The sequence below is a fragment of the Papilio machaon genome, chromosome 7 (assembly GCF_912999745.1).
Source record: "Papilio machaon chromosome 7, ilPapMach1.1, whole genome shotgun sequence".
NCBI classification, from domain to species: domain Eukaryota; kingdom Metazoa; phylum Arthropoda; class Insecta; order Lepidoptera; family Papilionidae; genus Papilio; species Papilio machaon.
In genome coordinates this window covers 7,309,892-7,813,340 of record NC_059992.1, presented here as the reverse complement: position 1 = coordinate 7,813,340, position 503,449 = coordinate 7,309,892, and the positions used below count along the sequence as shown (strand labels likewise).

General features: G+C 34.0%; 12 protein-coding genes across 22 annotated transcripts; 5 read left to right on the top strand and 7 right to left on the bottom strand.

The window, feature by feature from the left end:
• Positions 1-2,634: 2,634 nt before the first annotated feature.
• Positions 2,635-7,906, bottom strand: LOC123720940 (UDP-glycosyltransferase UGT5-like). The gene is made up of 5 exons (XM_045678663.1): positions 6,944-7,906; positions 4,825-5,050; positions 4,479-4,695; positions 4,110-4,325; positions 2,635-2,662 (listed from the first exon to the last, which is right to left on the bottom strand). Exons 1-5 carry the CDS (start codon positions 7,841-7,843, stop codon positions 2,635-2,637), a joined length of 1,587 nt encoding a protein of 528 aa, XP_045534619.1. The 5' UTR covers positions 7,844-7,906.
• Positions 7,907-10,680: 2,774 nt separating this feature from the next.
• On the bottom strand, positions 10,681-13,277 carry LOC106719503 (UDP-glycosyltransferase UGT5). The gene is made up of 4 exons (XM_045678795.1): positions 12,292-13,277; positions 11,645-11,870; positions 11,123-11,339; positions 10,681-10,979 (listed from the first exon to the last, which is right to left on the bottom strand). The coding sequence occupies exons 1-4, from the start codon at positions 13,153-13,155 to the stop codon at positions 10,700-10,702; spliced, it is 1,587 nt and encodes a 528-aa protein (XP_045534751.1). The 5' UTR covers positions 13,156-13,277; the 3' UTR covers positions 10,681-10,699.
• Positions 13,278-14,230: 953 nt separating this feature from the next.
• LOC106719504 (UDP-glucosyltransferase 2-like) lies at positions 14,231-33,866 on the bottom strand. Of its 3 annotated transcripts, none has more exons than XM_014513857.2 (4): positions 32,925-33,866; positions 17,947-18,172; positions 15,540-15,756; positions 14,231-14,911 (listed from the first exon to the last, which is right to left on the bottom strand). In XM_014513857.2, exons 1-4 carry the CDS (start codon positions 33,780-33,782, stop codon positions 14,632-14,634), a joined length of 1,581 nt encoding a protein of 526 aa, XP_014369343.2. In that variant the 5' UTR covers positions 33,783-33,866; the 3' UTR covers positions 14,231-14,631. The 3 variants fall into 3 exon arrangements, with proteins under 3 accessions (XP_014369343.2, XP_014369341.2, XP_014369342.2); XM_014513855.2 differs by lacking the exon at positions 32,925-33,866 and adding an exon at positions 22,554-23,489; XM_014513856.2 differs by lacking the exon at positions 32,925-33,866 and adding an exon at positions 20,628-21,519.
• Positions 33,867-39,848: 5,982 nt separating this feature from the next.
• Positions 39,849-41,070, bottom strand: LOC106719489 (protein cornichon). Its single transcript, XM_014513835.2, has 4 exons — positions 40,895-41,070; positions 40,699-40,811; positions 40,153-40,296; positions 39,849-39,953 (listed from the first exon to the last, which is right to left on the bottom strand). The coding sequence occupies exons 1-4, from the start codon at positions 41,042-41,044 to the stop codon at positions 39,926-39,928; spliced, it is 435 nt and encodes a 144-aa protein (XP_014369321.1). The 5' UTR covers positions 41,045-41,070; the 3' UTR covers positions 39,849-39,925.
• A 550-nt stretch (positions 41,071-41,620) lies between these two features.
• On the top strand, positions 41,621-46,956 carry LOC106719426 (endoplasmic reticulum lectin 1). 2 transcript variants are annotated; one of them, XM_045678564.1, is made up of 8 exons: positions 41,621-41,908; positions 41,994-42,225; positions 42,758-42,922; positions 43,338-43,630; positions 44,572-44,625; positions 45,241-45,414; positions 45,904-46,066; positions 46,604-46,956. In XM_045678564.1, exons 1-8 carry the CDS (start codon positions 41,750-41,752, stop codon positions 46,933-46,935), a joined length of 1,572 nt encoding a protein of 523 aa, XP_045534520.1. In that variant the 5' UTR covers positions 41,621-41,749; the 3' UTR covers positions 46,936-46,956. The 2 variants fall into 2 exon arrangements, with proteins under 2 accessions (XP_045534520.1, XP_045534521.1); XM_045678565.1 differs by lacking the exon at positions 44,572-44,625.
• A 2,734-nt stretch (positions 46,957-49,690) lies between these two features.
• On the bottom strand, positions 49,691-340,491 carry LOC106719498 (CUGBP Elav-like family member 1). 8 transcript variants are annotated; one of them, XM_014513849.2, is made up of 13 exons: positions 340,321-340,491; positions 327,537-327,569; positions 314,064-314,130; positions 149,805-149,904; positions 147,609-147,729; positions 144,728-144,810; positions 120,288-120,336; positions 57,057-57,235; positions 55,076-55,340; positions 54,075-54,287; positions 53,399-53,425; positions 51,310-51,432; positions 49,691-50,980 (listed from the first exon to the last, which is right to left on the bottom strand). In XM_014513849.2, exons 1-13 carry the CDS (start codon positions 340,331-340,333, stop codon positions 50,709-50,711), a joined length of 1,545 nt encoding a protein of 514 aa, XP_014369335.1. In that variant the 5' UTR covers positions 340,334-340,491; the 3' UTR covers positions 49,691-50,708. The 8 variants fall into 8 exon arrangements, with proteins under 8 accessions (XP_014369335.1, XP_014369334.1, XP_045534465.1 ...); XM_014513848.2 differs by having other exon boundaries at positions 340,325-340,491; XM_045678509.1 differs by lacking the exon at positions 340,321-340,491 and adding an exon at positions 330,826-330,841 and having other exon boundaries at positions 49,692-50,980.
• A 17,332-nt stretch (positions 340,492-357,823) lies between these two features.
• LOC106719431 (sodium-dependent nutrient amino acid transporter 1) lies at positions 357,824-370,383 on the top strand. The gene is made up of 10 exons (XM_014513769.2): positions 357,824-357,973; positions 363,259-363,502; positions 363,937-364,079; positions 364,402-364,442; positions 366,321-366,413; positions 366,600-366,863; positions 367,962-368,169; positions 368,685-368,901; positions 369,161-369,417; positions 369,606-370,383. Exons 1-10 carry the CDS (start codon positions 357,890-357,892, stop codon positions 370,035-370,037), a joined length of 1,983 nt encoding a protein of 660 aa, XP_014369255.2. The 5' UTR covers positions 357,824-357,889; the 3' UTR covers positions 370,038-370,383.
• Positions 370,384-383,431: 13,048 nt separating this feature from the next.
• On the top strand, positions 383,432-386,469 carry LOC106719392 (poly [ADP-ribose] polymerase-like). The gene has a single exon (XM_045678599.1). The coding sequence runs from the start codon at positions 383,474-383,476 to the stop codon at positions 386,435-386,437; it is 2,964 nt and encodes a 987-aa protein (XP_045534555.1). The 5' UTR covers positions 383,432-383,473; the 3' UTR covers positions 386,438-386,469.
• Positions 386,470-387,178: 709 nt separating this feature from the next.
• On the top strand, positions 387,179-391,117 carry LOC106719393 (poly [ADP-ribose] polymerase-like). Its single transcript, XM_045678662.1, has 3 exons — positions 387,179-387,202; positions 387,306-389,860; positions 391,082-391,117. The coding sequence occupies exons 2-3, from the start codon at positions 387,329-387,331 to the stop codon at positions 391,115-391,117; spliced, it is 2,568 nt and encodes an 855-aa protein (XP_045534618.1). The 5' UTR covers positions 387,179-387,202; positions 387,306-387,328.
• A 1,344-nt stretch (positions 391,118-392,461) lies between these two features.
• Positions 392,462-393,501, top strand: LOC106719394 (histidine-rich glycoprotein). The gene has a single exon (XM_014513731.2). The coding sequence runs from the start codon at positions 392,501-392,503 to the stop codon at positions 393,227-393,229; it is 729 nt and encodes a 242-aa protein (XP_014369217.1). The 5' UTR covers positions 392,462-392,500; the 3' UTR covers positions 393,230-393,501.
• Positions 393,502-400,001: 6,500 nt separating this feature from the next.
• LOC106719470 (cytochrome P450 6B2) lies at positions 400,002-402,229 on the bottom strand. Its single transcript, XM_014513817.2, has 2 exons — positions 400,966-402,229; positions 400,002-400,452 (listed from the first exon to the last, which is right to left on the bottom strand). The coding sequence occupies exons 1-2, from the start codon at positions 402,206-402,208 to the stop codon at positions 400,289-400,291; spliced, it is 1,407 nt and encodes a 468-aa protein (XP_014369303.2). The 5' UTR covers positions 402,209-402,229; the 3' UTR covers positions 400,002-400,288.
• Positions 402,230-447,010: 44,781 nt separating this feature from the next.
• Positions 447,011-498,930, bottom strand: LOC106719478 (zinc finger protein 177). Its single transcript, XM_014513826.2, has 7 exons — positions 498,501-498,930; positions 465,245-465,355; positions 464,921-465,092; positions 461,434-461,700; positions 461,077-461,246; positions 447,374-447,539; positions 447,011-447,131 (listed from the first exon to the last, which is right to left on the bottom strand). The coding sequence occupies exons 1-7, from the start codon at positions 498,687-498,689 to the stop codon at positions 447,094-447,096; spliced, it is 1,113 nt and encodes a 370-aa protein (XP_014369312.1). The 5' UTR covers positions 498,690-498,930; the 3' UTR covers positions 447,011-447,093.
• Positions 498,931-503,449: the final 4,519 nt, after the last annotated feature.

Sequence of the window (503,449 nt, the reverse complement as noted above, 5' to 3'; positions counted from 1 at the left end):
GTTTACGCTACTTATATTTCGCAGCGAAGGTGTTCATTATAATTACGTATTTTTTGATTTCAATCTCCATGGTGAAGAAAATAAAGAAAAATATCTATGGAAAATAATATTTATTTAAAAACTTTACTTTTAACAATTTGTTTGCCGCTACCGGGCGTAAAGTACACCAACCAAACTTCATACAAATTGTGACATTCGACAGTGTGTGTTGTAAATATTCGTGCTAGGCCCTCTGTACGACGTTTTTCTGACAGAACCACCATCTTTCTATAATATAATAAATTAAAGTGTTTATATTCCGAGCATAATATTGTTTGTGTCTCATTTTATATACCTCTAAAAAATACAATTAAAATATGTGTTTGCTGTGTATATGATATTGATATGGATGAATTAGCGCTTTTATAATATAATACACCAATAACAAATTTAATAAACGTTGCACGTCTTACATATAAGGTAGTAACAATAACTTTTGAGGTCACGTATTTTTCTAGTGTCTCAATTCAATCAATCTCAATTCTACTAGTGATAGCAATAATCGATGATTACATTGTCTAGACGCACTTATCGGACAACCTATAACATACACGAAATTTGCAGAAGTTACGTATTTACGAAACGAATTTAATAATCATAACAGTTGAAATTTTGTAGTTTTCAAAGACAATGTGTTGTAAGTACTAAATAAAAACTTGTAATAAAATACTATAAAAGTATTTTAACAGATAAGTATAAATTGTATTCAGATTTCATGACTGGTTTATATCGATATGAATATCTTGTGTGTCTGAAAAATTGTTCAGCGGCCCTATTTAGCGTAAACCGAAACACCAAAATTTCATATTAATTTTGACATAATCGACGATGTCGATACGAAGGCAATTGAGTTTTTGAAAAATATTTTTTTCTTTGAAAAATGGAAAGATCATATATAAGTTTTCTCGCAAAACAATTTTAATTTTTTTATTTTTCGCAATAATTAAAAAGTTATATCAAAATAAAAATTAATTTTTGAATCCAGTACCGAGGACGCTCAACTCCCAAGTACGGACAATTCCCGAAAAAATCCGAGCGCGTGTGACGTCATAATGTTAGTTTTTACTCATAGTAGTATACAGAGATAATAAGTACAGTGCTTTGAGCTTTGATTTATTTCATTCTGTCATTGTTAAATACTCAAAAATATATAAAAAATGTCAAATCTCAAAAGTTATCGCTCTTGTTTTGTACCATTATGTACAAATACTACAAAGACAACTCCTGAAAATGTTTTTAAATGTTCCTCAAGACGAGAAACTTCGAAAAAATGGTTTCAAGCATTGCTTCGAGATAATCCTAAAACAAAATGGAACTTTTTTTGTTGTGAAGATCACTGATATAAGTATTTCATAATCATATTGTTATTAGTTATTTTTTACGTAAATGTTTAAAGTAAATAACTAAAGTTCAGTCAATTAAGTTTTTTGAATTGGCTTCAAATCATAACATTAAAAATCACAGCTTAAAAAAAAATTCAACTGATTATCAAAACTGCTTAAATAATAAATTCATAACTCGTTATCTGATAACTAGATTTCAGTTCTATATTTTTATAATTTTTATAATAACGTTTTAGGTTATCTATTGAACTATATTAATATTATTTGTAAAGTAAATTTTAAAGTTTTGTTTCCTTATTATAAAAACATTTAAAAATTGGTGATCATAAATATATCAACATCAGGAATATTATCAGAATTAGCTTTTATAAGTCCTGTATCACACACAGCTGAACGCAATTAACTCCAACAAATCGTTTTTTATACAAGGTTTTTGTCAAGTTACGTATAAAAGCTGTAAACGCTGTACTGTTATGAAATTGCTATAACATTATGACGTCACAAGTTCGGTGGCCAATCGTGGTGCGTTCTCAGTCACGTGATTTTCCTTTAAGTTTATTAATTTTTAATCGCTTGTAATTAATTGAAAAAAAAATTCGTTTTTCACGTAACATATCTATAATATTAATATTTAGTTTTAAAATATATAAAAAAAATAAATGTTTTTTTTTTCGAAATCCCAATTGTAAAAAAAGTCATGAGTAACGTTATGTTATGAAGATGAATATCAATCTAGGGTTCTTTGTGGATTGTTTATACTTATTTGTTACTTAATAAACTATTTGATACATTTTACTAATGTAAATTGTAACAGCTAACAGACACAGAATAGAAACCAACAGAGCTGGGCATTAACTCGTTAATCCGTTAATCGTTAATTAACGAAGTTAAATTTTGCTTAACGGGTTAACTTTTAAGTTAACTTCAAAAAGTGTTAACGCTTTTGTTAACTTCCGTTTAAATCAACTTCCGTTAATAAAGGTCCGTTAATCGTTACATTAGAAACTTGGAGACGTGCTGTCATTTTGTTTAAATTACGCGCCACGCCACGCTCCTAAGTTCAGCTATGTTGGGCGACTGTCGGCGACTCGAATGGTGAACGAACGAGTTGAAAATTGATATATGTGAAGTTCGCGTGCAAGTGTGATACATCAGAGCGTCCGGGAAAGACGTGACGAACAGGACAAAATCAAAAGAAGGTTCGAAATAGTATATTTCATTACGAGTATATAAGCACGAGTATGTATGTGGGCTACCACAACTCCGAACGCTCTTCGTCCCTGCAATACGCCACTTTTTGAGCAACTGTTTTAAATCACTTTTTTACTCGTGCTTTTTCTTTAGCTTTTCCAAACTCGTGCGTTCTCGTTCCCAACTGTCAAAATAATGTCTATTAAAAAGAAAAAACCAACCACGAAGTATTTACAAAAAAAAAAAAACATTGAAGTTTTTATGATTCATGAAAATATTTCTAAAAAGAAACTCTTAATTGGTTACAATATCAGATTTAATGATTTGATTCAATAAATTAGGTTAGGTTTCATTTTATTTCATCTCATTAAATTTCATTTTTATTTCATATCAATAAAAATAATCTACTGAAGACTTGGCTGTTTGGGCATAGTTCCCTTTTGTATTCTTTTACGGTAGGCGCCATTTTCTAAACATTTAAGTTATTTGAGTTTATTGTTTTTCTATTAAAGTGCTTCATTTTTTCGCAACTGTATTAAAAATAGTTGTTTAGTACACGTGCGGAACTGTCATTACAACTCGTTCCAACTGTCAACCTTCGTCACCTTCATCACCTTCGGCTGCGCCTCGTCTCGGGTAGACATTTGTCGGAACTCTTTGCAATGACAGGCTTTCCGCACTCGTAATGAAATATACTATAATGCATTCATACTTGTCTCTTATACTAATGTGTTATAGAATGCATAGTCAAATTACTATTTTAAACAAGTGTCGCCACAATAAGTGTGAAATTAGTATGTATAATTTTGGTATGGTTAACTGTTAACGATTAACTTTAACTTGCGTTAAATTTTCGAGAATTTAACGCTTTAACGATTAACGAAGTTAATTTTTTAACTAACGATTAACGAAGTTAACTTTTCGATTAACTGTGCCCACCTGTGGAAACCAAGAACAAATTTCTAAGACATATATTTATTGATTTAATTGATAATTTTAAATGATTGATCACCCATCAATATTTTTAATATCATTTTTATTCTCAATATTAACACAATAATAAACTAATTGGACAAGTCGATTGTAACTGGATATGCTCGTTCGAAAAAAGACAAAAAAAATTAGCCAGATCTATTTCTAGTTTTAGTGAACTTACATCTGCAAATGGGAAGGTTTTAGATGTCTTTGTGGTTTACCTATGCTCGGCTCGAATTACGATCCAGAATAATGTTAAAAATGTAACACTATGTAATTACAAACATTGATGAGTTATGCTTAATCAATAAATCAGACCACATTTTATCGCTTAAATTTACAATAATGGTGTAATTGTAGTTCGAGCGATACGATGATTATGACAATGTTGAATTGCTTCGTCACGATTATTCACAAAACTGAACATGGTACATTATTGTTTAAATTATAGAATAACACTGAAATTAATGTAACTTTACCATTATTTTATTACAAAGCTAGTGCATTTTTAATTTACTTCCGCTGCCAAAAAAAAGTCGAAAGATTTTAGATATAATATACCACGATAAAGCCAATAAAATCAAAATGGCGACAGCTAATGCGGCGATGACGTCTAGTAAGGCTATTTGATACAAAGGCATGTCTCTCGCCGGCGAGTGCAGCTGCGCATGGTGACCCCAGCGCATAACTCTCTCAGTCCAGTATACCGCTGTTTCTAGAGGGTCTGCTTGTCTGTCGCGCCAAATGCTCGATACGCGACGCGCTTTCAATTGAGTTCTGAAAATAAAAAGTAAGTAATTTATATTAAGAGTCTTAAAATAATTAAGTATGTAGTGTGATGAGCGTAGTAGCGCGAGGACCAATCGTGCAAAGGACAGCTAATCTTGCGGTCTTTCCATATATTGAAATAACAAAATAAATCTTGCTTACTCAGGGCTCAATACAAATTCCAACGCTTTGGTCAGTCTTTCTTCAGTTAATTCAATGTAAGGCACGATAGTAGCGAAGCCGGCGTCAGCGGCCGCTGCAGCGTTGGCAGGCTGGTCTCCGAAGAAAGGCACCACCACCATTGGCTTGCCGGCAGAGATCGCCTCCGTCATACCCAGCAGACCGCCGTGTGCTATGAACGCTACTATATTCTTGTGCCCTGTTTCACAAACATCAGAAAAACTATATAACGACTAACTTAGGCGCTGCTTTGTTGGCATGGTTACATTTAATCATTTATTATTTGAAATAATTCTAGTTTTGAATGTGATATTCCGAATAAACTTACGTAACAGATCATACTGAGGCAGCCACTTGACTCTTAGGATGTTGCCGGTGAGCGTGCCCTCCTCGCCGCTACCCTCGAACTTCCAGATGACACGCTGCTTCAGCTTAGCCAGCGCGTTCACTATCATATCCTCCTTGTACTTAGGAATAGTGGAAGTCTTGATCAGAGAACCGAAGCTCAACAGGATCACTCCGTGTTCAGACTCGTTCAGGAACTTCTCAATATACTGATAAGAAAAGAAAATATAATGTAAGTAGTTATGCATATTGCACTATCAAAATAATACTAACTATCTTATTATTAAGTATTTATAGTAGAAAAAAGACGATTAAAAGTAGAAAAGAAGTGATGGATAGATTGCTTGAAGGGTAACACATCTAATAATTACGTTGGGTGTTTGAGGATAGCGAAGTACTCTATCTACGTCAGCAAGTTGATAAAGCAGACTGTCGTAGCCATTGGCTCCACCAAAAGTGCAGTTGACCCCATAGACAATCGAAAAAGGTAAAATAGATTAATAGTATATGTGTACGGACCATCATAGATATATTCCTTTTCACATATTGATAGGCATTCTCTTGTTCTTCGACTGGCGACAGCAACGCCCTTGATTGTAACAGGAGTGTGTTTTTTCCCGTTGGCTTTTATGTGTATATAACCGATACAAGCGTAAATTAATTAATAAACACTGACTGTTAAAATATTAAATTTATTATTGATCGTTGTTTTCGGAGACCAAAACCTCTGTCATTCTTTTTGACAAAAGAGCAAAGCTGGGCATTAACTCGTTAATCCGTTAATCGTTAATTAACGAAGTTAACATTTTGCTTAACGGATTACCTTTTAAGTTAACTTCAAAAAGTGTTAACGCTTTTGTTAACTTCCGTTAATTAAGTCCGTTAATCGTTACATTAGAAACTTAGAGATATGCTGTCATTTTGTTTAAATTACGCGCCACGCCACGTTCGTAAGTTCAGTTATGTTGGGCGACTGTCGGCGACTCGAATGGTGAACGAACGAGTTGATAATTGATACATGTGAAGTTCGCGTGCAAGTGTGATGCATTAGAGCATTCGGGAAAGACACGACGAACTGGACAAAATCAAAAGAAGATTCGAAATTGTATATTTCATTAGAAATGCGGAAAGCCTGTCATTTTAAAAAGTTCCGACAAATGTCTACCCGAGCAGAGGCGTAGCCGAAGGTGAGGGTTGACAGTCGAAACAAGTTGCAATGACGGTTCCGCACGTGTACTGAACAACTATTTTTAATTCATTTGTGAAAAAATAAGCAATTTAATAGAATTACGAAAACACAATACACTCAACTAACAAACATTTTTTGAAAATGGCGCCAACCGTAAAAGAAAATAAGCAGAGATTTTTTTGTTTTTTTCACCTATTCTGGGTAGGCAAAGGGAACTATGGGCATACAGCCAAGTTTCCGGTAGTATTTTTTATATGAAATGAAAATGAAATCTAATGAGATGAAATTAAATGAAATGAAATGAAACCTAGCTTGTCTAATTGAATCAAATCATTTAATCTGTTATTGAAACAAATTAGCTTCTTTTTAGAAATATTTGCATGAATCATAATATTTCTAAAAAGAAGCTAATTTGTTTCAATAACAGATTTAATGATTTGATTCAATGAATTTATTAAATCAAAATAATCAAGTGTGAAAAGATCGAATTAATGTGTTATAGAATGTATAGTGAAATTAATATTTTAAACAAGTGTGAAATAAGTATGTATAGTTTTGGTATGGTTAACTGTTAACTTTAACTTGGGTTAAATTTTCGAGAACTTAACGCTTTAACGATTAACGAAATTAATTTTTTAATTAGCGATTAACCTAGTTAACTTTTGATTAACTGTGCCCACCTGTGCAAAAGAGATATGGGTATATGTTTTAAACAGGGATTTTGGTCTCGCAAACATACGGTAAAGTAAATAAATTATTCTAGTATTTCTTTAGCTATACATATAATTGCCCGTTTACCAACAAGCAACCGACATCATGACAAGTCGTTTCTAGTGTGTGCTTCAGCCATGTACAATAAATTTATAAGGCGAAATGTAAAAAATCCATGATAATTGTTAAAATTTGAACTTACCGATGGCAATAGTTTTCTTGAATAGTCTAGATGCATTCCGCCAACTTCTATAAAAGCTGGCAAAGTTGGTTTAACTCCGTTGAGCGTGTGAAAAGTATTCACCAACAACACTGACGTTTGTTTTTTGCCTATTTCTTCCAAGTCCGGGATCTTTACACCGAAGTGCTTCTCAATTACATCACGCTCTCTCACTTGTACCATAGTATGGTATAAATGATTTATGTATAATTTGGAAATAAACGTGTCCAGTCGTTGCATAAACGTCATTTTACTTGTGTATGGTGTAGTTAATAATGGAGTATAAGCAGGATTATCAGGTAAACCGAATCTGGCATACGTCCATGGTAATAAAGCAGACGAAGAAATGCCTACAATGGGTGTTTCGATACCAAAAACATGGGTTAGTCCTAACATGCAATCACTGTTGAAGTTCTCCACAATGAGCACGTCGTATTTTTGCTTTAAGGCTTCTATCACAGATGACTGACGTATAATACTTTCGCACGTTTCTAACGCTAATGGAGCCATCATTCCCATTGCGAATGAACTCGATACTATTGTATTTAAGAGAGGAACTTTCATGAGCGGATTAGATTCTTCGAAAATGGATAAGTCCAACGCGCTCAGGCCGTCTTGTACGGCACCTTCGATCACCACGTCGGTGTAGTTCGCTGGTGGACTCTTGAGCGGAAAGTAGGAGACGGTAGTGACATGGTGGCCGCGTTCAGCGAGTGCGCGTAGCAGAGGCTCGAAGACCATGAAGTGACTCTTGCCGATGTGCGGGAAGAGACCGAGGATTCGAGCGCAGTCGATCGCGCAATTGCTGGCTAGAGTCGCCAGGACTAGCAGAATTATATAAACTCGCATCACGCACACGTTGCCTATCGCACCTCTGTACATTAACTGCCTGAACTTCTCTCATGTGGCGATGAGTACGTCTTTAAATTAAAGTGATTATCAACCGATTATGACTTGCAAATAGTTAAAATAGATAAATAAATACACATTTATATATCTATTAGTGAATTTTTGATAAACGGACGAGATGAGTCATTGATATTAAGTTACAATTTTATTTTATTTTTGGAACTGATGTCATTTGTTATTGGTTTACTTCAAATAAGTTGTTTCACAAGAAATCCAGTAGAGCAACACTTCTTCATCAGCAAGTTCATAGCACTGTTTAAAAAATGTTTACCAGGGGCTTTTTCCATTTCCGGAGATACGTGCTAGCGTGTCTATTGATTAATTAGTTACACAACTGATGGCTATGAAGTATCGAATTAATTATACATATATGAGGATTTATGTTGTATTTAATGGACGGTTGTCATAGTGTCGGATCGTACGTGAAATCAAACAACTATGGACTATCGAATACGTTTCTTTATCGTTTGTCACCACCTCAATCTTTTGATTTAATGTTTTATTTCTTAATGTAGTTTTCAAGAAAAAAGTAGGAGGAGAAAGAAACAATTTTATTTATATTGTAATTCATAAACAATAATCACGAAATATTCGCTAGAACGCTTATTGTATTAAGCGATCGCAGAGTTACCATCCGATACTTAAATCAAGTAATGGGCATTTCCAGAGCTGGGCATTAACTCGTTAATCCGTTAATCGTTAATTATCGAAGTTAACATTTTGCTTAACGGATTAACTTTTAAGTTAACTTCAAAAAGTGTTAACGCTTTTGTTAACTTCCGTTAAACTCAACTTCCGTTAATAAAAGTCCGTTAATCGTTAAAGAAGAAACTTGGAGACGTGCTGTCATTTTGTTTAAATTACGCGCCACGCCACGCACGTAAGTTCAGCTATGTTGGGCGACTGTCGGCGACTCTAATGGTGAACAAAAGAGTTGATAATTGATATATGTGAAGTTCGCGTGCAAGTGTGAAGCATCAGAGCGTCCGGGAAAGACGTGACCAACAGGACAAAATCAATAGGTTAAAAATAGTATATTTCATTACGAGTATAAAAAAACCCCAAGTATGTAATAGCCCACATTCTCGTCGCCCACGCTCTTCGTCCCTGCAACACGCAACTTTTTGAGCAACTGTATTTAAACTCTTTTTTACTCGTGCCTTTTCTTTAGCTTTTCCAAACGTTCTCTTTCCCAACTGTCAAAATAATGTCTGTTAAAAAAGAAAAACCAACCACGAATTTTTTAGAAAAAAAATCATTGAAGTTTTTATGATTCATGCAAATATTTCAAAAAAGAAGCTCCTAATTTGTTACAATATCAGATTTAATGATTTGATTCAATGAATTAGGTAAGGTTTCATTTTATTTCATCTCATTAAATTGCATTTTCATTACATATCAATAAAAATAATCTACTGAAGACTTGGTTTGGGCATAGTTCCCTTTGCCTACCCAGAATGGGTGAACAAAAAAATCTCTGTTGGTATTCTTTTACGGTTGGCGCCATTTTCCAAACATTTTAGTTAGTTGAGTTTATTGTGTTTTTATTATTCTATTAAATTGCTTCATTTTTTCGCAACTTTATCAAAAATAGTTGTTTAGTACATGAGCGGAACTGTCATTACAACTTGTTCCAACTGTCAACTGTCTGAACTCTTTGCAATGACAGGCTTTCCGCACTCGTAATGAAACATACTATAATGCATTCATACTTGTCTCTAATACTAATGTGTTCATTCTATAAATGTAGAGTCAAATTACTTTTTTAAACGCCACAATAAGTGTGAAATTAGTATGTATAATTTTGGTATGGTTAACTGTTAACGATTAACTTTAACTTGCGTTAAATTTTCGAGAATTTAACGCTTTAAGGATAAACGAAGTTAATTTTTTAATTAACGAATTAACGATTAACGAAGTTAACTTTTCGATTAACTGTGCCCACCTGTGGGCATTTCATATGAAAATATTCAATCCATATTGTTATAATCTTTGAATATGAGAAAAGTCTCCGCAAGATGGTTGCCGATGATGTTAACCGACAGTCAGAAACAAAATCAACTTAACATTTCCAAGATATTGTTGGACAAGTTTCAAGAAGATTCTGAGAACTTTTTAACTCGTTTCGTAACATTGGAAGAAATATGGGTCCATGCTTTTGATCCCGAGACAAAACAGCAATCTTCGCAATGGAAACAAATATTTCGAGACTCAGAAGGGATATTGTTGATTGATTACCTGGAGCGTGGGACCACTATTACAGGCTAATATTATGCAGCTTTAATTCCCAAGTTAAGGAATACCATCAAAGAGAAAAGGAGTGGAAAATTCGAAGGGGCGTGCTGTTTAGTCACGATAACGCACCCGCGCACAGGTCGGCAGTTGCGATGGCAGCCATTCAGCAAATGGTTGACCACTCCCCTTATTCACCAGATCTGGCGCCTAGCGATTTTTACCTATTCCTCAAATTGAAAGAATGCTTAAAGGGAAACAGGTATGAAGACGATAACGAGGCGATGCCTTGGAGAGCTTTTTGCAGGACCAAGACAAAACTTTTTTTTTTTGCACTGGACTTGGTGTGTAGAGAGACTCGGGGAGTATATAGAAAAATAAATTATTAAGTTATTAATAGTCTTTTTATTCTATTTCATTCTCACTACTTTTTGATCCCTCCACATAATGGTGTAATTAGAACGACACGATGATTATGAAAATTTTGAATAACTTGATTATGCTTATTCACAAAACTTTAAACACAGGTACATTATTGTTTAAATTATATAATAACACAAAAATTTAAGCAACTCTTTCCATTATTTTATTACAAAGCTAGTTCATTTTCAATTTACTTCCGCTGCCAAAAAAAAGTCGAAAGACTTTAGACAAAATATACCACGATAAAGCCAATAAAATCGAAATGGCGACAGCTAATGTGGCGATGACGTCTAATAAGGCGATTTGGTACAAAGGCATGTCTCTTGCCGGCGAATGCAGCGGCGCATGGAGACCCCAGCGTATAACTCTCTCAGTCCAGTACACCGCTGTTTCTAGAGGCTCTGCTTGTCTGTCGTGCCAAATGCTCGATACGCGACGCGCATTCAATTGAGTTCTGAAAAGAAAATATATTTTATATTTACATTCTTAAATGAATTATGTACTGTAATTAATGTGGTAGTGTGAGGTACAATCGTACAACAGCTGCATCTATGATCTTCACTACTGTTATATAATAAAAATAAAAATCTTACTTACTCAGGGCTCAATGCAAATTCCAACGCTTTGGTCAGTCTTTCTTCAGTGAGTTCATTGTAGGGTACGGTGGTAGCGAAGCCGGCTTCAGCGGCTGCCGCGGCGTTGGCGGGCTGGTCCCCAAAGAAAGGCACCACCACCATCGGTTTACCGGCAGAGATTGCCTCCGTCATGCCCAGCAGACCGCCATGTGTTATGAACGCTACTATCTTCTTGTGCTCTATTTCGCAAACATGTAAATATTTACGACTTAGACTCTTTTATCTAGGCACTGTACATGTGACATTTAACCGTTACTAATCATACTTCATACTAATATTATAAATACAATTGGTTAGATGGATGGATGGATGGATGGATGTTTGTTTGAAGGAATCCCCGAACGACTCAAAGGATCTTGACGAAATTTGGCACAGATGTAGAACATAGTCTGATAGAACACATAGATTATTTATTAAGGTTTTTTTTAATTCATGTAGTCTGTAATAATTCCAATGTTAGACGAGGAAATCCGAATAAACTTACTTAGTAATTCGTACTGAGGCAGCCACTTGACTCTGAGGATGTTGCCAGTGAGAGTGCCTTCCTCCCCGCTCGCCTCGAACTTCCAGATGACCTGCTGCTTCAGCTTACCCAACGCGTTCACTATCATGTCCTCCTTGTACTTGGGAATGGTGGACGTCTTTAGGAGGGAACCGAAGCTCAACAGGACCACACCGTGTTCTGACTCGTTCAGGAACTTCTCGATATACTGATTACCGATAAGAAGAGAAATATAAACGATGGAAAGTAATGAAGAAGAAGCAATGGATTATATAGATTATGTTATGTATTATGTTGGGTGTTTAAAGACATCGAAGTACCTACGTCAAGTTGATTTAGTTTGTCCTAAGCGTTTTTTGGCGTTGGTATTGTTATATATTATCTCGATACAGGATTAGTTAATTTAAAATGAATAGAGCGACTAATTGCAAAAATATTAAATTAAAATTTTATTTTAATTTGCCGATAGCCTACATATAATCGTATTCGCTTACCTACAGATAACCGTCATCATGACAAATCATTTTTAATATCTGCTTCATTATTGACTAGGTTCATATATTCAAAGCAAAATTTAGAAGCGTTGCGTCATTTTTATAATTTATATTTAGCCAATACCTAGAACTTACCGATGGCAATACTTTTCTTGAATGATCTAGATGCATTCCCCCAACTTCTATAATAGCTGGCAAAGTGGGTCGAACTCCGTTGAGCGTGTGAAAAGTGTTCACCAACAACACTGACGTTTGTTTTTTGCCTATTTCTTCCAAGTCTGGGATCTTTACACTGAAGTGCTTCTCAATTATATCACGCTCTCTTTTCTGTATCATATGATATAAAGCATTCACGTATAATTTGGAAATAAACGTGTCCAGTCGTTGCATAAACGTCATGTTACTTGTGTATGGTGAAGTTAATAAGGGAATATAAGAGGGATTATCAGGTAAACCGAATCTGCCGTACGTCCATGGAAAAATAGCAGATGAAGAAATGCCTACAATGGGAGCTTCGATACCAAAAACATGGGTTAGTCCTAACATGCAATCACTGTTGAAGTTCTCCACAATGAGCACGTCGTATTTTTGCTTTAAGGCTTCTATCACAGATGACTGACGGATAATACTTTCACATGTAGCCAACGCTAATGGAACGGTCATTTCTATTTCGAATATGTTCTTTATAATTGTATTCAAAAGAGGAACTTTCATGAGCGGATTAGATTTCTCGAACATGGATAAGTCCAAAGAACTCAGTCCTTCTTGTACAGCAGCCTCTAGCACCACGTCCGTGTAGTTTGCTGGTGGACTCTTGAGTGGGAAGTAGGAGACGGTAGTGACATGGTGACCGCGTCCGGCGAGCGCGCGTAGCAGAGGTTCGAAGACCATGAAGTGGCTCTTACCGGTGTGAGGGAAAAGACCGAGGATCCGCGCGCAATCACCCGCATTGTGGGTAGCTAGCGCCACCAGGACTATCATAAATGTATACACTCGCATCGCGCACACTTTGATTACAGCAACTCTGTCAATTAACTGCCTGACATAGTCGCATGTGACGACTGACGTACGGCGTACGTCTTCTGCCTAAAGTGATTATCAACAGTACGTCACGTGCGAATTCTTAAATATCTCAATTATTATATATTTAATGATAAACTGCCGATTGATAACAAGTTAGAATTGTGCAATAATTTTTTTTAATAATGATTATCATAAAACGCCACGATTCAGCAAGCGACCACCTGAATGCACCGCTAAGCTACCTACAGACATCCGCTATTGCATGCGTTGCCTACCTTAGTGGAAAAGTGTACTCCTTGTGTTTTTAATTCTACTAATAATTAGTTGGTAGATGTCGGTAATAAATATACGAGTTGGTTGTTAAATAATAACGATAAAATAATTATAATAATTTAATTAGTCAACAGTTTATTTAATAACATGAATATGTAAAACGTCACAAATTAACTTTGTCATATCAAAATAGAATTTTGCGCGTTTTTTTTTAAATTCGAACATGAAATAGTTTAACACTAGAATATTATACTATGGAAACCAAGCTAATTATAATAAAAATATAGATAATTAAAAATTAACAAAAAAATACATATTTAAAAAATTTATTATTAAAAACATGACAAACTTAACAACTATAAGCGAACATGAACAGCAGCACCTTAGGAAAATTCGATTTAACTACGACTTTTAGTTAGCGGTATCTTAAAAAAGAACATTACATAACTTATTTACCTAAAATCACATTATTTGTTCTAACTACTGGAATATTATAACAAAGTAATTTTAGCAACAAATTTTGTACAATGGTCAATTAATTATTTGTATATTATAGTCTGTCCGTTTTGTGATGAATAGTTTGATAACTGACGCCTATGAAGTTTAGAATTTTGTTCGATGAATAAATATCATACTACATTGCTATTATCTATTTACAATGTTTTATAACTATTTTTTGGTGTATCTGTAGAAATAAATTTTGAATTATTGAGCAATTATATTATATTTTATTATAAAATATTCTTCCCAAGTAGGGTTAGAGACAGGCAGGCGGCCGGTTTAAAAAAAATTAAGCCAAAACTTTAAGGTTTAAAAAACATAGTGTGCCGACCCCACGTGAGTGGAATAAAACCACGGGGATGAATGCTATATCTCGTGAAAGTTAGAAATTAATTTAGCTATTTATCATTTGGTTAGAATATAAACTTGAGACAGTTTAATCTGGGTAAAGTAATTGACTTACATCTGTAATTATTAAGCACGTAAGTATCTTTGGAGTTAATCTACGTTGATCAATGGATTCTCGAAATATAATGGAACAAACATAAAAGTACAATGTACATAATAAATATTGTTTAGTCAAACTTACTTATAACTTTAACAAGGCCGCATATTATTGCTTAAATTATAAAACAACGAAATAATTAAAGCCACTCTCACTGTCATTTTATTACAAAACTAGTGCATTTTTAATTTACTTTCTCTACCAAACAAAAGTCGAAAGACTTTAGACAAAATATACCACGATATCGCCAATATAATCAAAATGGCGATAACTAATGTGGCGATGACGTCTAGTAAAGCGATTTGGTACAAAGGCATGTCTCTCGCTGGCGAGTGCAGCTGCGCGTGGTGACCCCACCGTATGACTCTCTCAGTCCAGTACACCGCAGTCTCTAGCGGGTCTGCCTGTCTGTCGCGCCAAATGCTCGATACACGTCGGGCATTTAATCGAGTTCTGTAAATAGAAAATAAATATATTTATAACATACGTATAATGGTTAATTAACCCGGATGACAATCTGTTGGCTGACAATCAGAACGGTGTCAGTCCGTTCACGGTATTATAAGGTTCAAAATTTATGGTGATTTTAATTAGCTGCAAGCACGTGTCTCTGATACCTAGATTAATAATGCGCAGTGTCTCGTGCGAAATTGCGAACTGTCATAAAGTTTGGGTGCACGTATACAGGCGGTCATTGTAGAACTGACATAATAGCGCGAGCATCATAGGAAAGACAAAAAGAATATAATTTTTATGCCATATCTTCAAGATGTATTTTGTTCACCGCTGTAAAGTTAGTCTTGAAAATCAGCATCCGTGTTTTTCCTTGTTACATAAAAAAAGCATAAGAAGGTACAAAGTATGTTAAAATGCAAGTACTTAGAAACAGGAAATACAAGCAAAAAATTGTTACTACTGTTTCGAATTGAATTTTAAGACAATTATGAAAATAAAGCATAACATTAAAGCAGAATATGAGAGATCACAAAAACGTTCAGCAACTACCGAGGTTCATGCATTTAATTACTAAACAAAAAACCATCATTTAATATAAGGAAATAATGTAGAAAATTTGACGTACTCAGCGCTTAACACAAACTCCAATGCTTTGGTAAGTTTTTCTTCAGTGAGTTCAATGTAAGGCACGACGGTAGCGAAGCCAGCTGCAGCGGCCGCCGCGGCATTAGCAGGCTGATCCCCGAAGAAAGGCACGACCACCATCGGCTTGCCGGCAGAGATCGCCTCCGTCATGCCTAGTAGACCGCCGTGAGCAATAAACGCTACTACCTTCTTGTTTTCTGTGTAAAAATAGAGAAAAATCATCACGCGCTGTAATTTAAAAAAAAAACTTGAGAGGTGTCAAGGGACACCCGGATGGAACGAAGTTCCTTTCGATTAATTAGTGAAGGAACCAATGTTTATTCTATGAATAAAAAACTTAAGTCTTCATAAGAAGTACATTTTATTTCTATGAATTTTCGTTATATATTGTCACGTCGTTGCCATGGTGAAGTAGCGCTCATTCGTCGTCAACATACTTACTATAGCAAAAAGTGTCGTGACAACTTTTCGTAAGAATTTTTTCCGTCTAGCCCCCTTTCACAACGCGCGATAAGGAACTTCGTTCCAATATAATTGACATGATTGAATGACTCAAAGTCACTGTGGTCACTAGAACCATCCAGAGAACATTTGATCTTTCTTGTTGACGGTTACTTCAACCCCGCGGAGTATGGTGTGGCCAGTGCGCACCACGCAACTGTTTTTGTATTCTTCTTTTTTTTTGTGTGTTCTTTTTTTTAATGTGAATATATAAATATAGCTACCGAAGACTTCAGCTCATAAACATCCCCTCACCCCTTCTTTAGTGATCTTGAGTACGGCAGTTAATTTTTCATTACATTATATGTCGTTCGACCTATCAATTAAATACCTGTGTTTTCGACCAGTCGGAATCTTATCATATCTTTGAATGATCGATGTATTTGTAAAAAAAAGCTGTCGCAATTCGAACCTTGATCTGTCAAACATGATCCAAAGTACCAATTTTCTTTTTAATAAAAATATTTTCGTTTTTTTTTTAAACTCGGAGATTCTATTCGTAATTAAAAGTAAATATGAAATGACCATTTTTCTAACTCAATCTGTTTAAGATTTAAGTCTAATACCGCGGATTAATGATTATTTTTATTTAAAACGCTATTTTTTGATTAACGCGTGCCAATGTAAATTACTCTTAATTTATGTGAATTAACTTTGTTTTGTTTTAAAGGTCAGTGTTTTTATAATTATACGTGTTTTTCACATTTACTACGACTACATAATTATAAAGATAAATTTACTGACATAAATCACATTTATATGCAACGATTTTATGTTCGTTAAAAAAAATTAAAGATGATACAGATATCGAGAACATAATAATGTGGTTTACTAAAAAAAAAATTGTAAATTACCCGGTTAACATTTGTTAGTGTAATTGATATATCCGTGATAATTTATCTAAATAGTCTTTAAATACTTTAATATGGAAATTCTTTTAATTATTCAATATACCTTTATATTTATCTTGACAAATTTAGTTTGATGTGCCGAAAGTGCTCATTTAGTTTACCTGCCGTCATGATTTCATAATATGTAATATTTATGTATGTAAATTATTTTTATGTGTGTTTTTACGACCATTTTACTTTTATGTGATTCAAATTATTTCTCTTGTCTTTTAATTATCGGTATTTAATGATCACCCGATCCACGCATCATGGTGTCTGGAAATTTATTTCATATGACTACGTTACAGAGGTTATCACTATTTTAAAACGCATGTGAAGCTTTTGCAATTTATTTCCAGGATTTTATCGTATCCTGATTTAACTTTCTTAAAATCGTTCTTCATAAGACCTTTTTAGTGTCGTTTTATTACTCAAATTTTGCAATGGTATTACGAGTACATACAACAGAATATATTCGTGTATGTGACTTTGTACTTATACATTCCTTTGTGACCTTCTGAAGCCTAAAAAAGCCTCCTTCTGTTAGTCACAATTTTTTTAATAAGTAACTAGTTATTCATCTTTAAATATCGTTAAAGATTTTCTAACATTTACACTGTCGAATCATTCGCGACATCATTACTTCTGACCTAACCTATGGTGATAAGCAAGCCATAACTACTAGTATAAGTATAATATTTTGGGGTTGCTGGGATTCTTTGGAGAGTTGGGTTGGCTGGTGTGAATCCAGATCCTGCTCACACGCAAAATACGTGTCAGTCGTGGAGTTGCGGAAATCGAGCCCTTACAACTAAGTATAATATAGAAAAGAGCATATGATCGGGGGTTCCTCGTGGGGCCCTATCCAATTCATAGTAATAAATCCTGATACGGCCCAATCAGAATGTTTTTGAATCTATGGACACAACCAGCTCAACGAAAAACACCCATAAATGCACAGTACTTCGTCCTCGCTTGTTCCAACGTTATACTTACGTAGCAATTCATACTGAGGCAGCCACTTGACTCTGAGGATGTTGCCGGTGAGCGTGCCCTCCTCGCCGCTACCCTCGAACTTCCAGATGACACGCTGCTTCAGCTTGGCTAGCGCGTTCACTATCATATCCTCCTTGTACTTAGGAATAGTGGAAGTCTTGATCAGGGAACCGAAGCTCAACAGGATCACGCCGTGTTCTGACTCGTTAAGGAACTTCTCGATATACTGGAAGGAAAGAAAAAACTAGATGTAAAATAAATAAATATTCAGAGCCTTTTAAAGGCAATGTTTTCTCTGTAATGGACATTTTGTTTTTTAATTATTATTAGGGCTATAACTGCTTCGGGGTTGAACCGAATTCTTCAGGATTGAACTCTCACAGTCACTGTATGACGTCATTATTTTTTTAACGTTTGCCAAGTGCCAAGTTACTGGTTGTCGGTATAACTGGCAGTGTTCGGGTTTACGTGTTTGATTGTTGGGAGATCTATTATACGATTTAACGGATGTTATTGAAACTAGCGGATTATGTAAAAAATACATGTTGATTAAATATGTATTAGAATAATTAATGAAGTAAAATTTATTTTATTAGATATTAACATCATAAGTATTTGAATGTATATTTATCAGATAAGAATTAATTAATTAAACGTGGTATCTAAATAGTAGACAGACAAATATATATTTTGCAATTTTTTAAAATACTTGAATAGATAACGTTGACGGTTGCTATATTGTACAGAAGAATCGTGCGTAATTAAACGAATCTCTTACAATACAATAATCAGTAATTATTTTATTATTGCTTTATATATGTACTAGTTGTTGCCCACGACTCCCTCCGCGCGGAATTAAAAAATAAAACGTAATAAGCAGCCTTTGTGTTCTTCCAGATTATGTTCTACACCTGTGCCAGATTTCATCAAGATACGTTGAGATGTTCCGGCGATACTTTCAAACAAACATCCATCCATCCATCTAAACATTCGCATTATAATATTAGTAAAATTTATTACAACTTGATACTTATTTTGCACAGTTAATCCACTTACCGTGGACATCTGCGACCAAAATCTCTGTATAAAACATATCGTCATCCCTGTCATTATCTTGGACAAAATAGAGATAACAATATGTTTTAAATGGAGATTTTTTGTTCGCTTAAACTCACGGTAAAAAAAAATGCTGCAATGCCAATGTTAATTTTTATTGTTTTTTCCGTTGTTTTAATAAAAAACGCAATTTTTTTTTTAATAATTACACATTTGTGTATAATTAATAATTGAAACACTTGTTATTCGAATAACATTATCATTACAAACACGTAAAAAAAAAGTTGTTGACTCGTGCGTGACAGTGCAAGTTGCGAACATCGTCAGAAATTTAAAATTAAATAATATTAAAAAATATACAAAATTACAAACGAACTTAATTTTGAGATTCTGCATTTAATTTTCGATTAAATAACACACATAAAAAAAAAATTCAGTCGAATTGATAACCTCCTTCTTTTTGAAGTCGGCTAAAAAGGAAAATCATCATTCATTGTCATTATCAGCCAGAGCTCATCCACTGCCACGTTGGCCTCCCCCATCGATTGTCACAATACCCCTTACTGCGCCGCTCATCCAATGCACTCCCGCATCCTTGACCAGGTCGTCGGTCCTTCCTACGCTACATCAACCTATCCGTGACCGCCATTCTAGAATTTTAATAGAAAGGGAAAAAAGTACAGAGTTTTAGTCCTAATTAAATTAACAATATGTAAATTGTTCTAGACATGCCGCCTTTATTGTTATTTAAATCGCATCGTCATCTTATTAGCGATAGTGAGTCGAGAGGTTCGAGAGGTTATCTGGACATTCAATAGCCTTAAATGACAACGGTTGAATTTTAAACAAATAATAACGTCTCTTACATTCACTGTAAAAAACAGCGATAGCAATTTGTGTCAATACAAGTGTTACAGCAGTCAAAACCCACAGTTGTAAATTGACACAATGAAAATAACATTGAACAATGTCTATTTGTCACGAAACCTGTGATCATCAATAGCATGTCATTTGTTGTACGGGTTTTTACTTCATACAATTTTCTAGTGATTCATTCGGTCTACGTTGAATTCATAGTCTGTTTTCCCTAAGCATACAAAATTGTCATTTTTACGTTTTTTGCGTACATCGTAAATAAGAGAGAAGAATACTTTTTGTGTTGTTTACTGGCACAATTATATAACACAAAAGAGTAGTGGGAATAGTTGAATTATGTTCTTTACACAATTCATTGGTCAGTTAAAATTTATTAACATTATTTATTGTCCTTATTAACTGAATTGTTTTTGTATTTATCAATTATGTGATTCATGAAGAGACAGAACCACACAAAATTACGTAACTTAATCTGTGTCACGTTTGTACGGTATCGTATTTCAATTTTATGGAACGGTTGGCAAAGGCAACGATGACAGAGTAACAATTTTTGAACATTTTTATGTAATGGAAGTATAGACTTTAGCTTGCATATTTTTTTACGCACTATAAAGGGAAGTCACTGGCTCCTTAAATACAGATTAGCCAAGGAAAGAAGGAAGGCTAAGGAAGAAAAGGAGGCTAAGTAGCCAAGGCGATATTAATACTGTAATCATTTTAGTATGCAATAAAGATTTTATTTAACTCACTGGTGTTAAAGGTTTCCGAGTGTGATCCAAATGCATACCGCCAACTTCTACCAACGCGGGTAGAAGCGGTCGTACTCCGTTCAACGCATGAAAGGTATTCACCAAAGTTAGAGTATAGTTTCTCGACAGATCCCTTAAATCCGGTACAGCTTTACGGAAACGTTTCTCGATTAGAGATTGTTCTTTCACTTGCACGCTCTTATAAAACCACAATTTATAAAACACACTTAAAAAGGAATTCTCAAGACGTTCAGTGTAAGTCATTCTAGAAGTAAAGCCAGTGGAAACCATAGGGACGTAAGAGGGATTGTCTATTAGTCCTATTCTTTCCGCAGACCATGGCATAAGGTTGGACGAGGACAAAGCTATTTTCGGAGCTGTATTTCCGTAAACATGTAACAGTCCAAGCATGCAATCAGAGTTAAAATTTTCCAACAAAATAACATCGTATTCCTTTTTTAACACATTAGCCAGCGGTTCCCATTGGATCATATTTTCGCATACATGTAAAGCGAAATGTGCCAAAGGTTGAAATTCGAACATTAAACCCAAAACACGTCTCAGTACTGGAATTTTCGAAATCACACCGTTACTTTCGAATAATGATAAATCCAATGATTCTAATAGCACTTGTGAAATATTCTCCAGACTTATATCGGTGTAGTTCTCAGGTGGGTTTTTGAGTGGGAAGAACGATACAGTGGTCACATGATGGCCTCGTTCTGCTAACGTTTTTAAAAGTGGTTCAAAGACCATCTGATGGCTCTTCCCAGGATGTGGGAAAAGGCCGAGTATTCGCGCACAGTTTACATGCGAAAATACAACTAGTGAAAGAACCGAGAGAAATATTAGTCCTCTCATCGCGCGCGCGTTTCCCTGACCGTGTCTCCGGGAATACTACCGCACCGTCTGACATCGTACGCTGCTTATTACGTTACTTATAATGTGCTATTTTAAGAATTACGCGTGTTCTCGTCAGTAGAGTTCATTATACTTGTTAAATTTTTCTACCCTGTCCAGTCTTCTGAAGGCGCCAGAACAGATATCTACATAATATTATTTTAAAACGCGCTAGTGGAAAGGTGGACTATGAACTCAAATCATGTCATTATACGTAGGTACGTTCGTCTCTTGTACGATATAGAATTATAATCTAATAATTATAGTATTAGTTTTCCGCCATTTTCTACACTGCGTATCGGACTGGCCCATCGCAATTATTGATCGATAGTGTTGTGTCGTTATCAGTTTTTAAGCCTTTCATTCTTTACGCGGAATTTCTAAATCCTTAAAATGTAAAACATTTTTTTGAACATGTGCCATAACTATTCTGTAATAAATTAACAAACAAACTATAATTATAAACTATTTTTTTTACGCTTTTTTCAAAACAAATAATAAATTTTGCGCATACTTATATGCAGAAATTAATTTGATGTTAAAATATGACCAGTATAGTGTTATCTGTGATGATATTTGCCTTGTCACTAGTTTTATCTAAATAAAAATATTGTATTACATTATACATGCAAATCGTTTGGAAGATATCACGATCACAAACAATAAGTGTAACCGAAAAATCAACTCGAGGACCGGGTGCGGCAGTTTTTACAATGTTTTTTCTAATAGACTGAATATCACCGGGAAGGGTACTACTGTGTTGTGACAGAAAAGAGATCAGGCGTATCTTTTGTCACCAGGGCGAAACCGGGGCAGGTCGTGGTTACATAAAAAAATCCGCCTATCTATCTGTCTGAAAATTTGTTCTTGGTGATTTCTGAAACGGTAGGAGCGATTTTGTTGGGAATTTTAACGGAAGGTAGATTTTTCTGTTTGTCTTTTTTAATTCCACTCTGATACTGCAGGCAACAGCTAGTATTTCATAAATATCGTGCATGTTCTACGTATTGATTTCAATATGCTTACCGGTGGCAACTCTTTCCTTGTGTGGTTTAAATGCATCCCCCCGACTTCTATAACGGATGGCACCAACGGCTTGGCTCCGTTCAAGATAGGAAACGAATTCACTAACATAAGAACCGATTGATTTCTGGCTATCTCTTCCAAGTCCGGAATTTTAGTATTAAAATGCTTCTCAATTATAGCTCGCTCTTCCTTTTGCAAATATTCATGAAACCAGTATTTTGAATAAACATTCACGATGAAGTTTCCCAATCGTTGCAAGAAATTCATTCTGGTAGAATATGGGCTCGTGATAATAGGAACGTAGGCTGGATTATCATTCAAACCGTACCTGTCGGGAACCCACGCCATAAATATACTCGATGACAAGCCGATTACGGGAGCTTTGTTCCCGTAAACGTGCAAAATTCCCATCATACAATCGCTTACAAAATTTTCCGTAAGTATCACATCATATTCTTCCTTCATAGCATCAGCTAAAGTTGGTAACCGTACTAATTGTTCGCAAACACCCAAACCTATCTCACCCAAGATATTTATCTCGACTTTAGCCTTCAGAAACAAGCTGAGAACTGGTATTTTCGTGAGTACAGAAGGAAATTCAAACATAGATAAATCTAGTGCTTCCACTCCTAAGTCCGCAACACCTTCGAGGCTGACATCTTTATAGTTTGGTGGCGGGTTTTTAATCGGGAAGAAGGAGACAGTTGTGACGTCATGGCCGCGGTCTGCTAGCGCTTGCAAAAGAGACTGGAAGACAATGTAGTGGCTCTTGCCGATGTGAGGGAACAAACCGAGGATCCGCGCACATTCAGCACTTCTACTAGCGAGCACTATGCAAACTATAAAAATTATGCCGCACCGCATCGTACACGTGTACTATTTAAGACGACTACAAGATAACTAGCTAATTCGAGCTTTACTTATTAATTAACTTCTAAAAGGAGGATGTTATCAATTTGTCTGTAGGTTGTTTTTAATTTGTATTGTTTTTTTAATCAACGATCGTAACTATATTATCTAGCTGTTGCCCGCGACTTAGTTCGCGAGGAATGAACGATTAAAATGTTTCTTCAGTTCGCAAAATCTATTAAAATACGAGCGCGTCAAGGCAAAATTATTTGTATTGTACCGACGCTGAAGTAAAAGCGTAGCGAAGTGTGTATTTTGCGAAATCTTGATTGCCCCCGCATAAAATAGCTATTTTCTATTAAAAGTCCCGACAAAATCAGTCTCGCCATTTCGAAGATTATCCGGGAAAAACGTGTTTTTTTAGGGAAAAAAACATGTGGATTGATAATTTAACATCTGATTATATAAAATTTTGATTAAAATGATATGGAAGGTGTCCTTCAAGCGCACTAGTTATTATCGGTCGTGTTGAATACAATCTTTCAGTCACGTCTACGTTTATGATTACTAAGACATTAAGATAATAGAATAATTAGTTGGAAATTATAAATATCAACATTTCCGAATGAAGACCTGATGACACTTCTGGGATTAATAATACGAAATGACGTAGGGTAGGGAACAAAATTCTTAATTAGTGAAAAAACGAGTTCGAATCTCACTCGCCATAACTTTTTTTACATAACTAAATATTTTTTTATTTTATCCGCTATATTTTAAAATAAGAATGTATTTAATTTAAAATCAGACTTTATTCGTATTTTTTTTTTATTTAACCCTATATTTTTAAATGCACCTAACAGATGGCGTTGGTTTGTATTCATTAGTGTCATTCAGTCTCGGTTTATTAATCATTCAGTTATTTTTCCAGATTTTTTGTATTGTATACATAACATGCGTAATATATTTTTTGCTTTAAAGAAAGTAAAAAAACGGGTATTATGGCCACCTGCTACTTATTACCTCTGAGTATGATAGTCATCCTTGTAATTTCGGTTTTTTGGTAAATAATTATCTATTCCAAAACATTTACGATGTTACGTCGTGGAAGTTTTGATGTGTTTCAACATCATTTATCAAGAGTATTTAATTTTATTATCTTATCACACTTTTACATTATCCTTGAGGTGAACGTCCTTTGTGCATCGTTCATTCATTTTGAGCAATATCAGTAATTCGATACGGTTAATATTGATTAATATGTGTGTCTGTATGCGAGTACAAATATATGTTGCTCGTCAACGTTTTCAGAGATAATTATTTACGGCTACGTATATTGTGCGCCTAAACATTCTTAAGGCGACGCAAATAACGCCTGCAAGAACAATGTAGGCAATATTTTAGTGTCTTAATATTGCTACGTTATAAAACAGTTCCAGTTTTCGTCCAGTTCCTAGGAACTTCCTTATTTTTGAAGACCTTTTAAACGAAATTAAATATTTTAAATAAATTTGAAGGTTACTTATTAAAATAATACGGTTCGATATCGAATGTATTCTACATTATACCATCGTAATTTATTAGTAAATAAGACAGGCACGCAGCGCGAACTAAATGGGCATTTGTGGTTATTGTCGAGTCCCTTTAGAACAAAGAGCGCTTACAAATCAATATTGGCTTCATTACCTTTGCTTGATAATTGGATGACATAAGATTATGAATTTATGAAATAAATAAATATACTATTATAGTCTTGTTCAACTTGCTTCTTACACAGATAGAGAGCTGATACCTTGATGACACTTAGATAATCTTTTATAAATACTTTGTTTATCTAATCCAAAACACAAGGACCGTAGTTTATGCTATATAAAACAATATAGCAATTATCTTTTACCTCAATTTAGCTATTTAAAGTTAAAACGAAAAGTTTATTTCTAGTATAGACTTTTTTTATTATCCGTTTATATTTATTCTTTTTTTTATGGCAACAATAATATTGTTTTATATGAGACGCTCCTGTATTAAATGCTGTTGGGTGTTGAGAAACTACTACAGAAATATGATAATTTGTGGTATTTTGTATCGAGGTAACAATAAAGAAAAAAGGGAATTAATAACACAACAACGTTAAATGAGGCGTAGCGCATATTTTTTAGTTTATAGTTTGTTTATCCCGTTAGATCACTAGATCTGTACTTCTTTTAACCACTATTGGAGTGTCTTATAAGAGAGATGTGTTTAATAATACGCTATAATAGACCTTAAGTAACGGATATGCGAGATTACACTTAACCACGCGTTGTTTCAGAACTATAGGCTTTTGTGACTTATAAGGGAACTTACAAGGCAAATGAAAAAGACCCAGCAATTTGTAAAGAAAAACTGCGCTTTCTTGTGATCCATGTTTTAATAGGGCTTGCTAATGTTTAGTCGGTGATTAGATGAATTTATTTTTAGACGTTATATAATTATTTGGCACGATTCCCTTCGCTGCTAATGTTACTATTCATAGCTGCCCAAAAAATTTAGTAACGTTTTAAAGCAGCCCTACCAAAAGAACCGTAAGTTTTAACTAAAATTTCTTCACTTTATCAACTAGAATTAGAAGATCTTCATAAATAAATGAAAGTAGATATATTTCATTCTTTTCTAAACATATGTTTGTACATAAATAAATCATTTTGTAACATCAATAAAGAATAAATAGTTTAAAATCTTTGCACAAACAAAAAGAACTTGTTGTATATTATGTGACATAACAACGGTCAAGTGAATCACTAAAAAAATATGGAGTCTGAAATACGATTGTGAAAAAATATCTTTCCAAACATCTATATTGGGTCCGGGTATGGAGGTTTATGTTATATTCGTATCCAAACTCGAAATAATTTCACCATAACAAAATAAACATTGGTCGTTTAACTACTCTTAAATAGGAATATATTTTCCGTAAAATATTTTTTACATATCTTCATATATTATCCGTTCTTTTTATACAATAGCATTTTATCTAACAATTTTCACAAAACAAGTTAAAATGTGAATAGCTCTTTACTTAATTTAGATCTTGAATTGAAGTGCAACATACAGCAAAATTAATGATTCTCTTTTTAACCAACTTTAACAAGATATCTTATACCTTTATTTAAATTAACTATGTGACCTTTCCGTAGCTCTTGTTAAAGTATAAGTTTTATTTACCTTCCGGAAGACGATTTGTAAATAATAAATACACGAAATGCATAATTATTGCCTCCTTTAAAGCACTAATGTCAGTCACATTCTACAGATATAATTCATGTGTAAACTCTATTGTTGATTGGTCAATTACTATGCGTGTGCGCATCTTACGTTAACCTTGTTTATGTGAACTTGGAATAATCTAACGTGAAATTTTCCTTTTGCTTTTATTATTATAAATTTACAATTCCATATGTTTACTTCCGCTGTGTATAAATTTAAAGTAACCAAGATAAAAATCTAGCCTGGGATGGTTTTTTTGAACTGGTATATATGTAATTAAAAAAACCCCAACTTTGCCGCAGTATGGCGAGGTTTTGTATATTCCTGATAAGGCTGTAAGTTTTTTTTTAATTCACGTTTTAAAAAATATATATATTCTAGTACGTAGGTAAAGACATAAATTCTTTGTGTGATTGAATAGTTCGCCATATTACAACGATACAAAGACGATAAACAATATGATTGAAATTGTAAGGTAACATTGTATGTAAAATGTTATAGTAGTATTGTAACTAACCATGACATCTATTGACCACATACGAGTAGGAAGTAAAATACAAAATCCCATTTATTATTTATTACTTTGTTACATTGTTTGTTAAAAGTTAATAGAAATGTAAGAAAATAATTATGATTTTTTAATATATACTTAAATTTTTATATTATATTTTTTAAAGTTTATAGTTTTAGGTTCTTTATTCCTACTTAAAATACACATTTTATAAGATTCCCTTTTTATTATCTGTGAAATATTGAATATTAGTTAGAGAAATTATTTTTAAATTTTAAATTGATTCAATAGTGTTGCCAAAAATATTTTAATATTATGGACTAATTAAAAAAGGTTATAAATATTAATAAACGGTTTCATTTTAAGAGAGATATCCTCTTCTACAAACCTATGTCTTGATATTGTTCCGTTTCTGACTAAACTATAAATAAAATTATTTGCAAATAACTAAAACTTAAGATCAAAAATACCTATTTTTAAAGTTAATATTGTAAACAATAATCGAAAGGAAGTAATTTTTATTTTATTCTGTCATAAAATAAGTCATCGACCGTTCAAATTAAAATTGACATCGATTTCCTTGGAACTATAACAGGTCTGTGGTCCGAATGACTCGCTGCTCGCGTATCGCAATCCATAAAAAATGGTAAACTAAAATAACGTAACGAATGAACCCATTTGATTACAAAATCTTTATCAACTTTGTGTGGAATTTGTCGATTGTTCCACTATATTTTGAAAGAAGTGAATTAAACTTCAAATAATTATAGTCAACGCATAAAAATGAGAAAAAAAAGTAATGAATAAAAACAAGAAATAAAATGAAAAATTTAAATAAAAGCATGTTTCTTCATAAAGGAAGTTTTTTAATATCAATTTTAACATTTAATTGTTGTATATTTCCCATGAATAATAAAAGCTATAATAATTTCTCATAATTTTTCGAATGAACAAAAAAAAATATCTCTTGATATTGTGTAAAATGATAAAAAAACATCGTATTCATAAAATTAATAACATACAATTAATAATTTTGTTTTTTGACACCAAAGTTTTGCCAGTGTTAAAAATACAATTATTTTTATTTTGTCTTAATTGTTATCTTCGTGGCAATAAATTAAGTTTACTTAATTAAATATTTTGGTGACTTAATTTACACATAAAAACTATCCTTACCTATCATGTGTGTATTTGAACCAAAAAAGGAAACACGAATTCCTTCGTAATCATTCCTTTAATAATTTTGGTAAATTTTTTTTTAGGCATTTAATAATTCTATGTCGTAGAAGATTTACTGTTTAACTCCTCAAAATTCAGTATTTTAATCATGCCATAATTTTAATAAAAATAGTTGAGTACCTTTAAGTAATTATTAGTTGCAGCAGAATTATGACAACTTGCAAGATACAAAAAAAATCATGATATCAAAATTATCAAAAATGTATTTTATTATTTATTTCAAAATGGCGGACCTAACAGTTATATTGATTTGAAGTATAAATGAAAAGTGAAAGTTTTCTATTTGTTACGCTGTTTAACAATTACAGTGTATCCAATAGAACTGTAATGTAGACCACATCGAACAGATTGTTTTTTTTTATAGTTTTCCGTATCAATTTAATCAATCAGTTTTTTTGACTAAAGCATATTAAACAGTTAATACTTTGATTAACTTTATCAAAGAGTTTTTAAGTGATGAAGAAATGATAATGAAGAAAAAAGTTATCTTAAATAAATACTACATACATAATGGTTTTAATTTCAATGGGATGAAAACTGTCTTTTGATGATTAAGGGTGACTTTAGCACTACATATATGTACCACAGATGAAAAAAACAGTTTATTTTATATACAAAGTATTGTGGAGTGTAGTCATAGCAACGACTCCCGTCAAATGTCCCTTAAAATAATCAAAATTATAAACTTTTTCAAGATAGTTCGTAAATTATTTATGAAATAGAATAGAAAAATCACATTTTTAAAATCATTACAACAACGTATACCTACGTTAGCGCCACCTACTTAGAGCTTTTAGTTTTTCTCTCCATTAATGATGAGTAATTGTTTTAATATGTTTAACAGCGATTAGATGAAACATATTTTTGCCCATATGACAATTTTTTTTTTGTAAAAATCTTGCAATATACCTGATTACAAAGAGCTATCAATGCTAAGTTAAGGCGTGGTTCTAGTAACTTATAAAGCGTTTAATTACGTACACATCCAAGGTAGTTTTCTAACGGTGTAGTCAATGACTCTAGTTGGAAATTGCTTCAACACTATAAACAGTTGGCTGTAACGTTTTCTCTTATTATAATTTTGTACTTAATAGGAACTGGATTGGTTTGTGTACTTTTTTATTTAACAGTCCTAGTCGGATGTAGTTAGGTCTTTGTCCTTCTAGGCTATTGTAATCTTAAAGGTTTAAGTGATTTTGGAGGGAAGTATTGTTTAATATTTTCCCACTATGTGTGACATGTAATAAATATTTTTTATTGTTATTATATTTTTTCCAGTGTGTCATAGAAGTACATTGTGTCAAGTTAATTAGCAGTAAATTTTTAACCGACTTCAAAAAGAAGAAGGTTATAATATTACTTTGTATAAACACGGTAACTTAAATCGGGATGTCTAGGTACAAAACCAGAAAAGCCATTATACCATATTATTCAATGATTTTCGTTAATAAATTATTGATTTTATCTATGTATCGAAAAATAATTCAATATCTGTAAAAACTATTTTTAGTCTTGTGCATATTCACCTCGTTTTACGATATTGATTTATAAACAGTAAATGCGAGTATACTTGTCGGAAATATTGTATATACTTGCGTAAATAGTTCTTATCTTCATCGTCATCATCATCATCATCATCAGTTCACTACACGCCCACACCGAGGGGCACGGAGCCTACCATATGTTACGGGGTGACCAGGCCACAATTAACCAGGCTGGCCCAGTGCGGCTTGGTTGATCTCACACATTTCTTTGAATTTCTTCTCAGATATGTGCAGGTTGCATCACGATGTTTTCCTTAACCGTAAGAACGTCGAATATAAACATATGTAAATCGAAACTCGAAAAACACATTGGTACATGGAGGGATTCGAACCCAGGGCCTGCTGATTGCTAGTTAAGTTCTTAATCCCTAAGCCACAGATGCTCTAATCTCTAATCTTACCAATAAAAATATTTACATTTTATTGCCTATGCCTTAACCATAACCTTAACCCATTGTATTATCAGATACCGTTCTGTATATCTTTGAATGATATTAGAGCTTGAGTAATAATCTTGTGAGTTATATAAATCACATAAAGGTTTAGAACAAAGTCCTTCAATACAATAAGTATAACTAATAAAATATTATCTTTATTTGTACACTTAATGAGTGTTTAATCTAAGTACTGATTTATTTAATATTCATCAAAATTATATCGATAAGTGACTAAAATCGAGAAATTTCAAAGTACTGTTAATATATAAATTGATAAATGTACATGTCAAGAAAATAAAAGCGTGTTAATGGAAAATATTGATTACATCGTCCTATTTTATGAAGTCAGCTTAGACTCGTCACACACAGCTGCAATACCATAATAGTATTTACACATGAGAATCGAAAATGGAACGCAAAGTTTGCTCGACGTTAGATTTAATTCATCATCAGCTCACTATACGTCCCCACCGAGGGGCTCGGAACCTACCCTAATTTAGGGATGACTAGGCCGTAGTCAACCAAGCTGGTCCAGTGCGGGTTGGTTGACTTCATACATATCTCTGAATTTTTTCTCAGATATGTCACGCATCACGATGTTTTCCTTCACCGTAGATTTGATTACATGGTGTAAAATAGGCTATTGGATTCTCAAATCAAATCAATGCCAAGTTTATATCAGTGTGTTCGTTCGATTCCGGTTTGCTTTGACAGCAGTGTGCAGAGGCCTTAATGTGTTTGTGAGTACATTATCGAGTGCAGTTTAAGGTCAGTCGTTAAGATATTTCTCTGCCATACGAGTACATCTGGCTTTGATAACAATCCTCATTTGAACTATATTTAGTACCTTGTCCCTTTAAACAGGATTGTTTGTTTAATTCTTACGCGCTCTTTATTTGTGGGAAACATTATTTGTTTTATATTTGTTTAACATAGGTAGGTTGGTCTGTTATACGTAAAAATATCTTATGTTGTTGGTTTTTGACCATTAGAAAAATTTTAAAATTTAGTTACCTTCATAAGGTTACCGAAACTTTTTTGGCAGCTTTAATATTATACGGCGATCCAAAGGCACGCGACACAATAAATTTGGCACGTCGCTGATCACGAAATTCATTATGCAAACGAAAAATAAATGTTAACCATATATATTACGTAAGATGTGAACGTAAGTGATCTCTACTACGGAATATTCTCAAAATTAAAATTATTTGGTGGCATGTCTATTTCTTTAAATTTTTTTAAAGGTACGTTGATACGTAAAGGTTCGCCACCCTTGACTGTTTATGGCCAGCATCGTATTTATTTGATTTTGATTTTTTTTTTGATTTTGTAAAAATGTAGCAGCACTGAACGTGTTAATAAATAAATATTAAATAGTACTGTGACGTAACGAGATATGTAGAAGAGAACTATTATCACACAAAGGCCTCTAATAAGCTCGTTCAATTTAAAATAAACACTAGATAACCGTGGTAGGACAGATGACATGCAATCATGAGTAATAGCTTGCGCATTATAAATCGTCCTTTTATGGTATCGATTGGATTTTATATTATTTATAGCCAGCAGTACGATGACCTTACGGGATACTCTTGTGATTTGTACTAGTTGTAACCAGCCTGAGTAATCGGTTCCAGCGTTTATCCTATGTGACTATCCAGAGATAGGCCAAGATGGCATACTATCAATATGACAAAGTGATAAATAAAGATGGCCACGACATATAAACACGAGGAACACGACTACAGGAAAGTAAGAAGTCAGGCTAGTTGTTGATATCCTTGTACTTAGGGTTGCCAGGTCGCCAAACCTACTAGCCGGACAGACCAGCCAGTTTGGCCGGACATTTGGGTAGAAAGGCCGGACACAATATATTATTTAGGATTTTGTCGTAGTATTAATAGTTACAATCTCGTTTGGGAAATGTAAAAAGCCTAACAAAAGCCGTAAAACCGATTATTTTGGCCGGACACGCAATCAAAAGCCTACCTATGTCCTCCGGCTTTATCCGGACGCCCGGCAACGCTACTTGTACTTGCAGTTTTTTTGCCGTGAAAGCGATAGATCATCCCAAGCCGCTTTTGATAAGTCATGAGTCTTTGATTACGTTGGGGAAATAAATATGTATATTAATTAAAATTATTTAATGGACTGAAAATAAATTTATAATGTGAATTTAAACAATGGTTATTGTAACGATAATTCTAACATTCAATAGATAATTTTTACAACCACATAAATAACTGTAATAATAATACATAAACTAACGTCCATTAATTTTCAGTGAAAATACAAAAAGTAAATATTACATGTATATTTCATAATATTATTCCCAACCAGCAAAGAACCGCATAAACCAGAAATTTTTATTTATTTGTGCGTGAATAATTTTTATCAAATTTAATTTATCGAAATACCTACATTTCAGATACTGTACTAAAATATTTACAGTAAAGCAAAGAAACATTCTTAATTTTTTGTCATTTAGAAACAATTTCAAAGGGCACTGAATAGCGTTAATTAGACAAATAAAATAACTTACCGGTGGTATTACTTTCCTCTTGTGATCCAAATGCATCCCGCCTACTTCTATGACGCCGGGCACTGTTGGTCTCACACCGTTCAGAGCGTGGAAAGTGTTCACCATCATCAAAGAATAATTCTTTCCTAGGTCATACAAGTCCGGTATCTTCCTACCAAATCGTTTCTCAATCAATTCCCTTTCCTTCACTTGTATCGCATAGTAGAACCAGAAATTATGATACAGCTGGAGGAATGTGTTCTCCAATTTCTCCGCAAATGTCATACGAGACGTAAAGGATGTGCTGATCACGGGAACAAACGCAGGGTTGTCCAGTACACCGATCCTGTTTCCAGACCAGGGTAGTATATTACACGATAACAACGCAACAACGGGTGACTTTATACCATAAACATGGAGCAAACCAAGCATGCAATCACTGTTGAAATTCTCAACCAATACAACATCATAATCACCTTTCAACGCTTCAATTAGCGGAGGCCAATCAAGTGCTTTGCCGCACACATTTAGAGCCATTCCTGCCAGTGGATGAAACTCCATCAACTGCTTCGCGATCCTGTTCACTATCGGTATTCTGAGTAATAAATTAGGTGACTCGTATATCGATAGATCGAAAGTTTCAAGACCTAGACCGGCGATGCCTTCTAAGCTGACATCCGTGTAATTTGCGGGTGGATTTTTGAGAGGAAAAAACGACACGGTGGTTACATGGTGACCTCTCTCCGCTAACGTACGAAGTAAAGGTTCGAAAACCATTTGATGACTTTTGCCCGTGTGAGGGAACAATCCGAGGATTCTGGCGGCATGAGTGTCCGTTATTACGATAGCAGCGACCGCGAGTAAAAGGCGGGTACACATCGCGCAAGTTTCTCGCACCGCGTCGCAGGGAGGACTGTCGTCCACTCGTCCACCGTTGTAACTGCAGCGCCGCGTTAACAAATGCTATTTTCATTTTCAGTCTTTCACATGACGCTCCCTCGTGATAGCATAATGAGAACGTGGAACAATACGAGTGTCCATTAAGTTTAATACTTCCTCATAAGTATCGGCTATCGACAGATAATTGCTTTGCGTTAGTTACATGAGACTCGAGCGTCCACCATCTAAACAACGATACAAAAACATATTGCCATCCTTTTCACTCTCTTTGGAAAAACAGAGTTAAAAAATCATTTGTATAATGGCTACATGATGACATTTTTTGCACATTATTAAATTTTTACGTGCTTGAAGTTTTTTTTCAAGACTTATTTGAGTTCTGCTTCTAATAAATTACTACCTATTACTAATTGAAGTAGTAATAATATTTTTTTTTATTATTTATTAAAAAATCACTCGGAATACAAATGAAGCTGCTACCATCCGGATGAAAAATAAAGAATAATAAAATAAGCGAGAAGTTTCACCACCGAATCATTCGTACGAAACATAATTTTCTTTCAAAAATAGATATAATAATACATTTTAGTACATATCAAACCAATAGTAGTAACTCACAGATACTGAGTACATATAGTTCACATACAAAAGGGATACTTCGATCGTTGCTCCAATTTACTAGTCGTCAATTGATCTCGGGTCGAGAGATCACGGTCAACCAATTGGAAAATTGTGGCCATCATAGTATATATTGTTTTCAATTCAACATTTGCTGTGTATTCCCGCGACTTAATCCGCGTGGAATTAAAAAAGACACGTTTTTATTTTGATGCGGAATTACTGAGTTATATTTTGACAACAAAAACTCTTTCGCACGGGAATCCTACATTTTTTCAGAACGTAAAGTTTGCTTTACGTTATTCCAAATTATAATCTGTGTTCCAAAATTCAGTATATACTTAGTATAGAGTATTCTATGGAGTATGGTGAGTATCTTATACATCTGTGGGCTCGATTGGAGATTAACAGAATGAAGTGACCTGGTAATAAACATTAGTAGGAATAAAAACATTAAATACATAACCATGTTACCCGTTTTTAAAGATGATTGTATTACTTAAATACCGATTAGTGAATTGTTTATATGTTTTTTTTGTATGTCGAATTTACAAGAAGCTAATTTTTTTCTATTATTTGTTCTATGGGACTGCCCGTTCCATTTCACCTGTCTTACACGAGCGGAGTAACCGTATTAAAAAAGCGAATGTGTCAAACGATTTCTTTTTTGTGTGATTTTGTTTGGGGAAATTCAAGCTTTAATAAATTCAAAATCTACTAGTCTTCGTTATTTAAAAAAAATGGGACCAATCTGCAAGCACTTCCTTCCGATTAAAATATTTTTTATCAAAATCGGATCACCAGGGGCGGAGTTTCGCGGTAACACACATTAAAAAAAATACAGTCGAATTGATAACCTCCTTCTTTTTGAAGTCGGCTAAAAAAGGCACCCGAATAGGTCCCTCTAAGATCCGCTTGTAATCACTTTTCGAAATCAAGAGACGTTTTTAGTATTCATTAATTTAAAGACTTGTTCGTATGCCAACTATAAAAATTGTAAACAAAGCAAGTCAATGTGTAAGCAATAAACGGTTTATCAACTATTTTTATTATCAATGTTGGTTGCATTTCGAAATTGGAACATTAACGCCTGCCAGTTATTGCATCCAAGTACTTATTGTTACAGAACCTTGGTTGCGATATTAAGAAAACTTTCCTGTGATTATTAACGTCAAAAGTATATCCTCGTTAATAAAATTGTCTTTACTATTTCAAAGAAGGTATGGATAATATTACTCCTTAAAACTATAAAACTCTGATACTGCTTTCTTCAGCAGCCATTACAAAAAAAATGTACGGTTTTATCATGCGTGCAATTGCAGAATTTAAACGTCCATCAACTTACCTTAGTTCATTCGCAATTTGAATATGCTGTGCCTATCTGGAACACCATATTATAATAAATATATTTAATCAATAGAAACGGTACTAAGAAAAATATCTCCATTGCCTATACTACAGATGTTTTCATACATACTTACCTTATCAAGGCCTAACCAAATTCAAATGACTACGTCTCAAATCTAGACATGTTCAACCTGAAGCGGTGCTGCTCCACGATCTGTTTGTCAGTATCATAATAGATACGACTGCACTTATCTAATTTAAAAGATTACGTTACAAAGTTCCCACAAGGGTTCCTAGAAATTAATATAAATTATTTGCACTAACTCGATGTCGAACTAATACCGATAAATGGTCACAAATAACCAGAATTATGAACACTAATAACAGGTTTAACTTAATCATTAGGTTTATAAGCTACAAGTTTTCTACTCATAAACTTTAAAAAATTCTGTGATTAGGATTCAGCACTTTAATGTTGAATCCTCTCAATCTAAAGATATTAACATAAAAAGAAAAAAAAACTAGGGTCGTTGACAATTTTGACGTCAACGAAACGAAACGTTAATATGCTTTTTCATTTTTCAACCAATCGACTTTGAGTACAAGTTATAAGTTATTTACGTTGAATTTTAATTTATATCTATCTATATATATAAAAGAAAGTCGTGTTAGTTACACCATTTATAACTCAAGAACGGCTGAATCGATTTGACTGAAAATTGATGGGGAGGTAGCTTAGAACCAGGAAACGGACATAGGATAATTTTTACCCCGTTTTCTATTTTTTATTCCGCGCGGACAGAGTCGCGGGTAAAAGCTAGTATATATATAAAAGAAAGTTGTGTTAGTTACACTATTTATAACTCAAGAACGGCTGAATCGATTTGACTGAAAATTGGTGGGCAGGTAGCTTAGAACCAGGAAACGGACATAGGATAATTTTTACCCCGTTTTCTATTTTTTTTTATTCCGCGCGGACGAAGTCGCGGGTAAAAGCTAGTATTGTATATTTTTTCCATTCTAACATTTTGTTTGCTCTATGCACTGTTAGATGGCGGTGTACGGAAAATCATCGGAGTGTTAAATTGCAGCTCGCGGTGATATAAAGACTTTTGTTAAGCTATTCTACATTGTTTACGCTTTAAAAATACTTACAATCTCCCGTGAATCTGTGCACGCGGAATTTAAAAATTATATATACTAGCCTTAGTGTTCTACCAGACTATGTTCTACATCTATGCCAAATTTTATATGAAATCCTTTCTGCAGATATATTCCAAAAAAACATCCATCCAAACATTCTCATTAACATTAGTAAGACTAGAGATCGCACGCGCGGAATAACTATGTTTTATACTAGACTATGTTACAGGTGTGAAGAGGAAAGATTCGAGTTTCGTCTGATGTACCATTAATATTTTTTGTTATCATGTTTATCTGTTGTTTATGGCATAATTGGATTTTTGTAAACCAGTTTTCTTTTTATATGTTTAACCTTTCGTGAGACAATAACAATAAACTAATTAAGAACAGCTCAACTCATGTATGATTGTCTGGTGACGCCAGGGACTAGTTTCGGACCCGTCTTGGGTCCATCATCAGGGCGAGTGTTTATTTATTTATTCGGAGAATTAACAGACACAAGTTTATGTTATAGTTACATGCGTACAATATATAAGGACATAAAAATTATTATCTGGAACATTCTCACTGAGACATACATAATTGCAAAAGAAACTATTTTGAGAAGTTCTCTGTTTTCTCTTATTTAACATTGCAGTTTAGTTATTTTTGCACAGATTATATCCTCTGTATAGCATATTAATTGTATGAAGATTAAGAAAATGACTGAATGAAGGCTTCATAATAGGAAGGAATTTTACTAATATTATAAATGCAAACATTTTGATGAATGGATGTTTGTTTGAAGAATCTCCGGAACGGCTCAACGGATCTTGATGACATTTGGTATAGACACAGGTGGGCACAGTTAATCGAAAAGTTAACTTCGTTAATCGTTAATTCGTTAATTAAAAAATTAACTTCGTTAATCGTTAAAGCGTTAAATTCTCGAAAATTTAACGCAAGTTAAAGTTAATCGTTAACAGTTAACCGTACCAAAATTATACATACTAATTTTACACTTATGTGGCGACACTTGTTTAAAATAGTAATTTGACTACATATTCTATACCACATTAGTATTAGAGACAAGTATGAATGCATTATAGTATATTTCATTATGAGTGCGGTAAGCCTGTCATTGCAAAAAGTTCCGACAAATGTCTACCCGAGCTGAGGCGCAGCCGAAGGTGTGGGTTGACAGTTGGAAAAAGTTGTAATGACAGTTTCTCACGTGTACTAAACAACTATTTTTGATACAGTTGCGAGAAAATGAAGCAATTTAATAGAATAATAAAAACACAATAAACTCAACTAACTAAAATGTTTAGAAAATGGCGCCAACCGTAAAAGATTACAAACTGAGATTTTTTTTCTTTTCTTCACCCATTCTGGGTAGGCAAAGGGAACTATGCCCAAACAACCAAGTCTTCAATAGATTATTTTAATTGATATGAAATGAAAATTAAATTTAATGAGATGAAATAAAATAAAACCTAACCTAATTCATTGAATCAAATCATTAAATCTGATATTGTAACAAATAAGGAGCTTCTTTTTAGAAATATTTGCATGAATCATAAAAACTTCAATGATTTTTTTTTTTGTAAAAACTTAGTGGTTGGTTTTTCTTTATAGCAAACATTATTTTGACAGTTGTGAAAGAGAACGCAGAGTTTGAAAAAGCTAAAGAACGAGTAAAAAAAGTTTTTTAATACAGTTTCTCAAAAAGTGGCGTATTGCAGGGACGAAAAGCGTTCGGAATGTGGGCTATTACATACTCGTGCTTTTATATACTCGTAATGAAATATACTATTTCGAACCTTCTTTTCATTTTGTCCTGTTGGTCCCGTCTTTCCCGGGACGCTCTGATACATCACACTTGCACGCGAACTTCATATGTATCAATTATCAACTCGTTCGTTCACCATTCGAGTAGCTGACAGTCGCCCAACATAGCTGAACTTACGAGCGTGGCGTGGTGCGTAATTTAAACAAAATGACAGCACGTCTCCAAGTTTCAAATTTAACGATTAACGGACTTTTATTAACGGAAGTTGAGTTTAACGGAAGTTAACAAAAGCGTTAACACTTTTTGAAGTTAACTTAAAAGTTAATCCGTTAAGCAAAATGTTAACTTCGTTAATTAACGATTAACGGATTAACGAGTTAACGCCCAGCTCTGGGTATAGATGTAGAATATAGCCTGGAAGAACACATAGGCTACTTAAGTTTTTTTTTTTTTAAATTACGCGCAGACGGAGACGCGAGCGACAGCTAGTAAAATATAAGGCGCATTGTTACCATTGTCGAAGATAATGTTTATTCTAACTGATTTATGAAAGACTAAATTTACATAATGATAACATTTTAAGTAAGGGAATTATAATGGTGGGTATCCACTGCAGTAACACTTTTATTGACAAACATTGACATACTTTTAATTATTTTTTTCACAAAACAGAGACAATGTGTAAATAAGTGACACAGCAATTAAATACTATGGTAAAGCCCTTCCTTTATCAGGCAAAGTAAATCTTCTAAATCCTGTGATTTTAGTTGCTAAGCACAATACTATGTCATAAAGCTTTCTACATGGTCAAAAAAAACATTCAAAACCAACCAAAAAAAAAAATTAACAGGTTCTCCATATATCTGAATACTTACTCTTACTAATATTATAAATGCGAATGTTTAGACGGATGGATGGATATTTGTTTTAAGGTATCTCCAGAACGGCTCAAAGGATCTAGATGACATTTGGCATAGATGTAGAACATAGTCTGGAATAACACATGGGCTACTTATAAAGTTTTTTTTTAAATTCCGCGTGGGAGGAGTCGCGGGCAACAGCTTGTATGTTGAAGAGAAAACATAAATGTTAAGAGTATTTTATTATTAAAATAATTTACAATGACAAAATTTCCAACAGAGTTAGAAAAATTTTAAAAATTGTTCTCGACTTTCGGGTACTTACAGAAAAACTACTAATAAATTAGGACTTAAAAAAAATGCATTTTTAATACTCCGACAAATCAAGCTGCTATCAGCACCACAATCATACTGAAATTAAAAGAAAAATATTAGTTGTATCACGTTAATTTAACCTTAAAAAGTTGAATAGATTAAAAAATAATCATCTCTAGAAATTACATTATTCCCTAACAGAATAACTTGTACTATCTGTACCAGATATCTTTTCACCTCTCATTTGTAACATCATATAGGCAAAACCGGAATAATTATCAATAGTATTACTCACCCATACAAATAGAAAAAGAATGATAGAAGATAGAACGCAAGTTTTATCCAGCCTTCTCTTTGACATATGGTCAGAACATCTGCATTCATTATACTTGTCGGATCATATAAGCCAGGCCCAGACATTACTGGCCTTGTTCTATATCTGAAAATAAAAATTTATAGAAGTCAACAACAAAAAACAAAGTCAAAATTGGCTATAATTACATTAAAGGGACTGATCGAGTATTGTTTATAAGGAAGTTATTATTGCTTTAGATGTCACACATTTTAGTGGTTAACTAATAAAGGATTGAAATTATAAAGTACATCATTTATTTCTCATCTCCAGTTAATAATTAAAAATAGCCTGATGTGTTGTGATAAGATGGTGACAAGCATAAAACATTTTTTATTGTCTTAAAGATTGTTATTACACTAAAGAAATATATTACAACTGTAATTTTATACTTGTAATGTAAGGCGCATGGACATTGTTTCTATTGTCGATGACTTAATTAAATAGAAATTACTCATTCTTCCATCAAATTAACATAACCTAACTCACCTGTGAATGTGATAAAGAATTAATGGTACGTTAAGAAATAATGAAAACCATTCTCCAGAAAGCAAGAATAACAAGTTAATTAACAGATGTAACAAATATTCAGGTAGCACCAACTGGAAAAGAACAAATAAACACATTATTACAGTTCATACTATACCGCCATAAAGATGTCGAGATTTCCATTAAATATACTAACGGGATTAAGACTATTGCACTGGTCTATTGGATTCTTATAGTCAGTTTTTAATTCATCAAACGCTATTACGTGAAATATAGAGAAAAATATAAGAAAAGCGTCGACAATTAACGCTATAATATAAGAAAACGCTGGAAAACTAAACGCCATTTTGACAAAAACAAAAGTGACAGTCAAATGAATGAAATAAGAAATAATCAAAAAATATGCAAAAATGACATGACTGTCAACTGTCAACTACTAGAACTAGGGTCAGTGACAGATTCACGTGCTTTCGGTCCACCGAGAAAAAAAACAAATGAAACCACTTTTCATTGATAAGGGAGATGTTATCTAGGCAATGTTTAATTTTATAAACATTATACATATGTTGAATCGTTTTTTCAACAATCATGAGTTTTCAAATTATTGGTGAAATTGTAAAAAGTAAATTAAATAATTATTTCGAAATTATGATTAAATTAATTATAATTTCGACGTGAATGGATTATAAGTATTAATTAAAAACTTTATTATGTTTTTAATATTCTTACATTTGGCTGAAAGCGTACTTATTGATCACTGTCACAACAACTTGAAGAAATGACAAATAAAATTCCTCCAAGTCATATGAAATGTTGACGTATAACTCTACTAAATTTAAAAGTTTTAATAAAGTAACGTGTTCAAATTAATTTGAAACACCTGTAAAATGTTTATGTTATAATAATTTTTATAGGATTAGAATTTTGGTGTAATTTAAAGCTATAATGTTATTTTGGCTGATTTATGGGTTAATTAATGGATAACTATTAACTGTAATGTAAAGAATAACATCAACATAATCAAAAGAAGTGGTTTCTACCTTAGATAACAATGAAAAGTGTGTGGTTTGTAGTTTTAAGTGCATTAGCAGTAGGAAACTGTATTGAACATGATTTTAAAGGTTTTGACGATAGCATACTATTTGGAATAAATTGGCCTGGAGCAAATGATGGGCTAGATGAAACAATTGAAAAGGCTAATAAGCCTAAGGTGAATCATTTTGTTTTGACTTTGTTATTTTAAGACTTGGAATACATCTACTTGGGAAATTTATTCGAGTTTTGTATATTTCCAGCCAAAGGAAATAATTCAAGTGACAACATCGCAAAAAGAGAAATATGAATGTCATTTGCCAGAAGTTCAGTCAAATGAGGCCATGGATATTGCTGAGTATGATGGGCCTTCACCAATAAGTCTATTAAACCCACTATTTACACAAAAAGTCTGTTCATACAGATTGGATAGTTACTGGAGTTATGAAATATGCCATGGCAGGTACATCAAGCAGTATCATGAAGAAAGAGATGGTAAATAATTAATTAAATTAAACACATCATTAATTCAGTACTTCTATAAGGCTGGTTTATAGAGAAGACTTGACCAGGAATATACAAATGCTAGACATATTGTGGAAAATTTTTGAACTACTTTTTTTGAGCACATCAATTAAAATGTAATTTAATAAATAAGTTAATGAATACTGACCCTTAGCCCAAGATTTCACATCCTTAGTTAGGTTGTACATAATTTTTACATATACCAGTTGCTTTTGACTTTGTCTTGGAATTATAAAAAATCTAGTAAAAAATATAGCCTATGTCACCTGGGGAAAGTGTAGCTTCGCAAAAGTGAAAAAAAACAAACAAATCTTTTCTCTGTAAAATATATATACAGATTTAAATTAGTAGAACATCAAAACATAGAGACCCATTTTTGGAGGCAAAGACCTCGTACAGGTTTTTGCTTCACTTTACCTAAGTTTTTTGTAGTAAAAATATCACCCACACTTGATTAAAGTCTTAATTGCTATTTTAATATATTATTCGTACATATTTTCAGGAAAACAGGTGAAAACTCAAGAATTTTATCTAGGCATGTGGAGTTTAGAGAACCAAATGAAATTAATGTCAGATTTGAAATCAGCTAAAGAAACTAAAGTACCACTAAAGACTACAAAAGTTGAACGAATGGATTTACCATGTGTTGAACTGGTAATGGATGGAGGTAATCTTGATCATAAAACCATAAAAAACATGTTTTTTTTCTTCGGTTTTCATATAATGTTTAATGTTTACTAACATTTTTGCGTTATTAAGGTTTACATATGAATGTCATCCGATTTAAATTTCTGAGTTTATTTCTTCCGTAATGCATAAATAATTTTAACTAACAGTCCAGTGTTTGGCATAGCTTTTTACCATCTTAAAAATTATTAAAGTATTTAATGTCTAGATAACAAAATATGGACAACATTCAGAGTGTTTTAACAATGTAAAAACATATCCTTAATTTAGAGCTTGAATTAAGTAAACAGTAAAATTGTATTTAAAATTTTAGCATAAACTGTGGATTGCCTATGGTTAAGGGTTTTTATTTAAATTATAGGTTCACCACATTTATTGAAACTCTATGATTTCAGGTACGATATGCGATCTAAATGACAAACCTCGGGTTACTAGAGTTTTATATGTCTGCTACAGCCATGGAAAACACGAAGTATACTCCTTCAAGGAGACAGCTACTTGCGAATATGAAATCATAATCTTATCCCCACTACTCTGTGAACATCCACAGTTTAAACCGAAAGATGTCAGCGAGAACGAAATCAACTGCTATCCACTTTTAGGAGCACCGAAAAAACCTGCAGATTTGATGAAAATGGAATTTGATGATATGAAGTTCCGTTATGACACTCTGAAGATATCTAATAAAGTAAGTGTTTTATGTAATTTAAGTGTCACTTAAGGTTTTATGTGTAGATTTGTTTTTCCAAAGTATGTTTAGTATTGTTTGAGTGCATGACATCTTTGATTAATCTTAAGTAGAACTCAATGCATTTGAAATTGTTTTATTTTACAATAGTAGTGTTTTCATACTGAATAATCAGTTACTATTTTTTTTAATTAACATAAACAATGTAGTTTTTGTTTATATCAAAATGTGGCAAACAAGCAAACGGCGACCTGGTTACGCCGAAATAGCGAGGTGACCGTTGCCCATAGACATCTGCAAATGCAGATGCATTGCCTACCATCATCAACGGAGAAGGGGACGCACAGAAAGAGGATATTTCTCCTTCCCATGCGTCCCCTCTTCTGCCATATTTACTACCCCTTACCGTCCTTTCCTAATAAGAAAAGGGTGGGAAAGGAAAGAGGACTAAAATTAGGCCTCCGGTTGAGGTTGATTTTTTTTTATAACTAAAGGATGTTGACTAATTAAATAATTAGTTTATTTTTACACAGTTTTGGCAAAAGTTTTAGAATCTAAAAGTGTAATTTGATTTATATAAATTAATTTTTAAACTTTAAGTTACATGTTTCTTTAATAATTGTAGTATGCAATTTTTTATTTTTTTTTATTTTTTCAATAATAGCATGAAAACATTAGTTTTAATGGGTTGATCATATTTGCGGTGTACGTTTTAAATAAGAATGTAGGGGTCAAAGACCTCAATCTGTCAAAAGAACAGACTAACAAAAATATTTTAAAAAGTTTTTTTTTAATTTTTTGTACCTTTTTTATGCCATTAAATAGAGTATTACTTGTGTTAGTATGTTTTGTTGTCTATGATTTTATTTGTGTTTTGTATTCTTGTGTATTCTAGTAGTATGTAGTTGCTTAAATAATATTCCTGTTGGCATATTGTTCAGGATGAGGATTCTAAGGATATCGTTGCTGTATTGAAAGTTGAGAAAATTGATAAGGTAATATTTAGTGCATGGTTTTTTATATTACTATATTATGTGTTAATGATTGGATCTGAGTTTGACGTTGTTTAACAAATAAGGCTACTATTTAGCTCTATTGAGCGGATCTATTTGCCCAGTTTTAATGTCCAAAGAGTTCTTATAACATTCTGATTTATTTATAACTAGCTGTCTCCTGCAACTTCGTCCAAGCGGAAAAAAAAAACGTAATAAGTTGCCTATGTGTTTTTTTCAGACTATGTCCTACATCTGTGCCAAATTTTATCAAGATTTGTTGATTCCGGAGATACCTTCAAACATCCATCCATCTAAATATTCGCATTTATTATAAATTAATAAGATTACGACCTGCTTAGTTAACCAACAGTTCCACGTAATTATTTTTGACATAAAAAGTTAAAAATTAATTTTCAATATTAAAGAAATAAATGTAATAAATACTTATTTAATACTGTAATTTGTATGTTAATCTCCAATTTTCAATGTCAGTGTAATGGTCTATAATATTAAAACGGGCGCGTGTAGTCATCTGTCCTATTCTGAATTAATAAATTTTCTAAAGCGTTCTGTGTGTACTTGTGGTAACAGTTTTAATTTGCCATTATTTCTCAGGATGGTGAGACTCATCTCAAGTTTGAGTTGCATCCTCTCAATGAGGATGAGCTCACCAGCGAAGGGAAGGCGAGTCACGTGACGCACGCGCCAGCACCGGAGAGACTCCTGCCTACTGTAATGGACGACTCGCCAGTTAGAGCCTTTCTTAACGGCGAGAATTGCTTGATAGGAGTAAGTTGTTTTCTATTTGTTATTTAAAATTGATATTAACCGACATTACGATTTTGATGAAATATAGATTTTATTGGTAAATTTCTTTCTAGATCATTCTATCTATAATCTTCTAGGTCATTGACTAATATCAAAAACAAGAGATGGAGTCTCTAAACTTTTCCTTTTTTTGTTGTGAAATATTTTCAAAGCGTCATGTTAAATAGACTGTAATACTTAGTAATTTTGCTATATGATATACTAGCTGTCGCCCGCGACTTCGTCTGCGCGGAATTAGAAAAAAACTTTACTTGTAGCCTATGTGTTCTTCCTGACTATGCTCTACATCTGTGCCAAATTTCATCAAAATAGGTTGAGCCGTTCCGGAGATACCTTCAAACAAATTTCCATCCATCCAAACATTCGTATTTATTATTAAGATGTACATTTTTTTAAATGTTATCAAGAGTCGAATATTATTAGGCTCTAGTATTTTATTTAATATAACAGGGTACCGGTTGGTGGAAATACGAATTTTGTTACGGAGAACACGTGATACAGTATCATGTGGACAGAACTGGAGAGAAGACAACATTACTACTCGGGAAATTCAATGAGGAGGCACATCTTGAATGGATCAAGGAGAATAGAGGCAAAGCGCCTAAACCAGTTGGTATGTCTTTGGGTAATATTTTATTATTTAAACCAGCAAAGATTTTTATTAGCATCTTTTATTTATGATCCAAAGTTTTGATCATTTGTCTAAAGGCGAATAGCGAAGCGACCGCTGCCCATAGACACGCACAATTGCAGATGTAGATCCTTTGCTATGCATCAAAACGCACTCCCTTTCCCATCCTTTCCCTATAAGAAAAAGGTGGGAAGGAAAAGGGGTCTAAAATTAGGCCTCCAGAACGCACACTTATCAGACAAAACGCGGAATTACTTCCATGGATCTATTTATGAGATTGTTGTATAGTTTTTAGTAAAGCGTTTGATCAGGTCCACCATGATGTTTATCAATTATACGACGACATTATATATACTAGCATTTGTTATCTACAATGTGATTATAGTTAGAAACATAGAAAATACACATTTAATAGCTTATGTAATTACAAGTATCATGTAAGGTATAATTTTGGTCTGGAGTCCCCCAAGGATCATAAATAGGTCCCATACTTTATTAAATCAAATTTGTAATTTTTAGATGTACGTACTTCTGTCACACATTTCTATTCCGGGGGTGATGTTTGCGATAAAACTGATAAGCCTAGGCAGACTGAAGTGAAATTAAAATGTCTAGAGAATTCTTCGAGTCCGGCACAAGTGTCTCTTTACCTTCTAGAGCCGAGGACATGTCACTATATACTTGGTGTTGAATCACCTATTATATGTGACATTCTGCCTTTTGCGGATGAAAACGGTCTCATAAAATCCACGAAGATCAAATCAGAAGAGTCCAAAATCAAAGAAACAAACAAGATAACTGAAGATAGTGATGTGAAGGATAAAGTTGTCGATAAGTTTGGTTATGATTAGATAATAAATTATTTTATTTGAAAACGATTTTTTGTATAATTTCATCTTGCAGTATATACCCTTATAATTTTAAAACAACAACATAAGTCAAGCCCGTAACATAGATGGGTAGGCAGAGACCACTCACCTTCATTTACCTCTCTCTACATTCATACATCTATGTATACATGCAGGTTAGTCTCTGGTGCTCTTAATCTCTTAATTTTGAAAGGTTTGTAAGAAGGGTCTTTCGTCCAATGTCAATATGTTCCTTATTATTGAATTTTAAATACATTCCATCCATTCAATTTTACCGTGGACTTTTTTTTGCTAAAATATCATCACAAAAATATTGAGGTTCCTCTTATTTTCTTTGCCAAAAAAAAAAAAACAGGTAACAAAATGTTTTGTATATCAATAAAAAGTTAATCTAAAAGGTTAAGGTTCAAATAAAAATCACATTTTAACTTGACATTTATTTACATTTATATCAACAAAACGGGTGTTGTATAAAACAGTTCTTTCGTATTAATTTTAATTCCAATTGTATACCTACTAAATAAAGGTGCTTCGAAACAGTGTAAAAATAATTTTGCGTCTGTATTTAGGATATGCTGGTACCGTGACTCTAGTTTCCTTTGTATTCACTGGCTCACTAGCGCACTGATAAAGAAATAAAATATTAAAAACAAACAAATTATAAGTCAAAGCTTAGCTATATTAGCTGATTTCGCAATTAAAAGGGATGATCGGTGTTTGTTAAATAAAATATCGACGGAATTGTTATATTTACTAAGACATCAACTTTGTAAAAATATAGTAACGATATATCTAAAAAATATTGCAATTGTATTAATGTTCATTTACATTTGAAAAATAAAAAAAGGTTATACCTGTGTATTTTGATGTTTAAAATTTCATGCAACGCTAAAATAATTTACTTTTTTAAAAATTCAAAAATATACAGAGTAAAAAATAATAACACGATATAATTTTTGCAACATCGATCATTCTTTTATTTGTTCGAAAAGGAAAGTTTGAAAATCTAAACGTTTTTTTTTTCAAAGCGTTCCTTTTACGAATCTGTTTCACTAAAGCGTACCATAGATAAAACACGGTAAATTTTGTATGGTCACTTTTAGCTGTTTTGTTTTTTAGACGCATTTCAATAGCCTTTAATTTAGCCTACCTAAACTAGTCTCTTACGGACAAAATATAAAAAGAAAGGATCATCTTTTTTTTTTTTTTAGAAAAATTTTGAGCTTCACAAAATTTATCACATAGCATTATGTTGCCAATTAATACTTCTTCAAATGAAGAATGTGTCAAAATAGGACATGTCCACATTAATAAAAAATGCTATGGTATTCATTAATGCGGGAAGATTTCTTTTTGGATTCTTCAAATTACATGAATAGAACAAATTAATGTGGACATAACCGTGCTGTATTTCAAATCTGTACGATGTAACCGTGCGTTTCCATTGTCATAACCACACAAAAACATATAGTTCTCACTTTTTTTCAAAGACAACGAGAGAGTTGACTGTTGTTGTTGAGTTTTTGTACACGTGCTTCGACACTGGAAATTCACCGTAAGGGAGTCTAATCCACAACAACAATGACATTTCTAATTCGAGTTACCTACTAATCTTAGGTAAAAAATCTTTACTATACATTTTTTTTTACACACACCTTAACAAATTTTTAGTATGGTTGTGTCTAGGATCATTATCTGTCAATTTATTTATTTTATATTGAATTACCATTTTTATTAATATTAAAAACGTTAAAATAAAAATGGATCGGTTTTTTTTAATCTATGTTAAATTTGCACATGAAAATATTAAAAGTATCTACCGAACCTATTTTGGTTTTAATGGAGTCAGATCGAGTCTAAACAAAAATGGTAATTCAATTATAGGTTATAAAATCTTAAGGAATCCCCTTTGTATTTGTTACAGTAAAATGAAGACACCCACTGGACTCTTGTCAGGCAGGCAACAAAAGGAATTTACAAGAAAATGTTTATACAACTGTTAAACATCTAAGAAACGGAACTTATTCAGTCTAAATATTGTCTTTCATTAGACAGAAGTGACTAAAAAATTAAATTAATAATAAGCCCATTTCATTTTAATACTCAACTAAATTTAATTAAGTTAAAATAAACTTTCACTATTTTACTAATAGAAAAAATAACTAGGCGTCTCTGTAAGCGACAAAAATAATGTTTTTTTAAAATATTTTTTTTTTGAATGGCAACATTTTGCCGACGCGCGTAAGATTTTATCTGTGTAAAAGTAATGGTATTGTTCATTTAAATAAATAGAATAACACTTAACGTTAAAGAAAACATGCGATACAAAATGTTCAACTTTTCTGTCTGCAATAGTTCTTCGAAATGTTCCTATAAAGATTTTCTCAAGTCGATTGAATAAATAACGAACAGGGAAAAATTATACCAAAAAAATAATAATTACAAATGTTTAAATTTTTACACTGATCAAGCCAGTATTAATACAGTTTACAAACAGAAATGTAAGATTTGTGAACATAAAGTCGAACCAACCATAAAAAAACTCACACAGTATTGGTGTTTAGAAGCTATGCATACTTATGAATTACAAAGGAAATTAATATATTTTTAATAATGAATAACTTACATGCAAAATAGTCTATTAACAAATACTTAATCTAAAAAAATTTTGACTAAACCAACAGTGGTAGAAGATATGTATTTTATTTTTCAACTGAAACACATATTGTTCGTCAAATAGTTTTTAAGCGCCATCTATGAACATGATGTGAAAAATTTAATTGTCTATGATCATGGAAAAAGCGCAAAGTTTGTTTTTAAGTCAATTTACATTTATTAAAATTTAAGTCATATAGAGGATTGTGCTTATTTTCGACATGTGTCGTAAAATTATACATTATTTTGTAGGTAACTGACACATTTTGTATGGGAATCGTTTACGAAACATAGGAAAAATATTCCTTAGCATATTAAAAACTTAATACATGTTGTTTAACTATTACAAACTGAACGGATACATATTAATCCTAACAGACATAGTTAAGTACGCTATCGACAACAATCTGGTAAACAATAAATACATTGATCGCTTTGAGATCACCTTCAAATACCATCTAATCTTTAATCTCTAATTAATCCAAACAAAAATGACAGAGTGCAACTGATAATGGCCTCAAATTGACCTATTTCTCATTTACACATATGGTAACATAAGCTACTATGAAAAATTAAGATATACCTATCCCGTCTGTATAATTAAATAAATAGAAAACAAAAAAACCTAACCCAGTTAGTTCTTTGCATAAGCTTTGGGTGATAAAATACGTCTCTTATTTTACAATATGACACTTTACTCTTTGATAGTTATATATTTCAAAATCGCCTTTAAAAACAACATTTATACCAGCTCTTTGGAGTTCGCAAATCGCTATTGTTTTTAAACGCATTCAACTTACGCTTAAAGTGACTAAAAACTTATAAACTTTTAAAAATTAATTATTATATTAATAAATGAATTTGGGGAATACTTTGGAAACGATAAATCCTTTGACACAAACCTTAACCTTTATACTTATTACATAACAACTGTGCACGTGGACTCGCGTTTTCGAACGAAACGGACTTATGAGCTAGCGTCAGTTCGCGTGCACCGGATACATCACAACAAACGTTCAAAAACTTACAACCTCTTTGCATAGTTTATATTTTTTGTTATCTCTTTTTATAAATTCACTAGGAACAAGTTCTGGAATATTCTAGTACGGTCTCGATAGTTCTTTAGAACGTTTCAATTGAACTTTAAGTCTCTTTGTACCTATTTGGAAGCCGTTCATGGCTTGTATGGCGGCCTGCGCGGAGGCGGCGTTGTCATACGAGACGAACCCGAAGCACTTTGAAAGGTTGGTCTGCTTGTCTATGAACACTTTGGCCGATATCACGTGGCCGAAGGGCAGGAACGTGGACGCCAGGTCCGTGTCGGTGAACTCTTGCGGCAGGTGATAGATGAACAGGTTACCACCTTCTGGACCTAAGACATATAAAGTATAGATTTATTAATACACACCAAGTAACTCCTAACCTACAATTCCAAAACTCATTATAACAGCTGTTCATTCTGATGACTATCCTACCCATAAAAATCCACAGCAACCGAATTAGTTACACAAGATTTTCTGGTCTAATGTTGTACATAGGTTAGATTGAAAAGGGAAACTGCAGGTGTAAGGGATTGGAAGTTGATTCTTTGCTACATCACGGCTGTCATGATCCGATAATATTATGGACGGTTCGTTTTATGCTTGCGTGTGTGGGATACTGGGCGTTGGTGAGGATGGGGAAGGGTTATGGGCGTCTTACCTTCGACTTGCTTACCGGCAGCGGCGGCGGCGGCCGAGCCGAGCACGGAGCCGAGCGGCGCGGCCGCGAACGCTGACCCGAACTGCGCCGCGTACGCTGAGCTCAGCGGCTCCGCCGTCGACCCTGGGTAAAATTACACATATATAAATAGTACTCTCACATATGAAAACACGCCTAACATGCCCTACTAGGATTTCCATGGGTTTTAGTGACATTAGTTTAAATGATATTTGATGTTATAGTATTAATCGAAAAAGTGTCTGTCCATCTTGACTTATTAAGGCGTACGTTATTAAAGTTCTCGTCATTCCAAAATACAACGAGTCTGTTACTAAAATGCTTCTAATTGTTTTATTAATTCCATCGGTTCTAATTAAAGAGAAGTCAATTGTTGTATTTTGTACTTTGAACGAAATAATAATGAATCTGAACTTCAAGTAGGTAAATTCCGACATCGTGAATTATTGCCACTGTGAATGTCGACAAGTTTAGTGTTTTTTTCCGTTAATTGTGTTAATTTTTTTAACTATAGGAAAAACATTGTTTTGTCTAGTCGGAAAACATAACTAAAATGATGAATGAACGCATTTTTGGCATCAGGATGGTTAACAATGCAACTATCAAATCTTACACAATTCGCTTTTTTGTGAGTTAAATAATTCCTATAAGCGCAAAACTTGAAACATAACTGCTTATATTTTTTCATAACCCTGATATTTTATAAATAAATGCGGATGCGTATACGTATATCTAACTTATTACAGGGCGCTAACTATGTCTATTTTAAAAATTGTGTCTTCAATTCATTACAAAAGAACAATTTTTTACATTTAAAATACCCTCTGGAATTGATTATTTTCAATATTATCTTCACTTTTTTTGGGGGAGGGGGATACAGTGTCTCCATTGAGTCCGTTTAATAATTTTAAAAATACATATAGATTTGCTTTCCAAGACTTAATAAAACAAACGAAAGTTGAAAAAGAATGTGAGCAGAGAGAGTCTTTTTAAATATTCTCAACATCTCGCTTGCTGTGAAATTAATCGCAAATTGTGTGTAGAAAAACCTAACAACAATATAGTCAACGCCACGCAAATCCGGGGAACATTGCTTTATTAATTCTGTGCGAGAATCCCGTGCGTGATTTTAATACGTAAACAAGTAAAAGCCGTCGTTTGCGAAAGACGAAAATATTTCAAAACCAAAATGTAAAAAACAATGTATCTTGTTTGTTTTTTTCTTTTACTTTTTAATATTTAAATAAACAAATCACTAACAAATTTAAGAAACTAGATATCTCAAATTGTATTATTATTTTAAATTGTTATTGATCATCAAAGGCATGTAAAAGTAGCTGGAAATAATTTACACATGTAAAATATTGATGGTTCATTTGTTAAACAAAAAATATCGTAAACACAAAATTCAACGTAACCACAGAGTTAACAAGGAAAACAGATAATAAAAGTTTCAAACACACAATTTTTTTCTCATTAATTATATTACATTAGCAACATCATGCACATATAAATAAACGTAGGCATTTGTTAATAATTTTAATAATTATTAGATAATAATTTCAAATCTCGATGTATTATATTTATTATACAAAAACATGCCAAACGTATTGCAATTAAGACTATTACGTACAAAACGTTATGTACAAAACAACAAAAACAAAACAATAAATCGAAAAATTGACTGCATAAAAATATATCTATCCATTAATTCTACTGCATTTAGCAAACAGAAAGTAAACACACAAGTTAGTTAAATCAGAACGAAGTATCTTTGACATACATTGACCTCGATGAAAGCCTAATGTCGAAGACCTAATCAAGCGATCGCCAATTCTACGTCATTGCAAACAGAAATCAAACCAAGCCTTACCAAGCCTTCTAGTGCAATAAATGACGAACATAACACTTCTTTTTAACATTAGCGACATTTGAAAAAGGGTCTGTAGTTTTATCATAAAAATTTTAAGGTACTTTTGTGATCGTCATTTATTACAAAAGTATATAACCACAGACAAAATCATTCCTGGTATATAAATAGCAACACACGTTCGATTTCATTTTTGTTTACCTGTGATGTTAGTCTTCCCGAGAAGACCTGAAGTGTGAAAAAGTTTCATCGTTAATTATCAGGATTTTTTTTATTTCTCAATAACGTATTAAAGTCCAACCTGAAATAGGAAAGTTTGCGGACAAAAAGGATCAACATGGTTTTTCCCCTCTCATGGCTTAAGTTACATTTTGGGGTTGCTACATTCCAATTAGAGATTTGGACGGGTCTGGCAATTAGAGTGGAATTTATGGAGCTTAATTGTCTTCGTGGAGGGCGAATTTTAGAGAAGGGATAATTGCGGAAAAAACGTCAATCTATTCGCCAGATTCATAGTCATGTATGGAAATATCCGAGCTTTGGTAATTTTATTTGTTTTGAATTTGCTCGCAGAAATATTTTCATCGTTTTCATTAATATATTTTATTTTAAAGTATGTTTTACTTATGTTCAAAAGGAAACATTTATTTGTTTATATAAAAATAATGACATGTGCAAAAGCCTAATTACCTCGAGGGACTTAAAACATAAACAAAATCCATTATTGTGCCCTAGTAATCTTATATTTATTTAAATATTTGCTTTGTTAGTGTAAAAATAATTCGGAATTCTTCACTTGTAACATTTTATTACTAACTAATCTAAATTTAAAATTTAAATTTGTGACTGGCAACATTAAATAAAAAGGCACACTCACACAACTGCGGCGGTGCGGGTTGTGGCGCGGCGGCGGGCGCGATGGGCGCCGCTTGCGTCACCACAGGCTGCGTCATCGCAGCCAGCGCGGCCAGATTCTGCACCGACACTGGCGCCAGAAGTCCACCCAGCTGCTCGCCCACGCCGCCTACACCGCCCACTGTGCCCCCGCTCAGCCCTGCGCCATTGAAACCGATATCCTGATAGTTAACACCTACGAGGAACAGGATGGTAGCGTCAGCAAACAAAACAAAACAAGCATTAACAAAAAGGTTTCAAATAATAAAATAACAGGTTGCATTAAATACACAGGTGAAAAAAATAAAAAGCAAATGCTAAGCAGAAATCTAAGTCTACACCAATCTAATACTGGCCGAAATACTATATTTACATTACAAAACATTACTTCAATAATGAACTTTAACCGGCACTACTAAAAAGTAGGACCAGGATGTGCAAGCCCAAGTCAGTCTGTATAAAAGCGTTTAAACTATAAAATCTCATCAGTCCTGAAAAATTCTATTCACGCAGAAAATCAAACAATGTACATAACATTAGAATTAGAATGGGTTCAGTTGAACAATTGCTTCAATTTACCTATTGTACTGCGGCCCAAGTTGTCATTAAGGTTAATTATCCAGTAAGGGCAAATCGTTTAATTATTCCCGCAGTAGCATGACCTTGCTAATACCAGAACTCTTTTTATCATTAAAGTACAGTGTTATTCGTATATATAAATATACTCGTATAAACGAGTAGAACAACACAAGTTGCTTACATGATGTTAATTGGTAAATATTGGCAACAAACATTTAATACTATAAGATGGTCTTTAAACACAACATTAACACTCCAAAGAAATCAAGAACTTTATCTTTTTAGTACAAATTGAAAAATAGGATCTACAGTAAACTTCTAGCGAGATTTGACTGCGTTTACTTATCTGCAATTTTCTCATTGGATTCTTCCCCAATGAGAAAAACTAGCAGTTATACTCCTTACCTTGTAGCAGCGTGGAGCCCTGACCCTGCAACAACTGTTGCTGCAATCCAACCGCCTGCAGTTGCTGCAGCAGCTGCAGTTGCGTGGCGGGTGACAGCGCCGCCTCAGACGCGAGATACGCCGCGGGGCTGACCGGTGTCGTCAGACTCCACAGGCTCGCCTGCATTGCGTGTAATTTCTTCTGTTCTTTCTCCTTCTGAGTGTCCGCAAACTTGACGACAAGCGGTGCTGAACATCCCTCCATCGTTTGACTGTGGTGTAGAGCCTGGAAACATTTTTGTTAATATATTTAGATGTTAACAAGTGTGGATCCTAATTAAGACTGTCAAAAATATAGAAAAAGGGCATTAAATGAGCAGCTGGTGGGTCGCCTGAGCTTCGATGTTCATTGACATCTATTCCACCAGTGCAATGCAACAGAAAGCCAAATGCGTTGTCGGATTTTCTTGAAGGTCTTTCTCGTATTAAGTAGTAATTGCTCGGAAATATAATGTCAAACAAAGTAGTCAAAATATATAGGATCTAGCATTTGTAAAATATATTTTGTGTTTAAATATAACATTTCTAGTAAACAGATAATACCTACGATCCAATAGTTAATACTCGTAGGTCACAGTGAAAAATTATTTCAAACTATTTCATGTTATTAATTTTGAAACACAATATTAATTTTGTACAGCTATTCGAATGAATAAGTGGCCGATATTGCAATATTTTGCTGCATAAAAAATTTATACAATTAATTATACACCGCGGAATTTAATAAATCTTAATTCGCATTCACTACGTGCCGGGGAATTAATTATCGAATGAAAATATATGATATTCCATTAATTAGCACGACGAAGTTATCGGGGTTTTATTGATGAGTTCATTTAATTTATACATAGGAATAAAATGTAGTAAAACAAATTAAAAAAACCTTATCTTTACGCTCAAGACCTTTATTTTATTTTCCAAACAAACCCAAATCAATCAAAATCTACTTCACGTAAGTTGCTACTCTTGTAAATTAAAATTCGCTTAATAAGAATGATTCTGTACACATTAATCTATTAGAGGATTAATAAACAAATTCTTAAGTGTTGGTTAGTTATGTAAATTAATTTAGACAAGTTTAAATCTGGGATTGTAATCTGTACGTCAGACATTTCAACGTCTTTTGCGAAACAATTATCTCTCAGTCGAGGAGCGACAGCAGGCACAAGAATAGATCGAGAGTTTCGATTCGAGACACGTTGATTGTGGAAACAAAACAAATGCAGTATTTAATGAATTTAGGAAACTGTTAATAGATTCTTTGTGTAAACTAATTGCTTATCAATTAGTTTATTTATAATTTTAATTATATTCCACGATTTTGCTGTTTTTTATATCAAAATGTAATTTAATCCACCGTTACCTATTATTGTATAATCCTTGATTGTAAGCATTTGTACGTCCATGAATATATTCTTGATTTCTCAAATATGCAAATTTTGGATCACGATCAAATGTGATTATTATTCCAATAAAACTGTCCCCAAAGAAATTGCTATGTCATTAATATTCCATTTGTCTACCTTGCGAAATTAAGTTCGAACAAACTCATATCTCGAATGTGTACTAAGGGCAAAATGTGTAAGGCTGTGCAGTATCGAATCGTATTTTAATTTCATATTTTTCTCTTGACTTTTGACTCACAGTCATTCCTTAAATTGTTATCCTCTCAAGCTGTATGAACTAAGAACTAGCATTTTGGTGTTAGCTTAAAGAACAAGGATGTCAAAAATGCCCGGAGTAGCTTCAAAAAGAGAATGGTTCAACTGTGTTCGCCACAACCACTCCCAGATTACGTAACGTTTATGTTTTCAGAAGTCACCTACTGCATGAGATATATTGTTTGTATAAAGCAAATTAATGGTTTATTTCTCAAAATACTCGAAACACTGAGATTGAAGTTTGAAGTACTCGTCGGTCAATGATGGCGATGACGTCATACCTTGATAGCGGCGATTGCGGCCTGCTTGGAGACGAAGGTGACGAACGCGCAGCCCTTGCTCTGGCCCTGAGCGTCGCGCAACACGGTGCACTCCTCGATCGCGCCGTGCCCCGCGAACAGCGCCCGCACGTCATTCTCGGACAACTTCTTGTTTAACATGCCTACGAAGAGTTTGCGTTCTGTGGACAAAAAGAAGGCGTTGTTACAAAGTTTGTCAATAATTTTGACAATTTCGGTGACTACTGACTCTGTCCGCATGGAATTAAAAAAACTTAATTAGTAGCCTATGTGTTCTTCCACACATTGTTTTACATCTGTACCACATTTCATCCAGATCCATTGAGCTATTCTCGAGATACTACTTTCTCATTTATAATATTAGTTCGATCGAGGAAATATGGCGACCTACATACGTCAGTACGTAACAACTTCCCGTTTTCCTTAATTTCCACGTTCTTGGTAACTGTGGTCCCTAAATATAATTTACTTACTTGTTTTATTCAAAAGTGAAATTCGCTAGACATCCTAATTTATTTTCATTCGCAAAACACAAATCGAAGGCAGACGGGTGTAGTGGGGACCTTCTCCCCCCCTTAAGGCTGACGCGTTCGTTGTACTTAACACGTCTTAGCGCGTGATCCTGAGAAATGGAGACATTGCGACAGGGATCAGACGCGCTAAGTGTGAATTTACGACCTCTCTCATTGTACTACGGCTCATGTGTACCATGAAATATTGACGATTTGTAACGCATATGTTATAGAAATAAATTGTATCAATTTAAGTAATACTTTAAGTTTAAGTCACTTTTAAATATGCCGTTAGTATGAAATAACCAGTTAAATTTTATAGTTAAAAAAAAACACCTGTATATCTTCGAGACAAATTTAAGAAAGACAGTAGACAATGAGATTTAATGGTTTTAATCAAACTTAACAAGGTAGTGAGCCTTCAGAATTCTCAACAACATCACGTCGTAAGAAATTTGTAAGTATTCGACATAAAACAGTTTATTTCAAATTAACGTAATGACTAAACATTTATACCGAGTAAAGGAATGGAGCAAAGTAATACAAAACGTCCATTGAGACGGCCGCTCGAGCAATAAAGACCACGGCAACTACTAATTACAATATTTAAAGTGTGTCCTCACTTAAACACGGAGCGTAATCAGTTTAAATGCACAAGTAATTGTGTGCTTAGCGCAAACAGCGCTTTAAAATGTTAATACTTCGACTGCGCCATTGGGCCGGTAAAGCTATCCTTCGTTAAACAATTTACATAACCTTCCGACTGAGCAATAGTGGGAGGAAAGGGAGGGGTCGATCTCTTTGTAACGGTAGAGAAGGGTGAAGTGTTTCTGGGTAGAAGAAGCGACAATTTATTTATAATTATATCATGTCAGCGTGATGTTTTGCTCGCATTCGAAAACGTCACCAGCTCGTTGACAGATGATGAATGACATTTGGTTATGTCGAGTGGATGAAATGTCAAGTAGACGGCGCGGTGATGTTGAAGAGAGAATTATTACTTTTGGTTATAGCGTACATATTACAATGGTTTAATATTTTATTTTGTGATATTAAAATTAAAATTTTTATCAAAGTGTTTCGTCGTATTTTTACACACAGTTTAAGTTCGGTTATACAGCTGTTGGCTGACATCTAATAAGACGCAATTTGGCAATACTAGAGACCTTTATAAATTTTAAGAATATTTAATTCCACCGGAACACTATTTAAGTAAGTATGAGAAAAAGTATGAGTTAAAATCAATGTTACGTAAATGTTTTTTTGGATTTGTATTAGAGTTTAGAATCAGTTTTCTAATGTCTCATTTTCAAAGAGTTATAACATCACTTAAAATTGAGGGCGTTTCGCTAATTAGCCACCGTAATGAATGCCGAGGGAGTCTGGAGCCGTTCTTCATAAATTATTGTAAAATAATAAACTAATACTAAACTTAAGACTAGCTCAACAAATAGATTAATTTAGTTTCAGTCTGAATTATAATTCGACGAACCTTTCAATATTGAGATGTATACTAGAATTCAATGGAAATGAGAAATTACATATATTACACATTTCATAGGTTAATAATAATTTATCTTATATATAAAATTCTCGTGTCACAATGTTCGTTCCCGTACTCCTCCGAAACGGCTTGACCGATTCTCATGACATTTTGTGAGCATATTCAGTAGGTCTGAGAATCGGCCAACATCTACTTTTCATACCCCTATTAAGTTTTTTTAACCGCGCGCGGACGGAGTCGTGGGTGACAGCTAGTTATCTATAGATTTATTTTGAAATGTTTTAGTGTTTCAATTTATTATACAAATATGTATCGTTTTAATAAGTCTGATATTACGATCTTACAAAGATAAAATTATTAAGATAGGTGTTATAATTTCTCATTTCCATGAAATATGCCTTTGACAGTTTTAATGGTATTCTGGAAACATAATATACGATTTGACATTACGAAAGCTAGACTGTTATTGAATAGGTCTAGTGTACGGCGTCGTTCAGGCGCGTTTAAAGTGCGTTTTCTTGTACGTAAGAGGCGACAGGTCGTTACAGCCAAGTTATGTGACGAGTGTCGTATAGTCTGTGGTATGGTGACCAGTATTCATGATAAAGATGGCTTTTAGCATTTTTAGCCAACGTTTTGTGTATACAAATATCTTGGACATAAACTTTAACTAGAATTAAGGTAAATAATATGTAGTACAAATAATTTTGTTAATAGTCGTTAATTTTTGTTAGGATTAGAATGACAAGACAGATTATATATTTAGTGTGTAGGTACTTTATAAACTCGTCTTCTAGTCCAAACGTGGATTCACTGCTGGATTTAATTATGAAAAACAGCACTATTGAAAATTAATAAAGATAAACAACCAAGCGGCTTAACAAACAAAAGCAAAGGAATAATAGATTTTGATAATGTGATTAAAACTAGTAAACTAAATTAGAACGTCTACGAGACAATAGTAATAAATTAAAGAGTTGAGACAAACAAAGTCACATTGTCCTGAGAATTGGGGACTGGGGACAACGATCTTCGGAGGGCGATGAGGCTGACCCCGGCTTGCCTGACTGTCCCAGAGGCGCGTAGGCGGTTTGAATTGTGACCTTAGATATTCGCACTTCGAGCGAACCAAAGTTGGGCAATTTTCATTTCGAAAGCAAATCAAACTACGATAGTTTTTATGGTTGCAAATGTTTTTGTTCTACAGAATTAGGGTATTGAATTTTGGACTATATACATTATGTCTATTCCCCTGTCACACGTAGCTTCTACGGTTGGTTAATTTTTGTTGAGGTAGGTGATATTCGACCTATTATTTCTCACAGTTTCGTAGGTATTCAGTCAGTTCCACTATTTTTCAACTTGTCCTTTAAAAACCATTAGTTTTTATTTTTAGTTCTTAGCAATAATCAGACATACTTATGATAGACACGTATTTTTTTTCTCGGAAAGTTAAATAGTACAATTTAAATATTTAAACGATTGTGGTTCTTTACAGATGCGGTAAGCAATATTTAATGTAACATCTCAAACGACTTTACAACTACTTAACAAGTTTGCGATCAGTTTCAGTTCCGACGTACAGTCGTGCCCTTGCAATCTAATGTGGCCAACTCAAACAACGACATTACGACGCGAGTAAATATTGAAGTTGAGTACAGTTCAGTAATCAAGTGTTTTGTTATAGAGTTTGTGTGTTTGATTTTCTTTACGATCCTATTATTATCGTGTTTGAAAGTCATTTTTTGAAGATATTATTTGAAGTTTATTTAGGAAAGAATTTGGGACTTTTGTAAGGAGTCACGGTCTTCATCCATTTCGTTAACTTTCAACCTACAATTTCTTTAAGGATTAAAATCAAATGAACAAAGTGAAAATAACGAGACGTATAAAATGTAAAAAAATTAAAACATAAATCGTGTGACTGCTAACTTTTGCAAAGGTTCTGGACTTAATTTTTTTAAACTTTTTAATTTAGAGTTAATTAAGGACACTTGTTACTAGCGCCATCTATCCTCTCCATGCAAAGTAATGGACCAGGAAATGTGAACAAAGTTCTGGAACATAACTCGTCGTCGTTTATTACAAGAACTTGAGCGGCGGAAACAAAAGAAGTTAGCCAAAGTTGTCACTCCTGGCTGCGGGATTGCACAACGCAGCTTCATTTTGTGGTCGAGTTCTAGAAATTTCTCATTCATGTTTTATGATAGTAAATATGGAATGTCAATTGAAGTTATCATTTGTTTTCCTGACTTTTTAACGAGTTATTACTTTTGTGAGTTTTCGACACAACTATACCTAATTAATTTGTTCGTTATAATAAAAAAGTCTTTTCAATAATTAAATTTTCAAATTATATGATTACCGACAGCACTGTACGTTGTAGGCATGTGCTACGATAATTCGTAGCCACTAGGAAACTACTGCACACCGTACTACGGTATACAGTAGCAATTTTTTGTAATATTTTTAACAGTATTCATTGCAAATTGTGCAATGCACTCAAACTGCCAACTACATAACGAGACAGCAATGGATGTTAAATTTGAAATATTCACGGCACGCGTAATGGAGTACCAAATTTATATAGTAAGTGCGATTTCAGCGCATCGTATTTTAAACAGAGCTTGCATTTGTGTTTACATCGTCTTCTTGTTGTTTGGATGTACATTATACTGGCTTTAGCGCATTCAACGGTCGCGTAGAACGGCGTCGACTCCTTCAAAACTATGCTGTCTCGAAATTTCGTCACATCTCACGCTGTAATTAATTTTGTTTGGGCTTTCGCTGCGAGCTTTCTGTTTGTACCATTTGATTTGTTTACTGAGTGGTGAGGTTCTTGTGTTTAATTAAATATTTGTGTGATTATGTCGTTGTTTTTAAATTAAATATGCTAAAAAAACACTTGAAAATGCCCTTCAACTGGCACTTAATTGTGAAACTCGAAATGACTTCTCTCTCTTCCTTAAGAACGTTACTATGTTCGTCATAATGTTATATCTACCTACCTATCCATCGTAGAACTAATTGATTGAGTGCCTTTCTTTATTAATTCAATAATATATAACTTTTAAATTTTATATAATTATTATCAATTAAATGATAGCGACGAGTGCAAGCTCTTTTCGGGCATGTTGGCGTCAGAATGTAATAACAGATTCAGGTATGCACATATGCCTGTATAAATAAATATTTGATCACCTTTATTCCGAGCTGTTTGGAGTACGTTCGGGGAAAAGGGGTGGACATGGCAGGGAGAGGGGATGGGAGAGGGGGCTTCACATCATTTTAATTAAATGGAATACGTGCCGACAAGAATACTGTAACGCGGATATGATATTGCAAACGATTATTGCTCTCGAATATTTATTGTTTTTTTTTTGTACATCCAGTGATTTAATCATGTTAAATATGAACGAAGACTTGTAAAGTATATATAGCTGTAGGAAAACGTTATAGAAAAACATATAAGAATAGTGATATGGCAAAGAAAGGCGGTATTTAGGTCCTATAGCATTATAGACGCAGAATAAAAGAAAGACGTGAACTTAGTATAAGGCTCAGTATAAGCTTCTGTTACAACAATAGTTATCTCGTCCATTAGTTTTATTAAATGTGCGTAGATATAATTAAATTTAATATAATAAATAATATAAAATGTATTGATAAACATCGTAAACATGCGAAGATGTCTGTCGCGAACGCTTGCTCGACGTTGCAAGTGACGTAATGGGAATTTAAATTGGAAATGTTTTTTCCTTAAGTTTCGTTCCGTCAAACGGGCGACGGACGGCAACGGAAATTATTTTTGTTCATCGCCCGTCGGTGTTCAACCGTGAGCAGACATCGGGTTTTCATTTTTGTTAACTAGTGATGTGACACAACCGATGTTCATACGACATTAACTGTAAATAAAAAAAAAATCAGTCATGCGTATCAATTTTATTTGCTTGAGTTGTCTGCTTTCAGATATTATAGAAGACTTTTTTTTTAATTTTGAGCGATTTTTAGGAACAATTTTATTAAACTTTACAAACCACAATAGTTGCCGTACGTAACCATGAGATTCCATTGCAAAAACTCCCGTTGTCTCTTTACCGATTTTTCAAACAATCCGTGAGCTATGGAAAAAACTAACAGTACAATAGATAAAAAGATATCTTAAAAAATCGTTTTATTGCCAACGTTCAATAGACATCACTAGTGTAAGTGATCTGTAGGATATTGAATCTGTAGGATGAAGATCTGCGCTATCAAGTATGACAATGGCGAGTCGGGAACTAATGCTAATGCAGTAGGAAGTATGCTCCAAGAAGTTTCATTTCCACTCGCCTCACTTCGGAAAATTGAATAAATTTGAATGATCAACTGACGAGGTAAGATGTCCGCGAATACATTGACTTCTAGTTCGAAATAATTGCTATTATTGACACCCTAAGTGAAACAATACTTCAAAATCAATAACCGCTATCGAAGGTAAAAGGAAATCCCGGGCATTACAGTGCAGCTGTTTATAATTTCATTTTATGACTTTTATAAACAAAGAGTGAAATAATATAGTTTTGAAAAATAATAATATCTATTCCAAAGAAAAATAAATATAAAATAATTCTCTTGACTCTTAAATCATTTTACATTTAACAGTCTAGTCTAAATATTGTGAAATACATTGTGACTAACAAGCCACTTGCATAGTGGAGGAAATTACAGGTATACGAGGCTTAAGGATGCAGATGGCGCTTAGCTTCAAGAGGTAACGTTTTAAAAGTTACTAGACTGGCTTACTTAGCCAGGACTGATTCTGTTGTCACTGGAATAGACTGGAAAACTGCACTCACATAGACACATAGATACCATAAAATGTACTAAATGGTTTTTAATAGTCTTTTTTGTCAAAGACATTGTTACTCCGGGTTTCGACTACCGTGAAACTAGCGTTGTTAAAGATAATGTGAGGGATTCTAGCCATACTAGAATATTCTATCAGTAAAGAAGAAAGGAAGGATTGAAGAGCAGTAGAGGTCATAAAAGCTGATGATGTCCGAACATGAGTGTCATAACACAGCCCACGATGCCTTCATCGCACTACACACAGCCGTTAACTTTGAACATTATCTGTATCACATATGGTTGTCACACACTAATATAATAAATAAGGTACGAGTAAGTCAATATAACAAGTGGTAAATGGAACAACACAGGATATTTTAATTTTTGACCCGTTGTTGGTATCAACCATTTTTAGTTTACTGTCTGGTGGTAGGCGGTGGCATTGGCACATTGGTAATTATGACAGAAAGAATTTTTTATCTTTTATTATTGTATTCTATTTTTAAATCTTAACATTTTTATTTTGGTTAACTAATAAAAATTACATATATAATAATCAAGAAAAAAAATCTAAAAAGGACTTTGGACAATTGTCAACCCTAAATTTTCAGCGCATAGGGAATAGTAAAGATGCTAATTCAGTCTCAATTTGGAACGTGTTGCGGCGAATTGAAGCCACTGAATAAGTGCAAATGTGGAAAGTGTGCTGACAAGAAAGTTTCAATTGCTAGTTACATTTTATTTAACTGTATTGCCTCAAAACTAAATTAGACTATTAATTAAAACGTTTGTAGAAGTTTGAAAAATACATGCAATTGAATTTTTATAGAATTCAAATCTTTTTAATTTATTTAATTCCTCATATTAAGACTGGTGATAATATTTATTTTGCATTCTGTCTTTAATACTCTGTGCACATTTTTAGTAACGACAACTACGGCTGAATACAGATTGTTGCCATGTCCAAATAGTTTTCATTTATTGGGAAAATGTTTAAAGCACACATTTTAAATGGAATTGCGTTCATTTAGTACGCCAATGTTTAGATTAATTTTATTGATGTTTCGTTTGTATAGCTCGAATAATGTGACGTTTCATAAATTGCAATAGTTTTATTTATTTTGATAATATGACCACCGTTGGTTTTTGGAACCAAAATCTCTGTATAAAACATATTATCGACATCCCTCTCATTATCTTTGACAAAACAGAGATAACAATATGTTTTAAATGGGGATTTTGGTCTCAGAAACCCGTGATAATAAAGTTAATCAAATGGTTTTCTTTTTCTGTTATTATTTTTACTTTAATGAATTGAATAAACAATAGTACGATATGTACGTTTATAATATTGATTTTTTTAACACATCGTGAAATATTTTCAATTACAAATTAAGTCTTCCTTAATAAAATTTAATTAATCCTGTCACAAAAGAAAACAGATTAAATATAAATTTTCACATTGTTTATCTAGATGATTCGTTCCGGAACGTTGATAAACGTTTGATCAACGTTTAATTTATTTTTAATCTTTGTTAATTCCTCTTGTTGATGATATAATTTGATTTTTAATCTGTGTCAGATTCACTCAAAAAGATGTCTAAAAATGTAATGAATTATAAAAAAATGTTAAAAGATAAAATTACTAAGCGTATTTAAAAGCAACAGTTAATTGGAATTAAATCAGTCATCAGTTATTTTTAGTACATTATTCCCGAACGAAATTAAAAATGTTGCCATAAATATCTCTTAATTTTTTAACATTTCTTACAGTTATACGAATGTCATTGACATTCCTACAACAAATTGGTTCAAACGTCACACCCACATAAAGGCGGTACAAATAACTTCTTTGTGACGCATTTAGCTAAATGGAAATAAATTTCCAAAAAGAAGTACAATTTTACTCTCCATTATTAAATACATCATGATTTGTAAGAACGTCGGCTTTCAAAAGGTTTTTACTTTTAGGCTGAACGGTTCTTCTAGCTAAGCTTCAGGGGTAATCAATTTAGTAGCAAACTTCGATTCATCGAAACCAAATAAAAATATCGTAAATAGAACATTTAATAGTGAATAGAACAATGGGTAGGACGGATACGTCAACAAATTACATTTATAAATAAAAATCTAAAAAATTACCAAATTGATAAGGTTGTGTCGTTTCATTACGAAGTTCTATGTCCATCTTCCAGCTCCATCATCAGATCAGCACGATGTCGATTTACACGTGTACGCAAAATTTCAACTCAATCATGAACCGGGAAGTGGATAAAATTTCAGTTCCAAGATTTGATTAGAAACATCGAGACGGCTGAAATTAAATAAAAGCTTTTAAAAAGTTGACAATACCTGAAAATATATTTTCCAGTGGTAAACAAACACATTGTGCAGTAGATAATATTTTCATCGTATCGGAAGCAACGTAATAGCCAAGGATCAGATGGCACAGATAATATTTAGGAGTATAGAAACGGGCAAACGTCAACAAAGGGGCGGGCGCCGTAAACTTAAATGGAATACCTTTGTTGGTACAAAACAATAGCGATGTGCCGGATGTATAAACAAGGAGTCACACCGTAGCATAGCCCGGTGACTCGGCATTCTAGGCTAAATGTATCTATTTCTAGCTTTATATATTTTTTATAATGAGTTTACAAAATGTTTATCGTTTAAAATAAAAAAAAATAAGTTACTCTCAGAAGACAATATATAAAAATGTTTGTAACCACTCAAAAGGATTTAGTTTTTAAAACAATTGAATTATAAAAATTAAGTATGTTTATTTTTGTAAAGAAGTGCAAAAACGTAGTTTTTTTCTACGTGCTAATATGATACTAGTGCTTTTTTCTCTCACTATTACAATTAACTTAAAATTCTTGATAGAACAGATGTAGTTTGAGTTTTATTAAAAAAGAAAATGGCCACTTCATTGAGATTTTCTCGCCAAAGCATTGTTGGAAAACAATCCTAACACATGTGAATGCAGGCTACATAGCAGGTAGAGACATTCACCTGGCAACCGTTTCGAGCAAAACAATTGTCGCGCCAAACACAATCGTTCGCATGTATTCTATTCGATTATAAATTTGTCTAGGTCAAAGTTTATTGCGGTAGTGCTCTGTAAAATTCTATTCAAAAACCTAAAACATTGCTTACCATTATTATCTAGACGTCCATACATGTTATTTAAACTGGAGTGTCTGTATGTAATATCGAAAAAAAAAATCCACACATACACACGATGTATTTACGTTGCTATTGTCTGTCTGTCTGTCCGCAAGGCCGCGTTTTTTCTAATAATCTCCGAAACTGCTGTGCCAATTTTGAAAGAGTTTTGACGGGAAGGTAGTTGGTACTTGAAAAAGTCCCGGGAGACCGCTAGTTCAAAATAATAACAATATTGTAAGCACGTATTCAACGATCACTTACTTTCTAATTCTTATCTAACTCAATTATAAAAGGTTTATCTTGTGCCAGTATATTTCTAACAATATAACATTATTACCACTGATCGTAGCAACGTCGAGAAAACCCAAAAACTAAATACCTCTATAAGTACTGGTTGTCTTAAAAACTTTACAACTGACTCGCCAAAAATACAAAGTTTCAACTTTGCTATCACCGCGCGACACTTGGCGCAGCCTGGCCATGAATAATAAAAAAACAAAAGTGCGACTTTTGTCTTGTTAGCGATACCCAAACAAAAATAAACTGGCTACAGACTAAAGTAATACTTTCTCTTGGGACTTACACACACAAAGAACTTTGTAGAATCAAGTTTTTAACATCGTATTCTTAATATAGTCTTGTTTATTATTGTAATTTGAAAACTATTTATTTTATATTTCATAAAATCTAAGGACATCATGATAACATCCTAGTCTTTTCTGTGACGTCACGGCCGCAAATATTTTCTCTCTGTCTCTCTGTGCAATTTACTTTCTTTAACATGCCTTAGAATCTTTCCCTTACTGGTTTAGATTACTTAAAATGTATGACTATTCTGTTGTAATTTCAAAGAAAACTAAAGAAACCTACGAAGCTTCTATTATTTCATTCTTATATTTCACTTCGAAAGGCGTATAGCTGGAAATTTATTTCAGTTTTCATAAGGCGTCAGTTCACCGAACGTATTTATATGATAAGTGGCCTCTGTGCTACCCTTTTAGCTGAGTAATATATTTTTACTATGCGGTCATACATACCAGGGCGAACCTTTGAGTTGAATTTATAAAAAATGAAAAAATATCTAACCAAGGTATATTTGAAAATCTTCAAAATTTAATAATGATAAAAATTCCTATCTGAAATATTTTCCAAGATTGCATCTGGTCAAAAACGAATTATCAATTTTGAGGTTGTTTATATTATTCGTAAATAAATTCCACTATTACCAAACTAAAACCGAAATGATTTATTTGCAAACTTACATCTCTCCCACACTCTTCTTACTCGTATTATAGCTTATTAATTTTATTTTAAGCATTTGATTTTTTTCACAATGCTTTCAGCAGTTTTTCAGCAATAATAATGAATGCGATACATTTTTGACGAAGGCAATTTTGTTTATTGTAGCATAGCAATCTCGTTGGTATCCGCCATTCCGGGCGGAGGCGAGTCGCTTGTTAAATCAAATGTGCACAGTACAATGAGTCGAAAAGATACGGGACTCGTTCCGAATAAATACACAATGGCAGTTCATTGTAGCATCGCCGCTCCCGAGCCGAGATAGCGACTCCGTTGCTCCCTTCCGAAGATTTCCCAACTCCCGTTCTCACCCTTCGACTTACTTTTTTATCGTATACCGCGATTTTGACTCAGGTCTGCGTAAAGTCTATGAAGGACTTTGTTGATAAGCTGTGTTTGTTTTTATGTACGATACAAGCAATGTCAGGTAGCGTTAACCTAATAACTTGTTTGTCAACAGACAAAGCTATTATCAACGTCATTTTCGAATTACGTTTCTATAAATTTGGTCTTAATATTTTTCTACACTCAATCATTTTTGATAATACTATTTGGAAATTCCTAAATTATCTAGATAATATAAAAAGATTTACCTACCTAATAAAAACTTTAATTACAGCATAACACAGATACAAAAGCCAGACGCTAGTAATGCTTTGTTAGTAAAAATTAATGAAATTTCTCCTCGCTGTTATTACGACTTCTAAACTCAAAGGTTTCTCGTGAACCTTAGCAAAAATGTAGTTAATTAAGCGTAGCTTCTTACGTTACGCCCACATTTGTAGTCTGGGTACCTAATAAGTGGCGAACCACGCTACGATGGAAATTAATTAAATTGGCTCGGTGCCTCACCTCCCCCACACCTCAACACTCTCACCACCGTGTGTCGTTCAAGTGATGTGACGTGTTGTTATATTACAAGTATCGAATCTAGCAGGTGTCTCGTGTTTCAAACACTAGTAAAATAAGTTTCATCACGAACAATTAGAGGTGGGGTTATAATTCAGTTTATTCATACTAGTTTTGGCAGTGGAAGCCTAAGATTAGGGTAAACTGTAAACAAAACATTTACAAGTTCTTAGTTCTAACTTAATATGTACAAGTATGAATATTTTAATTTTCATAAACTGTGCGTGAAAGTATTTTTTTATAAATTATCGCAAAAAGTAAAAGTAAAATAAAAATCGATAACTGTTTATCTGTCTGCACATCACTAGTAGAAGTAAAATGTGTGAGAAAATTAAACAACGACATCAATGGCTTTCCATTTCACTAGGCGTTGCGTTGCCTTCCCTTCCCCCCCCACATCTCCTGCAAACGCAGCGCTCGTTCATTGTTCACGTTTATTTTGTACCATATTTAAGAGAAGCGCAACGGTTATGCCGCGCTTATTTAAAAATGAAAAAAAAAACTGTAAAAAAGATGGATTCTGTACTTTATGTTATTGTGAATATATTTATGATATCTCGTTTTTTTATAAACAAATGGAAAACAAACTACTTTTTTCGACTAGCCTTCTGAACTACTTTTATTATTGTAAAACTGAAAAGGCTAACATTTTTGCTAAAATATGAATTTTTTTTTTATTAATGTGAAAATAGCTTTTGTCCGCGACTTTGTCCGCGTGGAGTTAAAAAAAACTTAGGAAATAGCCTATGTATTCTTCCAGACTATGTTCTATATTAGTTGCCAAATTTCATAGAGATCCGTTAAGCCGCTTTGGAGATACGCTGTAACAAACATCCATTCATCCATCCAAACGTTCGCATTTAAAATGAAGTATGACATGAATTTTTTTAGAGAATATTTTCATTTTCCTTTCGAAAATTCACGAAAAACATAACCCACTAATTAAAAACGAATAGTGAAACAACAATAAAAAATGGTAATTTAAAAAAATGATTACTTTAATTACGCATTTTGTAAAAGCAAATAGACCGAAAAAAGGTATACAAAGAGGCATTTCAATCAACAAAGTTCAGGAACGCGCTCGTCAGTTAATTAAATTTACAACTACAAAGGTTTATTATGCGAATCACATTCGGATAAAGCTAGGGCTATTTGATTCTGTAATAAAAAAAAAACAAGCGACTGCTTGTGTGTGTGTGAACAGTCGGACCGCTGCGTGTATGAGCTCGTGTCAATATTTGGCATCGCAGACGAATCGAGTGAGACTATCGAATCGCATCGTGTCCGAGATAATGCCAGGTATCGAGAGCGGCTTAATTGGGGATCGAGTAGTCTCCTGTGTTAGGTTGCGCACATAGAAACGAGCGAAGCGGATATTTTGCATGTATACTGAATTGAAACAACATACTGTAAAGTTTAAAATTGCATAGAATGGTGCGAAAACTAGTGGTTAGTAAAAATAAGCTAAATATTGACGGCATTTCACTTTAATATCCACTATATTTAAATCTTGAAAAAAATACTATACACAGTTGAATAAACATGTATATATTTAAAAAACTTTAGAAATTTGTATAGATCTTCGGTTCGAAAAATACGTATGCTTGTATTTGTGAATAGCGTGTATTTTTGATCGGAAGCCTACGTACTGATAAGTGCATACATAATTTTGAAACTAATATAGTATACAAGTTTATGTAGCTTTCTATATGTATACATATTTAGCCAGTTGACTGTACATAAAGTTTTTTCAATTATTTTCTATTTTAAAGGTGAAATTTTGTAAAATGTGTTCAGAGATAGGAATGCCATGTGGGTAATTTATAACGTAAACATTCCATTCATATATGTTTGAGAGAAAGCGAGGCGTTATTGTGAAATATTGCGCAGGTGTGAGCATACGTACACAAGCATTTATTTCAATATAGAATACAGCTATTTCAGTTATTAAATAAATGTTTTTTCGATTTAGTGTAGTGTATAGTAAAGATCTTTCCCATTGTTTTGTGTTTTATATCTATTAATAACTAGCTGTGCTCCGCCATTTTCGTCTTAAATTTAAAAGAAGCCATGCACAAATTCTCGTAAAGTAACAGGGTTATTAAATTTATAAATTGCAAAAAAAAAGAATCTTAAGTTAAATGTAGTGCTCAAGGCTCGCTCCGCTTATGAACAAAGGCGTTGGTCTTAGTATAATCCGTATCTATCGGCCCGTGCGGACCGAGGGCGAGCGAGCGAACGTTTTTGACGCAATTAGTGATGTTCCGCAGTGAGTGATGTTCCCATCTTAACCATTGTCTGCCACTCACGTGCCCGTGCCTACACAAACAATCCACGTGTGTTCATTAAGCCTACTCGGACAGTGACGAGGATTACAGTTTCGAATAACTATTGATACCTTCATCAATATATTCGCAAGATTAAGTATAATCTCTACGTGTTTGGTGTCCTTTATTTATTACAACTTTTATTCATTAAAACTTAGGCTTGATAATTCTAGGAAATTAAGGTTTTAAGTCAACATGTGAGGCTCCTTAGTCAGTGTTATTTGTTGTATGTTTGGTGAAGAAACTATATTTGGGACGGCCGTATAGTCAATGTCAACGTCGTCTATCTGAGGTATAGCAGGAAAGACGATCTGCACGAGCTCTAAGTCTACTCGAGATGGTCTGGATACACGAAAGTTGTATGTTTATGTTATAGGAGGCCAAGGAACTTTTTAAATGTGTAGATAACAATACGCATTTGGCAAATCATTGTATTCCATCTCTTGGAACGGGGTAATTGCGTTTTAATCCGCATCGGAAATACCTCTGGCATGTGTCGGCTACGACAATGTCTGATAACGAACGCTACAAACTCGGCCGACTTTAAAATGTAATGCGGGTAATTGACGAGACAACGGAAAGAAGCAGGTTGAAATTACAGAATACTTTTAAATACAAGGATACTTGCAAACTGATATCTTCACCGTAAAATGGAATAGAAAATTATGATTTCAGTACATTTAGAGAGATATTATTTTTATGTTAGTTTTTAGTGCGGTGCAGCGAAGGATTTTGCGGTTTTAACACTCCATATTAAAACAAATGCAAACCAATAAACATCGAATAAACTTTGACTTTGGAAGGTTAAAACCAAGGCTCAAGACGTTTGAAGAAGCGATTAGTACAAGTATGACAATAAACAAATGCATTGTCATGTTAACACATCAATACATCGCGTTATGTCACATACAGTCAGTGCTGAGCAGTGACGTAATATGTCACGCCAACTACTCCAGTTTGTAAGACTGTTGTTTCGATCTGTGATCGATTCGTTCGAATTACGCATTCATAGTAGTGGTCGCTAGTACTTGGCACGTGTTCTTCTTTATTTGTTAAATGTGACGATAATGCAAATGTACGTATCTATGTAAATAATCTTTGATCGATTTCATCTTGTCATTAATTAGTGTAAAAGAAAAAAAAAATTTTTTTTCGTATTGTGCAAGTATGTTCTATGATGAGCGTTTACCAAAAACTACGTCTAAATTTTTCCATCTCACCGTATTAATAATTGCAGAATGAAAGACTGTAGTGGGCTTACCTGTATCAAAAATAACACTACAGAAGAGAATTAAAACATTGATGAAATTGAACGAACTGAAAACTAATAGAATGAAATGTAAAAACCAACATTTATATATTCACATACTCTTTAAAAATTGAATTTTACATTTTTTAAAAATTATATACTAAAAGATGTATACTAAAAAGAGCGTACATTTCTATTACCAAAGTTATACTTCACCGCAACCTATTTCATAACGGGAGCCATCTTTTGACCGAAAATTGAATACCTTCGCAGCTCAGGTGGGCTACTTATTACGAGTAGGTACGAATTGCGCAATATCCGGCCACTCGTCCGCCGACGTATCCCGCCCTGGGGACTTATCCGTCGCATTATCGGATATTTTCACAGAGCTCCTTTGAAAGAGCCATGCTCTTGTTAGACGTGTGAGTGTTGCCACAAATGAAAAACGGATACGGGATAATCTGTTACAACTATTAAGTATTTTAGATTGGCAATTAAATATGTTAAATTATTCTAGAACTAATTACCTCAAGTAATTAAATAATATGTCACTGTACACTTTGGATTTACAGCCAAACATTTGAAAAAAAAAATGTTTTTTTCTTTTTTATAAAAATGATATAAAACAAAATGTATGTTCACCAGTATCTTTTTGTACAGATGTTCCAACTGTGGTAAAACACTGTTACATAATTATGGTAGATTTGCAAATCTTAATTATTATTACCTACGTAACTTCTAATTAAGATAGTACCCAATAATTTTGTCATCTCGCATTCTATTTTGTAAAGCGGAGAAAACATTAGAACGTAGTATAGACATCCTATTTCTATCCTAAATATTTGGTCACTATATCATGTGTACCGTATATAATCTTTCCGTGTCCGAGGCTTGTAATAGAGCGTTGTGAACATCTCAGTTGGCTCAGTTGGCTTACTATAGGACCTCACGTAGAGAAGAAGGCGCCTCTATCTAACGCGTCTACTGCTTATCTCTATCTATCTCTATAGTCTGAAACCAAAGAGATTGAAATAGGCAAGTCATAGAGACGGCACATGATACATTTAAAAACAATTTTTGAAATGGTTCATTTAGTTATTGCCCTAATGAGATTGGTTGTTTATTGTTTCAAAACAAAAGCGAGACCGTCTTTTGAACCTTTGTTGGGTGTAATTATTAATTAGTTGATGAAATGTGCTACGCTAAGGCCACGAACCTGCGCCCCTCTGAATGTTTTATTAAAGCCCCTTCATGAGGGTAATAGCAGACTTATGGAAAGGTGGATTGCGAATTTTTAAATACAGGCGTGATATTAAGATTTCCTTATAATCCGCATAATTAATAAGTTAACATAATGTAGTCCTTAGGATTCGATATTTGTTTAGAATTATCTATACCTTAATGTTATTAAAAGACAAGGTGCTCTGGTTATTTTATAACTTACTAGCTGTCGCCCGCGACACCGTCCGCGCGCAGTTAAAAAACTAAATGGGGGGGGGGGGGGTATGAAAAATAGATGTTGTCCGATTCTCAGACCTACTGAATATGCTCACAAAATTTCATGAGAATCGGTCAAGCCGTTTCGGAGGAGTATGGCAACGAAAACTGTGATACGAGAATTTTATATATTAGATTTATAATTATTTCTCAGCTTGTTTATAAAAGTGACTTCGACAATAATAATGTTCTTCACGTAGATGAACAATTCCCCGGCGGTGTACGATCGTGATCTGTTGCTGCAAAACAATGGAAACGCACACAAGCGTACAGCAATACACAAATTATACGGTACGGGGTTACACAGATAGCTGCCTGCTGTCTTTGGGGAGTATCGCTTTAAGCGGAGGTGTGAACGCGGCATAACAGCTGCATTGTTATCGCCGCTACGTATGGTACGTACTGAGTACTGACGCGCACACAAATGTCACACCCGCACCGCACCCCCCATTCCGCACGCGCCCCTTACGTACGATACATTCCGTTTCTATGCTCAGGGCTGTCACCTTCAAGTTAAGGCATAGGAAACCGAACTTTGAATACGATAACTTCTACTTATTAGTGTATTTGCAATCATTAAATAAATGGCGTAAAATTAAGCACTGAATAAGTAACTAATTTAAAGTGAAATTCTGGAATGTCAAATTGTGCTTGACCCCTTCTATTCGGTATCGGGATAAGGTCTTAAAAACAAGCATTCTATGGGTCTAACTGGCAATTGACTTATCAATCCGGAAAATAATATAAATAATGCAATAAGAGAACATTTCCTGACAGCCCTACATTCAAATTACCTGAACACTCTGCGGCTGTATTCAAGTGTGCGTTGTCATATTAGCTTACACAATAACACAGAAACACACATACAAACAAAGCAAAGCGATGACACGTATTCTGTTCTCACTAAGACATTGGAGTCTGTAAGTGTATACATATAGGGAACACGTACGATAAACATATTCTATTAGTAACGATCGCTTGGCATCGCTGGGGACAATTTTCAAAAGCACAACTGTGGGAAAATTAATTCGTTTACATGCATAATTCTAGACGATGATGTATACTAGACTAAAACTATTTAATACGATCCTGTTATAACAGTGAGTTTTGACTGCTGTGAAACATGTTTTTATACATGTTGTAGGCTTTGTTTTCTATATAGGAATAAAAGGTATATTAATATATATTAATACAGATCTCACGCCAGAAGAAACCTACTGTAAATATAACAAATGTATGCTCCTTTGAATAATTATACACTAGTAATTTACAAGTACTTGCATACATATCATAACCAAGGTAAAGTAAAACATTCTCAATTTAAGTTACGCTCACAACAAGTCCATTTATTTTTCTTAAGACGTTTGAATCTAATCTTATCTCTAAGTAAGTTCTAGGTTAGACTAGCAAATTAAGCCACCACATGATAACGCAATTTTAAAATACGTTAGTTTTCTTTTACATAAATCTATAAACATATATTCAGTGAAGTAATTTATAAAATTCTAGTAACGTAGTAAACATTGAAAAAAAAAGGTTACTTCGTATTTGAGTGCAAAAAATAAACACGGTGTACCAACAGAATTTTTAATATCCCTAATTTTGAACGGTGGCTGTAAAAATCTGTATCCGTAAAAACTTTTTTATTAACGAACTTACCGCCAAAGGTTAATGGAACGCGAAAAATCGGTTTTTGTTTTAACGCAACTTTCATTGAAGTTTTTACTTTAGTTTTAGCGATAAATTAATTTTTAGGATTAATATTTAAACTTTGTTATATCTTATGTGACTTATAAATGAAAGAAGAACAAAATGTACATTTTAAGTCAATATGCAATTTTTAAATACGATTATTAATTTAAAAAAAAGCTCAAGTTTTGGGATATATATAGATGGAAACCGCGTTATCTTTAGTAGTCTTAAATGCGACAAGGGTTTATCTAACTTAATATTATAAATGCGAATGTTTATATGGATGAATTGATGTTTGTTTGAAGGTATCTAAAGAACGGCTTAACGGATCATGATGATATTTGGGACGATTTTAGAACATAGTCTGGAAGAACACATAGGCTTCTTATAAAGTTTTTTTTAATGCCGCGCGGACAGAGTCGCGGGCGATAGCTAGTTTCTTAATATGGATAATGGAAACGTCTAATGTTTGTTATGAATTACACTCGACTCGAATCCCTAGTTGAGATCTTTTGAGTCACAATCATACAATACAAACATAAAATTGTTTTAAAAAACATCAGTGTTTCCTTATCATGCGGTTTACCGGCCTTGTAGCATTCCATTTATTGTTTGTCCAACAATAGCGTTCAATAGTCCCATTTAGTCACGTCAATGTAAATCAACCTAGAGTTAAGATACGATTGTAGTTTGTTTATCGCATCTGAGTAAAGATTTATTAGTAAACGGTATTATCACGCGCATTATCCTATAAAATAATTCAATATCAATAAAAAAAAATACTGGAATCACCTATTGATAAAATTATTTATGGACGTCAATTGTCGAGTAAACTTAGGTATACATTTTCTTTTTAGATTTCTCACCAGGTTAGCTTAGCAATTTATATGTTAATACAGTCAAAACCGTTTATACCGACATCGTTTAGAACAACATACCGGTTAAATTGACCAAAATCAAAGGTCCTGGCTGAATGTTATTACATATCTTTCCTATTAATACCTGTCACCAGTTGTTACAACTATCGGTTTTTACGACTCAATATGAGTAGTCCCTTCGATGTCGTTATAACAGATTTTGACTGTACTTACATGTTATTTTTGATTGTTGTAAAAAAGTATATTGACAACTAAAACGGCGACGATATTGTATTATGTATAGTGTGCGATATTATTCTCATGTAAGTGGCTTTTTCTTTGTCTTTTTTGAAAATAAATTCTTTGAACCTAAACCTTTCTGTGGAGGTCAAACATCCCATTAGTAAAAATAAAACGATCTGTTTGTATGCACATAGTATATTATCCGTACAGATCCGATTTCAATCATTCTTTGACAATGATAAATCTATATTAATAAAGTACCGGATCGATTTGACTTCACTAATGTCGCATAATAACACGTGGTACCGTATTGAAGTATTGAAATGCAAAATTATTCATTAACAGTGAACAAACAAGTGAGTAAACGAGAAGCGTGAAAAAGTATTGTAACTTAAAATTAAAAGGTGACGAGTAAAAATACCTACAGAATAAAGTTAAGTGTCAAGGTTAAGCTCATATTGCTACTCAAAAAAGTCCATAAAACATGTTATCTCTGCTTTTCCACAGAGAATGAGAGAGATGGCAACATATGTTTTCGGTAGTAGGTAACCAACGGGCACACAATGTACTTATTTTTTTTTTCCATTTATTTCCAAGAGACACTTATTGATACTAATATCTGTACAGGAAATTATTTAGCACGTAAAGTACTACTCAATATTGACAATACACTGCTCAATTATATTGACAGGTAATTTACCTTATAACTGTAATCAAAAACACAGTTGAATATTAAAAAAAAAATTACTTCCCTTTCGAACGCATCGAGTCATCATATTGCTTGATAACGGAATACTAATAAATGTTATATAACTTCAAACTTACGAACGAACATTATACTAATAAATGTTACTGAGCTAAGTTGTTAGAGACGAACAAGTTGACTTTAATTTCACACTGCAACAAATTATGAGTAGGCTGTAGTGCGCGAATCAATTCAGCGAGATGCATGCAACCGTTCTGGAGTTACCTTCAAAAAACATCCATCCATTCACGAATCCAAACATTCCCATTTATAAAGTAACTAAGAAGTAAAAACGTAAGACTATTTATTCGTCCATTCATGATTTTATTGGTGAACTATCCCAAAATATATGAATTCCATATCATAATAGATAGACATTTATAAGTTATATACTTATGTATGTAAAACGTTTGAGTGTGGTTTGAATATGAGTGTTGTCGGACTCTCGATGTTCGAACGGACGCGACTCACGCGCAACGAATACAAATCGCATTCCCAGGATCGATAACCTCTGCTTTGGGCCCTCGCAGTGTCTGTGGTACCATCTCAATACTATTCGAAATAAACTAACCCTGGTAACTGATATGTGAGGATATTACTAGCAAATTGGTGGTTTTCTAATATTTAAGTCTTTTTGTCGACTGACGGAACAATAATTTTTTTTTGGTACTATCCGTTTGATTACGAATATTATCTGGACCAAAACTCTACTTAATTCGTGATGTACCCAAAAAATTGTACTACTGATATTTATATATTTGACTCGGTTACGTTCTTACTATAAGGATCGGTTGCATATTTTCTAATCGGTTATCAAACACTCGAGTATTCACACCGAATTATTGAACAAGAACATCTTTCACATGGGAGGAATGACAACAAAACAAGGCTTACGACAGTGGAACCTGACGGCAGCATTCACCTGTTTGAAAATAAAGTGCACTAGAGTTCGTCGAATGTCGTAGTGAACATATTGAATTGTAAGAAGAAGGTTTCAAACAATGCGGGCTTTTACGACGTTATCCCATAGAATTTTTACACATCTATTAAACCTTTGCACGTGCCCCGAATGTGAGATAAATTGTGCTTCCAAGGAATAGGGAATCGGTAGAAATGGTTTATAATGGTTAGGATTCTGTTCGTATGTGAGTCTTTTGTTTTTGTACAAGACTAATTTGAATTTAAACAGGATATGGAAACGACAGTGACTTTTACAGATAAAATAGTATTTTAATTCGATTTAGGTATAAGTTTTAGGAGAATTGGTTATTATTTATAAAATACTGACTTTTGCCCGCGACTTCCAATAATTCAGAACAAAAAAACGTATTTAATAGCTTATGTGTTCTGCCAGTTTACGTTCTACTTCTTGGCAAATTTCACGTGGATCCGTTAAGCCCTTCTGTACCTTGTAAAAAACATCCATAAATCGAAATTTTCGGATTCATAATATATCTTCTATCTATATATATAAAAGAAAGTTGTGTTAGTTACACTATTTATAACTCAAGAACGGCTGAATCAGGTAGCTTAGAACCAGGAAACGGACATAGGATAATTTTTACCCCGTTTTCTATTTTTTTATCCGCGCGGACGGAGTCGCGGGTAAAAGCTAGTATTTAATATAAGTATTTTCAAGTGAAAAAGTGACACCCTTATTTACCTATATAGTTACGTTTAAATAGACATTTTGAAATTAGTTAAGTAAACAAAGGCTTGATAACTTAATGCCTTATCCTTATGCATTTATATCATAAATACAACTAAACGCCAAATAACCAAAACTCCAAACAAAATGATTTCATATCGTTACATAATGTATTCTAACAACACTCAATAAAGTTGAAATTCGATTGCATTTATTAGTCGAGACTATTGTTTCGTCGCTAATTGTTGGTTTAGTCGTAAATTCGGGTGCGGGCCAAAGCGAGCGATATTAAATTTGTGGTTTAAGTTCAACGGAACGGAATCGAACTTATTGACGGGTGGTGCAGCGGTGTTATAGGCTGCGTGGGGGCGGGCGGCCGCGGCATCCGGACTGGGTGCCGTTGCAATTTCATATTTATGGTGCGTGACATTAATCTGCTGTGATGTTAGTGGTAAATGCTTTGAATGTTAAATTACAACTTAATCATAAATTAAAAGATTTAGTAAAATACTAGGTGTCGCCGGCGACTCCGTCCGCGCGAAATTAACAAAAAAAACTTAATAAGTAGGCTATGTGTTCTTCCAGACTTCCATCCATCTAAACATTCGTATTTATAATATTAGTAAAATAATAACTTGGAAACGAATCATTAATCGTTTAATTATTAAGATTATCATTTAAATCCTTACGAACGTTGTGACCTCTGAAAATTCAATATATTATTAAAAATTAAGAACTGTTTATTGTACCAGTAATGCAACTTAAAATAATACTTTTACGTTTTCAGGTTCAAAGTCTCTGTTGTCTATAACTTACTATGGCTTAAAAATACTAATTACCGAACCGTAGAAAATTCTTTGACATATGCAGAGTTCATGAGTACAAGTCGCAAAGTATTCATAATTTCGTTAATTCAATGGATATTATAGTACCTACAATTTAAAAGCGCAGACCACAAATCGGGCCGTGATAGAATGGAAACAAAACCACAGCAACGCAGGGATTTTTGTGATTTATTATTAGGCGGTCATTTTGCGGTGGACAGATTAGTGTAACAAAATGGAGCGTTACACAGTAACTAAATATTTTACAGTTAACAAATAATTATTGGTTAATTTCAGCTCCATGTTCATGTGTCTTTTTATTTGTATTGCTAGATAAGTGACAGGTGGCTAAAGGTTTGTAAATGTTGCCTATGTTAAACTTGAGAAATACAATGGAACCTGGATAAGCAAGAACGATGGATACGGGAGAAATCTTTATCTTATAAGAGGTAATCATTTTTTGGTCCCGACGGACTACCTCCAACAGCAAGAAACTCACGTAAGAGAGAAACCTAGTGCGTTCCCTTGGACTCTTTTATCCAAGCTCGACTGTGTTTTGGCTATAAAACAAAAAAAAAAAATTGAAGATAGCGTTATAGTCAGGAATAAAAAACCGCAACTTATATAAATTGTACGTTAATGTTTACGTAAAACGTTTTAACGGTTAACGTTTACGGTTAGGAATGCAATATGACCTCGGCTCAATCCGTCAGCAGTCAGCCATTGTCAGAATAACGATCTTATTGTGCGGTATCCCGTATCGACATTCTGTAGGCCACCAATTGACGACTACGCATAATACAAATATGGTTTGAAGAAGTATGGATGAAATAGTGAGTAGTGATGATTGTAATGGTCTCACTTAAGTGGCGATTTATTATTAATACGTGGCCATTATTATTGAATACGAATGGCTATAAAGGTATAGGAAGACCAAAGAAAGTATGGATGGATTGAGATGTGAAAGAGGGTATGCGTAAGAAGGCGGTGAATACAGATGTTACGGCTGATAGAGATGTATGGAGGAGTAGTACATACTGTGCCGACCCTCGATAGGATTGACGTAAATCAATTATAGCTACTATAAAAACAATTATACGAGAATTACAGAAATAAATTCGAACAGGACAGGCTAAGACAGTTTACCAATGATTAGTAGAGCGGTCATCGATATATAATTTTTAATAAAATTATCAAATTCATCAATCATAATTCAGATTTTCAATATTTAAAACTTCTTCGATAGACAGAATGTATATTTAAATCCAGTCATAAAGTTTATGAAGGATTATTACATTTAGATTAAATTGTACAACATAATACATTCTGTATTCAATAATTCATAGCGCTAATCAAACAATCGGTTAACGCAGCGCCCCATTTGTCTGCTAAATCGGCTCAAATACAAATCACTGCATCGGATTATTAAATTAATCAAACATCACCGTATTGTACTGTAATTACATAAAGTATGCATTATATTACTGAATACGTAGCAATTAAAGCCACTTTTTGTGTTAGTATCATAATATTGACAACTTATTTCTAACTTCTACGTAAAAATATGTGTTTAAATTAATAATAATAATAAATAAATATTGCTTTATTGTAACACTCATATACACAATTATGTGGAAGCCTTGGTTCCTGAACTAGGGCAAAGCCCTGTGTTTCAGGAGCCAATCCCTTCCCCCATTATCATCATCATTAAATTAATTTTACATTTAGTGGTAAAAGAAAAGAAAACAATCATTTATGAAATTTTCAAAAAAGAAACAAACATTAAAAAAAAAAAAAGATAACTAACTTATTTTCGATTTTTTTTTTGCATACGTGTGTTTTAGATTGGTGCGTGTGTATCTGTGTGTGTGTGTGTGTGTGTTGTGTATGTTTGAGTGTGCGTGTGTGTGGGAATGTTGGTGTGTGAATGTATCCCTATGAATATGTCAGATGTGCGTATAACTATAGATAGATAACAATAGATAAATTAGCAACTAGTTTTTTTTTTTTTTTTTTTTTTTATGAGACATTTGTAATATGTTTTTTTTTTCTATTTCATTTTAAGTTCTCACTCTTCAATACTTATAAGATTTTTACAATCTCTGTAGTCTAGGTTGTTTAGCCAATTTTTTGCATGTTGTTTCATTTTATAGTAGTTTAAATTATACACATTGTGTTTTTGGTTAAGTAGGTTGTATAATCTAGGTGCTTGAAAATTGTATTGTTTTCTTGCCATTGAAGTTCTAACTACGGGCAACGGAGATATGTGTCTTCTTTTATTTCCTGTTAACGTTCTGTTTCCATTACGATGATAGTTCTTAATACACTCAAATATGTAACATTTTCTAACACTCATAATTTTAGACTTTTTATAAAGCTCAGAGGTGGGATATCGGAATGAAAGTTTAAGTATTACTTTGAGTAAGGCCCGTTGCGCTCTTTCAGCTTCAAGTAAATAAGTTTTAGAGGCTCCACCCCAAGAGCAAATGCAATAGTTAATAATACAATGGCAAAGAGCTTTATATGTTGTAATCAAGAGCTCAGGGCTGGCTACCTCTCTCAATTTTTTAAAAACATATATTAGCCTCCTGATTCGTCCCGCTAATTTGTTTATGTGGAGACCCCAGTTTAATTTATCATCTAGAATGACTCCCAGGTATTTAATACTATTTGTTCTTTCTATGGCTGGGCAGGTGCAATATATTGTTTTGTTTGAATTTCTATTACATGGAGCTTGATGCATAGTAATGGTAAAATCTTGGGGAGGTTTTGTGTGAACTATTTTATGGAAAGCTAGATATTTTGTCTTTGTCGTGTTTATCGTAAGTAAGCTATTTTCTAACCATTGCGAGATGCGTGTAAGGCCACTATTAGCAAAATTTTCGACTGTATCCCAGGATTTTCCATGGAATAGTATCACAGTGTCGTCGGCAAACATGAGAATTTCAGCGTTAGGGAGCTCCATATTACATAGCTCGTTGATATAAGCTAGAAATAGCGTCGGTCCGATCGTACTTCCCTGTGGAATTCCGTAGGAGCAGGAAGCTGCCTCACTTATGAAAGATCCAACACGAACTCGTTGTATTCTGTTGCTCATGAAGTCTTTAAACCAAGAGAGAGGTGTGCCTCTTATTCCAATATTCTGAAGCCGCGTTACGAGGACTGGCACTGACACAGTATCAAATGCTTTTTGAAGGTCTAAGAATACACCTATACATTTTTCTCCTTTATCTAAATAATCAGCTATTTTGCTTGTTACCCTTAGTACTGCATTTGCTGTGGAACGATTTGCTCTAAAGCCATATTGATTTGGAGAAAGTATTTTTTTTTCTCAAGATAGTTAATGAGCCGGTTATTTACAACTTTCTCAGTTATTTTGGAAAGGGTACTTAGTAGGGAGATAGGTCGACGATAGTTGGATGGAGAGTGGGTATCCCCAGACTTATAGATGGGTACGATAATTGATTCCTTGAATGGGGAAGGAAACTGTCCCATTTCCATGCTGAGGTTGATGAGGTGAGAAATAGGTGCACTCATTATATTAGAAAATCTTTTTAGAAACGAAGAAGTTATTTTATCCCATCCCGGTGAGCTATTCGTTTTGAGGTTTCGGATAATAATTCGTACTTCGTCTGGGTCGGTTAAAAAGAAAGACATTGAATTTAGAGGGATTTCATTCTCTGATTCTTTGGCTAATTGTAAGTCTGTTTTATTTAGTTTATTAAGTGTTATATCTGCCAATGACTTCCCGACATTTGTAAAGAAATTATTAACACGAAATTATATACCTAATATTAAGTGTCCAATTTAGCTCGGGTTTTATAATTATAGAGAGTCGGTGGCTCAGGGGTTAAGCACTTGATTTGCAATCTGCAGGTCCTGGATTCGAATCCTGCCATGTAAAAATATGTTTTTCGAGTTTCGATTTACATATGTACATTTATCCGACGTTCTTACGGTGAAGGAAAACATCATGATGCAACCTGCATATATGAGAAGGAATTCAAAGATATGTGTGAAGTCAACCAACCAGCACTGGGCCAGCGTGGTTGACTAGGGCCTAGTCACCCCTAACTTAGGGTAGGCTCCGAGCCCCTCAATAGGGACGTATAATGAGCTGATGATGATATCAATAATTCACAAGAACGAAATAACGGTACTTTTACTAGATCAAATACATTACAATGAAAAAAAAAAAATAAGAACAATTGTTTTTTTAGCTAAAAATGTAAAAAGAAAATTATAAAAATAAATATCAATAGTCTTAGAGTAGGTGAACAAATTGTTATGCGGGAAATGGTTGTTAGGTCTCTAACGCTCACTGTTACATAACGTTGGCTGCAATACTACTCCTCTAAACATTACTTTAATCAATATAAATCAACGTGAATTAGGATTGAAGAAGCCATTATTAAATCAGTTAATCAATTCAATTGGATCAGATGACATACACACAGACACTAAAATCACACACGCCTATAAATAGGTAAGATTTTTGACAGTATTAGAAACGATAAAACTAATTGAGAACTTAATAAATTCTTAATTTCCCTTCTTATAAAGTTTAATTTATAATTTCATAGAAATTTACTGCATTGATTGTCACACATAATCCAGCAAACGATCTTAACCTAGTAAATAAATTATTACTTGGAGGATATTTAAATCAATTTGGAAATATGAATCAGTGGCAATATTTCATGTTGGCACTTTGCTGTCGTCGTTTGATGCCAAACGCATTAGGTTGCGTTATTTTAAAGTTTTCATTGCAATTGAACGCTTGATTCTGTGATTTTACGATACATTTATAAAGGGACCAAAATAATAACCGAAAAATCTAAACATTGTTAAAGATAGCAACAATCTTATATAAGGCAATGTAAGACGCAAAGTAGACTTCTATTTACAGTTCAATTATGTTACATTTGTCAGATCTATTGATTTTAAAACTCCTCTCGATCCAAGACAAAATTATGTAAAAACAGTCAATTTCTCACAGCGGCAATTACTGTATTTCGCTTTATTTTGTTAAAATTGTGTGATAAAATGAAAAAGTTCTGTAAAACAAGCATAGCTTATGTCATAGTCATTCATTCATTCATCATCAGCTCACTATACGTCCCCACCGAGGGGCTCGGAGCCTACCCGACTAGGGGTGACTAGGCCATAGTCAACCACGCTGGCCCAGTGCGTGTTGGTTGACTTCACACATATCATTGAATTTCTTCTCAGATATGTGCAGGTTGCATCACGATGTTTTCCTTCACCGTAAGAACGTCGGATAAATGTACATATGTAAATCGAAAATCGAAAAACACATTGGTACATGGCGGGATTCGAACCCAGGACCTACAGATTGCAAGTCAAGTGCTTAACCCCTGAGCCACCGACGCTCTCGTATATGTCATATGTCATAGTATAATGTGGGAAATAGTTTTTTACCAGAAATATTTTGGAATTCTCGAAAATTAGAAAAAAATCTGCAGTTGATGACAATACTTCGAGTATTATTGAAAAGTGTGTGACTTCATGGTTACGGATTAGACACATCTATAATAGACTATTTTGCTTCAGAAGCATAACATAGTTCATGTAGTATTAATTCAATTTATGTTTGTCGCACTGATCCCTCTGAGGCCGAGCATTCGAGGTAAATGAAGCCAGACGTCAACGACACTCGAACATACATCTCTACATAACTACCTAAATTACTAGGATTACAGTCAAACTGTAATATGATACTTGATATTGAGTACATAATGAGATATAGATTTTAAGTTTATTTAAAACAATGTCGTAATGAAGGAAGTTCCCAATTCGTTCGTATTTTTAAGTGTGTACAGATCTTTGCTCCAGGTGAAACGATTTCGTTGATTCTTTTTGTAGTTATACTTCTTGAAAGCGACATGCACGAAAAGACGAAAGATTAGATGGAACAGAACATTGAAATTTTCTGAACCTTTCATACTATTTGATATGAAGTTTAGCTGTGAATCTTGTCATGAAATGACAACAGCAAGCAATAATTACTTGAAACTAGCTGTCCCCCGCGACTCCGTCCGCGCGCAGTTAAAAAACACTTAATAGCGATATTAATTTTTTCTCGCCTTTTAAACCTTCCCTAGACCTCCACGAACATTTCGAGACTAAGATAAGATAAATCCGTTCAGCCGTTCTCGAGTTTTAGTGAGATTAACGAACAGCAATTCATTTTTATATATATAGATAACCTAGAAGTAAGTTTCACAATTAAACCCTTAACTTAACAGACGCTTGTACCATAACATAAAAATTATAAATGTCATAGGTGTTATTAATTTTACTACAACTAAATTAAATAATAATTTTGGCGCTTTAAATCAAGAATCGTTGCGGCTTTATCTATGCTATCTAAATGATCGACAGTATACAGTATTCGCGCCGGGTCGTTGGCACAGTGCAGCATTCTATAGCTGCATCACAAGTAACAATTCCCGGTAATTTTGGGTTCTCCATACGGAGTTGCATTCATTTCCCACGCGTTTAACTGTCGCCATTAGAGATTTTTTTTAATTATCATTAAGGAAACCAAGGGATAGCTTAATTAATCATTAACCTGAGTGCAGCAGTTAAATGTCAAAAGCGTTTGACATATATCAAAGTTACAAGTCACGTTTATATTGCAATTTTAAGTAAACTATAAGAAAATTTGAGTTTTTTATGAGGAGAACCATGCAAGTATTTCCAAGCTGTTTTGTTCATACAAAGAGTATTTATTTATTTATAATAAACATTTTTTTTATTTTTCAAATCTCTTAGCAGCTAGGAACATATCCCGAGCCGTTGCGCAGAACAAAATTGAAGGTATAGCGTGGGAGGGCGTCAAGAGAAGCAGGGGAGAGCACTGCGCAGCAAGTGGCTCAAGGTCAGCCGCCAAGAGAATTGAAAATATTATACTCTTAGAGACAGAGTACAGGACGATGACTGAAAAAGTGCAGGGATAGTGATATATTCCTTCTTAGGATATAATTTTTTATTTTATCTCTTATCACATCTAAGACAGTAATCTCAGTAAAAGTGTGTTATTTTTAACCGTAGTGTTAAAATACGCATGTTTTAAAAACTTTTCAGCGTGACCTTTATTCGTAGATAAATAAATGTACCAAGCGAATGAAACAATTTGTTTAAGTTTGATTTGCCGTCAAACATTCAACTTGGAACGCGATTAACCGTCAAAAGTTATCGCATAATCTTCGAGAGTTGAACTTCAAAAGAAGATCGGATAGACGAGATGAACTTTGTGCTCTATATAAAACTGAATCTAGATAGATTTTAATTTGAGTTTGAATTTATGAGACGCGCTTTGATCTTACGTGGATTATAAAGTAACGTTTAGGTCTTTAATTCTTCTACACTTCGCTTAATATTTATGTAGGTACAAATGGACCTATTTTGTATACAATTTTTACATACCATATGTTTAGATGTATCACAGTATTTTCTTTTCTTGTCTTTAATATGTCATATCATACCTTAATTTTTGACTGACATAATCCGTTTTGTACTGTATTGCTTATGTTTTTTTTTGACTTTAATAGGTTTTTATTTTCCACGTGTCATATTTTAATTTAGTAGGTTTAATAGTTGTTTAAAAAATCTTTTTATGAATAAAGTCTGAAATACATATAATAATTTTCAATATGTTCAAATGTGGCTCGTTTGAATTTAATATGGGTTTGACACCGACATTGTTGCCATCGTCGAAATATATTCAAATGAGTGAGTCAACGAATATAAAGCAGTGGCCGCAGAGGAATAGCAGCGTGGGGACGTGACTAAAGCTTTGTCTACGTCCGATACCAAACGTTACATTCAAATAAAATGGCACTGCTTCGAGTAATGGTTCTAGAGGTACAATGAAAAGTAATATTATTACGAAAGACCAAAGAGAGACACCAAAAGATTCAAAAATTCAAAAAGTATCGTTAGTTAGACGCTGTACATCGTGATACAAAAATGTTGGCACTGTAAATTGGAGATCTATGGCCAAGAACAGTCTTGAGGTAGAAATAATTGCACCGAGCCAAGGTCCATGAACTGCTTTAGAGCTAAAGAACACACTAGCAAGGGGAAAAATTTACATATTTATTTTAGGTAATTTCGAAACAGTTGAAGTATCTATAAAAGCATTTTTCTTGATGACGAAAAAAAAAAACTAATCGCTTTAATCGACTAAAACATGTTGAACAGTTTATCACTCGTTGATAAATCTTTGTCATTTAGATTGATTGACATTGATACATTGATTGATAGTTGAGAAATAAAGCTAATTTGGCATTCGATACGCCTGAGCTAAAATAGTTGAGTTCATACGCATACTAAAAATTGTCACCAAATAAAATCAAAAATCCTATCACACTTTTGACCGGATTGAAATCAAAGTCAACAACTTCATTTTTTTATATTAACAAGATTTAACATTAACAAGATTTTATACAATAAAATTTTATTCTAGTCCAATATTGTTATAGTTAATTTGAATAAAATACACTATTAACAGTCTGTAAAACAGTCAGAGTAAATTTATAGCGTTTAACACCGCGCAAAATAACAAATTTATTTTTGTACTAATTAGTATTCCGCCAGTGTGTTTGCGTGTGAGTAGTAATATTTGTTTTCTATCTCATCGCTTTCTACGTATGCTTGAAATCTGAAATATTGTATGCTTGAATAATGTTCTTCTAAAAACTTCTAATTTACATTCCCAAAGCGAGTGGATACGATGTGGAGTTTATGTGAACTGTATACTAAAAAGGACTAGGAAAAAGTAAAGTTTGTGTATAATATGAGATTTTACTGAACACATCATAGATTTCATATCATGCAATACTAAATTCCTATCATTGGCTTACTACTACGTAACCAATAAAAATTACTAATATAAATCGATTATACGATTATCGATTACGACAATTAATCGATTATATAGATTCAGACATAACAATACGGAATCCGATGCATAAAATGTCATATAAATTCAATGAGCAATAGGTATAGGTACAGAGTCTACGTGGTTGGGCGCAGGCGAAGACTGACACGCCGCCGGCCCACATTATCCTGCATCGGTATTCGGGAACCGAATACTCGCCGCTAACTGACAACCCTATTTATACACACGTCCAAACTAAACTGACCCAATCACCTGCACTAAATACCAACGCCACGGAAACAAAGACCGTCTCGTCAAAGGTCCGCTTACGTCGGCCGGACTTTATTTCGAGTGTCGCCTGTATTGCTAATGACCGATGTGTCACTGGCCGTTGTCTTTTTTGTTTAATTCTATTTCGGAGCGACGGACGTGTAGAGGACGTACAAGTGCGATACGAAATGTACTTTAACATGTGCATTTAGAACTAGTTTATTTGAAAATTAATGCGTGTCATGTGCTCTAAATAAAAACAATCGCATTTTAATAATTATTATGGTCACAAAACACATCAACTTATTTTATTTTCAAAGAAGTCAACAGTTGTTTATAGCGCTAGAACACACGAATACATTTATTCTAGCACTTAAAATATAGATCTCACCCAAAATATTTTTTCTTACACATAACCTTTGAATAGTCACCAGCATCACTTACCTGAAACAAAAAATATATATATAATAATAAAAAAAATGTACATTTACACTAATTAACTGCAACTGACATTTTATCATCGAAATGATTTAAAATAATAAAATGTTAATAAATTCCATCGGTCGGAGATCGGTAATCGGTCAAAGAACCGGTGCGGCGGCGGCTATCGTCCTTGACCTCTATACAATCGGTTCTATTCAACAGTCATAACATTTCAACTCTCGGCCCGTTAGCGTCGATCAACGTCAGTTGCTCTGCGCGGTATTAAAGTGCTATTGAAGCGCCCAATCTTGACCTTGCGCGAATTACATACATTTCAACAGATGTTTTGTTTATACAATTAAATCTTTAAAAGATTCCTATAGATATGCAAAAAAAAAAATGGTAGAGTTGAGCTTTCATTTAATGTGAGCTTGCATAACCGAAGTAATAATATTATATCATCATCATCATAATCAGCCTGGGTTCGTCTACTGCTAATCGTAGGCCTCCCCCATCGATTGCCACAATGCCCGGTCCTGTGCCGCCCGCATTCAGTGCACTCCCGCAACCTTGACCAGGTCACCGGTCCATCTGGCAGGAGGCTGCGTCGACCTGTCCGTGGGCGCCACTCTAGGACTTTTCTGCCCCATTGGTCCGTTGTCCGTTCTGCGGGCAATGTGGCCGGCTCATCGCCACTTAAGGTTTGCAATTCTTCAATAATATTACGCTCACGCATTGATATTACGAAGGCGAAATTCATTTTATTCTAAGTGATATTTAAAATTCCGTAAGCTTTAAAACTTTTTTGGGACATCATCGATTACCCCTATGAAAATGACCTTAACCGAGGTACAGTCGAACCTGGATAAGCGAAAAACCTCTATTCAAGCGAGAGTTTTTCCAGTGATTTGACCAGTCCTGATGTAAGCGAGAAATTCGGGTTAGAGAGAAGCTCGGATTAGAGAGCACCTCTAAAAGCGAGAAAATACCGCAGTTCCTTAGACTCTCGCTTGTCCAGGTTCTTGCTGTATTTATGATATTAATTTGTGTCCACCTCAAAACGAGATAAGTCTTTTGCTCGTTATGTGCGAATGAATGAAATGTTCAACAGATAAGATGCAAGGTAATATTTTTGACCATATTTTGTAAGGTATATTAAAACATTTAATAAAAGAACTTCATATTACTCGGGAATGAAACATGAAGACACATTTTTATGGAAAAAGCTAGACAAACATGTCCTTTTTTTCAGATGTAGCTTAATTCTAATTTAGCTTTAGAAAAAGCTTAAGCGTAAAATGTATAACATCTTAGAAAAAGGCATGTCTATTTGCCATGAAAAATAAAACATACAAATTTTATATTTCAAAAGAAAATGCATAATATCAAATGAAACTGGCAGTTGTTGTTAATACATTTGCCGCAAGAAATAAAAAAAATAACAATAAAAAAACAAAAACCGCCGCCAAATGCAATCGGACAGCTTAATGAAAATGGATGTTTAAAAATACAAAATAACATTACCAGCGACAAATGTTAAATGCTACCGGGGTGAAGAAATAAAATCTTTATTGCTCAGAAGTTAAGAGCTATATACGTTGTAAATATAAACTTGTATAATATGATCCGTCGACGTCGCGAGGTGAAAAGTGTTGGTTGACGGATAACAACTGTCAAATGGGATGTTACGTACCTACATGTGTAATATTCCTTAATTTTACGTTTCACGATAGGATTATTCACAAAGAATTGCTTCATTTGAATACCCAATTTAATAGATGTCCAAATACAAACGCCAATTGATTTTACCGACAATCATAGGAAAATAGGAAAGAAGTCCCAAGTTCTAGGAAACTTTTAGGGAAATAACTCGAACAAACACTGTTTATGAAAATCCACCGCTAGCGCGAACGGAATCGCGGCGCCAACTAGTTCGATAACTTAACAATTTTGATATTTGAATTTGGAATTAAGTACCTACACATTGTTCGTTTCGTACCAAGCGGAGAAAATCTTCTAAAACTTTAAACGTGGACTTTTTACGACGCACAAAAGATGGGGCTTCGAGTTTACTTTTCCACCGGCTTAAAGATTTCGTATTAAGGTAACGTAGGTGATAAATAGAATTTTAATGAGAGTTTGTAGAGGCGTCCCTTAAACGTCCTTTATATTGGACCGGCCTACGCAAACTAATAATGTGCGTGACGAAATTTTCATTATCAAAATATTTGGCCTATTTACACTTTACACTGATAATATTATGTTTTTTTTTTAAAAATACTATTTACTTTATAACTCAGGAATTGTAAAGATATTCTAAGTGAAATATTTTGACAATGCTTATTTCTTGTTATTTTGCAACAATGTATTTTTGTTATAAACACAATGGAGAGGTTAACTGCATAACCTCTGCAATTCAACTTATTAATTCTGAAATAGTAGAAAACAAAAAGTCAATCAACATAGTATGTTCTGGAAAAGGTTTAAATAAGCATACATTTTTGTAGAAGTACAAAAAAAATTAATCGAATAACATGCATTCATTCATTAGCAGTTCATTACCAGGCAAACATGAATTTCAAATAATCACTCCCTTAACAATAATATTTGTTTGCTTTCTATATATGTACTAAGATACGTGATGACTAACTGTATCTTATGTACCTAAAGGATAATTGGCCTTATATTATTATTTGATAGTATTTCAATTAAAATATTTATAGCCACAATTACCCATTTCAACCGTTGCATGTTTTATAAGCAATTGAAAACACGAAATTTTCATTGATTAAATTTTGCCGCTTTGCGGCATATTACCGACACCTTTCCAATGATTTAATGGTGGGAAATTATGGGGGAAAAAGTGGTTATTATTTTGTTTTATTCGTCGGGCACGCGTCTGCATCGTCGGGTGGCTAATTGACTAATGCATGGTTAGACGAGGCGATTCTAATCTGCGACGTTAAACCCCGTTTTACACGCTCCACGGCGCCCGACACCGACTTTTTTTTTTGCTAAGTATGTGCCATTTTAGGTATTAAATAGCTTTTATAAAAATATTAGATTTTACATCTGGTTTTGTTCACTGCATTAAGTGGAAATTTTAGACGAAAAGCATATATAAGCAAACATTCGAATATTCGAAAGAAGCGATATGGTGTGACTATGACATAGTTATAATTCAGGATACTGAAGGGGAAGTCGTGATATTGTCGATATTAAGAAGGCCCTACCCCTCTTAATATCGGGCAAAAGAGGGGGCATTGTGAATTATAGCCCCCTTTCTGCATTACCGAGTCCCTCTGTTTCTGGGGTGACAATACAAGGAAAATATACAGGGCTGAGGAAACTTGGCCAAATGCTAATGAAATTATTGTTCCTTACCAGTGAAATTTATTTTTTTCTACGCGTTCCGTATGACAATAAAACCAGGATAAATTAACCGCATCTGAATTTTACATGTATTGAATTTTAGCACGTTACGCTTGAGATTTTTTTTTTAAATAATACTTTATTATATCTCATTCCAGAGTCCAACGTGTGCAATTAAATCCAACACATTTCTTTGCTCATAAGATCAACGAACATCTGAATTCAGATATAATTTCTTCAGATATTTTTCTTAAACTGCTTGTGGAATAGACATTTTATAAAAAAATCATAAGACGAAGATAAACTTATCAAAACTAAAAAAAAAACCAATAATTACATTATGTAATCTGTATTATCATAAACGATTAAGTATTAAAATTTATTTACTTTGACAACATATTTACTTTGCAAAGAAAATAACATTAATAATGTAATGTTTTTGCTTCGTAGAAACACACATTTGCGTAATTTTATTACACTCGGCCGTTGTCTTTGATAATACTAATGCTTTGTTTTTTTTTCTATTACACAACACACAAGGGAGAGTATTTGATGGATGAATACACTTCGATGCCATTACGTGGCACGTATTTGGTAACCATGAAGTTCCACAGCCGACATCTGTATTTAAACATATTGCTGTCTCCGTTTTATCAAAGGAATTGAAAGGGACGACAAGATGATTTTATACAAGGGCTTCGACAATGGAAACATGCAATAATGTCGTCACCTCAAATTTTCGACATATATTTTTTTATTGCGATGCTCTCGTGTTATCGTTACGAAAACTGTCAGCTCTAAAAGCACAAACATGTACAGAATAGTCTCGTGAGTTTTCATATATGAGATCAACGATGCCACGAGGAGCTGTAAGTGAATACACGTACAAGATAGAACACTATTTGAAAACAGTATAGATGTAAAAAGAAAACATAATATAAAGGTACTAGCTGTCGCCCGCGACTCCGTCCGCGCGCAGTTTAAATAAACTAAATGGGGGGAGGGGGGTTATGAAAAATAGATGTTGGCCGATTCTCAGACCTACTGAATATGCTCACAAAATTTCATGAGAATCGGTCGAGCCGTTTCCGAGGAGTTCAAGTTCGAACCCCGTGACACGAGAATTTTATATATAAGATTAGAAGACTGAAGTCGATGTTATTTATATATTTTGTAATATAAATAAAATTTATTACTTTTTAATTATACAATTGTAAATAAGTCAGAGAAAAAGAAACCAATTTCCTAAACTAGCTCAGTATTATGTAATCTTCTAAATAAAAACGCATTATAATTTAGCTCAGTCATGATACAAAATCCATGTACCCTATAAACTGTTTGATTGTGAATATAATGCACGTAGTCATATCAATATTAGTAAATCGTATGCTAATATGAATAATAATTTTATTTATATTAAAATTGCTTATTACTAAGACCTTTGTATACATTCACACCCACACATAAGCGTCTATTAGTCTTAAGTACTCACACCATAACAATGCAATGCGTAACATCGGCAATAAATTATAAATACCTATCTATTATATTTCATCCTACTTCGATGAATCGAAGGAAATCATTTACAAGGTCTCTCGCTAACATCAATTACAGCGACAATATCGTTAAACGACATCCATTGATCGTTTCTTTCTTGTAATGCGAGACATCTGTAAACTCTGGCGGGCGATAGAGATCAGAAAGGCGGTTAGGAACGGCGTCTAATTTAATTTTCTAGCGATTTCACCGACGCCCGTGCGCCGTGACCTCTATAAGGCGTTTTATTGCCTCACTGCTGCGGGTTAAGTACACTTTATTTATTCACTACAATACAGAGACTGAGTTTTGTTATTTTAAAAGCAAATACATTTAAAAGTTTTTTTATTATACAGTTTTATTTAAGAGTTATAATCCAAAAACACATTTTAGTAATCTTTGATTTTTTTTTAAGCCAATTACAACAAGATTTATATTTGTCGTGTATCAACGGAAAGCAACGTTAATGTAGAAGTTTTTATCCTGAATATCGCTCAAGTATTTTCTAAATAGTTGCCCAAATACGTAACTACTTGAAACATAATTAAGGCTAATCGAACATCAAATAAAAGGTGACGTAACCGTTATATTATTAATGTTAATATTAACAGATATCGTGTTAAATGGTTTATGTACACGGCTCGATAAGCGATATTGGTATAATCCAATAACACGGGTAGACGATATGTAATTAAGATTCAATTTCGTAAATGTTTTACCCTTAATCGTACCGCTTATTTCATAATAATGATTCAATTATCTTTGGACCGAATAACAGTTAATAGCTACAGGGGCGTCATAGAATATATTAAAAGATAGCATTACAAGTACTTTTTAAGGCCTGAAGAAGCAATTTTTGAACGAATTTAAAAAACCTAATAAGTAGCCTATGTGTTCTTCCAGGCCATGTTCTAACATCTATGCCAAATTTCAGCGGGATTCATGCCGCCGTTCTGGAGATACCTCCTAACAAACATCCATCCATCCATCCATCTATCCACCATTCAAACTTTCGTAGTTTACAGTGTTAGTGAGATTTTTATTTATTAATTTTTTTATTTATTTAAAAACAACTGCATAGCATCCTTACAGTATACAACCAATTTGAGAGTATACTCACTTTATATAATATATAGTTTACACGATATTTTATAATAACACTAGCTGTCGCCCGCGACTCCGTCCGCGCACAGTTAAAAAAAAAAAAATGAAAAATAGATGTTGGCCGATTCTCAGACCTACTGAACATGCTCACAAAATTTCATGAGAATCGGTCAAGCCGTTTCGGAGGAGTACGGGAACGAAAACTGTGACACGAGAATTTTATATATTAGATAGATGTTTAACCCTTTTCATTATAAACATTATTTTTAATATGATTCAATGTCATTTGTAACGAATTAATCACGCATCGGATAAAAACATCATTGCAACAGCAATTGTTTATTGACAATCAATAATTTAACGATCAATCATTAAAATTTGTACCGAGTTATTCATGTATCAATTGTATGGATATCATCAATATAAACATATAGATCCCTATTAAGGCACAAGGTTCTGTCACTGAGTAAAACCTTCAGTCGTCATTAGTGAAGCCTTGTCAAGTGTTGCTGCACGTTTGCTTGTTAAACCATATTTATTAAGTACAATCACCTACATAAGCACACAAGTTACAAAAGATTATAAAACATGTAATATTTTAAAACGAAAAACTCGCATAAATCCACCAGTAAATTTTCTACTTAAGTCTTCTTAAGTACAAGGCTGGTACTGAAAGGGGCTTAGTGGAAGTAGACTGACTACATTCTAGTTGGTCTTATAAATCTAGTTCAAACGAAGGTCAACTTAGTAATTTGTCTACCGTCCTAATCTTACCAGCAGTGAAAGAAAGACGGAAAGAAAAAAATCTCGGAAATTTGCGGCATACACGGCTGTATCTTTTGATTACGTTGGCTTAGAAGATTTTTTTCATTTTGATTTTTCCCCAGCTCCAAGACAATAATCCAAGACAGACAAGATAGTAGACCTGACTATTTTATATAAATTCCAGCTTGATACCTCAACGTGTTCTTAAGAAAAAGGGTCTTCACAGACAGACAGACAGACGGAAAACAAAGTGATCCGTAAATGTTTCTTTTTTCCTTTCGAGGTACGGAACCCTAAAAATTAAGCAAGAAACTATTTATTGCTATAACAAGAAGACGACAGATATTCTGCTGATTACACCTGAACAAATTGAAATTTATAAAAGAAAAGTTTAAAATCGTCAGTTTTCAATTATCATGTCTTCGATTGACATTGTAGTACAAGTGTAGTAAACCGGACGACATTTACGAAGGATCGTAAAAAGCTAGTACGACCGTTCGAAGGCATCACGATTGCAATAAAATTCTATTGGAGTCACGATCTCTACAATTTCACTATCTTCTCCGTAACTGCTGCTAGGTTTCTGAGAAGACATCAAGCGACACACATGTACTTTGATCAAGATTTGATGTAGTTTTACAATGTGATAAGTAAGTTAGGTTAATAGTATAGATGACGAAAGTATATGAAATCTAATTCAAAAAAAAAGTCTCTAAAATATTGGTGATGCTTTCCGGCCAACAAAAAATCGAATGGTAATTTGCAAAATTGTTTTGGCTTGATCCGAATCCAGTTTTTATGAGGCATTGTGTGCGCGATTGTACTCAATAAGTAGGCAACTAGCGGTGTACCGCACCTATGTTAACTAAAATTGTACACACGGGCACACACTTAGCGCTGTCTTGTATTGTCTGCGTACTCGGTCGACGATACCTGCTGAATATTTTTAAATAACGGTGCCAATTTACATACTATAGAGCTGATAATACCGCTCCCATGTCGCAGTGTCGCAGTGAAGTCGAATCACGGAACTGAGATACCACTATGTTTCTACAAGGACTGTTAAGATTTTCGACAATACTTAATAGTGTATTGCTAAAATTTACTCTCTGCTCTTAGTGAATTCTAAAATCAATAAGCTTGACCTGGAGTAGGTACTCCAACAGGTACACAATTTTTATAGAGATACAGGTGTATCTCTATAAAAATTGTGGAATAATACGTAATGAATAAATATTTAGATGGGTGGATGTTCGTTTGAAGGTATTTCAGGAATGGATCTTTATGAGATTTGGCACTGATAGTCTGACTGACATAGTCTGGAAGAACACATAGGCTACTTATCAAGTTATTTTTTAATTCCACGCGGACTTGTCGCGGGCAAATTTAGTATAAGTATAAACTAATTATCTAACGTATAGGACATATAGTGACAATTGTCAGTGCCCCTATGCGCAGTTACCAGCGAAATTTAATTACGCAACAAAGACTCTGCCGTGCTATTTATTTTAACAAAAGGACTGCAATAAATTTCAAGTAGACTGTACCTCGGTGTCGCCAAAATTCAGTCTGCGAGCGGCGATAATGAATACCTCGTTTTTTTCTGGGCCAACGTTTTTAAATTGCAAGAGTACGAGTACATCTTATCTTTTTTTTCTACACTTTTGTTGTCTTGTTATCTAATGTAATACATTTTTCTTCCAATTGCATCATTACGAATACGAAGAAATTAGTTACGTTACGCAACTTTATCAATATTTACATTACTAAAAATATATACTAGTCTGATGTGCAATGTTTTTTTTTTTTTTTACAAGAATTGTATATGACAATAATGTTATAAGGAAAATGTTTCAAAAGCTGTTTGAACTCCAGAATTATCTGGATGGATGGATGGAAGGATGGATGTTTGTTTCAAGGTATCTCCAAAACGGCTTAACATATCTTGATGAAATTTGGCACAGATGTAAAACATAGTCTGGAGAACATATAGGCTACTTATTAAGTTTTTTTTTAATTCCGCGCGGACGGAGACGCGGGCGACAGCTAGTATTATACATGTTAAAGTCGGAGCGCGGATGGCTCTGGGGTTAAGCTCGTTAAGCACTTGACTTGTAATCTGTAGGACCTGGGTTCGAATCCCTTTATGTACCAGTGTGTTTTTCGACTTTCGATTTTCATACGTAGGTACATCTATGCGACGTTCTTATGGTGAAGGAAAACATCGTGATCCAACCTACACATATCTGCGAAGAAATTTAAACATATGTGTGAAGTCAATCAACAAGCTCTGGGCTAGTGTGGTTGACTATGGCCTAGTCACCCCTAATTTAGGATAGGCTCCGAGCCCCTCAGTCGGCATGTATGTATAGTGAGCTGATGATAATATTAAAGTCATTGGAAATTCTTTCAAATTTCACATAGTTAAATCATTACAAATATATAACAACTCGTCAAGCTATACGACAATAAATGAATATTAGTAAATTCATTAATTAAAATCCTAGCTAGTATTACGATCCTATTAGAGTCGAAATTGGGGCGTATAAATAGTTATTATTGTATAAAGTAGTCTAACACTGATCAAGGTAATAATGTCGCATAATAAAATCGATGATGGAATAATCGCGTGCACCGATGCAACTGCGCGTAATCGATTGTCTGCCGTAGAAGTGGGTCAACACAAATTGAAAGGAACCACGGAATGCAAGCATATACGATTAGGGTAACAACATTTTATACGGATATTCAAAATACATAAGCTTTTTTATACTCTATGTCAAAGATAGTTAAATAATGCAGACGCACAGTTGTAATTTTACAAATTCAAATTAAAAAATTGAATTAAATCATTAATTTAAAGTTCATTTGTACTCTACATTGTTTTTAGCATTTTAAACAATACTATTTCCGGATCTTTAAATTGTAATTATTTTAGACTAGCTGCCCGCAACTCCGTTGGCGCGGAATTAAAACATAAAAAATTCATCAAGATCCGTTGACCCGTTCCAGAGATACCTTCAGACTAACATCCATCCATCTAAACATTCGAATTTATAATATTAGTAAGATTGTATTAAATTGTACATTTAAAAAGAACTGAATAGCAATAACGTATTAATGATACAGCATTATGGAAAAATCTAATGATCCTTTAAATCTTGGTTACCCTACACACAGGGACGTATTTAGCTGTACCAACTTACGGAATCGCATGCCTCGCCTTCATACGGCGTTCTTCTAATATAAATCTTGCAAACTACCGATTTGTTCAAACAACGACTTCAAGTCGTGCTACCGTACAACTTTTTACAGTTGTAATATTTTCAATACTTTGAAAGATACACAATCGTAATCCTAGAAATTTCTCAAGAAAAAATTCGATTGCTTATTTTGTCATCTAGATCGAAAATTAGAGTTACCTTAAGGTTTATTTCTTAAAGATAAATCATTTGAGTAAAAGTTTTATAGTATGTATTATGCATAACATCCCACTCTATTAAAAATAGAGCCTTCGAAAATAAACAATGTAGAGCCATAGGACAATGTAATATTATGCGTCGCAAAAAGAAACAGAATTACTGCAGCCTCCTTGCGTAACAAAATCACAGATACAAAATTGATACCACAAAGAAACCATCGTAGTACAAAGTCAAACGGATAAGGAATCCACCGCATCGGAAAATGTCTTTACAGGTCTTGTGAACTTTCAATCCCTTGGAAGTTGAGTGCATTTTACAAAGATAACATCGTTTAGCCTTCTTTCAGATGGCTGAGACAAATTCAAGAGGTATAACAAATGAAACGGATGGCTTACCAACTATATATATGTTTCATGGTTGTCTTCATGTACATACGAGCACAGAAGGGCTGTAATTGTTTTCATATTATATTTAATGGTACATCTCAGGTAACAAATGTTTTCAAGTCATATGTTTTTTAAATATGTATGTCTTTTATTACTTTCTGGTTCTTAGGTTCTAAAAGTCATCCAAAGTTTATAATTGTGATTAATATTTAGAAATATAGTTTAACTACCAAATTTGTACGTATTTGTTTTTAGTTCAACTTCTTTTTTATTTTTAAAGATGAATTTTGCTTGCATAGTCCTCAAATATTTACGAGTGAAGCGATACCGTAGCGAGGGTGCGCCGCGAGGTGAGCGTGAAAAGTTGATGCCATTTCCGCCTCTATAGCCATCGCTCAGAGCGATCGTGAGCCGGCAAATTGGTTTTAATAAAACAGAGGTTCTTCATCAACCGGCCCCGTTTGTGTCCTATCATTGACACATTCGTTGCATTTTTTAATCTTTTTTTATATTATACGCAGCCCATGAACATGTGCAATTGCAGAAGTGTTGTCTACCTTTAATCAATGAACGAGAGGACGTACAGAAATAGGACATTTCCCCTTCCTATTCGTCCCGTCCTCCGCCAAATCCACTTCCATAATCCATATGCCATAATATCCGTATAAGAAAAGGGTAGTAAGGAAATGTCGACTAAAATTAGGCCTTCGGCCTTTTTTAAAATTAGTGTCGGAAAAATATTTGGGGTTTTGGCTTTAGAATAATAAACAGTAAATAAAAGTAAGTCTTACTGCGAAATTGATAATTAAAAGAAAACGGTAGTAAATATATAATTATAAATGAGAATATGAAGTTGTAGTTTGATTAATTTAAAGCTTACACATTTAAAATTTTAGCAGTGAATTTCGAATCGTAATATTTCAATATCGAGCTATAACTCTTGTAATGTAAAATGAGAAAACGGAAAAATCTCACTTGAAATATTGCTCCAAAAACAACTGGAACAAGAAAAAAGTTATGCGAAACGAAAGTTCAATCCACTTTGTAGCGAGAGTTACGGCGGTCGGGCTCTATCAATTGCGCGGCGTCCGTGTCCGCAAATCCTACGCCAGCAGAAATGCAACAGCGTTGCTTATTGAAATTATAAATTAACATTTCGTTTACTATAAGAAACCAAATAAGTACAAACTTCTTTAAACTATAGAGCATCATGTTTAAGTATACGAGAGATTTTCTACTTCAAAATTTTTCCGCAATTTCATTGAGATTTATGGTATATGTATACTGTTCGAATTATTAAAAAAGTGTAATTAAAAAAAATCCCGACTAACTGATGTACTAATGTTTAAGATAGCTCTGCCATCTATTGAATGTTTTAAAGGTAATTTTTATTATTTTAAAATTTAACGTAAATAAACTTTAATGTTAAACTGTAACACTTATTAAACGAAACACATTAGTCAGTCGGGTAATAGATAAATGGCTTCAAACAATCCTAACAGGAGATCAAATCAATCACACTATCAACCACTACCATAGTATGATAACATTATTTCATGACTTACGTCTCTTGCACTTATTTTGTAGCAAAACTTACCTGAAACAAAAATATAAAATTGTCAAAACTTTATTATCAGAACCTCGCTTTAAATTACGCTTTTTTAGCGTAGTTCGTAGCCATTGAAACAATAAGCAGAAAGCACTCACATAATCTTAATTCGTGTGTTACCCGCGCAAAATATTTGCTCTGTAAACATTTGACGTAAAGGAACTAGCAGTGTTACCACACTCGCCCGCTGCGCGCATTACCGCTCATTGAGGCGTATTAAACTGTCCCGCGCTAGCGATTTGCGGTTATCCGGCATTCAGTGTTGCTATATCATTTAATTGTTTTAAAACCGATCATATTCTGTAATTGAGCGGGAAGCGATTAATTTTTATCCACAAATTTTAACGCGTAATTGAATATTGATAATAGTAGACCCAAATTTTATAGGCCAATATTTACGTGCAAACTAGTTAAAAATAGTTTATATGTGAGTAAAAAAGTTTATTATTTGATGTATCTCAAAACACATTTTTTAAATGCTTTATCTGAGTCTTTGATCGCTTAGAATTTTTTCGCTCAACATTTGTGTAGCGGTTGAGCTAATAGTGCGCTGTACAGCGTCGGCTGATAAGGCGTATCGGGCAACCCTGGCAGCGCGGTAGTCATTCGAGCAACTGTGAAGTAAAGTAAACCTACGACGCGTTACTTAGGGTTGTCAGTAAACATTTTAGTACTTATAGTTACTTGATTTAACCTGACCAATTAGGCTAGGCTACCTTAGCTATTTTTTTAGTATAAAAAATTATGAAGTACAACGATTACATATTAAATAAAAAATTTCAAATAAAAAAAAAATTATTAATCCTACACTAAAGATAAATTTAAGCTCAAGTAATTTTAAGCGCTAGATTCAAAATATAATTTCCAGTCAGGGTCAGGCGCACTACTACTTGTTCATATTTTTCAGCTGTACTTTTTAATTCAACAGTAGAGATTAGTACATCTTTGTACAGGTATTTCAGCATTGGGAAATCACAGTTGCAATAGATTCGTTACAAATGTAAAAACAAAATTTACGAGTTACGTAAATTACCTATAAATCACCTTTGAAGCCGTTATCTCTTCATTCACCGATCTAATTACACTGTTCTAATCCAATCCAACCTCACTCACTCCTTTGCAAACGTAACGTTTTAAGTTACGTAATTACACAGCTAAATCAGCTCACCCGAAATACGTAAATGTGTTAGTAAAACAAGTTAACAAGATGTTTGTTAAACTAATTTTAAAGCGTGAACAACACTAAAAATATCTATTTCCAAAATATCTAGATTTACTTAACGATATTTTATAGTAATAAATCATATGGTAGTAAGGTCAGATAGCACAGAAAACTAAGTCATAATAATTTTCAAATTAATCAACAGCTTAATATAAAGATTCAAAGACCGGTAGAAAGTCAGTTAAATAGAAAAATACCTTGCTTTTGACGATTAAACATTTTTAAATCAAAAAAAAATTACTCAAACAACAATACTAATTCCAGCGACTGGCATATTTTACTGTTTACCAGAACGCAACAGTAGCAAAGCAAAACCCCTTAAATCAGACCTGTCCTATTCCACTAGTTGCCAGCGAGATTACGAGAGAATAGATGCATCACAGAGCGCCTATGAGTCTCAGAGTTCGTTAGCAATAGGGTTGTCAACGATTAATTTTTATGAATAAATATTTTAAATGAAATTCCTTAAAAATACTAATAATTTCATAGAAAACATAATAAAAACTAAGTTACTATTGTGAAATTATTTATTAAATAAATTTATATAGTACAACATTATGCCGAACTTTTGTTAAAACATAATTGAGTGTAATGTCTTTGTCGCTTTGTATTTAACAAAAACTAATTAGTTTAATATTTTTTTAACTACTTGATAAAGAACATAATACCCTTAAATTTAATATATTCTTGGAAAATTAACTTTTCCTAATTATGTACAAATCTATACGAGTATATATAAAAGAAAGTCGTGTTAGTTACACTATTTATAACTCAAGAACGGCTGAATCGATTTGACTGAAAATTGGTGGGCAGGTAGCTTAGAACCAGGAAACGGACATAGGATAATTTTTACCCCGTTTTCTATTTTTTATTCCGCGCGGACGGAGTCGCGGGTAAAAGCTAGTTAATAATATTAGTCAAAGTGAATAGTCACTTACTATAACTATAAACATTATTTGATTTCTTTAAGGGATGAAGATCATAACTTTATGTAGCAACAAAACATATTAATGATTACGCATAAAAATGTCGTTAGCATAACCCTGTCACGGTAACCACCGGACCAAGTAATGTGTCGCCCTACTATTAAAACGAGGTGTGGTTTACTGTTTTATCTACATGGCTTGCTTTGCTGGAACATCGCAAAAGATCTGTCATACGGAAACAGCATTGGAAACAGCAGAGACCTCTTGCATCGTCATCAGTTTTATTTCCTTAGATATTAATAGTATTAAATAATATTTCACATAGGTAATGAATAAATTGAACGTGTTTTTTTAAAATCGTAGACTTAAAAAAGACAACTTCAAAAGTATCCGTAACAAAGCATTAGATTAGTGTCATATTCGAAGCTAAAATCAAATTAGGTTCTAAGCTAACAATCAAATGTTAATAGTTAGGTATAAAATAAGATATTCAATAAAAATAGGCAACTGGCATAAAGTAAGATATTTGAGACAATGGAAACAAATCACCTGTTTCAACACAGTATCGCGATAAAAGAAGTTCGTTTCCAACAATGGATACGTACTTATCGGTGCGACACAAAACGTATGGTGCATTCCAACGTAGCAAAGCGTGGGATCGTACTAAGCTATTGCGATACAAGACACTACTTCAGAGGTGAATTTTGTACTGTTAACATGCAAGTAAATAATCACTTGATATACCATGCAAGGTTAGCTAAACTGAAGATACCTCTTATATATGTATGCAATATAATTATTACATTAATCAATATCAAACTAATAACGTTAAGAACCTTGAAAGCAAAACATTTTTAAGCATACTATTTGAAAGGATAAATTAAGCTAGCATCCACTTATGTTCGCTCTTTTCTTAATACGTTCAATGCCAATCGAGTTTATACTCTTACTTAAAGCGTCATTGTGTCATTGAATGTGTTAAACAAATAGTTAGGCAATAGATTATAGGTTCTGTAAACTATTATCGGAACTGTCAAATTTACTTATCAATATAATATTTCTCTAGATTAAGAAGTTTTTGGCTTAAATCACAAGACATTTTTTTTTTACAATAAAAACACATTTCACGTTCCTGTAACTGATAGTGTAATGAGATATAGACACGTGACCGAAGATTAGAGTCGGATAATTAACCAAAAGTTTATGGGTTTTAGATTAAACATGCTCTGTTTGCGCCAATTAAAATAACACTTCATTATAACGTACCGTATCATTACAGCCTATAAGCAATAATGACACATATTGCAATATGTATACAGTTTAAAATAGGTTGTGCACTTTGAATTCGGAACGCTCACTTCGATAACGAGGACTTTAATTATTGTAGACTTGCGTGAAGCATTTAATTTTAAATCTAAGTGAAAAATATGTGTAATGTAAACAAATGAAGTCACTAAAATCTTACTAATCTCATAAATATCAAAGTTTAGATGGATGGATGGATATTTGTTAAAAGGTATCTCCAGAACGGTTTAACGGATCTTGATGAAATTTGGCACAGATGTAGAACATAGTCTGAAGGAACGCATAGGCTACTTACTAAGTTTTTTTTAATTTCGCTCGGACGGAGTCGCAGGCGACATCTAGTAAGGAATAATTTAAAGGTGTATATGATCAAGTAGTTTTATGAGAAAGAAAATTAAAAAAAAAAAGTTGCAAAGGTAAAAAAATTAATAACAAAAATTTGTTTATATTAAGTTAAATACTTGTTGAGTCCGATATGAACAATCAAAATTCGTTTTTTAACAAAACAAAATTCATTTTTTAACAAAACATAATTCTTTCATTGCAATTGTCCTGGTTTAATAACAAGAATGGACTAAATTACTAATTCACAAAAGTTTTTTACGAACAATAGTTTCAAGTATTCACAACGTATTTACCAAAATAGGAATAAGGTATAACAGGAAAATTTCAAATAGTTTGGCCAAAAGCCACACATACTTTTACAAATCGTTTTACCGGAACGTTAACCGGTCGGTAAAAAATACACTAGCAATCATATTACTAAGGATTCATAAAAATCGCAACGACTCTACAATGACCCAATACGCGAAGTTGTTTCTATGAAATGGTATGACGTCAGGTAATGACGTCACCTAATTCCCACTAAGGCAAAACAAACGACTGGCAAGTAGTGATTATTCGCTAATAAAACGCTATTTAAATACGTATTGTGTACGAAGGCGTTTTAAGTTAGCTGTAAGATAACTTTGTGTAATGCAAACTTTACTTACACTTCGTAAATTCTGCTAGAATTAATAATAATAACAAAAAATATTATCATACTAAGGCAATAATAATAATTAGATGACTCAGTATTTTATTACACATTATAAGGTGGCAAGAGGGCAAGCGGACACATGAATTCGCCGAAATAGCGAAGCGACCGCTGCCCATAGACATACGCAATTGCGGCTACCTTAACGGAGGAGGGGACGCATAGAAAGAGAATATTTCCCCTGTTTAAGTACTTCTATTAAAGATGACTTACAAAAACCCAATAGAAATATTGTTAAATCTCTAGAAAGTAAAAAATATATTGTTAGGAAATATTATCTTACTAATATTATAAATGCGAATGTTTGGATGGATGGATGGATGTTTGTTTGAAGGTATCTCCGGGACGGCTCAACGGATTTTAATTAAATTTGGAAAATATGTAGAACATAGTCTGGAAGCACACATAGGCTACTTATAAAGTTTGTCTTTAATTACGCGCGGACGGAGTCGCGGGCGTCATCTAGTAATCTTATGTAGGTCAAACTACAATTTACAAGAGGAAACGCTATCGTATAAGTGTTGTTAACTCGCAGTTTATAATACTAACAGTATGTAATCAGCAAATTAACTCTGAGCATGTAATTCGATATCGAAGTAACTCAAGTTAGCAGCCACAAGGTGTTTTAGTTCTAACCAACGCAACGTATTCACGTGATTTGTTCGTCTGTACATCCGTGAAACCAGGGGAACTTTACACTACGATCAGAATGTTTTTAATTAACAATTAGTAAGTCAGTTTGTTGATTTTTACGATGAGTTTACATTGTTTTTTTTTTTTTTTGTAAGAAAAGTAATATTAGGTAAATAAGGTCATAGTAATATTACATTCACCTAAATGTCATCTCAGTTTATCATTTCCGTAAAGAAAACTTGTCAACTTCTTTATTGATTATATTTATTATTAAATACGAGTATAAATCTTCATAGGTTTTAACGTAGAAAAGGATTTTAATTATTTATAGAAGTATTTTGAAACATTTAAGTATTTGATACATTTTTAAAAATTAAACTAAATCATAACTGAAAACAACACAAGAGTCTAAAAAAAATTCGTCGATAACTTGAGCAGTTACATATTCGAGTTAACATTGTCTGTTTAATTATTTAAGTAAAATTTTACTTGTAAACTAACTACTTGTAAAACAATTAAAGAATCTTCATGATAACAAAACAATGCGCACAGTATAGAGGGTATTGTTTCCTATCGTCTACAACAAGAGTGCGAGTGCCTTTATCAATGCGATCGAAGCCAATCATAACTTAACCTTGAAATAGTTTCATATACATTATTTTTGAAACAGTAAAAAAAAGATGCCAATCTAATAATTAACTATCTCTGCCCAAAAGATGTTTCTGATTGTATACTTTCGAATAAAGTAACGCTTGAGCACCATCTAATTTAAATACCTGAATTGATCCGGAATTAGTTGATAAAAATTATTGAAGTGGTTGCAAACATTTCAAAACTTCGTCACTCGTATATGACATTATTTTTTAAATCAAATTTAAAAACGACTTATCCGTGTTCCGCATGCTGCCAATACCTGTTGCTAAGTAATAAGATACGGTTTACATATAAATAATGATTGTTATCACAATACACTTGTATAATGAATAAAATACCTTATTACATAAGCCTTGGCCTCGGCATTCGTGACTCAATGGCTCGGTAAGTGCGCTAACCTGAGCTTCGCGGTCTCTATCAATTATGCATTACAAGTATACGCAAACATAAGTTTCCACTGCACAGTTTCCATTGCACAGAAACATCTGTATAAATACATATTGTCATCTCTCTCACTCTTTGCTAAAAATAGAGAAAAAACATGTTAGCTATATTGTATGCGTTCTAACATAACCGGTAGAGTTATCTATTCACGTACTAATAGTATTTACAGTGTTTTAGAGCCTGATGATTTATCGTGTCTCAAAGAACGTAGAACGTCTAACGTGGCAATGGGTAAAGAAGATTTTTAGCCTATGCAATGCAGTGTCTGAGTATACATCCATGAAGTTACTATTATCGAATATCTGTTTTTTATTAGATTAAATGACATCTACAAACTCTTTAAGTCCGTATCCTTTATTGATATTCCATAAGCTAAATTCAGTTGCGAGATCGTTATTTTCTGCTTCACTGACAACTAAAACAAAATCTCCTATAGTCGTCAAATTCACTTCTCCTTTCCTACTTCTTTACTAGAAGTATGAGAAGGGAAAGAAGACTAGCACTGGCCACCAGAAATCTTAATTTTGTTACACTAGTCACTCCAGAATATATAAAACATAAAGACACCTACATGCATATAATTAATTCGGTACCATTGTTCGACGTCAGTCACATCGCAACTCTGAGTCACGCAGAGCATTATGTAGCAAGCATTGCGCTCCAACAATTGTCTTGAGGTTAGGACTTAATTGTATTGTTACAAAATAATACGTGCCTAAGCAAATTATTAGAACAACTTCAGAATTTCGGGAATTAACACTAAAGTTTAACGACACTTAATCGTTACATTTTTAGCCCTTAATTTGTATTCCAAATTAAGTCATAATACTTTATGTGTTTTCCGATTTTAGCTATATTTAAATTCGAAAACCATAAATTATTAATTATATTACATATAACCTCAATTTCTATCTCTACGTATGACCTATTGGAACAAGCATTGTCTTGTTTTAGCTTAACTATATCTTTCGAAATACCTGGCAGGTAAAATATAGCATAGAGGTTAAATTTATAAAAGAAGTTACAATGTCGCAAAGAGGATGTGCTTATTGTAAAACGATCCCACTGGCTTACGCAACGCTGGCACTTGTTCAAACAAAGCTTCGAGTCGCCGATAACGAGTATTAGATGGAGATAATTTAGTGGAATTCGATTAACACTTTCCACTATCGAGACATGTACATAGGCTCTTAAAAAAATAGAAACAGCAATTTCTTTTTTGCCTACGAATTTCATGTGTAGAAAGCCATGTTTATTTGGTGGTATAAACTGTGAGAGTGAAACCTTTTGTTAGATAGAAAGTCATGTCAATTAGAAATTAATGTTGGTCAATAAAGTATGTAAGATGTAATTAATTGCTTTAAAAAAACTTGATTAGACGTTTGATTGCGCATAAATTGTAAGGATATTTATCCTAAAACATTTTTAAAGCGCCACCTGTACCTAGTTATAACCAGGAGGAGATATAGGTTAAAATTACAATAAGTCAACTATTCATTAAAATGACTGATTAGTTACTAATTTATAAATATTCCCTGGACATTTATTGGAATTTATTCTTCGAAGAATAAAAAAAAAGTATTGGTTTAACTTCTCGGAAATAATTTGTTGATGTCATATTTACGTGAAGCAATAAACAATATTGAATGAAATTTATAAATAAGTTATTTCTACTCATTTAAAACTTTGGGAGTTTGGTCTACCAGATCATCTTGCCTTGCATTGGATTCTAGAAGATGTAAAAGAGGTGATTGTATCAAAACATAAATTTGAAATTAGTAGAGTGTACTTCATAAAAATACACGACTATAAAATATAATGTTTGCAACTAATCGAGATACAATGAAATGAAAATAAACATTTTGATATTCTGTCTCACAAAATTTAATAGAACGTTATTAGGAGTTATAAACAAGCCTGTATGAATGCAGGTATTTCACAGTCAATGTAAGTGTAAACAGAATTTAATATAAACCGCGGGAGGTGAGCTTGTTTGTTTGTTTGTTTATATTCGGGACAATGAAGCGTTAATGTCAAAGCAATTCCTCGCTAGCGACCGACGCGACGGGATGTAAACAACGGAATCAAATCAATAATACGCTCTCTGGAATGCACATTTTTAATTAACATGAAGCCATTAATGTTTATATTAAATTCTAATTGCACATTGAAATAAAGACCTGAATTATTGTATGGATAAAAATATTGAGCGCATGTCTTATTCTTTTCTAATTAGTTCTGTCTCCTATATCGTTTTCTAAAAATAAAAAATTGTTGCTTAGCAAAATTTATGCGTTATTTTTTATATTTTAAACACAACGAAAGCCGTTTTACAATACAAATCCAAATCCACGTGACACGAATGAACACTTCACATTTCATTTAAAAAAAACAGTCGAATTGATAACCTCCTTCTTTAAGTCGGCTAAAAATTCAAAAACATTTTAATTATTACGTATCATGTAGAAAAATAGAAAAGGGCATAAAAATCTTGAAACACACGAATATGTTCTACAAAAAAGTTATAAATAAAATCATCTTTACGACACTAACATTATTCATATCTATGTTTGCTGCGATCAAACAGCTCAAGCCTTAGTTATTGTCGGCACAGGAAGATATCCCGCACGGAATACGCGATGTAGGATCGAGCATCTTATCACAATCTCCGCGCACCTGTGTCATCAAACGTTCCCTCCCGCCTTATCCAGTGACATTGCTTCTCAAACTATCACATCACTATTGCTTTAAGTTGTTGTTTGAAAAAAAAAAAAAAACAGTTGTAGAGTTCGCAGCCGTATTAGAAAGTCTAAAATGCCCTCTTGAAAATAGGTACAGGAAAACCGCATATAAAATAAGTGTGAAGTGGAAGTATTTCCTCGTTACAAATAATATCTCGTAGTATAAATTCTTCAAAAATATTTGCGCGTCGTAAGCCTTTTTAGCACATTTTTTCAGGTCATTCATCATAGCTACTTTTTATATCGGACTTAAATATGTATTAAGTTTTTATGTTTGCCTCTACCGTCAACTTTCTTTTAACAATTTGAATAAAGGTTACGTATTAAATAAAGGTAATAAAGAAATAAAAAAAGAACGTAAACTATTTTGGATAAGTTTGAGCATCGTTGTATGTTAGAGTATATACGTTCAAACTTAGATACCAGCATTACTGTCTACGGTGATACGTCTTTTAAATTTGACAACAACGAGTTCTTTGTTGCCCATTTTGCCTTCACATCCTCTCTCGTGTTTGATCAACATTATAGTTGACAGGTCTTCCGTCTACTATCTTTGATGGAGTGCTAGTAGTTTATACATAAATTTATTTCGGATGAAGGTGAGTCGGGTAAAAATTACAAAGTATAGGCAATGATTTGGGAGAAATCAGTTATTTTGATGGCTTGATATTAACTTCGATTCTGTTTTTCGAACAGGTAGGAAAAGGTAGTAAAATTGGGACTCCGGTAGGCTCCTGCATCATAACAATCTTTCAATTGCTTCCACTTGAAGCAAGACTTCTCTATGATCGTTTTATTGCATAGGTAAAGCTGACCCATTCGTGCAACAGATGTTGTTGCTGCTGGTGTCTACAACTGTTATATAATGCCACCATGTGACCAGATGCGAAACTGAACATGATTTATATCCTAGGATTTACTAATATGATTAAATGCTAGTGCATGTCATAGATCAATTGTGAACTGCGACAGTTTATATACGAAATTTTATAGGTATACTTTTTCTAATGCATATTATAAACTACCAGGTACATTTCAATTTGACTGCTGTTTTCCTATTTCAACAACTCTACAAATATAAGTGTTTGAATTAAATCTTATTTTTACTTGAACTTCATAGTATTTTAACTTCTCCATGCACAAGGTTAAATACGTCTCGATGTTATCTGTTACGCGGAGCGTGAAACGAATGCACATGTCACAAGGGCATACGTATGGACAAAACTGCTAATTTTAGTTAGACGTGGTTAGTTAACATCCTTAAATGTGGTCAATTAACGTCTACACAAGAATACGTAAAATAATATATAATTGAAACAGTTTAGATGTTTTTTTTAGAACCTAGAGGACAGTTATCAATATTGATTCAAGATTTTGAAGGCTGAAAGGAACGGGTTAAAATATTTAAAGTTAATTTAGGCAACGACAAATGTCAAACATATATTTTACAGGTCTATTTTATAGGTATATGGTCTTGTTTACTTCTACAAATATAAATGTTTAAAATAATAAAATAAAAGTAAGTCTTATTTACTTTCGAATCTCCACCATCAGGTCGCGCTTTACCACTTCGTCAAACAATCATCTCAATTTTTACGCAGTCCATCCATCTGTCTCCAGGCCCACCTCTACTGATGTACCCCTCCGTATACAAATTTAAAGTTCTTTTAATCACATACGTTTCTATTGTAGTAATATTTGTAAATAAAAAAGAATTTAATATACAATGTCACGTGTCACGTGCAGCGTGCTAGACGACGTGTTACGTAAATCGTCACGTTTCCATTAAACTGGAAGTCACGGCGTAATACTATTTGTAGAGCAACTTAACAATGTTACATGTATATTGTTGCCCGACTTATCCTTCACTGCATACTCACTACGTGGCAACATAATATCTTGCACAGCTAATGATTTTGTTAAATATTAATTTGTGTGACGAAAACGTCACGTATGCTAAAATGAATGTTATGATTTATTTTTTCTAGATTTCTAACTTTTCATATACATTGCAACGTTTCTTAGAAAAATATTTTTTGCAAACTTGTTCAGCCCGCCTTCTATTCTGCGTCAATGTTTAAAGTCACTAAATCCGTCGCTTGTATCTGGTCAATCCGTGCCTCAGACGTATGACATAAGGATAATGCAAAACGAGGAAACAAATAGACATTTATTTTCGTTACTATGACGCGCACAGGCTAGCCTTCCGATAGAGGTAACACTATATTAATCCCAAGATACACATTTTCTGTCTAATAGCCATAAAATCCTTTATTCAGTATACTGAATAAGAAAAATTAAAATCAATTTTAAAGAATTTCCTTCCTCTGCCATTTCTATTTGAATTTAACTAGAATGCATTCAAATAGAAGAAATTTTATTTTATTTAAATTTTTCAAATAGAACAAATTTCATTCGGTTTCGGATGAAAGAAGATTGCATGTAGCTGAGATGCGTATGCTAAGATGGATGTGTGGTGTGACAAGAAAAGATAAAGTTAAGAATGTGCATATCAGAGGAAGTTTGAAAGTAGCGCCAGTTATCGAGAAATTGAGGAGCAGAAGGTTAGCGTGGTTTGGACATGTTATGCGGAGGGATGATAATCATATAAACAAAAAAGTAATGAGATTGAATGTGGATGGATATAAAGGTAGAGGAAGACCAAAGAAAGTATGGATGGATTGTGTGAAAGAGGATATGCGTAAGAAGGGGGTAAATTCAGATATGACGGCTGATAGAGATGTATGGAGGAGTAGTACATACTGTGCCGACCCTCCATAGGGATAAGGGCAGGTTGATGATGATGATGATGCATTCAAATAGAAGACATTTCTTTTACACTTAGACTTACTTAGAAAATACATGATATATTTATGAAGAAAGTTAATAAGTGATCACAGTTCAACATTATTTGGGACATTGTACTTTGTATGATGTATAAATTAAAGTGTCTGATTGTTCATTAATCTATGCAGATCAGCTCACATACGTAGAGACTGTAACTAGATAAATTGGTATTGTAGCGCGTTATGTTTAGCGTTGTACAACAGATGGACGGGTGATACATCAGTGTGTTATACTAATTCTTACATATTTGTAATATAGCAGTGAAAAAAATTAATAAAGACAAAATTAATAAAATAAATACAGATAATTAATTAGAAACATAAAGTCCAAAACACTAACGGTAAGAGTACCTACTACTAAATACGTTGATAAATTTCGGATTCATCGGATTCATTCATAAGTTATTTAATTTAAAATTAATTTAATCAATAAAACAAAAGCTTTGTTGCATGAACGATTCTTAGATATATTTAGAATTTTTTCATAGCATGTACTTCATTGTAACAAACAATTTAGGCTTAAAAAAAATAGTTTTCAAAAAAATCACAAAATGGAGTGACAACATGACAACTACGCTCTATGCGGTGTTCAAAACACTTTTCCAGTCGTGTCAAACCTCGCTGTCGCAAACGCAAACATTTGCTATCGACGCATCTCTTGTCTCTGCCGCTGTGTACTCGTAGTTCACTTCACTCGGCACGAGAATGTACACAAACCGTAAACACACTCTTAAAGTTTCCTGACCCCAGTCGAAAAGTATTCGGCGTTGACACAAATACAACTAAAGTCATTAAGCAACCACAAAATCATTATATTGCTTACGTCATGAATATCGTACATTGTAAAAAAGGCATCCATGTACCTTTAAATATTAGGTGGAGAGATAACAGCAATGGGAAAAGGAATCTATAGAATAGTACATACATATAAAAATTTATCTCTCTTATTTCTCCTAACAAATTCTATCAAAGAAGCTAACCCAAAATACATTAGATGTTCCAAAGTACGTGGTATACGCTTTGTGGTCTAGTTATAGATAATGTCGCCTTAAGTCAAACAACGGTCGAGCGGCCGTATCGTAAACACGACGAACCATAAAGATCATGCGTCCGACAGCTGTTGTGAGCTATGCCCCAAATGGGTTGAGCTAACAAGGCTCGGGAAAGCCTCATTTGGGATGCAATTTTCCCGACAGTCACAACATGTGCGGCTACTGTAATTTAGTTTGATGAAATACTTTCTGGTATTCAGCCCAGTCTGTGTAAAAGATTTATGACATATTTTCTTCCGATATCCATACAAATATTAAAAAGCTTAACATTTTATTTGAACGTGCTTAGCTCAAGTATTATCATCAATTGAACTTGAGTAATCCATTTTGCAAACAGATTTTTATTTTATTTATTGACACAGGCCATTTAGAATTACTACTACAATTAAGAGCCGATGACGGCGTGGTAGTGAAACCGAAAGCCCACTTTATCTAAGCGTTATTTTGCGGTTTTGTTTGCTTTTGTTAGCATCAATACGTTCCTATTACTTTGTCATGTCTCGTAGATGTAATTTGGAATCCGATTTATACTGTAATTCGAAGGTTAAGTCCATTAAAAATTGTCGTGGCTGAATACTACATTTTAATTACGATCGAATTACCAATTACAACTAACAAACGATTCCTAAAGCATTGTTTAAAATTATACCGAGTCAATGCTAAATGTAAAGAATTCTAATTACGCGCGCCGATTATTGCAGTTTAGTGCGAAATGACGACGGAAACGCGGCATTGTCTTTCAGTAAACAAATCGGTCAATGTCGAACGAGCGCTTTCGATTTCGATAACCGCGCCGCTAAATCTGCAAATGTCGCGGCGAAAACGTAACCAGCGGTTCAGCACATACCGTCGATCTGACGACTATATCTATACTAAGTAAATCTGACTTACATACCTTATGTCTAAATCCACTGTAATTAAATTTATTTCTAAAAGATAGTTAGCATTTTTTCTTCAGAGTGTAGACGTGTGTTTTTAAGACATTCAATTTACTTATAACTACAGAAATAGTAATGGAAATCATCATCGCTACGAAAAAACATTCATAATTTTCTTCTATACTACAAAAGGCACTCGTTGTCAAACTCTACTTTCACAGAAACAACATCCGGTCAAAGCTCGAAAGTTTCAGTTGCATGGTCTTTGGTCATAATAGAGCAATTCTCAAACCTGGCACGTGATAGGGGGTAGGGTTCGACGGCGGTAGCCAATAGGCGGCGCTGATTGGTGGGTAGCTACCACTATTCGACCTGGCTCCGCCCGCCTTGCCGCGAGCGCCGCCCGCCTCGCCACGCATCCTTCACTTCACTTCACACCACTTCACGGGCACTTCACAACATGACGCGTCTGCATTCAACCGCGGCCGGGTCACAACTAAACACGTATAACGATAGCGAGGTGCGCGCGCGCTGACGGACGATCAGTCATTCTTCGCGGGCCTGTGTCACTTGTGCCCCTCGCCCCTTCGCCCCGCGCCTACCGCACACCTCTAATGAGCTCCGTCCTGTCTGCGCGTCACGTCGACGTTTTCCACTAGCACGGCAGCAGTCGGCATTCGGCAGCGAGGCTACGTGTCATCGTTTCCCGTTCGGCTCTCTCGATGTCAAACTGACTGACCCACTTCGCTCTTTCATCGATGTTCTTGCGTAATTGCTAATTCGTATTTCACTTACATTTGTTACATTTTTTCTTTGAATTTCGAAACAATGAATTGTATTTTCTAACTGCTTCCATGTTTTTTATTGATTGATTGTCAGTTACATATCATCGTGTTGGGGCTATAAATATCAATGGTTTTACTCTTATAATAGTTCTGTCTCGATAAATCACTGCTGTGGTAGGTGGGAATTGTAAACATTGACAACCTCTACCTATATCTACTCATATGTCTAGCATTAAAAGAAAACATAACGCAATTGCCTGCTTTTTTTACGGTTAAGAGACACTTCTCTAAACTATACAGCCTAATTCCACCTAGTTCGGTTACCTGTATATTTATTATATTATAGTATATATTTTAGTGTAATATCAACCTATGGGACCAGTACTGGTGTTATGTTCCCACTCACTTCCTCGTATTAAATGACTGAAGGTCCTCGAAACAAATTTGCCTATTTGACGCCACGAGTGGGTGTTGCCTACAGAATAGAATAACTAATTCAAAGATGATAAAACGCAGATTAAAGAATATTTAAAAAATTAAAGGGTTTGTGCAGAATTTTATGAACTTTGTCAAAAGATTGACTTACATAATGTTTTATATCGTTACTTATAATTTGGGTTTTATACGTCTCATATTAGTTTTTGCATCAAATGTAATAATGATCTTATTAATATTAAAGTCACGTCCAGGCTACAAAAACATGATTAACAGACATGATTGTAGTTTTCTATTAAAGTTTAAACAACAACTTCTAATTATAGTGTGGTTAAACTTTCGAATGTAAATTTGTTACATATTAACTTGTCCATTTGCTGTACCTACGCATCGCAGTTTGACACTGCTAGCTGGGGATGTATTCAGTTTACAAATACGGCTGGAGACAAACAGATGGTGTTTAGCATTCGGCAGACGACCTACCTCATGTCACCACAATATATTGCAGTTGCAAATCAGTTAAGTGGAATCACAGTTTCTGCGACCTGGCCAGCATACGCTTGCTTGATAATGTTTGACATTAAATCCATATAAACTGTTACCGTACAATTACATTGCAGGGGCACTTGTAATGAATAATATTTCTATCTCTGTTTTGCTTAAGGGGATGTAAATGACGATAATATGCCTTAAAATTAGACATGTGACGGTGGAATACTACACTTAGACTGTAACCCACGGCCGAGTAAAATGCAATGTGCATAAACATTCCCATTTTACAGGCTCTTTTTGAACGTTCTAAAAATTGATAAACCTAAGTTTTTATACTGCTTCTATTCTTATCCCTTTTGTTCTTATAATACAAAGGTACCATTTGTGATTCGTTATTGACGCATACTTTCACACAATACGCATGCTTCGTTCAATTGCCCTCAGATCGTATTAATGTTCTATTAATTTGCTTAACGACACTGTAAAAAGTTTTTACTGTTTGAACGCCGTTAAAATGCTCGTTAACCGGCGAACTATTTCAAATAAACAACATGCTGTCATGTGAGTAACGATTCAGTTCAAATACATATAAAATTTTTAAAAAAAAGTAGTGGAAGTTGTCTGCTATGTATTGTACTGCAAAATATTTCAGTTGAAAAACGATTGAAAAAATTTGAATAAAATATGTCGAAATTTGAAAAGTTGAAAGATCGCATCAATTGTAAATCCGTAATATGTGTCTATCCTTTTATTTACAGACAAGAGTGTCATGTTATGGAGTTTTGTTTGTTTTATTTCATACTATAAGGTGGCAAACAAGCAAATGACAACCCGAATTCACACCGAACAGACCTAATCTAACCTTAATTGTTCATAGTTCAAATTGAATTCATTATTAAGATGACGTAAACATTACGGGAAAAAAATGAAAAGACAAACGACGTTATCATTCAATGCGAAAGCAATTGATATTTTATTTAATAAAGCGAGCTTCAGTCGAGAAAGAGGTCGCAAGTCAATATTGGAATTTCAGGTTAACACGCAATCGGAAAACAAACTGGAGGAATTTCCTTTCGATAAACGTTCCGCGTTACAAACTTTTTCCAAGTGACAAATCTCATTTATGTTTCTCACCGGTTCATGTTATTTAGTTGTGTTATATTTTTATTTTACTCTAGTTTACGCCGCAAACAGTAATCTCTTTTCAAACCGGGACTTAGAGAATTTCATTTGAGAAAAATGTTTTCTTAACTAAACAACAGCGATAATATTTTTATTAATATTTATTTTAATAAAATGCGATGATGTTAAGTTTTCTCGAGTATTCTAACTGAAAAGAGATGGAAAGTAGAAATGATTTGTTTGAATTGTTTTGACTGGGTTTCTATTCAATTTTCAAAAACATTTTTAAGGTAAATTGTATTAGCAATGTGAATTTATCAACACTCTAATTACTATTATACAGCATGATACAAAATATAATCGTAATACGGGTAGTTAACAGCATGGGTACATTGATTTCAATCAATAGTATGTTATTTGCGTTGTGTTCAGCGCACGAGCTCTGTCGCCCGAGTGATCCGAGACGGGACAGCAGCTAATCCGATGCACTGACGTATAAATAGAATACAAACGCTCACAGATTGAATATGCATGCTTCCCCACGTATGCGTAATATGTGTGCTAGTGACACAGGGTTGTCGATAACATAAAAAGTAAGAGTAAAGAAGTAATTCCAGACGGACTTGCCTTTTTTCGTCCAGTTTGATGAACTACTCAAGAAGGGTGGTATTAATAGCATCAGAAACCGACGTGCAATGGTTTATAGATTGTATGAATGTAGAAGAAGCGAGAGAAGATGTGTCAGGATTGAGACAAGCGGAGGACGATGTCTCTGCCTACCTTCTTGCGTTACTGGCGTGACTAATCTTGTTGTTATTTGCAAAACAACATCACAACTTTTTCCTACTCTAATGAATTATGAGTTTCTAAATATATGTGTAGGAAATTTATTAAAAATAGATAAACTGGCATTACTAGTTCCTAAACATACATATAGAAATAAGAAGTTTATTGTATTTATTTATCTTATTAACCTAAAATATTGTCGGAATAATAATGAATTACAAAACTCAACAAACATCTATAAGTAAATAATATTTTAATTCGTTAGAAAAATTTAGAGCAAAAGCATAAATGGTACTATATAAAGTGGCAACCCTGTAAGCGCGGGATTATGTAAGAGCACGTGTACCGCGGCGTGCAGTGCTAAAAAATCCGCTCGTGTCTGATGCGAGCTTGTTTTGTGCAAGCTACACTCGTAAATAGCTCGTTTAGCGCGAAATTAACGCTTTAAAGCGCTTATCTGATGTTCACTTAAAATCATTTTACGTCTGCAATCAGATTTAACAGAAAGAAACTTTTATTATTTTTTTATACCTATTGATTTAAAACCAGATGAGAACTGGTTGAAAAGAAATAATAATGACGTCATTAATGTCTATAGATGAAGCACACGTGCCAGACAAATGAAGAACAATTAAAAATAATAAAGATGCGTCTCCACTAGTGTGGACATACTCGAGCTTTTATTGTCTGGTTCCAATATTAAGGGTGGTGAGAAATTCTATACCTACATAAATAAATTTAAAAAATAACTCACCATTTCTGTTTTCGCTGTCAGCCGGTTTCATCTGGATTGGATGATGCATCTAAAACAAAAACAAAACGATTGATGTATCTCAAATAAATATTTTTTATATAAACTACTAGTTGTAGCCTGCGACTCTGTCTGCGAGGAATTTAAAACTTAATAAGTAGCATATGTGTTCTTCCAGACTATGTTCTACATCTGTGCCAAATTTCATCAAGATCCGTTGAGCCGTTTCGGAGATACCTTCAAACAAACATCTATCCAGCCATCTAAACATTCCCATTTATAATATTAGTAAGATAAATCATTAACCGTGGGTTTCTGAGTCGAAAATCTCCGTTTCAAACACATTGTTATCTCTGTGTTGTCAAAGATAATGACAAGGATGACGATATGTTTTAAACGGAGATTTTGGTCTCAGAAACCTACGGTTATTCAATTTAACATATAACTAAATGTAACTATTTGATATGGCGCATATTATGATTGCTGTTAAATTAGTAGTTTAGAATTCTCAACATTAAGTCGGTATTCTGATTAAGACATGCGGTTGTATACAATATAAATAAAGCAAAAAAAGTTTCCTTTTCCATGTTTCTAAACATATTTGTATATTTGCAATAAAATTTTTCTTAAAGTCAAGGAATTAAATTCGATTCCCACTGAGTGTCGAATATCGTGCAAAAAACTGTTACCATAAGAGCATTGCATTTATTGTTTAGATCATTAGCTTGTGTCACTCCACTGCTGGCCTTACTCAATGACTTCATCAGTATGTGGTTCCACGTCATTAAATTCATTACAATGGTAGACCCCAGCAAAAATAACATCCGTCAACAACCACGACCACACAAATAGGGGTGAAGTGGAAGCGATTCCGCGTTTCGTCTAATGAGTGTGCGTATCGGTGGCTTAATCTTGGTCTTATTTCCCTTCACACCCTTTTCTTGTAAAGATAGGATTGGAGGGGGTAGTGGGTTTGACGGAGGAGGGACGCATAGGAAAGGGAAGTCTTTCTGTGCGTCCGCACCTCCGTCGATTAATGTTGGGCAACGCATCTATAATTGCTGATGACTATGGACAGCGGTTGTTCGTTTGCCAACTTATAATTTAAAAAAAAATTGAGCGTCAAATTTCATTCCACGTAAATGGGTCTTATATTAACAACTTTGTATGTATAACAGTTGTTAAACTATGTAATAATGTAATAAAGCGCTTGATTTAAGTTACCTAATATTCATAGGCGGAATTAATTAAGTCATGTCACCCCTTTGATACCGTAGTATACCAAAACGTTTATTCGACGACACGTTAATTCGACCCAATCTCGGTGCGTTACTTATTTACAAAGGTCGTACGCCGTTCAAACAATCGGAAACTATTTAAATTATTCGTAAACAACAACTGATACGGTTGCTTTGTAAACAAAGAGTTTCGGTGGACGTTGTTTATCAAACGACTTGTTTGACAATTGAACCGTGACGATATGCAGACGTGCTCACGGCGATTATTAATTTACATAGTTCAAAGTTTACTGTATATATGTACACATATGTATATATGTACTATATACTATGGTCATCAGGTAAAGGTCTTGCTTTTATATACCATGTATTTACTTAACAGCGAGTATCCAACTGAATACTCGTACCAAATATATAGATATCTCGTTTTTTATGTTCAAAGTGAATGAGACGGGCTTACAGTATATACTGTGATTCAGTGATAATGTTAAGAACCAATTTCTTTAAAAGATGAGTTAATGTCTATATTGTTACTTCAAGCAATAAATACAAACAATGAAAACATCAGACATTAATAAAATCTTTCAAATTAGATACCGTTTGATAAGCCTGTATAGCTTAACCATGAAAATAGAAAATCTGTCATGGGAGCGCCGCAATCGCGTCCACTCATTATATCACCTATATTTTTCCGCAATACGGTGAAGTGTTTTATATTTCAGGTCAAGCTATAATTATGATAATGCAAAGTAGAAATTCAGTTTTTAAATCTCCAAGTCTCCCAAAATAACGGACATGACATTTATTTTCATTTACAACCAGCTTTAATTGCTCACATGAGTAATTTTAACAAAAAAGATGATAATACAGAAATAGCAAAGTTGCATTCTTTCCAAACCTGCGCGTTTACAGCAAACGAAATGCATACTTTTTAACTTACAACGCACAACACTTGGAACGGTTCCAAAAAGAAAGATGCTTGTTAAAATTTTTTTGCTTTTCATTTTCATTAATAATTTTTCCAATTATCTCGAGTATATCGTTTAGACTAATTAAAGTATGCAAACATATTTCATTTGTTTCATTATAAAACTCGTTAAAGATTTTATAGAAATCAAGTGTAATTTCTGTTCTAAGAAACACTTCTGTTAAATATATTCCTATCTCTGGTTTTTCATACAGAATGGATGAAAATATGTTTTTAAAAATAAAATAAAAGTGAAAACCCAAAGTTCAAAGAACAATACGCTTGGATATTATTATGTATTTGAAGTGGCGAAAGTTGTTGTTTGGTTCGATTTCCATACCACAGCAATAAAATATAGTTGATAATCTTAATTGCTGTATTTTCTGATGTGGTAAGTAATTCGTCCCATCCAACGAAAAGAGTTACATCTCTTATGAAATAGCATAAGAGTAACCCTTTTCATCGAATGGATTTGGTTTGTCAGTGCGAGCGAAGAAAGCCCTATCCTATGCCACAATGTTTACAGTTTTGTGGTGCACTTTACTAGGAACCAATTATTCCTTCTGATTTGGTGTTTGGCATGTTCAATTTATTTTTAAATAGTAAAAAAAATAATTTATACTAAAATGGAATATTAGAATTTTATTGTACTTCAAACGCCATCTGTTAGAAAATTATAAAACCAATAGGATATGCGTCAAATCCCATGTTTATAAAATACATGTAAAGTTTCGAAAGCTCCAAAAGCACCGCGTTTAACTAATAAATATTATGTCTGATGGCAATTCTTCAGTTGACGTCACGATGTTTCAAACTCTGTTTCTCAGACTGCCGTGTTCCAAAGCAGCCATGTCAATCGTCATACGAGCTATTTTAGTTGCGGTGTGAACAGACATGCACGTCTTAATGACTTGCCAATGGTGTTAGGTAATTTTTATTTATTAATATCGGTAAACACAATGTTGAAAGTGACACAAAGTGACTAGAAACATTTCAATAGAGAAAAAAACTTTTGTACAATATAAATATACTTTAATAAACCGTTTAAGTATATTTATTAATGGGTAAAAGTAAAAAAAGTAAACGATGAAATATTTAGATACTTATGTACATCATATGTATTAATTTATTTATAGATAAATAAAAACTTATAAATATATAATGATTGAAAAGAAGTTATCGTAATAAAATATTTCGTATATGTCGAAGGAGTTTCTAAGCTAATATACATTTAAGGTAAACAATCTACAAGGAACCTTAAGAACTGGACTCGGGGGATTCGATCCGGGATCATCGCAACCTTAAAGGATTTGCAAGATTTTCCTGAAGATTTTGTCGCTTCACGAAGCCCAAACAAAAACATGCTATATTTTAAAATATAAGTTTTATGGTGAACTTTTACCCTAAGCTGTTAAAGCATACAACATAAATACTTTCTTTTCTTTTATTCATTACATTCTCAGTATTTACCTTCCACAGATTAAAAGTTATTAATTATTCAATGGATTACTTTATCCCTAACACGCAGAAATTACAAATCAAATCTGAACCTACCACTAACGACTCCAGTCTTTACCAGATTGCTAAGTAAGTACTAGGTGTAATGTTATCTGACATTTAACGCGAGTAACTGCAATATTGTCATAATTGGTTAATGTGTAGGCGTACGCCATTATAGTGATAATAGTGACAAATGCCTTACACTCTGCCTAGGTAATACATGCACATATGTCACTAAGGTTGACCTAATGTTGCCTTTCACTGACCGAACACTGTGTTTTCCATCAGAATTATCAACCTATTTATATCTTTTAATCGACAACGATTTAATCTAAATGACAATATTAAAACCAAGGAGAATACCTTTTAACCCACAATTGCACATATGTCTGAATCATTCCAGACTAATTTGCATGATTATGCAGAATGAAGATTGACTTCTTTCAAACTGCATTTGCTCTTGGAACATATCGTCACAGTAATTTATACCTAGCTACATTGCATTAAAACCTAATTTTGCTAATGCAGTTACCGGAAAAGTGACCTTATCCTCAACAACAAGCATTGTACGCACGGTGGAATCGCGTCGTATCTTGGCAATGAATCACGCTCGAATTACGAAGATTACACCGGCGGTCGTCGGCGGTGTCGGACAACATCCCTTATCTAATTAGGCCCAGATGGGCATCAATCACGGCGTGACGGCGACGACAAACATTGTCACGTACAAGCTGCACAATTTGTCATGTGCCTTCTGCTCGTATCGCGGAATCAACAACGATTTACTGTCCAGTGGTCTTGCATCATTCATGACTTTTAAACGAAATAAAGCAGATGGAAATAGCCAACCAAGTAAAAAATATCCAATATCAGTGTAGAATTCCACTTACCCACTTAACTTTTTAAATTATTACTCTTAAACGTGTTAAACTAGGCAGCGCCACCTTCCTTTGGAGAAAGGACTTTCCACAAAATATCACTAGCTATCTAATCTAAATAGCGAAGCAATCTCGTCCTTAATATAGACCGAGACTTAACCGACATAATTTATGATAACACCCGCAATGTAACTCATGCCCCTTTATTGCCGTCTAGATTTTACACAATGAATTACGAGCATGTGGAAGACACCTCGCTTAGTTAGACGCATATTTCCGAGACTTGAACGTTAAATAGATTACAAAATATATCAACGACTTCTCACTAGCAATACTAAGTCAAAAGTAATTTTTAATAACAGCAGCAGATTTAAGCGTACATTTTTTTTCGGACATCTCAAAATTACTTACTCTACCTCGATAAGTTCACGCACGTCCTATTAAATTCGATAATAAAACGCCAGCGGCTCACATAAGGGAACTATCGGAAAGGAGTGTCTAATAAAATAATGACCCCTCAACCTCAGGAAGAGTATACGATAGTTCTATTGGCAGTATATTTAATCGCAGCGTAGGAACTCCGGTCACAATTATTCCGTTTCATTAAAAATTCCGTATTCGGTACCGACCTAAATCCGTTCTACAAATAGGATTGTAAACGAAAGTAGCGCGTAACCAGCGAGTGATTTCCCCAGGTGAACCGCTCAGTGAGTAGCTCGGCCGATCCAAAGCTCGTTACCGTTCAATGATAAAGAACGCTTTGTGCGGTCGAATGAGGAATTTAAAGAGTGGGCTTTTGTGACTGACTATGACTCAATCAAAGTTGAATCAATTTGCTAATTACTCGATTTTTAACATATTCCTATTCAATGATACATGTGATACTTAACCAAATTTTATGTTAACATTTTTAAAGGTTTTTTTATCGCAACCTGTCGTTTTATCGCCCTGTAGTCTTTATATATTACAGTATGTACATACGTACCCATGTACGGAGCGTTAGGCTGGAAATAATAGTGAATTATACTCGGAAGCCGTGCGCATTATGAACGGCATGCTAACGTCGAAGGGACAACCCGGCCGGGGTTAGGCGCACGGAAAAAATCGCCCCGAACTAATGGGGCGGACGACAAGAATGAACTTAAAAAGTTGCGTGCCCAGCAATTTTTACGTTCCAGATAACGTGGAATTACTTGGTGGAATTTCGTGTTGAACTTTGTAACGACCCTTCTAAAATATTAGGTACATAATCTATAAAATAAATATAATATCAATAATAATGTTAAAAAAATAATCATTTTGACTGACTGACATGATTTTTTGAAACAAACTAGATTTATTTCAGCTTAAGCTATTCAATAAAGATTTCCATGTGTCATCAGATTTCTTGATAGTCGAAGGTAGTCACGAATTATTGTTTTGGTAGATTAATAATTTTTTTTCCTTCATATTTACTTTCCTTAAAAGTTTGCATCTAACAGTTTACAAAAAGGACCAATACGTCTAGATACTTTGTTATTTTCCAAATATATTGTTTCAGTATTTCATATTACTGTATTTATTCAGCTCTCTGCGTCGTGGCTGATATTGGCTACAGCGAGACGACAGTCCGTTTGTTGGTTCACGGTGAGCTAGCGAGCTATTGAAATATTCCTGCTTTGCCCGCTCAATGTCAGCACTGAGCGTATAAAAGAACGGCCAAAGCTTGTCGCATGTTTGCATAAATCCCGAAATGTATTGTGAATGCATTCAAAGACATGGATTCAGGACATGAAGCGAGCTATTTGTTAATTTTGTTTCCGTATGTTCAAAATTTTAAGAATGAAATAAAATGTAAGAGAATATAACGGCCATGTCAACCGTAACGTGTTCTTATAGTATAACAAAATTTAATTCGTATTTCGACTGATAAATATAAGCAATTCGCGAAAAACAGTCATCTTCTCATTCCTTTCTAACCGCGAGACATTTCCTCTACCTCGGCGCATCTGTGTTATCTTCTGCGTAAAATTTACAAACATTTCCTATAACATTGTTACAAAGTTCAAACATTGTATATTAAGATCGCTCAGCCTTATTAAAGTCTGAAGATATTCTTGGTCTCGAAATTGATAAAGTATAACAGAGATCGGTCAGAGTGGTATCGATTCGGTATTAAGTCCCATTGAAGTGGAATGAAAAGTCGCATTTAAAAGGAGGCATCATCAAAGAGGCCAGTGGAGATCCGAGCTTTTATTATGCGCTCGAGAAGGTTGCAAAGGCTTAAGTATTATACACAATTATAGACTTAAAAAGAAATTCATTAGGTAAACATTTTTATAACAACGATATAAAGCTATTATAAAAATTGTAATACTCAAAAAAGATGGATAAAGATTTTTGTTGAACTTAATTTACGTCTGTTGAGTATAATACGAAAATAACACTTGGTCTACGATTCCCAATTGGACCGATTAAAGAGTAAACAAATCCTAACGCGTTGCGCAAATCGTCAAAGGGAATGAAAATACTAAAAACTTGCAATTATCCAATGCCGTTGTATTTTTTTTTCTTATTATTTTTGGAAAGTATTCTACGAGAATGTTATTTAAGTGATTTTATTTAAGCAGAAAGTGATGTAGATTTAACGTTATTAAAAATAAATATAATGCCAAAAACAGTTTAAGCATTTAACCGTCTTCAACTACTAATTATACGAATAATCAATAACAGAGAATCGTAAAGTTTGCAAGCAACCCTGAAAGTAAAAGGGTCAAAGAAATCGTATTAAACTAATGGAGCGGGAGAAAGGGTAAATTTAAATTCTTTTAGTTTTTAAATTGATGTTTTCCATTCAAACTTTAAGGTAAAAAGTGATATAGGTACCTAATAAAAGCTGTCTGCTTTGGTCATTCATCATTGTGCTAAAGGCCGTATAAATTTTTAAATAGTTGTTATTATTACTGTATTTTTTTATTGTTATTTTCTTGTATTTTTAGTTATTATTTTGTAAATAGTTTGATATTGTACTGACATGTCCATTAGATCCAAAGTCCGTATAAAAAAAAGAAAAAAAAATTATAAATTATTAAAACTTATTTTCTTTTTACTATTTATAAAAAAGTATTCGTAAAGCAAGGAAGTATTCGTTAGCGACTTTCTTTTGTCTATAGGTATCTGTGGTCCCAAAATTAATAACTCTAGTAACCACGTTATCCCACTACTATAAAAAAAGATAAACTGTTTAAAGTTACGCCAGAAATAAGCGCTTGAATTGAATTTCACAATAGTAATCCAAGCTTTATTCGAGAGATAATACCATCGTATATGACAATATAAGTTCGTTAAATTTGTTCGTATCTCGAAAATATCTGGAATCCGTTGTGACACGACACGACACGGTTTCAATAACGAGGGAACGTGCGGCGCCTGCACTCAGAAGCTACGAGCACGTGACACTTGTCTGGAGTGAGCCATCCAACAGAATTATACTGACTTTCATTGGATTCAATAATTTTAAAGTTTAAAGCATACATTTTATATGTATTTAATAACTTGTGTGGACCTCAGGAAGTCGCTGGATGAGAAAAGTGGACCGCATACTGTGGAAGACATTGGAGGACGGTTATTTCGAGCAGTGGAATAATGGGATGATAATTCAAATTTATTAATCTGTGTTCTCTAGCCGTTTCAATAAACGAATAAGTTATTGACATATAGTGTTATCAAAGACCATTCAATACGACATAAATTTGTTGTTAAGTAAATAAATTAAATACTTGTCACATTTAAAAAAACATAGTGAATTCAACTTTTTCTAAACACGTTATCGGGATTCTTAGAGAAAATGTTTTGACACATGCTCTTAGCAAAAGAAGCACGTGCACTTGTATTGTTGAGTTAAATTTCTCTCATAAAAATCTGTCTCCTTTAACCTGATTCAATTGAAGGAATGTAGTAAACAGACGTGTGATTTCTCCGCGGCGAAGTTTATCGCAAGATGCACGTCGCGGAGCGTAAAGCAAGGTTAAATTAATGTCGCTTTGTTCGACTCAGGCATAAAAAAAAATGTGTAACGTGCACTTACAAAAATAATATGCATAACTTTTGCTATCTTGTTGTACCTTAAAGGTAAAGAAACTTTTGCTTTATAGCTTTTAATACTAGAAATGCATAAAAATAACATATTATTGAAGATTTTCTTAATTATTTGTTTAACATAGAAAGGTTGGCTCTTAGACTATATTGTTAAATCTGGAGAAGAAAACTAGTGATATTTCTCGCAGGTCCTTTCAAAATAGTCTTTTGTTGGTTTACTATGAGGAAAGCTTTTAAAATATCCGGTGCATTTTCATCTTGAAACATCGATGTTACGCTCAATAGACCTGCCGGAGAAATGTTCCATTCTAAATCCGAACAACGTCATTGTTAAAGAATGTGCATGTTTTACAAGTGAATTTTTCTATAGGATTATTGGGTAATATTTTGATTTGGCAATTTGATGGCAGGAATTGTGTAGACAAATAAACTTATAATTAATCTATTTTTTGAATATAAAGCTAATGTGCTCTTTTTTATTTTAAAGTAACCATTTTTTTTTTGTTAATCATCTATATTAGGCTGCTACTAGCCGTATTTTTTTTGTTCGTTTGTTTGTATAATTAATTTCTTAATGTAGTAAACCAGCAGATGGGCACCTCTGAACGGGCGCATGGCCCACTGGGACAGGCTGAAAACCAGCTCCACAAGGCTATGCCTTGCGGTCTACGCTGAGCCTGCAGCCCATTGTTGTCATATTTTTTGTTTTGTTATGAATGCCTGAAATATTGTATTCCTTATGATGACAATAAAGAAGTTTATTATTATTCTTATTAAATTCTTTTAATTTTGTTGATACGATATAATGAAAATCAATTTTGTCTTCCAAGAAAATATATTCCTATTCTTGAGTAAAGCTCGATTACTGTTCATTTTGTACTTTGTACAAGTATTTGCAAAGAACTTTCATAATTTGCATACTTTTCTGTTTTGAACTTAACATGTTTTCGCGTTCATTTATTTTTCTTAATTATTTTAGATAAAATGTACAAAGGAAAACAATTGGAACTTGTTACAAAACGGTACGACACAATTTCAGTAACGCGAGGACGTGTCGCGCATGCATTCGGAACTGATATCTGGTGTAGGAACGTGATTTCCCTGCTCAACTGCATCCCTTATTCCGAACCAAATTCTCACGACAATATAATGCTTGGTGTTAGCTACTATTATAAAATTTAATAGCTGTCGCCCGCGACTTCGTCCGCGCGCATTTAAAAAAAAATGAAAAATAGATGTTGGCCGATTCTCAGACCTACTGAATATGCTCACAAAATTTCATGAGTATCGGTCAAGCCGTTTCGGAGGAGTACGGGAACGAGAACTGTGACACGAGAATTTTATATATGAGATAATAATAGTTCAATTCATTTTCAGCTGATATCCGGATTAAATTTTGTATTAGTAAGTCTACAATGTATTTGTTGCCTAATTCATTGATGCAAAACTAACCTTCACTTTCCACAAGCAATGAATTAGTAAAGACTGTGTAATTTTTTTTCTGATATTATCTTTCACTCTATAAATTACAGAGTTTTAGTATTATTAGGTTTATTTTTATTCGTAATTAATAAAAAAGTAAAATCAACAACTTTTATAAATAGACCAAGAAAAACTTTATTCCAAAGCAAAGTTGAGAAGATTAAGTAGGGAGGCAGACCCCGGAAAATAACTAAAAGAGGCCATTATTTTAGCACAAAGCTGTCCCGGAAAAAGGAGTCTAAGTCGATAAAAAAACACACACAAAATGACTGAAGGAAATCAAGTGTAATTTCGCTGCGGCGGAGCGGTCAGAGTGGGCGCATCGATTTGGCATTAAGTCCCATCAAAGGTGAATGAAGGAGCGTACATTTAGAGGACCAGTATAAAAAAGGTTTCAAACGTATTACGCGGTCGGAGTGACAGGGGAGAAATCTTTTGTTCTATCACAAAGGTTGGACAGTTACGAGTAGGCATAATGGAATTATAGATCGGTTTTATTAGAAGTAAAACCATTTTATCTTGCTAATACTTTAAATGCGAATGTTTGGATGGATGAATAGATGTTTGTTTGAAGGTATCTCCGGAACGGCTCAACGGATCTTAATGAAATTTAGCTGAGATGTAGAACATAGACTAGAATAACAGGCTACTCATTCCTTTTTTTAATTCCGCGCAGACGTAGTCGCGGGCGACAGCTAGTAATTTTATAAATGACTGAAAATAAGTTACGTTGTAGTCTAATTTATACGTATTGAAAATTTATGCTTAAAAATTTCATTATAATTTTATAATAACTTGTAGCTGTGACCTAAATCTTTTATAAAGCACGTCAAACATTGTTGTAAGTGATTTCCCAAGGTAATATTCTGGCATTCGGCTGCCGTGAATTCATATTCCGTTACTGGTAAAAGTTAAAACCGCATCAATAAACACAAAAAAGCTTGTAAAACCCAGAGTAACATTGTACCATTCATATTTTTTGGATTTGAGGACTATCAACAGATACTGAAAGTACAAAATTAAAGTTTACGTAAAAAGTACTGATGCTAGTAACAAACAAAATAAAAACAGTTTGCCATTTAAATATTTTGATAAATGCCAACATAAATCTATTTACTCCAGGTCTATAGAGAAGGCTTCTCAATTCAAATATCAAATTAGGTGTCCACAACATGAAAATTACCTTCGATATCGATCCTCTCCTGTCTGCTGCAATTGCATGATAGATGGCGGTAGTAGCTGCCTGATAGACAATACACCGGAAGAAACGACAAACCGGGACTGATACACGCATCGCCAACGCCCTCTATACCTCGAAACTGGTACTAAACGAATAATAACAATGGTAGTGCACGTGCACTGTGTTCGTTGAGAGCGATACTAGTCACTCTTAGCATGGGTTCCTTTCTGACGAAATGTAAGGAAATAAATATATTTTCGAATATTAATTTTAAATTACCGGCTTTATGATTATAAATGTAAAACGCCGCCATTTCCCGATTTCGGTCAAAAATATAAAACCCATTAAAGAGTGACGTTGTAAAATGTGTACAGTCAGATAAAATATTTACTTTGGTAATATTGAATCTGCTAATATTTTGAAATACTCGCAGCATTGGATTATTATTTTTACAACTCTGTGATAAAATTTACTGAAAAATTTTGTGACAGCATTTATAAACTTTTTGTAACACTTGTTAAAAATTTATTAACAAGTTCTTTCTAACTTATTCTTATTATTCAAGTTTCTTCGTAGAATACTAAAGAGATCATTTTAACAGATTGTCAACACAACGGTTTTGTTTTTACTTGCGCGCTATAAAAAGTGAATTATATATTTGGTACCATTTTTATCTTAGCAATAATATTCTAAATTCAATGATTGTGTATCGGAAGCCTACTTTAAGTCTTCTTTCCCTTCTCTATTCTTATAAGGAAAGTATGGGTAAGGGATTTGACTCCTGGGGAGATGTATAGGAAGTGGAAATATCATTTTCCTGTGCGTCGATCCTCTGTCGCTTAATGATAGACAGTGCATCTGTAGTTGCGGATGTCTATGGGTAGTGGTCGCTTCGCTACTTCGGCAGATTCATGTGGCCGATTACTGGTTTGCCACCTTATAATATAAAAAAAACAATAGCAAATTCAAAGCCGATCATAAGTATCAATAAATATAACAGAAAAAATACTAGTTGGTTGCTTTTTTTAAAAACACTATTATTAAAATTGTAGTAAGGTTGTAGAGAGAAAATTATTCCAATATCTCAATATCAGTATAATGAAAGACTCAAGCAAGCTATTCTGTTAGAACCTGGCTAACTTGAGCTCTTTACAGTGTCAAAAGCTTTCTACGGAAATACCGGAGAGGAAAATTGCTTATGTAACGACGACTAGTTACTTTGCAGCTGATTTCTCTCCAATAGTTTTACTTATTCAAATTCCATGGATATCCATAGAGGAGTTGATGTCCTAAATTCGAAGAGATGAGCAAATATCAACTATATCAGTGGTAGAGTCCGCAACAACAATATCTGTTGGTTGTACGAATGGGCTGGCTCAATAGGTGAAAACCTATTGAGCCAACCCATTCTACAACCTACTACGATCTACTACGAGCTACTACGATCACACAGAAGATAGGCGTGAAGTGGAAGCAATTGCGAGATTCTTTTGATGAGTGTGCGTGCCGGACACCTAATGTTAATCCATATTTTCTCCTCACCATTGTCTTATCAAGAAATAATGTTAGGGGGAAGTGAATTTGGCGTAGGTCGGAACGCATAGGAAGGAGAAATATTCTCTTTCTGTGCGTTCCTTTCTTCGTCGACTAAGGTAGACAATGCATCTGCAATTGTAGATGGTTTACCTGTAAATAATCCTAGAATCTAGAATTGACACTATTGATACAGTTGATTTCTGCCACAATGTTTTTCGAATAAACGTTTATTTGAAATCATTTTTTTATTTGCGTCACCCTATTCAGTGTTTCAAGATAATACAATGATCTCGCGGGAGAACATTTGATACAAAAAACTCCAACCTGAGTGATAAGGGTACGTTTTGTTTGTGTTATTTTATTACTATCGATGGTGAAATATAAAAGAATATAAAGTCGCTTTTTGTGTTTATATCATTACGGGCGAAATAAATATTAGTGTGTTTGATACAAATTCCTATACGTTGTATAGAAATTCAAGCGTTTCTTAAGTATAGAGCATGGACAGAGAACGTGATCTTTAAGTTAATTAATATAACTTAATTAGATTTTAATGAGTAGTATAAATATAACGGCAAGTAATACTAATCAGAATTTTAGTTAGTAAATAATTCTGTTAAAATTATAAAATTTGGCAACAAGTAAAGTAGAAAAATAAATGTCCGTTGTAATTTGGGTCGGATTGAATAACGTCGTATCTGCGGTACCCACGACACTTTCCCATAAAAATCATCCTTGTAATAGAGGAAGAAATAAAGACGGGGAATATCGATTCCGACCCGGGCAATCAAGGAAATTGAAAGGTCGCGCGCCCCCGCCCGGGTATGCACCTTTCCGTTACGTTGTCTCGACTGGGCATCCGGGTATCCGGGCATACGTCATGTCCGCCCGCGGCTCCGCTTCGATCGGGGAACGATAACGCGATTTACACCCAGCTCTTTTGGGATTGTTTTAATAAATCGACCGTTTGGGGGTCGCTGGCTCGAGAGATTTATTCTTTGTAGTCGAATCGAATCTACATATTTAAGGTGATTTAGGCGTCCATTGTACATTAAGAAATGGCATAAAGGCCGACCGAATAGTAAGCAATTCGAAAATCCAACATTTTATTTAATCGCATTAAATATTTATATGTACTTTTAAATGTAATTACGAAAAGATACATTTTATTTATAACTAGCTGTCGCCCGCGACTCCGTCCGCGCGATATTAAAAAAAAAACTTAACACGTAGCCTATGTGTTCTTTCAGACAATATTCTACACCGGTACCAAATTTCATCAAGATCTGTTCAGCTATTCCGGAGATACCTTCAAACAATTATCCATCGATCTAAAAACATTCGCATTTATAATATTAGTAAGATATGTATACAAGTAGCATCCCATCCATAAAGACTGCGTACAAGGTATAATTTTATTATCTGTCACAAATATTTAGATTAACACATAATTTCAATTTTAATAGCGAATACTGTTCTAAACCTTACTCATATTATAAATGCGAATGTTTAGATGGATGGATGGATGGATGTTTGCTTGAAGGTATCTCCGGAACGGCTCAACAGATCTTGATGAAATTTGACACAGGATGTAGAACATAGTCTGGAGGAACACATAGGCACACATATACACATACCAATTAAGTTATTTTTAAAATTCCGCGCGGACAAAGTCAGTATTGAATAAATTCAAGCCAGTAGTTTTAACAGTATTTACATATTCGGGTTTGCAAATTTACATACGAAATATAATGGAACTATTTCACCTTAATAATTAACCAAACAAGCTCTTGTTAACAAAACATTTCGATATGAGCAAACAACAATAAAGATCTCCTTATCCCGTACCCTATTAGGATCACGGTCACAATTTACGACTCGAATCGGCGAAAGGGTCTCTTGGCTTTTAGCAGTCCAGACTCCGTACTAAATATGATTTATGCGCTTAATCGGATAACTCGGATTACGGTTTATATCCGGTTGAATGTTTGAACACTACGACTGAGATCAAAGTGGTCCGAACCGGGTATATTTGAAAAATACACAGAGACGAGAATGTTAGCACAAACGGTATTAGTATCGCTTCTATAGTGCAAATTGACTTAGTGGAAGTCTACCGTGATTTGAATAGAGTTGAAATAAAACAGTAGGAACAAGTTTTATATTCCATCGTCTCACATATTTTCTTTCTTAGTATGTAATTAATATTTGGCTAGGGCATGTTCTAAGCTAACGCGTGCTATCATTCGGCCATTTTACTACTTAACATCATGTGGTCAATCGCTGGTTTATTCATTGTAAAAAAAAAGTTTATTAACATAAGAAGATGATTTTGACAGTGGAGTCTGACTAAGTGTCTCTCATTAGGAATTCGATCTACAGCCTTGCGTCTAATTTTAGCACAAATGACTAAATCTTGAAGTAAATTTATATCAGCATAGTTTTGAACTTGTACTGCTGTTACTAAAATTTAAACTTTCCTTCTCGAGTTATGCCCTCCATAAAGCAAGCGTTATTATTTCATAGACCCTGCCAAGATTTGTGGCTCAATATGAACTTAGAAACTGTCTTAATAATAGTAATCAAACCGATCCTCAATAAACACATCAGGGCTTCGGAGATCCCCATGCGGGGTCTGTCTGCAAGATTTTAGGGATTGTAACATTGAGCAAATATTACTTTATACGCGCTTCATTACAAGATAATGGCTTATCTGACCTTTGGTTAAATCATGTGGATAACAACGAGATTGTACCCAACTTCAGGTTATAAGTAAACTACTCGAGGGTGAAAATTACATAGGTATTGTTTTGTTAAAGTTTTTGATCTTCATTTCGATTAGGATGCACCTTATTTATATTTTGACATTGCCTTTTCATTCAAAAGATTGTCAAAACTAGCTTTTGGGCGCTTCACTTCTTCCGTGTGGAATTAAAAAAGATAAAATTTCTAATTATGAATTTCGTCCAAGTCACTCATTGATACTGTAGCTTTCTTATCCAGTAGTTTTGAGTAATACATTACGTACAAAAATGCAAATATTGTCTATTTGTAATATTAGTATTAAAGCTTTAGATCAGAGATTAGTTTATCTTTTAACAAACATTAATATAAGTAAAGTTTTGTACCAACAAATATTACTGCACCGTACACATTGTATATGTTGAAAATCGATAATCGATTACAAGGACACGAGAGAAATGAAATGAGCCGGTAAGTGAAAACGGACTATAAAAGCCAACTGGGGGCGAATTATGAAATATAAAGCTGTCTCAGACGGGGGTCCCGGGGTAGTTGGTACGAGGATTAAGAGGGCCTTGCGTTAATCCCCAGACTGAGTTCAAATTGCACATTCCCTTACAATAACGTTACAAATTCAAACGCACCTGTTGCCAAATTAGAAAACTTTAATACGCAGTCACGTTTTGACTATTAAACATTTTTTTGCTGACAAATTCAGAAAAATTACAACGGTTTTGAGGGTGAAAAAGAAACGCAGTCGTGTGTGAAGTGAGATTAAGTAAAAATGCTCATTCGAATATAATGCTGTGATAATACCCAGTTTTGCGTAGACAAGTCATATTTTTTTAGTAAAATAAATACAGTCATTATAAAAATTGAAATTAAAGTATAAGAGTTTTTATCTTTCATAGCCTAACAAAATAAAAATCCTAATTTGGGGGCGTTTCAATCGGCTTCCTTATTACATTAATTTCTAATGTTCGCAAAAAATAAGTTACATATTTTTCCGTAATATGGTGTGGGTTTTTATATTTCTGGTCAGGCTATACAAATGACTTTTTACATTTGATACTTACATACACAAATAATATAAGAACACAAGTTGAACTAATTGTGTAAACTAAAATAAAAATAATAGAACAATTCTGAAGCAAAACAGTTTAGTCGAAAACTTATACATCTAAAAACGTAACTTTCACCTCATAAATGAAGATGGACGTTCGGATATCGCTAGGAAATCGATTTAAGCAGAGCATATCATCTGTCAGTTGCGTCAGTTGTCAGGCATGCGGCTGTCAACGTGTTTGAACTGCACCGGATCGTTAGTGTGTGGTCATCAGTGCGCCTAGTAAGAATATTTGTGGCAATCGCCATCGCACGCCATCGACAAAATTTGTATTAAAATTAGTGCACACTTGGTATCCATAAAGTACACCAAAAATCTCATACTAATCTTACTAATATCATAAATGCGAATGTTTGGGTATACGGATGGATGAATGTTTATTATAAGGTACAGATGTAGAACATAGTCTGGACAAACACATAGGCTACTAATGAAGTTTTATTTTTAATTCCCGCGGACGGAGTCGAGGGTAATAGCTAGTTTTGACATAATTGACGATGATGAAACGAAGGGTATTGTCGAAAATATTCGTGCTAGACCCACTAAGCATTTGCCTATGTTATGTTTGTCAAATAAATGTTTGAAATTGATCAAAATGTTTATTTACATGAGTAGATTAGAATTTAAACTGCTCTTTAGCTAATAATAAAAATGTTTTTAATTTGTAATAATTTTAATTTAAATGTTTAAATAATTATTTACGTTGAAACGATTGCTTTTAACTCTTTGACGATGTTTAGTTACGAGATTTAATTTGGAATTTAATAATTATATTCAAAGTATCGAAAGACAGAAAACTAACAAACATAAGCCATCTCGAAATGCATTGATTTGTAAAAGATTACCAACAAACATCTCCAGAAGAATTGCTCATCCCGACCACTCAGCGAGGGTGGAATCAAAAGAAAACGTAGCGCTCTTGGCGCGGGATTGAAACGTCTGCAAAGGTTTACTAAATCGCAGGAATCCCCGAGCAAATAATAATGACGGCCGATCGACGAACCTCCCTTCGACATAATTCAAATTCTTTGAAGCAACCTTGCCTCTAATAATGTATCTTTAGCTCCTTACAAATACATCCTTATTACGTAAGACTTAAGTGTTAAATTGCAACGATAGATACAGAGTTTACCTAAATAAGTATTATGGATATTTGTTAGAGTGGAATTATAGACTGGCGTTGTTCGAGTAAAAGTTTGTAATTTAAATTTTATTTCTAGTAAACAAATTTTACTAAGGTTACCAAAAAACACTCATGGACAAAGTATTAACTCCTGTATTACTTAACCGGGATTGAAGATTTTTTTTACAGTAATCAAATTTTGACAAAGAAATTAATTTGTTTGCTTGAAGCCGGAACTATAAATATAACGTTTGAAGAACAAAACATGCATGCATTATAGCAATCATATATATGTCAGTCTATATAAGGGAGACAATGGTCGAGGTCAGTCAACCGGCCACCGTTGCTCACGTGAGAAGACTAATAACACACTAATTGTGTTACATCGCGACGCGTATAATTAATCATATAATTACAAGGCGCTATAAGCGGTCGAAAACGCCCCATGAGAGGCAAGGGGACTGTTAGTTTGGTCACAAATTATGCTGCGACTTACCCTTTAAATTATAGCGTACGTTTAAATGCCAGCAAAAAGGTCAAAATATATAAGTTCTCGTCACACAAAATGTTTGTACATATTTGGCTGAATCAGCTGATGAATATTTTTGTAACTCCTATTAACATGTGTGTTACGATGCTTTGTTGTTTTCCTAAAGTTTTCGGTTTGTTATATGCACTTTGATTTTTATATCGCCATATAAGGGGGTAGCACTCTATCCTACTACATTAATTGTTGGTTTCTGAGTCCAAAATCCTATATATAGTCATATCATTATCTTTGACAAAACAGAGACAACCTTTATGTTTTATATAGGGATATACCAACGATAAGTCCAGTAAGTAAAACATATACTTTTTCAAATTAAATGGTTGATGAGACGTATGGAAGACTAGTAGGTACTAACTATGACACACTCTACGGAAAAGAGCAGGTTAATAACGATAAAGTAGGGTATAATTTTAAATAAGTTAATCTGAATATCGTTTCTAGATCATTGGACAACATTATTTCTGTACACTCCAACACTTCAATCGAAACAAAGTACCAGATAGTCTATTTTCCAGTGATAAGCACTCCATTTGTATCGCACGTCCGTTTGTATATGCGGTCGGGTAAATGAGACCACTATTTTCGCTAATGAGGCATCGCGATGCGGCGGGCAGAGTGCTACTAGCGGCTACAACCGTGTCTATTAGACAAATTGCACACAATTTAAACAAATTGAATTCAACTGGACATGTTTTGTTTAATTTAAAACACGATCGAAAAGTTCGTATGACGTCAACGAACACTCTCCTTTCTCTCAGAGGAAGTTTGACACAACTTACGCCTGTAACCCAGAGGGATAGGCAGAGATCACAGACCTCGGTTGTGGTCAAATGAGCCTCCGCAATCCATTTTTTGCCATCTCGGGAGACGGAACATGACGGGTGGCGAGCCGCGTCGCCGTCTTTTTCACACATATGTGCGGGTTGCATTATGATGTTTTCCTTCACCGTACGAACGACGGATAAATGTACATATGTAAATAGAAAAAAGAAAAAAACATTGTTGCATGGTGGAATTAGAACCCAGGACCTCCAGATTGCAAGTCAAGTGCTTAATCGCTGAACCACCGACGTCTCTAGTTTGACTTCTATTATCTGATCAGTCACAAATAATTTCATTTATTAATAAACAAATAAATAAAAGCACATCAAAAGTTATGTTGGTCATAAGAAGGAATAGCACACATATTATTTTAATAAACTACGCCACATTAGTCTTACGAATCCATACGTATCAACAAATCCAAAGACAAATAAATGATGGGAGACTTCATGATGTATAATAAATTATCTATGAAATATGGTACGCAATAAATATGAATCTATGAAGACATCGAGTTTCGTTTTCATTATATAGGCCGCCAAATTAATTGACCGCATATCGAATTCCTAAACAAATTTCCACAAAACGTTTTTGTAATATAAGTTTATAATCATCCGTTTTACTCGAGGGTTCCGTATTTGTTTTTATTCTTCGACTACTTTTTAATGTAGCAACCAAGTAAATTTTGTATCGTCTCACCGGCCAGTACTGTCAAAAATTACTTCTGTTAAATTGTCGATACAGCTTTTGCAATAATTTATATACTGAAGATGGATAATAATTAGCAGGAGTTATGTTAATTAAATAATATCTTATTTCAATCTAAGGAAAAGACCCAATTCAGAATGAATCAATAAATGCAAACACAAAGGTCTAGAATAAAAGTATGAAGATATTAACCACAAAATTTACGATCAAACTGCAAACAAAGTCCTGCACATACGGTACCCCGATAGCGTTTCCTTCCCTAATGGAGCCGGTCAATTACTTAAGACCCGAGTAGACTCGATCATAAATCCGGACTATCGATCAAAGCTTGCCCGGTCACTGGCGGCCACACAACACCCGGTTGAAATATAGCTTTTCTATTTTGTGAGCTGCAGTGAACCGGCACCGGATTGATTTATTATCCGACTATAAACTTGCTTACGGACGATTAGTTTTTTTTCACGAAAGCAAGCTTCCTACCAAAATGTTCGCAAGTTGACGTGGTGAATGACATGTACGTCAAAAGTTAAACGATCGGAAAATTAAGACAAATTTGTTAGGAATGCTGACGTTGAATATTGGTAACTTTTTAATTTTATATCTTAAAGAGGAAAACGAGCAAGCGTCCACCTGAATACGGCCAAATAGCGAGGCGATTGCTGCCCATTGACAGCCGCAACTGCAGCTGCGTTGCCCACTTTTAATCGACAGAGCAGGGGACGTACTCAAATCCACTTCCCCTTCCCACATCCTCTCCTTATAAGAAAGGAGTGGGAAGAGAAATGGGACTAAAATTAGGCCACCGGCACGCACAATCATCAAACGAAAAGCTGAAATGCTCTCTTCACGCTTGTCTGTGTGGTCGAGATACTGCACCGGTCGACAAGGCCCATTTGCGCACCCAACAAATATTGTTGTTGCGGGTTCTACCACTGTTAAAAAGTATGAGTGTTATTTGTCTGTCACAAATTAAAAAAAAATTACAAGTTATATATCTATGGTAAAGAAGTGATGTTCATGAAAGATCACACTTATTAATTAGGCTGTGAGAGTAACATGGCCCGTGGTATAATTTATGAAAAAATATTCAGCGTTGACCTTTCCCTAAGAGAAAGAAATGAGATAAAAAGGGGCGACAAGATTATTAAGATCGTCACAAAACGATTTTAATTAAAACTTGGAAAAGTTTAATTTTTGACAATAAAATGTTGGAAGAGATGTTGTAAAATGCCGACGAAGCGATTTTAATTATGGATGAATCTGCAAATTTTATAACGAACATTTTTGCCTTTTACGGACTGAATTATTAAAGGACTTTCGCCACAATTAGGATAAGGTCACGAGGGTTCGGGTTTCGAAACTATGCAGAAAATCTCAACTGAAACATTGTCCACACAAACTTCGGAGATCCACTTTAAGCGTCTGGAATTTAAAGACTAACCCGAAAAATATGTCGTAACTATTCAGCTTTGGAACGTAAAGTTTTAGCCTTTGCTTGTAAACAACTTTTATTACGAAATATTTTAAAATACAAAAAAAAAACTATGTTATAACAAAGGATTTTATGAATGTGATGTTCAATGATCCATTTATTATATTTAACTAGAAACTTTTTGCTATTAAATAAATATGAAATAATGAAAGTGATACCGTCCGTCCGTCCCGTCTTAAAAAGGACTCAGAGGGACTAAAACGAGTTGTAATTGTTGTACAGAAATTCAATACTTCTGAAGTTATAGAGGGCAAAATTTACATTTGTCTACTTACTGAAATTAGTGAACCAAATTTAATTCCCAATTCCAATTAAAACTTTTCAAGGCGACTTAAATTCGACTAAGCAAGAAAAAGACCTGATCCATGTTAATCGTTATTCGATAAAAGTCTTCAAATGACAGAAAAAGAAAAAAAAGTCGACAAAATGGGTCACTACCAGCCAGTGTTCACTAATTTAGGTCGGAAAAGTTTAATCGAGTCGAAATGGCGGAGACACGCCGCGCGCTCGTTCCCGCGTCATGATAATTGGACGCTTCCGATTTGCTGCGGTGCGCCGTTTAACTGCGAGCGGCAATTAAATGGCGGCAAAATTTGACGTACTAGTGACGTACCTGACAGCTCTTTGTCTTTTATACGTTGCAAAAAAGTACTAAAGATGTTGCACTATGATGATTTAAGAATTCATTTTCGTACCAACTTATCTACGAGTTTTATAGCAATACAGTGTTATTAGTGTTTTGTTGTTGTTCTACTCTATTAATTTTTAATAGATATTAACTTATTATTATATTTACTTATTACTTATTATTAACTTGGTTAATTCATAAAACAACCACCCCTGTGAACCTTAACAATTCTTTGAAACCAAAAAGTACTTGTAAGGAAAAGCGTGTCTTATTCCATTATAATCAAAGCCTTATAAGCTGTTGGGACTAAATAAAAATACCTATTAAAGGTCATTCTTTCTGTTTGGATAAATAAATGAGAAAACAATGCGAACAATCGACAAATAATTTCTTCCAATTTGAAGGAACATCGGCCGCTCACTTCTCCGCTACTTGCCCCTCTCCTGTGTGAGGACCAAATCAATTGGGAGAGAAACCCCCGTATAATATAATAGGAATTGAATTATCGCCAAAGATGAAGTTGAAGGACGCTAGGGATGCTGCATTGACTTTTCCGATCTCAAATCAAAAAAAAAATTGTATACTTCGGGTGCTACAAAAGTATAACAACCGTTGTTGATATTTTCAACAAAGCTGTCTTTGTCAAAAAGGCATTACTGTTTATGGAAAAAATGTTTAAGGATCAAATGAAAGATGACTTTAACTTAAATTAAAAGAGACATTGACATCTGCTATCATCATTTTATCATCTTTTGCTAAAGTAAAACATCAGTTAGTCTAAAAGGACTATAAAGTATGAAGTGTATTTTATAAAATCGTATACCGACAGTAACAGCCCTAGAACGTGGGGGAAAATAAGACGTGCGCCGTCGAATGAAAGAATCAGTAATTCGATTGTATTCGCTAACAATCGATGCGATACCGAATGGGATGTTTGTTCGCGGGACCCGCTAACGTAATAAACGAAAATTGTTCTAGAAATCGACAATGCAACAGGTCCATCGTTACATTGACGGTTATGTTACATCGTTCCGATGCGCATCTGTAGAAAGAATGGAATGGAAATCAATTTGAAACAATTTGAATCATCTATCGTTACGACTCTCAACGATGTTTACTGAATAGGGGGAAGCTGTCATTGGTAATAAACGTTATGTTTATTTGATAAATCTATACAACTATACTCTATACATATTAATAAAATTGAAGTGTCTGTGTTAAATATCGAAAAAAAAAATATTTCGTACACATGGTGCATTTGCGTAACTGATAACGAAAAACTTTTGTCTGTATGTCTGTACGCAAGACCGCGTTTGTTCCGCGTAATCTCCGGATCGGCTGGACCGTTTTGGACGGGACTTGGACGATAAGGTATTTGATGCAAGCGGGCATATTATAGGCTACCTTTTTTTTAATTGCGCTGACGAAGTCGCGGGCAACCGCTTCGAAAATATTCAAACATAGTATCTGTCACATACACCTGAGGTTTCAAATTTAAATAATATTTCTGTAGACATAAAAAGGCCATAGGTAGACTAAAGAATATATATTTACGCTTCGGACAACGGACTACCTTGTAATATGTTAGCTGAGAAGTAAATAATATAACTATGTATATTTATTAGGCTAGAAATAAATAATATAAAATAGATAAAACTTTTATATAAAACATAAAGCGAAGTTTAGTAACAACGACAAACAAAAGTTAATTAAAATCGTTTCTTATTTAATAAATCAAACAAAACAAATTTGTAGAAAGGTTTCCAACAATGAAATTAATAACTAATTACATTGTCTGCGATGGCGAGCTCGGATTGCGTAAAAACCCCAAGAATTGAATAAAATTGTAACTTAATTTAACTTCGATTTCAAACAATTCCAAATTGAAAATTAGGAAACTTTTGAAGCGAAGTAATTTGTGGCAATTGGAATACGATTTGACGATATTTGACACGTAAGAAAATTAGTTAATCGAAGTGTTGAATCTTCATATTGTTACAATTTGAAGCATATCAGTGTGGAGATGATAATAAACAAAGGAGTTGTTTCAATGAATGCTACCACTACATAGGTTATTTTGCGTATAAAAAACTTGAACTCAGCTTAATAATTCCAATACATAAGTAGTTCAAGTACATATATATTTGGATTACGCAATTGTTTCATCATACGTAATTCCCAGTTTTTTTCATACAATATTCATAAATGTATTACCAAGATACATTTTAACTAAAGTGAAATGAAGCAATTGCGATAACCAAAAACATAAAATTTAAGTCTAGTGTCCGGCAAATATCTTGCGAATAACTCAATGCATTTTAGTCTTCTACTACAATAACTACGTCAATATCAAGTTATTTACCAGTCACAGAAAACATTACCAAGGATACTTACCCCGCTTAGAGTTTTGATATTGTGCAAAGCATCCTGTGCTTTCAATGCCGCTTTCCGCGTGAAAAACGTCACAAAACAGCACCCTGTAACAGAAGCGCACACTTACGTAACATGTACACACAGACAATCACTAACTATATCTACATACATAAATCACAATTCGCCACATATCAACATAGCTATTTTTACATAAAAACATAATTTTAGCTTACATAAAATGAAAAAAACAGGTTCTGTTGTTAAAAAAATAATAATAATAAACTTTTATTGCCATTGAAATAAACTTTAAAACACAATGATTCACAATATTCAGTGATGGCAAAAGGGGGTGGCTCAGCTTCGCCAACACCGGTTAGGTTACAGTGTCGAGCTGGTTTTCAGCCATCCCCTCTTCCCAAGATGATAAAGGGAGAATAGATAGTCGATGGTCGCTGTACACTAGTTTAAAAAAAAATACTTACGAAAAAAAAAAACTTAAGAAAAATAACAAATTACTACTCAATTAAGTGTATCAAATCACAATTCAACCAATAACTGAAAGTATGTTTCATATCCTATTACTATTTCCGACCCCAAAGACCCAATTATATTTACTATTTAACAAAGAATAGATTACATTAAAGATAATGATGAAATCAGTACGAATATTTTTTTCGACGCATCTATTGTTTTTAAACTTGTTTTTCATGTTGGTATTTTGTAAAGCCAGTGTTCGTTACAACTTCAATAACATAACCTATACTAGAGTTATTAAAGGTTTAATCTTCGCTATAGCCATTTCGTAAAAAGTCAGCCAAAGTATTCGTCACGCAAACCTCATTGCGTGCGTGTTCGACGGGAAAATAGCATGTTCGAGCTAATCAGTTTGCACGCCACCGTCACTCTGGCAAACTAGCTGAACTGAGACTTTACCTTTGTCTCTTATAAAGTTCACTAGCTCACTACGTAGGTTTGTGAAACTAAAATCTCAGTCTAAAACGTCATCCCCGTAATTATCGTTGACGAAACAGAGATAACAACATGTTTTAAACGGAGTTTTTGGTCTCAGAAACCCACGGATACACTCGATTTAGTAGTTGTTATTCAAATGTCAAAATAGTCGATCATAAATAATGTTTTTAAATATTTAATCATATTTTGTATAGGATTAAAAGGCACTAAAAAATTCATTGGCTAGTAACTATGGACATGCGTGAAATTTTAAAGTTTACAAAAAGTTTATTTGAATTATTAATGAAAAAAATTAATGAAAATACAAATATGAAAATGAAAATATGCCAATCATTTTGATTATTGGTCTGATCACGGCCGATGAGAACCGTCCATTCTGAGTTCAACTTAAAATGAAGTGTTTTTGTTTGAAAGATTGCTTTTCCTGTTATCGAACCGTCTGATATGATATTAAAAATTCATTGTTAAATTTTGAATAACATAATATTTATTAGTGGTTACCATCTCGACACCATTTCATTGGCATTGAAACATTGTTATTAAAATTTTTAGTTAACTATCTACCGTTGACATTATGTCAATAAAATTGTCGACAACAATGTCTTGCTTCAATAGGTCTTTCTATTTATAAATAACTATTATTCATTCTGTTTAAAAAAAAAGCACTTACCGTGGGTTACTGAGAACAAAATACCCGTTAAAACATAGTTATCTTCGTTTTGTCAAAGAAGTATTTAATACAGACATTTTGATTTCAAAAACCCACGGTAAATAAAACTTGTGTCTTATGTCTTAAACATTCATAATAATCAGTAATTTGTAATTTAAAATCGTAGCACAAATTATCTTTTCTAAGTTAGAGGAGCCGTATTCTGAAGATCAATAATACTGAATAGCGGTATAATATTCGTTCGAGACAATTTATCGTGACCTAACAAAACACTAAAGCAACTGAAAGTCCCGGGCGACCAATTGCGAAGCGATCTATTATAGGGGGAGTTCCGTTAATTTAATTCAGTACCGAGAACAGGAGACGAATGGCGGGGATAAAGCGAACAGCGACAATGTGAACTTTGCATTGACTTAAAAATTATTTTACTTCAAATTTGATAGATGATTTTGGCGACAGTAATTTTTATTAATGAAAATCTACATTGTATGTAAAATTGATCTTGTAAAAATTTTAATCTTTTGTATTCCTTGAAACCGTACACGTATGATTCTTTTAACATTAGTATCAAGATTATAACTAGCAAGACGAGATGTATATAGTTTTAAGTAAGAGCAAATGAAAACAGGAGCGAAAAATCAACACTTTTAATAAAAAGACAATTTTCTAGGATTCTAGATCTAAAAAGGATATAATAGGAGTTGTCTAACACTTATCCCAACAAAAAAAAAAACATAAAGTCAAGATCTTAGCGCAACCAAAACAAGCTGAGACAACAATTAAATAACTCGGTGACGACAACAAAATAAAACATAATAATGTGGACGAGACAATGGTCCATTGCTGAATGAGCCACGCTTGGGGCAACTGGCATCGCCCATGGCACTGAAAATAAGATACGTTTTCGCATGGCAGCGTACTAAAGGAGCTTTCTCAAACAAAAGACGCGTAACAAAGCATACAAAAATGTCAACATGTACGCTCGCCTCTTTGTTGGAATGCGAAACAATGATGCGACGGCCGACGTGTGTGTAAAGGCCCCTTATTAAACTAAGCGAAAACTATAATTATAAATGATAGTGTTAATTCGGAGGTGATAATTCGGAGGACATTCTAAATCCATCTACGTTTTTTTTATAGATTATTATAATTTCAAATCTTCCATCACCAACCAGGGTAACTAGGCTGAAGGTGAAGTTTAAGATTATTTACATTTTCACATTAGTTTTAGAAAGTGTCATGTTGATATTAGTTACGTACCTTTACTCGCGCCTGTCATCTTGTCCCGCAGCACGTTGATCTGGTGCACTCGGCCAAACTCCTCGAACATTTGCCGCAGGTCGTTCTCGTCCATACTCCGCGGCACTTGCCCCACGAACATCTGCAATTAATACAACAAATATGTCAAATATACTGCATTAGAAGATTACGAAAAGTTATTTATTGGTATTCCCCTTAACAATTTCAAAAAAGCTCCGAGCTTGCGCTAGGTCATTGCTAACGATAATAATTAAATTACGAAATTCAAACCTACGGCCACATGATCAGTAGTCTTTAGGCCGTTGGTATCTACATCAGAATGTGACGTCAAAAAAGGTGGGATAGGTAAGAAAAAGAAAGTGAGTTAGGAATCAAACAAAATAACTAACATCTGAAAATATAGGTAATCTATTTATTTATAAAAAGAAAAAAACTCGATGAAACAAATTTTCACTACATTAGCCTCATAATGAGTCAGCGTCAGCAAATGTGGCGGGTGGAAGAGAAGGGGTTAAAGCAATCAGCGGTTACACCGGCGCGCCGGCAAACGGCGGCGGCGCAGCGGCGAGCGGTCGCCTGGAACCTTTTTAATTACGCCAATATATCACTTCATTTGCGAATTTTCAAAGTTCGCACTCATTTAGCTTGCACAGGTAACTTTCAGGGAGTCGCATTTGCGGTGATTTCGCTACTGAATAGCGACCGAATTGGCTTCACGGGGCGATGGTTTGAATAAGTGATGCGGAAATTTTATTATTATCTTACTTCATAACTTTAGTGGAGGGAAATGTGGCTTTAATGTAGCATATTAATTAAGTTTAAATTTTCATAGCCCTATGATTACAGTAAAAGAAAATCTCCCTTGAACGAGGATACTTTGATCAGATATGTGTGTTCTTTGGTACCTACTTTTGAGATTGTATAGAGATAAAAATATTGGCGTAAAACCAAGTGACCATCATTTTCCGTGAAAGTCCTTCGTTTATTTAATACTAGCTTTGACCCGCGACTCCGTCCGCGCGGAATAAAAAAAAAAGAAAACGGGGTAAAAATTATCCTATGTCCGTTTCCTGGTTCTAAGCTACCTGCCCACAAATTTCAAATCGATTCAGCCGTTCTTGAGTTATAAATGGTGTAACTAACACAACTTTCTTTTATATATATATAGATATATAGATTAGTTATTAATAATACCCTTTGCTCTAAGTATAACATCACGTGAATCATTTGATGTCACAATATATTACGTATCATAAACATACACTTTGGATTATTTCTTTCACGGTTAGTGACCTGAAACGTATGGGCAATTTGTTTGACGTCAGCGGAGAAACATTGATAATATATGATAAATGTTGCTCATATTCCGACGGCCAGAATATTTTCGACCTTAATGCGAGAATCGCGTTCCCATAACAGATAGGCTTATCTTCGAAACACCTTACAATCTAGGCCACATGAGGATAGGTACTTGTTTAATAGTGTAATGCCAAGTCCTACAGTGCTTTTGATACTGTAATGATAACTGGTTATAAAACGTAGCTGGCATAGTTAATGTTCTAAAGCGCTTTAAGTTCACGCTAGTATATACAACTTTTAGTTTATTCAGCGTCTCGTCAATTCCATTTGGATCCATATGCTACATACTGAGACTTTTCAAAAGATTACATTAAACTTTTTCTATTACAAGGTGGCAAGCGACGACCTGAATTCGTCAAAATATCGAAGCGACCGCTGGCCATAGACATCGGCAGTAGCAGATGCGTTGCCTACCTTTAATCGACCAAGGAGGGAGTACAGATATAGAATATTTCCCCTTCCTATACATCTCCTTCTCTGTCAAATCCACTTCCCCTTCCCAACCCTACTTCTAAAAATCTGTTGCTTATAAGAAAAGTGGGGGGAAGGGGAAGTGGGTTTGATTTGATTTCTTATAAGAAAAGTGTGGGAAGGCAAAGGGGACTATATCTCCGCTACAGATTTTTTATTTTTATTATAAAGGTATAGGAAGACCAAAGAAAGTATGGATGGATTGTGTGAAAGCGGATATGCGTAAGAAGGGGGTGAGTTCAGATATGACGGCTGATAGCTGATATATGGAGGAGTAGTACATACTGTGCCGACCCTCCATAGGGATAGGGGCAGGTTGATGAGAAGTTTTCAATGGATCATTAAATATATAGTAGTTTCCTTTACCTTAATGTAATCGGGATCTGGCATTTCGGATTTCTCGTCATTGTTGTTGTTGTTTATACTCGTGTTGTTGTTATTGTTGCTAATGCTCATTGTAATCCCACTGCAACAAACATGTAACATTTTAGACACATTATGATTACACATTACTTTTTAAAACAATTGTAAATTACAGTACCTATTTAAATGAAATGCTACAAAGCTTGCTATCAACTATTTTAAATATAGACAAAAATTACGTTGGTTGTACAATTTTTTTTATATCAATAGGAAACCTGGGATTTTCTCTTGTTTTACAGTGCGTCTTAACTAAGAATCTTTCGGATAACTACAGCCCTACGAATGTGGGTTATGTAAAGTGTTTTTACAAAAACCGTTGCAAAAACCAATTTTGTAACTTCCATTGATGTTGATAATTGTCGTCATATAAGCTTTTTTAACGCCATAAAAATAAATTATTATTTCTTATCTCCCTGAGGTTAAAAAGAAAAACAAAGATACGATGACTGGCTATCGAGCCACGAAACCCACCCTTTATAACTGTTACAAAAGATTTGTTGCTTACAGTAAAAAATTATAAAATAACAAGATAACAATAACTAGATAACACAAAAAAATTCATCCGCAATATTCTTATTTTGAATAATTGCTTATCACTAAATATCTATTCGTTGCTAATCATAAATATTTCAATAATAACATAACATTTTACATATATGGTAATAAAAATGTTGAAAACCTGAAGGAGATAAGATCACCTGTTCTCAATATTTATTGCTAATAAAAATAGTAATATTAAATCTTATTTAAACATTACAATATAGGCAGTAAAAAAATTAGTTACCTGACCTAAAATGAACGTTAAATTTTTAGGTTATGTACCTTATTCGAGTGTATTTTGTTCTCCAGTTTGCGTACACGCCGCACTTGTTTGCCATCGCGTTATCACTGATAAGAGCATACATCGCTCGATTAAGGCACTCCTTATCAGGCCACGTATCAACGCGATCAACGCATATACCGCGCGACGACCAACTACTAATATATTACAATCTATATCGTCATTTTGTTTCCTACCTACGATTTCAGAGTTCATAATGCATACTGAAAGGTGCATGAAAAATATTGACTGCACAAGTTATGTACAACTAAGTTCACGCGCCGTGATGGTTGGATTAATTTAAATTTGGAATAAGATAATACATATAAGTATCTGTTAAATTTTCCGGTTAGTTACTACAGTTTTGTCACGTAGCTCAATGGTTAGTAGAACACAAAATTTAACTAATTGTGATCTAAATGAAATATTTTTGTCTTAAATCAAAATTAAACAAAATATTTTGTATTCATGTTATTCAAATTAATCCGATATAAGAATTAAATTTTTATTGGAAGTACATTTTTATTTGCGTAAAATGATAAACAAATAGCTCATCCTTTATTTTATATATTCTGTAATCCCATAATCGAAAACATTATTTTGTCTATTCTATAAATCAATAACAATTTTGTTTATTTTAAAATAAATGCAACATCAATCATTGATAACACGATCAACCATATTATTTAAATGTTTGATTCACAAATGAACTAGAAATATTCGACTTCTTATGTTATTAATCGGATAGTACTTCGATATCGTAAATTTAATTATTGTAATTACTCGTCGGAATGATGGTCATGTTGGGTCATTCAGGGAATCGTTCGACAGATGTAAGATCGGTGTTTTAAAAAGTTGTTGTTTACAATTTAAAAAGAAAATATACGAGTTAAAGAAGACTGTGTTTAATTAAAAGTATTCTCCGGCTGTGATTCCCACACAAGTTATTTTTTACAAACTGCACATGAAATTTATTTATTATTAACATTTTACATATGAATCATGGACAGTACCAGTTACTTGACAATCTATAACTTAATACATATAAATCTCGTGTCACAATGTTTGTCCTCAATGGACTCCTTAAACCACTTAACCGATTATAATAAAATTCGCACACCATGTGCAGTTCGATCCAACTTGAGAGATAGGATAGTTTAAATCTCAAATTATAGTCGCAATTTTAATTTATTGCTAATTATTTGTCTGTTATTTGACAGTCACAATTATCTGTTAACTCCAAATGATTCTAACAGATGTCGATACCTTTCGACTGGGTTGAGTAAGTAATCAATAGATGGCGCTGCTATGGTAAATCTACGAACCGCGCGGACGGAGTCGCGGGCGACAGCTAGTATCTATATATATAAAAGAAACTCGTGTTAGTTACACTATTTATAACTCAAGAACGGCTGAATCGATTTGACTGAAAATTGGTGGGCAGGTAGCTTAGGACCAGGAAAAGGACATAGGATAATTTTTTCCCCGTTTTTATTATTATTTTTTATTCCGCGCGGACGGAGTCGCGGGTAAAAGCTAGTTTTGTATATAACATTATTGATAAGCCATGTACATGGTCTATAATCGAATATTCTATGCAAGTATAATACATGCAAAATAACGTGATAAATATTTCTTCGGACCGTACCCTCCTGCTTGCGAATTACAGTGAGCAATAAAGTTAGTGTATTAGGTACTAGCTGTCGCCCGAAACACCGTCCGCGCGATGTTATAATAAAATCAATTAGCCTATGTTTTCTTCCAAACCATGTCTACATCTACACCACATTTCAGCGAGATCTGTTCACCAGTTCTGGAGATACCTTCTAACAAACATGTATCCGTCAATTCATCTAAACATTTGCATTTATAATATTAGTAAGAAGTAAGATTACTCTAGTTAGAATATTAAATTTAGTAATTATTTTGTACATTTTACATTAATGTTGCTGGAAATTCATCATCATGATGTCATGAGCAGATTGTGAATTTTGTCATCTTTTACATATCCCAGATATATTATAAACTAGCTTTTACCCGCGACTCCGTCCGCGCGGAATAAAAAATAGAAAACGGGGTAAAAATTATCCTATGTCCGTTTCCTGGTTCTAAGCTACCTGCCCACCAATATTCAGTCAAATCGATTCAGCAGTTCTTGAGTTATAAATAGTGTAACTAACACGACATTCTTTTATATATATAGATATATATAGATGTTTGTACAACATTATTTAAATCATATTATTCACAGTTCATCAGTCTATGTCTATATCTATAAATCGATATGTGGCCAACATTTACAATGTAGGCAGGTGTGATTAGAACTATTAGAGCGTGAGAGGGGATGGGTGGTATGATAACGTAATCACAATTTTTCTATTATGCTATGGGGTGATAGTATTTTCGGTCCTGCCAAATATAACTATGGAATTATTTTTGTGGGGAAGTTCCCTTCGTTTATATTAAGACTAGTTGTTGCCCGCGACTCCGCCCGCGTAGAATAAAAAACAACTAAATAAGTAGCCTATGTATTCTTCCAGACTATGTTCTACATGTATGTCAAATTTAATCAAAATTCGTTGAGCAGTTCAGGAGATACCTTTAAACAAACATCCATCCATCCAAACATTCGCATTTTTAATATTACTAATCGTAGTAAGAAGTAACAAGTAAGATTACAATAATGTAACGAAAAATTGGTCGGTAATATTTTTAGTTAAACAACTGCAGCATCTTTATACCACTGTAATATTATGAGATGCTTTGGCTGCTCAAACAAGTTCTGCATCGCTAATAAAAATATCGATCGACAAAATTAAAATTAGCTAAAATCAAAGTACGAGTATGTGTAAAATATTCGACGTATAACAAATTAAAAGCTCACAAGAGCGAAGCATATCGCTCGGTTTGTTTGTGCTTGCGAAGTGCTCTGGTTATTTAAAAGTGATCTAGTAGGAATAGCAATTTGAGCTTTCAGCGTTTCATACCACGAAGCGGAATATGTAAAATTATATTCACACAAGGGTAGACCAGTGAAATAGTCCAGTAAGATAGTATGCCACTGTTATTGTTTGAAAGCAAAAAGTATAGGAGATTTGATGGTGTAGTGGTTACGCAGCTGGCTTATAATCCGGGCTAACAACACGGGTTATATCTCTACTATATATACCAATTTGTTTTCCAAATCTCATACGTACATGTCCGGCGTTCTTGCAGTGAAGGAGAACATCGTGATGCAACCTGCACATATCTACGTATAAATGCATGTCAACTAATCTGTACTGGGCCGGCGTAACTAAAAACTAGTCATGTCGACACAGAATAATAATAGTTCTGCAATGTCCGACTGTTCTGTCTCACTGATCTGCCCTTGTGTGAAACCAGTATAAAGCTCGAACGGGCGCGAACGCTTGTCAAAACGCTGGCGAGCGTGTATGAATCAAACTTTTTTCCCTTTGAAACCCTACTAAGTTTTTTTGTAACATCATTTCGATCTGTTAACATTCTGTATTGCTAAACAAATAGGATAAGAAATAAATTACGTGAATAACCATCAATCTATGAATTGACTTACCACTGCGAAACGCGTGTACAAACTATAGTCATCTCTTTCGTTCATTGCAAAAAACAAAAGAGATAACAATATGTTATACACGTGATACAATAGAAACTAACGAATAGATAGACAGTACGTTTCTACAAAAATCTTTACAAAGAAAATTTTGGCTCTTCCCCCCCGGATTCCGTGCTAATCGGTCGTGTTGTCAGTGTCTGTGTTGAATTTTTAAAATTATTTATTCAAATTTAAATCGATCATATAAAATCAATATACCAGGAGAACATAAGAATCAACAAGCTGCTACTTAAGTGATGTCACCCACTTTGGCAGAATGAGACCTAACTACGTGAGGAATAAAGACAATTAACGTCGCTTGCGCTTGTCGTCATTACTGCTGCACGCACTGTACTTAGCCCCGCCCACTAGGCTGAGTGAGACTGTGCTATACGCACACAAGAGATAACTAGCTGCGCCTGAGTCTGTCGTCGCGTCTGCCCCGCTTACCTTAGGAGTGAGTAAATAAACATATATACACAACTAACTACGATTTCGTCCAGTCAGTGATTCAATAAGCCTACACTAAGATGTCACAACAAAGAACAACTGCTTACCAATCGCAGAGGGCAGACAAAAATCTAGCTCAATTATCACAATTTGATTCTGATTCAACATTGAATCGCCCGGTAAATAGTGGTGAAGGAACCCTTACACCCAGTATGAATATCACACAACGTAACAAGCGTACCAGGGAAGTTTCCTCTCCCAATCAGTTAAATATCTTTAAGGATGAGATCATGGACTTAATCACATCGCTAATTGGCGGACAAAATCGGGAATTAGAGGCAATAAATAATAAATTGCAGGCAATAACCGAATCCAACGCCAGAATCGACGATGCTATCTCAATTTTAACCGCTCAAAATGAAGAATACCGAGGTAAAATAGCCGATCTTGAAAAGCGCGCTCAGAAGGATCGAGAATACATTACCATTTTAGAGGACAAAGTTGAGGATTTACAAAGAACTTCACGTAAAACTTGCTTAGAAATTAGAAATGTTCCCAAAAAATCCCAAGAGTCCAGAGAAGAGTTGATACAAATGGCTGTAAGTCTTTCAAAGTCCATTCATTTCCCTTTAAACGATCGTGACATTAATGATATATACCGTGCGAAATCAAAGGGTGACGTCGAGAAAAAACCCACTATCATCGTCGAACTTAGGTCCTGTAATCTGAAAATAGACTTCCTGAAAAAGGTGAAAGACTTTAATCTCAAAAACAAAACACGTCTGCAAGCTAAGCACCTTGGATTCACGAGCAACGAAGACACACCCATCTTTGTAACCGAGCATCTTACCTCTAAGGGGGCACGACTGTTTTTCCTGGCCCGAGACCTAAAAAGAGCTCAAAAAGTTAAGTACTGTTGGACCTCTATGGGGAAAGTTCTGGTAAGGAAAGATGACACCTCTAAAATTGTCCTTATCCAACACGAAGCACAAGTTCATCAGCTAATGCAAGAACTATGACTAACCTTAAGCTTAAGTTCTCTGTTAATAATACTATTTTTCTTACATATTTATTTTGTACAAATTTCTTGTGAGATAATATCAAATACTTGCAACAGACATACACTAAAGCCGTTATATAACCATTCGCATACAAATACACATATACCCCATACACACAACCAATCACTTCATTACATACACACAACTCAAGCTCACCTTCAAGTCAAACCAGAACGTAAGTGGGATAATAACCTACGAACTTACCCTGATACCGTATGTGCTCTTATACACTCAAGGGTATACTTACACTTCACAATACACAAACAGTTTATATCTAAACAAAGCGCACTTGTACAACTATACCCATTCTACACACTATCTTGCTTGCCATTATATAATTTACATAAATATACATATATATCCCGTACATATAGATACCTATCTTTTTCCACAGACACACTTCACGTCACCCTACAAGATTATTTAAAACATATTAGTAAGCAAATAAACATCCCACTATTATTCATTAACGCTGTCATTACACTCATATATTATTTTATAATTCAATACCACACAAAGCACAAACATACAACACTTTACACACAATTTACTACCGGACAAACTGGATTAATACATGAATACCGATACAATCCACGATCTAACTTTGTTACTATAGTAGTACATTCCACCTACCTTCCCTGTAACCCTAAGAGTTCTAAATTAATTCTTAATGGATAGTTTTAATACATTAAATGAAATTGATCATATTAATATCTCTGAGTCACTAAAGTGTAATATACAAGACTTAAAAATAAAGGTGGATAATTCTACACATAATTTTATTGTATTAACACAAAATATTAGAAGTATATACAAAAATTTTGACGACCTCCTTCTCACTCTGGCGCAAATAACATATCATATAGACATTTTAATCCTGACAGAATGTTGGTTAAACTTAAACAAACCCATTCCACAACTAATGAACTATACTTCTTTCCAAACCAAAAACCATATTAACCAAAGTGATGGAGTAGTCGCATACATCAGTAATAAATACTCAGTGAATTTCAGAGAATTAAACCTTCAAAACGCCACCGGAATTGAGTTATATACATCTAACTTTATAATTTTAGGTATTTACCGTTCCCCATCATTTCCTAACTCAAGTAATTTTATTTCATCTCTCAACAGTTACCTTGAAAATACTACCCCCTGTCAAAATATAATGATCGTAGGCGACATTAATATCGATCTGATTATTTCTCCTGCAGAGACAGCCCAAGAAAGAACGAATAGAATAAATTATCTGAACATGTTATCATTACATGGGCTACTCGCGACTCATAATTTACCGACAAGGGGAGACGGTTGCCTCGACCACGTTTTCTTGAGACACAACAACAAAGACACGGTTTTTACCGCAGTATTAAACACAACAATAACAGACCACTGTCTTGTTCTGTTATCTATATTAAATAAGGGTGTACAAACTGTTCCTAGCAGGTGCAAAACTGTGGTTAATTACGAAAATGCTTATAAAAGCTTAATAAATAATGATGTGTCCTTCTTTAATACCTTTAAGGACCCTGATACTTATGCTTTTGCACTAATAGAGATGGTCAGAACGGCCTTACTATCTAACACTAAGAATATTACTGTCACTAATAGTAAAAGAATTATAAAGCCTTGGATAACCCCAGGTGCCTTACGGTGTATTAGATTGAGAAATAATATTTATTTAAAACTTAAATCAAATCCCCACAATCAAATCCTAATTATAACTTATAAGCGATATCGAACCTTCTGTGTCAATCTTCTAAAAAAACTTAAAAATAAATATAACAAAGATAAAATTAATGCCAGCGCTAGAAACCCTCGCGCTTTGTGGTCTACTATAAACGAAATCACCCACTATAAGCCACCCAAAAGTTCTAATGCCCACTTACTTAATATTAAACCTAGTCCTCAAGTTTCTGTAAATTATGTAAACAAATATTTCATTAACATCGGGAAAACTTTGGCTGAGAACATCTCTAATAAGCATGTTCCCTCTCAATCAAGTCTCACATATGAGTGTCATCCGTCTTCTTTTGTTTTATTGGAAACTGATTGCAAGGAAGTAGAATCAGTTTTAACATCCTTAGACTCTAATAGTGCTCAAGGCTGGGATGGAATTCCTACATCCTTTTTAAAAAAATGCAAGGATTTCATAGTTCCACTAATCACTGAACTTGCCAATCTGTGTTTTAGAACAGGAACCTTCCCATACCTTCTCAAGCGCTCCATTGTGACTCCTGTGTATAAGTGTGGAGATAACTGCGACCTAAGCAACTACAGACCTATCTCTGTCTTGATTTCTATTTCTAAAATTATTGAAAGACTTTTGAACTCTAGAATAGTAAGTTACCTGAACCAGTATGACATTCTATCTGACTCCCAATATGGCTTTAGAAAGGGTCGATCAACGCAGCACGCTATTTCTGATCTAACATCTGTCATAACAAGGGAAGTTGATAAAGGTATGAAGTGTCTTGTGGTCTTTCTTGACCTCAAGAAAGCCTTTGATACCGTCTCTATCCCTATTCTCGTACGCAGGCTTGAAAGTATCGGATTCCGTGGAACTGCTCTCTCGCTTCTTAGAAGTTACCTTAATAACAGAATGCAAGCGGTAAAAATTAACAATTTCATTAGTGTAGAGGAAAACGTAACTACTGGAGTCCCGCAGGGTAGTGTCCTCGGACCAACACTATTTTTAATATATATTAACAGTCTCTGCAACTTAGGTAGCCTTGAGGGAAGAATTGTGTCCTACGCTGATGATACAGCCATCATTTTTACTGCTAACACATGGAATAAGGTTAAGTTGGAAGCTGAGAAGGGACTGGCTATTGTTAGTAGATGGCTTAAAGATAATCTTCTTACCCTAAACACCCAAAAAACTAATTATGTATGTTTTGCTCCTTACATAACATCGCAACCCCCACCTGATTTTGACATTAAAATTCACTCCTGTAGCACTTCTTTATACACTTGTATTTGCCCATCCATCCAGAAAGTTAGCAGTATTAAGTACCTCGGAGTGATTGTGGATTGTAGATTGTGCTGGTATCAACACCTGGAACGCACTATAGGCAGGGTAAGGAAGCTCATGTGGATCTTCAAATTATTAAGACGCGCTGTGAATACTAAGGTGTTAAATAATATATATATAGCTCTCGCTCAATCAGTAATAACATACTGCATTTCAATATGGGGCGGTGCAGGAAAAACTAACTTTCTAGATTTAGAACGGGCACAAAGATCCTTGATCAAAGTAATGTACAATAAACCTTTTAAATACCCCACCAAAACCTTATACGAAATTTCAAATTTGCTCTCTGTAAGAAAACTATACATTTTACATTTGATTTTAGGATACCACAAGACTTTACCCCTTGATAGTAATAAACTCAAAAAAAGACGGTGTCATGCTGTTGCCCCCCAATATCCTGCCCGCACTGTCTTTGCCACTCGGCAATATATATCACGTGCCCCTTATGTCTATAACAAAATACATCGAGTACTATCTATATACCCTATGCAGCTGTTTGAGTGCAGGCGCGCACTAAAGGATTGGCTCTCTGCCCTTACGTACGACGAGGTTGAGCAAATTCTTACTAGAACAATTTAGTTTTGGCTCTCATTGGACCCACCACAAACACACGCACACATACACACACACACACAAACACACACACAAACACACACACACACAAACACACACACACAGACACACTCAAACACACGCATAAATCTCACAAAGAAATGTTAAAATTTAGAATTATTTTCTCTTTATGTTAAAATGTAAATCTAAACTGCTATGTACACTGGAAGAGCGAGGCATTCCCTACACAAGTGTCTCCTGACTACTTTTTGGGAAGCCCCGGCAACTTAATTGTAAAGATTTACTTGAAATAAATACATTTTTTTTTTTTTTTTTTTTTTTTTTTTTTTTTTTTTTTTTTTTAATTCGTTTACTCAATCTTATTATAAAACGAACTACTGTAAATTTATTGATGTCGGTCTATATTCTAACGACACATTAGGAAGCCTACCTATTTTAAATAGATAAAGGTGATTATTAATCATGTTCTAGTTATACTTAGATTGTCGAGAATATTCTATGATAGCAGATGGATTAGTCAACATCTAGACTAAAGTTCATTGAATCGCAAAACACGGCGCCTCGGGCAGGTCTGTTTGTTGGAGGTAAACATGACGGGGCAACGGCGTCCGCTTCAGGAAGACGGCGATGACGTCATCTGCGTGAAGTCATTTTGCATCTAACTGCGATTATCTTAGCTGTTATGCTTTTTTCAAATTTAATTAACTAATTATCTTAATCTTACTAATGTTATATATGCGAAAGTTTAGATGGATGGATGGATAGATACGGTATGATACGGCCGAACGGATCTTGATGAAATTCGGCACAGATGTAGAACATAGTCTGGAAGAACACATAAGCTATTTATTAAGTTTTATGTAATTCCGCGCGGAGGGAGTCGCGGGCGACAGCTAGTATTTAGGAAATTTTGATATGTAGTTACTTCGGCTTTACAAATTTAATGTTAGTTTGGTAAGAACCTTTATATAAAGTAGTTAAATTTATGAAATGATTTTGTTCCATTATTTAATGTCCCATCATTACTTTGATAATCTGTCAATTTTAACCGTTTATACATTTGCATGTTGTAGGTATAGCTACCATAATAATATGTTGTTAGTATCCAATCTATATTCAGTTTATTTCATAGCAGGTACATCAAAGATAAGGTTGTAATCAAAGATAAAGTTGACACATTAACTCATGGACTATACAGGCTTGATGCAACAGATTATATTGAGTTGATATCTGTATAACAATGGAGGTTTAACAACCTTTATTTTTACAGATTACATGATATGGATGCACAAGTCAAGTACTATTCCGCAAGTAATAGTGTAGCTACTTATAGACTGAAGTTTTCTATATTTCAGTTCTTCAGTTTCAATGAGGCAGTATTAATTTTCGTAGGTTTACAAATTAATAATTCTAATTTGTCTTCACAACTTTTTAATCCTGATAAATTATTTGTAGCCACATCATTGTGAAGCTACAAAACTGTGTAGTTAATATTTGCAATCCTAATAATATGATTCGCTTAGAACTATCTTCCGAACACTAAAGGCATTTAATAGTCACTAAATCAGACCATCAGCGTAGATGTAAATAGATATAAACAATGTAGAAAGACTCTTCTCTTGTTGAGCACCAGAGAGAGAGACTTAAGTTTCTAAACTTAAGATCTTGACAAGACAATTCTTCTTGCATAAGTATTTAGTCACCTTCACGATAACTAGTCTAAACAAACAGCGCGCATGCAGAGATGATATTGTCGATGTGACGTCACTTACTTGGGCTTGGAGTAGGGCGACGAGGGCGAGGCTGTCTTGTGATTGCGGTTGGGCAGCGAGTGTCTGTTCGCGTTCGAGTCCAGGCCGCCGCCCGGCGATATCTTGCCGGCGAGTGCGTTCAGAGAGTGCAGCATGGCGGGCGGCGGCCGCATACGGCCAACTGTCCTGGTCACGGTGGAGACGCGGCCCCGTGTGCCGACGCGCGCCCAGCCGATTCCTTATCTGCTGATAAGAGGCGCGGGGGCACACCCGCCCCGCGCCTCATCGCCACCTCGCACCGTACACCGCACACATACAAACACACCTACAAACTCGCGCACACCAGTCACTTTTTTCACCAATGTTTACTCCTCTAGGTCTCGATTCGGGTCAGCGTCCTGTCCGATTTAAACATGGTACCATATTTTATTTGCTACCACTTCTAGTCTATTTTCATCGTTTCGATCACTGTATTTAGTCCTGTTCACAATAGTAAATATAAATGGCCGTTGCGATATTTCACTGTCAGACGTGTATCGCAATATTAACTTTCGCAGACAACAATGTGATTGATGCTCTGGTCTGCTCGCAGAGAGCATGAAGCTGAAGCGCCCGGCCTATATGAATAGCTCGTTTGCTTCACCTGTCTAAAGGTAAGCGGAAATGAAGAATAAAATATGATAGTATAGAAGATAAATAATGAAAAAGCCGTATCTACTAGTTACCGTCTTGTGAATTGTTATGAGATGACGAAAGAATTTGTGGCAAATATATCTTTGAAGTTTTAGTTATACCAGGAGAAATATAGCAAACCGGAAGGTATTTTAATTTTAGCTAAGTCAATGAAAATGAACACTTCAATTCACAACTTAAACGTCAAAAAATTTTCGGCGGTGTTTTTCACCTGTACTTGCAACATGAGACCATGAATACATATATTATATAACTATTAGTTTATAGAAAAGTTCTAATGTTTGTATTAAAAATTTCGTTTTCACTGAAACAAGAATTGAAAATAAATGAATCTATATCTTTCCAGAGAACACCAATCTGGAAGATGACTCACTCCACAACAAGACTCGATGTGCCAAATAGGTCAGCGCCTGAACAAAAAATATAGCAACGATGTTACGTTTGTCGCCTAATAATAATTTTAGTGCAGGCGCATTGATAAATAGTTGGCAGTTGTTCATTGGATTAACTGTACTACGTTATTATAATTAATGACATTGCGCCCCATTTGAGATGATCAATTTGTAAAGCAACACATTATCAAATCACTTGATATCTAATTCAATTACTTACATACCTAGTTACTCTTCATTTTGTTTTACGAGTTGTAATTTATTTTACATCACAGCACCCAAGTTTAAAACAAGGTTATAATGAACATGTAATAAACTATTATATCGTGCAGTACTTTATTAATTTCCATAGTTATGCACTTATTATTTTCTTTAATATCAAATGAAGGACCTATTACAGTCTTGTTTTGAAATGGCACGGACATATCGTGCATGAAGGAGTGCAGACCACCACCATTGTCGCAAATAATACGCGTTGTTTTATAGTGTTTTAGTCGGTTGTCCCCAATTAAAGTTATTTAAACGGTACATGTTATGAAATAGTTCTATGATCAACAGAATTCAAAACTTAAGACGGCTGATGCTGTAAACCATCAAGAAAGTTGAAGTGGATAAGATTTTGTTTTAAATTACTGAAAATATGAAATTGATATTAAAAGTATAAACAGCACATATTATAGCATAATTGTTATATAAGTAAATGCTCTGCCAAAAGGTAATGGGTTCATCATCAATCACAGGTGTTTTAGTTTAGACTTAGGCTATTTAAGCTTTATCTGCGCCAGAAAGGATTTATAAAAATTCTATTAAATGAAATATGCATAAATGGGATTTATCCTTACAAAATGTTGGTGGCCCTAATTTACCATAAATTAAAGGGATTTTTACAAAGCACGCGAAATCGACGACGTCACGAAGAGGGCGAGCACCCCCACGCTCCAGAGGCGAAACATTTTAGATGCTCGAGGCATGCGGACGACCGAGGGGAAAATTATTCATGAATATGTGTTTGATTGGCATATTTTTCATTGGAATTTTACAAAATTATAAGCCTGTCTTTTATTAAATTTTCAAGGAAGTTCAATGTAAATACAAAGTATTATATAAAACGGGAAGTCATACGCCTCGGAAAAAGCTTGAAGTATATAAGAGCACTCGTAATTAGACTTAGAGTTAGGGTTACAAGTTATTGATACCCATAATTTCAGCCACAGACAAATGAATACCGACAAACAGAACTGAGCCTCGTCGCACTAACGTTGTTGTCAAACGAAAAACAAAGACAAAGATCCTTTGTAAAAAAAAGACAAAAAAAATTGAAACAGTCACAAATAACGTGACTGCGAATGCTGCATCCAGATAAGTATTACAAGATTCAAACTTTATGGCAGCTTGTGGTTAGCGAATGTACGTGTTCGCTGGTAGGTCGACTACGGGTGGAGGGAAGCGCGTGCATATATTAGGTCCTTACATATGAAATTGGCGTTTTGTATGGGAGGAACAAAAAGTCGAATATTTTTTCATATAATATATTTAATTAATCAAAGTATAAACCATTATTTTCTATGCACTTTTGCCATCTCATAGGTAGTTCATTGATCCCTTTACTAAAAAAAAACAGTCGGACGGGAATCAATAAAATCTTTGAAGGCGATTTTGATTGCCCCATCGGAGTTGAATTTTTTCCCTTGCAAGAAGTTATCCAAATTTCGAAAAAAATGGTAATCTGTTGGAGCAAGGTCCGGGGAGTACGGAGGATGTCTTAGACTTTCCAATTGAAGCTCTTCTAATTTAGTAGCCGTCTGTTGCGCAGTGTGTGGTCTAGCGTTGTCGTGAAGCAGCAGTGGCGTGGAGCGATTGACCAGCCTAGATTGTTTAGCCGCTAGCTTTTCCATCATGGTTTGCAATTGCTGACAATAGACATCAGCCGTAATAGTCTGGCCAGATTTGAGAAAACTGTAATGAACAATACCGGCACTAGTCCACCAAACGCTTACAAGTAACTTTTTTGGGGTTAATTTTCGCTTGGGGCAGGATTTGGCTGGCTGGCCAGGATCCAACCATTGCGCTGAGCGCTTCCGATTATCGTAAAGAACCCATTTTTCATCACAGGTAATGATTCGGTTTAAAATACCTTCATTATTGTGCCGGTTTAGTAATGTAACGCAACAGTCGACGCGCGTTTGCCGGTTTGCTTCAGTCAATTCGTGAGGTACCCACCTTTCAAGCTTTTTAATCTTCCCAATTTGCTTCAAGTGAATTAAAACAGTTTTATCACTAACATCGCAGCCTGCAGCTAACTCGGACGTGGTTTGCGATGGATCCGCTTCCACAATAGCCTTCAACTCTTCATTATCAACTTGAGTCTCAGGCCGTCCACGGGGCTTGTTCTGCAGATCGAAATTTCCAGAACGAAAACGTTGGAACCAAAAACGAACTGTGTTTTCTTTTGCAACACGACCGCCATACACATCATTCACCCTTCGAGTCGTTTCCGCAGCACTAGTGCCACGGCGGAACTCGTACTCGTAAATAATGCGATATTTTAAGTTTTCCATTTTGTAAAATGAGTGACGCAAACAGAAAAAAACAGAAGAAAAAAAACAAATGAATGACGGTCATCGAACCACAAATACATGAGTCTATAGCTGTACAAATTTGAATTTGGAATTCCTTACCAAAGAGGAGAAATTCGTGATTAAAGTGACCAGTACGAAAAACGCCAATTTCATATGTAAGGACCTAATATCTTCCACTCCCGCATTAGTGAAATCTTGTGGATACCTTTTGTTGTGTTTGCGTAATTGTATATCAACAAAAAGTTTGGATAGCATTATACGTTATCTGCAACTTTGCTCCATTGCCGGGGAACCATCGCTTTGTGAGACGAAATCGCGACGCGGGGACTTTCATTAAATTTCATTCGCTAACTTTTGCTGCGGAACGCCTGATGAGCTATTTTGTTTCCCCAAATTTCGCATTCAAAAATTGCCAGTCACGTCATCAACAGTTGGTTTAATACTACACAAACTTTAAGGTAAAGGGTACAATATTTTGTCAATTTTACGAGTACTTTTAAGAAATTTTAGTGATAAGACAAAAAATGTATTATTATGTGTTCCGTTCGATGTCCGAAGTCCTTTATGAGAGAGTACATCGCTTCATTCCTTCCGGTGCGCCCCAACTCACGTCACGTGACAGCTCCGCCAGCGCCACTGCCGACACCAGCGCCTCTAGCGGACCTAACCTGCAACTCCAAAACCCGGGAGCACGCCACCAAGCCACCACCTTGTCATTGTTGCGTCGTTTTTCAAACCGAACGGTCGTCCCTAGGTTTTCAAACAAATAGTTCTTTAAATAGTTCTTTAAAAAGTTCTTTATTACAAAGTTATAAGTTATAAAATTTTTGAAGAAGTGCGTCACGTGATATTAGAAGAGTCTACAAGAAAACTTCGACGGTCGTGAGTATAACAGCGTTGACAGCCGGCTGTTGAACCCTCTAGCTGGCCCAGCCACTTAGGGTATTCAACTTGGCGACTTTCATCACCCTACGGGGAAAGTCGTCGTTGCCGAATGCTGCAGAACAAATGGACGAAACGAGTAAGTTCTGATGGAGCCTCGAGACGTTTGTGCGGTTCGAAGACCCAAATGCAGCTCGAGCATTAACGATAGCGATGCTCGATCCTTGCGTGAGCTGCGGCTTCAGCTTCGCTATCTCCATACTAAAGATCACGGAGGAAATTTGAAATTTTATATCGTTATCGATGTCGTTTTACATACTTATGTTGACGTTACACATTACGGAACGCTGGTGTATTGACCTATTTGAAATACTTCGATAATACTTCCATTATTTTTATGTTGCGTACATACGTGTCAATTTGTACATTATGAGATTACTGAAGCGTATTGTAACAATCAGGAAATCGTTGGGACGTGTCAAACTCCGTACGAATTGCCGAATTCGAAGCCAACTACCTCGCAAATAGTTCGATATTGTAGAATAGTTAGTTAAATAAAAAGAAAATTACAAGGTACATGTGTAATAATCGTTTATAACGAAATTTGCAATGAACCAAGATCGTTAACATGTCATTTGTTTTTTAAATATATTCTACGTGCCATATGTTTCCAAGATGTTAATTTATTGAAATACATTTATTTCAAATGGATAATCCTTACCGTACTGGACGAATTGTAGTACGTCGATTACACTCAACCTTAAGTGCTACGTTATACGAAGCAATAGAATAGTGTGTCAAGATACCTTTTTGGCAGTGCTCACCACGACACGCCCTCTTAGGTTCGCTACACATTCTTGTCATTGTAACTGTTTAAACTCGTACCGCGTACGTGCTGTTCGTATTGTTAAATAGATTTATGTCTAATGATTCATACGCCTGATACAGAGGAATAGTAATAACTTTAGCAAAGTGCGGTCAAATTATTAACCTTCGTAAATAAGTTATTTGTACGTCTATGCCATGCAATGAGTCGCCACCCGATTTAGTGTTGCTAAGAATAGCTACATGAAAATTCCTTTAATGGCTGTCATTGGACCCCCCTTTCAGTAGTTATTGTTCTAAATCGTACCAAGTGTGAAACTCAAAACAGTCGCGAATATTGACATTATCGTGTAATAATTTTATAAAAGGTAGTTTTAGTTTTCTTAGATGGCAGCACTGCTCGACCCCGCCACTCTTTTGTGACAACTTCCGGCGAATGGATTGAGAGTGGTGGGGTTGAAAGAGCGTTTTGATTATTGAGTCAGGAGCTCGGCAGTCGTTGGATATCCGTCGATGTGATAAGTCGTCTAGTGGAAAGACAGTCGTCTAGTAGAATTGACCGTTAGAAATGTTGAAAATGGAATAAAAGTATTCACTGTGCAATGAATTGGAGTTTTTCTTGACATTTCAGAAGCGGGATATAAAAATCCAGGTATGAACGCCCTCAGAATTTTAAATACTAATTTACATTAAAAAAAAAAATACTTTAAAGTACAAAGTAGCTATAACGCTTGTTAATTTTTTTTTTATTTTTTTTTAATTTTACTTACGATACTGCACAAATATGACACTGTCATACTGCATTTGATCACGGCTATTTTCCAAAAATACAAATTATGCATATCTTCTATATATCTATATATATAAAAGAAAGTTGTGTTAGTTACACCGTTTATAACTCAAGAACGGCTGAATCGATTTGACTGATAATTGGTGGGCAGGTAGCTTAGAACCAGGAAACGGACATAGGATAATTTTTACCCCGTTTTCTTTTTTTTTATTATTCCGCGCGGACGGAGTCGCGGGAAAAAACTAGTGTTACAAAGATTTTTTATTGAGATCATTATTTACGTCATTATTAAAAATAATTATTTAATGACTTATTGATTTATAAGTATCGAATGTGATTTTAACTCGTATTTTCACTTTTCTTTATTTATATTTATGCTACCTATTTTGAATTCTTTAGAATTTTAAACGTTTTACGGGATATTTGGAAATTGAATATGGGTAATGATTTCATAGTTATACAAGCGAGACCCCCCAACAGGGAAATAAATAATAGAGGTTTCTATTTTATTATGTATGAAACTTTATTTGTGTGTGAATCATTTACTTACTTTTTTTTTTTTTGTATTTATGTCTATTGAAATTACTCGCTTCGAACGATTAAACAGTGGAGAAATATCATGTTTTTGGGATACCGATTGAGCGAACAATGAATGTTCGCTGGATAATGATTGAGCGAACAATGATGTACGCTGGATAATGATTGAGCGAACAATGAATGTTCGCTGGATAATGATTGAGCGAACAATGATGTACGCTGGATATTGATTGAGCGGGCAATGATGCTCGCTGGACTGTAAGAATCGACTGAACTTAATGACTGAGTGAACAATGATGCTCGCTGGACTATAAGAAACGACTGAACTTAATGATTGAGTGAGCAATTATGCTCGCTGGACTGTAAGAAACGACTGAACTTAATGATTGAGTGAGCAATGATGCTCGCTGGACCGTAGGAAACGAATGACTTTAAATTTGACTGAGACTGAACTTTGATGTAAATAAGAGAGATTGAGACATGATTCCAGGGATTAAATACATTTAGATATGACGTCAGACGATGACTAAGTTGGAGGTACGCTACCTACAACTCCACCAAGGAAGCACAAGTACGCAAAACGGAGGAAAGTAAAGAGGAAAAGAGCTCCTTCGACGTCATCTACTTCGACGTCGTCAAGTGAGAATAAAAGTAAATGTGTGAATGTAAGGACGCTTGTTGGGATGAATGTGTATTGATGTATGATTGCGTGTGTGTGTATGTTTATGTACGTTTATAAAAGTAAAGTTCTATGTTTGTATCAAGGATGAAAAGTTTCTATACAATTAAATCAATGAGTATAATATGAAATAATATATTTTGCATTTGAAAGAGGTAAGATTGAGTATTTTGTTTTCTTTGTGTATTTTGTTATGTAGACATGGGCTTAAGAAGTATGAAAATTTTCCGGAAAACGTAGTATGAACTCTTGGCACTTCACATATATTATGTGCGGAGCGTAGAATGAAGATTAGCTCGTGATTGTATGTAATTGATGAGTGATGATGAAGGATAAGAGCCGGTATATATAGTTGCCTTACTGTAAGAACTTCACATTCCCTGTACAGGTTAGCTGTTGGATATCTGTACGGGCGGTTTGTGCTGCATTTTAGTATACCGCGTTGGGCTCTCTCGAGTGGAAAAAGATTTATTTTATTTGAACCTCCCCAAGACGAAATACAATAACTTAGCACAGACTGACATAGGGAGTAATATAACATTTTAATGATGTCTTTTATATGCACAAACCCTGATGTTTTGAAAACTGCAGTTAATTTTCTGATTCGCTGAGTTAATTGATTACGCTAAGATATCTAATTGAGGTAACTTTTTGTATGGTCTGGCATTTACACATGATATTCGGGAACCTGTTTTGGCAGGTAGATGAGGTGTGTGCAAGTAGAAAGAGGGACTCGAAATTCTGCGGGTTCTTAATGGAAAATGTTACATGCTTTATTTTTTCTATATTTAATGTTAATCTATTATTTCTGAGCCACATTGAGATGTTGTTAAACGCTCCCTGGGCTGATGCAAAAGTCTCAGGCCAGGTGTCTCCTTGGACAACTAAAACTGTATCATCAGCATAAGTGATATTGATACCGCGATCGACTGGGAGGTTGCAAAGCTCGTTTATATAAACTAGAAAGAGGGTAGGCCCTAGTATACTGTCCTGCGGAACACCACAGCTAACAGTTAAGGAGTCACTTATATGAGGTCCTATCTTTATGCTCTGTGTCCTATCCGAGAGGTAGTCTTTGAAAAGGTTAAGTTGAACATTTTTGATTCCTTGTTTTTAAGCCTTTCTAACTTGTTTAAAAGTAGCGGTATTGGCACAGTGTCAAAGGCCTTTGCAAGATTTAGAAATAGAGCAATACTCTTCTTTCTGATAGTTTTTGGCGACATATTCTGTTAATGTTAGTACAGCATTTGAAGTCGACCTATTTCTTCGGAAGCCAAATGGATTTTTAGAGAACATGTTGTTGTGTTCTAGATAACTGACCAATCTATTGTTAATTATCTTTTCATAAACCTTCGATAAATATGTTAATATGGAATTGGGCCTGTAGTTACCAACAATCATTTTATCATCACTTTTGTGCATAGGTATTTTTTGCCATGTTTAAGAGATTTAGGAAAGACTCTTGACTGTAGGGAAAGATTAACAATGTGTGTTATGACTGGTGCAAGTAAGTAACTATTTTGGCGTAGTACAGCGGAGGGAATATTGTCCCAGCCCATGGAGCTATCGATTTTTAACGCGTTAATGGTGTTCAGAATTTCAGGTATATCGGCATCTGTTAGGATCACGGAATTTAGTGTTGTATTAGTTGGCTGTAGACTATTACTTATATCAGTGTCGGGAGCAATATTTTCTGCGAGAGCTTTACCTATATTAACAAAATAACTATTCACATCGTTGACTGCTTTTTTTATAGTTGGTTATTTTCTAGAAGATCTTGTGATACCTTGGGAATTGTTTTAAAATGTGTAATTTCGTTTATGATTCGCCACGTTATTTTCATATTTTTCGCTTTACTAGCTTCCCTAAGACGTTCTATTTCATAATTGGCTTTTGCTTTTCTAAGAAGGGTTTTACAGTGATTTCTATAACGTTTATATGTCTTAATAAAAATAACATTAACAGGTTGATTTCGTAATTTCATATGCATTCGATCTCTATTTTTCATGCACCTTAATAGTCCTGTCAAGATCCAGAGTTTTTTTAGTGTCTGGTAATTGGTTTAGATATATTATCTAAAAGATAGTTTGTGGCCAAGTTACAATCAGCAGTAATAAATATTTTTGAGAGGTCCGATGCTTTGATTGTTTCAGAAACTTCTTTGTAATTAGTCTTGGTAACAGTGATAGTGAAAAAGGGTTTTGTTTGGTTAGTATCCATGACTAGGAAGGAATATGGTATCGTGGTCGGTGAGAGCATTTTGAACATTATGTTCATATCACCTGTTATTACGATGTTTTTTTTTTTTATAATTCTTACATGAGATTAATAGTTCTTCTAATGATTTAAGGAATGGTATTACATTATGAAATGATTGCGATCTGTAAATGGACTTTAGGATAATACCATTTTTTATTTGTTATAATACAGGTAGCATCTGAAAGTTTATGTTCAAAGGAATCACAGTGTAAATAGTTTTTAGTGTATATCATTATGCCATCGTTTTGGTTTTTTTAAAAATTATAGACTACTAGTATTGTACCCCATTATTTAAGGGATACATAAAGAATTGTTAAGCCAGCATTCTAATAAAATAATGGTGCCAGGACTTATTGCTATTCTGGAAAGAAGTAATAGGAAACCGTTAAAATTGCACAATATACTCTTTATATTCTGTGTTAGAATCTTTAGTTTATGTGTTGGTGATTTTATTAACGAGTTGAATTCTTCAGATGTGCAGGTTTGTGCCTTAGATGTTACAATGTTGTCGATGTTATCATTAATTATTGAGATTGTGTGGTACATTATTTGTATGTCGGATATAATTAAGGGTACATTAGCACTCCTACCAAAAAAATTAATGGATATAAGTACTACGTTTAGGGCTGTTTGTTTTGTAAAACATCAGAGTGCCTTAGTATGTGTATACATAATACGACATATTAATAGAGGTTTAAATTGATAAAACGTATGCTTTGATTTTGTAAACAAAATTCGTGCTTCGTTATTAAGTAACAATAACAGTTTTCATGAAGTTGACACTATTGGAGGAATGATGTTGTATTTTTATTGTCATGAGTCTTAATAATGTTAGTTGATAGTGTGAAATTGATATTTATATCATTGTATATAAGATATTGTAGATTAGTAATATGACACGTATATTGCAACTTTTATTGTAACTTTTCATAAATTTAGTGTACATGAGTAATATATAATGTTCTCGAATGGTAGTAGTAATAGGCCGTACAGTGTGTTGATGTTTACACAGTACCAGTATTTACAAATTAAGCAACCGTAATATGGAACATTAATTTCAAGGTTAGCATACTTGTATGATAAACAAATTGGGGAACTAAGGTGAATTTTATAAGTATGCCTGGCATTGTACACTTCTATGATGCGGTGGTAGTATGTGTGATAAGAGTAAGTTGATTGTTGGCAGTTAATTGTATTATTTTGGGAGTGTTGATTTTTATGTTTTAGTAAAGTGTGTCTACATATTACATTTATAAAATGAACAAGCAAGATAACATTATGGACGGTATATGTTATACAAATGTGTTTAAATATTGTACTACGTAGAATATTTTATTTTGTGTCCGTAATGAATGTAGTTGATCTTCGTTTTTAATGACAATGCCCCTTCTGTTTTTCGTAAAAGTATTTTACCATTTTTAACCCAGCTGTGAGCGTATTTTTCTGCCTTTGCTAATTCTCTGGCGAGAAAATGTACTCTTCTAATTTTTGTTAATCTCTTTTAATCTTTATAACATGTAAACTGGAATGACTTCTCCGACGAAAGGAAGTTGCTTGGAGTTTAGTTCGTCAGTTCTGTTTTTCTGTGCTTTTGACAGACGCTAGCACATCCATTTCAGTCCAAGTATTGGTAAATTCGACAACGACTGTAGACGTTGTGGAGTCGGCTCATTCTTCTCAATTTGAACATCCAAAGTATTAGTTAGGCGCTCAAAAGTTTGTAGGAGATTGGATTTGGATTCTTGTTTACCAGGGACGTTTCTTATTTAACGGCTGTTTTTAGAGGAAAACGTTCCAAAGTATCTAATCGCTCTTCAAGTAGCGATGTCCGTTTTTCCAGATCGCCTCCTCAGCTAACGTAGATAACTTACCTTCGATGTTTTTTAATTGGTCCGTTAGGAAGTCTAAACTTTTATCAAGCTCTTGGTTAGATTGATTGACTTGCGATTTTAAATCTTTCATAAGAGCTTCTACTTGAGTCTCTAATAATTATTCCGTAGGTTGAATACTTTTATGAGGAAAATAGATACTTTTATACCGTTTTATAATATTGTATTATAGTTATGTATATTGTTAAATTAAATTAAGATTTTATTATATTAGCTTCAAAATTATAATAAGTAACTTAAGTTAGTAAGTAATTAATTGGCAGAGTTCCTGATGTTTTAGTGTGCCAGGAGGCTACACATTTCGTAGGATGGCCGAATGTAATAATTTTATAAAAGGTAGTTTTAGTTTTCTTAGATGGCAGCACTGCTCGACCCCGCCACTCTTTTGTGACAACTTCCGGCGAATGGATTGAGAGTGGTGGGGTTGAAAGAGCGTTTTGATTATTGAGTCAGGAGCTCGGCAGTCGTTGGATATCCGTCGATGTGATAAGTCGTCTAGTGGAAAGACAGTCGTCTAGTAGAATTGACCGTTAGAAATGTTGAAAATGGAATAAAAGTATTCACTGTGCAATGAATTGGAGTTTTTCTTGACAATCGAAAAAGAAAGAGGGGGAGGGGCAATAAATAGGATTAGGATAAAACAAGGTGATTATAGGTTATTTGTGGTGTCTGTCTGTCGCAATCTCACCATGTAAAATCCAGAGTTTTAATAACAACCATAGTTAATTACCTTTTATTTATTAATCACCTTTAATAAATTTTTTACTAGCATTTACCCGCGACTCCGTCCGCGCGGAATAAAAAATAGAAAACTGGGTAAAAGTTATCCTATGTCCGTTTCCTGGTTCTAAGTCCACCAATTTTCAGTCAAATCGATTCAACCTTTCTTGAGTTATAGATAGTGTAACTAACACGACTTTCCTTTATATATATATAGATTTTTCTTTGTACAGTCAGCTTCATAAATATAGTGGCAGTCAAGATATCCAAATATATAGGAACACCTAAAGTGATCAATTATATAAGTACAACCAAAGTCATCAAATTAATTGAAGCATCCACTCTGCTCAAAAACACCGGAGCGTTCACATCGTCATATATATGAGTACATTCAAAGTGCCCATAATTATAGTAACAGACATAGCGTCAATAGTAACGAAGCATCGAAAGTATGCAAATATATCGGAACATTTGACAAAATTGAACTCTATCTCTATTTACTTAAGATACACTTTGAAATATAATACATCTGTTAAATTAATTTGACATTTTATATCAAAACATTTTTTTGCTATTTACTACAAGTTTACGTCCCGCATGACAGATACTAAATAGATAAGCAATATCAAATTTTAATTTGTCACCATATATGTCAGTTTGGCCTTACGGCTTAACTGTTCGCTGTAATACGCAGTTATGGCGATTCGAATCCCAAACTTTGTTAATTTTTTCCTTTTTTTAAGGTTTTTAATTTTATTATCAAAGCGTTATATTAAATTGAACTTTATCGCAACAATTATTGATTACTATTCGATATCTTTAAAAATTAAGGAACCACAATATTCCTTGTCCATTTTTTTAACCGAGACGTCATTAGCATGTTTTTTTTATTGTTCACGTTTGTTATTGTAAGTTTCGTCATTAAATTCCGTGCGGACTAAGTCACAGGCGACATCTAATACGTGTAATAAATCTATGCTTGGAAAATTCTACTGCAACCGGACTGAAGATACCTAACAGTAAGAGAAAAATATTTTGATACAAATTATCAATTAATTTAACAGAAGTTGTATACTTTCAAAGTGTATTTCAAGGATATGGATATACGAGTAGAATTCAATTTCAATGACCGCAATGACAAGTGAAAACACTACGCCTACTCGCTTTATCCCGAGATGGCCGAACCTAACCGTTATTAATTTTATTTAAATATTTAATACCCCAATAATAAAAATTTAAAATTGTTTTTGTTAAGAAAAAAACATATTCTAAGTACATTACCAGATTTTTCCTTTTCATTAAAAAAAATCAAGCTCTATATGTGATCGATAATATTGAAAAATAAAAACCTTGTAAGCCTGGGATTCGAACCATTAAACTTACGTACTGCGGCGAAAATAGTAAAACACTGAAACTAGCACATACTGTGACAGAGTAAAATTTGATATTACTTACTAGCTTTTACCCGCGACTTCGTCCGCGCGGAATAAAAAAAATGCTCACAAGATAAAAAGTTCCTATGTCCGTCTCCTAGTTCTAAGCTACCACTCCCCCCATCAATTTTCAGCTAAATCAGTTTGACCGAACTTGAGTTATAAACAGTGTAACTAACACGACTTTCTTTTATATATATATATATATAGATTATGTATCTGTCATGTATCGTAAATTTATAAATTTTAAGCGTTACGTTATTATAATAATAAGAAGAAAAATGTTGGGTTGTCCGATAAGTTCGTGCCCATTTTTAAGGGAAATTTTAAAGAACCTTAAGTTTTGGCATACGTCTTTTAAATTATATTTGTTCGATTTTATAGCAAAATGTCTTATTTATTTCGACAAAAATTAAGTCAATCAGTTTTTATAAAACTAATAGAAAATACGAATCGTGTCCTACCATTTGTCCAAATATAGCTGAAGTTATCCTCTTTTATTATGTATGTGTTATGTAAACATGTCATATGTTTTCAATAATTGTAATATATTCCAGTCTATTCTAAAATACCTATTGAAAATCGGAACGAACTTACTGGACAACCTATTATGTTAATACAAAGCGTCAAATAAATTTAACAGATGTAGTATATTTCAAAGTGTATCTTAAGTAAATAGAGATAGAGTTCAATTTTGTCAAATGTTCCGATATATTTGCATACTTTCGATGCTTCGTTACTATTGACGCTATGTCTGTTACTATAATTATGGGCACTTTGAATGTACTCATATATATGACGATGTGAACGCTTCGATCTTTTTGAGCAGAGTGGATGCTTCAATTAATTTGATGACTTTGGTTGTACTTATATAATTGATCACTTTAGGTGTTCCTATATATTTGGATATCTTGACTGCCACTATATTTATGAAGCTGACTGTACTAGAAGTGATGCAATCATATCAACTAGTTTTAGAACACATTTGTGTAAGAATTTAATAAAAAAGAAAAAAAATGGAACGATAGTCATGCCGTTGTAGCTCCAATTTTATAAGTACCCGCTATTACCCGTACACTCAGTAGCAGAGAACAACAGACAAAGCAAACATTATCTTAATACTATGTTGTCAATTAATCGAGTTTCAACCTTTAGTTTTATTTTGATACGAAATAGTTTGTGGTACTAAGTATTCGGGTTCCTTACAGATATGCTCGATATCTACAAATTTATTATCGCCTATCGATGGCTCAATATTTTCATGGCGCTAAGGTCGCGCAGACTGCACACTTCGGCTTTTAAGGTGAATATTTTAAGATCACGTTGTAATGAGCTTGTACTGTGCATTGCGGTTGTATATGGGTGACATACGTTTGTCATTGAAGCTTGACCTTCGTTTCTGCTAATCCATTACGTCACATATGTTAGCGGATGACGTGTCTGCAGTTGCACCGATGCTGTGTACATCTGTTAATTTTGCCGGTCGTCCGTTTCGCAACCACGGTTTACGTCAACTAAAATACCTGAACGACTTCTTGATTGTGAATAAACGCAGAGTTTTACGTAACGTACGCGTATCGCTGCTTAAGCGCAAGCTCAAGCGCTTTTACACGATAGTAGCTTTAATATCTCTGTAGCCTAAGCTCGTCGCCTTTGACAGTTATAGAAGAACATTAGCCAATCTCATTTAAAACGATTACGGTGTTTCGGTAGACACGTAAAACAAGTCAAGACTTCCAAAATGTTTGCCCGGGACAAGATGAGATGGGATCGCTTAGCATTTGGCAATTGACCTCTTGAGCTGGCCCTGCCTCTTAGGATGTTCAATTCTGCGACTTTCATCACCCCACGGGGAAAGTTGCATTGCCAATAACTGTAGCGCGACAGACGCTTGTTTTTCCTTAAAGAAAGCATGGAAACTCATACTGCTTCCTCAAACTGGGACAGTACCCAATCCCAGACAGTAGTATTCGCGACGTTTCGGCGATTGAAAAGCTTACTTCAGGCACTAGTCAAGCACCTCGAAGCTCCTACTGCTCCCTTAAGCTAGGACAGTATGACTGTAAGGTGTCTTAGATTGACAAGCGTACTTCTGGCACGAGTGAACGGCTTTAGATATTGTTCTGCTCCCCTAAACTGGGACAGTATTACGTTATGTATACCTTCAGAGATTGACAAGTGTAATTGCACTGGTGAACGACCTGATAGCACGTATTGCTCCCTCAAACAGGACAGTACAATTGTAGAGCCTTCAGGTTTGACAAAGTATTTTCCGGTTCTAGCAAAAAGTTTTAGACATCGTACTTGTCCCTCAAAGTTGGACAGTACTTCACGGCTCCTCACCGCTCACCAGACCAATAAGGCTCCGCAGGGCATGTTAAGCTTAACAACAGCAAAGCTGATGTGGTAATAACTGTTCGCTACTTAACAAATTTTAATACAGCCGACTTATTACACTCGAATAGATGTTGTCGCGACTCTTTCAATAGATTTTGGAATACGACTTCGTCAGGAAAAGTTTTGCTTTCCTTGCTGCCATTTATACCATACGTTAACACACACTTGACAGTGACGGAAAAATTTATATGTTGTGGCACTCCTCTGGATGGAAACCTTTCAAGCATCCGAAGAAGAAAAGATTTTCGATGGTTTGCCCTCTGGGTCAGTTTCACCGACACACTGTCATGAGCCAACCTAGGCCCTAGAAGGGCTGTAACGTTTGATAGATTCATAGATTGAACATCGCTTTATTTTGTGATATGATCTCAGTACATATAAGAAAACATACATTTATAGGTGTTCTTATATTGATAAGATGTTTTCATTGCTTTTTAGCAGTTTCATTACCTAAAATAAGCTAACTGAAAGTGGAATGTCCTAAATCGCTTAACTTGAAATTAATTTTTTGTTCATAATACAAATTATGCTAAGTACCGACAATCTTGTTATTCCCCGTCAAACAGTTTGAATATAGTTACTTTATTCTACTCTTTGAACAGATAATCAAAACAGGTATATAAGTCAAATCATTTGACTTTTAAACATTGCAAAATCTTATTTTGTTCTCTCTTTTCTTTTTGTCATGTTAAGTCGTACGTAACTAAAATTTCACGAATTAGCTTTACGCATGGCTACGTGTTGCTTAGAAAATAACGATTTTACTTCTATCACTGTTTGAGTAAGTTATTGTTTTCTCAGATAATATATTATTATAAAGACTGATTCAGGACCACTTATCTTGCTAAATATGTCGAAAGAGCTTCACAGCTTCACATGTTTATCTCGGTGTAAGTTAAATTTCATCTGATAGTACTTTGACGTTTTCTGTTTATTTATGTAATGAAAATAGTGCTGGCAACTGCATAACGGAAATTCGATGCCACGAAAATCTGCATAGAATTTCAAAGATAGCGTGAGGTCAACCAAGCCGAACTGGGCCGGGCGGTTGACTGTGGCCTAGTCGTCCCTAGTTTACGGTGGGCTCCGAGCCCGAGAATGGCGATGATGCCACGAAAAGGCTAAGCATATGTGTACTACATAGCCGAGCAGAACTGGAGCAATCGCTTTTTCAATTACTTGTATCAAGATATTCTTTTTTTCGGGTTAGTAATACAAATCATCCGAATCGATTAAATTGCGATTAGTGATCAAAATACCTCTAACGATCTTTTTAACGAAAAATTAAGTGTTTTTATCACATTGTTGCGTTCTTATTTCACAAGCCACCAGAAGATATCAAACAGATCTCTCATAAAGGACTTCGGACATCGAACGGAACACATAATAATGAAATTTTACCTGTTAATAAAATTTGTATTATGTTTCCTGAGATGTCCGAAGTCCAGACAAGGGCTTTCTGGTGGTTATTCCACCAAAATAATTCGGTTATGAGTCGAACAATGACAAGGTGGTGGCTTGGTGGCGTGCTCCCGGGTTTTGGAGTTGCAGGTTAGGTCCGCTAGAGGCGCTGGTGTCGGCAGTGGCGCTGGCGGAGCTGTCACGTGACGTGAGTTGGGGCGCACCGGAAGGAATGAAGCGATGTACTCTCTCATAAAGGACTTCGGACATCTCAGGAAACATAATACAAATTTTATTAACAGGTAAAATTTCATTATTATGATAAAGATCAGAAAATTTGCAATGAGTATTCACAATTACTATTTCGATATACAAACAGCTGTAATGAACCAAGATAGTATTTTTCATTGTGGAGATATTGTTAGGTATATATTAACAAAGCTACATAATTTTGTTACTTCACTATACGAACCATAATTTTATTGTGTGTTGTGTGTTGTAGTGAAAACAGAATCTAAATTGTTGAATGAAAATTTATAATTGCCTTAACACACATCTCAAAACTTCAAGCTACCTAAATGGTTTATAAATACACCCTCATTTGCTATTTACGTAAATAATGTAGAAACGTCTCTCCATAGTAATTGGATCTTATTTAGCACCTCGTATAATTAATATAAAACAGGAGACAACGCGTACGAGACACCTTTGAAATGGTAAACATGAAGGGCACGAGTATCGAATCAAGAAAGTTATGTCAAACAGGAATTCGACTTCTCAGTTACGATTTAAGGGTGTGGCTTCAGTGCTGTTAAGGTTGTCGCCCCAATCTAAAAACAACCAAAATCGTTGCGGACAAATATACGCCACAGAGCAAGTAATTTCCGCAACCATAGTTTACTAATATTTACTCGATGGAAAGTGTGAACAGTACGACAACTATTTGTGTTCGCGAATATAACTCCTAAGTAACGTAAATATATTTATGTAGGTTAAATAAATAAACAAATACACGTTTATGATTTCTATTTATAACTTATATAAGTTTTCATCAAAGATGGTTTTCAATTTTTTTTTTCGCTTTGAAAAGTTAGATCTTTTGTTTGACGGCATATTTTCATAAACGTACACCTATTAATAGATCCGACGACTTGGGGTCTCACCCTTCGAGTCGTATTATTTCACGCTTTGACTCAGCAGCCAATTAGGGGAGGAGGAGCAGGAATTCGGATGTTTGCTTTGAACATCAAAATGAATTCACGAGGAAGATATTAATTGGCTGAGTTGTACTTCTTATACTCGCTGTAGCGTGTTGAGGATCAAGAATTCTAAGAAATTCCTAACATAAAAATAATAATAATCCTAAAATCGATAATGACATTTCTTTTCAATACTTATAATTAATGGAACATAAGTCATTCCGTTTCAAGTCAAATAAAAATGAAGAACTGAAAAAAAAGCGTAACATAATTTATTTTGAAATGCACCCAATTGTTTCTAATTAACTACTTGAATAGGTACTACTAACTTTCAGTCCATATTCAAGTAGTTTACTTACTCGAGTCAATCTATATTTGCTTGACTGTGGGTTGAGTGCCGTGAATTTGTATTGACGTATATTGTTGTTTCTTCCACCAAAGAAGAATGTAAAGGATGACAGTATGCTTCATACAAGGAAAGGTTTTAAAGTAAAAAGCAACATCATAAGCAAAATTCCTAAGAATTTAAATTACGCTTCGTCATTGGGCACCGTGGAAAATTCCGGCTTCGAAAGCGTCGAATGAATATTATCAAAATATTTCAAGAGATAGCTCCGTCAAAAATATTTCATGTTTCGCACATTGTTTTCAATGTGCCGGGACGTAAATCGAATATTTATTATCCGTTTTATTGCCTCGCGAATGGAAGCACATAAAATGACGACCAAGTAAAGGTTAATGTACGTCAGCAAAAATTATATTTTTAATAAATTACATCGAGGCAAAGAATATTAAAGCTCACGGTTCTTTCACGTATTTTACATATTTATTATTTTACTTATTTATGAGAATGACTATAGTCGATTGTGGGCATATAGTAAATTGGCTTACCATTTTTAAGGGAGAATATAATAAGGACATATATAAATGTGGATTTCTGAGATCAAAATATCTTTATAAAACATATTGTCATCCTTGTCATAATCTTTAACAAAACACAGATAATAACATGTTTTAAACGGAACTTTATGTTTTATAAAATGTACCTTTTCTAACTTTAAAGGAATTTTTTTTATTAAAATTAACTAACTATACCTATAGGAGCAAATATGAAAAGAAATCGATATGACCAGTTTAAATCTCGAAACGCAATTTTTAGTATGCAATAAATTCAACTAAATTCCAATTAAACCTAAATTCCTTAGCAAACTGGAAACATTTCATTAGTAGCGGGACTGACTGCCGGCCGGCATGTAAGAGAAGGGGAGGAAGATTCCCTCTTTTTAAACTGGATCTCAAGTCAAACAGTTTCCCGGGGCCGAAGCTAACTGTTGGTCTCGGTTTGCACTTAATTAATTAATATTTACATTGGAGCGTTGAAACAATTTCAACTGGCGCACCTGCCCACCTTGTGGTTTGGAACGTTGCCTCGCTTGAAAACATACGGCCCGAAATTCTAACGAGTTGTTCAATTAAAGATTTAGAAATATATTTAGGTATTTAGTTATTTTGTTTTAGAATTTTTTCCTCTATAAAGTTTTATTGGAAAAAAAGATCACAGACATACTAATACATTTCATGCTTGAATAACTAATAGACACAATTTTTGACCACAAATAATTGTTTAATTTCGTTGCCATTCTAGTTTTATTCTTGTGTCTATTTTTCCACCAATCTTAATCTTTCTACAAGATGTTTTAACCTAATTACCACGAATGATTCGTTGTAATTTGAATCAGAAAACAAAAGAAATTCGAACCTTTTGTAAGAATACTCAAGTCCGCACCACACAACTCAATAAAACGCGGGTCACGGAAATACCGAGACCTCTTGGCCGGCGACGGCTGCCGGTGGGTCGGGAAATGTCACCTCGTCAGACGACGTGCGCGTCGCGACCCCACTGATATAAGTTTCGGGTAGCTAGGGTTGTATTAAAGAGTTCAAGTTAAAATAGTTATATTTTTATGTATATTTATATATATTTTTATATTCGTAGTGCGTGTTTTCTAAAGATAGTCACACTCCATTAGTGACATTTGCTGATAACATTAAGGAATGAACATTCGTCTTAAATTAAGCTACTTTTTTCTAACACCACTAATGCTCATGTAATGTGATAAAGATATCGTGCATTTGGGTTACTTCGTCAAATTTAAAACTTCAAATTTATTATATTTGAAAATTGACAACCCTAGCAATACGGGCTTCTTTCGAGTCATGGATTAAGTGAGTTCGTGCAGGATTTGTTGATGCGTCCATTTTAATAAAGAATTCAGCTTCCAGACACAATGATACTCACAGAATAACACATAGGTGAGACAAGGTAAGTCCACCGACAACAACGCGAGAACTAAACGGTACCATTACATTACTCTTAATGTTGTACAGTTTATCTCCGCAGCTAAAACAACTGTAATAAGGAAAAACAAATGTAGATCTTCTCAATCTAAAATAGTAGCAAGCTTGTTGAAGCAATTCGAAAACACATTTTGATAAAATTTCAGTGTATATGTGTATATCAAATAAAAAATAATTATAGTGAAAAACGCATTATTATAATGTAAATTCGCTATCTCTCTGTCCTTCTAGAACACTGGTTTACTATTTTTTTTTTAAAGAATGTTATCACAATTTTAAGTATACATATAAGTTTTATCAGTTATAATATCGAAATGAAAAAAATTAAAAAATGATTTATATGAAGATCTCGCGAACAATAAATCAAAGTAGAGCTTAAACAAACACGCGCAAAAAATGAAAAAATAGGTCTTTAAAAACAATTTCCCTGTGAACAATAAACTTGGTAATAAAGCTTATGATGAATATTACTCTTGGGGATTATCCCTTGCTCACTCGAATTTATCCTGACGTAGAAATTTCCATTCGGAATGTCGCATTTAGTGTTGTGGCTAACTCGAAGCAGATCGTCAAGTTCACAAGTGCACCGCAGCGGTAGTAGGGGACAGTAAAATTGTCTCGGCCGCGACTCCGCAGAATCTTATTAAAAGTTGCCTTGGTGTTCCACTACCATTTGTTTAACTTTATTCCCCTACTTGGTTGGATTCGTATCCGGAATTGTCCAGGGGACCTGAACAGAACACCGCTCGAGAACTTAAAAGTGGAATGTAACTCGCAGAGTTGGTCTTTATACTTAAATTTATATTGTTCAAGTTTCGATAAGTTTTCGCCGGTTACGAGCGACCGACTATTGTGCATGGAGCGTGTATTTTTCTAAAGTAAAGATTTCGGAACTATTTCGCTGCCGTTCGTAATTTATGGCTGCTATTTTGGTCACCGGCCAGTTGCTATCACATTGCAGGACAATGTAGTCTCTGCGGCAACAAACTTTACAATTGTGCTTTCGTAACGCTTTCACAAAACTTTCGCATTTAGAAAAAAAAAAGTTTAGTATCTGTTCTACTGGGAATTGTCCTCGTTTAGTTACAATTATATTTTTGTTAATCGTGTAGACTACGGATTTATAAAAATAATGCTATTCTTCTATATTTATCAATACTTTTTTTATAATAAGTGAGTGAGAATCATTAGATTGATATCATTATATCGTACTAGCTGTCGCCCGCAACTCCGTCCGCGCAGAATAAAAATAAATTTATTAGCCTATGCGTTCTACCAGACTATGTTCTACATCTATGCCAAATTTTATCAAGATCCGTTAAGCCGTTCCGAAGATACCTTCAAACAAACATCCATCCATTTACCAATCCATCCATCCATATGAAGATCCATATAGAAGTATGAATAAAAACACGTCATAGTTCAACCACTGGGAATTTTACCAATCTGCTATTCTACAATCAAAAGTCATTCAGACGTTATAATGAATACACACTTCACATATTGGGAGCTTGAGAGTAGCTAATATTGTAATTAAATGAAGCCAACGGCCCCGAGCGTGCTCTGTCGAAAATTGATAAAGTTTCAACGAAAATTCACTAGCCATAACCAACTGCGGGGGAAGTCCCGAACTGGGAGATCAATTTTAATGTTAGACGTAGGTAGCCAGTTACATTCAATGTATCTAAAGTTTGTGAATAATTTGAACTAGTGCATCGATAAAGTATAGAGTTCTCGAGGAGCCAAGGTGAGGAACTGATGACTTTAATAACGTCGCACCGGATAGAACCACTGAAGATGTATTTTATCTAAGTTAACGGAAAAAAATGTTCCCTCTTTTATAAGGCAATAATTTACTGTGTTAAATCGTGTCATTTTGACAACGGATTCCACTTGTATGTTAATAATCAATTCATACCAAAGATTTGCCTAAAAACAACTGTCAACTTTCTTTACTAGAAAGCTTTTTTTCCTCCTTGTTTATTTATCTATTTAGAATTTTACAGGTTAGAAAATAATCGTTTTAATCACAACTTCAACTTGAAAATATTTACGTAACATTAAATTTTATGGACAACAATAGCCACACAAGAAATTAATAATAAGCTTTTTCCATGATCATAAAGTTATCGAGCTCTTTAAAGCTATCGAGTTCGATTACGCAACGAAATTAAGCTCATAATATGCAAAGCACACTCCAACTTTAAACGAACTTGCGCGGAAATTGTATTTCCACTTTTTATTTAACTAATTAATCGGGCACATTTAAATGAACTGACGACGGCCGCTGTAAAAGACGGCAAAGAAGATCCGCAGCGATAAGTCGTTTTTTTCCGGTCAAATGAATGGATCTTTAATTAAAGAGTCGTTAATTAAGGTGGCTAAAGGATGCCTCGCAGTTTTCAACTTTTTTCAATATGTTTCCTTTTTTCTTATTAATAGTGCTACGTTGAATCTCAAGAACGCTTGAGTGTAATTTGTTATTTTAATGAAAATGAAAAAAAAAATATTGACATCCAAAAAAATACAGTGAATTATCCAGGATCCTCGCACTAGGCGCAGCGCTAATAATAATTGTCTACACGAGCACGTGTAATTACTCATATTGATTATAATAGCCATTCGTAGTTTTCACCAAAATTGATTAATAGACTACTGGAATCGAGAGCGTTGCCGATAATTACAAAGGATGTAAATTTGAGGCGTGGCGTTCATTTTCAGCCACAACATATTCAAGTTACGAGCTTTATACTTATTCGTGCTTAATTAAAATATTTAAATTAGTACATAATGTATATATACTAAGGAACAAAGGATTTAAAAAACAAATCGTCGAGTAATAAAAGGTACATTTACATAGGCTATAAATTACTAAGTAACTTAAGTAGTACATCGAAGACACAGATTAGCGCTTGTGAGTATAAAACAAATGTAATTATTAATTAATTGTACAGTTCTGAACAGCAATGTCTTGAATTACAACATAGCAGAAGACGTAAGACGCTTCCCTGTAAAAACTAATCCCCGAACGCTCGTCGTAACGAGCTCGCCCGATCTCCACGACTAGTGCACCTCGTTAGTGTAATAGCGGTATTAATTGCCGCCTGTATTGTTTGCTGCGAGTCCGGCCCTGGATTAATGGCCGACGCCTCGTCCGATGCGAAGATCCACTTGACTCACGGCCAGGAAAGATAAACCTTATCCTGTCTACTACGCGAATTTACAAATTACAATTCATTGTCTCTTAGTATTGCTATTTTATTGTCTCGTACCTACTAGCTGTGCCCGCGACTTCGGCTAATTATTTTACTTTAAATTATAAAACATTAAACAAAACATATTAAAGTTACAAAACATTTACATAAGCCTTACATATTCCCATACAAACTTTCATTCCTTAATCCCTCTTGTTTTTTACACCCTCGAGGGTAAAAAATTTACAAGCTTTGTTTTTTAAACCTATGAAATAATTGCAATATTAAGCACTTTTCGTCTCTGTGAAATTCTTTGTCATATCTTATGCTATCCGTATTTACAACATAAGTAATATTTTGCCTTTGGTTTAATTGTTTCAGCAAAGAACGGTACGGATTAGCGTATAATACACTCTCGAACTAACCTTTGAATAATTCAGTTGTATTTAAATCGCTAAAATTAAATCGGGACATTTTAGGACAACACATAATTCCCTAAAAAAGGATTTATTTAAAATAAAAAGCAAACAAATCGAATTGTAGTTTTCGTATAAAACTCTACCACTTAACATAATCCGGTCGCAAAGTATTAAGTACTTATATCAAAGGTGACACTTATCCACTTTCCCCGACTGTTTACATAACCCGGGGCGGACCGGCCCGAAATACTCGAAAAAGCAAAAGAAAATAACTTGTTTTTTCTTCTCTCTCCTTACATTATGTAGATGTGTCCTTCCGAATTACTTTTTTAAGCAATAAACGGACTCGGATCCCGTGTAAAAATCTTCTCGTAAGGAATTGAGAAACGGAACGAAGCTGGTTCAATTTATAAAATTCAGAGAAGTATTTTTAACCCAAATTAGATCGTTGAAATCATATTAAACGTATAGTACATGTTGTCTCTCCCGTGAAAATTATTATTTTATAATAATGACTTTTTCCACCAAATTATAAAAGTATGTGAAAAAGATATAGAACATTGTAAAAGATTTTCGTCTGCAGAAATATACACGTGAAATCGACTTCATGCGTCCTAAAACATAAATATTAGAGTGGTGAAATGTCACGAACCACGTCAGTATGCCCGCTGGAAATTTTAACTTACGCCAAATGTCATTCGTAAGGCGGGAAATGTGATAATGGTTATGGCAAAAGTTGGCCGTTTCAACGGTGTTCGGCGGCAGCGCGGCAAGACGGCGACAATTTGTTTCGAACGACTGTTAGTCGAGTCGAGGGGATTGGATGTTATTGCCTGCGTCGATTGTAAGAGTTTTCACTACTTTGTAGAGTTGTTGTTGCGTTACGCTTGTACTTTTCGATGGTACATTAACAAATGCTTGTTTTACAAGATAATAGCATTTCGCAGATCGGGCTGGGCATTTTGCGCACACGCTTCTTTTATTCCTGACTCTGTTTCTATTGTAATTATTATTATAACGAGTCCTTCTATTGTAAAATACGACTGTTGTATATAGAGACTGTTATTACTACGTCGTGTGTCAATACTGTGTAACAAAATGAGTTAGTGTAAAAATAAATATTAAGTTTCCGCTTCCGAAAAATCTTGTTTCCTTAAAGAGCTCACATGTTTTGAAACAGGTATATGCAGTGTAAAGCCGCAGAATGGAATAAAAAAAATCAAAACAAGTGAACGCTGAGCTTAGTATTTTAGAATAACATTATCGAACTCCGTCGAACGTTCGAGAACGCTCGAGACGGTTTTGCATTGTTTGCGTTTTGCTTCTTAATTTTCACTCTTCACAATTCTCAGCGCCCGCTCGCCGGCGCGCTAACGAGTGATTGAAGTGTTCCTTAGTCGCGATTGTTGTTTGCAGTCTCGAGCTAAACTTGATTTTTATAAAGAAATCGGTTTATAAAAGAAAATCAATTACAAAGTCAACGCGCGTATAATAAAAGCACGGTAGAACTGTAAATTAATTTTCTCATGTAAGAGAAGAAATATTGCTCGCAGGTTTAAAGCTTTTAAATAATTAAATAGTGGTACATAATAGAAACATTAAAATCATAGCAGTAACACAATTTATCCATTACAAACAGACAAACTTTTCATCTTTATTATATTAGTGAAGAACTTATAATGAATTAAGTATACGGGGACGTCGCGCAGACAAACTTTGATATTCAAAAAGTCTAATAATACCGCGATCGATGAGACTAACTTCGAAAATAGAACAGGTCGGCGGCATGTGATCTTAACAAAATTTAATCTTAGGTTTTTATTTCCGAAATACCTGTACTAACATTTCTGTGTTTTTCGAATCTTACTAATATTATAAATGCGAATGTTTAGATGAAAGGATGGATAGATGTTTGGTACAAAGTATATTCAGAACGGCTGCATGAATCTCGATTAAATTTGGTATAGATGTAGAACATAGTCTGGAAAAACACATAGGCTACTAATTAAGTTTCTCTTTAATTAATGAGAGAGAAAAGAATTTGTTTAACAGGCGTTTTACGGCTTCAAAGAGTAAATAACTAAAATATAGAGGAGATTTTCTTATATAGGTATAAAACATACTGCAACTAACACAGAGACTAGGCAATATATCACAGGAGTGTAAAACATTACTTCGCAACTTTATTTCTAAGATAACGTGGTACTTCTACAACTTACAACTCTTTGCTTGTTCAATTTTGACTGAATGTTTAATGTTTATGATATTAATACATAAGAGTCACGCACATCGATATTCTTAATTACACGATTGACCCCTTATGTTGAACATATGAAAGTAAGGTAGTATGTAATAACAATAATGCGAGATATAAAGGCATATCGTAGCCCCTAGAGGGCGCTCAGTGCCTGGAACTCCGCTTATTATTACGGCAATGCTTAAATTCCTTTCCCCAGTTCCCCTTGGAATTGTTCGAGCGATAGAATAAGGATTATGGAGGCGATAACAGAATCATATTGATAATATTGGATGATAAAAGAAAAGTGTTCTTGCGTTCTATTATACCATAAAAATGTGATTGCTACTGTTCTCATAGACATTGATTTAAAACAACAACATTTACATACATAAAAGTTGTCACAATCATTTCGTTTTAGACTCAAAAAAAAATATTATAAGATTAAAAACTAATTGAAAGGAAAAAGATCAAAGGTATACTACATACACTGATTTATAGTGTCTAAGCTACTTACACAATACAACGTCACAAAGGTTGGTACAAAAGCAGGCATCGTCGATATTTCTATCTATCAGCGGCAAAGTAAGTGGCTCGCAACCTGTTTGTGAAGATCGTCATGAGAGAAGTCGCAACAATATTAAAGATGGTGGAGCAAATCTCTACAGTTGATATTAATAAATACGCTTATATTGATCGAATAAAGAACTAGCGGCAACGATTCATCATTGTGTGTAGGAATCGCACACTACGTCATACTCGCGTTGCCGTGAACCCAAGAACGTCAAACTTAAGATTTAAAGTGCGTATTATTCGAAGTAGCAATTAATTAAGTAAACGTCAGTAACAATAAATGGATAGATACCTTTATCAAACATCATAGTATTTGGTCGTTCGTAATTCGTCGTCCATCGCAACGGTTCGTAATAAATCTTCCGATAGCCGTAGAGCGAGTAGACAAAACACCGATTAATACTACTGTTAAACTAACTGCAAGCCATTAGTTACGACGATATTAAAGCGCCCGTCGTAGCGCCAGTCGTAGCTCACTTCGTAGCACCTCAATAAAATATTCATTAAACTAACGAAGTTGTACATTTTCTTATAGAATAATGTAGGTAAAGTAACGACAAACTACAATCAAAATAGTTCTTGTAATCCAAATTGGGTTAAATATAGCATAACTAGAGATTAATTGTAACTTAATTTAATTGACCTTTATTTTTTTTCAATAACATATACCAAATTATTGATTAAGTCAAGGAAGTTCGTATCAGAAAGTTTTCATGATTCAGTAAGACAGCTTTAGTGCAAAGTTTGTAATTTTTATTGCAGTACGTGTTTAGTCCTTTATCAATTCTATCTATACAAGTTTTTTACGACTTACTTAGCATTGTATTTCATCGAGATATACACAGTTGCTTTAAACGAGATACTAAATGTTGATAAACATCAAAACATGCAAGAAACGTTGTTTATAAAGTTATGTAATTTTTATCTATGTTGTGAAAATGACTACTAAAAGTTTGGTATTACATGTTATGTTGTAGTAGAGCGCGATAAAAGAGTGGTTGATATAATATGGATTCACGTTACGTAAGATTGATAGAAAACGGATCTTTGATGTTTTACTGAATTAAGTGTTAAATAATTTAAGATAATAATTTAAAGATAAATGCTCTTGATTTATTTCATAATTTAAGCTCCATGAGCTAATAATAAAATAAAAGCCAAAACAAAATAAAATTATAAAATGATAATTGAATTGAACGCTTATTTTTAGAAAAAGTTTTTATATCCGAATCGGATCAATTTAATCTGTACTACATTAATAATTCCACGTTCCCGTAAAATAAGTAACAGAGCCTGAAGCACTTCGACACGTCGTCGTAGCGAAGTCGATAACCGCATAAAAATACAAGTTTATACAACGTCGAATCAAAGTCTATCGTAAACTGTGTTGGAGGTTAACGAAACTTTATTGGTGCAGGTAATATAGAGTAAGGAGAGTATCTTCAGAACATAATCCCTATATTCAAGGTAAAATTTCTTTATATAACTTTAGATAAGAGATCGTTTATTGACATCGACTTTAAATAGAAATGAAAAAATCTATTATAAAATTTGCATTTCTCGAAAAATCATGTTACATTAATATGTGTGGTAGAAACGATTCAGCTTAAAACTGGAACGAAAGCATGAATTGGTTGAAGTCCGAGCGAGCTTTTAGAAAGTTCAGCTTTAAGCTTACAGAAGCTTTCAATTCTCTCTGTTAGCACAATTTTACAATATTCGAGTACTTAACCGTATTTTTAATGAGATGATTGCAATAAATTACTATGGTGAAGTAAAATTTGTGACAAGTGTATTAAATTTAGAGAACAAACAATAATAAAATCGTTATTGATCCCAGTTTTCAAGAAAAGCTTTCGCTCTTATTCTACTGGTATATCAAACTACACTAGACTATTCATCAAAACACTATCCGTTCATAGAAATTGCTATTACTACAAACATTTTACCAAAGCTTGTAAAATTCTTTAAACACTTTTGCAAACAATCATTTTACCAGATAAAATAAAAGTACAGTCGCTGACTAAAGCTACTAAATCAAATTAATTATTAAACCACGTATAGAAATAAAATAAACGAGTGTACTCGAGTTCTTTGTAGTTAGTTGAACGTTTAGTGTGAATGGCATACAAGGCGACGCGTGCGGCGGCTGGCGGGGGCAACAAAAAGCCTCTCCGTGGCGTTAATGACTTGTTCAGATAAGTGTACTTGATTTGTGGCCACGCGATGTTATACTTAATGAGGGGCTTTTACCACCCCACTGTACCCAGTAATAGAACTAAATTGCATACAATGTTATGTTGTGAAATTTTGATGTAGTTTAAACTTGATGGTCATTAGTTTAATTAGGTGTCAACACGCATTTAGGTCGGTTTTTGCTTGAAAATTGCACATTAGACCTTTTGATTCGCAAACATTTTTGTACCGATCATCAAACTTCATTAAACTTTGCTTTACAATATTAACTATTCAAATACTAGTTTTCATAAGGCTTTTATTTGCTTTCAAAACTATTAATAACGAAATAAAACTATAAGCAAACTTCAAAGCTCGATTGATCTTGGCTTTGACGTTGTTATTTTGTTATTTAAATCTTAATTATTATTTAATTTGCAATTTTTTTTATCCTGCGAATTGTTATTATTTTTTTAATAAATCTTGACTGTTTTGGATTCTAATAAATAAATAAATAGACACATAAACGTATTTACTAGTTACAGATATGAAGAAGTAATTTTCCGAAGATATCAGTAATTTTTATAATATTCAATATCAATAAATTTTCATAATGTGTAATAAATAATTATTGCCGCTTTGTCCACCGCAGGGAGAAGTTTCTCTACATTACGCGGTCTATAAATCAATAAAGCTCACTATAGTTCGAACCTATTAAACAGTTAATTCCTGTTATGCTCACTATAAAATACAATAAACTGTAATTACGTGCACGCGATAATGAAACGTAATGACCTACGTAACGAGACTACTTAATATTTTTACTTCAACAGAATCATGAAATGATTATGTTGTAGACCCATCTTTCGATTGAAAATTTAAACTTTATGAGTTTGTAAAAACTTAAATGCATCGGTGAAATCACATTTGAATTATAAACTATACAAAAATAAAACTATTTATTTTACCTAAACCGTTAACTTTCTTATAATTTTATTTCCGTCAAATTGTAGTAATTTATGAGATGAAGTCACCATTAAAATAAACAACACATTATATTCGGGTATTATTCAAAAAAAAATCCTACAATTATAAAAGACAAAGATCCTAACGCAACTTTAGTGAAATTGTTTACTCGCGCTGCCAGCATTAAGAAAATGAAAAATAGCAGTCAGTTCACTCGAGCTAAAGTATCCTCTTTAATCGTTTTATAGCTTCTTAAGAAGTATCCAATCAAATAAACTCATATACATATATATATACATATATATATACACATAGCGCCCACAATGCAATGGTTATGATTACGGGATACCGTATTATCAATCTAGTCATTGTGGGTTTAAATCCCAACACTTGACTATTATAGGAAACCATACCCTACATAGAGTAGGAGCTTCGAGTTTGTTGATTCGTTTCAAAAAATGTAACTATGTTAAATCTACTATTTTAAATGAACAAAATTACAATACAATTTTTGTTATCTATAATCACAAAACGGAGTATTTGCAGAAATATTAGCTTTTAGAAACAAAGAGGTTAACACGGGTATTGATACCCCTGAGTAATTCTATAGTGTTGTCAAATTTATCCAAAATGTAATAATATACTATTAAAAGCAGTGATGTAGGTTAACGATTTCACCGTCGAAGCCTATCCATGCTGGTATTACGTTTCAACCAAATACCAGGTCAAAGTGAAACAATGTGTAAACGACACCTTTGATGTTGCCCGATTTTCATACAATAAGCTGAGATATTTTGAATACAACATAAATAAACTTCAATTACCTATTTATTATTAATAGGTATCACCAGCGACTCCGTCCGAAAAAAAAAAACGTAGTAAGTGGCCTATGTGAACCGTTCCGGAGATATCTTCGAACAAACATGCATCCATCCATCTAAACTTTTGTATTTATAATATTAGTAAGAGTAAGAAGTAAGACTACCAATAAATTCCTTTGTTTAAAAACCTTTCACCATAGGCCACCTCTATTGCAAGTTCTTCATGAAAATGCGACAGTAGAAAGAATTGAAGACTTTAAATACAACGTTAGAAATGACATTTAGTCTTAATAAGTCTATAGGAGAATAGGCTAACTATAGCTTTATATAGGCATGAGTCACGCAGTGCCGAGGTTGCGAGACCTATTCAAACTGGTAATTACCATTAGCGTCGGCGACAAATGAACTTACGCAGTGAAACGTAATAATTGTTGCCGTATCATGACGCTACGTCGTCAATGTGTGTTAGATGACGTCAAAGTGTGCGTCACCATCAGTTAAAATTATTGTAGCAATATTAGTCAACAGCTAAATACAATTTGGCTTTTAACAAATAAATACATTTAAAAAGTTTTGCAAGCATAATCTCAGAATTCCATTAGCTTGTTTTTGTGTTTGTTTATTTGTTTATAATTTAAATTTGTGTGTCGACGTATCTTTTCATTTAATTATTTATTTTTCCTTAACTGCCTATTTTCTTCTTTATAAAGAAAAATAAGTCACCATTACGATAAAAAACATGAATATAAAAAAAAGTATACATAATAACCTAATTCATTCAACATAATAAAAATTGTCAGAAACATCCTTTCACAGTCTAATAACCTTCAACCTCAATAAAAGTCACGTGTAATTTAATGACACGTGTAAAGTAAAAAGGCGGTGAATTAAGTAATAAAAAGTACTTTTTCCTAGAGCTATCCATCAAAAGATCGCCGTAAAATCGGCCGGGCTCCGGAAACAGAGTACAACCGTAAACCGGTTAGCGTACGTTAATTATTAATTTATCGCGGGACGGCGTTATTTACGATGGTCCGTTTAACGGCTGACCGCCTCTACGAGCTTCGCCTCTACGCCGCTACGAAGATACAATACTACGCCGTAGCAGACGAACACTATTAAGTTACAAATAATATTTATCTGTTTTGGGATTTGATCACCGTGTTTATGTCAAACTTGAAGGTTAAGTTCAATTAAATTGGTGCTACTAAAACTTTTACTACGTTTAAAATATTTATCTCATTTAGAAATAACTTTTCACTTATTTGCGAAATAAATTAAATTAAAATTCAGTTGATATAACATAGTAATATAACATTTTACTAGTCCCTAAGCAAGAAGCGGTATGAAGATTTTTTTCAACTTAACTAAACAATTTAGTATATCTCTTACATTTATATAAAAGTTACCATTTGAAATATGATTTAAAAAAGTTATATTTACAATCAAATACAAACATCCATCGAAAAGTAATAAAACTGTCTATATATTTTATATACAAAATATTCAAGTTTAGGCAATTTTCGTCGTTATCAAAGCCGATACAGTTGAGTGAATTTCGTGAGCGTTGAGCATCGAGCGTCCAATAATGACCTTTATACACTGATCACTCAGATCGCGGCGTCGAATAATGAGTTTGACCTTTTGTTCAGCGAAATGCACTTGATAAGATATTTTGTACAGTATTTTCTAATGACTGAACATCAATCATGATACACTAATTTGACTTGTTAATAATTATTAGGTTAAAATATATAATTAGGTTAAAATGACATCTATAATTTTTTCATGCATCTTTGATTGAATAGATTGCCTTTTATGTAGCATTTCCATGGGATATTCTTTAAAATATGTTTGACTGAATAAATTATTTGTATTGTAAAATACATTCCATTAATAACTATCCAGCTATTAAAGTATTTAAAGTTTTAGGAAAAGAAAAATTTCCTCACCATGATATAATATTTGCATCTTAGTCCATAAATGTTTGGATAGATATGTTAACCATTCCGGAACGAATTACAATATTATAGTACATATATATTATACAACCCCCTAACTAAGGGTAGGCTCCGAGCCCCTCGGTGGGGACGTATAGTGAGCTGATGATGATGAAGATGATATTATACAATACTAGCTTTTACCCGCGACTTTGTCTGCGCGGAATAAAAAATAGAAAACGGGGTAAAAATTATCCTATGTCCGTTTCCTGGTTCTAAGCTACCTGCCCACCAATTTTCAGTCAAATCGATTCAGCCGTTCTTGAGTTATAAATGGTGTAACTAACACGACTTTCTTTTATATATATAGATAGATTAGTAGTATATAAGAAAGCATAGCTAAAATTGTTAGATTAATATAAGCCACTTCCTTAACTCCCTGTGCTATCAATTATCACGCTATTTCCTAGCGATGGGGTGAGCAGCTCCTATTAGTGCAATCAACAATTCGTTAAGCGGAAGCACAGGGACTGATTTGTTGCCTTTTTGTAGCATAATAATGACTTTTGTAAATACAGTATGTTTAAACAAATGAAGGCTTGCAAATTGAAATAAAAGCATTAGTTTAAATTACATACATTTCATGTTTACTTTTCATTTAGTTTATTAGTTCTACTGTTTAGTTATTCGTCATCAGCTCATTTTCAAGTCCCTACAGGGGGGCACTAGGCACTAGGTAAGCCTCGCCTACAGTAGATCCTAAGTTAGTGATGACTAGGTAATTTTTTACCAAGTAACTCATAGTGTGTTAATAGTAAAATTTTTGCATTTAATTTCGATATATGCGCGTTGCTAAAGCGGTTGAAATAGTTGAGATCGAACATTGTAAATAAGCGACGCCGGTATGCGGCTGTCACTGTATCGAACAAGTGACAAATGCGAAGACTGTAGCATCCATTGAGACGTCGCCTTTATGTCCTCCGGAATGGTGACATCGGCGCGCCGGTCTCGCACGATTGGATCCGGCTTGATTTATCCCACCTTAACTGTTACAAACTATATAAAGTAGGTGGAACATTGTAGAGCGCTTTAAACTAGTTCGTGACTCGCAGTCGAAATTGAAATTTCCGGCGCAACTGTCACTTGATGTCAAAGGACTCTCGGGTTCACGGTTTGATTACAGAAATATCTACGAATCCAACAAAACTGTGGTTTTCAATTGGACGCTATCGAAATACTTTGAATAGAATTTGAGGCAAAGATATTTAATGGATAAAATTCCAATACGTACTAATTTAAATAGTGTGGTTACATTACAAGTCACAAAAAGTCACATTTAAAACCTTAAATAATTAATGTCTAAGGTTTTTCTTTAAAACAATTGAGCATCGATCGGTATATTACAAAAAAACTCAAACATATTAAAAAGTATTATAATAAAGATTGAACGGCATTCACTTAAAATTTCCAGCGTACAGCGTTGCAAAGTCATTAGATCTAGACGCTGGAGTTCTAAGCTACATTTGTATAGTGAAATAAATGCTGAAATTGTGTAAAAGCATTGCATGTTGTAGCCGAGTGTTCGGACGTTAATTGACAGATTGAGCGAAAAGCTACTCCAGCGGTTCGACACACCACCCATTATTTACTAATAATTCTGCTTTTGTAGTTTTGTGCAAGCGCGGTCAGCTTTCGAGAGTGTTTATTGTATTACTGCGTAGCCTAACATATTAGGCAAGTACAAAACTAGCATCATTTTTCTACAACGCGATGCTTTGAAGAAAACTGCCAACTGTCAACTTTACAGCGTTAACTTGTATTCGAACTCAAGTTCCGTTATTTTTTCATATTCGGACAAAGTTTTTAACCAAGAAATTCAAGTGCCGGCAAAGATAGTTTTTGATTCAATACTCTGATAATGAAGTGGTAACACTAACACCGTAATAAACTGAATGTCTTACCGTGGCTTTCTGAGACCCCGTTTAAAACATATTGTTATCTCTGTTTTGTTAAAGATAATGATAGAGAAGACGTGTTTTATGTGGAGATTTTGGTCTCAGAAAACAACGGTAAGAATATTAATGTTTTATTCTTCTTATTTATTGACTAATTTACATATATAACAAAACCGAACCACTAAAGCATTCTTAAAATTGCATTCAAATAGTATTTATTTAATAGTATAAGGATTTAAAAATATTTCAGAAAAATATTTCTCTCTATAAAATGGGAGGCTGTAAAATTTACAGCTTCCTATATTCTGTAGGTAGTTGAACCGGTTGCGAAACACAATCGGTCTTTGTAATATAAGGGGCAACGCGATATGTCTCGCAGTGGGGGCGCGAGTTTATTTTCAATTCCGACAACAATACGCTGTTTTTCTCGCAAACTACCCACTTAAATATAATGCGGGTGATACCGCGCCAGCGATACAGTTTTTTTTATTTTCACTCTGCGGTCCAATGGATAAGCGCTGGATATTATTGTGTTTTATACATTTTTATTCTTATGTTTGAATTTACATTATTGTAGTCATGGATATCGTAATTGGAAAGATCAATGTTACTAATTACGGGTACGATACAATTTTATTCAGCTTTTGAAGTGGTTACAAAAATAACTTAAAACTTGTAACTTTAATAATTTAAAATAAATAGTTGTATGTAGTAATCTCAAATAATTAAAGAATAATTTCCAATCAAAAATCTAATAATTTGCAATAACCGATATCCTTTAGAAAATATTCAACTAAGTATACTTGTATTGAATATTTCTTGTTCATGGATGTGATTCAATCTACAGTAAATTTAAATCTTGCACCATCCTCTGCGCTACCTTTACGTGGGTGTTTTATTTGGAAATATTGTTTTGGGACACACGCGAAGCATCCACATTTACTCGTACTATTACACGGATAGTAAAGGTATTGACTTAAAACAGGGGGAAAACTCATTAATTTTTTTATATTTATGAAATATTGCAACCATAAATACGAAAAAATAGATATTTACAATTATATTTTCTTTAACATAAATGTATTTGAAGTATCTTTCGTAAAAATGAAATATTTTTAGTAATCGAGTGTAATATAATATGTCGGGGTTCGAACGCGTACTTGTAGATAAAATATACAGTTGTTAACAACTGAGCCACTGACATATGAGAACGGTACGAAAACTATACTTAGGCTTAGATATTACGTGGGCCGATAGACCGCTCTAGGAGTTCTAAACCTGAATACCAAGCACATTACGTTAATCACGTTTTCCTCAACTTCGCCGCAAACTCGAGGGTGAAAAGTGAAAAGGTTTCGTGATTTTCGGAACTTATTTGCACGGTTAGGTTAAACGTTATTAGATTTATCAACTTCATTTTAGTACGTTTATGTGGATTTGATGAGCTTAAGAAAACTACTGCTACTACTGACTAGAAATCTTCGATCTTTGATCTTAGTAACATCAAGATTATTGGATTTAAAAATTTCTTATAATTATAAATAGGACTACATTTTATAATAATTTAAGCCGACGATATATGGTACAAATGAAAAAATAAAACCAAGGAAAATTAAAGCAAGCAAAGTCGCGAGGGAAAAAGTGCGAATTTCAAACTGATTTCAAACAATTTAAGTTGACTCTTCATTCCAATTACTTGTCGATAGAGCTCTGGAATCGTCTCGTATTGCTTACGTTATCTTTCCAGTTACACAGTGCCTGCATTCAGTTAGAACTTGATACATGTACGTAGCAAGATTGCCGTGTTAATTGACGCTAGCGATTATGTTGGTCTCAGAGTTGTGTGAGCGCAGGCCCTCGAGAAATGTGACACTCACGATTATCACCTGCAGTGAAGTAGAAAATTGGAAATGCGATCGTTTGTGGTGTCAATTGGACAACAACCAGACTTGCGACATATGAAATTTGTATCTCTAAAAATGCTATATATGTACTGAAATAGTCAAGATATAACTTATAATAGAAAGGAGAAAAATGATACTTAGAAAAAAAACTTCGAATAGTGTTGATCATTATTTGAATTACTCTTTGACGTGAAGGAAAATAATTGATTAGCTATTCAGAGTTTGGAAAAAGTTAATTTGATAAAAACCTTAACCATCTTCAGTTGTCCTAACCAATTTGGGATCGGAGAGAATTTTAATTAATTTGCTAAGAAGAAAATTGTTTTTTAAAGTCCAATTCAAAAGTTCAAAAGCTTCAGAAGTGTAATTAAACGTAAAAATTAATAAATTCTTTTATCGTCTTACCTAGAGAGAGCAATCCGATGACAAACACTAAAAGAAAAACGCTATTAATATAATTTAACTTTAAAAGATTTACTCGTCTAATTGTTCTTTTTTTTCGTGTATTTGTAACTTTTTTGTTCTTTTACACAATTATATCTTACTAATATTATAAATGCGAATGTTTGGATGGATGGATGTTTGTTTGAAGGTATCTCCGGAACGGCTCAACGGATCTTGATAAAATAGGCATAGATGTAGAACATAGTCTGGAAGAACTCATAGGCTACTAATAAAGTTTTTTTTTTAATTCAGCGTGGACAGAGTCGCAGGCGACTGCTAGTGCTACATATTTACACGTAGAAAAAGCGAACTAGTGAATGTGTTCAAAGTACTAAAGTCGTATATTATGTCAACGTAATGAATCATGAAATATGAGAGTATTCAGGTTTCCAACAATATGCCCAGATATTTCAAATAGTGATGTCCCATGAAGAAAATACCGAATAAAATTTGAGATTATTAAACGATATATACATACAAAACAGTGGCTAAAATAAAATCATTGCTGGCTGAATGTTCGGAAAACATAAAAAAATATAAAGTGAACGTAACCAAATATTGGCTAAAGTTCATTTTTAATAAAAATAAATATTTTTTTACTTTACATGGAGTTGCCGCGCAGTATTCAATAATTTAGAATTTAAAAAGGTTAAAAAATACGAAGTAAATAACAACAAAGACCAAAGCAAAATCATCGATAGTCGCGCTGACAAACCTATCGGTAAGAATACGCCATCGTTATAGTTATTCGAAGCAGTCCTTAATGGTACAATTGAAGCAAAGAGATGAAATTTCACGGTTTTGACAGATCGAGCTAGCCTCCCTCAGGCACAACATTACTTTAATCAGTTTTTCTCTGCCTTTTCCACATACTCAAGAGCGTTAAATTTGTGCCCGGGGCCCGTTAAAGTGAAAAGGGGGCGAGATTGGAGACTTGTTTACACAGTTAGGGTCAGCGATGTTATCAAGGGTAACATTCGAGATGTATTTCGCGGTTGTTTAACAGCTTATGTTCAGACTTCTTTAGAATTTCTTCGCTCGGAGGCGGTTGTTTTAATTATCAACAAGAATATTAAGAATTCCAACAAAAGTTTGAATGAATAAGGTAGCATTTAAAAATAAAAAGTGTGAAATTCTTTACAACAGGTAATTCAAATTAGTAAGAAAAATATAAGTAAATAATAATTTTATAAAGTTATCATACTAATATTATAAATGCGAATGTTGAGATGGATGTTTATTAGAAGGTTTCTCCGGAACGGACCAACGGATATTTATGAAATTTGGCACAGTGGTAGAACATAGACTGGAAGAACACATAGACTATTTTTTAAGTTTTTTTTCTAATTTCGCGCAGACGGAGTCGCGGGCGACAGCTAGTAATGATATAAGAAGCGATGTGTTCGTATCGTCGCCTTTACTGATTTACGTTAACGTGAAACGCATGTGGACACAGCTAATAGTGTTAATGGATCACAGTGATTAAGTCGGTGGCCCCGTCGGGATTAATTTGTGTGGGCTTCGACCCTCGCTTCGCGAAATCTAACACCGGAGGCTTACCATGCGGGTGGGGATTGAAAATCGATATGTATGTAGATAAAGCCTAAAGTCTGATTATGCACCCTTATTGAACATTAATGTATTTATATTGTAGGGTTTCATTTTTGTTTTGAGGTACATTGTTTATTTAGTACTTCGAAGAACATATTGTCACCAATGTAAACTGATAAGTTCGATAACTTTTTCACAAGTTTAGTTTAGACTAAAGTCGCGGTAATAATCCTGTGCTATTGAATGAATTGTTGTCTCGTTACATTAACCTAACCTTATTGTGTTCTTTATATGTATATAAAAAAAACAGCATATTCTATCTAATACTCTCAAACAAATGACAACAACATCAACTAGAGTATGATCATTGCTTCAGTTGGTATTAAGTCGAGATAGCATTTTTCATTTTCCATTTTCCCCAAGGCGTCAGCATATTACGTTCCTGAACTCGCCTTAAATTCTTTATTTACCTTAAAATGTCTAACGACACTTAAGACTAATAGCGCTCTTACTTCGTGTCACGTTCCGTCGCTGAAATATATTTAACGAGGCACTGAGAAGTTAAAGGGAAGACATTTCATGTAAAATATAACAATACATAAACCGGTGTCTTTTAACGATATCAGGTTTTATTATCAAACAACATTTTCTATGTGTTTAGTTTTATATTTCTTCCGAATGAATCTTACTTTATAAAGCTTGCGTGACTATTAAGTCATTGTTAAGGTCGGATTCTAAAGCGGTAACATTTTACGCAACTATAAGTCATAAATGTCAAAACTGCTTAATATAATCTATGACGATTCCGCTTCTGTCTTTTCCTTTTCCGCCTTTAACTTAAATGTCTTAGTGTTGGTTTCTGAGACCAACACATTTGTACAAAACATATCATCTCTGTCATTAGCTTTGACAAAGCAGCAATATGTTTTAAAAGGGGGATTTTGGTCTCTTTCTATGGTTACCATGTTTATGATTTTTCAGTAAAATAAAAGTGATTTGTTTAGTTAACCCAGTTTTTCTTACATTCCAATCGTAAGATCAAAATAAAAGATGCATTGGTATATTCCTAAATAATTTAAAAATACGAGAGAAAAATTATTTTCAACTTTATAACATTTAAATGAATAAATAAACGAGTTAAATGTTCTTTAACCAACCAATCGAACTTTTAAACATCAATACGAAATTTTAATTAACTTTCAAAGTAATTGTGCGAGTTTAAATCAGAAATGTTCGAATTCAAACAAAATAAACGAAAGAGCTGATATTCGGTCTTTATTCAGGAGAAAAAAATTAAATTAATTAGTTATTGTTACTTGATTGCGAGCTAACTTTTTTACCAAAGTTTAATTCTTATTGTTAAATCAACATAACACTAAGAAACTAGCAGAGAAGACGAATTTACTTAATTTTCGCCTTTCTGATCTACTAATACTAGCTGTCACCCGCGATTCAGTTCGCGCGAAATTAAAAAAAATCCGAATCAGTAACTTACGTGGTCTTTTAAACTATGTTCTACATCTTTGCCTTTCATCGAGATCTGTTAAACCGTTCTGGAGATACATTCCAACAAACTCCCATCTATCTATACATCTAAATATCCGCATTTATAATATTAGCAAGATAAAAATTATTAGGTTTTCAGGCTTTCGAAATACATGAATACATTATACTCGTAGATACGAGTATACAAAATATAAATGTCTTCTTATTTTTATGTCCCTTTCGTGACCTCGTTGTAATGTATAAAGCGATTATTGTTTTGTAATGATTAACAAACTTTTATAAGCTACATCGTTAATCGATAAGACTACTTCGTATGAAAAGTTGTCATCAAACAAACCTCGGGCTTCCAACATTGATTAGAAAACTTATGTCAGAGTTGCTCGGCGCTCGTTAAACTTGTTATGATTAACGCACACATCCATCCTTACTTTTAATGCATAAATATATTTTAAGTATGATTAATTTTCAAAGTTTTAAATCAATCATTCTTATAGTCTCAAATTTATGTTGGTCTATAAAATACGAAATAATCCAAGTAAAATAAAATACGACAAAATAAAATTTAAGAGTTAAAAGTTCAAATTTAAAACTTTTGTTAACTTTTGTACCTGTCTAAGTGTTAAGAAGTCCATAGTGATACTGCCTACACTGTATTACTGAATTTATAACCTGAAACAAAGAAAACATTCCATTAAAAACACATATGTATATATTTTTTAACAGATATCGATAATTTCTTTTACCAATATGATATCATCTACCAAAAGACATCTAATGTTATCATCCTAAGTCCGTTTTTTAATGGATTATCGTAAACATGACCTAGGTCCATTTCGCGAGACACCGAGGTCACGCTTGGTCTAGTGGTCACCGTTGTAGAACCATTCAGTTTTATAGAGATTACAAAGAAAAAATCTCAAGACAACAACAACTTAGCCATTTGTAGTTATTACTATATTGCCTATACTATTGTTATAAAGAAAAAAGGCTCCGAAACTACAGTCCCGATTTGAAAACCGTTCACTGTTGGGAAGCTACACTTTCCCTGGGTGATATATATATATATATATATATATATATATATATATATATATATATATATATATATATATATATATATTTATTAATTCCGCGCGGAACTAAGTCGAGGGCAACTGCTTGTAAGAGAAGAATTTAAACGATAGTCTAAATTGCTGATTAATGACCTTTAAATGTTAAGTAGTTTTGAAGTTCATTAGAAGCAAATAAAAAGTCAAATTTTATATACACAAACACTCAAATACTAAACATATAGAAGTTTTATTAAAAGCTTTTATATTCACCTACTTCACCCTTAGGCGTTAAACTATCTATCCTGAGGGAGCTATGCGTCTTTCAGATAAAATGTAAAATACGTTGTTAGGTCGGGTTTTGCATTCACGAGTCGTGGCATATTTGTAATATATGAAGTCAATTTATACCACAAGGGGTATAAATGAAAGTTACTTATACATATTTATCAGGAAAAAATTCAAACAGGCTCAGGTTAAACAGACTATATATACGTGTGTAATGTTACATTATTCGTGTTAATTGTTATTTATTGTTTGATGTATTTCTAGAAGTAATTTTGAAATATGTAGTTTATCTGATTTTGTTGAAACTTAATTACAATTTATTCCTCCCAAGTAGGGTTGGTGACAGGTAAGCAAACGGCTGTAAAATTAAGCCAAAACATTATATACAGTACTAGCTTTTACCCGCGATTCCGTCCGCGTGGAATAAAAAATAGAAAACGGAGTAAAAATTATCCTATGTCCGTTTCCTGGTTCTAAGCTACCTGCCCACCAGATTCAGCCGTTCTTGAGTTATAAATAGTGTAACTAACACGACTTTCTTTTATATATATAGATAGTACATAAAACATTGTACACCAATCCTACATGGGTTTGGTTAAAACCAGGGAGATGATAAATATGATAGAGAGTAATTGTAGTTCTTTATCACGCTCATTTTCTTCTTTACGTTTTAGTTTTATAACGTTTATTTCTAAATTCGTTTTTTTTTCCTTTGTAGTGTGTGTAAGGCATGTGAGATTCACTACTATTCAAAGTAGTAGAAAGTAATATTCTCGAACCATCTTATTCCGGCAAAATATTTGCGCGTAATGCGTTCAAATATTTTATATTATGACTCGTAAAAATATGCGAATGCGGAGAAATAAGAGTAGAAAGTGTGAGCTACGGAGAAACGTAGTGAATGTGTTGGGTCGTTTCCTGCAAAGAATGTATAGCTCCGTCGTAAATATATTCGATGAAATAAAATTCTTAAAGGATTTTGGTACATGGAGTTGATATTCGCTAGAGTATCTACGATTTTATCAAATTTCTTATCTTTTGTTCTCAACCACATAAAACACATAAAAATTTAATAAAGCTTTAGAATAACTGAAGTTTGAATTATATTATTTATATAAAATATTGAATTAGAAAACCATTAAATGATAAAAACCAAATAAAACGTACGAGGAGAATCAAGTCAATAGATCATAATAAATTTCTCGAAGGGCTCTCTGCGCGCCGTCCGACGCGGTTCTTGTTTATCCACGTGAAAAAGTATTATAAGTAATGAGCCAAGTTAACGGCGAGAGGTTTTAATAAGAGGCTCTGTTTTTGCTCTTAATTCCCCGCAAATAAGCCGATGCAGCAAGTTTATTTAACGACTTTTTGCGCCTGTTTTAAGAAGTTAAGAAAATTAAAGCACTTTCATTTAGCACTCTGAATGATGTGAAGTGTTGAATTTTGTGCTTAATTCGATTGTTTAAGATCGAAATATTTTCCTAACTTTTAATATTTATGTTTAACTAGCTTTTACCCGCGACTCCGTCCGCGTGGAATAAAAATAGAAAACGGAGTAAAAATTATCCTATGTCCGTTTCCTAGTTCTAAGCTACCTGCCCACCAATTTTCAGTCAAGTCGATTCAGCCGTTCTTGAGTTATAAATAGTGTAACTAACACGACTTTCTTTTATATATATAGATGAAAAAGGTTGATATAATAAAGAATGTATTAAGTATATTATTAAAGTGCTGCGGTGAATTATGCTGGCTGGAAAACAAGCAACGAACATTGCCGCATCCTAGTTTATATATTGATCCAGGCTTATAAATGACAACATTTTTTTATGTTATAGGGTATCTTAATGAGAGAAGATTTAGTTTAGTTTTCTTTTTTAATTATAAACAACCATCTACTTAATAAAAAAGAAGAACAAGACATCTTTAGTTCATATATTTTTATTCTCCACAATCTCTTTGAAAGGTCTATTTAGTTAAAAGCTAGTATAAAATTAATAGGTCGTTTAGAAACTCATATAATACACAAGCTTTTGACTTTTGCCAAGTCATACTAAATACTGCAAAATCTCGCTGCTTTCTTTAAATATTTTTTCTTGAATTTGCCTACAGATGATTATGAAAAACGGCCACTTCACTATTTTGGTGAATACAAGACGCTGCTTGCTCGTTTATCTCCATTTTTCAATAAAAAGTAAGTGCTAAAGTATGGAAAAATATAAAACTAAATGAGTTGTAATATCAATACTTTAACACAATACTTGGCAATATTGCCGAAAAAAAAAAAACAATATAGTAGAAAGTAATATAAAAAACGCTGGAAATCACCGAAACAAAAGGAAGCGTAGATAGGCCATAACTCGTAGCACGTTTACCTATTGTCACGGTGACCGCTGGATGCCACAAAAGCGGTGTGCGATGTGTATGTACACTTTAGAGTACCACTTTCATTGTTAACACGATTTATATATTAAGATATTTTCAGGTAATAAATATCAATGTTAGAACCGTTTTTATTTCACTCTGTCAACCAATGTTTTTGGAAACAAGGCGTGAAATAACTGAACATTCACAGAAAAATGATTTATTTGATTAATTTTATAATAAACAATGTGATAAAACGAAGTTGAACTGATAATAATATTGTAACAAATTTCAAAATGTTCTATTATAAATATTTTTCGTGTCATCATTTCAAATCATTTTCTTTTCCCGTCAACATTTCGTTACTTACAATCTTTAATTCTATTCCCAAATATAGCGAAAGAGTTGCAAAAGTTCGTCGTAAATTTAGGGAGGCGTGTGTCACGTCGAACATAAATCTAGGCATTCACTAAAGCGTCGCATTTATATACGACGGTTTGTGAAATCCCGAGTGTTCGGAAATCCTCAGTCACGCTGACGTTTTTCACCTCAAATATTTGTAGCAAGTCTACTACTTACTACTTCATTCATCAATTACAGTTGGAAGAAACAAGGGAACAGTTAGAGATACATTTTTTGTCTTACATTTCAAGGACAAGAGATTGGTTTTCAAAGTTTTTTAGTACATTAGACTAACTTATTCTCCAAATAATTACGATAGTACCACAATATTTTACGGTTATTGATAAAAAAAAACATCAATAATGACTCCGTCCGCGCGGAATAAAAAAATAGAAAACGGGGTAAAAATTATCCTATGTCCTTTTCCTGGTTCTAAGCTACCTGCCCATAAATTTTCAGTCAAATCGATTCAGCCGTTCTTGAGTTATAAATAGTGTAACTAACACAACTTTCTTTTATATATATAGATTCGTCAAGTGAGGTTCATAAAAACCTCATTCGCATCTTTGGTGAGTATTAGTCGTAAAAGATATGATTCTGTGAAGTAAAGTTTACGAAAGTAGCGACGCTTGAGTTATAATTCTATCGTAAAAAAATATAGTGTAACTGTACAAAATAAACATAACATAAAGAAGAAAAAAAAAAAGATAATTGAGCATGTCCTAATTTACTCCCTCATATCTAAGTTAGGTGGTGTGCGATAGTAACTTAGGCTAGTTTTTTGTTTATTATTCTGCGCTGACGAAATCGTGGGCAACCGTATACTATAGTTATAAATAAGAAATATTTGATCATTTATGTTCATTGAAACTACTGAATCGATTTGAAAAAAATCATTGTTGGGAAGCTACACTATTTTTGGATGACATAGCTATTTTCATTACTTCATTTTAGTAATTTCGCGCGGATGAAATCATCTGATAGTAGGAATATAAATTGTGAAAATGAAATTGACCTGAAAATATTTTAAAAAGCTTAATATTCTTCATATAAACTCCAATTGTGTAGCCGGTAGATCATAAAAATAATGTGAAGGGCCATCCATTTAGTTACTCAGGCACGTATTTATCAACTTGGCACAATTTTATAAAATAAAGGCCTAAATTCCAGTGTCGAGATTTTCATAAGTGCTGTTGCATTTTTGTACCAAAATTGTTTAACTTTAAAATTCAGTATAAATGCTTGTGAAGATGGGAAAATAGTTTATGAATATCATCTATTAAATCTTGTTATTATTTCGCTGACATTAATTTGTGAGCATTTCAAAAACTGTTAAATAATTTTGCAGGTACAGAAATTATCAAGTTAAAAGTATTGCATTCGAATTTCATATTTTATTTTTGATACAGTTCACTTTTTTCGTTTTACAGCATTTACATTGGCGATGCATTTTTAAAAAATTTCTGCCAACGTTAAAATATGTGCAGCTTATATAAACAAAGAGTTTTTGCTAACACCAGCACCTTCAGTAATCTCCGGGGAAAAGCATACAACATGTTGAAAAAGTAATAAAAAATGACGATCGTAAACAAACGAAGCCCGAGGGTAATAACTCGCGTCGCATCTTTCTTACGTCACGATGACGTCACCGAAATCATTGACGAGGGTCGTGTAAAGAAATATTTAGAAAACTTATCATATCATTGTCAATGTGATAGAAAAACGCAATTAATTTAGTAAGGGAAATATTTTTATCATTAATTTGATTGCGACTACGTCTATAACTTGCATTTAGCTAAAAAAAGTAAAAACAACCTTATTGAGGTTTAAAATTCAGTCGGAGTATTAGAAAAAAAAAAATCTTTTCACTATTTCTGTGGAAAATTAAAGGCAAAAGTCGTAATTGAGCAAACGGCGTATTATGCTCAGATGCTGGCAATAAATTCCCGTTGGGTACGTAGGAGCGCTCATAAATCTTGGCATTGACTAACGCACCGCATTCAAATGGAGCGGGCGACAGCGCGGGAAGCGCCGCATGCGTCAAGAGATTTGCCCGCCGCTTTTCACCGCCAAAACGATCTGTAACGTATGACGACATTTATCTTCTAAGCGCCAAAGAATTTCAATATTTGTTATTCTTTTTTGTTTGAAAAGTTTGCGAAGTTTGCAAGTTTTGGATTCAACGAAGCTCGGTTACATTATTATTAATAAAAATTAAGTAGATAGAATTATGTATAGTTTTTTTTATTTCGTACAGCAAACCATAAGGTGATTTCTTGATAGTTTCATTAATCAAACGATAACATTAATATTGGTACTAGACTAGAATAATAGGCAGAAAAAAACCTACCATCTTGGAAAGGCTTCTATTAAAGCAAAAATAAAAAACCAAGAGCTTTGTGCGCTCTAAAGCATTATTCATAAACAAGACGTTTCAAAACAAAAAAAAGAAGCAAAGTTTTCCCGTTACCGCCATCTACATTAGCATCGTTAAACAAATTACAAATATTGCAGCTTCCTCATTAATTTATCGTTATCAAGCTTTATAAACAACGCCCCCTCCGCTTATTAGGCTCCATAATGTTTCCTGCGTCCTCAAAATTTTCACAAGTAAAATGTAATATTAAAACAGATTAAAAATTAAAAAAAAACAATAAATCATGTTTATAAGTGGCCATGACGTTTTATTAGTAGATATAACGTAAATTTGAAGTAGAAATTCAAATGCATTCCTCATTTCTGTATAATAAGGGATAACATCAGTTAACCATAATAGCCGCTTGCTCGTTTAAAAATCGGACTAACTATATGGTCTTTTCTAGCACCATTTTGTTACTCCTTGACTTTTCTGACAAGACACGACTTACTTAAAGTTGATACAGTTAAAGTGTACCTAGGTTTTTTTTAATAAAAGATATCTCTTGTTATTCTGTTGTCCTAAATCAGCAGTATGAACCAATGCCCTGCGGAATATGCAGTTCCCTCATGAATAAAACCTTTCCTTTCCCTCCCTGACTGTGTGTCCCCCCGGAGGGGAAAATGTAAAACAATATTTGAAAAGTAATAAAAAACGGGCGCATTACGTAAACAAAGGAAAGCCTGGAGGGCACGGCTCACGGCGCGCTCACCTTTTGTCACGACTACGTCACTAAATCCGTTACGATGCTATATTGTTTAGAGCCGTCGTCGTACAGATTAATGTGTTTGTTGGCACAGAATATAAACTTGATGAATAAATATAGCTATCAAAAACAATTATTTAAATACATTTTTATTACTTACTAATCAAAAGCCGACCATTTAATAATAAATCTTATTAAATGCGTATTTGCTACACAAAAGAAATCCTTAGTGATGGTTTAATATGAGGTACCTTAGTGTATTTTGTACGCATTACTTAAATTTTACTTTACTAATAATGATATTAAATCATGACATTTAAAAGAAATAAATGACATCAAACAGACAATTACGAAAGCTTTCGTTAAAACTAAATTATGTTTAAATTTTGTTTTAAAATAACCCGTCTAAATGTCTCCACTCAGACAAGTGTACTTGAAAGCACCTCGAAGGTTGAGACTTATTTAAGTTTAATAAAAAGGCATTCATTTCGTTTAAATGAAGATTGACGGACTAAATTAACATTTTCTTTGGCTGGTTTGTTAATTTGATAACGACATCAATTTCGGTAAACTGACAAGAATTTATTAAATTTTATACAAGTAGTTTATTTTACATTTTATAACAACTTTAAGATGGTTAACTACTAATATTAAATATATCTAAATATGTTTAATTAAATTGGTACAGATAGATTTTCTTGGTAAAGTTTGATTTTGAAATTTATAATATTAATTCAATGTCGCGCTGACTTGTTCAATCTTACTAATATTATAAATGCGAATGTTTAGATGGATGAATGGATGGAGGTATATCCAAAACGGCTCACCGGATCTTGATGAAATTTGGCAAGGTAGAACGTAGTCTGGAAGAACACATAGGCTCCTTATAAAGTTTTTATAAATGCCGCGCGAACAGTCTCGGGCGACAGCTAGTGGATACTAAAGGTTAAATAATAAGTATTCTACGAATAATTGCGTATTTCACAAATAAATCCTACAAAAGCTTCTATTATCATTTAATGATCAATAAAACATGGATCGCGTGTTCTTTCATCATACTTAAATAAAAAAATGAAATTTGAAATTTAAATAAGCGTACAAACTTTTTTAGCATTGTGGTAGCAATTTGTACGCTTCGACAATTGTATTTTGTTCACGAATTTTTATTGGATTTAATGTGGAGCGTGATGAGAGGTAATCAACTTCTGAAGGCAGTTTGCATGTTTCAATAAATTCTCATGCCCGAAGGTTTGATTTTATTATCAAAAAATAATTCGTGCAGTAATAATGTCAAATCGTATGCGGAGAGCATTTAAGGCATTATTAATTTAAGTTAAAATTGCATATAAATAAATTTTACACATTTTGTTGACTTAATCCGAAATTGTTATATTTTTTAACTAGACAATGAAAATGTTAATGCATAAAGAAAGGAAGATTGCACAGTTCTTTTAATATCTATTCGAACAAAATTCCTGTTGAACATCATGACGTCAGCTATTAATTTCTTCAATATGAATCTTATTTGTTATTTCTATCCAATTAAGCACGTACGCTTTTCCTTTTGTTATTTAGAAGATATAATTAGAACGCGCTTTGAAAATTTGTATGTTACAAGCCTTATATCATCTCACAATTTACACTTCTTGCAATATAAATAAATAACTACAAAAAACACAATCATATTTTATTTTTAAAAATTAAAAATTACAAATGGCCATAGTAAATTGCTAGATAAAACAAACAAAAAACTCTCTGAAAAGAAACAGCAAAACGAGCCTATTATCCAAACAAAAGAAAGCCCAGAGGGTCATAACTCGCGGCTCGCTTCCCTTTTGTCACGCTGACGTTGTTAAATACGTTAACGTCGGCCGAGGCTGTACTGTAGCGGTTTTCCAAGCTAAAAGATTCTGCGGACGGACGCGGACGAAAACAATGCCCTCTATGTCTATCCGTGTCCAACAGTTGCACCTTCGGAGTTCGGAAACATTAGTACGCGTTGTAAAAATAGCTTCCGTGATCGTTGGCCGTCTGCATTGATCTGCATATTCACGGGCAGTGGAAACGCACCTTTAATTCTACAGCTTCACTTGTTCGATTGCACACTAATGCAATGTGAGCATTTTTAATAAAGGGTTATGTGGAAACGTCAACTGCCAAGAAGATATTAAAAATGTAATTTTTTTATGAGGTGGCAAACGAGCAAGCGGCCACCTAAATTCGCCGAAATAATGAAGCCACCGCTGCTCATAGAAATCCGCAATTGCAGATGCATTACCTACCCTTCGACGAAGGAGGTGACGCACAAAAAGAAGTTACCTTCTCTTCCTGCGCATCTCCTTCTCCGTCAAAACCACTTTCCTTTCCTATCCATTCCTTATAAAAATGTTAATTTAGACCGTATTTAGGCAATACCTTTGTATCATAGCGTAATGAAAATAAAAAATTTACTTTACACGCCCCAAGAATCATGTAAGCGAGTGTTTATTTGAAAATACGACTGTTATTTATAGCCTATTCAGCCGCGAATAACTCTCTTTATGCAGATGAGGCATTAAGGGGCAAAGGCGACAATATTGCCGGCTTAAAGAGATTTTTGCGAACATTTATTTCCATTCGAAGTCGAAGGTTAAGAGTCAAAATCAATACTTGAATACAATTTCCATATTCAAATTGCTTAAACAATACCCAATATTGTCTTTAGAAAATTACCTTATATTTACAACGGCCGAACCAGTTTTATTATATAAAAAAACTTAATGAAAATTTTGCGGGGGAAAAAAACTAATTCTTAACTGGTATTAAACATCTAACTAATATATTTTTTGTGCCCAAGGAGTGAATTTGTAAAGGTAACAATAACTAGTTTATTGTTATCGTCTCATTTGAGTGACGTATTTCCTCGTCCAATTCATTGAATAAATTTGCAATAATTTATCGCTCTCTTTGTGATTATAATTTTATTCCATTATAGACCGTCCTGCAACATACGCCTCCACCGTTAATAGCTCTTATTAATCGTACTTAGCAAACATTGGAAAACGAATAATAGGAAGAAAAGATCATTTTTTTCTTTTTGCAAAATTTGTTAAAGATCCATCGTCCCCACTGAGGGGCTCAGAGCCTACCCCAAGTTAGGGGTGACTAGGCCATAGTCAAACACGTTGGCTTCACACATCACACATATCGTTAAATTTCTTCTCAGATATATACAGGTTGCATCACAATGTTTTCCTTCACCGTAAGAACGTCAGATAAATGTACATATGTAAATCGAGAATCGAAAAATACATTGGAACATGGCGGGTTCGAACCTAGGACATGCAGATTGCAAGTCAAGTGCTTAACCCCTGAGCCACCGACGCTCCTAAAGATTTGCCTTCCTTTATTTACATACAGTTAACGTAACGACGAAGGAAAATATCGTAATGAAAATGAAGTTATTTACCTGCGGGTAAATTCATACACGAGTATGACGATTAAGTAAATTTTTGTTCTTTGACACTAAAATTGATGAATACACACTAAAGGTCAATAAAACGCTTACAATAGCTCAGTATATTGGCCACATGTTTGTATCGTGCATGCTATCGCAAAGAATTTGATTTGACCACGCCCCGCGCCGTCGCACCCGTGCTTTTATTGTGTATGGGACCTTACACGTCCCTACGTGCAATTCCATTACACGCATCGCTTTGACTCCATAAATGGACTCGTATATTAAGTTAAATGTCACGTAAATACAGTTTTTTGAACTTTGTAAAAGCTTTTGTTTTACAAAATCAAAAAGTTTTTAATTGAATTGATTCAACAAACATATTTTCAAACGATTTAAAAGTATTTTCAAAGTTATTCTCGAAAGAATTAAAAAATACATTCTTTAATTAATTTAGTAATATTAACAAACAAGATAAAATTACCGAAGTAATTATTAAATTCTTTCATTTTATAAGCTACTTTTTCACGTTCTTTTAATAGAAAAAAAAGTCTAATCAATTTTTTTGGTAGCGAAAATTATTTGAACATGTTAATTCTCTGTCTAGCCATTAACAAATTGTATAAGATCAAAGGCGTACAAAGCAAGCTGTACATTGACAATCGCCGGCGGGGGCGGCTGCTATGTGAGTACACAATGGGACGTGTAATCTGCTCGTTACGTACAGCCGGTGCCAAAAGTGGCTGCCGTCTACTTAGTGACATTCTCTTGTACAATGCACTTCAACGTGTACACTGCTTTTCATTTTTATTAGTTTTCACCATCTCCAAAGTAATAAAAACTATAAATGTGGTATTCATTACCGTAAAATTGCTTCTTCCGCAAATACTATTTTTAATAGAATCGGATAGAAAACTATAACATCATAGAGTACCGCTAAAATAACACGAACAATGTATTTCGTGGATTAAAATCTTTTGCTTTAAAGCAATTGTAATATAATAATTAATTCTGGCTGAAACTACGATGTTCATAAATCGATTGAGATACATTAATCAACATTATTTTAGTTTACAAATAAAAAAAAATACTGTATCATTGCGTTTTGAATGAACACTCTATAGCGAGCGAACAATTTAAAAAGCTTAAAAGTAAAAACGTTTTTATTTCGCGAAAGATGACTGTACGCAATGTTTTACACTCGAGACATTAATGTTACTTGAAATGGAACCGTACTGTGAGATTTATTTCAACATTTAAGTGTCTTTACGTATTTCGATTTTTTGTTACAATTACGTCGTAACATGTAATTGGATTACGAGATTAATCTTTTTAAAAGGTTGAAGGATGAATTTATTTCAGTATGTCAAAAGCCACTAAAGGCTAATTCAGGCATACTTTGAAAATAATATTATTCGTTTATATAAAACGCTAATCATATGCACAAATTCAAGTTTTATTCTTTAATAAAAACTTGCATATTTTTACGATTGTACATTTTCTTTTAAATGCACATAGGAAACAAAACTTTTTATTTAACGAAACTTGAACTTTAACTGCTTGCCTAAAACTTAACTCAGCCTGACAGGTCTTGTTTAACCAACGCCGCTGAGAATGAAGTAAAATGAAAAGTTAGCGTAAAGTTTTTTTTTTACCTTTATACCTTTTTTAACGCTTGTTCTTTTATTACATAAATAAATATTGAGGTAGTTGCGAATTGTTTGTTATTACAATACTAGCTTATCATTTATAATTCTTATACTTATAAAATAACACTTATATATATAAGCTTATATATATAATTAGTTATATTTTAAAATAAAACATTGGTAGACGTCAATCATGACATCTGTTGCACAAACGGGCCGGCTCCATCGGTGAAAGACCACGACCACACAGAAGACAGTTGTGAAGTGGAATAATTCCGCGTTTCGTCTGATGAGAGTGAATTCTAGAGGCCTAATTTTAGCTTTCTTTCCCTTCCCACACTTTTCTTAAGGATAATGATTTAATGAAAGAAAATGATATATTTCTGTGCGTCCCCTCCTTCGTCAATTAAAGATAGTCAACGCATCTGCACTTGTTGTTTTCTATGGGTAGTGATCGATTCGCTATTTCGGCGGATTCTGGCGGCCGCTAGCTCAAAAATATATAAAAAATAACATCGATTGTAGATGAATCTTTAAAAACTTATTTAATATATATGTCAAAGAAAGTTTAAATGGTTAAAGTATCGATATTCATGTAATTAAAGTTTGTAAGATATCCGCTTTGATCTCAATTAAAAACTTTATACGGCGAGAGCGATTAAAAACTTTCGTTCGATCGATATACCATGAAAATGGCTTTAGAACGTACTACCATGAATATATTGAGCTTTTTTTTTAATTAGTAATTTACACAAAAATATGACAATGAAACTAAAAAAGATCACTAATTTGAAATTTAAATTTTTTTAGCTAGCAGGTAAACAATTTTAAGGAGTTCGGAAATATGCTGTTTAATCATGTTTACTAAACTTTCGTCATTATATATGCAATGTTACTCAGTTATAATGTAGCTTTCTATGCAGCTTTTGAGTTTATTAGTTACATACAAAAATAAAAACGTTTCTTCTTTACAATACTACCAAAGATATCAATTTTACGTACATACGTTTGGTGCTAATAAAAATTCTTTACAGCGGAATAACGTCCGTCATCAGTAGAAAAAGTTCTTCTAAAAAATAATTTAGCAATGCTACTTCTATGGAATTTAATTACTTCCAACAAGTTGCCGACAAAGCCTACGGATTGAGCGACATAAATGTCACAAAGTACGTTCACGATAAACATTGTAATTTATCGACAGTGGACGTCCAATAATGTTGATAAATAATTATTCAAAGAGATTAGACATTAGCCTTTTCGGTGGTTTAGAAAATTTTGCCGTTATGTTCTTAAAAAAAATAACACTTTTTCCACTGTATTCTTGTAATTATTATCCATATTATCAAAATTAATTCAATTAATTTTTTCAATTAATTTTGATTAATTCAAAATACATATAATTTTTTTTACCGAGGATGTAATACTAGAATAGGGTTTATTACTCGTACGCTTTCAAAACGTAATTGTATTTTAATAAATCATTAAACAGTATTACAGCTTTATAATTACGTTTTCACTTGCTACTAACTCACCAGTGCACGCGAATGCGATTTTGAATTACTACGACTTGTAATGCGAAATAAAAAACAAGTGCATAATAATCTTTGAGTTGGAAAAAATCTTAACAACTTTAATCGAATATTCAAAAGCTGATTCATTTCAACGTGCATTATTAACTTGAAACGAAAAATGAAACTAAAATGTATTCAACCTCCCGAGTTAATTATTACAAACTTTATTTTTATCTTCATTGTTTTAAAAAGTGTGATATTTCGTATACTGATATTTTTTGAGGAGTTCTTTTTATGGTGAAACGTTTATTGTTGTTTGATTTTTTTTGATACGATTGTTTATGCTGTGTAGGCGTAGAGGTACTAAATATCTACGTAGGTACCGTAGCATTGTAGCGTCGCGTCGTAGCAATCAGTATTGATTTTCCGTAGCTGATCGTAAGCAAACACAAACTTATTTGAAACGAATAGATTTAGAAATTAGGACTACATTTTATTGTCTAAATTAAATAATTAGTATTTTCTTGATAATTACTAGAATGTTATATTTGACTTTTGTGACATTTTCGCTATAAGTAATTGAAATAAATTTTACATTGCAAAACTAAATAAATTTAAGAGAAATTTACTAATCCTTTTTAACAAGAACTAAGATATTTAATGATACATCTCTATAAAAATAATAACAAGAAAATTGTAGAGAGTTGAAAAGGTATTCTGTGATTTTGTTTTGTTTCAACAACTTAAATATGAAATTACATTTTATTAAGAAAAACAAATGACTGGCTTGCAAAACAAATGAATATAACAACCAATATTCAAAATATAAATTCCGACCGTCCAATCAAGTCGGTAGATCAGTTCCATTTGATAGCGTCCATATTTGCCGATTGGAAACATATTGTGTACATTCGGGGTTACGGAGATGGATTAAAGATCAACATTCGATATGTGGAACGATGTTATGTATATTTCTGATTAAATTATTACATTCACTAAATCAACAACACACTCTACAGAGTTATTCTACTTTTTCTTCAACATAAATCAAAATACCAAGTAATATAATTCAATAATAACTCTATCCAATTTGTTTAGTGCCCGAAATATATAGAGTTTATTTTCCGTATACTATATGTTGTAATATTTGTTATAAAAATCTAAATTACAGATGGAATTTCAGTTAAAATATTGCATAAATATATCACACTAGCTTTTACCCGCGACTCCGTCCGCGCGGAATAAAAAAAAAATAGACAACGGGGTAAAAATTATCCTATGTCCTATTCCTGGTTCTAAGCTACCTGCCCACCAATTTTCAGTCAAATCGATTCAGCCGTTCTTCAGTTATAAATGGTGTAACTAACACAACTTTCTTTTATATATATAGATTAAGAGTTCGAGCACTGCAAATTGTAAACAAGCGCGTTTACATTAGTTCACGTAATGTTGACCATTAGACGGTATCGCGCGAAACGAGATAAAATAGAGGATAAGCCAGAAGAACGTACTAAAATAGCTTTTACCTCATGTAAATACAAATTATTGTGATTTTATTTTTTGTAATATTATTCTCTAATATAAATATTTAAAAGTATAGTAAACATAATCAATATAACGAAACATGGTTATTTTAAAGTTAAACAAAGATTACACCTTTTCAGTAAGCTATTCGTATAAAATCCTATGCAGTACTACTTTACTCTCATTGCCAACTAGCTAACATAGTAATGTTCTTAATTAAACCAACTTCTCGGCCGAAACGTCAACGCGCTAATCGGGTAAAGCCAGTTTAAACCGCCTTAAACCAGTTTAATATCGAGAGAGCGCTGCTGTGTATGAATGGAGTTAACTTTTACGCTGCGGTCGGGTGCAGTACCTTAGTATCGCGGTTAGATTAGATACTGTACGGAGTAATACACTTCGTACTAAAACTTTATATCATAAACTTTACTTAACTTGTATTTAGTTTTAAACAAATCTAGTAATATAAAATGTATATTTTGATTACGATTACTTTTTCTAAACGTATATGTGATACAAACTCATAAAGAGAAGTATTAATTCAATACCGTATATGTTAAAATTAAATTAATGAAACTATTTTTTACGGAAATATAACACGTCCGAAGCTAGTGATGAATAAAATATTTTTATAGTACAAAAAAAATAATCGAAACAATAATAATACGAGCTATTTCAAATAAGATTGACAGTTAAAGTTGTAACAATAAATTGAATTCCAAGACGGCTATTTGATAATAATAGTACCGGCATCTTAGACTGGAACTTCGTAGCAATGTCCGCTTAAATCCCAACACGTGCTTCACTTCATTGCAGACAAGTGAAACAGATGTTCCAGTTTGTGACTAGTTTAGTCCAAAATTAATCGACGTTATATTGTTATCGCTGAGCTATAGATGTTGAAACATCTATTTTGAGGTTATATATTGAATGTAAAAATAAATAAACTCTCGAAAATTTTTGTTTTTATTTTGTTTAAAAAAAAAACGAAACGTGACGAAATGAGAAAGAGAGAAAAATAAACCACGTGTTCAAGGAATGCCGTATACTTACTTTCGTACATCCGTGTATGGTTTCATTATATTTTTGGGAATGTGAACAAACGGTAACATCATGATAACATGTTACTGAAGCCAAATTTTGTATACTCAAGTTAGGATAATAACATAATTTGTGTCCCCACCAACAAAACTTGTAATAAAGGTCTTAAAACTTCGCAGCTACCAAATGCGGTGGAAACTGCACCGAACAGGTTTCCCAGCGTTCGTATGACAAGTAATTTATTTACCGACGTGTTAGCAGCATTAGTTTGCGACATTGTTTTATTGACGCGCCACGCTCGGAATTGATTCAACTAAACGAACAGACGTGGAGAAGTTACAGAGTAACTTAGGCACAATCGTACTCTAAAATCATATACTATTTATGAATTGATAAGTTTACTACTACTTTACAAAATATGCGGATATAACATTTCATATGTGTACAACTATGTAATTAGAGATAGAGAGAGATAAAGAGAGAGAGAGAGATTTAGAGTAATCGAGTAAATTAAATGAGAAAAAAAACTTCCAATTGAGCTTTGAACAAATGCCTAAAGTCATAAAAATATTTTGAGATAAAATTTAAATAAAATAGATTTTTTTTCTATGCATATATAGAAATATATTTAGCTAACTCTCATAATTTTACAGTCGTGATAATGAACGTCATAGAGCCTTATCCCATTCGTTTGTCCTTCATAACTAAGTAAAACTTTGTAGTAATTTCAGCAAACCGTAAACATTTTAGGTAACGGCAGTTGTATATTTGTGTACCTGAAAACAAGAAAACAAAGTCGTTAGAGGTTTAGTACACAATAAAATTTAACGCCCAAAGCGCACCGGATGCCAAAATCGTTCCGAGCTATCACCATGATATATGACCGTGGATAGGAAAACAAAACTTTTTCCATAGCATTTGTGCAATAGTTGTAAATTTCTGAACAAAACAAAGTTAAAAACACGTCCCCCATACATACACTGTAATTTTTGTATCGTTAAATAATATCACATTTTCTCAGAAAATTTATAGCTGATTTCTGAGACTAAAAGATTTTTTTTAATTAGGCACGGACAGAGCCGCGGGCGATAGCTAGTATTCATATAGTTTTATTGAAACACGGTAGAACACATTAAGCTGCAAAGGATTATCCTGGGCGAGTAATACGTAACAAGGTTAATAAATTATTGAATATTAACGTACCGTAGTTTAAAATTTTCATGAGATCTGTGATTTATTTAAGCTTTTCCAACATCTCCTACATTGAAGTAAACAAAGAAACAAAAGATAGCCTTATTTTTTGCTAAGCAATAGATAATAATAATAATCTACCTTGGCAAATAGACCCCATCAAAAGACGACAGAGTAACGTCAATATGGCACCTACATGTTCAATTTAAACCACACACACAAAAGTGGTAGACAGACGCCAGCAACAACAACATCAGTTGCACGAATTGGCCGGCTCGGCCGGTGAAATACGAGTACCACGACCACACAGAAGACAGGCATGAAGTGGAAGTAATTTCGCGTTTCGTCTGATGAGTGTGGTGCCGGAAGCCTAATTTTAGTCCTCTTTCTCTTCCCCACCCTTTTCTTAAAAGGAAAGCATGGGAAGGGGAGGTGGATTTGATGGAGGAGGAGATACATAGGAAGGTTAAATATTCTCTTTCCGTGCGTCTCCTCCTGTGTCGATTGGGGGTAGGCAACGCATCTGCAATTGCGAATGTATGGGCAGCGGTCGCTTCGCCATTTCGGCGAATTCATGTTGCCGCTTGCTCGTTTGCCACCTTGTAATATAAAAAAAGCACACGTTAGGTTTTCCTGTCCGATATTTATATAGCCGAATTTAACTCAATAGAAGATACAGTTTTGGCGTTACACATATGTAGGCATTTGCCAGTAGGTAATGTATGTAATATTACAACAGTCAAACAAAAATGTATGTATGAAACTTAAATTCAATATGAATATGACATATATAAGATCAGATTTATTTACCACAATGAAATCCAATCTGCTTAATCAAGCGTCTGATTTGCATACCCGAACGTGTCTCATATAGTCCCGCAAATGGAAAGCAATAAACGAAGCGGCGTACATTATGAGGCGTTAAATTACCTCCACGAGTCTCACTGCACACGTTGCTAACTTGTAACTTAATTAGTAAGCGAGAACTCTGTTCTTACATCTTAATAGTTGTAAGATATGGTAGACATTTACTGTTTTCATTACTTGTTTTTCATGTTAAAGTGGTGATAATTTTTAAGTAAGATATAAACGATCTACTACAAAGAGAGATGACTTTTAAATCGCGTACTTGCATTAACCGTTAGCATATGTGGTGCGAGAGATTTACTGTTCACGCATGCCATAGCGTTCGCATGCGGGAACCGTTGTCGATAGTCTTTAGCGCCCGCATGTGTTGCGAGAGAGTGCAGGTTCGTTATAATTAGACAATCCTTACTTTTCCTAACCGCGCATTATACTCTTCAACTGAGTCTTCGCACGACACTAGCTTTATATCGAACGATCCTTTTCATTAGTTATTAGCCCGAATACGTTCTAACGACCAAGTTATTGTCCATTGAAATTAAAACCTAAGGGTTGAATTCCGCCACTACATTATTTTTCTGAACCATAGGATAAGTGAGCTATAACAAGCCTAGCTTAGTTAGTAAATTTCTAACAATGTGCTAATAATTATTCTAAAATAAAAAGTTTTATTCAAGTTAAACATTTGTATCCGAAAATAATACTAAAATAAATAATTCGAGAAAATATTTTTCCGACCTCATAACAATTACTTCTCGTTTTCATTATTTTCAGCATTCCCGAAGTCGTGGCTTGTAACGTTTAATCCGGATCCAATCAAGCCAGACGACCGTTCCGATTAGATATCGGCCTCGGATACATTTTCCTGATCAAAACAAATTTTCTACTGCGCCAGATAAATGGATGAAATGTTAACAATTGTTATGTTATTTGACAATTTCGTATGTAAACAAAAATTTTTGAGGAAAAAAAATCCATTCAATCATGGGTATGAAAAATTTAGACTACATTACTAATGTTTTAATGGATGGATTGTTTTTTTGTTTGAAGGTATCTAGATAACGGCTCAACGGAACTTGACGTGTTTTGGAACAGATGTAGAACATAGCCTGGAAGAACAGATAGGCTACCTGTTAAGTTTTTTTTTTTAATTCCGCGCGAACGGAGTCGCGGGCGACAGCAATTTTAGTTAATAGTGATCTTCGTACGAAGAAAAAAAATCGCATTCTAATACAGAACTTCACATTTCATCAACAACAGAAATTTAAAGTGAACTTGTAAATAAAAAAAAACATACAAATTGAGAAGCTAGTCATTTTAGAAATCGGTTATAAAATATCGTAACATTACCAGACAAATCTAAATTCTAAATAAAACGATCCCTAGTAATGTAACTACTAAAAGCCGTCCGTATAAAGGAGCGAACAAAACAAATGGTTAACAAACAAGTTTGCATTAGTCCGCGTAATGGCCGGCATTAGACGCTTTCGTCTGACACGAGATGAAATAGAAAGATAAACGAGTGAAATGGCTAAAGGCTACTCAGCGTTGCTACGTATCATTTATTGGTATTTTCAACTGGTTTTCTTATATAAGATTGCATGACCCTTTAAACTAATCGTAAGTAGAATACGAAATGGTAATAACAAATTTTATTTTGAGTGATACTAAATGTATATGGTCGATGAAAAAAACAAGCAAACCAAATTAATCTACATTCATTCTAATTAATGCATATTTCGTTTGTTTTCATAGTCTTTTGTTTTTTACTCTTTACAATAATAAATCTGTGGATGGCAATTTTAAAAATAAAATAAAACCGTGACCGTGGGTTTTTGAGACCAAAATCTAATAGTAATAGTTAAGTTATTCCTAGTAATAAGTAATTTGTTATTTTAATGTATGTTTAAAAATTATATGTAACGACGCCTGGAAAAGGCAAAATGTTCAAATAAATAAAATAAATAAATCTCTGCATAAATAATAATATCGTCATCGCTGTCATTATCTTTGACAAAACAGAGATAATAAATATATTTTAATGTTAACAATTATGTTACACGTTAAGGATTTTAATTTCAAACTAGTTGGCGTTAACATTAATTTTCAAACGACGACCTAAATTTAACGTTTCACAAATTTATTAAATTAATAGCGGTCATCTACTTGGTCTAACCGTGGATTTCTGTGACCAAAAACCCTCGTTTAAAACATATTGTTATCTTTGTTTTGTGAAAGATAATGACAGGGATGACAAAATATTTTAAACAGACATTTTGGGCTCAGAAACCAACGGGAAGAGTTTTTGCCCTCGCGTGATACATGCATAAAAAAGTAAAATAAATGAAAAAAACTTTAAAAGTAGGAGGAAATAGGAAAACATTCTCGTACCAAAAAGGTCGCACCTGCTTACTGGAACCGTAACATTCTTAATTAAACTCTCGACGCTCGGCAAAACATTGACGCGCTAATCGCGTAAGCCAGAATTAACCACTTTAAACCAGTTTAATATGCAGAGCTCACTCCAGCTGTTTAATGTTAAACTTTCAGCAGATGTCGAGGTCACAAACGTATACGTAAACTTAGCAGAATAGGAGACAGGTTGATATCGAGACACATCTTTAATTTTTGCAATTCTTGGGTTCATGTTTAAATCGAATTCAAAGTTTTGTGACGTTCTTCTTTAAAAATTGCAAACGAAGAGTATATATGTATCTTTTCTGTGGCAAAAGCCTCATTTCCTAAAAAATTTGAATTCATCTGCAACTAGCGGTCGCCGGCGACTTCGTCAAGTAAAATTTAAATAATATGCTCGCGCGCATCAGTTACTTTTCCGTCAAAGCCCCGTCAAAATCGTTTCAGTCATTCGGGAAATTACTCAGTGCAAACAAGGCTTTGCAGACAGACAGAAAAAAATGATTTTTTATTAAAATGTATATTTTAAAACCACCTTAACCATAAAAATCGAATAAGCATAGCGTGGTTCAATTAAGGACCTTACATCTTCACTTTTCTTAGCAATATTATAACATTTCAATTAGTCTGCAATGCATCTAACATCTTAAAAATGTATATGGCAACAGTAGAGAGCTATTTATGCCCGTGCACATTAGCCGAGTAGCGGTCAGTGTTCAAGACAGAATGATAGGCACGTACAGTCTATTCCGGTCCACGCATGATTCATTCAGCTCGAGCCGCTGAATCCTATTGAAATGTGAATCGGGAGTGCTCGAGTTCTATGAACTGTGACCAAAATAATTATCTATGTCGAATGTGCAACTTGGATATGTGCGTGGTATGTGCGTTTGTATTCGTATGTACCTTGTCAGTTTTTGCAAAATAAGTCGATTTTTACACAAAAATTCTATAGTGAATTGCTGTAACTGAATCTTATTTTAAAGTTTCTAAACTAATCATTAGATGACTGAAATTAACACAATATGAATAACAAACAGAACTATTTTAAATCTTACTTTTTACTAGTACTATAAATTCGAAATTTTTATTTTTGTTTGAGGGTATCTCCAAAACAGATCGCACTTAAATCAGACATAGTAAAAAATAGTCCGAAAGAACACACAGACTACTAACAAAGTTTTTTTTTAATTCCGCGTGGACGGAGTCGCAGGCGTAAGTTAGTGTTATCATAATTAAAAAGCAACAGAAAAACAGTCAAGATGATATATTTGACGTCCCTTAAGTTTAAAAATGTTGCTTATTGATTCACTTACTAGAAACATTAATATAAGTACAAACATTTCGAGTGCTTTAAAAGCCAACACATTAAGCTTCGAAGTTCATTGCTAAAGTAGCGAAGATTTTAAGAGCACATACATACCATTAAAGCAATGAAAACTTTAGACGTAATCAATGTTTTAACACCGGTCGTAACTTGTGTTAATTTTGGTCAAATATCACAAGCGCTACAAGCTTTGACATTTAAATAACAGGATCAGACAAGCAAGCGCATTCTAAACGTAATTCAAATAAAAACGAACAATAATTCTGATCTGCTTGCCTGGGTGCTCGTTTTGTGTGTGGAAATCATACATTCATTATGACATGGTGACTATAATATTTGTGATTCTCATCTTTAAATCACTGCGTGTTAAAAGTTACAAAATAGTACAACTGCGATTCTTTGCTTAGTCCGTTTCTCTACAGCCAAAGGCTATGAGTTACATTAGCGTAGAGTCCGCAGTTCGCTTCTCATAGCATCAAATTGAAACTCAGTTTAATGTTAGTTGTATGAAACTTTTGTTGCATTTAAATTTTTAGTCACCCTTCATGCAAAGTTACTACGAAAACTTTGCTTTGCAAAGTCGCTTTAATGATTATACAAAAATAAATATACATAAGCGTTCGAAATACAAACGAGTAGACAAATAGAACTAATTAGTATTTTGATACCGATGTGGAGGTATACATAGGTAGAGGTATGTCTAGAAATAGATATATGATTTGCGTGAAATTTAATATGATTAAGAAGGGTGTGACGTCAGGAATTACGAATGATAGATCTATCATTACGACGGAAGACAGGTGAACTGCCCCCACAAAAAATCTGATAAGAACAGAGAAATGATGACTGCTAGAAAGTACAAAAACTTTTATCGTATCTATATATATAAAAGAAAGTCGTGTTAGTTACACTATTTATAACTCAAGAACGGCTGAATCGATTTGACTGAAAATTGGTGGGCAGGTAGCTTAGAACCAGGAAACGGACATAGGATAATTTTTACCCCGTTTTCTATTTTTCATTCCGCGCGGACGGAGTCGCGGGTAAAAGCTAGTTATCTCATAAAAAAGTCAAAAATAATTACGATATTAATTTATTCTTGTTAAATTTACTACCGAAAGTCCTACTAAATATGAATATTTAATTTTATTTAATTAGCTAACTGCAAGTATATTGTTGCTTGAAATGTTAACCTGAAACTGAGATGATACTCAAAGGAACAATTAAAATTGATATAGAGTGAAAGTTGTTTAAAAGCTACAAGAAATTACTGTACGAAATACATATAGTAATAATAAATATTGTTCAACTAAACACACACATTTGCTTAAAAATTGAATATTCGATAAATTATTGGAGACGTGTAATTTGTTAACATTAAACATAACTGTGATACATAGAAAATCTTTTACACTAAGGCGTTGAATTGAGTGTTATCGTAATGGGACTCGTCGGTCCCCGCCCGAGGCTATCATTATGAACTCGGTGTTATTGTGAGGTGAAGAATACAACACATTATATGTGTATGTACACAATATTATAAAACGTAATTCAATTAGTAATTCACTGCGCAAGCATGTAATCTATAACAAATATATTATATATATGTATAATTAGCGTGAATAATACATGTTAGTTTGTGTACATTTAGAGCACAATTTAGTTATCGTTTATAAACAATAGAAGGTAAAATGAATTCTTTAAAAAAAACATCAAGAATTTAGTCAATTGACAATTATGAATCTCACTGGAAGATTTTAAACTCTACTTAAAGTGAAAATTATTTGATACATTACGTTTAAAAACGACTACCTATAAAACTGCAGAATTATTAAAAATTGCGCTGTATTTCAATAGTTCTAATAATAACAGAGTAACAAAAGAGCAATGCAAGAGTTTCCTGTTCCCACTTCCTTTTGTAATTTCACTTGAATTTCGCAACTCAAGTTACCTTATCGCTACACAAGCAGAATGTCGACACGCTTATGTAATAAAGCCAATTTAAACCGCTCTAAACCGGTTTAATATCAAGAGGCTGTTAGGCGGTAAACCAACTCTTAGCTTGTGACGTAAGCTCTACAATTTGAAGGTGGAAAGTGCGCGAACTCGGCTTATGTTAGTTTCTTTGTCGCGTGTACGAGTTACTTGCTGTTGTTAATGTTGCCGGTATTTTCTACTACGCTAATAAGTTTGATATGATGATATGCGAATAATTCTAAATAATAAATACAAAATTTCTTAGATCAAACAATAGTTAAAAGAGTATACAAAATACAAATAAATGTTATCATTAATTGTGTTTAATGAGTGCAGATTAGCCATGGTTTTGGAAACTTCATTACTAAAATCAACGTTAACGGCAAAAAATGTTCTTATCGTTATCTCTCTCTCAAAAACCCACAGTTAGAAGAGTTTCTTACTAACTAAAGGATATAGTTACAATTTCCAAGAAAATAGCAACAAGTTAACAAAAAGAATACATTTTGCGATTCTTTGTACAAGGTATTGATGCTTAAAAACTTAAACAATACTTGTTATCCCAAACTTTAGACTCGCGTTTAAATTTTTAGTTTCTTCGCGTTAAGTAACTTAGCGAAGTTTGCTTGTTTACTTTGTACTGTTTAAGATGAAGAGTTGTTGTTTAAATTGAATGTTCTAGAATTTTAGTTGTAAATTAAATATATCCACTCAAAGGCGCCATCTAGCGCCCAAATTCTGAACATTAATTAAAAGCGTTTAAGTAACTTATATTTGAAAATGTTACTTGGCTTTACGAAAGAGCATACATATGTGAATATTTCGTATCCCATGTGCAACTAGTAACCATTTTTGCAAAACTAAATCCGCAATAAATATTACCTAGTCATAAAAGTTGCAAATGACTCCATTAGACCACAGTAAGCTTCAGTGTTAATCTGTAAGTACTTTGGAGTACTTCCAGAATGAGGATAAAATGAATTTTATTGCGTCCAACAATTTAGGACTTGGCCTTATGAAATTTTTATTCTTGTATCGTTTGCGAAAAATGTTTAAATAATTTTGTAAATTTACAATTCGCTCTTAGCAATTAAAATTTATTAAGATTTTTACAATTAGCTCAGACCTCTTTAAAAAAACTGTTTTCAACATTATTGCTGAATTTTGATTTATTCTGCATCGTACTGAACAAGTAAATGAATTGTAAACTTTTAAAAATAATTTAACAATAAACTTTTAAAGGCCAAATGAACACCAAGACTTTGAAAAGTCAACTTGTTATTTGCCTTGTTATGTACCGTGGAGCCGTGAATAAAATGAAATGCAATAACAAAATCCAACATCCTTAGTCACATAATATGAAATTTTAAATACAAAATGTCAAACCGTATTAACGGTTGCAAATGTTTCTATCAGGACTACCAACAAGGTATTTATAAAGTTACTTTGTACTAACTTGCTTCATTATCCGCATTGTTTTCTCAAGACTTGCAGTTGTTTCAGCTGACAAGCGCTCCTTCCTTGCGTCGAAGCCTTATTTTCATTGCATCTTAACTACACAGTATATTTTAACTAAGGAGTAAGGTAAAGGAATTAACGAAAAAGGTTTTTTTTTTAATTAAAATTTAACTGCATTTCCAAACGAATATGAATGAAATAATAACGATGATATAGCTTTTTAGATACTTTTTGGATATATGTTCATAGATATTTTTCCTCTTTTCCATTTCACAGGATAGAGTCGAGTACCCTTGTTTGGAAAAGTGCATCCTAATGTATATCTTAGGATTTTTTTATTTTTATACTTTAAGAGTTATCTAGGTGTCCTTATAACATTATTGAAAACTCTTGTTATTGCACTGCATCAAGCATTAAATGAGTCGTATAACTCATGAATTATGTAAAGTAGAAAAAGTTTTGTTTCCGTCTGATATTCGATTTTAAGCACATAAACCGCTGCACTTGCTGTTTGTTGAAAAATGAAACATTCGTCCGTGTGGTGACTTAACGTCCAACAAATTGAAAAGGTACACAATTGGCAATGAAAAGTGTTATCGTCTTATATTCTAGTTATTCTGACGAAGGAAGAATAATTCTCCAAAAATGTTCAACCTCTATTTCACACTTTTAGGAATATTTTAAATCAATATAAACGTGATACAAACGTGTGAAAAGTAACTGGCCCGTAACGTGTTTTATAAAACTGTAGTTGTCTTAAACTTTGTACAATCTCACAGTTTGGAAGTAGACAAGTTTGTTTATTTTATCATACAACAAGGACGCAGTTATTTTTCCGCATTGTATAAACTTTTGAATTTCAATGAATAATTTTTCCATTATATTCGTTTTCAACTCGAACAAAGGATAATCCGTTATCATGTTAACAGACAGGTGTTTCTTTAAAGTCGCTTTAATATGATTGTCTATAAATGTTAAAAAGTTTTTCGAACATACATAAATAATTACGCAGTATTAAAAGATAAACATTTTAAATAAACGAAAGGGTTGATAAATATTTTTTTTGCATTCGTAATTTGAATCACATTTAATATAAAGTCCTCAATATATATATTAATTTATTCAAAGATCCTGGCACCTCAAAAATAGATTGCCAGAGTACCTACCAATCAGATATAAAATTTGCTCTTCTGTGAACTAAATGTAATAAAAAATGTTCCGAAAGGAACACCTCGCTCGAATTCCCTGGTAATTGCTACGTAGTAAGTCCACGCTGGGGGCGATACTCCGCTGTTATTAACGGAACCCCGTCGCACGTGACGGATTCTAGGTGATTATGAAACTTGGCTCGCTCGCACCCATTGGGACTTGGATTTGTGAGAATTAGCCAAGTTTGAAACCAACTTTCTTGGCGTTTACAACTGTTTGTTTGATAACAAATTGGCGTCCGATGCAAATCTGTTTAGTATATTGTTTCGTTTTAATGCTTATGTCGTTCTTAAGTGTTCCCTTTGTTATTAAGTGATAGAAAAGACATTGGCAGGATAATAATTTCCTGTTAAGAGATATTAGATACCAGTTAAAAATATAGTATTAATGTTTTTTTTTTAATAATTGTGAAGACGTATTCAAATCTGACATAAAATAAATTATTTTTTATGAAAAATACGTCAGTGCAGATATTGTAGGTATGACTTATTCTGAGTGGCTGAGGGTCTCGTAATAGGCTTCGTATGCTACGACCCGATTGTGTACTTAACCTATTTCTGTACCCTCCACAATGTTCTGTTTCAACATATTTTTCTACGACGTATTCACACAGCAGTGCAACAGTTGTAAACAACTGAATTATGTTTATACCTTTTATACCCATTGCTAAGAACCTCTCTTTCAATACATACAATTTTACTACTTATAAATTTATAACGAATGAATTTTAGTATAATAAAAGAACAATAACTAGCTTAATGATTGTTTTCGCGGATATCCAAATTTGTAGCTCCGTAATTGTACTTTATACGTGAAGTGGAAGAGGCTCCAAGTTTCGTCTGAGGAGTGTGCGTGTCGGAGGCCTGGTTTTGCTCCACGTTTCTTTTCACCCTTATCTTATAAGGAAGTGATCGGAGGGGGAGATGGATTTGACAGAGGAGGGGACGCATAGGAAGAGGATATATCCTCTTTCTGCGCGTCCCCTCCTTTGTCGATCAAAGGTAAGCAACGCATATGCATCTGTATTGCGGATGTCTATGGGCAGCGGTCGCTTCGCAGTAAGGTGACCGCTGGCTCGTTTGCCACCTTTTGATAAAAAAAGGAGGGCACGCATAGGAATGGGATAGATCCTCCGTTTATTGAGGGGGCCCCCACCTGCACTTTGCAGATGTCCATGGGTAGCAGTCGCTTGCTGTTCGACGAATTTAGGTAGCCGCATGGTATACCATGGTCCATGAAATTTATACGTTACTAAAATTGATTATCAGACTAATGTGTATCGTGCGAATATTATGTCTATTATACGATGAAAATTATATGTGGATGGCTACGAATGTAAAGGAAGACCGAAGTAAACATGATTGGATTGTTTGAAAAAAGAAATGCGTAAGAAAGGAAGTTAATAAAGATATGACGGTTGATAGAGATATATGGAAGAGTACTGTACTGCCTCCTCTCTGTAGAGACAAGGGCAGGTTGATGACTATTTAAAATAGCTATATTAAATACCTCTTTTTAAAATATTTAAACTAGGAATATCATAAAACGTAATATAAAGCTGGCGCTTTGCGGTGGCCTGATCACTTAACTTTTCGTCGCGGTCCAACGCTTTACAAATTATAAATGAGGCGCATTAGGAAACCTTAACCCGGCTAACGGAGCCGACTTTTTGCTTTCAAATAAATGGCTGATATTAAACAACGACATTAGGACTTCGAATAGAAGTTATGTTTTATATCGTGGTTACATTTAACGGCTACAAACTTTTCTACACGTATTGTACAAGGACAGTGTATATAATATCGGATATGACAAATGTTTTCGTGTTTGTCAAACATTGGCAATTAATACATAAACTATCATTCTACATTAAGCTATCGATTGAAATGTTTGTGATCCTAAAAATTGAAAAAATCTATTGCAAATATTTGTAATGTTGATGCAACAAAATACTTCTAGAAAGAATAATAATCTATTGCAAATATGAAAATTTAAATACGTTGCGGTATTCTTGGTAAACATTCTCGAATATCGAGATTGTCCCAAAACGAATTTAATCAGTTCCGTCGGAGGCTAGAGCGCGTCGGTCAAGGCCCGGACCCTACAAATTGAAATTACTCCGTGATCTTACTCTTATCATTCAGTGTCACGGGAAGGGTCACGATGTGTTTATCGCGATGTAGGAGTAATGTTAGTGACGACTTTTATTAGGTACCAGCTGAATAAATATTGCTGTTACGTACACTAAAAAAAATCAAAATGTCAAAATATTGTCATAGCATAGCATAGCAAAAAAAATATAAATACTGAAAGATATTTTTTGTCGTCTCAAATGTCCTCTACCACTATGTCATTTAACAATCTGTCTCCTATGGTTTAGGAATGCATAGAAACGTAAAATACTATTTGAAAACAAAGTTGAACCTCAAATTTTACTTCGCAATTCGATAAATAGTTTTGGGCAAGAAAGTTCAACGTAACAATAATGAGATAATAAAAATTAAAGTTTGAATTTACTGCGCTCGGCGCACAATTGATTCGAAATCCGAATATTGCATCGGGTATTATATAAAATGGAAACCAACAATGCAAGTTGTATTCGTGTTCATGAATATAAACTAGCTTAGCTTTCTGCAGTTGATCAATGGTGGAAAAACTTTAAGGAACAAGACGTATAGCTACAATAATTCAAACACTGACAAAGTTGATTCGATTTCGAACAAAAATAACCTACCTATGTGTTTACAACCTTCAGAAAAATAGTACAATAGCTTACATTTGAATCTGTATATATTAATAACTAGCTTATACCCGCGACTCCGTCCGCGCGGAATAAAAAATAGAAAACGGGGTAAAAAATATCCTATGTCCGTTTCCTGGTCCTAAGCTACCTGCCCACCAATTTTCAGTCAAATCGATTCAGCCGTTCTTGAGTTATAAATAGTGTAACTAACACGACTTTCTTTTATATATATAGATAATTGAATGACTAATAGAGACAATTATCACGACATGATTTCTATGATAATCAAATCCAAGTCGACAAGATGTAAAGTGTATAATCTTAAAGTGCACTTTTCCGAGTCTACTTTCTCTTTACAATCTAATTCTCCTCAACTTATCTCGTGTGTTTCTCTCTCCAATATGTTTCTATGCTTTCTTTGAATCTGGACACTCTTTATAACATTTTTTTACCTTTAGTAGCATTTGTTTAATTTACTCCTCATTAAATACAACAATATATAGTTGATAAACAATTAAGAGGAGAAGATTCTATCTTGCTATTGGCAAAGGAGCAAAAATTTATCTGAGATTTGTTCTGATTGCCGAGTTGATAGGGGACAGGGTGAGACGCGCCCCGTTGCCCCGGGCGACCCGTTGCAGCTTGGCACGTGACGAATTTGCAACGGTTGTTAACTTGCTCCCCGACTGAAGTTGTGTCGCGGGATTTGCCTATTCCCTAAACTATATAACTTCGTTTATAATTTTTATAATTTTTGTTTTTAGAATTGAAGTTTTGTGTGTTTATCTAATTGCTTTTAAATTTATAGAATTTTTTTTTTAATCATACAAAGAAACAGAATACAAATCGATTTTATTGTAAGTATGAGTAATCGATAAAAAGCATGATATTTAATGAAGAATAAATGAACGCAAGAAAGTAAATTAAAAATACAAATTAGAATTTTCGAAACAAAAGCAAAATGGAAACATTATTTAATTAAAACTTGGAATAAGGAAAATCTCTTCCAACATATTAATCGAGATCAAACACTTTATGGTAAGTATTTGATATCAGTACATTATGAAAGGTTCTAATTAGTGAAACAATGTTACAGAACATTGTACAATTTACTGCTACATAAAACGTATCGCTGGCAGTTGATTATAATGCGTTTGTGGTTATTGGCCCGTTACCGCCTGTTCTTGACACAATTGTGAATCTCAGAATCGTTATATTCCCATACGATGCGGAATAATTTAAGCTTACATGAATTGTCACTTGCAGATAAATTAGAGCGTCTATTTTAACTGTAGTCATATATAATATTATATTATAAAGAGGAAATATATGATTGTTTGCACTGAATAGGCTCCGAAATTACTGAACTTATTTGAAAAATTCTTTCATTGTTGGAAAACATCACTATCCCCCGGTTATTACACCGGGGCTTTATTTATAATTCGATTTTTTTCATAATATCACTTTTGTAAAAGTTTACGGTAAAGTTATGATGATATAAGCTGAATTTCAACATTAAAATAACAATCTACACAGATTACGTATAATTCAGGACACATATTTTTTTTCCTTAAATTAATAATATCAAATGCAAAACAACGTAGGATTTGCTAAAGTAAAATTTTCACGAAATATATCACCCCAATTGTAAGTACAATAACTTGGTACACAGAGGAAAATATCAAAGAAAACAAATCCTTGGATAATATTAAATGAAATGTTTTCATGTTTCTTTACTCGGAACAATCTAAATCTCAGAAGCAATAAGCGAGCCAGGATTCGTAATCAAAGCAACTTCGTCACGTACGTTGCCGCTAAGTTAATATAGCGGGCGACGCCGCAGGCGCGGCTTAGTGTGCCGACGTAATTGTACTAGAATCGGCGTTGAAGTGAATCTCTTTTTATGTTTATTTCTAACTTGAAATCACAATTAATAGAAAAAAATCTTTCAGTAAATGATTTCAGATTTTAGTAATTAAAAGCAAATAAATTTAAATAAACTCATAAAAGACCCAGATGTAATTTCACACAAGGGAAGTTTGTGCTCCTTAAATACAGTTTTCACTAGTTAAGGAGGCAAGGCATAATTGAATATTGTAAACTTAGTGTGGAATAATAAAAATCTTTATTTCATTTTTTCATATGAAATTATACAGTTAAAAAAGCTTATTAAAGAGTAAAATATCTTTGTCGGATTCTTTCACATTAATCGGACTGAGAGTTTTTATAGATAGAAATGTACAAACGTAAAAAGCACTTGACATAACAATTCATAAGACAAAAACGGCCCATACTCGCATACTGGTATCTCTGTACGCTTAACAAATGAAAGCTCTCTACATTACAAAGATGATGTCTCCCGCCCACCGTTTCTTTTCTTTTCTACCTTCAGGCAATGCCAAAATAAGCCGTGGTACAAATTAATCTTACCGAACAATGGGCGGCGGGTAAGTGTCGGGCCTTTTTGGATTACCTTTACTGATGTACAATTTTCAAGAAAAAGTTCAAATTCTCTGAAAGGAATTGGGGTGAGAGTCTTTTGATGTTGTTTTAGTTTGAATAACATCTGAATATTATCTCTTCAAAAGACATTTTACTATCTACATCGTAGAAAAAATAAATAAGTAAATGGTGAAAAAAATAAACATAACTATATGTCCAACTGTGTGTTTCTATTATCAAAATTCTTGTACACATACATTTCTCATTCATCATACCTCATTCCTTAAAATAAAAACAAAAGCAAAATGTATTTTAAGTTTTCTAACGGTAAAATTTCACTGTAAAGGTTGGTGTTGAGCGTTAGTCTATTTTACAATTTGAAAACCATACAATTCTTTAGAATCAAGGAGATTATAGATTAGAATAGCTTCGTCCGCGCGGAATTTTAAAAAAAATGCACACAAGATAAAAAAGTTCCTATGTCCGTTTCCTGGTTCTAAGCTACCTCCCCATCAATTTTCAGCTAAATCAGTTCGACCAATATTGAGTTATAAATAGTGTAACTAACACGACTTTCTTTTATATATATAAAGATGTCACCTGGGGATTGTGTAAGCTACACCAAAAGTGAAAAAAAAAAATTCAAATCAATTCAGTACTTTCTGAACCTATTCAATGCAAACAAACAATCATATCTATTCTCTTTATAATATAAGTAAAGATAAGAATATCTGTAATGGAATGATAAAAACATAAATAATTTCAACCAGTTTTATGACAGGTTGACACTCAGTTGTATGTACAGAAATGTACTTCCTTTGCAGAATCCATTACGCAATAGTTTGCGAACATCGTTTTATTTAGATTGTATAACGTATTCAACACAGAAATAATAAACATTTCCTTGTTTTGTTCTCTAGAATTACTTATTTCGTTTAGGAAATTGGCGCGCGTCTCTTGAATGGAACTTCAAGTGATGAAACGAAGCTGTGCGAAATGAAAATAAGAAGGAAAAACTTTCCTTTATTTTCCCAAACAAACATGAAAAAAAAAACATTCATTTGCAAAGTCAAATAACAAAAATAAATAGCTGGCAATTCTTCAAAAGTAATATTATGTACACTTCTTACTAAATATTTGCTAATATAACAAGACTCTTTTAAAAACTTTTTATACTGTTAAGAACGAAGATAACTTAGACGTAATGCCTCTAGTTCGCAGCCTTATGTGATAACTTAGATTAACGTTAAAGTGTAAATAAGATAGTACAGCTCGATGAAGATTACTCTGTATATAACAATTATTCAAAATCTTGGACGTTTTAGGTTTCTTGTATATTAATAAAAAAGTCCAATCAAAGAATTTAATTGGCTTCGCAGTACTTTCATATGTATTTCTTTTTATAATGAAAGGTGGCAAACGAGCAAACGGCCATCTGAAATCGCCGAACTAGCGAAGCGACCATTGCCTATAGACAACCGCAAATGCAGATGCGTTGCCTACCTTTAATCAACGAAGAAGGGGATGCACAGAAAGAGCATATCTCCCCTTTCTAGGCGTCTCCTCTTCCGCCAAATGCACTCCTCCTTCCCATTCTTTCCTGATATGAAAAGGGTGGGAAGGGAAAGAGGACTACACTAAAGTAAGTTTAACCGGTTTGAACTGGTCGATCGCGCAAACTCCTGGCGGCCAATGTGAACACGCGCCTGCGACCGCGCCCGCGACTTCAATGTAAAAAAGCACGTAAAATTGAATATCGTACAGCAAGCTATCAATATATGAGCTATAATTGTTTAGCACGACGAAATAAACATCTCCGACTGTACCTTATAAAAAGTTTAAAATACTATATTTTCGATACAAAGATCACACAAAATCCATTATGTAGTTTACAGAAGCTTTATTTGTGATACGCTTTTCTCGTGAGTGATTTCACACTGATCGCCTGAGACGTTATTGCTACGGGCAGCGCAATGAACAGTACTCTTAAAGAATGAAATGTAATGGCACAACAGAAATACAATATCAATACGCTATTGCGGACAATATTTTGTGCAATTGAAAAATGCACTGTAATTCGTATCAATATTGCTTATACAATCATACATTTGAGCTTAATCCATAAGTTCACTGTTGAATATATTCGGATAAAAGTGTTTTGTTTTATGAAGTCGCACAATATCGGTTAGGTTACACAGCCTATTCGTAGATTTTCACTGCCCAATTAACAAACAAATACGTCTTGTTTGTTAATTCTACGTCTTCTCTCATCGTTCTTGACAAAACATCGAAAGTATCTTTTATTTATTAAAGTGTCGCAGCAGTGAAACCTTTCCAGATTTGATTCTACAAGTTTTTTTTTTTTTTGCTGTAACGTATAAAATAAAGTTTATACCTTCCCTACTTTTATATTCCAATTTACATGAGCTGTACAATCAACTGTAAGTCCGTACAATACGACGCAAAGCCAGCAGTGGCCATGTTTTACGTTTTAATACAAAGAAAACCTAATCTCATTTCACAAACGTTACGTGGACTTTACAATAAAACAAAGCTTTTACGACCATTTTCGGTATAGTATGAACAAAACAATCTTTGAACATTACATATTTTATAGCCATTCGTTGGATGCAATAAAAACTATATGAACTCTACCTTTTCTAATATTCATAACATGGTTAGTTTTTAAATGCTTTTTATACAGCATAATCAAGTAAAGGTCACAAAACAATAACCGTTAGTTTCTAAGACCGAAATCTATGTATAAAACATATCGTCACACTTTGACAAAACAGATATAACAATATGTTTTAACGGGGATTTTAATCTCAGAAACCTACGATAAATCTTTGTATATGTATCTCGCTAACATTCTTACATTCATCATGTTTATTCTATCTCTAGAGTTCACCGGAAACATTTTAGCGCAAAATATGAGTGGGTTCCGAGAAAATCGGATCTTTTCCGCAAAAGGTATCGGAAACTAATTGAATATCTTATTCCAGCAATGCAGCGCTGAATAAAATGCAATTTCTGAAAACCGACGAGTACATTCTCAGAATTATTGATAGTATCTTTGCTCGTAAAAGCTCGGGTTATTTAAAACGTTTTATATGATAACTTTTTAAAATTACCCGCAAAAATAATTCTAGATTAGAATCATTTTACGTGTCAACAAAATAATGATTTAAAATTATTATCTGCCCTGCCTCTCTCTTCGGTGATTTCCTGACAGATTTTCGAGACAACATGTTCCTTATTATCACGTATTTCTAGCGATCGTCACTTTATTACTTAATCCTTGCTTAAATCTTTAATACAATTGATTTAATACAATTTATCATAACTATGATACGATATTTATATTAAAAATTATATGTCGAACATATGAAAGGTATGTCTGTTTATCTTATTACAAAAATTGAAAGTATATTATTTTATCAATACCTCAATAAATAACAATCTTCGATCAAGTTACAAAATCAACTCATACTGATAGCTCCAAGGATGTTAAAAGCGTAGATGTTAAAGTTATCGACAGCACCCATCAAAGTGCATCCGCTTCAGCGATATCGAATATTAATTAAATAAAATTCAACGCCGCGTATGGACTGTATTGCGCCAAGACAAGCCAGACGTCTCGTTCATGAATATGTAGTCAGGAGTATTATCAGCTTTGTAAAGACTTGATGTTGTTAGCGGCTGGCTTTTAAAATTAAGACCGTATTTATATATATTATTATTTACAAGTACATTATGGAGATTATTTTAGGAAATCTTTAGGTACAGTTTATTGGATTTAAGGTAAATAAAATAAGTAAGACAATATATGTTTTATCTTAGAAGAACTGCCTTAAATAACAACCGTGCATATAACCGTTTATATAGTATACTAGCTGTCGCCCGCGACTCCGTCCGCGCGCAGTTAATAAGCTTATATGACACGTACGTAGATTTACCATAGCAGCGCCATCTATTGATTACTTACTCAACCCAGTCGAAAGGTATCGACATCTGTTAGAATCATTTGGAGTTAACAGATAATTGTGACTGTCAAATAATAACAGACAAATAATTAGCAATAAATTAAAATTGCGACTATAATTTGAGATTTAAACTATCCTATATTTCAAGTTGGATCGAACTGCACATGGTGTGCGAATTTTATTATAATCGGTTAAGTGGTTTAGGAGTCCATTGAGGACAAACATTGTGACACGAGATTTATATATATTAAGATAAGATAATAAAAGCATCAAAATTTTCTAAATAATTTTATATTATACACTTTAACTAAACAACTGCCCTCGATCGTCAATTTAATAACCACTCACTCACAACTTCAAACTTTTTACAAAGTCGAGAACACTTTATCAGGTATCCATATTCATGAGGCACGTCTCGCTGCCCTCGTGAGATACCCTCCCATTCAATGCTGCGTTTTATTCAATTAATTCTTGATATCGTTATAGAATCGATTCCATCTCCAATGAACCTACTTAGCGTTCTCTTTTAAAAGCATATCCGTTCTATGAATAGCTTTAAAAGTGATCGAGTTAACAAATTAGAAGAAGTGGTTAAGACTATCTGGTATACACTTATAGACTGGTACAGACTTCAGAATTATAACACGTAAGAAAATCATATTTTCGTTAGTACTTTGTATATTTCTTATTTTAAAAGTTCATACAACCAAGTAATTATGTAATCTCTACATCCCCATTGCAATTCTGCTTGTGCAGGTTTACGTAAAATATCGTTAAACTGAGTCTAAAGTGGAAGGAATAGAAAATAACGACCAATTATAAGATCAGACCAATTATTGTATCTGAAGGACAAATATGTAATATTGAAATGACAACATTAAGAAAACCTAACTACAAATGACCTAAAAACTAATCAGCAATTAAACATCTAATAAAACGGTTAAATTGAGAATGTCACGTTTTTCCACAAAAAAGAACTAACTTGTGCGCCATACATCCGTAATTGAATAGAACTAATTCGCTATTCAAGTAGGTGGAGGGCGAATGCAAGCAGTTCTGTCCTCATAAGGCGGTGCACCGCGCGCTCGCTAAATTATCAATTGCAACACAATAGCTACGCGAGGCAGCCACACTCTGCGAAACTTTTAATTGGAACAAAATCCCCGCTCCGAAGGCGTTTTAATTAGGAAAATTTCCCATGAACAAGCGGACGCGATATAATTTCTATGCAAATTGCGCCTTTAACTTCGCATAACACAGTAGTAGCAGTAGGAAGACGGATCGCGCGGTTCATTTTACATTAATAAAGAGATAATGGATCGAGTTTGTCTGTCGGATTATTATTAATAGTAAACTTTGAAGCTGTTAGTTCCCGTTGCAGAGAAATGGACTTTATTTCAAACGACGCCCGGTTCGGGTCACGTTTGCCCAACTTTGAACATTAAATGGAAAATGTCCGGGGACCGTCATTATTTAGAAAAGATGTAGATTATGCGACAACTTTATACAATAAAATCATTCGCTTCACCATAATTCACTCCTTGTGAAAATAGTAAAGTAGATCTCTCGGACAATGAATCTAAAATACTTTTCTGAACTGATTCTAACCTAAGTTTCAGTCTTAAACATCTTATTGTTATGGATTTATAAGCAAAATTCAGTAGCCAGAAACGATAAGAAGCGACGAGCAACATTAAAAAGATCTGGACGAGTACAAAGATCATCAATTAATAAGACTTCAACGATAATTGTATTGATACAAAGGCAATAATCCTCGTTCCCTTCCTTGACGCATTACCATATTCATTAGACCTTCACTCACTTCTCATCCAATTTGCCCAGCGTCAATTACAATCAATTTCTCACAGAGGATATCGGGGGCTGATTGAAATCCTCTCCCCAACCCCCCTCCTGCTCTAATTGAGCGCTAAACGGAAACTTTTTAAGTCACTTGTCAATTCGTAGACGCTCCACAATTCCGATAAACTAGACGATCCGAGTTTAAAACTCGGCTATTGTTTTCAATTCCAATGAAAATGTGAAATGTTTTTATAATTTCATGAAATAAATTGAATTAGAGAAAACTGCGTTTTGGCCAAATTCTTTCGGTCAGAAGATTTCCTAGGCATTGCTTCTCTAATAACCAAAAATACATTTAACTAAAAAGTACTACAAAACGTAACAATGTGCCTCTTGTCATTTTACTTCAGCAATGAACTTTTCTCAAGTCTCGAACAAATGCCTCCGTGTTTGAGTCAGAAAAAAAAGAAACGTTCTTTTTGATTCCGCAGATTTAATGACCGTTTTAAAAATGCATGCTCACGCTTAGGAACCCTTAAAATGCTAAAAATGTTCGCGCAATTCGAAAACACTTTTGGGTAAAAATGTCTGTTGGCTTCGCTCGCACGGCGCTTCTATGCCGACGTGTCTAGACAGCGGTAATGCACACAAATTTTTACTTCACTTCATATGTTTTCTTAATCATAAATGTGCTAACACAAAAGTATTACTTTTAATTTTATCAAAGTACTAAAGAGTTTTTGTTGATGAGAAACAATCAATTTGTAATAAATGAATGCCATATATAATTTTAGATATGGGATTAACTTTTAATAAAATAAACATAGGCAAACGACATGCGGCACAATGAAGTGAACACACGTTTTGAGTGTAACACTAAAACAAGCCGATGTTAACAGCTTGAACAACTCTGTGTACGACAGTCCTAATTTAGTTCATATTGGATACTTTTTAAAACTTAATCGTCTAGTCTGCAATAATTATATGTTTGACTTGTGAAAATCCTAAGCAGTTGAAGGCGTCAGTAATTCCCTCAGCCACTAAGACGAGTAATCAACTTTCCCGTACAATAGTTGAAAAGCTACCGCAATATCTACGGTGGCTGGCACTTTTAACTCTTTCAAGTTGGACTATTCACAAAAACGCCACTAACGAGGTACTTTAAGCTCTTATCTTGCTGCGAAATAAGAAATACATGAGAGGTTTTCGAGACAAAACAGAATGAGTTTTAGATCTCGTATTGTATTCATTGTGTTGATTGTACGGGCGTTTCTCTTTAGCTTATTCGAATTCTTGCTTTGATAATAATTAAAACAGTAATAGCATGTTTGTTATCCATTTCGTTATTGTTTTTGCAAAAAGTTCGATTATACTTCTATTTATAAATACTGGCACATAAAATAGATTAAAAAAAGATTAAAAAAAATAAAGTTTATTATATCATAGATAAAAAACATTCAGTGTAGAAATTTTTATTAAGGAAATCTAGTTAAAAACATAAACAAATCGCTAAAAACTTTATAATTTAATCGAATTTCTAGCATGCGACCCAAATACCAATTTAGTAATGCTAAAGTTACTAAAATTACTTCGCTAGAAAATATATTACTTTGTATTACGTTCCTTTAATTTTTCTTTCAGCGTTAACAAATATATAATAACTTCATACTCTAGTTATTTGGAATCCTCATTTGTTTGAAAATTATCAAGTTACTTATCTTTCCATTTAGTATTCAATCACAGACAAGAAATCCAATCAAACCAACTGGTGCTTCGTGAAAAGTTGATCATTGACGCTCTGAAAATTGAACCAGCAAATATTATATACTAGCTTTTACCCGCGACTCCGTCCGCGCGGAATAAAAAATAGATAACGGTGTAAAAATTATCCTATGTCCGTTTCCTGGTTCTAAGCTACCTGCCCACCAATTTTTAGTCAAATCGATTCAGCCGTTCTTGAGTTATAAATAGTGTAACTAACACGACTTTCTTTTATATATATAAGATATATACTAATACTCGGTGGCTTTATATAATAAATTACCTGGCTACTTAGCTTTTTCTCTACGCTGACGAAGTTGCGGGCGACGTAAGTAAATAAATTATGAGTTAAGTTTGCCTGCTAGTCTTAAGGGCCTTAATCATATTTTTTTAATTAAAATGTTTACAAACATATATTTTATAATACGAAATAGATTCCGCACTAAAATTTACAAAGAAAACTGATATAATTGCTAATTAATTTGCAACTCTGACATTTGCTTTGTCTGGTTTATTATCATTAACGGAATTCAGATCAGAAATTACAAAAATATCATCATCATCGTTAAGCGCACGCTAAAATTTGCTCAATGCAATGAATAAATGTTAAACAGTGGTAGATCCCGCAACAACAATATTTGTTGGACACACGAATGGGCATAATCGACCAGTGCAATACCACGACCAGACAGAAAACAGGCGTGAAGTGGGAGCAATTCCGCGATTCGTCTGACGAGTGTACGTGCCGGAGGCATAATTTTAGTCTACGTCCTTCCCACACTTTTCTTATAAGGAAATGACGGAAAGGGGAAGTGAATTTGACGGAGTAGACGCATTGGAAGGGGATATATCCTCTCCTCTGTCGATTAAAGGTAGGCAAAGCATCAGCAATTGCGAATGTCTATAGGCAGCGTTCTGCGAATTCAGTTAGCCGCTTACTCTTATAACTTAACAAAGTCAGACAATCTCCATAAAAGTATATTCTTGATGGCATGAATGGATGGATTTTACGTTATTACAATAGATAACCTTTAACTGATATAAATAAAAAATAAATGCAGTAAAATACATAGCTTACTTAACTTCTTATATACTAGAAAAAAATCGCGGTATTTATAGTCTAATAATAAATATCCCGGGGATAGTGTAGCTACCCAATAGTGAAATAATTTTTCAAATCGGTTTAGTACATTCGGAATCTATACAATGCAAACAAATATTGCTCAACATACAAACAAATACCTAGTAATTAATAAATGAATATGTAGATATACATGTAGTGGATAATATTAACACCAAAGGAAACGCAGATGCGTGACCGTCCCTTAAAAATCTTTATTAAGTGAGGAAAAATGTACGTAAGGTATTTTCGATCAAAGTATTTAAAAAAAGAACTAAAAATTACATAAGAGAACTTTTGGAACTCGCGTAGTTTGGATTACAATTGTCGCTTCCCCTTTCGGCAAAGCTAAAGGATTTACAAATGTTGAATTTAATTTATTTTTTATTTATTTCATGGAACATTAGGTAGGTTGGGAACAATGGGAAACAAGGGGAACACATATTGGGAAAATATTACATTAGTTTTTTTTATAAACAATTTAATTTTATAAAAAATTAAAAGAAGTATTACGTTATGTACAACTAAAAATATCATTTAAAGTTAGGATTGTCATATAAACGAAAATAAAACCGATTTAAATAGATATTAACAAGATAAAAAGTTAGAACAAACACACAATTTAAATTATAGCCATTAAAATTTTGATATTTGATTTTTTTGGAGCATATGAGCATAGGTGAAATATGCTTTCAGTAATCTATGATTACAATTACAATCTACTAAAGAATAACAAAGGTGAAGTTAACAGCCAAACTAAACAAGTCACAGTTGTAGAAATAAAAGGTTACTAGACAAAGCAATTTCGTGAGTGTAACCACATTACGAAGTTAAAATTGTAAGAATGTGTACCAAACAAGTACACATTTGCGGCATCCCTAAATGAAACCGAAACGGGTCATTCGACGTTGTCCGCGATGCTTATTTCGTATGTATGAGACGTAGAGCTTGCGGCTGGCGTATTTAAAAGCTGCAGACATTTGACTGACCGCACTGACCCTGAATACTAAACTGACGACATCACTCTCAGGGTTCTTACACGCCACAATATGCGCGCACTGGTATGCGATAATTGCCGCATAGTGACCCTTAGTGAAATACAGGTGCTTCTAAATAATAATAAAGTTAGATCACAATTCCCCATATTAAATGATGTAGACCAAAGAAAGTATGGATGGATTGTGTGAAAGAAGATATGCGTAAGAAGGGGGTAAATTCAGATATGACGGTTGATAGAGATGTATGGAGGAGTAATACATACTGCGCCGACCCTCCATAGGGATAAGGGCAAGTTGATGATGATGATGATGATGATGAAATGATGTAGTCAATTATCTTGTAATAATAACAGAACATCGAAGATCACCTTTTAAATTAATTTTCCATGATACGCCTAATTAAGATCCAAATTCAAAAATTGAAAATGAAAAAAAAAATGACTAACAATTTGGTTTGGTATCGAACACAACAGACGTCCAGTCCAATCATATCGGTGTTCAATTCCGACTAACATTTTAATTATGAATTTTTTCGCTCGGAGATTTCCCAAGAGCAATTTGCGAAATTAGCCCAACAAACAGACCAAATTTAATGGCGCCGGTATGACTCAAAGGACAGTCCTCTAAATTATTTACATTCCTCCAGAGGGAGCATCTTGCGAGTCCGACCGCTGCTTTTGTAAGGACTATTGTTGGGTTGCGCCTTTTTGAATGTTGAAAATATTACTTTTAGCAAAATAGAAAAATGAAACAGCGAATGTCTCAACCGTCACTGTGAATAAGGCAATAAATCTTTTAGAATAACACTCTTTATATCTTAGTGGCTCCTGACGGTTTTGTTTAAGCGCGATTTCTATAAAAAACAGATGAAAGATAGTATGAATGTCATAGACAATTTGAATGTTCTTAGTTTTTGTTTTTATTAATTAAATTTAAAACAGGTTGAAACATGTCAGCATCGCGCTAATTCTACATTTGTTTTATTCACTGATATACAGCATCTTGACCGTAAATAAAAGGTAAAAGAAATACAAAAAAAAAAACTCAAGATAAATAATATGTTAGTCGGAAAAAACGTTGGCTTTCGTATTTTACGGTTAGAGAGCTTACCCTTAATCCTTCGCATCTCCACTAATTAAATTTTTACTTAGTCTTATTTCTGGTAAAGGTGGCTTAGTAATGTGAAAATGTCACAACGTTAATGCATTACCAAAATTGTTCTGAAAGTCCTATATATTTTAATATTGTGTGAATTAGTAGATGTGAAAAAAGAAACATCGTTGCTCACAAAGAACATAGAAATCAAAAGTCAAAAGACATCCTGTATGTGAACTTCTCATTTTCATCCATATTAAAAGTTCTCCGTGGGAACAAAACGACTTTAAAGAAGCAAAGTAATTAAAGTTCGTAAAAGAGCATCGCGTTAAGCTTCACACGTACGAGGAAAAGTGACATGTATACAAAGAAAGTCATCCATCGTAGTTATACTAGTCGTGTCGGTATCGTTTCGTGGTGTGACGGTGTCGCGTCGGAATCGTGTCGTGATGTAAGAACGGTTGGCTGCCCGCGGTACACCGAGGCGGCTAAGAATCCGGCATTCAGACGAGAGCCCTCTCCATCTCTCCGACTCTCATTCATTGTGATGATTGCTTCGCTCTCATTATACCATACCGAGGACCTTTCCTTTTAACAACTACGAACTAAAAGGGATTCCGTTTATGATTTAGACGAACCGTGCGGTCTACTATTTTTCTTTTGTTTATTCTCAGTATTTTTTCAACAAAGAGATGATAAGGGTAGAAACATGTTTTTTTTTTTCTTAAAAAAGTTGTGCTTGACATCTGCTAAGACGTGTTTTAAAGAATAGCTAAATAATTTTACGGTGGCTTAAACATTTTCGGCCGAAATTATTCTATTTTAGTATTACAAGTTCAATTCGCTACATTACATTAATTAATTGCGACTACTTTTTACTACCTTGAGTTGTTTAAATTCAATTGAGTCTAGGTATAACTGCCGTAGAAAAAGCTTAACACTGGCTTTCTCCAACAACAGGTTTCGAGTTGAAAAGCGTAGAACAAAAGGGGCGAGTATCGTCTCGTATTTTCGCGTCGCGCCGCCGCCGCCCGCCCTCTGATTAATGACGTGTTCGCTCAGTTCGATTTCAATTGGCGTTCTCTCGTTTGTTTTCATTTTGCATTCTTGTTTGTCTATTTATCGTACTTTTTAGATTGGTACAATTTACGTATTATTCTTTTTAATTTATTATTTACCCCTTGAGCATAGAGGCAATGAACTGTCATGAGGAAAAATATGTTGTATTGTAGTTCCGCCTTAATAATGTAAAAAAATTATGACTAGTCTAAAATGAGGTGTTTGACATATTAAAATGTCAAACACATCATGGTCAAAAGACCGCATGTTATTTGGATGACAACTTGTTTCAATTCATTAAATAAATAAAAATTAATTCGCTTGACTCATAAACTCTTCGTAAGTGCTACCCTATACAGAGGAAGTCAAAGGTAAGTTGTAAATACTGTGTTTTGTACCGTCTCAAAAGTATCAGTAAAAATGATTTCTTTTAAAAAACACTACTCACAAAGCGAGTGTAGTGTTCACGTTCCGGCCATCTATCGTTGTTAACGACGCGAGCTTTCTTTATCCCTTCACGTTGTGCGGAAGTTACGTTGGAGACACACAAAAACATTGCATTCAGCTTTCAACTTGCTAAGTGAACGCGTGCTGTTGATTTCTTGTACATTATTTTGAGGTATTTTATTTGTGGTATGAAAGTGTACAATTTTAAACAGCAAAATGAAATAGACATTAAGTATTATAAAGTCTATACCTTTAAAGGCAGTTAAGCGAGCATTTACATGCTTAAAATAGTAATAGACTAGTATGATAATAGTATGTTACTGTAAGTTTACTAATTGTGGGGGTAAATAATACATTATATTTTGGATAGTAATTATGACTTAAGCAATTCTTAAGCAACATCAAAATATAGTATTTTGATGAACACTAAAAGCGACCTATTTAAGTCTTCCTGTACTATGGTTCCCATCTTTTGTATCTCTAAATAAGACACCCATTTTCTTCGCATTGCTGGCGCCAATTTCCGTTGTTCCTTTGCCCGTGACACAGCGTTGGGTACCTACAATTCCGTTTCGCGGGAGATCAAAGGACGATCTCCATAGGGGGTACTTTTTAAAACGAGTGAAACGAGAATAACTGCACGTAAATAACATGCAAGCGTCAAAGGTGAGGCAAGCTCAAGTTCTACGTAGAGCTGAAGTCCCATCCTATAGAAAGCACGTCCTTTATCACTTGAATACTAGCTTAACTATGCCATTTTATAAGTTTTAATTCAAATAATAACTGCAGTTATGCGATTATTCTGTTATTAGCTTTGAAGAAAAAGAAGTTGGATTAACCGTGGGGTTCTAAGCCCAAAATCCTGTTATGTTTGTTTTGTTAAAGATAATGACAGCGATGACGATATGTTTTATACAGATATTTTGGTCTCAGGAACCCACGGTGAGAGCGTTGACTACTACAAAGGAGAACATGACTGATTTAACAGAATTCTGTTTGGTATATAAAGTAAGTTTTTCTACTTACGCCATTTTTTCCCTGATACACTTAAAAGTGTTAAAAGACCTTATTCCATAATTTTTATTTTATTGTAATTTAAACGATTCCTACCTAACATATTGTAGGTTAAAAACAATAGAAACCTTTTTGGTTTCTACATAAAATTCACTAGAGATTTGGATTTTCAAATTACATTAATATAACTATTTTGTAATAATTATAATATTTCCACCTTGTTCCTACAGGATAACCCTTTAGTAGAATCTAATACTCCACTAGCGTCCCCAGAGATCTCCCGAGTGGCCGACTTACATCCCTTCGCCGTCGGTCCAATCATTTGTTCGTTACAACCGCGACCACTAAATAATATGAATAATTAATATGGAGGCGTAACTGCCAAGATAATTATCTCATTGAACCGTTTTTACGGCCCCGTGGCGTGTTTGTGTCGTGTTTTATTCATACGGTCGTGTTTGATGATATCATTTTGATAAAATATACGCACAATTTTGTATCTTAATTTCAGGTAATGATGCGATAAAATAGTAACTGGTTTATATCACTCGTGGATTTTATAGTCTGTATTTTCATGAGTATTAAATAATGATATTAAAAAAAAGATAAGATCATAAATTATTTGTTTTCAAATATCAAAGAAATTAAATGAAACGTTTGCTATTTATTTATTTACTAAAATAGTAAACTTGAATTATATTAAATTCAAGAGATCCTAAATAGTGAAAATAGGTAATAATAAGTGACAATCCTTATCAGAAGCACATCTCTTGAAAGTTTATTTTCAGGATTTTTAGTAGTAAAGAACGAATTTTTTTTTATTCTAAAATGAAGTTACACCCTTAAGTATTGTACTAAATTAAAGAATTATTATTTACACTACTTTATATACCACAGATACAAAAAACCTATGAACATATTTTTTTTCTGAAAGCCAAGAAATGAACTCGCGTTCTTTTTGGTCGCATTCTCAGCTTATGCAATACTTCGGGGATTCGACGGCTGTTAATAATTCACTAGATTATGTTTTGCTTGCAATTAACTAATGAGTCGAGAGGGTATATATTGTTGTTAATATATGATGAAGTGGTGGTTGGACTTCGATGCATGGGTTTACCTTCAAACGTAAGGAGTTTGTGCAAGTCAATGTGTCTTAAAAGGTTTAAATCTCTTTATAAAATATAATTAATAAAATAACTTATTTGCATGTCTTTATTTTGTCTCGATGAAAATTTTGGTTAAAAACTGTTTTTTTTTTTTTAATTTGTCAATTGATACGAAAAAAAAAATTGTGACCAACATTTCATTACTTAATTAATTTTTGAATAGTCAATTTTTGGTGACCGTTGCAACACAATAACCAACACAGAAAAAAAAATTTTCGTACACAAAGCGCATCAAAACTAGATGCCAGTACGTGTCGATTCGCAACGAAAACAATTACTGGAACAAACGGATCCCGTAATTTACATAGAGGGCGCCGCTACGCCCCGGGGCGAGGTACGATTAAAATCCCTAAAATACGCGTCAACGTGTTGACGTTTTGATGAGGCGAAATAAATTGTGTTGGGGCGAAAAGATGCCCTCGGGTTGGAACGTGCCTTCAAGAAATGAACCTAATCATCCGACTCTCCTCTTTTGGACTTAAGTTCAAGTTAAATACAATATAATACTTATTTTATTTCAAAGGTGGAGTTCTAATTTACTGAATCCAACAAAATATTGCACATAAAATAAAATTAAAGCACTACACAAAAAGTTTCATTTGAAAGGGTCGCGAAACTTCCAGCGATTCAAAGATTTACTATTTGTACCGAAATATGTAACAATTTTTTTTATTTGAACATTATTCACTTTTATTTTTGAACTCCATATCAATATAAATACAAACAGAACCAAATCAATAATAATTTATGTATATAAATGTTACAATTTTCATATTTCTATATTCATAAACTCACACGTAGGTAATTCGCATGTTGTGCCAATGGTTGGTCAGTCAGAAACAATACCGCAAACTTGAGTGTAAAATCAAAAGCGGACCTGAATCAAGCTGACGCGAGTAATGGAGCCGTCAGCCACCGACACCTCGTCACCGGCAGTCACCCGCACAAGGGCGACCGTTTAAAACTTTCCGGGAAGCGCCGTGACAACACCTCGCTCTAGTTAGGCTCGGGTCACACTGATGTATAAATGTAAAAGTTTCGATACAATGAAACTCTTCGATGCACACGCAATGTGTTTACATTGTACTAGGAAACTCATTCGTTTGAATCAATTTACGTAAAAAAGTTTACCGCAGGATTTCACTGACAAAAAACTTGCATTAAGATAAGGACAATTTTGACAATATGAGGCCGAGTGTTTTTTCATTACATTTAAGTTTTCAAGAAGTTTGGAATTAGTAGATCGCACAGGGCTTCTCTGTATAGCTACATTAAAAAACAAATTACTTATCTTCACATTTTAAAATAATATAAAAACAAGAAGAAGTCAAGCTATTGTCTACATAATACTTTATTGCCTTTTTGCCAGCATCATCTTGTGTATGTCACTGCAAAAGTCACCGGTGTGAATGGGCTCTTAAGCCGGAAAGCTGCGACGTGCGGTATGACACGACAGTCTGGTGTCGCTTTTGAGTGCTGTTTAGAATGTCAAGCAACATACTACCAGCGAAGGAGTATATTTACTTTACAAATGTCATATGTATGTTTATTTATATCTAAAAATATAGCACAATAATTATAAATAGACATTTAAGATCGGCAATGCATCAGCGATTTGGTGTTGCGGATGTCCATGGGTGTCGGTGGCCCTTTTCATTGAGGCTCCAACTGCTCGTTTGACGATCACCCATCTATATTATACTTTTTGTTTGTGATTATCATCTCCGCATATGTCCTTAACACGCTACTTTTAAATTTTCTCTAATATACACATTCATAATTTTATCCTTTCTAGTCACACCACACATCCAACTTAGCATGCGCATCTTAGCCACCTGACAAAAAAATATAACAAACTAGATTGACAAAATAATTTTCAAATTACACTTCATAAGGATTACGTAAAGTTATATAGTTAACAAGTGACTAGTCACATAACATGAAGGCATTCCAAGTTACTTCGCCTTTTGAACTGCAATTAAACTTTGAGAATACTTCTTGCGGTGATCTAAATGTAGGTAAAAGTGGACGTTACCTCAACAAGTTGCGCTCACTGCCGCTCTATTTACCGTGAACGAAAGCATTCGCACGAGCTGTGACCTCCCGTTCAAGATGCGAAAGCAATTTAAGTTTAAACAATGGCTGTGGTGTGCCTCGTTATACCAATTGTCAAAACGCAGTACGCGACTCTCGCACTTACCACGTATAAAACTAAGCTTAATATCGCTTGTGTGGATTTGACGTGTACAAATGAAAGTGTCACGCGGATGCGCTACAAATTCGCTCAGTGTCAACGTAAACTGCTGCAGATATTTTTATTTACTCTACGTATCATTGTTGTGACGGTAGTTCAAAAATTTTAACAACAAAATATTGCGGCTATAATTTCTAACAGTTTTGTTATCTTTGTAAAAAGTCGTTTTCATAAAAGGTAAATATTTTTTTTAATAAATTAAAAGCGTATAAATACAGCAACAAATGAATAAACAAATCAAAAAAAAAACATATCAGTGGGCCAAGCACTAATATTTGTGACATTCGCCATCATAATATTAATTTATATTAAAATTTGTGCACAAATATCGGGTGTTAATTACAGCAATAATCTCATACTCATATTTGACATAATTGACGTTGATACGAAGGTGATTGTTACAATATTCGTGCTGAGCCCACTGTAATTGGTATAAAATCACTTAATTTGAAGGTACATCTTACTAATATTATAAATGCGAATGTTTAGATGAATGGAAAAACACATAGGCTACTTTTAAGTTTTTTTTTTAATTCCGCGCCGACGGAGTCGCGGGCGACAGCTAGTAATTATATAAAAGCACTAAACACATCTTATTCTTGAACCTGTGTAATAAACGTTCATTACGTTACAATGTTAAATTATATGGTCTGTGTTTTGAATGTTAAATATTTGTCAGCAAATTTTCAGTATGATACATCAAAATTAACGCCGCGCAAACGTTACGTGTAGCGCTACTTGTACAAAGCTGCCGCCATCAACACATTTGACGCGCATATTAATGTATCCATTCGTCTTGCAAAGTGATTTTCACAATGTACAACTATAGATGGATTTATCAAAAAGCAATCATATGTTTTCAATGTTGTTTACTAATGTAGAAGACTGAAAACGTACAAATTTATGGAAGAATTTTGTGAAAGGGGATATGTTAAGAAAGTCACGAATTCAGATATAAGAAATAAGTATGGAATAACGACTCTCTTTAGGGAAAAGAGATCATGGCGCCAAAAAGTTTTCAAATATCCGTTACGAGTTTTGATAGTTCTTTGCCAACGTTTAGTCTTTACTCAGTAACAGTGTCTTTTGACAAAGCTTACTTTTTAAATTATTAGATTACAAAATTCATCTTCAAAAACAAATTCTATTATAAAATAATAATTAATAATTTATTTTCCCGCGCTATAAATGAAAGTAATAAACGCACTCACCGAATTGCATTTTGTATATTAGGGGGAATTGAAATTGTCTAAATGTCAAAAATATAACTCTCGGTAGAGCGGAGGCACGTGGCGTGGCATAACAAGCATCGCGTCGCCCTCAACACGACCCTATGGAAGTTGGACCATAAAGAATAGTAATTATTGCCCCCAATTTACCATCCCTGGGGTTACAAGTAACATTTATTTTATTATAACTTTAGCACATTTTTAAGACATTCAATTCAAATTTACGATTTATTTACGTGTTAAAATAATTTACTACATGATTAGATAGACTCTTGGAATTTTTTGTCGTGTTGAAAATGCATTGATCGGAAAAATAAATACTCATCCTTCTGTTCATGATTTTTTTGGTATAAAACTTGATGTCCGTCGCAAAGTATGTTTTTTTCTTTGGAAGAAAATTACTAAATTCGTCTACGCGGAATTAAAAATAAAAACGTAGTTAGTGGCCTATGTGTTCTTCAAGACTATGTTCTACATCTGTGCCAAATTTTGTCAAGATTCATTGACCCGTTCTGGGCATACCTTCAAACAAACATGCATCTATCCATCTATCTAAACTTTCGCATTAATAATATTAGTAAGATGTGCGCATTGACATAAAATTTTATTTCTGTAGTCTATTGTAGGTGGATTTATATTACAGAAACAGTTTTAGAATAAAATAATGACGTCATTTTCATCCTCTTTGAATAAAAAACAGAGTCAACACTACGTTTTTGTACGACCTTCGGAAGCCGAAATCTACGGTTACAAATAAAACCCAAGAATATTCGTGTAAATATTAAATTGATATTTTTAATCAAACATTCCATTTTGGAATCTAATTACCGGTGCTATTTGCCTTTGGAAGCGATATTATGCCAGTCAAAATGTCAACAATACGGGAATGAAACGGGAACAAAATTAAATTCAAAACCAAACATTATATTTCGTTCTTTGTGGCAGTCGGAACTCTTGTACTGGAATGGCATCGAATACGATACGTACTAAAGTACGATTTCACGAAAATTTCAAAATATAAAAATTCATTTAATAGTCAAAACAGATATAATTATTTACATATATATTATTTTATTTTAAATTTAAATAACGGCGTATAGTTCACAATTACGTTCTGCTATGTTGAAAAAAAAAAAAGTTATTTGGTACAAAAAAACCGTCATTTGCCAATGTTTTATTTAATTATGTAAAATTTAATCTTACTTGTATTATAAATGCAAATGTTCAGATGGATGGATGTTTGTTTTAAGGTATTTCCGGAATGGCTCAATGGATCTTGATGAAAGGCGTAGTCTGGAAGAACACACAGTGTCCTTAAGCGTTTTTATTTTAATATAAAGTGTAGGTTTTTTTTTTAAATATAGAATACGCTAGCTCTTGACCACGATCCCACCTGATGAAGCGATGATGTGGTGTAAAGATGGTACGCACTAACCTTTGTTAATGCGTTTTTACTCTAGGTTTGACAAAATAAGAATATTTTACTATAATTAACTAGCTTTTACCCGCGACTCCGTCTGCGCGGAATAAAAAATAGAAAACGGGGTAAAAATTATCCTATGTCCGTTTCCTGGTTCTAAGCTACCTGCCCACCAATTTTCAGTCAAATCGATTCAGCCGTTCTTGAGTTATAAATAGTGTAACTAACACGACTTTCTTTTATATATATATAGATGTTGCTTCTGATGGTCTTCGTACTTCGTTACATCATTAATAGTAAGAAACATAGCATATATTATTATTTAATATAAATTCGTATATTTATATAAATAAAATACATAATCACATTGATATCTACACATCAGTGCTTTTCAGCGGAAACGGACTTCAACGTTCAGCCGTCACGCCGGAAGCAATTATTTTCAGCTGGCGCTCTTCGAAGAGGGTAGAGTGGAAATACTTAGGGGATGAAATAAATCTGTTGCTGTAATTGCATGTTCGCGTATCATTACGAATGGATTTGTGCAATTTTATTTATTTTTAATTACGAGATCGAACACCAAAATTTTCATACGTGTTATTGTGTATTTTCATTACCGAAACATAAATACAAACGCACATAGCCTTCCCTTTCCATCTCTCTCCCATCCTCTTTAATGAAATTTAAAAATCAATATATTTTCTCTAGGTTTTTTGGCAGTGAAAACTTACAGTGCAAAACAATCTTTAAAAACAAAATACGTGAGTGATTCTGGATTAGTACATATTCAATTTTCCCTTAGCTAATATATTTACATCGTTAACTACTACTACGAGAGGTACTAAAAACCAATATATCTAGACACGGTTGATGTTTGCTGAGAGAAATACGAACAACAAACAAACATTCGATCAAAAATATAAACATGGTAGAACGATGTTTTTTACAAAAATATATCTAAAATTATGTGGAAAATATATTGTCAAATTATATTATTAAGCTCAGAGATGTCGATTGCACAAGAATTTTAAAAATATAGCCAAGGATACTTCTAATTATTTTGATCTCTTCTTACGCTTTACTTTAACTACTTTAAATCTTTAGTAATGAAAAAAAAATAGTAATTTCAAATTAACCTAACCTAAACATCGCAGATAAATCATAGTAACAAACTGCAAAGGCCTAGTAAATTGGTCGTGTAGCATTTCCGCTGCGAAGATTTCGACAAACACCGGCGTTGCCGACGCGTTTGCATTAAGTTTTATTACTTCCTCGCTTGTAAATTATAGGTATAATATACGAGTACGGGGGCGAACGAGTAAAACTGAGATATTTCTCACAGAAAACGATAAAAATGTAGCGGCTTTTCCCAAGGGTTTGCGATGTTTACAAGTGGAATCAAACATTGATTCATTCCATTAATCTTTATTTAGGATCAAATGAATTTTAGTATCGAGAACCAATAAAATTAACTTTGCTTTGGAACTAAAAAAGGGATAAAAAAGTAGAAAACCGACATTTTAGAAAACAATCTCCTATAAGTAGAAAAATAATAAAACTAATAAATAAAAACGCACTAGAATTTATTGTAATTACAATAGTATTTTATATTAAACAAAGAAACGGTCAGATTGCAATTAAACATAAAAAAACAATAAGCTCAACTAGAGCAAAATCCTGCTATAAAGCTAACAGAATGGTAAAAAATGAAACATTTCTATAAGAGCAGAAAGTTGAAAAAACGATAAGCTTTTGCTTATAGTAAATATTTCTGTGCAAAGTGGAAACGACGTTGGCGCCTTTTATTAGTTTCATCACTTTACAATTGTAATAAATAAGCATTATAATTTATTCTTGTATGTTTATATTAAATCATAGAGACGTGCAAAAATGAATAATAGCCTTGGCTGATGTTACCGATAAAATACTTTCCTATTTAGTTTAAAGACGTACACCTTTTTAATGCGATTTAATATAATTGGTAAAAATAACAATCGGATAAAAGAAGATTGCATGTATTTACTTGAGATGCGTATTTTAAGTAGGATGTGTGGTGTGACAAGAGGGGATAAAGTTAAGAATGTGTATATTATTATAAATTTGAAAGTAGAAATGGAGATTGAATTGAGATTAATTAAGAAGCAAAATATTAGCGTGATATAGACATATTATGCGGAGAGATGATGATCACATAAACAAGAAAGTAATGATATTAAATGTTGTTGGCTTCAAATTGGAAAGTGCGGATGGGTTTTGTGTAAGAAGGTATGGGTTAGGTGGCAGTGAATTCTTAATGACGGCTGATTGAGATACTTGAAAGAGTAGTAAATACTTTGCCGAATCCCGTAGAGACGACGGCAGATTGACGATGAAGCTGATGTTGTTAAAACTAACATTCGTCTACAGTTATCGGATTTTTGTTTCGACTTCTGTAAGGGTCGCTGAGAGTCTTAATTTCATGGGGCGATATTGTGTTCAGAAAGCTTCTTCTGTCTACAGACAACATAAAAGATTATTATTAACATAAAATGTATGTATGTATGTATAGTATAACAGACTTAATTTAGTACTGGGTTTTATTCATACGCACTCCGCTGTGCCTAATCTCCTTCGCTTACTTAACGTTATTAGCTCCGAAGTAACCGAAGAGAAATAAAAATGTAATACATTTAATGGTTCATAAAATATCTAATCTCGACACCGCTGGGATCACTGCTGAAATAATTCATATAGAGGTGAGAAATACTTTAGAATTATACAAATTATTTGTCGTGAACGCCTTTAATATGTATTTTTACACTGTATTAATCATCATTAAATTACAAATAAAATAATAAGAAGGATACTCGTCACCAACGAAATTGTAAACGTTGATCTATAGATTTAAACACCAAAGTATTTGTTAAGACTATTCTTTTGCCTGTAAAACTAAAATTAAATGTTACTAAATTAAACACACTAGACCCGTAGAGATCTAATGTCACTAATATTATAATTTAGTTTAGATGGATGGATGGATGGCTGTTAGTTTGAAGGTATCTCCGGAACGGTACAACGGATCTTGATTAAATTTGGCACAGATGTAGAAAGAACATAGTCTGTTACTATTCTTTTTTAATTTCCCGCGAACGAAATCGCGGGCGACAGCTAGTGTTACATAATCGCAATTAAAATCTATGCGTAAGCTTTCTAACATTATAAATTGAAATGTTTGGATGTATGGATAGATTTTTGGTAGAAGCTATCTCCATAAGGGCTTAACGGATCTCGCTGGTATTTGGTATAGATGTAGAACTTAGTCCGGAAGAACATATAGGTCGCGGGCGACAGCTATCTTTTATAATAATAACAACTAAGAACATTTATTAAACGACTTAATATCGATTTCATGTTTGGAAAAATCAGTTCAAATTAGATCGGGACGTGTGCTGATTGAACGAACATTTTTGATTAAGAGATTCGTCCGTTTCGTCATGACTAGACAGCATCGTTTCGATTCCAATAAGAATGCTTTGGCTTCAATCTCGAGCCCGATCAATGTAACGACCTCCATTGTTCCCTTACCTTCATTTCTCTCTATCAATGTTCTCATAATCGGAACCGCTTCTATAGGAGGATATTTTTTGCTGTATTGCAAATTTGAAATCGGAAAAATGTTTGTTGCTATAACAAAAACTAGTAAAGTTTTTGTTGCTGGTTGTTATTACATATTGAGCTTCAACATAATATTTTTTCTATTTCTTTACATATTGATGCCTTTATAAGTCATATTTAGTATCTAAAACAACATTTTTTTTGCTCAAGATTATATTTGTCGTTGCGTAATTTATTTTACGTCTTAATAGAAACCAATTACCACTATTCAATTTGTTTTTAAAAGTCATGCAGGACTTATCGTTGGTTTCTTAGACTAAAATCCGTATATACGAAATAATAATATCGACATTCCTATCATTATCTTTAACAAAACAAGAACAATATGTTTCATACAAAGATTTTAGTTTCAGAAATCAAAGATTAGACAAGCATTCAAATACTGTTGGAAGATTTAAATAAATATTTTACGGAATATTCGAGATAAATATTTTTAAGTTAAAAAATGCTGATGTTCAGTACCTGGCGGGCATTGCGCTTTCAATGCGAATACTTTGGGTTCAATTCCCAGCTCTGCCAATGTTACGTACTCCATTGTTCCGCTACCTTTATCCTCAACTATCGATGTTCCAATAATCGTGCTCGTTTCTATTGAAAGATTATTTTTGAAGTGTTGCAATTTTGAAACAGTTTAAGGCTCATCCTCATTTTTTAAACCGTCTAAAATGTACTATCAAATCGGATATCCTTAATTTGAACCACTTTATTGAACACATCAATCACTTTTTCTTTTTCAGTTCTCTTTTACGACCACTTTTATATCGTATCAAAAGTTTCAGTTAACTTTCTTAAGCTAGATATGAATTAAATACTTCCTAAGACTACTTACCGTTGGTTTCTGAGATCAAAATCTCTGTATAAAACATAACATCATACCTGTCATTATCATTGATAAAACAGAAATAACAATATGTTTTGAACAGTGATCAGAAACCCACGGTTAGTGTTCTCATGTGGCTCAACAAGAAGTTCACAAGTATTCCTAAAGTTGATGAAAGATAATTTTTTATTCCTAGATTCGAACATAACATTAAAGGGATAGTATTGACATGAATAGACTAATATGTAGGCGGTTCGCAGACGTGTCTGTCGTAGTTTCAAATTCTGTTCATCAGCAGTATTGAAGCGAGCGTGCGTGCGCTGCATAGTAATATTATGAGACGTCAGGAGCGGTCACTTAGCCGCTACATTTAGCAATTTGAATTAGCTTGTCTACGGTCTCCTGGGAATCACGTTTGATTATGCTATTGCTTTACACCATGACATTTGCCTGCTATGACAATTTTGTAGTTAATTATTCATCATACTACTAGATTAAAATGTATGCATATACGTAATCTTTATTGTGCTAGAACGAATCTCGAGTCAAGTCGTTATCGCATTCTCAATGCAGATTAAGCAATATTTTGTATTTTTGCACTTAATTTTAAATTAATTTTTAAATCACGTTAAATGTAATAAACAAAAAAGTTTGTTCACTGTTTAGTTCTACGAACAGACAAGTTTTGCAGTGTATACCACAAGCAAGATTCAACATTACAATGAACTGAAGCTTTCAAAGTTAAGTTACTTCCAATATAAACATCCTCATTCAACAAGTACAACAAGTACACTCAGGCTCGAAATTGTGTAAGACAATATAATAATTAATAAGATAATTTTATTATATTAAAGTTAAAATCAAGAAATTATATAATTTAAATAGAATTCGCAACTTTATAAGATGAAAGTTGTACATTTTTAATGAAATTTAGAAACTTTTAAAAGGATTCAGACATTTAAAAGAGTCTGAGCAAATATTCAAAAATATTACGCGATGAAACAGACTTTTCGTTCTTTGTGTTGATGAAAAAAGGATGACCCGAAAGCCGAAAATACTGAAGCGAAGTCCATACAAATATGCAACAGCGGAGAGCACGCGCTGTAACGAATTGACCGGAGCGGGTTACCTGCCGGCAGTGAACAGGAAAAATGTCGAAAATAAAATGGTGAATCCTCCCGAAGATTGGAGGCGAGACGCTGAAAAATGTTGAGCGTTCTGTTACAATGCTGCGATTCATTCCGACGTGCAATTTTAGGTATGGATTTTGATTTACAAATATGTGAAAGTTGCGTATTTGGCAGTACGTGATTAGTTAGTATAGTTATACTATAAAAATGAAAAGGTTACGGATTTAGTAGTAATTACTAATAATTATAACACGAGGGCTGTCGCTGCGGGTAACGTACGCGAAGCCAGAGCTTATAATTATTACGGCGAACGAACCAGAGAATACTTGGCTCCAAAGCTTTTTAATAAATTCTTAAGACCTTTACTAGTTCGTAGTTCAATTGTGAATAGTTCTGTAAATAGTAGGGGCTCACTGAAGCAAACATTGAAAAATATGCTGCTGTAGCTTTCAATCAACAATGAATTATTCTTGATCGAAAGCCCAGTAATAAATATATAAATAAGAAATAACTTGATGGCGTTAAAATTGTATTTAATTAAGTTTATATTTATGTGTTTGGAAAGTTTCTTTGAAAAGGTGCGACGCCTACAAACCACGTGAGTGGTTTGGCGAACATTAATTTGTAAATAGTGTTATTTTTTTCTTGAAAATAAATAAAAAAAAAAAGTCAGAAAAAGTATTTCTTTTAACGAAAAAAACTATGATAAAAATCTTTGAAAAAACTTTTTTATGGCCAGCCATTCAGACTTTTTACATCACTCCACTATATAATTTTATACCTAACATTGCAATAAAACTTGACAAAACGTCTTCAAATTCAATAAGTGCCATTTACCAGATATTGACACTAGAATCAGAGTAACATTACTGGGTCGTTTGAGGGTAATATTGGTGGACAATGAATCATTCATCCACGCGGACGACGACGGTCGCCAGCGGAGGGTCCCGGTGGGTGCCGGGTGGGTGACGGTGGGCGCTGAAGGTTCTCGGGACAAAGAGTCGTAACGAGGCCGCGCCGGAACAGGCTCCGCACCTCACGCCGCTCACGATATTTCCGCTCAAGGTGCTTTCATTTCGTAAGACGACTATAAAGGTGTTTAAAGCTGAGATAAAATAGTAAAACTGCATTTAATTCACCGTTAGGTAAAGTTTAATAATGAAGGTTTAAAATAACTTATTATACTGCTACTACAGACTATAGTACTCTATGGCAGATGGTCTATAATAGGGTTATTTTTGGCAAAATAATGTAAAGATCAAATGTTATGTTAAGGTCGAGAAAAAGCAAACAAAATTTTACTGTGATAAACTATTTCCTCGTTGATTTATTTTTCAAGGACATTGTATTAGAGTAATGTTTTAAAATCCATTCTGATGTTTTCGAAACTCAATATTTACTGTGTTCACTATACGAGTGGACACCATGGATAAGAACTAAGATTAGAGTTAGTAACTAGACTTTTGTATTAGAAAATACTTCTATTTGTTTTGCATTCGAGCTCTATCCCGATTGCATTGGTGGTCCGATCCATTAGGCAATGATCCATTAGGCGAATGTGGCTCCGTGCTTTTGTTACGCCAAGGATAACCACGCTAGAAAATGAAAAAAACAGTATGCTCTTGGAACAGTAGTACTCTCTCTGTTATTTGTCTACGTCGAGAATTCTAACATCATAGATTCATGATCAGAATTTGTTGTTATTTTACAGAATACACTAAATAATAAATTCCCACACCTTTCATTATTTATAATGGGTTTCTCAGAACAAAATCCATCTTTGTTTTGTCAAAGATAATGACAGGGAAGACGATATGTTTTATACACAGGTTTTCGTCTTAGAAACTAACGTTTAATAGAGTAAACGTGTGACGTCATTACACTCAGACTATGTTATTGTGCACGAATAGCCAATTACAAGATTTTGCATTATGATTAATAACAGTATGCACATAAACACAATCTAGTAATTTGAGTCGTGAAATCTGTGTCAAATGGATTAATGCGTAACTTAAATAGATTTACATTTTGAATGTTACACGGAGTTACGAAATTCTAGAGAAAGTATGCTATAGTTTGCTATTATATTGTATGATGGTTATTTGTAGTTAAATGAATAGGAAAACAACCTGTAATACAGCTACGTTTCTTTATTTTCTTTTAGACTTCAAAATTAAAGTGAATTCTCAAAACAAGCTTTTTGAGTGTGTTTAAAAGGTGTGCTAGGAACGTCTCACATTGAAATCCGTACCCTTGCTTAACACGTAGTAAACCATGCTGGCCCAGTACTGGTTGGTTGACTTCACACATATCATTTAATTTCTTCTCAGATATGTGCAGGTTGCATCACGTTGTTTCTCTTCTCCATAAGAACGTCGGATAAATGTACATATGTAAACCGAAAGACACATCGGTACATGGCGGCATTCGAACCCAGGACCTGCAGATTGCAAGTCAAGTGCTTAACCCCTGAGCCACCGACGCTCCCGGGTGATAATAATGATGTAATATTCACAGTTTTTATATAATTTAACAAATAGAACGAATAAATAATTTAATACGTATTCAAGTTGAAATGAACACATGCAGCATAATAGCGGCCGTTTACACGCAGACACGAATTCATTAGGATGGAAATGCAGATGCGATGTGAGATGTGAAAATGAATTCATGTCAATGTCTGTCGGCGGAAATAGAACGAAGCGACCGAGTGGAAATAGGTGTAACTCTAAAAATAACGCGCGCACTCGCGGGAATTGCATCCAATGCTATTCAGATTCAAAAATACTTGCCCACGCGAATTCGGACTTATGATTATTTTATTTTGATATTGCTCATAGAAAATTGATCCATCTTCGATTTGATATCTGATATTCTCTCATTATAATACTTACTACAAATCAAAATTTCTCTTGTGCAAGAAATGTATAGAAAACGTACGATTTTATTCTTGTCAAATTTTAAAGAATTCTTGGTTATAGCACTTTGACACACGACACTTTATTTTTTTAATTAGTTACTGAAGTTAAAGAAATTCACATCTGAGATTCTTGTTTACGCGTGTTTATAATATGTATGTTATTCAAATATCATTAGAGTTCAATTTACTTTGAAATTTATTTTACAATTACATATTTATTGTACCAAAGTATAAAATATACAAGAGACCAAAGTAACACCAATTCATGCAAATTACACTCCATACCCTAATTTGACATTTTCATTTGTAGATAATTAATTATGTTTGTGCTCCTTTGTGGAATATGAGAGAAGAATTACCTGAAACAAAAGAGGTGAATAATTAGTTCTTTGTTTGGATGAGACAAAATTTAATTAATTTTATAATTTAAACCCTAAGGTACAACAGCCTTGACGACGTAATGTTTAACCGTTTTGATGGACGAAAAATGAAATCGGACTAATAACCTTCTTTTTATTATGTAAAAGAAAAAACAATTTCAAAACAAACAAATGATAAACATTGCCTTCGTTTTTATTAACTTCTTTACTATTGATTTTTTTAAGCTTCAATAATACAATCCGTGAATTTCATATACCTAATTTAATACGTCAAACAGTATGAAAGCTCAAATTTTGCCAAGAGCAATTCGCCGAAATTCCTTTATCAAAAAACGTAAATATTTCTCAAGCGCCAAGTCGAGTCGAGCCGAGCCAATGTTCTATTTATTTCATCTCTGTGCGGATTAGGCTCTCGCACATCGAAACTCGAGGCAACAGGTGCCCCCTCCCCCCTTAAAGCGCGCCTTCGTAGTAAGGCTACTAAACAAGCAAAACAAGACAGAATCCCCCTTCCCACGCCCCGCAAAGCTGTTTGCACTAGCACAGAGACCGAGAAAGTGTACACAAAATTACCCGAAACACTTATTTGGAATATAAACATTTAGTGTAGTACTGTACTACCCCAAGTTAAGATCAATGATTTTTCATGTTCAATATTTATAAAAAAAAAGCTGAAGATAAACCTAAATTAAAGTAGACATCTGTACTAATCAGATAAATTGTACGCTATATCTCTTTTCCAATGCCAACCCTTCCCAATTTCCTTCTCCTCGTTCGTTCCCTTCCTACTTTTTACAAAATGTCGGCAACGAAACAATAACTCTTCTGTTTTAGCGGATGTTAATGGTTGCGTTAGTAACTCATAATCAGGAAAGACCCCTCGCTCGTTCGCCTCTACCATAAATTAAAACTTTTACTATTCTTTCCCTATTGCAACTCTACACATATTACAGTATACCCTTAAATTCAACCCTCTATATGTCTAGCAGAGCAAGCGTGGTGAAACGCACTCGCCGAACCATAAAAAAGAAAAATCAATTATAACGAAACGCCAAGCCCGTAACGAGCGATGTCCAGTTTTTAATAAACCCTCAGGCCCCTCGCAATGTAACTAAATGAAAAATATAACAAATGCATCACGGATGCTACATAGGTCAATGTAAAATGGTCGCTCAGTGAGAGACCCTCACAAAGAACACAATATGTTGTCTCGTTCCTTTTCAAATCGAAGCCTAATTAATGAAATATTGACTACGATGGTTAAAATTAAATATAATAAAATACTGTCTTCACAATTACAATAATCAATAAGTGTTTTGTATTCACATTCGGTTTAAAATAAAACAGGTTTCTGTTATATCGAAATTGGTAAAAAAATAATAATGAAAAAGATATCAATTTAATCAATTTTATATTTTTATTTTTACTATCATAAGTGGAGCCTTAAAATTAAAGAAACAAAAACAAATTCTTCAAAAATAAACCTACAAGCAACGATTGTTAACTCCTGATAACGCAGAATTATTCGATTATTTCACAAACAAACACTAATATCCGAATACGAATTCGTTATCTGCAGAATTCATTGGAAATACATGAATCTACACGTACGGTATGGTAGAGGCAATTAATCAAGTAACACAATACTGCGACTGTCACGTAACAAAGGAAATTTTACAATGGCAACGGTTCAAACGATACAATTACATGCAATTACTGAATCTCAGAAACAAAAGGGCATATAACCTAGTTAGATAGATTTTCTTTTACTGAATTAAGGTCAAAAAGCCATCAATGTATTTGATCTAACTAGCACAGGATAAAACGGCTGTAAACATAGGTTAGACAAAGAATTAGATTTTTTAAATTCAATTTAGAATATGTTAATGACATGCAATTATTCCTCTGTTTAGAGTTAACTTCATTCAAAATCTCATAATTTAAAAATAAACAACAACAACATAACTCACGCCCGTAACCCAGAGGAGTAGGCAGAGAACATGAACCTCTATTTGGTGAGGTCCTGACATACCTCTATCGCTTCTACATTCATACATCTAAATTATTGAAATGTTATTAAAATATATATATAGGAAGGTATTCTTTAAGACTAAATAGCAGAGTTCGAAAAGCAAAAAAGGTACGAGTTAAGACCATATGCGTAAGACTCGTAGAACCATTATTGTATAATATTAACGAATCGTATTTAGATTTAATATTATTAAGCGTAAGCAATGTTTAACGCAGTGTAATCGAATAGCGACGATAATGGAATATTGTTTCTTGCGGCATGACAAAGATTAATTCTGCTAATATTATTGTGAATTCAATACCGTGATTAACAAATTTAACCTAAACTATTTATTTATTTAATGTTGTAATAAAATAGTAACGAAATGAAATTTTATAACCTTTACTCACATTTGAAAAAAATATATATAGTTGTTAATATCACCAAAGTCAAATATTAACAGTGACTATTTAACGGGTAAAGTTTTTATTCAGAAATAAAGATTATCAATCCTAATTATCCTTGATTAAAATTTAAAATGAACTCTGTGTAAAAATCTACATTTACTGTTAGTTGACATATTTCTATATGTTTTGGTATAAAAACGCAGATACAAGAGCACGTCAACGAGAGGTCCAGATTAAAAATGGCCATTTTATTTTATAATTTATAATCGCAATAGAGCGGGCGATTGCCCGTGTTGGGTGCGTTTTATGGCCGACAGGGGGCGCTAATGACGTCAAATAATTGGTGCTTTAAATGTAAATGATGACACACGGCGAACCGGCGGCTTTATTAAATTCAGGCTGCCGTGGTCGCGGTAAGAATCGCGGATGCTGAAACACTGATTTCGTGTGCACTGTTAATAGACATCAATTAGAAGTAAAATGCATAACCCAACCCAATGCATAATGTATGAATCAACGCGATATTTAAAGATATTACTTATTACTTTAACAGAGCATTCTTTCCATCAAAGGTGGGCAACGCAACTGAATTTTTTTAACAATTGCAAATATGGGTATCAGGCTCTAATTAAGTGATAGTGGCCACTTGTCTGTTCACTACTTACTACTTTTAGAGATTATTAGTCAAGATCATCTCGAGCGAATTGCGCGCTAAAGTTACCAAAAACCAAGTGTCAGATAGCTGTAGTGAGGCGACGTAAGCGTTGATATTTGACATGTCTAGTGCTGCGCCGATACACCGGCACAGCGTTGATTTTTGTCTCTAACACTACTAAAAAAAAAAAAACGCAAATTGGAATGATCAGTAAGAATTGTTGATGATCAAAGTTTATTCAAGGAAACAATATCAAACAATGAAGAGAAGTGCCTTTGTATTTTCTAATGAAAATAGAATAAGATATTAGTATAGCGATGTTAATAAAAATATAAAGTTTGCTTTAGCTTCTTGTAATATTTAATTAAAATAAAGCAAGATGTATTTTATAAAATCGCAACAAAGTATGGAAGGAAAAATTACTATTTCTCTCTAACACATTGTAACGGAGAAACTATTTTTGTTATTAACTTAATGAAACTTAAATGCAAAATATGCTTTCAAAAGCTTCATTGTGTTTTTACGTAAGAATACTACGTGTTTTTGTTTCAGTGATTCACTTGTCTTTTTAACTTTACTGTAAACCACATCTACTTACAGTACAAGAAATTATTTTTTGATGTCCTAACTTCGTTGTTTGTTAAAATGTTGTGAAAAAACACACTACGTTAGGATGTTTCTCGTGTATTGTTCTTATTAATTGCTGCTTGGGAAATACAATCATAATAATTATTTTTATAAAATAGTTACAAAAGCTCATGTTATTAAAGTAATTGGAAGTTATTTTTACCTAAAAGAAACACAATGGCCATGCCTTTATTGTTGTTTGTAATTATTGTTAGATATTGTTTGATTAATTGCCGTCGTTTCGTTACGCACAATGTTCGTTATGAAATATTACAATTTTTAAATTATATCGTTCGTTATCATATCGTACAATATACCAATGGTAAGTAAGTATATTTCATCATCATCAGCTTACTACACGTCCCCACCGAGGGGCTCAGAGCCTAGCCCAATTTAGGGGTGGTTGACTTTACACATATAATTGAATTTCTTCTCAGATATGTGCAGGTTGCATCACGATGTTTTCCTTCACAGTAAGAACATCGAATAAATGTACATATGTAAATCGAAAATCGAATAACACATTGGTACATGGCGGGATTCGAACCCAGGACATGCAGATTGCAAGTCAAGTGCTTAACCCCTTAGCCACGGACGCTCACGTATTGTAATATATGGATATATTTATATCCATAGGGAGAACAAGGATAATTAATAAATAACAATCGTTATGAGCAAACAATTGTTGCAAAAGTTTGTAATGATCCTTAAAAACTAGAGGGAATACATAGTGATTAATTTCATTTATTAGTTGTGTACTTTGGTTGTTTTAAAGCACAGGTGTTTATTTTGTCTTAACAAAAAAGGATAAAAAAAAAGATTTCGACTTGGTACATTCCATCCCTCATAGATAAAAAATACAACAAATCCACAATATAACTGTTGTTATTGCACTGGTAGGTTTATACATTGAAAATTAAAAAAATAATATTTTTTCAACATAAGGGAATAAACGAGCACCGGGAACACAAAGGTGTTCATCAACGCCCATGGACATCTGCAATATCAGAGGAAACGCAGTCGGTTGACTCCCTTTAAAACATTAGTGGGGTTGGTAAAAACATTAACATATAAAAAATTGAAACCTAGATAATAATAGCATAATTACAAAACAAAACCTAGTAACTTTGGTTGAAACAAAATACGACCAAAATTAATATTTATGAAGTTTTAAACGGTCGAGTGTACCAACCGTGTCGCTGTGAGAAACTCTTGATTCAGATTTAGCATTTAAATCTATTTAATTTAAACGGTAACTTCAAACAAATACTCGAGAATGAAAGCTAAACAGAAGCACGCGTTCGCTTTAAACAAGTAATTAAGTCAATGACGCCAAATTAATTATTACAACTAACTTCTAAGATTTGAGCGCAGTTCAAATTAAATGCAAATTTCTCGTAGCACTTGCAAGGGCCACGTGAAGTTCGCAGTCATTGAGTTCCATTAAAACAATACGAATTTAAATCACATTCAAATTTCGCACTTCGATTAAAAGCTCGAAGAGCAACGCGAGCCTAAGTGTAAAACAAACAGCGCCACCGGTTAACTTGGACCCGTGGGGGACGAACCATCTCGATTAGACCCCAACGATACCGAACGTCGCTTGCGCATGCCGTTGACATAAACACAGACTACAGAGGAAGCGACGTGTCAACGTAGAGTGGCCACATTCACGTGATCCCAATTACTATGTGTAGAGAGCCAAGCCGCTTATGCAAATGACGATTTCCCGCGGACGCATCTAATGGGCCGTAAGGGCGGGAGCGGGGACGCTAAAGGGGCGGGGGCATGCGCTTGCAGTACTGACGTCCCCACACATTTATTCCGTTCCAAATAAGAATAGATAAAGTCACCACTCCATTGATGGCTTGAAATTACGACCAATGCATGAATTTAATTAAAAACAAATAGAATCAGTGGGTTTTAACTGTCCTTTAATATTTAAGCTACAAAAACTCGTTTGTAAAGTTAAAGTTGTGACTTGCATTAATGTATTTTCTTAGTAAATTATAACAAAAAAGAAAAACCAAAACAGGTAGCAGCCCCGTTCTTGTAATGTAATACTTTTAACTGTTTAATAGTTAAATGACTTTAATAGCATAAGATACCAGATTCTGGATATTTTACAAAAAGAAATCACAGCCTTATTAAGGCATAACTCTTTTACAAACTTTTTACATTCCTTATTTAAGTTGAAAAACTATGTTAAAAATTTTGAATAATTTCACATTACATCATCACAGGATAGGGATAAAGTTCCTCGAAGTTGGTAACATCAAAGCCTGCAGGCTGACATCGGCGTGTTAGTTTGAAGACTTTGTGCAAACTGGAATAAGCGCGCATGGATTTAAGATGTGTTCGATACATGTAAGAAAATTACTGTGTTGTCTCTTTCATTCTATTCTAAAAATTATGTGATAATAATACGCTTTAAACAAACATTCCAGGAATATACCTCAGGTAATAAGCGATGTATATTAATAAAATTGGGTTGTCCGTATGTAATATATTAGAAATATATGTTTCGTAGTTACACATGATATCTCGTATTTGCTTAGCTGATAACAAAAAAAAAAAATATTTTTAAATCATTGTCTGTCGGTCTGTCTGTATGTCTTCCGCATGAACGCGTTTATTCCGGGTAATCTCAGGGCCGGCTAGACCGATTTTAACGCTACTTGCATTGTTTTCTTAATTTGGCGCGAAGTCACGGACGACCACTAATGTGATAAAAAAAATTAGAAAACTAATATATTTGCTTGTGTTACATTAATTTGAACAACACAGCGTACACTATAAGAATTTATTTTCTTATCACTCTCGCTATAAATGTTTGATTCGTAATTCAATTGCCACCCCTTCCGGCGCAGGTAAGTGTATATTCAAGCAAATAATTCGATCGGCCGGCATAGGGGGCGGCCATTGGGTACATTGGCCCAACTCCCACAAATTGATCAATTTATAACTCTAGTCCAGACTTTTATTGGCGCTTATCCCGTTTAATTGGCCTGGAACGAACTAAATCGGAAGCACGGTGTCCATTACACTTAATAATGTAGCATCTAGTGCGTGTACATTTGTACAAAACGTAGTCTTTTAAACGATATCAACGGAATATTTTTACTCTATAATACTGACAAACTTTTTTCTAAAAATCTAATACGTCACAAGATTGCACGATCAATTCTTTGTTACATACATTTTACTTTTCTCTTACTGTAAATAATACATTGACTTTAACTTGAATTCTTTGAAAATATTTAAATGTCAAGTTACTTTAAGCACGTATTCTATTAGCATATATTCTACAAAGCTAGCGCGTACCATCTTTAGACCACATCATCACCCCATAGGGTGGGATCGTGGTCAAGCGCTAACTTTTTCCATATAAAAAAAACGTATTATCCAGTGCGCCTTGCACGAATGTTTTGACAATCGCCTTCGTATCGTCATCGTGAATTATGTCAATATTAGTATGAGATTTTTGTGCGCTTGATAATGACTTGAAATTTTAATACAAATCTTATCGATATCGATATCGATGACGATACGATGGCGATTGTCACAAATATTTGAGCTAGACAAACAGATCATACTAAACAACTGTTTATGGTTTCATTTTGAAATGTGTCACTACGCAGCAACTTTGTTGTATGATGTAATCTCTATTCTAACATTTGTACCCTTAAACTTTGCAAGTATCTAAGTTTCATATGGTTTCAAAATGGACTTTTGACTTTATAATAATGAAATTAATCATTTCAAAATTAACATAGTGTTAGGAGTGTTGAGGGTAGTCTCACAAAAGGTTTTATAAGGCAGCGTGCGCTGCTGCTCGAAGCAGTCTCTTTCCATCCGTCATTGCGGAACGTCTGACATTTTGCGTATTTACGTTCGGTTTGAGTTTATACTACAGCGAGCATTATTATGAAGTAGAGTTAAATTCATTATTTCGCTGTTAGTTTAGTTCTTTTAAAATACTTTTGCATCAAATATCTTACAATAGTATTACTCGTAATATCGATTACTTCTGCCGAACTGTTGTAATTCTACCAACATACATTTTTCATTTTTATTTTTGAATTCCCCACTCGGTCTGGTTAAACTTTTTTAATTTGGCCGCCCCATTCGCCTTGCATGACCACACTCCGCAACGGATTGTAGATTGTAAAATAAAACGTGGAAACAAATACAACTACTAAAAGAGAGTTTACCATTGAAAAGAATAGATTAATTTCTACCGTCGAAATTATTAATACTTTGAACAAGCTAAAAGTTTTAACACTGCTTTGTAGAATATAAAACAATACATCTCACTCTAAAACTATTTTGACTTCATAAACTTTAGCCTCATGTTAGTCAGGCAATTAAGAGATTAACCCTTAAATGTACGCGCATAGACCCTAGCTTTTTTTTTATTAAACACATGCTTTGAAACAGGTGTTAAAAAAGAACTACATGAATTTATAATTTTGCTTTGTTGAATAAGTACGTGAAAGGTGCCGCAATTTTTGTTTAATTTCGAGCAATTTATAAGTCTACTAGCTGTCGCCCGCGACTCCGTCCGCGCGCAGTTTAAAAAAAATGAAAAATAGATGTTGGCCGATTCTCAGAACTACTGAATATGCTCACAAAATTTCATGAGAATCGGTCAAGCCGTTTCGGAGGAGTACGGTGACGAAAACTGTGACACGAGAATTTTATATATTAGATAAATTAAACTTCCAAAAATATGTTACTAAGTGCTTCATGTCCTCTTCACGTCATTTTTAAAAAGGGTATTATTAATTAAATCTCTTAGAATTTCTAAGTTTTCTATTGTGTTAATAAAATAATAATTTAGCTTCTTAAACATTATTCAACGTGTAATGTCTTTAGTTTTGTTTATGAAATGAAAACTTTGCGCACGTCAAACAATCGTATCTTCAGAACCACTGCACTAAAATTTCAATTATATACATGCCTCGATCAGAAGAAGAAATCAACTTTAATAAATCGAAATGAGGACACGAGCTGCGATCGAAGAGACTTCTGGAAATAAGGATCGTAGCTAAATCATTGTTTGTTATACATGAACCTGTGAATCAATTATAACCAGTTGAGAAGTGATAACCAGTGTATTCCTTGAATCCGATATTACGTACTACCGCCCACAAGTGATCTCAATCAATAATAATTCTGATAGCGAGCCACCTCAGCCGTTATACATATATTGCCATCTCTAACATTCTCTTTGACAAAACAGAAACAACAACATGTATTAAAACAAGTATCACTACAGTGGAAATCCATAGTTAATAATAACCGATGTCAATATTTCCCCACACAGACTATTCTAACAATAAGTAAATTCAATACCCGATTACTCCGGGGAAATTTAACACCGATAAAGTACTTCCCGTTTTATTTCAATGCACCACTATGTGCTTACAGTACCGAACTAATCCAGCTTTAGTATTGTCTTTTTGAACTATTTTTTAATGGAATTAAGGTTCAGTTCAGTAAAGACAGTGTAATCCAAATAGGCATAATGTAGAATTCAAATTGAGGTTCACAAAATATGTAACCGATTTAAGTTGAGATTTCATAAACAATAAAAGTACTGAGATTAAATGTGGATACCTTTATCTGTGCTGTAAGACATTGTTTCGTACCAAATTTCAAGATTCTGAGTTCATGGGAAGTACCCTGCAGGTTTTGGTTGGCCCTTGCGAGTGTCGAAAATTCGCGGCATAAACGGCTGAATCTTTTGATTACGTTGGCTTAGAAATTTGATTCTTTCACAGCTCCAAGGAACAGTAGACCTGAGTATTTGCTATGAAATTGAATGTATGTAGGTTTTTAAAAAGGTTTTTAATTAAAAAAAGTATCAAAAAACTGATGAAGTAGTAGTTCATTACTTTACCGACACTAAGTAAGGACAAAGGTAAGTTGATGATGATGACAATTTGAGCTTAGTAACCGAAACAACTTTAGAAAAAGGGAAGGGAAATTTAAGGGATACAAAATTAAGCTTTCTTTTGAAAAAAGGAGAAAAAATATATATTCTGTTCAGATGTTTCAACAGTAACAACTCACTATAAGTTGAGTAAATTTTAACAGACAAATACTTTCTCCATAAATGATCGCACAGTGTAGATTTTTATGGACGTGTTTACATTTACAAGCATTAACGCAAATCGTGGCATTAAATGAAACATTTTATAAAATATTTCCAAGTTCTCCGTGGTCGACGGTGGACAGTCGACGTTTTAAATTCTAGAGCAATTTCGCAATCACTTTGTTAAATTGCTTGTGGTGAAGTGAACTCGGCGGCCACCAACCAATACAAACTTAATGTTCCATATATTTTAAAAGCAAGAATTATCCGACAGCTTAAATAATGCTGTATTAACGTTGAAATAGATTTCATTTATAAAATCAATTATAGAATAAATTCGATAAATAATAATAAAAAATTAAACCTAAGTATTGAAACTGTTTTTTTTTTCGTTCAATAAATTCTAGACAAGTGAAAAATCAAACATACTTATCACTTAATACAAAATGAAAAATACTTTGAAACTGAAAAGCACTTAAATGACACATGTCTACTTTCTCATAAAGTTTGAATATTTAATACAATAAGTTGCGCATCGGGCGGATAGTTTTGTGGGAAAGTGGAAAGCTGGACTATTAAACTACGTAGAAAACGTATAACTTGGCTTGTACTTATAATACTTTAGTATGTAATTATCTCTGCCTTACACAAAATACTTTCAAAGTCACATCATGAACAGCTGTGGAATATAGTACTTAACGTAATTGGTACATTTAAATAATAGTTTACTGTTTACTGCTGAGAAGTGTAATTTCTATAACTATGAGCACGACCTTCAGTAATGAAGAGAACAAGGAAGAAGAAGAAATTAAATAAATTAATTTATTTTTTAATTAGTTAAAAAAAATCTCCTTACAATGCGCGCGGTTTGAAAAATAACTGTTTTTGTTTCTAGCCATTAATCCATCACTAAAGCGAGATCTTCTTAAGGTGTTGGTCGAAGCTCTTCGCCATTAACCAATTTACCCATACGACTATCGGAATAAGCGTAATCGATTTAACATGCTACATAGTGGTAACCTCATTAGCTAAGTCTAAGTATATCAACAATTTTAATTTTAATATTATTTTGATTATTAGCGTGTGTACTGACCAAGAATTGTTAGTGAAAATTTTGCTTGGGTACAAATATATTGAAATGAAAATCATTTAGATTTTTCGACCTCGCAATGTCAAACTTCATTGGTAGAATAATCAACACCAAAGTAACAATGGCGACATTATTAAAAATTTATACGACACCTTTTTGCGTTTCATAACAAAAGAAAACAAACCAGTTTTCGTTATGTTTAAACAAAGCTTATAATTTAATAAAAATCGGACATTTATTAAAAAAAAAAATATTTAAAAAATGCCAGCATTCCACTTTTTAAGCTCTGTAACATTTAGAAAATAATAAAACGTTAAAAATTATCCTGTAATTTAAAATTAAACTCAGAAAAAATATATTGGGGAAAATGTGAGTTATTTCATCTTAGAAAGAAAAGATAAATAAATTTCTTAAACAGATTAAAATTCAATCGTAGTACAATAAGGTACGCTAAATTTTCTAAAAAAATGTCTGTACTTTTTTCTTCCCTTACACCTTCGATGTTTTGAGAAAAGTAAGATCAGTACTTAATGGCTGTGACAAATTCTAAATTCATTTTGTACTCATTTTATTGGAAATGGCGCGATCGGATTAATTTGAAATTTGTCACAGTATATTAAAGTGGTATTAGTTAGTACAAGTAACAATTTTTAGTAAAAAAAAAAATATCTCTCAATGTACAAAATTATCTCTTCGTATAAATTTAAAAATGAACGAACTGTGGAATGAAGGATTATGAAGTTATTAGACAGTAATAGAACAATAATTACGATTAATATTAGTCAGTTTTAAAGTCTTATAATAAAAATCGCTTTCCGCTTCCTACCGTGTCCTCTTCCTAACAACCTACTTTATTATTCTGCAACAGTGGTGTCTGTGATGCGACCGCTCTGTGGCTGTTCTTTGCTGGGGTTGCCCTTTTACATTACAATTCGATTTGTTTTGTTTCTTTGATACAATGATAGTTTTAATAGCATACATTGAGTGTGCAATCGCTTTGTATTGATAGTTCGTTTATTTTTGTAATTTTGAACGAGTTATTAATGACAAAATAAATGATATTATCATCAGCTCACTATACGTCCCCGCTGAGGGGCTCGGAGCCTACCCCAAGTTAGGGATGACTAGGCCATAGTCAACCACGCTGGCCAAGTGCGGGTTGGTTGACTTCACACATATCATTGAACTTCTTCTCAGATATGTGCAGGTTGCATCACGATATTGTCCATAACCGTAAGAACGTCGGATAAATGTACATATGTAAATAGAAACTCGAAAAACATATATAATTGATTTATATAATTTATTGCAAATAATTAGTTTGAATTTCTGTCACAAAAGGTAACGATTGTTTTCCATGAATATGTTATTTGAAGTACTACTTAATACGGCTAAGATTTAGTCATTAGAAGTCAAAAGTGTATAAAAAAATCTGATTCTTCTACTATGTCGATTTAATGAATAATTTCTTAGTTTATTATCATACTTATCTGACGTAATTGTTACAAGAATACCATTAAATCACGATTGTATCTAATATATTATGCTTGAGATCAATTTGACGACGATGCCAGAACAATATGCTTTATACAGTTCAGAATACCAACTGCAATAATGTGAATGGATGATCGTGCGGGGCTATTTCGAGTGACAGTTTCATGCGAGATTTGTACGTGATGCATGTTCAGTGAAAGTAAATTATGTGGAACGCTTATGACGCACGCGGGGACGTCCTTCTATTTGAGTTGGCAGTTAAGAATTAAATTCTAGTTATTCAAGAATTAATATCGTAAAACATGCAACATTTTTAAAGACTTCATTATAAGGTTTTATTAAAACATTCTGACCTGTAAATTTTTTAATATCTAATGTTATGTGTTCACTATAAATAATAGAATATTAACGAACAAAGAATAAAATAATGGCAATACACGGTATTTGCAATATCTAAAAATATATTTTTATTTAACACGTGAGAATATTTTGCGTTTGTGCGGAGTGGTTTGACCTATAAAACAAATAGCAAAGGTGTAAAATATTGGAATAGTTTCCGACAGAAAAATTTCAATAAAAACAAAAATATTCAGCATTCTTTTGGACGCAAAGAAAAATTTAAACTTTTTTTTGCATCTACAGAAAGAATCCGCATACTTAGTTAATCACAAACTTTGTATTTTTTCTTTTCTTTTCTCTTACTTCTTTCGTTTACTTGTCTCTTGTGTTTTGTAAATACTGATATCATCGCATTATTCTATTCATATCTTATTCAATAAATAATATTTCTATGTGTGGGTTAAATATTGCAACTATTAACTTTACGTAAAATTTAAATAACCTATAAATATAAAAGAAAGTCGTGTTAGTTACACTATTTATAACTCAAGAACGGCTGAATCGATTTGACTGAAAATTGGTGGGCAGGTAGCTTAGAACCAGGAAACGGACATAGGATAATTTTTACCCCGTTTTTTTTTATTCCGCGCGGACGGAGTCGCGGGTAAAAGCTAGTAGTTTATAAATAACTACTGAGTATTTACATCCAGAAAGAGTTAGAGTTACAGAAAAAAAAATTATATACCTTAAAATTTATAATGGCAACACAGAGATTTTTGATGACAGATGTTTGACACTTGCCTATATATTGTATCACAAACACACTTCAGAAAAAAGGAAAATATCACAAATAAATGCGTAAGTATAGATCCCCGTCCATCTGTTACTTTCCCACATCGATTCGACATAAACTTTTTTATGGAACAGAAAGATTTTCAGGGCACAAAGTAAAAGTTTGAAAGTTTTATTCCCTGGACGACAATTTTAGTATTGACTAAGGATAGATATTGTAGACTTTTTTAGACATTATCCAAAAGGCAAACTCGTCGCGTGAAAAGTTGCAACTATTTTCAAATTTGCGAAGCATATCTACAGAATTAACATGTATAGGTGCACAAAGGTTCATTTATAGAGGCTATGCCTGTACTGACCAAATAGACGAAGAGCTTCGACGATTCAACGCTGTGTGTACGTAGCGCGCGCAAGGCGATTCTCACGACGCAACCATGCAATATTAGTTTCGACGATTTACATCGCCTTGTGTACGAAGGCCTTAGAAAGCTAGATTAATGGATTAAATGAAAGCTATCGAGGTCAATCCTAATGGTTCACTCTGGTAAATATTATAATAGATGAAGAAAGCGACCATCCTTCGAATTCAAGTCTAGTTTAAACAGTACTACATTATGTTATACTGCAAAAATTTTCTCGTTAATGAAGCAAAAGTCTGCGTGTTGTTACACCTTTGAACATACATAATATCACAATACGAGTGTAAAAAAAAACACAACTAAGCCCCAGAGGGGACAAATTTCCTATAGGCGCAGACTTTGCAAACCTCTCTTGACTCTTCCACCTTCATACGTCTTGTATTACATTGAATTAATCATATTAAACATCAGCAAAAACCCAATCGTAAGATTGTTACTCGTCCTTTTTGGTCTGAACACTTTGACATTATTCAACCGTTTCATATAATTTATCAAAAAGATTCCCGTCGGTGATCGCACAAAGCACTCGACCAATGTGTCCCCAGACTCCATTACAGGTAAATTATATCACAACGCAATATAACAAAGTGCGGCTCGACCACCGTACCCATCGGGACGCGGGCTCTCATTAAAGAACATTTAATGAGGGGCGGAACAAAAAACCGCACGAGCCGCGCCACCCGCGCTGTCCTAATGAATGTAGTCATGCGTTTTATTAATCCGACCACGTGTCGGCCAACTGTTATCATTTTTATAACAACAACGCTAACACTCAAGTAATAAGGACTACAATTGTCTCGCCCTCAGATCCGATTCGTATTATTGGAATGGAGACTGCGTCTTGCTCATTCATAATTCTCTTATGAGAGCTGTTGTTGTTTTGGTTGTTTTATTGGACGTTGGAATTGTTTTTTTAGTCTTGGCAAATAGAGATATTAGAGGAAGCAGCGGTTTAAAATATCAGGAATTACAACCGAAACAGATAATTTATGAAAGATTCACTTTGAATAATTTATGAAAGATTTTAAAAGTACATTCACCAAAGAACAAAATATTATCATCAACGCGGGAATGTTTTATTTTTTTGTTATTCTATGCGTGTATTTTTATGAACGTACAAAATGAAAGTAGTTGCAATTGTATCTAAACTTACCAGTTTTACCCAAAAAGTTGGGCGATTTAAAACTTTCATCCACTCATTATTCTAATAACTTAACCATCTTTCATAACAAATGATGTGTACGATAATAATGTTTGCACAGGAGTGATTTATAGCTGAAAGAGATGTACGAGACAGTGCTACGAAGGGCAACTACCAACCTATCATCATCATCATTAACCCACTATACGTTCCCACTAAAGGGCTCTGAACTTACCCTAAGTCAGAGTTGACTAGGCCACAGTCAGTCACGCTGGACTAGTGCGGGTTGATTGATTTCACATATCTTTGGATTTCTTCTCCGATATAATATGCAAGTTGCATCACGATATTTTCAAGAACTTCGGATTACTAACGCTAGGCGAACCATCTATCTCCGGAATGACTGGATCTATCTTGTCGTTACTTGAATGGCAAGGAAGCTGATGCACGCGGCCATATTATAGGTCAGTCTTTTTTTTATTCTGCACTGACGAAGTCAAGGGCGACCGCTAGTTTGTAATTGAATACATAAATACTGTTATTTTAGTACTTTTTTTTAGTTGGCTGACAGATACTTACAATATAACAACAATTTTACAACTAGGAAAAATAATTTAATTAAAAAAATACAATTCAAAACACGTTATAAAATCTAAAATGTATTGAGTGTTGTAGCCACGCATGGCAATCTTGTTGTTATTTCTAAGTTAGTAAGTTTTGTCTAATTTTTTAAAAGCCAAATATAAATTATAATTTAAAATTTAAATAAATAAATAAATAACTGCTTTATTGTTACACTCATATACACAACTATGTGAACTAGGGCAAAGCCCTGTGTTTCAGGAGCCAATCCCTTCCCCCTATCATTAAATTAATTTTACATTTAGTGACAAAAGAAAAGAAAACAATCATTTATGAATTTCAAAAAAAAAAAAATTAACTAACCTATTTTTTTACAATACGATTTTTTTGCATATGTGTGTTTTAGATTGGTGTTAAAATTAGATATACAAACATGCTGGAATTTATATTAGTCATCCTTATTTGTGACTAGTTTCAAATTGAGATTAACAAAGGAATAAACAACAACAACACACGTTCCGATTTTCACATAAACTTTAATATAACCAGATGTATTTTTAAATACAGAGTATTAAAATAATTGAAGCATGATCGTATTTATTCCTTGTAGCCCTCTCTGGCTCTTAACAATGTTTATGAAGCGCTTTGTAAACAGAGCATGAGAAAATCCGTTTAATTGAAATTTCCTTTTCTACCTGTTCTCAATGTTTGCGAGCTTAGAATTTCCTTAACCGACGTTGTATTTCCATAAATAAAACACAAACTGCATACTTAATAACAAAGTTATCTATTAACATTTTACCCGCAAATCGCAATTATTCCAGCAATAGTCTTTCCTTATCGACCGTTCCCCTTTACCAGGATCCTGTAAATTACAAATTTCACCAATCCGTTATGCATTAGCCGGGAGGACTTACCATTCGAAATCTGCGTACAATCGGCCATGATCGAATTATAACGGGTTACATGGTTTCCCAGTAATGTAAATGACAGTGAAATATCGCTTATACGGTCACCAAACAACAGTACTACTTACAATATCAAATGTAATACACAACACTGAACTGACACGTATTACGCGGGAGGCGATGCCCGTAGACGACTACACCGCGTCCTTCCAAGCCGACCGCTACGGCGATACTGCCGCCCGCCTAAAGCGTGCCCCCGCCCGCCCTTACAGGGCCTTTCTTTGTTTCGCATCCCCTCCTCGTGGTACATATTTTAATCTCATTCGCCGCGATAGCGCGTTTGTCAATTGACTCGAAGACGCGAAGGCGATAATTGGTAGTCGGTGTGATTGCTTCTCGTTTTAGTTGAGAGCTACAAACGTGAGGGAGTCGTGTCATTAATTGAATTAAATTAACAGCTGTTTCCTTAATTAACAAGGCACGCGGGGAAAACGTATTTCTTTCATGTTTCCTCGCAATACTTTGGTTACTACTCTTAGTAATATGACTGTAGTATATGTCTCTGTCTTTTTTAAATGGAATAAAAAGAGTGACAATTTCTTCTTTTTGTGTTGTTGTTATGCAGTGTAAACACGAGGGAATACAGTCAAAGCTACATGAATTTATTTTTCACGGATATTATGACAATTGATGATAATTAAATCATGCAATAAGAGAACAAATGTATTCTTTATATAATACTAGCTTTTTCCCGCGACTCCGTCCGCGCGGAATAAAAAAAGAAAAAAGAAAACGGGGTAAAAATTATCCTATGTCCTATTCCTGGTTCTAAGCTACCTGCCCACCAATTTTCAGTCAAATCGATTCAGCCGTTCTTGAGTTATAAATGGTGTAACTAACACAACTTTCTTTTATATATATAAGATAGTATATGTATATATTTATATAGGTTATGAGCCCAGACAAAACAACTTTAATATGAAATTTATAGCTAAATCAATTTACGAGGATATTTCTAAGTTATTAAGTTAATAAAACTCAATTTGTGTCTGCGCGACTAAAGATTGGATCATGATATATAAAATTCTATATTAAGGTGATCCATCAAACCTCTCATACAACATTTTCTTTTGCATGAAATCTATATATATAAAAGAAAGTCGTGTTAGTTACACCACTTATAACTCAAGAACGGCTGAATCGATTTGACTGAAAATTGGTGGGCAGATAGCTTAGAACCAGGAATAGGACATAGGATAATTTTTACCCCGTTTTCTATTATTATTTTTTTTTATTTCGCGCGGACGGAGTCGCGGGTAAAAGCTAGTATTAAATAAACTTCAGAAAGTATGTACATTTACCGTTTTTATATATTTAGATATAAATAATATTACTAAGATAATCTTCTTTAGGTGCTTTTTGAATTTTTGATACTAACCATTCATCCCTTTTTATCCAAAGTGGTGTTGACAGAAATATAAAATTTAACCTTTTCTCTGTATTTACATGGATAAATTTATAATGCAGGATTTTCAAAGCTATGGCAATTTAACAAACTTTCACATTTACAATGTTTGTAACGATAATGAATAACATAAAGATACCATGTTATTATTATACATTTTACTAAAATTATAAATGCCAAAGTTTGGGTGTTTGTAAGAATGAATTTCCGGAAAGGCTCAACGGATCTTGATAAAATTTGGTACAGATAAGAAACATAGTCTGGAAGAACAGATAGGCTACTTTTTAAGTTTTTTTAAATACCGTGCCGTTGATCCCGGGCGAAAGCTAGATAATAATATTGAAGTTAATGCCCGTTTGTGATTTCTATTGAAAAATCGTAAGTAGCAAACTGCAATAAATGAACCACAAACACGCGGTGAGCACAAATACACGGTGACATATGTAAAACTTAGTTTAATCAAACATATTGATCAATCATGTACAATAATAATTACCTGCTTTCAAAACGTGCACCGAATGAGAACTGAGCTTTATTAGGGACACGTCAAATAATTGATTAATGATGCTACCGCAATGTTTTAGCGCTGTATTGATTATTGTTCGATGTCACAACCGACACAAAAGAAGTGTAATCACCAAAACTTTTGTGTTAAATGCACTCACGAATAGTAAATTGGTCAATAGGAAAGTTTATGTGAGTTTTATTTTCATACTAATCCTACACTAAGGGGGACAGTGCAACTTGTTAGTGCAATAAGTTTACTCAGCATAATGAGACGATGACACTAGAGACTTTAAAATCGGCCAAACGTTACCCTTCTTTTAGGACAGTCGGGTAAAGTAACACTACTTATTAAAAAATATCAACCGTCCGCAAGACCTAAGAATATTATAAACAAAAAAATCTTAGTAACATTCACAATAGAAGACCTCACTATTTATATCTTAGACGTCTCAAATCTTCTTTATCCACAACTCATTGTGACATGTGTATTGAAGCTTATTTCATACAATCGAACGTAACTATGGATACGTTAGAACATACATTGCTCTCTTAACGGCTTGTGATATAAATTCGCTTTACATTGCTCGCTTCGTGCGGCAGATGTCACAAATCTGAGCCGTCGCGTACGTACGGGCGTCAATGAATAATGCATAGTGTTCGCGATCATCGGCGCTCTGTCAGTTGCTCGTTTGCCGTACAAAGGTTAGAACGCAAACATGAGTCTTTCGAGGGCAAACAGTAATCGTTTGCTTTTCATGATACACGTCCGATTAAATTAACTGCCTTCTAATTAAGAAATTAAGGTTCAAATCTCAAATTGCGTTCGTTATCTTGACATCAACAGTTTCCCGTTCCTTTTCTTATCTTCTTTGGTTTATTAATATATATCACATCATTAATATAACATCTCCGATAACACTCTTGTAACATTATAAAAACTGTTTTTAACTCATACAAAATATACTTTCGAATGTAATTTTAATGTCACCAAATCCTTATTCAGCAAATAAGCCACTTTGCTCTTTCAAGTAGACTGCACTCATTTGCAGAAACAGCAGAAAAGGATGGAAACCTAACAAGGGACAATTAAATTCTAAAATCTTTAGGGGACCAAGCATTCCTGTAAAAGATAATAAAATGTTCCAGCACAATTAAAAGAGGATTCCCTTTGATATACACACTGTCCAGTTGGGATTACAACTAAGTTATTTTAAAACTACAATTAGTACGTCCACAGTATTTGTTTCAGTATTTATTAAATGTTTACACTATTATAATTCTTTTATCTTATCTTACTCAGTCAACCGGTCAACTTGTTATCTACAATTATATCAGTAGCTGTCGCCCGCGACTTCATCCATGCGTAATTTAAAAAAAAACTTAGTAAGTAGCCTATATGTTCTTCCAGACTACGTTCTACATCTATGCCAAATTTCAGTGAGATCCATTGAAACGTTCTGGAGATACCTTCTAACAAACATCCATTTGTACATCTATTCAAAATTTCGCATTTATAATAGAAGTAAGATAGTGCGGAAAGTTTTGATTGCAGTGAATAGACTCCAAAACTACTGAACCGATTTGATAATTTTTTTCACTCATGGGAAGCTACACTATTCCGGTTTGACATAGGCTATATTCATTACTATCTTTAATTTATTTTGCGCAGACGAAGTCATACTTAAGGTTTTACCAATTTAAATATTTCCTTATACGACCATCTTAAAATGCCTACGAGCAACGTTGTTTTTCTGAGCATAGTCTTAAGTTTTCATTGGTAACCTGAGACTACTAAACGTTTACTAAATAACAAAAACTCTTAAAATGTAATAAACAAAATTAACGTGCATTAAAAGGAGATTAAAGTACGGAAAAATTAATTTCCATCGCCGTCATAGGCACAAGAAATGCTGACAGGACTGATCCAGTATGTTTCTCGGCGGTCGATTTTGGGCTGTACCAGTCCTGGCCGCCAATATATTAAAGTTTTCATTCGACATCATACAGCCATCTCAATTTCCACTTCAAAATTACCTTCTTTTCTTTGTAATCATTTACTACGACATATCAGTCGTGTATTTATAAAAATTATTGACAAACATTAAACCGCATACAGTATGTTAGGCGTAAATCTAATCATCGCTTCGCAGTATACGGTGTCGGGCGCTGTGCCGCTCCAGCGATCGTGTTAGTTAGTGGGATGGTGCAGGTTTAATTAAACCGGTCGTGTTGCAGTTACGCGCACCGGCCGCCCTCAGCGCATCCTTACTGATCCCTGCTAAAGGTGAGCGAATGTCATCGTATGAACATATCTTAATGATGTTACCACGAAGCTGAATTATTTGTAGAAAGTTATTAAGTAAACAAGATTATGAAAAATTTAATTTCTATACTTTTTTATTGTTAAATGTTCTCATTTCTGTTTACGCAAAATAAATGGAAACATTCTTTAATACTTTCTGGTATAGAGTCTGAATAATCTATCTGATCTAATTATTCTACCAAACAACGCGGTAATACATTAAAATGTTATTGTTATATGAACATTCCCTATGATTATAGAAAACTGTATCGCACAAGTCCAGACTATTTTAATTATCGAAAATTGTACACAGTATTCATGGCAGTCGAAATTACATACAATTCTGTACTCCATTCATTGATCGATAGATCGTGCGAGCACACATGCACACTTGTTTACTAAGAGTTCACGATACGTCCGCTCACCCGTTAACATTTACACGCACTCCTCGTTGCCTAGCAACCAGACGCTTTGAAGTACACCCTGCAACGATACAACTGGATATCGAACACCGGTAAAGTGAGAATCGGGGAATTAATAAAACTCCCCTACGTCGTTAGGACGTAATGAATGCGAACAAAATTGCCAGCCAAATATTTGTTACGAGAGCATAGGAACTTGTAAAAACATGTTTATAAACAATTTAGCTAATTAAGTCTCGAGTGGAGTATGCACGAAAGTGTAAATAGTTACAAAGTTAATGCACGATGTGTGCATTCACGCAACTCTAGTAGCCTGTCGTTATGATTGATTGCTAATACTCGTGCAGAATAACATAAAGCCTAATCTGATTACATCACTCAGGCATATTAACGCCACAACTACTACAATAATTAATGTAGTGAAGTACTGAAACGTTACTACCCGAACATAGTAAACCTTCTTTGTATTTTGAACTGTAGAACGCTAGCCCACCTACACTAGACTACCTACACTAGGTGTGACAATACCTATATGATCGCAATTTTTGTTTCCTTTAAAATGTTATTTTATTTCATAGTCATTTTATATTAAAGAATTTCTCATAGTTTAAGATCCTATGTAATTAAACAGTAAGACTCAAAAGAAGTTGAGGTAATCCCTGTCAGTTTTTTAATTACATCATCAACAGGCTGGTAGGGCAATGGAAAACGCGTCCGTCAACAGCCGGCCGGCAATAAAACAAGCTGAAGCGATGGCGACAGGACGAGCCGACGTGCGTGATTGATCACCTAGAGCACGCTAGCTTCTCTACACAGAGTTTACATTGAAATTTACTAATTATTCTATTCAATTGTAATAAACACTTATAATACGCCCCTGTCTTTATACTGGTTCAATATTGTTTTTGTACAAACTTTTAGCTCTCAGCAAGATTAGTGAAGTGAAAAAGACAGTCTTTAGTAGAAAGATTATGTTTGAATGCTTAAGGAGATTTTACAAATGAAACAACTTACAGTTCAACTCTTTCCTTTAACAATCGTGATTCAAACATAGTATTATTATTATATTCTTACTAGCTGTCGCCCGCAACTCCGTCCGCGCGAAATTAAAAAAATACATAATAAATAAAATAATAAAAAAAATAATAAGAGCCTATGTGTTCTTCCAGACTAAGTATGTTCTACATCCATACCAAATTTCATCAAGATCCGTTGAGCCGTTCCGGAGACACCTTTAAACGAACATCCATCTATCCATCCAATCATTCGCATTTATAATATTAGTTCTTATATAAAAAAAAAAAAACATTTTATATAAAAAGTCGAATAACAAAGCAAAATCTACAGCACAACCGTTTAATCTGCATGTAGGAACATAAACAGTAATTCTCGTTTATAAAAAGTAATACTTTCCTTTATATTCCATCATAATAAATGCGAACAAAACCGCGCATTACAACGGCGACCCGTGAGGCTCGCGTGTTTTCGACGCGGTTTTTTAATTGAAACAGATTTTGCGGTCGGCTAAGGAAAATAATTTTTAAGAATAAATAAATTAAATATTCACCGAGGAGCTCAGCCGAAGAATATTAATTTAGCAGAGTTGTTTCAACGTACTCCGAGTTAATTGGAAAATCGTTATTTGATTAAAGTTATATCAACATTATTTTCTTCGTAGTTAGAGTGCTTTTAATGTCTAAGCATTTTTAATAATGTTGAAACTTCATTTGCTGAAATAAAAATTGTCATATCTTATATGCAGACAAAATGAAATAGTATCAAATAGTAGTACTATAGTAGAAATGGTATTTTTACAAAAGCCAAGACATAAAAATGGTTTACAGAATATAATATGTTATATATTCCAGTGAAAAAAAATCCTAGGGTTAAATTACAGCAAACAAACGCTCAGTAACTCGGTTAAAAGAAGCTTAGGGTCGGTGATTGAAAGCGCGGCGTGTCGGTTCTAATTTTTCGGCCGTCTGTGGTCCGCACCGGCACAATTTCCCTTCGCGGTCGTTATAATTTGTCCAAATTACGGCCGCCCGACCGACCGTAAATTATTCCGACGGACAGCGAGACTGATACAGACTGACCGCTGATAGCAATAAGTGTTGCCCAGATATCAGGAATTTTTTATTTATTTATTATTAACAAATATTTTATTAACACATGCTTTATATTTTGGTGACTGTTGATGATAGATTACTCGAAAGTGGACTGTATTGAATAAAACTGTTTTGCAAGAGAATGAATTTACTTGAACTTTGATAATTACAACAAAAGTACACAGAATTTACAGTATGAATCACACTTTGAGTCCCGCACTGAATCACTAAGTCGCTGAGATGTTGCTTCTAGCTAGCTGGAGAGAGAGCTGCCCCGCATGCCCGCCACGTCGCCGTATATATCAGATTTCTTGAGGGGCTTAGCTCGAAGGGGGCCTAAGCGCGCTTTGACGTTGTGGGCGGGGCTTACATGTGGCGCCACTTCCCCCACCACGCTTACTGTCCCCTCCCCTCTCACCGCTTCGTTCCCCGCAACGGGCATGGGGGCTTAATGACATGGGGGCTAATGCCGTAGCTGTCCGTAACATTCTCCCCCCGGCGTAGATATCGAAGCCTCTTCTGGAGTCGGGAGGACAGCTACCTTTCTGACTGGTCTCCTGAGCAGCCCACCACATGTCTTTATCTCGACGTTCCTTGGCGGCCTGGAGTTGACGATGTGCTCTGCCTCCGCCAATAAGGTCGTCAGGGTGTCTTCCTTCGGATGTTTTGCTTTCAGCGTCGATTGAACGGAACGCACTAAGCGCTCCCATGCTCCTCCTTGGTTTGGCGCTCCCAGTGCGATGAGTTTCCGGATAAAGCGACGGGTAAGTGCGTATTCCCGGAGTGCCGGTTCCCACTCCGCTGTTGCCTGGTTGATCCCTTTGCCCGCCCCTCGGAAGTTCGTCCCGTTGTCGGAGTAGACGACGCGCGGCCACCCGCGCCGCGCCGCCATTCGCCTTTATCGCTGAGTCTGTCGTAAGACTATAGACTAACTCTAAATGTATCGCGCGAGTTGTTAAACACGTAAACAACGCTACCCATCTTTTCTTGCGACGTCGGCCGATCGCTACTGTTAACGGTCCGAAATAATCTACACCCGTATATGTAAAGGGTCTTGCGTACTCGCCTAATCTTTCCGATGGTAAATCACCCGTTACTACCGGCCGCGGTGTTGCTTTTCGCACTTTACATATCATACAACTTCGTTCAACTTCGCGTACCGTCGGTCTCAGTCGGGTATTATGAAATACTAGGCATAAAACGTTCACTACGCGTTTCCGGTCGCACCGCCATTGTTCCGGTGTAGTTCGCTCTGCGATCTCCCTATATCGTGACATACAGTTACTTATCCTGTCAAGTTGGGCTAGCGAATCTTTCCATAGTCGTACTTTCTGAGCTTTAATTCGATGCTCGGTCTGAATCGCGGCGGCTAATCGAGCCCTTTTTAAACTAGCTTGCAGTTCTAAGCGCGGTATACTTTGTGACTTAATCGGAGCGACCTTTGCTTCCGCGACTATTAACCAAACTTTAACAGCTCCGTCCGCGTACTGCGTTCGCCAGTAGGCCACCGTCGCGTATGCTTTCTCGCTCGCGTCATTAAATATCTGTAACTGGCGTTCGACGACTCCCCCCGTAGACGCGTAACAGCGCGGCAGACGAAATGTTGCGGCTTCTCTTATGTCGTGTAGCCAGCTCTGGAACTCTTCCCGCGCAAATGGTGGTAGTTCGTCGTCCCAGCTTACCAATTTCATCGTCCAAAGATCTTGTAATTGTATCTTCGCAGTTATCGTTACGTAACTGAGAAGTCCTAATGGGTCGAATATCGACATCACTGCGCTTAACACCTCTCTTTTGGTCGGAGCTCGATGGAAGTCTTTAACTTCTTGAGGATTACGACACATTGACACGTTACAGGATAACGCATCTTCCTCAGACATCCATCGCAGCCCGAGAGTTTTCGCCTCCGATGTCTTGCCCACTTCCGTCGGTTCCGTCGCACGCTTATCGATAGTTATACTGCTTAGCGCCTCGAGTTTGTTTGAATTCCAACTCGGTAATACAAAGCCGGCGTTCGCATGCACCTCGATGACTTCCTTCGTGGTATTATTCTTGTCATCGATAGTAACATAGCTATCGAGATAATCGCCCATATTCACGCGGCTTTGGACTTCAGGTCTCGGTGAGTAGGAACGAACGTGAAGTATTGTTTCGTGGTCTTCTTCGCATACTGTTCGCGGCGTTGTCCCCTGTATCACCCAACCGAGCAATGTGTTCGCCGCGATAGGCTCGTCGCGACGTCCGATTCGTATATTGCGCGATATAATTACGTGCCAGTTGTCTGCTCCTATCAATAACTTAGGCTTCGCGTTTTTAAAGCAGACGTATTTTGGCAAACCGTGTAGGTGACTTAACTGCAAATATTCGGTACTCACGGTTTGCACCCCGGCGGATAGACTCTTCACTGTTCTAGCCTTAATTTCGTGTGACTTTTCTTGTCTTTTTCCTCTAATAGTAAGGTTGACGATACGACTATTCGGGTGATCGTTCGTGGCCGATACACAACGGATGCGAAGTTTACGCGTCGGTCCATTCGCCCCTATTTCTCTTGCCAGTTGCTCATCAATCAGAGATATAGTTGAACCCTCATCAAGAAGCGCGTAGGTAGCTATTTCTCTGCCTTCTGGTCCGCGTATCAGTACCGGGCACACCTTTAGTAAAACTGAGTCGCACATCGCCGACGTTGACGCGACGAGCGCAGTTTCTTCGGTCGCGCTGCCCTCTTGTTCTGTCGGCGACGCCCTCTCGGCATGTAAAAGTTCGTGATGCCGACCCCTGCATTCGTTGATACCGCATCGCTTTTCCTTACATGCGAAGCGTCGATACCGGCTCCGTAAGCAGTTGAAGCAGACTTTATGTTCTTGCGCCCACGCCCATCTTTCTTTAACACTCATGTTTGACAGCTTCATGCATTCTTTTACGCCGTGTTGTCCGCCGCAACAGAGACAATGTTTTGTCTCACTCTTGACCGGTGTAGTGGTTAGTATTGTTGCTTCTCGTGGCTTCTCACGGCGCGACGTTGTCTCTGTCTTCACAAACGGTGTTGCGGTGTAGGCGTGGCTTAACGCGCGGTCAGCTTCTCTCATCAGGAATTTAGACATGGTCACGATTTCCGGTTCTTCGATGGCGCCGAAGTCTTCAGCGTAATCACACCATCTCGATCGAAGATGCGGACTTAATCTTTCGCTCACATATCTCACTAACATAGGGTTACGGAGATACCCTCTGCCGTCTACATTGCGTATTATACACACTATGTTCTGAAGCTTAACAGCGAAACTATTCAACTCTTGTGCGGTTTGGCCGAGCCTCGGTAGGCGTCTGAGATCTTCTATTGCTCTATCGATAATCGTCTCCGTTCGGCCGAAGCACTGCTCCAACGTTCGCATTATCTGTTGCGGATCGCTTTCCGTAAATAACAAAGCGGATACTGCGTCTCTAGCTTCCCCACGTAAACAGACACGTAGTCTTCCCATATTCTCGGCGTGTGTAAAACCGTATAATTCCGTTGACTCTTTCATCGCGGTTTTAAACGCGAGCCACTCCACTGCCGATCCACTGAATACGGGTAACTCCTGAGCTTGTTTTGAAGACGCAGGTCGAAGCCTTGTCATCTTTTCTAGCGCTTCTGCTAAGCGTTCTATCCCTTTTTCTTTGTTCCCGGGAGTCCTCGAACGCGATCTATGACGATACGGCGACGGTAGCCTACTTTGTTCCCTACGCGTCGGCGACCGATCATTTTGACACGACTTTAAGTGGCGACTCTCTCCCTGCGCGACGTCGCGGTTTGCATAGTGCTCACTATTGCGGCGTTCGTTATCCTCTATCCCGACCCGTGCGTTTATTCTACCTAATAGCGCAGGTTCTAAATCTAGCCCTATTCGTGAGCCCTGCACTATATTAACGCGGTTCGCGGGTTGCGGAAGCGGCGAGGAGGGGGGCTCCCCCCGTATGGTATTTACATTTTCTACCCATAACGAAACGCGGCTATCTTCTAAATCGTTCGCGGCAACTACACTATTCGCTTCAATCTGCGCGACGTCCCTAGCTAGCTTTTTCTTGACTAATTCCTCTTCGAGGTCAAGACGTTTTCTTCTTATCTCAGCGAGTTCCTTTGCGGCCCTATATTCCATGTCTCGTAACGCGGCGTTCGAACTCGCGGTAGATCTAACTGACCGAGCTACATGTGCATGAGGCGCGGGCCCTTTTTCGACATTACGTCTCACCGGCGTTGTTTCCCCTAACAATAAGTCGCTCGACGGATTTTCGGTCGTGGCGATCGCGTCGGTTCGCGGCGCGGTTGAACTCGCCTCCGTCGGCTGCGGGACGAAGTCGGTGTTGTACGTAAATACGGGCGCGGGCACGGCACCGGTGCCGGCACGAGACGCGGCGTTGGCGGAAGGCGACGCGGGCGTGTGTTCGAACACGTGTACTTCGACGGGCGCGTTATCTTGTTTCTTCATGCTTCTTGTTCGTGGCATTTTATCCCTCGTTGCGGCTTCCTATCGTCTCTAAAGAGACGCACGCATTGGTTGCCGATCCGCCAAAAGGCGTTACCAGACAGTTACCGTTTGTCACCGTTAGGTGGTAACGTTCTGGCCGCGTAAACGCGGTTTTTGAAACTAGATAAGACGTTCGTCTGTTCTAACTATTCGATAATTCTTCTTGCTTGATCCGGCGTCGAATGACCAAAGAACTGTTGATGATAGATTACTCGAAAGTGGACTGTATTGAATAAAACTGTTTTGCAAGAGAATGAATTTACTATTAAACTTTGATTTACAACAAAAGTACACGGAATTTACAGAATTAATCACACTTTGAGTCCCGCACTGAATCACTAAATCGCTGAGATGTTGCTTCTAGCTAGCTGGAGAGAGAGCTGCCCCGCATGCCTTTTTTTTTTTTTTTTTTTTTTTTTTTTTTGTGACTGAGTAGTCACTGTTTGCCTTGAGGAGGCATTTACAGTTTCACCGGGCTTGAGGTGGCCGGGCGCAGATGGCGCTTAGCCTAAACCTCGTTTAAGAGTAACTAGGCTCGAGGGCTCCCTCAGGAGCCTCGGCTCGGGCTGTTACTTCGTTATTATTACCGGATTGGGAGGTCACCGAGCTCTTAGGTCGCTTCGGTGGACGCTCCATGGAGTGACTGGGCGCAAGGGCCCCCGAGAGGGGACCACGGCTTGGGCTGTCACTCATTACGCGTTTAGCATTCCGATTCAAGGGTGCCCGAGAGGGCCGAACCTCGGCTTGATCGGTTGCTATTATCTGATTGCTATTATTAATACAGCTAACATTACTACCACTTCGGAAAGCGTTAGCGCTGGGAGAAGAAGTGGCGGAAGAAACTCCAGCAACGCTTCTACTATTAATAGGTGAACACCTGCCTGCTATGAGGCCGTATCGCGAGAATGATTGTCGCAGCCGACAGCGACTGCGACGTGTGATCTGTCTGTGATGTTTAGCCTTAGTCTGAGCTATAGTTATTGCATCGTCTTGAAAGTCAAGAGCGTGCCTAGGTCTACGATAATCCCGACGAAACTTACCGAGCGCGATTGGATTGTAGGTGGCGGCACCTACAACAAGCGGATTAGGATGACCGACGGCAGAGTCAAAATAACGACGCGACGCCAACTTCAGGTGTTGGGCAATGGTGGGCAAGTCCAAATCTATATGAAGATTGCTGTTGCGCATGTACCACGGGGCTCCCGTGGCTCTACGCAAGAATCTATTTTGAATAACCTGAAGTCGATGTATTTGTTTCGGGGCGATGTGCGCGAATACCGGACTAGCATACGTCATGACGGGACGAACTACTGATTTATAGAGTGTCACCTTGTTCCGAAGGGACATTTTACTCTTTCTATTAATCAACGCGGAAAGACGACCTAAGATGAAAGCCGCGCGGTTCCTGACCCGGGTCACGTGAGCGGAGAAGTTAAGTTTAGAGTCAAGTATGACACCTAAGTATTTAACCTGGTCTTCCCAAGGTATTGGGCTGTCCATGAGTTTAATGGACGGAAGAGCAGTACCTTTCTGGCGTGAAAAGTATAGCGCCGCGCTTTTGCTAGGATTAATTTCGATCCTCCATTTCCGAAACCAGGCACCTAACGTGTTGGCAGCGGTTTGGAGACGTCGACATATAGCATCGGGGGAACGTCCAGATGTGTATACGCAGGTGTCATCGGCGAATAGAGCTAGCTCTACACCGTGTACGCGGGGAATGTCATTGGTGTATAGGGTAAAGAGAACTGGCCCTAACACCGAGCCTTGGGGCACCCCGGCTCGAACGGGGTGCAATTGTGAGCACACTCCCTCGACGCGGTAGCGAAACGTGCGATTACTTAGGAAGTCTCGTATTATGCATACGAGACGGTCGGGTACTCCGTACTCATATAGCTTGTATATAAGCCCGTTGTGCCATACTTTATCGAACGCTTTCGCTACGTCGAGGAAGATAGCTCCGGTGCTAAGGCCACGTTGGCGTTTGACAAGTATGTGCTCCGTGATGCGGTGCACTTGATTGGTGCATGAATGTTTGGCGCGAAAGCCAAACTGTTCTGCAATAGGCATGCCTTTTGTGTCCATAAAGGTGCGAAGGCGTGCTAATATTAATCGTTCGTAAATCTTCCCAAAGGTTTTGAGAAGGCTTATGGGGCGATAAGACGTGGGATTGGAAGGCGGCTTTGAGGGTTTGAGGAACCCTATGACTTCAGCGTCCTTCCACTCGCTGGGAAAGACGCCTTTGGTCATTGCCGCATTATAAATGGCTACGAGAAGTTGTATAATGGCAACTGGAAATAGTTTCGCCACCCTATTGGTGATGCCATCTGAGCCGGGAGCTTTGCGTGGACGTAGATTTTTAATTAGTTCCTCGACTTCGTCGCTAGTAACCGGAGGAATTGAGTCGAGAAGGGGTTCGTTTTTCCTCCGGTCGACCTCGCTGTCCACCCGCCGTAGGTGGTCAGGGTCGACCGGTAGGCTACTGGGGGAGCACTGGGCCTCGAGGCTGTCTGCAAGACATTCGGCTTTCTCTTCGTCCAGCATAGCTGGTGTTGTATTTGGGCGCGACAATGGCGGCATCGTTGAGTACGTGTCGCCTTTAAGTGACTTGGGAAGCTTCCAGAATGCTAAATGTGATGGCTTTATATTTCGAAGCGTTGAGTCCCATCGTTCGTTCCGGATGGCAGCTATGCGTGTTTTTACTTCACGCTGTAATTTACGTAGCTGTTTTCGGTTCGATTCAGTGGGATACAAATCGTGAGCTCGGGTAGCCGCGTTCTTGCGTCTCAACAAGTCTCTGGCATCTGGTGGTAGTGCCCAGCGTTGATTGTCTGACTCTGGCATTTGCCTTGAGCAGTCCTTGATGGCGGTTTGGATATGACTTGTTAGAGAGCCGATCGCGACGTCCATATCGTTATCAGAATTAATTATGTCGGGGATGTCGTTTAGATGTGGGGAGTTAATATCTTTGAGCCTGGCACTAAGTTTGTGCCAGTCAACGACTGTCTTCATTGGGGGGTCAGCCGGTGCAGAGGGCCCTAGCTGTAGCAAAACTGGTCGGTGATCTGAGTGAAGCTCATGTATCACCTCAATATTACGTAAGGTTAGGTTAATATTCTTGATGATTGCAATATCAAGCACATCCGGAGTGTGTCCCAGTATGTGGGGGTAGTGAGTGGGCTCTAGTGGCGCTATAATTTCAAAATCAAGTAAGTCCGACAGTGAGTCAAGCTCACGGCCGCGTTTACTGATTCTGGTAGAGTTCCATCGAATGTGTTTGCTATTGAAATCACCAGCAAGGATGGTGGCTCCTCCGATAGATAGAAGCGATTCAAAGTCGGAGCGTATGATGGTTGAGCTTGATCTACAAGGAAGGTAGACCGAAGCTATCGTAATGGGGGCATGGCCAGTCATGGCTAGCTGACAGATCGAGGCCTCTAAGTGCGTTAACGCGGGCGTGTCAATCGGTACACAATGCAGGGATTTTTTATAGTAAATGACAGTGCCACCGCCTGGGGCGCCGGTCCTATCATTTCTAACGATATTGTAATTAGAGACTTTCGGGTCCCTCATAGCCGGTTTGAGAAAGGTTTCCTGCACGAGTAACACGTCGACTTGATGATCGCGAAGGAAGTTATGAATTTCATCGCGTTGTTTCGTAACACCGTTCGAGTTGAAAAAAGCTACGATAATTGAACGCGGTTTGACTCTGCCATTATTATGCGCGAGGGGCGGATGACTACAATTATTTAACGCGTTTGCAGCCATCGGAGAGCCTAATTGTGTTCGAGAGCACTGACGATGTGCTTGTACTTCTTAATCAAGTACAGTCGGGTGCCTATATTTCCTGACGCCTTTTCGTATTCGTCGGCGAACGTTAAGACTTCCTCCATGTTGAGGCCTGAAAGACGATTGAGGGATTCAAACGGATTCCCTGTCGTTTTAGGTGGCGTAGGCATTGCCACCGGCTTGACCGGTACCGGTTTAGCAATGGGCGCGGTAGATGTATTGTACGCGGGTGCGCTAGCGGTGGGCCTGTTACTGCCCCATACGGGGGTGTTAGTTTTCCACGATGGTTGAAGAGGTGGAAATTCGTTGGCTGACGGTATCGGAAGCGTTAGACGCCGCGACGGTCGCTGGGGTTGCGATTGGATTCGCTTTGGTGCCTTCGGGCATCCGTGATAGTTGGCGGTATGATCACCGCGGCAAAGGACGCATGCAGGCTTCCCGAAAGCCTCTAATAATGATTTGTCTTTCGGCCTTGTACAATCCGACGTTCCATGATCGCCTAAGCACTTAACGCACCTAGGGCGGGCGAAGCAGTTGCGGGCAGAATGCCCGTACAACTGGCATTTGTGGCACTGTCCGGGTAGGCCATTCTTGCGTGGCGGTTCAACTATGAGCCCGCTAAGGCCACAGATTGACTTAACGTCAAAAATGGCCTTCCCTTCGGGCGACAGGTCTAGATGTACCTGTACCAAGTCCATAGGCGATTTTGTACGCCTATTTGTCATGCGGAAGACGCTTATTACTGGATACTTTTGATCCTTGAGGGACTGGACTATGTCTTCTACCGGGATTTCCTTAGGGATGCGTTTGACCACCACTCTAAGGATACGCTCGTCGGCGAGCGTGTACGTGTGATAATAAACCTCTTTTTCTTGGAGGAATCGGGTTACGTATCTGAAGGCCTCGGCGGTCTCCAGTTGCATTCTGATTCCTTGGGCTGTCGCTGAAGCGACGACCTTGAACTTGTTGGACATGGCCGATTGGATCATTGGCCACTTGTCCTGTGCTTGGATATATATGGGCGGAGGTTTTTTATCTAACAGCGCGCGGGCTGCGGGGGGGACCGGACGGACAGCCGACGGTGGCTGAGTAGCGGGCGTTACGGGAGCAGTTTTGGGCGGCGCGACTGGGATGGTCATGAGGGATGGGATGGGTACCGGTTGTAAGGGTCTGGATTCGACCTGGGAGTGTGGACGCGGTGCCTTCTGAGGCACCGGAGATGGGGAGGATGATGATGCCGACGAAGGTGTGGGGGAGGAGCGCTTCTTGCGCTTTTTCTTGTTTTTCACTTCCGTGAAAAGACCGCCTGCATCTTCGGGGTTTTCGGGCGATAGAGGAGAGTCAAGCTCCATGTCTTCGGCGTCACTATTCGATAGTGACGCATCGCTAGACGTCGAGTCTGAAGTGGATGGCCCTGCGCGGGCCTGGGATTCCGCGGCTGTTAACGAGGCATTAAGTGCCATAAATACATCAGGGAATTTTGTCCTGAGAAAGTCCAGGACAGCTACTAGACTGTGGTCCGCCATTTGGACTTATGGTGGACCGTACCTATTCTAAATGTAGTCTCCCGGTGGGATGCCGGGGTGTGTATCCCTAGCTCCCTCCCTGCTGGGTTAAGCAGGGAGGATGTGTGCCTACTACGTGTAGCCCTAGTGTGTCCGAGTGCCGATCTTATTGTGCACTCGGGTGTGTACTTAGGTCTAACTAAAGCTACCCGTGGGCTCTAAAGGGCCAAGCGTGGACCAACGTTGACTAGGGCACTACCCAAGGCCAATGATGGAGGTCCCTTCCGAATTACGCGGTTCCCTGAAGGGGAAACGCAGGCGAACGGGGCTGCCTGGCTAGCTTCGTTATCACCGTTAGGTATCCGCTAGTCTTTCTCAAAATTGCGGTTATTAAGATATTGCTCAGCGCAGTAAAAACTGCACTTCACAATTTCTTTCACGCAGTTCCCGAAGTCGGAAACAATGACGTCGCTATCCCAAGAAACCAGATGGCTTGCCAGATGGCAGAGCAATAATAGTTCCTTAGCGGAACAATAGACGTTACGACGTTCTACCTAGAAACTAGAATTAGCGCTTACCAGAAGGCGGGCGCAATAAAAATTGCGCCGACACAATCGGCTCGCGAACAAAGGACGGCGGCACCTTTTATGGCGCGCGCAGGTGCGGATTGCTCAACGTAATGTCGGGCGGAGCGACAGATGTGCGGCGAGCGAACACGTCCGTTCGCCTCAACGTGCCCCGCATGCCCGCCACGTCGCCGTATATATCAGATTTCTTGAGGGGCTTAGCTCGAAGGGGGCCTAAGCGCGCTTTGACGTTGTGGGCGGGGCTTACATGTGGCGCCACTTCCCCCACCACGCTTACTGTCCCCTCCCCTCTCACCGCTTCGTTCCCCGCAACGGGCATGGGGGCTTAATGACATGGGGGCTAATGCCGTATCTGTCCGTAACAGTGACTATTATCGTAAAATATTTTTATCTTACTTGATACTTCTTACATGTCTTAATTCCATATTAATTATAAAATAGCGCTCTTTTTATATATGTATTGAATTTTTAAATTATAATTTAACATAACCTTCAAAATAGGTATTGAGGCTTTATCAACATCATGTGTTGATAAAGCCTCTGTTGTTCTTTGTTATACACAAACAGTATGAGAGAAATGAGAATAGGATAGCTATTCAGATGCTACACCACAATACGACGGAGACAGGAGGCCGTTCCGGACGTATTTGTGTCGTTGTGCGTTATTTATGAAGTGTTCAGTATCCACATATTCTAGCCATTCCTTTGTACTGCGTTCGACCTTGTTGCTTTCTTTGACAAATGTTCCGAGCTCTTTTACTCGGATAAATGTGTTTTTTAAAGATCTGTACATTTCGATGATTGAAATTCATCGTCTGTTGTCGGTACAGATTTAAAAAATTACATTACTATATTACAAAAATAACGACTAAAGGTTTTTTGCTATGTCTTATTATTATTATCATTCTTATTCATTTATTATCTTATTATTTATATAATACATTTTATAATAATAAAAAAAAAAATTAACAAAATATATTATATAAAAAATAGTATACCACCGGCTGCGGAATCCCATTACTTAAACAACCAGTGGTGAGGGCTACAGAGACAGGAACCTCCTAACTATGCGCGCGGTTTCTAAAATAACTGCCTTTTGTATCAGGCCCTTAATCCAACTGTTTAGCGAGAGCTTCTTAAGATGTTGGTCGAAGCTCTTCGCTATCAGTCCATTCACCGATACGACTATCGGAATAATGGTAGTCGATTTCATATGCCACATGGCGGTAATCTCGTGAGCCAAGTCTAAGTATTTTAGTAATTTTTCTTTTTCAGCTTTCACGAGATTCTCGTCATGTGGAATAGTGACATCGACTAACATTACACAACCCTCAGACCGGTCTATTATTACTATATCAGGTCTATTGACAGTAAGAGTCCTATCTGTAATAATAGATCGTTCCCAGTAGAGCGTGATATAGCTATTTTCCAGAACAGGAGAAGGTTGGTATTGGTAATAAGGTACCTCAGTATCCACAAGAGCATATTTAAGGGCAAGTTGCTGATGGATAATCTTGGCCACTTGGTTGTGTCTATGCAAGTATGCACCGTCCGCAATTCGAGAAGAACCGGAAACGATATGTCTAATAGACTCACCGGGACGACGACATGCCCGACAAATGTCAATCGTACCATCCTTTAGAATATGTTTTCGGTAGTTGTTCGTTACGATGACTTCGTCCATGATTGCAAAGACAAAACCTTCAGTTTCCCCAAAGAGGTTGCTGAAGCGCAGCCAAGCCACGGAGGATAATTGGTCCACATCAGGCCCTGTAAAGGCGCGATGGAACCTACCGTGTAACTCCTTGCTCTTCCATACACTAATGCGGTCTGAGACACTTAGTACCGGTAACCTTCGCCTATTCGTGGTAGCCAAGGAAAGCGGCGTGACTCCTTTGTCCATTGCTACAACATCTTGATACATTCCCACGTTCACCTTAAGGAAATATTCCCTAAGATTGTGCACCTCGCGGTTATGCAGGGTCTGGGCATTTAAATAGCCACGGCCCCCATGTTTCCGCGGGATGTATAACCTCATTACAGACGAACGTGGATGATGCATCCGGTATGCTGTAAGCAATCGACGAACTTTTCTATCCAAGGCATCCAGTTCTGTCTGCGACCATCTCAGTATGCCAAAAGAGTAGGCTAAGACTGGCATGACCCAGCTGTTAAAAGCACGGCACTTGTTCCCACCCGATAAAATACTTTTTATAACTTTTTTCAGGCGGCAAAAGAACCGTTCTTTCACCAGTTGTTTCATACCTTTGTCATTAATACCTAATGCTTCCGACATACCGAGATATTTGTAGCTTTCATTCTCCGAGAGGGAAACGAGAGACACATCCTGAGTAAGCTGTAGATTCTCAGAAGCTACAACCTTCCCCTTTTGTACATTTATGACCGCACATTTGTCCACTCCAAACGTCATACCAATGGCTCTGCTAAAATCGTCGGTAATTTTAAGCAAAGTCATTAAGTCAGACTTCTTCGATGCGTACAACTATTATTATTATTATTTGTAAATTCCTCGATTCTATTACCTCATATAAATTAATTTGAAGATCGGTGTCTACATGGCAGTCGTGCTGCCTAACATCTTATACTCTGCCGAAACGTGGACAGTGTATCGTCATCACATCCGTATGCTAGACCGATTCCACCTCAAGTGCTTACGGAAAATACTTCACATCCGATGGTCTGACCGCGTACGGAATACTGAAGTGCTGCGAAGGGCCAATGTCGGTGGCATTGAGTCGTATCTAATGCGGCGTCAGCTTCGGTGGGGCGGACATGTGACGCGTATGACGGAGGAAAGAACAGCTAAGCGCATCTTTTACTCAGAACTTGAGGAAGGCAAGCGGAAGCAAGGCGGACAACTCCTCAGGTACAAAGATGTGCTGAAGCGACACATGAAGCAGTGCGACATCAATCCTTCGCTGTGGGAGCAGCAGGCTGCCAGACGGCCGGAGTGGAGAGCGCTAGTTAAACATAGCGTCAAACAATTTGAAAACCGGCGGCTCCTTGAGCTAGATGCCAGACGCGACGAGCTGAAAGCCCGACCACCTGCGGCTATCAGCTATAATTACGTGAACGGTGTGCTCTCATGTCCGCAATGTGCGAGGATTTTCGCAAACAAAATTGGCTACATAAGCCACATGCGAGCACACCAATGTCAAAATCGGAGCTGAAGACAGTCGCCGTGGCCGATATCGGCCGGGATTACATCATCATAAATTAATCGAATATATTATTTATTTTGATAAGGGAAACTGTCATAATGTCACATTCTAAATGTTTATATCTTACTTATTATGAATGGATGCATGAATGTTTATAAGAAGGTATCAAAGGATACAGATGTAGAACATAGTCGCGAAGAATACATATTAATCTATGTGTTTCTTTTTCTTAATTCCGTGAGGACGGCGTCGCAAGCGACAGCTAGTTGTAATGTAAAATATTGTAGTTAAAATAATATTTACGTAGTGAACTCGAACTTTCTTTTCAGCTTTGATGCAGAATAAGTTTCTAAAGTTAGTTTCAGAGTTCATGAAAGATTTAATACTTTTAAACGGATTAAAATTTGACTTTGTACAGAAGAGACAAGGGGAAGTTCGGACGGTGTGTCACCAACAATGGAGTTGGCATTCTTTACTTAAGAATACCTTAAAGGGAATGACTTAATAAAATGAAATAAAAATTCGATTTTTTTTTGTATGTAGTGATATTTTGTTAAATGAAAAATAAAGCTCAACATTTTAATGCCAACAATTTCCTATAAATGGCTTGTAACGTAAATATAAAATGTCCATCTATATAATCTAGCGAACAGACAAAACTCAAAACAAATGTTCACAAAAAAATTTTTAACTTAAAATATTAAAAAATTGGACATTCAAGTTTCAATAAAAATAAATCTCAATTTGTAAAAGAATCTGATTGATTACAGATCCCAATTGAATTTATGAAGCGTTCTAATGCAAATCGTGCAAGGGATCGGGAAGAACGCAGGAAAAGATATTCTAGCAATGATTGATGAGACCAGCAACAGGTACTCCTGTAGGAATTTAACGTACGAGCGCTGCTGTGGCCATCTCGCGGCCGAATGTAGAAACATATTTGAAACTTTCTCAAATATAACGTACGATAATAAATACATTTCAATGTCTTAGAATCAAATATAATTAAGATTAATTTTAAACAAGATAATTGAAATTTTAACTCGATTTAGGAATGGAATAAAAAACTTATCGAAGACAAATTCGTGTATTTTTTCAGAGGTAGGTTAGCTTTTAAACAATATGAAGAAAAAAAAAAGTTGGTATTTAAAACTATTGCATTATTTTAAAATTTGTTAAAATTACTTCTTACTCCTCCGCATACTTCTAACAATTAACTTACTAATATTTTAAATGCGAAAATTTAGATGGATGGATGGTCGTTTATTTGAAGGTATCTCCGGCACGGCTCAACGGATTTTTATGAAATTTGGCACAGGTGTAAAACATAGTCTGAAAGAACTCATAGGCTACTTGTTTATTTAGTTTTTTTAATTCCGCGCGGATGGAGTCGCGTGCAAAAGCTAGTGTATAATATTATCACTTTATACTATCAAGCTATATATGTAAGTATACTCAATTCTTGTATCTGTTGTTTGCAATAAACACTCCGTAATCCCTAACTTCATTTTCTTCTTAGAATTTATTCTTGAAAAACACCTTTTTTACTTATGAAACTTCGTCGTGTTGTATTTTATTCACGACGTAAAAAGAAACCCAGTAAGCTGACTTTGATCTTCTTACGATCAGTTTGAAAGTTCTCGAGTACATCCATTGTAGCGATAAGAGTGAGTTGTTAGCTGGTCTTGTGTTTATATAAAACTTTTATAATTTTCACTAGTTTAATTTAATTTACCAGCATTTGCTAATTCTCGTTATTTTTAGGATAGTAGCCATCTTGACATTTCTTCGTGAAAATTCATAAAACACTATAGTTGATCTGCCGCACTAAGTTTCCATATCCCGGACTTTATGACACACCGTGTCTAAATTAATGAAACAAGCAAAGCAGTATATTAGAACATTGTTACAAAACATAGTCCAAAGGTACCTTGTTAGAAAACATGAAAGTTTTATTCGATTTTTTTTTTGTCTTGGACGAATAATATAAAAGTAATTTTATTAAAGTTTTGTATCTGCTCACTGGTACATTATTAAAATCAATAATTATTATAAAAATTATGTACTATTGGATGGCTCTAATGCAGATTGGACACGTTTATTTGTTCTATATTACCACGAATTCAAGTTGTATACATAAACCATAGTAACTACAAAGCAAAACCTTTCTACACGTAGGTACAGGTTTTCTCATAACGTTTACAGAATGAAAATAGTCTTTATCTAATCATAACTAGCTTTTACCCGCGACTTCGTCCGCGCGGATTAAAAAAAACGCACACAAGATAAAAAAGTTCTTATGTCCGTCTCCTAGTTCTAAGCTACCTCCCCATCAACTTTCAGCTAAATCAGTTCGACCGATCTTGAGTTATAAATAGTGTAACTAACACGACTTTCTTTTATATATATAGATTATCTACATTGTAAGACATATTTATTTACAGCTTCATCTATGGATAACTTCCACTTATAAGTTTACATGTTATAAATATTTTTCGTTGTAAATTACGTAAATTCATACGTTGAACAAATCACGAAGTCGCAATGTGTGTGATATCACTGCTCGAGTAAACGTACAACAAAGTACCCTAAATAGTAAAGTTTAAATTTACGAGCTGGTAGACGAATGGGAATAGTTTGTCTCGACAACCAAACCATTTAACTCCGGAACTGTACTTAACGTGTTTATTTATAAAGGCAATTAACATATAATCTATTTTAAAGTGACTATTGAATAATCGATAATGAAAAATAAAGCTACGAAGCGCTACGAATAGTAGTCTAACATTCCCGTTTCGTGTTTTCTTTTTTTTTTAAGAATATAACTCTGTAGAAAATTGATTTGGTTTTTTTACTCTATGTTAAATTAAACAATGTTATACGTAAGTTAATAATATATTTCGACAATTCATTATTTTAAAGGGCCATAAACAGAGATCACAACAGTAAAATCTTTCCGTAGCAGAGCGGCCGGTTCGACCGCATTAGCGGTAAATATTTATGACGGTTGCTTAGGCTGAGGTTACACGGAGTGATAAGAGCGAAGGCTGGGACACATAGAGCGGTCTCACGTAAGCGGAGTGGAATTTACGTATGTAAAACGGACCCAAAGCCGAATCTTTCAGTACAAATTTAATATGTGTACAGTCCTTAACGAAAATGGATACTGATTGAAAATTAAAAAAATAATAATAAACATAACTATGTTCATATCATTAGCGTTATTGTTTACGTCATTAAAGGTAGAGATAAAAATCTAAACAGATCAAATGTCTAAGTATCTAGAGTTTTGATATGTACTTTTTTTTAAAAGAAAATGCCATTAAAATTTCAATTGAAATACTTCTTCTTTAGGAGCTTTTACACGACATCTTTAAGATTCAATCCGCCGCATTAATAGCAACAACACATCACTGGTTATTCGTTTATAACCTAAACATAAATATTTTTATTAAAAATAATTAACATTAAATATGGAGAACTGATCGCCAACCTTCGCTAGTCGAAGAGGCACTTCAAGAAGAAGAAGAACATTAAATCCTTCTATATTAAATCCTACACACTATTGAGTGCAAGTGTACTTAGTAGGCATGTATAATTCAGTACACGCGTGGCCGAGCCGCAAGTATTGCACTTCCATCAGGCCATCAGGGTCAGGTAAATTACGAGCAACTTTAGTTTTGTAAGTTGATTTAATATAAAATAATAGAACTCATATGATTTAAAAAATTACCAACGAATTTTTAATTGGCTACTAAGAAGAGGTAAGGTGTATTCAGTTAAATTAATTTTAAGAAATAGGCGAATTTTACTACACTCTTATAGGTTAATAAATGAGTATTTAAATTACATAATATAATATTACTCGTTTTTCTTTTTGCCCGATTAACACTTGATTTGTGGTGCAATAATATATGTGACGTTTGTTAAATAATGATTGCAAGCGTTAGGTACTTATTAAAAGCATCGTAGTAAGAAGAAATCCAAACAGCAACATTATTAAATAAAATACAAGTTTAAAAAAAAAAAACATTACAGTATTAAATAAGTTTCTTCACACCACACTAACATTCGACTGTGCTTGTGCGGGGACCGATTCAATTTGATCAATATAACCGCGTTCCAACTGTCGTGAAGTTACCAACGCGACTTGCACGACATCCACTCATATACAGAGAGTCATAGTTGTAGCGGATTTACTAAACAAAAACTCTGAAAATGACGAGTACGACGAGAGATCACAAATTCCTTGACCGAAAAAAAAGACAATTTAAACCAACTAACCTCTATTAAATATTCAAGAAATTTTGACTGCAAAAAAGTAAAAAGTTCACAACTTGTGAGATCTAGAAAAATTTAAGAGTTACCAAACTATTACCTTAGACAAGCTGACAATTTACTCTTAAGCCCTTTCAAATCTATGCGTTAATTTGTCCATCGACATTCGCTCCAAGTGGTTCCCCACCTGTTTTCCAAGACCGCAGACTGAGTTCACTAAGAGGTGTTTGTATTGAAATTGATTTATGGAAATTTCTCAGCAAAGACGCGACGTCTACCAAGAGTTGATGTTAGCGTTACTCAAAACGAGTGTATTAAGTTTTTACGATTCAAATATGCCGAGGAAACTTTATAACAAGTTATGGTGGAAAAATAAACAGAAACCAAAGATAGAACAATAATATTTTAAAAAACTGCTCAACCTGGATAAAGTTATTTTTTCATACTATTGGTAAATAAACAAATTAAAAGGGGGCAACCGGGCAATCGGCCACCTGAATTTGTCGAAATAACGAGGCGACCGCTGAACTTAGATATCCGCAATTGCAGATGCGTTGTCTACCTTTAAGCGACGGAGGAGCTGACGCACAGAAAGAGAGTATTTCACCTACTCCGTCAAATTCACATCCCCTTCCTATCCTTTCCTCATAAAAAAGGATGGGAAAGGAAAGATGTGTAAAGATTTTTCTCAGATCGAGCCGGCCTAAATGTAAACGATGTTATTGCGGATTCTACTGCTGTTAATGTTTAAATACTAATTCATTACACCTCAACTGAGTCAAAATACGTATTTAAACCATGAATATCGGTTTAGGGTGTAAACTGACAATGAAATACAACACGCTAATTACTTTATTGGCGTCAAATTGATTGATATATGCTCAAGCTATCATTTCATAGCCTACTAATGATATAAGATAATATTGAAATCTATGGGGTGAGGAAACCATGGAACAGTTTAAATCTATTATATCAAACAATTAAATTACTTATAGCTACGAAGCTTAGTTAAATTTTGACGGTTTGTTGTTTATGAAATGTGACATATATAAGATGGGAGTGAAGACTAAAATTACTATAGATGGGTAAATCTGGTGGACGAAAACATGGTACGCTAACACCACATAAGTGGGATAAGGACAGGGAGAAGATTTAATGACAATTGAAAAGCAATAAGAGAAATTACGAATAAAATTTAGAAGAAATGAAGGACTTTTTGTATACTTGGTGTGTTGTATAGTATATTTATTTTTAAACTTGAAATCAAACTATATGACGAAAAAAATATAATTAGACACTGTTTAGTTAAACATAATGTTGTAACACTTTGACCGCCGCTGATCGATATAATAAACGTCAACGTGGTTATATGTTTCACCTTAAACTTCGGCCGCCTTACAGTTTTTTGTTTTTACTTTATTATTTATTGGTTTTGAAAAAATACTAGTAGGAACAATAATGTCTCAATAGCCATGATCTGACAAAAATCCCGTCATCGTCGTCAAAGTCACGATCCGAAAGGGTTGACGTATGTTTAAGGAAAAAATTATTGTACACACTGTCAAAGTTTTTTCATAACAAGGCACATACATTTTAAATTTTATAATTTATTTAGAACATTATAACATACCCGTACTTATATATTTTACTATACTTCGGGTAGAGTCATCAGGTGCTATCGGTCGATTAAACATTGGGATTAGCATCGGGAGCCCACATCTGCGTCCCTATCATATTTCAATACAAACAAGGGGTAGCAGACAAAATTTCGACTGAATATTCGGTCGTACAAGTATTGTATATGTTCATATAAGAACACTTTGTAAGCTTGCCCTTTAATGACATCTAATCTAATTAAATAATTAGCTATACTAATAACACATTTGCATTTGGCATTTCGAATTTTAAATTCAGGTTTGCTCGGCCATAAAAGAAACATTACAGTAGCAGTGATAAAAAAAAATTACAACAAAGAATGGACTTTTAGTAAAGTTTACCATGATTGAAAGTGCGGGTAGTTTTAAATTTTGACAGAGCGCCTCGAGAGTTCTGATTAAAAATCTTACTGCATGCCAATGTCTCGCAACTGGACAGCATCCAAAGTCTACTGATTAAAAACCAAGCAAGCGAATGAAAAAACTTTTTATAACAACTTCCAACAAATTTACTTCCCGATTTCACGTTATACGATGGAGTGTATTTGAGAAAATTGCAGACATGTCTAAATGTGTGTGTTAATGTAACCGTTGAATTATTTTGCTATATACTTGTTTTAAGGTTAACTTCAAGGTTTACGCGCATTGCTTCATTCCTTGTCCACGCGGCACTTCTCCGCCTCGAGATCGCAGCAGCGACTAAGAGGGATGGTGGCGACTACGAGAGTATGTTGCAACGATCACGAGACAGGGCGGTGCCGGGTGTGCGAGGAGTTGACAAGTCGGCGTTAACCTTTAATCTTCAATAAAACCGCGTGCACTAGATAATTAAAAATAGACCCAGTTGAATTCATATTACAAAATTCATTCATTTGTTTGAGCGTGTGTGTATGCTAATACATTCATAACATTTAAATGAGTGCGTATAATTAATTGAATGTTGACTTATAACTGGCAGTTTGACAAAAGTTTTGAAGCCCATTGAATAGAGCATCAGCATATAGTAGAGTGAAAAAAAGTTAGATTATTAAAAAAAAAACAATATAAGTAATAAAGATTTTCATTTCATTTTATTTTTAAACTTTTTAAAAGTTATAAAAAACATCATAAAAACTATATTTTCGCAAAGTGTACTTTTATTTTCTTCTACTAAAAACTTACAGTTAAAAAGCACTTGAGAGCACAATAAGTACAAGTTACTGTACCTGAGCCAATAACTTAGCTTAACGCCACGCCTCGAAAGCGTAGTGCGCGACGAATTCTCATGGCCCAGACTTACGAGTAATGGAATAAAAACATTATTATAAGAGATTTCTTTTATCATACAGACGTATAATGTTAGCCCCATTGACCGCTATCTGCCAATCAAATCGGTCTAGTCAAGTCAAAGATGTCTATATTTGAACGATTTTATTTATTACGATGCCTTTTATTAAGTAAGAATGAGTATCTTAGTAACATGAAGACAATTATACTATATATACAACTAGCTGTCGCCCGCGACTCCGTCCGCGTGCAGTAAAAAATGGGGGGGGGGGTATGAAAAATAGATGTTGGCCGATTCTCAGACCTACTGAATAATTGACCGATTCTCACAAAATTTCATGAGAATCGGTCAAGCCATTTCGGAGGAGTACGGGAACGAAAACTGTGACACGAGAATTTTATATATTAGATATATAATTATACTATATATATGATTGTTCATAACTTAATTAAGATCTAACAAATAAGCGAAGGAAAGCCTTAACATTATTCTCTTATAGATGACGTTTAAAATTTTATAAAATAATCACAAAAAAATTGAGTGTTAATAATAACAAAACATTAATCAACACGAGATAGGAAACTCTGTAATCCTGCCACTGGGCGGCCAATGTTAATTAAACAAATTAGTTGGGAGTTCGGTGTAAAATCTCGCGACAAATTCCAAGTTTTAAGAGTACGGGCCGCGCGTACGTGAGTAATTTACTAATGCACCAGAGTCGCTCGCCGGCCGCGCCGACAACGCCGCGTTGCTAAATGAAACCAGGAAAGTGGCTACAGAAACCGCGCGGAGCGTGAATGTTAAAAAAACTTCAATTAATCTCATAAATATTAAAAATATCTCAAAGTAAAATAGATATAAAATATCCAATGGTATACACACGTTAGTTTTCTCTTATAGTTTTTAAAAATTAAATAGTCAGCTAAAATCGAACTTGAGCCTTTAATGCTTGCTTCTAAACCAATATTTTAAATTGTGATATTTCAAAGCCGACTATTTATTACCAATAGTTAGCTTTATTTTTGAGTAGATTAAATCTTTAAAAAAAATATATATCATAAATTGTGACGTGTGTGATATGTTTTTAATGTAATTTCACGCGTCCGTACAACGTTTTCCCAACACTATGTCCCCATGCGAATACGTTGGCACCCGCTCAGTGCAAGTAAAGTCTCGCATCATATTTGCAGCTTTCATTACAGATATTAAAAAGCCATTGCGCAAATAACTCGCAATGCATAAGGACAGTGCACCAAAGAAATGCTCAGTTCTCTTGTACGTGTCAATTGACAACTGACTATCGATATACGAAATATCGAATCAGTATTCAGCTTTGTTTTGGATTTTGGGACAATATTTCATGAAACGAAGGGCTTCATATGAGACTGAGGACGAACTGTCCATGGACACTTTGATTAAAATATACAAAAATAGAATTAAAACAGGGTAACTTAAATGATTAACACAAGATTGTGGAGATTGACATTGATTGACAAGGTGGAGATTTATTATTATTTTTATACCTATATAAACTAACACTTCCAGAATATAAAAATAATGCACGTACATATGTAACTTAATCAATTAAGTCAACGAAGTAACAGTCCGAGCCGAGGCTCCTGATGGAGCCCTAGAGCCTAGTTACTCTTAAACGAGGTTTAGGCTAAGCGCCATCTGCACCCGGCCACCTCAAGCCCGGTGAAACTGTAAATGCCTCTTCAAGGCAAACAGTGACAATCACAAAAAAAAAAATAAGTCAACAGCACATTTTACATTTTAATTTGACGTTGCAATGCATATCGGGCTCAGCTAGTAAAATAAAATAATCCATCTTAAAATTATAAAACACCCTAAAGAATTAAAGTTTGTTGTGAAATATCTTTGCGAATTCTAAAATTGATTCAATTCAGAATATTGAAAGTCATATATTTTATTCTAAGTCCAATCACCTTCAAGCGATAAAAGCGCTCCAACGTTTTACGATTGCTTCGATAGGATAACATCTAAATAAAATTAAAGTTGATTGGTAGATGGAAGCGATAGTTTTTTGCAAACTAGCAAACGGCCACCGGATTAAGGATTGATTTTTGGGTTCGGCAAGTGATCGATAATTACGTATTGCCTTTGCTAGTGACTGATAAAAGCAACACGTTAACAGCTGACGTAATTGAAAATTGACCCGCGCCGTACATAGGTGGGTTACTGGATTTAATAACAGATAAGAGAACAGAAGCGTGTGGGATGCGAAATGTTGAGGTTAGATTTTTGACCGGATAGACGGTCCTTTTGTTCTTCTACTATAAGGCTTTTGTCGAGATTAACTTGAGATAGTTTGTTTAAATTTAATACATGATTCTTTTTAACATCTTACATTGATTTAAGTTTTTTTTAATGGGAATATAATAAATGTTGAAATTAATAAGTGTGAAAAGTTTAAATTTAAATTTTGTTTCGCACCTTTATAGCTCTGATAAAAAGAACAAAAAAGCCTGAGTTGAGCAAGGGTTGATACATATTTATAAACACTTTAGTGATTTTTGACAGCCTTTTGAGGTTTCATTTTATGTAGGTAACATGTTTTTGTATGCATCTATAACAGAATTATACAATCTGGAAAGTAGTTCAAAATATAATAAACTCCAAGAGAATTTTCCCCTCATGATTTTCCAAGGGCTCAGCCGCCCAGACCAGTCGACAAGTTCTCTCATAAATAAAGTTGTCGAGTGCCCTCGTCTATACTCAGATACGACAAGACGCCCGTTTCTTATTACCATGAGAATGGGAAATAAATTCGGAAATTCGTTTTTCTATCTCACTTCGTTATACATTGCTTGGTAACCTCAGTACATCGTAAGCAAAGCTAGATGTTCTTACGCAATGAATTGTGTAAGTTGGCGAAAGTTTATAAATAAAATCATCACATATTTAGAAATAGCAGTAGCAACTTTGACAAGTACAGTGTACAAACGAGACGTTCACTAGCGATTTATTTCACGTTGCTTTGTCAGAAACTTATACGCGTAAAATTATACAGGTTTATTTTCAGATTTGTATTCTTATGTATACTCGGTTCTTGAAAATAAAAATGTGGTAGGTTTTTATATGCTAAAAATATTGTTTTTTGCCTTAGTGCTTTTGTACAAAGATTACTCGGGATTAAAGATGATAAGTTAAATTGTCTAAAGACTACATGTCGCACGCGACTCCGTCCGCGCGGATTTAAAAATAAACTTAATAAGTAGCCTATGTGTTCTTCTAGACTATGTTCTACAACTGGGTGTGTACAACTAAATTTCATCGAGATCCTTTCAGCCGTTCCGGTGATATCTTCAAACATCCATCCATCTAAACATTCGCATTTATAATACTAGTATGAAATATGATTTAAAATAATGTAGAAAAAGACCATCTACTGTTAATCTGTTAGAACGAGCCATTCATACTGTATCACCTTTCTTCAGTAATCCATTTTGGGATTCATCTTACGACTTATGTTTAAGATCTACGACTTGCTTGCACGGGCAAGGTAATGGATAATATCAAAATTTAATGGATATTGAAAAATGATAGAGAAGACGGGACATTTTATTGGCCTCCACAGTGAGTCAGGCTAGACGTGGACTAATCAGAACCCCAGGTAATACCGGTAGCCTGGCGGCCGCTGATTGCTTATCGATCTCCGGAGACTCGCGGTAATGATAGTTCTGATATTGATGGTCGGCTTGAGAATGACGTCACACAGTTTATTAACGGTAATGGACAAACATTAGCCGTAGCTAACATCTGCAAAAATGTAGACAGCTCTATTCATTTTGATTGATTAATCACAATATTTCCTCAGTGTGTTGTGTTATTTATCAAAACTTTTTCATTTGATAGAATAGCTGAAAATATAGTGCACTTGGACTACGCCTACGCAAAATTAAAGTTTAGTTTTTATTGAAAATTGTGATTTAAGTGACATATCTTACTAATATTATAAATACGAATATTTGATTGTATGGACAGATGGATGGATGTTTTTTAGAAGGTAAACAACCTCTCTCTATGTTATGGTTAGCTGCAAGAGAACTCTTTTAGAGTTAAGCTCTATCTCCAAAACGGCTCAACATATCTCTATTGTTAAATGGCTTTGTTTTGGTACTTAATTAATGAACTAAAGTAAAACACGGAAATCAAATCAAATGTAAAAGCTTTTTCGCGCTAGGCCATCGCGACTTCAACTTAGACGTAGCTAAGTAAACAATCGAGTAGTTAGCCGATAACAGAGTAAAAGCCTGTACACGTGGAGCGGAGCACTTAGCTTTCATTATTTGCATAAGCTACATTTAACGTTGTTTGTCGTGAGACATTGTTATCCAATTACTTTGCAGTGATTTTACCCACTAGAGTGCTTTTAATTAATCCTAACAAATTGTTATTAAGTTAAAAGTGTGACTTTTATTAGATCTATTAAGATACCAATTTCAATATGCTATATATGTACATCATCATCAGCCCGAGTTTGTCCACTACTGAGCGTATGCCTCCCCATCGATTGCTACAATGCCCGGTCCTATGTAACCCGTATCCAGTGCACTACGGTAGTTATGTATGCTACATTATGTATATAAATCATATTATTTTATTTACATATTTTATAGATATTGCATTTTACAAAAAATAATAACAAAATATACTATATACAAAATAGTGCACCACCGGCTGTGGAATCCGATGACTCAAGCAACCAGTAGTGTGGGCTGCAGAGACAGGAACCTCCTCACAATGCGCGCGATTTCTAAAATAACTACCTTTTGTAAAGGTCTCTTAATCAAACTGTTTAGCGACAGCTTCTTGAGTAGTCGAAGCTCTTTACTATCAGTCTATATTATGTATATATCTAATTTCATTTATAATTACTTAATGGTTCAATACTTGAAATTACTAACAGCCACATGTTCATAGTAATTGAAACATCTCACAATACTTGTAGGTTCAAAACTAAAATTTAATATATATACGTATTCCACATGACGAAATGTATTTTAAACAAAAACCTAATTAAGTGAGTTCAAGTCAAAAGTTATTTTTTGATAAAAATATTTTTACAAAATGCATGTACGAACAAAACATTTTTTAAAGTAATAAATATGGATTATTGTGTAAGTGTACTTATTTTAATATTATTCAAGAGTACAGATGTTAGAAAAGAAAATACTTATCTGGATTATAACAACCTATAAAATACAGCGACCGTCTTGTGAACAATGAGTTTTATATGTATGCAATAACATTAAGTCAAGATGCCCGTACTTCAGAAACAAAGTAGTAGTCTTGCTTACAATAGAAATAGAAACCATTTGAAATGAGTACCTATTGTTATAAGCTTCATTTACAGTTGAAGATATCAAGACATGGTTGTACACATCTTATGACTATTTTATTTCTTGCTCACATTTCTTTTAAAAATAATTTGAGTCATTTTATTAAAAGTCTGATTGTCATCGGTCACTTCACTTTCTATTTAACAATTTAAAATGTCTAGTCGAATTATAATCTAACCTAGTTCATAAGCTTTCAGCAACATACATTAGTTAATTAATGTGCTAATCCCTATACGAGAATAGCTGACACTGTGCTATATACGTAAGTACCTGTATAGATAGCCGGTGGGGCGTGAAGTGCCGTCCGGCTCAGCGCATGATTAGCGTTGACCGCGCGTGAAGACGCGCTCGAGAGGGGTCGCACCTACCTGATTGATTACACGACTCAAAGACCCCCTGACCTGACCCCCTGTCCTCTTAACGCATTCTATACAAATTGTACTATTTATTCATTAGCTTTTATATTCTCATTGTTCTACATTCTACTTGTCTATAGTTAACCTGTAAACTGTATACTTTCAAAATGAAATTTTAATTTAAGAATTTAAGTAAAATATTATATACTAGCATTTACCCGCGACTCCGTCCGCGCGGAATAAAAAAATAGAAAACGGGGTAAAAATTATCCTATGTCCGTTTCCTGGTTCTAAGCTACCTACCCACCAATTTTCAGTCAAATCGATTCAGCCGTTCTTGAGTTATAAATAGTGTAACTAACACGACTTTCTTTTATATATATAGATTAGATATGTTTACAAGATATTATAAACATTGTTCACTTAGATAGACATAAAGCCTCTTGTACAAACAAAACGAAGCGAAGCGTTTGCTATTTACATAAGCTGAGCGAACCGCGATGTTTGCAGCAAAACCTTGTTTCACATTTACTCTTATTTGGTTTGAACTAAGACTGCCATTAATTAACGACAAATTTTCACCGGTCTACGTTTAGCCCTAGAAAACGGAATATTTGATGTTCATTAATGTAATATGTTCAAGTGTTGATTCGTAGGAAAACATAGATGTTCCGTTTTAAACAATCTTATAAAAAATACTAGCTGTCGCCTGCGACTCCGTCCGCGCGCAGTTAAAAAATGGGGCGGGGGTGTTTAAAAAAATAGATGTTGGCCGATCCTCAGACCTACTGAATATGCTCACAAAATTTCATGAGAATCGGTCAAGCCGTTTCGGAGGAGTACGGGAACGAAAGCTGTGACACGAGAATTTTATATATTAGATATTTACTTTCAGTGGGTTACTAAGACCAAATTCTACGTTGAAAACGTATTGTTATCTCTGTTTTGTCAAAGATAAGGATAGTGATGACGATGTGTTTTAAACAGAGATTTTGGTCTCAGAAACTCACTGTTAATGAGACATTATGTTAAAAGATAAGCAAGTAGAAACTTTTTATTATTTTATGATATTCTATGAACTTTTTATTATTTTATGATATTCTAGAAAATTGCTCTTCCTTCATTCAGCTTTGAAATACCATTCACAAAGAATAAATACATGAAATACCAAAGTAACAACAGACGGCACATTTCACTCAGTATGAATATTTCAAAAATATGTGGCAGAAATATTTTCCAATAATAAAATCTATAACGGCGCGAGATCAATATAGGATCAAACACATGCTCCTTCAGACGGAGACTGCAGTACATAATACATTTGTTACTTTCTCAAATCATATTTCTGACAATATCATTTCGTGAGTCGACGTACCATGAAATACGTCTTGAGTGACTCGGCACAAGATGCCGCTACTAAAAACGCCAGGTATGTTGCATACAGAAAGCTATAAGCTAACTAATACTTTCTAAATCCACTAAGTATTGGCAGTGTCTAAGAAAAGTTCCCAAAAGTTTAAAAAAAAATCGTAGCGAACAATGTTTTATCTACTCAAAATAAATATTACATAATTCAGTAAGTAATACTAATAATATTTCCTGTCTACACTTTGTATTCATATAAAACGTGTTTTAAATCTTTCAACCATAATTGTCAGCAATGAAAAGTATATCTTTACGTGGCTTCCAATCTTAATAGTACTCGCCCTTTACAAAGCGTAGTTCGCGTTATAATATTTCACCCCCTTTTCCCTCTGCTCGAATCATGGAACTTCTTTTACAGTGATTTGATGATATTGCACTTTGACGAATAGAGGAATTTGGGATGAGCACGGAAGCGAAAAAAAAGGAAAACAAGATGGATGACGTCGGTCGCAAGAATAGCGGGATTTCCTCGAAGTTGAGAAGGACCCTTCCGTCGAAGTCGCTATCAAAAGGATAATTTTGTATGACAAGTAAAACGTGGACTTAAGAGCTTTGATATGACAATACATCAGATTGATGAGTTGGTATGTATTTTTACATGAGGTTTTTTATTATTTGGTTAAACATATTTTGTTTTATCACTTACCTGTCAGTAACTCCTGTTAAAGCCTTATAATCCTGCACCTCCATGTCTCCCATGTACTGCGTAAAATCTGCAAAGCAAAAAAATAATTTATGTCACCCCGCGTGTTAATATTTTCCAAAAAAATTATGATTTATCTAATTAATATTATAAATTCGAACGTTTAGATGGATAGATGTTTATTACAGTGTATCTCCAGAACGGCTGCCTGGATCTCGATAATCGATGATTAAGTTTTTTTTAATTCCTCGCCGACGGATTTGCGTGCGACAGCTAAGAGTAGGTAATATAAATTGTAGTATAGATTTGTGTTATATAATATATTAAATAAATAAGATATTCTAAAAATTATTTTGATGTATGTTGAAGTAACAGATAAACATATGATTTCCTCGTTATGACGCCGCGCCGCGCCCACTTCGATGCCGCATTAACTCAAGGCGTATATATTTTTAGATGTTGTTGAACAGAGCACAGAAATAGAGCTGTCAAAATATAAATAGTTGCAATATGTCACTGTCTTCCTTAAAACAAATCGGTCCGTTTAGTAAAAACATCTCAAATACGTTATAATAAAAAGGGCAAATTTTAGTCTATCGTAAATTTATATGAGAAACTCTACAAAATATATTGATAACATTTCATTACATATTTAATCATAATCATCAAAGATTTTATAATGAGATTCATGTTCACTCGTGTCTATTTTTTTGCAAAGATGATTTGTTTTTAAACATTGGTATAAAAATACATTAAAAATAAAACGCACAAAATCGAGAGCATTCGAGTTACTAATATCAAAACGATTTGGAATCGATGCACACGATCGACAGCTACGCGGCTTCGCGGCGAGTCTGGTGTCGATTTGCGATTCGCATCACGCCTCCTCCCTTCGGTGACGGGGCGAGCGACAAATCACGCTTGCCGCTGCTGTGCCACCGTGGCCGCGCTCTAAATGAATATTGACATCCAACTAGCGGTGAACGGGTTGAATTGATAATCGACTCGTCGCAGTCATGGGGTTAAAATTGACTAGACAATTTTCTCCGATAGTTTTTTGAGCTTTTTCCATTCGATGTTAGTCTCTTTAATAAATTACAACAAACTTGTAAACTCAAAGAGTTTTAATTAGTTTGTGCGTTGTGAATTTTTGACGTGATCCACAATCTACCTAATATTGTAACGTAGTACTCTTTAATATTTCTATAGTATAAGCTATATAAATATTAAAATTGCTTACAAAATCTTCAACCATTGATTATGAAAATAAAAATGGTGCCGACCATTGCAATATTTTTAACCGCCCAGAATATTATTACCAAGATGACGTTAAAAAATTGCCTACATTCCACTACCTGTCCGATACGAAATTCGGGGACAAAGCGGGCGAAATCCCAGCTCGGCTTCAGCGAAATTGAAACAGATAGAGCCATCTATCACGAGTATTTCATAATTTTCAAGTAAATAATTGTGTCCATTCAGCTAAAAGCGAGGATGAAACAGAGCAGGGGTAGAGGGGGGGGAGTTAATGAATTGTACAGATTTTGCATAATTAAAAACGTGGTGTTTGATGATTGCTTACGATGACTAATGGGAGTTGTCACAAGGCCATCTAAGTTTTCTCCCTTGTATTTATTCGAATTACAAAAGGCTGTGGTTTTACCAAATGTAATAAACAAAAGGAACAAACCTTGGAAAATTTTGCGTGAAACGTGAAAACGGAATGAACGACTAAAAGGAAAAAGGTGGCCCCTCAAAAGTTTATAAATAGCCCGGAAATTAATTGTCATCTGAGGTGAATTTATGGCTCAGTGACAGTCTTCTTTAAATATTTATTTTTCTTGGACTCTTATAAATATGTAAAAGCTTTTGCTATCCATGGAGTTTTTTATGTCGCACTAATTAATAATTTTCCAAACATCTTCTATCTATATATATAAAAGAAAGTCGTGTTAGTTACACTATTTATAACTCAAGAACGGCTGAATCGATTTGACTGAAAATTGGTGGGCAGGTAGCTTAGAACCAGGAAACGGACATAGGATAATTTTTACCCCGTTTTCTAATTTTTATTCCGCGCGGACGGAGTCGCAGGTAAAAGCTAGTCTTAATATAAAAGTTATAGGATATAAGAAGCAAAATAGTAACCTGATTCTAATATTATAGGTTTCTTTCGTGATACAATAATATAACTTATTCCAAAACGTAATATTCAACGTAAAATTCAAAATCGTATTGATATAATCGTGCACAATAGTACTAATAGAGGACACGATACCAAATTGGTCTATGACAGTCATTTGGAAACTTTGCACCGACGGGCTACCGCAGTAATCACATAAAGCATTCTCTTGTAACGTCCGGAATTCAAGAGCATGAGTTACCTTACGACGTTCGATTTTCCCATTGTGCCCCAATATCCTCGCTCCCTTACAGATCTGTCATTTAAAAGCGACGTGACGAGGGGAGAGCGGGGAAAAAGAGAAAGCGACGTAAATCTTTGCACTCGACTGCTCCCGTCGCTGAAGAAAAGTGAAGCATTTTTAAAGATTTTTTTAAGCTAAATTAAGGAGATTACCAGAATTGTATTGTTGTAATATATGGTAAGGTAGACAACATTCTTGGACATTTAGGCATTTTATTTTATCCAAAAATCAATTTACAAAGATGCCAACAAATTATAATAATTATCTTCAAGAATGAAACGTTAGAAGTATATAATTATTATCTATATATATAAAAGAAAGTCGTGTTAGTTACACTATTTATAACTCAAGAACGGCTGAATCGATTTGACTGAAAATTGGTGGGCAAGTATTTTAGAACCAGGCAAAGGACATAGGATAATTTTAACCCCGTTTTCTATTTTTTATTCCGCGCGGACGGAGTCGCGGGTAAAAGCTAGTTATCATTAAAATATAGTTTAACAATATACTGAAACAAATTACATCTTCTGTGTTTCATCTGAAAAGAATATAGATCGTATATGTTTCTGCAATCAAAGTCCCCTTCGTGCATTAATTTCTCAAGAGCGTGTCGCCTCCTGCGCCCTTTTGTCCTCCCCCTAAAGGATATTTGATGGCGCTCATTTATTTCGCGACATAATATTCTGTGTCGATAAATAATGATGTTTAGAATTTATTCTGAGCGCTCGGCGTTCCCTTGAGTATTTTTTAAACGGGGCCGCCACTCAGTTAGAGTGATTTTAAGACATTGTCTCATGATATTATTTTAAAAGCAATTCAGAATTTAGCCAATTTAAGGTATTACAAAAAAAGTTATTAATGTCTTATATCTTTGTATCTTTGTTAAACTGAATAACATCATAAGATAAAAAGCAAATTTACTAGATTATTCTAGTAGGCGCCTGAAAACTTATTATTACATACTTGTACCAACGGCCAAAATTGTTCTTCCGACGTCGTTCCGAGGGGTCACCAGCAAATAGAACTTACATTTTTCCCGTCAACGTAAAATATATTAAGCGACTTATTTTGTTAGAATTTCTTTTAAGGCGTGCAAAGAGTACAATTTCAGTGAAAGTTTTCGTTAAATTTCCAAACTTTCTCAGATTTCCGTCCGCTCTTCGCGGATTCGCACGTGATGTTTGAATAAAAAAGGTCTTTGCTACAAAATAGAATTCATAAAAAAACTATACTCATTAACTGATAATATTTTTATTTACTAGCCATTTATTGCAAAAAAAAAATATTTTCACAAAATATACTTTAGTACTTTATAATTTTAAACGTGTTTTTTTCTTAAATACTAGCTTGCTTGCATTGCCAGTTTCAAAATGAATAAACTAGAATTAAGTTTAAGGTCAATATACACCAGAGCATTTTCTCAAGCATTTATATTTAATTTAACGTTCTTACGATATATATAATACATGTAAATGCATAGCTTTCAAATCACGTCTGGTTCGTAAAAAATACACTAGAACATATCATAGAGCGGCTCGTTGTTCTGTTTCAAGTAAATGCTCTAATATATACACATCTTTAGATTTATATCTAATATGATGATTTTTTTATTTGGTGTAAAACGAGCAAGTGGCTACTCGAATTCGCCATAATGGCGTAGCGACCGCTGCCCATAGACACCTGTGTTTAATCGATAAAGGAGATTATTACCCCTTCATATTCGTCCTTAGTATTATCAAGCTTCTGATTAAATATGACCTACTATTACATTCTATATTATACTATTCACAAATAATAGGATATTCGCAGTCAATTTAAAGTTCAACCTAAGTAGCTTAGTTCCTCTTTTTTACTTTAAAAAAAAAACATCTCACGAACTACAAAGATATTACAGACTCTTACAAGTCGAGGTAAGCTTCCCAAATTTGGTTCTTCGACCTCGAGGCCATATTTCCTGATCCCTGTCCGCGACACAAAAGTGCCCTCACTGTTAATCTTTTTTCATCGGCTACGTTTTAGATCTCGGCTTCTTTTTGATTTATTCCATAGAGGTCGGGAAAATTCTTGACGTGAAACTACAAAGGGCCGGGAGTAAATTCAAAAGAATTCACTCTATAATTTTTTATAACCGAAAACTCTGGATTTTTTATAATTTAATTATAGAGAAGCAGAGAACAGTTTGGATTTATTTGGGTATGAGTATAGTGTCAGTAACATCAAATAGTAAAGCTCTTTACCCTAAAGGCATAAGTACATAAGAAAAAACCATGTAAAATTCCGCTCGTAAAAAATCACCGCAACTGAATTTTCAACTGTTTGATTAGCATAAAGACGCCGGCGAGTAGTAATCATTGCTGCGTTCGCCGCGACATGAATACAGATTCGATCCAGGCGACTTCCACGCGACCCCGCGCAAATATGCGTCGAGACCTTCGTAAGAAAGGGAACCTTCAGCGTTTAAAAAATAATTGGAATTCGAAGAATTTTTTCAAATTCCAAGCTGAAATACCATTAAAGACTTTTACCAGAAGATGTACATAACCAAATCCAAAATGAATAATTTTTGAAGAAAACCGAGAATCAAACTCATTGATTTTCAAAGTGGAATTTGCAAAGCATTGAGCATAATACTGGTTTTCATGGTTCTATTAAAATATAAATGAGATTACCCTTTTCTATAAGGCAAAACAATTCGGTATAAAGACAAAAAAAAAATCGAACCAAACAAAATTCGAGTACTGGCAATAATGGAAACCTTATAATTGCCCAATCAATTTAATCGCAATTACAATTCAATTACGAGCCCGCGAGTGTTACTGAGGACTAATATTGTAACAGCAAGCTCAATTCTAAATCCCTTATAAATATTACCTAATTGGAAACGTCGCTCACGGCAAAGCCATCGCTTAAACACATCCCGCGTTCAAACAATTTACTCAAAGTGAAGCTATATTAACTAATCCTTACTAATACAATATTAACTATCGACGATATTAACTATCGACGATATTTCCTATCGTTTAAAACGGCCTTAGAATTGTGTTAAGATTGTACGGATTTTTTCTATATTTTAATATGAAATTATTATTTCATAATCTCCACGAGTCATATTACAAAAACAATGCACTCAATTAACCCATAAATAAATAGCTTAACTTATGTTTTAGCAGAGCTAATCACTTAGTGACTTTTAGTGTCACTTATGAGTTTAAAAAGGCACCCAACATAGCAAAACATACAAAAATATTGCACATACTATACAACATTTCCGCGAATTTAATATATTTTGGGAAAGAAATATACTAAGACCGAAAGAAATGGCAGTAATCAATTGTAACAATACACATTTCACGGGCCGGCGAATCTTTTTTAGGAAAAGATAATCCCAAATCATACCTTAACCTACCCCTTTATAATACCCTGGGGCACAAAAGACAGTACGTATACAAACATACAAATATGTATAGGTTACAGTAAAAAAGGTTGACCAATCTTTTATAGACGAATTCCAATAACGAACGAATGTACAGAACCCCAGTGCTATAGAAGAGAGGGCCTATTCATGCCATTGTCGGTACACTCCGTACCATAATGCCTACGTTACGTTTCGGCGGAGGATTTTTTTTTCATTAAATTTATTTAAGTAGGGTTCGAAAGTATTGCCCGGCCGTTCAATATATGTTTGCTAAAAATTAAAATGACAAGGATTAATTCAAACGACAGTGTAACTTTTCATGACAAAAATTCAATGGATTATTTGTTAATATTATGGAGGATAAAATTTGATGAAATTTCAAAAGTCGTGGAAAAAATATTCAACGAATCCATATCATGTTTATTCAGTTTTGGAGACAAGCATTAATTTTTATTCACATGTACACGTAAATATAGAAAGAAGAAACAAGATATATCATTTAGATGATTACATTCACTATTTTAGTAGATTGAACCTGTTTAAGAATTTATGTTTTACGATCATGACATTGCAAGCTGCCACTACCACTACTCTCAAGACGACGCCTTTACGATTGCCTTTGTTACGTAAATAAAAAAACCCAAAAGTTACTTCTCTAATCAAGCAAAGAGCAAAATAATCCCTTTTTTCATAAATCACTGCTTTGAAAAAGATTTCGTAACACGTTCAAATTACCAAAGGTATTGATTTCAAACTCCCCCTTGCAATTTACGTGAGGGCCCGTTAGAGATGTCAATATGCTTCCCTAATAAGGGTGAGATCTTTTGTTTGTATGCTATCTACTAACACTGCAACTCTGATCATCGCTTTTATCTAATGAAGTCTTTGATGTGTACAAATTTATTTTTCGCATCAACGAACAAGGAAATTGTTTGATTTTGATAATGAATGAGGTTTAGCCGTCGATGTGTTTGTTCTGTTTTCTTTTAGAGCAATCATTTTCGTGGTAATAATCGAATCAAGGTTAAATATAAATGATTTCATACAACACTCAAATATTACAACGCAATAAAGACACTTACTAATGTGTCTGAATGCGCCAAAAGTTTCGCATTTTCAAGAACTCACTTTACTTATATTTGGCGTCACTTAAAAATTGCAATTTTTTCATATATTTTAAATAACAAAATTATCTGAAGGAAGCAAATCCGTTTATTGCATAAATAACAAACAGCATTCAGTGATCGCTAGCAAAAACTTTGATATAGTTTCGAATTCGATCCTTGACACGAGCCTAAACGCTTCGGGTGTAACTCACTTACGACTATTCTATTTGGAGGGATATTTTTGAATCAATTTCTCGGGCGACTTGGTGTGTTTGGTTCATGGAGTTTGCATTCGTGCGTGTGGCATCAAGCCGCCGCAACATCTACCTTTTTGTAGCGGAAACAATTGATTTTATTAATTTGTTACAAGGTGTTTCACAAGAACAGCTTCGTATTTTCGTACAAACAACGCGAATTTAGTTTATTTCTACGATATTCCAGATCTACGCGGATAATACAAGTGATCTTACTTCTTACTAATATTATGAATGCGAGTCTTTAGATGGATGGATGGATGGATGTTTGTAAGAAGGTATCTCAAGAACAGCTGAACGTATCTAGCTGAAATTTGGCATATATGTAGAACATAGTCTGAAAGAACACATAGGATAATAATTGAGTTTTTTTAATTCTGTGTGGATGGAATCTCGGGAGACAGCTAGTTGAAAGTCTATATAAAAACAGACAAAGAGTTGTAATTAGGAATACATCTGGACGAAGAAATATACTAGTTTTTGCTATACTAAAATCGTGAACACTAATTGTTTTTAATTTGTTGTCGATATACAATATTCTAAAGACCAGTACCTCCCAATTTTTTTTTTCATCTGGTAGAAAATATAAGGTTTTATTTTGAGAACATCGTATATTAAAATGAAAATGGAAATATTAAGTACTGACGCGGTCACCCCAAGGGCCTGTCAAATTGACAACTCATATGATTGATTACGTTTCTGTCTTCAATCTTCTTTTTATTGAAATTGATGGCTCGTTTTGAGGGTTGGCTCATTGTTATTGAATAACGAACATTTTTAATCATTGCTGAAATCATCTGAGCCCACAATTTTACAATTTGTTCTTCAATATTATGGTTTTTATTTGTTTTAATGAAGTGTTTTTTATAATCTTACTAATATTATAATGGATAGAAAATAATCTGGAAGAACAGTTATTTTTTTTCTATTCCACTTGGATGTAGTCGCGGGCCACAGCTAGTACTAACATAATTCGAATTGAGATTTAATTCACTTTGTTACAAATCAGATTTAATTTTGATTTATTTTAATTAAATTTAATTTTCTACCAATAAGAACTGTTATAAAAACACTCAAGAAATTCTTTCCTTCCAAAAATAAAATAAAGTTTATTAACCAAAATAATTTAAATTCGTTCCCTTGGATCGGCGTTACACGTGCCAATTAGAAGTAAGGGTAATATTTCTTAAATTTTTATTAATCTCACTATTATGGATGCGAATGTTTAGTTGGATGAATGGATGGATGTTTGTGTGAAGGTATCTCCGGAACGGATCTCGATGAAATTTAGCATAGATGTAGAACGTAGTATAGCTACTTACAAAGCTTTTTTCATTCCGCGCGGTCGGAGTCGCGGGCGACAGCTAGTTTAAAATATATCTAAAAAAAAATATTATGTTTTATATTTATGATAAGGGTAATCTTTAAATCTGTAGCCAAATTGGTAGAAGAAGAAAGTTATAATAAAACCTGATACAGAGATTAAGGATGCAACAAAATGAAACTCCCTTTTGAAAGCGGGAGCCAGGAATACAAATCGACGACCAAACTTCTAATTCTGAAAGGCTAACTTATATTATGAAACATTACAAGGGACGGCTTAATTGACATTGCCCCGAATTTAGCAGTAATTGAGTTATACCGACGAAACCACTTCCTCAGATTAAACTTAGGATAATGTTTCGCGCAAAATTTTGTTGTTTCGCGTAATCTTAAACTTTATAAAATGAATTAATTTATTCAAAATTTTCTTAATTTTATCCTCATTAATTAATTTGAATTTTTTTCTCTGATATTGAAAATCTTTAAAACCAGCTTTAGCCTGCGACTTAGTCCGCGCGAAATTAAAATAAAAACTTAGTATGTAGCCTATGCGTTCTTTTAGAGTATGTTCTACATCTGTGCCAAATTTCAGGGTGTTAAAAAGCCGTTTTGGAGATACGTAACAACAAACATCCAATCAAACTTTCTCATTTACCTATATAATTTGAAATTTTTATTGCAACATTATTTTCCAAGGTAAAATGAATTACTAATAATTTTAAATCTTATTCTTGTGAATATATCATAATCTCGTGAGCTACGTCGTGAATTAGCATTATACTAACAATTAAGGTCGGTATCCACTGTGCCGGTTGTTATGGCAGCACACTTGTACGTACTCACCCCGGCCCGACGACGTCTCGTCTCCGCTACGGCTTCCCAGAGCTACTGCTAATGAATCTGCGAACCCCTAGCGTACATCCCGAGCAAATTGCATACAAACTAAACTATTATATGGTCAATGTATGATAGATATAATAAAAAGTAAAAGACATTAACTTCTTTAGTCTTTTATAAACTAACCTTCCAAATTAGGGCTCGACTAAAATCCTATCTCATATGAACGTTGATAATTAAACTTGGCAAAATACAAATCACCTTGTAGATGTTAACAGTGCTTGCCGATTTAATAAAAAAAAACGGGCATTTAATTAGTTATCCGCAATAGAAACTTTTTTTGCGTTTTAATGAATGTTGTCTTTTTTTATTTAAATAAGTAACATAACTAAGTAGACCCAAAGCAATGGCAGAACATCTTACAAAATACAGAATAAAGAAAAACACAGGTGAAGTAAAATGAAAATTGCATTCGACTAAGGGACAACTTCTTCAAAATGCCCTGAGGGTGGCAATAAAATTGCAGCTTGAACTTGCTGGGAGTAACAATCAATCCCTGCTGGGGTGTAATTTACTTTCCCGCCTGGTAAATAACGATCAAACATGGAAGCCGCCGCGACGACGCGGCCCGCGGGGACCTGGTGGAATGAACAGTCAACGCTTCCCTGAGGCTTGCATTTAAAAGAATTGCATAAGTTTTCATAGTATCTAAATCAGTCATTTTTAAACTTGATTTGAAGTGTACTTTAATGGTATCGGCTAAATGTTTTACTATTTTATATATTTTAAAACAAGTAACTTTACGTGCAACTTGCACTGGAACCAAGGGTAGAGTTACTACAGACGCATTAGTCTTCCCGTTCACAGTATATACTGCTCTCTCATAGGTCTCTCTATTAGTCGTTATATCTTCTTTATGCAATGTGTTTCGTTCTTTTCAAATTTTGAGTATAATTATTTAATTATTTTATTTTACCAAAATTGAGGGGAACCAACTTACGTATAATAATAAATACAAGTACTAACATGAAGTCACTTTGAAATGTTGAGAATATAAAGTTTTCTACCGGTAGAGATGTAACTTTAAAGGCTTCGCGTGGTAAAAAGGTTTTGTAGAAATATCTCCCCAAGGGGTGAAACTAAACTTGGAAGCTATTTCTTATAAAGATCCGTGACAGTGCTTGTAATGATACCTCTGCTATCCAAAGACAAAATAATGTTTAATTCACATTTAATAACAATCTAAATAACTAATTTCTTCTTAGTATCATCTTAATTAGAGGTTTCATAAACATAATAATGCTTTCAGTGTTTGGCATTTCTAAAAAAAATAACAAAATCTTGTTTTGCGATCTCATTATTTTTTAAAAGTAAATTTTAATCAATTAAGATTAAGGAAAAGTTTTCGTGACCCATTTGTTCCCTTGAACGAAAACTTCATAAAAAATATCTAAACTTACAGCCGCTCAACTTCGGACGGCGCGTAAGTGAAAAGTTAGAGGTAAAATTGCGTTGCCGTCAAAATATACATGGATATTTCTTTTACAGCCGTGTTAAGAATAAAAGAGGCTTAAAATAACGAGATCAGATTTTCGGCAAATGCGCCGAGAGTTTTCGCGACCTCACTCGCACAACTTTTTTCATTCGCGGACGATAGGGAAAAAAATTGGTAGGAACATTTTTTATAACGCTTCCGTTCGCGTTCGAAACACACGCAGCTGGTTTCAAGTTTTTAAAGCTTTATTTAAATACGTCTAGTATTTGCTTACTTCAATTTTATTTCATACTAGCTGTCGCCCGCGACTTCCCCCGCACGGAATTAAAACAAAAACGTAATGAGTAGCCTATGTGGTCTTCCAGAGTACATTCTACAACCGTGCCAAACTTCATCAAGATCCGTTGATCACCTTAAAAACATAATAAAGTTTTTTTTTAATACGCGGAAGGAGTCGCGGGCTACAGCTAATTTAAAATAAAGAAAATTGAACGAAGCCAACGAAATACATTCTTGTTTAATTATATACATACACTAGCTTTTACCCGCGACTCCGTCCGCGCGGAATAAAAAATAGAAAACGGGGTAAAAATTATCCTATGTCCTTTTCCTGGTTCTAAGCTACCTGCCCACCAATTTTCAGTCAAATCGATTCAGCCGTTCTTGAGTTATAAATGGTGTAACTAACACAACTTTCTTTTATATATATAGAAGATTAGGTAAAACTATCAAGTAAATAACAAAGCCTTTGTTTGAAGCTTAATTTCAAATGTAACTTAATATATCTAAGATTTATTGCTTACAAAATGATAGTATATCTTAATTGTACCAGATGTTTACGCGTTGTTACGCATTTACTTGGTTTAAGTTTAATTTCATTATTTATATGAAAATGATATACCAAAGTTTCAAGGCTAAATTATTAATCTAATAAAATTCGCAAAAGAGCTAAGATAAACTTTGGTACCGTTTATTATTATTTTTATAAACTTATTATTATAAACAGAACCAAAGTTGATGTTTACTCTTTTGCGATTGTTTTTTCCGATTATTTATTTATGCAAGAACTATAAAAAATTCAAAATTATGAGTGACTTTCTGTTGTATGACAAAAATGCATCAAAACTTTAAGCTAGTCTTTCATCACGAGTCATCATTTAAGTTATTTTCTTGCCATAAAAAAGCCTGCAGTACAACAAATTGCAAATTTAGATAAATGAACCTTTCATCTATAACAAATTGTAGTGTATTGTTTCAAACAACTCTTGGACTCAGTCAAAAGTAATGTGACCATGTATCGTTTTTTTACCTGGACCTGAATTATCTTAGTAATATTATAAATGCGATTTTTTTAGATGGGTGGATGTTTGTTACAAGGTAACTCCACAACGGTTGTATGGATCTTGATAAATTTTGGCATAGATGCAGAACAGTCTAGAAGAACACATAGGCTAACTAATTAAGTTTTTTGTTAATTTAGCACATACGGAGTTGCGGACGATATCTAGTTTTTAAATATTTTTTAATTATTTTTGGGAGTTTTGCATTATTATAAATAAGTTTCAAAACTTGCGTCAAAAAGTTGCAGTATATAAAACGTTTAATAAATTTAATATTCAACTTGTGTGTTATTTACCTGCACCTATTTCAGTAAATCTTATAAAAATGGAAGTCTCCTCTAATCGGTGATTTAAGGTCATACTATTCCACAGGGACTTTGGTACTCAATATTTAGAAGCAAAACTTTAGTCCAGAGGAAATCGACAAAGTTCCATTTCGTCCGCTCTGTGTCGCCGTTACAATGAGAGAATACAAAGACACGATAAGCAACTTTTTTATAAGCGATGATGATAACTTTCTATATAAAAAATGTTTGTATTACATACATGTAGAACATAGTCTGGAAGAACACATACGCTACTGATTAAGTTTTTTATTAATTTCGCGCGGACGGAGCCACGGGCAAAGTCTAGTTAAGTGCTACCTTAAATTAAGGGTTTTTAAAATAAAGATTAATGGAATTTTAAGCATAGCTGTACTATTTTTGTATGAAACAATTCTTAACTTGTTTATATGCGCCGTGTAAAATTGCGCCAACAAGCCTCCCACAGGTCGAAAATGTCCAACTCTTAGAGAATTATTCAGCAACAAAAATGGAGCAAGTCCTATACATGGCATGTATAATGAAAAGATTTTATTTAGCAAATATAAGCGCTAATTTCAAAAATAACATATAAAATATTCGACGGAAGAAATAGTTAATTCAATAAGATAACATAATAATTATAATATTGTACAGGCCAATATTATAGGTAACTAGCTGTCGCCCACCACTCGGTCCGCGCGGAATAAAAAAAACTTAATAAGTAAACTTAATAACTTAAGTGTTTATCCAGACAATGTTCTACATCTATGCCAAATTTCAGCGAGATCCGTGAAGCCGTTCTGGAGACCGACCTTGTAGAAAACATCCATCCATCCATCTATACTACCGCATTTATAATATTAGTAAGACTTCTGTATTATGTTGGAACAAAAGCACACAAGTTATTGTACACGAGTAGTATTTTCTGTTTCTGATTTCTAAGTTTTTTTTACATATACAACATTTAAAACTTACTTATGTGAGCCAGCTTGACGGTTGATGAAGAACCTGAAATAGAAAAATACACTGCTTAGTAATTTATTGAACAAGGAATAAAATTTTCTTTTAACTTATCGCATCTAGCAGATAATTTCGTAAATCAATGAATACTTTGACATCTGCTAGATTCATTTCATTTCCGAAAGCCATAAGGCTTGGTAGTAGTAATGAAATACCTTGGCGCAATATCTCGCAATTATCTCACGTCAGAGGCAAGATACTGATGACATACGCCGAAATCAGAAGACGAGGGCTCTTTCACCTCTACTTAGGACAAAATTTGATTTGTGCTGATGCGTCGGGAAACTTTTCGCGCTTCTTTAAACAACGGTCTGAGATGAGCGGAGCGGAGTAGTATTTGAATCTAATTAAAACTGTGTTTTAATTCGCTATTCTTTTTTCAAATATTGCGGTCAAACAAAATAAGTCAAATAGTAAAATATGTTTTCAATGAATTATTTATGAATAAAAAAAATACTTTGTAACTATATCGTACGTAATATACATATATACAGTAAATAGGTAATAGATTATATATTTCTGGGGCATAATCATGAATATATTCTAATAGAAACCATTTCAAAGACTCCATTCCCCGGTTTCAGTCGATAAAGTATCGAGACTGGCTGGCGGGAAGCCAAACTTGTGGTCTGAATTTGTACGAAAGTCCATATCCTTATTAGAAATTCTTTTGTAACATTCTAATGTAAGAAAACTTCATGTTTGTAACACACTTTTACTTAATTAAAAGGAAAAGGAAATATTTTTTATTTCTTTATTCTGAAAATGATATCAACATACTGAATATCAGTAATATGACAAACTGGACACAATTTTTCATTAAATTTTTAGTCTAATGTTTATAATATCTAATATATAAAATTCTCGTGTCACAGTTTTCGTTCCCGTACTCCTCCGAAACGGCTTGACCGATTCTCCTGAAATTTTGTGAGCATATTCAGTAGGTCTGAGAATCGGCCAACATCTATTTTTCATAACCCCCCCCCCATACTACTTTTTTTAACTGCGCGCGGACGGAGTCGCGGGCGACAGCTAGTAAGATATAAATTCTGTGCTAACGAAGTCGAGGGCGACCGCTAGTACAAAATATAAATATAATCAAACACAATATCTCAAGGCAGCTCAGTAACAACCTTATTTGTGACATTCAATTCCATTCAAAAACAAAGTAAAACAGAATCACATAGAAGATTAACAATTTAAAAAAATAATAATAATCGCTCCGCTTAACAAAGTATTCACAATATCGTGGAGCGAACGCCGACTGCTAGTGTCATCATTTCTGCATCATCTCTCGTTAGAACACAATTGTGGACGTGAAATTAAAACCGTCACTTTATCCCGATCGAATGCTCTAAAACGGAATATAATTTTGCTGTGCGAATTTGGTGGGATTTCGGTGCAATGGAACATTTGACGTCAGCATTGAAATTATACGCGCATTGGGAAATGACGAGCTGAATTACAGATTTGTAATATCGATCCTTATTTTTATTTCTGTAACTGAACCGTTGAAAACTAATATCTAATCCATTCAAATGTAATATTATTAGATAACTGAATAAAGTGAAGGGAATTGATTACCTTCCCTTTAAAATTTAGTGTTTTTATCTTCTAGTTAGTTCATTTAACTTTCTTTTCGCTAACGTTGACACAAAAAACATTTGAGAAACACATAAAATCATTACGCACTCTAGCTACATACCTTAATTACTCTATCACCAAGATGAGGCTATCAAAGAAGCAAAGTTACTACTGCTATAAACAAACTCCCGGCGCAAACGCCGTGATTAGAAAACATAAACCAAACAACAGCTGATTGCGTCGCCTTAACCTTTATCGTTATTCGGCCTACGCTCGTAACTAAAGTCACAAAACTGCTACGAAGTCACAAAAATGTATTACGTGCCCCGTATATACAAAATCACCTTGTAATTAAAAGGATTTCTCTAATTACATCTCGTCAAAGTGTGAGAACAGAAGGACATTTATAGGCCTAAGTCTCCTTTTCTCCGTTCTCCTTCGTCGATTGAGGGTAGGTAACGCATCTACAATTGCGAATGTCTATGTGCAGCGGTCGTTTCACCATTTCGGCGAATTCATGTGGCGGCTTGCTCGTTTGCCACCTTGTAATATAAAAAAGGTCTTTACGTTTATACGATGTATGCTACGAATCACACATCCTTACTTACCTCACTGTTGATGTCAATAATGACGTAATTTTTGCATAGTTTAGCTTATCTTATATGTAGTTTAAAAAAGTAAAAGAAAAACTCTTATGTTGTTTCGTTAAGATCTATTTATAGATTTACTAGCTGTCGCCCGCGACTCCGTCCGCGCGCACATAAAAAAAAAAAAAAAAAAATAGATGTTGGCCGATTCTCAGACCTACTGAATATGCTCACAAAATTTCATGAGAATCGGTCAAGCCGTTTCGGAGGAGTACGGTGACGAAAACTGTGACACGAGAATTTTATATATTACTCGTAGATTTTGTTATCAAATATGGTCAATCACTAGTATATATTATTAAATAATATTGATGCAAATAATTAAATATGAATGAATATTCGAGTGGCTTTAAAGCTGAAACCTAAACAAAAGCTTTTTCAAGCGTATGCTATTGCGCTGAACGCTAAGCGGATTAAAGCCCCGAATGAAAGTTACTTACAAAATGCAAGAACATATAAATGATGTATATACAAGGGGACATTCGGCTTATGTTGAAAATTTCCGATAGTAAGAGGATTAAAATTTAAAATAGATGTGCAAAATTTCCATTGATCGTATTTTATGTATGGTAAATAAATTCTGGGTTGGGATCGAATGCTTTTAATTTCATAGCACACTAGTTAATTTCGGATTATGACAAGTTTATATTACAATTCTTTACTATTATTATTTTCAAATGAATGATAGCGTTGAGCGACGACGTCGTTCGTAAAATATTTAGATCGCAGACCACTGCAATCGATGAATTTTTAGTTTTTTCTCTCTTATTTTACAATTATACTGCATATTCTGACATATGGAATGTTCGTGAAGTACGACGAACTTTGTTGAAAGCTCGAATGAATTGATTTGATCAGTCAACTTTATGGAAAAATGGCATGAAGTAATCTATAACTAGCTTCACCAACTAGTATAGCAATCGTTTAGGTTTTAAGGTTGTTGTTCGATGTTCAAATTCTTTACAACTAAACATTATATATTAATTTATGAATACAATGAGATATATTATTACCTTGTAAACTTGAATAAAATTTACCAAATGGTATTATAAAATATCGAAGTCACGGTCACAGCAACGTTGTCGCGGACAATATTTTCCAACACAAAAATTTCGGCCAAATAAAAAAAAGTCAAAAGAAAACTACATAAAGATATAAAAACACACAACACAAAAATATAACTAAAATTTTAGTCACATCGCTCGTACAATTTTCTTACAACTGAATGTCAAAGTTTGATATTACGTCAAGCTTGTGTTTGAATGTGATTTTTTTTTTATTATATGAAGTTTTATATATTATAAAAGCATTTCCTTACAACCTCTTTGAGGTGTGGAAAGGCTTGACTAGTTTCGTAAGTTCTAAATAATAATAAAAAAACGTTGGCAAAAAACAAAAAATCACGAACATTAGATCAATCTTGTTGCTAAAGAGTGAAATAATATAGCAAAGTTTTTAACTTTAACTAAAAAAAATCTTTCTTCCTGTCTTGTCACAATACCGTTATGAGGAACCGCTAATCTTTGGTATAGTGTGCTAAAGGTAAAATTCTTCATTCGTGGGTCTGTTATAATGCTAACTTCGTTACAGCATTACATAATTAGAAACAGTATCTTCGTCTTCGTCTGGTATGAGTGCTTCATAATAATGACGATAAGATACTGTTTCATGATAGATATATGCAGACAATCATCCATCCATTCGCAAAAATGACAAACGGGTGCTTGGAATGTTGCCAGATCGGATACTGTACTGTCGCAAATAATTCCACGATTATTATAATAGTACTCATGTTAAGAATTTGGGGATATAATTGTGAAGAGTGTGTTTTACCATTGGTTTTAATTTGCGAAAAATATGTAAGAAAAATTTAGTTTTGTTACCGGTTTTTATGAGGTGGAAACCTACGGTTCTGGGAATAAAGATTTGACAACTATTTTAAAGATAAAAATTGGCCTTAAATAAACTGGTAAATACAAAAGATATTATTTTGTTTTTAACCTTGCTTCCATTGCAGAAACTATAGATTCCTAATATTTTTTGGACATCTAATCTAAAAGATTTAACTACGCTATCATTGACGTAGCCAAAGATAAAGTTAATAAATGTTTTATTTACGTTAAAAAATTCAAAGACGAGCAAGAAGTTATTAATCGTATTTGATCAAAGTCAAACAGGATTCGACGCCGCGAGAGCGGAGTATATCTGACCTGATTGCATCGCAAATTGTTCATGAATAAATAATATTGCGAAAGAGCACTTAAGGGGAAGTTTATGATATTACATTATAATGCATGAAAGATATATGCATTTATAATATATTATGATGAATTCATAATTCTTAAAACCAATTTTTTTTTATGAAAGTGAAAAATAAAGACAATACAAGCTATTTTGTTGTTGATTCTTAACACGTGAAAATGACAAAAAAAAATGGGTGAAAAGAAGTAGGATTTTTTGTTGATAGTCACAACTACGCCTTAATTGCAAACTTATTGAAGTCGGTTCATGATTTTAATACACTTTCGTAAGAAATTGATACGCAAAAATATATTAGCTCAGGTACGAAGGAGAGACGTGAGAGAAATTCTAAACAAGGCAAAAAGTCGTTGCCACGTAGCGACGTTTTAAATTCGAAACAATACTCCCTAATGCTATCAATCTAAAACAATCTCTGTATAATCTGGAGCCTTTCCAATTTGCTTAGAAAATAAAACTTTGGACTATATTATGAAGAAGAATAAAATATATAATTTCATCTACAAACCTTTAAATTAGTTTTTATCTCCAAAAACCAACAAAGTATCCTCCAGCTGTTTTATTCAAGGCATACGACTGGTTTTCAATTAGGTAGTTGTTTTTTTAATAGACCTATTAAACTGAGTCTACATTAGAAATCGAAATTTTTTCTTTACTTATATTTTTCGAATAAATGTCTAAGATTACGTACAGTTTTTTTAACTCGAACTTTTCTATAAAATATTTTTATTATAAGCTTAAAACGGTTAATCTCACTAATGTAGAATTAACTTTGAGTTCCACAAACAAATTATATATAAAAATATTACATTTCAAACAGAAATGAGATTAAGAGAAGTAAATTAAAAAAAAAGTAGTACAAAATTCTCGACTCAGTTTATTAAGTAAACTTCATTCCAAACTTTTACCCCCGTAGCAATTGCTCAAAGCATGTTTTGTGTCTACGCCGTAACCAAGTAACTGGTTTTAACCTCACCAACAATAGACGTTTTGTATCGATCACTGACACGAATTTAAAGTCAATTAGTATCGGACAAAGGGAACGATGAGTCATAATGTATATTATGTACTCAGATAAACAAAGAAACAATAGGTAATACCAAAACTACGACTTAGTAAAATAGTCTTGAAGTTTGGTAATTTTACAATTATTATTATTGAATTGGTTGCGTTGGTATTTGTACAGTGGATGTAAAAAAAATCATTAAACTATATTCAAAATTCTCTCTCCTCGTTGAAATACAAAACAGCGCATTTAGACCATTATAGAGTAAGTAGTAATTTGAAGGAATTGTAACAATTTTAATAATTGCAACAAGTTTTAAGTTCTTACTTTAATTCATGTCTTTAACTACTGCAAAATAGTAGACATTGTAATATGAAGATGTTCTCGAGTTTTAATTAAGTCTTTTCAGCAGTGATGGAATTATCCTTCACGGAAAATTATATTTCCCATTTTCTTTAAAGCTGTTTATTAACAAATATTGCAAATATAAGACGCCCTTCATAATAAACGGATACGAAATCATATTACAGATTTAGTAAAAGCACAAAAACACACTTTCTATTTTATTTCTGATTTTTTTAGTAAAGCTATTAATCATATTTCATTTGTTTATAACAATAAAATTCCATTCATATCGCGGACCATCTTTATCGTGGGTTTCCGAAATCAAAATTCCCATTTAAAACATATTGTTATCTCTGTTTTGTTAAAGATAATGACAGGGATGACGACATGTTTTATACAAATATTTTGGTTTCAGAAATCAACGGTAAATCAGCTATTTAATTTGAATATCTCAACGTAAATCTGCGGAGAAATAGTTTTGACCGAATTGTTTTTCGCATGACTCGCATCTGATGTAGTAACAAATTGTTGTACTAAACCAGACGGAATTAATTGCATTTAGAATATTACTCTCAATTCTGAGACCGAGGCACACCGCTCTCACTGCACTAATTGTTTTGGATTCGATCCAAAATACATACTTAACCGAATTTCACGGGTAACACGAAGCATGCAAAATTGTTATGTACGTGTTAAATTAGTTCACGCTTTAAGGAAGAATTGGACAAGTTAACTAAAGATATACGAACAAATACGAATATAGTTTGAAACTAGTAAACTCTAAATTTCGTATCAAATTATGTTAGGGTCCGTTTTCACTGTAAAAACACACGTATGAAACATAAGGTCGTCTCTTGCTTATACTCTAAAATAAAATTACAATAACAACAAAGCTCATGCTCGTAATACAGAAAAAAAAACTTGAGAGGTGTCAAGGGACACCCGAATGGAACAAAGTTCCTTTCGATTAATTATCGAAGGAACCAATGTTCATTCTATGAATAAAATACTTAAGTCTTCACAAGAAGTACATTTTATTTCTATGAATTTTCGTTATACATTGTCACGTCGTTGCCATGGTGAAGTGGCGCTCATTCGTCGTTAACATACTTACTATAGCAAAAAGTGTCGTGACAACTTTTCGTAAGAATTTTTTTCCGTCTAGCCCCCTTTCACAACGCGCGATAAGGAAATTCGTTCCAAAAATGAATATCAAATCCAACATATGATTCAATTCCTTAGAATTAACCAAACATTGTGGTTACTCTTTACTAGGCTTACTGTATTATTTGGCTTCGTTAAACGTATCGTCGATTGATCATGAGAGTCCTTTGACGCATTATCAGTGTCCGTGTTAACTTTCAATCAAATTTGATATTGCTGCCGTGTGTTTAATTAGCGAGCTTTTGTTAACTGACGCATAACTTATTTAATTGGCCACGAGATATGTTATTTCATTGTTTGTTAACCGTAAGTTTGTACTGATAAATAAAATGTACAAAAACTTTTCGAATGCGTCTTACTAAAGGACATATATCTTTAAACAAACTTAGAAATAACTTATTTGTAAGTTATCATTACTTACATTTATTTGGGGCGATAATCCGCTTATTGAAAAAGCTTTAATATCAAATGATATATCACAAAAGTAAAAAAGGAATGGTATACAATTTCTACTTTTTATAGGACAGTGTTTCCGAATGATTTTTAATGCAAAATCAGATATTTCTTTTTCATGTTGTTTCATTGATACAAAATAAATTACAATTCCTAATGTTTCTCTAAAAATTTTACATCAATAAAGCATATTGCATTGACTGCAATACATTTAGTTGCGGAATTTATCTAAAACATATAATAAACCAAAGAGCATATCTAACAGAAGCCATTTTGATTTTGACTACATGATTGTTTAGACTTATAGGTTACATATTTTTAATAACAATAATTATTTCCCCCCTTTTTAAGACCCCATCAAATATTGCTAAAGAAAGTTTCCAAAGAATCCAGATAATTTATTTTAAATCTTAGGTTGTTGTCTATAAACCGCTGGCCCTGGCCACTTTATGTCATATAGTATTTTGGGCGATTTTTAATGGCATTAATAAATTACGACGCATTTAATCGTTAAAATATATACTTTCGGTTAACATGGTTTGGTAAGACATGAATTAAATGAAGTGAACATTGCGTTTTTAAATTTAAATAAAGATTTAAAATCACTGCCAAACTATAAAAAAATTCTGTGTCGTATAAACTCTCAAAGTCCATAAAATGCAATTTAATTTTACATGGTTGTTTTATTTAAATCTTATTAAAGTATGTTGAATGTAATCCCTTTCGTTACGACAAATTCAGTATTCAGAACTTCCAATATTATCACCCTAAAAATTCCCTTAAATGCAGGAATAAAAATATAGCTATCGCCAGGAACGTAATTCTTTTTTTTTTTTGCAAAACACACAATAAAATGTTTTCATTTTTCTTTTGCATAAAGCGCGTCTCCATGACTTTCATTGTTCGATGTACTTGCAGCGCAACGGGCGAGCGTTTCGCATTGCAAGACCAAAATAATTACAATCTCGAGGCCACACCTACGTCGTGCCCGCATTTTATTTTCTCCTGTGCAATCACCGCCCAGTTTATTTCGGCAATATTTTTTTCAATCAAACGACTTTGTTTTTCGCATGTTGTCTGGATCGCAGAATGTATTGCCTGCGAGTGCACTGCGGTTCTATTATTTTGAATGTAGTTGCTGTTTTGTAAAATCAAGCAGTATTTTACGTCAACAATTGTCATGAGCAATTTGTTACGGGATGCTGAGAAACAATAGAAAGATTTTTATTTTAAAACAAGTTCTTTTCGACAAACAATTACAAGGTAATTTATAAGTTGTTGTGTTTGGTGTAAAAAATTACAAGAAATTAATTAAAAAGCTACATAATTAAGAACATACAAATACTTTTATGTTATCATTCAATTCATGTTTATAAATTATTTTAGCGAATTCTCACGGCTTGAAATAATTATAAAAAAGGCAAATATCGAGATGTATAGATTATTCTATTAAGTTGGATTAAATTACATATATTAAGTATATGTGAAACTTCATCAACACGAAGTTTCTGTCATCGTAAACTGTAAACGTAGCATTATAATCTCTTCAAATAGTTATTATAAATTATACGATAATCTGTTGAAATTTATACATTATAGGGCAGGGTTTCAACCAACAACATAAGAATTTTTTTTCTTTTATCTGTATTTCTGAAATAATTGTCAGACGATTATTTTCCTCGTCCAAGTACTTTTAACATACTTAAAAATGATTGACGAATTACCCTCGTTATGTGCTTGCGATTTGTGAATTTCTTACAAAAATCTTTATTTTTCACTGACTAAATATCCATTCTCACGGACAAAAATATGTAAGTTATGACAGTTGGTATATACATTTTGTCATGTTATTTCGTGGTTTATAAACTTATAGTTCATTTTCAATGGTCAAATAAAAATCACAAGATAAGAATGCTACATATGGTAACGAATTCTAACCAATGTGTGCAAATATTATAAAAAGATATTGTATTCCATTTAGTTACAAAACGGTTAGGAAATTTACGAAACATCTAGAGTCGTCTATTGTATGGTCGAGAAGTTATTCTAGCGTTTTATTCTATTATTATATCCTTCACAAATAGGTGTAGCTAAATTAGTATTTATGCGTGTGCACTCTAATAGTAACCATTTGAATTAAATTGATTCGATTATAGATTCTTAGTAGTTTGACATTCCTTTAAAAAGTAAAAATCGAGGTCAAATAATTGTGTCGGTATTCAAACATCCTGTATATTTATAATTCAAATACTAAAGAAGTTAATAATATGATAGCGGTCGAAGTTATAAGCTTTTTATAACTCAAAGAGAAATGTATGAAGATTTCTTTCTTAATTTACATTAAAACCATCGCTATATCTATGTTGAAATGAAATTCTTAGAAGTTATTAACGTTATTGGTCAATAATAAAACAAATATATTAGAATAAAGATTTGGCGGAAGAGAGAACGCATAGGAAGGGGAAATATCCTCTTTCTGTGCGTCCCCTTCTCCGTTGATTAAAGGTAAGCAACGAATCTGCATTTCCGGATGTCTCTGGGCAACGGTCGCCGCGCTATTTCGACAAATTCAGGTGGCCGTTTGCTCGTTGGTGAAAAAAGGTGCCATTTGATATAAAAAAAAAAATTTCACTACCAAAATGTGTACTAACAGTTACATATTACATATACATATTTGAGAACTAGATTTTCTGTAGTACTCGAATGATTGTTATTTTTTCGCTTATATTTCGACACTAGTTATAAATTCAGCTTCCCTTTGAAATCCGTATGTATGTATATACATCGACATGTAACTGTATTACAATAAAAACTTTTATTATAATTAGCTTGAATGTATTTGTAGAAATTAATATTACTTAGTATGGAATGTCTTATCAAACATTAAGGACTATGTATACGTGTAATAAGATAACGTTGTATATAAATAGCTAAACAGTGGTTCCCAAACGATAAGTGCTTCTATTACACATTACATGTATTTTGTATTTTAATAATATAAAAGTGATTGTACACTAAACTTTTAAAAACATTTTAAGAAGACAAAAACACTTTTTTTGTTTTTCATTGACACATTTTGTCAACATTTTTTAAACTTCTAGAAAAGTTCCATTCTTACTTACTCTACTAAACCATGTTTCCCCGGTGCTTCTGATAGAATCACGCAACAAGGAAACGTGCCATGACCTACATAATAATGCTACCGTATTATCCAGGGTCGCATATGACAAAATACTTTACTTTCTGCCTACCAGTTATAAAATAGATATGCGTTTATAATTTATCAAAATGTGACGTCACACGGCCGCTACACGATCAAGGAAAAGATAAAGTTAGGTCTGAGATGCATTGACCTGTGCTAGTGCGGTGATAACGACGGGTCACTTGGCTACTGCAAAGGAATGTGCACATGGTAAATACTCTCCTTATGTAACGAACATAACTTGAGATATGTAAATAAATAGTAAATTATAGGTGAGAATTATGTTAGGTTATAGATAAAGGTTATCGTGGTAGATAGACTGATATAGTATTTCAAATTTTTGTCATTAAAATGTTTATTTTTCTGACATTATTAATAAATCTTTTATCAATTTTAATAATGATCGTAAAAAACGTTAATAAACTTTGTTTAGCTAATTTAATGTTTTTTTATCAAAAATGTGCAAAACACTTTATAACACTGATTAGTAATAATAGTGGCATTGAAGATAAACATACATAAATAATTAAAAATAAATTGTCATAGGTTATTTATAAGCAAAATAGTTTTTGTTTAATAACGAATTATTTCAATTAATTTAGTTAGCAAAAAATTTATTCTAAACTACTGAAAATGTGATCAAATAAAATAACAACTGACGTATATGAAAACACGTGTCATTTCTGTTTTGTCAAAGATCATGAATGGAACTACAATAATGTTTTTGTAAAGGTTTTACGATAATGAAGACTAGTGATAAAATAAACAAAGCGTTTAAAATAACGTGCAGCAGCAAAAATAAAACCATTGTCACCTCCATGAAGTATATGTTGTGATTGTGGAAGTTTATTTTATTGGTAAATGAAACTTTAAAAGAACTTAAAAACACAAGCGATTATTGCAAATGGAATAAAAAATATGTTAAGACAGCTACACACGTTCAGTTTTAAATGTACAGTTAAAACTTACGTGTGTAGGCAAAACAGAGAACTGTACTCTTTACCTGCCTAATACAATGTTGGCTATAGATGTTCGTTTTATCTGTATAGTCCGACTGTTCAGTTAAAAACGAAGACGTGTGAATGACTTAAAAGTTTAAGACTGTAATTTCTTCAGACGATATTTTTATCTTGGCTATATCCGGGAACAGAACTTTATGAAGTTTAAGAAAAGCCAGTTCTGTCGTTAAGATATGATCGTTATTTTTAAAATGAAATAATTATCCGTCGCCTTTTCACAAGCTCGCTTATCTATTGAGGCATCTTTTCAGTACAAACTGTCTTATGAAAAGAAAAACGTTTGAATTTTTTTTTGATTAATTCCCCTCTTTTGAAGTTTTCAATTCTATTAAATTACTAGAATATAAGGAAATTAAAACAAATTGAATACGGTTTGAAAGATTTATCTATGACCAAAAAAACTTTTTCACATATTACATTTGGTATAGGGCAATGACTAAACTCATTTATAGGAGATGACTGATTTATCAAGAATATTGAGCGGAGTTAATTAACTCCGATCTTAAATTTAAGATACCACAAAAAACCCATGCTTTCCTTATGTAGATGAGAGATGAATCCATATTTTAACTGTATCATCCTATTACTGCTCCCAATTCGTGTATTTTTATAGTGAAATAACTCTAATAAAATATGTTAGACTTTAAACTCTATAGAGCGTTTCGTTCGCAGAATGGAAACCATAGAAACGCTAACTCTTCCTACTCCGTTGCAGTTTTGTTTATTTGTACAGTATTTCTTTCTGCGAAATTTCATCTGAGGAAATAAAAACTCTCATACGGCATTAAAAAAGAATACTCATGATGGAAAAGGAAAATATTAAATGTAATCTGAGATAATTAAATACAGTAATGTTTATCTGGTATTTGGTTTACTAATAAAATAAAATTTTAATATTCAAAAACGTTAATAAATATGAAAAATATATTTTAAAACACTTTAAATAGTAAGTATACAAGCATTTATATTAACACATGTCATATTATATATTCCATAAGTAGAATTGAACATCGTATCACAAAGAATGCGACCCACTAATTTAATTAGAAAATACTCTTACCTATTTGTAACATATAACATGAAACATGTAAAACACTGTACTTAAAACACTAAACAAAACACTTGCACACATATACAGATCGGACGCATCGGATCAACTTCGCGGTACCGAAAAACCGTTCACAAAAGTTTTGACGCGCGACCACGTGTTGCGCGAACTATACGAAAAGCGTCGGGATGAGAAAATATAATTTTATGAAGTCCAGTATACGCGCCACGCGCCACACTTTCCAACAAGTAACTGAGAACTGACCGCTTGTTAGATATCCATTGCCGTGCACGTATACAATTTATTTTCATATACCGTGGACGCATCAAAGCAACGCACAGATCGATATAATGTGAACTATTAAAAACAGTAACGTCCATATTGTTTTTTTTAATACTCTTTATTCTGTGACTCAACCTTTTGATATTCTGCCAATGGTATCAAACGCGACTCGATATGAAAAACTATTATTTTAATGAATTCGGTACAATGCAGTTCACAAATCGTACAACAAAAAATATAGGCACTTAATTTGATTCTTTCGATACGGTGTTATAACATAGGATTATAATGATCTTCGTAAGTTCCAAATCATTTCAATGAAGTCAATGTATTATAAGTAGGAGTTGTAGAACTAATTTATGAGAATATAGGTTGGATTTTTATAGAAGAAAGTCAATTTGCAGACTAGAGATTCGATTTTGATTTTCAAACAGTTTGTCCCAATTGTTCCAAACTTGCTCCAGCTAACGACCAAGTGATATAACTTTATAAATAGCTGTTTCAGTTCGTTCAGTCGTTTTATTAAGGAAGTTGTAAATGTCAACAACATTAAATGTAAAGTGCAGCTAAAGAAGTGGGACCTCAATCTATAATTACTTATTTATTTTTCTTAAGCACTATCATAAAAGATTTCAAAGGCATGTTCCTGATAGGACAGAAAAAACCGGCCAATAAAACATTTTAAACGCTGTCATAAAATAGGCGTGTTGACATAACGTTAAGCATTTGTGTATACATTTTTTTGTTAAATAATTTGATAGTAAACATTTTAAAACTTATGTTCTTGAGTATACAAAAACAAAAAACGTGCCATCCTTAACGTCGCGCCTCAAGTCCAACCAATGGTAAGGGACAGCTGAAAGCAAGTAACCAAAATCGATACAGGGGTTTTAATAATTGATATGACCAGCCGATGTCCGGCGCCAATGTCGATTTCAATCCGTAGCAAACGTTTGTTCGAGTTACAAATGCGATCGATCCGATTCCTATTCTATGACTATTTTCGACGACAAGATATTGATTTTGTTGATATATTTCTGTAACTTCGAAGTAAACGTGAAATATTAAGCTGCTTGAAACTGAACTCTACAATATTAAACTAATGAATTGGGAATTATTTGTGATGCGTTATGAATTATCTATATATTAGAGACATAATACTCAATTTAAAAAAACTAGCAAAAAAAAAATAAGAACGATTTTCTTTAAATCGACACCGAATTTGACTGTTCTCAAGCCTCATTGCAGTGAATGATACATATTGAATAGAATGTGCTTCATTCTAAATGTTAGCGCTATTTATAGACGCAATAGCATTCTATAGGTTTCACACATACAAGTAACATGTATAAAACTAGATCAATAATCGATGTTTAAGCTATATTGTAACTTACATAAGGCAATCTTACTAATATTATAAATGCCAATGTTTAGATGGTTGGATGTTTGAAGGTATCTCCGGAACGGCTCAACGAATCTTTGTGAAATTTGACATAGATGAAGAGCATAGTCTGGAAGAACACATAGGCAACTAATAAAGTTTATTTTTAATTCCGAGCGGACGGAGAAGGAGGCAACTGCTAGTATAATATAGTTAACATAAATAAATAAAAATATTTAGTCTACTATTGACATCGCATGACTTGAAGTTTAGATATTTTCGCCTCGTAGACGTCGAAAACTACATAAGATAGTCCAGTTAATACTTAAATCGGGCGCTTTTTTCATCATCATAATAAGCTCACTATACGTCCCTACTGAGGGGCTATGAACCTAACCTAAGTTAGGGATGACTAGGCCATAGTTAACTAGATTGGCCCAGTGCAGGTTGGTTGACTTCATATATGTTCAGGTTGCATCACGATGTTCCTTGTTCCGATGTTCCTTCTTCGTTCCTTGTAAATCGAAAAAACACGTTGGTACACGGCGGGATTCAAACCCAGGATCTGGATATTAAAAGTCAAGTTCTTAACCCTTGAACCACCGAAGCTCTCCTTCTTTTAACATTGTTTTAGTATTTAAAGGTTTGAATGTAGCTGATTTCATGTACGTCCGTTAATAATTTTTATGGAGTATATTCCAATTGAATATAGGTTAGGTTGGAACGTCGATAATAAATAATATGACTTTAATAACAATGCACACTAAGGAAGCATTCGATAAGTGCGAAGACGCCAGACTGTCCTGTCATTATGAACGGAATTTAGACCGGAACCGACGTCGATAGCCTCACGGTCAGTTGAACTGGTCTCAGACGTATATAAATTGTGTTTGGTAAATCAAGTAATTCTCTATTATCAACTGGCAATACTAAACATGTCTCGCAAACTATTTTCCCGACGGTTATTCTGGCAGGGTGCCAGATCGTCTCGCTACGGTCACTTTATTGCAGGCATCTATCTCTTGTCGACTGTCGGGAATGATCATTGTGCTGTTATAGAATACGAGCGGGATATAAAAGGAATATCCTGTTAACACCTTACTGAATGGTGGCGACCTATTGGGGGTTGGAAGTGCCAATAAATATCATGTAACGTTTTATGTAACGAGAGTTTACTTCGTGTCAAAATATATTTTTAACTTATTTTTCAATCTATTTATAATGAGAGATAATATAAACCTGGATTAAATTAAAACGGATGTGTTCTTAATTTGAAAGTCATAAAAGCCTCCTAAAAATAGATTTCAATTTTCTTTGCAATATATAATTGCTAAGCGAAAGACCATTAAAGATCTTTATACCTTAAGCTCTACAAAAAAGAAAAATTATACTAAAATGAATTTACCTGTGATTAACAAATCGTTTAAAACCTTAATCACACCGTTTATAGAATTGTTGCCATTCCCACAAACAATTATACCCTTGAGGACTACAAAATAGCCGAGAAGGTACTCACTTCTCTCGCCGCTGAGTTGGTATTTAAAGTAATTAACAAAGTTACTTACACAAAAAAAAAATTGAATAAAACATGAAGCGAGAAATTGAAATATTTCAATTGTGACTGCAATAAGTATTTGAATAAGAAAATAAAATGTTATTAATCAAGTAGTCATTTTTATCCCTACTTTTGTTGCATAAAGTCTGTTTGTCCGTAAAACCATGACTTTATAGAACGCCTATTTATTATTAAGAAGCTTATGTATTCTTCAATTCAAAATTTCCATCATTTTGGACAACAACTGCGGATGTCTGAGAAAGTACATATTTATCGTAACTCACCTATCGGAGGGACATTTTTAGAAATTAGTCCCTTTCAGACATACTCTACACTGCGATAAGGGTATAAATCTCTTCTAAATTAACACGATAAGTGATGAAAAATAATAATTCGCAGTTGAAAACTATGAAAATCTATTTAAGAGGACACTAATGTCGAACATATTTTTATTTCGATCATGATGTGAAATTTTTAAAATAAAGAAAAAAATTGCATAATATTGTCACATTATGTTGTTATTAAAACCGATTGTAGTTATTTATGCTTTAGATGTTATGAAATTTTCTTTTTCCTAATTATTTTCAATTCGTATCAGTTATTATTTTTACCATAGTAAAAGAAAATAGAAGCGTTTTAGAGTTCTGATCTTTTACACGAAATGGGACGAAATCATAAACAACCAACATCCTCTTGGCATTTTGCCAGGATTTCCTGGTTCTCATACATCGTACACCTGAAATCTTAATGGAGGACAATTTTTGTAATAAACATCAAGAGACCAAGAGTACAAGGAAATTCAAATAGTAAGAATAAAAAGCTTTAGTTTTCGTAGTCATTTCCCGTATTTATCTTTCACCTGGATGACGAAATCAAGCAAAGTTATTAGGTGTCTCATGTGACGTTCATGTTACAGTTTATATAAGACGTCATACTCGCTTTTATGTTACAAATTAAATAACTTTGCTTGTATACCTACTAATTTAATGGCGTCTCTGTATTGAGAGTCTTATGAAATATTGGCCACCGGTTATTAATTTCAAGACAAAGTGAATTGAAGCAGTTGTTTGCCGGTTGCCGGTGCAGGCTCCATCTTTATAGTCCATCTGTAACATAAATTCATTGTAACGCAGATCGTACTCCCGCCCGCCGTCCGCCCACCGCTCGCCGTCTTTGGGAAATGGTCTTTAACGTCGACCGAGCTTTGCGTAAATAATGTTCCTAAAATTTATCGTCGTAATAAATGTAAGGTCCACTCTTTCTATGAAAATTTACAGATGCAAGGGTTTAAATTTCCATATTCGCTTTTATTATAACTTGTGGATATTTTAGTTGTTTTCGTTTTTTTAGTTGTTTTTATATTTTAGTTGTTTTTGTTTTCGTTGCACTTTATAACATGAAGCTTTTATTATACGTAACATATAGTTTTCTCTGTTTTTTTTTTTTTTTTTTTTCAAAGAGTATGATAGGAATGACAGTATGTTGGTAGGTGTCAGTAGTTTTAACTAGAACACACAATGCCTCAAAATATTTTCTCCTTGAAATACTATTATCAATTAGTATACCTCTACAACGTAATCTTGAAACAATCATCAGCCTTCTACAGTAACGCCTTTGAATTTTATTTAGCAATAAACAGCGTAACGTTTTTCACTGCTAAATCAGAAAATAACATTGAAAATACTAAATCTCGATGTCTTAATTGTATAATTTGTATTAACATTTTATAGAAGTTTATTCGAGTATTAATATTCGACATTAAATATTTTTCGTTAGCGCTCTTCTGTGACACATTTACATCATAAAGATAGAACTTTTAATTACTGTCGTTGCTGCCAAAACTTCTGCTAACCCTTTGAGTCGCGCCGATTAAAATCTCGTAGGGAAATTGCTTTCAAACGGTAATATTACAAAACGTAAACAACAAAATTACAAAACGAGATACGAAATAACGTTTAATCTATGTACGCTTAAACGTTGGATCTTTTTATTACAATCCTTTATCAAAAATACAATCTTCAAAGTAAATGATATCTCGGATATTAGCCATAAGGCTAAGTTATTTTTCGATTATTTTATATTTGCAGAATATAAAAGGTTGTAAAAAAGGCAACTTTTCAAGCTTCTAGTCTTACCTGTCCCGAAGTTTGTCAGCAAATCTTGCAAATTAAATTGGATCCACTTCCTGATTACTGATTGAGCTTAATTTGCATATTTATTGTAAACTGCGTGATAGTGTAGTACTATGGTACTGATCTGAGGAAGGAACTAGAATTGGCCATAAGAAGTTCGCAATGTAACGACCAACTCAACCACAACCTCGTCAACTTTGAGCTAGTTTGAATCGTCTTGACGAATAATTGGTCTTTTTTAGTTCTTTTAATTAACAATAACAGAATAAAAGCTTATTTTTCATTTATTTATTTTATTTACTCTTACATTTCTCACCTGTCGTCGTGTCCTGTGTTCCTGGTATTGAATCGGTTGAGCGATCCATTCATTGCACACATCTAATATTGCACGCATTAGACTGTGGACTCTACCACTATTAAAATATATATCTGTTAAATATCTTATTTAAACTGAGAATGCCCAACAAACAATAGGCTTTATCTAATTGAAATTTACAGGAGAACGGTTGTGACATCTGAATGAACCCTATACAAATAACTGCACTCGCACAATTCTGCATTGAAATTATTATCTTCAATTGTGTAGTTTAGGCACATTTAAAGTCTATTTGCATTTAAAGAAAAGTTTTTAAGTACATTTATGTTTATTGTTCTTTTTTTTTTGAATACTTGAACCATAAAGTACATATAGATCAAGATAATCATAACTTCTACGCAATTTCAATATTATTTGAAATTGAGGTTGTCCCTTAAGATCCATGCTATTGATTTCTAGTACAACGGTTTACCAAAAAATATTAGTGAATTGACCTTACTTACCTTTACAAATGGACAGGTTATAAAACGTGGTATTATGTACCTATTTGAATTTCGCCATTTTCCCGTTGACGGTAGTGGTTGATAACGGTGGTAAGAATTCTAACTACTAATAACGATAGAACTAATTGGCATGTAACATCGACAGACGCGTTTAAGTCGGAACAAAGAAAAAAGCTATAATTTCCAAGCAATGGGCTATCCATTTATATAGATCAGTGATTCACCTCAGAGTTATTGAAGCATAAACAAAAACTGGTATTATTTCAAAGTATCTAAATCAGATTTGCAATCTTGAATAATAAAATTTCCGTTAATGAAGCTAATGATCATTAAAAGCTGTGAAAGTTCGAATGTTCAACATTCGTCTGATACAACGACCCTTAGGTACTCTTTAATGTTCACATCAATACTCTAAGCGGGAGGGTCTATAATGATAAGACGATAACATCCTAAATAACGAAGGCGAACCCCTAGTTTACTATCTATGCATAATTGACGCACCTGCTCTTAAAGAAGGGCGGCAGACTCACAGCCACCCTAAATGTAGAACGTTTTAAAAAGATTTCAAATAATAAATCATTTGTAAAACTCTTAAATTTTATAATAATTATAAGTGAGAAAAAGAAAAATATGGCGCAGTAAAGATAAAAGGGAGTTGAGAAAGCATAATAACTTTTATACAAAATATCAAAAATAAAAGGGACTGAGAGAGGCGTTACTGTTGCAGTAGTCTGACTACTTTCCCCAGATTAGATTCCTTACCCACCTATGTAACTTATACCTTGACCTTTTTTGTGACTGAGTATACAATGTTTGTCTTAAAGAAGAATTTACAGTTGTTATGTACTTGCACTTGAGTATGATAGTCTTATGGGAGGAGTGCATCTTATTGTACGTTCTAGAAGTGAGTCTAGCCACTAAGTATAAGGTACTTTTTTCTCCCTGCTGACTAAAAATGTTCGATCGTATCATACTCTGCATACGTGCACATAATATTTGGAACACTAAAAGTTTAAAGACTTTAAGACTGTAATTACCATGATCTCAATAAAGATATCAGTTTTACGGGAGCGTTGAAATAATTAAGAGGTTGGAATTCCTAGCAGGTAGTATCGTATGCCACTATACTCAGGTAAATAAGTTTGCCACTAAGTGAGCCCACACAATAGTACCCAACTAATTTATTAGACAGCAGCGCTTAAAGTTAGTTGGGCCACGAAACTTTTAACTAACTACTAAAAAGTTGTAAAAAAGTTCAGTATACTGCTTTACGGACTCATAAATTGATAAACGTTTAATTTAAACGTTGCAAAAATTTTACGTTGTGAAATATTGAGTTTACTTACAACTGTCTGTAAACATCTGTGTACGATGTACTAATTATTCTTTTGTGAAATATCGCATTCAGAGTACATTTATAATGACGCTATCAAGGTGAAGTGAGGCTGCGAAAAGTGACAGTTCTTTCAACTGAAACGAACCAGTTCAGTGAGAAACTGGAATTCAAACGACTAAGTGAGGACAATCGGCTTTATAATTACCCTAATCAAACAAATTCACATGAAGTTTTTATTGCTTCTAAATGAACAGGAAAATTCTTATTATTTTAATAGTTTTTAACTCAAAATTTTGCGAATAAAATGTTTACCAATGATATTGAATAATGGTGGGCCATCATGTCATTATAAGTAGACCATTGGTCAACATTCAAATATCAGATTAGGGCTTAAATATGTTTTAGTTATTCAACTATTAGATCTATATCTTACTTAAAATTAGCATCTACATTTTACTTAACTAGGTAACTATTTTTTTAACGTTTAAAAATAATTTGCAATAAAATATTAATTTATAGTTTTCGTGGCCCAGCCTTTAGGAGGCACTTGGCGAAATTTACACCACCAGTCGGTCCCTTTCTCTCTTAACAAGCTTTCTAACAAACACTAAGGAGAAATTATAGGATTTCGTGGACCCTAGTTATTAAAGCTGTAAGCCCTGCTAACTAACTTTAGTATTTTTATTGAGTTTTGAAAAAGTTACAGTTAGAAAATTAAAACGCATAAATCTTCACAAGCACTATGTACTATGTCTCTAGATGTTATTAACGGGAATGTGGGAGACGGTAAAAGCAAGGCATGTATTCGTATTATCATAAAATAAAAAAAACAACTTGTAAATATTGATCACTAGCTGTTGCCTGCGACTGCGTCTGCGCGGAATTAAAAAAAAAACATACCAAGTAATCTATGTGTTCTTCCAGACTATGATCTACATCTATGCCAAATTTCATGGAAAACCATTGAACCGTTCTGGAGATACCTTTAAACAAACATCCACTTATCCATCTATCCATACAAACATTCGCATTTATAATATTAGTAAGATGGTGGTGCAACTATACTTATCATTTATCATTAGTTTTAACACAGCACCTTTAAAATTAAAGCTTATTTATATAAGTTTACTTTAAAAAATGTACGACAAGAAGTAGCAAATGTTATTCAATATTGGTAAAGGTTAATGTGAAACTGAAATCGTTAGGGTCATAAATAACTAAGCGGAAAATTTACCTAACGAAGTATAACATTAAGTCCCCTCCGTCTACCAATTAGTAAGTCCCCAGAACATAGCCCCTTTACTTCGAGATCCAAAATCAATATCTGAGGAATCTCTTCGAATGAGACATCTAACTCGATCAGTCTAATATTATATTAAATTTAACTGCATCGCATTGAAGTAAAGTATACTATGTTTGAGAGCGTCGGTGGCTCAGGGGTTAAGCACTTGACTTGCAATGTGCAGGTTCTGGGTTCGAATCCCGCCATGTATCAATGTGTTTTTAGATTTTCGATTTACATATGTACATTTATGTTCTTACGGCGACCTGCATATACCTTAAAAGAAGTTCAATGATATGAGTGAAGTCAACCAACCCGCACTGGGCCAGCGTGGTTGACTATGGCCTAGTCACTCCTAACTTAGGGTAGCCTCCGAGCTCATCGGTGGGGACGTATAGTGAGCTGATGATGTTGATACTATGTTTTACTGGAAGCATGTTCGAGAGTCGTATCCTTGAAATTCTCGCGATTATTTGGCCAATAATGTATCAATTTTTCGCAACAACGTTCAAATTCACAATGAGTGCAAACTCGATAGTTATTAATGGTTTTTTAATTAGTCTCTTAGTTCTTCGATCGTATCTTCAGATACAATTATCACGCTTAGCATACAATGAGTTATGTTGACAAATACCTAATATTATGATGTATTTAAATTACCTTATCTATCTATATATATAAAAGAAAGTCGTGTTAGTTACACTATTTATAACTCAAGAACGGCTGAATCGATTTGACTGAAAATTGGTGGGCAGGTAGCTTAGAACCAGGAAACGGACATAGGATAATTTTAACCCCGTTTTCTATTTTTTATTCCGCGCGGACGGAGTCGCGGGTAAAAGCTAGTTTGAAATAAATATTGGAATGTGTGTTTTCAATATTACTCTATCAAAGAACTAAAAGTTAATACAAAACGTGACATACCCCAAAATTATTCCGTTCAGTATCCGAGAAAATAACACAACCCTCATCTTACGGAAAGCATTCGCAAGGGAACGCACAGAAAAAAATTATAAGGTCTGAAATTGTCTATCTAATTATACATTCAAGGGTGAAGGGCGAATGTTCTCGTGAGATAAGCCCCTTCTCACACGACTGCTTTTTGTCACATAATGCGCGCATCTTAACGTGCGACCTCTGCATTAAGTTGTCAGCTTATGTGTACGGCTTAACTGACTGGGGACTGAATTAAGTCATAATTTAGTGAACAGTTTTGTAGAGGACCGATAACAGTTGAAATAAAATGTATAGTTTCCAAGTTTGTTAATTTTATAACTTGTATTAATTAAAATTAATTACTAATTTTACAATATAAATATAAAGAGAGTGCATTAGAGATAAGATAGACAGAAAGCTTAAATCAATAAAGGCATTAGTTTATCCATGAAATTTCGAAATAACTAAGCATTTATTTTAGTCCTCTTTCCCTTCCCACTCTTGTCTTATTAGGAAAGGATGGGAAGGGGAAGTGGTATTGACGTAAGAGAGGACGCAATGGAAGGGGAAATATCCACTTTCTCTGTATCCTTTTCTGTTCTTTGTTGATTAAAGGTAGGCAACGCATTTGCATTTGCAGATGTCTATAAGCAACGGTCGCCTCGCTACTTCGGCGAATTCACTTGGCCGTTTGCTCGTTTGCAACCTTTTGATATAAAAAAAAAATACCTTAACACATTGTTATTGATGACTTAGTCATACAAAGGATGGAAACGTATTTTAAAACCTTATATTGTTTTGAATAACAATGATTGAAAAACAAAACTGTCCTCTTCTACCATACTTAAATCTATATATATAAAAGAAAGTCGTGTTAGTTACACCATTTATAACTCAAGAACGGCTGAATCGATTTGACTGAAGATTAGTGGGCAGGTAGCTTAGAACCAGGAAACGGACATAGGAACTTTTTTATCTAATGTGCATTTCTTTTATTCCGCGCGGACGAAATCGCGGGTAAAAGCTAGTCTATATATATAAAAGAAAGTCGTGTTACTTACACTATTTATAACTCAAGAACGGCTGAATCGATTTGACTGAAAATTGGTGGGCAAGTAGCTTAGAACCAGGAAAAGGACATAGGATAATTTTTACCCCGTTTTCTATTTTTTATTCCGCGCGGACAGAGTCGCGGGTAAAAGTTAGTATATTATGTTTACTCATACATACTTAAATTGGTAGTAAGCCTAAACAATGATAACATTTCCTACACACTATCAGAAATTACTATTTGACCGCTCCATATTAAAGCCCAGATTGGCTTTGGCTTAATTATTACAATTTCACATAATATGGAACTTAACATATACTAGTTTCGACTAATATACGCTACAATAAGCATTGTTTGGTGTATGAACGGTCACTTTATAATATAGCTTTAATATAGTCAATGCCTAACAGTGTGTTGTATACAGCAAACCTAATTAACTCAAAGTCTGACCACAACTATGCTGCCAATGTTTCCAATTATATAATATAGATGTCGTATTAGTTAATGAATTAGCTATGTGCATGTCTAAACTTATACAGAGATCTGCTGATCCAAGGCAACGTTGGATAAGTAATTATCTACATCGTAGATTTTGCTCGCGATTTAAATCGCGCGGATTTAAAAAAAAAATAATTAGTGGCCTATGTCGTCCTTCAGGCTATGTTTTACATCTAAGTCAAATTTCAGCGAGTTCCGTTCAGTCGTTCTGGAGATACCTCCTATCCAATTTCCATCTATCCATCCATCTAAACATTCACACGTCTTTAATATTACAAATGCGAATGTTTGGATGGATGGATGTTTGTTTGTAGGTAAGTTTGGAACCGCTCCACGGATCTTGATGAAATTTGGCACAGTTGTAGAACATAGTCTGGAAGAACACAGGCTACTTATTTATTTTTTTAATTTCGCGCAAACGTAGTCGTGGGCATCAACTAGTTTATAATATTAGTAAGAAACAGTTTTAGAACCATCATAACACTTTTAAACGTAATTCCTTTTGTTTAATCAATAACATTGAAATTGATAAAATTAATTCCGATATCCGTTTATTACATCAACACAACGGACTAATCAATACGGGCAAAGTTCGAGTCCATTACGAGGGTTAATGCGAGTGGAAGAATACTAGGCTGGCCGCTGTCTCTATTTGATAGAGGTTCACCCGCTTTTAGTTGATTGGGACTGCTATCCATCAATCCACGCTGAGACTTCTCCACGTCTCTCTGATTTATTGATTGATGCTGCTTTTAATGTACGTACAATATTTACTATTATAATTAAGGTTTTAATACTTTTAAATTCGCAATATATTAGTGTTTTATATTAACTAAAAGTAATAACAGTTATTCTCAATTTAATAGAATATCAAATAGTCTTAGTAAGTGTGACATTTTTGGTGCACTATATGGCCGATGCAAAATTTTAATACAAACTAGCTTTTACCCACGACTCCGTCGGCGCGGAATAAAAAAAATGCACACAAGATAAAAAAGTTCCTATGTCCGTCTCCTAGTTCTAAGCTACCTATCAATTTTCCCCATCAATTTTCAGCTAAATCAGTTCAACCGATCTTAAGTTATAAATAGTGTAACTAACACGACTTTCTTTTATATATATATATAATATATAGATGTTTTCGATGACGATACGATGGCGATTTTCATTAATATTTGTACTAGACCCATTGTAATCACTACCGATCAATACATTGAATTAGCAATAAAATTATGTTTATCAATATTTTTTAAAAACAACCTACTCACACATAGAGAAAACAAATATGCACCATGCAATTTTAAACTAAATGAAACGTGTAAAGTTTAATTATAATATTATAAACTAGCTTTTACCCGCGACTCCGTCCGCGCGGAATAAAAAAAAAAAAAAAGAAAACGGGGTAAAAATTATCCTATGTCCTATTCCTGGTTCTAAGCTACCTGCCCACCAATTTTCAGTCAAATCGATTCAGCCGTTCTTGAGTTATAAATGGTGTAACTAACACGACTTTCTTTTATATATATAGATGTTCTCAGCCATCCTTTATATAGTCTTTGAATTAACTAAAAGCGTATTCAGTATCTATACTTAATAAAGTAGGAACGATCTAAGCGAGACCGTGTAAACATGTGACCTGGAAAAATTTACGCCCTGTAAAATTGTTTCTCACCTTACATAAATTATGGATTTACGTAGCTATAAAACGCAAAGTTACATATTTTGTGATTACATTCTAAAACCGTACCTGAATTTTAATATCTTACTAATATTATAAATGCGATTGTTTGGATGGATGGATGGATATTTGTTTGAATGTATCTTCAGAACGGCTCAACGGATCTTGATGAAATATGTCATAGTTGTAGATCATAATCTGGAAGAACACATAGGCTACTTATTTTGTTTTTTTTTATTCAGCGCAGACGGAGTTGCGGACGACAGTTAGTTTTTAATAAATTAAAACTATTGAAAGTGTAAACTGAGCAACATTCTTTAACTGCAAAATACAAAAGAATATTTTTTTGCATTTACAACATTTCCATTTATTTCTAACAACGAAATAACTAACAATGCATCTATAGGCCTTTAGATACTTCGTATACTGCTTAATATAAAATCAGTAGGAATCTGTATCTTCTCATTTGATTTAGATATTCAGTAAGAAGATAATTGGAAATAACGAACATTCCAAATCGCATGTACCTCGTGAACTAATCCCAACTTAACGCGGGAATCGCTTGAAGAACGCACACCCAGGCAATTTCGATTTGATTTATCATTGTTCTTAACCGATAAATCAGACCACAATAGGGCTCCAGGGCGCCGGCGTTGTACGGAACTTCTATTAATTCTCCTTAGAACAATTCCGAAGTTGCCTCACAATGGGATTATAGACAATACGTCTCAAACGTGAGATGATATCGCGCCATGCGATCCGCTCTAACGCAAATCGATAATAGTGTCAAATGTATCTATGCTGGTGTCATATTTAATACCTAATTAACTTAGAGGCCCTTGATGAGTAGAGCTTGTACTATTGCTAAGAAAATTAAGCAAGTAACTCAGGGATTTATTTGTATTCTACCAGAACTTCGTATTGTTGATTGCGTGTAAAGTATTTCAAATACTAACATGCTAAGATGTGACATTAAACAACTATTTTTTGTTTACATAGCTGCATGTTGAATTGTGATCAAGCATAAGATTACGTAAAAATTAATACACATTTAAAAAACTGTTCCGAACTCACATGCGACTATATCCCCACGTGCGCATCATTGATTCTGTACACCGAACACGTCGCATAGTTCTTTCTGTGCGGGATTGCTACCAATAATCTCGTAAACCAATAGAATTTAAAACTTCCACTGTTGGAGACATGTTTGATTTTCGAACGACGCGAACCGCAACCGTGATTCCGGTGGAAAATCTGAAAATCTTTCTGAGTTTGTGCACTTTGTATGGGCTACGGACATCGTGTACGAAGCAGGCACGCTACCGATCGCCTTTTTACATCAATTTTCGTATTACCGATGGATTAAATCCGGGGTCGGCCCCGCAGGAAAGTTTTCGATTGGATTGGGAGCCCGCCGGCGGTTGTCGTGAATCAATGTTGTAAAATTTGTATTCAGGTGGCACCGCTACTTTACTTTCTCCGTGGACAACGAAAGCTCCCTTCGATCGATTTAAAAAGAATATTCGGCGTGTTTTGTTTTAACATTTCATGATCCAATTTACACTTAGATTGCAGGTGAGATTGAATTAATCTCGTTTTCTTGAAACGTGCTACAGATCTTTGATGTCGCGTACGCCATTCTTCTACGTGATTTTATAAAACAATGTATAAATCAAAACATTGGCGTAAATAATGCAGTAACAATATTTGAAATCATTTTCACGTACATTAAATCGTGAATAAGAACATTGAAATTATTTGCCTAGTCTTGTATGCGTCATCGTAAAGCAAGGTCAAGTTTAACATTGTAGTACTTTGAAGACCAACCGTGTAAGCAGAGTGTGCATGTTGACACAGATGATTAACTCTAGAGAAATGGCGTCATTTGTTCAAATCTGCGCTTAGTTACGGTTATATATTTTAAAAATTCTAACAAATTATTAATATATCATGAAGATTACTTTTTGTGTTTACACACTGAATCATAATATACGACATTATTCTGAATTTAAACTACGGGGAAATTTAAAGATGGTTATGGATTGAAAAAAGTGCAAAATCAAGATAAACAGTTTACTTTTTAATTAACTATTCTTATTAAAAAGAGCGTCGGTGGCTCAGGGGTTAAGCACTTGACTTCCGATCGGCAGGTCCTGTGTTCGAAACTTGCCTTGTACCAATTTGTTTTTCGATTTTTGATTCACATATGTGCAATTATCCGACGTTCTTACGATGAAGGAAAACGTCGTGATGCAACCTGCACATATCTGAGAAGAAATTCAATGATATGTGTGAAGTCAAGCAATCCGCACTTGGCCAGTTGTTGACTATGGCCTAGTCACCCCTAACTTGGAGTAGGCTCCGAGCCCCTCAGTGGGGACGTATAGTGAGCTGATGATGATGATGATTAAGAAGGAAAGTTAGGATTCAGATCATTCTCCTTAGCACACGCTGTAAAAAGATAAGCTTGATGTTCGATTTACGTACCATTGTCAGTTTGGAGGTGAACAATCAGAAACAGATGCTTGGTTGTATCATAAAAATTTTATGTTCCAACTTTCACGCTAACCAATAATTATTACAGATTAATTTTATAATTACAGAAATTACTAGGCGTATTATGATAATGACAAACAATAACACCTCTACGTTATCTCATGCGTGAGTGAAAAATGAAATCATTTCGCCGTCATGATATTATGTTGAAGACGAAAGAGAGCGCTTTAATATTTCATTCCAAACAACAGTAATTTTGAACTCGAGAATATATTTACTGTCGTCTATTTAACAAGTAATTAAAAATAAATAAATCGATCTTGAACCTCCTTCGAATTATACTTCTGTAGATGAGTTCGTAATGTTTTGCGAAAGAAAAGAATAAGAAATTTTCAAGAAATAATTTAAAGTACATTTGGACATTAAAACAATGGATAGAGTGGAACCACCTCTTTACTGTGTACTGAACATTGTTTGCATCATGAAGAGTCAATTGTAGATTTCTTGCAAACATTGTATTATCTCGGTCGTAATTAACTTGATGGTACTGCTTCTAATGAAAACGAAAACGACTCCGATAAACTCAACGATGTTAACAATTTGTTCAAAAACTTGGTCAGGGACATTGTTACTTTTTAATGAATATTCTTTTATGGTTATTTACTCATTGTATTATTTCTAGTAATTTTTCTTCTCCTTATTCTTAAAGGTTTTAATCATTGTTAAGTTGAAAATATTTTCAATCCTGATAGAATCCGAAAGAAATTTCTGACGCTGCTTTAGCTTCATATTTCAAATTGGTTTAAATTAAATCTTTTACTACTAGTAGGTACTTGTATCCAAATACCGATTCAATCAACAATCAGTTTAGACACAAATGCTACAACGTAGACGACTTTTGAAGAATCATTAGTCAAATTTGCTTCATGAGTTTCGATGATATCTTCATCGAAACCTTTGCAAATAGACTACTTTTTCATTTACTTCTACTCTTTGTTGTGTGGGATAAGAACATTGAGAGAAGCTAATGTGCATCTGCGCACCAGATTGTCGTCCTCTGATTGATCTGTCTTTCATCATTACAGTTGTTAATCTCTTCATTATTGTCTGGTCTTCAATAAGTTTTAAATGTATTATTTAACACTGTACAAGGTTTTACTTTAAAAAAAAGCATATAAAAACAAGGTCTATGACCTTCTCTATTGTATCAATTGACCTTACTACTAAAGTATTGTCAATATCGATACTTCTTAAGGAATCGTACCGAAAAATATTACGAATATAACATGGAATGTCAATAAATTTTCCTCGTTTACATATTTGTTTGTATTCCTCTTCTTCTTTCAATTACAACTCTAATAAATTCTAATGATCTAAGAAACTATTACTTCATTACCTAGTTCTTCTTGCTTGCTTCTACAGATACTCATAGACACCTAGATATTTGCTATTCCTTATCGCCTCGCCTTATATGAAAATAATCACCATTATCATCCTCATTTCCTGAACTTTCGAAACTGCTAGAACCAACAAACATTTTCAGAACAACGTTCAAATTAACTGTAAATGTAAGATATGAAGGGATTTTTCTTATAATTTAACACAACTATACATCGTGACGGTCAATGAGCACGACGATGGTAATTATCCCCTGTTTTTATATTTACTTCACCGGTCATTTCCATAAGCAAGCACTGTCGTACGCGGTGTAGCGTGGCTTGTGATATCGTAGTGATGTTCCCTTATCGACACTTTTTATAACGTTAGAAATAACATATATTGTAGATATTGTTAATCTTAAGAAATGGAGCTAATATTTGTTTTCCAGGATTTGGTCAGTTTACCATTTAGTTTAGAAGTCAAATTTGAAAGACTGTCAAATCTCTGTATATGTAAACAAAAGGTTCACTTCTAATTGAAGATAATAGAAACAGTTATTATTTTGGTATTCAGTTGGCACAAAATAAACAATTGACCAAAACATTTAACATCTAATTAAACATATCGACAAACAATCGTCCAACACTCGCTCCTGCGCGCACCTTCCGTGTCGTCAGTACAACGTGACGAGCGCATGCGCGCAACCGTCTCCAGTTTATTAACGGATTCACGATAATTCGAAAAATTGAATTTATATGGCAGTGGTGACACGACGGAGTGGTGTGAGCCCATTCGCGAGAGAAGATAGCGGTGCCTCGAGGCCTCTCCGAAATGGCTGGGTAATACCATTTGTATTTCTCGATGTTTGTAAATAAATTGACCTTGTACCAAGCTATTATATCAAGACTAAGTACTGTGCCATCTTTATGTGCCATAATTGTTTATCTACATAATATATTGACTCGTTTCAGTGCTATGTAAGTAACGCGGAAATTCAAGGTTAAGCGGAGACTTTACTTTGGAAAGTGTTTTAATTAGTTCAGTTAATGTGTGTTTGAGTACGTAGTCTCATTTTTCTTAATGGAACCAAAAGTTAAAAGCCATTCGATTTACTTATTATTATTCGAATGTTTTCACATGAAATGGATGGATATTTAATCAAACTTGTATTTTCAAGGGACATCAAAAAAACTATGATGACATAAAATGCTATTCGTAATAAGTTTTAAAGAAAATTAAATATACTTAATAATGTGGAGATCGTCAGACCTAAATTATTTAACTAAAACTTGCTTAGTACTCTGATGACCAGAATGCTCTCTCCCGGGCAGGCATGGTGGGTTGTCGTTGATGTCACCGTTGATAGTTGTAGCATTTGCACTTACCACAATAAAATAATCCTTCGGGATCTTATTACGGAGGCTGTAACCGCACAATCCCTATGCACAAGTCAAATTGGTTTCGATCGATGTCAGTTAATAGTTTTCTCTTTTTTTTATATAATGATTCCACCTGGTTTAGGACCTGCGGCGACAAGTCCATCCGAACGGGATGACAATGTTGTTCACCGAGCATTAACACAATTACCTCAAACTAAATAATTCGGTATATATTTAAAAACATTTTTAATTATTACTTCATATTGTATACGTATGACATATACAAAAAACAAATTGTGTATTTAACGCGTTTTTTCACATTACCCTTGTTATTCGACAAAAAAGAAAGTTTTATTGATTTTCGATGCGTGAACTATGAAACTGTTCAACCATTTATATAATCTGATTTTTCACATGCAATATTGCAATTCTGTGTTGGAATGAAGTCGGGATTAATTTAATTTATGTGCAATTTGTGGTCAGATTTAATCACGGCTATGGGGCGGACTTCCTAATAGATTTCAAGGCTTATTTAATTTAAGTACCCCCATAACTAATGGAATAATTAGTTTGCAAACTACTCGTAACTTTAAGTATTACAGACATATCAGGTTAGATAAAGAACGTTTAGTAAATACTATAAATTTAGACTAATAGCCTAATGATTAAGGATATTGACATCTGATCACGGGGTAGGGGGTTCGAATCCTGCTTTAATAGCGTAAATTATATCACACCAGCAGTTGTCAGAAAATTCGTACTCGCTGAATTAAAAAAAAAAAAACTAGTTACAAATAACGCTTACGTCACCCGAAAATAGTTTAGCTACTCACAAGTGAAATAACAACAAGCAAACAATCAAATCTTTCCCCATTTAATATTAGCCTACAACTAAGTTGGAGTGATAACAAAATATATTAGTTAATACCTGGAAAATGTATTGAAACGTTTGACGAAAAGAGATCGCAATTTAACAAAAGTTTTTTTTTTTTTAACATAAACTACAACATTTTGAAGCTATATTCAAAATCTACTAGTCTTCTAGTCATTTAAAAAAAATTTAAAAATGGGACCCATCTGCAAGCACTTCCTTTCGATTAAAATAATTTTTATCAAAATCGGACTACCAGGGGCGGAGATTCGCAGTAACACACATAAAAAAAATACAGTCGAATTGATGAAGTCGGCTAATTACTTTGCTATTCATCAATGAGTCTTTTAAAAATGAACATTTCTTGTATTATGTAAAAAGCGTTTAGTACTTAATGCCGGAATAGAAATGAAAAGTAAGTTATGGATTGATTAAGAGTGAAACGACAAGCACGCGAGCGCCAACAATGTCCGCGCTCGATTGATGATCTATTAGTGATAAAAATAACATTAAGTTAATGTGAAAATAACTACAGTTATATTCCCTTCCGTATTGTTTACTACGTATTTAAATAGCAATATAGCTTTGATTATTATATACGTAGTAAGACCGAGTTCATAATGGCTTTTTGTTACATATTAAACGTAAGAAATATATCATTTATGGTTATGTCAAATGATTATTGAGGTTTATTTGCTAATAGTCAAACATATTGTAAGTCTTAGACATACGAGTAGAATTTTGGATACCGTATATATAAGCTAATTCTATCTAATATATAAAATTCTCGTGTCACAGTTTTCGTCACCGTACTCCTCCGAAACGGCTTGACCGATTCTCATGAAATTTTGTGAGCATATTCAGTAAGTCTGAGAATCGGCCAACATCTATTTTTCATTTTTTTTTAACTGCGCGCGGACGGATTCGCGGGCGACAGCTAGTATTACATAAATATTATTAGAATTTTGTACCATAAGTTTACGGGCGGTACATCAGTAGATATTTATTAGGGTCATGATCTCTGTATATATGTCATTTAATGCCAATTATACGTAATTGATGCGTGTTAAAAGGTTGTTTGTGACCGTGCCGTAATATCGGATGGAACAAGCGTTTTGTTCGTGTCGTTTTACTACACTACCGGTGATAATTCTCGTTTGTACGGATTCTTTACTAGTGTTTAGTCACTGTGTTGAATTATTACATTAGACTTCCTTAGTCTACAAAGTAATTACAATGTTTTAAATTGATATTTTTTCAATACGGCTTAATGTGTTGGCTTAATTTTTTTATATTTTTTTTAAATATTATAAACAAGCGAACAAAGCAAAGACGTTAAGCAGCTGGTTTAGTTACAATGTTGGATACTATTACTTATTATATGTATATCAAGCGAAAGGTGAGCACAAAATTAGCAATTGTTCTATATTTTATGTTCTTAAAATTTTGTTTTTAAAAACATCGCATGAGTTTTTGATGATTTTGTATTTACTTATAATTTTTTATGTCTTTTTTCTGATACTTATTCTTTGATATGTATTTATCATAGAATAAGTATAAATGTCTATTTTAAATGTATGGATGGATGGATAAATGTTTATTAAAATGTATGTCTAGTACCGTTAACTTGCTGAAATTCGGCATAGTTGTAGAACATAGCCTGGAAGAACACTATATATAGGCTAATTTCGTTTTTTCTTTAAATTCCGCGCGAACGGAGTCGCGGCTGACAGCTAGTAATGTTACAAAAGATTGATAAAGTTTAACAACTAATAGGTTACATCACGATACGTTTGATGGCAATCAAAACAACTGCATTGCTATGTAATGTAATACGACTTCTTAGAATATAGGGCTGATTTATCTTGTAATTATGAGTCATAAGCTGAGGTAGTTCTCCAGAATATTATTTATACATTATCAAGTGAAACTATAACTTCTTGTACGTTTATATATTGTGGACGCGAGAATATGTACAATTGTTGTTATTTATATTAATGTTTACATATAAAGAAAGCGTAGAATTCTAAAATACTAGCTGTCGCCCGCGACTCCGTCCGAGCGCAGTTAAAAAAAAAAAAAAAAAAATAATGAAAAATAGATGTTGGCCGATTCTCAGACCTACTGAATATGCTCACAACTCGGTGACGAAAACTGTGACACGAGAATTTTATATATTAGATATAAATGAATGTACTATATAAATAAATACAGATCCATTTGAATTGAAATTATTGAACCATATTTGAATTACCGACATTCATTTGACACTTATGTTTATTATTATTTAACGTCAATCGCAAGAAAATAATTACACAATTATTAATATGTTTATTATTAAATGGAATGCTACAAGTTTGCAATAGTTGCAAGACTTGTAAATAGTTACTCAGACGTAGTATGTATTCAACTTACATAATTATAATCTATAGTTAGTTATTAATTTGAACAACTGACATGAATACAGGAAACATCTGACAATCTGTATTACGTATGTATACAACTCAATTTCCTTGAATATATTTAATAAGTCTGATGTTTGTGATTTTGTCAACTGAGCAAATATATCTAAGCGTATTTATCTTACTAATATTATAAATGCGAATGGTTGAATGTATGGATGTATGGATAGATGTTTGTTAGAAGTTGGTGGAGATACCATCAGATCGGCTCAACAGAAATTTGGCATAGATGTAGAACATAGTCTGGATAAAGTCTGGAACACATGAACACTGGAGCCAAAACTAAATTTTCCGACCGTTAGGATTTTTGGAGTGTAATATTTTGACAAGTTTTTGATTCTGCGTACATAGTTTGCACAAACTATTCGGGTGTTACTTTTCAACGGTTATAAGAACAATAAAGTTTTATTAATTCTATCTAAAGATGACGCATAACTGTTTCTAAACAGAATCGTTGTGATCACCTCGACACTAAACAGTACGTTAATACTCCATTCAATACGAGTACAAGTTTACAAAACATTAAGTATCAACTCGACATCGTTTTAACAATCTATTTGTGATATTCTAATAGACAATGAGATTTAAATATGCATACAAATACATTGCGATGGTCTGTTAGTCACATATTTTTTAAATTCCTCCTCTTAGTTCACATCTTCTCAATATCAAATGAAATATCTGGATTCCATTCAATCACAATTTCTCTGCAAAGATGACATGTATGCTCGTGGCTTCGATGTTCGCAATTAAATAAAATAATTTTAAACCAAATTTATTACGTGTAAGATCACATTTTTCTATTTTATTACACTTCCAACAGTAACTGAATTTAAGAACAATTGTTATTTTTTTGTTTCTTGCAGAAATTACTTCAACTTACACTAATCTTCGTCTCAATTCATTAGTCACGTGTTGAAGATACTATATCTTTTTTTTACTTATATCTCATTATATCATCTTGATTATTACACACTCTATGTTATGAAATGAAGCATTCCAGAAATATGAACCTATCACGTAACATTGCTCATTTTCCTTCAACATGTGTAAACAAAATTAAAAAGATATTGACGTCAAAAACGAAATATAAATTACAACCTATTAGCATTAATTGTACTGACAGAGTTAGTGCCTCTAGACTGGCTTATTATTATCTTTAATAAGTCCATGTTAATATTCACATTTGTAAAGTGATTTGCTCTTCTTTGTATTTCAAATGCCTGTGAGAATAACAACGCTTGTTACAATAGACTGAATGTAACAAAGATAATTTGAAGTTTAAATTATTAGTTAGGAAATGTTATTAATATTGTCATGCCTGAACATTTTATTATACGTGGTGAGAAACATCCATATATCCAAACTATTGCATTTATAATATTAGTAAAAATTTAGATTTTCTGTTCCAGACAGTCCGACGGGCGTACGATGCGATTAAGATTCAAGTATCCACGATCGCGATATCGCTGACCCTCTTCAATCTGGTGCGTCTCCCGAGAGAGGCGTTCAGATACGGCGACCTGCAGTTCTTGATCATTTATACGTTCTGGCTCATAACACTCGGCCTGCCGATCACGATGCTGCAGTTGACGATGGGACAACTCAGCCAACAGGATCCCGTTGGTGTTTGGAGAGCAGTTCCTATTCTTAGAGGTTTGGTTTAACATTCCGTTATAATAGTGTAAAATTACTAAAATGTTCTCACCCTTGAGAACAAATAAGATAAAATCTTTAGGTAAATTTTATTAGGTGGCGTTTAAAAGAATTTAATAATTTTACAGCACGCAAGAAATACAAATCCTAGTTTAGCCGTTTTTTGCGATATTTGAAACAATTGCTAATTAAAATTCGCTTATTAGATCGCAGAGTCTGTAGTGATTTTTTCCTTCTAATTAAAGATTTTATTCAACTTTTTGTCGTGAGTAGTACAATGAACCATTTTAATTTTAAGAGAACTACCACTTTTGAAAATAATTACCAAAAAATATTCAAATAATTTACTAAAGCAAATTGCTTCATGTCTACTCTGTCAAGTACAGAAAAATTGTAGTTTTGAAAACAATTAGGTTCCATTGAAATAATTACAGGTATCGGACATTTGAAGATATTGACTTCATACTTATGCTGCGTGTACGGTATGATCTACGCTGCGCTCGCTTTTGCCTATTTAATATGGATCGCAAAGGGTTCGATTCCACTAAAGGATTGCATCAAACTTCATATCACACCGGTAATTGTACTAAATATTTTTGATTTTTAAATAAATATATATCATAAAATTTATCGTAATAAGAACATTTTCCGACTTCTGGACATCTTACTTACCCGTTCTTTTAGTCGACGGTACCTTCCATCGGTGCACCATCGTCATCTAGTATTAGTCTCCCAAATCCTGGATCTATTTATCTTGCCGTTCTACATCTGCGAGCGATAAGATTTTCATTGAGTTATTATGTATTTTATTAACTATATCGTTATTATTTGCAAAGTAGCTGATACAATGGGTTTATTTTATTATTATATAATTTATGCTTTTGTTTTTTTTTTTTCAGTATGGCTATGAAAATAAAATGAATGCGTCGGAATGTTTTAAGTAAGTACGGTGTTATTATTTTTTTTATCTTATAAGGTAACAAACTAGCCAGTGGTCACTTAATTTCAACAAACTAGCGAAGTGGCCGCTGCCCGTAGACATCTGTATTTGCAGTTGCTTTACCTACCTTTAATCGACGGAAGACGCACAGATCTTATCTCAGATATGCGTTCTTTCCTCCACCAAATCCACCTTCCCTTTCCTTCTTTTCCTTACTAGGAAGTGATGGGAAGGGGAAGAAGTTTAAAATTTAGCCTCCAGCAGGTTATTAAATAAATAATAAATTTGTGAATAGGTGACTGATGGATGTTTTCTTTAAAATGGAAATATTTTGACCTAGTCCCGAACTAGAAATATAGGGTGTCTCAGTAAGAGTGCACTTTTTAAAATTGGAATATATTTTTTTTCGTGCAAGTGGCGAGTCTGAAATTTTACAGTTGTCACCTCTGTTTATTCCGATTATTAAAAAAGGTGCGCTTTTCGAAAGAACAACGCGTTATAATTGTGAAAACTTATTACAAAAATGGGAAAAATTACAGCCGAGAAAGTGCACCTAATGCGTCAACCATTCGAAGAGTGATCAAAAAATTGATATTATAATAAGAATCCTTTGCGTCAACGTACCGGTCGGTCTCTGAAAACATTGCTGCTGTAAACGAGAGTGTCGCCGAAAATCCGAAAACATCAATACAACATCGTTCTCAACAACTTTAAATTTCACAATTTTTCGAAAAAAGTCATTTTCTCCGATGATCCATATGGATCCATGAATGGCTTCGTGAATACACAAAATTGTCGAATTTGGGACTCATAAAATTCTCATGCAATCCATGAGAAACAAATGCAACCCACAACGAGTAACTGTCTGGTGCAGATTTTGGTCAGGCGGCGTGATTGGACCTTACTTTTTTGAAAATGAGGCCGAAATTGCAATGACTGTGAACGGCATTCGTTACAGGAATATGATTACGGACTCCTTGTGGCCTCAACTGAACGGTATGAATCTGGACAACATGTGGTTTCAGCAGGACGGCGCAACCTGCCACACCGCGAATGAAACAATCGACTTATTGCAGCAACGATTTCCAGAAAACATTATTTCACGAAATTCTGATGTCAACTGGCCACCAAGATCATGCGATTATTTTCTTTGGGGTTTTGTGAAATCTCGGGTTTATGCGAATAAACCCGAAACAATTCCTGAACTCTGATCGGAAATCCAACGCGTCATCGGTGAGATACAGCCACATATCTGTGCAAAAGTCATGGAAAAATTCATGAAAAGAGTAATGGCCTGTCATCGGAGCCGTGGGGGTCATTAGCCAGATTTTTAATTCCATACTTAATCGGAACATGTCTTCTTTACAATACAATAAAAATATCACAACTCTGTCATAAAATACTTGTTTTTATTTTAAAATGAAAAAGTGCACTCTTACTGAGACACCCTTTAGTAGCGGATTTGTTCGATTTGCCAATTAAGGTCAATTCTAAACGTGGGTCAGAAGAGCTCAGTATATCCATGTCGTCTCTGACACCTTAAAAATAATCTCAGACGATCTTTTATGATTTTTTTTTTTTGTATTAATGCTTGTATTAAGCGGTTATGGTAAGAATTCCTACTTAAACCGAAATGTTAACTTTAATGTGAAAGTTTAAATAGATGGATGGATGAACAGATTTTTGTTCGTACGTAACTCCAAAACGGCTTAACGGATCTGCATGAAATTTGGCATAGAGATAGACAAGTATTAGAAATAGTACATAGGTACATACTAGCTAAGTTTTTTCTTTAAATTCCGCGCTGTATCCGCGCTCAAAATTATGAAAATTTGTTGCCTACCAAGTCATGTTTAATTATTATTTTAACAATTTCAGTTCAACATTTTTGGCGCCATTCACTGAACACCCGCAGTATCTCGGCGTAATGGCTATTTTAATATTCGTTTTATGGTTCTTTGTACCCATTATGTAAGTATTAATTGGTATGTACTTTGTCACTATAAAGTTATTGATGCTAATTATATTTCTGCTTAATTGCCATTGTATCAAGAAGGCGGGATCATTTTTGTTCATATAGAAATTTTGGAATATTCTAAAGTAAAATATAAGAAAATTTAATCAATAAATATTTTATACCGTTATTTTATGTTGCAGGTTGTACAGACTAAGGAAATCATTAACGATATCATTCCTTACCATAAGTCCAATGATCTTGATCATCGCTATAGCGCTAGCTTCATTTCTCTCGGAGAATGGAAGTTTGTATTCTTTAATGGAATACTGCGAGAATTGGAAGGCGATGTCAGAGCCGTACATTTGGCACAGTGCGTTGGTACAAGCGTTGCTGTCAACGCAAATCGTTAGCGGATATCTGATAAGTGCTGGTGGGACGGTCTACTCATTTTCTGATGTCAGATGGTTAGTGTTATGCCTATTTTTTATTTATATGTCTCGGGCTTACGTTCGTGACTACTGAGTCAATATTGAAGTAATCAAACATTGTGATAGCATTTTTGATTTCAATTGGTTTAAGAGTTAGTACCAAATGGTGATATTCGTCTAAACTTGATTGTAAGAGTTATAATGTTTGATCGTGTGTTTTAAAAGACACAGTTTCAAGAGAATTATCGTACGACATATAATCTACTTTGTGGCTTTTGTGTGGTTTTGAATTTGTGACTTAGTTTTCAAATGTTGGTTCATAAATAGATATTCGTACTTGCTTATTCTTCTTCTTGAGGTGCCTCTCCGACTAGCGGAGGTTGGCGGTCAGTTCTCCATATTTCTGTTTATTCCTTGCGAGGCGAAACAGTTGGGCGGCACTCGCAATTCCAGTCCACTCTCTGATGTTGCGCAACCACGATTTCTTCCGACGGCCAACACTCCTTTTGCCGGCAACTTTTCCCATCAAGATGAGTTGAAGGAGATCATATCTGTCGTGCCTGAGCACGTGTCCGAGATAGGATACTTTTCTCATCTTGACGGTCTGCAAAAGTTCCCTTTTTTGGTGGACTCGTCGCAGAACCTCCTCGTTTGTCACTCTTTGAGTCCAGCTTATGGCCAACATGCGTCTATATGCCCACATCTCGAACGCTTCTATACGTTTCCCGAGATCTTCTTTTATTGTCCAAGCCTCGCATCCGTATAGAAGGATGGGCCAGATGTAACATTTTAGAAGGCGGACACGCAAATGTATTCCAAGGTTACGGGAGCAAAAAATTTTGCGCATTTTTTGGAATGCATTGCGTGCTACTTCGATACGTGTCTTGATTTCCTGGTCGCTTTCCCAGTTATCATCATACTTGCTTATAATTTAGTCGAATATATGACATCAAAGAAGAATCACATCGAAGAAGAATCTTAAAGGTTTTTTCAGTCAGTTATGACGTTCTTCTTCTTTCAAAGATGTCATAGCTATAAACATAAAAAATCACAACCTTCCTCCGATCATCAACAAAACTACGACTGTTATGTGTCTGTAGTCCTTATTTATCATAATACGGTTTTCTATTTCAGGGTGTCAACATTTGTAATAATTTCAAACACACTCTCAGGATGGTTGTGGGTGTTGTTTTGGGAGTTCATCAGTGGCAGCAGTAAGAAGGATCTGGGGATTATAACAATATTAGTGCTAATCTATCAGTCTTCGGTATCGGAGCGAAGAGCAAAGGAATGGCCGATTTTAGCATTCGCTTTAGTTCTGCTATCCGGTGTTATTAGTGTGGTGAGTTTAGGATAATAAGAACTCAATTCATAGCCTAACCGCAAACGTTTCACACGGGCAGACAATAATATACAAAATGAAGCCTAGATTCCAATTAAAATAGGAACTTAATATATCTGGAAAATTTACACTTAATAACTATTTAAGTTATCATTAAGTGACTGTGAGTATGTGCATGTAAACACAATAAATTTAAACGTTGCTGCTTGCATTGACTAAGATTTAAATTTACTGGACCTAAGTGCGTAATAGCTACTACGTCAACGACATCGCGCAATTTAAAATTTCAACACATTGGACAGTAAAACAATTCCGGCTGTCGTTCCCTGGACCGTGACATTCGGCATTTTAAAACTATTATTATGTAAGTTCAAAACAAAAAAGTAAATTAGAAGGAAAACAAAGTCTGTTTTGCTTCTAATTATTTATTTGCTTCATCTAATAGTGATGGGAAATTGCTCAATAGTATACTATATACTTATACCAAAAAGTAAAGAAAAACAATTAATTTTCAGCTAACACTTCTTTTTCCCGTGTACGACAAACTTCATCGCCTAACCGGCGACCAATGGCGGTTGTACGCCTCTGCAACGTCAGCAGTTGGAACAGCTCTCACCGTCGCAGTACTGGCCAGCGGACTAGACACAGTGGCGCTGTTAGATGAAATGGTGGTGCCAGTGTTAGCCGTATTTACAGCCACTATCGAAGTGGTGGGATTCGTATATTTATACGGTAAGCTAAAGTAATATCTTACTAATATAGTGATTATCACGAAAAACGTGTTTAGTTTGGGTTCTATATCAGAAAACCAAAATACAGGTAAGGCGCCTGATCAAAAATTAACAGCAGATTACTGAAATGAATTAATCATCGAAAACTTTCTTCAGGGTCTGGTAATCATTATCTGTCAGGGATATAGGTATTTAATTAAGCTTGTGTGTTTGGAAAAGACTTTAGAAAATGTTTAACTTCTGTTTGGTATAACTTTCAGGTTGGTTCTATCTCACTATAGACGTCCAGTTTGTCACCGGGACTAGATTATCAAGTTATTGGATAATTGTGTGGTGGTTAATTCCGTTCGTACTCCTGGGGGTCACGGGGTGGTGGCTGCGAGCGTCGCTGCGCTCATCCTGGGCCCATGGTCCAGTGCTATGGCCTGTTGTCGGGATACTAATTACAATTGTCGTCATCATTGTAATATTTGCTGCTATAACTGTGGCAAAAGAGGAACAATTTAATTTGATTACGGTAAGTTATATTTACGTAGATGTTTACCTACTTTCAAATGATCATCGTTCAAGAATCAACCAACGTACGATATTTAGAATTACTAAAAAAATTGGGTCATATCAGCTATGTTAAGATTTGTATCATCCTACCTTGACATCTTCTGATATTTCAAATTGAATCAAAATAAACTAACCTTTTCTTTTCAGAAAATAGCATCAGCATTCAGGCCTTCCCGTTTATGGGGACCTGAGGAACCGATGGCACGATATCTGTGGATGTCACAACGATATTCAAGCGAACATAGCACCGAAGTTGAAACCGCATCCGAACGTAATAATTATTCACACTTGAAAAGTAAAACTTACCAACAGAACTGGCTGACATCAGAATTATACCAAAGATCACCTGATTTTGTAACCAAAAATGATAAAATAGATAGCAAAAAGAATATGGGACCTAAATATCAGATTCATGATAGATTAAAAGACAACGACAGAGAAAGTATTGAAAAGTTTCGATCGCCTAATGTTTGTATCGCAACAGATCAACTCGGCGGACAAAGTAAATGCACTTGCAACAGACATTTCACGTTAAATGTACCCGATTTAAGGAACACTGAAGTGTCGACTAGTCTATAAAAATATATAATATACGTACAACGAATGTTCCGTCTAGTCGACTAATTTATTGTTATGATATTTTAAAATAGTACCAGAGAGAGCATCTATGTGTAAAAAAAGAAATACACGTAACAGATAGTTACAGAGTATGAAGATTGAATCATATAATATTTTTTTTGTACTGTATATACTATACGTATATCATTCGAAGTAAATGATAAAAGTAAATAAAGCTACATATTTGGAAAAGATAAAGGAAAGCCAATTTTCAAAAACGCTCATTGACGCTTGTGACACGGAACTGCAGACACGTTGCTGATCTTAAAAGGAGCACATCCGCACGTTACGATAAGCAAAAGTGCAATGAAATTGACCTAATAGCTTTACTATTATCTACTACCACTTAATAATACAGTAAATGTACTGTTCAATGTGAAATGAAAACTGTAGAATATAAGTAAGCGTCAAGAGTATGAAAGAAAACGAAGAAGCAAATCATTGCGAGACAATAAAGTTTAAAAAAATTGATATATTATTGTTTTATTTTCTGTCAATCAAAATTACTAAATAATTAATTCCGTCAAACTTCAGTGTTCGTTCCAGCTTTTACAATATATAATTATTTATTCAAAAGTAATAATTACTTTTCGACAGTACGTGTGGTTTCATTAAACGTGAATAAAATTTTACGGTGCATTAAATTGAACCAAATCATGTTACAAACGGGTTTGTATTTTACTTGCCAAAGGTAATTTTATACGATTAATCATTCAAGTAAAGCTAAAGTTAATATTGCTGATATTGTACCAATGAAATACAATACTATTATTATTTTAGCTCATTTTATTATATTATAATAGAGTTGTAATTAGTATATTTATGACTATCAGTTCGAAGGAATTATTGGCATTGGCAACACAATCATTATTCTCATGAAATATTGGGAGCATATTGAGTAGGTCTGAGAATCGGCCAACATCTATTTTTCATAACGCTATTAACTTTTTTTTTAACTGCGCGCGGACGGAGTCGCGGGCGACAGCTAGTAATCATATAAAACCCGTACTCTAAGCAAAAATATATTAAAATAGTTTAACTAACCGAATGTGAATTTTTAAGTTGAAACGTAGCATGAAACATGTTTCCTTTAACAAAGATTATTTTAACGATGGACGATGAAAGATTTATTTGCTGAAAGTGCAAATATAGTGTTAATAAAATACACAGCTACGATACTTTTCTGTTTATTGTTTGTTAATTAATAAAAAAATTTAAAATTAAAAAATTATTAATCGCATAAATAACTGAATACAGTTAAGTGATCGCTTAATTCATTTTTTCCGAGTTACGTAAACTTAATAGCAAAAGAAGTTGAATCGATTACAAAAAACAAACTCCTCAGAAGCCAGATGAATAATAGCGCAAGTTTGAACATAAATCTTAGAGACGTATAAAAAAGTGTCGGAATGAAGAGATCGCTTTATTCGATAGAAACATATACGAGCGTACAATCGTCGAGAAAATTTATTACTTTTAATACGTAACACTTGTTAACTACTGAAAAAAATCTTTACATATAATATTTATGCTGAATCATGTAAGGTATGCTTCTATTGCCATACAAATATACGTACTAAGTCACATACTTTAACTAAGTTGTGTTTAATAGTTATTTTTGTATTAATAAATAAATTAGATTGGTAATAGTAAAAAAAAAACTTAAAGTAGATTACCTTTTTTAAAAATCTAAACTTTTAAAGTTATTTATATTTTAACGTTAAGAATGAAATAAAAGCAAGTTATGATGGAATAAACGTCGCACATTGCGGTACACGTTGGTTTTATGAGTAAGAAAAGCAAAGAAAAACTCAACGCTGCCAGACTTAATAACGGTACGGTGCAGGTAAAATGTAATAACTGGTGTATAAGAAAATCTTAAGAGGGGCTGCGGAGAGTTACGGCCTCATTTGTCGTTGTCACGTGACCTAACCTATCTTATTGCACCGGGAGCCCGTCTCGATAATGTTCCACATACTTGATATTCCAACATAGAAACTAATGAAGCATATGATGCTTATAACGAAGTGATTAGATATGTTTATTTTATGTTAATAGTTAACTTTAATACTAGTGAATATTATGTCGTAAAATTTGAAGAAGAGTATAAGAGCTTATGTTTTCATTCTTATCATTAATAGTGGTAGACGCCAGCAACATCTGTAATGTGCACGAATTGGCCGGCTCGCCCGATGAAAACAGGCGTGAATTGGAAGTAATTACGCGTTTCGTCTGATGGGTGTGGTTCTTATAAAGAAAGGATGGGGAGGTGAAGTGGATTCGACGAAGGAGGGAATGCAAGGGTGAGGAAATATGCTCTTTCTGTTAGTCCCCTCTTCCGTCGATTAGAGGTAGGCAACGTATCTGAAATTGCGGATCGGACACGGACAGCGGTCGCCGCTCGCTCTTTTGCCACCATATAAAAAAAACATCATCAACATCAGACTATTTCTATACAATACTGGAGATGACCCATCCTTGATACCTACTATAGAAATATTAGTTTTGCTAAAGTTATATCATAGCCCTTTCAGCATGTATTGCAATGAATAATTCGAACCAACTTTCACGGACCGACTTGATACGAATGAGCGGTCGAAACATGACTTTGTGTGGTACGGTAAAGAACTTTAAAGTTATTATTTTTTACATTTTTACAGACAAAAGTAAAGTAAAAAAAATACTAAAAATTAAAAGTACACAATATCCTGTGTATATTACTAGGAAGTAATTTAAATACATCAATGTGTATCCATTAAAATTAACTTTGAAATTAAATTCACAAATTAGAGATGAAATTTACCAGCAAGTGCCTTAAGCAGCAGAGACTAAAAATAAAAAAAAATCATTTAAATCCAAAAATGTTTGGTACACGAATATGTTTCTTTATATTATTTTTATTTGACATCGCCATCCTCTTGTATCTTGGACCACAAGATAAATTTATAGCATTTTACGGGATTGCTGTAATCCGAGCTATTCGGTTATTCGTGTGCACACATTCGTGGTTCGTTAACTTTGTTTCACGACTGTATCGTACTTAGGCCGTAATTTGAATTCGAAAAAAAAAACATGGTCCGTAGGGAAATAAACCGAAGGCAATAGTTACAAAGTTTTCAAGTATATTTTTGTATTTTCGTATAAATTTTTGTAGTCATAGTTTTGAAATTTATTTCTTAATACAATTATTTTGCTGCAGGAAGTCTGGATTATCTATAATGCATTATTTAATTTTTCTTCAAATTCTCTCGCTAATAAAATAAAAAACTAAAATCATAGCAATTGTATTTAAACTAAAATAATTTCTAATTTTATAGCATTATATTGTACTATTTATTTTCAAATTATTATTCTTTACTTATTTTCTTTTAAATAGATTTTAATTGTGTTTAAATCGTCGGAATGGCGGAAAGAGAATCCGCAATAAAACTTTTAAATTGACAACAAGAAATCTTCCAACGTCTTCGTAACTGAGCACCTTTAGTTTGTCAACTTTTAATGGACTTAAAAAATATAACTAAACTTTTTAATAAACTCTTGCGAAAAAGACTAAAAAATTAAAGATAAACACTTTGATATTTTTTTCAATAATCTGAATAATATAAAAGCTGTCTGTATTAGTATTATTATTTTCAAAATTTCTGGCTTTTGTTTTTTTTTAGCTAAAGAAAAAAAGTTCCACATTTCTACTAAATGTTTTAAGCTATCCAGACTCTTCCGATTTACGTCACGTTTTTATTCTTGCTTATTAACCGCAATAATGCCTCTGTCACCAAAACACGATTAAAGTTTTGCGATACATTACTTTGTGATGTGTGAAATATTGTCTGGGGTTCACAGAATGATTTAGTTATGTACCATTTATCAAAGGTAACTGTCACACACAACCCACTCCACGGAACGACGGACTCAGTTACAAATTTCATTTCTGCGAAGCGGAAAATAATAGCGGGAATGGCTCAAATTGTCAACGCCATATTAGATAACTTATTTCGCGTTTCCAATGTGCTTGATTCTAGTGACGGACACGGATGACGTACCTTGGAAACCAACACTAGAATGGAAATACAACTAGTTACTAATTATTAATGTAATACTTCCGTAATAAAACGCAAATGGTTTAATAGTCGACATCATATAAGCTCACTCTTTATTTATTGACAACATAACAAACATAACCTCACCTAAAAAAAGTTCCGAAAATAAATGCTCGGGCGGTATTGATCTTAACTAACTTATACTCTAACTGTAATCTAAGTAATGGAAGCATATAGTAAACAATATATTATTGTTAAGCGCATCTACTTAGACAAAATGAAAGCTACGTTGCACCGGAAATCGGGAATTTCAACATCATATCCGGTGTACACCGGCGACTTCCGGCGACACGAGCCTCTCACTTCCGCTGCAGCTCGTAATGGATTCTCTATGTGAATGGAAACGTGTCGAGTATGTTATATTTTATATATATATATATATATATATATATATATATATTTAAAAATAATATCTGTAATCTCATAGCAATCAAAAAAAAAATTATTGAAAGTAATTTATTTAAACAAAAAGGTCCAATAACTTTTAGACTTAATTCGACTTGGACTGATACAAATTATGTTAACGCCGTGAGATCACAAGACTGATCCAGATTTCATTTAGATAATTGAATGAGGATCTATTCTCTCAAAGAAAAGGTTCGGCGGCTACGCAGTTGGGGCTATTAAGTTAAAATTGGTATCTGGAATCAAATTTTAATAATTTACGGTAGAAAGCTACGAATTTAAGACGAGTAATATTATTAATAACGGTTAACTTTAAAACCAAATCGCTAGTGCTCTTAACCTAAGTGACTAATTATCTCAATTGAATAGATATAGATATAGCTGTCGCCCGCCACTACGTTCGCGCGGAACTAAAAATAAAACTCAACACGAAGTCTGTGTGTTCTTCCAGACTTTGTTCTACATCTGTGCCAAATTTCATCAAGATCCGTTGAGTCGTTCCGACGAACAAACATCCATCCCTCCATCCATCTAAATATTCGCATTTATAATATTAGTAAGATTAGCAAATTACCACCAAATTATATAATAAATGGACAATACCTACATATCGAGTCAATAACTGTCTTTCATTTATAACCTTCTATGATATAAAATTTGTGTTACCATTTTACGTATAACTTTTAGTCTACTCTGATGATATATGGCGAAGCACCAGATTAATAGCTTAGGATCGACATAGATTGAGCCTTGATACGATTGACAGTTGTCCAAATAATATTGCTGTTCTACACAAATGTGGACAAACAATTTACACACACAACGCATCAGTGAGCTCATGATAGAATTGAAAATATTGAACTGAAATCGTTTGTCATAATATAAAAATGATCTGTGCTGACATTTCGTCTGTCTGACGGAAGGTTTTTGGGTACACTATATTGGTTTTGTTTTTCGAACGCACTTTTCGAAGCCACACATAACGAAACGCTGACTATCACTTGATCCCTCCCGTGAAGGTGTGATTAATTCGGCACGTTTACCTGATCAGGTCCGACAGTTAACCCCCGTTACGCATTTGCTAACAAGAAGACCCTTTTTTCAGGCGCTTTACTGATAAACCCGAGGCCTGATTAATGAGATCTTTGTCTTCGATACGCTCATAACCATGAGTTTCATGTCCTATTGTCGTGTCTATATTTTTTCCCGGAGATATTATTTTCAGACAGAAACACCTGTCATCATTTCGATCGGTGGTTGATTCACGTTAATTTGGAAAAATAATTTGTTTATTATTATGCTTGAAGAACAAACTATTAGTAATTTTAAAAAAATGCAATGTTTCGACTGTCACAAATTATTTTTTTTTTTATTTATTTATTCACAAAAAAAATTACACTACACAAAAATTATAAAAAGTCGCCAAACTGCACAGCAGTTTGATGGCGACAGACACTCATTATATTATACTAAACCTACTATTAAGTGTAATTAATTTTCTAAAAAATACTTTTTTAGCTTATTTTTTACAACATTTTTTGATGCTATCACCTGATGTGGGTCATTTCTAAGCCATTCTACATGTACATGAACTTTATCTTACTCCTTACAAATGTTATAAATTCCAAAGTTACGATGGATGGATGTATGTTAGAAGGCAGAACTACTTAATGGATCTCGGTGGAATTTGGCATAGATGTAGAACATAATCTGGATGAACACATATGCTTATTGTTATTTTCTTAATTGTGCGCGGGCAAAAGCTTTACATGATAAATCACATGGTAGTTGGTGCAATTTATTTGAAGGGATTATTATCGTTAAGAAATAAAGGCGTTGACATTATAGTCCATAAACTTAGTTAGTATAATTATTGCTTCTTATTGCAATTAATATTAGGGAATTAATTATAAATCTGGGACTGGCACCAGCCGTATAGCAGAGTCGCCGAGCGCCGATCGCCAAGCCGCACATCTGAGCAGTTTGTTCCGCATTGTTCTCAGCAGTTCGGATCTAATTAACTAGCAGTCAATAGCAGGACGCCTTCAGACGTGGCCCAGCCGAGCGCAGGCAATTACTCGCCAATTAATTTTGCAATAAACAAGCGAGCAGGCTATGGGTATCGTGGTTAGTGATAGACGTATGTGGGACAAACCGCTTGTTGTGGAAACCGCTTGTATGTTTCTGATTTAACTTTTCTATTAAGTAAATTTAATCAATAAAATATTTTTTTCTTCGTCGTATTTATAACTTCAGTCTAAGGTTGTCATCTGCTGGAAAAAGCGTCGCACAATTTTAGCGATTGTGCTGCCTGTATCCAGTGCATTGCCGCAACCTTGACAAGATGTTAAGTCCAGGTTTATTACATCGTTAACTACAATAGAAACTGATCTCTCGTTGCCTTAACTAACTGATTATTTTAATTTCAAATGCGTACAGATTTTAAAGTAAACTAAAAAACTAAGTTATGAAAAAATTTGAACTATAAATGTGATTCCGTAACTCGCCACCTCAACGGAGAGAAACGAGTAGAAAGGGGTATAAATTTTTTATAAGTTCCCACTGCGCACTTAAGAGATTGTATACAGCAAAGTGAAGTGCCAAAAGCTTAACACTAAAGTTTTAAGTGTACTGAGAAGTGCATACTTACATATACCTTTCGTGACTTACATATAAGGAATTTTAAGATGGTTTTGGAACTATAAAAATAATTTCAATGATATTCTCGTACTTAATTAATTTTGGATATATGAAGTATATTATAAATTAAGTTTTATATAATATAACAGTAGTAGAGCCCGCAATGATATCTTTAGGAACATTGGGCCGGCTCGCCCGTTGCAATATCAGGACCACTCAGATGACAGTCGTGAAGTGCAAGTAATTCCCAGTTTCATCTGAGCAGTGTAGTTACAAGTACGAGTACAGTGCCTACGAGAACGTGTCAGAGACCTAATGTAAATGTTCATATAAGGAAGGAATGAGAAGAAGAGGTGTATTTAACAGAGGATAAAACTAAGGAATTGCATTATTTCTGGGCGTCCCAACGGTTGATTAAAAGTAGACAACGCATCTGCAAATGCAGATGTTTCTGGTCAACGTTATCTTCGCTATTTTGGCGAATTCAAGTGGCCGCCTGATCGTTAGCTACCTTTTGCTATAAAAAATGTAGCTTTTTTTACATTTAAATTTTAGAGTTATAATCCCTCATGTAGGTTTTTTTAGCAAAAACGACACGACAACGGACGACCTTTTTCTGTCTAAGAGACTTTACTTTTTTTTTCTGCGATAAAGAATAAAATACACGTTTTATAAACAAAAGTCCAGACTCGTCCGGGTAATCGACATTTGACAAGGGTAACCCGTCACCTGTGCTGAGGTTACATTAAAATCTCTTACAGTCAGTAACATTTTGATATATTGTGTTTTTAAATAAAGGACTGAGAAATGAAAAAAACTATATTTGCAGTCAGTACATGGGTATTACGAATTGTTATTTGGTGCTTGTAAAATCTATATATATAAAAGAAAGTCGTGTTAGTTACACTATTTATAAGTCAAGATAGGTCGAACTGATTTAGCTGAAAAATGATGGGGAGGTAGCTTAGAACTAGGAGACGCACATAGGAACTTTTTTATCTTGTGTGCATTTTTTTTTTATTCCGCGCGGACGGAGTCTCGGGTAAAAGCTAGTATATTATAACAGAAAGAGTATTCTGCATACTTGATTACTTTCAAAACTGAATGTTAACAAAAGCAAGTGAAAGGACGAAAATAAAACAAAACTACTGTTGCTTGTCATAAATTGATCTTGCTGACGTATTACAAATTTAAATGAATAAAATAAAAATTGTTAGGTGACTGTCTTTTTTGCTTCGTAATATTCTATTCTAAATATGTTCAGTAAAATATTGCGTTAGTTTATTATTTAACACGCCTATAGCGCAACAAATGTTTAGGAAAATTACACATACTCGATGCCTTGCTCATTTTCCAGTCCAATAGAAACTGATGGAAAAGGCGTAGTAGTGAAATTAATTTTCTTGATACATTTATCTAACTGCCATATACTCAGAGTCGATTTATTTTTCGATGTAAAAAAGGTTATGAAGAGTTAAAGAAAGCCTTACAACAAAAACTAAAGATAGAAGGGGCTTAAAAGCAAATCTGTTAAAATATGCGCTTCTCATAATAAATTAGGTTTCGCAAGAAAACCGTTTTAATGGAGCACGCAAATAGAACAAAAACTAAAGCTTTGCCCTGTAAATGTAATTATTAAATGAAACGGCAAACTCTTTGTGCCAGAAGAGAACATTTTATTAAGTTAAGGTTGGGTAATAAAGTAAAAATGGCAATGTATACAAAGAAATAATGTCGTTCTTAATCTAGCCAAGGGTTACGCAAATGCTTTTTTTTATCATTTAATATTAAAAATAATCTGTATGTTTTAGGTTTTAAAGTTGCATGTTTTATTGTAGGGGCTATTTCAAAAATAAAGTGTCAGATAATCATACGGATTAACCGAAGATATAGTGTGATTTAATCTCCGAAGTGTCACAAGGTTTATATTGATCAGGTCTATTTTTTTAATTTACTTGTTTATTAATAACTGTTAATTTAATCAAAATAATAGGTATTAAATATTATGATATAAGTCATTTCTTAATCAATAAATACAAATAATGGACGATGAAACTTTTCCAATCCCTATATTGAGCAAGCAACGCTTCTAGCACTTAGAGGATTGCTTATGTCCGACATATTGATTTACATCGAGTATAAAGGATTGCTATTACCATCTGATACCCATTTGTTCTTTTAAAAATAAATATTAATTTAATTCTATAATATATCAATAATTGTTTGTTTTTATCGAGTCTTAATTTACCAGCATCTATCTGTCCATTAACTAATATAGAAAACGGCTAAAACACTCACGTACAATTGTCCGGTGTCGGCACCGACTAGTTTCGTGCCTATCGGGGGCCCTTCATCAGTGTAAGTGGGATTGGTATTATTTCGCGGATGCGGCCTGTCGCTCATTGTGCGCCTGCGCTCTTAGAGCGCGTCTTGAGGGGGCAGGGGTTCGGGGGGCCTTGCGCCAGCGTCATCGACGAGGTTCATACCAAAGCTTCATTGGTGTTGCTGTTCAAGTTTCCTTAATGTACCTGTCCGCTACTGGTCACTAGACCTAAGTCTTTCTATGTGACGTTTAAGTTTATATAATTAATAAACTATGTAAAATAAACAAACAGATAGTGTATTTCAGGGATTCCAATTATAGTATTGTATAAGACACTTATTCGACCAACCACTTGCCTAGTCCAAACAGGATACTTGTATAAGGGAAACTACAAACAAGTACTCTTCAGACTTTTACTAGTGATATATGGTAAGAGCACTTACATTCCTCTTCTGCCTAATAGAAAATAAGAGGGACTTTATATAAAGTCCATTCGACGAATCTAAACCCATAGTACACTTAATTTACATTTCTAGAAATAGGCTGATTGGTTAGAATAAATCGCGAGCACTTACATTCCTCTTCTGCCTAATAGAAAATAAGAGGGACTTTATATAAAGTCCATTCGACGAATCTAAAGCCATAGTACACTTAATTTACATTTCTAAAAATAGGCTAATTCGTTAGAATAAATCGCATATCTTCAACACGTTAGCACTTATGAATAAAGTTGAACCTGGATAAGCGAGAGGCCACGGGACCGCAATATTTTCTCGCTTAAAGAGGTTCGACTGTTTTGCTATCGTTTAATATTAAAAAATACAATATTTATTAAAACAATGTTCATTGTAGTCGAATTCAACAAATCATTAATTAATTAAGAAACGGCTTAACACACGTGTGATCGTCCGGTGACGGCACCGACTAGTTTCGGACCCATCGGGGGTCCATCTTCAGGGCGAGTGTCTATCCTGAAGACTTCGCGGTAGCGTTGCGTGCGAGACGTGAGTTAAGCCGTTTCTTAATGAATTAATTATTATGTCTCACGAAAGTTTACACAATTTAATCTACAAATCATATATGTGTATATAATGTTTCTTATTTTAAGCTAAAATTCGTTTTCATTTTAAAACTAGCTGTCGACCGCGATTCCGTTCGGATTAAAGAAAAACATAACTTAATTAGTAGTCTATGTATTCTTCCAGACTATGGTCTAATGCCAAATTTCATCGAGATCCGTTGAGCCGATCTGGAGATACCTTCAGCATTCATCCGAATATTCACATTTGAAATATTAGTAAGATAACATCCACATCATTATGCACACATTCTGGAAGAACACAAAGGCAACACTTGTTTAGTTTTTTTTTTTATAATTCCGCGCGGACTGAGTCGCGGGCGAAAGCTAGTCTATCAATAAAGGTTAGACTGAAAGCCAACATTTGAAGCTGAGTGGTGACAATTGGTGCATTTTTGTTTTCTGAATGTAACCCATATTTTGTTGTACGATAATTTAAGTACCAACTAACAATTCTTTCCTTCTAAAATAGTAATCAACATTATTAAAAAGTTTCTTTATAATAATTTAAATTACCAGGTGGTTCCAATATTACGAGCACGTAGTGAAATGGACGGTGAAGTTATAGGGGTGTCTACGAAGAGCACATCTGCACACTAAAACTATAATGAAGACTAAAGTTAAACCGTATTAGACAGCCCGTGGAACAATAGAGCCTCCGGTATATCAAATAAGTTGGATACTTAGTGCAACTAACTTAAAGTTCTCAGTATTATATCTTGCAGAGTGGACTTACATAAGTAAATACTTGTATATTATTAATTACATCTTTAATAAACAAATAGGAACATCATGTTTTTTTTTTTCAAATAAAGATGATTTTCCTTTCTTGTATGTGTAATTGGAGTATTACAAGACAAACTGCATCTATAAATTCTCTGGTCGTGAGAGTGTCTTCTTTTTTTTCGGATTTATTTACATAAAGGATTTTTTTTTTTTCAAAAATTGAAAATGTTTCATTTCAATATTGCATCACTTCCACTAAAATACACAACATAAAATATTTATTATTCTGCCCTCGCTAAGTATTCATGGCAATTAAAATCCGATTTACATTCGCCGACAGATGGCGTCTTATTTAAAGTTAACCAATAGCGTAATTTTAATTAAGGTTCCTATTAAGTTTGCTATCGTCTCCGGTTAATTAAATTTTATTCATAGAATATGATTCTGATGAAAATGACAATATGATTATGTAATTTGAATTATCATAAAATATGATACAGATCAAGGATACTCTTTGCTGCAGAATTTATTTTGAATGATACAAGTTATTTGTTTAGTATTTCTAAGATAATGCGTTTATAAGATATATTTTTTGTTGCAATTTTCGTCCCATTTTGTGACGGTTAGTTCAGCTACTTTAATATTTTCATAATAAAAGACAGATTACTTTGGATGACAAACTGATTTACAGATAATCGCTAATACCCATCGTGTATGACAAAATCTACACAAGGGCAGAATACTGAAGCAGTACAGCAGTCAGTGCAGTACTGCTAGTGTCGAAAACTCATAGTTATAACCAATAGGAATAAAGCTCTAAATAGTCTACTGCTCTGCCTCACTGTTCTTCCTTCGTGTGAAAATGGTACAAGCCAACCCTGGCTTGTAATTGGCGAACCTTGTAGATAATAATTCATTTTAGCGATGAATGTGCCCACTGTAACATGATTTCTGTCTTTCTCACCGCTCGGTCAAAGGTCATGTATAATTGATAATTTTCTAGCTTCTAGTAAAAGAATGTTTCCAATATATGCGTTTTTGTATAGCGAGATATTGTAGGTTTTTCTAGTTTTCTGCAGATTTAAGACGGAAAGTGAGCGATCGTATCGTTATTTTTAGATTAAAAAGTTACCCATAAATTTAATTACGTGGAATGAATCCTTAATAAAATTGGATTAAGATGAAATATCTGTATTCTTACACCAAATTTTGCTTACAAATTATACATGGTTTCCATGGTAAAAAAGTTAATTTTTTATAAGCTCTAACTCAACTATCTATGGCCGTATTCGTTATTAATTACTAATTTACAAACTTCCTCATAACAAGGTCCGGAACTCACGGTAGTTGAGAAGTGCTATTCATTATTTTACTATTTGTTCAATAATACACTTGTTGTGTATGAAACTATTAACTTTTTAATCGAGTATACGTTTAAATTGAAACTATTTAATACTCTGCACTAATTGATATTGTTAGGAAAATATTTTGTGATTAATTTGTGTACCGACTGAGTAGCTAAACCGTTGCAGTTCTATAGCTAAGACTGTTTAAGTCAGTATTTATAAGTATATATTTAAATTAATTTATATTCAATAGCATGTGATAATATTACTTATAAGTACTGATAATGGTTTTATCAGTTACGAAGTGTTTTTAAGGGTTCCTGGAGCAAATTCTTAAAGCATCATAAATCATTTTTCGAATCTCTTGTTCATAAATTCTCACATATACAATAATCAGAATCAAGGTATAAGTAACAATCAAACAGTTTATTGCGTGGTCCGTGTTTCGGAATGTGTTAAAGACAACAAACAAGAGACGAAAGGTTTCAAGGTGAAGTATAACTTTCTTATTGGTTTTAAAATCTTGTCATTACAAATATTATTAGGGTAACTTACTTGTAATGACACCAATATTTTCTTAATCCATATTGAAAAAGATAACGAGGACGTAAACAGTAGATAAATTAGAAAATACTGTACTGAACACCACATCGAAATAATTTTACGACGTGTTATCTACATAAAAAGATAACATTTTTAAAATGATATCAACCTCAGTCAATAATTTAGTTCCGAGCGAAGTGAGCGTGCTGTGATCTTTGTTTGTTTTTGTCATCAATAAAATGTCGTCTTCGTTGTATGAGGTGGAGTATGCCAAAAGTGATAAGTCAGAATGTAAGATATGTAAATTAAAAATTGATAAAGGGTATGTGCGCTTTGCTATTAATTTACAATCAGCATTTTGTGACAAGATGCAATCTCATTGGCACCACGAAGAATGTTTTTTCAAGAAAATATTTCTTCACAATGTTAGTGAAATAGGAAAGTTTAATTTACTTTTGCACAATGATCAAGAGAGAATAAAAGCTAAAATTAAGAAAGTACCTCATGCAGCTTTACCACTTTCTGATGAAAATAAAGTTTCTAAAAGAAGTTTTTGTTCAAGCAATACAGATATCTTATCAACGTTTTCTATAGAATATGCTAAAACTAGTAGTGCGACGTGTAGATATTGTGACATTAAAATCATTAAGAATGAAATAAGAATATCCAAATCTAAGTATGACCCTAGATATGGAGATTGCCTTATGTGGTATCATCAGAAGTGTTTTGTTGACAAACGCGAAGATCTTATGTTTTTTGCCACAGGTAAAGACATACCAGGTTTTGAAAATCTTAGATCTGAGGATCAAACAATGCTAATGGAAAAAATTTCAGATGTAGATGATGACTTTATTTCGAAAAAATTAAAAACATGTTCAAATAATGGTTCTGACGCCGAAGTTAATGAAGAATTACAAGATAAATTGACAGAACAAAGTAAAGTGTTTGATGCCTATAGAAATGATTTGAAAGATTTAACAAAAAATGAAATACACGCATTATTAAAAGAAAATAATCTAGATTTACCTTCAACTCGGGAACAATGCATAGACGGTTTGGCTGATTGCATGGCCTTTGGGGTACCAAAAAAATGTCCCGAATGTAATCAAGGCCAATTAATACTCGACAATTTTTATTATAGATGTACCGGTGATGTAACTGCTTGGACGCAGTGCTATTACACCACTAAAGAACCAGAAAAAGATATTTTTAAAGTTCCGGAGTCCTTAAGAAGTCACAAAATATTCCAAAATTATAAAAGTAATGTTATTCAACGTCTTTTTTGGAGTATGCCTTTAACAACGGCCAAAGTTCTTGACACATCGGCCTCTACTAATCCTCAAAGAGAAATATCTTATCCATTGAAGAATATTCAATTCTTTTTATATGGTAAACTTAAAGCTCCTAAAGAAGATCTCAAGCTTAATATTTTGAAATTAGGAGGACTTGTAGTAAATAAACTTACAGATACAACTGCTGCTGTAGTTACTACCAAAGAAGAATTAGATAAAAATTCTACCATGATACAAACAATACAAAATAAAGATATAGAAGTAATTGATGAATCTTATTTTGATTTTATTGATGCTGAAAATGGAACAGTATTAGATTCTCTAAGACTTATTCAAGAAAAAAATATTGCTAGTTGGGGGTGTGATCTTTTTAAAAGAATACCAAAAAATGTTTTGGATGGTAAAGTTGAACCTAAATCAGGAAACATGTATAAAAGTTCATCGAAACATGTAGAAACAAAATCGGTGATTAAAGATGGACATCCAATTGACATAAAATCAGGTCTTCAAAATATCGCACATGTGTACAAGGATAGCGAAAAAGCTTATTCAGAAGTTTTGTGTAAATTCAGTGTAGAAAACAATAAAAATTCATATTATAAGCTACAATTACTAGAAGCTGATGACGAAAACAAGTATTGGGTTTATCGTTCTTGGGGAAGAACAGGAACAACAATAGGTGGACATCAAAGTGACCCTTTTACATCCATCGAAGCTGCTAAAGAACATTTCCTAAAAATTTATACTGAAAAAACTGGTGATGACTGGATTTCAGAAGAATTCAGTAAAAAAGCCAGAGCTTACGTTCCGATTGATATAAGTTATGGAGATATCAAACAATCGACAATTCAATTTGACTCTGAAGTTAATTTACCGAAATCAGTTCAATTTCTAATTACGAAAATATTTGATACCGAAATAATGAACAAAACTCTTCTAGAATTTAAACTTGACCTTGATATAATGCCTCTTGGAAAGTTATCAAAATCTCAGATAAAGTTGGGGTACAGTGTGCTAGCAGATTTGCTTCAAATGTTTGATAATAATCTTGCTGATGAAAAAAAGATTAAGGATGCTTCAAACAGATTTTATACTTTAATACCACATAGCTTTGGAACTGATGGTATTAAACTTTTAGATTCACCAGATTACATAAAGCAAAAAATTGAATTATTAGACAGTCTGCTAGATATTGAAATTGCATATAAATTATTGCAATCACCTACTGATGGTTCTCTGACTCCTATAGAATCTCATTATCTTAAATTAAAAACTGACATTAGACCATTAGATAAAACGACACCTCAATTTGAACTTATTTCGACTTACATGAAAAATACACATGCTCCTACTCATTTAAATTACACACTTGAAATTGAGGAACTTTTTGAAGTTATACGTGAGGGTGAAGCAGAACGATATGAAAAATTTAAGCAATTAGATAACAAACGTTTACTTTGGCATGGGTCAAGAATAACAAATCTAGCAGGAATTCTCTCCCAGGGTTTGCGTATAGCACCCCCTGAGGCGCCTGTTACAGGATACATGTTTGGTAAAGGTATATATTTTGCAGACATGTCCTCAAAATCTGCAAATTATTGTTTTGCAAATAAATCGAATGATACAGGATTTGTTCTATTGTGCGAAGTAGCTCTTGGCGAAATGAAGAAATGCTACGCCGCCCAAAACATTAAAAAACTTGCCGAAGGCACACACTCAGTGTGGGGGGTTGGTCGAACGCAACCAGATCCTTCACAAAACAAGATAATAGATGATGGTGTTATTGTACCTCTTGGTACGCATATTACAACACAGGTAGCCAGTTCCCTGCTTTACAATGAATTTATTGTTTATGACGTAAACCAAGTAAATGTAAAGTACTTAGTACAATTAAAATTTCACTTCAATTAAAAGTATGACATTTTTTATACGTTAAGTACTAAACGAAAAAAAATTATCTATATTTAAAATAAATAAATATTGTTATCAATAAAATAAGCAGATTTTCTTTAAATTCTTCACCAATTAAAAACACATCAAAGAAACATGCGCACAAACGTATTTTAGAACGAATTTCTTAATCAGTTTCACATTTTTCTTCAAACGCTTCTAAAATCACAGAAATTTACAGAAATGGTAGATGTGTGGATGGATGACTTTAGACCATAAAAGATACTTATTTGTTCACTTAAGAAGCTAACAGCGGTTTACCTGAAGTTATTTGAACCCATCAACATTCACAAAATTCATCAAATAGAACAAAAAAGACTATTTATTGCTGCTATATATCGTTGATGATTAATATGAATAAAATATGACTTAACTAACTGTCGCCTGCGATTTCGTGCGGATTAAAAAAAAAGTAATATGTAGCCTATGTGTTCTTTCAGACTATGTCCTACATCTGTGCCAAATTTCATTAAAATCCGTTGAGCCGTTCCGGAGATACCTTCAAACAAACATTTATCATTCCATCCATTCACCCATACATCAAAACATTCGCATTTATAATATTAGTAAGATACATTTTTTTAACCTGCGAATATCAGTATGTAACACTGCAGTTTTATCATACCTAATCGGGCACTTATGGCTAGCTATCTTTAGCGACGCAATCTTATCGATTGTCTTTGTCTATATTACTTTATCAAATTCAATAGCAGTTGACTAAAGAAAGTAATAGCATTGTTTACTTACTTTATGTAGTTATAGAATTGTTATTTTAATTTAAAACAATTGTTATTTACGTTACATTTCAATTTTATTTTTAAATAAACAGAAAACAGTGAAAGCAGTTCCAAAATGACAAACTTACCTTTCAAAGTGGAATATGCAAAAACAGGAAACGCCAACTGTAAAGTGTGCAAAGAAAAAATTGATAAAGGAATATTACGATTCGGAATATCATTGCAATCAAAATTTTATGATGGTCATCAAACACATTGGCATCACGAGGAGTGTTTCTTCAAGAAGGTAATACCAAAGAGCATTTTTGATTTTGAGAGGTTTAACGTACTACAATACTGTGATATAAAACGACTAAATGCAAAAATAAAATCTATATTATCTACAATACTGAACAATCAAGGTAAAAAGCAACTTGCAGAGTCAAAACCAAATGAATTACCTTTACCGTCGTTTAACATTGAATATTCAAAAACGAGTAGTTCCACGTGTCGTCATTGTGATCAAAAAATTCTTAAAGACGAGATAAGAATTTCTAAATCACACTATGATCCACGATTCGGAGACAGCCTTTTGTGGTTTCACATTAACTGTTTTATTGTAAAACGAGAAGATTTGTTATTTACAGGAAATATTAACGATATACCTGGCTTTTCAATGATCAACGAAAATGACCAAGTTTTGATTAATAAAGAGATTGAGAATTCGACAAACTATCTTTATGTAGGTAAACAAGTAGATGATTCCGATCAATATATAGAGATGATTGAAGGAGAATCAAGAATATTTGATCACTGCCGAAAGGCTCTAAGCGTTTTGAATGACAATGAACTCAAGAAACTAATAGATGCAAACTTTCTATTACTATCCAAAAGTCGAGAAGAATGTATAGATATTCTTGCTGATTGCATGACTTGCGGTGTTCCCGAAACATGTCCAGAATGCAAACAAGGACAAATTGTGTTAGATACTTTTTATTACAAGTGCATTGGCGATACAAGCGCTTGGACACAATGCACTTACAGGACTGAAACACCTCAAAGAAAGTCTATGAAAATACCGTGTGCCTTGGGATATATTCAGGTTTTTAAAGATTATCAACATCCAGGTTTGCAGCGTCATTTTTATAAACCAACTTCAAGAATCTTTACAAACTCAGATTCAAATTCATTTCAGCTAATTCCACGAGATATTAAAGAGAGCAGTAACGTTTCTGAAGCGAAAAGAACAAAATTAAAAATAAAATATGGTATGGATGTGGATCTAAATTCCGGATTAGAAAATATTGCACACGTTTATAAAGAACAAAACAATTATTACAGTGTTGTGTTGAGTAAAACTCATGTTGATGATAATAAAAATTCTTTTTATAAACTTCAACTGCTAGAATCTGATAGTAAAGAAAAATATTGGGTATTTCGGTCTTGGGGAAGAACGGGTACGTCGATAGGTGGCAAGAAACTTGAAAATTTTACTGATTCCTGCGAAGCAAAAAAACACTTTGAAAAAATTTACGTACAAAAAACTAAATATCGAGAACTTTCAGGACATCACTTCATTAAAATACCGAGAGCCTATGTACCTGTTGATATAAACTACGATGATATCTCAATGTCAAAGATAAATATTGAAAGTGAATGTAATCTACCTATATCTGTACAGGGGATGATTGTTAAAATATTTGATAGGAAAATTATAGAAAATTATCTTTTGCAATATGATCTTGATATTAAAAGCATGCCGCTTGGTAAAATCTCTAAAGAACAAATTAAATCCGGATATAACATACTATCAAGTCTCCTAGAAGACTTTGATAAAGGTGACATTAATATAGAAAAAATTAAAGATTCTTCAAATAAATTATATACAATAGTACCCCATAACTTTGGATTGAAATACCCTCCATTACTGGATAATAAAGATTTAATAAAAAAGAAATTAGAAATGTTAGATAGTCTATTAGAAGTGGAAATAGTTTATGATTTGTTAAAATCTGCGTCTGATGATATTATAAGTCCCATTGAATCACTATACCTCTCACTTAATGCAGATATTATACCCGTAGACAGTTCTTCGATGGAGTATAATGTTGTAATGAAATATCTGAAGAATACGCAACATTCGCTTGATTATAATATTGACATTGATGAGCTTTTCAAAGTGACGCGCGCTGGAGAAGAAGATCGCTACAACAAATATAAAGAACTTCATAACAAACGTTTGCTTTGGCATGGATCTAGAACTACAAACATAGCTGGGATTCTATCACAAGGGCTTCGTATAGCACCTCCAGAAGCACCTGCAACAGGTTACTTGTTTGGTAAAGGAATTTATTTTGCCGATATGATTTCAAAATCTGCTCATTATTGTTTGGTAAATAAAAACCATCCTATCGGTTTTGCACTTTTGTGTGAGGTAGCACTTGGTAACTCAGAAAAATGTTACAAAGCACAACATGTGACACTGACCGAGGACATCCATTCAGTATGGGGAGTTGGTCGCATTCAACCGAACCCAACAGGAAATGTTACATTAAAAAATAATATTATAGTACCGCTTGGAATGCCAATTAATAGTGCTTCTCAAAGTAATCTCTTTTATAATGAATATATTGTTTATGACGTGGCTCAAGTTAACATTAAATATTTAGTACAGCTTAAATTTAATTTTAGATAAATTAGTTCAAAAAGAACCTGTTATAATGTCAGACTTTATGTACAAAACCTGTTGACTTTTATAATTTTATTTTATTATTATTAAATTTGATTTTTCTATACGCAATTGTTAGTTTTAATAATTATTTCTTATCATCATCATCAGCTCACTACACGTCCCCCACCGAGGGGCTCGGAGCCTACCCTAAGATAGGGGTGACTAGGCCATAGTCAACCACGCTGGCCAAGTGCGGGTTGGTCAACTTCACACATATCATTGAACTTCTTCTCAGATATGTGTTGTGCAGGTTGCATCACCGTAAGAACGTCGGATAAATGTACATAGGTAAATCGAAACTCGAAAAACACATTGGTACATGGCGGGATTCGAACCCAGGACCTGCAGATTGGAAGTCAAGTGCTTAACCCCTGAGCCACTGACGCTCTAACTATTTATATAATTATTTCTTATAATAATCTACTATTTGAATAATGTTTTTGAGTTATGAATAAATAATTTTGGAACAAGAATGTAGACTTTTTTATTCACATACACATACATACCACATATTACTAAATTGAATTTTATTTACAAATAGATAAATAATCTTACTAATATTATAAATGCGAATGTTTGGATGGATGGATGGATGTTTGTTTGAAGATAACTCCAGAACTATCATATTCGGGAAGAACACATAGGCTACTTATGTTTTTTTTAAATCCGTACGGACGGAGTCGCAGGCAGCTAACATAATAATAAAGACTACCTAACAATATAATATAGATGTTATTAATCAATAAAATATCCTACTCTGTCATAATTGAGGACCTGATAATAATTACTTGACAAGGATTTTGTAAGAATCTAATAATAGCACTTCGTACCGAGTACTGACAATTAAAGTCTTAATGTAATAAACTCTTTATGACTCCTTTATATATTTTATTTCTATTATATTGTCTCATTATAGTTATGTACATAAGATTTTTAAAATACCACCATTGATTTAGTTGTTTGATTAGTTAGTGTATATACCTAATATAAATAAAAATGTTGATTTAATCTTTAAATTTTATACTTCGTCAGAATCAAATTATTCATATTTGAAATTAAACAAATTCATACCGAACAGTCCGTCAAAACATTGGTATCACAGGAACGCAGGCAGCGTTCGGTGTTTAAAAATAATTTTTCCGTCCATTTCATTTTCAGTGGATGCTGAATAAAAAGAACAATCTACAAATTTAATCAAAACAACAATGGATATTGTCCGCGCAATTCCTGGAGGGCAAACTTATTCTTGACTTGAATTGTATTGCCATCACATACTGTGATTTGAATCTACTTGTTTTTTTTAGTTCATGTGGTAAAAATATCATGCGTGTTACAAACTGGAAGTGTTACGTTATTTCATGTCACGTTAGAAGAAATAATAGCCATAGAGGTTTTAGTCGGTTTACACATTTTTTCATCATTTACTTTTAACAATACCGAGATAGGAAAAGGAAATGAAAATTTCCAAGGGATAAATTCAAAGAATAAAATTATCCTCGTATAACATTATATTTGGTCGAATCCAAACGAATGTCTTATATGTTTTCATTTGTAACTATGGAAGGAATAAAATCCATGACTTCTAAAATATTCATTCTCTTTATTTCAAAACGCTGTCTACTAACAAGGTACAGAGAGGGTAATCAAATTCCAATTTAACAGGCAGTGTCCTGTCAGACACGCTTTTGTTTTTTGCTTTATCTTCGACTAGCTTTGTGAATAATACGCGTAAATTTATTTGCTTGTATGAGACACTAGCTGTCACCCGCGACTCCGTTTGCGTGGAATTAAAAAAAGTAGCATTTCAAAAAAAGTAGCCTATGTGTTCGTCCAGACTATATTCTACATCTATGCCAAATTTCATCAAGATCCGCTGAGCCGTTCCGGAGATACCATCAAACAAACATCCATCCATCCATCTTAACATTCGCATTTTAATATTAGTTAGATTACATAGAAAAGTAAAACGATAATTGTCGTGTTTCTAAACGAACAGTTGAAAATCGTTTAGAAACACGTTAATTATCGTTTTACACGGCGAGGTGGACAGCCTAGGTAAGGGATAATATATTGCAAAACTCGTGTTACCACTGATATTGTAGGCGGTAAACTTGCTGAATATGCGATGTATTATTGGGTTTAAAGGAAATACTAATCCAATTTCTGCTTAGTGTGGCTCTATACGATACTAATATCATAGCTTAAGAAGTCCCAATACTTCGAAATCTTTAAAGGATATGGATAATTTCAAGAAGATAATAAAAATTTAATATAATGTCTGTTAAAAATAAAACTGGAAATCTAATTAGCTTGAAATCATGGACTCAATTCGGCTATGAGTTACTTACGATATTTTTTCATGTTCCATTAGTTCCATGTCGATGTTGTAAGGTTCTTTTTAATCATTAACAACAAATAGTCAATCGAAATGTCGCGTAACGGTCCAGCGCCCGGGCAACCGTCAGCGTCCCTGAAGTGTTGCGCTCGTCGCTTGCGGCATACTTTCCTCATCTGAAACTGATCAACTATAAAAGACACCTGAAGTTCTCCAAATAACACAGAACAACAGCAACCAAAATGAAGTGTGTTGTAGCCATCGGGCTTCTCTGCCTTGTGGCAGTGTACGCCAGGGAACTTGGCGAGGAGGAGAGGGACCTCGTGGCCGCAGCGAGTGGCAAGGCGAGCCACCACGAGGAGGGTGGCGGCCACGAGCATCATGCACATCATCACCACGACCACGGCAGCAAGGGCCACAAGGGTCACAAGGGACACCACCATCATCACAAAGGCGAACACGGCGACCACGGAAAACACCACCACGAGGGACATCACCACGAACATGGTGGTGGCCATAAGAAGCATTGGGATGAGCATGATCATCATGGCCACCATCATGAGCACGGACACCACCATAAAGGAGGTAAACACGGTCACCACAAGCATCACGATAAGGGAGAAAAAACCGATGGCTACCACAAGAAATATCACAAGGACCACTTCCACAAGGACCATCACTTCTACGATGACCATCATAACGAGGGCAAGCACCACAAACACGGAGATCATCACGGACACCACGAACATCACGGAGGAGAACACAAGAAGGGTGGACACCACGAGAAAGGACATCATGAACATCATCATGGCAAGCACGGTCATCACGACAAGCATCATTACGACGAGGACCACCACGGGCACAAGGGCCACCATGGTCATGAGGAACATCATCATCATCATCATGATCATGGCAAGAAGGGCGGTCACCATGACCACAAGGACTGGGGATTCCACCACGGAAAGCACTGATTTATGCCAACATGCTGTGATAGTCCATTGAATATTGTACTTTAGTTAGAAGTTAGCGATGCCTATGTTTTCGATATTTTGACTTTCTACTTTCACTGTGACTTACGAAAACTACAACTTCATTGTACAATTTAAGTTTCTACGATCTTTTCAAACTGTTTATTCTCTCTCGACTGTTCATTTCACGGTCGCATTCGCGGCGACCTTTATTCTGTCTATTGATCAAAGCATAGGAAAAAATGTTTGTTTTTATACACAGTTATCGATTTTTTACGGGTTTTGTTATGTTTTTCTTTATATTAATTTATAAGGACTTTAATAAAATAATTTGTTAAAAATCTGTATTTTTAATTATCTAAAAAAAACTACAATATTTATTTGTTTAGACGGATATTGTTTTTAAAGTTTTAGAGATTTTAAAAAACGGCTCAATATCCCAATACATCAAATAACAAATAAACATCAAGATGTTTCCATTAAAATAAATCAAACTTTTCCGAAGCCCCTTCCTTGTTCGAAACAATAAGTATAGTAAATGAGGTTAAGTATTAAACAACCGGATAAAGCGGGTAAGTATGATAATTATTTAGGTTATAGATATTAATCTTAAAGATAATTCTACAAGTAAGTATTTCTATAGGTAATATAACGCGCTTATGTTTTTTTTTTTTTTTATAAAAGAAATTTTACGGTGTTAAACTTCGCAACCGAGCTAGCCAACACCACCCTAAATATCAGTGTCATGGTAAATTAACTCTAAACTCATAATTTGCGACGCTTTTGGATCCTTTGATAAATAGCCTAACTTAAAACCCTTGTTCACTTTTACTTCTACCGTAATTTCTTTTTATGGCAACAAATTATCCAATACAAGTCTAGTATAAATTACCGAAACATGTTCCAATTTTAAATTTCAGTTTTAATATAACAATTAAATTCCTGGAAAACTTTGGAAAATTTGTTACCATATTTTTTTAAATCCTTTTTTCAATGATAAAGGGATAATAAAAAATGAATATTGCTTGTTTTACTAAAAGGCTCCTACGCAGTATCATGATTTTATCAATTCAGCTTGTATAAAGAAAATTCACAGTACGATTCAATTCAATATGAAATTATAAATATCATTTACTTACTTCTACACACATTTTCTAATGCTGACAATTCTTAGAAAATTAGGTAAGCTTAATACAATTCTCCTAGGATTGGAAGTCAATAGAGGAAGACGCAAAAACTCCACTAAAGAGTACACCGGAGACTACAAAATGTGCATACAGCTTACAGTTTTATAACTAAACCAATTTGTATTCGGAATCCCTAAGCTACGAAGCCGAGACGCATACAAGTATAATACAGCTATCTTCGACGATTCACGTTATCGTATTAATGACACTGAATTTGAACCAAATACATACATTGAGAACTAAATTTTATATAGTACTAAGTACTTCCATTAAATATAAATTACATAGTACTAATTAGATTAATGCTCAACATTTTAAAGTACAATATTAATCCTGAAATACTGTGATACGTGTATCAATTCGTTTCGTATATTTTTTAAACAATCCTTTTACAAACTGTTCTTATGGTTGATGACGGATAAATTAGCACTAGATCACTAAAAAGATCACTAAGAATACAATAAAAAAATTATATTCAAATGAATCGGGTTAAATATGATGACCGCAACAGAACGAATGAAGCAAGGGTCGTTTGAACTAACACTAGCGGAGTAGAAACACCAATACGAACAAATATCAGGGAACTAGTTAACGATAGTGCTGTTCCGGACAGTTACCTTTATCGCTTCCGCAGAGACTCGCAAGCCTAATGTTTATTAGCACTGAAACAATTATTTTACGATTTTACCCGAACTAGGGTAAATTAGTAAATGCTTTAGTAATTACTAAAGCATTGTTTGTTGAATAATAAATTCTGAAGTTTGGAATAATAATTTTTACGAACTTGAGCAACGCTATAACTCTGCTGTAGTAATTGACTTGTCTTTCTTCTAGTTCTACTAGGTACCGTATATGAGAATTGACTTGGTCTAGCAATATAGTGTGATTTGATACTTCCTTCCTCTTGCCATGCAAATTCTGATTACAATGTAATATTGCAAAACATTCAACGATTTATAAGTACGAAACATACTACCAACGTAATGAAAGCAACAAATCAAACGAAATTTCTCTTTGACAAATGAGTAAGACATCAGAGTCGAGATCAAATGATAAAGCGGATAGATATTAAAATGACGTTCAAATGAAGCAAAGTAAGTGTCCTCGTCAAACGGATATGCCGCGCGAGCTCTCGACGTTACTACGTGAGCGTTTCTCGACGAATGGGAACCTCGGATTAGATCTGGTGCAATTTACAAACTCAAAACTTTTTACCCGCTGACAAGAGAGAAATCATTTTCAAGGGTGACGGTTTCTTTGCATGCCTACTACATTGTGACATCATTTAGCATAAACAACGGAACCGATTTTGGTGATTCGATTCCCTTTATAGATATCGACGCTGGAAAGCATAAACGCTGTAACCCTTGAAATCGCGAATATGTTTTTCACACGTTAATAATTTCAACCATTATCAAACGATAATGATTTTATTATAGGTTAGCACAAACTACACAACATTGCTAAATACCGCATGCTTGTAGGCGTATCAGCTCATGAGTTATGATTTTTTGGCTCTCCTGTAAAGTTCATACTTTTGAGGTTACAGCGTTTACGCTTTCCAGCGTCGATATATTCTTTCTAATATTTATAATGCATTTCACTTTTATTTAAATTTCTGACATCTGAGTTATAAGGTTAATGATACCTGACAAAATCAATGACAGCTAAGCGGTAAACAACATGTTTTATTGAGTCAGTTTATAAAAAACCAATAAATTATTTTGCTTTTCTATCGTAAAAATAATAACTAAAGTGTAACATTCAATACTCTTATATGGTATGTAATAAGTATTTATTTTTTATCGCTATCTTTTGTGACTTAGACGCAGTCATCATCTTTAAAATACTTTCAACCCTTGAGTGGAGTGCGTTCCCAGAGACTACTTCTTTCTTCACATGGCTTAAATTACGACGTTAAGTTTATGAGCGACTGTGTAGTAATTTTCATACTTCACAATTGAAGTTATAAACTTTTATAAAAAAGACGAAGTTTTAAATTTGCATTTTTAAAATTACACAATATTTTTGTTATTGTTCCTGTAAAAAAAAAGTTGCTCATGACTTAGTTACGTCCGTTTGCCTATATTCTAATCCTTTCTAATCTATTCAAACATTAGATTTAGTCTAAGGTCAAACTTTATTGCAATATTTATATTAACAAAGTGTCATATTATAAAATATACTTAGTAACAATCAAAATACAATAAGTAAGAGTTCAATATTAGTTGAAATTATGACCAAGCATTTTATTTTAATTCTAACCTCAAAAAATGAAGATCCACACTAAGTTGAATATTTAATACTTAAGATACTTGTTGCAAATAACAGATTGTTTACTTTCAAACTGAATCTTCTATATCCTTCTAATGCTTTCCGGATAACTTGAGTAACAAACTTAGATGGCGCCACGTCCGCCAAGATTTATGAGTCCGCCAGACACTTTAGTAGGGGAGCCGAGTGGGATAATGTTTTATGCACATAGGACTGCCGCTCTCTGATACAAAAGTACTTTGTTTTCATGCGATAAAATTAAAATTACCACACTGTGAAAATATATTTGAATAAAACTAACTATACTTATAGTCTCATGGCTGTTGCAAGATGTGAAAAATTGCGTTAATATTTCTGAAACCATTGTGAGACAATGTTACTAAAATAATTTAAAAAACGGCTTAACTGTATGGTTAAAATTGCAACAAGCATGATTACAATTTTTTTTTGGATGGAAAATATGAATGTTTGTTAGAAGGTATCTCCAGAATGGCTTAACGGATGTCACTGAAATTTGGCATAGATATAGAACAGAAAGATCACAGAGGCTAGTAATTAAGTTTTAATATACCGTACGAACAGAGTTGTAGGAGGCAGCTAGTCTCTTATGTCTTATAATCTATAAAAATAGGAAAATTGAAAAATGAAGAATAAAACGTAGCGTGAAAAAATACAAATGATATTGTAGGTACGATTGCGTTGATACGTGACGTCAGCGATAACCGACGGATCGTCCGCTGTTCACACATGCGATGAGTCTGATCCTATTGTGCACACATCTTTATCAACACGATGTGTTCAATGTATTTTTTTCATATTTACCAATAGAGATCCTTCCCGGGCTTCGCACGGGCGGTAAACACGTCTGATATTTTATCTATATTTTATTAGTGGAAATATTATGTTTAATTGTCTCGTAGTTTAAGAGTTTTTTTGTTACAAAAGTATGTATTAGTGTAGATTATAACTGATCGTATTTTGCGACAGTTGGAAAAAAGGATAAGGGCTGGAATTATTATTTTTTTCGTTATAAAATAATCTGAAGAATATTTGAAGATTTCTTCGTTTCTTTTTTTTAATTATAAAATATTCTGGTAGAAGCATAAATATATCTACAATAGGAAAATCGTCATAAATTTAAAAATACGCCCCAAAAGACAGCATACACTCCAACAAGATAAAGACATCAAACTCATTCTTTGTCATTTAATCAAAAAGGTACACGACTACTTCATATTCTTTAATAAATTATACAAATAAATGAATAAACGAAGTGAACAAACTCTGCTAAAAATGTGTGGTGCAAGTCATAAGAGATATAAAATGTTTAATTTTGTTGCTAAACAATTGTTGTTAATTTATTACGTATTTCGTTTTGCTTCATTTTTAACGGTGGCTACAACTGTAACTAGGATATTTATGATTATGATTTATGACTATTAGGATATTAACAGTAATTTACTGTTTATATCCTAATAGAAAATTATCATTTGTCGGTTGCGGTTCTAATTTTAATAGAGAAGATTGTTGTTTTAGCAGCAATAAAACGAAATACTTTGCAAAAAACAGCTTGATTCTGTAATCTTTTAAATTGTGTCAGCGGCACTTTTATCGACATGTATTGTCATCCTTTTAATTCTGTTCGAAAAAACAGAGACGTGTAAGACAAGTGTCGCAACAGAAGAAACCAACAGTAAGATTTTTTCCAAGGTCACACTTAATATGACCTTTTCTTTTGACTTGTACCAAATCCATACTCACCTCTCGTAGCAGGACGGCCGTAAAACGATGTCGATCATAAAAATATTTGATTAGGCTTCGCTCCTCAAAGCGCCACTTCGCCGACTTGAAACTTTTATTATGCGTACGAGTCAGTGTGAATTATTTAATCTAATGAAAGCATAACTTTTAGAGTACTTCGAGAGACATAGTATATTTTTATGATACCTTTACAAAAGTATTGGAATTGGTATCACCTCGTATAAAAATTCAAATTCTCTCTCAATCTTAGGTAGGTAAGTAATAAAAATCAATTAATAGCAATTAATATTAGAAACAACATATTACAAATTATAAACAATCAGGATTTTATACGCTAACTTTGTGAAACTAGACAACTATGTAAAAAATAATCTTTAAGAAGAAAATGTCGTTTGCTTGAACATTTTGGTAAATGTACAAAATCTCTGACCGACGCAAAAGTAGTGTGTGGTGTCGACATGAAATATATAACCTCTATTTGTTATCTACAGACATTTTCGACGAGTGAAATATCTCAGGAAATTCTGGATGCTATATCAGGGAAAAACACACATTTATTAGAACTGTCGTCAGCTTCTTTCGGTTGTACCAAAAAAATTAATCAAATTAAACTGCCTCTCTAGTAATTTTTACCTCTTCGTAATAAAAAAAATGACAAAATCGATTCAATATTTAGTTTTTCTTGTTTTTCACCCCTCTTATAATCGGTCCCTCGTTCCCTCTTGTGCGTTGAGATTGCGACACGAAATAAGGGAGCGGATAAACAAATTACTGTGCGGCTATACTCGGCATGACTTGGTCGATACTGTACCGTCTGTAAGATTCGATTATCCATACACTAAAGATACCTCGGAAAATTTCCCCTCTTAGAAACCCCCGTTTGGTGTCCGTTCTTTCCGAACCCCTGTGTTTTGTTTCCCTTGTCGATAATATTTTTTAACAGAGAAACTTTTACATTACAATAATATTAGGTTATAAGATTATACAATTATTTTTAAAAGTTGTAAACTGGAATATTTTGGTGTATTCCAAGTAATTTAAATTTCTATTTGTGAATTGTGGTCCTTTTTTGTAGATTTTATTTCGTTTACTTTTTATCAGAATACTTTATTTTATGCACTGTCGTACTAATGCAGTTAAATATGACAGTTATCATTGATTTCTTATCTTGACTCAGAAACACATTTTATTTTAAGAAATATCGATCAGCTATTTGCTCTGATAACGATAAATTTGCAGATAATGCAATTGCGACCTATCACGTGATAAGTTTCTTTTTATGACCGATTATAATTATTGTATCACTGTTGTGTTTAATATCAAACATTATGAAACCATAAATAGCTCGAACACACTTTCATTCCACGAATTTTCAAAACTTTTTTTTATTTTAATTGCCATTAACAATTACATTATGAAATATTCAGCTTTAAAATTATCCAGAGATTATGAAATAGTAAATAATTTAAAGTTATATTTAAATAGATTTATTAAAAAAAAGTAATAAAAATTAGAGCCTCATAAATATTGAGCAAATATTCTTTTACCAAGATATACAGTTAACTGCTTACAAATTAACAAAATAAAACATCAGCTGATTAACAGGTTTATACGACAAACTCTTTTTCACACACCATAACCTTAAAATAAAATTGTCCTTTTAACATTATATAATAAAAATGCTGATTTTAAATATGTAATAAATAGTTCTAATAATCTTCCTTCATCCTTCCACCAAATCCACAAACGATGTTGAGTGCTATCGTTATTTACTTCAAAGCCAAACCAACCCTAGAAACAAGACCGTGAATGTCATGTTATAAGATAACACAAATTAACATTACAATGGTGTGAACTTGAGCCAAACATCTTCTTTAATGATTTTCATAAAATTATGATCTTCAAAGGACAGCTGTGAAGGAGTTCTTTCTGTTGTCTCGATTTTATATTTCTCAAGGATAGCTTTTGTAACTTTTCTCATAATCTGCATAGCCAACTGTTCACCTGTAAACGAAGAAAACGATAACATAATATACCTCTTGCTCCTTTGAGATCTGTAGAACTGTGTACTGTTAATTACGGATATAAAATAGCAATGTAATTGTTAAAAACAATAAGTACATTCACCTTTGTAGAATTTTGTCCACTTTTTAGCATTTTAGGTAGTGCTAAAATTGACACATTGCAATTGAGGTTCATATTTGTGTTTCTATTGACACAATCTATTTGATCAAATCTTACGGTACACTTAAAAGAAACACTTAAAAAAGTGACGGATTCCAATGATTGATCCTGTCATAAAAGCTAGCACTGTTTCAATGTGAATATTCAACAAAATTTAATTAATTTTCATAGCAGGTAACCAAATTATTTACGATCTAAATTCAACCCAAACGTTTATAAATGAAGAGATTTAGAATATTACCGCACCATTGCCCCCGTATTTGAATTGCATTAAGCCGATTTTTTTATAACAGTCCGAAATCAAAGTTAATAACCTATAATATAGAAACTTACCAATACATTTGCGAGGCCCAGCACCAAAAGGTAAGTACACGAATGTATGCCTCATTTCATTTTCACTTTCCAAGAACCGGTCCGGGTTAAAAGCACAAGGGTTCTTATAGTGCTTCGAGTCTTTATGGATTGCTTCTACCGGTACCGTTATAGTGATATTCTTATCCAAAATCATTTTATTATCTGGAATTTCATATGCTTTGACACACTTTCTTGTTATAACTGGGTATGAACAGTACAAACGTAAAGCTTCTTTAACACAGGCATCTAAATAATCAACGTTAACTGAATTATGTGTTCTGATTTTTTCTTGGATTTCCAAGTTCTTTGCTAATTCAAACAACAAGGAAGTTATAACATTAAGACACGGTATGTACCCTTCAGTTATGAAAAGACTAACCATTGAATATGTCAATTCCAATTCTGTTACGTTTTCTGTCCTAGTAGCCTTCCTGTTTTTCGAGTTCAATTGATCTATGAGACCTATTTGTCGAATCTTCGTCAATAAGTTTGATTCTTTCAAGACTTTATTAGCTTTCGCAGTCAGCAATCCTGGAACGGTGGTTAATCCGAAGAAAGTATACACAGAAGGAAATATTTCTTTCAAATAACTCTTGAATATCTCCAAATAAGTACGACGCTGTATTGACTGACGTAAGTCTTTTAGTATAAGTCCGTCGTCCTTTCCCTCAAAGAGGCAATCCTTAAACACGGCGTCCAATATTTCTGACAACAGCCCTCGAACATTCACAACTTCATTGGTTCCTGACAAACAGACATGTAAACTGACATCAGGTTCACGATGCATTCCGTTCAATAAACACTCCAATCCCTCACGGAGTAAGGTCCACTTTTCACCTTCGGCATAGAATAGATTGTTTCTTAAGCAAACATCCCGAGATCTGTCGAGAGCGATGCCTCTGCAATGGAAATTCGCGAAATCCGTCGACAACATTTTCTTGATGAACTCCGGGTCTTTCACAATCAACTCAGGTATTCGACTCTTGATGACACCTACAAAATTCGCCTCCGGATACTTAGTGTAAAGGTTTCTTACTTCCTCGGAGGTCGATCGAAACCTCAATACCCTATGATAATCACTTCCGAAGAAAGGAAACGGTATCTTGTAAGGTACATGGCGGATGTACCAGTAGCTAAAGAACTTCGTAACATAGTCGAATATTAGGGCGACTATTAAAGCTGCCAAAATAGCCAAGTTCAACAGAAAGCTTTCGAAGAACATTGCCGCGTTCGAACTGTACGATAATGCGTCGAATACTGAGAGGTGATTCGATCTTACCTCAGCACTGGGTCAAAGTAACGGTTTAAAATTGTACGCAGATCGGCGACGCTTTTGTATAACCGTGGAAACTATACTTGTGACTAGGAACTGCAACTTTAAGTTTTATGTGCATGTAATATTGCATAAATTTACATGAATAATGATTTAAGATGTAGCTATGTATTTGTTGCGAACGTACTGTACATTTATTTTCTATGTAAAGATCGAAGTGACTTCAAGTTGTGTCCCTAATAGAATGATGCTGTTATTAACAAGTATGTAGTTGTTAAGTTTATTTATGTTTTTACGTCTTTGTGGTTCGTGAATTTTATTACATTATGATGGTACAGTTAAATTCACAATACATAAACTTAGAAATTAGTATAGCTTGTTTGGTTCAATGATAAAAATTGGTATATATTATATTTTATAGGTAGCTATTGAAATAGTGTCTGACATAATATATTTTGTTGCTCTCTTTTAATAGAAAGAAATACACAAATAAGAATTTTAATTAGAGTATTTACTAAATTTGGCGTTTTTTTAAGAAAGTTAACACAATTTAACAAAGCTTAAAAACTATTAGGAAAGTTACTTAAAATTTGTAGTAAAGCCATCTAATGGGACTCAAATGTACTCTGAATATAGTTCTGACAAAATGAAATGAAAAATTCTCGGGTTGAAATAATTTGCTGACAGATGGCGTGGTAACAAAAGAGTTAGTTTGGACTCGTAGCTATGGTGCTCCATTTGGCCTATAGATGGCGAAAGTAGAAAAAAGTAATCACAACAACGGTATTCTGTAAATTGTAATGTATTCTGAATTTCTTTGGTACTTTCATGTTCAGTTCCATTAATAATGTCATCTCAACATTTTACTTTTAAGTAAAATGAAGTAATAAATATTATACGTTTACTCCTCGTTCAATTTTTTTTTTAAACTTTGTCATCTTTTTTTTACCGCCAAGACGACTTTTGTTGTCATCAATGGAGGACTGAAATAGTGAAAAATTCATTTGCTCACAACAAAACTATCATATTTATTTAACGGTGAACTTATATTATCTTCGATTTGAAGCAAAATTAAACTACATATCAGATTACATGTTCTCAGATTAAAAGCTAAATTCCAAACAGCGAAATATCAAAGCACGTAAGTGGTCTTTACGCGTGTCGAAGTGGTCATTTGGCATCGATCAAGTCCGATGTCCTGTGCCTCTACTAGATGTTTATCGGACGCATTATAATGTCGCACAACCGGTGGTTACTCGGGGTTGCTGGGACATATTAATCTGACTGCAGCTCGAAACTGCTACTTCGATTCTAATGTTACTCGGTACATAAAAAGAAGTATTTCTCTGCAAAGGCGATAGTTATTCAAAGTTTGACAATTCACTGTTCGAATTCAAATATTAATTAGAATATTCAAGCTAATAAATCATCCATAGCGGTCTAAGACAAAATGTTTCATTGAAACGAAATCATGGTCCAAACTTTGATACATGTTGAAGTTAATCAGAAAGATACTGGAGCTTGCAATTCTTATTTTAGACAATGAATTCTACCAATTTTAGTAAAAATATATTGTATTCCATGTTCCACAGATACGTTTTATGTACTGATGTACATATATTAATGTTGTTTTTAATACTTGTTTCCATAAGGTAGAAATAAAACTAACAAGTCAAAGTACTCAAATATTGTACCGTGTTGCACTTACTTGTATATTAATCTGTAAGAAATGCAAGGCTCGCAAGAGCTTGCGATCTGTAATCACGCGCAGTAGCACGCACCACGCACTGCATACGGCTGCCATCCGTCCCCTTGAGCTTGTTTGTGATATACACAACGTAATTGTTTCTTACTCGTGCTACATAAACACTACCATATACTCTTTAGATTTTTAGTTTTTAGATCTCTAATGGTTTGAAATAAATAACAAATAAAGTCAAATATGAAATAACAATGATAAGTTAGCACAATAACAACTATTGTATATTGAAAATAAAAGAAATATAACAATTTTTCTCGTCGGCCATATGTTTGAATGCAACTGGCCAGTAAGTTAGTATCCTCACTATAAAGTTAGGCAACACTGACACGCATATATATCTTGCTTTGTATTATAATATTATCATAGTTAAATTAAGGGTTACTCGTGTAGAGTTTTCGTTATTAATATCTGATTTTTTATTTAATTTGTAATATAGATACATGATTAACTAGGTTTGTATCAAGTATTTTCTAGTTTGGAAATCTAAATCCAGTACTCGGTATACGAAAGCCAGATGTCTGTATTTATCTCTGGTATACGATACCTAACCGATGGCTGCACCGTACGTGACTTCGTAACCACAGATCTTGAGCTCTTGATAAAATGGAAGGTCGGTCATTATTCATAACTTTACGCATCCACAGATATGGCTTGTGACATCGTTAATTATTGTCCAATATTAATTGAACCGTCTTATCTACACTTTTACATGTTCTGTGTAATATTTCAATGTTCTTGTTTGTTTTACCAATCAACTTAATGTTTTGTTTGAAGAGAACTTTATTGAGACTTTAAGAGATATTAGTTCTTAATATTCAAGTTATGGTTTGTAAAGGATCATATTGTCATAAACAGTTATGTTAAAAAGTGTTATTGTGTTGAAAAAAATGTTGCCATATTTCAATATCGTTAAAGCCTATGACCACTGGAACTGTACAGTTAAAATTTATGTGTGTGTGCAAAATTGAGAACTGTGTAGATTAACTTACAATTCAAATTTCAACAAACAGTAAAATGGTGTTATTTTCCATATATAAAATAAACAATTGAGCGTTATTAATAATATATTTACCATAGTCTTTACCACTTAAATTTTAGTCATATTAAAAATAGATTAAATAATTGTAGTTACTCAATATTTTGTCCTCAAAAATCACGACATGAGTACCAACTGACCTTTTCACGTTAGAAAAAAAAGAAACGCATTCGTTACTACGATGTCCATTATCGATGTGTCTAATCGATATCAAGATCGATTCCATTCAACAAAAGATCGACATCGATGTCTAACTGTGATCTGGAAAGTGGCCTTTTCTGTTCCTTTATTAATTTTAAATAAGCCTTGGAGTTTGATCACAAAGGGTGATCGTCGCACAGCACGTGGCTGTTTGAAAAAGTTGATTGCAGATTTTTTTTTAAATATGATATCTATATTTTGATGTTGCCGACAGATTATAACCATTACTTTTTTCTTTTGTATATAGAAGATGGTTTATTAAGCCGAGGAAAATGAAGTTTAGCTTTGTCGATTGCAATTTTTATCACATTAATGAAGAGCTAACAGAATATTATCTTATAAACTTTTTATTTTCTTTCTTTAAATTGTTCTCAAGTAACTAGGCTAAATTTTATCAGCAGTAACGTTATGTTACGCATACAATTTTTTTTTATCAGTGCTGCTTTGACTTTCTTATTCCTAACTAAGAAGCCTGTATTCAACGAGCTAAGGATTTTCCTTACATAAAATTATTCCATATTTCTATGTAATATTTCAAGAAGACATATACAAATTTTATTCCCTTATTGAGCTCTAATTTTCAACAGTAAAAATATGTAAATATAATACAAGGAACGCACCCTGGCGACACAATGGCGCATCACCTGAGGCGATCCTCGAGCATTACGCTAATGACCATGCCATTATGGTCTCTGGCCATATACTCTCGTTTATTAGGGATAATAACGCTAACGAGTTTTTTACTCAACGACATTGGTGCTTTTGGGACCGAAAAACTGCGATCATAACCGTCATTGTTGTCAAATTACACGATACGTCTAGGATTTTGTTGTTTTTTGTCACTACTATCGAATACATCGTTGATCCTAATTTTTATAGGATCAAATTAAATCAAGATAATGTCCTTTTGGAAATTGTTGTTTTGGAATAGTTCTTTAACGTACTAGGTCATGATATAGTTAGGATTACCATAAAAAGTGTATCCATTATTTATTCTTTTTCAAGACTCAAATATTTTAAACAAAGAAATTTAAATTATACTATTTCGTACAGGAAATATTTTACATGAAATTGTAAGATACATTCAACCGAATTTGTTTATGCAAATATTTCTGAGTTTCAATGTACATGGTAAGATGTTCATTTCTTTAGTTTCTCAAAGTTAAGGTGTTGTATTGGAATAGCTTATCCAAATTGTGCTTTCACTAATAACAGATTCTCCTCAATCGGTCATACGCATCGCTGCACCGATTATGAAATCACAAGTTACGTCAATCAAGCACTATCGACCGTGACATATCTTACCGGCGTCACATTCGGTCGTCTTATATTAATATAGTTTCACGTTATACAGGCTTTTGACGTTGGTTTCGATTCGAAGAGTTATCAATTTAATTAGTTTTCGGTACTACCTACGATCAATCAATAACGGAATGATTATATTTTTATTGACTGCCAAAGTATTAACAATTTAAGACTATTTCAATTTGGAACTGCTTGCTTCATTAAAGTTGTGATTAAATTTTATTTATTTTAAAGAAAGTATGGATGGATTGTGTGAAAGAGGATATGCGTAAGAAGGGGGTAAATTCAGATATGACGTCTGATAGAGATGTATGGAGGAGTAGTACATACTGTGCCGACCCTCCATAGGGATAAGGGCAGGTTGATGATAATTTACGGGACAAGGAATAAACAAACAAGGGTTTACCTAATTTAAAGTGTCCAACGATCCCTGTAAATATTAATGCTAAGGCAGTGAGATAAATTAATGTTTTTATAAATAGTAAACCAAGTTTAGGAAAAGCTTGAGCGCCATGGTGACGAAGGATTATGAGATTATGATAATTTAAGCAAAGAGTTCTCAAAATATTTAAAGAAATTGTGGTATAATTATGGTCAACATACTTAAATTACCATAATTAGCATCAAATTTAACTAAAAAAAATTTTGATTTGTTTATGTACTCTAAAATCAAAAGTTGTTTGGACTCTAACTTACCGCTGCCTGAATAGAAATTAATTGAAAGTTGAACGGGAACAAAATAAAAGCAAATCATCAGCCAACTGACCTTGCGGACGGAAGCACCGTTATTCCAAGCCCTTTTTTACTTTTTTAAAAATCTTAGGGCGCTGCTATGCCTCTGATCTTGTGAACCGCAAAAGGAGTTGGCTGAATTTAACTATAAAGGACTTGTTACAATGGCTTAGTTTATAGTTTTCGGTTACCTATAAACGGTAGTAACATCAAATTAAACCCATAAAATTAGACAAAAGAACATCTGAATTACATTTGAAAACTGTTTAATTTAATTTGTAGAAGTCAAGTATGAAATTAAAAACAAAAAGAAATCATAAGTAGCGTTACGATGAGAGAGAAAAACGTTTTATATAACATTTACAACTACTACTATTGCTGAAAACGTTAAAGCTTGTCACACAATGTATCCAGATCTAATAACATACATACACATGGGGTACTAGTAATTGCTTTGAGATACATATGTACTTATTACGTTTAAATCTTTTTTATATATTATTAAATGAACCAATGTAAAGTCTCCTTTAGAAAGCCGGGCGGGACGCTATGGCGACGACAGTTTTGACTATAAATAAGTGTTGTATTGTATTCAATGTATGCCGCTACTGTTTGCCTTGGCGGCGAACCACAAAAGAATTTGGAATCCTTATTCTATGACTTCGTATTGCTTTGTGGGTTTGCTCGTCCAATAATATCTTATTTGGATTTGATTACATTTTTATATACATTAATACAAACCTTGTCTAGTAACTTCAATATAAAATAACATTATATTTATTTCACTTTTAAATTCATTAATGAGGCGAGAATCCTTCATTCTTTCTTTGATCGTTCTTAAAACTACAACTTTTTTTATCAATACGCTAAATAATTCTGTAATGTTGTTATACTAAGTTGCAAAAAAACTAAATACTGAGTTAAGAAAAACAAATAATAATCAGAAACTTCAGACTAACAAACAGATTTCCTTTTCTATTACTTAACGTTTTAGGAATCAAAACGGTCTTACAAGTTTTTTTGTCGACGTTTTTTGTTTGTTTAGATGCCGCTACAGTTAGCGTCCGCTTGAATTTTGTGACTTTTACTTTATTTAGGTCTATACGTATTAATAAAGCATTTGCGTTACATCCTTTAAAGGGTTCTTCAATTCGTCACCGATAGGATTCATAATTTTGAGATACTATGGCCTAGTATGTAAAAATAAGAAATCTTACTTACCTTAATATATTATCTTACTAATGATATAAATGCTAAAGTTTAGATGGATGAATGGATGGATGGATGTTTGTATGAAGGTATCTCCGGAACAGCTCAACGGATCTTGATGAAATTTGGTACAGATGTAGAACATAGTATGGTAGAACACATAGGCTACTTAGTACATTTTTTTTCATTCCCGGCGACAGCTAGTTCTTTTCTAATTTGTGAAATCGATATTATAAACTAGTAATACCAAAATAGATAATCTGTTAAATATCTATTTTCTAAAAGTTATAATATTCTTTAATCAATGCAGTGTAATACACTGCATTGATTTTCTAATCTTAGAATCATGATGCGGTCAGTGGTTTTCACATCGACACATGAATGGTATCCATGAAGTCCTAGTTAATAAATTAATCGATCGTGAGTCGATTATTATTGTAATGGCTAGCTCCTGGGTTAACTTGCGACTCGTTGCGTGTATCGTAATTAAATCTAGCATTTAGTTGCCTTAGTTAGGATGTAGCATGATGTACGCGGTTATTTTGTACTTTATTTTCTAATTTCTTGCTTATTGGTGTTTTAGAGTCCGTTTACAAAGACCGGGGCGGTGAACAAAACTGAGCTTTATACGATTGATACATTTTTGAAGAAAAATGTATCAATTTACAGCATTTTATGTTTCATAAAAATGATTTAATTAATAAAACAAGATTAAGTAATTAATCGTTGAAGCAATTGATGCTATTTTTTATATCTTCTCAATTTGTCAATAATCAATATCTTGGCATCACATCATCGGCCGCTTTACGACTTTTTGATTCAAATCTAAAATTGCCACTTATTTTTCAATATAACTCGCTTGAGGTGGATTGTATAAATTTATATGATTAATGACTATAAATTCTGTTTTTTCATAAATGCATATTTTGCCATCGGGTGTTTTTTAATATTTAAAATAAATACGATGACATGAACAAATGTCGTGATCAAATATTGTCAGTTAAATCGTGTCGTTAGTCAATCCGGAAATTTATAAATTTAAAATTGTGAGGATATGTAACCTTAAGGAAAAATTTAAACACTGTTTTCAGTTTATTTATATTATGGAATGGACTTCAAACCCAACCCCTTCCCAACATACGGTTAGCTAAAATTTGCGCATTTCTCGAATCGATACGATGAAAAAGGTCAAATGGATTCTTATGTGATTTTTTCGACAGCGCTACCTCATTACAATATCTACAAGCGTCGTAATAAGTTTAAATACGACGTATTTAGCGACACTTTCTTTTATAATTACGAAAAGCCCAGTTAAGGCTCCATTCCTTAGGCAGGGCATCAATGACCACTAACATCAATTAAATGCTCAATCAATCAATCGACCGCGCAGCTTATTATAGCGGAGTCAGCTTTTTTCTATAGAATCTTTCCATTCCAAGACACCTAAACTGTACGACGGTAATATGGTACAATAAATTATAACAATATCAGCTTTATCATGATCGTTTTAGAGTTCTAAATCGCTAAAATTGTTTATAAAATATAAAAATACATTGTATTTACATTTCTAGACCGTAAATATAATAAAAATAAAGGGTTATAACAAAACTTCATCCGGTTATTTTCATTCTCGAATCGATTTTGACAATGAGTCAATCGATACTCATATATATATATACTGCAGAGTACAATCGTATTGCCAAGCGTAAAATTACTATTATCATATCGTATTCGCCTTAGCTACCGTCTCAGTGGAGAAAATAATGTTTTAAAGCTTAAGTTTCAAGCGTGTATTGAAGCTTTAAAACTTTTATTTTCTGGGTGGTTAGTTAATTTAATTATTAAGTACGTACGACTACTTAGGTTCGTTTAGGGACCTCATATAGACTTCAAAAGACATTAAAATACTTATCGCTATTTTGAATCCGGAATTTATTTTTATATATCCCAAATAGAAGTTGTTCTTAACATTGCCTTTGGCATACTTATTATTTGAATGCTATTAGTCAAATTATAATTTCATCGTAATAGAACGTATGTAAAAAATGTTTGATCATTCAACCAACTTATTGCAGTCTCAATGTGAGCTGTAAATTAGACAGTAACACAGGATATGACTTCTTAGGCCGTCAGTGGGCCGCCATGATTAGCTATAGATGATCACCGACCAGCTATCATCCGTGATAGCTGATTGCTGATTCACTGACGTCCGACTGCCGGTGTTAGGTAAAAAACTGCGGTCATAGATTATGTAAGCTAGTTTGTTATACAACGTTCTTTGTACGTTATTGTAGAGTGTAAATATAAACGTCTGAATAATTTTATATTGTATGCCTTATTTTTGTATAATATATTTTTTCGTGTAATGTGATATTCCATGAAGTGCAAATGTTACCAAACCTATACAAAGAGTAAAGGATATCAGAGTTTAGTTAATAAAAATGACAATATGATAGGAATCCATGAAGATATGACTTTGAGTTCAATTTGCCAGTACAACTGTTACTATATAATTGCATATTAAGCTTGAAGGGGCAGGAGGGCCTTCATCAGAAATCATATTGTGCGAGTATAAAAGCGGGTATGTCGGCAGGTGGGTGTGAACAGATCACGAGTCCTTGTTGCAATCGCAGTTGTTTAATAAGGGTTAGGTAACCAAAAATACACAGTGGAATGAACACTGTAGTGTCTAACCAATGCAACACCAACTTAATTAAGTGCTAGATTTTAATTGTTAATTAGATGCTAAGCGATTCGTCGCAAGCGTGGTGCGCGGGCGCCGTCTCGAACAACACTGTTCAATGGCCGCCCTCACAACCATCGACAGTGACGCTTCGCTTGGCTGAAAAAGTCAACCAGTCATTTGACTTTGGCGGATACGCCGTCACGGCCGGACTGACATTCGACCGTCCTCGGGCGATTCTCTGAAACAATGAACTGCAGTTGTACCTATTCCGTTCGGCATCCTGACGGACTACTCATTACAATCCTCATATGATACTTAAGACTTAAGGCGAGCGTCTCGTAACAATTAAGTCACATGACACCGCCTTGTCACTAAACAGCATGTAGGTTAACTGTTCACAATCGGTACTATTGGACAGGTCAACCCTTTGGTGGATGTGACCCGGACGACAATATTCGTCTTAACACAATCTGCAAGGCATCCTGAACAAGTCGACCAACTTAAAGGGCTCTAACTCGGACGACAATAATCGTCTTACCACAATCCGCAAGGCATGTCGCGAACGCACGCGAATTAGTTCGGTAAAAAACTAAGTATTTGAACTAGCAACATTTTGCTCCTGTCAACTTCAGAATATTTTAATATTTTTAATTATGGGGGGTAATGTTTTACTCGCTTTGGCTGAATAATATAAAAGGGCACACAGAGATTGAGATTCAGTTTTGATTCAGAGTTACAGTTGGTAAGAGATGATTCAGAGAACCAGTTGGTAAGCGATGATTTAGAGAACCAGTTGGTAAGCGATTAAACAATTGCCATTAATATCAGACGTACAGTTTATATGCGATGTTACTGTGTCGTATCACTATCACTGCGGTGAGTTGTTTGTTCATATTTAACAGAGAAATTCAGACCGTGTGGACAGGGATGGCTGTAAGGGGTGGTGGAGGCCATTGGGGGGTTGCAAAACCCTTGCTTTAGGATGTTCATTTTAGACAGAGATTGGCGGGGTTTTAAACCCCTGCTTGAGAATGTTCATCTTACATAGAGATCGACGAGATGCGTAGGTATCTCGATGAAGTGACGGGTGCAGCCCGATTTAGAGTTATTATCGACGAGATACGTAGGTATCTCGATTCAGTGATGGATGCATTCCGATTTAGAGTTATTATCGACGAGATACGTAGGTATCTCGATTCAGTGATGGATGCATTCCGATTTAGAGTTATTGTCGACGAGATACGTAGGTATCTCGATTCAGTGATGGATGCATTCCGATTTAGAGTAAATATCGACGGGATACGTAGGTATCTCGATTAAGTGACGGGTGCAGCCCGATTTAGAGTTAGATCGACGAAGTACGTAGGTACTTCGATTCAGATACGTGTGCACATGCGTGTGTAGGTACGTATATTCACAGTAGACAATTCGTGACTACAGCATACAGAGAAATGTAGTTCACGACATGGTGGAGGTGCGCCGGATATCTTTCAGATGGAACCCAGGAACAGATGTCAATTAAATCAGTTTGATATAATCATTTACAGAGTTAGCTATCTATTATATTGTTTTAATTTACAGATATCAATTCAATCAGTTTGAAATAATCATTAACAGAGTTGGTTATCCTTGATATTGTTTTAATTTAATGTCACAACAGCCATGTAAGTATGCTGTTGTATAGACAGTTATCAGCCATGTAAGTGTGGTGTTGGTCAGACAGTTAACAGCAATGGAGGTGTGCTGTTGTATAGACAGTTAACAGCCAAGTAAGTGTACTGTTGGACGGACAGTTATCAGCCATGTAGATGTGCTGTTAGACAGACAGTTAACAGCCATGTAGGTGTGCCATTGTATAGACAGTTAACAGTCATATAGGTGACCTTTCATATGAACAATTTCAGAACAGACAGACCAAACAGGACCAAGGAACAGACCTTCCAACAATCATGTAGATGTGCTACTATATGACAATTTTAGAATTAGTTTAATAAGCCATGAAGATATGCTTTTGTGTAAAATTTTGTGAAGTTGTTAAAGATGTTCCGCTGTCAGATTGTATTTTTTGAATACTTTTGGAATTTCATTGTAAATCAGAAATGGGGTAGGACCTTGTGGGTCCTATCTCAATCTAATATAGTTGTTTCTTTAAGATTGGCATTGTTGTAATATTCAACTCAGTTGTACAGGTTTTAGTTACCCCTAAAAATGAGAGACATGTTTAAAGATGTTGAGCGACTCCATGGAAATACTTTTGGTTGAAGAATTGTGAGTAAATAGCAACTGAACTTGAAACGATGCTCCTGTCATGTAAGTCTCCTTAATAAGCAGGAAACCAGAAATCATGTTGATGACTATCAGACGATGACTATAACATAGGAAACATGGTGAGCTCAATCCATTTTAAACCTATAACTACTTATTAGGAAATCATAGCCTTAAAGTACAAATGAATATCTTTAACCAATTTGTAAAGATACAGGTCACAGTTTAATGTACATGTGTAATGAGTATAGTCACCTAATGATGATGTTTTAGTTTGTGTTTAAAAGAAATATCTTTTGTTGATATTTATTCCAGATTACACATTGATACCTCTGGCACTTTTTCATTCAACCAAAACTGTTGTATAATAGATATTATAGCTTTTACTTGTATGACATGTAATTTATATATTAACAATAAAATTGTAATTGTAATGTTTTCTAGTTTTTCAGGATTACAAATAGCCAAATTTGACACTAAACTTCATTTTTACTTGATGAGTTATTAGAGACAGTGTCTCCCACCACATATCCAAGAGTGTATTTTGTAAGACAGGGCCATTATACAATTTAATATTACCATTCAAAAGTATGGTAAAATATACATCAGCTCCTATAAGTAATGAAAGCTTTTCAGGTACATTGAAATTATCATCAGACAAAATTACATTCTTTGGTAATTTGTACTGCTTTATATCAATCTGTTGTTAAGTCAACTGTGTGGTTATAGAATGTAGTTTATATTACATTTAATGTGCATTTGCACACCTTGCACTGGAGAATAAATATCAAGATTTACATAATTGTTTATGTTGTTACACTTGTTGCCAGTACCCATAATATTGGTTGCTTGATAAAAGGGTTTCAGGGATAACCTTGCCATTATTATGACTAGAGATGATTTCAAGAAGTATGTTTATTTCTAGAATTTTGTTTCTTTATCATTTGCTACTTTATGTTGATATTGAAAAGCATGTTTACCAGGCTAGTAGATTTAGCACAAATGTAAAATCTAGTAAATCCATTAAGATGTCAGAACAATAATGTTGAATAGTTGTATGTTCAAAAATGTTAGACAAGAATTCAAAGTTCAAAGGTCAAATCTTGACAGGTGTTGGTTAATTCAAGACATAGTGTGCTGTTGTATGGACATTTTTAGTGGAATTAATTTCACAACAGCCATGAGGGTGAGCTGTTGTGTAAGCATTTTAATAGAATTGGTTCTTGATGAACAAAGTTAGTAGTCAATTAGAAAGTCAGTAAGAAACTCCTGTGATTGTAAACATTGTTTTATTACGCTTTAACATTAATTCATGTTGTTGTCCCTTGCCTAGGGGCGGGAGTGTCGCGAACGCACGCGAATTAGTTCGGTAAAAAACTAAGTATTTGAACTAGCAACATTTTGCTCCTGTCAACTTCAGAATATTTTAATATTTTTAATTATGGGGGGTAATGTTTTACTCGCTTTGGCTGAATAATATAAAAGGGCACACAGAGATTGAGATTCAGTTTTGATTCAGAGTTACAGTTGGTAAGAGATGATTCAGAGAACCAGTTGGTAAGCGATGATTTAGAGAACCAGTTGGTAAGCGATTAAACAATTGCCATTAATATCAGACGTACAGTTTATATGCGATGTTACTGTGTCGTATCACTATCACTGCGGTGAGTTGTTTGTTCATATTTAACAGAGAAATTCAGACCGTGTGGACAGGGATGGCTGTAAGGGGTGGTGGAGGCCATTGGGGGGTTGCAAAACCCTTGCTTTAGGATGTTCATTTTAGACAGAGATTGGCGGGGTTTTAAACCCCTGCTTGAGAATGTTCATCTTACATAGAGATCGACGAGATGCGTAGGTATCTCGATGAAGTGACGGGTGCAGCCCGATTTAGAGTTATTATCGACGAGATACGTAGGTATCTCGATTCAGTGATGGATGCATTCCGATTTAGAGTTATTATCGACGAGATACGTAGGTATCTCGATTCAGTGATGGATGCATTCCGATTTAGAGTTATTGTCGACGAGATACGTAGGTATCTCGATTCAGTGATGGATGCATTCCGATTTAGAGTAAATATCGACGGGATACGTAGGTATCTCGATTAAGTGACGGGTGCAGCCCGATTTAGAGTTAGATCGACGAAGTACGTAGGTACTTCGATTCAGATACGTGTGCACATGCGTGTGTAGGTACGTATATTCACAGTAGACAATTCGTGACTACAGCATACAGAGAAATGTAGTTCACGACAAGGCATCCAGAACAAGTCGACCAACTTAAAGGGCTCTAACTCGGACGACAATAATCGTCTTACCACAATCCGCAAGGCATCCAGAACAAGTCGACCAACTTAAAGGGCTCTAACTCGGACGACAATAATCGTCTTACCACAATCTGCAAGGCATTCAGAACAAGTTATCCAACATAAATGGCTCTGACTCGGACGACAATTTTCGTCTTACCACAACCAAAACATCTCTTATCTGAACTAGAACTTTGCGGTTCATTCTTAATTGTCATGAATGGTTTACGATTATCAGGTTTAACATTAAATTAGGTTTAGTATAGTTGGCTAAGAACGAAACTACACGACGGCGGCGCTGCGAAGAACGGTTACGAGCACGATCACGACCTCGCGTTCTATCACTACCTAATCTCGGATAATGTTTTCGACTATGCACCGAAGATCGTTCACTAATCACTATCACTAGACGTAGACGTATTCCTATTACGACCGGCACAACGCCTCCTCATGCGAGACTCGTTTGTTCGCAGAGGTGGAGTACCTTTCGACCTGTTACGTGATCTAAACCGGTTACGCATCCCGAGCAAATTTTAATTAAAAACGCAAGAGATTTGATTAACAGCCGTTTGTTTTTTTCACCCTCTTATAAAGTAATTTGGAAAGCAGATAGTGGGCTGAAAGGCATATCCCACTTCTGATGAAGGGGCAGGAGGGCCTTCATCAGAAATCATATTACAAATACAAATACAAATACAAATATCCTTTATTGTGCACTATCATGGAGTTACATAAAAAGAAAGTACAACAGGATTCTCACAAAAGGCGGTCTTATCGCTAAGCAGCGATCTCTGCCAGACAACCTTTGGGTAGAAATTAAGCTAAGTAAACCAAATCGGTAGGGTGCACATGAACAGTGATAAGAAATAAAAATAAAAACAATAGAAATATTAATAAGAGAAAATAAAATAATACAATATTTCAGCAATATATAGTCAAATTAGAGCTGCAGATAGTGATCTTTGACATGTTTTTTAAATGATTCAATACTTTTACTGCATCTAATAGAGAGAGGTAAGGAGTTCCATAGTTTCACAGCGTAAACCGTGAACGATTTTGAGTAGAAAGAAGAAGTGTGTGAAGGAGTAAGAAGAGAAAAGTTTGTACTAGAACGCAAGGTGTGGTCATGAGTGAGATATGTAAACTTAAAACGTTCTTTCAAATAATGTGGAGCAAGTGGATTGAACAGTATATTATATAAAGTAGAAAGAATGTGAGCATTCCGGCGAAGACGGATTGGGAGCCACTTGAGCTTTACACGATATTCGGATATGTGGTCATATTTGCGTACACCAAATATAAACCGTATACCAACATTTTGAAGGCGGTCAAGTTTATTTAATTGCTCCTCTGTGAGATCAGGATAGCAAATGTCGGCATAGTCAAGTATAGGCAGAAGTAAGGACTGAACAAGCGCAACTTTGGTAGGAATCGGAAGAAAATTACACAAACGTCGAAAAGAACCAAGGGCTCCGAACAATTTTCGACTCAATTCCCGTATCTGCGGTACCCAACATAAATTACGGTCAATCAGCAGGCCAAGATTTTTCACAGTGTCACTGTACGGGACTATTATGCCATCAAATATAATAGGTGGTAGTTGATGCCAGTTAATTTTACTAATAAGACGCGAGCTGCCAACAATGATAGCTTGCGTCTTAGCAGGATTAACTTGCAAACCATAAGATTTAGCCCAACGCGAAATACTGGCCAAATCCATGTTAGCTATATTTATAGCACTTGGTAAATCAGCTAAAGTCGACTGGTTATATATTTGGAGATCGTCTGCATATAGGTGGTAGAGAGAAGATATTTGAGAGCTTATAGAATTAATGAAAATTGCAAATAGAAGTGGGGACAACACGCCACCTTGCGGTACGCCGGCATTTATGCTACACCAAGAGGAATAATTATCTTGAACTCGCACACGTTGCCGACGCCCATACAAGTAACTATGAAACCAGTCAATAACAGCCGGAGATATGTTAAGAGAGCGCATAATTGCAAGTAAAATATCAAAATCCACAGTGCAGAAAGCATTGCTGAAATCCAACAATGTCAGCACCGTGAGCTTTTGATCATCCATTCCTAATCTTATGTCGTCAGTGATTTTCAAGAGTGCAGTAGCCGTACTATGGCCAGGACGGAAGCCAGATTGATATGGATTTAAAAGATTGCTGCAGGAGAGGAAGGAGTTAAGTTGTTGATGGACAAGGCGCTCTAGGACTTTGGACAAAAACGGAAGTATGGATATTGGTCGATAGTCCGACGGAGAGGATGGTTTGGACTTTTTGGGTAGAGGAAATATTTGTGCCTCTTTCCATAGATTGGGAAATGACCTGGTGGTAATTGAATAATTTAGGATGCGTTTGATGATGGGAATAAGAATATCAAGTAAAGGAATGACCATCTTACGGCTAATGCAGTCACCGCCAACAGAGTCAGAGGAAATGGATAGAATACTCTTCTCGACATCACGATCTGTGAATTGACTAAAATTGAAAGAGCAGTTACTGGAGTTGGGTATACTAGAAAGATATTTTAAGGTGTTCGATTTATCTATGTTACTTATGAACGATGAAGAGGAAAAATGGAGATTGAGACCATTTAAGTCAGTATTATCTGTTGGAGAGTTTTGTTGCTTACCAACTCCAAGTTTTCTAAGAAATTTCCAGACCTTGGCAGGATCTTCATCTTGAACAGATTTATGGATATGGCGTCGTTGTGAATCTCTACACGCCATATTGCAGCGATTTCGAGCTTGTCGAAGCTTTTCACGATTTTCATCGCTGGGATTGGCCTTGTATTTAGCCTTGGCTTTGTTTTTTTTGTTTATTAGATTTCTAATATCTTCAGTTAGCCAAGGTGCAGGTGCGTGGCGAATTCTCACTGGACGAATAGGAGCATGGATATCGAATAAGTTGACTAATATTGAATTAAATGTGTCCACCTGTTCATCAACTGTCTCGGCACTGAAAATTACGTTCCAGTCGGTGTTCAGGGCATCCTTTCTCAATTTATCAAGATTCATGTTCGCAAAGTTGCGCTGAAGTAGAAATTTTGACTTTGCCTTAGGAGGTCGGATTTTATATGACATATAAATAAGGTCATGATATGAAAAAGCATCGGCAGCACATTGACCATGCTTAGCAACATGATCAGGAGAAGAGACAATTATTAGGTCTAGAAGTGATGGGACGCAATTCGGAAAGAAATGTGTGGCTGAAAGAGGAAGAATGTGCATATTGGCTGCCTCAATAATATTATTTAATCTTGCAGATCTTACGTCTTGTTTTAAAAGACACGTATTAAAGTCTCCCATAATAATGATATGATCGTATATGGATACGAATTCTTCCAGGAGGTGTTCAAATGCCGAAAAGTAGTCAACTGTTGAAGAAGGACTGTATAGGACTCCTAGAAGTAGTTTTGTATGGCAAAAGAGTATTTCGATAAATAAGTATTCTGCTGCGTTCACGTCTTGATTTTGATCTGAATTATTAATAATTGAAAACGGAATGTGAGAACGAAGATATATAGCAACGCCGCCACCTCCCCGTTGTGTGCGGTCGTTGCGAATGAGAGTAAACCCTGGTAGAGAGTAAGAAGTCGAGGCCAGGCAGGGTTTAAGCCAGGATTCTGATACAAGAATGGCATGTATGTTTTTGCTATCAAAGGTGGCTAAAAAGTCGGGGTAATGTGCCGGTATACTCTGCGCATTTATATGGACAATATTAAAGTTTTTCGAGACATCTGTAAAATGAGAGTTTAGGGCCACATCAATTGGAGGAATACTTTCATAACTACTATTCAATCCACTAGACGCTGATTTATACAATGAAGAATCAGTAACATTGTCACTATCACTATCGTTCATTTAATTTTAAAATATAATATAAAATATATATAAAAAAACAATAAATAAAGGGATAATTAAATAATAATATAAACAAAAATTATAAAATGTAAGCCTAATTGCAAAAGTGCTTCGATGTGGTGCTGTTGCTACCCGCCAGCTTCTGTCAAGTTCGAACAATTTATAATAAAAATTAAAAATAAAGATAATAATAAAAAGGAAACATTAATTAAGACATTATTATAACATAGCACCGGTGTCAACTGTTGTAAAGTAAATCGTACAGTACTGTAATATTTACTGACACTCTTGTCTATAAGTCACACAAACTATTCACATGAAAAAAACTAAATGAAAAAAGAAAAATATGAAGTGTACTCGTATACTATTATAATTACTAAATGTACCTAAAAACCATAAAGTTCAAACAAGAACCTCTATAGAAACAAATTATTTCTAAATGACATCTATGGTAGTTTAATTATAATCTATGGCGTTGCACGTCACAGTGCATTTGAAGTTTGACATGATTGACAAGTATGCGTCAATGAGTACAAACATAAAATGCAGCGTGACAGCTGTCATTCCTAGAAGTGTTTGTTTACCAACACGGATTTGTACAAACAATATCTATAAATTAGGACGACAGAAAGGTGTAAAATTACAGTTACATAAGTAAACCACAGTACACAATTCTAAAATCCCTTATCCAAGTGTGTGGAAGACTAAACATTTAAGAGACTATGTACTAGAATACAGGAAATAAAATAGAAAGAGAAAAAAAAAGGAATGCACTATTTTCTTGTGGTTCGCTTTGTGCGAACCTGATTAGCAAACGATTTCACAGAGGGCTTGCCATCTGTGGCTGTTGACTGCGCAGATGAAGCAGGGCTGGCTTCAATCGGGACAGCATCAAGTTCTGCCAAGCTCTCAACTTGGTGGATTGAGCCATCCGATGCCAGCACATGAATTATGCCGTCTTTTGTCCAACAGTTCGTAATGCCATGTCGCTTCCGAGCCTCCAAGAATATATTGTGGCGATTTCTAGTCAGAAACTCTGATTGCGTTATACCTGAGCCCTTTAGTTTGGTTTTGGAAAACCAAGTTTTATCACGCATGGAGACCTCACGGAATTTTACTATGATTGGCCTTGGTTTTTTACCTGCAGTACGTCCTAGCCTATGACAACGACTGATGCAAGAAGTTGAGAAACCAGGAACTTTCAATTTGTTGGATATCAATTTTGACACAACTTCAGCAGTATCCTCCGTCTTGTCTTCAGAGATGCCATGAAGTAATATTATCTTACGCCTTCGCTGTAATTCCATTCGGTCAATGTCTCTGCTCAAAAATTCTATTGTGCGAGTATAAAAGCGGGTATGTCGGCAGGTGGGTGTGAACAGATCACGAGTCCTTGTTGCAATCGCAGTTGTTTAATAAGGGTTAGGTAACCAAAAATACACAGTGGAATGAACACTGTAGTGTCTAACCAATGCAACACCAACTTAATTAAGTGCTAGATTTTAATTGTTAATTAGATGCTAAGCGATTCGTCGCAAGCGTGGTGCGCGGGCGCCGTCTCGAACAACACTGTTCAATGGCCGCCCTCACAACCATCGACAGTGACGCTTCGCTTGGCTGAAAAAGTCAACCAGTCATTTGACTTTGGCGGATACGCCGTCAAGCTTATAAGAATGTTAACACATTATTTTCATGTAAATAACTTTTTATACGACTTAAATGATTTTTACAAGCTTTTGTTTAGATTTACCTGTCCCGATGTTTTTCATAACATCTTGTAAATTAAATTTGATCCACTTCCCAGTTACCGATTCAGCTGAAATTTTGCTTACATGTGTAAATCGCGTTTCAATGCAATGTTACGACATGGTGCTGACCTGATGTTGGAGCTGGAAGAAGGTACACAACCGCATCGAGTTTGTGCTCGTTTTAATCGTCTTAACGAGTAACTTGGCTTTTAGTAAATATCATGTTTTTTTAATTAAAAAGTGTTTTCCTTTTATTTTTTAATCTTTGACGAAGCAGTAGTAGATAACGTGTGTTTAAGTAAGGCACGATAATTGAAGATATACCAGTATCATACATACCAGTACACTTGCGGCCATTGAGTGACGTGTGATTACTTTGTGCCTAACCAGATCTGAGATTAGGAGCGATCGCTTCGGGGAACGTTCATAAGTAATACGGAAGCGAACAGAATTGTTCAATTATACATTTCTTTCGTAAGCACGCGTTGTTCTGTATGAAATTTAAGTTACGAAAGATTCTGTCAATGAGTGTAAAGGAAACATGGATAGTCCAACGAGATAGACCAACTATCTACCAAACATTATATATATATACATTATATATTATATATATAATGTTTGGTTCATAGTTGGTATATATATATATGTATTAACACCCATTGCTAACTTTGTGATTTTTTATATTTACATTAACTTAAACAATATTACATATAGATCGCCACTCGAAATTTTAATTCGTCATCGAAATGACAAATTTATATTTCAATGTAATTAAAAGTAAAAAAAAAAAAATCATGGCATGTTTATAACTGAGATAAAACACTCAACTTGTGCAGCGGTATCGTAGTGATTTAAGCAGACAATTATCATTGCATGAAAGCAAGGTAGCTTCGCAAACACAAATCATTAACAAGTCGAGTGAAATTAACAGTATCGTCTTCTTCATGAGTTGTGGGGTAATCAAGGAACAACGGGCATTTTTTGCTCTCAGATCAACATAAGGTACGCGTCTGTAGGGTGACTATGGCATTTTAAATAAACAGGACTGTTAACATTTTTTATTAATTTAAATAGTAAAATTCAAAATGAGAAGTTAAATTTTTCCTTAGTGCTTCAAATGGTCAGTTATTGCCTTACAATAATACATAATATTACTAATTATAAAGTTGCTAGTATTTTGTAGTTAAACGTACTTTGACTTTTATGTTACCCTTATTCTCTATTAACCAGTCTAAATAATATTACCAGCGGCACTTTTCATTGATTTGCATTTCAATCGACATTCTTTATATCTGGTAGACTTACCTAGTCCTAAATATTTTAATTACTTCTTACAGTTTTCTGTCGTCTATTTGAGATTTGGTAAAGTCGCTCCGTGTTTATATTTTCAAAATAACATGGGACTATCCAGAATTCAGGACTGATTGTGGTTAACGTAATAAGTAATCACCAGGAGCCGATATCGAATCTGCGTTAATGACGCTCGAGGCCCTGCGCCGCATATCGCAGCCTCATCGCCGCTGCGTACTCCGGACTGCGTACTCTGCATATGGTCCATAAAATATATTCATACTATTACTATTTATAGAAACAACGTTTTTATTTATCAATGTACTATACCTTATTGCCTATTTAATTAATCAAAACTAGAGGTCGCTGGTGCTTCGTCAGCGCAGAAAAAAATAATCTGTAATATGCCTGCGTGCATCAGCTATCTTCCCGTCAATGTTCCGTCAAAATTGGTCAAGACGTTCCGGAGATTACCCGGAACAAATGCGGCTTTGTGTACAGTCATACAGACGGACAAAAATGGTATTTTCAGTTTTATATAGATATACATACAAAGAATCCAAACATTCCTGAGAAATCTTACACTTTAAAGGACAACTGCATTGTGAATTGTTACAATAATCTAGTTGCTTATTATTATTATTATTATAAGGAACTCTTTAATATTTTTTTTGTGAATAGGCAAATTACTTTAGTAAGACTTGCATTATTTACTTATTGATAATTACTCACATTAATGATACCTATAATATTAATTGCATCTTAATAAAAACATTGTCTCAATATGCAAATGAATACTTTATTTTAAATGATAACATTTATTTCTACTTCCCATACTTATTACGATGTATTTCAATGGGATCAATATAACATATTTTCGAATATCAAATTACAAAGTTAAAGGAACAAAAACACATTTTAAGTGTTTGTAAATTATGGCTCATTTTACGGAATTGTAAAGGATCTTTGAGGACGTAGGAAGGAGTAACAATATATACGACAGTTGATTCGTAGCCGATGTTACTCGAACAAAAAAGCTGTTATTACATACGGTAGCCCTCGCGGCCCGATGGTACGGGTTCGTACGACTACTGCATGAGTATAGTCGCATACAGAATTCTTTTATGTTGCATATTTATTTTATTTATCGTTTATTAAAGGTTTTGCGTTTAAATTCATATGGGATGGAATGGACAATATACAGTTCAGTAAATTACTTGCCTTACTAATTAATCACTTTGTAGGAATAAGATCTGATACTGAACCAGTTAGGCTTAAGCCAACTAAATAACTATCGTAAAATATCGACTAAATGTACAATCTCATATTCATAAAAAGATTATGTTTAAAAATGTGCTAAATATGGGCTTTCCCACTCCCAAAACTTGAAACCCTATAAACAAATATTCGATGAAATTGACATTTTTTATTTAATTTAAAAACCATAAAATTTAATTAGCAGTTCTGATTGTCCATATTTTGGTAGCCATTTACTACATTTCATCTTAAACGATACATTTAAGAATAAAAATAAGCAATGTTCAGTATACATTTGTGAGCGCAACTGTACTTGAGTGTACTGTGATTATTACCACTTTTTGTCCAGAGTCCTCAGACACGTGGAGAGATGAAATTATGGTAATCACGCTCGATTTCATTGCAGGCCCAGCGCTTAGGGTTCCGGTTGTATGGCGACTAGTTTTCAATTAATATTAAATACACGCCTAGACAACATATTGGTACAATAATTATACAGATATCAACAATAATTTCGTGTGTTCGTATCGAAATCGAACCTAACTATAACCACTATATGGATGTTAAATTAAGAGAAATAAGTTAAGAATTTGTTTGAGACTTATGAGGAATTTTATAATCAAATACTTTCCCAGTTTGCTTGCACTTTGTTAACTAGCTGTCGCCCGCGACTCCGTCTGCGGTGAATGAAATAAAAAACTTCAGTAGCCTAAGTATTCTTCCAGACTATGTTCTATATTTGAGCCAAGTTTAATAATCCATCCATCCATTTATAATATTAGTAAGATATAAAACTGTAACCTTATTTCAGTTCTGAAACAATATATGAAAAAAAATATCAAAAGTTAATACGTAAAATTGCAATAACTTACAAGTTTACTTGGCATTTTCGTTGTTAAAAAATACTGTGTACAAAAGTATTATATTTCATTGAACAATTCAATTCAGCCAACAAATGTGTTCCAACGTCTCTCATGTCACGTAACGTAATAATGAATCCCTTGGAATAATTACAGGCGGGTAATACACCAAACCTGTTTCCCCACGTCGATTCCTATCCATCTTGATCGAATGGCCTGAGATTAAACAGATGCTATCGAGGTGGACGCATAGTTGCAATATGACCTGGCGGTGCTTACGATGATAGCAATTTATTTTTATCTCAGCTACTTTGATTGCAATCATTTCTAGTAAAAAACTTGATTAACCTACTTCTCACTGTTTTGTTTTTAGCATATAAGTGACGGCTGTTGATTAATTACCTATTTTGATACCAAAGGGAATTGTCAAAGTCGGACAAAAGACTCTATCAGCTAAACTCGACTCAAGTAGAGCAGGGCATTTTAAAATAGTAATGAATACAGCAGACCTTCCACTGGTGTTAATATACTTCTATCACTCATATACTATATTATATAATATATATAAAAGGACTATTTACATAATCCACTTCATAAGATTGGCGTTTAAATTAATAATGATTGAGACAAAAAAGATTTCAAAGAAATTACATTTGTGACTCCAATTAGACCATAAACGGCCTTATCATGAAGCCATTAACCGACAAGGTACAAGAGGGGAGGTTTATGAGTTTTACTACACAAAATCGTAGCCGGCCATTTTGAACAGTCTACCTTCGATTTACAACCAATTAACTCAATAAACACAGGGTCCCGACTTTACTATAAGTACATTGAATTATGGCCATGAATTTTCTTTGCCTACTTGAAACAATGTTTAAATGAAAGACAAGTAAAGCAAAATGTTTCAATCAGAATTTAAACAATACTATAAATCAATATCTTTTAAATATTATAAATTCGAATGTAAAGATGTATAGATGGATGGATGGATGTGTGTTTGTTTGAAGGTATCATTAGGCTCTACGGATTTGGATGAAATTTCGTACAGATGTAGAACACAGTATGGCGCAACACATACATAGACTGAGTATAATGCTGCAAATGTGTATGGTTGACGTAGGATAGATTAAATTCACATACTTACTTGATAACTCCGCGATGTTTCAACACATCTTATTGAAATGGCACAGATATAGAAAATAGTCTATAATAATAAATGAGATACGTTTGCACTCTTTTTTTTATTCATCGCAGACGAAACCACGGTCAAAAGTTAGTATATACATGTCCCGAAAACGATGTTCTCAGATTCAGATCAGTGCTTTAACTTATGATACTATGTATACACATACAATAGCGTTGCTGGAAAATGTATGTATTTTCATCTATGTACTTGTAAGTCTAACGTAGTTTTAGCTTTTGTTTTTTTTTTCGACTAACATTCTATAATGAAACTAGCTGTCGCCCGCGACTCCATCCGCGCGCAGTTAAAAAAAAACTTAATAGCGGTATGAAAAATAGATGTTGTCCGATTCTCAGACGTACTCAATATGCACACAAATTTTAATGATAATCGGGAAAGCCGTTTCGGAGGAGTTAAACCACAAACACCGTGACACAAGAATTTTATATATTAGAAGTAGAAGGTGAGATTTTTGTATTACTTATAATATCATTTTGTTATCATAAAGTAAAGCATTTACATCACTAGAATATGTATTGAAAATAATAAATACATATTTGCAATAAAATAAATAAATAAAGCTTGAGAAAATTATGGTCACCCGAATTTACTTTCGGGACCCTTGTTTATGAAATGGCGCAGTAAAACTAATCAAAATCGAGCCGAATTGACGAATAACTCGTTGATGGGAAATTCAAGTCAAAACAACGGTGTCTAATTGATCATAAAATATAATTATTGTCGAATGACGAACGGTAGCCGATGGCTATGAGTGTAGTCATAAAAAACTACCTAAAAGCTTTTTTAATGTCACTAGATTTTTATGTTTTCTAGCTACAATGCTTAAATAGCTGATTGTAAGTTGTGAGAACTTCTCCGAATCTTTTAAAATAAAAAACAACTAATAAAATTTCGATTTGGTCGATATCGTGGAATCCCAAGAAAATAGATGAAATAATTATAAAACATAATCCGTAAAAATTCTGTGCTCTATGAAAACAACCTTAGAAAAGAAAAAGATTTTTTTTAATGTTGAATTTATTTTTTCGTTTCTATATTTTATGAAATCAATTTACAGATTTACACAATGGTGATGTGTGTAATTTCAACGGATACATTCTTATCGTATGCGATGAATTGACATATTATAAGGCTGACATCATATAGCCTATTATTATGTAGGAACTTTTTATGGTAAAGACTAAGGGAAACGTTTAATAGATGTTCCAACGACTTATTGCCCCGGGAAAAATTGTTGGTGCTATTAAAGTAATCGGGAACTACCTTAGTTTTGGTTAATGAAATTCGTGAATTGAAACTACTGTTTGATTTGTAGTATTACCGACCTTAAAGGTTTGAAATAAAGTTGATATTAGTGCGATAATGCTATTTGAACGCTTGATACGACGACGTCCGGTCGTTTTGTAGCTTGGGGCGGTAATTTATTAATGTACCTTTAGCCACGTTTTGATAGATCAAGTTAGACAAAAGCCGATCAAGATTTCTCCGAAGCATGAGGTCTTCATCTTGATTTTAAAGTTACGGTACAATTGAGCAGTGTTCAATGCCAGTGAGTTGTAATCCATCAAACTTAAAAGCTGTTAATCATACCTATAAATGTCTTTACTTACTTTGATTTCGTAAACGGTATACCTCCGGCGATGATGATTTAGAACGAGGATGTTAAATGTTTCCATTCTTGAAATCATGAAAAGTAGATTTTGGATTACGAGAATGAACGATTTTGTTTACATGTTTTTGCTTTCAATGATCGAAAAGTTAAGTTATAAACAAATATATTATTGTTCCTTTTCTATGAAATGATGTTGGATTTAAGAGCTAATTTATCTTATACTTATCTTTTAGAGCGTACAATAATGAAAAAAATTACTACGAATTCGAGTGAAAATGAAACCGAGTAAAATCGTAATTGTTGGTTCCTTTATTCTCTATACTAGCTTTTGCGCACGATTCCGACCGCGCATCATTTAAAAAAAAAAACGTAATTATTCTCTTATGTGTTCTTCCAAACTATTTTCTATATCTGATCCGTTCCGGAGATACCTTCAAACAAACATCCATACCTTCAAATAAACTTTTGCATTTGTAATATTAGTAAGATTAGCAATTAAATAAAGCAATTGACCAAAATACTAATAGTTAGAAGAATAAATCCACAATCTACTTGCAATAACAGTTACTCGTAACCCAGTGGTGGTCAATATTGATCTTTATATTATTCAAAACTAATAATACAGTGCCGTTTAACATTCCAAAATAATTCTTATTTTGGCTGTATAGAGCGTGCTATCACTACCTATCGCCTATCATCTATTTGAAATAACTATTCATTGTGAATAAAAAATCGTATCTCCATATTGCCGGGTTACCGTAATAGCTCGGAGCTGATTTCGGCAACTATTTTATTACCGTTTTTATTTCATAAATAACCCAGCGGCCAATGCAATGAGAAAGGAACGGAATATTTTTTAGTTTAGTATGTTAATCAATGTATATGACATGTCGTCTTGTACATTTTTATAAATATTTTCACAAGCTAACATTTTTCCCACACCAGAAAGCCAGAGCCAGACAAGGGTGAAGCGGTTGATATTCCGTATTTGTGTGTGCGTGCCGGAGTCTAATTTTAGTCATCTTTCCTTTTTGCCCTTCGCCCTTTTCTTATAAGGAAAGGATAGGAAATGCAATTGTGAATGTCACTTCGCTATTTCACACGTTCATTTTACTTTATCTCGTAAGTTTCTGTTCAAAAACGCTTTAGAAGCTACATTTGATGTCGCAATGTTTTCCTCCTTCTGTCATACATTCATGCCTAATGGTATTTACTAAATATATATAAGTTACTCTTACACAATATTTAACAAATAAAATTAATGATGAAATAGTAAAATATGAACTTTATTACTTGTAGTATCAATGAACAAAAATATTCATACGCAAGCCATTAGATAACCAAAATAGTCGCGTAACGTCTTAAAATTACACAGTACGTTATACATAAGGTATTTTAAAGTAAAACTTTGATGCAAGTAACAATTTGGCCCGCAGTACCGTTGCGGCAATACATCAGCTCAGGTGCTCTTTGCCTGCGGGCTTGCCGTATGGTCCAAGTTATAAGCTTATAATATTAAACGTCTAATTAATAAACATATAGTTAATATTACTATTTGATGCTACAATGGCTGTCATCATGTAAGAAAAATGTTTACAAAGTAAAGCTTACAAAGTTCATTTACTTTTCGAATGAATTTGTTTGCTAGGCAATTTAATGATTCTTTATAATTTGGCTAAGTAAATAAAAAATGGGTGGATTTCACCATCGATCAGTGACAAAGGTGGACGGATCTTTGACAATCGTATCGTTAACCAGGTCCTTTACCTAATACATGTAGCTTCCAAAATTTACCAATTTTACGTATAAATAAATATCACTTTTTGTTTCTTTAACAATCTTCTCACAACTAATAATGTCTCGTAATAATTATATAAGTCTGTTTAGCATTACAGATAAGGTACTTATTCAGCGAATGCCTATCCTTATGACAACTGACAAGTTGTGCCGAATGAAAATAGTAAGCCGGTGCAAGTCCAAAATTTTTTATGATACACGGTGTTATTAATTCATATGTTCCTTCTGTTAAAATAAATAATAGATAAAAAAAATATTAAATATGTAAAATTATGTGTAAAAATATATTTCGTTAAATTAATAAAAAAAAAGACATTTTCCTCAATCTCTTATCCATTAAGACGGCGCTCAACCGACTAGCAGGTGAGCTTCTACGTTATTGTGACCACCACTCCCATCCATATGGAGAAATAAGTTCGAGACTGTTGAGTAAAACAACGTCAGTTGTTTACGATATTCCACTGTCAACGGTAGACGAACGAACTTATTATGTTGTTATGAAGTTATTAAATACGTTTAAAGGAGTCTAATCAACGGAATGTGACCTCATATACAAATATGAATTATACCTTCAAAGCCAATAGTTTAACTTTGCCTACAAATTTAAGATCTCAGACTGTATTTTCATCTATTTCTCAGTTTTGCATACTCTATCCTACAGAGTTGTGACGTAGGGGGAAAGGGATGGTCAGTTTTTGTCGCTCCTAGATGCCTTTGTCCCAAAGCGGTAAATTTTCAGCAACGAAGCATGAAATATTGGTGGTTTGTCATTTACAATCCATTTCGCTAGTTTTAAGGGGTGACAAAATGTTATACACGAAGTCGCTGGACGTCACTTTTTTTTTGTTGGCGAGTGTAAAATTTTAATTACACATTCAATTGCAGTTTCCGAATGAAAATTTAATAGTATCATAAAATAATTTTATTTGGTTTACAAAATTCCATCCAATTCAGTTTCAATTAAATGTCTATTCGATTTAAATTTAATATGAACATTGATAGAAAATATTTGAGTATTTTATTACTGCGCACACCTACTACCGGCGCTTCCTTTGATATAATTTGATTATTAATAAACTAGATTTCACGCATTTTTTTTTATGAAACCAGATTGATCGTTCCATTCAATTAGCCATTTTGAAGATCGTTCGAGAGGCAAATGTAAAGTTTACAACGAATATAACATCGCTGTTAATTGTTTTATATGATTTATGAAATAATATACTGACTATTATTTAAATAGATAAAGCTTCGAATTAAACGCTCAGATCGAATGACAAAACTATACGAAGCTGTTTTCAGTATCTGGAATACCAAAAATCCAAAAATGTAAACTAACAAACTATGAAAAAGGTAAAATGTAATATTAGTAAGAACAGTGAATCCTCACTAATTAGATGGTAGAGTAGTAGTTAGTAGAACCACACTAAAAACCAAAAATATTCTTATAATTGGTTCAGCACCGTCATGTCAACTGGAGTGAAAGTATTTCGTAGTCATCTGATTAAGTTTTAAAACGTCAAAATAGGTATGCCCAATAATCACCGACGTCGGCATGATGCTGTGTCTATAATTTTCTTTATTCGAAGTCAAGATACATAGTACAGGGCGATAAATCATTATATATGGCCACCGCTTTGATAACCAGAGCGGCTTATAGGCCCGGTCAGGCAAGCGTAGGCGCAGAGCTTCCATAATTAAACTTAGCATTACCAGATATCGATCACCGTAATGACGTTAACTTTGGCTCTCGTGTTTGACGTAGTTTCAATTTAATTTTAACGCCCACTGATCCGTCCGTGAAAGGTGATTGGAAATTAATTTCTGACGCTTACCGGTCCACTTAGATACGAAACTTATTTTTGGCCTTTGTTTTTGAATGTCCTTTAACCAAACGACCTTATTAGTATCAAAGATATGATCAACATTTGATAAAGAGACTGTCAATTAAAACGTTTTTATTGTTTTTTGATAAAAATTAATACTTTTATTTAAATAACGCTAGATGGCGTTTGATTCGCCCATTAACAATTCTCCTTTAGATGTTATTTAACCAGAGTTCTTAGTATGGCTTTTCATGCTCGGATGTTCCAGACCTCTTATCACATATAATAACGTTCTGTAGAAAAGTGAAAGGGTTAACAGTGAAGAACAATCCAACATTGATTATTAATAAAAGCACTAAATCAACGATGTTGTTCAGGCGAAAAGGTGTTGCATATTAATAAAATAATTATTATCTACTGATTGCCTGAGCTATATCATTCGACAGGCGTGGCCGGTTCACACGAGCTCATGATTTACTGCATCGAGAACAACCTTCTTCTGAGTACTGGACTGTTTTTGTTTAAGGGTAAAATATTAGTATCGTATACATTGCTTCGTCGCAAGGAATAGCTGTTTTGTTCTCTAGAGCAAGCCAGCGTTGAATTGATAATAGATCGTCGTAACGCAATTAGGTAAAATTTTATAGTATTATTGCATTGGTAGCAGACAGAAGTAAAAGATTTTCCTTTTTTATTATTTGCTAAAGATAAAAAAGTTAAAGAATAACTATGCCTTACAACATATTGTTCACGCTCTAGGGAACAGTAAAGATTTTGGAACAATTTTTTTTTATATCAAAAGGAGTCAAAAGAGGAAACGGGCATCGGATTCGCCGAAATAGCGATGCGACCGTTGCCCAAAGACACCCGCAAATACAAATGCGTTGCCTACTTTTAATCTACGAAGAAGGGAACACACAGAAAGTGGGTATTTCCCATTCCTATGCATCCCCTCTTCCACCAAATCGCCTTCCCCTTCCTATCCTTTACTAATAAGAAAAGGTTGGGAAGGGAAAGAGGACTAAAATTAAAACTATTTACAAATGTTACAATTTGTGTAATATACCAGTAGTTACATAATTGTGCTTTTTCCTATTAGACATAATATTTTTCGTATCGTGTTCCTTTTTGTGGTAAACAACAACAATTAATAAGCGGTAATTGAATTCGGCACGATTTGTTCTAACGAAAAACGCTGAAAGTTTCAACATGCTTTATACAATTTCTTACATTTAAGTTTTACATGAAAAAACATGATTCCTGTAATTTTTACACAACTATAAAAGAATGTAGTCGGTAACAAATTGCTTATATCTTTCAAAACGTATCTATCAATTTAACCCTTTGTCTGCTGACAACAATCAAACAATGTTACTAAAAATTCGAATCAATCTTACTCAATCTACATTGTCTCTAATTGACGTCAGTCTGCTACCATTCTGACTATAACACGTGAAAGGGTGAGTTAAAAAAAACACGACAAAAGGTGTTATAGGTAAAAATTACCTGATTATTATGAATATGTATGTATCATTATAGCCGGAACATATGCGCGACACATGGCCAATGGAGCATAAGGCCCCTATTGATATATTCAATGTTATTTTTATTTCATCGACTTTAAATCGTAGGTTATCTTGTATTTTTTATTGACTATTAATTATTATTCTATCTTGTACTTGTGTTGTTTTGTTTCTTTAAAATAGAATTCTTTAGATTTCGATACAGGCTGTACTTATTTACTAAGTTTTTGAAAACATCATCGTTATTATGTCGTCCTTTACCTATCCGCTACTAGCGATAGACTTCTTCTTTGTCACATCATCCCTTACATTCCTTTTTCGAATTATTAATTATTTATAATCTGTGGTTCGTGTTCTTAAGCTTCTTTATTAAGCAGTTCCACCTTGCTTCCAACTTTTCAGCCAGAAATTAGTTCGTCGCGATATATTTAGTTACAAATGGAAATGAAAATAGACACCTAACATTTCATAATGTATTAAAATAGACGATGTATTTTATTACAATTCGTATGAGCATCCCGCTTACGTAAAAGCAGCTGCGTGGTAAAGCAGGTGACATTTTTATGACATCATACACTTTGCCAACAAAAAAGCCTCTAACATCTTTTGCCACGTGCTACGACGCTTGATTTAATTTTAAATTAAACTTATATGCGTCTATAGCTTGAATAGATGAATAAATTTTAAATTATTCTATTAGATTAATAATGCATATATACATCGTTAAACATTTGCATGAGATTTAGACAAATGTTATAAAGTTTCCCTGCATCCGTTACGATCTAGTCTTCAGTCGGGATTCAAAATGTCATCTCTTCAGCTGGAAGTATCATAGTTACCAGAATAAACGACAGTTTATAGTTAAATTTATATGTTGATACTTCACATTACCAATAGATTCAAATTTACATGTATTCATTGAACGAGAAAGTAAAAATAAATATTTGGATGTATCTCGAAAATATATATATTTTTTTTGTTTTGCAACGTCGAAGAATTTGTTGAATTATAAATTGAGTTGTAGAATTAACTATTGATCAAAGTATTCTAACGATACGGCTTAAAGGACTTTAGCAGAATAACATTAAAGTTATAGTCTCTACACGAGAGTAATACATCTAACTATAGTTCATCCGCTGTCGTAGATTTTGATTACTTAACATTGACTGAACTGAAATGTCTGTCTGCATAACATATAATAAGGTACTCGTATTGAGTATAATTTTAATTTGTAAGATTAGACATTTTGAGAAATTGTACTTTTTTTCAATTTTAAACCGATCTAACTTTTGTAACATTACCTTATTAGTCACTCCTCACGATTTTTCAACGTGCCTTATTCTATTTTCAACCTTTGACGCTCTGAACGAAAATTTTTTAATGTTGTTCCCATCTCTGATATTCACTATAATTAAATAAAATTTGATTTTATCGATTGGCTTCAATACATTGCGGGTTAAGTTATAAACATGAAATTGACGAGTGAGTTGTAGTGGCAATGAATTGATGGTTTATAGTTTTTGTAATATCAGTGGGTTATATAATCGTGTCCATCGAAGCATGCTCGCACCCCGATCGTCACGGTGTCGCGTGGTCTGATTCGCCGCGGTCCATCGCACCTTGCTCTAATTTTGTATTAACAAAAAGGTGACGCCTCTGAAGGGTTCAGTAAGATATTGACGTTTTTACAGCTAATATAATATGCAGCTGCCTACTATTTGAGTTTTTTTATCAAGCTACTATAAAATGTAAATAAAATATGAGAAGCTTTACGTGCTTTTAAATAAATATGTAACAAACTGATTAGAAAAAAAATTTTGCTTATATCCAACGACATTTCATCGGTTGAGAAAACAGAAAAGAGACGATTAGATGTTTTTTTTTTTTCATAACTTTAAAAGCCTCTTCTATCTGTCTTTGTAGCCTGAATACAAAGACCACTTCGTAAGCTTTTATATTAGCTAAGTATTCCAATTAAAGTATTTTTTCCTTGAAATGAAATAAATAATGGAATACGGAATCTGATATCAATTTATCTAGTGAACGGTGACGAACAGGAATTTCGTGGTGCTAGCACGAGCGGTGTAATTGCCACAGAGTAAAAAAGTAGTGGCTCGTGTTTCCACTACCAATGCTGTCGTGGTCACAGCTTGATGACAATTTTGTGGGCTTCATCACTTACTTTTATATACTTTTATCCAATGTCCACTTAGAGTTTGCACGACCAAAAGCATTTACATAAAATTGTTACATCTAATATTTTTTCAGAAATAGAGAGCGAAAAAGCTCCCTTTCTCTGAAAATAAGAAATGTAAAACGCAACATGTTTTAATATGACTGTTATTCTCGTATATACCTTTTAACAATAACATACTCCAAGAAGTGATTCGTGTCTGTTAATTTTAAACAGTTATTGTAATTTCAAGTGTGTGTTGAAACAAAACCATTTATTGCTATTATTTCATATTCCATTAATACTAAATTCACAGCTGTTTCATAGATAGGGGTTTTAAAGGATAAACTGACAAAATTACATTATTCAACAGTGTGGAATACTAGAGAAATAAACCTGTTCTTGACTAGTTCTTTTTACAGTTTTAGTCTAAGTGCTATGGCCCTAATGCATGCCCTTTCTTTCATCTGTCTCGTTCGTGAAGATAGCTTATGCTTACGATAAATGTCATCTAGAAACGGTCGAGTATACCGTAATGTATGCAGGTGTAAAGACACTCTCTTTTTTCTAATAGAAGTCTCGAATAAACTAGATAATATATCGTAAACAAACAACATCCAGTAAATAGATACTAAAAATATTATTTATCTAATATATAAAATTCTCGTGTCACAGTTTTCGTCACCGTACTCCTCCGAAACGGCTTGACCGATTTTGCTTATCCGGTATCTATGAGAATCGGCCAACATCTATTTTTTTTTTTAACTGCGCGCGGACGGAGTCGCGGGCGACAGCTAGTATTTTATATAGGGATATAAAAGTTTAAAGGGGAGTTGATTTACATTGATTGTTTCCTACCTTTCTATAACCTGTGGAAAGTAATTGTAAAATTAGTTTAATTTTGCTATTTTAAGAAAAAAGATCCGTTCATTTTAGTGTAATTAGGGCAAAGAAAAATTGTATTTTATGAAATTAATTTACACTACCATGCAACGAACGGCATAATTATGACCATAATAAGTTTCATCAGTTACTAAAAGGTTCGGATTTTAATTATAAATCACTATTCAATTCAAGACGTAAAGTTTCAAGATATATGCAAGAACTAGCTGTCGCCCGCGCATCCATCGCTGATTAAAAAAAAGAACTTAATAAGTAGCCTATACTTTCTTCCGGACTTATACATCTGTGGCAAATTTCATCGAGATCCGTTGAGCCGTTCCGGAGATACCTACAAACAAACATCCATCCATCTAAACATTCGCAATTATAATATTAGTAAGAAGTAAGATATTTTTTTATTTAAATCCACCTTTTCTTCCGTGCTTGACACATAACGTTCTTGCGTCATTAGATCTAAGGGTATTAATTGGTCTGACATTTGAAAGAACAAAGCCGTGTGTTCTTTGATGTTTCACCTGCCGGGACCACAAGCGAGCCATTTCTACCTCCGACCCTCATATCGTGAAATGTTAAAACATTTTTAATACGATATAGAATATTAGTATATTAAAACAACTTACAGGTGTTGCTGTTGTAAACGTTGAATAAATCCTTGGAGTTAGTTAATTCTAGAATAGTTTGATCCATTTTTTTCTAAATAACTTGATAGGTAGCTATCTAAACACTAGAGTAACTTAAAGTGTGACATTTTCTCTTTATGGACTTGTTAAATTTTTAATGGAATATTCGAACTGGAACTGCGGTTTTTTAAATTTGTAGGCACACGTGTATTTGTTTAATTAAAGAATTTTAAGTTTTAAATCAGAATTCCTTATATACACTTTACACCAAAATACAATACATGTGATTCTTCTGTACATCACGTAATATACAAATAAATCTGTTAAAGTTACTCTCTACGTAGAATAGGCATTAAATGACGATTAAATTCTGTTCTAGCGTCCAGTTTGATGTTTGAGAACAAATTACAGAGATCTTATTTATTTTCTAGGAACACCTAAAGTTCTACGTTAATGATTGTATAACCCCATATCCTTACCAAAGTAGGTGTTTACCATTGGGCCGATTACGAACGTAAATTATTTAAAAAAACAAAAACACTAATTGTTTGAATTTTATTTTTGCTTTTTTCGTTTCAATAATATTAACATTATACAGCCGAATTTAATGCAAATGTATAATTAATACAAAAAAATCAGATTATATTTATTTAAAACGTGTTAATTATGTTTTCATTAAAATAAGCGATGATAATTTTTCGAATTTCATAAAACATTTTTTTAATATCAATGCGTTTTTATCAAGCCTCGACTTTAATTTTATCGAAATAAATAAAATAGAGCTTTTACATTGTAAAGTAAAATAATTAACTCTGTTTCAAAAATTATTATTAATTTTATTTTAGTCTGAAAGAACACATACTAACTATAATTATTAAGTTTTTTTTTTATTCTGCGCGGAAGGAGTCGAGGGCGATAGCTAATTATAGCTAGTATATAACAGCCAGCAAGTATAATATATATATGTATAAAATTGCGAATAAATTAGTCGACTCGAATTCAGTGACGAGGCTAAAAAGCCAACTTCTAAATAATTTTTCTAAGACATTAACAACTGCTCCACATTCGTGTAGAGCGCACAAAAAAGCGAAGGCGTGCAGTAAAGTAGATAAAACAACAGCAGCCGTCAAATTTCCTCCCGACATTAATCACACTTGTGTGCAGTAAGCTGTTCTTATGACCACTAAGTCTGTATACACATAGACTGTGTTATTTTATTGAATGTATTGAACTTCTTTGTTTATCGAATAACAAAATAAATTGCGTTAACCTTCTTTTTATATCTAGTGCAATCTACATTATCGATACTTCGTCTCGCTATCGAATGGGTGCTCTTTTCGTACCACTGGCGTTTCGGTAGCCAGAATATTAAGGGTCTTACACTTAGTTTACATCACTAATTATGCTCTAATTGTGTAACCTATTTGTTTAAATTATTACACGAAAATGAGCGAACCTAATGTGTTGCGATGTTGACATTACTTCGTGACGAGATAACTTGCATTTTTACCTTCCTTGAGGAAGTATGCTAAGATCAAATGTTATTAAAACACCGCACTAAGTATCTGTTTGTCGGACAAACCGGAGTTTAGAAATCTTGGCACACAATAATGTGGATGTTTGCAGTCTAAAGTACATATTTATCTAATGTCCGAATATTGTTAATAGACATTGTCACCCTGTTCGCATGTTTGCGCGGTCGCGTACTTTCTACTGGTAACGGTCGACGCGTGCGGCGCGCACCTGTCTCCCGACCTCGCCGCTGTGTGGTTAGCACTCTCCACTATCGCTTCATTATTCTCTCCATACTAATAGGGATATATATTTGAAGAAAATTAATAATTTCAATAAACTAATTGATAAAGAGACACAGGCAAAGAAATATTACATTCCCCTTGCTGAATTTTTTTGAAAATTGGGATAATGATTGAAACACTCGATGAGAAACTAAGATTGTTACGAAAAAAAAAACGATAACAAAGCTCTCATTCAGAGAGGTTAACAGAGATTACAGTTTCCTTTTAGTGACTCGACACACTTCCCTCGGCTTAAGAAATTGTTAATGTCTCATTAAAAATTTACTTGAAGATATATTGCCAATTTTTTAGAATAGAAATTCTACGCAGGTGTACCGCGTGGTAGGTGGACAGGCGAGAATTTATAGATATGCTGATGATAAATTCCATCGGAATTGTCAAGCAAAATAGATCGCAATCAATAATTCAAGAAATGCTCATTACTTTCTTTAGTTACGAAAATAATTAATTAACTTATATAGTGCGAAATAGACAGCATCTGTAAAAATATTGATAAGGTACGTGGTAAATAGTGAATGAAATTGCAACAGAATTTTATTTAGGGAAAATTGGTTTCCTTCCTGTCCAACGAAATCCAGAACGTATTAACCATTTGTTACTTATTTTTAAAAGTGGAAACTGTAAAATAGAACATACCAGATTCTGACGTTGTTTTTGGCTTATCATAAAAATAAATTTGACAGTTGATAAAAATCTCGTCATGAATCTCAGTGTTTGAACGAAGTTAGAGTTTAATTGTGTAAGGGGTTTAATCTGTGTCGCTGTTTTTTTGATTTAATCATACCTTACGTCATACCAACGGGTCCCGAATTAACGGTCGGCGGGCCTGTCCGGGCGCTGGGTGAGGGCATGCGGACAACAGGTGAATACGCACCTGCCCCAACGGTCCTCGTTTCCTTTATACGTTTGACATTACGATGCCACGATTAGACTTGCCGACCGTTTCTAGATAAGTGCTTGCTTGTATGTGTTCGTATCGGAATGTGTATGTGTGTGTGTGTGTGAAGATTGGATTATATTTTTGCATTGTTTCAATCAATTTAAAGTTTCGTTTTCTAATATTGAATGAAAGAGTTCTGGAATTGCTGTAAAAATTATGTTAATGATCTATTTAACCCCTATCAACGGTTAGAAAACAAAAACACTTTGAATACCTTACCAATATTATAAATGCGAATGCTTGGATGGATGGATAGATGTTTGTTTGAAGGTATCTCTGAAACGGCTCAACGGATTTTGATGAAATTTGGCACAGATGTAGAACATAGTCTGGAAGAACACATAGGATACTTATTAGGTTTTTTTAATTGTGCGCACACGGAATCGCAGGCGACAGCTAGTTAGTCTTTAAATGTCATCTACTTGACCGTTATTTAATTGGTCTAGGAACTGTTGTGATAAATGGTAACTTTAGTATTGAAGATCGACCATCTTATCGTAAGGAATTTCAAATAATTCCGATCTAGATTGTACAGCAAATGATTACTGTTAGAGACAAAAAATCAACACTGTGCCGGTGTATCGGCGCAGCACTAGACATGTCAAATATCTAACAGACTGTTGAGGGTAGTCTCACAAAAGGTTTTATAAGGAAGCGTGCGCTGCTGCTCGCAGCAGTCTCTCTCCATCCGTCATTGCGGAACGTCTGACATTCTTGTTACATTTTTGTTTACTTACGTTCGGTTTGAATTTATACTATTGCGAGGATTATTTAGAAGTAGAGTTAAATTCACTATTTCGCTGTTAGTTTATTTCTTTTAAAATACTTTTGCATCAAATATCTAACATCAGAAGTGGGATAGGATCCGCGTGATTCTATCCACTTTGCTCACTCTGTGGTTGTGTTTGTATTTTCGTGAAAATAAAGGCTAAGAGAAAAATGTCAGAACGTTACCGTGATAATCGTTGTAATCGCAACTCATGATCGATAAAAAAAAAAAAAGAAAATCAAAGATTGCCTATGGGGCGTATGTTTAGCCTCAGGGCGTATATGTTGCCTCCGGGCGTATGTTTTGCCTATGGGGCGTATGATTAATAAAACTTTTATTTCAGACACATGATTGATAAAAGAAAATCAAAGATTGCCTATGGGGCGTATGTTTAGCCTCAGGGCGTATATGTTGCCTCCGGGCGTATGTTTTGCCTATGGGGCGTATGATTAATAAAACTTTTATTTCAGACACATGATTGATAAAAGAAAATCAAAGATTGCCTCCGGGCGTATATGTTGCCTCCGGGCGTATGTTTAGCCTCCGGGCGTATATGTTGCCTCCGGGCGTATGTTTAGCCTCCGGGCGTATGTTTTGCCTACGGGGCGTATATGTTGCCTCCGGGCGTATGTTTAGCCTCCGGGGCGTATATGTTGCCTCCGGGCGTATGTTTAGCCTCCGGGCGTGTATGTTGCCTCCGGGCGTATGTTTTGCCTACGGGGCGTATGTTTAATAACAATTATTATTAGTTTTATTTCAGATACATGGTTGATACAAAATGTGCTATAAGTTGTGCCTACGGGGCTATATGTTTGCCTACGGGGCTGTGTTTTGCCTACGGGGCTAAGTTGTGCCTACAGGGCTATATGTTTTGCCTACGGGGCTGATTTGCTTTTAGGTCCTTTTTCTTGGAGGTGTTCTGGCTCTTCATGGCGCTTGGGACAGCGTGTAAAACGATGCAGCAAGGATCAATACTCCTTCGAGGACGAAGGAAATGCAGGATGGCCGAACTGTTAGAGACAAAAAATCAACACTGTGCCGGTGTATCGGCGCAGCACTAGACATGTCAAATATCTAACAGACTGTTGAGGGTAGTCTCACAAAAGGTTTTATAAGGAAGCGTGCGCTGCTGCTCGCAGCAGTCTCTCTCCATCCGTCATTGCGGAACGTCTGACATTCTTGTTACATTTTTGTTTACTTACGTTCGGTTTGAATTTATACTATTGCGAGGATTATTTAGAAGTAGAGTTAAATTCACTATTTCGCTGTTAGTTTATTTCTTTTAAAATACTTTTGCATCAAATATCTAACATTACTATGAAAACAAATATCATACAAAATCATCGGCACTAAAACAAATAAACTTTGAACGTGAGCTCACTGCATATACTGTATAATGTAATTAAATTGATCAGATAAATCAAAATGAACCTTAACGTGATAAAAACAAAGATTATTTTTAGTAAATGTGAAATTGTATTAGATTGCAGTAAAATTGCTCGACCGCCACGTGCCTTATTTAGACTAGTTCAAAGTGCTTTGCTGGTATTTATTAGGGTTGTACAAATTTTGAAATGTTTTTGGAATACATCAAATTTTACCAATGGAATTCGTACATTTTGTTGCAATTGTGCGTACGCTGGTTGGTTGAAGTTTTAAATCGTTCTTAGTTATTCGTTTCTTTTAGGTACTCGGTTGTTTAATTTTTTTTTTTTGGTTTGATGTAGAAGAACTGTACTTCGTCAGCTATATTATTGGTAGAGGTATTTAGTTAAATTACCCTTCGTTGTATCTTGTTTTTACTCTTTCTTTAAGACGATTATAAAATATTGAGTTTTCACGTATCACGAAAGCTTATCTTTGACAGCCCTATTTCAAAATCAGCACAAACGTACGAGCAGCCGTGCGGTGATAACCAATCATAGTGGTTTTTGCACGGGATTCGTGTAAAATTACACCTCACTATATTTGTCTGTGGTTGCAGTGATCCAGAAAGATGTGATTACATTGCGTATCGATCATTTTGATTTGAAACAAATATTGACTTTCGATATTCTTTTTATTTTACGTTTTAACTTTACAAACTGTATACTATTAGATTTGATTTCTTTACTTTGATGCTATGGTTCAGAATGTTATTCTTATTTTGCAAGTTATTTATATAATACTAGGTGTCGCCCGCGACTCCGTCCGCGTGCAGTTAAAAAAACTAAATGGGGGGGTATGAAAAATAGATGTTGGCCGATTCTCAGACCTACTCAATATGTTCACAAAATTTCATGAGAATCGGTCAAGCCGTTTCGGAGGAGTTTAACCACAAACACCGCGACACGAGAATTTTATATATTAGATGATTTAATAAGAAGACACTTCTCAAATATGATATTTTCCTACATTTATACTATTGAATTTTCTGACGTGAAATAATTTACTTTAATTAAGTTATGCACATTATAAATGAGCAATGGCTGTTCAGACTGCATTCAAAAACAATGCATAGAAATCGTTCAACATCATCGTTAGAAAAGATTTGTCTCGTTTAGTAACTCCTAAATCGCGGTCTTTATCCTCCATATAACAACTCAGACAATTACAAAGTCACCTACCAGCGTCTCGGAATCGAGAATCGAGGACCATAAACACGGATTGCACCTTCCCCGGAGTTATGCACGCGAGGCACGCCATCCTCCAGTATTATACTCAAACGATAAATTAACTCTTCGCACCCCGATAGAGCTTTGTGCAAATCGAACATCGATGATTTATGAACAATTATCGATTAATTCAAGCAGCGATCGTAAGTTTAATCGATATTATTAAGGAGCCGAGTCGAACGCGCGAACCGACAGTAACTAAATCACAAACGCTGGCGTGCTTGTTAATTAACACTTTGATTTTTATATTGTCGACCACTGGAACACTTGATTTCACGCTTAGAAATCTATTTGTTTCAATTACAAAACTTTCTTTAAAATTATTTTATTAAAAATAGTAACTTAACTTTTTCTAACGCCATTCCATCAACAGTTTACTTATTTTCTTCTCTCTTCTCCAGTGGCATACAATGTTACTCTGATTTCAAATATATAATGTAATAAAATACCTATTGCAAGAACAACATCTAGTAAAATAATACGAAATTATTCTAGTAGACTTCAATTACTTGTAACTTTCTTTGTCCGTAAACATCACTTTCTAAGAACGGACTCTATTTAAATATCAAACACGATATCCTCGTTTAGATGATCCACTATACAGACTATTTTAATAGCCGACAGGGCAACGAGCTGTGTGAGCGATTGTGTCGGCGCACGGACGTGCGACCGATATGTTTTTTGTCTGTAAAATGGGAGCACTACTCATCAGATAGCGTTACAAAAAGCCGATGACGGAGCCTTCACAAAGGCGCCACCGTCCCGCCTCGATTACGCCCTATGACAAAGCATTTTGTTTCGAACAACACTCCATATTGATCCAAACAACTCGTCTATTTTGTTTGGCCTTTATTACATTTTTTTACTTCGGCGATAGGTATGAAAGACGACCAGAATGTCGGTACGTGCAAACTGAAGCTTGATTTATACGTGGCAGGTCAAGTTAATCTGGAAGACGCGGTAGTTGGTACATTAGCTCCTGTGGCGCGATCTATGGCATTGTGCGCCCGCGCCGATCTAAATTGTTGGTTTAATCGAGCTTTTTGTAATCGCAGTTTGAATTGTGAATGCAACACTTTTATGATTGTCTGATAAGCGCAAAAAATACAACGGTAATTTCGAAAGAGTCCAACACATCGGTGCTTTATAAATTGCATTGTTTCATAAACATGCGCTTGCTTATTATTTCAATAGAAGATTGTTTATAGCGTCATATTTAAGTCCATTATTTCGACTGACGTTACTTTCTTATAATTTTCATTATGATTAGTTTCGTATTATTTTCTACTTAGTGAACCTTTCTTAGAAGTTGGATTGAAGTTTGAATACTTATGCGAAGCGGATGTTGTTGAAATTATGCCAATTAGGGATAATCGTGAACAGATTTCATTGTAATTATTATTTAACACTTGCTCAAAAAAAAAAAAAAAAAAGACGATCTCCGGAATATGAACATCAAGCATTTCTTTACAATTTAATACTGCGAACACTATTACACACGTCTATTCTAAGCTTTGTCTCTCACCTACTCATTTCAAAGTCTTAAAGATGTAATGAAACATAATTGAACTGTTATATTATTTTGTATAGAGCTTTAGTTCTGAGCCAACAACTCAATTAGACATCTTGATGAATTGAATTACTAATGAAAGTACTTTTATAAAGCATTTAGGTGGTCCAAATAAGACCACCCAAGGAAATCATAATGAACATAAGGAAAGCGGTAATTAATTTGTTGTCTAAGTTTACATGAATGACGAAATAAAGCGTGTTTTTATTGATTTTTATGTAGTAGATAATCCTAATCTAAAAGCCATAACGACAGGAGGCTGAGTCCTAAGAAATTCTAAAACACTGTGGATCAAAAAAAAGTTATTATTATTATACTATTGGTGAATTCAAGGGTAGATAACGAGGATTATGCGAAGATCATGTCTTGTCTTATTTGTCTTAATTTAGGTAAGAATTTAAGGAAAAGGAAAAACAAACGATAAATATGTATTATAAACTGGGGTACTTTTATCTTTTATCATTATTTTCAAGTAAAAAAATATTATAACCTAAGTCATAATATAATTACTAATTGTACATTTCTGAGACCAAAATCCCTATATAAATCATCTCTACTGTATCAAAGATAATGAGAGGGATGATGTTTATCCAGGGATTTTGGTCTGAGAAAAAATCGATAAGTGACTAAATAATTAAATCAAATAGAAGAACTTAACATCATGTATACAAGCATATAACATTGATAACAACTAACTAGGGTCCATTAATCATCGTTAAATTATCGATAATTATATTTTAAGGTGGGTAATTTATAGACGTACGGACTCGAGTGAAAGTACGAGCAGGCTCTAACATTGTACTTTATTCTTCTATTGATCTGTGAATATAATAAAGCAGTTATCGTTAAAAGTATGGAGTAATTTATATTGGTTAACTATATTATTGAACTGTGGTAACTGAGCGGAATATTATATAGAGCAACATAATAAAACACTTAGGCAAACTGCAAACTATTATTATATTATTAGTACTTCAATTTTATCAACGATGGAATAAAACGAGAGCATTTTACATCTTAAATCACTTTGGGTATATCATTTTGTATGTGACTTCATACGCCTCATGTAAAAGACTTCAACGATTTTTAGATTCCGCTTTTTACAATTAGCACCGGAAGTATTGGAATAGAATGTTCTTGATAATATCAACCTTTATAACTGATTCAAAATCGATTTTCGAGTTTAATCAGAACGTAAATATTTATTATAAAAATGTATGAACTATAAAACTATGAATATTTCATCTAAATACTTAGATATGTTATTTATGATATGTCTTTAAAGGAAATTATTGCTTACAACTACAATAAGTACTAATTTTATTAGCTAACATATCGAGTGATCAAGGACACGTAGTAATGTGACCGTAAGTCAGGAGCGGAGCTGCACTAACGCATTAATAACTAACGCCCTTCCGTTGGTTCCAAAGCAAATAAAATGTTACTGCAGCATTTATCGTCCTGGCAGCGTGTCCCGTCCCACAGGACTCCGCTTGTTCCGCGGCAGCGACAATTAAGACTTAATACCGCCAACTGAAGTTGTTTTATGCAAATCAGTACGAGGCTCGCGTGTTGCGACGCCTACTCGCTATTTGAACGGAGCTTCTATATTTAAAATGCTCTCTATAAATATTCCGAGTGGTAAATTGTGATTGGGCTGTCAGTGCTCCTGATTAATGTATTGAAAAGTTGAGTAATTTAAGAAATAATTTATTTTAAAATAATTTTATGGATGAAATAATTTTTGTCAGTTTTTTTTTATTAAAAGATATGACTTTAAATTAATTGACAGTAATAAATTATCATAGAGTTAGACTTATAAGGCTCGAATGAAACCAGATATATATTATTTTAATTAAAATATCCTATTTAAATAACTGGAAAATAAAGTACCAATATCTTAATTATATACCTTTCTCATTTCGCTTATTTACATCTTTCATTTACTCTATGTAAAATCTTAAATTTTCTTTACTTGAACATTTGAAAACATATATATTTCGTAGATAATTTCTGGAAAGTGGTTGATGTAAATAAAACAATTCTCATTAATGATATTTAATATATTTAAGTAGCTTATTAAAATATAAATAGTTTTATAAATTAATAATTCGTATATAAGATTAATTTGGACGGAACCCATGATATACGTACATAATGTAAGCATATTAAAATAACATAATTTTCACATAATTACTATGTGGTGCTGAAAATATAAATATATATATTTACACGAAATTAAATTAAGGCGGGTGATAAATAGTCTATATTTATTTATATACCAATTATATACAACGTAAGGAAATTATTTTTACAGTTACTTTTAAAAAGAAAAGCGATTAAAATATTTATCGTACTAATATTCATCTCAAATTTTAATAATTATACAATATTTTTCCGATTTAAATAACTTAATATTTTACAAAGATTATCTTTCTATAATCTCAACTATCAATTGTTTTTAATTGAAAGTTATTAACTTATCACTTATGAATTATGGTTACAAATTAATTGAAATAATTTTATGTGTATAAGGATCACAAAAATGAAATGACATTAGTACAAGGCTCTATTATATTCAGCCACTATAGCAAAAATAGTTTCCTGATTTTTTTTTAAATTTGAGTGAAAAATTCCAACTTCAAAAAATATATTATTTTAAATTAAATATCTATAAAAATAATTTAACACTTACATCTATCTAATCTAATATCACACTTTCAATAAATTTGTAACAAAATGTTACAATCTTAATTACTTCTTTAATTATTTGTACCATACGTGAGTGTATGTATTTTATGTCCCGTAACTGAAATAATTGATTAAATACTGGTATCTGGTATATACATAATCCTGGATATAGAAATAAGCACCGTTCTTAGATAGGTTTTCAGGTAGCATCTCTAGCGCTGTTCCGTTGATGTTTCGCTGCAACAACAAAAAAAAATTATGAAAAACATATCGTTGCAATCGCTTTTTTTAATAAAACGAAGTTTATTCTAAAAAAAAAACATTTTTTTATTCAAAAAATTTACAATTAATCTCAATAGAATTATAAAAATACTTAAAATTAAAAAAAAATACATATATCATATTTGCTTTAATTGCAACAATAAGTGTGATTCAAAAGATTGCATTTAATAATGACTTTAGTATAATTTAACATTTACCAGTGTGTAAAAATAGATGGTTTTTGAGATTGGTATGTTTGGAGAATCCTCGAGAGCAGATATGGCATTTGTAAGGCCAGGAACCGCTGTGCACGTACATATGAGACTTCAGGTCCCCGGGAGTTGGGAACGACTTGGAGCAGAGGTTGCATTTATGCGGCTTTTCCTGTTGAAGAAAATGTTAGGTTAGCCAACTACTAAATAAAAGTTAATCATTTATATATTAATACACCACTCGTGCCTGTAACCCAGAGAGGTAGGCAGAAATTACGGACCTCCGGTGGCGAGCCGCGTCACCGTGTTTTTCTCCCGAGAATTCACATATATCTTTGAAATTTGTTTTGCTATATGTATGGGTTACATCACTATGATTTCCTTCACCGTAAGAACGTCTGATAAATGTACATACGTAAATCGAAAAACACATAGGTACATGGTGGTATTCGAACCCAGGACCTGCAGATTACTAGTCAAGTGCTTAACCCAGGGGTAAACCCTAAACCAATGCTTAACCCAAGGGAGCGTCGGTGGCTCCTGACCCAAATTATAATATGTTATTGTCATAATTAAAGTTTTTTAATCGTCCTTGTACAGTTGCTATTGATTTATTGATCAATTTTACAAATATCTTAAGGGCCTAACCATAAAAAAACTTAGCGTTTCAATAATATTTCAGCTTAAACATATGTCAACCCTTATGGTCTTAAAATATAAATAATAATAAACTTATACCGAACATATTCTTTTATTACTTTGATACTTTGATTTCCATAATATGAATATCCGGTGGTCAAAAGGTCAAAACATATATTTACCTAAACAGTGTATGTATTTTTTTAGTAATTAAGTTTGTTTCCATTACCCAAATATATTGACCTACGAATTCTTAAAAAAAAGACAAAGAATATTATGTTTTAATGCAGATGTATTGACATTGGTTATTTTTTATGTTTTTTATTATGTTATAAAAAAGCCTACAAATAATAAATTAAGTAAAAAGTCGACTAAAAAAATAATAACAACAGCGATTCGACATTCCATTGTAAGACTTAATAAACCAGCTCGTAATCTCGCACAAAGATAATGATCAGAAAAAGGAAAACAAAAGAAAATCAATGTTGGAAGACAATAAAATGCCTAATAATCATCATCATATCCAATATAATTAAAGTCATGACATTGCACATCATGCGTAGAGCGTGCAAATGAATTTATAATGCGCATGCGCTGCCGACCAAACCCGTTACGGTGAGCCCAGAAGTTCTACTGACCATTGAGGCCCACTCTCAGATATGATGCGGCACTTTTAACTTTACTGCTACAGGATAATTGAAATTTTTAGACATTATTTTATTCGATGATAAAAATTTGATGGTGAAAATAGTTTAAAATAGAAGTGACTAAAAATCTAAAATTATTATTTTAAAACTATTAATAATGTATTTTTTTATTTAAAGGGGTATTTAAAGGTAAATTTAAAGGGTTATTTTTTTATCTTCTTGCCCGTTCCCTTATCGAGGGGTCTGTGTAATATGTACTGCTGTTCCATACATTTCTGTCAGTCGTATCTGTATTCACTAAAATATTAATTTAAATACTTATTTTTAAAAGATAGATTAATGTTTTGTCATAAATTTTACAAAGCAATAATTTTTCACATTCAGTATTTACTCAAAACTACTCATAATTACAAAGCAAAGAGTGTGTTGTGTTTAAAACGGAATTTAAATATTAAACCACAATGGTAATAAAGAAGTTCTTAGACAATAGCGGCTTAGATTAGAGAGCATTAAAAGCAAATGTTTCTCCCAATTTTTGACGGTATTTAAGTGGAACAAGCGAGCATCTGCGGTAGTTCTTGTAATGACCATTAGACGACATTATGTCTGGTCACAAATTTCAAGTGTCTCAGTAAATAAGAATACGGTAAATGACAAACATTTCTCATTACAATAAACTGTGTCTAAATTTTACGAAGCACGCATGTCTTACTAATATTATAAATGCGAATGTTTAGATGGATGGGTGGATGTTTGTTTGAAGCTATCTCCAGAACGGCTCGACGGATCTTGATGAAATTTGGCACAGATGTAGAACATAGTTTGGAAGAACACATAGGCTGTCAAGATTTTTTTTAATTCCACGCAGACGGAGTTGCGGTCGACAGCTAGTATAAAATAAATGTTTGTTATAAATTATAAGTTCTTTCTTTTGTTTCTTGTCCATAAAAGAACACTACCAGTGGTTGCCAATGATAATTCATAATTAAGCATTTTTTTTATTAATAATAGCGTTATGCACTTCGCGTTAACTTTATCTCTGTCAAAAACATATCCGCAAATTCTTTATACAGATGTGTCACATTTTGTCTTCACTTATTATTACAATAATATAACTAACATAAATTACATTCAGAGATGTTAAAACCCACCAGGATTTTAACATCTCTAAATACACCAGTATGTTCTTATTTTATTGATTACAGTGATTGTTCAATGTCAAAATATACGATAATTAAGACTGAATTTAGATTGTGCCCAATTATAGAGACCACTTTTGAACTCTCAATATTAATATCGGACTTTGAAATAGAATTATAATAACCGGGTACCCTCCCTATTTATAAAACCAGCGTACGATAATTAGACAATATTACAGCATTGAAAGAACTGTTACTTGTTACTAAGACAAAATGTATTTAATTTTAATACCTGTTATTTTATAGTTTTTACTAACGAATCTTAAGCTACTTTACCTTTTAAAAATTGTATTTTAATACTTCTATTATGACGCCTAATTGTTTCTTAAATATCATAGTTTTGAAAGGCATTTTAAAGAAACGTTTCAAGCGCTTTAATTAGCGCATTAATCCTTAAGACAAAAGATAAATACAAAAAGCAAAGTGAATGTTCAAAATCCAGCGATTTGAGTCGCTAAACGACTTACGCTTGCAATGTCATAAAGGTTCGTATACAGCGTGCATCGCCGACATTTCTATCATCGCCAAAGACAGTCGTTTGCAAATTTGTGTGTACGGAGCAAAACGCGATTCCTGCGACGCAGCCATAGCATATTAGTATTGAAGATTTTCGTTGTCTTGTATACAAAGGGCCTTATCTTCGTTAATAATTATAATTATACTTTTTTAAATCTAAGAATTTAGTGATAGAATTACTCTTCTTATTAAAATCAATTTTGAGGTCTATTCTAATTAACACAAGGATCAATTTTCAGTAGCCGTTTGTATTTAAATATGGTATGGTGAATTGCAGGTGTGATTATTTACAGTTACTTAATTTCCTCTGATCATATGTTAATCAAGTTATATCCAATTTCGTTTCCTAAGATAGATCCTCCCATTTAATTTTCGCTAGCCCGCCCATAATCTACACGCATCAAAAAAACCTATAATTACTATAGTCGAGCCAATTTAAAAAGTGCCCCCGAAATGTATTCAAGCGTGTTAGCGTAAGCCATATTTTATACGGACGGGTTGCCGATTCCACAGTGGCTTAATCAACTTGCCCCAAAAAAACGACTCCCGACATTATTTCGACCTTTCTCGCTACCGAATATTGCAATATATAAATCAATAAACAAAGAACCATTAGTTGTCTGACAATTTCCGTTGGATAAATCACAGTGCGGGCAAAAACCTGAGCAGCCGTCTTATGCGTACAGATAATGAAGGAATCCTCTCTTATGAATCACGAATAAACCTAACGATACCTAAGAATATCGTGTATTTTTAAATGAATATAACTAAAGATTTATGAGCGTTTATGGTTAAATTGTAAACAAACCTTCAAAGCGCTTAAAATATACAAATTTGTTCTACATCTTCTTTCTATTTTCTTTATAAGTTCCTTCTCTCTCATGTAACATCAACGTGAGACATCGAATTTCATGCTTGATTCTGGTCTTGTTATTGAACAAAAAAAAAATACTAGGAAAAAGTAAATTAGTAAATCACGATTGTCTTTGTCTTTGTCTTTTAAATAATGCTTCTTCCTTTAACACGTTATTATTAATTCGAGTTATTACAGTTGAATTACCGATTAAAAATAATCAAATAAAAAAATCGCTCCATACGAAATCCACTCTCAATAACTAAATCGTTCGTTCGATCACCGATCCGTTGTGGGTTCGTATCTCTTCGGTACAGTGACGTATGGGCAACTGATATGCCGCGCCGGCTTATGGAAATCGAATGCAAATGCGAAGCCTGGCGCTTAATTTAACTAAAATAAATTGATGCGACGCAAACTCGCGTGCAGTGCTATTAGGTTACCGTATCGTTAGGGTTTTTGCCTCCAACCAAATACGTACCTGAATAACAATTGTTGACATTGATTTTGTAAGTCGAAACTTTGTTACTCTAAATGTATAATAAAGTTACGGTATTACTAATTTGTATCAGAGTTTGATTTTTATTAATATATAAATATTAATATTATAAATGGGAATGTTTAGATGGATGGATGGATGTTTGTTTGAAGGTATCGAGTAGGTACGTAAGGAGTGCATATTATTTCATATAGTGAAAACATTTTAATGTGGGTTTTTTACTTGAAGTGTAAAACCATGTCTATGTGATCAAATAATTATTGAATCCTTTGTAAATATCTATAACGTTCTAATCTCAAACCTATACTAATTAATAACCGTACCCCAATTATCTCTGTGCCCAACTAATCAATATCGTGGTGTCGGTTGAATCTGAAGACAAGACCCGCATTAATTGATCTCTCGTATATCTTAAGATACCGAGTTATGATCGGACTCAGACCTTTCGAAGACCACAAATATTTTATTGATAAGTAATAAAAGGACCATTCTTGATGGATGACTGTGGAAAATTCACAATGCAATATAGCGACATCTACAAAGCTGAATAAGACTGTTATTTTTTCTACTAATAACTCTATTAGGGAACTCTATAGAGACTCCTCTATGTTGTTTAATGTTTAAAATTGTACATAGTCTTATTGGTGTTAATGAAAGACCGATAGGTCTCTCCAAGAATCTTTCTTAATCTAATATGGTTTTAATGTCAATTCGTATAGTCCTACCAAAGGGCTCGGAGCCTACCTAAGTTAGGGTTGACTAGGCCATACATTTCACACATATATGAAAGTTAGACGAAGATGTTTTCCTTCGCCGTAAGAACATCGGATAAACATACACTGAAAGATAATAAAAAAAAACACATTGGTACAATGCGACATATAGGTTTCAGTGAAGACGTTCACGCGCTCCAGAATATTATGAATAATGGTTAAACATAAAATCAAAAATTGTCACCATAACTTAATGTTAAGCTCGGGAAAGACATGAAAAATGTAGTGTTTTTTTTTTTAGATAAAGTTTAAAAAAAATTGTAATTGATTCCAAAGGTTGGGTTAACAAGTGTGATCTCACCGCAGTCCATTGGCTATTTCATTAAGCCACCTCCGTGGAATAATTTAATCAGTACGGACGGCAAAAGAACGATAAAGCATGATTGATAGTGTTATGTGGTTGATGCAATCTGCTGACCGTGCCAGGTTCAAGTTTGTATGCATTTTATAAGTGACTTTTTATTTAATCAACACAAACTTTGTTTATGATAATTGATTAACGATGTTATTTGAAAATAGTATTGGAAATAACATAAATGGATAGTGATGGCATCACTATCCATTTATGTTATTCAGCACATGTTGACTGTTTAATATATAAATTGAGTACTAACATTAAATTTTGCAATATTATGTTGGATTTAAAGATAGATCACTAACTTAAAAATAATTTTACAATGAAAAAATCGCCAACTCACAATTTACTAGAAAATAAAACAATACTTTATTTACTCTTCAAAATAACATTAAATTGTTAAAAAAAAATATGCTTATAAATAAAGTTTCATATAATATTATGTCACAGAAAAATTAATACAACTTAAAATATAAATCAATAACTGTATCATAAGATTACAAGATTGTTAAAGGAATTTTAAAGTTGACAGCTTAAGCGCTTTAAAGAATCGAAAAGGTCTTCCTTTAGAAATATGATTTATAGTAAATTATCAGTTATAACAATAGCGTTAAGGCTTAAATTTGAATGTAGCTTGGATTCAATTATAACTGTGTAAATGAAGGAGTACAGCCAAAAGGTCTGTACTAAGTACACGTCTCTACAACATATTTTAATATTCATTTAACGTGCCGCCACTAAAAGATAATATCACGGGCCTTGTGTAGTACTATGACTGAAGTATTGTTTTTTATTTAACTAGCTGTCGCCCGCGACTCCGTCCGCGCTTAATTATAAAAAAAACGTAATCAGTAGCACATATAATCTTCCAGACTATGTTCTACATCTGTGCCAAATTTCGTCAAGATCCATTGAGCCGTTCCAGATACCTTTAAACAAACATCCATCCATCCACCCATCTAAACATTCGCATTTACAACATTAATAAGATTAAAGACAACTGTATCAAGGGACAATGCTACACTTCCATCCACCTAATTATCAAAATTTAATTGCTGAAAAGTCTTCCTAGTTGAATAAATCTAGCAAGAATTGAATTTAGGTTAAAGTTAATTGTTAATTTTTTAATTACATCAAACGACATTTATTCTTGGTCCGTAGTCTTTTTTGCATATATTCCATATGCTAAATGACAACAGTAATTTTTTAGTTACAAAAATCTGTGATCATGGAGGTACGAGGTAGGGGTATGTTAATATATTAATCATCATCATCACCAGCTCACTATACGTCCCCACCGAGGGGCTCGGAGCCTACCCCAAGTTAGGGGTGACTAGGCCATAGTCAACCACGCTGGCCAAGTGCGGGTTGGTTGACTTCACACATGTCATTGAATTTCTTCTCAGATATGTGCAGGTTGCATCACGATGTTTTCCTTCACCGTAAGAACGTCGGATAAATGTACATATGTAAATCGAAAATCGAAAAACACATTGGTACATGGCGGGTTCGAACCCAGGACCCGCAGATTGCAAGTCAAGTGCTTAACCCCTGAGCCATCGACGCTCCATATGTTAATATATTAATACATGGTGTTTATTTGTCGGAAAGGGTATAATTTTTACAAGAACTATGCCTTAAAAAGCGACAATGTCTTCTTGAAAAACTTCTATTATGCTTCTATCAATTTAAAGCTATCAAATAAGGTTTTTAAAAAATTTATTAATTCTGATATGTATGATTAAACTTTGAACAGGTGGAATCTAAAGATATGATGGGACTGGATCACAATAAAACATTGTTAAACCGGCGATTACAAGTTCCGCAAACATGCCATTACGATTGACACATCTGCATTTTTTACGAATAGCGAACGTTCTGCCGACACTGCGCTCAAATGAAGCGGAAAATAGTATTTATCTGCACGCGTCGCATAGCAATAAAAACAGATACAACTGGGGTGACCAACCTTGATTCAAAATTCAAGACTTCGAAGGTAAATATAACTAAAGTGAATTTGGAATATTTTTTGATGACAAGATAATAAGAAATAGATTAGTCAACTGCTCTTTCATTAGAAATTGCTACTTAAAGAATGCATTTAATAGATTAATATTGAAAAATAAAATTGTAAACTTTTGGTCATTGATGAGTGTTTTTTTTAGGAGAATTTAATGGTTGTTATATTTGTGGCAAGCTTTCGACAAAATCCACAGTAACGTCGCCAAAACAGACTATACAAAATGTCTCCAAAATACGTTAAAACCTGGTCACCCTATTTAACAAAATGACGCGGCACACGCTCAGTGAGGCTGATTAAAATGAATTATGATTGTTGGCGATACATTGGTCATTATTTGTAAATCAAGTGTATTGTTGGACTCATTGCGTAGACGGCACGCGATCCTTGATGGCTGTTTGATGTCGAGTCGACAATTAAAAAAAAGAATGTTACAACAATAGTCGCATTATAGTCATGCTTCATCTGTTGTTAGCTTGATTAGTTACCTACAGTAAAATACGTAATAGATTTTTGTGTGCGCTAGAATATCCCCCATGAACATTATATGTCATTATCAGAACATAAGTAAAGAATAAAGAAATTCCAATTTAAATTAACTTTACCTTTAAGCTTAATTAATAATTAAAAAGTCTAATGATAACAGCTTGATTTAAAACTATTCTGAATGACTCAATCAATACAAAAATCTCTTTGCTTTGCCGAGAGCAAACAAGTATAATTGCGTCAAATAATCGTTAGTGGAACCGATGATTGATAAAAATATTCAATAGAAAATTTATATTGCTACCAATCAAAGTACAAACTACATCGTAATACGGTCATAACAAACTAGAAGTTTGTAATCGTTGATAATGTACTGTCGCCGCCGTTCGCGGTGTTCCACTTTAAAGCGACAACCGTTTGAATGTCTTATAAGCAAACAGTAAACAATAAATGTCGGTAAATGTAGCTATTTTACATTAAATATTATAGGGATAGATTATGGTGTATAAAACACGTTGTTTTTAATTTGATCAAAATATCTTTAGAACCCTACTTGTTTTGTGCGATGTGTAAGGCAATTTTTATGTATACTGGGACACCGCAAACGACGGCGATTGTACATTCGAAAGTATATTGAAGCAATAAACACGTTGATTGACTTCCTGCCTCTTAAGTCCCTACTTCATTTTGTGGTTTGATTTCTTCAAATAATTATTTATGACTTACTTTTATATGTCACGGTAAATGACCAATATCCGTTATTACGTACTTCTTAAGCAGCAGTTAAATACATATTGGAAGTTATTCAACTTGATAAATGTTATTTTTTATCATTAACTAAATTATTTGTAAACTAGCAATAGCTAGTTTTACTTTGGTTATGCAAATGTTAGTGGTAATTATATTAATAAAAATATTTTTTCTATAGACTCGAGTAAAGCTTGTTTTACTTAATTTTAAAAAAGTGGTTACATGTACTCTTATCGACGATTTACAATACTTGCACATTCGTTTTCAGTTTATTTTTCACTAGCAGTTGCCTGTGACTTCGTCCGCGCAAAATTAAAAAAATCTAGTAATAAATGTACCCTATGTTACCTGAGGATAGTGTAGCTTGCCAACAGTGAAAGAATTCTTCAAATCGGGTCAGTAGTTTCATAGTCTATTCGATGTAAACAAACAACAAACAATTTTGCTTGAAAAAATGTGAAGAGTAATAAACTACAGGCTATTTTAAACTGATGGAAAAGTACCTCTACTAAAATACATGACATAGTTTAACTTTCCCACTCTAGTATTTGGTCACGTAGGGAAATAAAGCGCCAATTTTTCAATTGTTCGCACTCAAAAAATTCTTTCGTAATAAAAACGCAAATTACCGAAATACAATTAACTGATTTTTTATCTATACGATTTTGAAAACCTTATTGCGAGAGCAGGTGCGTCAGACGGAACGCACCGGTCCTTTAATGAGATTATAAAAACAATATGGCGCCGGTTGTAAAGGCGGGAATTTGTTTTCTCAAGATGTAAATCCTTTTTACAATACCATCTATAACAGATGCTTTTAAGTTTTAACAAACTTACTTTTAAAGTTGAATTACTATAAAAAGTAATATAATTATAGGAGTACATTTTGCAAGCATTATTTTAATTTAATTTAAATATCCACTTCGTTTTTCTCAGTTTTAATAGAAATCGATAATAAAATTATCTACCAAGCTACCAATTAAATTTTGATCCCGTTAATCGCATTCCATTTTTTTTCATAAACGATTAATTTGGTAACAATTAGAAAATATAAAAATACCACGTTCGAATCTGCAATAATGAATTGTCAGGTCATACTCAAGTGTCTATTCATAGTTGATACAAGAGGACCACCACGTTCACTACTTGTTATCGAATCTCTGAATGTGCTACGGTCTATAGAAAAGGAAAAATAATTTTTTAAACTAAAGAAAAATAACATAAAATATGCATTTCTTTTTAATTGAACGCGATAATATCACGTATCAATAAAATGATGACATTATTTCAACTAACAACAAGTGTAATATGTTTTTATTATCATTAATTTAAATGAAAATATTAATTGTTTTGTGTTAAAGACTATAATAAGTTAATGACGACGAATAACTTGTGTAAATTTAAGTAACTTTAGATATAAAAGTATCCATTTGTATAAATCTTGCACCAAACATACAAGCTTTGGTTAGTCACCAATTGTTAGGACAATACGTTTGAGGCGAACTAGTGACGGACGTGTTGACGGAGAACAAATAACGAAGCTTTAACGAGAAGAGAGTGTCAGCTACATGCAAATTGTGTCGCCGCTTTTGGATAAATGTAACGAAATTTACAAGCACCCTGTTGTTGCAAATTGTTGTAAATTACTCGCATCCTGTATACTATGATTTTAAAGGAGTAAAAAGAGATAAGAAGCTTTCCAGTTTTACAGTTTTTAGATGCAAATAACAAAGAGAAACATTTGGGCTTTTGATTAAGACGATTTCATTAAAGTTAGCGTTGTATAGTTGGTGTTTAAATTATATTTAGGCTGCAACATTGTTTCATTTTAAATGTAAAATCGTTGTAATTTAAACTTGGGTTTCGAGCTTTTATTTATAATAAGTTCCTAGAAATATATTAAATTGTTATCCATATTATTTAGAAGAAGCTATTGTGAATCATTCTCATAGATCTGACCATTGTGAGAGATGCATTATTGCTGAGCATTTCATGAACCATGCGGTAACGATCAATTTAATCCATTTCCTTGACAGTTGAATTACATATTTAAGTATTTAAGTTTATAATGAATAGCTTATAACTGCCAAAGAGGCATTTAAAAGTAACTTAAACATTCATACTAAAGACATCTCGTGAGTCTTCTTTAGTGACAACGAATAAATAAGACAGTAACAAAGCTAAGAACAGTCCAAAAGATGTACAAACGTATGTCGGTATTAAACCGAAAAACGTTGTAAACATCCGAAATCGTCTAATTCCCACGAAGGAGCAAGGAACCGTGTCTTGATACTGAAGACGTCGCGGCCAACAGAGCGTGGCTTCACACGCTCGTGTGTGAACCATTGCCGAGATGACCGCGCCATTTGATGCTCTACCGTTTTTTTATGAATTTATATTTATGTTATATTAAAGATATTATTCATTATAAAGCTATGAATTGTATTGTTACTATTTGTACAAAGTTAAATTATGTACTATCAAAAATTTTTACAAACTGAAAATAATTAATAAAGCGTAATTATTTTCAAATTTTAATTTTTAATTTAATTTTTTATTAAGAACGTTTACTGAAGTTCAAAAATTATTATATTTTCGAAAAGCTTTCTAAGGATGTTAATTCTTTTCTTTATTTTAAATTTTCTTTGTTTTAAAAGTTGTTCTAGCTGAAGAAAAGTTCAATAAATGTAAGGTAGAAAGGAGATAATATTAGGACACTTTACCTTTGGTAACTATTTATTATAACCCACTAATGGGAATGCTAAAGAAAGAATAGGGAAACAAATAGAAATCTGATAAGAAACTGAGCCTCTAATGAAAGTTAAATCTAGGTTACGCGAAGTAAATGAACAAGGAAAACCGAGTGATTTTTTTTTTAATTTAAAAAGAAGTTATTCTTATTTTGACAGCCCTGTGTGCATTGACCGTGCACTGTTGTGTGATTTTCTTAAGTCGCGGACACATGAGGTCATAGTTAAGTAAAAACTTTAAGGGGCGTTATGGGAAGTGAGCACGGTAACATCACAGTATAATGTTCATAAAGCTTTACCGACCTGCAATGTAACGCTACGGAATATATTAACATCGTTTATTGTGATTAAATTGGAAGGTTTGACTTTTTATTCTGAGAACATATCGCCTTTGTTTCGGATTTTTTGTGACAAAAACGTAAAAAGTTAGTTTTAATATCTTATTTTTATTTTAATATTTCATTCAATTTTATTTAAATATTTTAAAGATGGGAAATAAAATTTTAATTTACCGATAAATGTATGACATAACTAGAAGTAGATTAGGGATATATTTGTAATTTGGAAAATCTGTTGGAAAATTCAGAATGACTTTCTTTTACCAGTGGAGTTATTTATTAAGTTTGTAATGATAGTAACTAGACCGAGAGAGAGTATTTAAGCAGTTGAAAAATGTATATAAGCATTTTAAATGGTTTGTTAATATTGAGTTTATTATTATTATTCTATAACAATGTAGCAAACGAGCAAGCGACCACTTGGTTCGCTGAAATAGCGAAATGATCGCTGGCCATTGACATCCGCAATTGCAGATCCGTTGCCTACTTTTAATCAACGCAGTAGAGGACGCACATAAAGAGTATATTTCTCCTTACTATGCGTCCCCATCCCATTCCCATCCTTTTCCTTTATAAGAAAAGGGTGGGAAGGGGAATAAGACTGAAATTAGACCTCCGGCACCCCACTCATCAGACAAAACGTGGCATTGCTTCCACTTAACGCCTGTCTTGTGTGATCGTCAGTGTTTGTACCTGGCGAGCCGACCAATTCGTGCAACAGATATTGTTGATGCTAATAGCATCTACCACTGTTAAATGGAGGAAAAATATTAAACATATTTTCAAGATATAATTTGACTATTTATTAAATTATATACTTTTCATTACCAGTATATCATATTTTATACCAGGTAAATTAAAATCTGTACATATGACTTATTGATTGCAATTCTTGCATAAGATACAAAAAAAAAAAAAACCCTCACAGGGTTGGAACGGTGCGAAACGATGTCTTGTCACGTAACAATCTGTGCGGGTAATTAATGTATCCATAAAAAAATGTAATTATAAACATCGCAGCATCATAATGTAATGCAAAAGGATGTGCTAAGGTAGCATGTGAATTATCATTAAAAAAACTGTAATGGCACCATCTATTGTCTTATCAAGGATAACCTGTTTTTATTTAGTTACGCAAACCAATTGTGTTCTTGAATATAAGTTTCCGCGATTGAGAAAAATGTACAAGAAATTGAATATGATTTTCCAACGTTATTTATCAAGATGTATAAAATTACGTGTAATATTTTATTCAAATTACTAGCGGTCGCCCGCAACTTCAGTGCAAATACTAACCTACAATATGCCTGCGTGCATCATCTATCTTCCCGACTAAGTTCCGTCAAAATCGGTCCAGGTATTACAGTGGTTACCCGGAACAAACGCGGCTTATGGACAGATAGATATACAAACAGACGAAAATTTTAAATACGTCATGGTTACGAAATATGTTACATACAGATATTTCATTTTTATTAATATCTAACTACTACTACTATCTAAATAAATTTTAAACCTAGGCAAAAATTCTCGACAATGTCGTACCCACTACCGCATATTCATTAGTCTAGATCATATCCATTACGAAAGAAATAGCTGTTAAATTCACATCATATTTCTATGTATATTAAAAGACGTAACTTCCCTCCTGTTTGTTTAAAAAATAAAATACTACCGAGGCAACAAACAGAAACGAACTCAAGTTATTTATCAAGCTAGCATGGATTTGTTTTTTTTCTTTCAACAAACGATTTAGCATCTTACATCACGAATCAAAGCGTGATAAAATCCGTTTCATTTGTTTTGTTATATATATTTTACGTAACTCTTCACATGGGTCCCGATGTGACATGGTTTCAAATGGTTTTTAAAAATGTTAAATACCTTTATATGTGTCATCCGATGGTAATAAAGGTTCGAACTAGCAGTGAATCTCTTCCCGCAGTGTTGGCATTGATGTGGTTTCTCTCCGGAGTGTATCCGTCTGTGAGTATTCAGGCTGCTTGATGTACTGAACCCTTTGTTACATACCATGCACACGTGAGGTTTTTCACCTGAAACACATAGCAATGTATACATTGCCTAATATATGTGACTACCCGTTACCCATTATTCAAAAATAATGAGATGTATTTTGAATAAGGGAGAAGTAACTGATTTTTTGGTTATGTAATTCTAGAATCCTAACGTCAAAGTTACAATAAAATGTATAATAATATTAATTATACTATTATTAAATACCTGTGTGAGTTCGCATATGCCTCTTCAACAGAGACGGTCGGTCAAAAGCTTTCCCACACACTTCACATGGCAGCAAGGCTCTTTCAGATTTTGCCGGCCTCCTTTGTATTTTTGGCGTCATCTCTAGCAGTTCACTCGATGAGCCGGCCGATGATGACGTCAGAGAGTCTCCGGACACCGATTTGTGTTCATCTTCAGCACCAGATGGCGGTGATATTGGTAGCAGTACTCTAGATAATAGGGATGTGGATAGGTCTAACGGAGAATCTGTAAGGGAAAGATTGAACTTTAAACTAATATCTTAAGACTTGAAATCACATCTTCTACTCTACGTATTCAAATAGAATAATATAAATAGTCCATACTTTGCATTAGATTTCTATTCAAGCAAATGATAATAAATCAACAAGTCATTCGTTTGAACATATAAATTGAGACGAAACTTCATCATTAAAAACTTTCAAAGCAAACCATAATTAAGATAATAATTGACAACCGTAAAATCGTTATTGTTGAAGTGTAGACATTCTGTATTTATGACATACAATATACTGAAACCTGTCTCATATGTTTAATGCTGAAGATCGTAAAATATCTATTATTTTTATGGCTTATAGCCACCATTTTTTCTGAAGATGCATTCACAATTTCAGAAGAAATAATAATAATATATGTATTCAAATAAAACAGGAAAAGAGATGTGATTAATAAAAAGTATATTCGAATTAATTTTGTAATTATTATTAGATCAAAAAGATGTATTCAACGATTGGTTAGTAGAGATCTGAATATGGAGCGAAGCGTAAAAGTGATGATAATCTTCATAGAGTCGAAAGCCGATTCAATGCAATTTGTTTTGCATGCAAAAAATCACACATTTAACATTTTATTTCTGTTATTAAATTGTTGCTTACGCTATTTATTTAAATTTCGATGTATACAGAATAAAACACGGCTGTACATCTTTGGATAATACGTATGAAATTCCAGAAAAAATAGAAATAAAATGACACGATGTATTTTATAATTAATACTACTTTTAACAGCAGTAGATCAAAATGGAGCAATTATAAATTATCTTAAAATGACAATGCAGTATATCGAAATAAAGCAAAATGGAGGCCTATTTTATCTATTTACTATTGTATCTTTTAAGGCAATGAGTTTGTCTTCAAGCGACTTATATTGAAATAATGCCATTAAACAATGCTCTATAACTTAAGTTCAATACGTTACTTAGAGCTCGAACAATATAAGAGATATGTATACAAGTATGGAGGCTTTCCGTCGACAGCTGCATTCGAAACGATATGGTGTTCGATCGGATCTGCCTTTGCCTCGCAAACGGTGCCGCAACGTTATCTCGCAACGCGTAGAACTGCCGATTTAAGGCGTGTTTATATTAATTATAAGTTAAAGTTTAAGATAAACTATAGTGTAATTATAAAAATATTTTACAATAAATTTATAATGAACTTTTTGAAGTTTTAGTGTAGAAAAAAAACATCTTTGTTTCAATCGTATACGATGAAATATTTTTGAGCGTTGAAGTCTTTTTAAGGGACAATATTTTCTTATCAAGGATTTTTACTGTCAACTACGAAGGATATTACTTCAATGTATTAAAGATTATTACTTATTACATTCCATTTATTACATATTTATTTACTTATAAACATTTGAATTTATAAATGAGTACAAAGACATTTAAATTATTTTTTTGATCTTTTTTTTAAAAAAGGCTATGCACTGGTCTTATTAGTTTATTTGATAAATAATTCTTAAAAGAAAATGCTTGTATCGTTTCCGTTCAGACAAGTTAATTTCAATACATCGATATCAGAGACAAATGACATTCGCGTAGATTATTTATTCAAAAACGCTACCGCATCAGGGGATGTCAACTTTTAAAAATTGTTTTCCATTATATTGATAACACGTTATAAATCAAATAGCGAGAACGCCGTTCGCTGCACGTCGACCGCTGCCTTAGTACGATAAAAAAGCAATCACAAAACGCGCGACTACCGAAACGAGACGCCAGCGGAAGGCGGAATGTCTTTTGATGTATGCCGCTAACACAAGTGTCCAGCAGAAGCGAATTAAGTAGGACCACTTTATATGAACTGGATGCTGGATGAATTAACATGTACACTGTAAATGATTTTACTAAGCGTCGCATTAAACGACACATTTGTTAACCGAATATACATGTTTTGGGGTTTTAGTCAAGCTGTAAATATACCAACGGATAATATTTTTTTTCGTTTGATTACGTTTATAAATGGAAGAACGCATTGTTATTTAAAAGTTTGTAACTACATTAATCCAAAATAACGCAAGCAATCATCTGCTAAATCAACACGTAATAATAAAAATCTTTAAATTGAAATCGAACGTGTCTTTACGGTGTATCTCACACCGCGATCAAATGTCGCCGCGCGTCGCAGAACAAGAACTCAATCTTTAGATATTTCATTCGCTTGTCCTATCAGCGTGCGAAAATATTCACAGATAATAAATTCACTCCTTTCTATTTGCCGCTTCGGTAAAACTATAGACATTTTCAATCAATATCGTAACAGATTTATTATCAAGTATTTTACTAAGTAACTTGTACAACTTGTAAAAGTAGTAACTTTAAATTGAGTTTTAATAAGTAGAGTCATTTTAGGATTAGTTTTTTTTTAATAGATATTTAATAATAATAATAATACTCATAAAGCATAGTACCTTTGCGATTTGGTTTTCCTAACGAATCGTAACAAAGATCGATTCTAACATCTTTAACCAAACTTAAATCACCCTAAGACTAAGAAAGAAAAACCACTTTCAACATAATATACGAGTACGTTACTGATTTATATTATAAACTAGTGAAACCGCAGGTTGTAATTGGCCATTGAAAATTGTATTTATTCATTCAACCGATTTGCTAGATTTATTTGTAAAAAAACTATCCAAATATTTGCATTTAAAAATATGTTCATTTAATTAAATCGTCTCAAACATGTCGAGAAAACAAACTATAAATCTACTTTCACCGAAGCATCAACACAAATACATTTGCGTACGTGGTGCAGACGAAACGTTCAGTCATTACGTTCATTTTGTACAGATTGTACGAGGCATAATAAATACCTCAACACGTATCGCGTGTAGATTATTTTGATTACATATTCAGACTGTATTAGTCGAAGGTATTTATTCTGTAATTTTACTCTGTGAAAGGGGATGACAGACTCTAGACGTTTACACACAGTGTTATTACACTAACCGAGAGATTTCACTGACGAAATGCTTGTACAAAATCTTTTTTTTTTTTTTCAAATGAAATAAAGAAGATTGACTCGCTTTGACCGGCTTATTTGACTGGCAGTATTTCTAGAAAAGTCTGCTAACTGCGATATGTGTATGGTGAACGTTAACTGTTGATAGAAGTCCGTGTATCTCGGCCCTTACTAGATAGGAATAATATTTGGCTCACCTTCCAAAATAGAATCCATTGTCTGTCTGTATAAGTTGTTCCTCATTCTGACGAAGAATAATTCCTCAGGTCGCTCAGGTAAATAATATACTATGAGTTCCGTATGTGCTGATATGGGCTTCACTGCTTCGTACACCGGCTCTCCCTTTACTTTAGTACACACTAAGTTTACCTACAACAATTGAATAAATAGATTTTATGACTGGTGTGTACAGTCGCGGAAATACGCGGTGTTCCGCTTACAGAAAAATTGTGGTTGAGATCGAGGTCATTGAAACGCAAATTCTCATTTGACGCTCATATTAAATATTGTAATTAACTTACTTGAGGTCCATAATTTTCTGAGACGCGCAGGAATCTGACCCAATTGCAATGCCTTACTTGCACTCCCCCTGAAGTGCAAACTTCGTCGAAAAGACCAAATCTATGACGAATCTGCAACAAAGAACAAACTTTTACAAAAATGTTAAGTGTTCTTGCGTCTTAAATACATCCTAATAAAATAACTATTAAGCAAATCGACTTCCTCAATATAGCAGAAATAGCAAATAAAACTATGCTTTTAACCTCAAAATTCTCTCCAGTATTCATAAACATTTAATTTCCAACTCCCTTATCTTAATTCATAGAGATATCCTATTGAATAAATGCGTCGTATCAAAAGCGCCGCAGGTGGAAATTACGAGAATGTATTTGTAATCGCATAATCAATAACAGTTTCATTTAATATCATCTCGAATTATAAGCGAAAGAGTCTTGAGTGCAATACGCTTAAATGCGCACTGATAACACGTATAAATTGTTCGCATTTTCTCTAATAGCTGTTGTCAAAGAATATTAAAGTTATACAGAGGCGCCAGAATTTTAATTAATTATTTTATTTATACTAATATTTACGACGAATCTATTGTAAATTCGAGCATCTGTTGCTTGCGATTTTGTATTTGTTTGTATTTTTAACAATAGTTTTCTACTTATCATATCATAATTTTACTCTATATTGTATAGTTTAGTCTGTGATACTATCTCGCTCTAATTTTTTTAAGATGGGCTTTATATAGTTGATATAGCAATGATGAGAAAATGCCTCGTATTTAAAATCCACGGAATGACCCTGCCATTTGATGACTTAATTGAGTAACGAATGTATTAAATACTTAAGATTTATCAAATTTTCAACGATGTATCTAGTCTACAAATTCTTAATCTATGACAAGTCAACTTCTAAACTGCCGGCGCGTACGCTATACGCAATGACGTGAAAATTACGACAAATAACGCGAGCGAATCGAATGTGCTTGCTCGTGGTACCTGAGCAATTAGCCGGTAAGATACAGGCCCCGCCGAGACCGAGTCGAATCTTTATTAGCTACCTGATCTTTAATTGTACCTTTACCTTACTTTCGAGATATCTTCGAGCACACATGGTAATTAAAATGAATTTCATAACGATTTTAGAGCCTATAAATAAAATTGATTCTTAAAAAACACCAATGTGGTCTGTTGGAGCACTAACATTTATTTGGGCAAATATTACCGTGAAATTTCACTAGTTTGGTACTTGTGTTTATACTGTTAATTAATAATTCTGTCTAAATAAATTGTATGACAATTTGTTCGTAAAGTGTCTCGACACTGGAAACCCACATTATGTATAAAAATATCAGTGAATATTGTCATCAAAATTTTTAAATACATATAAGCTTGTTCATCAAATTTTATTTAAAATCCTTTTTTTTTTACTTTTTTGAAACGAAAAATGGTAATTTATTATATACATATATATAACAATGAGGAAAACGAGTAAACGGCCACCTGAATTCGCCGATATGGAGAAACGACCGCTGCCCATAGACATCCGCAATTGCAGATGCATTGCCTACTTTTAATCAACGAAGGAGGAGACGCAGAAAAAGATAATATTTCCTCTTCTAATGCATCTCCTCCTATATCAAATTCACTTCCCCTTGTCTTCCTTTCCTTATAAGAAAAGGGTGGGAAGGGAAAGAAGACTAAAATTAAGCCTCCGTATTATTATGTCACTTAATGAAAAACTTCAATTATCTAACTTATTAAGTTTATAGATATAAGTGTATTTATTAATTTACTTTTTCTATCTTGATTTAAGACGAAATCATTACGTATAATTTAATTAATGCAGCTATCAAGATGATGGTTCGATAAAGTTTCAGTAGAACATTCATTTAATATAACCATCACCGTTTATAGCCTTTAAATATTACGATATAATAAATATGTAAATTTATACTAATATTGTACGCTTATTTTAAATCGAATCTCACAGGTTAAACGATAGCAATATATCAATCATAATTCATTTTTTATTTTATTTGTAAACAACGTCGTAATATTTTAAAAGATGACCACACGTTTTTACGTACGGTTACGTACTGTTTAAAGTACGCCATATTACATACATAATATTTTTATACAATCCACCCTGTTTAATAAAAATTAAGAGATTTTTATAATCATTAAACTATTTAAATCTACATATCTAAAGTGGTTATTAGATTATAACAAACTAGCTTTTACCCGCGACTCCGTCCGCGCGGAATAAAAAATAGAAAACGGGGTAAAAATTATCTTATGTCCGTTTCCTAGTTCTAAGCTAGCTGCCCACCAATTTTCAGCTAAATCAGTTCGACCGATCTTGAGTTATAAATAGTGTAACTAACACGACTTTCTTTTATATATATAGATGTAAGAAATATTAAAAGGTACAAAATTAATAAAACTTAACATTTTGTGATGAAAAAAAATATTAAACTGCGTTTAAGATGATAAATAAGTGTTACCAAATACACAGTACGGACAATATTCGAGAGCCAACTTAAAATTCCGTCCGTGCCTCACAAAATAAGCGTACCGATCCGAATTTATTACGAGGGCCCGCAATCGATTCTGTATCGATTTTTAATCAATCTCCTAAATGGTCTCTATCAAATTTAATTGACGTCAGTCGTGAGAGCCCTAAAAAGCCTGCACGTATTGACCGACGCGATCAAAAACAATTATTGAGACATAAGCAAAGGGTACCTCACTAAATTTACTTTTTTTTAGCTCTTCTTTAAATTAACATCAGTGACAGACTAATGGCTCGTCTTTCGACTCACGATCTTATAGTTAGGAGTTTGAATCTCAAGGTACTTGTATCACCAAACTTCTGTATTAAATTCAAGTTTTAATACTACACCAATATATTTAATTCACATTTATACGAGAAATCAGTAGATAAAGGTATTTTATTCTCGGAAATTTAAAGCGATAACAGTTCCTGGAGTCAAAATTCCAACTATAGTTGTCCAAATCTGTAAAACAACAAAAATCTTACAGTAGCTATTAATTCTGTTTTCTCTGAAATAGCTTCTGTAGTCGTGATAGCCAACGGCTTTAGGCTGCGTACACGGGTAAACAAGCCAGTACAAGGGCTTCAAGTTGCATTTGATTTGTTTTCAGCTATTACAAACTGTACCATAAATTGTACACTTATACTTCATGTCGACTAAATGTAAGACAATTTCTCTGTCGTTAAAAAGATTGTTCATTACCTATTTTATATAAAAACAATCTAATAAACATCCTAAGAAATAATAGTTGCAATATTATGTTACAAGAAGGGGTCGAAAGAAACTCGAACGCGTTATTTATTTTAGTCTTCTTGCATAACACAGTAACGAGTAGTTACGTAGTCCGCAATTTGGTTACACACCGAAAGTATTTGGGATTATTAATGGAAAAATTATGAAAATGGCAGACGTAACAGCCGGTATCCACATGCGAGAGTAATACATTAATTTCATGATCGCGTTTTTAAACAGAAGCCAAAAACGACGTCCGCGCCCCGGGCCTGCATTACCGACGTCTCCGTATGCAATGCAAGTTAAATTTAGAACCGGTGTGTTTCCATTGTACGATATAAGTTGACGGAGGACAAAGAAAAATAAGTGAGCGAAATATTGCTAATTTGGACATTGTAATTTTTGGACAAATTACTTGAAAATATAGTGAAAAGGAGCTTCAAATTACTTAAAATAAATCGTTTCATAAATTGTGTTTCGCATAGACATATGTTATGATGATGGTTTAAAGTCTGACAAAGAAGTAATTGCTATATGAATCTATTAAAACTCGGAACATGATTATTATTTTTGAGATTTGATTAATGAGTCACATTATATGTATTAAATTAATGTTGCATGATCACATGAGCTACTTTTGACACATTTACCTCATACCCGCAAGGCAACAAAGAATACAAGTAAAGACATTAAATTCCATCAACATTCGACAAAAATGGTACAACGGAAACGCATTCTCAAGGCATGAGTGGTGCGGCCCCCCGAGGCGATCATTTGCCGCACTTCCACCAAATTGCGCGGCCGCGTTCGTGCGCGCGTGCTATTACACGCACAGAACGTCGACTATCAATGAAATGGCTCGTTAGACCGCCACCACTGCCCACCGAATTATTTTGATAGACAAGTGTTAAACGAAAACAGTTGACCTCACCAGGTGTTTGGGTGGTATATTTTTGTATTTAAAGAATTAAAATCATAAAATTATATATAAAAATACACTATAAATGCTATAATACAATTAAAGACACCTGTCGGAGCTTTCATATTATGTGATGTAGTTATAAAAATTTTAGCCATGAGGCTGTTTTATTAGCCTTTGAAGATAAATTTCAGCGACATCTTGTACTGGCCATTTATATATATATATTGTTAGGACTGTTGAGGGTAGCCACACAAAAAAAAGGTTTTATAAGGAAGTATGCGCTGCTGCTCGAGGCAGTCTCTTTCCATTCGTCATTGCGGAACGTCTGACATTTTTGTTAATTTACGTTCGGTTTGAGTTTATACTACAGCGAGGATTATTATGAAGTAGAGTTAAATTCACTGTTTCACTGTTAGTTTAATTCTTTTAAAATACTTTTGCATCAAATATCTTACATCAGAAGTGGGATAGGATCCGCGTGATTCTATCCACTTTGCTCACTCTGTGTTTGTATTTGCATTTTCGTGAAAATAAATGCAAAGAGAAAAATGTCAGATCGTTACCGTGATAATCGTTGTAGTCGTAGTAAGTTGAGTCGATATCAAAGTCGTACCAGTGTTTGCGAAACAAGGGTAGCGTGGACCAAGCCGTGTATTCTGCATGGGAATATGGGAGTAGTGAGGCTCACGCGCTGTCTGTGTATTTCACAGCAGACAGGATTGTGGACACGATTTATTCAATTTGTACTGCGGTAAGATCGAACCAATATTTTTATATTTCAAGTTTTGATGCCAAATAAGTCAACATCAGACTTTTCAATTAATTTAAAGATGTGTTCTTTACTAAAGACTGAAATTGAATACCTCGATCAGTTTATTAGTGAGGGTCAGGTAAAGCCGAGTCGTGGCAAGATTTAACACGTTACATGCCAACATGATTTTTTCATTTTAAAGTGAACTTGTAAGGCTAGTCGGTTGCGCTGAGCGTGTTAAGCCATTACCTGAGTCAGACGTATGTCATTATGTCGTAATAGTTATTGATGCCCTTTATTAGTTCAGTTTGCTTTGTCCATGTATTATCGAGATGCTCTGCGTTGCGTAGACTGCGGGTTACCCAACTGCAGAAGTGAGATTGTGAACGGAATGTGAGACGTTCTGTATCAGGAAATGCCTCTAGGTTATCTTCTGGACTGACAAACTGCGGGTTGCCATTAATATCATGTAGAGGACGGACTGCGGGACGCTCCTATCGGCAACGGACTGCGGGACGCTTGCCCTACATGGTCTTGTGCAGTAAAGTATTGAACGGACTGCGGGACGTTCAGCATCTGGCATACTGCAGGCTGCCATTAATATCATGTAGAGGACGGACTGCGGGACGCTCCTATCGGCAACGGACTGCGGGACGCTTGCCCTACATGGTCTTGTGAATTAAGGCATTGAACGGACTGCGGGACGTTCAGCATCTGGCATACTGCGGGCTGCCACTGATGTCATGGCTCGCATGGTCATGTGTCGAATGTTTTGAAACCATAAAGAGTTATGATCAAATAACCGAGGACACCATTATTGATATAGATGCAGATTTGGTCGGGTCTTGTGTCCTACTATGTAGCTGTGTTGTGCACCGCGCCTGTCTGCAATCAGCGCGCCTGAGCGGTGCCTGTCTACAATCAGCGCGCCTGAGCGGTGCCTGTCTACAATCAGCGCGCCTGAGCGGTGCCTGTCTACAAGCAGCGCTCCTGAGCGATGCCTTTCTACTATCAGCGCGCCTGAGCGGTGCCTGTCTACAATCAGCGCGCCACAGCCGCGCCTATCGCCGAGCAGCGCGCCAGTGCAGCACCTGTCGCGAGCAGCGCGCCAGTGCAGCACCTGTCGCGAGCAGCGCGCCAGTGCAGCACCTGTCGCGAGCAGCGCGCCAGTGCAGCGCCTGTCGCGAGCAGCGCGCCAGTGCAGCGCCTGTCGCGAGCAGCGCGCCAGTGCAGCACCTGTCGCGAGCAGCGCGCCAGTGCAGCACCTGTCGCGAGCAGCGCGCCAGTGCATCACCTGTCGCGAGCAGCGCGCCAGTGCATCACCTGTCGCGAGCAGCACGCCAGTGCATCACCTGTCGCGAGCAGCGCGCCAGTGCAGCACCTGTCGCGAGCAGCGCGCCAGTGCAGCGCCTGACGACGAGCAGCGCGCCCGCATAGCGCCTGCCAACGAGCTGGTATCGAAAGACTCTATGCCATTGTTACAGACGAATTCCAGTGTTGAAGATGCTGGAAGAACGAGCCCGAGGACGGTCTCATGTCAGGAGAAGCCGTGTTAGGACTGTTGAGGGTAGCCACACAAAAAAAAGGTTTTATAAGGAAGTATGCGCTGCTGCTCGAGGCAGTCTCTTTCCATTCGTCATTGCGGAACGTCTGACATTTTTGTTAATTTACGTTCGGTTTGAGTTTATACTACAGCGAGGATTATTATGAAGTAGAGTTAAATTCACTGTTTCACTGTTAGTTTAATTCTTTTAAAATACTTTTGCATCAAATATCTTACAATATATATATATATATATATATATATATATATATATCATTTTTAAAATGTGTAATAATAGTTTACATATTGTCTGTAAAAGGTAGACTGTAAAACGAATAACCATGGTGAAAGGATATAATGATTAAAAAACTTTGAACAGTGGTAGAGCCAGCAATAACATCTGTTACAAGAATAAAAAAAAGTGAAATACCTTGACACAAAAAGTGGAAGTAAATTCTCATTTTCCTTCATGAGTGCCGGAGGACTAATTTTGGTCATCTTACCCTACCCACTCTTTTCTTGTAAGAAAAGGTTGCGAAGGGTCGCATAGGAAGAAGTATCCTCCGTCAGTTAAAGAAGACAACGCAAATACGGATGTCTATGGACAGCCGTTTTTAGACGAATTTAGAGTTAACCAACCAATAATCTATAATAAAAAAATTGTTTCACTTAAAATTTGCCCGGGTCATCATTTCACTTTTTAGACGTTACCTTGAGGGAGGCCCAGTAAATGACATTGAAGACAAATTACATTGAAGCGTATACTGTGATAGGATACTTTGTTACCAATACAGCACGTGCCCTGAGACACGAGACGAGTGTCCGGAGCAGTTTCTAAAACAACACGAAGTCGTGAAGGCCGCGGGTGAACAGTAATAACATCGCATTACTGCAACCGGACACTTAGTCCGTGTATGGTAACTGGCGCAAGCCACAGTGTGCAGGAGGTTTATGGAATTGATTTTTTTTATTTTACTTTTTTTTAAATTGCGTAAAAATTTCAATTTATGTGATTACAGCAATAAATTATATCTAACAGAAAATGTTTGTGTGGTCAATATTATTAGGGCAATCTCATTAATTAATAGAGCTGAATCCCTTTTCATATCAATTGTCATATGTTACCATAAATTGTAACTTTTTTATAAGAATACATGTTTAACAAAGCTATGACACAAAATCACTTGTAACTTGTGACTTGGACCGCACCTGACTGCAGGGCGACCGCCGTAGTTCCAAACGGTACAGTCATGATTCAAATTGCATCTCATTTTGCGCTCTACCCAACGGTTGCAACGATTTTGTATCGATTGACAGGTAGTATATTGCATTTAGACAAAATTATACCATGGATATATGTGTTTTAAGTGCCAAATTACCTTATTCAAGTTTCTCTCTTAAGAACCTGTTGCTTTTTTTAAATACTGTGACGTAAATATACCTTTAGTAAAATTACTATCTAAAGAATAATTTACCACAGAGTGCAACGTAATGCGAGTACTTAGGGTTTTTCTAATATTTGTTTTTTTTGGGTACCCATCGTGATTAATGTTATAAAAATTACATTAATAACTAAGCTTAAAATACATTCAAATTTGATTAATCTCTAGTTATATCTCAAAACGGAATTAATTAGCACAGATAAATAAAATCACCGAAGCGTATAAACATGACAGTTTACAAAACGTTTAATTGAATTACGTCGTGACAGAGTAATCGCTTGTTTGTAAATTGGTGTTTAGTGAGCGATTGCGTGCGATACCGAGCATAACGCTTCACGGTCGGGTATACCACGCGGTAGGGTGACTGTCAGACCGTGGTAACATCTGGTCTTTAAATCACATCTTAATGACTTCATTTTGTAAATTAAAAACATGTCAAGTGTAAGAGGATGTTACATTTTAGTTTAAATTCGATAAAAAATATTATCACTAAATGATACTTAATATGAAATAATTATATAGTAATATTAAATTTTATAGTTCCCGAGGCGATCATATAAAATAGTACAAGAATTAGTAATACTACCGATTCGTATTTTAATTTTGAACAAAACTTTAAGATATAATAACATATTGCATGAATATCTCAGTATTGTATAACATTTACAATTCAATGTACTAAAGAAGAGATTTAGAATGCTCTAGAAGTAAAGAGGAATGTTAAAAGAATATATGAGAAAAAAAGTTAAGAGATAATATTAAACTTTTGACTGTTGATGCGATGCATCGTTGACTATACGATGACCTACTTATCAATTATCATATTAGCAATCAGGTACATTACCACCTGTGTTATATGGGGGAACGATATTTCACGGTCTGGTATACCAAGTGTTTATAGGGTGGCCAGTAAACCGTGTAATCGTCAACACCTCTTAATGATGATTGATTACCGTTTTACGCCTGTTTACAATATTCATACTTAGTGGTAAAATGACGTGAATTACACTTGTTTGTGGCATATTTTTTTTTTTCTTATAGCAAAAGATGGCAAAAGAGCAAGCGGACACTTGAATTCACCAGAATAGCAAAGTGACTGTTGCACTGTCAATTTGCAAATGCGTTGCCTACTTTTAATCAACAGAGGAGGGGACGCACAGAAAGAGGATATTTCCCAATTTTATGCGTCCTCTTATCTGCCAAATCCATCTCTTTCTTATAAGAAAAGGAAGAGAAAGGGAAGAAGAACAAAATTAGGACTCCGATACTCCGATACGCATACCTGTCTTCTGCGTGGACGTGGTATTTCAGGGGTTGAGCCGGATTCATGCAAATGATGTTATTGCGGGCTACCACTGTTGTTGGTAAAGTTAGACTAGATAATCACGTAGTTGACAATTTTGGTCTCAAAGTGTGACTAACTAATACAATACAGGTATTTGTGGAGCCCTCGAAAGCTTGTAGAGCGTTAAATTGGATTACACATTGTTTGTCGCCGCACTGCGGGAAAGGCCCAGCTGTGAACGTGATATTTTCAATACATAGAAAAAAGTTTTAACTCAATTTAATCAGTTTTTACTCTATATAGAAAACTGTGTTTAAATGTTGGAGATTGTAGAAATAGGATGAAATTTAAATGTAACCTAGTTTTGGAAGAATATAATATTAACTAAATTTCTTCGTGAACTTGGTTGAAAAAAGTTGTAGGTATGTGGAAAGCGCTGAAATGCATTAGATGAATCTTTAGAAAAAACCTGATTAAATTTACCATTAACTTTACTTATCCGATAATAAATCAAAGTAAGATATTGCCATAAAGTTAAGCAAAAACTCGCTTCTGAATGTCTGCTGTCAAATCACCCCATTAAGACTTACAATCGTGAGATCTTTTATTAAAAATATTTCTAACGAATTTCTTTCACTAAAATATGTGAACGAAACCTGAATATATACATTAAATGATGTGCACAACCATAACGTATCACTTAAACTGAACTAACTAATACTGAACCAGAACCTTATATAGCTACAACAGCATTTTTAAAACGAAGTTTACTGAAAGATTGTTATAAAAACGGGAGCATCTCGTCCGATGATACTCTGAACAGAATCCCGCGCCTTACAATCAACCCGTCACAATTTTAATCAACGGCCTCGACGAATTCTATCGCCTTTTTATGTTTTCGGATGCCTGTGCGACGTAATAATTACTTTAAATAACAGAGCGGGCGGCGAACGAATTCGTTTGCGAACTGTAGGCTCGCTAAATATTTGGCTGGAAGTGAGTCTTTTAATATAAAAAAAAAATTGTATGTTATTATTTTTAAACAGTAATTGATTTCCATAGTGAGACACTGATTTTGTCTACCTCAATTTTAAATTACGTAATGGGTAATAACTGTGATAATTTTGCATGAATACCCAAAATTATGTAACAAATCATATTAGACAAGCGTGCAAATCGATAACTACAAATTTGACTGCGGTAACACTTACAAGTGGAAAGTGTAAAGACGTTGTTTGAGTGCGCGTCAGTACAGGGCAGGACAATTATTTCCTACCCATCTCGGTAAAATGTACTTTAATGCTCACCATGCAATTAGACTTAGCTGCTAAATTATGGATCTTAAACTATCATCCAGTTTGTTTTACGATATTTGACTCTGAGTGGGATGCGTATTTAATTCTTTAACTGAACACATCCAGTGCATAGTTTTCGTGCCGAAAGCAGTGATTATTTGGTAATTGGTAGGCAGACCAGTGCCTCGGTAGCGGACGATTACGATTTATAACTCGCCCTTCCTTTTCACTGATCTTTAATTTCGTTTTTGTTTAAGAACCAGTGTTAAACAATCGTACGAATACTGGAAGTTATGTTGTCAAAGAAAGTAGGAAATAAGAAAATAAACTTGATACGAATAATTTCATCAACTCTGATACTTTTATATAAAAGATGATGAACTAAAATTAATGATAATATATTTAATCAATCTAAAATATTAGTAAAAAATACATCACTTTAATATTACTACAATGCTAAACGTTTTCTAAAAGCCAATTTTTAATTTTTAACTTCCACAGATGCGTCTACCGCCTCTGGCTACGCAGTCGATAATTCTTGCCGTTCCTTTAAATCAACTTTCAAATAATAGGTGCTGCTATAGATTTTTTAAAATTATTACCGATAAATGACAAGATAATCAAATGGCTAATTGCAAGTAAAATATTGCGAAATATATAGATTATTAGTAATTTTAAAATGTTTAAACGTATAATTAATCATAAATATTTATATTAGCTTCAGGAAAAGAACGTGAGTTGATCGACCATACAAGCATTTTGAAAGTGCGCGAATATTTGACATAAATTACTCTTTGCGAACAATCAGTTTCTTTACGGATCTTAGATTTCTATTCAATTTAAATAACAAGATAAAATGTAAAATTATCCCTAGTATAAAACACTTTACTATTTATTTCAAAACAACTAAAACCCTTGCTAAGGATGTTTACTTAAATCCTTAATACAAAAACAAAAGTAAATACAGACGAAGGACGTCGAACGAGAGACTAAAATATGAAACAGGTCAATAAAATCCGAAGTATATGAATCCGTACTATCGTGTACGTTTGTGGTGCGAGGTGCGAGTAAAAACAGCATCTTTATACACCGACTTAGCTATCTTAACACTTTTTTTATAATTTATTACATGGTGTTCGAATAACATGGAAACGAACAAAACTGATTAAAAATTGTCAGAAAATACTACAACATCAAGATTTAATATGTGATCTGATTTTTTAATTTAATTATTTTATTGAATATTAACTTCAATACGTTTGCTGCCTGACAACTACTTAGTTAAAATAATTTCCCCTAAAATAATAAAAGCTACAAAAAGAAAAACGTTTTTATTAATTAATTATTTAAGTTAACAATCTTATTTAAAGTCTTGCCTTTGAATTGTTTATTATTTCTCAGACAAAGAAAGTAATAAAAAAAATAAACGAAATGGATGGTAGCATAGATAAAAGCATAACGAGAGAGGTCTTAGGAATTCAATTAAGAATTTTATTGCACGCCGAGTAAATACAAAAACATGTTCCCTGCTCGTTGCGACACCAAATAAAAACTCTTAATTTATCCGCTGCGTCTGATCAATTATGCGCGGGCGGCGCGAGCGTATTACTTGCTTTTATATTCATTACTGGTTTAAAACTAGAGCTGTTATCCGAAACGGTACGGAGAAATTAGTAGATCGTAAACATATTTGTATTACCGTTAACTGAGGGCATATGATCGCCTGTCATGTTACTGTACTAGTACATCGATGTTATATCAGATTCAACTGGCGTAACATTTGATATATTAATAAACTTGTTACAAATAAAGTACTTTATCCTTTCTCCCTCTGCATCACTATTGACATTGTTCACTGGTAACAGTTTCAAACAATAACAAATTACCTTGGATGGTTATATGATACTTATTTCAGTAAAGATATGGCTACGACGACTAGTGCAGGCATATAGAACGAGTAAAAGACAGCGCTCAACGTTTTACGGACTTAACTTTTCAAAACATATTTTTGTCATTGTAACTCCTTAACCAATAGCGGCGTCTCGCAAAAATCTTGTAAGGAATGAATGACTAATTTAAGCCATAAATTATAATGTCCACATTGTTGAATGAACACAGACTGATCAGTTACATTTATTTTCATTCGATAATTAAGACGGTACACACAGCTATCGCCTCGTGTTAGGATACGCACCACTTGTCTATAGTTAGCCAACCGTCTACTTGTGATAAATGAGTATTGCTTAGTACAGAATCGAATTAGCATTCCGGATTGTACCGTTAGCCGATACAGATTCTTTGTCGGACATATTAATAAGCAAATCTACGAAACTTGTCCGTACTTACATCATTTACCTTGAGGCATGACGGCGTCTCCGATTTAAATCTAACGATGCCATCTGTTCTTTAAGAGGTATAGATTGTACCACTTTAATATTTTCTAATATACAACCTTGTTGTTTTTTTGTTATGCCATAAAATCTCTATGCAATTTCCTGGGCGTAATTAAGAACTCTTTGGTGCAAAGGAATGTTCGTTAAATGTTTAATCTGCAGTAAAAATACCTTTGCTGCTCAGAATATGTTTGATCCAATCTTTGAAACTCGAGAGATCATGAGTTCCGTAGGCGGCACTGTCGTTTAGCTGTGACTATTATTCTAATATTAAAATAGAGCTATAAAGACTTTATAGGTCTCTACATGCCTTTGTATTTTTTTTTGGCCTTGCCATAACTAGAATACGGTTATGGTTCTGATCCTTTTTGGAAGGACTGAACAGAAACGATTTTTATATATCAATTAGAAGCCAAACCTGACTGGAATACAAGACCATCGTCATTCCATTACTAAACGTCTCAAATGTTAAAAAATATGGAAAAAAAAACGACTTATTGGGTCTTCGACTTAACAAGAAATTCAGGATATGAAATATTTGACGGAGAATTCCCAGTAAGAAGTCATTACTTTTTACTAACTTCGACTTACATAGTGTGATTTTTGAAATACTAGTTATCGCGTATAAATGTGTATTCAAATGACTATGGAGGGAAATAATGTTTTGTTCTTGTTACAAAGTCTAAATAATTCGAGATACCGAAACTTACTGAAGATTTCGATAAAGTTAAGTTAAGAATCCACTTTATTTATTTATAAATGTAATAAAATATGCTCTACTATGACATTTCACTACCTTAAATAATTACGTATAAACTAACAATTTACAAAAACTTATCCAGATAAAATAAACAGGTTGACCAGAATGAAGCCATAAATTGTCATGCGCGGCTCTTTTAGTCTCAATTCTAACAAATTAACAGGTGATTAAGCTACCGATTTAAGTTAGAAATGCTCTTGATGGAACATTAATGAGAATCAACAAATAACATTGATAAGGGAGTTACAGTCAGCAACAAAAGTGATACAGTCGTCAACAACAATTCAATTTAGTTGTATAATTCTGGAAACTTTATTGGATAAAAAAATTAAAAATGCATATAACATTTTTACAAGTACTATTTATGTTGCAAATAAGTATTTTGTAAAACAGTAATTTGATAATAATGCAAAAAGTTATTCATAAAACCTCAAATGTAACAAACATAAAAAATGAAACACTTTTTCTTTTGACTGTACGTTGTAAATCTAAATAGCATCAGTCGTATCTAAGTTAAAGATAACAATGTTAACTAGCTGACAACAAAGTTTTATGTAATAGTAGCTTTTACCCGCGACTCCGTCCGCGCGGAATAAAAAATAGAAAACGGGGTAAAAATTTTCCTATGTCCGTTTCCTGGTTCTAAGCTACCTGCCCACCAATTTTCAGTCAAATCGATTCAGCCGTTCTTGAGTTATAAATAGTGTAACTAGCACGACTTTCTTTTATATATATAGATTTAACAAAGCTTTAAGATAAATAGCTTGATAATGAGCTTGATAAACCTTAATTAAATTATTAACTAGTAAATTAGACTGCTTCCATTACTTCCTTCTCTTGTACTTGTTAAGTTATGTCTTCTTCAAAAATATTCAAGAAACTCATCAAGCTAAATGCGTCTATAACTAAAAAAAAAGTATTTGGATCAAAATTTAAAAAAAAGTGCGTATACTTGATTACTTAGACTTTTAAGAGACCGCTCTGAAAAAAAAAATGAAATGACTCGATAAAACAAATATCCGGATAATTCTTATCAATCATTCACATTTTATAAGATCATTAAACTTCTATCACAGGAAGCGAACACTCGTATATTCAAAGCTACAAAGGTTGCGAAACAAGATCGTCATAAATTATAAAGATGTGAGAAAATTCAGAATGAAATCAGCAGAGAATTTTAGTGTGAAGCCTGAACTCAGGTATGGTTTATTGAACTCGAATTGTTAGAGCATAAGTAATTATAAATTCAAGCCTCAATTATTTTTTGCATGTCAATAAACATATCAAACTTTAATTAAATTCGTCGCTATCATTTGTGAACGTAATGCCTATCACTTAGATAATGGCTTGTAACAACATTGTTTCAAAAACTTTTAAGATGCATAAAGCTTAGACTGGCAAATAAATTAAAAGGTTCAAATACCTGCTAATCTTCCCAAATCACAGTACAGTTAAGTTTACTTGAATTAATTAAACAATAAGATTTTAAACTTCAATGAACGACAAGTAATATGTTGCTTTTGTCATAAACTAGTTATTAACTGCAATAACTTAAATTGGCGTCTGTTCGTGACACGCTTACCCGTAAATATTGACGCGGTAATCGAATATTGAACGCGCAAGGGTGCAATACTGACTGCTAAATAACTTAAGGATATTATAACAAATATATCCCATACAGAAACATATTTTAGTCTAAAAGAACGCATATATTTTCTGAATAGATGAATGACAAATCCCAATATGGCGACAACAACGCTTTTTTATATATTTTCGAAAACGTCATCATTGAGTGGAAGCATTTAGATAACGTGAAGTAATAATGTATGTTGTAGCTTGCTAATATTAAATACTTAGTTATGTAAGAAAATATGTTTTTAAGAAATAATTTGAAACAATAGTTGAAAATATTTACTTATATACTCCGCTTTCACATCGACCCAAAGTTATAATATTTAGGAATATATTTAAAAAAATAAAATTCGTCGGTCGGTGAGCGTATCACCAATTAAAAAAAACCCAAATTTGATAATCACATTCTTAATTTAAAATATAAATAAATATGTAGACTGTAATAGCTCTTGTGTACTTAATATCAATAAATAAATGCGACAACTCTTTCTACAGTTATTTTCCTTAATAGGCAATTTAATGACACTTTAGGCTTCCGTTCCTCGTAACGTATTAAAAACATTATTTCAGCTAAGACCTGATTTCTCAGCCAAATATCGTATTTTTAAGTAACTATAGAACAATCATGTTTCAAAGGATGCCGACATTACTAAATCTAATTTCTTATTTTTTTTTAATTAGTCGAAAGTATTTCCTTATTTCAAAAGCGCTTTTAGGCAAATGAGGAAAGAAAAAAAACATAAATTTGCGCCTTATAATAACTAATTGTAATTAATTTTAAGTCTTATAGGCTAACATCGTGAGAATATTTTCTGCGCAGTTTTATCACAAAGAACTTTATATACGTTACGTTCAGATTGTTTTAGTTTGTTTTTCTCCAATTATTTTAACAAAATAATAAAAGTAACAAGTAAGTAGCTTCCAATATTCCGGTTGTTCTTTTAAAGTACAACAAAAATATTTCCGTGTGTTCTGATCTTGGATTTTTTACTTTTATAAGCCACAGGTATCTCTTTTGTTAACACCATTAAAGGGAAAAATTTTATATAAGATTTTAAAAACAAATTTGGCACAAAAAATTACGTTGAAAACATTTGTGAAATCTCGAAAACCAAAAATAAAAAAAAAAACATAAATAAACATTAGCCAATTTATAAAGAGTATTGAAAACCCGTGTTCATATTGGGTACCTATTCCTTATATAGTATTTAATGCCGAAAGAGTTATTTCTTTACGTCCGTTCTTCCTTTGGGAGCGCACCATTCGAACAGAAGCATTCATATTTATTCATAAACTCTGGATAACTTGCAAATGGGCACGGGAACCAGTCCTACGGGATCTGGTTTATGATGGAACATGGCTGAGTTGGACAAAGTGTAAAATGGCGGGCAGTTAAACTAAAATATCGTGATAATAAGCTGCATATTAAAATTACACACGACTCTATCAATTTGTTGTAAATAATGTTTAAATGATAAGATTTCTACATGAAGTTGTTTTTTTTATTCTTTACACTTTTTTATTGTAATGAACCAAATATCAAGTAGTACAATTTTGTTATTTGCTTGAATATCCATGTTTGTCGTTGTGAATAATTTTATCTTTTCTGAATACCTTTTTTTTTCATTAAAACGGACGACGCACTAGACTGGACTTAGACTGGACACGCATCTACGGTTGCAGTTCCTTTGGTATTGCGGATGTCTATGGGCGTCAATGATAAAAAACAAGTGAAAATTATTTTTTACAACCAACAAGGTTATGTAAGTCTCGTAATGTCAATCCGTTGGCTACTAGTGTCCGTCAATATTGAATGTCGCCTAGTGCGGTGAAATATGAGTGATTTCTTGCGGTCATTCGCGAACATGAGAAGGTTACTGGATTGCGGGCACGGATGAGCACGTCTTTACATTCAAGGTTAACATATTTCTTACCAGCTTTTGCTTCATCTGCGCGGAAAAAAACTTAGTAACTAAGTAGCTATTGTGTTCTTCCACACTATGTTATACATCTGTGCCAAATTTCATCGAAAAGATTTGGAGATACGTAGTATCAAGCAACCTTCCAAGCATCCAAACTTTCGCATTTATAAAGTACTAGCTGTCGCTCGCGACTCCGTCCGCGCGGAATTATAAAAAAACTTAATAAGTAGCCTATGTGTACTTCCAGACTATTTTCTACGTCTGAACTAAATTTCATCAAGACCCGTTTAGCCGTTACGGAGATACCTTCAAACAAACAAACATCCATCCCTCCATCTAAACATTCGCATTTATAATAATAGAAACATCAACTAATCAATCCACTAAATGTGTGCTATTATTAGAGGCTATCCCACTATGTTAAATGAAGCAGTATTTTTGGTCACCTTAGGTTTATCAGCGGATATAGAATTACTTGTCCCATTTACTCACGTGGCAACAATATCAATCAATATTTCGTCAAGGTGCATAACTGGTATAGACCAGAAGTCGTATGCTAATGAAATTGTCATCTCCACAAGAGGAAGCGACGTCCGGTCGATAAAGCCGGTGCATTCGGAATCTGTGGATTCACACGCTCAGTGACAACTTCCGCCTCCATTTCCGTCCGAATTGGTGGCTAATGTTAAAAATATTACTAACATAAAAGTCAGTTATCTGTAAGTGAATTATATTATCTTGCTCTATTTGCTTTTTTATTACTTGACAGTTGCTTGTGGTCGTTTATCTTTCCGTGACTTTGAAACATCTGTTCACATATTATCTATATGCATTTTACAAAATATTATATTATATTATACTTGATAGTTAACCAAACAAATTCATGAAGTAGAAAACATGTCTAAGTTCCCCGAATTGATTTAAACGAGGTTACAGCTTATTTTGAAACAGTTTTATTATTAAGAGCTTTTATTGCAATAATTTACATCCACATCATCACCTTAATTTGTAAATTGATTCGTTGATGTTTTAATTTTGTGCTTATTGGTGATTATTATTCATTAGAACATCATCATAAAAAGACCAATCGAAATTGAGTATTACAAACCATAGTATTTGTTAAGTCATTGTAAAAGATATTTATGTTAGCTTTTACCATAATTTTCATAAACGCTTGCACAGGATTTTAAACCTTGAACACTTACATTAAGCATTATTTTTGAAAATATTTAATAGTCAACAGTTTGGCTTCCAGTGATCTAAAGGTTCTTATTTACGACACAATAATGTTCGGAGTTAGAAGAGTCATTTAATTATAGATTTGATTCAGAAAAATCCCACATTTGTCAACTTTTAATTAACTTGTATTTCCCATTGAAAATTGCTACTTTTGTTATTTTTTAAAATCGAACTTCTGATTTATGAAATTAAAAGTTGATTATTTTAGATGTAAATTTTGTAGATTTGCATAAAATTCGTGCTTAATTAAACTTTTATTTACGTTATTTGAGTTATGCTGTTTTGCATAAGAGAAATATTTGCTTATTTCATAGGATTTAAAAGCTTAAAGCTTGACAGCTTCCACCAGTGTCTTTAAACGCCAGAGTCACCGTTCCGGAAAGAGCTATTGTTTTCAAAAGCTGGACATAAGCTACTCTGCACACAACTTTCTAAGCTTGTTTGTTACTTAAAAGATTGGCTTGTGAGTCACAAAAAACATACACAATCAAAAGTTGATAACTACCTTTGAAAATATATACTATTTGAAGTAAAAATTATAGTTTTTTGCTTTTCTATTACTTTACATTAAGTATGAAAAAAGTATTTATATTCACGGCTATCAAATAAGTCATTCCAATCAAAGTGCACCTCAAAAACTTGACTGACGATCGAAAGAAGCAACATTGATTAATATAAGTTAACGTAGGCAGGCCCGCTAGGTGGCTAATGCATTTGACCTCACATCCACGGGTGTTAGCGCTTGAACTATGCTCTTAATATTCAAACACAAATCACCACGCAAACGTTTCCCATTACCCATCGAGCGCCGGTCACGACAAATCGTATTAACATTAAAACAATTTATTTAACTCACACGTACGTTTCTATAATGATCGCTAACCATTGCGGTATTTGTATGCAGCTAGCTTTTTCAATATGAATAGAACGCAGCGATGATTATAAACACATCGCTGGAACTATTTTCTCATTCGTATCATTGTAGAGGTATACGTGTGATGTATAGACGCACATCAACTATCAAATCGTTGTAACTATAAACACTCATTTCACAATTAGCGCAAGATATTTGAATAAATTTGCTTCAATTTTCAATAGCATGGACATAAATCTAATTATCATTACTTTTGTGTGTAACATGTCTTTAGGTGCATAACATATTTTATAACTAGATACATAATATATCAAATCATAATGAAAGTATGGAGTGATCGGCTTGTTCACGCGATTCGGTTTTTTATGACCTATTCAGAGATTTAAAATTTATGTATCCGAGATGTAATTTATTAAGAATTGCTTACATTGACATGCTTTCTATTAATCTGTAAGATTTATTAAACATTTGCTTGTTAAAAGTACATTAGCACAGCATATGATATTTATTAATATTTTCTGCTATATACACACACAACTCACGCCTGTAACCCAGAGGGGTAGGCAGAGATCACGGACCTCCATTTGGTGTGGCCAAATGAAACACCGCATCCACTTTTTGCCATTTCGGGAGACGGAACGTGACGGGTGGCGAGCCGCGTCGCCGTGTTTTTCTCCCGGGAATTCATACATATTGTGCGGATTGCATCACGATGTTTTCCTTCACTGTACGAACGTCTGATAAATGTACATATGTTAATCGAATATCGAAAAACAAATTGGGACATGATGGGATTCGAACCCAGGATCTGCAGATTGCAAGTCAAGTGCTTAACCCCTGAGCCACCGATTATCTGCAGTATACAATTTTAAGTATCAAACGCTTACGCCGAAAGAAAGGCAGTATATTAAAATTAACTTCTTAAAAAGAAAGGTATTTAATCCATTAAACATGTTTCTCACACTCGATTCTTTGATTCCATATATCTCTAAAACCAGATTTGTGTCGTCATAGAGCAGAGCGGATGTCCTGTCTTTCTCAAATTAGCATAATTGATAATTTAATGTTCCTCTATCTAGAAGTTTTTTCTGTATATATTTTTGATGAAAGTGAATATGGGATTTAGTATTGTAGAGGTCTGTTGATATTAAAATGGTGATGCCAATATGCCAATATAAATTGACAGTCGAACCTGGATAAATAAAAAATCTTTATAAGCGAAAAAACTATCGCCTCTTGATTCTCGCTTATCCAGATTCGACTGTATTTATTATTAATATTTTATTGCACTCAACTAAACTCTCCGTTAATTAATGGAAGGCAACGCATCTGCATTTGCGGATGTCTATGGGCAACTGTCGCCGCGCTATTTCGACGATTTCGGCGGATAGCCACCTTTTGATATAAAAAAAATTACACAAATTAAGTCCTTCTATATTTAAATGTTTTGCACATAACGGATATTATCTCCGGTTTTTTATTAACAACAATAAATCACCCTCTGGTATCACTTTTTTAGCTATTCTTTCAAAAGGTTACTTTTCAAATTTGCACCGCAACATAATGTCTATTTAATGCTATTAACTACACCGCTAACGATGCGTTGGATTGAGCGTTTCCGGACTATTTTGAGGATACCCGTAATTTTTTTGGCAACTTTTTGTATTATACTCTATTATGAATCATCCCTCGGTGACGCCCGAAAAAACGTTAAAACAGGCAAATTATTTGGCGAGGTTCGAAAGTTTTGTATTAATCAAAATTTAATGTAATTTGCCATAAAATAGAATACTTAATTGATAAGAAATAATCTTTATGATGTTCTTAAATCAATACATTTTTTAGATTCATAGATCTTCTTTGTAATTTTTAATTCAATTGTCAATCCAAATACAACAGTTTTTCTCGTCATAGTTCTAAAATTATTTATATAATTACAAACAACTATATTTCTTATTTGACAGCACAAACAATTTAAAGCAACAAACAGCAAATTGGTTTGTAACAAATAATTATGTTTTATTGAGGTGGCAGTAACGATAACACAAGGACCATAACTCTACGGAACCCTAACTAACTGGTCCGACCACTGAACTCTACAACTGTCGGATAGATCGGATAGTATTTGGTGTTAATAAATAAACGACGATATTCAATAATTGCAATTACGCTAAAAATAATCACTTAAAAGATAATAATAATAATTAATATTGCAGTTTTTTAACCTGTAGTATGGATAATATTCATACCACATATGACGTCATCATTACCCCAATTAGATTTTCAGCTGTTGCATTGACCGGTGGTTAAATAAACTTTGGTCATAGGAATCTAGTATTAACTTTGTACAAGAAACAGAAGTTTTTTTCTTTAAGGTATTTCGTTGAAAATAAATTTACTATATTATTTCTGGCATAGTTAATAACATGTACTAGTTTTGTTTTGTGTCTGTGTTTTTTGTCCGTTTAGAAGAATTAACAATTTCTATAGTCCTAATAAACTTCTCATATTCTTTAGTCGTTATATTTATTTATTTACTAGTCAATCTGAATTAATAACGCCTGAACAAAACAGGCGCAACTCAACAGCAATAAATAAGTGATAATGAAACTTTGTGTAAAACGCTCGCAGCGCCAACGAAGCTGTTACCCAATTTACAAGTAACGAGGTGGAGACCGGAGGCTTCCCATGTTTATTGAATCCAGTTTCACTAAGTTATTAATATTCAAAGGCATATAAACAACGAACCAATATGTAAACTACAGTGTTTTGGGGTTTACACTCTCGGGACATTTATATGAGACTTAATGGTAGAATTTCTATTTAAATATAACATCATATACAATGGATTTAAGGTCCTTCGTATATAAGGTAACCTAAATTTTCGAAACCCGGTGATTTTACTCGCTAAGCGACTTAATACAATGTCATAGAGCTGCACACACATCGTGCATCGCCGACATTTAGGTTGCCTTGAGTGCGAAGAGACTAAGTCTTGATATTTCAATTTTGCTTCTAAATAACTGTAATCGTAATTATTGTTTCCTAATTCGCACTTCATTACAATACTTTGTTGCAAAATTATACCACGCTGTTCCATAAAAAAATTACTCGTATACTGCTATTTAATGAAGACATAAAATAAGAATATGTAAATCAGTCGGATTATAATGTAATTTATATGATTATTTTATTAATTAGAGACCGAAAAAACTCTCAGCATAGTTATATTATGCTTTTTGTGGTATCTTTAATTGCCTATTTTTGTGAGTTTACGAACAATAGGTGATTATATTCTTTTATGAAAGCTGAGCACTGCGGGGTGGTCATTGTATTTGAGCGTTACGGAGACTATCGATGTATTGTGTCCATTATCAAAATATCAATTAAACATCGATTCAAGCGACTAACAAGGGACCATCTGTTTTCAATCAATTAAATTCCTATGAATACTTTCGAATTCATTTTGTTTCCTTTTTGTAATTGGAGTGGTTTTTTAATGTCATAAAATGGTTAGACAGCCGTTTTATGATACTAGACTCGTACACACGAGTATCATTATATAGTTAAACGTAGCTTGTAAGTAAATGTACTTTTAAGAACATATTTATTAAATACATCTATACAACAACATTGAAATCGTCTGGTAGGCGAATGGCCTCTTAGGTCCTTCGTACACAAAGCAACGTAAATCGTCGAAACTGATATAGTATGGTTGCGTTGCGAGAATGGCGTTACGCGCGCTCCGTACACACAACTTTGAATCGTCGAAGCGTGTCGCCTCAGTCATTACAGGTATAACGACTACATGTCAAGTGTATCTCCGTGAAGTGTTGCTCCGCCATCTTAAAAATCGCTGCAACTTTTCTCACGACGAACTTAAAAAACAGTTGACTGACGACTGGCCATGACAAATAGAAATTTTTGCAACGCGCTGTTTGAGAACTTCCATGACATTGTTTTGCATAAGTCGCTTAGCGACTGAACAAGCCGGGTTACGACGATATCTATTACTTTGTGTAAGGAGGGCCTTACGAAACTGAAGTTCTTAAAAAATGCACTAAATGAAGACTAAAAGACGATGAATGAAAGAGAAGAAAATCATTGCTATAAAGCTTTGTCCGTGATTCTAAATGAACGCACAAATAATAAGTAACCCGTAGTATAGCTATATTTGCGTATTGAGTGGAGTCAGGCAACTCATTGAAAGCTGTTCACTTGAATAAATAAGCTAAAATATTGGTTCATAAACATAAAATGGTAATGCGGCGTCTGCAACGAGCGGCAGTCGCTCTAGGACATTGCAATTGAAAACCAGGATAAATAGTGACGGTATAAAGTGAGAAAATCATTCTGTACATGACTCACTTGTTTACCTATCACTTAATTGCTTGATGTCAATAAAATAAACAATTAAATAATAATTTGTAAAATTATTGTATAAGATAATAAATAAAATTTCTGAGGTTGCAAATGTTTTAGAGTGGAAAAAAGGACATCTAAATACAGGTACACAATCTAAATATAGGTTTATATGTATTGATGAAAATCTCCATAATTTAACTTTAATGTTATTACAAATTATACATGAACGGTTAACGCAAGTTGCACCGCTTCTGGCTACATCTCGTATAACGCCATCCACTCACCCTAATCACATAAATACTAGTGATGCAACGGATGTCTGTTTCCGTTTCCGCAAGTGCGGAAGTTCCGCATGCTTTTCAACATCCGTTTCTGCTTCTGTTTCCGCAACTTTTATAACGGAGATAAAACGGAACTTTACGACGGCTGAGAGATCCAAATGCGCGGCGCGAGACGCGCAGTCCGTGCGCGGCCTTTCGGCACTTGTCGCATTTGGGATCATCATTTTGAGCGCTAGGGATCATCATTTTGAGCACTAGGGATGGCAATGGTTTAGTTCACTAATACTCGTATGTAGATATTTGTTCCACGATCGCATTTCTGTGTACAAATATGTTACAAGATTTTGACAAAGTCAAGTTTTTCATCAAATTCCAGAATATTGAGTAAAACATGTAAGGATACTAATCAAAACCAGCTTTTATCTTCTCGGTTCAAGATCTTGTAACATTTCATACACACCCACACATACACACACGTATACACACACACACATAAAAATAAACGCATACACACACACGTACACACACATACAGGACATACATATATTTAAAAAATATACATACATAACATAAAGTTCAGCCTTAGCTTCATGTGATACAAGATATTTGTATGTTTGCCTCCGTACGAACGTGGTACTAATCACTACAACATTGTAAGAATTAAACTAATACTCTTTTTCGTTAGTTGACTATATTGCCAGAGTGGCCACACAAAGCAACATGGACTTGTTTCAAACGCCGGCGGCTTACTGGCTACTATAAAGTGAACGGGCCCCTCGCTCGGATCCGAGGGGGAGGCGCCGCTACTAATAGCTCAGCCCACTCGGATCCGAGTGGTCAGCAGTGAATGTATTAATAAAGAAATATATTTGTCGTTTATCAACACGACTGGTTTGGCGAACATTAATTTGTAAATAGTGTAATTTTGTTTCCTGAAAATAAATTAAAAAAAAAACGTATTTTAACTTATTGCAGCACAGTACGAGTAAAAATACATATATTGAAGGCTAAAGGACACCGATATCCAATGCCTTAATAAATTAAAAACGAATACAAACTGTTCTTACCAAAAAAAATTTTGTAAATATGTTTTTTTTTTAATATTTACACTTCTGTTTCCGCTTCCGTTTCTGTTTCCGTTTCTGCTAAAATTTATTTTTGACATCTGTTTCCGTTTCTGGTTCCGGTAAGACACTTCCGTTGCATCACTAATAAATACATAACTACTTGTGATGATATTATGCAAATTTTGACTTATTTGTGCATACTATCACATGAAACTTTTAAACCTGAATTTTATAAGTCGGATGTAAGTAACAACTTGCAAGGGTTTCCTCAATAGTATTTCGGTATGGTAGGAGTTGGCAGTTTATATACAACTTTTACCAAGGTATCAAAACGATGACATTAGCACGACTCAAAAGAAAAAGTTTGTAAACATTGTTACTTATGTTATAAAACATTCTACAATTTTTAAGCGACTACAGAAAACAAAATTCCGCCTTCTTAAAACTATCTCTGCATATTTTAATATTCAAAACTTGTCATTTGTTTCATAAATTAAATAAAGTATGAATAAATTTTAATATTAACATAATCCAAAGCCTTGTATATGTGAAAAGAATGAAAATGAAAGTGCAAAAAAGGGTTCATCGAGCATTAAACTTCCGGCAAATAAAGACAATATGCGTATAAAAACAATGTTTTCCATACGGCCTGTCGCACAATTGTGGAAAAACTAAGTGACGCAATGGTAACGGTGAAACATGTAATTATCTCATAGCAGAATGAATGGACTTTCGCTTTTGTGTACGAACAATGAGCTTAGCTCTCTTCTAACGTGGTAACTTATTTCATTTTTACCTCATATTACTTTTGATGGACCATTAAAATGCAAAACGACTCATTATGACCATTTAAAGTTGTTTTCGGTTATAAAATTATATATTCCTTCAATTAGTATGTGAGTTTAAATTCTACGAATAAGTTTTGAGAACTATTTAAAGGAATATTAGTTCCTAAAATCTCCTAAATTACTCCTTATCATACTTCTTACTAAATTCGTATTAATGCGAAAGTTTGGATGTTTGTTACAGCATATATGGAACATAGTATAAAAGAACACATAGAAGATTTTTTTATTCCGCGCGGTCGGCGTCGCGGGAAACAGTATTTATATAAAGGCCGATATAATCTAACCTAGTTGTGTAAAGACTAACAAGTGAGTTCAAGCGACCATTACTAATATAAATATCGTCTGTACGTTACTGTTTCTCATTAGAAATTCATATTATAATTAAACGCATGATAAACTACGATCAGTAATTACTGACACACGGCTAATTGATGAATCACGCATAAAAATAATTTGTTTTAACTGTACACTGGATAAAATCAAACTAAAGGCAATAAAAACTATCAGGTGCTGTATAAAGAAGTATGCACACTCAACTATTTTGTTTTTTTTTCCAAACATTTAGTCAGAAAAGATTTTAATTTCACAATTTCAAAAATATCCTTCTTTATCAGTTTGGTGACTCACTTGACTTAACTTAAAAAACTAGAAACCGTCTACTACAAAACTAGAGCAGATTTTAATTAAATAAAAAAACGTTAAAATAATCTATGATTCGTCCCATATCATCCGTTACAAAGATTATCTTTGAAAGCGTCAAGTCGAGCGCGGGGGCGTTCATACGTGAACGATACTCTATAGCAAGTGCAGCTTTCGCCGACGATCCGACACTGCCTATGAAATAGCATATCCTCTCACTGTGGACCACTTAATGATATGCTGAACCGCTTTAAATACTATACAGGTTTTATTCCAATCTATGCCAATTGAGTACTTACTTCATTCGAATAAAATTAAGATACAAAATGGTAGTAGCTTAGTGAATATGCATTTGTTTTTTTTTTAAATAGCAGTACATTCTCAATATCTATCCATCAACAGTTCACAATCTCAAAGTAATTATGATTTAGCTTCTATTATTTTACAGAAAAAGGGTAAAGACAACTGGGAAGGAATGAAAAGGAAATAAAAATCTCTATATAACATGTATCTAAGAGTTTATAACATGATCAATCACTTAATAACTAATTCATATTATGTTCTACAATAAAATTGTTGACTTATAAATTGGAAAGCGTATCGATACAAGTAATTTAATTGTTTTAGCACTTGAGTAATTAGTGCGCGAAGTCAGGGCTCACAGTGTAGTATTTATGAGTTATAAAACCCGAGCAATTCATTAGTAGACACACCAGGTTTGTTATAAACATTATATTACTGAAGTGCAAGAATGCAGCAAAGTAACAACGCCGTTGCGGTCTGTGTGATATTATTGGAGACAATGTTGCCAAGTATATGAAATAGACTGCTTGTGTTTACAAAAATAATCAGTAGCCAGTCGTTGAATTTACAGTTGAAAAATAAAAAAAAATCAATATTAAAATTAATTTTCTTAGCAGTTCAATAGTTAGTTTAACAATAGTAAGAGAAATATGGTTGACAATTTATATGGATTTTACAATAAGGTAGGTCCATAGTTGGATGTACAAAATCGCATAAAACATTTTATCACTTTTTGATCGTCTAATTATGCAAAGAAGACGACGGTTACTTTACAATAAATACTAATTTGTTCTTCCTGCAACAAGAAAAGGTTTTGACATAAAATGCCAATTAAATACCTCCTCAATAACAATTATCGCTGCGGGAATCGAACCCACATGTCCACATTGCTATAAACGTGTAAAGAACCACTATCCCTGTAAGTCACTTAAATACAGGACTCGCTAATTACTTCTTGGTCAGTTATGTTAATTAGTCAGTATTTGTAGAAGCTAATATAGACCTTATTTTTAAGTTGATAGAATTCCAATTGAAACATAAGTGATAATACAATTTGCAAATTGATTTTTAAAATCAATAAATTACCTGATAGGCACATGTGGGACGAAAGATTAGTGAACTTGATCTAAGGTGTGGGCGTAAGGTACGCCAAAGGTACAGTACAGTACAGTATGAAACTTTATTGTATAGTTTATCCCGTACCCAAGACTTATACTTCGTTGAAAATTATCTGCAATAAGCGGCGTTGAAACAGATAATAATTAAATACCAAAAGATTTAGTTTTAGTTGACTAAGTTATGATCTTCTTAATTACGTAAATCAGAATGTTTTATAAAATTATAACCGTTGCACCTTTGTTCTGTTCTACAAAACAAAAACGAAGAAAACGTGTGAATAATGCGATAAGTTTCACAGTCGCATTTAATTATCCTAAAATTAACTGATTATGATTTTATTTACTATTTTTGAATACACAAATACACAAATAACGGCTTTAACTTTAGTAAAATATAACATCATATCAACATTTACCATTCAAAAAACTAATTATGATTAATTTTAACAATATGATGAACCTTAAATGGTCCATTCATAATGTAAAAAAGATTAATTTGATAACAATAAAACAGTTAACTAAACAAGTTATAACATTAGTTTACATTCGAACAATTCAACGGACAGTTGAAATTTCTGAGAGTTTTGAAAGCGTTGATAGAGATGGCGTAACGCATTTATAAATGGCTCTTGTCTAAATATTCCGAACAATTGTAATTAGGTTCTTGTATGGAACAAAGCCGAGGTAGTAATGAACGAAGCGGCGCGTGCTTCGAAAGCCACAAAAAGCTACTACTTTGTATGGTGCAAACCAGGAGTAGAAGCGATTTTGTTTATTTTAAATGCTTTATTGTTTTTTTGAAGCAAAGAAAAATGTCATGAAAATAGTTTTGTTCAAGGAATTGTGGTGTTTTACTGCCCAATGTGGTTCAAAAATGATAACCCGCACTAATTGCTAATATTTTATGTTAAGAGTTATTTTAAGAGACTATGCATCATAATATTTTGTCATATGAAAAATCTATAACTCAAAGTTTCAGTTGTTACATCTCAAGTTAGTTTTTTAGTTCTAATCTTAAATGAAATACAGGGCTAATCTCGTTTTACTTTTTATAACATTCGGATTCAAAAACTCTCCCTCTAGCTCTATTGTCTTGCAACGTTTCTCAGTGGCGAGCTCAATGAACGACTAACGAAGTGAAATTAATTACTAATACAGTATTACCAACTCAAATATTCCTCAAACATTAAACAATATGATATTATCTCATGGTTATCTACACAAAATCAGGTAATATGTTAGTTACGATTGTTTGTCTTGTTTGATAGTTTTCGTACTTCTACTTTTAAAATCGATTTGACTGAAAATTGGTGGGCAGGTAGCTTAGAACCAGGAAACGGACATAGGATAATTTTTACCCCGTTTTCTATTTTTTTTTATTCCGCGCGGACGAAGTCGCGGGTAATAGCTAGTATATCTATAAAACTTTCATTTCAACTACATTACTTTACACTTCAATCAATAGCGAAGTTGCTTGTGTGTGCAAAATACTACGATGAATTGGTGTACAATATCACAAAAACGTATAGGATACGTAGGATCTTATACTTTATTATATAAAAACATTAAAATTTTTGCAACTATCTTACTTCTTACTAATACGAGTATTATAAGTGGGAATGTTCAAGATGGATGGATAGATGAATGTTTGTTTCAAGGTACCTCCGGAACGGCTCAACGGATCTTGATGAAATTTGGCATAGATGTAGCACACAGTATGAAAAAACACATAGGCTAATAAAATTTCTTATTTAATTCCGCGCGGATGGAGTCGCGGGCGACGGCTAGTTCGATAATAAATGTTATTTACAACTTAGCACAAATGATGTGTGTTTTATTGTCGCATGTTGTAATAATTTCTTTAATTAATACTTTAAATAACTAAGACCTTTAATAACTACCTAACAGGCGTTCGTGTGTATGTTGGTACTTTTGACACAACACGCCGCACCCGGCATCGCTTGCCTAAACCTGTTGATTAAAGAGAAAGTCCGCGTTCTTACACCTGTGTTAACGTCGATATGATCACTTCCGGTTAACTAACGCCGTAGGTGCTAATTTTTTTATTTTTTAAACAACATAGAAAACGCCAAATGTTTTATTGTACACTTTAAAACGTTCATTTTTAAACTAATAGCTAAAACCTAGATAGACTTATAGATTGATATAACTTTAACCTATAAACTTTCCTTATACAATTTTTTTAACGTTCCAATACTACTACAAAACAATTAAGCATTGCAGTACAAACTTTTTCGTACTTTGAGCTTTTTATGCCATATGATACAACACTATCTATTTTTTTCTATTGTTGATATAAACTTATTTGTATGTATTCAGATAAAGTTATTATAAATGCAAAGCTTCCACTTCTGTGCATACTTTAAACAATAAACAAAATACTACTCCACAAACTGTTATAAACTCAATACTTGGTAATCTTTTGTAAACCACAATCGGGTCCAGTTAGAGGTAATATTCTCTCCCTCACGTCTGACATCGGTCGCCAACGAGATGAGGGTTTTTTTTATGATCGATCAAACAAAAACTCTATAGTAATTTTAACCGCATGATTGTTACCTCTCCGTGCTGCTACCGATTCGATGGAGGAAGTTAAAAGATAAAAAAAAATAAGCTTCGTGTAAGTTCTATGATAAACTCGATGCGATGGAAACATTACGTCCAAAAGTATTCAACACAATGTTATTACATAATAATATATAACAATATATACATAACTAGCTTTTACCCGCGACTCCGTCCGCGCGGAATAAAAAATAGAAAACGGGGTAAAAATTATCCTATGTCCGTTTCCTGGTTCTAAGCTACCTCCCCATCAATTTTCAGCTAAATCAGTTCAACCGATCTTGAGTTATAAATAGTGTAACTAACACGACTTTCTTTTATATATATTGATATATTACAAAACTGTTACTGATTCATTATGGGAAAAAAATATTTCAACCAATCGATTAAAGACTAAAGCTCAGTTATCGCATTTTTTTATTTAATTTATCAGGCAATCATCTAATACTCGTATAAAATTTATACTAACTTATTAAAGGGATATATATTCGTTTTATCACTATTACGTATAGAGGTATCAATGTTGCTGAGTGTTTTCCTTAAAACTTCCATAGAGTTACTCTTAGTTTCCGTCGGAAGAGAACTAGTAACTAGGATTTTAATTTAGCGACTGATAGGTCGTATATTATATGTATAGGTATTGGTAAGTAAGTTGCTCATTATGACCACTTATATTTGAGGATAAGGATATTGAGATGTCATTCGAATTGTTTTTATATGCGGAGTGTAGTGTGACACATGAAACGTGTAGGACAGATTCCTTTTTTTTAGTAATAGTTACTTAGGTTTATTTTTTTTTCTATATTGGTTATGATCAACATCTTAAAGGAATGCAATTAACAAATGAGGATTTAGATTTTTTAATTAATTATTTTCTGTTTATTTCAATAAAGCCGTTAAAACTCAAAGCTAAATTATATCATAATAATTTACATACTATTTGTATGTATTTTATTTATTTATAAAAAGGTGAATGATATATTATCTAATCGAATAAATATTACGAGTAATTATAAAAACCTATCAAAATTAATCGACTAATTTTGCATCAGTTATTTTCATTTCAAATATGTTTCTTTCTAACAAAATTATAATTTACTAATATCATAAATAAAATAGATGATTGAAGAAATGATTTCTTGACGTTTTATAGTTACCTTGTTGACATCTTTATTAACAACCGAAAAATATTAGATCATTTAATATTTAAGATTTATTGTTTTACTTGTTGTCGCTCGCGAATCCATACACGCGGAATTAAAATAACATTATAAGTAGCCTATATGTTCTTCTAGACTATGTTCTAAATTTAAACAAAATTTCATCGAGATACGTTGAGCCGTTATGGAGATACATTCAAACAAACACCCATCCATCCAAACATTCGCATCTAAAAGAAAGTCGTGTTAGTTACACTATTTATAACTCAAGAACGGCTGAATCGATTTGACTGAAAATTGGTGGACAGGTAGCTTAGAACCAGGAAACGGACATAGGATAATTTTTACCCCGTTTTCTATTTTTTATTCCGCGCGGACGGAGTCGCGGGTAAAAGCTAGTTTATAATATTTACTCGTAGTATAAGTATGGTATTAAATTAATGTCATCTATTAATATTAGAAAAGACTTCTTCAATCAATCTCCAAGAGTCCTGTTAGAGGAATGGAAATTCCGAAATCTTTTTTATATTTATAAAAATAGAATGAGTAGTAATAATAATACGTTTTAACAAGTTTCTCAGAAGTGGTAAGAGAATTAGTAATCGATAAGTCTAAATTCTACTTTCGGTTCTTGGTAATAGAAGAAAATAAATCTTAAATCTTATTTCAAGTTGAAGACAAAGGATACTCAAATTAAATGAAAATACAAATTAATGCAAATAAATTATCTTAAATGTTATGTTTTATTAAATTAAACTTATTTCTTAGCACGTAATTTTAATTAATGGCCACGAAACGACGAAATTGCAACATTGCAATTTAAACTTAATTTATTTAAAAAATTATAACGAAATAAAAAAGCTATTCGTTTTATTTTATTGAATTTAAATGATAATTATTTGCATTTTAAATAAAGATTAAAATTTATGAAACAAAAAAAAAATATAATTGGTTTAACCAACAAATTATGAGAGCGATTTCTTAATCTATATGTCAAAATGATGATAACGATTAATGTTTTCAGACAAATTGAAATTGATACACAATGATAAATATTAAAGACAAGCATTCGCCTGCGACTCCAAACGAGCGGCATTAAATATAACTATTAGCATATGTATGCTTCCAGACTATGTTCTACATCTATGTCAAATTTCAGCGAGATCCCTTTATCTGTTCGGGATATACCTTCTAATAAACATCCATCCATCCACCTAAACTTTCAAATTTATAATATTACTAAAACTATGATAACATTAAGATTTTAGTAGCATTGAACTAAATCTGTCTTTCAATTGAATTAAGATTTTTGATGACAATTGAATTAAGCTAAGTTATCAAAACTTTGCTACTAGTTTAATTTACGATTTATAAACAGCATCTTTCTAATTAATAGGTCAAAAATATGTAAAATGTATTGTTTATTCTTATAACAAGAGGTAACGTTATTATTAAATTGTAATAAGTAAAGATAATATACTTTTTTATGGAAATTGGGTTAAGAATTTTTTTCTATCCTATAATACATGTATATAAAACTAAATATTACTTACATCATGATCCGCAACGTAGGAATAAACGTGTAGCTTGTCGATCCTTATAGTACCCTGAAATGGGTACAGCAGAGACCCTCGCTGGAGTTCTGTTGAAGTCCAAACGCTGACAGAAGCCTCTCTTCCTCTAGCACCCCCCGGCCTCAGAGCCAGACTCAATTCTTGCGGTATCAAGACTAGAGTCTCCATTATCACTGGCACATAACGTTCTTAATAAGCGATTAATATAAAATTAAAATGTAGATTAAAAAATTAAAAAGAAAACAGAGTCCATGTATGATATTTTAATCCTTGGATATATTAAAGTCTTCCATCACTATTAATGAGGATAATACATATAAAAATCGTCCCGAACCGTCTGTATGATTATCAATGAAACATCGAGTCCGTGTGATCGATCATCCGATGAAATGTTCGATCGATTTAAATCAAAATACGTTCTAGTTGATCCGTCTGTGGGAAATGTTCACTAGTTACGCGATTTAGATCACTCGATTTCCGATATCGGTTGCTAATATTTTCGTATGAGTTCATTCAACCCGTCCGGTAGTGTTCGTCCAGGCACTCGGGAGTACGTCACCGAGCGAAGGATGCGCGCGCGCTCTTCTCTGAACGTGCACTGAAGGAAGCGCTAACATTGACCTTAGCCACGGCCGTGATCGCGTTTACAGTTCATTTTTTGTTCGATAAAAAGGAGAGGAGTAAGCCCTACAACCTGTTTGATTCATTACCGCAATGTAAAATCAACTTTGTTGTGTGAGAAATAAGAATCATTTAGCTTGCAGATGTAAGTTTGTAAGGTGCAGAGTAAGGTGCTCCCCTCCAAAGGCGGCACCTGCATTCGCGCGCCGCCCGTCAGATCGCCGCGGAGGCTCGCGAGGTGCGCGCGCGCACCTGATTTTGCTTTTTTGTTCTTTTGCTACCTGCCAGCTTTTTATCGGGCTTTTCTAACATCTGCTTCGTCATAGAAGCTTTTAATGTCGATATCTTAAATGATACACAATTTATTACGCTGATTAGGAAATGTTGATTGAAAATATTTTATTTTTATTTTATTGGGTTTCGGCTTAGGCAATTAAAACATTTTACGTTTGAAGTTAACTTTTTGTTAAAAATAGCATTATTTACATTATTTGACAATAAATAAAAAAGTTTTTGTTAGACATCAATTTATTATTATTAAATTCAGCATTAAATGCACATTTTAAATAAAAAAACATAATTATATTTTATTTTTAAATTGGGAATTCTTTTTTCCTCTTAAGAACTTGCAATTTCTAAACTGCTCTTAATTTAATCAAATGGTTTACATTATTTCAGTAATTAATTTACATATGACCCTTAAAAAATATGCACATTTAAAACATTAGTACAATGAAACGAATTAAAATAAAAACGATACGAAAACAAAAGCCGTTCACAAAATAACTAACTTATTAGACATAATCTCGTATGGCACTAGAAATACATATTAAAATCCAATAAGTTTCACTAACGTTACCTTATTTACAACGGGGGAAGGTTACGAATTGAATGACAGTCGTCGTCTTTTAAAACAGTCAAGCAGTTTCAACAGCTGACAACAGACCCCAAGACAAGTCTAAGCGGTAGTCAGCTGGTCACCTCGCGTAATGAAACCCATATACCTACGTACAAGCGAAAATCGTTGTCATGAGTCGGATAACAACTTATGTTACTTAGTGTTTATGCCAATTAGGCCTTAACCCTTGTAGGGATAATTTTATTTCACGTTACCTTTCCACCCTTTTCTTATAAGTAAAGGTATGGGAAGGGGAATTGATGGAGGATGGGACGCAAGAGGATATATCCTCTTCCTGTGCGTCCCTCGTATGTCTCTGTCGATTAAAGGTAACACAAAAGGTACCATAAAAGACTTTTCTACATGCTTAATTAATTCGTACGATTAAAATGTTCTTTATCATATCAGCAAATCATTTAATTCAGCTCACATCTAAATTGAAATCAATGAGCGAAATCAGTTACATTCATTTGGTCTTAACGAAACACAGTCGTCAAGCTACGATGCAGTTCGAACTTAGTAATTTTGTGTAGGAATATAAACTCTGTTTGTATTAAAACAAGATTGATTTTAAAGTGGCAGTAATATCGTACATGTGATATATCGAATGTCGATGACCCACACACCTGCCGTCAACCACAAACCCACGGGGTAAGTGTCGATGGTTGGGTACGTATGCCCCACGGTATAGCAGCAAAGATATTAAAGAGTTACAACTTCGGTGTAATAATTAGAGCGGATGGCTCTTTAACAATCTGTCATTGGTTCGATTCTTACATCAAAATACAAGAAAATCTTTAAGAATGAATTCTTAACTTCATCGCTTCGAAAAAAGAGATGTAGGTACCAATGGATATCCACTTAAAATGAACTTCATTAAATTAAGAAGCCGCGATACATACGCCACAGAACAAATTTAAATTGACTTATGTAAATTTCACAAACAGCTCGCACTTAAGTGTATACAATACAAGCATATTTACTAGCTACATATTTTCCCGTAGTCTTGACTCATACTTTCATTCATCAACGTAATTACTTGCATCATTGTTTAGAATCAGACGCTTCTTAACATTGTAAGTAGTTGAACGGCAGATATTATGAAAAATGCTTTTTACATCGGATAAAGCCGTATGTAGACTTTTATTATAACTTTACGTTGCCTTTCGTATAGTATTTGTTATTGCATTTATACGCATGTTTATAAGAGAGGGTATTAATTCGAGATACTGTACTTCGTGAAACTGAGTCCAGACGGATCTTGTAAAGTCCAGCCTATTACTAATTTATGTTGCTGTGTTCAAATCATAAGTTAACTATACTAACTGTTTATGTAAATACGTTGCGCACATTGGACAAGAATATCTTACAAGTCGGTGTTTTGTTTACGCGAAAGTTAACGTTTTCACTACTCCGAGAGTGTGTACGTCGACAATCTAAACGCGGGCTGGACCGAGGCAGTGAGTATATCGATGTCGGACAGTTTTATATTCTCGTTTGTTCCGTAAAAAAATCACGACATAAATCACGTGTCGGTACATCTCGAGCTTTTAGAGGCGTGGCCGTAGCGCGGGGCGGGGCCGCTGTGGCGCCGCCCCTGCGCCCGCGCATCGTGATATACCGGCACTTCTATTGTTTGCGTTGAAATTTTAATGCCATTGGTCCGCTCATAGCATGTGTATTGTTGCCTTAATAAGACATAACAGTGGTTTAATGGTTTGCTTTGCAACCAGCTTAGACACTTTTGTAAAGAAATGTATTGGGACATGAAAATTGTTTTTCTAAGCAAAAACCATGTTAATTTAACATACATTCATTAAACATAAGTTTCAAGATTTTCGACTGATATTTGTCCTAATATTTACGTTAAAAATATACGCACCAGGTTAACATAAATTACTTTATGTTGTAATAGTGCTCTATTCTTAGATAGAAAAGTCGGTTACTTCTTAAAAGACAATCTTACTTCTTACTAATAATATAAATGCGAATGTTTACATGGATGGATGAATGGATCTGTTTGAAGGTATCTCCGGAACGGCTGAACGGATCTTGATAACATTTGGCATAAATGTATAACATAGTCTGGAAGAACACATAGGCTACTTATTAAGATTTTTTTTATTCCGCGCGGATGGAGTCGCGGTCGACAGCTAGTAGGATTTAAAAATCAACTGTAGGTAGGTACACACAATACAAATATTCACGTACAAGAACGTATATGTCTTAGTGAACAATACTAAAGGATCATACCAAACATCCTGTCACATCACAAATTGACTTGAAATTTTATAACAATTAAGCCGTACGCGACTCGGGTTCGAATCCGATTAAATAAGCGCTTAACGTCCGTCCCAAGGGGGATCACAAATACAGCGTGAAGTCAGCCCTTGTGTCACGGGCCAGTAATACACCGAATATTATTATTTTTATAAAAGATACGTTGATGTCATAAAGGTTACACGTCTCCTAAAATGATCAAAAAATCGGTGGAACTATCAGCAGCAATAACAAATATTTCAAATATAACGAGCCGAAAGGAAAAATACTCACAGACGATCTACATATTAATATAATATATTCTGTATTACTTATTTATTCATTTCATTCTTTAATTTAATCGAAAAATAGTCCTAAATTTATTTATGAAAATCAAACAATTCTAATTTCTAAGTAATTAAAGAAGGTAAATTAAACCTAGTCTCACGAGAGACGAGTAAAGAGGGTAAAATGAAATTTAAATTTAAGATGATATATGAAAAGGTTGGACTTCTATTATGAAAAAAGTGTCTCATAGGGCCTATAATGAAAATAATGGAAAAACTTTACGTATTCAAGTTTCAGACTGTGAGTTTTTGATAAATATATTCAAAAATTTTTATCACAAGGCATATCAGAAATATTTGAGGTTACACCGAGACCCTTAGCCGGTGCTATAAACAAAATAAATCAACAATACAAAAATCCGTATAAAATCGAAGCCGACATCAAAATCGGATTGGCTCTAATCTGCGCCATAAGCCAGGACATGACATAACTCCGACAAGCCGGGCTTTAGTCATTTTTTTCTGATGTATCCACGCAGATAGATTTACATTTTATGACGTATTCATTGGCTTCGACGACGTGCGGTTTGTTTTACTTGGACATGATTACTTCGTCTATTTTTTCTTTTTATTAAATATCAGTAACCGGTCAATTGAAACAAATTGTAACGTGATCGAATAACGGCTGTGGATTTATATGACATTTACTATATGGACAAGAAATGAGTCACGCGGAATAAAATTCAAAATACTGATTAAGAAAAAAATTATGTATGGACACAGTTGAACTGTTGTTTAATTTATGTATTGTGATTAATTAATTAAGGAACTATAGATACTCGCAGGCAACTTATCTATAAAGA

Bases quoted from the DNA above. Each gene is read 5' to 3' on its own strand.
- LOC123720940 (XM_045678663.1), bottom strand. From the start codon at position 7,843: ATGTACAGAGGTGCGATAGGCAACGTGTGCGTGATGCGAGTTTATATA. The intron at 4,696-4,824 runs GTAAGTTTATTC...TTTGTGAAACAG, and splicing joins GCCTCAGTATGATCTGTTAC to GGCACAAGAATATAGTAGCG. The intron at 2,663-4,109 runs GTATATTATATC...GGCGTATTGCAG, and splicing joins ATTTTATTGGCTTTATCGTG to GGACGAAGAGCGTTCGGAGT.
- LOC106719503 (XM_045678795.1), bottom strand. From the start codon at position 13,155: ATGCGAGTGTATACATTTATGATAGTCCTGGTGGCGCTAGCTACCCAC. The intron at 11,871-12,291 runs GTAAGTTCTAGG...ATCGGTAATCAG, and splicing joins CAAGAAAAGTATTGCCATCG to TATATCGAGAAGTTCCTGAA. The intron at 11,340-11,644 runs GTAAGTTTATTC...TTTGCGAAATAG, and splicing joins GCCTCAGTACGAATTACTAA to AGCACAAGAAGATAGTAGCG.
- LOC106719504 (XM_014513855.2), bottom strand. From the start codon at position 23,417: ATGCGGTGCGGCATAATTTTTATAGTTTGCATAGTGCTCGCTAGTAGA. The intron at 18,173-22,553 runs GTAAGCATATTG...CTTTCCTTCCAG, and splicing joins CAAGGAAAGAGTTGCCACCG to TATATCGAGAAGTTCCTTAA. The intron at 15,757-17,946 runs GTAAGTATAACG...ATTTTTACACAG, and splicing joins GCCTCAGTATGAATTGCTAC to AAAACAAGAAGGTAGTAGCG.
- LOC106719489 (XM_014513835.2), bottom strand. From the start codon at position 41,044: ATGGCGTTTAGTTTTCCAGCGTTTTCTTATATTATAGCGTTAATTGTC. The intron at 40,297-40,698 runs GTGAGTTAGGTT...TTTTATTTTCAG, and splicing joins ATTCTTTATCACATTCACAG to ATATAGAACAAGGCCAGTAA. The intron at 39,954-40,152 runs GTGAGTAATACT...TTTTAATTTCAG, and splicing joins TTCTTTTTCTATTTGTATGG to TATGATTGTGGTGCTGATAG.
- LOC106719426 (XM_045678564.1), top strand. From the start codon at position 41,750: ATGAAAAGTGTGTGGTTTGTAGTTTTAAGTGCATTAGCAGTAGGAAAC. The intron at 42,923-43,337 runs GTAATCTTGATC...CTATGATTTCAG, and splicing joins TGAACTGGTAATGGATGGAG to GTACGATATGCGATCTAAAT. The intron at 45,415-45,903 runs GTAAGTTGTTTT...TTAATATAACAG, and splicing joins GCGAGAATTGCTTGATAGGA to GGTACCGGTTGGTGGAAATA.
- LOC106719498 (XM_014513844.2), bottom strand. From the start codon at position 161,336: ATGCGGCCGCCGCCCGCCATGCTGCACTCTCTGAACGCACTCGCCGGC. The intron at 57,236-120,287 runs GTGAGTTATTTT...TTTTGTCCACAG, and splicing joins TGACAGCGAAAACAGAAATG to AACGCAAACTCTTCGTAGGC. The intron at 53,426-54,074 runs GTGAGTGTGCCT...TTCACACTTCAG, and splicing joins ACCCGCACCGCCGCAGTTGT to GTCTTCTCGGGAAGACTAAC.
- LOC106719431 (XM_014513769.2), top strand. From the start codon at position 357,890: ATGGCAGTGGTGACACGACGGAGTGGTGTGAGCCCATTCGCGAGAGAA. The intron at 357,974-363,258 runs GTAATACCATTT...TTTCTGTTCCAG, and splicing joins GGCCTCTCCGAAATGGCTGG to ACAGTCCGACGGGCGTACGA. The intron at 366,414-366,599 runs GTAAGTATTAAT...TTTATGTTGCAG, and splicing joins TGGTTCTTTGTACCCATTAT to GTTGTACAGACTAAGGAAAT.
- LOC106719392 (XM_045678599.1), top strand. From the start codon at position 383,474: ATGTCGTCTTCGTTGTATGAGGTGGAGTATGCCAAAAGTGATAAGTCA.
- LOC106719393 (XM_045678662.1), top strand. From the start codon at position 387,329: ATGACAAACTTACCTTTCAAAGTGGAATATGCAAAAACAGGAAACGCC. The intron at 389,861-391,081 runs GTACAGCTTAAA...TTTCATTTTCAG, and splicing joins AAGTTAACATTAAATATTTA to TGGATGCTGAATAAAAAGAA.
- LOC106719394 (XM_014513731.2), top strand. From the start codon at position 392,501: ATGAAGTGTGTTGTAGCCATCGGGCTTCTCTGCCTTGTGGCAGTGTAC.
- LOC106719470 (XM_014513817.2), bottom strand. From the start codon at position 402,208: ATGTTCTTCGAAAGCTTTCTGTTGAACTTGGCTATTTTGGCAGCTTTA. The intron at 400,453-400,965 runs GTAAGTTTCTAT...CTTCGTTTACAG, and splicing joins TGGGCCTCGCAAATGTATTG to GTGAACAGTTGGCTATGCAG.
- LOC106719478 (XM_014513826.2), bottom strand. From the start codon at position 498,689: ATGGAGACTCTAGTCTTGATACCGCAAGAATTGAGTCTGGCTCTGAGG. The intron at 465,093-465,244 runs GTAAGTTAATTA...CAATTGTTGTAG, and splicing joins CAGAAAATTATGGACCTCAA to GTAAACTTAGTGTGTACTAA. The intron at 447,132-447,373 runs GTAAATGTTAAA...TTGTTGTTGCAG, and splicing joins CCATCTATTTTTACACACTG to CGAAACATCAACGGAACAGC.